Source organism: Pongo abelii, chromosome 18 (genome assembly GCF_028885655.2).
Source record: "Pongo abelii isolate AG06213 chromosome 18, NHGRI_mPonAbe1-v2.0_pri, whole genome shotgun sequence".
NCBI classification, from domain to species: domain Eukaryota; kingdom Metazoa; phylum Chordata; class Mammalia; order Primates; family Hominidae; genus Pongo; species Pongo abelii.
In genome coordinates, this window is record NC_072003.2 from 80,852,852 (window position 1) to 81,427,640 (window position 574,789).

The window sequence follows — 574,789 nt, forward strand, 5'->3', positions numbered from 1 at the left end:
ATCGATTGTAAGAAATATTAGTTCCAGGAAAGCACTGAGTCCTCTGTAGTACTTTCTTAGCAACTCCAGACTTATTTATTTGGTGACAGTGAGTAGGGAAGGGGGAGAGGCTGGCACTTCATGTTCCCTTGTTGCCCTCCCTCGTCTCCTGTAAGCAGAGAGGGTGGGGAGCTATCATTCGGCTCCCCAGCATCACAGGCGGCTGAACGTGAATCACCTTCCCCTCTCCTCCCTTCCCACTGCTGGAGCTAGAGAATGGGCTGGCTTCATATCAGCCCAGAAGAGGGAGGAGGGTGTTCACCAACTTCACAAAACACGACTCCTCTTTTTACACCGGGAGAATGAGCACATTTTATTATTTGATCAGCACATTAAATACCATCAGCACGGAGTGTCTGTTCCCTTACGCTAGTACCTAATTCCTGTTATAAATGAGGTTCAGGAATGCTCTCCTGGCTGATGTAATTTTGAGACAGAGTTTTCAGATGGAACTTCCAAAGAATCCCCCAAAAGCAAAAGCATCATGGGTAGCTACGAAATTGGGACTGCTTAGGAACAATTTTTTGCCTGCTTTTGGTTCCTGACATTTTATTACACACGCGGCCTCACGCCATTAAACGGACTCCAAAACCACGACTTAATACAAGTTGCATCTCATTCCATCCTATGGGGCCCTATGTTCCTTGACGGTCTGATAAAGTTGGCTAGGAGCGAGTTTGCTACTAGACCCCGTAAGTAGCATCCGAGGAGGAACGTGTCAGGGCACAAGTGTGGACAACATGATCTCCCCAAGACTGTGACCCACAGGATGACTGATGAGGAGGTGGCTCCCACCACAGCATCTTCTGCCAGCTGAGAGGGAGAAATAAACATCTTCCTTGAAACCAGGGGCGATTTTGCCTCCTAGGTGACAAAGGCGGGCACGGTGGCTCACGCCTGTAATCCCAGCACTTTGGCAGGCCGAGGTGGGCGGATCATGAGGTCCGGAGATTGAGACCATTCTGGCTAACACGGTGAAACCCCGTCTCTACTAAAAAATACAAAAAAAAAAAAAAAAAAAAAAAAAAGCCAGGCGTGGTGGCGGATGCCTGTAGTCCCAGCTACAAGGTCTGGAGAAATTTTTGGTTGTTATGACTTGCGGATGCTACTAGCATCCAACAGGTAGAGGCCAGGGATGCTGTAGAACATCTCAGACTGCACAGGACAGCTGCCTGCCACAAAGTGTCATCCATCCCAAATGTGAATAGCACCCAAGTTGGAAACCCTGCTTCCAATCCTGCAGAGATGCTGTGTCTAGAGTGTCTACACCCAGTTGCTGGGCGAAGGGAAAGATTCAGAGAGGTGGTCTAGATGGAGGGCCCATTGCCAGGGTCATGCCAATACGGGTTCTAAAATAACGGTGGTGATGTGAAATAGCTAACACTATTGCGAGTGCTTACTCTGGGCTCAGCTTGATCATCTCATTGAATTTCTGCAACCTGGGAGGAAGGTACTATGACGACTCCACCTGACAGTAAATCAATCAAAGACACATACAGCTGGTAAGCAAAAGAGCAGAGAGTTTGTTTATTTTTTGGCATACTTTTTTGGGGGGCGGTTGTGATGATTTTTTGTGAGGGTGTCTGGCTTTCTCACATGACTGTGAGCTCCGATGAGGGCAGCATCATATGTGTGATGGACCTGTAGTATCCGGCAAAGTCCCTGCCACTCAAATAGGTGCTAATAAACAGGTGTTTAATGGAATCAAATAAAAGAAAGAATGAAGCAGGGTCACATAGCTCAAGAGTTAGGACACTGGCATCTCAGCTAGATCCAGCCATTCAACAGATAACCATGGTGCATTTACTTTGTGCCATGCCCTGGAGAAACAAGCAGCGGTGTCCTGAAGCCGACCTGTAATGGCTCATGACAGCTGATTGTTAATTTTTCAGAAATTTTGCAAGCTGGTTGTCAAACAGCCAGTAAAAAAAATTAAGTTATGTAAAGTTACAATTAAATAATATTTTTAAAAGGTAATACAACTCATCACTTCCTAATTATTTTACTACATTTTGCCGGTATCTCTCCTCTTGAAGTTATTTATGTCGATTGTAGCGGTCGCCAAACTTTTTCTGTAAAGGGGCCAGAGAGTGAATATTTTAGGCTTTGCAGTCCATGGGCTGAATCTGGCCCCTTGCTGGTGTATTGTATCTGTGTGGTGGAAACTCTGCCGTGGGGTGCATGTCTTCCTAACTGCACGTCCAAGGACACGTGTTGGTAGCTTGTATGATAATTGGCCATGGTGGTTGTATTTGCACCAGGGAAATTGTCAAACTTTATAGATCAGGCTTTCCTTTTTTCAGCAGGCTGACTATTGAACACGACCCTGGATACAGTGGTGAGCAAAACCAGAATGAATCCTGCCCGCTTGGAGGGTACAGTGCAGTGCATTGGGGTTTGTGCACCGTTTCATGGCGGGGTGGAGCAAGGAGAGAGAGCTATGCAGAGGCTGGAGTGGATCTCCACTGGAGACCGCTGGTTGTTAAACTGCCAGTTAAAAAAATATTAAGTTATGTAAAGTTACAATTAAATGAATAATATTTTTTAAAAGGTAATACAACTCATCATTTCCTAATTATTTTAGTACATTTTGCCGGTATCTCTCTTCTTGAAGTTATTTATGTCTATTGTAGGGGTTGCCAAACTTTTTCTGAAAAGGGGCCAGAGAGTGAATATTTTAGGCTTTGGAGTCCATGGGCTGAATCTGGCCCCTTGACTATAGTTGCTGACCCCCCATGACAATAGTTGCTGAGCTCCCATGAGGGCAGCATTTTGCGTGCAATGGATCTGTAGTACCCAACACCATCCCCGGCCCTCAAATAGGTGCTAATAAACAGATGTTTAATGGAATCAAATAAAAGAAAGAATGAATGAAGCAGTGTCATGTAGCTCAGGGGTGAGGGCTGAATAGCTAGATGCAGCCATTCAACAGATAATCATGATGCATTTACTTTGCCCGCTTCATTCATTCTTTAGCACATAAAATGCTGCCCTCATGGGAGCAGGGGGAACATCCACTTACAGGTGTGGCTGCTGGAAGGCGCCTCAGCTCAACCTCTCCTAGGCTGCCCCTCAGCTCCACTGCTCTCCTCCCCAACAGGGACTTTGCCACCTCATCAAATTCCTTAATGGCAGCCTGGGTAGCGGGTGTGTCTTTCCCTTCTGAGTTAGCTACAGGGGACACTTCAGAGAACTCGAGTTGAGACTGTGCCCATGAAGGCACTTTACTGTTCAGTATGGCATCCCAGCTCCCAGCACTGAGCTTGACCAAGTGAGTCCTCCACCAGTGTGGCCCGGGGTGACCCCACAGTGGGCTGTTGAACAAAAGTGGTAGTTCAGGTGAGGGCACACGTCATCCTTTGGAACCTGGCTCAAACAAGGAGACACCGCCAGCAAAGAATGCAGAAAATGACAGGCTTGTCTGGTGAACTGGCCTTCGGTTAGTGAACGAGCCTGCGAGAGCCCAAGGGGAGTGAACGGTGCATGAACCGCCGTGCCCTTCCTGCTACTCCATAAGCTTCTCAAGTTCAGTGCTGAAAGGGGAGACTCTTAGGGACTCGGACCATTCTTTGGAGGGTCTGGAGTTCCAGGGCATTGAGCACAACTCAGGGACATGGTCCATCCACGGGAGCTCGAGGGGCTTGTGTCTCCTATAATTTGGGGAGCTCCTGGGATGGGGCTCTGATGGAATCTGATAGCTGGATTCAGATTCCTTTCTAGGTTGGGAGCCTGGGATAGTGGAAGGTGGAGGGGCTCTGCAATGAGTTAGCCAAGTCCCAGTCTAGGAGGCTGTGGACTCGACTGTCACACTGTCACAGACTGAGTACTAACGCCCTCCCAGCTCATCCCCCGCAACATACTGACCCGATCCTGTGGCTGGACCTTTGCTAAGCACCAAGGAGTAGGTTTTTGACAATCAATCACTGTTTATTTGCTGCACCCCAGCTTTGTCCAGGCACTGAGCTAGTGCTGTTGCCAGACAGGCGCTTCTGGCTTCTGCCCTCAGGAACTTTCTTTGCAGTGTCTTGGGGGTTCCATTTCACTGATTTGAAACTATATTCAAGAAATACTGCTGTTTAAAGATGACACTGATTGAATTCAATACTTTCTTACTGAATGCCTGCTCAGGACAACATGACAAAGACAGACATTTGTAATGTCTTCCTAAATTCCCAGAGGAGTGGGAAGCACATGGAATTTGAGGTCGAACAGAATCTGAGGTTCAAACCTCGGCTGGATCCTGATAGTTGCCTGACCCTGTCTGAGCCTCAACTTCCTCGCTCTTAAGATGGGGATGGTAATAGTTCCTACCTCCTAGGCTGGTGGGGAGGAATAAATGAGAACAAATACATGAGGCCTCCAGCATAGTATCTGGCGTTTGGGTACCGGTCATTATTATCACGGTATGTCCTACTTAATGTTTACAAATCAGCCACTGTACTGTGCTGCATTGAGGATGTCTGGAATGGTCCTGGAATATATCAGGGATTTGCATCCTGCTAAATCTCCTCCTTCTACTGGAGTTTTGTGCCCTGTATGGGTAGGGGCGTGTCCACAGATGTCCCTGAAGTGGACAGCAGCTGCTTTGCTTGCCACTGGGCCACTCCACCCAGTGACTTTGTGCTAGCCCTTGTTGCTTCCTTCTCTGGGGGAAGGCGGGCATGAAAGTCTCCTCACTGGCCTCCTTGCCTCTAGGGTTTCTCCTCTGCAATGCTCATCTGTGCCACGCTGCAGCCTTTTGAAGAAGCCATGTACAAGTCACTCCTTTGCATGGCCCATGTGGTGTCTCCCCACTGCTCTAGTCCCTGGGTTTGCATTTCAGGGTGCTGCTTGCTCACCGCCTACATCTCTGCTCCACCTCCTCCAGGGACCTTGCACTCCATGGCAAGTGAGTTCAGTTTCCCGAACAAGCTGAGCATCCTCCCATCTCTTTGCCTTGGTAGGAGCCAGTTCCTCTTCCTGGAGCACCTATCCCCTTCTTTACTTGATTCCTAAAGAACTCTTAGAGTACCCTGGTCCCCCACACTGGGTTAGACATCCCCCTTTCTGTTCCTGGAGCACCAAGCACAATGTCTGTTACTGTTCTGGACTCTGACCTCCGTGCTTTGTGGTTGAGGATGAGGACAGCACCTATGTCATAGGGTGTGAGAAGAAAATGATGTGTGCGTACAAAATTCTTAGCACATAGGAAGTCTCTGGCCACTGTGGTTATTATAGTCATTACTATTAATACCCTAGTGCCTGGCCTGTGGCCAGCATACAGCAGGAGCTCAATGAAAAAATTTGAACAAAGGATCTAATCCCACCCCCTTAATGGACTGGGGGGTTTCTTGGCCACAACCACCCCCCAACACCCACATATATAGGGCTTGCCCCTTCATGCTTGGTGGTTTTCTCAAGGCTGTTCAAGCTCAAAACTTGAAGGAAATGGCAGCAAATTGTGGGCAGCTAATGAATTTCTAAATTTCTAATCTAATTGTGCCTCACCCAGGAGGCATCTCCTGGGCAGGCTGGATGTGAGTCTTCTTTGGTGAGGGATGCAGCCTGGGACCTGCCTTTCACCCCCTGCCTGAAACCCTGGCCAGGCTCGGGGAGAGGGTCCTCTGGGGAGCACCTTCATGCAGCCTGTTCTTGGGAGAGGGGGTGTGACTAATTTCCACCAACGGCACAGATGCTGTGGATATTCCGCAGTGTTCGCGACGCAGTTCAACACACGCTGCACACATTCATGTGTTCACTACAGAGGTGCCTTCACTTAAAAAGGCAAAAATCTAGGGTTTTAACGTTATTAGCTGCAGGAGCACGTGGAGGTAAGAAAACCTGGCTGAGGAGCTGAGCATTTGCTAGGTGGCCTTAGGTGCGGGCTGCTTGTAATGGCAGAAAGGGAGCTTTTTGCATCCAGGCTGCAGTTCCTGATACCCCGGGTCACAAGAGAATCGAATATGGTTCTCTCGTGGGCTGGTGCTGGGCCTGTGAACTCAGATAAAATGACCAGGTGGGGTCCCAGGGAAGGTAAAGTAGGGGGAGCTGCTAGGGTGCACACAAGAGGGGTGGCTGTGTAGGTTGGGGGGGCTTTAACTGGGTTCCTAGAAGAGGCTCTGTCTACAGGAGCAGAAGAAAGAAGGAGGGTGGGGGGACCGTCCCCTCTCCCCAGAAGGTTTGAGGACCCCCAAGGCCAAAGCCTGCAGACGTCAAAGGCCAGGAGTTCGAGGCCGGCCGGGTCCCGCAGTGAGAGACAGGGCAGGGTGGGCTCTGTCCGGACCACTGCGGGGACACTTTCAGTCGGGGAGGCGTCCCCGTCCCACGGCCCCATCTGGCCAGCCCGCTGGGCAGCCTGGACCGCGGAGGAGGCGGCAGGGGTCGAGGGTTCCAGTCCCCGTCCTTCCACCCAGCCCCCGGCCCTCGGGTACCCTTCTTTACCCGTCCGAATCCGGCCCGGGGGCGGCGGGGGTGGGCGACGCGCGGGCCCCCTCACTCGGGCAGCCAGGCTGGGCTCCCGCCCGGGCACCCGCGGGGGCGCGGCTGCCGTGACGTCACGCGCCCCGCCCCCGCGCCCCGCCCCCTCCCCACATTCCGGGCGGGGCGAGCCGGGGCCCCGCGGGGCCCGCCCGCCCCAGCCCCCTCCCCAGGGGCTGCCCCTCCCGTCGGGCCGCTCCTCCCCGTCGTGGGCCGGGACCCCGCCCGGACCGCGGACTCCGCCCGCGAGAGGCCGAAGCCGCCGCGGCCGCCGCCGTTGCCGCCATTGACGTCAGAGGGGCGGGCACATGACCCTGCGGGGACCAATCGCGCGGGCGCCCCGGGCTCCGCGAGCCCAGCGCGCGGCACGCCCCGCCCGCGGCCACTCTCGCCCGGACGGCCGCGCGGACACACGCTCCGTACACACGCGCGCGGCGGCGCGGGGCCCCGAGACACGCCCGCCCCCACCCCGCCGCCCCCACCCCGGCGCCCGCCCTCCGCGCCTGGCCCCGGCCCGCCCTCGGCCTCCCCGCCCCTCCCTGCCGCCCGCCGAGCCCGGTCAGCCGCCGCGAGCATGCACCCGACGAGCTAGGAGGAAGCCCGGAGCCCTGCAGGAAGCGCCGAGGCCAGCCCAGCCCGCCGCACGCGCCGCCCCCCGCGGGCAGCGCCCCCTCCCCTGCGGGTGCCCCCAGCCCCACACCCCCCCACCTTCCCGGGGGGTGGGGGGGTGCGGGCCGCCGGATCCGGGGGCCCCGCCGCCCCAGCAGCCCAGGACAGCCCCCTCTCCCCGCCCCCAGCCCCCTCCCCCGGCGCGGCCATGGATGTGACCAGCAGCTCGGGCGGCGGCGGCGACCCCCGGCAGATCGAGGAGACCAAGCCGCTGCTGGGGGGCGACGTGTCGGCCCCCGAGGGCACGAAGATGGGCGCCGTGCCCTGCCGCCGGGCTCTTCTGCTTTGCAACGGGATGAGGTACAAACTGCTGCAGGAGGGCGACATTCAGGTCTGTGTCATCCGGCACCCGCGGACCTTTCTCAGCAAGATCCTCACCTCGAAATTCCTGAGGCGCTGGGAGCCGCACCACCTAACGCTGGCCGACAACAACCTGGCGTCCGCCACGGTGAGTGGCTCTGCGCGGCTGCACCCCCGCCTCCCCTCGGGGCCCGAGATGCGCCCTCCCTGGCTGCCCCCTGGCGCTGCACCTGGAGCCCAGGGCCTGGGGGGCGGTGGGGGGTGCCGGGGGAACGGGGAGAACCAGGGCGCCTCGCTCCTGGCCTGCTCGCGGGGCTCGATTTTGGAGTCTGAAGCCCAAACCAGCCGACCGGGCTCGGGAGAGACCCTTAAAATGCTGGAGACTCGGCCCACCGCCAGGCTGGGTGCCTGGGGACCTTCTGCCCCCAGCTCTTGTGTTTCTGGTGGGTGGGACTCGAGGATGGACCCGACGCTGGGCCCTGATGGTGTTGGGGGTTCTCTCTGGAAGCCCCTGGCCCATCTGGATCTGAGGGATGGGGGAGGGGAAAACAAAATACCACTCCTCAAATTTAAAAAAAAAAACAACAAAACCTCCAAACCCCCAAACCCAAAGAATTTCCAGAAGCCAGTTCCTCTGTTTGGTTTACCCGTCCTTTATTCTTTTTCCTGCCAGGGCTGGCAGGCAGAACGGAGTGCTTCCCTTTCTGAAAATCTCATTCGCACATTGAGAGGTTGGAAGTGGAGGGGGAGGGGGCAGTGGTCCTGGAATATCTCAGGACCCAGCCGTGGTTGAGTTCTAGCCTAGAAGCTGCTTGGTGGAGCCCTGGTCCGGCATTGTCTGTAGAGTGTTTGTATACGTGTGTGTTGTGTTGCTGGAGGTTTAATTTTGTTATTGTTTTTAAATACATGGGTAGGACCGGGTCAGCTGGATGAGTCGGAGAGGAAAAACCATTGATCTGTTTCTGAAATCAGATCTGCAAATGGTGGCCTTCTTCGTACGTGGAGAAAGACAGCTGTGGTGGGGTCGAGGGGAGAGTGGGGGTGGCGGGTAGGAGCCTGAACAGGATGCTTTGTGTTTTGAAACAAGGACAGTTTCAAATACCGGCTGTGGCTTGGGCCTGAGGCTTGCCGTGGGGGTCCCATCCTCATTGGAGGGGTAGCTTGTCTTCCCCAGAATGCACACTCCTCCCTGGGGCCACCGTGATCCTGTTTACTAAGCGCAGTGGGAGGGGTCCGAATCCACTGCCTGCCCACACCTGTGCCAAGAAAACCCAGCCAGGAAATAGGGTGTCGCTTACATGGCATGTCACAAACGTGTAGCGTGTGTAGACATTTCCCCGGCATCCATGTTGCCTTGGCGGTGTGTCACAGGCCATGACACATGCCCCAAAGAATGGGGAGGGGGGAAAAGTTAGCTGAAGAATCCTACTCCTTGAACCAATCCCCCACCCCCCACCCCAGAGCATTGCAGCCCTCGAGGACTTTTATTCTGAATTTGGGGTCCGACATGCTTAGAGCACCTATTTTCTCTTTCCTGTGGGCACGTTGGTGCAGTATCTGCAAAGACTCCTTTCTCAGGGAGGATTGCTAGTCGCGGGGAGGCGGCCCAGTCCCCGGTCAGGCTGGTGCATGTCCTCAAGCCCGTCCCGCGCCACAGGCCGCAGCATTTGGCTTTCCAATGGATGGAGCGGGAGAGAGCCTCCGAAAATTTGCCAGTACAGAGTGTTTCTGATGTGGGGAGGAACTGGTGACCGCAGTGCCTCCTGCCTGGATTCTGGAGACCCCAGATCTGGCTTCAGAATTTTCACCTGGCTCAGGGGGACTTTATTGGGTATTTTTTTTTTTCCTCTTACACTCCACAAAATGAAGGGTTGTTGGTGGTGGGGTAGGAAAATGGTTAGAAGGAACAGTGACCTGCCATGGGAAGGCCAGGAGGAGCCCCTTCTCCCCCGGAAGAAGCCAGGAGTGAGTGTCCTGCTGCTACCATCCTCAGTTTACGGAAAGCCAGCTCTCGAGGCTAATGGCTCCCCATTTACCTCCGATTGCTCAGGAGGTATATCTGAGAGAAAGAGGGAAGGAAGAAAGACCTGAATAGCCAGAGGCCCCTTGCTCACCTTGGCCAGCCCAGGTGGGTGGCACCATCGGTAGCGTGGGCCTCTCTGGAAAGCACCTGTCTAGTACTTGGGACTGAGGCTTATCCATGGAGTAAGATTCCTCTTGGCAGAGTCCTGCTCTGGTGTTAGGAAATGTGGCAAGAGGAACTATAAGGAAGTGTCCGATGGACAGGCATAATCCCCTTTCCGCTGCCAAGCACTCGCACTGTCACCAAGCACTGCAGGCAGGGGATGTCCTTAAGTCTTACCCTTGCCCTCTGGTGGGCTCCAGGGGGCCTTGCCTCAGGGCCTGTGAGCCTGGAGGTGGGGCTGTGAGGGCTGGCCTGGCTGGAGCGCTGGCCTCCGGGGCAGAGGTGAGGTTGGGACTGCCACCAGGGCTCTTGTCCCATCATGAGACACCTGGTTGGTGTCCAGGCTCTCAGGGAAGCAGTGGAGCCCCTGTGGGGTTTCCCTGAGGCCTGGACATTATGTAATCTGTCTGTGTTTTATAGTGTGGCCCAAGCATTCTATTGAGAAATATGAGTCCAAATGAAACAAAGGTGAATTTGAGTGCAGTTCCCTAGAACAAAAACCCTTTGCAGTCCTGTGGCTTCGCAGCAGCCCCTGGCCCAGCCCTGAGCTCCCGATATTCCAAGTATGTTTCGTAGAGAGTCATATCCTTACTTGAAATCTCAGTCATCCATATTTTAAGCCATCTACACAGCCCAACTCGGAATCATCTGGTAATTGGCTGGTTAATTGTATGGGCTTCAGGAACAAGACCCAGAGTGATTGATAGGGATTCAAACCAATAAACAAACCAAATACTCTTTTTTTGCCCAAACCTTCTGCATTCTGTCTCCATTGATCCAATTAACTGAATCTGAGAGATTTAAGACCAGGCTTCCAGGAGCACATCTGCATCAGGCTGGGATGCAGGCATACTGGGGCTCCCAGTCCCACCTACTGGGTGACACCAGCTAGGTACACCTTTTAGTCTGGGGTCCAAGGGACCTGATAGCCCTCCAGGTTGTCTTACCAGTGGAGCCAGCAGCCTCACCCACCTGGCCTGCCTGTAAACTTTGCCTCCTGTGGAATCAGGTCGCAGCTTGCCCTGCCCTGGTCTCCTGGGCCAGTTACTGATTAAATCCTTGCAGAGCCAACAGCGTGCCTAATGTGGCTTGTGACGGCCGCCAGGTCTGATGCACCCTGTGCTTGGAGACTTTGGATCCGAAATGCTCGTAAACAAAGGAGGAAGCAGATAGGCGACTGCTGACTTGGGAGGGGAGATAGGGAGGCCAGGGCCCCCTCCCTGGGGTACCCAGGACTGCACCTTTGTGGGGAAGGGCCTGTCTGCCGAGGCTGTGGCCTGAATGTGGTGCCCCATTTCCTCTTTGTACCCAAACTTCCCAGTCCCTGGGCCTCACTGGCTCTTCATGGCTGGTGATAGTCGTATTGGTTGTAAATGACAGCCAGGGCACCCAGGGGTTCTGCGTAAGCGGCCGGGTTCGGCAGGACCAGAATCCATTTTTCTGTTCTCGTCTGTGAGTTGAATTTGATCACCTGCTAGACATGTTTGTCCGTGGGCAGAGGGCTTTGTCTGTAGGCTTTGTTTCTTCTGCACCACAGAAGTACAAATAAGCTGCCTACCTTTTATTTCATCTTACTTTTAAGACAATGTGGCACACGGTATTTCAGAATCGTGGATCCACTCAGAAAGTCCTTTATTCAGGGGTCGGGGCACAGGTGACAGTAGTGTTCTTTATTCTCAAGCCATAATTCATCAGTGGCTTGTTTTTAAATTTTCACCACTCTGTTGTTTGATTGCAGTGTTTCCGGGCATCTTGTTGTGGATGGGAAAGGAGAAGCCACCTTAATTCTCATCGGTTTCTTTAGTCTGGTGTTTTCTTGGTGGGGAGCAGCTGTTGTCTGAATTCGGACTTTGTTTAGCACAGGCTTGCTGCACGCCTACTGTGTGTCACTTGCTGAGCTAAGAGTTACACATCCACATGGCTTGGTTTCTACTTAAGAATTAAAATCTGTGTCCTCCAGGGTAGTCACAGATCCCACGAGAACTCATCTGTGTCCACATGCACGCATGTTAATTGCTTTTTCACTTTTGTCACATAGCCCCCCTTCCCCCCATGTGCCTAGCCTGCCTTTAATTTATTTGATGTTTTTCATGGCAGTAAACACAGAGATTTTTTCCCCCCTTTCCATGCCATTTGTCATAGGAGGATTTTGGAGTGTATCAAAATTGTTTCCTAGACAACTTGTCTGATTGGAGGTGGTGGAGGGGAGGGGCCGAGACAGAGAGGAGAAAAAGTCAAAATTCTCTGTAGATTGCAAACGTGGTTTGCCTTTCCTAGGCTGTAATAAGTAAGTGCATTTTAAGGAAGGAGTAAGTTTTGATGCTCCCATTTGCCTGGTGCAATCTGAGATGCCTGTTCCGGCCACGGCAACATCATGCCAGTCCAGGTAGAAGGAATTTCACTGTGTGTGGCTGAGCTTTCCTGCAAGTGGGTGACAGAGGTGGCAGTTGCTGCTGGCTTGGGCTGGTTGGCCCACAGATTGAGTGGTGTGGCGGCCCTGCCTGCTCCTTAGTGTCTCATCGGGCAGTGAGAGAGGGCATTTCTGGGGCACTGTCCTGGACAGGGCTCAGGGGGACCTGGTAGAAGGCAAAGCTGTCCCAGGGCACCTCAATTGCCGCCAGCCAGGACTGAGGGTACCCGATTGGTGTTTTGTTGGCATAGACGTTGCAGGGGGTCAGCTTACACCTTTGATTAAAGGAATACATGAGATTAAGTGAGGCAGCCTGATAATGGGACATCTCCGCTGTGGGGCAGAACAGATTTGGGTTTTGCGTTCTCATGGTGCTGGATCTGGATTTGGAGGGTGCAGTTTCCTGGCTGTGTGACTTTTGGTGCTTTGCTTTCCCTTGCTGGGCCTTGTTTTTCCTCCATCCTTAGGGAGAGCACCTCATGTCTAGGGTTGCTGTAAGGATTGGAGAGGGTAGATAAGCACCTAGTAGTATAGTCAGCATACAGTGACCAGGATTCCAATTCCTGTTTTGCTGATTGCCCTGAAAGAGCTTCATGACTTTCCGCACAAATGGAAGGGATTACTGTTACCTAAAAATGGGTGGCCTCCAGAGAGTTCCCTGAGATGAATAGTGCATTGGGGAAAGTTAGGGGTATTTAGCAGGTCTCATAGGTAGGAAGGCAATGAAATTCTTGTGAGCAGTTTAAGAAAAATTCCTTGGGGGGCATAGTCTAGTTTCTTAAAATAAATTACAAAAATTGAAATACTCATGTATGCATCAGGTAGATTTGATTAGTATAACAAGGTATGTAATGAAAAATGAAGCTTCCCTTACTCGACGTCCTCACAGCCCCTAGTGGCCCTCCTTGGAGGCAAACACTGCTGCTCATTTCTTGTGTGTCTGGACATGCATGCACACAGCTATCTACCATGATTCTTCACTGGACAGAATATTTTGGAGACCCTCCATGTGTGTGCAGCTGCCTTGTTCTTTTTCATTGCTGCATAGTGTTCTGTCATAGAAGTGTATCAAAGTAATGTAGGTAGACCCTCCCCTGTTGATGGGCATTGAGGTTAGTCCCAGCCTCTTTGATATGGTTTGGATGTGTTCCCGCTTAAATCTCATCTTGAGTTGTAGCTCCCATAATTCCCTTGTGTTGTGGGAGGGACCCAGTGGGAGATAATTGACTCATGGGGCGCTTTCCCCCATACTGTTCTCTTGGTAGTGAATAAGTCTCATGATATCTGATGGTTTTATAAGGGGAAACCCCTTTTGCCTAGCTCTCTCATTCTCCTCTTGTCTGCCACCATGTAAGACGTGCCTTTCACTTTCCACCATGGTTGTAAGGTCTCCCCAGCCATGTGGGACTGTGAGTCCATTAAACCTCTTTCTTTTGTAAATTGCCCAGTCTCAGGTATGTCTTTATCAGCAGCGTGGAAACGGACTGATACACTCTTGTTCCTTGAAAGAAAACATTTTCTATTTTTACTGAATGGAGTTGTCTCTATTTTGATGTTCTTTTGCTTAATTCTTTGGGATGGGGGAGCTGAGCCTCCTTTTGAAGAGGGAAGGGCAGTGTTTCCTGGAGTTATTGCTACCTGGAGTCATGCTTTGTTCTGGCTAAAGGTCACCAACCAGGGATCCCCCTCAGAGGGTCTGGCCACTTGGTCTTCCCTGCAGCTGAAGGAACACAGGTGACCAGGGGGCTCTGACAAAGATGCACTGACTTCCACCCGCAGGACAAGGGTCTGTGCAGCTCCACCTGAGGGCATTGCTTTTTGTTCCCCAACTTCCTGCTTTCCCCAGGATGGAAGCCAGGCCACCCAGCCCCATGGTGGAGAAAGAGAGGAAGTGAGAATTTCTCTTCGTTGCTCCTGGCTCTGGTGATGAACCACCCAGTGTATTCAACAGGCACCGAGGGAGACTGTGCGCATTTTGAAAGGAAGCTTCGCTTACATCAGCAGAGCCCTAACCGAAGGGTGACGAGACGTGCGTGTGGGGGAGGTGTTTGCTGTGTGTATTGAGGCAAAGGAGATGGCAGAGAAAATATTTCTGGTGCTGAAATTGGTTCCTGACTTCAGTAGCCGTTTCGTTACCCCTCCCATGTGCACTGTGCTCATCCTGGCATTTGGGGTGTGCACTGAGGCCACAGGAAGAGAACACGGCAGACCCAGTGGAGTAGGGGAGTGAGGACCTGGACTTTGAAATCAGACAGGGGAGCTTGAATCCTGCCTCTGCAATGTCCCAGGTGGTGACCTTGGGCAGGCCCCCTAGCCTGTGTCCTTATCTGTAAAGCGAGGATCAGAGAGACTTCCTCTTAGCATTGATGTCAGGGTAAGTGAGGTGAGGCCTGGCGGTGCTTTCATGCCTCCATTCAGCAGATAAGTGTCACCGTTCTAGGCACTCGGAAGAAAACAAGAGCCTGCCCTCGTGGAGCCTGTGTTGATGGGAGTGGACAAACAACTAAGTTAAGAGCAAGTAATTATAAAATCCGATGGCAGGGATCGTGGAGAAAAGCAAGCAGGGTGGGGCGAGTGGTGGGCTGCTTTGTACATAGTGGTCAGGGAAGGGGGTGATAAGACTTCCAGGGGGAAGAGCATTCCAGGTAGAGGGAACAGCAATTGCAAAGGCCCTGAGGCAGGAGATCATCCGTAGAAATCACCCAGTAAAGTGGCTTGCACCTGGTACGTGCTCTATGATTGTCAATTTCCTTCGCCCTGCTCTGTGAAGCTGTTATTATCTGTTTAAAAAATTAATGAGTGTGTAGAATGTGCAAGGTGCCGGACACACAGGCAGCTCCTTGCCCCATAAAGCTTCCATTTTGTTGCTTCTGTTGTGTGTTTTTTCTTTTGTTTTTGTTTTTGTTTTTTTTGCAAACCTGGCTGCCTCCCAGTAAATAGTGAACAATAGCCCTGTAGCAGTGCCTTAAGAGATTCTTAAATGACAAAGCCCAGCAGAACTTTGAAAACGCAACTCCCTTTGTCCGTAACTACACTCTAAGGATCCTAGGATCTAGAACACACTAGTGCTCTGATTCGCCTCTGGTTTCGCCAGCGAGGAAGGGGCGAGGGGAAGTGTGAGGCCCAGAGACCCTTGCAGCTGGCTCAGCAGCCCACCTGGGATTCAGACCCCGCCACCTGTCTTCCCATGGCGTCCTTCGTTCGTGGCGCTGCTGCTTTCAAGCTACTGTCAGAAATGGTAGGGTGGACAGAGCGACTAAACTGATTGTGCTGGGTGAACTCTTTGGAGGGAAGCACATGGTCTGGATCGTCCGGTCCCTGGTGGATATAGGATTTGAGTGTATGGAATCAGACAGGCATCTGGGTGCTTCCCTTGGGCTGGGCTGGCTGCATCCAGCTCAGGTGGGGTCATATGGAGAGGGAAGATCACACTGGGACTTCTGCTAGCTTCTCTGGGTGTCCTGGGCCAGTGCCAGTTTCCTTAGAGGTCCAGGATGTCTGAAAATTGGAGCACACAGTCTGAGCAGACCCAGGCCTGGCTCTCCTCCCTCGCGTGTTGGCTCCCTGTGTGGACTAGGTGACCCTGTTTACCACCACACACACCGGTGCGAGGCTCCGCAGGGAAGGGGAGCCACGGGTATGGAAGGGGCTGTGTGTTCGCCAGGCAGGCTAGCTGCCGTAACATGCAGCCCTGGCATCTGGGTGGCTTCATGCAGCCCAGTTCTTGCAGTCCTGCAGGGGTTTCCCGAGGGTTCTGCCCCCTCTTTTTCTTGTGAAATGGTTCTGCCCTCCCCTAGGTCCTTCATTGTTGGGGGGGATGGGGAAAGAGTGAGCACCACAGTCAAGCCATTTGTACGTCTGGCCGCTTGGTTGGCCAGAACTCAGACACGCGGCCACACGGAGTGCAGGGGAAGCCTGGGGAACGTGGTTTACATGTGCGTCTGGGAGGAAGAGGAGAGCATGGAAGCGATGACTGCTACCACACCAACATCCTTGGGATGCAGCAGCAGACCTTGAGGTCTCCAGGGTGTCGAGAGCAGAGCTGCTTCCCTAGAAAGGAAATTCACGTGACCGTGGTCTCATCTGGTTCCTGGGTTGGAAGTTGGTGGCAGGTCGGCCAAGCTTGCAGTCTTCTCTGGTGGGGAATAACGTAGGGTAAGCAAATCTGTTGTAAGAGATGGACCTATATGTTCCTGGTTGCAATGATATTTATTGTATCCCTACTGTGTGCCGGGCACAGTGCTCATTTAATTTTCACAACAATCCTGTGGGGTAGGTGTTTATTCCCATTTTACAAATGCTCTAATGGAGTCTCAGATAAAGAGAGCTGGGAGGAAGTAGAGTTTAGTGTCAAAGCCAGGTCTGACCCCTGGTCTGTGTGGGTCCGTCAATGTATATGCACCTGGTAGATGCACATGAAACTATTTCAGCCTCCTGCAGAAACATCTTAGGTAGAAATAAGTGAGCTTCTCAGTTTAGTGTTTGCCAAGGTTGGCGGACGTTCCTTTGTGATTTTGTCAAAAAAGTTAAGGGAACCGATGTGGGAAATTGAATGCCAACTATTCATAAAGGGTAAGCATTAGGTATATAACTTGAACACCAGATATTATTTGTGCAAATTGAGTGTTCTGGGACACTGTGCTTGCATAGTGAGTGCTCTCAGGCATGGCACTTGGAAAGTCAGACATACTCTTCCCTCCCAAGGGACTCATAGTTAAATGGGGGTATTACAATTATGATACACCATAGAACAAAGCACATTGCTTAGAGAGGTTTATATCTTGTCCTGTGTTTGGACAGAGGAAGAGATGCCATCATGGGGGTGGGGAGTTTCGGGAAGGACTTCTTTGTAGGAGACAGGCGTCTGGATGGAGAGGTAGGATGGAGACTGATGGAGATGAAGGTGGCAGGTCAGAGGTGGGAATGAGCAGAGGGAACAGTGAGCAAAGGGACAGGCCAGAGCGGCTGGACACATTCCGGGGGTCTGTGCAGTTTTTATGGGGTGGACACTGTAAGGCATCATAGGAGTTAAAGACAGAGGTGGGTTTGCCTCCTAGAGTAGAGTCTACCAGTGTGGGGTGATTAATGCTGGGTAAACCCATGCACCCTGGGGCGGGTGGTGCTTTATGATGCAGAGAGACTGAGGATTGGCCGGCCAGCCGGGAGCCCGGGATGTCACAGATTGAAAGGCTTAGGAGTGCAGGGATCTCCGAGTCGCCAGGACCAGGCAGTTAGTCACAGTAGTGACCATGCAGCGGCCACTCATGTGTGATTAGTGTGTTTCCTCTTGCCAGGGGCTATGCTATGCAGGTTTTATCAGTGATCCCTAGAACCCAGTAAGATACTGTTACTCTCTCCATTTTACCAATGGGGACACTGAGGCACTGCCCCTCAGCAGACATCGTTTGGATGAATGAATGAACAGCTTGCCTAGTCGGGAGGTCTGTCCTGTTGGAAGGGGAGAGGGACCCACGGAGAGGGAGGCGCAAGCTCAGATATCTACCCCTCCACTTCCTTGTAACCCCACGGGCCTCTGGCCCTCTGCATAAGAGTGAGTTGTACCACTCCCCTGCTGCAGGGCTCTGTCCGTACTGGAAGAAGGTGTGCAGGGGATTGCATGCATGGTGTCTCCAACACATGGCCCAGCCGTGGTGCACACAGCCTTTCTCGGTATGGACATAGGCCCTAGGATTCCGAGCCTACCTCTGTGGCCTATGAAGAGTGATGGTAATGGCGTCAGGCTGCTGGGCTCAGCCTGGTGAGCTCCTGGTGGGCTTTCCACCAGAGACCCCTGCTACTCCAAATCCCAGGCCTGAGCTGTGGCTCACAGGGCCCCTTTCTTGAACCTTCGCTTCAGGGAGGCCTGGTGGGAAGGCCCAGCCTAGGCCTGTGCTGTCTCGAAGGTGATCCCATCAGGCTGGAGCTCAGGGCCAGGGACACGGTTGGGCACCTTGTAGGTGACGCAGGAGTGGCGCTCTGCCGCTTGTCTGCAGTGGGGGAAGTGCAGTGGGGTCTCAGCTGGTGGGTTATGGGGGCAGGGCTGCCCGTTGGAAAGGGGAATGATGACTTGTTGACATCTGTTTGTGGCCCTGGTTGGTTCATGTTTCACCACCCTGTGACTGAGGCTTGCTTCAGGGTGGGAAAATGGAAGAGCTCGAACTGTCCCAGCGGGCTGGTGGCGACTGAGCTCGGGGAGTCCCAGCAGGGACAGACAGATCCCAGAGCCAGATGATAGTCATGTCCAAGGTGAGTGGAGGGGACCGCGGGGTAATCATGATCGTTTCCTCCAGTCATTCTCAGACCTTTAGGCATGTGTGCATTTCGTCCTCTCATCAGCCCCATGAGGCATTAGCAGGGGAAATGGAGACCTCAAGAGTTTAAGGTTACACAGCTGGAACCCAGGCAGCCTAACTCCAGAGCCAGTGGCCTCCACGTGTCACGACGAGTCCTTGGTGGGGTGTGAGCACAGGAACCCTGGCAGCAAGGGCCGAATCACCAGCAAGGCAACAATAAAGATAGCGAACACTTACCCGGCACCTATTGTATGCCAGACACTACGGGAGCCCTTTGTGCAGATGAACACTCATCCAATCCTCACGATGTCCCTGTGAGGTGGTGCTGTCATTGTCCCTCTTATACAGATGAGCAAACTGAGGCCCAGAGAGGAGAGGTCCCTACTTACCCAGCTTGTAATTGTGGAGCCGGGATTTGACCCCAGGCTGGCTGGCTCCAGAGTATCAGTGCATGTGGCTGCTGGGCAGAGTATCAGTGCATGTGGCTGCTGGGCAGAGTATCAGTGCATGTGGCTGCTGGGCAGAGTATCAGTGCATGTGGCTGCTGGGCAGAGTTCTGGGGCTGCAAAGCAGAACGTCAGAAAGGCCCAAAGTGGCCAGGCTGGCTGCGAGCTGAGAGGAGGGCCTCGTGGAAGAGGGAGCGTGTGGACAGAGCAGAAGGGTCTACCCTGACTGGACGGGGGCCCCTTCCAGGAGCTTCCTGGGCCAGCTTCCTGCAGACCCATCTCCAGAGGAGCCGTGGCAGAGGATCGCTTCTCACCTGCCCTCGTTGAACCTGGGGTAGTCACCTCAGCCTCCTCGCCTGAGACCACCTGACCCTGCAGAGCGCTCTGTCACAGCCGGTGGTGAGGACTTGATCACAGTGAGCACGAAGTTCAAAGTCTACTGTGGAGCGAGCCTCCCGCCCTGTCTGGCTTCTGGCCTCAGCTTCCCCATGCCTCTGACCTTTGGCACACACCTCTTCTTTCTGCTTGGAACCCCTCCGACCCCCCCACCCCCCGCCAGTCAGTGGTTTTCCAGGGCCACCTTCCCCAGTTGGAGCCAGGGCTTGCTCCCCTGTGGCGCGGCACCACCCCAGCTGGGCAGCCAGGGCGCCTTTGCCTCTTGCCTTCTCCACTCCACATTTACCTCCCCTCTCTTGTAAAAGCAAAACTGAAGCCATCATACAGGGATGACGACAATCTTACAAAATCAAGAAGAAAAAATATCCTCCCAGAATCCCACCACCTGGAAATCACCCATATTAACCATGTGGGGTGGAGCCATCTACCCTTTCTCCTAAATGAGTGCGTGTGACATAGGTACACAGGGAGCAGGAGGAGCTTTTATTCTAGGTTGGCCTCCACCTACCAGATGCTGGCCCACTGCTCCCCACAGTTGTAACAACCCATGACATGTAACAAGCAGGCTCTGCCACATGTCCCCGGGGGGCCACATTGCCCCTGGTTGAGAACTGCTGTGTTCATTCATTTAATCATCACACCCACCTCGTGAGGTCCCATTTTCTGGAGTAGGCAGCAGCTGTCCGGGCTGGCATGTGACAGAGCTGGGAACTCCTGCACCATCCCACAGTCACCTCGTCTCTTCAGAACTGGCCCAGAGGAGGTCTGAAAAACAATGTGGGGGCCTTAGGAGCCCTGTCCCCGTGTCTAGCATGGTGTGGGGCCAAGAGCCGGTGGGCCATGGCACCCCAGGCCCCCAGAAGGAAATCCCGGCTGGCCTGGGCGTTGGCAAGCTCCCTCCTACCTTTGATCCCTCCCAACTGACCTCCCCCTCGCTGTCCCTGCCTTCGCCCCGATGACTCAGGACTTCAGAGATCTGGGTTGTTGAAAAGGGGAATTACATCATGCCAATAAGAGAGAGAGAGGGAGAAATTAGCATTAGAAAGTTTTGGTGTAAGGAAAAATGACTTCAAAACCTGCTGCTTGTGCCCTGTCTGAATTGAAGCAGGTTTCTGGGGGAGATTAGGAAGTGGGGAGGAGAGGGGATAGGGACCCTGGCTTCTCACCTCTTCTAAAAAGGCCTTCATCTGTTTGACCCAGACCCATCCACGGCTGGGGCAGTGGGTCCCTCTCCTTTTTGTAGCTGAACCCCATCACCTGGAAAGCTATTAAAAAGCAGGGTTCTGGAGTTGGCATGCAGGTTCTGCCAGCAGGCTTGGTGAAGGGGAGTAGGGGTCAGGGGGCATTGCAAAGACGAACAGTCTGGGGTTCCTCTGATGCCCCCAGTGGTAAGCAGGGCACACTCTCTGGGCCAGCACAGCCCTGGCTGGGGGCGTGACTAGGCGAGGGGATCCCGGCTGATCTCAGTCCCGCTGGCCTCCACTGGGTGCTCCTGCGTAGGGCCGTCCCTGCTCAGCCATTCTGGGAAGCTTTGCTTGAAGGGGATCAGGGAGGAGGAAACCCCCTGCCTCCACTTTGAAACCCATACACTGTTTCCCCGTTACGTCTTGCAGGGAGGTGGAGGCGTTAAAGCCCCTGCCTGCCCAGGTCAGTCCTTCCCTAAAATAGGACACTGATCGGGCAGGGTGGTTAGGAGGGCTGGCCAGCGTTTTTGATCCAGACATTTCATATGAGGCCATTTAACCAGTGGTGTGATCCAGCTCTCAGTTTCCTCATGTGAAAGCTGGGGATATAAGAGTAGTCACTCCCCACGATAAAGGAGAGAATACATGGAATTCTGAGAATAAAGGAGAGAATACATGGAAAATACTTAGTAGAGTGTGGACACGTGGCATGTGCTCCACAGATGTTTGCTACCATCATCATCATCATCATGACCGCTACCATCACTGTCATCTCCACTGTCACCATCACTGCTATCACTGTCACCGTCACTATCACCATCACTGTCACCATCACCATCACCATCCCTGTCACTGTCACCATCACTGTCATTACTGTGGCTACCGCTTCTCTTGTGTTGGGTTTGCCACCTGTATACCTTCCTGCTTCCTGCAGGACTGTGAGCTTGAATGCAGGGTTTGCGTCCGTTTCTCTAGGAATACCCGATGTCAATAAAGGCCTTTGTGTGTCTGTTGTTGCATGGTGGGGGACCTTGGCACCCCAGGCTGTGAAGGGACAGGAAAGTCTCACAGTTTTCTTGGAAACCTTCTGGTGACCCTTGGAATCAAGGGAAGCTCCTCTCGGGTGTACCCGTGGCCCTGTGCTGTGACCCCGTGCCGTGACCCCGTGCCGTGACCCCGCTCCGTGACCTCAGGCACTATTATTTGGAATGGGCTCTCAGCCCCTGTCCTAACCCCAGCCACCAAGCTCCCAACCCAAGCAAGGTGGAAACCCGCCGTTGGGAGGATTAAGATATTATTGGTGGTTTTCACCTCAGCTTTCAGCAGCAGTGCTTGGGAAATAAGATTTTGATCTCGGAAAATATGATTTAAAAACAGAATTGAAAGTCTCTTTTATTTTCTAAACAATATTGCCCCTGACGCATGCACTGCCTCTGACTGGTGGCCTCCGGTCTGAGCACACCCGTGGGGGAAACTGCGTAGCAATTCCAGGGGTGTGCTCTCTGGATTTTATGGACCTCCACCCCGAGCAGGCCCTGCCTTTGATCCCCCACTTGGGTCTGCAGTGACAGAGCACCTGCTTTAGACCAAGCCCAGGAGGCTGCTGCTTCTTTGGGGAATTGTCTTAGCCTTTCCCACTCTTAGGAGGTGGCCTTGCCAGCTGCCAGCTGAAGGGGTCTTCTTCCTCCGAGCCCTGCTGGGCTCACCTTTGAATGCCACAAACCAAACCCGTGGACCAAGGGGACTTTGGCCACATCCCAGTGTCCCCTCCAGTGGGGAAGGGAAGTTCCTTTCCTTCCTGTTGTGTGAGGGCTGGGGCACTGAGTCCCCACAAGGCCTCACCATGGAGCCTCTGAGAGGTGAGATCTGGCTCCCCTGGCTACCCCAGAGTCAACACAGGGCCTGTGTGTCTTTCTTTGCCTCTGGGCCCATGTTCTATTCTTTCCAGCCTTTGCCTTGGAAACCCCACCCTCCATTCTTTTCTGTCTCCCCTGCCTTCTGGGTGGGTCTGGCCAGTGGAGAGCCTGGGAGAGATGGAGGATGGGAGGAGGGTGAGTGGGCTATTTATTCCCTCCTCCCTTTTCCTTCGGGGTTGCCATGGGTGGGTGGCATCCCTCAGCCACTCCTGCAGTCATGTCACTCCCTCTACCCAGGTTTTTCTGTAACTGCTCCTTCCCCTGCAGTGTCAGGCCCAGGGATAGAAATACATGGGGGAGAAATGAAGTGACTGCTGTCCTGGTTTGCCCGGGACTGTCCCAGGTTTTTGCAGTGAAAGTCCTGTGGCCCAGGGAGCCCCTCAGTCCTGGGCACACTTGGACAGCTGGTCACCCTAGGTAGAAAAACCATCTTTTGTGCTTCCCCTGTACGCCGCCCACACCTTAATATATTGTCCTTTTGTGAAAATTTCCTCAAATTGCACCATTTTGCATCTGCCATCTGTTTCCTTCCAGGACCCTGGCTGATGCACCAGGAGCTTGAGGAGATGGAGTGGTGTTCAGAGCCTCTTCCCTTTAGAGTTCAGAGCAACCAAATGGGCATCATGCTGAACGTGGGAGAAACAAAAGAATCTCTTGCACTTGGACTCTTTTCTGAAAATTTGCCCCCTGCAAAGAAAAATGGTGGTGGTGATGATGATGGTGATGATGGTAGTGGCCATTTCTTTGCCTACTCACTGTGGCCTTGTTGTGAAGAACTTTGATGCCCTGTTGTATGTGATCGTTATGACAATCCTGTGAAGTTTTTCAATGATGAAGGAAACTGAGGCTTAGAGAGTTGGAGTAATCTGTGAAGGCTCAGGATGGGCAAGAGGTCCCGCCCAGGTTTGAACCCAGATGCGAGGTTACCATGCTTCCTGGTGAGGTGTTTTACAACTAAGGCCAAGCCAGGCAAAACCTATTGTTCTGCAACTTCTGGCTTGGATTGGGTGTCTTGTTGAGTATGGGGGCAGTGGATCTGATGTTTTCCACTTCCTCCCATGTGGCAGGGCTGTGTGCATGGAGCATGAGGGGCTGGCTGGGCAGACAGCATTGATTTGACTGAATTCAGCCATGGCCCATGTTGGAAAATGTTAGCCTATTTTTCCCTCTCCATTTGCCCCTTCCCCCTTTTTTTGTTTTTATAATTGGAATCAGAGCCAGCCATAGTTGGAAGAGAACTTGAAGTTCATATAGTTCTGGGATGGCAAATAAGTGACACATGTGCTGCCACTCCTCATTGCCTTGACCGTGGTAGACATTGCTAATCAACCCTAGCATAGTCTTCCCAGTGAGCTCAGAGACAGCCACTAATAATCAATTGTTGTTGGCATGCAACGGGGACCCTATTTGCCATTCTTGATGTAGCCCAGCTTCTTTCACTGCATAGATTAGGAACTTAAGGCCCAGAGTCGTTAAATGACCCTCAAGGGAGCCAGTGGGATTGTGAAGCCTTCTCCACACCAGAGTGTTCGCTCTTAAGAGATGATTTTGGATTAAACAAAGTGTGGCATAGAGGAAAGCACCTGGGTTTGCAAGGCAGTGCCTGGATCTGGGTTCAGATCCCAGCAGTGCCTCTTGTTGCTTGTAACTCTGGGTAGATCACATGACTTCTCTGACCCTCATCTTGGAAACTGAAATTACGATCCCTACATCCCAGGATTGTGAGAATAAATGACATAGTATATTTATCCAACATTCAGCACTATGTGCTGGGCACTGTTCTAGGCGTTGCGTGTTGCGGTGAGCTGCATAGGCAGTTCTCATGGAGCTGGCTGCCCTCATAAAGATGAGGCTAGTTTTCTTCCTCTTTCCATCTCGGAAACCGGTGGAACTGTGTTGTCATCATTATCTTTTACTTCTCTTCTGTCCTATCCACTTTAATTTTGATCCATTTCTGCATCCCATGACTTGCTTTGGGAAGTGATTTATTTTTTCTTTCATTCCTGGTCTCATTTCCATTCTCTTATCTGGGTGGATGGTCAGTGAGTCCTTTGTCACAGTCACAAAAAATCAAAATGACAGAATATTCCCTACTGAATGGATGTTCTGGGGTACTGGGTCTAGATTTGGGAGTGACATACTCCCTTTGAAAATGTGCTGAAATCTATGGATCCTTGGGCTGGCAAAATGGTAAGACAGAGCAGGGCTTATAAAACTTACCAACTATGTGTTTTTTAGCATCCATAATATAGGCATTCTTAGGGATTCATGGACACCTCCTTCTCCAGGATAATAAACCAGGCTAGGGGGTCAGTGACGCTTCCCCAGCAGGAAATGGAGCTTTGCACAGAAATAAACATGTGAGTGATTAAAAAAAAAATGTTTCATTAAGTAGAAAGATCAAGGTTTTTATTCAGAGTTTTGCTCCTTTGGCCAGGGAAGTGTGGGGCTGGTCCCTGCAGCGTTTTCTGCACTTGCTTGAGCTGTGTTTAGTCTTCTTGGTTATGGTGAAATATTTTTTCTTTTATCCCAGTCTGGAGTTTCAAGGTTGGCACTTCTTGCCCCTAAAATGTTTGTTTTAAGATTTAGAGCAGTTCTTCACTCTCTGATAAGGTGTAGTGCATCACTGGAGCTGCGTTGTGATTGAGTCCGAGGGCTGTTCTGCTGGAATCAGGCAGATGGTGGCTCACTGCTCAGCTTTGCCCTGGCTCTCAGTGTGACCTTGGGCTGCCTCACCTCCCTGACCTGTAAAGCAGAGGGACAGAGTGACCACAAACCCTTGATGACCAACGATTAAAGAATACTAAGCATGAGAAAATATGCCCAGGGAGTATCCACAGAGGCAAAGGCAGTCTTGGCATTTGAACGCCTGGAATTTGGGAAGTATGGATCCTTTACTGAGTCTCTATCATGGAGGCTACCTGGCAAATTCAGCTGATGTGAACGGAGCAGTGGACGATGAGTGCAGGTCTAGTGGGCTCCATCCTTCTGGATACCAAGGACTTCACCTTCAGCAATGGTAAGCAAGCACCACTAAGAGAAGCTGAGGGTTTTCCTTGGTTGTTAACATTTTAAGGACCCCAATAAACAAGTTTCCTCATTGTCTTTGATTCTCCCCACATTAGCTGGCCTCGATCTTTAGCCACACCCTACAGCAAAACGTCACTTAAATAACTAGAGAGGGACAGAGTTCCTTGGGGCCATTTCAGATTTAGACATGGAATTTTTCTGGGATAATTCTTTTGCCACTGAATTTTGCATTTGTATGTTCTAAAGCCAACAAAAGGAGTTGAACTTTCCCTTTTGTTTGCTTCATTACTCCTACTACGTTTCGCGGGACGGCGGTTGTGGTTTTTATTCTCAGATTCATTTTTATAAGCGTGTTGTGCGCATGGAGTCCTCTCTCCTCCCTGAGGATTTTGTAGGACGATTCAAGCCGGCTGTCTGCCCATCTGGGTACCAATTGCCAGGGCTGGACCGGGTGAAATAATGGAACCTGCCATTTCTCAGGCACCTATGATGTGCCAGGCACTTATTCAGCCCCCTGGGTGGGCAGCATCCCTGTGTTACAAGAGAGGGGACAGGTTCCCCAGGCCCTTGGCCTCCAGGGTCACATGGCTGTGGGTTGTGGAGCTGCGATGCAAACCCAGGTCAGGCCGACTCGAGCTCATGTGTCTTTTCCTAGGTTCCACTGCTTTTCCTGAGACCTCAGGGGACTTCCCAGGTGTCCTTTATGTACCCACTCTTGTATGGTTCCACCTAAGGAAAAATGAAGTAGGTGTTGGTTGGACAACAAGGCAGGCCTTGGAGAGTTCTCCTTCATTTCTCCTGCCCCTCAGCCTCCTTGCCAAGCTTGAGTGCAGCCAGGATTTTCCTAGTCCCTTGAGTTACCTGGCCGGGGTGGCTTTTTCCAGGCAGCCAGCTCAGGGAAGAAGCTAGGGCTCCATCCACCTCACCTTTGTGATCTTCTAAGGGAGCCGCAGCCAGTGTGTAAGGGAAGCAGGGGTAGAGACAGTAGCTTTGTCATTAGTCTCCGCGTTTCACAGGTGAGAAAAGGAGGCTCCCAAGGGAAGTGGCGTGGGCACAGTGAGAGGTGGCCGGCTAAGCCAGAGCTCTTCCTAGTGGGGGCTCGCTGCCCTTTACCTGGGGGTGGGGGTCACCTACCAGCACCTTCCTAGAATTAGCTGTGAGACTGAAGAGACGAAAGATGAGATCTGGTCACAGGCTCAATATCTGGTCTGATGGGGCCGATGCCTTGATTTCACAGTTGGCGAAACTGAGGCCCAGGTAGAGAGACTGCCCCAGTCGCTGTCCCTACCCCAGTACAGCATGCTGTTTTCTCACTTTGTCTACTTGGTGATGCAACCAGGAAAATCTTGATCAGGGAAGAGAGAAGGTCTCATTCATTCATTCATTCATTCATTCATTCGTTTTGGCAGCTGAAGTTCTGAGGTTTTTTTTAAAATTCTTTTTTATTGTGGTAAAATATGCATAACACAATACTTATCATTTTAACCATTTGTAAGTGTACAGTTCAGTGGCATGAAATACATTCACAATCAGCACTGTCTACACCCAGAACTTTTCCATCATCCCCAGCATAAACTCTGTACCCATTCTCTCCTCGTCCCAGCCCCTGGTCACTGCTGTTCTACTTGCCGTCTCTGTGAGTTTGCCTATTGAAGTACCTGAGCTAAGTGGAATCATACAGTATTTGTCCTTCTGTGTCTGGCTTATGTCACTTAGTGTGAGGTTTTTACGTTCCCCCCATGTTTAGCACATGCCAGAATTTCCTTCCTTTTTAAGGCCAAATAAAGTTCCATTGACTGGATAGACCACATTTGATTTATCCATTCTTCGGTCGACAGACACTTGAGTTGTTCCCTTGTTGGCTGTTGTGGGTAACGCTGCTGTGAACATTGGTGCAAGTATTTATTATCGTCCCTGCTTTTGGTTGTTTTGGATATACATCTAGGAGTGGACATTTATTTTTTAAAGATGTTCACCCCCCTTACCCATTATATAAAGAACTCAGATTTGTTGTAGCACAGTTAGATAATGCAAATAAACAGAAGAAAACAAAATCCACCTAGAATGCCGACACCCAGAGATGATAATTAACATTTTTGTAGGGTGTTCATTTGCATGTGCCATTTTTTTCCATCCATACTTGATGATGCTGTACCTGGACAGTCTTTGGTGTTGTGGGCTGGATCTTCATTTAGAAACATATATAAACCAGGCCTGAGGCCCTGCGGTGGAGGGAGGGGATGCCAGCTAGACTTTCACTACCGCCAGGATGCGTCCTCGATAGGGGCAGGACGCACCCCGTGTCTGACGCTGTGTCCTGCTGTGCTTGCTTCCTTTTCCTGTTCTCTGTCCCCAGACTGGACCCTGTACGTTTGTCACCGGTTCCTAACACTCACTGTCCCAAGAAGGCTGCCTTGCACTGTGCCTGGTTGTGGTTAGTGCTCAATAAGTATTTGTTGAATGAGCTAATAAGAAATGATCAATTGAATGAACGAATGAGAGAAATTCCCAAGCGAGCTGACCTTGGGCCTGGCTCAGCTGAACTGTGAGAGGGCCTTTCTGGCTAGACCATTTCACCTGTGGAGGTGACTAGGCAGAGTGACCCAGCACAGTGAGCTGTCCTTGCTGTCACCTGTGGGAAAGGCAGGGGTTGTGCCTGTGGCCCTGGCTCAGACAGCAGGGCCCTGTGACTTCCCTTGCTCCAGACCTTCCCTCAGGGTCTTCTGGGTGTCAGGTGCCTGGCTGAGGGCTGGGCTGTGGGGTGAACCAAACAGCCCCACTAGAACACCTTTGTTGCAGTCGAGGAGACAACCCTTGCAGAAAAGAAGCTGGTAATTTCAGGTAACAAGAAGTCAATGATGAAAAATACATCCTTGTCCTTTCCTTTTTCTTTTCTTCTCTCTTCTTTTCTTTCTTTTTTTTTTTTTACTTTTTATTTTGTCTTATTTTTTTGAGGTAGGGTCTCGCCCTGTCACCTAGGCTAGAGTTCAGTGGCACAATCACAGCTTGCTGCAGCCTCAGCTTCCTGGGCTCAAGTGATCCTCCCACCTCAGCCTCTTGAGTAGCTGGGCCTATGGGTGTGTGCCACCACATCCAGCTAATTTTTAAATTTTTTGTAGAGACGGGGTTTTGCCATCTTGTCCAGGCTGGTCTTGAACTCCTGCGATCAAGTGATCCTCCTGCCTTGGCCTCCCAAAGTGTTGGGATTACAGGCATGAGCCACTAGGCCTGGCCTCTTTCGCTTTTTAAAAAAATTACTTCATTTGGCTATTTCTTGGTTGATTGGAGGCCAGGGATGTGCAGTTGCTGGGTTTGAATCTTAGCTCTGCCACTTACTAGTGATGATCTTGGCAATGGTTTTAAGCTTGGCAAGCCTCAGTTTCCTTGTCTGTGTAATGAAAGATGGGGGTGTGTCTACATCACAGGGTTATCATGAGGCATAACTGAGACGTTGCTCAGGAATCACTTCTTATTGGTATTACTTATGAACGGGCCATTATTGCATAATGAATCTGATGGCTACATGGTTTTGAAATTACAAAACCAATGCCATCCAATTGATTGGTGATCTGCCTGGGATAGGAGCAAGTTAATGCATTGACCGCGGGGGACTTAGCATAGCACCATTTCCCTGGGAGACTTTGGCTGAACCGAATTTGTTCAGCCAAAGATTCTGCCTCCTCCGTGGGAACTAGGAACAAAAGGGCCTTGCTTGAAAGAGGCTGTTGTTCCTTCACCAAGTTTAGAAAGCCAAAGTTCAGTTTCTGCAACCAGTTCCAGGAGTTATGTGGCAGGGCTAGACTTTTTCCTTTTTTCTTGTGCCTAATTTTGGGCCAGTCCTTCTGGTTAGATGATTGAGATGACCAGAACATACAGGAAAATAAACAGAAACCCCCAAACTGCCCTTTGAAGTGTCCATTCTCGCTGGGCAGGAACAAGGATCTTCTTGGGCTCTAGAAGTTTTTTTTAGTTGAGCGAGTTTCCATCCCACCAGGCAAGGGGCTTAGGCGAGGTTCTGTGATGCGGGCCCACGCCCTCGGGCTGGACGTGGACCCATGTTTGTCACCGGTCCCTAACACTCACTCTGGGACTTGGGCACATTCCGCAACCAGTCTGAGTGCCCCAGCCTTGTGTTCCCATCACAGATGAGGCGCTTGACAACCTTCTGCCCCTTTGGGAAGGTGGGACAAAGCCTGCCTAGTGAGGCAGGGGTTTAACATAGAGCAGCCTCGATAGCAGTGCCCCCAGCAGCGGTGCCTCTCCACCTCTGTGAGGCTCCCCCCAGTTTCTCTTTCCCCTGTAAAAGCCTGCTGTGAGAAGATGAGAGGATTTGAATGTTCCACCCTCAAAAATGCCATTTATACCCCAAGTTTGGTCTGGAAAAAAGAGGAATTTAGTGTTTTTACTTTTCCTGGCCTCTTCTCTTTTGCTCCTTTATTTTTTTCTTTTTCTTCTTCATTTTTTTTTTTTTTTGAGATGGAGTCTCATTCTGTCACCCAGGCTGGAGTGCAGTGGCATGATCTTGGCTCACTGCAACCTCCGCCTTCCAGGTTCAAGCGATTCTCGTGCCTCTGCCTCTCGAGTAGCTGGGATTACAGGCATGTGCCACCATGCCTGGCTAATTTTTAAATTTTTATTAGCAATGGGGTTTCACCATCTTGCCCAGGCTGGTCTTGAACTCCTGGACTCAAGCAATTCACCTGCCTCGGCCTCCCAAAGTGCTGGGATTATAGGTGTGAGCCACCGTGCCTGGCCTTCTTTTTTTTTTTTTTTTTTTTTTTTGGAGGCAGAGTCTTGCTGTATTTCCCATGCTGGAGTACGGTGATGAAATCACGGCTTACTGCAGTCTCAACCTCCCAGACTCAAGCGATCCTCCCATCCCAGCCTCCCCAGTAGCTGGGATCACAGGAGTGCACCACCATGCCTGGCCCTTGCTCCTTTGTTTCTAATGTGGGGCTCCTGTGGTCCTCTAGTCCAGGTGAACAACACTTTGAAATGCACGATCAGGGGCAACCTTCTGGGTAGCTTTCTGGAGCCCAAGATAATGAGCGGGCTTTCCTGGGCAGGGGCCAAAGGGCTGGGGAGGCAGAGGGCCATGGTTCTCTGCGTTCATCTCAGGCTCCCAAGCCTGTCTTCAAGATAAACTGTAAAGTGTGCTCACTTTCCCAGTGCCCACTCAGACCCCCAGATGATGTGTCCGTTTTCTGGAAGTAGAGCACAAACTCAGAGAGAGGCCGGGGCTGGAATTCCAGCTCTGCTGCCCCATCTGCATGAGTGTCCCTCTCCTTGCGGGTAGATTGAGGGCAAGGATGGAACCTTCCGCACCTTGTAGGGTGAGAACGAAGTGAGAAGTGAGAAGATACGCCCCAGGCCTCTCACAGGGGCCTGCGTGTGCCATGCCCTCTGTGCTTTCAGAGTGTTCTCTCATTCAGCAGTTAGGCATTGTGCCTGAAGCATGCCCTTAATGGGGCACCTACTGGGTACCAGGCATTGTGCTAAGGGTTAGGAGTGTGGAGACAACAGCATGGGAGAAGAGAGTTATGGATAATCGGTTCCAGTGCCCATAAACGAGGGTGACTCGGGGTGGGCACTCGTAGGAAGCAGCAGGGTCCCTGGAGAGAAGGCTGCTGATCCAAGAATGGGTCCGCTCGGGCCAGGAGGAGAAAGCAGGGAGGAACATTCTGGGCAGAACACAGCATTGGGAAAGTCCGAGGGGCTTGGTGAGGCCTGGTACACGCTCCATGGGCCTCAGGTGTATTGAGTAGGCTGGGGGCGGGTGGAAGTGTGGAGGGCGGACCCAGTGAGCTGCCTGCATGCTGGCCTTGGGACTTTGGACTTCAACATGGAAGCCGAATTCCAGGAAGGCCCCATGAACGTCTTGTTCTTTCCTACTCCGCTTTGAGAGGACCTAATTCTTTGCTCCGATTTGGATCAATCTTAGGCCCAAGAACCTGGGAATGGCTGAGCTGATCAGGAGGGTGGGGCCCAGTTCGTTGCCAACAGGGAAATGTCCTCTGTCCCTCAACCTTTGACGTTGGTGGGGAAACCCAAAGGGGCTGGCAGCCCTTGTGGTCATTCTGGACTAGAAGCATCTAGACCCAAGATAATGCAAAGAATTGTCACGTATGGGAAAACTGGGATCAGCCCAGGCCAGTAATCAAAACAGCGTGTTGGAAGTTCTGCCTTGGGCTCTGCCACTTGCCTGCTGTGTGACCTTGGTTAAGTCACTTCACCCCTCTGAGCTTTTGTTTTTCATCAGTACAATGGGGCAGATAGCAGTACCAACTCCATGGGCTTCTGCGAAGGATTCAGTGAGATAATGCACATCTGGTGTTAGCCTTGTGTCTGACACAGAGAAAGTATACAGGAAAAAGAGAGGGCTCTTATTACTGCCGTTACCACTGTCATTGCTACTGTTACCAAGATTACAGAGGAGGGGACCTGACTACACCCAAGGTCTGAGGGGCCAGAGAGGGCTTCCCAGGGCAGGTGACGTCAGGCTTTGGAGTCAGACCTTCTTAGGTTCAGGCTTTGCCTGAACTGTGGATTCACAGTTCTTCAGAAAACTCACTATGTGTGACATTGGGCAAGTTAGTTATTTAAATTAAGTTGAGCATGTTATTTACATTCTGATTACGTTAGTTAAACTCTACCTGGAAAATGGGATAATAACACCCAACACCCAGGCTGCTGTGGAGTATCAGAGCCACCAGGCCAGTTCTGTTTGAACATTTCCCTGAATGTCTTGGAGGGTGGGATGGGGAGGGATGAGGAGGGCCTTCTTTGGGCTCCTCCTGTCTGCTGCACCCTTGACCTTGTCTGGTGTCTGACAGCAGCAGCAGGTAAAGAGCAGGCCTCAGTGATCTCCTGCATTTCCTCCGGCCCTCACTGGGAGCCCTTGCCTTGCCTGACAGTTCACCAAGTACTGTGTACTATCTTGTGCAGAAATCATGAGCAGGAGGAAGAACAAACCACTTCCTCTACAACCTTCAGATTTATCAGACACAACTTTTGACAGTTTCAGTTTAAAGAGAATTTGAAAAGAAGATGTTGAAAGCAATAGGGAAATAAAGCGGCCCCTGGCCTCAGCTCTCTGCTGCTTCCACATTTGAGACAAAGGCGCTGCAGGGATGCTGGGAGAGGGCCCCAGCGGTTCAAGAGGTGCCCCATCCAGGCGCCCCGTCCAGGCAGCTTGTGTCCAGAGCCTTCTTTGCACGTGCAGCCTGCTGGCTGTGGTGGCTGGGGTTCTGGGCATCTGCAGGGTGCTTTTCATGTCCTGGGAGTAGTGGCGTTTGCACAGAGGCCGGGTCACAGAGACAGATGTTTCAGAAGTTTGACCTCAAAACAGCTTTCTTTTCCCTTGGGTTGTCTGGAGAAAGTGCTAAAAATAAGGCTGGATCTGAGCAGGCGCTGCTGACAGGCCGCCTGGAGGTTCGACTCCACCATGAAGGTGGAGTCTTGGGGTTGTACTGGCTGGAGCCATAGGAAATTGAGATTTAAAAAAGCTATTAAAAAAGATTTTAAATGAGATCTTGCTGTGTTGCCCAGGCTGGTCTTGAGCTCTTGAGCCCAAGGGATCCTCCCACCTTGGTCTCCCATACTGCTGGGATTACGAGCATGAGCCACTGTGCCCAGCCAAAATTGGGATTTTGTAAGTAGAAAATGATTAAATATTGGTTCCATATAGTTTGTAAGTAAACACAATTCTTGACTTCCTCATGTCATCTCTTTGCTGTAGCCCTGAAACTCCTAAGATCAGTACAAAAAGAAATCCTTTCTTGGGAAAGAAAAGGGAGCGTTATGATTGGTGTACATACACATAGGCACACACATATGCATACACACATGCACACAGGCACACACATGTGCATACACACATGCACACAGGCACAACGCGTGCATACAAATATACCCACATGCACACACACATACACATAAACGCATGTAGACATACTTGTGCATATACACATATACATGCATACATATGTACGTATACACCTATACACAGAGGCACAATACATGCATATAAATATACCCACATGTGCACACACATACATGTACACATACATGCGCACATAGAAATATATATACACATACCATATATACTTGCTTGTACACACATACACACAGGCACAATATATGCATATAAATATACCCACATGCACACATACGTACATGTACATATGTATAGATACACACGTGTACATGTATGTGTATACATGTGCATATGTACATACACGTACAAATACATGCACACATACACATGTACATGCACATACATTTGTACATGCATATGTACATATACACATGTATACAGACATGCACACAGATCATAGGCACACAGATAACATGTGCAGACATGTAATACACATACCAGTGTACACATACACACATGCGCACACACACACACACACACAGTTATACAGTAGTCCCCCCCATCCTTGGGGGATATGTGTCAAGATTCCCAGTAGATGCTTGAAATGGTGGAGAGTACTGAACCTTACATAGACTCTTTTTCATCCTACGCGTACATACTGGTGATAAAGTTTAATTTATACGTAAAATAAGGGTGACTTGAACACAAGCACCACGATACCATGGCAGTGGAATTGATGACAGAGAGGGCTGCTGAGTGACTCACGGGCAGCTAGGACATGCAGTGTGGACAAACTGGACAGAGGGAGGACTCACGTCCTGGACAAGATGCAGCAGGACAGTGTGGGATTGAAGACTAAAGAATTGGCTGGAATTTTCCACCTAATCTTTTTAGACTGCGGTTGACTGTGGGTCACCGAAACCGCGGAAAGTGAAACCGCAGGTCAGGGGGCACTGCTGCAGGTGCACACACAGATTCATGGACATGTACATGCATATGCACTCAATGCATATGCCATGTACACACACACTTACACACATGCACATGTGCTCTCAGTGTACACATGTATGCACGTGCACACAGGTACATCTTCACCCGCCATCTTTGACATCTCACTCATTGCATTTGTGTTTCTGGTATATATGTAACTTTGGGCAAGTTGTATGATGTCTCTGCCTCAGTTTCCTCGTCTATAAGATGAGATTAGCAACAGTGTTTATGACCTGGGATTGTGGTCAGGATTCCATGAGATGGTGTATGAACCAACTTGAGAACAAGGCTCAGAACCCCAGAAGTGCTTCATGAAGATGAGCTGTTCTTATTTCCAGTGTCCTTCGTGGTGGCTCATCCGGCTGCCCGTTCTGGTATCCTGTGTGTGGCATGCCCCATGCCTGGAGGAGTGGCTCATCTCCCCAGGGGTCCCCTGGGTCTGGTAGGCAGTGAACACAGCCACTCACTTGACACCGTTGAGTGTCAGCTACATGCCATGCCCTGTCCTAGGGTGCCCCAACATGGGCCCTGCTCTCAGGAACCTGAGCATTCACTGGGGGTGGCACCCACAAATGTGTCAGCGAATCACCAGAGCCCCTTCAGAGGTGGCAGGTGCTAGGACAGTAGAGGGGCAGGGTGAAGGGGTGGAGAGATGGGAGGCCCCTCAGGAGGTGGTCCTGTGCAGATGTGGAGAGGCCGTTGGGATGGTGAGTGCAGAGGCCCTGGGGTGGCTGAGGTGCACAGTGGGGTGTGGAGGCTGGAGGGACATCCAGGGGCCCATCGTGGCATCTGTGGTGATCTGCACCCTGCACCCAGTACTTTGTCCTGTTCCTTTTGGGGCTTGGCCACACCGCAGCTGCCCAGTGAGTGTCTGAGGGGCTGGTCTGTTTAACTGCTTGCCCTGAAGGTGCAAGGACAGCGTGTTCGCCTTGCATCCAGTGGGCCAAGGTTCCATAGATCCCATCTCCTCTGCATACCCTCAGCATCCTGATCTATAAAATGGGAGTGAATATAGCACCTTCAGCCACAACACCAGCCTGCCTGTGGCCCCTGCCTCCTGCCCGGCCTCCTCTGAGGTCAGTGCCTTCAGCTCCTGCTGCGCTGGTGGCCACTGCCTGCAAGTGCTTATGTCGGCCTCTGTCTCTACAGGACGACGTGAACAGGCTGCAGCTGTCACTGACGTGTCTTCCTTCGTGTTTGCCGTGGGGGGGCATATAATTGCATTCCTCATGAGGGAATGACACAGAAAGGGCAGGGGGTGTCAGCAGGGGCCGCTCTGTAATTTGCATGTCTGAGACGGATTTCAGGACTGAGCTGTTTTCCTCTTTGACCCGGCAGAGGCTGTTGCCCAAGTCAGCAGTGGCGCGTTTTTGAATTTGTCTTTGTTGGTTTTCTTTTTCCCTTTCTTCTTTTTAAAATAGGTCTTTTTTTTTTTTTTTTTCCATCCTATGAAATAAAACTGGAGACTTGGATGTGGTGGGTAAGAATTAGCAGTTCCTGTCCTTTTGGTGTGGGAGTCGGTCGAGGGTTGACTTAAATATTTTTTTCCCATTAAGGGATTCATGGGCTTGGACGCTTGTGTTGGAATGGGGTGATCTCAAATCTCACTCGTGATTTTTGACCCCTATAGGACTTGGGCCTGTCTTTGGGGGACGCAGGGACGCATCGAGCAGAGGCTGCAAGCGGCTGACCCATGCGCCAAGTCCAGTCTGCTGACGTGTTTTACTTGGCCCACACAGTGTTTTTTTTTTTTCTTAAAGCTTCAATAAGTTGTCTGCCTTTAAAGTTGGGAGCATTCCCCTAAAAAATTCCGGATTTCCATTTTCTAATAATAACAACAGAAGCAAACATTTCTATGTGACTTACCACAGGCCTGGCTCAGCTCTAGACGACTCCCATCCCTTTGCTCCTGGGATCTCCAGACAGTTCCGAGGTGCTGCTTCCTGTGATCATCCCCATTCTACAGCTAAAGAAGTGGAGGCAGGCCTTCAACCGGGCACTCCTGGCTGTGCCCGTGTTCCTGTGTGGCCACCCCATCGGGCCGGGCATGGCCTTTCCACTCCCCCAGCCTCCTAGCCCACTGTACTCAGGTTCCCCCCTGCTCAGAGCTTGTGGGCGTGGACTTTGTATCCCCCAAGCTTGGAGAGGGCAAGGTGACTGTGGGAGTCCAGCTGCTGCTCCTTAAGTTGAGTCGTCTGTCACTGACTTACCCTCCCTCCCTCTCTCCCTTCTGTCTCCATCCTTCTCTTTCCCCCTTCTTTCTCCTGCTCCCTCTTTTTCCATTCCTCCCTCCCCCCTTCCTTTCTCCACTCTCTCTTTCCTTCACTCCCTTCCTCCATTCATCTGGTGCTTACCGGGGGCCACCAGGTAGGCAGGTCGCACACTAGTTCTGCTTCATGTGAGGGGTTCATGCCGGCTTCTCCCTACCATCAGACGACACCTCTGGTGGGAGGTGCTGCGTGAGGATCCCAGGGGTGAACTGAGTCAGGTCAGAGGAGCAGGGGAGCCCCAGCCCCTGGTGTTTTCTTACTGTGTGGTCTCTTCTGTGTCACCACACTTCTGTGGAAGGGGAACGATGGGGGAAGTGGAGGAACCATTGCCCGCCTGCGGAGGGGCCTCCTCCTGGGGCTCCCTCTCCTCTGGTCCTGCTTCTCCTGCACACCCTTCCTGCCTCCTTGGTGCCAGGGGAGCCAGCCCAGGACAGTCTCTGTGCCCAGGCCCTGCCAGCCTGGCTGCCCTGCCTCCAGCCATGGGGGGCGGGAGGGGAGGGAGCTGACCAGTGCTTGTCTTTGCAGAACTGCTGGTGGACTGAATGTAGTTCTGGGGGTGGCCAGGCCTGAGGGTAACTCATTTTGGAAGGTTTGGGATGTCACTTCACATAAGGAGCCTTCAGCAACATGGAGTTCAAGTGGCCCTCTTCACCGTGGCCTTGGGGCTTCGTGAATGGAGCTGCTGTGGTCAGCATGGCTGGCCCTCTGGAGAGGAGGGTGGGCCACGAGGAGAGGATGCTGTGTCTGGAAGCCTGAACCGTTTCCTCCCTTCTGTCCCTCCCTCCCTCCTGTCTCTTTCTCTTTCTGTCTCTTTTTCTCTAGGTGCATTAAAAAAATTGCTTTCAGATAAAGTTGACATGCAATAAACTGCATATTCTCCCTTTGCTTTTAAAATGACGATCTGTTTCAGCCATGCAAAGCAGGATATAAAATAATATTTCAATGTAACCACTCAGCGGAAGAAATAAACAATTCCAGTTGCAATACCTGATGTACCTTTCTCTGATTTCAAACCCTTCCTTTTCTCTGCCCTGACTTTGATGTTTATTCTTGTGCATATTTTTGTACTTTTACAACTACATACTCTCATAGAACACTCCATAATGTTTCCTAGATTTTTTTGTTGTTATTATTTAGCTTTTATTTCACAATCATAAACTTAACTCTGCAATCCAGCTAGGCATGGAAGGGAACAAAGAAAACATGGAACCCAAAGGAAACTGCAGCGAGAGCACAAAGGTTCTAAGATACTGCGAGCAAATGGGGCAGAGGGGTGCTCTCTTGAGCTACAGAAGGAGCGGTCTGGTGGTTAAGATAAAACACAAGTTGCTGGGCACGGTGGCTCACTCCTGTAATCCCAGCACTTTGGGAGGTCGAGGCAGGCAGATCACGAGGTCAGGAAATCAGGACCATCCTGGCTAACACGGTGAAACCCTGTCTCTACTAAAAATACAAAAAAAATTAGCCGGTCATGGTGGTGGGCGCCTGTAGTCCCAGCTACTCGGGAGGCTGAGGCAGGAGAATGGCGTGAACCCGGGAGGCAGAGCTTGCAGTGAGCCAAGATCGCGCCACTGCGCTCCAGCCTGGGCGACAGAGTGAGACTCCATCTCAAAAAAAAAAAAAAAAAAAAAAAGATAAAACATAAGTCAAACTTATTCCAGTTGTCCACAGTTAGCAATAGTGATCTTCTTGCTGCTCTTGCCATTCCTGGACCCAAAGTGCTCCATGGCCTCCACAATCTTCATGCCTTCTTTTACCTTGCCGAAGACCACGTGCTTGTGTTCAACCACTCAGTCTTGGCAGTGCACATGGAAAACTGGGAACCGTTTGTGTTGGGTCCAGCATTTGCCATGGACAAGATGCCGGGACCTGTATGCTTTAGGATGAAGTTCTCATCTTCAAATTTCTCCCCATAGATGGACTTGCCACCAGTGCCATTACGGCGTGTGAAGTCACCACCCTGACACATAAACCCTGGAATGTTCCTGTGAAAGCAGGAACCCTTATGACCAAATCCTTTCTCTCCAGTGCTCAGAGCATGAAAGTTTTCTGCTGTCTTTGGAAACTTGTCTGCACACAGCTCGAAGGAGATGCGGCCCAAGGGCTCGCCATTGACAGCGATGTCAAAGAACACAGTGGGGTTGACCATGGCTGATAATACAGGGTTCCTGATGGCGCGGTGTTGAAGAACACAGTGGGGTTGACCATGGCTGATAGAACAGGGTTCCTGACGGCGCCGGTGTCTGCAAAGCGGCCATGTTTCCTAGATTGTAAAGTTTCATATAAATAGTATCATTACTTGGGCCTTCTTGTGCAACTTGCCTTTTTAGTTTGCTTACTTTCTGTATATGAGATTCATTGTATGAAGAAGCCGTGGCATATTTATTTATGCATTCTGTTGATGGTCTTCTAGATTGCTTCTAGATTTTTGCTGCTATAAACAATGCCACAGTGAACATCTTCATAGATAATCTCCGTTTACAGAAATCCAAGAGTTTCTCCCATTTCCCGTTTCTTCTCCCTCCCACCCTTTCTTTTCTTTTGTCCTTACTTTCCGACGTCAGCCAAGTTCAGCTTCTCAGGCTCCCTAAGGGTCTTTAGGAGACGGTGAAGATGAATGAAAAGACCCCAGCCCCAGCCTGGAGGTCAGGACTCCTGGGTTTCAACCTCAACTTGGTGGACCTCTATAGGCTTCATCTATAGTAGGACCATTTTTATCTCATGGGGCTAATTCATGCCACTTTGAGCTGAGCACCTGGGCATATGGTTGATGCTTGAAAAATGGCAGCTGGTTGTGTCTATCCTCTGATTTTGAAGATACACATCAGGCTTGGAAATGTCGGCCCTGAACTCTTTTTTTTTTTGAAATGGAATCTTGCTGTGTTGCCCAGGCTGGAGTGCAGTGGTGTGGTCTCGGCTAACTGCAACCTCTGCCCCCTAGGTTCAAGTAATTTCCTGTCCCAGCTTCCTGAGTAGCGGGGATTACAAGCTCATACCACCACACCCACACCTGGCTAATTTTTATATTTTTAGTAGAGACGGGGTTTCACCATGTTGGCCAGGCTGGTCTCGGACTCCTGGCCTCAGTTGATCTGCCTGCCTTGGCCTCCCAAAGTGCTGGGATTACAGGCGTGAGCCACCGCGCCCAGCCTGAATTCTTAAGGTGTAGATACAAGGCATGGTGTGGACTGTGCATCCAGGTCCCCTCCTTTCCCACTGAAGGCAGTGGGTGCCCTCCCTGTGTGAAGGCAGCTGGGCTGTCGTCATCAGAACTCAGAACTCCTTGCTCCTGCATGTAAGGCTCAGGGATCTTATAATATTTAAAAATGCAGCAGCTTAAACACAGCAGAAGCTTGTTTTTTTCTCTCATATAAAGGAAATCTAGGGTCTAAGTCATGTTAGGATTGCCGTGGCTGGCCTGTGGCTTTGAGGGCCTAGGGTCCCTCCATGTGGCTGCTCTTTCGTTCTTAGCACCTTGCCTCATGGGCCAAGAGAGGCTCAAGTTCCTGCCATTTTGCCTACCTTCCAGATAGTGGGAAATGGGATCTTACCATTTCATTTGCATTCCAGTTAGCAGAAAGTGGGAGTGGCAGGGGAGTGGAAAAAGACTTCTGCCCTGTTAAGGAGACTTCTGCTTTCACCTTACTGGCTAGACCGTCATGTGGCATCCCCGGCTGCAAGAGCATCTGGGAAATGTAAGTGGGAGTCATGAATCCCACCCCGCAGCAGGATTTTATTACTGAGAAGGGAGAGGAGGCCAGAATAGGATGTTGGCATGGGCCACGCTAGCCATCTCTGCCACTGCCCCTCCCCTCCACCCCAGAAAGTATCCCAGGGCCAGTCTCCACTTCACTCTTGGGAAGGCGAAGGCTGGTCAGGGAGACACATTGCGTGGACATTCCCTCAAGCTTCCAGAACAGGCCATCCTTTGGAAGCCCCTCACATGTAGCAGAGTGGAAGGAAGCAAGGCTTTTACAGGGGCAGAGGGAGTGGTAAGGTATCAGCCAGCCGTAGAGTAGAACAGGGAGCCGACAGTTCTGCATGGCGCCAGCAGCTCCTGGGAAGGGGTTGTAGGGCAGAGATTTTGGTTTCCTGTATGGAGAGGAGCAGCCTGCCGGAGAAGATAGTGAGCTCCCTGAGAAAGCAGGTATGCAAGCAAAGGTCAGATGGACATGTGTCGGTCAGGGAGGCCACCGAGTGCGTTCTAGATCCAGAAAGCACATTCGTGGAATTCCATTGAGGAATTACGGAAGGGATCTCATGCAGGGATGGTGAATGCACAGACCATGTGTGGTCCCCTCCACCCTCCAACCCTTGCTGGTCCTCCTGGTGCCCTGCAGAGCCACAGCCACCCCACAGCCTTCCGGTGGGAAGAAGTTGGCACTTGAGATAAACCCATTTGCTTTTCCCACGTGAATTCAGTTCTCTTGTTCCTATAGGTGTGGACGTTGAGGGCCAGCCTGGAAGCGCCATACCCAGAGGCACTCCGGGAGGGGAGCAGGAGACCCAGGGCTCCGGGGTTCAGGTCCCTCTGTCACACGCTGCCCTTCTTCTGGGTCTTTTTCCCCACCTCCCAGCCAGAAATTGCCTCCTGGAGCCAGCCCAGCCTCGTCTTGTTCGTTGGAGCTCAGTTGGAGACCCGTCCTCACCCGAAGCAGGGTGAGAGGACAACACCTGACACCTTTAAGTCTGGGCTTTGCTGGACGCCCAGGAGAAGCCGGGCCCGCAGGCACTCGAGCGGGAAGTGAAAGTGCGCACCAGCTCTTTAGTTCTGCTATTGACCGGACAGGGTTTTTCCTGGGGGGAGGGGGAAGGAGCTGCTGTGTTTTCTTTGCTTAATCTGGCCTTGCCCCACAGAGAAAACACATGCATAGCCTCCATCCTGTTTGTAAAGAGGGCGGTCAGCTACTCGAAGTTGCTGGCCTGGAAAAACTGGGAAGATGTCATCTCCTGTGGCAAGGAGGTGGGGGCTACAGGCAGCTGAGGTGGGCAATGAATGTCTTGAGGGACTGTCAGCATGTGACCTTTTTTTAAATGGTGATAAAATACACATAACATAAAATGGGCCATTTTAACCATTTTTAAGTGTGCAGTTCATTGAGTACATTCACATTGTTGCACAACCATCACCCCCATCCATCTCCAGAACTTTCTCTTCTTCTCAAACTGAAACTGCCCCCATTAAATGTTAACTCCTAGTCCCCCTCTCCCAGCCCCTGGCAGCCACCATTCTCTTTTCATTTTCTATGAATTTGACTCCTTTAGGGACCACATATGAATGGGTTAATATAGGATTTGTCTTTTTCGTGTCTGGGTTATTATTATTATTATTTTGCTTTTTTTATTGAGGTGAGATTTACATAACATAAAATCAACCATTTTAAAGTGAAGAATTCAGTGATATTTAGCCACTACCACCTCTGTCTAGTTCCAAAACATCGTCACCCCAGAAGGAAACCCTGTACCCGTTAGCAGTCACTCTTTCCCCCTACCCCCAGCTCTTGAAAACCAACATATGATTTTAAATTTGATTTGCATTTGCATATATTAGGCACTCTACAAGTGTGTGCTGAATGAATGAAAGAAAATCCTGGCCAGCTGGAAATAATGATGAAAGTTTGGATTTCTTGAGTGCCTACTTTGTGCCATGTCCACATAAGCATGTGTGGTTCTCAGCCCTGGCCACACGATGGGATCACCTGGGGATCTTCGTAACCCCCAAAACCCAGGCTCCACCCCAGAGATGCTGATGGCTTTGGTCTGGGGGAGGTCTGGGCCATAGCCTTTTCTGAGCGATTCTAACATGAGAGTGAGCGGTAGGCAGTATTTCCTTGGGTCATAGCAGTCCTTTGGGGTAGGTAATATTATCTCTATTTTATGGATAGGGAAACAGGTTAGAGAGGTCAGGTAACTTACCCAAGCTCTCTCAGCTTCAAATCTCCATCTGAGGCCAGGCGTGGTGGCTCACGCCTGTAATCCCAGCACTTTGGGAGGCCGAGGTGGGCAGATCACCTGAGGTCAGGAGTTTGAGACCAGTCTGGCTAGCGTGGTGAAACCCCATCTCTACTAAAAATAAAAAAATTAGCCAGGCGTGGTGACACACACCTGTAATCCTAGCTACTCAGGAGGCTGAGGCATGAGAATCGCTTGAACCCGAGAGGCAGAGGCTGCAGTGAGCCAAGATCATGCCACTGCACTTCGGCCTGGGCGACAGAGTGAGACTATCTCAAAAAATAATAATAAAATCTCCATCTGAGTCCAAAGCCCTGACCCCTTCTGCTGCTCCAGCCTCCCTCTGTTGTTTTGCAGGTGATTTTGGAAGGGGCACCCGTTGCTACTTATGTGTTTGCTATGGGGTAAAATAATTAAAAACTATCTAATTGGGATTTATGGGGTGCCAACTGTATGCCAGACACTGATTCACCTTCTCTCATTTTACTTTTACAGCCGCCTTGTGCAAGGGGACTGTTATGATGACATCAGTTTCCCCAACATTGTTGGGAAAGGACGGGGGTGGTTTGCCTCACTCATCGTGGAGGGAGTCTCCCCTTGGCCTTCCTGGTGGGGACTCAGCTGAAGCAGAGTGGGAGAGAAGGCTGTGTGTGATGTCAGGGTGAGGTCCAAAGTTGAGGCTGAATGCAGTGTTTTTGCAGGGTGGCTTTGGCATCGGTGAGACCTGCTCTGCCCAGTTTGAACTAGTGGTGGGCCATTGAATGGAGCTGGGGAAGCCGTGCACACCTCAGGGCTTTGGCCCGGCTGTCTCCCTCAACTGCACACGGTTTGTCCCTCCTGTTTGCGTTTGAGATTTTTGATGGCTGTGGGACTCATCATTTATTCAACAAATATTGTTGAGACCTGATAGCTGGGCACCGTCTGGGGCTCTTAGGAATATGTGGTGATGAGACAGGCACAGTCTCCATTGTCCTGATGGTCTGGCAGATGGTACGGATTGTAGTGTCACCCTTGTCTGAGCGTGCCAGGCCCTGTCTCTGCATGAGCTCCCTCATTCCAGCCTCATGGCAGGTGTACAGGTGAGGACCTTGAGTGACTATGTGTAGCAGATGAGGACAGGGCTGCTCAGGAAGGCTGGGAAGCTTTCCCAACGTTACACAGCTTGGGAGAAGCGGAGACTGAAATTGAATGTGAGCTGATGGCTTCAGAGCTTGACTAAGTAACACTGACAGATAATTATGAAAGAGGAAGTCCAGGGAGCATCTGCGTGGGATGGGGCCATGCCAGTGCCAGAGCAGCTCCCAGAGGGTGCTGTTTCAGCTGAGGGCTTGGGGGGATGGGTACACTAGTTTCCTGTGGCTGCTATGACAAATGACCACAGGCTTTGTGGCTTAAAGCAACACAAAGTTATCATGTTACAGTTCTGGAGGTCAGAAGTCCAAAGTGAGTCTCGTAGGGCCTAAAGTCGAGGTGTTGTGGTCTTTCTGGAAGCATAAGGGAAGGGTCTGTTGCCTTTTCCGTTATCTAGAGGCTGCTCGCATTCCTTCCCTCGTGGCAGCATCACTCCAACCTCTGCTTCAGTCTTCACATCTCCTCTGGCTCTGGCCCTCCTGCCTCCCTCTTTTTTTTTTTTTTTTTTTTAAGAGGGAATCTCGCTCTGTCACCCAGGCTGGAGTGCAGTGCGCAGTCTTGGCTCACTGCAACCTCTGCCCCCCGGGTTCAAGTGATTCTCGTGCCTCAGCCTCCTGAGTAGCTGGGATTATAGGTGTGCGCCACCACACCTAGCTAATTTTTGTATTTTTAGTAGAGACAGGGTTTCACCATGTTGGCCAGGGTGGTTTTGAACTACTGACCGCAAGTGATCCACCCTCCTTGGCCTCCCAAAGTGCTGGGATTACAGGCATGAGCCACCAGTCCTGTCCCTGCCGCCTCTTATAAGGACCCTGTGGTTACACTGGGCCCACCAGATCATCCAGGGAAACCTTCCGTCTCACGAACCTCAGCTTAAGCAACTCTAAGAGTCCCTTTGCCATGCCACATAGTCACAGGTTGGAGGCAGTAGGATGATTAGGGCCATTATTGTGTCTATCATAGCAGGGGAGAGTGAGGCTGGTGGACAGGGAGTCTAAGGCCTGGAGGTGAGTGGGTGCTTGGCTTTGGAGGGGTGCTGGGCGCCTGAGTACCTGGAGGACGAGCTCCTGGAGGGGAGGGTGAGACAGCGGAGGGCCTTTTAAGTCATAGGGCAGACTGGGAGTTGGTCACCTGCTAAGTAGCTCCTGGAGAGAGGACCTCTGATCCCACTTGAGCCTGGTGGACGTGTGTGTCCCAGGAGGACGGTGTGTGTTGGGGAAGCGCCTGCCCCTCCCCCACCTAGGAGCATCCCTTTCACAGTGACAGGAAGAGGGAGAGCTGGGAGCATAATGTGCTTTGGGCAGGAAATGCAGGCTGCATCTTACCATTGCTGGAGAAGATGACAAACCCAGGCTTCGGAGTCACTGGGGCTGGGTTTGAATCCAGGCTCCACCACATCCTAAGCTGAGCCCGTTCCCAACTGTAAAATGGGGGTGAGATAGGGCCTGACTCACAGGGTCAGCCCTGGGGTCAGTGAGGCAAGTCATGGGATGCTGTTGGTGCACACGGGTGTGCCTGCTTGCTCGTCCGTTCAGTAGATGGCGGTGGCGCGCCCACTGTGCACCAGGCACCATTGCAGGCACGGAGCAAAGGAGGCATCATCCTGGCCTACTTGGAGCCCCCATTCTACTGGAGGAGAGGAAAGTAACACGGAAATATAGAATCTTGTCTGCTGCCACTAAGTGCTGTGGAGGAAACCATCAGACGAGGGAGGACAGGTGTATTGGATGAATGGGGAGGGTGTGGCGTGTGTGTGTGGTGGCATTTGGAATAGGGTGACCAAAGAAAATCTGGATGAGAGGTGACACTTGAGCAGGTTTGAAAAAGATAAGGGAGGAAGCTATGCATGTGCAAAGGCCGTGGGGCAGGGGCTAAAGCAGGTAAAGCAGCCATCCACAGCATGTGCAAAGGCCCTGGGGCAGGAATTTACCTGTTTTTTTTCTAGGAATGCAAGGAGGTAAATGTGGTTGGAGCAGAATGTGCCTTGAGGAGGGTGGCAGGAGGTGAGCTCTGTGAGTCACTAGTGGGGTCAGATGGTGTAGGGCCTTGTAAGAACTTTGGCCTTAACTCTGAGGGAGAGGAGAGAGCTGTGTCTGCTCTAATACGTTCAGGAAAGTGGCAGCTCTGAAAACCGAAGTGCCTGCTGGCTTGCCTCTCTCTCTCCCTCCCCCAACCTCTTCCTCTTCCTCTCCCTGACCCTCCCCCAGCTGCCCACTGTTTTGTGGGGATTGATTGGGCCCATTGAGGCCTGCTGCCTGGAGTAGCAGCCTTGCCCAACGTCCAGTCTGGGGACCTTTCTCGGCCATCCCCTCCTCCAGCTATCCTCAGGGTTGGTCACTTATGGCTTTTGCTATTTATGTAGCACAGCGGTTTATAAACTCTGCTTCTAGAATTTCGCAACCCGTCCTGCAGCATGTTATCTGTCCAGGCAGATAGTGGCGATCTTTATCCAAATCAAAGGACTGAAATTAAGGGGATGGAATTGTCTGCATTTTATGTTTTCCACCCAACATATTTTGTCATAAACTGGGAACTTGTGTAAGGTGGCATCCAGTTTAGTTCAATCCTGTATGTAATCATTTCAAGCTTAATAAATTAGTTAATATTTGTTAAACACCTACTGTGTCTTGGGGTTTCTGCAGATGTGATTCATTGGCGAACAAACCAGATAGCGTTTTTGCCAAGTCACCAAGATAGTTTCAGGTATCCTTGGCCATCATCTTTTTTCACCAACTCCAGGTCAGCTCAGGGGCCCACCAGGTGGAAGTCGCCCTTCCCTGGCGGACCTCGCCCGTTCCCATTCCTTCTGGCAAAGTCAGATTTGGTGAAAAGGCTGCAGCAGCTGGGTGGAGTTCCACTTGCCAGCCTGAGGAAGGGTTCTGGGAGGCACGGGAAGCCAAAACCGCCTGTGAAGGAGGCCTGGTGCAGCTCAGCAAGCCCTGGCTCTGGCCGAGGTTTGGGATGTGTGGCTGCCATGGCAACCCGCCTCCCTGACGCACCGAACGAAGAGTGTTGCAGGTTGGGCTCCATTTTGGCTCTAATGGAGAACGATTACCTGGCTGCAAAACCAACCTCCCCGCCCAGTACAAGCATCTCCTCTTCCCCCTTGGGCCATGAGGGTGGGGGACTTGAGGCAGGAGTGGGTTTTTGTAGTGGGGTCATTGGGTAATCATCTCCGGCTCTCTGCTGCAGTTGGTGCACACAGACCCGGCTAGTTTAAGGCCATTGATGGGACTCCTGTAGACGCTAAGCGATGGAAACATTGTGCGCATGCAATACTTGGTGTGCTCTGGATGGGGCTGGAAGATGCCAGGTGGGCTTCTGAAACAAGTGTGGGGTTCACTCTACCTTTGATCCTTGCCTGCCCAGGTGTCCTCATTCATTTAACTCTTGGCTTCCTTATTCCTCTGTCCTTTTCCCCCTCCTAGGAGTGGGCTCTGCTCAGATATACCCTCTTCCCTGCCTCTTTCCCTCCCTCCCCTCATGCCTTCCTCCTGCCCCTGAAAACCTCTTTTTTTTTCTGTCCAAGGCTTTCTTGGGTGAGTTTAGAGCCGCAGTTTCCAACTTGAGCTGCGCATTGGAATTACTTGAGGAGCTTAAAAAAATGTCCTGATGCCTGACTCCACCCCCAGAGGTTGAGATTCATTTGCTGTGTATGGGACTCAGACGTCTTATTTTTTATTCCGACATTATTTACTTGAATAGATGTGGAGTATTCTATTGCATATGTATACCAGAATGTATTAAGCTAGTTTCCTGTTGATGGACATTTAAGTTGTTCCTAAATTTTCCTACTATAATATGTTCTGCATCCGTCTCCTTGTGAGCTCATATCTGTCAAGAAATACTGCAAACGACTTTGAAATGGGTGGAGAAAGATTCCTGGGTGTGTTGTCTAGCTCACTCATCCGAGCTATTTCCACCTTTCGTTTTCTTTGAGCTATTTTACAATTCTAATTGTGGAAAGCTGATAATAATGCAAGTGGTTCTGGTTCATGAAAATGCAAACCAGCTGTGCCTGTGGACTGCTGGACGTCCCAGCTTGTAGACACTCCCCAGGTGATTCTACAGTGTGGCCTGGGTGGAGAATTCCCATTCGGAAGACTGGAGGTAATTTCTTACCACAGCCCTTCTGATGTCCCTCCCGACTCAGTGGGAGCTGATGGCCTATTTATTTAGCTCTATGTTTAGGCAGCCCGTGGAAATAACAATAAGAGCTAACATTGACTGAGCACTTATAATATGCCAGATCCTTTTTTGAGAATTTTAGGTGTTATTTAGTTATGTGAGTACAATTTTTCGTAGACAGGGAACAACCTGATGAAATAGGTAGTCTTATTATTCCCAAATGCAGAAGGGGAAGCTGAGGCAAAAGAGCTTGCTGGAGGTGGTATTGCTAATGAATGATAGAGCTGGGGTGGCACCACGTGGCCTGCTTGGACCACCATACTGTAGAGCTGGGAGTACCCAGCTCTCCCCTGGATTCTGCCACTTCCCCGAATGAGTCACTCAGGCGCTGTGAGTGTGTCATGGGACCGATGATTGTAAGCTCCCAGACCTACTGCGGAGGGTTGAGGGGTTGGGCGTGAGAGCCTGGCACCCGGCCTGACAGGCAGAGAGGGGCTCCCAAAGGCCACACGCAAGGCCATCACTCTGTTCTTGGCATGTTGGTTTGCACGTTCGTTGCCTGCTGGCCAGAGCGAGCTGGTGTGTCAGACTCACGTGAACGGGCTTAGGGGAAGAAAGGGAGGCTTTTCCATCGCAGCCAGGCTTTCTCAGAGATACTCAGGTTCCTAAGAAGTGGCTGTGAGATCTGGAGTTGATGGACTTAATTCAGAGACAAACATGTGTGCTCTGTGTTCAGGGCCTTGCATCTGTTTCGTCCACTAGGCCTCAGAGCAGCCCTGGGAGGTAGATATGATCACGCCCATTTGACCGATGTGGAAACCAAGGATCATCCATTTGTTCTTGGGTTTCTTTTCTAATTCACCTCATACATCCTAGGCCCTGAGATGCAGTGGCAACTAGGAAATTGCACTTCGGGTCCTCGCTGGCGTTCATTCAGGAGGGATGCCCAGGGCCGGGCCACTTTGCACTTGAGTGCACACAGTGACTCTCCAAGCAGACCGCCGAGTCCCTCCAGTCCCACAGAGTTTCCGGGTGTCCTCAGCCACAGGAGGTGAGGCTGGAGTGGGCCGGCCCATTGCCCGGTCCCCAGAGAGAGCCAGACTCCCCAGGAACTAATTTCTTAAGAGAACTTGAAGGCTCTTAACTCCCTAAGCGAATCCAGCTGTGCCTAGTGGCCGGCACTGTTGCAGATGTCCTGGCCAAAGCCAGCTTGGTTTGGAAGCCCGGCCCCAACAGCCGCCAAGCCTGGAAATGAAGTAAATGAGTGAGTTGTTCTTGGCCATTTTCCCCTCATCTCAACCCAGCTCAAATCAAACTGGAGCTCTGACCTCAGGCATCACACATTCCATACTCCCCGGCCTCCTGGGGTTCAAAGGCGCACGGCAGGCGATAACCGCACTGGGCGTTGAGCGCTGTGAGGGAAGCTTCTGGAAGGAGCGTGGGACTGGGGTGGGGGCAGCTGGCGCAGCTTCGTTTCTCTGGACACCAGGCCTCGGAGAAACAGAAGGGGACGCCTGCTGGGCTGTGCTTGGCCTCTGGTCACGGGGGCCCCTGAGAACCAGAACAGGCCCTGCAGGGGTGAGGCTTCTAGTGAACCGGGGGTGGGGGTGGGGGCTACTTTGGGGTGCCCCCTCCCCACCCTCCCGTGCCTCCTGAGCCTCACTGCTCTACCTGGGAGCCCCAGCATGACTTCTTGAGAAATGGTGGCCTCTGCTAAGCAAGGCTGTCCTGGGCAGTCGCGGTGAGCTGGCACCTGGATTCCTGAGGTCCTGGGGAACCCGCTTCAAACCTGGGTGGTCAGGGCCGAGTGGGGCTCTGACTGCTCCACTCCCGAGGCTCCAGACCAAACCACACAGCCCCTGAGGGTGAATCACTTTGAAGTGAGGGGTTCCGGGCCTGTGGCCTGCCAAGCGGGCCGGCTTGGCGGGAATGGGCAGGCTGGGCAGCATGGCCCGCGTGGCTTCCAGGCAGCTCCTCCTCTCCCAAGGCGAAGGAAGACAGAGCCAGAGCGCAAGGCTCTGGGCTTTGTGGTCAGAGAGCGGGTGAGTTCAGATGTCTTTTCCTAGCTCTGTGACACTGGGCAAGTCACCTAACCACTCTGAGCCTCAGCTTGCTTTATCTGCAAACTGTGGCTTCCTTGCACCACTCTCACAGGGTCTGTGTGAGGATTAAAGGAAAAAAGCCATGCAAAGTGTTTGGTTGGTGCCTGGCACAGAGTAAAGGCTCAAGAGCTGTGGTGCCAGAGAGCAGCTTCAGGGGGCTTAGCCCAGCAGCATCTCGGAGCCATCCCCTATCAACAAACAAAAAGGATGTTCCGGCTCTGCAAACACGGTTACTAGACAATCTTCGAATGCCTCTTCTTGCATGGAATGACTGCTCTCGGCTTCTGCTCTTTGCAACCTGGAGATGCCATTGGGATGCCCTGGCAGCCTCACATCTTACTTTAATTGTTATTTTATTTTATTTTTATTTATTGTTGTTTTGTTGTTTATTGTTGTTGGCAAGACGCCATTTGCATAGTAAACTGAGAGTATTATTATTATTTTTTATTGGCTGCATGACCTTAGCATACTAAAGATGAGTACATTGTTATTGTTGCTATGGTTCTGACTAGCTCCGTGACCGTAGCACACTGAAGCTGAGAGAGTGTGACGGTAGGGGGTTAAGGGCTCAAATTCCAGAGTCAGTCTGCATGGGTTTTAAATTCCCCTTCCTCCACTTCCTCCACTTCCTAGTGGGTGACCTTGGGTCACCCGCTGAGAGTCTCTGTGCCTCAGTTTCCCTGTCTCTAAACTGGGCATAATAGTGTCTACCTCACTGGGTTGCAGGGAGGATTAAATGAGTAATACGTATGAAGTGCTTAGAACTGGGCCCGATGCACAGAGGGAGTGTGCTGTTAGCCATCATTGTAGTCATCTACTCATTCCATCTGCAAGTTTTGATTGTTGGCCTCCTCTGTGTCTGGTTCTCCCCGAAACAGTGGAGATATGCGTCTCCTGGGACTGCTATAAGGGTGACATGCCAGTTCCTTCCCCCATCCCCTCTCTGTGTGCCCCTTCTCCTTGGTGGCGCTCCTGGGCAGTCATCAGCTTTCTTGCTTTACCCCAGCACCAGGGAGGCTCCTGTGACTTTCAGGAGATCCTTGGGAGGGCACAGAACCTCTGTATTCCTCTTCGGGAACTCTCCCCCCAGCTCCTGGCTCTTCGCTGTTCTGCAGGCCCAGTGTGATCTGGAAGACGGGGAGAGAATAATTTCTGGCAGAGCGATGTAGTTGCCACTGTAGAATCAGATGTGAGCCACTGTCATTGATGCTGGACTTTGCTTCCTGACTCTGGCGGGCACTGGGAGAGATGGCCTTTCAGTCCTCCCTGTGAGTTTCATTCATGCTTCATTCTTTCATTCGTTTTTTTTTTTTTCATTCAGTCTCTTCCCGTTCTTTCTGCTTTCATTCATTCTATTCGTTCATTCTTTTGTTATTCATTCATTTTTCAGTTTGATCGTCTGCTTTGTCCTGTCCATATTCTCAGGCACAGGAGATGCAGCCATGAAGGCCCAGCTGTTCCAAGGCCTTGGGGGGCTCACGTCCCTAGCTGGTGGCATGAGGAAAGGTGGGCAAGGAGGGGTACGATGTGCCCATACAGATGCTGATGGTGCACTCGGAGGCTGACTTGAGGGGTGAGGGAGGGCTTCCTGGAGGAGGTGACTTCTATGTGCACAGGAGAGGAGGAGCTGGAGTTGGTGGGTGAAGAGGGGAGGTAGTGCTTGTTCCCCACAGAGGGGGACTTTACCTGCAGAGGCTCCAGGTCCTGAGGAAAGGAGTGGGCTTCCAGACCCACAATACACTGGTACTTTTCTCTCCCCGGTAGTCAGAGCGTATTATTCAGGTACATCATTTGGCTGCAGGGGCTTGGGTGAGAGACCAGCAGGAGAGGTCTCCTTTGTGAGTCCCTCTTTCCAAAAGTGCCACTGTACCCGGAGGTCTGGAAGACTTTACAAGTGTGTGACTTTGCAGAGTGCAGGAACCCAACATACCCTGTCACCAAACAGACCCACGAGGCCGCCATTCTCCCAGGACGCAGCCGTGGGACGGCCTTGGCTCCTGCTTCTGGTTTTATGGAGCCCCCCTCCCTTCTCTGTGAAACGGCACTGCCAAGGCTAGTTCAGGCAGGGGGAGAGAGCTGATCTGCGATGTGTGCGAAGTGCCCAGCGAAGGGCCCTTCACTGCAGGGGAGGTTTTGGCAAATGCCCACTCTGGCAGGAGGAGGCACAGGGGAAGGAGAGTCTTGGGAACTTCCCCAGCTCTCCAGTGCTAGGAATTTGACCTCTTCTAGGGGTTCAGAATCCAGTGATGTCCTGAAATCTGCAGTTTCTGCTGCAGAAAGACAGTTTTTCGTGTGTTTCCGGCCACCGGGATTCTTGATATCTTCTCCGTACCAGCCTTTGGACTGGTGCCCTTTGGGTCCCTGGGGAGTGAGAGGGGAAGTGAGAGAGGGCAAGAGACCTGTGGACATGCCTGCATGCCTGTGCCAGAGGCCTGCAGTGTCCCAAGGAGCCTGACATCCCTCAGGGACTGTAAGAGGTTAGGTGTAGCTAAAGTTTCCTGTTCCTCTCTGACAGAGTCATCACTACTAATTAGTAGTTAATTCATTCGTTTTCTGTGCTCTTACTGTGTGCAAGGAATACAGCATCACAGTGAATGATGTTTCTGTTCTCATGGTCAGGAGAGCCCAGTGCCGAGGCCTGGTGCTATTGTAACAAACCAGCATACAAATGCTTAGCATGGATCGGGCGTGGTGGCTCATGCCTGTAATCCCAGCACTTTGAGAGGCCAAGGTGGGGAGATTGCTTGAGCTCAGGAGCTCGAGACCAGCCTGGCCAACATGGTGAAACCCTATCTCTACTAAAAATACAAAAATTAGCTGGGTGTGGCGGTGTGTGCCTGTAATCCCAGCTACTCGGGAGACTGAGGCAGGAGAATTGCTTGAACCTGAGAGGTGGAGGTTGCAGTGAGCTGGGATTATACCATCGCACTCTAGCCTGGGCGACAGAGGGAGACTGTCTCCAAAATGAAAAACCAAATGCCTAGCATGTCGGGGGGAATCAGGGCCCTGAAGAAGACAAGACCCACACAGGGTAAGGGGAGCAGGTGTTTGTGGCGTGGCCAGTCCTCTACCAGGCTAACACTTGATGTGAAACGTGAAGGAGGGAGCCACCCTGGGGTGTCTGGGTAGAACATTCCAGACAAGGAGAGCAAATGCACAGGCCCCAAGGAGGATATGGCGGCATAGGGAGCACTTGAGATGGGGCAGGCATCGAACTGGGTGCAGAATACACACTTTCTCCTTTTATCCAGTGATCCTAAGAGGTTCCCCTGTGTCATTCCAGTTTTTCTCCTGGCTGTGTGGAGGCTCCAAGGGGTCCAGCCTGCACACAGTGGAGGGGTCGAGATTTGAACTGGTGACTGCTTGACTGTGTAGTCTTGGCTCTTGGGCTGCGCGGGCTGAGCTGAGAGACTGGGGTAGAGGTTTTGTGGTAGGTGCCTGTTCCTGATCCATGTGGGGTCTGGCCATTGCCCTTGTAGGCATTATCCTCGTGAGGGCTCAGGAACGGTGTCACCCATCACAGGGCAATGGCTCCAGAGATGTCTAGGGGTCTGGAGTGCCAGTGTCTGGGGTTGGCCTCACAAGAGCTGGGTGAGGACAGGGCTGAGCCAGCCCTTGCCTTTTGAGTCCCGTCTCTATCACCGTATGGCTGTGTGAGACTCTGGGGAAGTCACACCCTTTCTGATTCCTCGTTTTCTTGGTAAAAATGGGGTTAGTAAAACTCCCTGTCCTGCTTCCTTACGGAGATTTTGTGAGGCTCAGGGAAGATTATGTGTGGGAAAGCCCTCTGTTGGCTCCAAAGCCCTGGACACGAGAATTCTGATTTTCCTTTATTTAGTTGCAAAAACAGTATCAGTGGAACATGGAAGATAATTTAAAAGAAGATGAAAAAAACCTCTTCATAGAATTCACCCAAGTATGGAAATCCTACCTTACCCAAGTATACACCAGCTGGATGGGTTTGGATGTATTTTCAGATAAATTCCTCACTTGGCGAACTGTTGCCGCTTGACGTCCCCAACTCCAGAATCACATGGATCTGGATCATTTGGCACCCTTCCCTGTCTGAACTCGGGAGCTGGATGGATTTGGCTACTAAGGATTACTTGTATCGATTTTCCACTTATTCCTCTTGGTCTTGGCCCATCTGTACACGTATTTTTATGTCATTACAGGCAACAGTGAACATGCTGGTTTCTTTCCATTTTCTCCTCTACCGTCATCAGCGGAGATGATGTTTTACCCAGTCTTTGCCGTGATGGAAACTTTTTAGTGGCCACGTGATCATCTTTTGTGTCACACCATTTTTCATGAAACCATCTCCCTTTGGTTTGATACTAAGGCCGTTTCCTGCTTTTCTTCCTCAATTGAGTGTGCTACAGTGAATATCTGCGTGCCTGTAGCATTTTTATCCTTTCTTTTTGATGATGAAAGATCATTTGGAAAAATTCCCAGGAGGGAGATTAGTTGGCCACAGGGGTATGAACATTTTGATGGCTTTGGATATCGATGAGGCTCTCTTGCTTTCCCGCAGAGTGGAGCCCATCTGTAATGCCATCCACAGGGCGCAAGTGTCCTTATTTTCACACTGCCATGTCCTCTCCGGGTGTCATTGTTTTTCATTTTTTTCTTAAATTAACTTCATGTGTTGAAAATGGTGCAGTGTTCAGTGTTATTAGTCAACAGCTGGCTTCGAGACACATGCCTGAGTGCCTTCAGCTCCTGGCTGAGTCCTCTGTCCCTCTGTCTGTGGCCACTCGGCCATGAGCACCTCTGTTAGCGATGAAGATGAAAAAGTGTCCCTTCTGCCCAGGCTCCCCCTTCCTCCTCTGGCTGCAGAGCACGGAGGGGTTTCATTGGCATCGCGGTGGCCGGGAGCGAGTGTGCTGGCCGGCTGGGCCTTGCTAGCAGGGCCGGGCCTTGCTGGCCAGGCCAGGCTATGCAGGCCCTCGAGAGGGCCTGGGGACAAAGGCGCCTTGGGAGGAGGAGGCAAAACGGGAGGGAAGGGAGGGCCCTGGAGAAAAAGGGGGGAAGAGAAACAAAGACAAAGCCTGGCAAAAATAGACCACGGAAATGGCAGGCAGCCGGGATAAGGAGGACAAGAGGCAGGATGTGGAAGAGGAGGGGAAGCGGAAGTTGTCGTGGGGGGTGGGGGAGAAATGGGGAGGAAAGGGAGAGTGGGTTACGGGGAGCTGTGTGAGGTGGGGGTACGTGGGAGAGAGAGACCCAGAAAGACAGACACACAGAGAGAAGGGAGCGGCCTAGGAGGAGGGCCTGTGAACGAGAAGATGAAGATGCCCCTTTAGTAGGAGGGCATTGCTCCCTGCGCCCCTGGAAGGGGCTCTGGGCTGGAAAGGACCAGAATGCAGGGAGGAGCCGCCGGCGGGGGTCACTGGAAGCTTGAGTCGGGGGAAGCTGCAGGTTGGAGCTGGGAGACCCGAGTTCCTGCCCCTCCAGGGTCTTGTACGTCCTCACAGAGGACCTAGGGCCATGATCCTGGTCCCGGCACACAGACACTTCAGGGGTGATGGAGCCACCACACCGAATTCTCCTCCAGGGCCCTCCTCCAGCATCAGAGTGCAGTCTGAGGGCAGCAGTGGGAGCTGGACTGGGGCCATCTGTGCAAGGGGTTATTGTGTCCGGGTGCACAGGCCGGAGCTCTGGGGTCACTCACCCTCTGCGTTACCTGTTACCAGTCGTTACGTGTCATTACCTGTTGTCTGGACTATAAAATGCAGATGGGAATGCCGCCCACTTCCTCGGGTCTTTGTGAGGATTAAACGAAGTACGAAATATAAAGCACTTGGAGTGGGGCACGAAGTGTGTACCGTGTGACCCAAGGGGCTGTCCTCTTTATGGTGACAATGACAAGGGCATCAGGACAGCAGCCAGCGTGGCGCAAGCTGCCCGGTCCCAGCCTTGTTGAATCTTCCGGCAGTGTGGCGAGTTAGGTCTGCTCGTTCCCACTCTCCGCATGGGAAAACTGAGCTTCACAGTAAATATAAACACCAACAGTAATAACAATGGCAGCAACAAACTGCCGAATATGAGGGCCTAACATACACGAAGCAACACGCACGTCGCAGAAGCCACAGCTGAGGAGACCAGCGCTCAAAGGGGCGAGTCACCTGCTGGCTCGCACAGCAGCCGGCGCCAGGATTGCAGGTGACCCACGTGGCTTCAGGGCCCAGGCCTGCCCTGTGACTCACACGGCCTATCACCCGCCGTTTCATGTTTCAGGCCTCGCCTGTACACTGGTGCTTCTCAGGAAGTCTTAGGGAAGATGACTTATTTATTAGCTGTTTTTTAAAAATCTCTTAATTAAAAAAACAACCAGCGTGAGTATGTGGAAATGTGATTCACCATGTGATCGGGGAGGTCAGAGCCAGAGTCCCTGGCTCAAAGGTAACACCCCCGTCCACCTGGATGAAGAATGTTCCGGAAGCTTCCCTCCAGGCACGGTCCTTGCCTGCTGAGCAGTCACCGGGGGAATCGGGGGCAGTTACTGGGGCCTCAGACTGTGGGAGCTGCCTCTTCCTGGGTCTCCAGCCGTGATTTCAGACTCGTCTTTCATCCTTCCCCTCTCAGTTGCCAGCCCAGTGCTGGAGGGACGCAGGGCAGAGCCCAGCCAGCTGCAGGTGTTTCCAGGCGTGTGCTGGGAACAGAGCAGATGCGGAGCTGAAGCTTTCCCCAGAACCGGCCTTTATTGACGCAGAGGGTGGGAAAGAAGCCACGTGGCTGTGCTGGGAGAGGGTGGGTCTCCTTATAGCCTGGACCTGGGAAGGGCTTTCTCTAGAACTCTCCAGGGACGGCCAGACAGCTCCCCTTCCACCTTGGGGTGGAAGCGGAACAGGACACACTCCCCTCAGGAAGCACGGTATCAAAGAGGATCAGGAGGAGCCCCAGCCGGCTCCCATTCTGAGGAGGCACCTGTGGGCATGGGGGACCCTCGGGGCCGCCCCCCGATGGCTCCGCTGATGCTTAAGGTCACACAGCAGGACATGGTAGCTGGGTTCAAACTCAGGTCAGGCCAACTGCAAAGCCTGTGCTCTTTTGACTCCTGGGTGGACACTGCCCAGGTGCCCTTGGGTAACTGATACCCTTGTCCCCAAACAACTCTGAATCTCTTTTCATCATGAATATTATTAATAACAATAAATAATAATAACTGTCATTTATCAAGAGTCCCTAGATGCCAGGTGCTTTCTCATTCAGCCTGCCAAGGAAGCCCATGAGTTGGGCACCAGTATCCCACTTTACAGATGAGGTCATTGAGGTACAGAGCAGCTATGTAACTAGCCATGGATCATAGAGCTAGTGTTGGAGATGGGACCCACACACAATTTTGATGACGAAACCTTGCACTCGGGGACTGTAAGGCTTTGGGCACGTTAGGTGACCTCTCTGAACTTCAGTTTTCTCTTCTGTAAAATGGACCCCATGTGCTGTCTGTGCCATAGGTTTGCATATGTGAATTAATGACTGTGGAGTACCTGGCACTCAGTGTTAGCTCTCACCGTCATCATCATCATTACTGTAGCATAGGGTTTCTCAGTGGAACAGACACTGATGGTCAGAGTGGACCTCTCAGCCTGGGGGAAGCAGAGGATGAACCCTCTGGGGCGGGGCCCTGGGCAGGCTGGTTCAGTGATAAGCAGGAGCCAGGCGACCCACAGGCTCCTTGGATGGGCTGGGCGTGCATGGCACAACCACGTGAGAACAACAAACCAAGCCGGCCGGGCTGCCGCTCTGTTTCCTGCGAGGAGGGAAGTTGCAGATCTCCGCCCTGGCGTCCGGGGAAGGATGGGACAGGCTGCTGAGGGTACAGTCCTGTGTGGGGAATGACTCTGTCCAGCTTGAGGTCTGTGCCTAAAACCTCTCCTGCTGCTGCTGGTCACAGGCCAATGAAATTCACAGACCCACTTCTCAGAGGGTGGACAGGTGTGTCTGCTAATCTGAGAGACCCCAGGCCCCTTCTCTTTTTACGTTTGTGGGAGGAATGGCTGAGACCCCAAAGCTGTGGGCTGCTGCCCTTTGGAGGACTTGAGACATTGTGAGAGCTGTCACCTCCTCCTGGAAGCCCCTGCCTGCTGTGGTCAGCCACGGCCACTCACCCTCCTGGGGCATCTGCTGGCCTCCCTCAGTGACTTGGCTGTTGGCTGTCATTTTCTTTCCACCTCATTCCCCCAACTAGACAGGAAGCTGTCAGTCCTCAGCCTCCTTATCTGTAAAATGCAGTTTGCGAGATAATCCCCAGCTCCCCCAGCTCCGAGACTTGCAGGGGCAGAGAAAGAGGCCATAAAGCTGGCAGGGGCGCAAAGGAAGCAAGGCGTTGTTCCAGGGAAGGGAGAGCAAGTGAGCCAGGGACCGAGGGTGGGGCTTTGAAGATGCTGTGAATCCAGGGTAGCAAGTGTAGTGGTGCCTTTGTTTTTTCATCTGTAGAATGGGGATAATGGGACTGATCTCCAAAGGTGGATATGAGTGCTGGGTGAGTTAACACACGTCACATGTGTAAACAGGGCCTGGACCATAGTAGGTGCTATGGGTACTATTGTAAATTGCTACATTTAGTTAATTAAAATAAATATTAAATCAATATTTGTCGTGCCTGTTGTGTGCTCAAAATACAGCAGTGAACAAAACAGACCCCCTTCATGGGGGCGCTCCTACTTGGGGGCGATGGATGGGAAACAAGGAAAGTGAAACCTATTTAGCATTTGTACGATGGAGGGGAGTTAATTGCTTCTCAACCCTGACAAGTGAAAAGAAAAATGAGAAGGACTGTGAAGGACAAAGACCAATTAAAATTTCAGCCTTTCAGCAAGGATCAAATCAGATTTATGGCTGTTTCATCCAGTGATAAAACCCTTTGAATGGAAAGAATGGATGAAGATGTCTCAAAGTAGCAAAGTGGGGTACGGGAGAGCTCAATTTTAAATTAGGTGAGCTTTTGTGCACGTGCTTCCAGGGATTTGATATCATAGCTCTCTCCTCCAACAGCAAGAAGAGAAGGTTCGTAAAGGCACACCGTCCCAGTAGAGGCGGGGTCAGCCCCCTGCGGACCCTGGACCCCTGGGAACACTTTGAAACTTGGTGCTCCATCTCTTGGGCTTCTTCCCAATTAAAATGAGCAGAGTCTTAGATTCTGTGAAACTGAATGGGAGCCAAGGGGTCAAAGGACAAGTTCAAGAGGGAGAAGCCAGTGCCGCTTGGAGGGCAGTGCCCGGGACACCCGCCCGCAGCCTGGCAGCTGGGCTGTTTGCTTACTGCTGGCTGGCTGGGGAGTTCAACAGTTGGAAGAGGCCTTAAAAGTGGATTGCACAGATGCCCTGATGCTGGGCCTCGTAAGGGGTGTCCGGGCTGTGGGGATGTCTAGGCGGAGAGGGAGGTGTAGACCCTAGGCCTCCCAGGCACAGTGATGGGGCAGCTGGAGCTGGTGGTGCCCGTGCAACGGTCCACCCTCCTCCAACCCCTGCCTGACAGCCTTGCATAGCCTGGGGGTCTCATTAGCTTGGGGCTCCCCTCTGCTCAGGCAGACCTAGAGCTCTGATGGCTGCCATTTATGAGAACAGCCGTCACTTGGAAGGACCTGCTACCTGTCCTCCGAGATGTGTTTTTCATACCTTGTATTGGTCCTTTCCACCAATAACCCCTCATGGGTGAGTGATTGTTACTGTGTAGGAAGAACTTGGGGCTCAGTGAGGTTGAGCCACTTTTCCAAGAGGCCACTTAGAGCTGGAGCTCATTGTAAGTAGGGGTCTCTAGGAACTGTTTCTAAAGAACCCCCGAACCCAGCTGGTGGCTTCCAGAAGGGTCTCTGGAAGCAAGGCGACTGTCTCATTGTTTTATTAGCTTGAGCCCTACGGGGACTTAGGACACAGCCAGCTTGGAGAAGTCACTATAATAACCCATCTTGCCGGTGATGCCCAGGCCTCGGCAGACTGGCTCTCCGAGGGTGTCTGGGCCTTGGCAGCAGAGGTCTTGTTAACTCCAAATCCCACAGGACTCGCATAGAGTGCGGAATCCCAGTTTTCTGAATTGGTGCTAAAGGCTCAGTGACCTGGCCCTGCTGTGAAGCCACGGGGCTTGTGCTCTGGGAGCCTCGGCCGACACAGGTGCCCCGCCGCCTCCTCTGTTGCTGCAGCCTCAAGGGCTACAAAGAAAGCTCCTTCTGCCTGCGCGGCGTGGGCTCCTGGGTCCCCTGCAGACCACCGTGGCTGCTGCTCCAGCTGCGGTCCCCCCCTAAAGGCTTCTCCAGGCAGTGCCTGCCAACTCTCCGGTGCTTCCCTTATTTTATTCCTCTTCCGGGCACTAACTTTCGGTTTCCTTTTCGTTGTTCTTTGTTGGTCTGTCCATTCATTCGTGCATGCATGTGTTGGTTCATTCATTCATTCTCAGAGTAGCATGGTGGCTGTGAGGACAGAGGTCAGACCCAGCTGGGTTGGAACCCGCTGCTCCTTAGCAGTGGGCCTCTGGGCAGATGTTTTAACCATAGAACTCAGCTTCCTTGTCTGAAAACGTGGCTCCTTCTAGGACAGTCAAGAAGGTTCAATGAAATGATGGATGCGGAGCCCCAGGACGTGACCTGAGGATGGTGCTTGTCATGTTGGGGTCTGTGTCCCTCCCTTGGGCACATTCTCTCCTTCCTTCCTTTCCAGCTTCCTGAGGACGGTCCAGTGCCAGGGGCTGGGCATAGGCCCGAGTGAGATGCGGCCTTTGTCCCCCGGCCTTTTTGGTCTGGGTCCTCACCTCTGCACCGAGTCCCCCTGGGGCTGCTCGGCAGCTCTGAGGGGGCCACTCTGCCTCTGCCCAGTGGTCCTGCTTTCTCACGGGGGTTATCAGGCCTCTGCTCCCCGCGCGTCACTCTGAGAGGGTCCTTCCACCTGACTCATGGCTCCCATCCCTCCATGCCCCTGCCCAGGTGCCCACACACATGCGTGCCCCAGAACGTGGCTGCACACACTTGCATACCCCATGAGCACACACGTGTATGCATGCATACACCCCATGGTCCTTGAGCACACATATCCTGGGCCCTGGCATGTACTCCCCCAGGCGTCATGTATACACACAGTCCACACGTTTGCAAATGGGCAGACACACCTCCCTCTTGCACATCCGTGCACACCCAGCCCATATATTCCTGCCCCTGCGTGTGCACACAGTCCCAGTTAGTCTACACCGTGCACACCTCTCCATGCATACAGGTTCCCAGCTGTGCGACCACTCACCCACACGTATGCATTTATTTTTTAACACACACATACATATCATTTAGTAGGACCCCATATACAGGCATCTGAGTGCTTTACAAATTCAAATGTATTTAATCCCCCTATCAACACTAGGAGGTAGTTTCTGTTATTAGCGCCATTTTACAAATGAGGAAACTGAGGTGTAGAGCAGTTAGATCGGTGTAGAGAAGCTAGATCATGTGCTCAAGGCTCCAGTCCAGGCTCTTGGCCCTGACACGATGCTGCTTGCCTGTTGAAGATGTGTGTGCATGCATGCACCATTCACACTGTGAACGTGTCCCAGCATGGCCACACCCCCTCACGGTATACACATATAGCCATGAGCACTCAATCTCAAGGTCACGGATGCACACGCCTCACACCTATGCATGGAAGGACACTCGGTACACATACTTGTCTCTGCACACACACACCACTTGCACACCCATGTACACATGTGCCCCAAGCCTCGCCCCAATCTCCAGCTCCCTTTCAGAGTCCCTTGTAGGATATTCTCTGATTTCTCCCAAGTGCCCAGTTCGGGAGGGAAGTGAGTGCACAGATCTGGACCTGGTGATGACCTCTGAGTGGGAGGCAGCCCTGGCTGAGCTGTCTCCTCACTTTAGCATCCACCTGTCCTAGCACCCATGTAGCTTCCTTGTCATCCATCTTCTGGGCTGGCCCAGGGCACGTGCCCCCCCCCATCCCAGCCTCCAGGAATCTGGGAATGTCCATAGCGGACTGGGGTGGCATGTGGCCTCTGCCCGGGGAGCAGAGGTGGCTCCCCAAAGGCTACCTGAGAAGCGGTGGAGGAAACTCAGCTTCCCCGTCCAGTCCTTTACCCCTACCGCACCCTAGCCGTGCCTTCTGAATCTGAAACAGTTTTGGGGGCGGCAGCTCCGGTCCTGCCCAGCAACTCGCAGTTGTTGCCTGTGGCATTCAGATTCAAGTCTGGGCTTGTCAGCCCAGGCGAGACTCTCCTATTTTGGCCCTATGGGAGGCATCCAAACTCCTCTGCCCTTGCCTTCCGGGGCGCCCCACGCACTCTGGGCTTCACTTGGCTCCTCTGCTTTGCTTGGGCTGCTGAAAGAAGGAGCCCTTTCTTCCTTCTCTCTCCTGATACAGAACATACCCAGTCTCCCTGGGGCAATTGGCCTTCTTCAGCCACTCCTTGGTCTCTGCTCCTTTCCCTCCCTCACTCTGTCCTGCCAGCCCCAGCCTCTGGCGACTTTTAGAGCTGGTGCACAGTCCTGCCTGAGCATCGGTGAACATGAAGCCATGGGCTGTGGCTTAATGATTCTTTTGGTGAATTTTGATTCTTTATCAAAATTTCCTTCCTTCCTTCTTTCCTTCCTTCCTTCCTTCCTCCCTCCCTCCCTCTCTCCTTTCCTCCCTTCCTCTCTCCTTTCCTCCCTTCCTCTCTCCTCTCCTCCCTTCCTCCTTCTCTCTCTCCTTCTCTCCCTCCTCCCTCCCTCCCTCTCTCTCTCCCTCCCTTCCTCCTTCCCTGCCTCCTTCCTTCCACCCCCTTTTCTTTCTTTCTTTCTTTTTTTTTTTTGAGATGGAGTCTCACTCTGTCGCCAGGCTGGAGTGCAGTGGTGCGATCTCGGCTCACTGCAACCTCCGCCTCCTGGGTTCAAGCGAGTCTCCTGCCTCAGCCTCCCGAGTAGCTGGGACTACAGGCGCGTGCCACCACATCCAGCTAATTTTTGTATTTTTAGTAGAGACTGGGTTTCACCATATTAGCCAGGCTGATCTTGAACTCCTGACCTCAAATGATCCGCCCACCTTGGCCTCCCAAAGTGTTGGCATTACAGGCATGAGCCACTGTGCCCTCCCCGGCCCACCGTTTCGTTTCCCTCTCTGTCTGTCCTTCCCTTCCTCCCTCCCTCCCTTCTTTCTTTCCTTCCTTCTTTGCGTGTGCCAAGGCAAGGCTTGTGCATCTGCATCTTTGAAGTCCTCGCGAGTTGAACTAACAAGAGAAGAAAAACCCAGGATATGAGAAATCATTGGATTGCGCAGGTGCCCTCTGCCAATTGGTTAGCAAGTTTTTACGAGCAAATCTGGTGGTTATCCTTTGGAAAATAAGCAAAGACAAACCACTTCCTGCCACTTCCAGGAGCTGCTCAAGTGCCGGAGCTTTCTAAGACCTACTGAGAATCTGAAACTTCAGGCCAGCGTCCTCCGTTTTCCTGGAGAACGCAGTAATTTGTGTTGGTGAAATTCCACTGGGTCCGATGGGGTTGGAGATTGCATTTCAGTCTTGTCTTGCTAAGGAATTTCTGAGATCGAGTAATTTGGCAAGAAGAGAAAAGGAGAACAACTTTGGGTTGTGACGCACGGGCAGCAAATGCCCGTCCTATTTTAGGACTGGTGCCTCCTGCTTTGCTTGTGCCACACAGCCTCAGGGGACCTGAAGCCCCTCCTTGGCCCCAGGGGGAGCTCTGGCAGTGCCCTGTGCCACGCGTTGTATCGGGCTCCTTGTACTCCTCCTTACTTGACTTATAAGGTTACACTATTAAAAAGCGTCATCTGCAGAACAGCCCTAAATTCTTGAATGGGGAGAGAAAATGTGGTAGCTGGGGGTGGAGTGGAGTTGGGGGCAGGATCACAGGATGGGTGTGGCATGGGCGCTGATGCTTAGGTTTGACTCTGGTTCTTTTTTTTTTTTTTTTGAGACGGTGTCTCGCTCTGTCTCCCAGGCTGGAGTGCAGTATCATGATCTCAGCTCACTGCGACCTCTCTTTCCCAGGTTCAAGCAATTCTCCTGCCTCAGCCTCCCGAGTAGCTGGGATTACAGGTACATGCCACCATGCCCAGCTAATTTTTGTATTTTTAGTAGAGACGGGGTTTCACCCTGTTGGCCAAGCTGGTCTCGAACTCCTGACCTCAAGTGATCCAACCGCCTCGGCCTCCCAAAGTGCTGGGGTTACAGGCGTAAGCCATTCTGCTACTAATTGGCAAGTCACTTAAGTCCTTGTGCCTTCCTTGCCTGATTTATGGAATGGCAACAATCCTGGGCATGATGGGAGGACTTTTTTATTCAGTCAACACATGAGTGGCGCCTACTACATGCTAGGCCCTATTCTAAGTGTTGCAGCTATTAAATAGAGTAGTCTGCAGAGCAGCCCTAAGGGGCAGCTACTGCGTAGCTCGGATGAGGAAACTGAGGTCCAGAGAGGTTAAGTAACGTACCCAGCTGCTAGGAGGCAGGGCTGGGCTTCAGACCATGGAGTCTGGACCCGGGACCTGGGCTGGCACTCGCAGCATAACAAGGATTAGGTGAGATGCTACATCAGTGAGGTGACCACTTGTCCTGTTTTGCCTGGGACAGTCCCAGTTTACACTTGCAGTCCTAGTAAAGTGATCAGTGACGCTTCATTTCATTCATAGATTACATGGTCAACTTACGTATTGAGTATTCAGGACAGTCCTGGGGACATGGTGGCATTGCCTCCGTGTGAGCAATGGAGGGGGAGGTGACATGGCCACAGAGCACCCAGCCTGGCTCGCCTGGGGGTGCCTGGGTTACCCGCAGAACGGAGATGTCCTCGTTCATTAACTCATTCGCCCAGCGATCCATGGGCCTGTCATGTGCGCCAGGCATTTGGGCGTCATGCTGATGGCCGGGCGAGGATGGGGAGGACTCAGACAAAAGAAGACAGCCAGCAGGCTCTGGGAAATGAAGTCACATCCAAGACTTGCCCTTGTGGGAAATGCCAAGTGTTACCGTTATCATCATATTCCCATTGCTTTGTTTGGCAAATTAAGACAATATGGCTGTTAACCAAGCAGATTCTGATTACCTATTGTTTGAATGCAAAAAACAAAACAAAAAAAGAAGCAAGAAAAAGCCTTCTGGCTATGTGACCAGTATTTAGAAGTTTCCATTCCTGAACAGGCCTCAGGGCAGAGCCAGTCCCCAGGCTGTGCGGAGCCATTGCTGTCCCTGCAATGCCAATGCCGGGTAATCGCTTTATCTTTGCTGCTGCATCCATCACGCCCCGTCTCTCTGTCCTTAGATATGTTTGCGTGATGTTGTGGGATGTGGCTTTCCCAGGCAGTCTGTTAAGCAGCCAGAGATCTACTCTGGCCTCCTGGTTGGTGTTTTATTAAAGAGCTGCCCTAGTTCAGCACATCCTAAATATTATGGCCAGAGAACACAGGCCCTGGAGTACGGTGACCAGTTTGTTCCGATTCGCCCAATACTGTCCCAGTTATACTGAAAGTCTTGAATTCCAGGAGATCCTTCAGTCCCAGGAAAACCAGGATACATGGTTACCCTGCTCTGGAGTGAACACAGCCCTGGGTCACCATCTGTGGCTCTGCTGTGTGACGGCCAGGTGCTTGATGGTGAAGAGTTTCACCCTGGTATGAGCAGTCGATGTTATCCCTGGTCTCAGTGGATCACTGGGTCACCTGCCTAGTCCCAGATACCTCTGCCCCCTTAATTTTAATTTTTATTTTTTGAGGCAGGTTCTCTGTGCACCCAGGCTGGAGTGCAGTGGCACAATTATGGCTTACTGCAGCCTTGACCCCCCAGGCTCAAGCCATCCTCCCACCTCAGCCTCCCGAGTAGGTGGGACCATAGATACACGCCACTGCGCCTGGCTAATTTTTAAATTGTTTTATAGAGACAGGTCTCTCTATGTTGCTCAGGTTGTTCTTGAACTCCTGAGCTCAAGCGATCCTCCTGCCCTGGCCTCCCAAGGTGCTGGGATTATAGGCATGAGCCACTGCACCTGGCCTTCTGCCCCATTGAGGTGCCGGTCTGGTCACCTTATCTCACAGTGGATGTCTAGAAGTGAATTCTGAATCTCAACCCACTGCCTTGCTCTGAGGTTGCCTGAACCCCATGGCACCCCTCCAGATCCCTGAGCGGATCGCCAGGCCTGTTGGTGACAGACGTCGTCACCTGGGAACAGGGCAGGATGTGGCTGAGTAGCTGACATGTAATGAGGGCCTGTTCACACCTGGCCCTGTGCTCCATGGACTTTATATTTAAATCCTCACATGCAAACTCTCATTTTATAAATGGAGAGGTGAGGCTTGGGAAGGTTCAGTTATTTCACCAGTGTTAGAAAAAGGTCAGTGGGGTTGGGTACCGTGGCTCACACCTGTAATTCCAGCACTTTGTAAGGCCGAGGCAGGCAGATCACTTGAGGTCAGAAGTTTGAGACCAGCCTGGCCCACATGGTGAAACCCCGTCTCTACCAAAAATACAAAAATTAGCATGGCGCGGTGGTGGGCACCAGCAATCCCAAGTACTTGGGAGGCTGAGGGAGGAGAATCGTTTGAACCTGGGAGGCAGAGGTTGCAGTGAGCTGAGATCGTGCCACTGCAGTTCAGCCTGGGTAATAGAGTGAGACTGTCTCAAAAAAAAGGAAAATAGAAAATGGCCAGCAGGGCCGGGCGCCATGGCTCACGCCTGTAATCTTAGCACTTTGGGCGGCTGAGGTGGGTGGATCACTTGAGGTCAAAAGTTTGAGACTACCCTGGCCAACATAGTGAAACTCTGTCTCTACTAAAAATACAAAAATTAGCTGGGTGTAGTAGTGGGTGCCAGTAATCCCAGCTACTCAGGAGGCTGAGGCAAGAGAATCGCTTGAACCCAGGAGACGGAGGTTGCAGTGAGCCAAGATTGTGCCAAAAAAAAGAAAAAAGAAAAAAGAAAAGAAAAAATGGCCAGTGGGGCCTGGAGCCCACCTGTGCTGTACTGTGTGGTCTGTGCCATTCCACGAGTGGTCCCAGTCTGTGCCCATCTGCAGAGCTTGTTACCAGCCTGTAGGGAGAGAAATGAGGAGAGCAAGAGTGAGGGTGTGGAAACCTTTTAGCATTTTGACATTCCAATGAAATTTTCATTATAGTTTTCAAAAATATTGGTCTACAGTGGATTGGAAATAAAATAAAAATGGGTCTTTTCCCACAGACAGTTTGGGAAGTGCTGCCTTAGACCCTGCTCTTTTGACCCCTTGAATCAGCCAGTGAGGCTGGGCTGTGCAACGGTAACAGGCAGCACAGCTGCTCCACACACCTGAGGTTTATTTCTCCTTCATACTAAATGTCTAGGGCACTCAGTAGGGCGCCTTGCTCATCTGATCGTGCAGTGACCCAGCCAATGGAGGGCCCGTCTCAACATGTGCTTCTGCTGCCCTGGAGGCAGGACAGGGGTGTGGCCACTTGTGCAGGACACACATCACTGCTCGTGGTTCATTGGCCAGCACAAGTCACGTAGCCACACCTATAATTTATAGGGGTGGGTGAAGAGGGAAGGGAAGTGGAATCCCTCATGTGTTCTGAAAAAGGAGGGAACTGGGCCTGTGTGGAGGCCATGGTGCTGTTTCGCTTCTGCCTGTTCTTGCTTCCATGTAGGCCTGGTCCTCCAGACCCCACGCCTGGAGAGCTGCTGATCTTGTCCGTTTTGTCCATTTGCACCCTGATTTTCAAAGGCAGCAGAGTCTGTGGGCCCCAGAGCCTCAGCTGGGACCTGCTGGGCCGAGTTTCTGGTCCCTCTTGGAGCTTTAGTGCTTCCTTAGTTTGGGAAATGAAAGCCTTGTCTGTTTCCCTCAGACTGTGAAGAAAGTTATGAGTAGTGTCAGGGAACTCTGCACAGAAACTTTGGCCAAGATCATTTCCCTCTTGTAACCGGGGTCTCTCTTTGAGTCTCTCCTCAGTGAAAGAGTGGCTGATTTAAATCAGGAACAGGCCGGGCACGGTGGCTTATGCCTGTAATCCCAGCACTTTGGGAGGCCAAGGCAGGTGGATCACCTGAGGTCAGGAGTTTGAGACCAGCCTGACCAACATGGCAAAACCCTGTCTCTGCTAAATACAAAACAAAAAATTAGCCCGGCGTGGTGGCACATGCCTGTAATCCCAGCTACTCGGGAGGCTGAGGCAGGAGAATCACTTGAACCCGGGAGGTGGAGGTTGCGGTGAGCCTAGATTGTGCCATTGCACTCCAGCCTGGGCGACAAGAGCAAAACTCCATCTCAAAATAAAATAAAATAAATCAGGAACAATAAGAACTGCCATTCATTGAGTGCTTATTACATGCTGGTCACATTGCTGAGCAGTTTACACACGTTGTCTCTATTCATCCTCCTGCAACCCTAAGAGGTGGGACCCCTCTTAGCCTCATTTTATTGATGAGGAAACCAGGGCTCGGAGAGGTTAAGGAACTTCCTGCAGCTCACACAGTTAGAAACTGGCGAAGCTGATTGGATCTAGGCCTGTGTGATCCTGAGCCTACACTCGGGATCGTTCTGATCCTGACCAGTACTTACTGATTTGGGGTCTGAGAAGATAGTAATGAGCAAGGGCCCCCAGAGAAATTTTCTGACCTTCACAAAGCCCTGCTGAGATCTTGACCTCTGTTCTTTAGAGGTGGATCTTGCCTCAGTTACGCTCAGCCATTTCATTACACAGGAAGACCTTATTCTTCCTTACATTGCAATTTATTGTTTTTTAAAGAAACTGGCCTTGTATTATGGAAATAACATTGGAAAATGGAGATTAAAATGGGAAATGGAAATAACAATCAGTAATGGTTTAAGAATAGAAGCTTGATTGGGGAAAAGTCTTGCGAATATAAAGATGATCAAGTGGGAAGAAAATAAAGTGGAACTTTGAGGTTGAAATGGCTCACTCATGCCTGTAATCCCAGCACTCTGGGAGGCCAAGGCGGGCGGATCACGAGGTCAGGAGTTCGAGACCAGCCTGGCCACACTAGTGAAACCCCATCTCTACTAAAAATTAGCCGTGTGTGGTGGCGCGCGCCTATAGCCCCAGCTATTCGGGAGGCTGAGGCAGGAGAATCACTTGAACCCAGGAGGCGGAGGTTGCAGTGAGCTGAGATCACGCCACTCCACTCCAGGCTGGATGACAGAGCGAGACTCCGTCTCAAAAAAAAAAAAGATAAAAAAATAAAAGGAATGGCTCAAAGCCTCAAAGCCTTGTTCCTGAATGTCCTCTTAAAGAAAGATCATCGGCCAGGCACGGTGGCTCATGCCTGTAATCCTAACACTTTGGGAGGCCGAGGCAGGCGGATCACGAGGTCAGGAGATCAAGACCATCCTGGCTAACATGGTGAAACCTCGTCTGTACTAAAAAAAAATACAAAAAAATTAGCCGGGCGTGGTGGCGGGCGCCTGTAGTCCCAGCTACTCAGGAGGCTGAGGCAGGAGAATGGCGAGAACCCGGGAGGCGGAGCTTGCAGTGAGCCGATTGCGCCACTGCACTCCAGCCTGGGTGACAGAGCAAGACTCTGTCTTAAAAAAAAAAAAGAAAGAAAGGAAGATCATCTGCCCAGCCTTGGCTTTCTGGGGGTCTTGGGTATCCTCCCTCTGCAGATGCTAAAGATAAGCCTACAACTGCGTTTCTCAAACTGGGATATGTGCAGCCTGTGAGGGTGTCAGGAGTTCGAGAAACCATAGGCTAAATTGGGTGTGTCTTCTATGTGTGTCCACTTGACTTGTGGATTCAGAGGGAAAAGGTTAAGTAATTTAACTAATATGTAATTTAAAACATGGCTCATCTTCTTGGAATGAGCATTTTCCCTGAGGGGTGGAAAGGTTAAGTTGTTTAACTGGTGTGTAATGTAAAACATGGCTCCCCTTTGTGGGAACATCCACTTTAGACAATTTGGTGAAGGGAGAAAAGGTTAAACCATTTAATTCGGGAGTCATTGGAGATATTATTTTGCTGTTAAAGTGTGCACAGATGTGGAGTGGAATGCAAATTCATAAGGCTTATTAAGATTAACCAGGAGACCTGAGTGGAATCTCCTGGTTGGGGTGGCTGCAGATCACTTTGCGTTTGCCCTGCTTTATATTTGGGGTTCTTGGGGGAACAAGAGGACTGGGTTCTGGGGAAGGGCTGTGAGGGTAGCCCTCAGTAGTACTGGGGTGTGAGTCCCATTGCTGCCTGGGACACTGGCCCAGCCTGCTGGAGCTGGACTGATCTGGTGATTTTTGCCTTTCTTGGTTTGTTTCCCATTTGGTTTCCCCAGGCTTTTAGTAGAGCCCACTTGGGCAATGCCAACCCGTCCACCTGTGCTTAATGGAGGAATCAGAGATGATTGAACAGAGAGGAACAAAGCAGGAGTATTCCTCCCCCAACCTTGTTCTAGAGACAAAGTGAGTGCTACATCCTCTATATTATTTTGAAATTTTAAATGTGTGCATTTATTTTTGAATAGATAGGACTTTCATATGATGCACAGCTCAGGAAATCTATAAGGAAATGCGGTGAAAAGTCCCTCTTGCTCTGTGGCCCGGCTGCCTTATCTCTTCCTCAGAGGCCACAGCATCCCTGGTTTCTCATCATCTGCTTTGTGGATATAATTAGGTACATAGAAGCAAGTACATACAAATTTGGTTTGTTTAAACAAATGATAGAATCCTGTGCACATTTTCCTGTATTATTTTCTCACTAAACAATAGTGAGGAATGGTTGCATATCAGGACAGCTTCCCCCTTCTCTTTTTGTGGTTACAGAGCATTCCACTCCATAGCTCTATTTGGTCATTTTCTTACTGATGGCTGTTTTTGCAGCCTTTTACTCTTTCAAGCAATGTCATGTATAATCACATATATATATCTTTGAGACAAATGCAAAAATGTCTCTGGGAAAAATTCCTAGAAATGAAATGTCTGAGTCAAAGGTTATGCACCTCTGGAATATTGATAGGTATTTACAGACTGCATTGGGAGTTTCAGCACTCTCCATCAGCCTGAGAGGGTGCTCCATGAGACAGATGTCAGGACAGTTCCTGCGGGCCTGGGACGGTGTGCAGAATGATCTGATCATGCCTGAGGGACCCGAGCAGGCCCCAGGATGGGGATCCTCATGGTGTCTCAGGGCCCCTTCTGATGTATGCTTTTGTCAACTGTGCACTGGGGTTGGGAGATACTTAGGAGAGCAAGTGTCGTGTCTGGAGTGGTTCTCCCTTGGCCTTGCCCGCCGTTCCTTTGCTCAGCGTGGAGTCTCCCCCACTCCCAGGAATGAACTCTCGAATACAATTCAGGTTCCCTTTCCCTTAGCCTTAAGAGCAGCAGCTTTTGTGATGGGAAGGGAATCATTCATTTTATTTTTTTCAAGTAAAGATCTACTCTTCAGAGAGAAAAAGTGCCAGCAGGTCCTCATGAAGAACAGATTCATTCAGGTGTCTGCAGGTGTCACCAATACTGTGTGCTCCCCGTGTGGCAGACCTCCTGTGTCCTCAGCTGTCATTGCCCCACAGGGCTCTCTTTAGCTCCATCCTATAGATGCGCAAGCAGGTGCAGAGAGATGTGGCATGGGCAGAACCACCCAGCTGGAGAGCCCACCGGAATGATGCCGATGTGCCCTCAGCCTGCACAATTCCCTGCCTGTGTGTGTGTCTGGGGGCTTGCTTCCTGTCACCTAGCTCGGCATAATGCATTGGTGGGAGTTTGGCTTTGGAGATAGGCACTTGAGTTTGACATTGGGGCTGCCTCTTTCCTGCGTGTACTGCCCCTGGCACCTCTCTGAGCTTCTGGTTTTTTAGCTCTAGAAATGGGAATGACTTTCATGTTGGTGCCTGATGTGCAGGTGCTCAGGGGGTCATAGTCTGGCTGTCTTTCCCTTCCGCCCACTCTGTACGCCTCCCTCCCGTCATCCTGAGCAGGTCGGGCCAGGGCGGCCCTAAGCAGAGCCCTACCCTAGGGTTGGGGTCGGGGCTCTGACCCTGGTTTCAGGAATGCTGCCTGGATAACCCAAGGGCGTGATCTGAACAGATGTCTCTTAAGGCCTACCTGCCCCAGCTGCCCATCTCTGGGGCTGGGTCTTAACTAGGACCCAGACCCCTCAGCTTGCTGTCTTCCTGTCTCCCTTAACCAGAGAGGAGAGAACAGCTGAGTCTCCTGGTGGGCAGGAGCATGGAAGTGTGATGGATCTGATGCAGTGAGTGGCTGGGGGCCCCTTTGTCAGGAGCTCCGGACATCCTGCTCCCACGGAGAAGTCCTGCCCCAAAGGAAGTGTGCCTGAATCAGACCTGGCTGGCAAATTGAACCTCATTTTCTGATCAATTTCCATCAGGATTTTAGATGAGGATGCTTTTCCTGTATCTTTAATGGGGCATTTGGCAAAGGCTCTGCTCACTTTGGCTGTGACTTTGTCTCTTGGGCCCCCATCGAGGTATTGACGACAGTGCTGTCAGCATCCTGCCGTGGGGCTGCCATCCTCTTTGTGTTATAGTGCTCAAGGTCTGATTGGGGACGAGGGGCTGTTCACTCCTCACAGCTGCCCAGGAGCTCCACGGAGCAGGTGTCAGGGCCCTTGTTTCCCTGGGTGTGAGTATCCCAAGTGGGACCATGATGGCTGCCCTCATCACTTCATCACTGATGTTTTTGCTAATGATAATGATGACAATGTCAAGAATGGTAGTATTATTACCACCTAACATTATTATGTGCTCTCACCTAAGCACTTGGTTTGGATTAGTTTAATCCTTTGACAGTCTTATGAGGAAACACTATTGTTAGTAGCCCCGTTTAGGAGGTGAGTAAACTGAGGTTTAGCAAGCAAAGGGACATGCACAAAGTCACACAACCAGCCAGGCACAAAGCCAGGATTTAAGTCCTGGAGGTGCGATTCCAGGTCTTTTCAAAATTACACTTCACTACCACCTTTCTCAGATACTGTGTTGGACCAGTCTAAGACCAATGTTTTTTTTTCCTTCATTAAAACAAAAAAAAATCACAAACCTTTATTTTGTTTTGTTTTGTTTTTTTTTTTTGGTGAGATAGAGTCTTGTTCTGTTGCCCAGGCTGGAGTGCAGTGGTGAGATCTCAGCTCACTGCAACCTCTGCCTCCCAGGTTCAAGCAATTCTCCTGCCTCAGCCTCCTGAGTAGCTGGGACTACAGGTGCATGCTACCTTGCCCAGCTAACTTATATTTTTAGTAGAGACGGGGTTTCACCATATTGGTCAGGCTGGTCTTGAACTCCTGACCTCAGGTGATCCACTTGCTTTGGCCTCCCATAGTGCTGGGATTACAGGCGTGGGCCACAGCTCCCGGCCTAACTTTGGGAAATTTTAAAACATATACTGAGAGCCTGGAGGAGTAAAATGAACCCCCATGTACTCATCATCAGCTTCAACAGTTCCCAGCTCATGATGAGTCTTGGGGTGTAGCTACCTCTGTATGCTTCCCTCTCTCCCAGCCACTGTTTAGATGCAAATCCCTGACATGCTATTATTTCATCAGAAATGACTTAAATAGGAATCTCTAAAAAATAAAGTATCTTTTAACAAATAAATATAAATGAAATACCATCCTCATGCCTAAGAAACTAACAATAATTCCTTGATATCAAATGTCCAATGTTCATGTTTCCCTAGTTATTTCATTAATGATTTTTACTATTGGTTTGCTCATTTAAGATTCTGGACGTGGTCTACACCCTGTATTTGCTTACTGAGGGTTTTACAATCTCTTTAAGTTAGTCGTCTGCCCTGTAGAATTTTCCATATTCTGAGTTTTGCTGATTGCTTCCTCATGGTGTCATTTAACACATTCCTCCATTCCCTGTATTTCCTGTAGATTTCCTGCATACCTTGTGAATTCCTAGTTTGTTTTGAGACAAGGTCTCACTCTGTTGCTCAGGCTGGAGTACAGTTGCATGATCGTGGCTCACTGCAGCTTCAACTTCCCAGGCTCAGATGATCCTCCCACCTCAGCCTTCCTGGTAGCTGGGACTACAGGTGTGCACCACCACGCCTGCCTAATTTTTTGTATGTTTTATAGAGATGGTGTTTCACCATGTTGCCCAGGCTGGTCTCCAACTCCTGGGCTCAAGTGATCTGCCCACCTCTACCTCTTAAAGTGCTAGGATTACACGTGTGAGCCATTGCACCTGGCCTCTAGTTAGTTTTAGACCTGTGCTGTCCAATACCACGGCCACCAGCCACACATGGTCGCTGAGCACTTGAAATGAGGTCCTCATTGAGATGTGCTGTAAGTGTAAAACGCACACTGGATTTTGAAGACTTAGTATGAAAAAAATATATACAATATCTCACTACTCATTTTTTGTATTGATTACATGTTGAAGTGATAATATATTCGATATATTGGGTTAAATAAAATATATTATTAACATTGATTTCACCTGTTTCACTTTTTAAAACTGTGGCTACTAGAATATTTAATTTTAAACATGTGGCTTGCATTGTATTTCTATTGGAGAGCACTGATCTAGAGATTTGGTTGATTTGGATTAAAATTTCTGGCATGATTCCTCTCTAGGTAGGTGTTTCTGTGCACCTTCCAGTTGCCTCACTCCAGGGTCCCTCATGCCTGGGGGGCGTCTTTCTTGGTGTTGTTGATAGGCGGGTTCTGGTGCTGGCTGCCTGATCTGTCCGTCACCACCCCCATCACCTTTCCGCTCATGTTCCAGTGGGCACCAGCAATCACTGCTCAGGTGCATTATTTCATTAGAGAATGCAAAGGGCAAGTGTTTTAGCTCTACCTTTCCTTCCTCATTTGTCAGATGGGATTATTCAAAGAAGGGCTTCACTTCATCAGCTACGTGGTTGTTGTGATGTTCAGTGTGTACAGGAAAGGCAGCAGAAATGCTTCACTCTTCCCCTTTGTATCAAGTTTAGAGTAATAAACTGATTTTGTAGCATCTTCCAAAGGTTTTTTTTTTTTTTTTAAATATCAACATGAATTCATGGATTTAAATTTATATTTGATGAATTTCTTTTTTATCAATAAAATTATTAATTGGCCACAAAATAATTATAATTAAAATAATTTTTTTTTGAGACAGGGTCTTACTCTGTCGCCCAGGCTGGAGTGCAGTGGCATGATCTCAGCTCACTGCAACCTCTGCTTCCTGGATTCAAGCAATTCTCCTGCCTTAGCCTCCCACGTAGCTGGGATTACAGGCACGCACCACCACATCCAGCTAATTTTTGTATTTTTAGTAGAAACGGGGTTTCTCTATGTTGCCCAGGCTGGTCTCAAACTCTTGGCCTCAAGCAATCTGCCCTCCTCGGCCTCCCAAAGTGCTGGGATTACAGGCGTGAGCCACCATGCCCGGCTTATTTGATGAATTTCAATTCCTTGCAGTTACTATTCTTTTGGATGCTCTGGTTGGCCTGTTTTTGGCTAGTGGGAGCTTTGAGTTTTCATTTTGATTCCTTGCCCTGTGGTGAACCTCTGAGTTCTTTCCTCTTCTTGGTAGGTTGGAAGATTCTCCCCCTAGATCGAGTTTTCTTAGAGCGGGGCCTGCCTGCATCCATTGCTGCTCACCAGACCCAGAATGTGGGGCTTCCTGCCAACAGGCTATTCAGAGGAGCCACCTTTCTCTCTGGCCTGGTTGCCACGGTCCCAGCAAGAGGCTGGAGTTGAGGAGACAGCCAGCGCCGCTGGCCCGGGCCCCACGCATAGTAGGTGTTCCGGAAATGGCTGTTGAGTGAATGACAGGACTGCAAGCTGATCTGCCGTACCACCTGGCTGGAGTGGGCTCCTTTCCACCCTGGGATTCTCCGGGAGGCCAGTTTGCAAATAGAGCTGGCCTTTGATTCTCTGCCGTGTCGGGGACACCTTCCTGGGGCTGAGCCGGTGTGGAGCTGGGATTGAACCTCCAGCTTGTGCTGAGGGTGCTGACTTGGGAGCCCCCAGGTCCGTTCTGGCTTGGCTGCTGTGCAGACCCGTGGGTCTAGGCAATGGGGCAAGGGTTGGATGGGTCAATTCCCAGAGTGGAGCTGCCTCCTGTTTCCAGGCCAAGCCGTTTTGCAAGGGACACAGGCATGGCCCAAGCTGGCTCCGGACTTAGTGCCATTACTTCCTGGTGTGAATATTTAAGATTCCAGCTCTTGGATCCTCTGGGCTGGCTTTCATTCCACTGACTTGCAACCTTTGCCCTGTTGTCTTTGCCCAAACCATATTTGCTGCGCTTCCCTCAGCCTAGGTGGGGCATTCTTGCCCCCACTGCCCAGTGCAGTCCTGGGGCTAGAGGAAGGCTTTGTGTTTTGGCCACAAAACAGACCATGGGGTTTCCGTTGTGGTTGCTGCTGCTAGTTTAAAAGAAAAACAACCAAAACAAAACAAAACAAAACAAAAATGCCACCAGCTTTGTTGATGTCCAGAGAATCTTCATCCCTAAGATAATGCATTTGTTTATGGAGACTGACTTCATGTATTTACTATAGAAGAGACTAGAATCCGGTGACACTTCCAGTCTATTTGAGGAATGGATTTGCGTCTGGTTTTGTGGTGAAGAGGGTAGGTGTCCCAGCCCATGCAGTTGGAGGGGTGGCTCAGGCAGGGAGGAGGAGGGTGGCTGAGAAAGCTTCCCCTTTGCGGGGGCGTGTGGCCACCTCCAGAGGATCAGGGTGAGGGAAGCTTCCAGAAGTGGCATGAGGAGGGAGGAAGAGGCAGCCCAGTTTGACCTTAGGAACTAGGCTAACTTGGGGTGCAGTGGTGAGGAGTGTGATGAGACCAGATTCCAACCCAACTGGCTACTCATTAGTCCATGACCTTAGACAAGTGGTTTGCACTCACTGAGCCTCCATTCTTCATCTGCAAAATGGCGGTACTGTGAGAATTAGATGGGACAGCCTATTAAATAAGACTTTAGCGTGGCTCTCAGCACCTCATGGGCACCCCTGGTAGATCTAGTGTTGCGGTCAATCACGGTGGCTCTGGAGCCTGAGAGCCCAGGAGAAGGTCATGGCTTCACCCCTTATAACCTGGGTCCCCGTGGGTTTGTTTCCAGACTTCTCTGTGCCTCAGTCTCCTTATCTGTAAAGTGGGGGAAACAGTATTTCCTGCTTCCCAGGGTGGTTGTGAAGATTAAGTGACTTAATAGATACACAATCCTTAGGCTGCTGCCTGGCCTGTGTGTGTACTGTGCCAGTGCTCGCCATGGTGGCTCTAGCTATTATTCATACCAACATCTTTCAGAGGAGCTACCACAGACCCAGTGGGGCCCTGGGCTCTAGTAACAGAAAATGTGATGAACACTCCCCTGAGCATCGTTGTTCGAGGGCCTGCTGTATGCCAGGCCCAACAGCCCTGGAGGAAGGTCATATCCTTCCCATTTTCCAGAGCTGGAGGCTGAGGCCAGGAGGTGACCCATGGCCACGTGGCCTGTCCTGGCAGGAGTGCCCTGTCCCAAAGCTCTCAGCCTTTTCCCTGTGCCAGGCTGTCTTCTCCCAGTTAAACTAGAAGCATGACTCCAGCAGAGAGAAACCTACTGGGGGCTGTGCTTTATTCTGGGCTCTAGGGCTAAAGGATTGACTGGGCAGGTGAGGCTGAACCCTCTCACCTGTCAGCGAGGCCTCAAAATGACTCACAGCTGAAAGGAACACCTTGGCCTTCTGATTCTCATCCTTGAAGCATCGTGGTCCCTCACGCTTCTAGATGGAAAAACACAAGGTCTGCGTTGGAGGGCACTGACGTGTGTAGCGATGTAAGGAGAGGCACAGCTGATATTGGCTTTGAAGGCTGGGTGGGCGGGCACCACTGGGCTTCTGTTTCAGAGAACACACTATTGATTTACTATTGAGTGCTTGGGAGTGCAGGGCCAGGGCTGGGGATAATGGGAGGCGTGTTTCGTCAGCCCAAGAGCATCATCAGTGGCCATCAGGAAATCACAGGGCTGGAGGGGCTCTCAACTGAAGCATCACCGGCTTTATTCTTTTAGCAAACGTGTATCCTGCACCGCGCACTATTCTAAGGACCGGAGGTTGGTAGCTGTGCCAGTCTGGGCCTGTTTGCCCTTGGGGTCCATTCCTTGTCCTTCCTCTGGTCTGCTGGGTGTGGTCGGGAGCCAATCTCTGTAGGTTCTTGTGTCCCAGGCTCCCATGTCACTGGATTCAACCCGTGGGAGGAACTGCTAGGAGGTTGGAAGGCAGGAGGAAGGGAGAAGCCAGTGTTTCTACCTCCCTCAGTCTCCAGAGGCCACTCTGATGGCACCTGCAACTCCAACTCCTCCGTGGCTCCAGCTCCCACTGGACGGACCATATGGCCTGTCCTCTGTCGGCGCTTCCAGCCCCTGGGCCTAGTCCTGCTGCCTCCTCTGTGTCTCTCTGGCCTGTGGGTGGGGGCAGCTTCCTGCTGTTGCTAATCTCTGGGTTGCTCCATTGCCCCCGTTTGGATTCTGGGATCTTCTTCCTTGTGTACCCAGTGCCCTGCGTTGGAGTCTCTCAGTTCCAGTGCCCAAGTGGCTTCCATCTCCTGGTTGGACTCTGACTGATCTAGCAATGAAGGTGACATGGCCCCAGCTTTGGGGTGGTTTCTAGTCCAGTCACCTGACTTCAGCAGCCCGTTTTCTCACTCTTGATTCCTCCGGGGATTTTCTAAAATATACATGGAGTTGCGCTTCTCCCCCGTTTTAAACGTTCTTCTAGCTCCCCTGGGTCCCCTCGTCCCCCCGAGTAGGACTGCAATCATATTGAGCTGCTTTCTTTCCCTAAAGGAGCTCTACTTTGGTTCAGCCCTTGGTTTCTGCCGATATGTGCTGTGTTCCAGGCTCGGAAGCCCTCCCCACTCCCCTGCCTGGACACTCTCATGCACTGTCTCTTGCTCTTGGCCAGCCAGCTCTGCCTTCAGGACTCAGCTCATCTCCGTCAGAGGGAGCTTTCCCTGCCCTCTCAGCCTGGATGCATCTCGTCAGTGTGCGGGCACTTGTGCATCACCGCTGGGGATTGGCTTGCTCTGGGCTGGTAGCTTTAGTTGTCTGCAGCCAAACTGTGGGCTCCCTGGGGGCTGGGACCAGGGCTGACTAGTGCACCGCTGTGTCTGGGATGCCTGGCAATAGATATCGAAGCATCTAGGCATCTGTCCTCAGGAAATTCTCTCATATTTGCATAGACACACGCCCAAATATGTGTAAGGTAGCACAGTGAAAAACCAGACGGCCTCCAAGGTCATTGGTGAAACCCAGACGGCCTCCAAGGTCATCAGTGAAAAATCAGCTTTCAAGGTCATCAGTGAAAAACCAGACGGCCTCCAAGGTCATGAGTGAAAAACCAGACAGCCTCCAAGGTCATCAGTGGAAAATCAGATAGCTTCCAAGGTCATCAGTGAAAAACCAGAGGGCCTCCAAGGTCATCAGTGAAAATTCAGACAGCTTCCAAGGTCATCAGTGAAAGAATAGGTCAGTATGTCTTAGTACATTGATTCTGTGGAATATGATGCAGCAATGAAAAAGAATGAGGTGAATCTAAAATGCATGACTGTGGAAAGATATCCAAGACATGTTATTGTCTAAGACTCATCACACAAATGCATAACACAAAGGTATTTTTTAATATGTATATGATTGCGTAGAAAAATGAGACCAAGGAAACATCCTCCTCTGGCAAGAGAGTGGGCTTGAATTCAGGTAAAGGGGATTTTGTTGCTTTTCACACTTCTGATTTCTATATTATTCAAATTTTAATGACAGCCCTGTATTCATATATTGGCTGTGAAATTGCAAAGTATGTAATAGGCCATTATGAGAAAGAAAAAGCCCCACATTTGAGCCAGTGTGTCCTTGGAGTCTCCCCCGAAAATGCCAGGGAGGCAGGAAACATTTTTTCCTGAAGAAGTGTGGAGCAGAGGCGATTCTCTGGGTGTGTTTCGGAAATGATCCCATCCTTTGGGAATGCTGTTTTTGGAGTTCGATGTTCTCTGGAGGCTCGGGAGATGCAGCCAGGGCGCAGAGTTGGCAGTGGCTGCAGACATCTCTTTTCAGTGTGGACCTCCTGCCACAGCCACGAGATTCAAGGATTTTCTAGGAAAATGAACACCAGTGGATGTGTGGAATTTTTTCACAAAGTAAGTGACGGGGGTCCCTTTGCACTCCTCATGCCCCCATGGTTAATTGTGTGTGTGTGCTGGAAGTGGAGGAGGGCGGTGGGTGGTGCAGCTGTTTGAGGACTCACCCTTCTTCGGAAGGCTGGGGTCAGCGGGGTGCTGTTTCCCAAATCAGCTTTGAAACGCCCATGGCTAAAGCTTGTGGATCATCTCACCCCTGCATTTCCTATTTGGCTCTCACTTTGGTCGAAAGATAGCCGAGCGCAGAAAATCTGTCATAATTGTAAAAGTAGGACCTGTCATCCTCTAAGGGTCATTCTTCCTGGCCCACCAGGCTTGTTGACACCTGGAGTTGTGTAGCAGAGAGAGGGATGTCGGGACCATGAATTAACAGTGGCCACCACTTCATGGTGAATGGCATACAGACAACACCTTCACCTGTCTGGGGAAGAACAGGCTAGGCCTGGGAGAGGCTGTCTACTGAAGTTCCTGCAGGGGTCCAGGCTGGACTATACCCCTCCAGCTTGGCGAGAGAGCCCAGGACCAGCAAGGGAAGTGATGTACACTGAGAACCGTCCAGGCGCCCAGCACGGGGCGGGGCCTTTGGCTTACAGGCTGTGTTTATTTCTGAGCAGCCCTATGCAATTGGCATTAGCATCCTACCGTTCACACTAGCCAGCTGGGACTCAAACCGATTAAGTAACTGTCTACCTGCTTCCTGTGTTCTGTTTGTTGGTGTTGATTAAAAAATATAAAAGGCCAGGCTCATTCCTGTAATCCCAGCACATTGGGCGGCCGAGGCAAGAGGATCACTTGAGCCCAGGAGTTCAAGACCAGCCTGGGGCAACATAGCGAGACCTGCATCTCTCTCTCTCTTTTTTTTTTTTTTGAGACAGAGTCTCACTCTGTTGCCCGGGCTGGAATGCAGTGGTGCGATCTCAGCTCACTGCAACCTCCACCTCCCAGGTTCAAGCAATTCTCTGCCTCAGCCTCCCGAGTAGCTGGGATTACAGGCGCCCGCGCCATGCCTGGCTAATTTTTGTATTTTTAGTAGAGACGGGGTTTCACCATGTTGGCCAGGCTGTTCTCGTACTCCTGACCTTGTGATCCACCTGCCTTGGCCTCCCAAACTGCTGGGATTACAGGCGTGAGCCACCGTACCCAGCCTCAAAATATTTTTTAACAAAAGTATCAGGGTGTGGTGATGCCTGTAGTCCCAGCTACTCAGGAGGCTGAGGTGGGAGGATCACTTGAGACTGGGAGGTTGAGGCTACAGTGAGCTGTGATCGTGCTACTGCACTCCAGCCTGGATGACAGAGTGAGACCCTGTCTCAAAGCAAACACACACACACCAAGTAAAATCCCTGTGATTATATTTTTGCTAGTAGTTGCTAAGCTGTAGCTGCTTCAATTTGAGAGCAGAGCCTGGGCTGCCCAAAGAAAGCCCTGACCCCTTAACTCAGAACTCAGTCAGCAGAGGAATTGGGTTCTCTGGGCTGTTCTCTACTCAGGCACACCCTTGCTGGGCCTCCCATGCCCCAGGGCAGTTCAGGAAATAAGAGTGTGCATGGTGGAGGGGAAGGACCTTGACTGAGACCAGACAGGGTTGGAATCTTGGGTCCCCTACTTCCTGTCTCTGTGAACTTGGCCTGCCATTGAACCTCACTTGAGGAAATTGAGCCTCAGTTTCCTCATCTGTAAAGTGGGGTTGTTATGATAATAAGACAGGATAAAACACATGAAATAGCCAGCATTTTACCACTTTTAAGCTACAGAACGGCAGTTTGACGTGGCTCACTCAAGTGTGTCCGTCATGGAGATGCCTCAGTGAGGTGCTGGGACACGGTAGACTCAGTAATGTTCCCTTCCTCTCCTCCAGCCCTCAGTGTTGAAGGCTTTGTCATCCTGAATGGCGATGAATGGGAAGTGAGCTCTGAAACTGAAACCACCATTTGGGGACAAGAGCTAGCATTGTAGTTGTGGCTCCCTGGGAAGGTCTCATCTGCCTTCTCGGGGCCGTTCCCTAAAGCTGTCATGATGCTGGCTTTGCAGCAGGGGTGCAGCAGCAGTGGGTGGTGATGCGGCTGCTCTTGAGTGGCCTGGTGGGGTCATTTCACAGTTTCAAGGCCTTGGAGACTGTGCTTAGCAGGTGGGGCCTAAGATTTGCATTTCAGCTGCCCAGGTAGTCAAGAAGCGGTATAGCAAAGCGGCTGTGAGCCTATTCTCTGGAGTCCTGCTGGCTGGGTTTGAACCCCAGGTCTGCCTCTTGCCTGCTGGTGCACTCAGCCAAGTTACTTCATCTGTCTGCCTCGGTTTCTTCATCTCTAGTGGTTTCTACCCTCAGAGACTCTGGGAGCCACAAACAGGATCCCACTTCTTGAACAATGCCTAGAACAAATAAGCAATTTCTATGGTGTAGAGAGTGTTTGCTTACTTAAAATAATGCTTATTAAAATTGGCGGGTGCAGTGGCTCTTACCTTTAGTCCCAGCACTTTGGGAAGCCAAGGTAGTAGGATCATTTGAGCCCAGGAGTTCAAGACCAGCTTGGGCAACATAGTGAGACCCCATCACTCAGAGAGAGAGAGAGGGAGGGAGAGAGAGAGAGAGAGAAGACAGAAAGAAAGAAAAAGAAAGAAAATCAAGATGAGCTGTGATTAATAAGTAGGGCCTGATTCATGGAACTTGGCATTGGATATAATTAAGTTGATCAGAATTTCTCATGACTGGAGAGTCAGACAGTCTGCCCGTTGTGCTGTGTGACCTTGGGCAAATAACTTAACTTCTCTGAGCCTCATTCCTCTGTAAAATGTGTGTAGGAAGTGAGGAATTAGGTTTACAAGTAGGATTGTGAGGAGGAAGTCAGAGGCTGCTTCTGGGAGGGCCTAACCCTGGTGCCAGGGTCTCCCGTAGGAGCTGCTGTCGTGAGTGTATGGCTAAATTGTGGGGAGCTCCCTAGGTTTCGCATCCTCTTTAACTTAGCTGTGGCATGTGTCAGAAAAAGGACCCCCCGCCCCCTGGGCTCTTCACTGATGCATTTTGCCCTGGAGCTTTTTGCAGCCCGGGAACAGGAATGTGCTTTATACAAGATTTAATTTTGGGATAAATTCTTGAGGAACAGGAGGAGGGCTTTTATACCAAAAAATTGATCGTTCTGGAAGGCTTTTCTTTGTCACTGCCCGGTCGCCGTGACTGTGGACCACGGGACCCTTTCAGCCCCGAGGCCTTTCGGCAAGCCTTCCTGAGTGGCCTCTGCATCATTGCTTGCTGAGCGGATGGTACTGCATGGTTGCCATGGTAGCAGCAGGATGTGGTTCCTATGGTGATGGTCGGCAGTGGCAGGAAGACAGCAGAGGTTTTAGTTATCTGGTGGCTTCGCATTTGCCACCCCCCCGAATAGCAAACACGAGCTGCCCCCGCTGTCGTTCTGCTCTGTAGAACGGTGACCGCCAAGGTCGGCCGCCTCCCTGAAATGCCACTGCAGGTTCTTGGAAGGACTGGGTTGCAACAATAGCATTTCTGCTTCCAGAAGAGGAGGGGGCTGAGTGCCTCTAAGGGTACTTCACCTGAGGGGAGGGTGCTTATATTCAAACCCTGAACCTAGCAGGCTGAGTCTGTGTGGAGCTTCAAAAAGCCGCTCCCTGGAGTGAATTTTCTTTTCCTCCTAAGTCTTGTGTATTTGTAGGCAGATGTGGGATGATGAGCTAACAGGAGAAACCAAGTGGCTTTTGAAGCTCCTATGATACCTTGTAGATTTCAAAATGGCCAGTTTAGGGGGTCAGCTGGGTTTTCAAACATAAGATACTTTTCTACAATTGGGTTTTGGCCGAGATTAGGGAAAGGAAAAAGGTATCCTGAGTATTTCCTTGTCTTTTCGGTATCCCAAATTTTACAGATAGAGTTTCTCCAAGAAAGGCCAGTATCTGATACAATGAAATGCAGGGTACAGAATATCGTTTCCTTTTTATCCAGGAAGGTGAGAAGAAAAGCGTATAAGCAGGATTTCAGAGGTGCCATTACAATTTAAGAGTAAATCTGAAATTTAGGAGCCAAGTGCAGATGGACAAGGTTTCTGCGTGTCCATTCACACTTGATAAGGCTGCCACTGCCTAAGACAAGGGAAATGTCAGACATCTTTGCTTCTAGCTGGAATCCTGTCAACCCAGTGTGGCAACACTGATTCGCCCACGATGATCAAGAGCTCCCATTGGCGATCGATGATGTCACTGGGTTTCCTGGAGTGTGATTGGTGGGTTGGACCCTGTCATCAGAGCCCTAAGCCAGGTGGCCACACCTGGATTGACACAGGAGGGATGCAGAGCTTCAGTGCTGCTCCATCCACTGAAGCACACCCAGAGCTCCCTGAGGGTCTATGCAGTGCCCAGTAGAGTTCTCCTTCTCACATGAAGTAGCTGGAAGCCAGAGGGGTGTCTTTTAGCAGAGCCATGGGGCGCCTGGGCCTGGATTTTTGTTAGAAGGGAGCCATTTAGTGAGCACCGCATACTGTGATAGACTTTTCTTCTTTTTGAATTTTGAAAATTAAAAAGAATAAACACACAATTTAGCGTACCCAATCAGTGGGACATGTGGCTTCACCACCTGCTAATGTCAAGATGCCTTCCAGGTTGGTTAACAAATAAACAAGCAAACAGGAAGCGAAAGCCACAAAGATTAGTATCATAAAATCGCATTTCTACCGCCCCGACTAGAGCATTGTTATTATTTTGTCCTCTTTGCTTTGCCTTTTTTTTAAGTGAAAGAAATAAAACATTACTGGAAAAGGTATAATTACTTGACATTCACCTCTAATTTACTACCCACCTCCAGGTACCCCCTTATTATAAGTTCCTTGTGCATCTTCACATTTAAAATATTTTTACACACACACACACATAATCATAAACAATATAAAACATTTCTTTGTATATGGTTTTTTTGTTTTTCTTTTTTTGAGACAGTGTCTCATTCTATCACCCAGGCCGGAGTGCAGTGGTTTGATCACAGCTCACCGCAGCCTTGACCTCCGAGGCTCAAGTGATCCTCCCACCTCAGCCCCCCGAGTAGCTGGGACTACAGGCACGTATCACCACATCTGGCTAATTTTTTGGTAGAAACAGGGCTTCGCCATGTTGCCCAGACTGGCCTCAAATTCCTGGGCTCAAGTGATCCTCCTGCCTTGGCCTCCCAAAGTGCTGGGATTACATGTGTAAGCTACTGTGCTTTGCTTTGTGTATGTTTTTAAAGTTCTCTTGCAGCTTGCGTTTTTCCACCCTATCCGACGATTCTCATGTGTTGGAGATCTCTCCGTTGATTCCTGAACATCTAGTTCATTTCTTTTGATTACTGTGGAGTCACTCCCTGTTTGCCATCTTGTTCCATCTGAGTGCGAGGCCTGAATGGGGGACAGACTCACCCCCTGTCACACAGAAGGACGTGGGGCCCACAGTCACACGGCCGCAAGGTGGGTCTGGTACCCTCCCAGCCTGTTTTGGTTGGACTCCAGAAGCAGGGCTTCCCTCACAATACCTCAAGCTTACCTGGGCCCCGGCCAAGCAGCTGACTCATCCAGTCTGATAAATCCAAGTTCTCGAGTCACCCAGCCCAACCGTGGTTGCCTCATTTAGATCCCAGCCAAGCCCCCTTCCCGCGAAAAGCCATGGTGGCCTAGAACGAAGTCTGGAAAAGAACCAAGAGGACAGCATCTTTTGTCTGGAGAGCGCCGTGCCTGTTCCCCAACCACCTTGTAGCCCCTGGTGGAGCCTGCCTCCTCCCCCAGGAAGAAGGTGAGCTGAGTCACCACCAGGTAACCCTGAACCTCGCTCAGACGCAGCTTCCTTTAGCCAGGAGCCTGGATGTCACACCCAGCTCATCCCTTGGCTCTCTCCGAACGTCAAGACCTCTTGAACTAAAAGCCAGCTCCTGCACAATGGCAGAAATTTGCAGCTCCTGGCTCCTGAGTTGTAGGTATTTTTGCCAGGTGTGCTTGTATGTGTGTATGTGTGCCCATGGGTGGGCAGTATTTCTGTACTCCTTGGAGTAGGCTTATTTTTCTGTCTCTTAAACTGGCTCCCTTGGCCTCTGCCCCTTCCAGGGGTTCCGTGCGGAACCCTCTGACCTGTGAGGTTCTAGGCTTGTCACAGCATCTATTAGGAGACCTGAAAGACAGGACCCTGTAATGCCACGATCCCTCGCTTATAAAGGAAGCCAGTATTGGGGTCAGACAGAGCTGGATTCTCTCAATTGCTCAGCAAGTGTTTATTGAGCACCTCCTCTGTAGTGGGCTCTGGGGGTAACACGGCACATGAAACAGAGATGGTGTCTGTCCCACTGGAGCTTAGAGGGACAGAGACTGTCTACAAGTGACAGAGAGATGCAGAGAGAATTATAAGTTTGAGTGCTTCAGCCAGCCTGGTTCTGCTATGTCCTAGACAGGTGACTTTGGGTAAGTTAACTAAGTCATCTGTAATGTGTTAGCCACAACCTGCTAAGCTCGTGAGGTTATCTGAAAGTCTTGGTGAGATAGTGTCTGCAAAATGCTTATCGTCAAGCCAAGCACGTCATCATTGCCCAAGGTATGGCAGCTGCAGCCATCACGGCCCTCATTTTGCAGATGCCAAAATTGAGGTCAGAGAGGTGAAGTAACTTGCCCAGGGTGGCACAGCTTGTTAGTGGGTTTGGCACTAACAAGTGCCAAACAAGCGGCACAGGCCCCACTCAGAGCCACCCGGCGACTCAGCTGTCAGTCACAAGTGAGGCTGTTCCTATTCTTGACAGTAACTGCACCTTCCCATGTTCTTCAGGGAGCATTTTTCTTTCTTTTTTCTTTCTTTTCTTTTTTTTTTTTTTTTTTTTGAGATGGAGTCTCATTCCTCTGCCCAGGCTGGAGTGCAGTGTTGCTATCTTGGCTCACTGCAACCTCCACCTCCCAGGTTCAAGTGATCCTCCTGCCTCAACCTCCTCTTAGTAGCTAGGACTACAGGCACATGACATCATGCCTGGCTAATTATTGTATTTTTAGTAGACATGGGGTTTCACCATGTTGGACGGGCTGTTCTCAAACTCCTAACCTCAAGTGATCCACCCACCTCGGCCTCCCAAAGTGCTGGGATTACAGGCATGAGCCACCGCGCCTGGCCCCTATTTTTATTTCTTTAAATTATTCATTTATTTTTTATTTTTATTTTATTTATTTATTTTTTCTTGAGATGGAGTCTTGCTCAGCCACCCAGGCTGGAGTGCCGTGGCACAATCTCGGCTCACCACAACCACCATCTCCCAGGTTGAAGCGATTCTCACGTCTCAGCCTCCCAAGTAGCTGGGATTACAGGCACCCGCCATTATGCCTGGCTAATTTTTGTGTTTCAGTAGAGACAGGGTTTCACCATGTTGGCCAGGCTGGTCTTAAACTCCTGACCTCAGGTGATCCGTGCATCTTGGCCTCCCAAAGTGCTGGGATTACAAGCATGAGCCACTGCGTCTGGCCCCTATTTTTATTTCCTTAAATTTTTTTTATTATGGTCAAATATATATAAAGTAAGGTTTACCATTTTAAATCTTAAGAAAAAATTTTTTTAAGAGACAGAGTATGGCTGTGTTGCCCAGGAACTCCTGGGCTCAAGTGGTTCTCCTACGTCAGCCTCTCAAGTAGCTGGGACTACAGATGTGTGCCACTGGCCTAGCCAATCATTTTTAAATGTTAAAGTTCGTTGAGTACATTCACATTGTCATGCAACCATCCACCATCATCTATCTCCAGAACATTGTCATCTTCTCGAACTGAAACTCTGTCCCCATTAAATGATAACTCCACATTCCGCCTACCCCCCACTCCTGGCAATCACTTTTCTGCTTTCTTTGTGTATGCATTTGACTCCTCTAGGAACCTCGTATGAGTGGAATCATACAAGATTTGTCTTTTGTGACTGGCTTATTTTACTTAGTGTAATGCCCTCAAGGTTCATCCATATTGTAGCATGTATCAGAATCCTTTTTTTTTTTTTTTTTTAAGGTTGACTAATAATACGTGTGTGTGTGTGTGTTCGTCCATTCATTTGTCAGTTGGCATTTCGGTTGCTTCTGCGTTTCGGCTTTGAGAATAGTGCTGCTGTGAACATTGGTATATAAGTATATTTTTGCATCCCTGCTTTCAGTTTGTTTGGGTCTATACCTGGGTGCAGAGAGCATTTTCTCATCAGGAGTAAAACAAAAGGGACAAAAGAAAGCTCCTGACTTCCAGGAATTCTCAACCTTGGGTCCTTGGATAGAATTCAAGTGATCTGTGAACTTGGATGTGGCATTTTAAAAAAGACATCTTTATGGTCACCAACCTGTAACTGAAATTTAGCATTTGTTTCCATGACGGCTGTAGGCAGTACCAACCACAGTGGTGTTAGCAGTGCCTGTGACTTAGTCATCAATAGAAATCGCGGGTGTTTGCATATTTCATTCCTGTTGTTGTGGATATCTTGGAATATCATTACATTCATCTGTACCCCAAAGTTACAGTAGTTATCAGGCCCACAGCTAGGTCTTGTTATACGATGGATTAATAAAGAAGGCATCTGTTACTCCATTGGAAATTTTAAGGGATATTTTGATAGCCGGTTTTCATTATGATCAGCTTCCTTTCCTTTGCAGTTTCCTATTTATTTTATACTTTTAAGAAGATTACTCTAAGAAGAGGCCCAGAGGCTTTACCAGACTACCAAAGGGTCCAAGGCACAAAAAAGCTTAGGAAGCCCACTCTTATCTTGTAGAGGTGCCCGCTGGAGGGGTCACAGTGCAGGCCCCAGCCCGCCAGAGGAGCAGGTTTGCAGTTTGGCTCCTGGGCAGCTCTGTGGAAGGCAACCCAACTTCCTTTGGAAGGGCCCTGAGCCTCTCTCTACCCACTCCAATATAAGAAGAGAAGTTTTGCTTTATAATTAGCAGGAATCTTCTCTCAGTTCCTGGGATGGCTTTGGACATGTTTTGAGTTTGTTTGAATTCCCAGGAGTGAGCACACAGGGCGTGAGCTTTGCAGTTTGGGGCCTGGTTTCTGAAGAAGCTGCAAATAGGGTGATGGTGCAGTTCAGACAACACGCACGGGCCAAGCGGGCCTGGACCTGAAAGGAATGTGTTTTCTTGGTTTTTGTCTGCTACAGAATTTCTCAGCTCTCCAGCTCGTTGGCTCAAAATGTGTCAGGAAAGGGGGTGCTGGGGAACAAGGCGATGGTGGAGAGTGAGGTTTGCGGACATGCCCTGGCTTGGCCGAGAGCCCACGGTGGGGGAGGCTGGCTGAGTGTTGAGAGCCTTTGGCTTCACAGCCTGCATGCCAGAAATATCGTTTATCGTCAATAATAATGATAATGCCTGATGGATGGATAAAGGAATAGATAGATACCAGAAAAAAATACCAACAGGGACATGTTCATTGTAGAATCTAGGTGGTGGGTGTAGGGGTATTCATTCATTCTTTTCTTCTTCTTTCTTTTTATTGAAGTATTACTTACTTTCAAAAGTACACAACCAAATGAACAGCTCCATGAATCATCCCATCTCATGGACCTGCCACCAGGCTATCAGTTGGATTTTGTTTCTACGCTGGAAGCACCCTCAGACTCTTCCCAGAGACCACCCTTCATCCTCCTCCCCCGCGATAACTCTCCTGACCGCAGTATCTGTGTTTATTTAGTTTTTTATAAGTTTCAACTTTACAGAAAGCAAATCGATGCGTGTTCTTTTATGTCTGGCCTCTTTGGCTCCACATGTGTTTGTGAGCTTCATCTACATTCTGTTTAGAGCTGAAGGTTATTTATTTTTGTTGCTGGATCCCATTTTATCCTAAAAATATCCCATTCTACTGACGGTGGGCATTCACGTTGTTCCCTTCTTAGGCTTTTATGAATAATACTGCTAGGAAGTCTCTTGCGTATGCCTTTTTGGGAATATGTGCATGAAATTCTGTTGGCTTATAGTTAGGCATGAGTTGCCATTCGCTGGTTTTGCATAGATTCACCTTTTGTAGAGAAAACCAACCTGTTTTCCAAAGTGGTTGTACCAGTTTACATTTCCTGGAGCAGTATGGGAGATTTCTGGTTGCTTCACATCTATGCCAACTTGTTATTGTCAGTCTTTTAAATTTTAGCCATTTTGGTGGGTATATAACAGTATTCAACTTTTCTTTAAGTCTGAAATTTTTCATAATAAAATGTTGGAGAAGAATATCCTTCACATTCATGACAACTTCATAGAAAAATAGTATTTTTAAGGAGATGGTTGAAATTGGCGCTTGTCTGGTCTTGGAGTGAAGACTTTTTTTTTTTTTTCATTCTAAACAATGCCAAGGCTGGCCCTTCTTCCTGTGACCCTGTGGCTCCCCAGTCCACCATTGGTCTCGTGCTGAATGCTGGATACATTTTTAAAAGCTGGGTGTAGCCAGAGACAGGGGCCTGGAGTGAGGTTGGGAGTACCTTGAAGCTGCGCTCATGCATTGAGTTGACATGACCAGAGATGGAGCGTGGAGCTGGTTCCTGGCCTGGTAGACGTTCTTGCACTTTTTGCTGGTCCCGGAGAGATGTACTTTTGAGTCAGCCTGGGAAATTAAAATAGTTCATTGAGTTTTGGCTAATTCTGGTTGACAGTGTAACTATTCCTGGAATCCTCCTGGTCGTTGGTTTGAGGTCACAGCTACCTGCTTGCTGGGGCTTCCCTCTCTGACTTAGCACAAATGATGCCCAAGTCTTGAGCTTCTTCCTCATGTTGTTAACTGCTCAGCTGAGTTCTTTCAATGTACATGAAAGAGACATAGAATTAAGGTCATAGAGCATGGTCCTAATTCATGCCTGCTCACCCTGCTTTACTGCCATCATCATCTATCTCCTTGCTTTCACTCAACAAATATTTAGTGAGCATGATTTTTTTGTTAGGCACTCACCCATGCTCCCTCCCTTCCTTTCTCCTTTCCTTCAGTTTGTTTGCCTACCAATCCATGCACCCACCCATCCATCCACCCACCCATCCCTCCATCTATCCACCCATTCCTTCATCCCTTCACCCATCACTTACTGATGGCTTTACCCAATGTAAATCAGGCCTTGGCTAGATACAGATGAATGAGCTGTGGTCCTTGCCTTTGAAGTATTCCCCCATACTGTGACAAATGATTAAATAGTTATTCATAATGCAGCATGACACAGATATAAGGAGGGAAGAAGAGAGAGGTCTCTAGGGCAGGTTGGGAGGATGAAGAAAAGCTTTCTGGAGGTCACAATGCTATTGCCGCATCTTGAGAATATCTTGGGATGGGCCCGTGAGGGAGGGTAAAGAGAGAGATTGGGGGCACATGGTTTCTCAGATGGTACATGACACAGAGGGTAGCCACGCTTGGGACACTCAGTGAGCCCCAAGTCACCAAGTGTGGGTGGGCAGAGTGTGAGGGGCTGGGTAACATAGATGGCTCTGGATCTGTCAGCAGTTTGGGTGGGGCTTGTTGGTCTTCGAGGAGATGGGCTGTGAAACTGTGGGGCACTGAGATCTGTGTGGTGGACAGACTCATGGGCCGCCAAAGATGCCCATGTCCTACTCCCCAGAAATGGAATATGCTGCCTGCAGGATGAAGAGGATTCCGCAGAGGAGACTGGGTTAAGGAGTTTGGGATGGGGAGGTTACCCTGGATTATCCAGGGGGGCCAGTGTCATCACAGGGGTCCCTACCAGGGACAGAGGGAGGTGGGAGAGTCTGAGTCTGAGGAGGAGATGCGTGGAGGCAGAGAGCAGCCTTGTGATTCCCGGCTTTAAGATGGAGGAAGGAGCCACCACCCCAGGAATGCAGGCAGCCTTGGAGAACGGGCAAGGAAACCCCTTCTCCTCTGGAGGCTCCAGAAGGAGCCAGCCGTGCCCACACCTTGATTTTAGCCTTGTGAGGCCTGTGTTGGGCTCTGACCTCAAGAACTGTAAGAGAAGAAGCCATTGCATGTGTGGCCATTTGAGCAGCCATAGGAACCTTATACGTGGGCAGGTGCAGGGACATCTGAAAATCTTTGTACGAGGGTCCGCATTAAGGGTGAGAGGATAGGGTTTTTGGGTGGGGACAGTAAGACCATCATCACTGCGTGAAAACCTTCTCAAAGAGTCCATCTTTCAGTCAGGCCACTATAAATTTATCTCTATAGATCAATTGTTGTTAAAATTAAGCCCAGGGGGAAAATCAAACTCATTCAGGATCAAGGAAAGTCACAGAATCTGATCCATTCCTACCGGGGTCCCACCTATTATGAGGCTCCAGCCTTCTTACTAGAGGATTCTGATACTGTATTACCCCAGGCGAATGTGATTTGAGTAGAGTCCTGCTTTTGGGGGAAATAAAATCCCAGTAAAGGTGGATCCGGATCCCTCAGGGACCTGGGTGCAGTTCCTGTTCCTCCCGTCTCGCCTCTGTTGAGCTGGAAGGTGGGGTGTGTAGTGAGTATCACTGTAACCTGTACTTTTCTAAAGTTAAACAGATTTCTCTTGGTGGGAGGACGTGTCTTTTGTGGGATCGGTGTAGCCCGTCTGAGTCAGTGACTCACCTGGCACCCCTGGCAGCTGACTTTGTTGGCAGTTCACTCGTCTCTTGCCTCTGCTCACAAAAGTCTGCGCCTTTATTCAGCTTTCCTCACTGCTTCCCAAGGCAGAGCAGAGCCTCTCCCGCCCCCCTCCCACATCTCTCCCTTAGCCGGGTGCCCGTGTGGCTGCTACCTCCGAGGCTTCTGTGTCACCGGGTAGTGGAAATGTCACTGAGTGTCAGAGCTCTGAGCCTCCTCCAGATCCATCCAAGGTGGCATCACTAAGTGGCATTTGTGTGCTAGGCACGTACCCTCTTTTACATACATTATCTTCGATCAGTTCAGCTCCTTCTGCATAAAAAAGAAATTTCTCTACTGTCCCAGGGTGAATAATTGGAAAAGCCAGCCCTGAGTACTCAGCCCACCCGCCCTTCTCCTGCTGAACTGTCGAGTGTAGCCACCAGCTAGCCTGAGCTTGTTCTGATGTCTTATGGGATCGTCATTGTTATGGGTTGAATGGTAGCCTTCAAAAGGCATGTTCACGCTGTAGCCTCTGTACCTGTGAGCGTGACCTTCTTTGGAAATAGGGACTTTGCAGATGCGACCAAGTTAAGATCATGCTGGAGGTCATGCTGGAGGAGAGTGGGCCCTAATCCAGTGACTGTGTCCGTAAAAGATGAGGGAAACTTAGACACAGAGAGACACACAGGGACGAGCACCATGTGACAGCAGAGACAGATTCAGCTGCTAGCCAAGGAATGCCAAGGGTTTCGGCAGCCCCAGAAGCTGAGAGAGGTGTGGAGCAGATCCTGCCTCAGAGCCTCTGGAAGAAACCAACCCTGTTGACATCTTGACTTAGGACTCCAGCCTCCAGAACTGTAAGAAAACACATTGCTGATGTGCAGGCCACCTGGTTTATGGTCTTTTGTTCAGGAGGCCCTTGGGACACCAATGCACTCAGTCCAGTCTCGATTCTACGACCCTACCCGTGTTTTGTTTTTCACACCAGGCCATCTCTACCCACATGGTTAGTGCTGACCGAGTAGGAAGTTGGGACACTTGAGGCATCTCTGTGACGTGCTCACATGGCTTGAGGAGGCTCGGGCCACACCTCGAGGAGCAAGCCTGGGCCTGCCGTCCGACCTTTGCTTGGAGAACTGGGTTCACTGGGTTTAAGAATCATTCCTTTTCCTTCCAAGTTAACTGCTTTCAAGAGGTCAACCCGTGTGTCATGGCTTTTCCCAGACTGGCTGATTCAAACCATGTCACCACCAGAAGGGGGAAAAAGAAGATGATTGACTAAGAAACATTCATTTCTGTTCCAAATTACTAGTTGGGGCTAGTTGTTGATTATCTCACCTCCGTTGCCATTTGTATTTAGAAATGGCTCATAAATTTGCTTACGTGGGTTTGGTTTGTCTTCTAAATGAAGTGATTGCACTGCACGTGCTTCTAAAACCGTCCTGCGATTTGACAGCTTCCATTTCACGGCGCTTCTTCTGGATGTCAGGCACTAAGTTGGGCGCTTTATTCTGTAGTTCTCATAGCAATCTGGTGAGCTCCACTCTACAGATAAAGAAATCGAGGCCAAGGACAGCTAAAGAAGCGAGGTTCCCAAGGTACCCAGGTCCGAAGTGTTTCCGCTGCTTTCAGACTTCAGTCCTGGGGCTCAGGAGTCCATGCTTTCTGCATATCTTCACGCTGGCCACAGATCACCTCATCATTAGATGTCGAAGTTGAAGAAGTGGTGTTCACATTCGGATGTGTGTTTGGTAGAAGTGTGTGTGCACCTGCATGTGCGTGTATGTTCCACATGCTGGTGCAGGAGGCATATGCACAGATATAATTGTCTTTTAGAAGATTGACTATCACTAGTTTTGAAAAATTTCCTGAATGACCTCTCCTGCCAGGCCAATACATTGAGCCCAACAGATAAATCCCTGAACTTATTCACAGTCTCTAAGTACCTTTAGAATCCCGGGGGTCGCCCTGAGCCTCCCCAGGGACTAGCATTGTTGCCCTTGCTCAGTCTTGCCACCACAGGAGGCCTCGGCTCGCCCAGCAGCTGAGTCAGGAGAACCTTTCCCAGGTCCCGAGGGAGCGGGAGGCGAAGCCAGGGGACCCACCTGGTGCCAGGGAAGAGCTGTCATCTGGGCCTTTCCTCCATGAGCCTCCAAGGAAGGTGGAGGTGTGGCATCAGAGTGTTGGGAGGGGTGTGACTCCCCGGGATGCAGCTCTGTGCCCTGTCTCCAGCGTGCCATGCTTGGCTGATCTCTCAGTGATTAACTGTGTGACCTTGGACACACCATGTTGCCTCCCGCGCCTGTCTGCCCAGACAGCATGGCAAGTGAAAGCCTCCCTCCCTTACTGATGGTGTGATCTGGGCTGCCTCCTTGGACGTGCCAAGCCTGGTGTGCCTCGAGGCCTTTGCCCTGACTGCTTCCTCTGCCTGGGATGCCTGTTGTCTAAACACCCACACGACACGCTCCCTCGCTTCCCTCCTGTCTCGTCTCAGAAGTCACCTTCTTGGGCTGTCCTTGATCATTCCATCCATCCAAAAAGTTGGCACCCACTCCCACAATTTTTTATTTCTCGTTCCCTGACTTACGTTTTTTTTCTCCTTAGCATATGTTATCATCTGACAGACCACGCGTTTCTTACTTATTTTGTTTATTATTCCATCCCACTAGAAAGGCAGGGGTTTGCTTGTTTTTTTCCCCACGACTGTATCCCCAGCGTTTAGAACAGGGCCTGGCACCTGCTAGATGCTCAGTACATGGTTTTGAGTGAGTGAACGAATGAATGAATAATCAGTCAGTCAAACTTTGCAGCACCTCCCTTTGTCCATTGGAATAAAGTTTGCCTGTTAAGTACGTAGTAGCCATTCAGTACATGGTAGCTAAGGTTATGTGCATGATTTTTTATATTACTGTCTTTTATTTTTATTTTTTTGAGACAGAGTCTCATGTTGTCACCCAGGCTGGCGTTCAGTGGTGTGATCTTGGCTCACTGCAACCTCCGTCTCCCAGGTTCAAGCAGTTCTCCTGTCTCAGCCTCCCGAGTAGCTGGGAGTATATGCATGTGCCGCCATGCCCGGCTAATTTTTTGTATTTTAGTAGAGACAAAGTTTCACCGTGTTGCCCAGGCTGGTTGTGAACTCCTGAGCTCAGGCAGTCCACCTTCCTCTGCCTCCCTAAGTGCTGGGATTACAGGCATGAGCCACCGCGCCTGGCCTATGTGCTTTATTTTTACCATCAGAGGGCTGCACTAGCAGATCTGAGAGCATGACCGGGGTGGAGTCCATGCAGGGCCGCAGAGAGCACTAGTCAGGAGGCAGTGAACCTCTCCTGCCCCTTCCTTCCATCTTCATCACCTTGAGCATCTTCTGGGCAGCTGAGGTGGCCGCAGATGGGAAGGAAGGGCCCAGAGATGAGGATTTTCTTCTCTCCACCATCTGGTTCCAGGCAGGGCAGGAGAGGGCCCCGTGGGAGCCACTGCTCACAGCTACCATGGCTGCCTGTAGGTCAGAGCATCTCCTCCAGGCTGGAGCTGGGCCACACTGGTTCCTGCACCCGGGCATGTCCTGGGCAGCCTGTGGCCAGGCTGCGTCTCAAAGCCAGGACTTTCAGGAATGCACCCTTTTGACCACACAGCAAGGCCACACATACCCAATTGCAGTGGACTCTGAGCTCTTTAAAATTGTGAATGTTGCCCAGTGGCCCTCAGTCAGGATTTGTTCCATTAAACCTCATTCACTCCCCTCATTTTATGGGTTTGTTGACTGTTTGCATTTGCTCCGCAAGTCGTTTATATTCTTTGTGTGTTTTATTTTCAATTATGGCATGTGCCTTTAAAAAAAGATTGTAAGGGTTTCTTTTGAAATATAGAAAACTGTTCATCCTTTTTCAAATCATTTATGTAGCAGTTATTACCCTCCAACTTTTTTTGTTTTTCTAGTCTCTTGATTTTGTTTGAGGTATTTATTGATATATAGAAGTTATATATTTTTCTGTGGCCAGAGTTGAGTGTCTTAATTAGTGACTTCTTAATTAGTGTCTTCGTGGCTTAGAGAGTTCTTCCAAATTTTAAGATTGAGCAAACATTCCCGATTAAAAAAAAAAAAAAAAAAAACCATAGAACTGTAAAATTAACCTAGAACTAAGCACCTACACCCAGGATAAATTTTTGGTATAAGGTGTGAGGCAGGGAATAATGCTATTCCTTCCCTCCAAATAGTTAATGGATTGTCTATTATCATTCACTCAATAATGTGCCCTTTTCTCATTGCTTTAAAATATTGCTGTTATCAGATACTAAATTTTTCAAATATGTGCTAAGTTTCCTTTTAGGGTTTCTGTTAGTTACCACTGATATACTGTCCTTACTCTGCCACTGTGCTGTTTCATTCCAGATTCATAGTGTTTTGTTTGTTTGAGACGGAGTCTTGCTCTGTCTCCCAGGCTGGAGTGCAGTGGCGTGATCTCAGCTCACTCTAAGCTCTGCCTCCCAGGTTCACGCCATTCTCCTGCCTAAGCCTCCCGAGTAGCTGGGACTCCAGGCACCCGCCACCATGCCCAGCTCATTTTTTGTGCTTTTAGTAGAGACGGGGTTTCACTGTGTTAGCCAGGATGGTCTCGATCTCCTGACCTTGTGATCCGCCTGCCTCGACCTCCCAAAGTGCTGGGATTACAGGCGTGAGCCACCACGCAGCCCATAATTTTTTTAAAATTGAGCCCTCTCCTTTTAAAGACGAAGGAACTGAGGCACCAGAGAGGTCAAGCAACCTGCCCAAGGTCACACAGCCAAATGCTGTCTGAGAATCTCACATGCATAAAATTCCAGTGTATTTAACCTTCTCATGGGCTGTGTCTCATGATGCTTCCCTGTGCTTCTTTCCTGTCACCTGCTCATGGTATAGCACTGGAATGCTTTTTTTTTTAAAAACAGCTGTTGTAAGTTCTTTCTCTAAGTGGAGCTAGTCAGAGAAAGCTGCATGAAGTTACTAGCAAGAATGAGATCAGACACGTGAATTTTGTAGTACTGTGCCTGGCATGAAAAAGCCCTTAATCTATTAGTAATAATACAATTAGTATTATTTCCATTGATGTTGACTTTTGGTAAGGTACGTCCTCACTTGAAGCATGAGTCAGTTTGGTGATCAGATGCCCTTGAGTGTTAAGATACTCGTTTGCAGATGTTGGACCCTGTTACCCACCTTCCCCTCCCACCATAAATTACCGAGGTCACCCCAGACTCTGAACTGGCTGACAAGCTATTACAGTGATAGAAAGTTATGCAATTGAGCATTCCCACAAGCTCCTAGGACTCCAGGTCAATTTACATGTTCCAGGCTTTTGAGAAAATCGTCCATGCTGACTTCAAGGTGAGAGCATCTTGGATCTCCTCCCAGAGAGAGTCGTGTCACCTGAGAGCCCAGGGAACCTCGGTGACAAGGGACCTCTTGTCTGCTCTGTGCTGTGGGTTGATATGATCCCTGTTTGCAGTGTAAACTCATAAGCAGGGACCCGAAGCATCCCCTGACCCCTGGCTTTGCAGAGCAGCCATAACCAGCCAGTATGAAGATTAATTTCCCTGCAAAACCTTTGAAATCAGTTAAGTGTTAATTATTAAAATTTCACAAGGAGAGGCTTGGTTGGTGTGAAGGCTTCCAGCTTGCTGAGGGTGACCTGGAACTTGTTGTGAGGATGACCAAAGGTACTTGGGAGTGCTCCTTGCCTTGCTGTGGCAATTGGAAGTCTTCATCTTACCTTGTGCCATGCAGGGAGGGTGTGCCCTGGATGGACCCAGTGTGGCCTATGTGCTTGCTATTCGGTACCTCTCTCACCTGTCATTAACTCGGGGGCATTATAAATTGATCGTCAGGATAAGAATATTCTCTTATAGTTTATCTTTTTTAAAAAATGGTGGTAAGATACACAGAACATAATGTCCTGTCTTAACCATTTTTAAGAGTGCAGATCAGTAGTGTTAAGTATATTCACGTTGTAGCACAACCCATCTCCAGAACTTTCTTTCTGTAAATGCAGAATTAGGGTTGGCTACCTCAGGATGGACACCTAGTTCATGACCTTTAGATGAAGTGGGTAGAACTTATTTAGAGCAGGAGGCCAAGGGACAACAGCACCAGCCTTTGTGGTAGGTGTTAATACCTCTCATTTTGCAGGTGAGGAAACTGAGGCACTGCTTGTCTTTTTTTTTTCCAGTAAAATGTTGTTATAGAAACATACGTGTATCACATACATCCAGAAACATGCACACGTACAGCTCAGTGAATTTTTTGCCAACTCAGCATGCACGTGTAACCAGCACCGAAATCAAGAGACAACATACTGAGCAGCACCCCGCCCCCTGCCCTGCACCTCCAGCCAGCCGTTGCTCTCCCCAGGGGTAACTGCTCTCCTGGCTTCTATCAGTGTCTAATGGTTTTGCCGGCTTCTGAACTCCACATCTCTGCAGTTGTTTGGCATGTATGATTTTGTCTGGCATTTTTCTCATGACATATTTGTGTGACTTTAAGTTGCTGGAAACTTCAGGACCTGTCATGGCAGAACTGGGCCACAGACTTAGAGCAGGGACCCCCCTGCTCACCGTCCTGGCTGTCACAATGTTCACATGTGAGCCTGCATTGGCCTGGAGTGTCGGGGCATCCTGAGAAATAAAGTTGGATAGAAACGCCCCATATAGGCTGGGGCTGGTGGCTCACACCTGTAATGCCAGCACTTTGGGAGGCTGAGGTGGGTGGATCACTTGAGGCCAGGAGTTCAAGACCAGGCTGGCCAACATGGTAAAACCCTGTCTCTACTAAAAATACAAAAATTAGCCAGGCATGGTGGCGCGCACCTGTAGTTGCAGCCACTCGGGAGGCCGAGACAGGAGAATTGCTTGAACCTGGGAGGCAGAGGTTGCTCTGAGCAAAGATTGCACCACCGTACTCCAGCTTGGGTGACAGAGAGAGACTCCTTCTCCAAAAAAAAGACAAAAAAAAAAAAAAAAAAAAAAAAAAAAAAAGACCCAAATAGAGGCTGGGCACGGTGGCTCACGCCTGTAACCCCAGCACTTTGAGAAGCTGAGATGGGAGGATCGCTTAAGGCCAGGAGTTCGAGACCAGCCTGATCCATATAGTGAGACGCCCATCTCTGTTGAAAAAAAGAAAAGAAAAGAAAAGAAAAGAAATGCCCTAAATGGGAGTTTGGTGAAAGTTCAGTGGAGGATTAACCGTGAGGATTTCAGGAGCCTCCCCCTTTGAGCAGGGAAATACCCTGTGGTGTAACGTGGCAGCAAGAGATTGGGGTGGTGGGGGCTGCATGCGTGGGGTGCAGGGCAAGGGTCAGCTGAAGGTGTTGGGGAACTCACAGAGGGTGGAGAGAGCCCTGGATGCAGAGTCTTGGCCGTCAGGCCGAGGCAGGTGGGAAGAGACCCGGCGTTCTGGACAGAACAATAACAATCATCATTTCCACTCACCAGGGGCTTGCCCTGCAGAAGACATTGTGCCTGGTCCGTTACACACACACCACAGTCTCATTGCATCCCCCTGTAACCCTGTGAGGTAGCTGCTATCATTGTGCCCATTCTTAGATGGGGGAACTGAGGCTCAGGCAGGTGAAATGACTTGCTCCGGATTAGGGATGTGGTAGGGAGTCAAGAGGGGCTAAGGCCTGGGTCAGTCTCATTCTCAGAGCGACACCCATAAGCACGGGCTGCCTGCCCATGGAAACTCATAAAGTAGAGACACTGAAGACATAGGCAGCCCCAGGCGGTGGCTCCTGCCTGCAGTGGCCCAGTTGCATAAACACCGAGAGAAGGCTGCTGAATTTCACTCGAAGGGGTTGTTGGAACAAAGTTGAAATGTGGCCCAAAACAGCTTCATCATCATTAGTGAATGTGCTGTGGGTTAGCTGTTTTATTTTCTCAGTTGATTTGTTTGGGGCCAGCCTGTGTCTCCATGTTCTTACTTCATAAGCTGAGTAAGTTGATATCTGCAATTTAAGAAGAGCCTGGTTTTGGTAGGAAGTTGATTTGATTACCATTTTATAAGATTTTCTTGGTCTGGTCTTGATCCTGTGGATCTCTTGGTTTCAGTAATTTTGGGGTGGTGATCTATCCCCTGCCATTTAAGCCAAGTCACACTGACGTTGAGTCCACCCCAAAGAATGTGTTAGGATATTCTCATTCCAAGGAAATAGAAAAAGGCATTAAGGTCAAAATAGCACGTGATATTCCAAACCAAGACTTTGTTATGATCTTCTCAGGCAATAATATGATTATCAGATTTTTTTTCACAGGCAAGTTGATTCTAAGGTCATTAATTTTATCTGTATCCAGTGGAAATTGTGTTCATTTTAAATTAAAATAAAATGAACGGTGTCCATCTGTTTGTGGAAACCTGATCTACTAAGGTTGATATAATCAGGCTATTTACAAGTTCACTGTGGGTCAGACAACAGTATTTATATTCATGCACACAGAAAATTCGATTTAGATAGTGCCGAGGAAGAGCACACACCGATGGGCCGATTACCCTGAATTCAGGCAGCCCAGATTCTCCATTCGCTTGAATGTCGTATTAGCTGGGGATATCCCTTTTGTGACGCAGAATCTTGCAGCAAAACAGTTGGGTGTAGCCTCCTGCGAGAAAGAAATGCTTGCAGCAGGGATTTTCCAGACAGGCATCTCAATTGCACAGAAAAACATTTTGGGAATGTTTCCATCAGCCCGGCAGTCTGAAGGTTTGAGCGGAATGGTGAGAAGGTTCTAACCAGGCGTCCTTGGGGGTGGAGGATGATGGGCCAGGGCAGCTGCACAATGGCTGGCTGCTCAGGGGGGCTTGAAACCAATGTCTGCAGGCCCTGTGGGGATGGATGCACACAAGGGCCGTTTGAAGCACAGATCTGCTCAATCATTGTTTTCTGGTGGGAATGAGAGAAGGGCACTCCACCTCTCTGCTCAAGAATCCTTCATGCTTCGCTGTTGCTTTTAGGAAACACTCCTCGTTCTGATCAGGACTACAGAGCTAGGTATGTTTCTGTCTGGCCCTGCCTCTCCCACTCTTATTGCACCTTTGAGCTTCTTAACTGCTCCTACCCGGAGTCCTGTTTCCTTTTCTCAGCTGGGGCCGCCTCCCTACCACCTGAGGCCCGCAGTTCCTGCTAAGAGCAAGACTAAGCTTCCCTCCTGCCTTCAGTCACACGTTCCTAATTCCCTCCGCCTCATCTTCAGTGCCAGCTCCACTGGACCTTCCATGACCATTCCCCCACCACAGGACAGTCATTCTCTTTATGAATCCACAGTTCATAGCGTGTGATTCATAGCACAATTTACACGAAATAATAACCAACTGTCCATTGGTTGCTTTATGTCACTCTATATGCTCCGTGTGTACAACTCTGCCCCCAGCCCTGAGCACTGGGCCTGGATGTAGCAGGGACCTCCATGTTATTGGTGAATGAGTGACAGAAACAAACGATGGCAGTGAACGAAGCCGAAAGTAGTTCTCTAATTTGCACAGTAATCTCCGCCACCTTGAAAGGTCGTTTTTAGTGTCACTTCATTGTGAATTTGTCAGACGTGGAGCACATCCATCCAAACGGAAAGACGAAGCAAGGGCCGAAAGTACTTGCTCACCAGGGCAGCTTAGTGACCAGCATCGCTGGCCTTTGTATCTCGTCAGAGCACACTGATTTGATGAGTCCCCAGCTTTCCTTAGTCTTGCCTGTTGGAGAGCTCCATCCTGTGCCACCTCTGATCCATGAGATGGGCTTGCTCACCCTGGCTGGGTCTCACTCTGTTGCCTAGGCTGGAGTACACGGGCACAATCACGGCTCACTGCAGCCTTGACCTCCCAGGCTCAAGTGATTCTCCTGCCTCAGCCGCCCGAGTAGCTGACACTACAGGCACAAACCACCTCACCCAGCTAATTTTTGTATTTTTTGTAGAGATGGGTTTTTGCCATTGCCCAGGCTGGGCTTGAACTCCTGGGCTCAAGTGATCCTATCCTGCCTCGGCCTCCCAAAGTGTTGGGATTACAGGCGTGAGCCACTGCACCTGGCCTGGCCTCTTCTTTGAAGCCGGTTAAATGTGTCTTGTTTTGAGTGTGTGTGTGTGTGTGTGTGTGTGTGTGTGTGTGTGTGTTTGTTTTTGTTATGAGACAGAGTCTCGGTCTGTTGCCCAAGCTGGAGTGCAGTGGCGCGATCTTGGCTTACTGCAGCCTCCGCCTCCCAGGTTCAAGCGATGCTCCTGCCTCAGCCTCACGAGTAGCCGGGACTTCAGGCTTGTGCCACCACGCCTGGCTAATTTTTTGTACTTTTAGTAGAGACAGGGTTTCACCGTGTTAGCCAGGATGGTCTTGATCTCCTGACCTCGTGATTCACCCACCTCTGCTTCCCAAAGTGCTGGGATTACAGGTGTGAGCCACTGTGCTCAGCCTTTTTTTTTTTTTAAGTTGCATACTTATCAGGCCGTGGGCTTATTTGTTTTGGGTGCTGAACCCCTCTGTTAAGTCTTGATGACTAAATAAACACAATTCAATTATGTACTATATATATAAGTATATTATTCTTGTGAAAAGCAGTGCCTTAACAGAAAAGTCTGAAGTTCCCCTTCCTCCACCCCCGACCCTGTTCTACCCCATATCCCATCCTTCTAGGGTTTTTTCCTTTATATTTACATTCAAACAGATGGTTCTATAGAAAGTATATGGTATAATTTTATATGAGTTTCTTTATTTAAACATAAAAGGAATCCTGTCGTATAGATCTTTCTGCAGTTTACTTCTTCACTCAGTGAGACTTTTTAGAGATGTGTTTTGGAGATGTGCACAGTGGAGCCATGTAACCTGTAACTTTCAGTGGCAGAGGGCTGTGATTTCATAGACCCAGCCAGTGTAACCACTCCAGCCCCGGATCGATGCCCCAGGCTGGTAGGATGCTCTTGGAACCCTTACACGCTTCTTCCATGAGTTGAGCTGTTTGTTTACGAAACCTGGTTATGCTGGTGAGAGGTGTTACTGGATTTACACAGTTTATTTGAAGATTACATAAACTTATGAAATATGAGTGTGAAGAGAGAACGGCTGTCTTTATGAAAGCTCAATGGAATGCTTAAGAAAGTCTCAGTGGAGTGGAGTGTCCCTGCAAAACAACTGATGTTGTGGGTGAGAGAACTGTAAAAGAACAGGAAAAAGCTGTAACGATCAGACAGCCTTGAGGGGGTCTTCAGAGAAAAAGAAGCTGCAGCTTGTCAATCAGGCATCAGGCAGGCGTTTATGTGAGAACGACCCAGAGGCCGTCTGCAAAGGGAAAGCCTCATCTCTACTACAAAAGACGGAGAACAGATACACCTTTACATGCTTTCAGCAAAAACGAAATGTCTATTTCATGTTTTAATGATTTTCTCCTTTAATGGACTTCTTTGGGTTCACCACTCAGTCACTGGTTCTGATAACCAAAGACTGACCTTATTCTGTTCAGCTGCTACATCACATTCCATAAAATGGTGGTGCCCCACCCTGGGTCAATGGATGTGAAGGCCCTTTCTCGCTTTTCACTCTTAAACACAGCCCAGGAACAAGCCATCTTACCTGGGACTCTCAGTAGATGCTGAGAGGCAGACTTGGCTGGGTGTGGCATTCCAAATTTTAAAAGCAGCAGGAGTTGGTTGATTTTGAAGTTGAAGACTCCCAGGCGAGGAGCTCTGTGAAAATGGGAGCCAAGTCTTTTACCTGTGAATGAGAATTAAAATGGGGGCCAGCTATTAAATGCTCAGACACCCCACCAGTGCTTAGATCTGTTTGTCGTGCAGGCATTTCTTGAGTCCCAGTTGTATGCTGTGTGAGGCACCGAGGATGGGAGATTGGTAGCATGGCGTACATGATCTTGAGAGGCAGGTGAAACTGGCCTGCATCTGGGAATGGGGTCTGCAGGAGTGTGTTTTTCTGGACCTTTGTCTGAGGGTCGTATTCTCCATCTCCGTTAGATTGGGCCGCCATAACCAAACACCATAGATTGGGTGGCTTAAACCACAGACATTTATTGTTTCAGAGTTCCAGGTCAAGGTGCTGGCCTGGCTGGGCTCGGGTGAGGGCCCTCTTCCTGGCTTGCAGACAGCCACCTTCTCACTGTGTCCTCACATGGTAGAGAAAGAGAGCACTCTGGCCTCTCTTCTAAAGACATATATCCCGTCATGGGGGCCCAACTTCATGACCTCCTCAAACCCTAATCACCTCCCAAAGGCCCCACCTCCACATACCATCACATTGCAGGGTCGGGGGTTCAACATAGGAATTTCCGGAGGCACAAACATACAATCCATAGCACCGTCCCTAGCACAGAAGAGCAGAGAGAAGGAACGGTTTACATTGCGGCAGTATGTAGCTTGACTTGTGGCTTCACTCTCTGGGGGGTTGTGAATTCTGTCCCAGGCCTAGCGAGAGGCCAGTTGGGAGCCAGTCCGTTCCACAGGGTGTTGGTCTTAGCCCTGCCCCCTGGAGCCCATGAGGTGGCAAGGGCCCAGGCCTGGCTGGTGGCACTGTGTGTCACTCCTTTTCTGCTGATGGCTTGCTGTGTGGCCTTGAAGTTGCTTCGCTCCAGTTGAGCGCATCTGAGAAGTGGGCTGGGTCTGGCTTTGGGAATCTGAAGACTGGTTCTGAGATGGCAAAGTGACACCTGTGGGCCAGCTTCCTGGCTGGAAGCAGAACGACACCCTCTCCTCCCTTCCCTAATCATGTCCAGTGCTACATGGCAGCCGCAGAGCGCTCTTTGTTGGTCCCGTGAGAACATTCAGAAACAATCGTACTCACCCCTGTAGCTGGCTGCTTATTGCCAAGGCGTTGCGTTGGCTAGTGTCCCCGCATTGAAGTTCAGGGCCGCCCAGGGCTCCCTGCTGCGTCCTGGGCCAGCCTGTGACCTCCCTTTTCCAGCAGAGCAGCAGGACTGAGGGCGCTGAAAGGAAGGGGCGTCAGGGTCGTGAGGGTAAGAGTCTGACCCTTGGAGCCAGACAGCCTGTGTTCAATTCCTGGCTTTTATCTATGACCTTGGGCAAGTCACTTCCCTCCGTTCCTCAGTTTCCCCACCTAGAGTTAAGGTGAGGATAAAACACGCTACTGTCTTAGAACAGTGCCTGGCTTCTATATCAGGCCTAACAAAGGATGGGGATTTAATTTTCTGAAACAAAGAGAAATTTTTATTTGGCTCAGGCAGTCTTTCCTTCCAAGGAGATAACTAAGTTTGAGTCATTGTTTAAAAAATCAACTTCCACTAGTCCAGCTATGACCCCTGAAATCCCTTCCATTTCACCTTCTACTTTCTGTCTAAAGAAGAGGGTTTACTGAGCTAATTGCAGGTCTGAATCGTATTATCGGGAAAAGGTTTATCTTACTTAGGAGAACACAGCTATTTTAAGGAGCTTTAGCACATTTTTATTGCATCCACCTGGCATGAGAAATCTCCATTGTGAGCCTCCTTGGGGTACCCATTCCCATTAGAAAACAGTTCATCAGCCCAGAAGAGGGGAAAGGAGAGAGAGAAGGAAGGGCAAACGCTGGACATGCAGGGGTCCCCCCACCCCAATTATCCATCATTTGTGGGATTCCACATGCACCTCGTGCACAGTGGGTGTGAATTCACGGAGACAGACTCTTAAGTCATGTGCACGCGTCCCTTTTCAATGTGGGTGCTGGGCAGAGGGTTGGCTTTAGTTCTCAAATGAGACCAAGGCTGGAGGGTCATGCAAGTGAAAAATACTCAATTTTTTAATTGCAAAGTCTCTGTGGTGCTATGTGTGTGGCGTGAACACGTGAGAGCATTATTTTGAAAGAATTACCGATAGGACTCTCTCTCATCCTCGGGGGTAAGAGTGTGTGTGTGTGCGTGTGCGCGTGTGCGCACACGCGCGCGCAGGAAACCTCTTGTTTTTAAATATTTCCTTCTCCAAACAGCCTGCCACTGACCTTCCCGGCCTCTGTGTGGCTCTCAGGCCACCTCCTTATTGCTATATCTTGGAGCCTAAGGACTCCTATTTCTGCTCTGGGTCCAGTGCAGGGTGCCAGGACCACCACAGGAGTGCACGCGTGCATGTGTGTGTGCCTGTGTGTGTGTGTGTTTGAATATGTGTGGTGTATGGGTATTTGTATGTATGTATGTTTGTGGAATGTTGTGTGTATATGTGCATGTGTGTGTATGTGTGTATTTGTGTATGTGTGGAGTGTTGTGTGTGTGCACATGTGTGTGTGGAGAGGGTATATGTGTGTGATGTGTGTATGCCATGTGTGTGCGTGTGTGGAGCGCTCTGCTTCCGGTCTCTGGGGTTGAGTAACTTTATGAGTGGTACTTAAAACCCTTCTGTCATCCATAGGACGAAGTTCAACCCCTCATTTTTCTGGCAGAGAAGGCTGAATTGGGGCCAGACTTAATCTTTTCATTTTCATCTCCTGCCAGTTCCTTACCAGACACCCTGTGCTGCAGCCACAAACGATCTTTTGCTGTTGCCCAAAAGAGCCCATGATCTTGTAAACTCCTAGACTCCTAGAAGATGCCAGGCCCACAGCCAGGGTTCCCCTTTCCGCTTTCCCTGCTCAGCTCAAACTGGTGCGAAACTCTCCCAGCCCTGCCCTCCTCCCTGCAGGGTGCCTTAGCTTCTTCCATCCTTTGAGACAGGCTGACCACAGGTACTGTGGTGTTTGATTTAACGCATTCATTATCTCAGGATTTGCTGCGCTTCTAGAGAAGTCCTGCAGACAAACCCGTCCTTGTATCACAAGCGCCTAGCATGGTGCCTGGAAGAGGATGGGTGCTCGATGCTCCTCACAGTGAAGGAGCAGAAGCTTAGGTTCTGTACTAAGATGATGCTTATATTGTGTAGCTAAAAGGGACAGCGCAAACAACAGTGACAACATCAGTAATAACGTTTATTGAGCGCCTCCTATGTGCAGAGGCCCTGTGCTCAGTACTCTATGAATGGCATTTAATTCACACAGCTCTGTGTGGCGAGCTCCAGCATACTCCTCCATCTACAGATGGAAGCATGAGGCTGGAGAGAAGTGACTTGGTCCAGACCACACAGCACGGGGCGGACCTACGATGCTCACGGTAAAACTAGGGCAAGTTACTACTTGACTGATCTGCTTCTGTTCTAGAATCCGAACCCTCCTCAGCATTGTTTCCAAATGATGGTGGTTTTCAAGCTCCAAACGCCCAGCTTACCTGGGAATAGAAGCCTTCCTGCCGGCCCTCTCATGGGCCCCAGGGTCTTTGCACGGGATTTTCCACACACAGTACAAGTCTGGGTCTCGGCTGAATGAGCGAGCACAGGATTCCCACATGCCTGTAAGAGAATTGCTAAATTTGCTTCAAGCGGTGTCACCCCCTCACTGCAGGTAGATTTAGTGAACTCAGGGAGAATCCACCGTGACCTACATCAGAAGGAAGTGGGACGGGGCGGTGGGTGGGGGAAACGCAAATGGCGCTCGCTGTGAATAGCAGTGTTGGAGAACATCACAGCCAGCAGTCGAGGATGAAAGGCATTTGATTTATAATAGACTCTCAAATTCACCCTGGTTCTTATGAGTTATCGTGTTTCCTGAAACCTCCTGGGGGCATCCTGCTGCTGGGGCCAGGAGGCAGGGAATGGCAGCCCAGGGAAATGAGGAATCCTGATCCTTTTCTCTGAGTCAAGAGAAGACAGACTTGCCCTACTTCTCCCATGGCGTCCTGGGGGAGCGGGAAGAAGGCACGGAGAAGGATCCCTCGTTCGCCGGCGGCAGAAGCTCCCTCTCGATGCCAGGCGGGACAGAGCCAGCATGTAGGGCAGCGGTCCCTTTAGCAAGAGGATGAACTGGGCTGGAGGTACACTCAGAAATCCACTCAGAGGAAGTTTTCCTTTTCATGACAGTTTTCCTGAGGCTTGGTGGAGAAGGAGAAGAGGGTCTCAGTTGCAGGCCGTTCATTCATTCACCCATTAATTCGTCTAACTAATAGTTACTGAGGGTCTGTGTCCCAGGAACCGAAGAAAGCACAGGTTACAGCAATGAGCGAACACAGTTATGTGTCTCCTGCCCGCAGATGGCTGCAGCCTTGTGGAGAAAATTGAAGTCAGATGATTATCGTGTGGGGCGAGAAAGGAGGGTGAGAACCAAGTGCTGTTCACTTGTCATTCATTCATTCTCTCGCTCAGGGGGTGTGGAGCACTGGATGGGAGCTAGACATCCCTCTAGACCTGTGCTGGCTGGAAGAGTAGCCGCTGCCATGTGTGGCTATTTACATTCAATTACAATTAGACCAAACTAAAAATTCAGCTTATGAGGCACGTAGCCACACTTCCAGTGCTCCGTAGCCACACGTGGCGAGCGGCTCTTGTACTGGAGAGTGCCGATGTAGAACATTCCCAGCATCACCAGAGCCCCCTGGATGGTGCTGGGCTGCAAAGGCCGCTCCCCCGGGAGTGCACAGCCTTGCGGTATTAAAGACCGGCACATATTCTGTGACAGTACAGGGTAGTCTGGGCTGGGATGTGGGCGCACAGAGGTGGGATGGCCGAGCCATGCCTGGGCTCCTGGAGGCAGGGAGGTTTCAATGACGTTTAAGTCAAGTGAGGAGGATCTGGGGCAGAGGAGGAGAGGGATAGCATCTCTGGTAGAGGGAAGCACATGTGTCAAGGTCTGGCCTCCAGAAAGAGAGACGGAAGGGGCTCAGCGTGGCTGGGTCGTAGACCGTGTCATGTTTATGTGGCCGAGGGCATGGGGTGTGTGCAGCGAGGGCGACTCTGGAGGGGGACACAGACCAGGCTCCTGCAGATGCTCTGCCACCTCTGCAGAAAGACCCCCGCTCCAGGCTCCCTGCTGGCCCTTCCAGTCAGATAGAGAGTCTTTGCAGACCATCTCTTGCTGTGGGCACGCTGAGCAGAGAGTCCCAAAGCCAGTGACAACCAGTTCAGAGGAGGGCCTGGTTTGCAGGGCCGGGGCTGGACACCTTGCTCAGAGCGGTAGCTGGGCCTTGGAGACAAACTTACCGTTTCAGGCAAAAGCGAGGGTTTGCAGGTGGAGGGTGGGAAGGGGAGGAGGAGGAGGAGGAGGAGGAAGGAAGGGATCTGCTCAGAAGCCTGCAGGGTCCAGACTGAGTGTCCATCAGTTCAGTGTACCCAAGAAAACACTTCAGGAAATGGCCCCTCTTCTCTTTGGGGAAGTGCAAGATGAAGAAGACTCGGAGAGACTGGCTCGCTGTTGTGGGGCAGTGAGGGGGAATTAGGCAGACACCCAAATTGGACACTGGGACCCTGGGCCCGGGACCAGCTTGTGCCCCAGGGCCGGGTGCTGTGGCAAAAAAGGAATGCCCAGGGAGCCAGGCAGGCCTCTTCAGCTCTGCTCTTCCTGTCACCCGAGCAACTCGCAGTCTCTGATCCCAGCCTCCTCTGCAGCACGATGGCAATCATGTCATGCTGTAAAGCTGTTGGAACAATTTCCAGATCATTACAGCGGCTGACGTTTATCTAGGGCTTACCTTGACCCAGGCATTGTAGTATATACATCATGATTTTTCAGCCTCAGCACTACTGACATCTAAGGATTCTAAGGATGGATCACTTTTTTTTTTTTTTTTTTTTTTTTTGAGACAGGGTCTCCCCCTGTCCCTCCGGCTAGAGTGCAGTGGCACAATCATGGCACACTGCAGCCTCGACTTCCTGGGCTCAAGCGATTCTCCTCCCTCAGCCTCCTAAGTAGCTAGGACTACAGGCACAGGCCACCACTCCTGGCTAATTTTTTAAGTTTTTGTGGAGATGGGGTCTCGTTTTGTTGTTCAGGCTGTTCTCGAACTCCTGGGCTGAAGCGGTCCTCTTGTCTCACCTGCCTCCCAAAGTGCTGGGATTACAGTGTGAGGCACCAGCCAGCTGGATCAGTCTTTATTGCAGGCACTGTCCTGGGCATGGTAGGGCATTTTGACCATCCCTGGCCTCCACTCACTAGATGCCCACAGCACCCTTCCACCCCTGTTGTGACAACCAAAAATGTCTCCAGGCCACGTGTGGTGGCATGCACCTGTAATTCCAGTTCCTTGGGAGGCTGAGGTGGGAGGATCACTTGAAGCTAGGAGTTGGAGACCAGCCTCAGCAACATAGGGAGACCCTGCCTCTACGGAAAAAAAAAAAAAAAGCCAGGCATGGTGGTGTGTGCCTGTAGTCTTAGCTACTTGGGAGGCTGAGGCAGGAGGATTGCTTGAGGCCATGAGTTCAAGGCTGCAGTGAGCTATGATCATGCTGCTGTACTCCAGCCTGGGTGACAGAGCAAGATTCTGTCTCTGAAAAAAACAAAAAGAAAAAAGCAAGCTGTGTCTGGACATTGCCAAATGCCCCCCGTTGAGAACCACTGCTTTACATATTGACTCCTTCATTCTCATAGCAACCCATTTCAAACACGAGGATTGACTTGGCACCACAGCTGGACCATTGGTGCTGAGATTTGAACCCAGGTCTGTTTGCATGGGCCTGTACTCAGTTCCTGGATCTATTTTACTGCAGGCTTAGGTGGAAAGGGCGTGGCCCAAAGCCAGATGTGTAGTAGGTAGTCAGGGAATGGGGCTTTTCTGATTATTTGTCACTGGCTTATTCAGTCAACAGACCAGACCTTAAGTGCAGGTTGCAGGATGAGGAGGGAGCTCCTCAACCTGCAGGAGCACCTGGGTGAACAGCCTGAGGGTTGATGGAGCCATTTGTATTTCTTAGGCAATGATTAACCTGGCTGAGCTGGTAAATCATTCGATAGAACCTTACCCTGGAAAATGCCGGGCTTGCAAATGGGGGGCCGTTAGTTTCACATCTGCTGTTTCTTCATTGGACTTTGTCACCCATGAGGTCAGGAGCCAGCAGCCGAGGGCCGTTGGGAAATTCTCCTTGGGCAGATAGCTGTCACTTTTCCTTGCTAGCCCTGACGTGGTGTACGTGCCCCAGGAAACTGTCCCATGTAGGGGATTTTCATGGCTGGACTCTGTGTGTGTTGGGGCGGGAGGGTGGGGGATATTGAAGAAGCAGCCCTGAGTGAAATGCCAGTGGTCCTGAGAGGCAGGGCTGAGACGTCCTGTTTATTTATTTGTCTTTGGAAATTGCACCATTCATGATGAAATCTCCTCTAAAGGACACAGGCAGCAAGGACTGGCCTTTGCTAGACCTGGCAAGCTGGGCAGACCGAGCCCAGAGCAGGGCCTAGATGCCCCAGCAGGGCACAGGGTGCTGGCTGGTTCCTCTGAAGTCAACTGCGCGTTCTCTTCCCATGTGGAGAAACCATGCAAATATGTGTGTGTGTGTGTGCGCGTGCATGTGCCAGTGTGTATGTTTGTACATGTGTATTTGAATGTGCGTGTGCACAGTGTGCTGTGTGTACATGCATGTGCATTTGTGTGTATGTGTATGTGCACACAAGCTTGTGCCGTCCAAGTGCCCATGTGCATATTTAAATGCACTCACCCATGTGCATGGGCAAATGTGAGCACATCTACATGGGTGTCAGAATTATTGTGCGTGTGCCTATGTGATGTGATTTCACCCCACCCCTATGGCGGTAGGACTAAGGCAGTACGCACTGAGCACCCTGCCCATGCCCTCGGTAGCACTCCTTCTCTCCTTACTGTTCCCCAGTGGATATAGAGAGGCCTGAATTTAATACCCAGCTTTGCCAGTTACTCATTGCATGATCTGAGGCTGGTCATGCAAGCTCTCTGAGCCTCAGTCTTCTCATCCGTGAAATGGGAGAATAAGGAACAGCACTGGTGTGGAGTGGCAGTGAAGGTCATGGGTCATAGGTGTGTGTGTGGCTGGGGCCTGCCTTAGGTGGCAGTCAGTGAATGGCATGCCCTCCCAGCTTCGCGAAGGTCTGGCCCTGTCCATGGAGGTGCAGGAGGGTCGCAGGGCTTTAGTTGCTTCCTTCTGCTCATGCCCCCCTCCCACTCTTGGCTGGGAAACCTTGGCAGCGTTGGGCAGGATGGTGTTGACAGGTCTTATCCCATCAAAGAATGTCTATGTGTCTTCCACCCTCTGTGCTCTAGGTGTGGCCCGGGGTCACGTGGCTGCTATTGCTAGGAGAGACCAGGAGGACCCAGTGGAGCTCTTTGTGCTTCTGGAATCTACCTGATCCATTAGAAATTACTAGAAGGCTGAAGTCAGGGGCTTTAGTGACCTTGGCTTTTGCCCACTGATGACCACAGCACTGTCATTCTGAAGTGATGCCTGGTTACAGCCCATAGATTCTCCTTACACCCAGGAGAGGATGAAGAAAGTCGTCACCCCATTCTGTGCCCTCCCCAGTCCATCACACACCCCAGTTCATCACACACACCCCAGTTCCATCACACACACCCCAGTTCATCACACACACCCCAGTCCATCACACACACCCCAGTCCATCACACACCCCAGTTCATCACACACACCCCAGTTCATCACACACACCCCAGTTCCATCACACACACCCCAGTTCATCACACACCCCAGTTCATCACACACACCCCAATTCATCACACATATCCCAGTTCATCACACACACCCCAGTTCATCACATATATCCCAGTTCATCACACACACCCCAGATCCATCACACACACCCCCGTTCATCACACACACCCCAGATCCATCACACGCAGCCCAGTTCATCACACACACCCCAGATCATCACACACACCCCAGATCCATCACATATATCCCAGTTCATCACACACACCCCAGTTCATCACATATATCCCAGTTCATCACACACACCGCAGTTCATCACACACACCCCAGTCCATCACACACCCCAGTTCATCACGCACACCCCAGTTCATCACACACACCCCAGTCCATCACACACACCCCAGTCCATCACACACCCCAGTTCATCACACACACCCCAGTTCATCACACACACCCCAGTTCATCACACACACCCCAGTTCCATCACACACACCCCAGTTCATCACACACACCCCAGATCCATCACACACACCCCAGTTCATCACACACACCCCAGATCCATCACACACACCCCAGTTCATCACACACACCCCAGATCATCACACACACCCCAGATCCATCACATATATCCCAGTTCATCACACACACCTCAGTTCATCACACACACCCCAGTTCATCACACACACCCCAGTTCATCACACACACCCCAGTTCATCACATATATCCCAGTTCATCACACACAACCCAGATCCATCACACACACCCCAGTTCATCACACACACCCCAGATCCATCACACACACCCCAGTTCATCACATATATCCCAGTTCATCACACACACCCCAGTCCATCACACACACCCCAGTTCATCACACACACCCCAGTTCATCACACACACCCCAGTTCCATCACACACACCCCAGTTCCATCACATATATCCCAGTTCATCACACACACTCCAGTTCATCACACACACCCCAGTTCCATCACATATATTCCAGTTCCATCACACACACCCCAGTTCATCACACACACCCCAGTTCCATCACACACACCCCAGTTCCATCACACACACCCCAGTTCCATCACACACATCCCAGTTCCATCACACACACCCCAGTTCCATCACACACACCCCAGTTCATCACACACACCCCAGATCATCACACACACCCCAGATCCATCACATATATCCCAGTTCATCACACACACCCCAGTTCATCACACACACCCCAGTTCATCACACACACCCCAGTTCATCACACACACCCCAGTTCATCACATACATCCCAGTTCATCACACACACCCCAGTCCATCACACACACCCCAGTCCATCACACACCCCAGTCCATCACGCACACCCCAGTCCATCACGCACACCCCAGTTCATCACGCACACCCCAGTTCCATCACGCACACCCCAGTCCATCACGCACACCCTAGTCCATCATGCACACCCCAGTCCATCACGCACACCCCAGTTCCATCACGCACACCCCAGTTCATCACACACACCCCAGTTCATCACACACACGCCAGTTCATCACACACACCCCAGTTCATCACACACACCCAAGATCATCACACACACCCCAGATCATCACACACACCCCAGATCCATCACACACACCCCAGTCCATCACACACACCCCAGTCCATCACACACACCCCAGTCCATCACACACACCCCAATCCCATCACACACACCCCAGTTCATCACACACACCCCAGTCCATCACACACCCCAGTTCATCACACACACCCCAGTTCATCACACACACCCCAGTTCCATCACACACCCCAGTTCATCACACACACCCCAGTTCATCACACACACCCCAGTGCATCACACACCCCAGTGCATCACACACCCCAGTGCATCACACACACCCCAGTGCATCACACACACCCCAGTCCCATCACACACACCCCAGTTCATCACACACACCCCAGTCCCATCACACACACCCCAGTCCCATCACACACACCCCAGTTCATCACACACACCCCAGTTCCATCACACACACCCCAGTCCATCACACACACACCCCAGTCCATCACACACACACCCCAGTTCCATCACACACACACCCCAGTCCATCACACACCCCCCAGTCCATCACACACACCCCAGTTCCATCACACACCCCAGTTCCATCACACACACCCCAGTTCCATCACACACACCCCAGTTCCGTCACACACCCCAGTTCCATCACACACACCCCAGTCCCATCACACACACCCCAGTCCATCACACACACCCCAGTCCATCACACACACCCCAGTCCATCACACACACCCCAGTTCCATCACACACATCCCAGTTCCATCACACACACCCCAGTTCATCACACACACCCCAGTTCATCACACACACCCCAGATCCATCACACACATCCCAGTTCATCACACACACCCCAGTTCATCACACACACCCCAGTTCATCACACACACCCCAGTCCATCACACACACCCCAGTCCATCACACACACCCCAGTCCATCACACACACCCCAGTCCGTCACGCACACCCCAGTCCGTCACGCACACCCCAGTTCCATCACGCACACCCCAGTTCCATCACGCACACCCCAGTCCATCACGCACACCCCAGTTCCATCACGCACACCCCAGTTCATCACACACACCCCAGTTCATCACACACACGCCAGTTCATCACACACACCCCAGTTCATCACACACACCCAAGATCATCACACACACCCCAGATCATCACACACACCCCAGATCCATCACACACACCCCAGTCCATCACACACACCCCAGTCCATCACACACACCCCAGTCCATCACACACACCCCAATCCCATCACACACACCCCAGTTCATCACACACACCCCAGTCCATCACACACCCCAGTTCATCACACACACCCCAGTTCATCACACACACCCCAGTTCCATCACACACCCCAGTTCATCACACACACCCCAGTTCATCACACACACCCCAGTGCATCACACACCCCAGTGCATCACACACCCCAGTGCATCACACACACCCCAGTGCATCACACACACCCCAGTCCCATCACACACACCCCAGTTCATCACACACACCCCAGTCCCATCACACACACCCCAGTCCCATCACACACACCCCAGTTCATCACACACACCCCAGTTCCATCACACACACCCCAGTCCATCACACACACACCCCAGTCCATCACACACACACCCCAGTTCCATCACACACACACCCCAGTCCATCACACACACCCCAGTCCATCACACACACCCCAGTTCCATCACACACCCCAGTTCCATCACACACACCCCAGTTCCATCACACACACCCCAGTTCCGTCACACACCCCAGTTCCATCACACACACCCCAGTCCCATCACACACACCCCAGTCCATCACACACACCCCAGTCCATCACACACACCCCAGTCCATCACACACACCCCAGTTCCATCACACACATCCCAGTTCCATCACACACACCCCAGTTCATCACACACACCCCAGTTCATCACACACACCCCAGATCCATCACACACATCCCAGTTCATCACACACACCCCAGTTCATCACACACACCCCAGTTCATCACACACACCCCAGTTCATCACACACACCCCAGTCCATCACACACACCCCAGTCCATCACACACACCCCAGTCCATCACACACACCCCAGTCCATCACACACCCCAGTCCGTCACGCACACCCCAGTCCGTCACGCACACCCCAGTTCCATCACGCACACCCCAGTTCCATCACGCACACCCCAGTCCGTCACGCACACCCCAGTTCCATCACGCACACCCCAGTCCCATCACGCACACCCCAGTCCCATCACGCACACCCCAGTCCATCACGCACACCCCAGTCCATCACGCACACCCCAGTCCATCACGCACACCCCAGATCATCACGCACACCCCAGATCATCACGCACACCCCAGATCATCACGCACACCCCAGTCCATCACGCACACCCCAGTCCATCACGCACACCCCAGTCCATCACGCACACCCCAGTCCATCACGCACACCCCAGTTCATCACGCACACCCCAGTTCATCACGCACACCCCAGTTCATCACGCACACCCCAGTTCATCACGCACACCCCAGTTCATCACGCACACCCCAGTTCATCACGCACACCCCAGTTCATTACACACACCCCAGTTCATCACACACACCCCAGTTCCATCACATATATCCCAGTTCATCACACACACCCCAGTTCATCACACACACCCCAGTTCCATCACATATATCCCAGTTCATCACACACACCGCAGTTCATCACACACACCCCAGTTCCATCACATATATCCCAGTTCATCACACACACCCCAGTTCATCACACACACCCCAGTTCCATCATATATACCCCAGTTCATCACACACACCCCAGTCCATCACACACACCCCAGTTCCATCACACACACCCCAGTTCATCACACACACCCCAGTCCATCACACACACCCCAGTTCCATCACATATATCCCAGTTCATCACACACACCCCAGTTCATCACACACACCCCAGTTCATCACACACACCCCAGTTCCATCACACACATCCCAGTTCATCACACACACCCCAGTTCATCACACACACCCCAGTTCATCACACACACCCCAGTTCTATCACATATATCCCAGTTCATCACACACACCCCAGTTCATCACACACACCCGAGTTCCATCACATATATCCCAGTTCATCACACACACCCCAGTTCCATCACATATATCCCAGTTCATCACACACACCGCAGTTCATCACACACACCCCATTTCCATCACATATATCCCAGTTCATCACACACACCCCAGTTCATCACACACACCCCAGTTCCATCACATATATCCCAGTTCATCACACACACCCCAGTTCATCACACACACCCCAGTTCCATCACACACACCCCAGTTCATCACACACACCCCAGTTCATCACACACACCCCAGTCCATCACACACACCCCAGTTCATCACACACCCCAGTCCATCACACACACCCCAGTTCCATCACACACACCCCAGTTCCATCACACACACCCCAGTTCCATCACACATCCCAGTTCCATCACACACATCCCAGTTCCATCACACACACCCCAGTTCATCACACACACCCCAGTTCCATCACACACACCCCAGTTCCATCACACACACCCCAGTACATCACACACACCCCAGTTCATCACACACACCCCAGCTCCATCACACACACCCCAGCTCCATCACACACACCCCAGCTCCATCACACACACCCCAGCTCCATCACACACACCCCAGTTCCATCACACACACCCCAGTTCCATCACACACACCTCAGTTCCATCACACACATCCCAGTCCATCACACACACCCCAGTTCCATCACACACACCCCAGTTCCATCACACACACCCCAGTTCGTCACACACACCCCAGTTCCGTCACACACACCCCAGTTCCATCACACACACCCCAGTTCCGTCACACACACCCCAGTCCATCACACACACCCCAGTTCCATCACATACATCCCAGTTACATCACACACACCCAGAGGGTTCTAAGTAACCACGGGCAACCAAAAGCCAGGAAAATGGGGGGATTTCCTCTGCCTCCCAACTGTTTTCTGATTAGTCACTTCTAGCTAATTAGCAAGTGACAAATGGGACAATAAAGCTGAAAATATCCATCGGCTTCCTGGAATCCCAGCCACAGACATGGCAGATGGGACCTGGCTGAGAAGCAGAGAAATGAAAAAACATTTGGGGTCCTGAGGAAGGAAGCACAGAGGACCACGTTGGGCCAGCCATGTCAGCTTGTGGTTGTAGGTGGCTGCAGTGTGTGCCTCAAAGACACACTGGGGCCGTGTGCAGTATGTGGGAGCTATGGGAACCTGCTCTGTCTTCCGTTTTCCCTCCTCACTGTCTGGAAGAAGTGATTTCATCTCACAGTCATTTGGTGACTAAGGCAAACTTCCCCCATCCAAGGTGGAAATTGTCAGAGGGCCCTGGGGACATCATCGGGGTCTTTGTCCAAGGTGGCCTCTGCTTCCAGAGGTGGCTGAGGCCTCTGTTGTGGACGGTTCCCCCAGATGCATGTGGGTGACAGCTCCTGCTCCCATAGACAGTTCCGCATGCATCCTCAGATGGGTGAGGCTCTGCTGCTGTGACAAAGATTCCCCGGTCCAGGGACTTGAAACAACTTTGTTCTTGCTCAGTCACCATGGACGCTGTTCCCCACCGGTAGTGTACAGGGGGCCCCTGGCTGGTGGGGTCCTTCCACCTGGTGACTCTGCAGCCTCTGTGGCAGGGGCAGGGAGGACTGGGGAGCCCAGCACTGGCAGCTGCATCCTTTGGCTTTGGGAGGGACTTGTGTGACATCCTCTGACATCTGACTGGCCAGGCCCAGTTGTGTAGCGGTGGCCTGGCTGCAAGGGGGCAGGGAGTTGGAATCCTCCCCATACGTGGCAGTGGAAGGAAGCCAGAACTCTGTGCTCACTGGTAGTTGTCTGCCTGTCTCTGACGTCGGCTCACTTGAGCTGATAAGGGCTGGCTGGGCTGGTGGTTCCTGAGGGTATCCTGTGTGTAGTGGGGATGTTCCCTCAAACCCAGTGGCTGAAAACCACACAGATCAGTCATCTTACAGTCCTGGAGGTCAGAAATCCAAAACAGATCCCCGTGGGCTATGTTAGGTGGGCTATGTTAGGATGTTTTCTCCAGAGGTTCTAGGGGACAGAATCTCTTTTCTTGCCTTTTTCAGCTGCTAGAGGCCATCTGCATTCCTTGGCTTCTTGGCCGCTTCCTCCGTCTTCAGAGCCAGCTGTGTACCATCTCCCAGCCTTTCTCCTACCCTTTGCCTTCCTCTTTCACTGGGACCAACTCAACAATCTGGGAGAATCTCCCATCTCAAGGTTCTTAATGGAACCACATCTGCAGAGTCTCTTCTGCCATGTCAGATGGCACATTCCCAGGTTCCAGGGATCAGGGCGAAGACATAGACATCTTTGGAGCTGCTCTTGTGCCTACCACCAGGGGCCATCCTTAGTGGGAGAAGCCAGGCTACCTGCCTTCTTCCCTTCCTCTCTCTCTTTCTCCGGCTTTGTTCCTTCATTGCTGTGGCTGGAGACAGAGTGCACAAGAGGAATGAGGGCCCTGTCCTCACAGAGCTGCCAGTCCTTTCCAAGGGGAAGATTGACCTTCAGCAGAGACTTGCAGTGCAGGGGGTTTGGGAGTCCCCTCCCTGGGGGACAGGAAAGTCTCCTCTAAAGACGTGACTTGTCAGCTGCTGTCTGGGGAATGAGGAGGAGTTAGGGAGGTGAGGTGGGGATAAATGTTGTGAAGACCAGTTGCTTGGCCACGTGGGTCCCAGCACCCAGGGCCTGAGTCTCTACTTGTTTCAGCCCCACTGTTTCTCAGTCCTCCCTCGTTTTCTTCCACCCTGCCTGTGTCCTGCTCCGTTTCGCAGATTGCTCATCCCCATTCCCGCCCACTGCTTTTCTGGAAGATGAAGGGGCTGGCTTCCTGCGTCCTGGCCTGGGCACTGGAGCAGGCCATGCCCCCAGGAGGCAGGCGGGACCTGGCTGCAGGGATGTGGGAAATAGGACCCAGGACCATATTTGCAAAAGCAACAAAGTTGAAAGCAGGACTGGGCAGGCTGGGTTGCTGTTTGCACTGGGGGAAGCGCTGGCCTCAGAGGTGCCTTCCTCCCCTCGGGCCAGAAAGGGTGATTGTTTCAGAGTCGTCTGATGAAGAGCATATATTCCAAACAGACCCCACTGCCTGTCCCGCTGCCAGCTTCGAACAGGGGAGGCAACCGTGACGCCCTGTGGCTCCCTTCACCCGGCAGTGGGGAAGGTGCTCAGGCCAAGCAGGGAGAGAGAGACCTCTAACACAGCCTGGAGAGGAAGGCTGGGCCTGCTCCGCCAGCTTCATACGCACCTCTCTTGGCCCTGCCAGATGCCATTTGTGTTTTCTCTTTCCTGTGCCCTCGCCCGTTGCCAAAAGCTATAGGCAGCATGGCCAAGATTCCTCTGCGGGGCGGGAAAAAAATCAAAGAAGGAGGCATGAGCTTCTAATTAGCAAAGATAGACAAATTGCTGGTGGAGGGACCACCCTCAGCTTTGTGTGCGGACATGTGGCTCCCCTGGCCCTTTTATATCACGTGCCCACATTCTTTGGTGGTCTAGTACCCTCCTAGGCACTGGAGCCACCATGCAAGCGTTTCCAGTGGGCTGTGAACAGAAAAGTAATTTTCCACATCAGAATCAAATCCTCAACAGGAAGGCGAGGCTGCCCTGTGGTGGGCGGGACGTGGCCCTCTGTACTTTCCATTTAAGGTATTTAGAATAACAATAATTATTAAATAATCATTAAGTTAATTGTCTTCCTTACCAAACTCATTGAGGGCGGATACCCGATAATACAATCAGTGCCTGATAAATGTATGTTGAGGGGAGTCTACCTTTCCATGAGAACTGAGTTTTATCTCTGAATTAACAAATGCCAGATGTGCAATTAGCATTCAGAGAAAATACTCTCCTCTTCAAAAGGCACTTTTACCTGTTATTCTCTATCAGAGCTCATTTAATGCAAGGAGAAGCTAAGGAGCAGAAAGATTCAGAGAAATATCCTGCTTCAGAGTTGGGCAGGAGATTCCTGTAGCATCCGTTCTACCACTTCTCAGAACTGTGCCCTGGCAGGCATCAATAATCAATCACCATTCTTTCCTGTTGAGCCCAGAGGCAGCTGCAGAACCATTCACAACACACCTCCAGGAGGCCACTACCAGGTGCTTGAGAACTTTGCAGAATCCCAGACTGGCAAATATGGGTGTATAATTGAATTCATGTTTACCTCCAGATTTCTACTTTCTGGCTCAGAGCTGTCATTTCACTTTCTCATTTTCTTCATTCACCACTGTCAGCAGGTGCCTTTCTTCCTGCAGCTACTTCTCTGGCTGTGTGACCCTGGGCAGGCAACTTTATTCTTCTCTGGGCCTCAGTTCTTTGTCTGTAGAATGGAGATAATCGTTATATCTGGTAAGACTCTGTGGGACCCAACAAAAGCATAGAGTGCTTAGCATCGTGTCTGCTAGGAACTAACAGGCCCTGAAGAGATGATGGCAACTTTAAAATATATTTGTTTTCACTTAAGTCTTCAGCAAATTGAAGCCCTGGCCGCAGGTGTCATTGGGCTGGAAGCTCCCAGGGATGCCCCCCAGAAGCGGGGGTTTTTCCTTGGTCCCTGGTAAGCCTGCCTCGACACACCCCTACAGTGGGAGGGGCACCCGCTGTCACCTTGGTGCCTCATCTGTGCCTTCAGTCTTCCCAGCCACAGGGAACTGTCCCACATATGCAGGGCCTCATCTCAGGTCTGCAGAATCCAACAAAGAGCAGGAGGGCAAAGAAAGCCTGTCATCTCCTCTCTTGCAGAAATCCACTAGCAGCATTTCCGATGTTGTCATTGTTATAATAAGCAGCAGGCCTCATCCAGGGAGGAGAAACGTGATGGTGTGTTGCTGAGATAGATACCTCCAGTTCCTTTTCCCCTGAGTGGGTCACCATAGCTCTGGGGAAATCAAGAACCCCCCCCCCCAGACTGTGGGAGTCCCCAAGTGACATCAGGCACAGCAGAAAGCCAGAGAGGAATCCGGACCCATGGGCAAGACAGACAAAAGAATTCATGCTCTCAGCAGGGGATGGGGACAATGAAAGTACACCTGCCCAGGTAACACACCCTACAGGATGCACACAGACTCAGTGTGCACAACAAAAGGGTCCAAGGACTCATTCCCAGCTGAGCACACACACTGTCCGCTCCTCGTCCAAGAGGGCCTTGTCATTTGGGCATTTGGGGCCGGACAGATCTGAGAGGACCCCATTTCCCTAGGTGGCCTGGCAGTGATGTGACCAAGTCTGTGAAGTCACCATCTTCATGGGTCCCCACCAGGGTATACTCTGCTCCCCAAAGCTAAATCAGGAAGGAAAAACGTCCCCACCTAAGCCTGGGGGGATCTCCAGTATAGATGAAACCCCTCCGGGTTGGTTATTGCCATTGGAATGTCTGGTCTGCCCTGGTTGGGGAGACTGATGCCTGCCAAGTGATTCTTCTCCCTGAACCTCAGTGTCCTCATCTCTAAAATGGATCCGTAATAATACCCACCCCTGGGAGAGCTGTGAGGATGAGAGCTAGGGGTAAACCTTGGTGTACAGGAAGTGTCCAATTAATAGGAACTCCTTTGTGACTGTTACTCACTTTTCTTAGAATTTGAGTCCAGTCCTGGCCAAACAGAATCACCATCTTTTCTGTCTGAAGCCATTTTTTCCCTGGAAAATGCAGACCCAGCGATGAGCTATTTGTTCTCTCAGAGTTCCTGAGTCCTGGGAACTGAGGCCAGAGATCTCAGGAGTAGAACAGTCCACTTACCTGGCTGCAGGTCACCTCATTTTGCTGTTATGGAACCTGTTCTAGCCCGGGTGGGGTGGAAGGCAGATGTTGGACTGGTTATTATGCGGGAATGCCTTCTGCTGCAAAAGGAGGTGGCGGCGGGCACCTAGGTTGCTTCCACCTTTTGGCTACTTAGAGTAATGCTTCTCTGAACACGGGTGCGCTGGTGTCCGTTTTAAAAGTCCCTATTTTTAATTCTTCTGGATATATAGCTAGGAGTAAAATTGATGGATCATATAGTAACTTGGCTGTGCCCTTTTCTATTCGCGCCAACAATGCATGAAGGTTCTGATTTCTCCACATTGTGCCAACAATTACTGTTTTCCATTGTTCTATTAGTGGCCCTCCTAATGGGCGTGAGGCAGTATCTCTAGAGACAGAAGGTAGAATCATGGTAACCACAGGTAGAAGGAAGGGGAGCCAGGAGTTGGTGTTCGATGGGGACAGAGTTTGAGTTTGGGAAGATGAGAAAGCTCTGGAGGTGGACAGTGGCGTTGGTTGCACAGCAGTGTGGATGGACCAAATGCCGCTGAACCGTACACTTACAAATGGTTAAAATGGCTAAATTGGACATCACTTATACACACAATTGTACATCATGTGTACACACACAAAAGCAGGTGTCACATAGGAGACGCCCAGTTTAAGGGACATTCTGTACAGTGCCTGAGCGGCGCTCCTGAAAACTGTGCAGGTTCTCAAGGCTGAGGAAAGCGTAAACTGTCCCAGACCAGGGGGGCCAAGGAGACGCGATGACTCAATGTCATGTGGTGCCCTGGATGGGATCCAGGGATGGGAAAAGGACACTTGGGAAAAACTGGTGAAGTTCACATAAAGTGTCCGGGTTAGTTCAGCATCAGAGACCAGTGTTGGTTTCTTGGTTGTGACGAAAATGTTCCATGGTCTGAAAGGTGTCAACACCAAGGGAAACTGGGTGAGAGGGCTACCAGAATCCTCTCTACTGTCTTTTCAGCTTTTTGGTAAATCCAAAAGTACTTTCAAATGAAAAGTTTAATTTAAAAATGAGAAGCCACCTCCCCCACGAGATCGTGAAGCTCCGTGAAGGCCAAGGCTATGTCAATGCCAAATGCATGTTGGTTGAATTCACTCATGTTGGTTGAATTTACTGATGTTGGTTGAATTTATTGATGTTGGTTGAATTTATTGATGTTGGTTGAATTTACTGATGTTGGTTGAGTTCACTCATGTTGGTTGAATTTACTGATGTTGGTTGAATTTACTGATGTTGGTTGAATTTATTGATGTTGGTTGAATTCACTCATATTGGTTCAATTTACTGATGTTGGTTGAATTCACTCGTGTTGGTTCAATATACTGATGTTGGTTGAATTCACTCATGTTGGTTGAATTTACTGATGTTGGTTGAATTCACTCATGTTGGTTGAATTTACTGATGTTGGTTGAATTCACTCATGTTGGTTCAATTTACTGTTGTTGGTTGAATTCACTCATGTTGGTTGAGTTCACTCATGTTGGTTGAATTTACTGATGTTGGTTGAATTTATTGATGTTGGTTGAATTCACTCATATTGGTTCAATTTACTGATGTTGGTTGAATTCACTCATGTTGGTTGAATTTACTGATGTTGGTTGAATTTATTGATGTTGGTTGAATTCACTCATGTTGGTTCAATTTACTGATGTTGGTTGAATTCACTCATGTTGGTTGAATTCACTTATTACTGTGTACTTAACCATCTTGTTGGCAGCCTCTTCATTCTTTTTTTCTAATTGACAAACAACAGTTGTATGTATTACATATTTATGGAATATAATGTGATATTTTAATATATGTTTATAGTGTGGAATAATTGATTAAATCATGCTAACAAATCCAAAAATAAAATAAAAATAAATAAAAATGGGAGGACTAGGCAACACAGTGAGACCTCGTTTCTACAAAAAAAAATGTTTTTAATTAGCCAGGCATGGTGGTGCACATCTGTGGTCCCAGCTACTCAGGAGGCCAAGGCGAGAGGATCGCCTAGTTCAAGGCTACGGTGAGCTACGATGGTGCTACTGCACTCCAGCCTGGATGACAGATAAAGAACCTGTCTCAAAAAACAAGAAAATTGTGGTGAAATACACATAACATCAAATTCACCAAATCGGAGGTGTTTTTAACATACAGTTCTGTGGCATTAAGTATATTCCCATTGTGCAACCATCACTACCCTCCATCTCTAGAACTCTTTTCATCTTATCATCTTATCAAACAGAGACTCTGTCCCCGTTAAACACTAACTCCCCATTCCCTCTCCCTGAGCCCCTGACACCTACCATTCTATGCTCTGTCTCTATGAATCTGACTGCTCTAAGTACTTCATGTAAATGCAGTACCTTTGTGGTTGGCTTATTTCACTAGGCGTCATGTCCTTAAGATTCTTTCATATTGTAGCATGTGTCAGAATTTCTTTCTCTTTTATGGCCAATATTCCATTGTCTGTGTATGCTGCACCGTGCTTCTCCATCCGTCTGTCCATCAGCGGACACGAGGTTGCTTCCACCTCTCGGCCGTTAGAGAGAGTGCTGCAGTGAACGCAGGCCGTGCTTCTCCATCCTCCATCAGCAGACACGAGGTTGCTTCTGCCTCTCAGCCATTACAGATAGTGCTGCGGTGAACATAGGTTTACAGATATCACACACAGACCATGCTTCCCATTCTTTTGGGTCTGCACCTGGAAATGGAATGTCTGGATGATACAGCTCTTCTCTTGTTAAGTTTTTGAGGACCTGCTAGATTATTTTCCATAGTGGCTACCACATTTTACATTTCCACTAACAGCATGTAGGGACCAGGGTTACTGCTCAATGCTCTGCCACACACGGGACACTGCAGAGATGACCTAGCCCCAAATGTCAACAGTGCCCAGGTGGAGACTGCCTGGCTTGGAGTGAGTGAGGGGCAGAAGGAAAGACAGGAGGGCGTCGGAAGGAGGCAGGCCAGCCAGGCAGGCTGCTGGGAAAATTGTCCTGAGCACATCTTGGAATGAACACAGCCGGGGCAGCTGTGAATATTTGCTGCTTGGCACCCCAGGAAGCTTTTCTTGGATTGTCTCATTTCAGCCCCCAATGCCAGGAGCGTGGCAGAAAGTGTGTTGAGAGTGGCTGCGCACAGTAGGCCCGCTGTTCCTCCCGCCTGCAGGCATCCTGACTTTGTTCCCTTCAGCGTCACCTCCCCCACCCCGCCACTGGGTACTTTGTCCTTTGAAAGCGAGGTGCAAACACTGGCAGGCGAGCCCAGTAGATAAGATGTCTGAGTAAACACACAGCCCTCTCCTTGTGGGATCCGCATTACCCCGTGTTTGTGAATGATCGGGGGTTACCTGGCAACCAGGCCTGGGCGCCCCTCCTGCCGCCCAAAGCCACCAGGACTTCCTTCTTCTGTGTGCGGTTTCCAGCTTCTTGGCCTCCACAGGCAGGGCATGCTGGGCAGAGGAAGAGGGTGGTGCTTTTTGTTTTTATTTAAAAGGGAACACCAACCCTGGCTGAGCAAACCAGACAGTTTGACATCAGACCCCGAACATGGCCTAGGTGGGCTTGGGGTAAGAGTGACGGTGAAAATTTATTATTACAGCAGCAACAGTGGTCACTGATTTCACGCTGGGCCAGCCTCATGATTCTTTTGTTCCTCTTTATTGAAAGCCTGTTGTGTTTCTGGAGCTGTTCTAGGTGCAGGAGATAGAGCAAAGACCACAGTAGTTAAAATTTGTTTTCATATTCCTAAGTTCAGGTAAGGACAGAGAAGATAAACATGTAAACAGATGACAGCCAGGCACTGCATAGTGACGTGGTCAGTGTGTGATGGTGGTCCCATAAGATCATAATGGGGCTGAAAAATTCCTGTCACCTACTGATGCCATAACTGTAGAGATGTCATAGTGCAATGCATTGCTCAGGTGTTGGTGGTGGTGCTGGTGTAAACCTCTCGCACTGCCAGTTGTGCAAAAGCACAGCACCTACAGTATGCACAGTGCATAAGACTTGATGGTAAACAGCTAAGTTACTGGCTTGTGCATTCGCTCTATTGTACATTTTATTGTTATTTTGTGGTATACTCCTACTTATAAAAAAAAAATGAGCCATTAAACAGCCTCAGGCAAGTCTTTCAGGAGGTATACAGAGAAAGGCATTGTGGGGCTGGGCGTGGTGGCTCACACCTGTAATCCCAGCACTTTGGGAGGCTGAGGCAGGTAGATCATCTGAGGTCAGGAGTTCGAGACCAGCCTGGCCAACATGTTGAAACGCCATCTCTACCAAAAATACAAAAATTAGCTGGGCATAGTGGTGTGCACCTGTAATCCCAGCTACTCAGGAGCCTGAGGCAGGAGAATCACTTCAACTGGGGAGGCAGAGGTTGCAGGGGCCCTGACTGCACCACTGCACTCCAGCCTGGGTGACAGAGCAAGACTCTGTCTTAAAAAAAAAAAGAAAAGAAAAGAAAAAAAAGTGTTTTTTTTGTTTTTTTTTTTTTGAGACAGAGTCTCGCTCTGTCGCCCAGGCTGGAGTGCAGTGGCGCAATCTCGGCTCACTGCAAGCTCCGCCTCCTGGGTTCACGCCATTCTCCTGCCTCAGCCTCCCAAGTAGCTGGGACTACAGGCTCCCGCCACTATGCCTGACTAATTTTTTGTATTTTTCGTAGAGATGGGCTTTCACCGTGTTAGCCAGGATGGTCTCGATCTCCTGACCTCGTGATCCGCCCGCCTCGGCCTCCCACAGTGCTAGGATTACAGGCGTGAGCCACCGCGCCTGGCCAGAAAAAAAATTTTTTACAAATGTAGTGTAGCCTAAGTATACAGTGTTTATGAAGTCTGCAGTAGTGTACGGCAATGTCTCAGGCCTTCACATTCACTCACCACTCACTCACTCACCCACCCAGAACAGCTTCCAGTCCTATAAGCTCCATTCATGGTAAATGCTCTGTACAGGTAAATCATTTTTATCATTTATGCCGTATTTTCACTGTACCTTTTCTGTGTTTAAATATGTTTAGACACACAAATATTTGCCACTGTGCTACAGCTACCTACAGTATTCAAGACAGTAACATTCTGTACAGGTTTGTAGCCCAGCCATAGGTGTGCAGTAGGCCATATACCATGTAGGTTTGTGTAAGTACACTCTATGATGTTCACACAATGGCATAATCACTGACAGTGCATTTCTCAGAACCTATCCCCATTGTTAAGTGATGCATGACTTTTTTTTCTTTTTGGAGACAATTTCACTCCGTCACCCAGGCTGGAGTGCAGTGGTGCAATCTTGCTTCACTGCAATCTTCGCCTCCTGGGTTCAAGCAATTCTCATGCCTCAGCCTCCTAAGTAGCTGGGATTACAGGCGCATGCCACCTCGCTTGGCTAATTTTTGTAGTTTTTGTAGAGACAGGGTTTTACCATGTTGACCAGGCTGGTCTTGAACTCCTGACCTCAAATGATTCACTCGCCTTGGCTTCTCAAAGTGCTGGGATTGCAGGCGTGAGTCAGTGTGCCTGGCCATGACTAGAGATCACCTAATATTTTAGGTGATCATAGATGCTTTAGAGAAACAGGGCAGAGGGATCTGAGGTGCAAAGGACTTAGGGTGTCGTTTCCTGGGTTCAGGGACAACATTGAACAGAGCTGTGAATTAAGGGACCCAGCTATGCAGACATTTAGCAGATGTGTGGTGGAGGGAAAGGTGGGGTGGAGGTAGGCACAGTATGTGCAGAGGGCCCTGCAGCAGGAGTGAGGCTGGTCAGGTTTAAGAACTGCAAGGAAGCCAGTGGGGGCTACTACAGAGTGAGGGGGAAGAGGGTGGCAGGAGCTGGGGTATGAAAGGTAGAACCATCAATTACAGAGGGCCTCACAGACAATTGCCCCAGCCTTGAGTTTTCTTTGGAGTGAGGAGAGCTTTGAAAGGTTTTGAGCAGAGGGAGGATAAAATCTGACTCTGGCTTTAAAAAGCATCCCTCAGCTGCTGTATGGACAGTATTCGAAACCTCCAGTCTAGTAGCCACTGGGCATGTGTAGCCATTGGAATTTAAATTAATTGAAGCAATAAAGTTGAAAATTCAGTTTCTCAGTTTCAATGGGTACATTTCAGATGCTCAGTACCCAGCCCAGATACAGAACATTTCCACCATCCCAGACTTCTTCTTGGATGATGTGGTCTAAATCCAGGCAAGTGTGGGAGCTGAGATATCTGCTGGGGGCTGTTGTAGTAATCCAGGTGAGAGAGGAGGCTGATAAATACCTTGGGCAGAGGACGTGACAGTGGTCGGACACAGGATCTATCTGCTGGTAAAGAGGGCAGGACACACTCATGGGTTAGATGTAAAAGTGCGAGGAAGGGAAGTGAGGGTTCCACGGTTGTTGGACAGAGCCATTGGAACGCCAGAAAGGTCATTTATGAGATGAGGATGCAGCCAACAGTTGTAAGTTACATTGAGTGAGCTGTGGTCTGTGCCAAGTACTGAGCCAAACTTGGATCTCCTGGGACCCTCAGCCCCCATTGTACAGCAGAACACACTGAGGCTCCACAGAGGTCCATGCCTGCCCGGGCTTACCCAGCTCATGGTCCAAGGAGCCAGGATTCAAATCCGGGTCTTCTTAGTCCTGACAAGGGGGCTCTGTTTACAAGGAATGCTTCATCAGCATTCTCTCATCCCAGAAACCACTGGCAAGGTGCTGGACCCTTCTGCCCTCAAGCAAATCCATTTGGGGCTAACTTGTAGTGCTGGCAGTGTTGGCAGATGCCCAGCTGCGGGCCTTTTGGACCAGGGTGATGATCCCTGGGCTGGGGCCCATGAGAGTAGGACATGTGGCAAAGCATGGCTGCCAGGGTGTCCTCTCCCTTGCTTCCTAGCCACGCCCACCCCCATGCCTGGCGGATGGCCCCAGATGGGTGCATTACACATTTCTCCTGGGGACCTTCTCCATCCCATGTTGGGTGGTTCACTCATCTGTCCAGTGCCAGATGGCACAGAGCCAGCACCAAAGGGCTCCAAGTTCATATCACATACCCATCCAGTGAGGGATGTGAATATTTTCTTTCATTTTTCAAATGTGGAAACTGAAGCTCAGAAGGGTACACTTACTTGCTCAAAGTCACACAGCAGCCAAGTAGGAGAGGCAGGATTTGAACTCAGGGCTTTTGGAATCCAAAGCCCTCGCCCTTGTCTGCTGGGATCTGCCGCCTCTTCGAGCTGAGTAGGACGTAGAACTGGTGAGCAGAGCTTTCTGCCGAGGGTTACACAGTTTTGATTTTAGACCTCATCGTGGTGTGGGGTCCAGTAGGCAGGAATCTCACATGCCCTGGCAAGGCGCTGACCCGCCCAGAGGAAAAACCATCTTGTTTTGCACAAAGCCTCCCACAACTAGCTGGCCATGGCTCCTATCATCTGCCAAGAGGGGGCTTTGTCTTCCAGTTCCTGAAAAGGTGTCTACAGGCGAGCCACAACCTGGCTGGCACCTGATGGCAGACACAGAGGAACAGCGAGAATACAGCAAAGCCTCAAGCTTGCCTTGGGAGAGTCATCTTGGCTCAGGGATCATGGGCTCATACCTTGGAGCCAGAAGTCCTGAGTTCAAATCTCAGCTCTGCTTCTTTCTGCTTTGTGGACTCCAGGCAAGTCACAAACTCTACGCGCTGCTGCAGTTTCCTTCTTGGTAAAATGGGAATGATGATAATAGCAATACTTCTTTCCATCCAAGGTGCGGTCTATGGACCAGCAGCGTCAGCCTCACCCGGGAGCTTGTTAGAGATGCAGCATCTTGGGCCACACTGACACGTACCGCATTATAGTCTGCATGTTCACGAAACCCCCAGGTGATACATGTGCACATTAAAGCTGAGACACTGGTGTGGACTGAGCAAGGTGGTTCGGGTTCCATATTGAGCATGATGCTGTTGCATGGCAATCGGTACACTTCTTGCTTGGCGTGTTCTTTTATTATCATGAGCTGTGCAATCTTGGGCCGTCTCTCCTAGACTCTTAGCTATTATTATGGGGCTTTGTGGTGCAGAGGTGCCCTGGAAGACAGATCAATGTCTAGAAAAGCTTCTGCCTTTTAGCCCTGATTGTGCTGAGGGAGGGTCAACACTGTCAGGGCCATTAATGGTGCCTTGGAAGAGCCAGCCTTCCATTGCAGACCACAAGCTGGACACCCAACCCCATGCTGCAGCCTAGCTGTCTCCAGCAGCTGGTGTCTGGGTCTGTCCTTCAGGGCCCGTCTTCCTGGGCTAGAAAGAGCTGCAGAGCCTGAGCCCAGGGCCAGTAGGCCAGCCATTCTCCCATTTCGTCCTCTCCTTCTACCTAACAGTTTTAGGACAGATCGATATCTGTGGTCTGAAAAAGCCACTGGGGCGGGTAGAAGAGAAGCAGGTGGTAACATCACAGTGGAGCCCAGATTTTAGTTGGTGAAGTACACCTGCCAGGGGAGAAAAGAATGCAGCCCTCACACAGGCAAGGAAGCTGGGCACCTGGGGGTGGGGTGCTGAGAATAGACATTTTTGCACTGGGGCCTTCCTCCATATCACCCCTACTTCCAACCCCACTTAAGGTGCCTTTCTTGGAGGAGTCTCCGACGTCTAAGATGTGCCCATCATGACCTCCAGAGACTTGATTTAAAAGTGCATATGTGTCTTTACGAGTGTGTGTTATACATTTAGTGGTCTCAGAGCAGAAATAAAACCACAAAGCTATTAGAGAGGAATCTAGTCTTCATGTAATGTGGCTCTGAGCTCCTCCGTGGAATCCCCTAGGGTTGATGTGGGGGGAAGAGGGAGAATATGAGAATGAGAAGAAGCAAAGCTGGCCTCTGCCAGCAGCCGGGAGCCAGGAGTTCTCAAGCTCGAGGCTGCGCTGCAGTGCCAGGGAGCCTGTTCCAAGAGTGTGCTCTTGAGACAATGGGGCAGTGGGTCAGGCTGCTCTGGATTTTAAACAAGCAAGCCTGGGTGATTCTGATGCTGATGACCCTGCAGATTGCACTTCTAGAAATTGGGGACTAGGGGAAGAGTCAGCAAGTCGGGCACAGAATAGGTGCTCGATGAATATTTGATGAGTGGAGGCATATACGTGGGAATGAATAAAACATGCGCAAGCTAATGGATGAGCACACAGAGAATGAATTCGCAAAGGAGAACATGCGGGGAAGAAGGCATCCTCGGAATGAGTGCATGTGTGCCCGGGCGATTGTATGCAGGTGGGAGGCATGAACCTGTGGGGGGTGGGCATTCCAGGGCAGGAGGGGATGGAGCAGGGATCTCCAGAGGGGGTTTCATGAAGAGGTAGTGCTCGGGGGTGCCTGGTGAAGGACTAAGTCCCTTCAAGAGGGGGCTTAAGACATTTTAGCTGATGGCAGGCTCAGTTCAGGGAGTGGGGGAATGGCATGGTAACCATGGCATTACAGAAAGCCCTCCTTCGGCCAAGGGATGCCCCAGCCCCAAAGACAGGGCAGTATGTGAACTTCAGCCCAAGATCTGGGCCCAGATGGATAGGAGGCATGTACCATGGCCCACCTTCCAAAGGAAGATTTGCCCTACTGGGTGGCAGTGGGCTTTCTCCAAGAAGAGAAGCCTCTCTCCCTGTTCCAGGTGCAGATCCCAGCTGCCCAACTCCAGGGGTTGTAGGCAAGCAGGTGGGCAGGGGCCAGAGCCTGCGGCACCTTCATCCCTGCTCCTCTCTGCACTCCATCCTTCTGCTCCCCCCCTGCTAACACTGGGCCGCCAGCTTCCCCTGGCGCAGACTTTGCAGCTCAGCATTGCCAAGGAGACCATCTGCCCTTCTCGCTCCAGTCTTCACATCCCCCAGAAGGAACCCCATATCCGTGGGCTCAGGCAGATGCTGACTTCTGGACTGGTCAACTATGGCTGCCAGGTGGGGTCTTAGTACACACATGGCAGCCTCCTGTGGTGACCGTGGCATCCTCATGGCAGCGTGACAGGGGAGATTCAGAGGGGCAGGGAGTGACACAAAGACAGAGGCTGTCTGCCACCTGCCCCCCACCCAGGAGGGTTTTGACTCATTCATGCTGTCATTCAACACACACTGATTGGCTTTCCTGTCTGCCTCCTTCTGGGGCACGGCGCCGCCTCCTTCGGGACATGCCGACTCTCACCCAGCTTTTCCCAGCCCTGTGTTGGGCTGGCGCTTGGGGAGCAGGCACAGATGTCATGGGGGGACATGCCCCTGCGCCCTCCTTCAGCTTTCAGGACCAGAGCCAGAGAGTCTTCCGAACACTCATAGCCAGCCCGGAGACTCCAGGCAAGAGACTCGGGAGGCCGAGGCAAATAGTTGGTTCTTTGAGGCTGAAATTGGGCAGCGGGGGACCTGGGAGACGTTGACTGTCGTGTGTTTGGACAAGTGAGGCTTCTGCCACTCTGTCTCGGACAGTCCAGGGGAGACAGAGGTGCTTCAGATTGGAGGCTGCCCTCTCCTCAAGAAGGAGGGCGCGCCGGTGTGGCTGGATGAGTTCTGGCTTCCAGATAAAATTATGTGCTTGGGGTTTAGTGGACTTAGGCCTTATTCATGCTTCTGTGTTTGCTCAGCCTACCAGGCCCCGTACCTGGTCTCCCAGCCTCCTGGGGACACATCGGGTTCCTTGCTGTTCTTTCAGACAGTGAAGGAGCATTCCTCCCTCACTGCTGCTCTTCCTTCCTTCCATCTGCTCTTTCTCAGGCAGGTCCTGCTCATGGTGCCCACCCATGCCAGACTGGGTGAGGAGGTCATGGAGCTGGAGCCACGCACAACTGGGTTTTGGTACCACAGCTTTGCTGTGTGACTCTGGGTACATTACTAGATCTCTCTGTTTCTTCATATACAAGGAGGCCTTCCTAGATTGCCTGCTTACCAGGTCTTGGCAGGGGTCTAATGCATTCATTCCTGCTTCTCCTAGGACCCAATGATTCTACTCCCAATTCTGTTCTCAAGAGAATTGAGTGCTTCTGTCTACTAACAGACATAAACAAGAATGTTCAGAGCAGCCTTAGTCATAGTAGCCTCCAACTAGAAACAACCCAAGTACCCATCAACAGTGGAACAGATAAATAAATTGTGGCATAGTTATACAATGGAGTACTACACAGCAATGAAAAATAAACACCATGGATGAATCTCACAGACATTATGTTGAGCAAAATAAAGTAAAATGAGTACATAGTGTATTATTCCAGTTATAGGAAATTCAAGGTCAGGCAAAACTACCCTGTAGTGATAGAGGTTGGAGTGGTGGTTACTTCTTGAGGGAATTGCCAAGAAGGGACATGAGAGAGCCTTCTAGGGTGCTGGCTGGTGGTCACGTGAGTGTGAGCGTTTGTCAGGCTGTATGCTTGCCATCAGTATGTATGAGCGACTTCTCGTACCTCCTGCACCAAGAGACAGGCATCCTTCAGCCATACAGGTTCTATGGATGCTCACAGGATCTTCAGAGCCATGTGCCAGGCTGGGAGGAATCCCCACATCGAAGTCCAAGGCTTTGCCGCCTGGCGGAAACCCCGCACCACGGGAGCTTGTGCTGCACTCAGGGCAGCTGCAGACTTCCCTGAAGGGACTTGCTTGTCCTAGAAGCAGGTCGTGCAGTGAGACACCGCGGCTACAGGGCGGAATCCACTTCTTTCCATTCTTGGATGTGGCATCTGTGGCAGGTGTTAGGGGGGTGGCCTGGCCACATCCTCACCTTCCCCGGGCCCAGGAGCTCCGAGTCAGGCAGTATTTGGGCCTCAGGAAAACAGTGTGGCCTGGAGGGAGGCAGACTCACTTTGGAAATTCCCTCGCTGCACAACTTTGGGTAAGGGATGCCACATCTCTGGGCCTCAGTTTCCACTTCACACCTTCCGGGATGGTGTGAGGATCGCCTGGGAGACCACATGGGAAGTGTCAGCCCCTTGCCTGGCTAGAAGCTAGGCTGAAATTCACTTTCCCTCTCGCAGTGTGCCACGCCGCACTCAGGACCCTCCTGCTCTGCCCCTCCATGCACTGCCCCTCCTCTGCTGTGTCATCTCCTAGAACTGACCACCTTCTAAAGGGCGTTTGCCTTATTTCGTCCCCGCTTCTTGTCACCTCCCCGAAGCGCAGAGATTCTTGTTTATTTTGTTCACTGCTGTATATCTCCAGCCCTGGGCACATAGTAGGTGCTTGATAAATAGTTGTTGACTTGACTTGGCCTTGACTTGTTAGCGGCTTGTAGAAGCTTCCCGTAACGTTTCATTCTCCAGGCTTTATTTTGAGTGAAGTCGAGGCCAGAAAGCCTCAGTATCCTCTCCCAGGGATGCTGGGAACTGTACACTGGATGACCATGAGCTTTTCAGTGTGTGATTTTTTTTTTTTTTGAAGCTGGAAGAAACTGTACAGAAAAGAGGCCCATTTTGCAGATATGGAGACCAAGGTCCAGAGGGACCAGGGCCTTGCCTTCTAGGGCACCTTTGATGGGAGAATCCCTAGGCTTGATGTTGAGGTCCTTTGGTTTGTCTTTCTGCCTTTTCCTTGCAACTCCAGGGGGAGAGGGACCCTCTGGCCTCACCCTTGACTCTGACCTCGGTGTGGTCAGTAGAGTCTGCCTTTCCCTCTAACTTTCACCTCTTTCTCCCCACTGCCTACGTGCCCCCCTCTGCCCACTGAAAGTGGGAGCATCAGAAGGGAGCTGTGCCGCCAACCCCCATGTGAGGGACAGATCAGCAAAAGCCTCAAAGTCCATGGGCCGTGTGTCTCCCATCTCGTTGTGGCTGGGGCCCCAGGCAAGGGCACTGTACCTCGGGAGTGAGTCATTCTCTCTCTCTGCCAGGCAGGAGCTCCAGGGACTAGGGGTGACCCAAGAGTGAAGGCCTGATGGGGAGGAGGACCCGGCATGACAGCCCTTGGCTTGCTGGGGGAGGAGAGCGGAAATTTTTACATTTGTTTCTCGCTTTCAACCCAATAAGTAGGAATCAACCTAACAGATCAGCAAGAGCCTCAAACCTTGGCTCATTCTGTTGAAGAAGAAGACAGAAACCACAAAGGCAAGGAGAGCTGGATTTGGCTCCATAACAAAGTGACCCTTGAGTGCAGAAAAGCAGAAACCAGCCTCGCCATAAACCAGTCTGAAAGGCGAGTGGTGACCTGGGAAAACGCACTTGTGGCCCAGTTGACAAATGAAGGGTTAAATGACCTTAATAAGCTGAAGTAGCTGTGAATCAGTGAGAAACTGTGACTGCCTCAAGGGGAAAAGGTGCAAAGAACAAAAGAGAAATACAGTGAAAAACTGTCAGCCTCTCAAAAATCAAAGAGATGTAAATTAGAACAGGGGGTGCAGTTTTTCATCTGGAGAACTCGCAGAGGTTTAAATAAGATTGTGCATTTTACGAGGAAGGCATCTGTAGCACCCTTATGAATGCTTTCCCTTCTGGGTGCATAATCGCCCTCCTCTAAATTGGATGCTCTTGGGGTGACCTCACCTGGTTCTCTCTCCCCATCACTCTGTATCCCCTGAGAATATCAGTAGTGACAGCTCCTGAGCACCGATTGTGTATCATGCATTCTATACATACTGTCTTATTCTGGGGGTTCCATTGTTCCACTTTGCAGAGGCAAAAACTGAGGCCCAGAATGATGAAATGACTTGGGCGAGGTCCCCCGGTAGGTAATGGAGCTGGCATCTGAACCTAGGGGTAACCAGCCTAAAGCCCCTGCTCTGCTTCTTTTTGCTTCTTTTCCACCACTGTTTGGCCCCTGGCTGTCCGAGAGAAAGATGCCCAGAGGCGGCATCTTTCTGGTGGGTGCTGGGGAAGTCCCGATTTGCGATGCTTGCCCATTTGTGCTGTGTAAATACTTCCACTATGGCCAAAGTGAGATGCTTAAATGCAGAGTTTGGAAAAGATGGGCACAGTTGGCTTCTGGGAGCTGGTAAGAGCTGGCTTAGCCATAGCTTCACCACTGCCCAGGTGGGTGACTTTGACCTGGTGTCAACCTCTCTGAGACTCGGTTTTCTCATCTGTAAAATGGGAGCAGTATTTGCTGCATAGGGTGGTTGATTGTGAGGATTAAATGAGTGAATGTGTGTCTAGCGCCTGTACTGTGGTAGGTGCTATCTAAGCGTTCGTTATTAGTGGACTTAACTTTCATTCATTTATTCATTCATTCATTCAGCTTTCACTAACTTCTTCAGCCCTCCAGCATCTGTCCGTCAAAGCCAACTGTCTACCAGACCTGTGCTAGAATCTTCCTTTTCCCTCTCTCCCTTGGAGTGTCAATGGGGGAAGGGGGATGGCCTCACCCCTTCTGCAGAGGGGCTTGTCTGGATCCTTGTTTGCTGTGATTTGAGCCAAGGGCATCCATAGTTTTTTTGTCTTTTTAAGAAATTTCCACTTGTGTGGCCGCCTCCCTTGGTGTAGCCACGGAGAGGGTGGAGAAGACGCATCCTCTGGGGGTCGTGGACCTTCCAAAAGCCAATCCTAGCACCCCGTGTTGTCAGTTCAGAGGCAGTGGCCTGGGAACTGGCAGTAGACTTCCGGGATGGCTGTCGTGGGGCCAGTGCTGTGCGGGGGAAGTGCACTGGCGTTCAACCTGGCTTGGCTGGTTCTCAGTGGACTGCCTTGGGCAAACCACTGCTCCATTCTGAGCCTCGGTGTTTTTTTTTAAATCTATAAAATGTGCTAACAGTGGCCTCCTGGCAGGTGGTGGGACCGCTAGTTTTGAAGAAGCCAAGGTGGAAACGCCAGGGAGCCCCACCCTACCCCTGTGGGACATTGAGAGTCTCCAGATTGATCCCCTTCTTCCTGGAGGCCCCAGCAGGTCCCTGGGAGGAGAACCAGGGACGGCCCGAGGAAAGGCTCTCCCTGGCAAAAACGCGGTCCTGTTTGAACTGGGTTCTCTGTTAACATGTGCTGAAAGGAGACACCGGTGCTCTGTCTCTAGCGATCCCTGGTTCCAGGTCCCCATTCCGTTCCCAATCCAAGCCTTTGTGTCGTTAGCCCTCCACCAAGGCCACCAGTGATCAGGACCTCTGTTTCCAGAGCCCTCCTGTGTCCCAGGTGCGTGAGTGGGACAAGTCTGAGAAGTGATCACAGCCCAGAGGAGCCTGCGGACACGTGATGACAAAATGTCCCATGGGGTCGTGAAACAGAAAAGGGACATTAGGGAAAAAAACTGAGGAACTCTGAATCAATTGTGGACTTTAGCGATAAAATGTTTTAATATTATTTCATTAGTTGTAACAAATTTACCACACTAGTGTCAGATGTAAATAGTCGGGAAACGAGGTGTGGGTATGTGTATGGGAACTCTAGGTACTAACTCGGCAGTTTTTCTGTAAATCTGAAGCTATTCTCAAAATTAAAATCTGTTAAAGAAAAAAAGGTGAGTGCAGTGGCTCATGCCTGCAATCCCAGCATTTGGGAGGCCCAGGTGGGAGGATTGCTTGAGGCCAGGAGTTTGAGACCAGCTTGGGCAACATAGTGAGACCCTGTCTCTGGCAAAACTAAAAAATTAGCTAGATGCAGTGATGTGTGTCCATAGTTCCAGTTACTCAGGAGGCTGAGGTGAGAGATCTCTTGAGCCCAGGAGTTCAAGGCTGCAGCGAGCAGGGATCACGCCACTGCATTCCAGCCTGGATAACAGGGTGACACCCTATCTCATTTAGGAAGGAGCCCAACGCAGTGGCTTACACCTGTAATCCCAGCAGTGTGAGAGCCCAGGAGTTTGAGACCAGTTTGGGCAACATAGTGAGATCTCATCTCTACCAAAAAAAAAAAAAAAAAAAAAAAAAATTAAGAAAAGAAAAGGAAAAAAAAGGCCATCCAAAGAGTTGCAGGCTCACAGGGGATCTTGGTACAGAGGAGCAAGCGGTCCCTTCCTTGGCATGTGAAGGACATGGCTTAGTGAGCACATCGTGCACCTCGCGTGTGTCCCATTCCGCACCATGGCTGCTCATACCCTGCCTCCCAGGCTGGAAGCCTCTCCCTCGATGCCCAGGAGAAATAGCCTCTTGCACTAACAAGGGTGGATCTGTGCTTAAATTACCTCTTACCTGGTTCATCCCAACTCTCTTCCAGCATGCCTGCCCCCGCCCAGCTGCCCTCAGCCTTCAGCCTCACTGGAGGAAGGGTGTCTCAGAGGAGTTGCATCATGAGACCCTTGGTGGAGTCACTCACCAGGACGGCCTTGGCCCCGACCCTGGCACCAGCCCAGGGTGACTTTGATGTCGTGTTCTGGCGTGTCCTTGGGCCCATTTCCCTCCTCTCTCCCGGGGGCTCTTTTGCATGTTCTTCCCAAGGCTTCAGAGACCTTCAGCTCCGTGTCTGAAGCAGCCATCTCTTTCTTGGATCTCAAGAGTGGTGATTTCTGGCAACTACCTCAGACTCCATTTCTCATCTCTGTCTATAAAACTAGCCTGGAGTTGGGCTGTCGGGTTTGCCCGGACATTCTCTGAGCAGCGATTGGCCCCTGCCCTGTTTCTGTGAACGGGGTCACTCTTGGAAAGAGCCCCCACCACCTTGCAGATGTGCTGGGGTAGGGTGGGGGCATGCGGGGTTGGATTAAGTGAGACTTTGGGTTCTTTCCTGCAATCATTCCTAAGCGGTACTTCTCTGCATCTGGCCTTTAACAGTGAGTGGACGGGGCAGTGTTCTTGGAGCACCTACTGTGTGCTTGCTCTGTTAGTTCTTTGTTTCTTTCCCCGACGGGAGTTAGGCCTTGCCACCCTTATGTTACAGACGGGGAGACTGGGGCTCTGAGAAGCGACTTCCACAGGGTGCCCGGCCCGCACATGGTTGAGCTGGGGTCTCAAATCCCATTCAGTCTTACTTCAAGTCCAGGCTCCTTTATCGCTGGCCCTGCTTGCCTGGTGGCCCACAGTCCCAGAGTCAGTGGCACCAAGGTCCGTCAGGCTGGTTGTGAAATCAGTTTGATTGCAGAATGACGGCGGTTCACATCGAGCTTGGTGACCACCCTGCTAGCCTGCCTGGGACTTCCCCAGCATTAGCACCAGCACCAGTCCTGCCTCCCTGGAACCCTCTCCGTCTCAGACACACCTCCATGATTGGTCCCTGCCTCACATCCCAGTTTCTTCAAATATCAGCAAGTTTCAGACTGAGAGAGAAATATAGATAACCAATAATAAAATGAAACGACCTCTGGTCCCTATTATCAAAGCCATAATAGTGACATTACAAAAATGCATCTTTAGACCAGGTGCAGTAGCTCACGCCTGTAATGCCAGCACTTTGGGAGGCCGAGGCAGGTGGAACACTTGAGATCGGGAGTTCGAGACCAGCCTGGTCAACACGGTGAAACCCCGTCTCTACTAAAAATACAAATGTTAGCCGGGCGTGGTGGCGGGCACCTGTAATACCAGCTGTTCGGGAGGCTGAGGCAAGAGAATTGTTTGAACCTGGGAGGTGGAGGTTGCAGTGAGCCGAGATCGCGTCACTGCACTCCAGCCTGGACAACAGAGCTAGACTCCGTCTCAAAAAAAAAAAAAAAAAGGCATCTTTTCCCTAATGGGAGCTGCCAGAATGTGAAGTGAAGTGGTAGTGTGGGAACCCTTTTAATAAGGAAAGGTATACCCTGCTATTCCTCATTTAAGGTTTTGGAAAGAAGTGGAAAGGAATTCCACCTTTGGCCTGGGATGCAGGAGACTGAGGACATCGAGGCTTATATCTGATGGTTAAAAAGTGGGTGTTTGTCTTGTTTTAAAAATAAGTACAATATATCTGTTACTTGTTGAAAATCACTTTGTGGGTTCGGGGCCCTAGGGTGGGAGGAGGGGGAGGGGGAGGTCTAGCCAGCAGGACATCAGCCATAGCATCAGGGTGTTGCTGAGAGAAGGGTTTTTCAAACCTCAGTCTCCTCATCTGTAAAATGGGCCTTGTTGTCATTCCTACCTCCCTGGGTGGCAGTGTGATGTATAACGTGTATTTGTGCCAGTTAAGTGAGTTAACGTGCTTAACGCATGTGTGGCCCAGAGGCAGCTGTTCAGGAATGTGAGCTGTCAGTGTCCTGACTCCTCTTGAGCAGCGAGTGTGTCTCAGAAATGAGACATGCTTCATTTCACCTACCCTCCATTTTCTGCCAACTTTTGGGGGCGCCGTTTAACGTCAAATCCTAGGCTTGACCCCTGGAGCCTTTACCTGGACTGCAATCTAGTAGTCACTAGCCACATATGCCTGTTCTATGCTAAATTAAACTTAAGAATTCAGATCCTTGGTCACACTAGCCACATTGTGAGTGCTCAGTAGCCACCTGTGGCCAGTGCAGATACAGAACATTTCCATCATCGTGGTACATTCTGTTGGGCAGCGCTAGTCTGGAGGGATGCCTGACTGAGGGCCCAGGGAGCCCACCTGCCCTACTTCCCTCACTTGCAGACTGCGAATTTGATAACCCCACGGCCCCCTCCTCCAACTGCTTGGCCACCCTGCCACCTCTCAGCCCTTCTGGGGCTGCCTGTAGCCTGGCACTGACAACTTCACAGCCCCAGGAGTCCTGCTGGCTGGCAGGAGGACGTGGCAGGGGTGCCAGGCTTGGCAAGTGGCACTGTTTTCTCAGCAGGACCGGGCAAAGCCCGAGTTCTCAGCTGGGTACAGCCCTGCCCCAGGTTCAGGGAAAGGTGGAGATTTGGCAAAAGCTGGAAAGCTGTTGGAGGCTTCACTAATGGACAAATTGGAAAATTCAGTCACTAAAAACAGAGTGATGGAAAGGTTGTGGGTGATTCTGTAAGACAGAGCCTTTGAGTATGGCCTGAAATACAGTTCTTCACCCTTGCTCAGTTTTTTCCTCCACTTGTGAGTAGGTTTGATGTCCCGGATGCTGGGCTGGTGCTGGGGATACAGTGGTGGCCTCTGTGGACAGGTCACCATCCCTGTTCTTGGAGGGCTCACAGGCCAGTAGGGGAAACAGGCACATGAAGATGCAGCTCACACTTCAGCTGAGTGTCAGAGCAGACCACACTGCAAGATCACGTGGGCAAGGACAGGATTGTCCCCTGCATATCCTAGGCCCCGCCACAGTAGCTGCTCACGAAATGGTTGCTGGAAGAGCATTTGCATAGGGCATTCTCTTGTTCTGAGCTCTTGCTCATTCCTACCTCATTTCATCCTGTAGAGGGGATGGATACTCATTGCTCTCATTTAAGGACACAGATGTGCCCTGCTGCTTCCTGAACGTGCTCAAAGAGAGTTGCCTCGTAATATAATAACTGAGTAACTGAGCACTTACTTCATGCCAGCCATATGCTAAATGTGTTACCCAGATTATCTCATTCAACCTTCACAACAAATGTACAAAAGACCTATTATTATCCCCAGTTTATGGAGGAGGAAACTGAGGCACAGAGAAGTTAGGCACTTGGGCCTGAGTCACGCAGTGATGGAATGGGGATGCGTCGGGCCTCCTCTGGGCTTTACCAGGCTCAGAACATTCCTGGAAGCGGACGTGTACTGAATTGGCCCCTTTCTCTTTCTCCCCACACCATCAGTGGAGACGACTCCAAAGCTGTCACTGGCCCTCCTTTTCTAGCAGGCTCAGAGCAGGGGTGACACATGGCTATAGGGAGCAGAAAACATTGTTCTGAGTCGAGTCCGTCGATCATCTAGAGCAGTGATCCAAGCCACAGTAAGGGAGGTCCCATACAGAGGCTGACTTCATCCATTAGCGCAGAGTAAACACAAGGGCCCTCGAGGCTGGAGCCAACACCCCCAGGACAACTCCCTGCTCCCTTTTGTATTTACCTCCTTGGTTCCTTTGGGGGTGCTCCAATTACTGCCAACGGGACAGCGGTGACATCGTAGCCCGGACGCCAGCATGTAAATGTTGCGTGTTTGGGAGGTGTGTGCTGGGCCGTGAAGAGCTCTGAGTTCAGGTCCTGCCTCTGGCCCTTCCTGGCCACGTGAGTCTGACGATGTGTGTGTGAGTAGGGGTCAGTGATGGTCTGTAAGGGCAGAGAACTTTTTCTGACACAGGTTCTGGCTCAGTGTGGCTATTTTAATTCCTTAACAAATACTTGGATACATTTAGTAGACTGGCTAAACTGTAAGACTTTTCAAAATAAGAGTAGTTCTTGTAAATGCTTACTTAGTGCCTGGTTGCGCTAAGCAGTCACTAGGTATTCTCTCATCTAATTCCTGTAACAACCCTCTAGGGTAGATACTACCATTTATCATTAGATCTGAGATATCCTGTAAGATACCCCATTTTCTTGCGTAACTCTAAGAAAGAAAAGAATGCGTTTAGGCGCAGTGGCTCACTCCTGTAATCCCAGCACTTGGGGAGGCTGAGGCGGGTGGATCACCTGAGGTCAGGAGTTTGAGACTACCCTGGCCAACATGGTGAAACCCTGTCTCTACTAAAAATACAAAAATTATCCAGGTGTGATGGTGCACACCTGTAATCCTAGCTACTCGAGAGGCTGATGCAGGAGAATTGCTTGAACCCGGGAGGCAGGGGTTGCAGTGAGCTGACATCACGTCACTGAACTCCATTCTGGGTGACAGAGCAAGACTGTGTCTCAAAAAACGGGGAAAAACAACAACAACAACAAACAGAAAAGAAAAGAATATGCCCAGAGACTTATTATCACATCAGTTTTAAGGGAGGTTCAGTTGTACGTCTCTGAATTAATGAAATGCAGTATTATGTCCATTTTACAATGAGGAAATCAAGGCACAGAGAGGTCCAGTAGGTTACTCAGGGACACGTAGCCAATGAGAGGCAGAGCCAGGACTTGAATGTCAGCACCCTGTTGCTAGAGCGTGGTGTATTACCCACTGCAGTGTACTTGCTCCTAAGCCTAGTGCAGAACAGTGCTGAAGAGCACAGGGTCTAGAGTTAGGCAGATCCAGGTGTGAGTCCCACTCCCATGACTTACTAGCTGTGTAGCTTTGAGATGTCCCAGTACCTCTCTAAGCCTTGGTGTTCTCATCTGTGAAATGGAAGTGTCAGAGCAGGTATTAAATTTGGTGAAGCTTGAGAAGTACTTGGTCGTAGTGGAGGCTGCTCTGATCACATCATCACCACCACCACAATCAACAGCAGCATCATTGTCACTATCATCATCATCACCACTATTATCATCACCACCATCATCCCCATTACCACTACATTATTATCACTATCACCATCACCATCATAACCATCACCTTCATCACCACCATCATCTTCGTCACCACTGTTACAGCATCACCACTATCACCATCGTCATCATGTAACTAAAAGTGAGAGACACTGCATGTAAGGTCTCTTTCCTGCTCTTCCTGCGGTCTTTGTCATAAAGAGTACAGAGTCCCTTAATCTCTCCCTGGTCAATGGCAGTCCCAGCCCTAAGCTATGTGAGTGCTGGGACTTGTTACTGTGAATTGTATACCTGAGCAAGGGGAAGAACACAGAGAGAGTTCTCCAGATGTATTGTCTCTCCCTCTCTCCTTCCTTCTCCAAAAACGATCTCATCTCGGAGCTCACATTGGAGAGAGCTGTCCTTGTGAATTTCCCCACCCTTTCCTCTGGTCCCTTCAGTCCATAAAGTATGTAATCTCCATGCCATGGGCTGGTGTGTAGGATGTTCTTCCCAGCCAGTTGGATAAAGACATTTTGGTTTTTTGCATGTGGGAGACATCACAAAAGACTGTGCATACATCCTCTGTGTCCCTCTCTGGGGACCATGGCCTGGAAGCAGCCAACACCTGCTCCCTTTCTGCGCTGGCGTCAGAAAAGTTCCATGGCAGATAAGCCCGTGCCATTGCAGGGAAGCCTTCTCTTCAAAGCCACTTGCTGCCCCGGAGACCTGGCCTGCGAGGTCCAAGGCGGTGCCATCTGGCCCCAGATGCTCCTTGTCCTTTCTGTGCTGGCCAGTGGGAGAAAGTAGAAGGAACACTGGACTGAGAGTCAGGAGACACAGTTCCAGATCTAGCTCAGCCTCTTCAGCTCCAGAAAGCAATTTGCTTCTCCTGAGTCTGTTTTTCTTCCTTAGAATCTCGGATTCAGATAAGAATTCCAGTTGACCTAGGGCAAGCACCCTCACCTCTCTGTGCCTCAGTTTCCCTTGCAGGGACATGGGGATGGCACCCCCCTGCCTCCTAGGGCTATTGCAGGGATGATAAGGGGTCACTTCTTAACAATGAGGAGGAAGATGAAGGTGAAGGGCGGTGGGGGTCCTTGCAAGACAGAGGCCAGCAGCTGGTCCTCCTGGGGCCTACACAGGGCAGCTCTCAGGTGTGGAAGGCATTCACCTCTGTCCCTCTGACTGGTACTCTTTGGCCCTAGCTCTGCTCTCTTGAGCCACCACAAATCCAGCCCCTTCTTCTGTGCCCCAAAACAGCCCTCCAGACCTCGGAAGCCAGTTTCTAACTGGACAGCAATCCTGCCCCTTAGTGTCATGTTCACCTTGAGCCTCCTTCTTGAAGGAAACCAGCAGAACCCTGCCACGCCCGTTCTTGGTTGTCTCACTGGGAAGAGGGAAAATGTGGACTTGGAGAGATTGTCCCTGAACCACAGCAGGTGTGGAGGAGGTAGAGGGGGCGCGGCCCAGCCCTGCTCCCCCCGAAGGCACCACCTCCCCCTGAGTGTCACCTGCCTTCTGGTTTAAGGGACTCTGGGCAAAGATTTCATGTGAAAAAAGAGTTCTGCCACTTAAAAAAAAAAAAAAATGTATCACGAGGTCAGGAGATCGAGACCGTCCTGGCTAACACGGTGAAACCCCGTCTCTACTAAAAAATACAAAAAAATTAGCTGGGCGTGGTGGCGGGCGCTTGTAGTCCCAGTTACTCGGGAGGCTGAGGCCGGAGAATGGCGTGAACCTGGGAGGCGGAGCTTGCAGTGAGCCGAGATTGCACCACTGCACTCCAGCCAGCCTGGGCGACAGTGCGAGGCTCCGTCTCAAAAAAAAGAAATTAAAAAAAAAAATGATATGACAGGTTTAAAAAGTTTGAAGCTAGGATAACTGTGGCTCAACTTGTCTTTCTGAAGAACCGATATTTCCAGTAGAATAGAACCAGTGTCTTGGGGCTCCCAAGAGTTCATTCTCCCCTTAGGATGGAGGCAGGGGTTTCTTAACCTGCTTAGCTGCCTTGACACCCTCCCTCAGCTCCCATTCCTAATCTCCAGCTTTACAGCAGCCATGATGTAGAGCCTTGAGGGCAGGGCCATGATCAGACCCCTTTAGTGGACAGACAGGAATCAGAGAAGCGAGGTGCCCTGTGTCTCCCGGCTCTGGAGCCTATTTGTGACATGGTGAGCTACACGCTGGGCACTAAGCTAAGGTATTTCTGTCTTTTTAATTGAGATTAATTCACCTCATATGAAATTACCCACTTAATTTATTTTGGGTTTGTTTTCTTTTTCTTTTCTTTCTTTCTTTTTTAAATTTTTTTATTTTTGAGATGGAGTCTCACTCTGTCACCCAGGCTGGAGTGCAGTGGCATGATCTCTGCTCACTGTAACCTCTGCCTCCTGGGTTCAAGCAATTCTTGTGCCTCAGACTCCGAAGTAGCTGGGACTATAGATGCCCGCCACCACACCCAGCTAATTTTTGCATTTTTAGTAGAGACAGGGTTTTGCCATGTTAGCCAGGCTGGTCTCGAACTCCTGACCTCAAGTGATCCGCCCGTCTTGGCCTCCCAAAGTGCTGGGATTACAGGCGTGAGCCACTGCTCCTGGTTGCAGTGAGCCGAAATCATGCCACTGCACTCCAGCCTGGGCAACAGAGCGAGACTCTGTCTCAGAAACAAACAAACAAAAAAGAGCATAGTTCAGCGGCCTTTATCAAATTCGCGATGTTGTGTAACTGCCACTTCTATCTAACTCTGAAACCTCTTCTCCACCCCAGCACGAAATCTCGTGCCCGTTAGCAGTCATTCCCCATTCCCCTCTCTCCCCGTCTTCCAGCCCCCTGACAGCCATCAATTTCTGTCTTTTGGGGCTTTCCTCTTCTGGACTTTTCATAGCAATACAATCACACAGTACATGGTCTTTTTCCACTGGCTTCTTTCCCTCAGCATCATGTCAGGGTTCTTCCGTGTTGCAGCATGTGTCAGCACTGCCTTCCTTTTGATGGCAGAATGATACTCCATTGTCTGTACGTATCATTTTTCTTTCTTATCCATTCATCTGTTGATGGACGTTTGCGTTGTTTTCACCTTTTTGGCTGTCGTGAATAAGCGGCCGTGAGCATTCTTGTAGAAGTGTAGTCATGCATTGCTTCACGATGGGGATACGTTCCGGGAAGCACGTTTGTTAGGTGATTTAGTCACTACGCGAACATCCTGGAGTGTGCTCACAGAAACCTCGATGGTGTAGCCTGCATCACACCTGGGCTGTGAGGTGCGGCTTATTGTTCCTAGGACACAAACCTGTACAACAGGTTACTCTACTGAATACTGGCGGCAGTTGTAACATAGTGGTAAGTATTTGTGTGTCTAAGCATATCTGGACATAGAAAAGGCACAGTAAAAATATGGAATCATAATCTTATGGAACCACAGTCATAAATGTGGTCCATCGTGACCAGAACGTTGTTATGCAGTGCTTGGCTGTATTTGTTTGAGTCCATGTTTTCAGTTCTTTGGGGTATTCACCTAGAAGGGGAATAGCCGAGCTTGGCATTTTAGGAACAGTGCTATCCTTATTCCTCACCATAACACCCTGAGGTCGCTACAGAGGGAAAACCGAGGCACAGGGTGAGGGAACCACTTCCTCACGCAGACAGCTCTGGGGTGGCAGAGCTGGGGTTGGGACCCAGGGAGCCTGATCCCCAGAACCCTTTAGTCCCTGCTCTTTTCGTTCTCTGCAGAGGGGCCTTGTATTAATCAGTTCTTGCCTTGCTCTAGAGAAATACCTGAGACTGGGTAATTTTAAGAAAAGAGGTTTAATGGGCTCACGGTTCTGCAGGCTGTGCGGAAAGCATGGCAGCATCAGCTTCTGGGGAGGCCTCAGGGAGCTTCCAATCATGGTGGAAGGCAAGGCAAAGGAGGAGCCAGCACATCACATGGCCTGAGCAGGAGGAAGAGAGCTGGCGGGGAGAGGTGCCACACACTTTTAACCACCAGATCTCATGAGAACTCACCATCATGTCAATACCAAGAGGGATGGTGTTAAATCCTGAGAAACTGCCCCCATGATCCAATCATCTCCCACAGGCCCCTTCTCCAACATTGGGGATTACAATTGAACATGAGACTGGGGTGGGGACACAGACCCAAACCATATCAAGCCTCCTCCCCAAATGTTGAGCCCAGTGCCTCCGGGAACCCCTCCTTGGAATATTTTTTTTGCCAACTTGCCAGGGTGTCCCCAGTCTCCTTGAGCCTAACAGGGCCAAGGCAGTGCTTCTAAAAGCCACTTATCAGACTGAGCTTGAGAAGGGATGTATGGGGACTGGGAAGGGTCCTCAAAGGCCTGCCCTAAAGGGTAGCAAGTGGCTTTTCATTGCTCCCTGGAGTCCAGTGGGCTGGGTTTTCAGTTGCAAGGACCTCTGAGCTTTGAGTCATCTGTGCACCTTGTTGATGGTAAACAGAGGAACACCCTGCTTATTCAGAGACCACTTTCCAGCAAGCACTCCGAACCCAGCCCAGAATCCAGGTAGAGAAATGTACCAAAGTCACGGTGGCTGCCACACTCTGACTCTTCGGTTGCATTCCCAGCAGGGCCTCACTCCCATGCAGGGCACAGTCCTGACTAGTGTATTGCTTGGGTTTCCAAGACCATGAAACTGAAAGCAGCAAATCAGGATGAAGCAAGAGGGAACGCTTTCATGAACGGCGAGCAGAATGCCCAACAGCACAAAGTCGGCGGGGGTAAAATGAAAATGACAGAAAGAAAATGAAGATAAAGAGTGCACGGCAGTTGGGGGACACTGTTCAGGGGCCAGCAGCTCTCCACTGCTTCAGGAGCTCCTGACAGTGGCAGTGTGCGGTAGCAGATGCTCCAAGGGACAATTGCATCAGCAAGAAAGGGCAAAGGCCACTCCCTGCCATCTGCTTAAAGCAAGGAAAGAAGGAGTGTTTCTATCTAAAATTATTTAAATTTCTCTGAAGGGCCTTGGCACTCAGAGGGTAAGCTCTGGCTGGCATTGCCTCTGACCTTGGCCGTCTGATCAGGCAGTGAAAGAAGGAATTGTTCCTGGGGTTGCAAGGGAGTTGCTGCCAACATCTGGCCTGCCTGGCCCCTTTGTCTCCCCATTGACGGCGACAGCGTTGGGCAAGTCCTGGGCCTCATGTCTGTGTGAATGTCCCCACCCTGTCACCGGCACTTCCCCCCGGGGTCGGGGCTCCGGGCTTCTCGTACAGCTGTGGGCCTGATGGTAGAAAAGGAGGCTCTGTTCTTTAACCCTGAATGGGATCGGCCACTGATCTATTCTTGTTACTTGTTGAGCAACTGTTCTAGGCTAAATCTGAATTCTTTCTCAGTTAGTGCCCGAATTTGCTTTTTAAAAATAAGTCATTGGGAATACTTGACCCCGGGCAGAGAGCGGGACCAGCACTCAATGAAGCTTGCCAATAGAGTTTCTCACGGCCGGGTCACAGACGTGGAGGGAATGACTGAGTCCCAAGAGAAGACCCACTGTCTCACTGTGTTTCCTCTCACTGTCAGCCCCAACCAAGGCTTATTGGGGGTACTTTGTTTCTCCTTTGGACCTAAAGTCCTCTGTCTGTCTCTGCAGAGGCACTTCTAGATACCCCCTTCCCAAGTGGGTTCCGGGAAAGACGAGAGTATCTGAAAGCCTTATGGAGGCTACTGAATACAAGGCCAAGGGGGCTGGATTTTTCTCTGTAGGCAAATCAGGGATATTCAAAGTCACTGAGCAGAGGAACAACACATTTGAGTTGTGTTTTGGGAAGAAAACTCTGGCGACAGTGTTTTGGGTAGAGAGGGAACCATTGGAAGCAGGAAATAAAGATTGGAAGCCTTTGGAATATTCCAGAAGAAAAATAAGAGGAGGCAGAGCTAGGATAGAGGGCAAGGGAAGGTGTGGAGGAATTGAAGGGCAAGAAGCAGCTGGCTCTGACCCTGGTGACTCACTAGATTCAAGGGCTGGGAGCGCCGAATCCAAGGGAGAAGTGGAGTTGGAGTGTGGCCGAGCAGTAGGCGTGGTTGCCACAAGCCAGGCCTGGGAAGATGGCCCCTAGCGCCCACCAGCACCAGGTGGTGGGTTCAGCTTGCATTGCCATCACTGGAGTGTAAGCCCCCTACTAGAAGGAAAACTCCTTGGAGGCAAGGAGCTCTTTCTGTTTTGTTGAACGATGTGTCCATAACACCTAGAACATGCTGGAAGTACTTCGATGTCCTCCAGCAAGCACTCCGTAAATATTTGGTGAATGAATAAACTGTGAGTCTGAAGCGTAGGAAAGAGACTCTTAATCCAGTTTTTAGGTTGTTTGTTTCAAGCTGAGTGTAAGGCCATGTTTGTGTATGTGTTTTATGTGTGTATATATGTATATAAGTGTAAAATAATCCTTCTTTTTGTCAGAATGACCCTGTTTTTACCTCGAGTGGTCGGAGTAGTCTGTGAGAATGGCTGAGGCCATTGGTCTGTTAAGAGGGTGCCAGTGTAGATCAGCTGCAGTCCCACGTAATGACAGGAGCCTTGGTTCATCCAACTAGGAAGACTGAAGCTCTTGGAAATAAACATCAAACTAGCCCGGCGCCATCCATCATCCAAATTATCAACACATTGTGAGATGCCAGGAAATGACTTTCTGTTCTTGAATTGGCCTCTGGAGGAATCCCCTGAGACCCTAGTACTTCATTCTCCCTGTGTGGAGTAAAGGAACACTTCTGCAAGGAAGGGGTTCACATGGCCGTGGATGAAGCCTGCTGGGCCTGGACGCCTCCATGAGTCAGCTCCCCCAACTGTTCAGACCCCTGTGAAAGGAGAGCAGAGGCTTTGAAATGGCCATTTTAATATCACCCGTAAGTTTGGAAAATTCTTAGAATTCATTGCATTCGTGTGGAACTTCTTTTTCATTGAGGCGAAATTCACATAATGTAAAAACCACATTTAAATGTACAGTTTAGTCGGGCATGGTGGCTCACGCCTGTAATCTCAGCACTTCGGGAGGCTGAGGTGGGCAGATCACTTGAGGTCAGGTGTTTGAGACCAGCCTGGCCAATATGGCAAAACCCCGTCTCTACTAAAAATACAAAAATTAGCGAGGCATGATGGTGGGCACCTGTAATCCCAGCTACTCAGGAGGCTGAGGCAGGAGGATTGTTTGAACTCAGGAGTTGAGGTTGCAGTGAGCCGAGATCGTGCCATTGTACTCCAGCCTGGGCGAAAGAGTGAGACTCTGTCTCAAAAAATAATAATAATAAATAAATGTGCAATTTGGTGGCATTTAGTACGTTTATAATGTTGTGCAATCACTGCCACTTCTACCTAGTTCCACAATATTCTCATAACCTCAAAAGGAAACCCGTGCCCATCAGCAGTCAGCCCTGCTCCCCTCCTACCAGGCCTTGACAGCCGTCTGATTTCTGTCCTATGGATTTGCCTATTCTGGACACTTCATATATGTGGATTAATTCCATTCTGAAACCCTTTGTATCAGGCTTCTTTGATTTAGGATCACATTTTCAAGGTTCATCCATGTTGTAGTGTGTGTCAGTACAAATTTGGCGGCAGACACTGCGTGACACAGTACCTTTTGGCCAGTCCACTTCCCTGGACCTTAGAAATTCCTTTGCATCTGCTCGAGGATTGGGCTGGAGAAGAACCCCACCTGTCCTGACCCTGCAGCCCCAAGTGCCCTTCCATGTCCCTGGCCCAGCAAAATCCTCCTCACTTCTCAAGATTCAGCTGTGAGCAGAGTTAGTGGCTGTCTTCCCCTTTACTGCTCTGTAAGAGTTGCTGCCCGTCGTAGCACCTGTCTCACCAGCATTCATCACCTCCCCCATTCTCCATGAGCTCCTGGAGCGTGGTGCCCAGGGCACTGCCGGGGAAGGCCTGTTAAGTGAACGTGTGGTCCAGCGAACAAACGCATGGCATTCTCACACCCGGACTCCATTGCTCCCTCTAGCTTCAGGGATTGGTCATGTTGTCATCTGTTTGTGCTCCTATCTTTTTTTTTTTCCAGAAAGGATTTGGGGTGGGGGTGGGTCTAAACAGCTACTTGTAGAGATGGCCCCGCCCCACACCTACCTTCTGTCTTCAGAACCCCACTTACCAGGCTCTTTCAGAGATGAGATTTTGGACCCTATTGATGGGATACTGAAATGGACAAAGCAACTTTACTCCTATTTTGATAACACAGTTTACTGTAGTAGAGGCGTGATGCGTCTCTTCTTGCATTGGAGGTGGTAATTTGTGGTTACTATTATCGTCGAAACAGCAGTAGTAGAAAGAGATAGTTGTTCACTGCCTACCTGTTTGTAGACACAGTAGCAACAGTGATCCTTGGGGGCCCAAGAGTCCCTCTTCCCAAGGCCTGTTCACATACATTTACCTAGTGTCTCCCATACTAGGAGAATTAAATCCCCAGTAAGCCCTCACATTCCTCAGTGATCCGGTGTAACTCCAGGCACTGTAGCCTGCCACGCAAGGCTCTCTGTAATCGAGATTTAATCAGTTTTTATGACTCACCTCCTTCAACTTCTCTCTCTCTGCCCGATAAACTCCTATTCATCCTTCAAAGCCCAACTCAAACATCGCATACTCTCTGAAGTATTCGTCCCACTTTCCCTAGGGCTCCTCTGCCTCCACACCTGCACACATACACATGGAATTCTACTAATGTGTAGACATCTGACTCCCCACTCAACTATGGAGTCCTTAAGGAAGGGGTTCTGGACTATGTCACACAGATGCTAGACAAGTGAACCGAGGGGGCATTTGCATGGGTGCTTAAAATTAGGTAAAGGAGAGAAGAAAGTAGAGAACTCAAAGAGGAGAGCTCGCTGGATTCAAATCTGGGGTGTTCTGGAATTCTAGATACTCACCTAAGTCTGTTTGGACCCATGAGCTGTTTTCCCAATTTCGAAAAGTAAAGAACAGTCTACATGAGATGAAATCTGTGTGGTTGGTTTTTGGTTTTGATGCAGTGTGTCCAGTATGATTCCCTAATAGCAGTTACCTGATGTTGATTTGAAACAGAAATGCAGAAGGGCAGGGAGTCAAGAGGCGTTTATACAGGAGAAAGAGAACCTGCATGACTCATTACCACGGGACAGGGTCCAGGGGAACACACTGGACACTGGAGCCAGCTTTACAGCTGGGGTCCACTCTGATGGGACCGGCCCGTTCCTGGGCTGTACCAGCGATTAAACATTTTAAATACCACCTCTGCTCATTATATGATGAGTATGTTTGGTAGGCAGAATTTTGAAAGGTGGAGTGCTGTGGGTGGAATCAATGAGGCGGTCAGTCTGTGTCTGTGCCATATGTACTCGGGGGCCTGTGACCCGGTGGGGGGCCGTTTTCACCTCTGTGCAGCCAGAGCCACCACAAAGTCCTTGCTTCCCCAGCTGCTGCACAGATCGCGCAGATCATCATCCCCATCACGGTAAAGCTTTGAGGTGGGTGTCCTTCTCATTCCCATTTTACCAATGAAAAAGCAAAGGTGCTGGAGGTAAAGTGGCCGCCAAAGACCACCCAATGGGTAAGCTACAGCGCTGGAGTGGGGATCTCAGCCGTCTCTGCTCCGTATTCTAGAACTTTCCTCTACCGCTCCTGACTTCCTGAAGTGACCAAACCTGTCTCTCCCTCCTCCCCTGACTTCAGGGAGCAGATCTTTCATGGTGATTTTAGAGAGCACACGTTGATCCCCTCCTGAGGGTGAGTGAGAGCCTCAGATGTTTTGGGCCTGACTGTCCAGCCTCCTGGAGAAAGGTGGCCGGGTCCGTGTGTGGGCAGCTAGCGTGCGGGTGCATGAGTCAAGCTCCCTTGTCACATATCCTGGAAACCCTCATGGAAGCCTGCAGCCCCCAGGCCAGAGCTGAGGCAGGAACGGTCAGGGATTTCCCACTTGAAACACACCATCTAAGGCTGCCAGCTCTTGCTTCCCCAGGAACTACTGCATTTGTCTTGATATTATACCCTGCCTGCCTCCAAGAGGACTGAGGCTTTTCAGAGCTGAGACACTGTGTGGAAGGAGGCAATTAGGATCAAACAGAACGACGCCCTCCGGATCCCCAGGGCTGGGCCGATCACCCCGAGCTTTGTTTGGCCGTCTCGGAGCTTTCTGTTGAGGTAGCAGAAAGGGAAACATGGCTTGCATAGTTTTTGGTTTTTGGCCAGAAAAAGCACCCAAGTCTATCTTTCAAAGTAGCTGCCTTTCTTCTCTCTCTCTTTGTCCCCAGTCCCAGATTAAACCTCTTTTTAAGAGATCTGGGGGAGACTTGTCCCTTCCAGTTGATTCTCTGAAGGCAGAAGTTTTCTCTTTAAATTTGGAGCCACGCTTGTCAGGTGTGGTCCCGGTGTGTCACCGTCCATTGACCTCGTTTACGGGCAGGGTGCTGTACCTTGGGAGGCGCTGAGCAGTAGCCCCAGTGCTTCTCCAGCATTGTCGGTGTGACGATTACATCATTACCTACTTCTTCTGAAATGACATGGCCGTGGCTTCAGTAATTGCCAAAACCCAACATCCTCTTTCTCTGTTATCTGCTTTTCACCTACGCTTATCATCACTTAACATCCTGTGTATTTCACTTATTTGTCTTTTCTGTCTGTCTCCCCCACCATGCAGGAGACCCTGTGAAAGCCGGTGTGCTGTTTAGTCATGGGACACAGTAGGCCCTCTGTGCTGTACACGCTGACGTTCATTGAGCCCTTACCATGAGCCAGACGTGGGCCTCCTGTCGTCTTCCTGTGGCCCTGTCTCCTGGGCTCTATCACTCCCATTTCACAGATGAGGAGACCGAGGTTCCTAAAGCCCAGTTGGCTCTCTAGCTGGGAGTCTCACAGCCTGTAAGAGGCAGAGCTGAGATATAAAGTCAGGGTTTCTGTTCTCAAAGCTGTGTTCTTTACCATTACAACTTGAGAAAAATGTATGAAAGGCCATAAACATATTCTGGTGCTCAGAATATTGTATTGCTTTTTTTTTTCTTTTCTTTCTTTCTTTCTTTCTTTTTGAGGCAGTGTCTCACCCTGTGGTCCAGGCTGCAGTGCAGTGGCGTGATCTCGGCTCACTGCAACTACTGCCTCCTCGATTCAAGTGATTCTCCTGCCTCAGCTTCCCGAGTAGCTGGGACTACAGGCATGCACCACCACACCTGGGTAATTTTTCTGTTTTTAGTGGAGACGGGGTTTCTCCGTGTTACCCAGGCTGGCCTCGAACTCCTGGGGTCAAGTGATCCACCCTTCTTTGCCTCCCAAAATGCTGTGATTACAGGCATGAGCCACCACACCTGGCCTTGTCTTGCTTTTCAACAAATTTATATTCACGACAATAGTATCTACCTATATTAGAAGCACAGTAGACACATATATGCAGACTTGTGTGTGTGTGTGTGTGTTTTTCCCACCCTATGGCGAGTGCTTGTGGGCAGGGCCAGGTCTCGCACCCCATGGCACCCAGCCTGGCCCATGCCGGGCACTCTGGTCTCTCTGTGGGACCATGGAGGCATACATGGCAAGAAAAATCCCAAAGCAATCCCCTGAACCCCTGCCATGGCCTGTGTCCACAGACGCATAACCATCAATTCAGTGCAATGTAGTATTTTCAAAGAAAACTCTTTGTTGAACCAGATAAAATGCATACAGAGAAGCACACATACTCAGGCTTCATAAAAAGTAGCCTTCTCTCTGTCCCTTCCTCCCTCTCTCAACTTGTCATGGACATAGCGGGTAAACTTAAGGCACTGAATGAATCTGTTTAGTGAAAAATATAAGTAAAACGACAAAGTGTGCCGCGATGGTGTGTGTAATGATAGGCCAGCGTCAGATCTTGAGGCCTGGGTCCCTCAAGATCTCAGAGAAGACATTCTGACTCCTGTGGGGGATGGATTGATAGGGCAGGGGGTGACAGCAGGTGTCCGGAGGCTGGAGGCCCAGAGATTGACTGCAGGGGCTGCCCTCAGGGCACAGAGCTTCTGAAGCTCACTAGCGCCTCAGGATAGACCAGCAAGACTCCTGAGAGGAGGAAGAGAGGCGGCCCTGTCTGCCAGCGTGGACACTTAGCTGGGGACCCTGGGAATGACCACGCCCCTCTGAGCCTCCGTTTCCCTCTGCTTGTCGGACAAAAACATCCCTCCCATTCTTTTCCTCCCTCCCATTCCTTTCCTCCCTCCCATTCCTTCGTCTCAACCTCTTTTCCTGGTATTTTCTTGAAGGCTGTGTTGCTGGAAGGCACTGTCCCCAGCTTTCTTGACACTGTCAGAGGGTGTCCAAAGGAGGCTTCTGTCACACTGGCTCATTCCCATGATTTCAGGAACAAGAGAGAGATGTGGGTCACTTTGTCCGGGGTCCTGGCAGCTCACTTCTAGATCATGTCCAGCAGCTTCACTTCCCCAAGTGGATGTGGGTGTGCCTGGGAGAGAAAACCCATGTCTCCCGGCTTCTGGGCCATCTGCTTTCTTTTAGGGATGGGCCCAAGGAATTTTTTGGCAAATTTGTCCTCTGAGAAATTTCTGCAGAACTTGTCTGATGCTTCCATAGAACTTAGGGATTGGGTTAAGGCCAGTTCCTAGGAGACACATTGCAGAGATGAGGGCCTTAGGATGTCTCAATAGGACCCAGTCTTGGCGTACACAACAAATAACAAACTAAACCGCTCACCTACACACCCACTGAAACATCGTTTGGTTCTCTGTGCAAAGAAAGCAAGGAGAGAAAACATATTCTCGCTTTCTCTCATCCATCCATCCATCCATCCATCCATCCATCCATCAATCCATCATATTTCTATTTCCTCTTGAATGGTTTAGATCAGGGTTGGACCCATTACTTGTCTTTGTAAATAAAGTTTTATTGGAACACAACCATGATCATTTGTGTATTGTCTGTGGCTGCTTTCACACCACAACAGCACTGTTGACAGTTGTAAGACAGGGCATATGGCCCACAAAGCCTAAAGAATTTTCTCTCTGGCCCTTTACAGAAAATGTTTGCTAACCTCTGATTTAGAGTTATAGCAGGTTCAAATCCTGGCTTCATTACTAACTAGCAGCATCACTTAAGAAAAGTTATTTCTCTTCTGTGGGCCTCAGTTTTCTCATCTATAAAATGGGATCATAATGGTATCCATGGCATGGGTCATTCGTGGGGAGATGTCTTTGAGCAGTTGACCCAGTATCTGGCACATGTGAGGTCTTTAATCAAGTCACACTGCTCTGGACACCAGCTAAGGTGCCAGATAGAAATGTAAGGTGCCTATTTTAAGGATCTCACAACACAAACAGCTGGAGACATGCACAGAAGGTACTGGGGTTGAGGCGTGTCCCAGGCTTGTGAGAACCCAGAGGCAGAGTGCCCTTCTTTCCATACTGGCATCTGGGGAGGAGCACTACTTAGCGATTCAAAGATGAATGAGCTGCAGTGCACACAGCCACATGGATGAAGCTCTCAGACATCATACTGGCCAAAAGAAGCCAGACATAAATGTGCATCTGCTGTGTGATTGCATTTATAACATGTTGAGGAACAGGCAGAGCTAATCTATAGAGATGGATGTCAACACTCTGGACCTTCTGGGCTGGGAAGGGGAGCAGGGGAGCCCCCAGGGCATGGAGATGCTCCCCATCTTGGCCTGGCTGGCAGGTGCACAGAGGTGTGCATTGTTAAAATGAACCCACTGAAGATTTCTGCCCTTCTGCTTGTTATGCAGTTTACTGGTTTTTCTTTTTTTTTTTTGAGACAGGGTCTCGCGCTGTCACCTAGGCTAGAGTGTAGTGATGCGATCTTGGCTCACTGCAACCTCCACCTTCCAGGCTCAAGTATCCTCCTGCCTCAGCCTCCCAGGTAGCTGGGATTACGGGTGCCTGCCACCACGCATGGCTAGTTTTTGTGTTTTTAGTAGAGACAGGGTTTTGCTGTGTTGCCCAGGCTGGTCTCAAACTCCTGGGCTCAAGTGATCCTCCTGCCTTGGCCTCCCAAAGTGCTGGGATTACAGGCATGAGCCACTGCGCCTGGCTGCAGTTTACTGTTTATATTTTAATTTTTTTATGCACCTTACTGTTTACGTCTTAATTTTTTATAAAAGAAAGGAATGGAAAAAGAGAAAGAATAAGAGAGAGGATTCAGAAATGGGAGAAGCTTGGGCAGTCGAGGGCTATCTCCTGGTCTGTGTCCTGTCTCAGGCCCCTGCCTGAGACATCCTTGTACCCAAGCCTCATCTGACAACTTCTCATTCCCAGACCAGGGTCGCACAAACTCTGGCTCCTTGTGCTTTCTGTTTCCTTGGCAGAGAATGCCTGGCACTCCCCTGCTTACCTTGACGCCCGGCTCAAAGGCCACCTCTGGGCAGCCCTCCCCTGTGTTCCAGGGTGCCCCTCCCTCCTGTCCCTGCCCTTTGTACCGGACCCTCCTCCTTCTTCCTGCAGTGCTTTTGGCACTGTGGTGTTGTTACTTTGCACTCCCCATTACTTTGCACCCTCCGCTCACCCTGCTCATCCTGGGCCTCCCAGGCCAGTGTCTGGTAGAAGCAAGGTAGGACTCAAAACAACAGTCCTGGCTTCCATGTGGCCGTTCCACTGAGTGGCTGTGACCGAGGCCCACTGCTTGATGGACCCGAACCTCCTTTTCTTCCTCCATGGAACTGGGGAGTCTTAGTGGCACCCCTTTCCCAGGATCCTTGGGAAGTATCCATGAGATGAAGATGGTCCCTGGAGGCTGCTTTGGTGAGGACCTGGCATGTGGCATGTGCCCAGTCCAGGCTGGCTTCTGTGGGCCTTCCAAATACATGTGACTTGGCGGTTGGAAATGATGCTGACTTTGGGGCATCTTTGTGTCCATCACCTGTTGCAATGGCAAAGGTGCCCAGTGGCACAGATGCCAAGGGCTGCACCCTGGGGACCCAGATTTTCATCCCTCTTCTCATGCCCACGAAGATGACTGGGGCTGGAGGGGTTTGAATGTGGAAATATCAGTCGTTTGCTCTATTATTAAACATTGAGCCATGTGGCCATAAAAGGGGGTGGCTGCCATAGCTGGTTTCGTGATTAATGAGCCCATGTCCTGCCTCTTGACCGTCTCCATGGAGCCCCAGGCACCAGCTCTGCCCTCCCGGCCCAGCTGCAGGCTGTGCTGCTGAAGTCTGGGCAGCAGAGAAGGGTGCCTGGAGGGTCTTTCTGTCGTCTTGATGAACCCATGACCCCTCCTGGGTCCCCAAGGAGAGTTGGGTGTTGTAGGCTTGGTTGAGATTGGCGAGAGGTGGTATTGTGCCTAGCCTGGGGGGTTGGAGGGTGGGGGGAGTGTCTGCTGTGCAGCCCTGCGATGCGCAGGTGCCATCGGGGCTCTGACCCCAGGCCATCAAGAGCTATTCGACCTGCTTGCCATCCATCATGCGGAGCTGGTTGGTCACCTCATGCACCAGGCCGACTCCAAGCCGGAACTTTCCTCTCCGCTCTTTTTGGAGTAATCCGTGGATGATGGAGGAGCTTGGCAAGCATTTCAGCAAAGCTCCTTTTTCTTGTTGAGGCTTGAAAGTAATCGCCTCCGTGTAATGAGTGCCCGCCGACAACCTGGTGCGTCTGGGCATTGAGCTCATTGGCCGCTGCCACAAATGGATCCTAACCTCACCCGGTGCCTGCCTGTAGCCTCTCCCGGCTGCTTTCTCACAGCTACACTCCCTCCCTAGCACCCTCTTGAGGAGTCGGGGAGAGGAGGCAGCTTAATCATAGTTACCTGTATCAGATGCTCACCTGTGCTGAGCACACCACATGCCCTGGCCCATTCAGGTGCTCTCTGCAAACACCCTTAAGGCAGGTACAGTATTCCTTCCCTTCCCTCTTCCCTCTACCCTTACCTTCCCCCTACCATACCTTTCCTCCTCCTTCTCCTTCTCCTCCTCCCCCTCCTCCCCCTCTTCCCTCCTCTTCCTCCCCCCTTCTCCCCCTCCCCCTCCTTCTCCTCCTCCTCTTCCTCTTCCCCCTCCTTTTCCTCTTCCCCCGCTCCTCCTCCTCGTCTTCCTCCTCCTTGTCCTCTTTCTCCTCCTCCTCCCCATTCTCCCCCTCCTCCCCATTCTCCCCCTCCTCCCCCTCCTCCCTTTTTTGAGACAAGATCTGGCTCTGTTGCATGGGCTGGAGCGCACTGGTGCAATATCGGCTCAGTGCAACCTCCAACTCCTGGGTTCAAGTGATCCTCCCACCTCAGCCTCCCAAGTAGCTGGTACTACAGGCATGCACCACCATGCCTGGCTAATTGTTGTATTTTTTTTGTAGAGACGGAGTTTCGCCATGTTGCCCAGGCTGGTCTTGAACTTAAGAGCTCAGAGCCGCCATCCACCAGCCTCGGCCTCCCAAAGTGCTGGGATTACAGGTGTGAGCCACCGCGCCTGGCCAGCATTACCTTTTTCTTAGTTGTAATCTAATTCAAAGTGTACAGTTGGGTTGATTTCACTGTACAGCAGTCCCCCCTTTCCCATGGGGGATATGTTCCAAGGCCCCCAGTAGATGCCTGAGACCTCGAATAGTACTAAATCCTATATACACTGTGTTTTTTCCTAAACATATATATACCTATGATAAAGTTTTTGTTTTTGTTTTTGAGACGGAGTCTCGCTCTGTCCCCCAGGATGGAGTGCAGTGATGCGATCTCGGCTCACTGCAAGCTCTGCTTCCCGGGTTCATGCCATTCTCCTGCCTCGGCCTCCCAAGTAGTTGGGACTGCAGGCGCCCGCCACCACGCCCGGCTAATTTTTTTTTTGTATTTTTAGTAGAGACGGGGTTTCACCATGTTAGCCAGAATGGTCTCAATCTCCTGACCTCATGATCCACCTGCCTCGGCCTCCCAAAGTGCTGGGGATTACAGGTGTGAGCCACCGCACCTGGCCATACCTATGATAAAGTTTAATTTATGAATTAGATACCGTAAGAGATTAACAGCAGCAATTTAAAAAATAGAACAATATACTACAATAAAGGTAATATCATGTGGTCTGTCTCTCTCTCTCTCTCAAGACAGCTTAATATTTTCAGACCATAGTTGACCACTGGTAACTGAAACCTCTGAAAGTGAAATCTCAGATTAAGGAGGCCTGCTGGATTCACCAGGTTGTACAACAATCACTACTAATTCTAGAACGTTTTCATCCCCCAGAATGAAACCCCATACCCATTAGCATCATGCCCCATTTCCCCGTCCCTGCCCTGGAAACCATGAACCCACTGTCTGTCTCTATGGATTTGCCTATTCTGGACATCTTATATAATTGGAATCATACAATGTGTGGTCTTTTGTATGGCTTCTTTCGCTTTGTGTAATACTTTCTTTCTTTCTTTTTTTTTTTTTTTTTCTGAGACAGAGTCTTGCTCTGTCGCCCAGGCTGTAGTGCAGTGACACATTCTGAGCTCACTGCAGCTTCTGCCTCCCCTGTTCAAGCAGTTCTTCCACCTCAGCCTCTTGAGTAGCTGGGACTACAGGTGGATGCCACCATGCCTGGCTAATTTTTGTGTTTTTAGTAGAGACACGGTTTCACCATGTTGGCCAGGCTGGTCTCAAACTCCTGACCTCAAGTGATCTGCCCACCTCGGCTTCCCAAAGTGCCGGGATTACAGGCTTGAGCCACCATGCCCAGCCCGCATAATACTTTCAAGGTTCATCCATGTGGTAATGTCTTTTTTATCGCTGCATAATACTCCATTGAATGGATAGACTACATTTTGTTTATCCATCATCTGTTGATGGATACTGTTTCCATGTTTTGGTTCTTACGAGTAATGCTGCTTTTTGTGTGCATGTTTTTGTGTGAGCCTATGTTTTCACAACTCTTAGATGTATATCTAGGAGTGGAATTACTGGGTCATACTTAACTTTTCCAAGAACTACCAAACTATTTTACAAAAAGCTGCCTGCATCATTTTACATTCACACTAGTGGTGTAAGCAGATTTCACTTTCTCCACCTCTCCTTCAACACTTTTTTTTTGTCTATGTTCTTTTATTTATTTGGTTTTTCTCTATCCATCCTAGTGGGTATGAGTATAATCTCACTTTTACCAGGGAGAAAGTGGAGGCTCAGAGATACCAAGCGACTTGCCTAAGGCCAAGTTGTGGAGTTTGGATTCAGCTCTAGAACATCTGATTTATTTATTTTTTTAAATCTTTCGGCCAGGCACGGTGGCTCACGCCTGTAATACCAGCACTTTGGGAAGCCAAGGTGGGCAGATCACTTGAGGTCAGGAGTTCAAGACTAGCCTGGCCAACATGATGAAACTCCATCTCTACTAAAAGTACAGAAGTTAGCCGGCTGTGGTGGGGGCACGCCTATAGTCCCAGCTACTCGGGAGGCTGAGGGAAGAGAATGGCTTGAAGCCAAGGAAGCAGAGGTTGCAGTGAGCCAGGATTGTGCCATGGCACTCCAGCCTGGGCAACAGAGCAAGGCCCTGTCTCAAAAAAAAAAAAAAAAAAAAATTTCAATTGGAACATAGCATACACACAAAAGAGTACACACATTGTATACTGCTTGATGAACTTTAACCAAGTGAACACACGTATCACCAACAGCCAGAATCCAGTCCTAGAATGCTGCCAGCCCTCCCCAGAAGCTCCCACTTGCCTTTTTCCAGCGCCGTCCCTCCTTGGGGTAACCAGTAGGATCAACAACATGTCCTGGTTTTCCCAGGATTTTCCCAATAGAGTAGTGACCATTCAACATCCCAAGAAACCCTTTAGTCCTAGGCAACCAGACAATTGGTCACCCCAATAACCAGTACCCTGACTTCTCACAGCACAGACTCAGGTGTACCTCTTTCTGAAGTTTGTATGGGTAGAAGCACATGGTGATGTACGTTAATGACATGCTTCTGTCCAGCTGCTTTTGCTCCACGCCCAGTTTGTGTAGGTCATCTACGTGTTGTGCATAGTTGTAGATCATACATTCTCATTGTGTAGGCTTCTGCTGAGTGGATATACCAGAATTTATTTATTCATTCTTCTCTTGATGGTCATTTGGGTAGTTTCCAGTCTGGACTACCTGATGCTCAGGGAAGACTTGTGCAGACATCTTTGGGAGCACAAATGTGGGCATTTCTGTGGAGGAAAGGGATTGCTGGGTTCTAGGGGACTCATGTTCAGCTTCAGCAGAGCTGTCACAAGGTGGATTCACAATTTAACTCCCTCCAGCAATTTAGGATTCTGTTTGCACTGTATCTATGCCAACACTTATCATTGTTCGTCTTTTCCATTTGAGCCATTCTGCTGGTTTGATGGTATAATACTCTGGTAACCCCTCTGGTCTTTAACTTACTAGTTGCCTGTAGACAAAGGCCAGGGCATGAAGTCCAAAGGTCTTGGTTTTCTTCCCAGCTCTCTCCTGAATAGCTGTGTGCAGTTGGTCAAGTTGTGCACCTGCTCAGAGTGTTCATTTCTGGTCTGTCATGAGAGTGATGCAATACCTACCTCTCGCAGGATTGTGGTATTAAGGGCTTGTGGAGGTGGGAAGAGCCCTGGAGATGTGGGAGGTGAGCAAGGGGAGCGGGGGGGAGTCTTCCAGTCTGGAAGGTCCTGGGACTAGAGCAGGGGGCGGGACACCTGCATCCAGGTCCTCCACCAACTCCATGGGGCTCCAGCAGGGGCTTGGGCCAGTCCCCCCATTCAGCTTCTTTTTGGGGTTCCTCTGAGTCTTATTGGACACTCAACTGTCAAAGATGCCCAGTGGCACATGTGAAAAGTGCCACACTCAAGGACACAGATTTCTATTCCTCTCACCAGCCATCTTCAGGGATCATCTGTCTCCCCTCCAGCTTGCTGCCTCCGTGATGGCAGAGCCGTGTCCCTCTCCGTCACTGGCCTGTCCCCAGGCCTGGGCATAGGGTTGCACCTAGGAGGCCTCTGCTTGTTGAATGACTTCATGAATTCAGTCCTTAGGTGACAGCTCATATCCAGGGAGGGGACTGGAGGATCAGGACATAACTGTTCCCCTGTAGTTCTGAGTCTCGGTTTCCTCATCTGTGTGGTTTTTAAAAGTACTAATCCTGACCACAAGTCTGGTTGGGAGGATGAAATATGCTAGGGAACAAAGGTGCTTTGGAAACTGACACACGCTAGAGAAGTGGAGGGTATCGTCTACAACAGAGCTGACCAACAGGGTGGCGCCTGGCCACATCTGGCTCTTTACAGTCAAATTAACAAAAATTAAACGAAATGTGTAATTTGGTTCCTCCACTACACTGGCCATATTTCAGGTGCTCAGTGGCCCACAGGTGGCTACCGCATTGGCCAGTGTGGATACGGAACGTTTGCATCATCACAGACGATCCTGTTGGGCAGTGCCAGTATCAGCTCATTTAGGCTACAAAGAACTTTAGAGCAATCTCCAAGAAAGTAAGATCAAATAAAACACAAGAGGGATGTATTTTTCTCCCATGAGATTTTCTTGCTCAAAGCCTCATTACTTTTACTTTACACATGGTTCTAACAGACTGCATGCCCTGGTTTCACAGACCACAGCAGAAGAGCAGTAACTGGCTGGGCATGGTGACTCACACCTGTAATCCCAGCACTTTGAGAGGCTGATGCGTGCGGATCACCTGAGGTCAGGAGTTTGAGACCAGCCTGGCCAACATGGTGAAACCCCATGTCTACTAAAAAATAACAAAAATTATCCGGGTGTGGTGTTGTGTGCCTATAATCCCAGCTACTTGGGAGGCTGAGGCAGGAGAATCGCTTGAATCCGGGAGGCGGGGGTTGCAGTGGGCCAAGATTGTGCCACTGTACTCCAGCCTGAGCGACAGAGCAAGACTCCGTCTCAAAAAAAAAAAAAAAAAGAGTAGTAACCTTTTGAGGGCCTGGCATAGGGGAAGGTGCAGTGTCAGCAAAAAGAACTGGTCAGTCGGCGTCTGGAGAATGGTTGGAGAAACCATACAAAATAGACACAGTCACCCCAACTCTGCAGCCATTGAGAAAGGTACAGGCAGCTCTCCTGTGCCTGCAGCACCAAGGGCACAGCTGGGTTGCAGCCCAGCTCACCAGTGGATAACAGTAATAATAACGGCTCCGGGACAAGGAGAGGTTAAATTACCTGAAGGAAACCAGGGAAGGGAGAGTGTGAACGGCATTTGAGATTTCTTCTGGGACCAAGGCCCAAACTGGCCCTTCTAGGATCATGTCGTTACCTGCCACTTTGCTTTTGCTGTATGACTTTCCGTTTGTGAGATTAAAGAGAACATGAAATATTTTGACAGGCCTTCCTCAAATGAGCATCCATGGGTTTCTGCCTTGGAGGCCAAGCTGAACTATAGGTGTCTGGGGACCTGCTGTGTGGGGTGGCAACAGAAGAATGGACCTGAGACCTCTGCCATGCTGGTTCAGGTCGTGGCTTCGGCTCTGGTCCCAGCTCCTTTCTGCATAATATGTACTTGAGGTGTGTGAGCACAAAGGTACACAGAGTGGAGTTTGCCTCTGGCCAGAGGAATTTGGCATAACAGAGGGATGGAAGTTGCTGTCTTGGGGGGTTACGAAATTGAATCCTGGGCCTGTCTTATAAGAGCAGGAGGCCTGTGTGAGACATCCCCTGCTCTGTGCCTCAGTTTCTTCCTCTGTAGCATGTGGATAACGGAGAAAAACAGCCTCCCCGCCTTAGCATTGTTGTCAAGTTAAATGAGGGAATATATATAAAGCTCTCAGCATGGTGCTGGCCACATGGTAACTGCTTGATGAATGTTAACCATGGGTACCTGTGAATGGCCATATGGGTGGGGCGTAGTGAGGCTAGCGTCTGCATAGCAGGTGTCCTTCCTTCTGTCATCATTAAAAAAAGATACATGGCAGCAGTGGTGGCTCACGCCTGTAATCCCAGCACTTTGGGAGGCAGAGGTGGGTGGATCACAAGGTCAGGAGGTCAAGAGCATCCTGACCAACATGGTGAAACCCTGTCTCTACTAAAATTACAAAAATTAGCCAGGAGTGGTGGTGGGTGACTGTAATCCCAGCTACTCAGGAGGCTGAGGCAGGAGAATCACTTGACGGGAGGCGGAGGTTGCGGTGAGCCAAGATCGCACCACTGCACTCCAGCCTAGGCGACAAAGTGAGACTCCATCTGAAAAAAAAAAAAAAAAAAAAAAAAAAAGATATATACAGCTGGCTCTTCACTTTCACTATAGTCAAAAGATAGAGACAATCCATGTGTCCATCAGCAGATGAACGGATAAACATGTGGCCTGCCCATGCAATGGAATGTCAGTCAGTCATAAAAAGGAATGCGGTTCCGATTCATGCCACAGCACAGATAAACCTCAAAAACAGTAAGTGAAAGGAGCCAGGCACAAACAGCCACAAAGTATGTGATGTCATTTATGTGACATGTCCAGAACAGGCAAGTCCCATTGATAGATACCAGGCTAGTGGCTGCCTGGCGCCTGGGGATGGGGTAGCAGGTAGTGACGACTTAATGGTATGGGGCTTCCTTTGGGAGTAAAAACATCTCAGAACTCGATAGAGATGATGGTGACACAGCATCAGGAATGGACTCAATGCCCCTGAATTGTACATCTTAAGTGATTAATGGTTAGTTTTACGTTCTGTGAATTTTACTTTGAATTTTAGAAATGCAGCCAGGGGAGGTGGGGACTGAAGCCCATTCTCCCAGCGCAAGCCACTTTTAGCACCACTGCGTATGACACTGTGATGGCAGCCTCATCATTAGTGTTGTTGTTGCTGTTGACTATCTAAGCAGGGCTGCCATCCAACTTCTCATTTCTCCTTTGGGGCCCCAGGGTGTGTGTGCAGGCCCAGCAAATCCTTCCTTACAGCGGGGTGGTGCCACATGGAACCCGACTGTGCAGCATGGGTGTCCCCTGTGTGATAATTCAAGCGGCTTCCATGTAGGGAGAGAGGGGACTTGTCTCTAGCCCAGCACATCCCCCCAGCTGTCAGGGCCACACATGCCCCATGACAAACAGCCTGCTGTTTCCAACCCCATCCCCGACTGGGCAAGGTTTCTCTGGCCTCAAGAATAAGCTCATGGGAGGATTTTCCAGACTGGCTTATTTTGGGGTCTGGGAGCTCCTCCCTTCCCTGGCACATGTTTTGAGTCAGCCTGGACGTCATGATTCATATTCGCTTTGAGAGGAATCCCCATGGAAACCAGCAGGCATTCGGGCAGGAGGGAGCTGGCTCCCCACAAAGGCAAGGGAAGGCGAAGGCTAGATGCCTTCTGCCAGCATCGGGGGCCCGATGGGGGCTCTTTCTCGGGGGGTCAGCTCACCCCATTCCCCACCCACTCTGGAAGCAGGTCTGAGGCCGTATCTGGTTTGGAATGCCAGTTCTGAAGATCTCTGGGGGTTCACATGGGACCCTCATGAGGTCCCTCTAGGCCCTACTTTTTCCAGCCCAGATCCAGCATTGCATGCCGCTGGACAGGGGGCTCACCTGGAAACAGGCAGAGGCGAAGTATCTCTTCCTGGTCTGGCAAATGCAGAATCCCCCAAAACTAGCTCCATATCTGTCCCCGAGAGCAAAAAGATAAAGGCAGAGTTCACCGACCCATTCTCCAGCTCCCATGGAAGGCAGCGTCCCCAGGGGCCAGAACCCCAGCTTGTGGGCTGCAGCATCTCCAATACCTTCTGAGTGCCGTCACCTTGCGGGCACTCAGTTAGCGAGAGGTCCCACCAAACCTACCTGGGATTGCTCCTTGCTTGTCACATGGCCCTGTCAAGCTGGTGGCCCAGGACAAAAGCCCCTTAGCCTTGGCCAGGGCTCTCCGGTTCCCTTTAATATCCATTTAATGAGAGCAATTTGGCAACAACGTAAAGCATGCTCTTGCCCTTTGTCCCAGTAATTCCATTTCTGGGAATCTGGCCTAAGGAAATAATCCTAAATATAGGGTAGAAAAACATGTTTCACAAGGATGTTCACTGCGGAGTTGTGCATGGCAGCATAAAATGAAACAGTGGCACTGTCCCTGAGGGAGGGGGTGAGAGCAGGGATGAAATCAATGGTGGCGGAATATTTTATAGCTGCTACAGTGAGAGTTCTGGAGCTTGCCATTCAGAGCAGGGAAATCTATGTGCGATAATGTGGGAAAAAAAAGGCGTTACAAAATTCTATGTACTGTATGATTTCGGCTTTATAAAAAATTATATATTAAAATAATCAGGAAAGTCACACACCAGAGTGCTAATGAGTGGTCTTGATTGGATTTTTATGGGAAAGATTTTATTCGTCATCTTCCAAATTACCCTCAGTCTTCACGCATTGCCTTTTTCAGTCAGGTTTGCATTGTAATTTACATACAGTAAGAGTCACGCTTTTAGTGTGCAGATCTGTGAGTTCTGACAAACGTATACAGCCAAGTGACATCGCCCCCACAGTCAATACAGAGAATATTCCCATCACCCCCAAGAGTCCCCCTGCCCCTCACCCGCCCCAGCGGCTGGCAACCATGGGTGTGATTTCAGCCCCTGTAGTTTTGTTTATTTCAGGATGTCATATAAATGGAATCATACAGTATGCCTTACACTGCTCTTAACGTTTAGGAAAAAAATTTTTCATCTGCTTATTGTTCTCTTAGCTGTGTATCTTAGAGCAGGATTCCCTACCATCCCTCAATGGAGGATAATTTTAATGTTTTCTCTTATCCAATTCAGCCTCCTACCCCAGACAGGAATCTCCTCCCCTGGAGCTCTGGTCATCATGTTCAGCTTACCAGGGAATTATCAGTTATCTGTAAAATCATCCCAGCGACAGGAAAGTACCCAGAACGGCAGAGGTGCCTGGGCAGTGTTAGCTCTAATCTGAGCCTAAGGAACAGCAGCGTTCAGAGGCTTTCCATCCCAGTCCAGCCCATGTCCCCTGCAAGCCTCCCGTGTTCCTGCCCAGTGATAGCACTACAGCACAGCAGTGTTTTTTGTTTTGTTTTGTTTTGTTTTTGAGAGGGAGTCTTGCTCTTTCGCCCAGGCTACAGTGCAGTGGCACGATCTTGGCTCACTGCAAGCTCCGCCTCCCGGGTTCACGCCATTCTCCTGCCTCAGCCTCCCGAATAGCTGGGACTACGGGCGCCCGCCACCACGCCCGGCTGATTTTTTTAGTATTTTTAGTAGAGACAGGGTTTCACCGTGTTAGCCAGGATGGTCTCGATCTGCTGACGTCATGATCCGCCCGCCTCGGCCTCCCAAAGCGCTGGGATTACAGGCGTGAGCCACCGCGCCCGGCCTTGTTTTTGTTTTTAAATAAACATTTTCTTTTAGGACAGTTTGAGATGTATAGGAAAGCGACAAGGATACTCCAGAGTTCTCACACATCCGCAGTCTGCTTCCCCAGCTGCTGCATCTTAGGCTGTGTGCTGCGTTTGTCACAACTCGTGAACCAATATTCATACATGATTGCTGAAGTCCACATTTTATTAGGTTTCTTTAGGTTTTCCGTGATGTCCTTTTTCTGTCCTGGGATCCCATCCAGGATCCCCACAGTACTTGTAGTCACGTCTCCCAAAACTTCCCTTGCCTGGGATAGTTGCTCAGGCTTTCCTCATGTTTAGTGAGCACTGGTCAGGAGTTTTGAGGAAAGTCCCTCAGTTAGGGTTTGTCTGATATTTTTCTGATGGTTAGACTTGGGTTATGGGTTTGGGGAGGAAGACCCCAGAGGCAAAGATTAGTCTTTCTCAAAATAGTTCGTTTGATTGCATTCTTTAGTTTGTTCCAGGTACTGTGCTGAGTCCTTGATAAACTGGATCTCCGCTAATGCTCCCAGGAATTCTACCTATTAAATAAATTCTCATCTTAACCAGTAGAGGAAATGAGCTCAGAGACGGGGAGTAACTTGCCTAAGGACACACAGTAAGCGGCCCAAACACGGGTCTCCTTAGTCCTAAAAAGTCTGCTTTTGGCCAAATGCTGCTTCAGACAGCAGGCATGCAGCTTGTCTGCTTTTTAAAAACAGTATGGGTTGGGCGTGGTGGCTTATGCCTGTAATCCCAGCACTTTGGGATGCCAAGGCAGGAGGATCACCTGAGGTCAGGAGTTCAAGACCAGCCTGGCCAACATGGTGAAACCCCATCTGTACTAAAAATACTGAAAAATTAGCTGGGCGTGGTGGCGTGCGCCTGTAATCCCAGCTACTCAGAAGGCTGAGGCAGGAGAATCGCTTGAACCCGAGCGGCGGAGGTTGCAGTGAGCTGAGAACGCACCATTGTACTCCAGCCTGGGTGACAAGAGTGAAACTCCATCTCAAAAAAAAAAAAAAAAAAAAGGACCGGCCGCAGTGGCTTATGCCTGTAATCCCAGCACTTTGGGAGACCAAAGCAGGTGGATCACAAGGTCACAAGGTCAGGAGTTCAAGACCAGCCTGGCCAAGATGGTGAAACCCCATCTCTACTAAAAATACAAAAAAATTAGCCAGGAATGGTGGCGGGGGCCTGTAATCTCAGCTTCTCGGGAGGCTGAGGCAGAGAATTGCTTGAACCCGGGAGGCAGAGGTTGCAGTGAGCCAAGATCGTGCCACTGCAGTCCAGCCTGAGCGACAGAGCAAGACTCCACCTCAAACAAAACAAAACAAAAAAACAGTATGTATTTATTTATACCCAACCTTTCCCTAAAAAGCCTTGGTTGCAACTTCAGATCAAAGCCATGTTAAGACAGCTAAGGCAGGGCATGTGAAAGGTAGACTCAGAAAGCCTCTCTCCAGTGTGTTGTGGGTGGTGCTTACAGTTAAAACACGGATGAACATTGCCTTTATTTTTGTAAGATATTCATTAATTTATCAGGAAATTAGTAATCACCTCCTAAATGTCATACGCCATTTAGGCATATGAAACAGCAGGTGAACCCTCCTGCTCCCACAGTACCTAAACAGTAGCAGGGGACACAGACAATCAGTGACCAACACAATAAATATTTGAATATGGGTGAGGAAAAGAAGTATAGAACCAACCACCAAGCCCTGGCTTCTCCGGCAGTGCTCGGGACAAGACCTGCTGTTAGGGCTGAGTCATTTACTGCAGAATAGGGAGAACAGAACAGCACACGGGATGCTGGAATAGGCCAGAACAGTGAAGGGCAGGCCCACGAGTGTGACTTTGAGGCATGCTGGTATAAAGAGAACCTTCTTGGGTGACACATGGCAGCCGCCGGGATTGGTGGCCAGGGGGTCCTCTGAGGGGTGAGCGATGCAGTGGTGGAAAGGACAGGATGAACCCGGCTGCCTCCTCCTCTAGATTGTGGGGTCCAAGCAGCCTTGTCGCTCACCTGGACCTGTGCAGCAGCCTGCAGGCTGTCCCCCTGCCACCACTGTCTCCTTTCAAGTCTGTTTTCTATGCAGCAATCCCTGTGAACCTTGGCTAAAGCTCCTGCAACCCCTTGGGAGGAATCCCCGAGCCCCTAGGTGGACCTACCAACCTCTCCAGGAGTGACCCGCCCTTCTCTCCAATGCATCGCTTACCCAGCCCTCCCTCCGTTTCACCTTCTTCTCCTCCTTGAACACTCCCAGCTGTTCCCACCTCAGAGCCTTTGCACTGGCCATGGGCTCTGGGATACTCTTTACTCCTGCTCTCGGCCACCTGTCATCACACCCCATTGTGATTCTTTGTGCGGCCCTTGCCACTCTCTAATTGTTTATTTTTTAAGATACTTTGTTTGTTGTCCGTTTGCCCACTAAGCTCCTGTCTTATTCACTGCTGAGTCTCCAGCACCTAGCATGGCACCTGGAACATAATAGAAGCTCAGTAAATGTCTGTCGGATGAATGAAAAATGAATTGATCAATCCCTTCTACTTTTTGAGCCTAGCAATTGATCACATCAGGGAAATTGAGGCAGCTTCAGCCATCAACCCTCTCTACCTGCACCCCCATCACCATAACTCTCGTTTGGCAGACAGATACTGAAATTAACAAACCTAACAGAGGTCCTCCATCTTTATGGTATAATTAACCTGTTGGGCCTCAGACTTTGAATTGCCTTTGCCTCTTTCTTAGAACACAGGATAGAGGTCAGGCCTCTGATTCCAGAGTCAGATGGCCAAGTTCAGTCCTGGCCATGCCACTCCTAGCTGGATGACCTTGGGCAAATCACATGACCTCCTGAGCCTCAGCTTCCTTGTCTATATGATGGGATGACCTTGATACCTGTTCCGCAAGACCTGTGTGAGGATTAAATGATTGCCACGTGCCCAGGGTGCATGGGAGAGCTAGGGAGGTATTCGCTGTTATTCTTCTCATCTGTGCTGCACTCACCTGATTCTCCTGAAGTCTGGCTTCCTGGAGCCAAAGTGACAAGGACACCTGCTTTGGTTCCTGGTGGCCATTGTATCCCTCGGTCACCTGGTGCCTTCTCAGGACAGCAAGACTCACTCAGAGAGTAGTGGGTGGCTGTGGATTTCTCTTGCCCCGCCCCTACTCCCAACAATGACCGATAATAATAGCCTTTCTCATTCTTTTCAACACATGCTACTGAGCCCTTGCCATGAGCCAGGCACTGGGGAAAGAGTGGGAACCAAGACAGACCTAGGTCCTGACTTGATGGAGCTAGCGGCCTGGCCAGGGGGCAGACATCCAACAGATAATGACACAGAATAAGGCCACAAATAAATAGGGTGTGGTGAGCACCAGAAAAGGAGGGCACAGGGAAGGGTGCAACCAGGTTGGGTCATGGGTCTAGAGGGTGGGAGTTCCCCCGAAAAGTGCAGTTGAGATGAGACCTGGAGAGTAGAAGCGCAGATGCTGGGGGTGGGGCTGTGCTCTTTCTGGGACAAGGAGCAGGTTCAGTTTGAGGCACTGTCATCAGGGCAGTGTGAGGAGTGTGGAAAGGGAGAGATGCCGCCGACAGGCGGGACTGGGCACATAGGGAGAGCAGTCCCTGCTGGGTCTGTCGGCTGTGGATGGGAGTGTGGATTTTGTGGCCGGGCCATTGGGGGCCATTGAAGAATGTTGAGCAGGAGGGTGGGGCTGTGGAGTTTGCCGTCTTGGAACATGGCTCTGGAGGCCCAGTGGAGGATGCATATCCGTGGGGAGAGGGAGAAGGGAGATTGGTGCTTTCTGGGCAGGAGAAGGTGGTGGCTTATTGCTGGTGAGGGATGGCGGGCTTCCAGCCACTCCCTGTGCTGGCCCCGCGGATACCAAGAGCAGCAGTCCCTCAGTCCTTGCCCTGCAGCTGCTCCCACTCTGTTCCTAACTCTGCACCTCCAAACGTGTGGGCGGAGTTTTACAGTGAACCCCTTTGCAGCTGGACATGGCCAGCCAGAAGCAGGAAGGCTTGATTTGGTCAGCAGAGATGCGGAGCTCCTGTACCAGCTCTGTTTGCCTGTCGCCAGAGGGACGATGTTTCCAAAACCGTCTGAGATGCGGATGTCGTGCCTGCTACTGTGACCAATGCATATCTCTTCTTTTTCTTTTTTTGCTGCAGCCAACTGGGTACATGGAAAACTCAGTCTCTTACAGCGCGATTGAAGACGTTCAGCTGCTGTCCTGGGAGAATGCCCCGAAGTACTGTTTACAGCTCACGATTCCTGGGGGAACTGTCTTACTGCAGGTAGGAGAAATAAACATGAACAAGCAGTTTCTTCTCCCTCATCTTCGTGCACTTGCACCCCTCGTTTCCCTTGGAGGGAGCCAGCCAGCTATCAGGAGGAAAGGTTGTTTAACTTTGGGTGGTTTTATTCCCCAAGTATAAGAAAGCTGTAAACCGGGTCTGACTGGAGAAAAGGAAAAGGACTGTGCATGGCCTGAGCGCCTCCTGCACACCTGCTGCAGTCTAGGAACTTTTCAGGTTACTCATTTAGTTCCCTTAATAAACGTGATAAATAAGTTTGATGATCCCCATTTTACAGATGAGGAAACTGAGGCACACAGGTGCGTTGTTAGGCCCAAGAAGGCTGTGAAAAGCAGATGAGCGATAGATACTAAGTTTTTGCTTTACTTCGAGTGAGGGAGTTTCTGATATCTTGTTGATCTAAGTCTTTTGAGGCTGATAGAAGCATAAGCTATCTTTTTGGGAAAAAAAGTGCATTCTGTATGTACTGGTCAGGATGTTTGGTTGGAAATGACACAAACACTATTCCAACTAGTAAGACAAAAGGAGAGTTTAATGCTGTTAACTATTAAATTAACTGTTAAAGTAACTGGGAAGCCTTAGAGAGAACTTCAGGCATTGCTGGATCCAGGGGTCAGATGATATCAATAATATTCGGCATCTCTCTCTCCATCTCCTGGCTGTGCTTCTGTGTGCTGGCTTCATTGGCAGAATCTCACCATGTGGTCGGAAAGATGACCTACCTGCAGCCCAAAGCCACATCCTTAGAGGCTGTAATCCTTAAGAGTGAGCACCCTTTTTCCTTCCGGTACCTTTTACAAAATCTCATGGAAGATCCTGATTGGCTCTGCTGTGTTCCCACTCAGCCCCCAGGAATGCAGTCCCCCAGATTACCCGCCCACCCTTGACCTCAGGCAAGGCCCAGGTCTCAGATTGGTGGCCCCATCAGGACCACACAGAGGCGGTGAGGTGGGTCCACCAAGAATGGAGAAGTGACCGACAAAAACCACGACAATGATCACACATACATAAAACATGTTGCATCATGTCAGGGGAGCCAGCCCAATTTTCAGAAGGAATCCTGAGTCCGAAACCCCTCATCTAGAGAAAATTTACCCTCTTATCAGTGAGAAGAAGATCTGCCTTGATTTTTCTTTTGGGATCATTTTATTCGTAACCTGTTTCTCCAGGGAAACCTTCTGTTAGCCCAAAGAGATGCTCTCTAAAAACCTATTTTAGATCTAGCAGCCACTGGATTGTGTAACAGCATTGGGCTAAGAGTCACCCAGTTTGGGCTCCAAGGAATGCTGAGCTCAGTAGCAGAGCGTAACAACTTAGCATTGTTAGAAATGTCCTGTTTCTTACTGTCATCTCTCAGAGGACTCTGGAAACCACGCCTGCCCCAGTCTGCTTTCTTCTTAGTGAATCTCTCACACTCTGCCCTCTACGCTTTTCTTTTAACCCTGTCCCCACACCCCCACACTGTCCCTCCCCGCCGCCCCACCGCAGCCAGCAAAGCCTTCCTCTCCTTTCTTTCTCTCCTCTCATCTTTATGATAAGAGGTCAGTGTCACCCTCCTGCCAGACGCCTCTCCTGCCAGCTCCTCTGCCTCTTCACTCGCTCCTTCTTGCTCACCTGATGGCTGCAGCACAGAGTCCATGAAGGGGGTGGTCAGTGCCAGCCCCCCTCGGCGGGGGAGATGGGGCGGGCAATCACAGGGTTCAGTGGCCAACGGAGAGGTAGGGATGCCAGAGATTGTCCCACCCCAGTGACTTTGCTGCCGTCACAGAGCTTTGAGGCAGCCTCTCCCCTGTGCTGGGGGAGGCCCCATGCATGAAGAGCCCCTCAGCCCCTGGGGAGACAGGGCCATAAACAAATGATTACTGAAATAATGGCTAAGTTAGAGGCAACCCCAGAGGACTGGGAGCCCAGAGGAAGGAGGAACTCATTTGGCCTGGGGGCCAAAGCAGGCTCCCCAGACAAGTGGCATTAGAACTGGGTGTAGAGGGATGAGTAGGAGTGTGCCAGAATGGTGGGGTGGGGGACACACACCCCGGGCAGAGGGGATGTGTGTGTAAAGCATGAATATGGGGGACCTGGGTACTTGCTGCAGCTGGAGGAGATGGAGAGATGGAGTTTGGGGCTATGGATGAGTGTAGATCTGTTGGGCGATGGCCAGATCACCCAGGCCTTGCCAGCCGAATGAAGAAGCCTCAGACTCTGTTCCAAAGGCAATAGGCAGCCACTGAAAGCTCTGAAGGGGTAGAGGGACACTAGAGGAATCAGTGTGGTGGCGGGACAGAGGGGCCTAGATCTGTGCATGACAGAGAGGCAGGAGGGAGGCCCTTGAAACAGTCCAGTTGGAGGAGAGGAGGCCCTGAGCCTCCACTTTCCTGCTCCACCAGCAAAGGGGCCTCCTTCCTTCTGGGGCTGGAGGGGCAGCCCTGGCCTCCAAAGGAGGCCAGAGCATCACTCGCCACAGGGATGGAGGGGCAGTGAGGCTGAAAAGCAGAGAAACAGTGCCTGGAATGTCCCTTTAACCCGGCTGGGGCCGCGGGCCCAGCTGTGATGACTCGCCTGGCTGCCGCGTCCGGCAGGGCTTCAGGACAGAGCTGCCGCTGTGGTGCTGAGGAGCCAAGCGGGCAGGGAGCCTCTAGCTGCCCCAGCATCCCACTTGATCACTGCCCCCTGCTCCTGTGGACAGTGCAGTCAGAGGCAGGAGCAGGAGAGGAGGAAGCAGAGGAAAGGAGGAGGAGGAGGCGGCGGCTTGCAACTCCTCAGATCCAGAGCCAGACTCCGAGCTAGCGCGGGAGCAGCAGACGTGGCCTCCCAACCCTTCCCCCCAGGGGAACCCAGGTGGGTGCAGCCCCTGCCCCTGGCGGCTGTGGTTCTCTCCCTGGCTGCCATTTCCATTAGGGAGGTAGACCTGGATCGGCTTCTCCCTTGCTTCCCTCTCATCCTCACCCCCACACTCTGCCCACCGTGATGCATGGGTGGTGTGTAGCTGGCTCATTCTATAAACAGGGCTAGCGAGTCTGTGTGGTTCTAGGGAGGCTGGGGCGGGGTGCACTTGGCCCCCGGTGTGGTGCTCAGGGCTTTCTTCAGTCCTGGTTGTATTCACCTGCCTTTTGTGATGGGTGGCAGGACCCTCTGCTTTGAGAGGCTTTACTTTGTCTTGATTCACATACAACGTACTGTATTAGATCCCAGAGCCGTGGTGTCACAGAGAACAACTCCTTTGGCCCTGGGGACAGATCTTCCCTGCTCCAGGGTGGGAGAGGGGACCAAGAAACAGCCAGGTGCCCATCTGAACAGCATTACCTGAGTGCTTCTAGTCGGCAGATGAGTGAAAGTGCCTTAAATGGTGCCGCCCGGCACAGCCACCACCAGCCATGCATGGCAGCCCACATATGGATTTAATTTACTCAATCAAATTAATAACACAGTTCCTCAGCCCCCTTAGCTACACCTCCAGTGGCCAGGGGCCACACATGGCTAAATTGCTGCTGTGTTGGACGGCGCAGATAAAGAACATTTCCATTGACACACGAAGTTCTGTGGAGCAGTGCTGACCTCGAGGCCTTTTCATTTTGACCTCATGCTGCAGGCACCTGAGCCCCTCCTGGGGCAAATTGCCTCAGATCACAGGGGGCTCTTCGATCTTGCATTCTGGCTGCGCTGTAACGCAGTCTGCACCCTGCCGCATTACAGCACAGCCATTCTCTCTACAGACAAGGGGAATGGCGGGGCCCAAAGAGGGCTAGTGCCCCTTCCCTACCCCAGCCTGCCTGATCTCTCTCCATCTGTCTCTTTCAGGTTCTTTGCATCCATGTGTGTCTGTTTTCCTCTGTCTCTCTTATGCCTTTTCTCCATCTCTCTCCCCTCCTTCCCCTTCCGTCCTCTCCTGCCTCTCCTCTTTCTCTCTCTTTAGTCCTTGCTGTGGCTCACTCTGGGCTTCTCTTGCAGGTCCTTCCTCCAGGCCTCTCACCACCTCTGAGCCTGTCCCCCAATCCTCTCTGTGTGTCTCTCCCCTCTTCTCTCTTTTCCTCTTCCTCCCCTCTCTCTGTCTTCTAAGGAGCTCCTTGTAAAACTTACTTTGTTAGAATTTGAATCGATGCCTCTTGCAGACCTCGGGGAGCTGACCTGATCCTTCAAGGAAGGCAGAGAGGATATTCAGGCCCATGTCCCTCATCCCCAGCTCAGAGACAGAGCCATCTACCAGCAGGTTGAGTGGCCAGACAGGGGCGCCCAGCCTTCCAGCATGGGTCCAGTGGGTGTGTTTTGGATGCTTTGTGTTTTTCAGTGTGGGCTGCCTTACTGCTATGTTATTAGAATCCCTGGTTGCAGAAAGGACCTGTTTACCCTGTTTCCTCCATTAATGCCCTTTCTGCTAGCATTTCATTGTGGGGCGGCCAACCATGTAAGTACATAGACAGTGTCATGAAAACGTCCTGAAGGTGCTCTCACTGGCCCCGGGATGGGGTAGTGGGCATTAAAGAACAACACGGCACAGATCATCTTCTGGGGGATTCTGCCTAAAAATTGTGTTGCTGCCCATCAGCAAAAATCAGACAGAGCCACTGCTCCACACACAAGGCTTCAGGCAAGATAAGAGCAGGGAGACCCCCCCTCCCAAGAGTGTCTGCTTCTTTCGGGGATGGGTTCTGGGACTCGGCTCTTCTCACCAATGTTCTGGAAAGTCCTGCAGGAGGCGGGGCAACTGTTTACCCCAAACATTGGCAGCAGGGCAGGGACAGGGTGGGTTCCTTTCTTACTGGAAGGTAGCGAGCAGGACTTTTCCGGTCTGGAAAGCACCAGAAAGGTCTCACTCTCTAGCTTCCAGTAAGAAAGGAAGCTCCTTTTCCCTAAGAAACTGGGCCGGGGAAGGGGAGCTTGGAAAAGGTCGCTCACAGCGCACTCTGGGCTGTTTTTCTCACCTCTCGAGACAATGCAACAATGAGAAAGAACTTGGCAAGTTTGGGAGAGGAAATTGGGCAGCATTTGCCTGGAACCAGGCCCTTTCAGCATTCCAAAGATTTAACACCCAGAAGTCGGAACCAGCTGCCCGCCGGCTTCCAGGGGACTTGGGGTCTGGCTGGGGACCTCTCCCATGTCTGAATGGATTCTCCTCTGAGTGACCCTCAGGGTTGGGCTGGGGGACCTTTCCCAGGTCTGAATGGATTCTCCTCAGAGTGACCCTTGGGGTTCCAGCCGTGCCTTGTGTTACCATTGGGCTGGCTTCTCTTGGCTCAGCCACCAGCAGGACAGTACGGGGACTCTGCACAGAAGCGTGCCCCTTCCCCCAGCTGGAACGCAGCCTGGTCAGCTTTCCCTTTGCTTGGAAGCCCCTAGAGATGCCTGTGCTGGGGTTCAAGACATTGCCTAGCAGCCTGTGTCCTTCTTCAAAAGTAGACAAGCCAAAGGAACGAGCAGTTTACAGCCCAGCCTTGTCCCAACCTTTGTGGCTCCATCAGCCTCCACCTGCTCTCCTAGAGGCAAGTTCTGGCCCTTCCCTTACTTTCAAGGTGAGGTCTCCTGTGTGCCACATCCTTCCTCCTTCTGTTTCATCAGTAGGGCAGCTTCCATGGAGAAATAATGCTCACGGATGTCCCAACCCAAGTCCTGGGAATCCAGAGGAGCTCAGATGCATTGCTTCATGTTCCAGGGCTGGATTGTAGGGAGGGAAGACTGTGGGGTCAGACAGACCTGAGTTCCTGCCCAACTCTCCTGGGCACTAGCTCTGGAACCTTAGACTCTAACTAGCCATGGAACCCTAGGCTCTAACCAGCCCTAGAACGCTAGGTTTTACCACATTCTAGCTGTGGAACCCTAAACAGCAGGAAGAACCTCTCTGGGCCTCATTTAATTTATCTGTGAAACGTCCTCTGATACTTGTCTCCTTGGATATTGTGAGGCTCGTAGATATTACATGTAAAATGCTTAGCACTGTGCCTGGTACATAGTAGGTGTTCAAGAAAACACTGCCATGATCATTTTTAGAGTCTTAGTCAAATTCAGTTTGGGGAAGAGGGAATCAGAGCTGAAGAGTTCTTTTGAAGATCTGTTGTGTGTGGACTTTCTTCGCTGAGCATAATGGGTATACGAATGCCCCATTCATCCATCCATCTATCCGCCCACCCATCCATTTATCCATCAGACTGTCCATCTGTCTTATCTGTTTTTCCATCCATCCATGTCTCCATCCATCCAATTCATTCATTCATTCATTCAACACTTCAACCAATCTTTCATTTAACAAACATTTCTCCAGGTTTCATGGACACAGTGTGGTGCATAAGTCAGATGTGGTTCCTGACCTCCCAGAGCCCATAGCCTACAGAAGAAGGACAACTAGACAGGCGATTCCAGGACAGTGTGATGCGTTAGGCGAGGCATTCTGGCCTGGTTTGGTTGGGGATGGGGAGGGGAAGGCACCATCAAGACAGTCATTCTGGAGAAGTGGCATTTCAGGAGGGACCTGAAGGGTAAGTAGGAGTCCAGCGGGCAGCGGAGAGAAGGGGGTGACAGCAGAATGTTCCGGGTGGGAGTACACGCTGCATGGAAGCCAGTCTGAGAGCAGGGCAGGCCAGGTGCTGCCACAGTCACGAGCGGCCACGCACTCTAGGTGGCTGGAAGCGGCAAGGCGTTGTTTCTCACTTGTGCTGTGTGTCCACCGTGGGCCAGCAGGGGAAGGGAGTGTGCCAAGCGCTGCACGGGTTCTCAGGGGCTCCCACGCACGGGCCACGGGTCACTTCAGCATGACATCAGCTCGTTGCATTGGCCTGTGTGCTTGCCAGGAGCCCAGAGGGAAGAGACCTGGAAATGACACAAATGATGACCCCAGCAAGTCTGGGGGTGTGTGTGGTGTATGCGATGGTTTCCCCAGTGGAAAAGTGGCAGCGGAGGAAAGGTTGGGTTAGATCTGGGTCCTTAACCCATGGTCCATGGTAGATTCCAAAACTGCCTGCACAGTCCTGCGTGTGGGACTGTGGTGTGTGTGTATGTATGTCTGTATGGTTTATGTGTGTGTCTGTGTGTATGGTATGTCTGCATGTGTGTGTGTACACATGTGTGTCTCTGTGAGTGTTTATCTGTGTATGTGTCTGTGTCTGTGGTGTGTGTGGTATGTGTGCATGTGTGTGCCTGATATGTGTGTTTATATGTGGTGTCTCTCTGTGTATACGGTGTGTATGCACATGTATCTGTGTGTGTGCATATGTGTGTGTGGTATGTGCATGTGTGTGTGTCCTGTGTCTATATGTGGTGTGCATAGTGTGTATCTCTGTGTGTGGTGTGTGCATGTGTGTGGTGTGTTTGTGTGATATGTGACTGGTGTGTGTGTGGTGTATGTGTCTATATGTGATGCGTGTCTCTGTGTGTATATGGTGTACGTGCGTGTGTATCTGTGTGTTTGTGTGAGGTGTGTCTATGTGGTATGTCTTTGTGTGTATGAGGTGTGTATGGTATGTGTCTGTGTGTGGTGTGTGTATGTATGTGTGTCTGTGTGATGTGTGTGCATGTGTGTATGAGGTGTGTATGGTATGTGTCTGTGTGTGGTGTGTGTATGTATGTGTGTCTGTGTGATGTGTGTGCATGTGTGTGTGTGGTGTATGTGGTACGTGTATGTGTGGTGTGTGTGCATGTGTAACTATGGTGTGTGTGTGTATGTATGTGTGTCTGTGTGATGTGTGTGCATGTGTGTGTGTGGTGTATGTGGTACGTGTATGTGTGATGTGTGTGCATGTGTAACTATGGTGTGTGTGTATATGGTGTATGTGTGTCTGTGTGGTATATGTGTCTTTGTGTGGTGTGTGTGGTGTATGTGTCTACGTGGTATGTGGCTGTGTGGTGTGTGTGCATGTGTAACTGTATGGTGTGTTTGTGTGTATGGTGTGTGTATGTGTATGGTGTGTGTGTGTGTTGTATGTGTCTTTGTGTGTATGGTGTGTGTGTGTGTGGTGTATGTGTCTTTGTGTATGGTGTGTGTGTATGTGGTGTATGTGTCTTTGTGTGTGTGGTGTGTGTGTGTGTACATGTGTAACTGTATGGGGTGTGTGTGTGTGTGGTGTATGTGTATTTGTGTGTGTGGTGTGTCTTTGTGTGTATGGTGTGTGTGTCCGTGTGTGGGTGTATGTGTCTGTGTGTGTGTGGTATGTGTGTATGTGTAACTGTATGATGCGTGTGTGTATAGAGTGTGTGCGTCTGTGTGTGTGTGGTGTATGTGTCTTTGTGTGTGGTGTGTGTGCATGTGTAACTATGGTGTGTGTGTGTGGTGTGTGTATGTGTCTGTGTGTGTGGTGTATGTGTCTTTGTGTGTGTCATGTGTGCATGTGTAACTGGTGTGTGTGTCTATGGTGTGTGTGTGTGTGGTGTGTATGTGTCTTTGTGTGTGTACATAAATGTTGACATTACATGGGTGTGAGTCCATAGCTTGTTTTAGGTTCTCAAGGGGGTCCATAAACCCCCCTGGATCAGGTGATCTTTAAACTCCCTTTGGCTTCTGATGGAAAGATGCTCATTGTTACCGTGGACAAACATGGCTGAAGCCTCTGCCTTCTTCCCAAGTGCAGCCAGCCTAAACGGGGGTGGGGAGGGGACCGCGGCCAGCTTTCCTTCTCGTCGCACTGGGGCAGAAGGAGCCGGGCGTGGTGGGTGGGAGATCTTGGCTGGCTGTCCCTCCCTGGAAGGAGGCGCAGGAGAGTTCCGCATCGAGACTGTCCTCAGCCCGGCATCTCTGTGCCTTGCCTTACATGTCATTAATTCATTCAGCTGTTTTTTTTTTTTTTTTTTAACACCAGGCTCACTGGAGCAGTCACAGTTAATCCTACGTGGATCCTGCCTCCTCTCCCAATCCTGTGGGTGGGACATAAATACCCAGCCAGCCTCAGGGTGTGGGCCGAGGGCTTGAAGAAGTGGCTGCCAGAAGCTTCAGGAGAGCAGAGGAGGGATGGGGTCCTGGCCGAGGTGTGGGGAGGGCAGGGGCAGGCGCCGGAGTGTGCAGAGGCACCCCACTGCCTGCTCTGAGCCTCAGCTTCCTCATCTGTAAGATGGGTGCATTGAGGAGGAGAGGAGGTGTGTGTGAGCATTTCTCGTGGTGCCTGGTACCCAGTAAGCACCCGTGGTCTGTGGTTGTTAGTGACATGCGTCATCGCACTTAGTTCGCCAGCCTGTGTCATACCTGTTTAGCTGGGATTTGCAAACTGCTGATGAACCGAAACCTGCCTTCTTCCTGGAATGCCACACCGACCTCCAAGAGTTGAGAGGATCCCAGAGAGGAACGGAAGTGGCCAGAAAGCCAAGTGTGGCTGGGGAAGGGGGTCACACCCTCCTATGGGAGGAAAGGCTTGGAAACCCAGATGGCTCTGCCTGGACGGATGGGGCTGAGAAGAGACTGATGTGTAGCAGTGTCTGTGGTCAGTGGCTCTGAAGAAATCCCTCCCATGCCTTTAGGCATCAAGTGCTGCTGTGAGAGGCAGGCAACCGAGGACCCAGCCAAGACTGGAGGCTCATGCAGCTCAGCGGGAAGTCACAGGGGGCGTGGCCAGGCCAGGCGGCTGGGGCCCAGGAGGAGAGATCTGTCAGCCATCCCTGCCAACAACTCAGCAGTGGGCTGGACCCAGTCTGACAGGGCCAGAACCACCTGGATGTGAGCTCGGGGCAGAGGAGATGCCAGCAGCACCGACAGTGTGACCAGGAGAAGCCACAGTTGTGGAAATGCTGGTTCCTTCTGTAAAAACGCCTACGGGGCAAACACATCAGAACGTCCACTTTGAAAAGGAAGAAGGGGCCAAGAGCCAGTAGGCCCTGCGGGTCCCTCAGGGCTCTCATGTGCCAGCAGCTGAAATGGGATCTGGCCATCCCAAGCAGGAAAGGAATGTACTAGAAGGATGGTGGAAGCCTGGAGAATGGCCTGCAGCTGGGGTCGGGGGCACGCAGGTGGTAGTCCCATCACCACCAGTGCAGGAAGATGCAGGGCAGGACCCAGCTCCTCCCAGGTGAATTCTCCCTGCCCCATCTCTATAGCACTTGCCCAAGATCCAGAGTCCTGGGCAAGAACCTCTGCCTGGCCAAGCCAGAGGACCGGCTCACACACTGCTGAGGAGGGCTGGAAGGCCCCCTGAGACTCACGAGCCAGGGAGGCCCCAGATGGGAAGGGCTGGGCTAGCCATTGTGGAGGACGGTCTGTGTTGGGTTTTGCCACAGAGGCTGGGGAAGGGAGTCTCCTCTGGTCACTCTCTACCACCTGTGACAGCTGGGTCACTTTCCTGTTTCTTCCTTTGTTTCTGTGTTCATTCATTCCAGTGTAACCAACCCTGGCCCAGCCAGGCACTGCTCACCTAGCTGTGGAATCAGAAATAAGACCTGCCCTCAAGGAACTCCTAGTCCATTCATTCCTTTGTTCATTCATTCAGAAAACACCTGTTGGTCTCCTGGTGCTCCAGGCCACAGGATACAGTGGTAGGTAGAGCATGTGTGGCCCCTTCCCTCTTAGGGTCAGACATAGATGCAGGGCACTTTGGCGGGGCCAGTGGACACAGAAGAGGGAGGGATGTGGGTGTCCTCCACCTCTTTCTTTTTGTCTTTGCTTGACTGTTCCTTCCAGCCGGTGGCAGCTTACAGGCACTGCCCGGGTCCACTGTGGACCCTCAGAGCCAGTGGAACAACTCACATCCGCGTTATACCAACCTGGTTGTACCTCCTGCTTTTATTACCTATTGCTGCTGTGACTGATTACCCCTAACTTTGTGGTTAAAAGAACACAGATTTAGTCTCTTATGGTTCTGGAGGTCTGAAGTCCAACACAGGTCCCATGGGGCTAAAACCAAGGCATCAGGACGATGTTCCTTCTGGAGGCTCTCGGGGAGAATTCGTTTCCAGCTTCTAAAGGCGGCCCGCATTTCTTGGCTCATGGCCACATCACTCTGACCTCTGCTTTAGTCTGACTCTGCCCTCCTGCCTCCCTCCTGTGAGGACCCTTGTGATTTCATTGGGCTACCTAGATCATCCCCATCTCAAGACCTTGAACTTGGTCACATCCAGAGTCCCTTTGCCACGCAGGATAACTTAATCACAAGGGATTTCGGGTGGAACATGTTTAGGGGGCTTTATTTTCCTTACCACCTCCTTCTCTCTCTGGCCCCCTTGGTTTGTTAGGAAGCACAGGAATGGATGTGGACCAGGCATGCCCTGGAGCCAGCTCATCCCGGCTTCTACCTGCCCACCAGAGCCGATCGTGCTCGTCTCTCCCCAGCTCTGGCCCAGGGGCACCCCCTTGAAGGTGTGGAATCAGCCAAAATGGGATTGTTCACAACACGGAAATCCGCACATGCCGGGATCAGGGCTTTTTGTTCCAGAGAGCCTGATGTTAAGCATTTATCAGCACAGACCTGGCCGTGGCTGCTGACGCTGCTGGTCCCTGTTTGTGGAGTGTTTGCACGTGCCAGGCACCGTGCTGAGGAAGCACTTTTCATGGATTAGCTCATTGTTTGGGATCTTCGCACAGCTCTCCCCGAGCAGGGTGTATTTTGTCATCCTAATGAATAGGAATTGTCACAAGACCAGTAGAGCTTGGGCAGTGCCGATGGGAGGGAGCTCAGCAACAGTCTCTCCAGGGGCCTCTTTCTCCTCTTTGGCCTCCGCAGCTCCAGGCAGGGGGCACAGGCTTGGGTCATCAAGCAACTTGCTCCAGTCACATCACTAGACACGGCAGAGCCAAGACTTGAACCTGTACCTGTAAGAGGCTCAGCCCTTGTAGGAGTTCCTGTGTCACATGGAGGGCTTGCCTCCTGCCTGCTTTGCACTTGGGCAGACTCAAGCTCCACCGGCGTCGGGGTGGCTAGTGTGGATTCGTGCAGTCCAGGGTTCAGAACCCTGAGTCCCTGAGCTCACCCACGAGAGCCTGATTCCTCACCACACTTGCTACTGGAATGGATCATTTATCCAAGGCCAGAGATTGCTCCAGACCCTGACCTGGGAGAGCAGCTGATGTTTTGTAGATGACTTGGGGAGCGGGAGGTGGTCACCTGTAGCGTGATCCGGATCTCCTCGAACAAGAGTGAAACGAAGGGGTTACATGCTTGAGTGTGTGTGTGCGCATCTGTGTGCATCGAGGCAGAAGGTGGACGTTCGTGCTTGGAGAGAGACTCCAGCCTTCGTCAGACCCCCTGAACCGTCAGAGGCAGGGTCACTTTGGAGAGAGGGTTGTGGATTCTGGTGGGGAACGCACGCTGCATTTCGGCCCAGCATGGGGTGGAGGGGTAGCCATTGGGGAACTCGGAATGGCCCGGCGTTGTGGTTTACAGCAGGGGTTGGATTACCTGGGTTCAATTCCTGGCCCCGCACCACATGTCTGTGAACACTCAGGAAAGTTTTTAACTTCCAAAGTCTCAGTTTCCTCATTTGTACCATGAGATGTTGACAGTACCGACTTCGCAGGGCTGTCTTGTAAGGACTGAATGAGCCAGTCCACACATAGGACTCAGAGCTGTGTCTGGCGCCCATGAAACACCATAGCATTACTGTTCTGTTAGCAGATCGAGAAAGGAGGTGAGAGCCGCAATGATACTCATGAGGGCTGGGAGGGCTGCCTTGGGCTGCATTTTATTGGAAAGGATTGGATGATGGCAGTGATAATGATAACAATAATAATAACAATGGCTGCATTTTTGACCACCTGCTATGTGCCAAGCCTGGTTCTAGATGCTCTACAAGAGTAATTTCTGGTCCTTAAAACATCCCTGCAAAATGAGGGTTATTGTCCCCATTTTACAGATGGGAAAATTTAGGCTGAGATCTCCAAAGACTCAGAACTAGTGTGGGGTATATCAGAGAAGGTTTTGTTTCGCCTGCTGTGATGTTTAGCCTAGGTCTGCTGGGTGCCATTTATCGTGATCTTCTGCCATTAGCAGGAGAAGGTCGTGGTTAAATGCACAGACTTGGAAGCCAGGCTACCCTGGGTTTGAATGCGCTTCATCGTGAGATCTCAGGGTCTCGATTTTTCCCTCTGTGAAATGGGCATAATGATAGGTGCCACCTCATAGGGCTGCTGTGAGGACCAAGGAGAGAGTATGTGGATAACCAAAGCCAAGTTCCTAGAACAGTCGTCAAACACAGGCCCCCAGCCGGCCCCCACCATCCTCACTCCCAGGCCTCCAACCAGTTCATCCCAGCCCCTCCCATGCCCCTAAGTCCGGCTGTGTGTGCAGTTAAAGCTCTCAAGTCAGCAGTGTCTGAAGTCACTCATATACAGCAAAGGAAGCACATGGTGCTAGTGATGTCTTGTTTTTAGGAAATCCTCCCTGGCCAGCCCTTCTGTTTTGGTTTTGCACACAACAGGCTCAGCTTAGCATATCTTTCAGCAGGCTTGTTAGGGTCACAGGGCAGACGCTGTCCACAGAGTAGGCTTGGGGGCTCACATGCTGGCCTTGAAATGCCCTGAGATGCCGCAAGCCGATGACCGGACCTTGCTGTCTTGTTCTTGTCATTACAGGCTGCCAACAGCTACCTGCGAGACCAGTGGTTCCATTCTCTGCAGTGGAAGGTAAGTACTGACTCGGTTGCTTGTTTAAAGCGACTCAGGCAGCGGCGCGATGGCTTAAAGCCAATCTGTCACCCAGAGGCATGAAAGTGGAGAACTCATGCCTTCCAGATGGCTGAGCTGAAGAACTTTGTTCCCCTATCTAAGAGCCCCTGGCCCTTCGTCCTTTGCTGTTCAATTCCTATCCCCTGCAGTGCTGAAATGGCATTCTCGCCCTGGTGTTCTCAAACCCTATAGCTGTTTTCCTGCTTCAAAAGGATGATAGAACTGCTTGCTCTCAGAGTGAGGGCAACCCTGAGGGGAGTCCAGCCGGGGAGACTGGACTTCAGGGGCTCAAGATGCTTAGTTGAAAGTAACTTCCAAAGGCCGTGCCAAGTGTAAACTTAACAGAGATTCAAAATCCTGAGCCCTATTTCTGTAGTCTTCACTGATTTTCAGTTGTCGGATCCCATGGCCTAATTTTCTGATTTTGGCTCTACATAGGATGGTTCAGAGCTTTCTGGCACATAAAGGGAACTTCATCTTCTTGGAGACCCAGGGGCAGATCTCCTAAGAGGGGTCCCCCAGCCACCCGAGGAGTCTGAGTTGTGCCCCATGGCTCAGGCAATGGAAACCTTGACGTCAGGACCAGGGCGTGAAGCACGTACAGTCAGCTTCTCATTCCTGCCCTGCCTCCCTGTCTCTCCTTTTCTTCTGATCTTCTGGTTTAGAACAAGCTTTGACAGGCCCCTGGCCCCACAGCGGGTATGGCTGGAATGACCAGTGTGTCATAAGCTGTCATCCTTACAGTAAGCTGGGGAGCCACAGGGGATGAACGGCTGGCCCTATGCAGAGCTGGGTGCCATGTCACATGTTGGGAGGACCCAGGGAACACTCAGGATTCCTCTCACGGCTCCAGAGGGGCTCTCCCAATGGCCAGGGTTGGGGGCAGAAAGGCAACCCGAGAGAATTACTTTCCTGGTCCCGGAGAGGGCCACTCCCCTCCTTTCCTCTGTCAGCTACTGGTCCTCTTGCTTTGTGCTGTGGGGCCAAGTCTCAGAAGCTGAGCTGAGTCTCCACGTTGGGGTTACAAAGGGGAAGAGAACTAGTGTTTCCTGAGCTCCTACTGTGTGCCAGGACTAGCGTGTTTTGAGCTCCTGTGTGCCAGGAGTTCCGCTAGGCTCATCATGTCCATTTCATCCTCACCACAGCCGCATAAGGTTGATGATTATCGTTGTTGCCATTTTCCATATGGGAAAGATGAGGCTCAGACTGGAGTCCAAGCTCCCATCATTAGGAAGGGGCTGAGGCAGGGCTCATCTCGACCTTTCCAGTACCTGTATATACTGGAAATTTCTGAATGTAGTAGAGTGGGAAGGCACAGATGTCAGCCAAGCAGGTAAGGTGGTGCACACCTGCTCGTGTGATCAGCAGGTGCTACTGAGAGCTCTGTTTCCACTGGAAGAACATCTCTGATGCCTGGGTCTCTCTTTGTGCCCGGGTACGAGTGTGTCTGAAGACAGGCAGGACATTCGTCAGCACCTACTGGGGACCGTCTGGGGGTCAGATGCCAAAGCAGTTGAGAGGGAGGACTGAGCGGTGGTGGTCACGGGGGTACCACCTCTTCCCTTCCCCATGGTGTTTTACTTGTGGGGCCTCAGAAAGTGACAGCCTTGCATTTTCTCTTAGCTCAGGACAGGGCAGAATGTACATGGAGACACACTGCCTACCTGACAGGTTGGGGGAAAAATGCCTGATTTAAAAGGAGGCCAAGATGAGTATCAATGAAGGCTGTCAGGTGCGCTATTCCACAAGGCTCTGTTTTCTGCCTTTCCCTGGTCCACATTTTCAACAGTGACTTACACGTGCACCTGGAAGGCAGCATTTGTGAAATCTGTGAGTATTGCACGGCTGCAAAGGGCGACCAAGATGGTGTGCATAGAAATGGACTTCAGGAGGCTTTGGCTAGAAAGATGATTTAAAAGCTCGGGCTTGAAACATTCAAATGTCAAGGATTGGCCAGGTGTGGTGGCTCACGCCTGTAATCCCAACACTTTGGGAGGCCAAAGCAGGTGGGTAGCCTAACTCAGGAGTTCAAGACCAGCCTGGGCAACATGGCAAAATGCCATCTGTACCAAAAATACAAAAAGTTAGCCGGGCGTAGTGGTGGGCCCGTGTGGTCCCAGCTACTTGGGAGGCTGAGGTGGGAGGATCACTTGAGCCCAGGAGATGGAGGTTGCAGTGAGCCCAGATCGGTCCACTGCACTCCAGCCTGAATGATAAGAGTGAGACCCCCATGCCCCACCCCAAAAATGTTAAGGTTTGCATGTGGGATTCAGACAGTAGATTGAGCAAGTCCAGAACTGGGATCGCTGTGTTTCTGGCAGCTCTCATGAAGACCTGGATGTTTGCATTCAATTTTGGTGGCATCCGGTTTATTTATGGTTGCTAAATTTAATCAGCCAGTTTAAAAAATTTTCAGAAAACCTAAATCAGGAACCTGTCAAGGAACTGGCAGATGCCTGGGTGTGTGCTGGCCCACTTGCCAGGTGATCAATGGTGGTCTTCGTTCTCAGGGTGTAAGCTTTGGCTGTGTCTACAGCATGCTTAAGACACAGTGTTTCTCCTTGGACAATTGCCCCCCAATAATTTAGGTATGCTGCCACCAGGTGGCAGTGATATTTCAGTGTTGGCAACTTGATCTCAATTCCTGTGGCTCTTTGTACCCAGTTTTGGTGATATTTGAGAAGGCATGCTCTCCTTCCTTCTAAAATGGCAAAGAAACGTAAGGTGTTTCGGAGGTACCGCCAGCTAGGCAAATGAGCTGGGAAACCTGAATCTGGATCCTGGTTCTGTGGGCAGATTCCAGAAAGTGTTCACCTAATACAGGTGCAGTTACTGAGTACCTATGAGATGCCAGGACTGGCTAGGTCATTTCTGGTTCACTGTCGTTAGGCAAGTAAAAGAACCAAGGCTCAGAGAGATCAAGTGACTTGCCTTTAGTTGCCCAGCAGATTTCAATCCAGATCTGTGGGGCTGTCCTACCTCCTCCTTGATCACACTGTGCCTTTCTCTGAGATTGGGACTCCACAGCCTTCCCAGGACATAACCCCTCTGCTTCTGCTGATACAGCCACTCTCTCGCCCCTCTTTATTTACAACCACCTATTTGAGGTTTTTCTTTTTCTTTTCCTTCTTTGTTTCTTTTCTCTTTCCTCTGTCTTTAACTGAAAAAAAAAAAAAAAAAAAAAAAAAATCAGTGGAACATCAAAATTGAGGACCTTTAGAAATTCCACCACCTTAGCTTGAATTTTTTAACTTTCTTTTTTTTAATTATTATACTTTAAGTTTTAGGGTACATGTGCACAACGTGCAGGTTTGTTACATATGTATATATGTGCCATGTTGGTGTGCTGCACCCGTTAACTTGTCATTTAACATTAGGTATATCTCCTAATGCTGTCTTGTTTTTGTCATTTTCTCTCCTACACCAATATACATTTGTCTCCTGTGGCTGCAGTGCACACACAGTCAGAATACATTCTTCTGTGTGTAAAGAATGCCACTTCCAGCCTGGGCGAAAGTGCGAGACTCCGTCTCAAAAAAAAAAAAAAAAATGCCACGTCGTAAATACTGTGTCCCCATTGCTTAGTTTTTATCAAGTTGGGCTTGCATCTCTAGGCCATTCCCAACAGGGGCAGCATCACTCCTAATGGGACCAAAATTGGTTCCTTGAGACTTAAACAAATCTTAATGATTACAATAGTCTGGGCCCTCCAAAGCTCGACCCTATTCAATGAAATCTTATTCTTGAGTATTTCGTTCAAAGGCAGGACAGATGAGGGAGACACTAGGGTTCCTTATGGGGACAGTCATGATAACAGGGTTGACAGCCGCTGCTATAGAATCGACCTCAAATTGTTTTGTGGAAGAAGGCAAATATCCAGGTCATCTTGTTCACGCTTTTCTGTCTGGGTAACAGTGTTGTTTTTGTGGCCTCAGCTCAGAACTTTGAGCTGTTCACATGCGGTTGTAGCTCCCATGTTGGAGGAGTTTGCTCGGCAATGGACACTGCATTTTGTGAATTACTTCCTCTCACTGAATAGGTTCTGTTCTTATCAACATTTGCAGATGGGGAAACCTGAGTGTAGAGAGGATAAAGTCATTCACACAAGGTTCCAAGGCCACCAAGAAGGCAAGCGGGGTTAGACCCTGAATATCCTTGGCTCTTTCTCTGAGCAGCTCTGCTCTTCCTCCCAGCCTTCCCGGCCTGGCCTCTGCCGTGTTGGTCTGGGAGATCTGAGGAGGCCTGGAGCCTGCAGGAGGAGGGCCAGGATCTCCCAGCCCATGGCTGCTTCACCTCCCAGCATTCGCTAGAGCAGAAGCTGCAGTCCTGAGGGCCCCTGGGGAGGCCAGCCCTGTTTGGTTTGGGTGGTTCAGCCCTTGAGGCTAATTCCCAGGGGTGTGGAAGCATTAAACAGTTATTCTGGGTTAATGAGGCTTCATTTCTGACTCAGATGTACCTCCTGGCTCCTGTCCTGGCCCTCAGAGGCCAAGCCTTGTGGCGACAGGCCTGTCTGCACACGAGGCTGTGAGGGGACAGGCCTGTGTGTGCGTGAGGCCATGAAGGCCCAGTCTGTGGGGCAAGGCCAAGAACGTGTTCAGGCTGTGAGAGGACCGTGTGTGTTTACAAAGCATTGAGAAGATTGGCCTGTTTCTGTGTCCAGGGTTTCGAGGTGAGAGACCCAGGTATGCACAGCTGTGAGGGACAAGTCTGTCCATGTGAACAGGCCCAGGTGACAGGTCCAGGCTACCGGGCTGTGAGGAGACACACACCAGGCTCCTAGAGGAGCCCCGAGAAGCCAGGATGCACCTGCTGTGGGAGCTGGAGCTCCTGGTGCCTCTCCACCTTCTCGCTTCCTGAGAGGGGTTCCTCAGGCCGAGGCACACAAATCCTGGAAACCAAGATGACTTTTCCCCAGGGGAAGCGAGGTCACTCAGAACAGCCCCAGGGGCCAAGCCCCAGAGCTGGGGACCAAGGAGCAGACTGTGTGTCACAAGAAGCTGGCCTGTGTTCCTGTCCCAGGGCTGCCAGGGCCAGAGGAGTGCCCTTGGCTCTGGGAAAATCCCAGCCCAGCTTTGGATCCTTTCTGGCTGCCTGCCCTGGCCACGCTGCCTTCTTCTTGCTGGGCAGGTTTCCCAGCCCCCCTAGGATGGCCACAGCCCCTCAATCACCGCATCCAGGCCCAGACTTCTGTCCCTCCTCTGTGGAGAAAGGTGGAAAAGAATGTGGGGTGTGTGAGTGTGAGAGTGGGTGTGTGTGAGAATGTGTGTAAGAGTGAATGTGTGAGAGTGTGTGTGAGAGCGAGAGTGACTGAGTGTGACTGTGTTGTGTGGGGTGACTATGAGTGTGGTGAGGTGACCGTTGTGTGTGTGTGTGTGTGGTGTGTGAGGTGACTATTTATGAGTGTGTGTGGCATGTGTGTTGACTGTTTTATGAGTGTGTGTGGCATGTGTGGTGACTATTTTATGAGTGTGTGTGGCGTGTGGGGTGACTATGCATGTGTGTGTGATGTGTGGGGTGACTATGTTATGAGTGTGTGTGTGTGACGTGTGAGGTGACTGTGAGTGTGTGTGGAGTGTGGGGTGACTATCTTATGAGTGTGTTTGTGTATGTGTGGCATGTGGGGTGACTATTTTATGAATGTGTGGGGTGACTATGAGCGTGTGTGTGTGTGGCGTGTGGGGTGACTATGGGTGTGCGTGTGTGTGTGGTGTGTGGGTGACTTATGAGTGTGTGAGTGGTGTGTGGGGTGACTACGGGTGTGTGTGTGGTGTGTGGGTGACTTATGAGTGTGTGTGTGGCATATGGGGTGACTATTTGTATATGTGGCATGTGGGGTTATTTTTATGAGTGTGTGTGTTGTGGGGAGATTATTTTACGAGAGTGGGTGTGTGTGTGTGGTGTGTGGAGTGACAGAGAGAGTGTGTGTGTGTGTGTGTGTGTGGTGCATATGGGGTGACTATTTTATGAGTGTGTGTGTGTGGCCTGTGGGGTGACTATTTTATGTGTGTGTGTATGGCCTGTAGGGTGACTATTTTATGCGTGCGTGTGTGTGTGTGTGTGTGTGTGTGTCCTGTGGGGTGACTTTTATATGTGTATGTGTCCTGTGGGGTGACTATTTTATGTGTGTGTGTGTGGCCTGTGGGGAGACTATTTTATGTGCGTGTGTAGCCTGTGGGGTGACTATTTTATGTGCGTGTGTAGCCTGTGGGGTGACTATTTTATGTGTGTGTTTGTGTATGTGTGGTGTGGGGGTGACTGTGAGAGTGTGTGTGGTGTGTGTGTGGCATATGGGGCGACTATTTTATGACTGTGTGTGTGTGTGGCCTGTAGGGTGACTGTTTTATGAGTGTGTGTGCATGGCATGTGGGGTGACTGTTTTATGTGTATGTGAGTGTGTGTGTGGCCTGTGGGGAGACTATGAGTATGCTGGTTTGGAGTGTGTTTATTTGGGCCTCAGTTTTCTCCTCTGTGGAATGGGGATGATCATGGCGTCTCGTCACTGGGCCGTGTGAGGATCGAAGGCTCTGTTGTTTGTGCAGCAGGCAGAAGGGATCCTGGTAGGAGCCCATGCGTGGGAGCCTTTCATGCGCCATCATCAGTGTGTCTCCAAGTGGGTCCGACATGGTGGGGGCAGCTGGCTCGGCCTCTCTCCCTGGCAGCCCCTTCCAGCCTCCACAGGTTGTCCCGGCTGACTCGTGGCCTGTGGAGGGCTAGGGTGGGTGGGAAGCCCACCCTCGGGACTGTCTCTGCCCGGCCCTGGCCACGGAGTGTCCCCTGTCTCCAGCACTATGTGCCCCTGTGCTCCTTTGAGCCCACAAACAGTTCTGTGGGGTCCACATCCCTCCCCCATCTCATAGCAGAGGGGACTGAGAGTCCAAGGGGATAAAGGATGAGGATAAAGGATAGTGCCAAAGCCAGATGCCTCCCAGCGAGGGTCACGATCTCGCTTCCACCTCATGAGTGGCTGCGGCGCCTCGGGAATGAGTCTGTTCCATGTTCTGTGTTGGGAGCTGGCGCTGGGGGACCACCACCCTCAAAGTCCCCAGCACCAAGGCAAAGTACCTGGGGCTCCGAGACAGGAAGCCCACCTGGCCAGAAGCCGAGGGCAGGGCCTGGGTCGTCTCCTCCCCACTGGCTGCACCCTCAGGAGGGCAGGATCCATCACCCTCATCCCCATGTAGGGGAAAGGCCCAGGGGACCAGGTCAGAATGACACAGGGCCCTTGAGCTGATGCCTCCCCTGGCCCCTCACTGAGGGCCATGCTAGAAGGGGGGGATCCCTACAAAAGGGGAAAGCCTGAGGCTCCGGACCAGGCCTCCAGTGGAGGCTGTCACCCCGGGCTCTGACCTTCCTCCCGGAGCCCACCTCCCCTGGGTCACCTCCTGGTCATGGGAGCCTCCCTGGGGAAGAGCCACTCCTAGTGTCCTAGAGATGTGGCCCCAGGTGCTCTCTCCACCAGGCTGCAGATCCCTTCCCAAGCTTACATCCCCGAAGTCTTCATCCAGCCGAAGCCGAGCCCCCAGTTGCACCCCAAGGCCTCAGCACAAGGCTGCAGCTGGTCCTCGAGCCATGATGGACACTTACTCCTGTGCTGTGCATGTGCCAGTGCCTCACTTACTCACCTTGGCGAATCCTCACAGTCCTGAGGAGGTGTCTGTTCCTCCTGTTCTCCCATTTTACAGATGTGGAAACTGAGGCTGAGGTTAAATCACTCACTCAAGGTCACACAGCTATTCAATGGCTTAGCTGGGATTTGAACAGAAGTCTGAGTGAGTCCAGAACCTGAGACTTTAGCCACCGGGAGTGTGGCTCCCAACTGTACATGCACGCATGTACACAGACACACGCCACTCAGACACTTCTCACACCTGATGTGCACTTGGGAGCAGCGCCCCGGCTCCCACCTGTTCTCGTGGCGCATCTGGGTAGAGCCTGGGTGTTTCTGTTGCCTGAGGCTTCCGTGAGAGCTTTGCATTTTCCCCTAAGTCTCGCATCACCATTAGGGTTATGTGAATTGGCTGGGCGTGGTGGCTCACACCTGTAATCCCAGCACTTTCGGAGGCTGAGGCGGGCGGATCACTTGATGTCAGGAGTTCGAGACCAGCCTGGCCAACATGGGGAAACCCTGTCTCTACTAAAAATACAAAAACTAGCTGGGCATGGTGGCTCAGGCCTCTGGTCCCAGCTACTCAGGAGGCTGAAGCATGAGAATCGCTTGAACCCGGGAGGCGGAGGTTGCAGTGAGCTGAGATGGTGCCATTATACTCCAGCCTGGGTGACAGGGTGAAACTGTGCTTAAAAAAAAAAAAAAAAAGATAATGTGAATCGACCTCTGACTAGGCAGGCCCCTGTTTCTCACGCAGAAGGGCTGATTGCCTCATCCTGTCTTGCACGTCATCAGCACAACTGCTGTCAGACCACCTCTCCCAGGCCCAGTGTCACACTCAGGCCTGACCCGCTTCCACATCTTCCCCAAACACACTGGCCGCTGTGTCCCCTGCCTTTAAACTTGAGGTTTGGAAGCCCAGATCTGGCCTTGCACCTGACTCCTTCACTCTATACCATGACTCTCCAAGGTGGCTCCTGGCTGGGCCTGTCCCCTCTAGCCCAGCTCATCCCTTGGTCTTGAGGGAAGACGTTGCCCTTGAACCCCACCCCACCTCCGTGTTGCCCGTCTAATGCCGTCTTGGCCACCTTCCTCCCTCTCTGTCTCCTTTTCGACCTTTTTATGATCACATCAAGGTCAGCGCCCCCCGCTCCTGCCAGTTCTGACCTTGCAGTTCTCCTCCGAGGCTGCATCCATCTTCACGCAGCCATTTTGGCAGCTGTGGCCAGGCACATGGATAGTCCTGTGAGCCTCGCCAAGGCATGGCAGCTCAGACATCCCAGTGCCGTGCCACAGCTCCCAAGGGAGGCTTCCTAATGGCTGCATAATCGTCCGCGAAGAGGCTGGTGCCATTTACCAAAGACCTCTGCTGTGGTTGCCATTCGGGTCGTTCCCAGCTTTCCTCAATTATAGATAATGCAGCCATGACCATCGCGTATCTCAGCTTTCACTTTATTTGAATTACTTGTTTAGGGCAGATTTCTAGAAGTGGTTACTGGGCCAGAGAGGAGGGGTATTTTTAGGTGGCTCTCACCACCTATTACCTATTTGTTCCCAAAATAATACTTTCTGCAATGCTTCAGGGCCAGACTGCCCAGGTTCCAACCCTGATCCACTTCCTACTGGCTGTGTGACCCTGGACTAGTTACTTTCATCTCTGGGCCTCTTGAGTCAAATGAAACCAAGCTCACTAGTTTCTTATGGGGATTAAATGGGTTAATAGCTGTTCAGTATTTAGAATAGCACCCACCATGTGGTACCCACTCAGAACATTCATTCTTCTTCTCTGATGAACAAGGACACAGAGGAAAACAGGCTCTTGGTGTCAGAGGGTGCTAGGAGACGGGGCTGCAGAAGACGGAGGCACATGTGTGACACGCAGGCCACTGACTCATGAGCCCAGGGTGGGCATCACCCATCAGCCACCGCATGCTTTGCCCTGAGGCAGAGCTCTTCTCGACACATTCCTTGCCTGGCCACCCAGTTGACAGAGGCGGTGAAAGTGTCCCCCGTCCTGCGTGAGTGACCGCCCAGGCCTGTGGGGCGAGTGCTCCTGGAGGCCAGGTCAGTGCCACTGGCTTTGGCTGTGCCTCCGTGGGGCCTTCTCACAGAAGCTTCTGTGGAGCTTCCAGGCAGGCACCGTGGGTCCATTCTTGGAGGGTCCTACCCTCCGAGAAGGAAGGCAGAACAGTGTGGGGGGGGCAAGGATTGGTGGGAGTCGGCCTTGATCCTCTTCCAGGCCCAGCCACCTGCCTGCCTCATCCAGGTTGAAAAGGCAAGAGTTCTATCCAGATTAATTTCTGGCACTCAGTCAAAGAGGGCTTTGTGACCTCTTAAGAGGGGATCAAAGGGATTCAGTGGAGAACTGTGAAAGGAGGGGCTTTCCCCAGAGGCAGGGGGCCCAGCCCACTCCAAGACTGCAGGAGGGGCCCTCAGTGGGAGGTGCAGCTGGTGACCAAGCAAAGGCCCTCAAGGCCCCTACAGAGATGAGTCCAGCCCAGCAGCCTCTTTGTGCACATGTTCAATCCAAATGGGAAACCTTTTGGAGCCAGGCTGCCAGTCCCCTGCGAGGGCCACAGTCTCCAGTGTCTCCCAGCCACAGCCCAGGCCCCACAGTGGGTCATCAGGGACCCCATAACTAGTAACCAGGGCTGCTTCAGGGATTGAAACTAACAAGTGGCAGAGGACCGGGAGCCTTGGGAAAGAGAGCTCATGTCTCGCAGGCTTTCATTACAGTAGAGGGAGAGAAAAACAATTACTAGGCACCTACTAGGGTCGGGAGCTCTGCTGGGGACTTCTCAAAATTTGGTTAGGCCTGTCTTGAAGGAGGAGCTGAGGAAGCAGAGAGGCATGTCCAGGATCACACAGCTAGAGACAGGCAGGGCTGGGAATTGAACCCAGGGGACCGGAGGAGGATGGGCCTTTCGGCCTCTTCCATTGGAGCCCACAGAGCCGCCACTTTGCCCAGCTGGAGCTATCTTTGGAAGAGACACAGGACGTTTTCGAAATAAACTTCTCATTGAAGGATAAAATACATCTAGAAAAGGGTGCAAATCAAAAAGAGTTAACATTCACCTGGGCCCGTCCTCCCCACCATGGGCAGCCACTGCTATCCTGACTTCTAGCAGCATAGGTGAGCTTTGCATATACTTGAACTTTATCTAAATGGACTCAGACACTCTGAACTCTTTTGGGACTGGCTTCTTATGATTTATCTGTGTTGTGTGTAGCAGCAGTTTGTCCATTCACTTTGCTGGGTGGTGTTCTGTTGTATGGTTAGACTCTATTAACTTGTTCATTCTATGGATAGGTCTTTCCAGTTTGGGGCTGTTACAAATAGACCATTGTAAACACTCTAGTGTACGTCTTTTGGTGAACGTGTGTCCACAGTCCTGTTGAGTATATGCTTGGGAGCTGAATTGTCATTCGTTGATGCTGCCCTGCAGTTTTGCAAAGTGGTTGCACCAGTGTATACTTGCACCAGCAGTGTGCAAGAGCCCTAAGACACAGGGCATTTAAAAACTGGCACTTAAGAAGCTTTTTAAAATACCGAAAAGGACAAAGAGAACTAAGAAAATTCCCACTATCCCTAAATCTCTCTTAACTTCTTTTAAATTTTAAAAAAATCAAACTATTATCTACATGTGACAAAATGTGCATGCCCTAACTGTTGAGTGTGAGGGAGTTCTGACTGCTGTACTCACCTGAGTAACCACCACCTGTATCTCCATCACCCAGAAAATCTCCTCGCGCCCCTTTCCAGCCAGCTTCTTGTCCTGATATCCCCGAGAACATTTAGCAAAAATAAAATGCACGTACATAGGTGGTAGTCCTAAAAAGTATAGAAAGGTATAAAATGAAAAGTTGGCGTCCACTCCTTCAAGTCCATTTTCCCCTAGGCAGTCACTGTTAGCAGCTGCACGGGGCTTCTCAGAAAGTGCTTATGAATATTCCTTTGTAAACACCACACAGATTTTATCATCCACGCTATTCACTTCATGCTCCTTAATATATGTCGCAGCAATGTCTCTGCAGTAGCACACAAATCCACACCATTTTCTTTTCTAGTTTCATAGTCTTCCCTTCAGGCAGAGTTTAAGGTGGATGGAACTTTAGATCCTTTAGGAAAATGCTGTCATCCACATAGGGAGACTGAGTTTCTGATGGCAAGGAGAGATTTATTGAGCATCTACTATCCACAGGCCAGAGGCAGTACAAGGCGTTTTGCTGCCCAGGCCTCGCTGCCCCCCAACCCGAAAGCCTGTAAGCACACTCCAGGGACCAGGGTGGAGTGAGCTGCCCCTGGCTACAGAGCTGGGAGGTGGAGATCCTAGGTTTGCACCATGTGCCTGGGTCACCGAGCCTTCCCTTGCATTCTCCTGTCCCTGGCCAGGGCTTCCTCAGCTCTACATAAGGGCCAGCCTTGGGCTTTAGGATATTCAAGACACCCCCACCCCTACCTTCTGGGTAAAGGTCTTTCCTGAGCCTCAGAAATGACGCATTACAGTGGCTTCCCAAACTGCCAAGGAAGAAGTGGCGTTTGTGGGTTGTCATCGTTTCTTTGGGCAAGGAAGCGGGGACCCGAGCGTTTGTGTGTCATCCAGCGCAGGCTTTGATGAGGCTGATGAGTCATCGAGCCATACAAGGAAGTTTTTCATGTAAACGGTTTGTGGGTGAACTTGTTTTTTGCCCTTTAAGGCAGAATTTTGTTTTTCTTTTTCTCGCCCTTTAAAGACAAGTTTTTAAAACGTAAAGGAGAGGCAGCGTCTTGATGAGCAAGATCTTTTGTTCTGCAGGCGTCTGAAGTGGGTCTCTTTCACAGCCAGTGGTGGGCAGTGGAGGCCCCTGAGCTGGGCTGCTGATCTGCACTTGGGGCACACCGTGGCCAGGTGTCCAGCCTGGAAGAGGGAAGTGGCCTGCCGTTCTTTTGTTGGCCTCTAGGGCTCCCACCTGCTGGCCTGTTGGCTCGGAGATGAGGCCAAACAGAGACTTTAAAAAGAGCAGTGCTTGTCCCCACAGAGGAATTAGGCCCTTGCTTCACCGAGGGATGATCAGAAAATACCCAGCGGGACAGCCGGCTAACTCTGGAAGGGAAGGTGTTTGGGAGAGAGGATAATTGACCGGGAGATGATGCCAGAACGACTAGGGCCCTGGGGGCTGTTGCCCACATTCTGCTCCCTGGAGCACCCTGGTGCACTCTCAGAACCAACAGACTATTTTGCAGAAAGCCTTGAGAGGGACAGAGACCCCCTTTCAGAGAAACTGAGGCCACTCCTAATGGAGCTTGCTGGCACGTGGTGGCAGAAGGCCAGGGTGGTTTGTTTCCAGCGGGGGCTGGCACATCCTTGGACCATTCCCTTTGGAAAACTGGGCTGAACCTGACCTCTGTCCATGAGTACAAGGACCTTAGAAAGCACACCCCAGAGGTCAGGGGGCAGCCTGACACCGGCTGGGGGCAGGAACAGACGCAGGCAGACCATTCGTCATGTCTATTGACTTTTGAGACTTTTGTTAAAGTCTGCAACCAGTCTTCCATCCAAGAGGGTCCTTATCATCCCAGGCCTCCTGGCCACTGCAGACCCAGGGATTTTGAACCAGTAGCTCAGTGGTTTTCAGAGTGAAGTCCCAAGACCAGCAGTATCTGCATCACCTGGGAACTCTCTAGAAATGCCAGTCTTCAGTTTCACAAACTCTGAGGTGGCAGGATGAGAGCGGCAAACTATTTTAACACACCCTCCGGGTGACTGTGATGCACTCCAGCGTTTGCAAATCACTGCAGTAGGGTGAAGAAAGGGGAAGGAAGAATAAACATCTGTTGAGTGCCTACTGTTTTCCATCTACTTTATCTTCATTATTTTCTTTAGGCTGCACAGTGTCCCTGGCTTTTATATCTCCATTGTATGAGATATAAAACATGAGAGTCTGACTCTCAGATTAACCTTCTCATGCATCCAAGCCGGAATTCAAACCTGGAGTCTGCAGCCTCCTTCTGTAACCATTTCACCTTCCTACTGGGTTTCTCACAGCCTGAGATCAAGCATGGATGACTAAACGTGTCCATAGCTTTCGGGTTACTCTGCCAGAATCCCCTCCGTTTGTGCAGGTCACTTAGAATTCACTGTGGTGAACACCACTGAACTCACTCCTAGGATGCTGGGCTTCTCTGGGTGAGTAGAGTCCTCTGCGTGAGTGTCTGAGGAGCCGCCTCCCAAGGGAAGGCAGGAGTGCGCCTTCTCCTATATTCAAGCATGACAGCATTACCTGGCTTGAAACTCACATTAGAGACTTACTGAACATTAATTTATTAAAGAACAGGATCCTTCCCCAGGATCCTCATAAATTAAGGCCCTTTGTAGTAGGCGCCGGTGACTCCCACCCAGAGGATGCAGCCGGGAAGGATGGAGGCTTCCAAACAAAGCCATGAACAGATCAGATGTCCTTTGAAGTGCTGCAAGCACTAGATAAAGTTCTTAGTAAAATAAACAACAGAGGCCCTTGTTGAGATGCTACCGTCTTGAGGCCTGGCAAGGGAAATCCTTATTTGGGATAGAGAGAGTTCCCTTTATCAGGCCCAAAGGAAACAGAGCCTGTGGTGTCCCTCACTGTATTTCAAAAGGGCTAGGAAACTCGCCTGGGGCTGCCCGCCTCCCACACCACAGAGGAAGAGCAGGCTCTGGTACAGTATTTGCATTTTTTATTTATTTGGTGGGTTGCAATTAATCAGGGTTGTTTCCTGAAATGCCCTCAAAACGCCACCTTATATTAATGATTAATAAGAGGCGTTCCCCACCCCCACCCTGTCGTCTTTAATGTTGGGTGCGAATTGCTCTTTCACTCTGGGTGGTCTTGGTCAAGAGGGGAGGGCCAATTACTGAGGTTCAGATGGCCAAGCTGGTGGCCCTGTCAGAAAGACCCTCAGGAGGGCTGGCACACAGGGCAGAGTCAGGGGGAAGGATTTGGCTGGCTTCATTTAAATTTTTTAAAGGTATATCCTACCTCTGCTTAATGACCCTTGAAGTGGCTTAGAAAAGCACACAGACTGGAAAAATCGATACGAAGTGATCTGGACTAACACCCACCAGGTATTAGGAGGGAAAAGCCAGATGCAGACATAAGTATTACCCAATGCCATTTGTGTAAAATGAAATGAGGACCCCACAAAACCTGTCTCTATTGTGTTGGTGCAAAAGTAATTGCAGTTTTTGCCGTTGAAAGTCTGCTGCCAGACAAATATGTATTTGTATTTGATTATACGTGACCACGAAGAGATGAAATGATAGACGTCAAGGGTCTGCAAACGATCTGGCCCAGCACCTGTTTTTATAAATAAGGAGTTTTCAGGGTGGCGGGGACAGCTCTGCCCATTTAGGGGAGGGGGACACAGCTGTGCCCATTCCTGCTATGGCATTAGGCTGGCGGCAACAGAGGTGGCATGACCCGCAGAGCCTAGACTATTATTATTTGGCTCTTAAGAAAATGGTTTGTGGACCCCGATATATAACATGGTCTCAAATTTTCGGGGCTTACATGGTGAGCATGGAGTTAGCACGGATTCAGGGGGTGGCGGGAGGGAGGGCAGAGGTAAGGTTAAAAATAAGAAAGCCAGCATGTATGATGCAGCTGAAACTTATGTGCAGTTTTACATTGGGCTGGGGGTGTGTGTGTGTGTGTGAGAGTGTGTGTGTAACTGGGTTGTGGGTGTGTGTGCGCACACACGCGTGCACCATGATACAGGTGTGCAGGCCATGAGCTCTCCATGCTGGAGTTCTTGTCCTCTGTATGATTCTGAATTTTTCAAAGAACATGCACTTGAAAAATTGGATTATCCATCTACTAGACCACTGAAAAGTCAAAAGTAGTAAGATCTCAGATGCCTTCCAGTTCTCTTTAAGAATATGGGAATCTGGCCCGGCATGGTGGCTCGTGCCTGTAATCCCAGCACTTTGGGAGGCTGAGGCGGGTAGCTCACCTGAGGTCAGGAGTTCAAGACCAGCCTTGTCAACGTGGTGAATCCCCATGTCTACTAATAATACAAATTAGCTGGGCGTGGTGGCAGGCGCCTGTAATCCCAGCTACTAGGGAGGCTAAGGCATGAGAATCGCTTGAACCCAGGGGGCAGAGGTTGCAGTGAGCCAAGATTGCACCACTGCATTCCAGCCTGGGTGACAGAGTGACACTTTGTCTCAAAAAAAAAAAAAAAAAAATAGTATGGGATTCTCACTATTTTAAGAATTCGGGGGAAAGATACAATACCACCATCATGATCCCAATTTCTGAAATCTTTGGAGAGTTTTTTCCTTTATTTCTCTTTAATTAAATGCACAATGCATGAACGGCTTCCTGCAATAATTTGAAACATTGCAGATAAAGCTGAGCCCTACCCGTCGGTCCTCCCCTGAGCCACTTCCGTCTCCAAAGAAGACAGCTGTCACCAGCCGGACTTGGTCCCCACCCCCCGCCCCCTGAAGCCCCGTGAATTAGATCATATGTATGTGCATGTCAGCATAGATTTATGCGTGTATTTGCTTCTGTACTTAACAGCGTGTTGTGCAGATGGAATCCATGGCAGATCTTGTAACCCTCCTTCCTTCTTTTTAACTGCTGTTTGCTGTTGCACTGTGGGGGCCACAGTGTAAGCACTTCTCTGTTGATTGACATTTAGGGGGTTTCTGGTCACCTTTTTTATTTTTTTTGAGACAGAGTTTCGCTCTTGTTGCCCATGCTGGATTTCAGTGGCACAATCTTGGCTCACTGCAACCTCTGCCTCCTGGGTTCAAGCAATTCTCCTGCCTCAGCCTCCCAAGTAGCTGGGATTACAGGTGCATGCCAGCATGCCCAGTGAATTTTTTTGTATTTTTAGTAGAGACAGGGTTTCATCATGTTGGCCAGGCTAGTCTTGAACTGCTGACCTCAGGTGAGCCACAGTGCCCAGCTAGTCACCTTTATTTTTTCTAAGACATTAACTGTCTTTAGTCAGTGTCCTACTGAACTCAGTAAGTGTCATTTATCAAGCCTGAAATGTGACATTTAATTCTCCCAATAGCTCCAGGATGCAAATGCTACTATTATCCCCATTTTAGAGATGAGGAAACTAAGGTTCAGAGAGGTGATGTAGTTTGCCTAAGGCTGCACAGCTCATAAGGAGCAGAAAAGAAATTCAAGTGTAGATCTGCCCGACTCTCCGTTTGTGATGATGCACACATCTGCGAGCAAAAACACGACTTGCTTGAGCCTGTGAGCTCCCAGGAGTGTGCAGGCCGGTGGGGGAGGCAGCTGGCCCATAGGTCGTAGAGTGAGCAAAGAGGGATGAGGGTAGTAAGTGTTGGCATGCTGAGCATGGGACTGGGACCTGCCTGCCTCCCTGGGGCAACAGAAATTCATTTCTCATGGTTCTGGAGGCCCGGAAGTCCACCATCAGGGTAGATTGGTGAGGGCTCGCTCCCTGCGTCACAGAGGGTGCCTTCTCGCTGTGTCTCACATGGGAAGGGGTGAGGGAGCTCCCCCAGGCCTCTTTTCTAAGGGCACGGATCCCATTGGTGAGGGCTGCACCCTCATGACCTAATCACCTCCACGAGGCCCCACCTCCTAACACCCCCACACTGGGGATTAGGTTTCAACAATGAATTTTTTGAAGATTTAAACATTCAGACCTTAGCACTTGGCTTGTGCCCCCCTCACTCTGGTGTCTGCCTCCATGGTCACATGGCCTGCGCCTCCTCTGTCTCTCGTTTGTATCCTTCCTGGGGATACTCGTCACTGGATTCAGGACCCACCAGATAATCCAGCGTGATCTCCCCATCTCAAGATCCCAATCATGGGATGTTGCATTAACAGATGGCAGGGGTTTGATGTGGACATACCTTCTTTGGGGCCACCAGTCACCTCATGACCCAGGCAGGAGTTTCCCCTCTCTTAGTGAACCTGTCTCCGGGCACAGCCCTCCCCCAAGAGCATCTTGACACAGGAACGAGTAGAAGAAAATCCCACAGCTGTTGGCCCACCCCCACCCGCACGGGACTCTCCGAGGGGACGGTGCCTGGGATTTGATTAAGGAACTCTGAGAAACTGGCCGTATCGTTATCAAGGCCAGAGCATAACACGCCCGAGGCGACGCTCCTTATTGTCCCTTCTGTCACCTCTCATCCCTCCCCTTGTCCTTCTCCTCTCCGTCTCCCTTCTCCTTGGAGAAGACCCCTGCGGCTTCTGCCTGCACCCGAGAATGTTTTCCCCTCTTTCCCTCTTTCTATAGCCTGTTCAAAATCTTAACTTAAAAACTGCTGAACTGGGTGTTCCTGCCCCAGTTCAGCCTCCTGTGGGAATGAGGGAGGTGCCTCCTGTCCGCACAGCGTCTGGTCAGCCTCAGAGCAGGGAACCTAGGAGGATAGGAGGAGTGGGCAGGCTGTGTTGAGTTTTAGAATTCTGAAAGAGGGGCGCCTGTTCTAGTCCATGAGGAAATGCACTTCTCCAGGCCCACCCCACACCCGGCCCACCCTTGCAGGCTGTTTTTCCACTGCACTCAGTTTTCCTGGAGAAACAGCCCCCGCCGGGGTTAGGGCCGCGTGAAGACCAGAGAGCCTTTCCAGAATGCCGAGGGCTAGTCCAGGATTGTTCTTGTGTGTGTGGCTCAGTCCCTTCAAGGACCGGGGCTCAGGACCAGGGGGTGACCCTGAGCCAGAGTCCTGGTTCCTATAGGGCCGGCTGTGACCTGGAGTGGGTTACCTTTTCCTCTGTGTGTTGTGGTCTTCAAGTCTGTAGAATGGGGGTCTCACCTGTTAACCCCGGCTGCGCCACATTCAGATCACCTGGAAATCTTAAATATTCTCTTATTTAGTGCGGTGAAATATGCATGAGGCATCATTTGAACCGTGTTTAGGTGGCAGTTCAGTGGTTCATTCACATTGCCGTGCTGCCGTCACCACCATCCGTCTCCAGAACTTTCTCCTCTTCCCAAATGGAAACTCTGTCCCCATTACCCCCTCCCCCAGCCCCTGACATCCACCATTCTGCTTTCTGTCTCTAAGAATTTGTCTACTCTAGGGACCTCATATGCATGGAATCACACAAGATTTGGCCTTTTGTGGCTGCCTTATCTCAGCCTAAGGTCCCCAAGGTTCATTCATAATGTGGCCTGCGTCAGGATTTCCTTCCTTTTTAAGGCAGAATAATGCTGCAGTGAATGGGTAGACCACACCTTATGTTTCTCTTATCCGTTGGTGGACCTGGGTTGCTTCTGCCTTTTGGCTGTTACGAATGACGCTGCTGTGAACATGGGTGTGCAAATGCACTTTTAAATATACCGGCGCTCAAAAAAGTCCTGATGCGTAGGTTCTGCCCGCCCCCAACACCAGTCTGATGGGATTGGCCTGGGGTTGGACTCCGTTATTGGAATTCTAAGCCCCTCGGGTGGTTTTAATGTGCAGCCAGGGTCAAGAACCCTGCCTGATAGAGTCATTTGGGGCACACATCAGCACGGGGCCCAGTACATAGGAAGCCCTGGGCTGTTGGCTGGCATGATGGTGGCTGCTGTTGTCGGCTGATGTGCAGCTTTGTGTGAGAGGACAGCTTGAGGCCGGAATCCTCCCCTATGGCTCCTCTTTGCCAGGGACCCTGTGCAAGCCCCATGCTGACGTCCCTGCCCGAATTCTCCTGGAAGTTCCTCCCATAGCCTCCTGGGTCCCCAGGTGGCTCCCTCTGACCTCACTGATGATGCAGGTGCCCAGGTGTGCCGTTTCTGACGCAGGGCAGGGCCAGGGCTTATGCAATCGGGTAATGGGCTGGAGGCAGGCCTTAGGGTGAAAGTCAGCATTTCTGTCCCCTGATGCAGCAAGAACAGGATAGGACATCAGCCCCCTCCCCCCACCCCGCAATTCCCCAGGGAAAGAAAACCCAACCAATTCCAAACCCAGCTCCCACCTTCTCAACCACAGCTGCAGAGGGCCCTGCTGCCCTCTGTGAAATGACGGGGCTGTACGGCTCAGCTCAAGTCACCACGGTAAGAAGACAGAGTGACTGGGACCAGGCATCCTGGTGTCAGTCCTTGCTTGCTCCTTACAGCTGTCTGGGCTTCCAACAGCTACTATGACAAATTTCCGTAAACTGTGTTGCTTAAAACAACAGAAATTTGTTCTCACACAATTCTGGGGCCAGGTGTCCAAAATCAAGGTGTCAGCAGGGCCACATTGCTTCTGAGACTCTAGGGGAGGGTCTTTTCTTTGCCTCGCCCAGCTTCTCATGGTGTCCGGCAATCCTTGATGCGCCTTGGTATCCAGGCTCTGCCTCCATGCATGGAGGTCTCTCTGGAGCGTGTGTGTGTCTGTGTGTATGTGTGTGTGTGTCTGTCTGTGTGTGTCTGTGTCTCTCCACATGGCCTTTTTATAACGCCAGTCATTGGATTTAGGGCCAACTCTAATCCAGTATGACCTCATCTTAATTTGATTATATCTGCGAAGACCCCATTTCCAAAGAAGGTCGTAGTCATAGATACTGGGCTTAGGACTTGGACATATGTTTTGGGCAGACACAGTCCAACCCACAACACCAGCTGTGTGACCTGGGCAAGGTGTGAGCCCCTCCTCTCCTCTGCAGCACGTCCACCATGAAATGAGGCTTGTAGGTGAGAACCTTGCTTCTTAGAGGGCTCAGGAACATCTGTGTCACCTGGAAGCTGCTTAATGCAGATTCCCAGGCCTTGCCCACCTCTGCTGAACTGGAATCTGCATGGTAACCAGACCCCCAGGCAATTCCTGTGCACACGAATGAGAGTTGCAGGGTAGGTGAAAGGATTTGGTGCAGGGCCTGGCCTAAAGCAGCACCTAACGCATGTTAGCCGTCAGTGCCAATTTTCATTCTCCCCACTGCCTGTTCTACCTGCAACAAATACCAAGAGCACCTTCCCTGGGTGGCTGCAGTCACTATCCAACACATCGGAGGAACAGATGAGATGTCATCCCTGCCCCCAAGCAGCTCCTAGCTCAGCGAGGAAAACAGCTACATACAATTTTTTTTTTTTAATGTGCTCAAACAGCATCTGCGTGATGATTGGATTTTGCCCACCGTGCAGCTGGCCTGAAGAGCCAGGTAGGATGTGGTACTCAGCTGGGAGCCTGACACCAAGGCCAGCTCATCTCCTTGCCAGCCAGGCACGTGGTTACCTAGGCAACCAGCCCATGCCGCAGAGACAGTGGAGCAGGACGCCCGCCTGAGTTCCCGCTGTTTCCCTGGAAGCGGCATTGACCACAGGAGGCCACCACCAGTGGGCACTTAGGCGTTTTCCCCTCTTGCAAACAAATTGCCCATCTCCCCAGGAGCTGGCTTTTCAGGCAGGTGTCCACTGGGCACCCAGCTGCACCAGCCTGCAACTGCCATTGGGAAGCCGAGGAGGCGAGGCTCAACTCTCCAATTTAAAGGCAGCAGAAGCATTGATCAAGGCATAGAGGTGCTCAGGTTTGCCTCTCAGAGTGGCATGATGGTCACGTGCTCAGGATCCAGAGCTAGACCTGGATCCCAATTCTGCCTGGTTCTTAGTAACTGCATGACTTACCTCTCTCAGCTTCCATGTTCTCATCTGTAAAATGGGACTTACATTATACCACTCACCTCATTTCGTGGCTGGGATGATTTAAAATGTATTTATACAAAGTGCTTAGCACAGGACCTGGCCTATGGAGTGCCCTCCAGAAGCGATGGCTTTTCCGCTGTCTTGTCACTCATCATTCATCAAAACCCAGTATGCATGGTTGCTGTTCTTGGAAAATGTCAGCACTTGATATGTAGTAGCCATTATGACTGTAATGAGTAGTTTCGTTAGAATGTTCTGTGCCCTGCCTCACCCTTCAGCCAGACTGGGAGTGTGCAGGGGCTGGTTTGTCTCATCTCTGTATCATTTCCCCCACTCCCTGCCCCTCCATAGAGACAGTGCCCCACTCAGAGTAGGCGTCCCTCCACCCACCTTGAAAACATGAGTCCCGAAGGGTAAGCATTGATTAATTTCATCAGTGAATTAGTTGGACCAGCAGGTAACAGAGTTCAGTAATTGTGTGGGGTAAATTGGGATCCCCTAAAAGACCCTTTACACCCTGTGCTGTCCTGTGGCAAAATTTAAACTGATTCAGTGCAGTTGAGGCACGGGAACAGGGCAAAAAGCAACAATATATGTGCATAGCAGCACTATTTGTGATAGCCTACGGTAGAGACAACCCAAGAGTTCGTCAGCGGATTAACAAATTGCCGTGTATCCGCCGGGCGCGGTGGCTCTCCTGAGGTCAGGAGTTCTAGACCAGCCTGGTCAACGTGGCGAAACCCCGTCTCTACTAAAAATACTAAAATTAGCCAGGCTTGGTGGCGGGCGCCTGTAGTCCCAGCTACTCAGGAGGCAGAGGCAGGAGAATCGCTTGAACCTGGGAGGTGGAGTTTGCGATGAGTTGAGATCGCACCACTGCACCCAGCCTGGGTGACAGAGTGAGACTCCGTCTCGCAAAAAAAAGAAAGAAACAAATTGCAGTGTATCCATGCAGTGGACTGTTAGTCATGGAAAGGGGTGAAGCACAGCTGCCACAGCCGGATGAACCTTGAGGACGGTATGCTAAGTGGACAAAAGGCCACATTGTGTATGATTTATATGCAGTGGAAGACACATTTTAACCCACAACAGTTTTGGCAGACACAGTTCCACCCACAACACCAGCTATGTGACCTGCGCAAGGTATGAACCTCTCCTCTCCTCTGTTAACACGTCCACCTCGTAGAGGAGAGGAAGTGAGGCGTGTGGGTGAGAACCTTGCTGCTTAGAGGGCTCAAGGACATCTGTCTCACCTGGAAGCTGCTTACTGCAGATTCCCAGGCCTCATTGTGGTCACAAAAGAACACATAGTCTATGATTCCATTTATATGCAATGTTCAGAATAGGGGAATCCAGGAACAGAAAGCGGATTGGTGGTTGCCCAGGGGCTGGGGGAGAGTATAATCGGAAGTAACAGCTTAAAAGGGTTTCCTTGGAAGTGATGGAAAAATTTTGGAAATAGTGGTGGTGGTTACACCACACTGTGCTAAATGCCACTGAATTGTTCACTGTAAAAGGGTTAATGGTGGCCGGGCGCAGTGGCTCACACCTGTAATCCCAGCACTTTAGGAGGCCAAGGCAGGCAGATCATCTGAGGTCAGGAGTTCGAGACCAGCCTGGCCAACATGGTGTGAAACCCCATCTCTACTAAAAATACAAAAATTAGCCGGGTGTGGTGGTGGGCGCCTATAATCCCAGCTACTAGGGAGGCTGAGGCAGGAGAATCACTTGAACCCAGGAGGCAGAGGTTGCAGTGAGCCAAGGTCATGCCACTGCCTGGGTGACAGAGCGAGACTCTGTCTCAATAAATAAATAAATAAATAAATAAATAAGGTTAATGGTGAATTTTATGGTGTGTGAATTTTACCTCAATGAAGTAAATCTATATGTATGTGTGTATAGTGATGGCAGCCCCCTGGTGCCTCAGAGAGCCTGGTTTCTCAGGCCAGAGTGATGGGCTGTGACTGGTAAAGCCCCTGTGTGATTCCCAGAGGCACTAGGGTTGTCCCTACCAAGCCTGGGGCAAGAAAGGAATCCCAGTCAGAGAGAAAAAAAATAGTGTTCAGTCTAATCCCAGAAGCACCGTTGACCCTAAAGCCCTGACCTATAACGAAAACGAACAAAACATGCATTTACAATATTTCTTTAAAAATGAGATTTTGGGGATGTCACTTTCTAGTTAAGTTGAGTGTCTTCTCGTTATTTTATACTCCACAATTAGATCACAGATGCCCTCCGGTCATGGTGGTGCTGGTGCCCATGTGTTTCACTGGAAATGTGCACAGATAATTGGGACAGTATTGCCTCCTTCCCTGGGAAATTGTAGCCAAAGCACCGAGGCTGATTTTGTGACATGGATTGTGTGGGCTAGCAGGCATGGGGAATAAGGCCAGGGGGCTGTGTTTGACCCAGGGTGTCTCTGTGGGGAGTGCCACCAGCAGGGAGCTGAGAGGTTATGAGCAGGTTTTAGGTTGATGGTGAAGACTTGGCGGCCAAAAGGGCAGTTTGGGGGTAACACCCATGGGACAGTTATGAGGCCTGCATTATATCTGAAGGTAACGTGACAGTCTCTGATGCTCACAGGATTGAAGGGAAGCTATTCTGGAGGACTCAAGAAGGCCAAAAATGCTGCCTCCCAAGTGTCCAGTCCTCCCGGAAGCCATGGCTTGCTGGAGATAGCAAATTATTTCCTACACACTTAGCATCTGCAGCCGTAGTGAGTCTTGAATCAGGGAAGCCAGAGAAGATAACCAGCCAGTCATTCTCCCTGGGTGTGCAAGGCACAACTGGGGATATTGCACCTTAGTAGACCTTTTAAGAAAATTCCAAGGCGGGGTCCCAGTGAGATGGGGGCTTGGAGAGGGGGGTCTTCCATGGGAGGAGGTAGGCAAGGGCCCTTTCCTCGCAGTGCCACACACATACTAGACCTCAGCATCGATGGGTAGAGGCAAACACGCATGCTCCTGGGCCCGCGGGGGCGTGGTGAAAGGGACACCAAGACTTTCGGATAGCACTGCTCGACAGAGCATTCCGCAATGATGAAAACGTTCTCTATCTGCGCCAATCCGGTCACCACTAGACACAGCTGGCTACCGAGTAACTGTAATTTTACGATGTGATCAAGATGCTGGATTTGTAGTTGTATTTCATTTTAACGAAGTTCAGTGTGAGTAGCCACCTGGGGCTGGTAGCTTCTGGACTAGGCAGCTCCGCTCTAGGACCTGCACTGGAAAAAGTTTTCAAAGCTGGGCTGGGGCTTCTCTGGCTCATGTTTCCCTGTGGGGTCCTCCTCCACTCTGCAGTTCCATGGGCGCGCCCATGCAGCGTCCTGTCTTCACGACAGGTGGTGGGGAGCATGCGTGCTTGTGTGTGTACGCGCGCGAGCCCCAGAGGCTGCGGCAAGCAGCAGAGCAGCAGCCCCTGCCTGGTGCGACGTGCTTCCAGTGCATTCTGAGTCACTCCTCTCCTGGCAAGGGGCACATTCCTGCTGACGACTTGTCTCCCGTGGAGGAGCAACAGGCTCTGCTTTCCCTGGTCTGAGAACCCCGGCGTATGTGCTTGCCTCTGCCGGGAGAACAGTTGCCAGAGCGATGGCAAGTGTTGCCCAGGTAACGTCCCTTCCTTGACAAGCAGAGAGGGTGAGGACAGCGCTGGAGTGGCTGACTCTGCCAGACGGGAAGCAGGAGGCTCTGCCTGCTGTCTCTGCTTGCCGCTGGCTGGTGGGGCTTGGGCTCAGATGTGGGGAGCCCTCCTGAGTTCTGCCTCCCTGGACTACTCCTTTACAGAACTTGGTAGGTGAAAACAATCAGAGCTGCTGTTTAGCCAGGAGCTGAGCTAAGTGTTTTATATATTATCTCATGGAATAGTCACAGCAAGCCTTTGACAGTAGTTATTCTTATCCTGGATTTGCAGACAAGGAAACTGATGCAAGTAATAGACTGTAGGTTTCATGAGCACCGGGGCTTGTCTGCTTTGTTCACCACGGTTATCCTTAGTACTTAACATAGTGCTTGGCATGTCATGGTAGATCTTCATGGGATGATTGGATGGAAGGGTGAATAGATCGATGAGTGCGTGATGGAAGTATGCATGGTAGATGAGTGATGAATGGATGTTGAGGTAGGTGAAGGATGGATGGGTGGGCGGGTGGATAGTTGGGCAGGTGGATAGTTGGGCGGATGGATAGTTGGGTGGGTAGGTGAATGGTTGGATGGATAAGTAGATGGATGAATGAATGAGTGGATGGATTAATGGATGGGTGCGTGGGTGGGTGGATGGATGGATGGATGGATGGGTGGGTGGTTGGGCAGATGGATGGATGTGTGGGTGAATGGTAGGTGGGTGAGTAGATGATGGATGGGTGGATGGATGAAGTAGAGCTTAGATTTGATCTGGAGTCTGCTCGTGAAGCCTGTACGCTTCACCACTGAGCCATACTACCTTTGGTTTTGTCTGATAACTACCTCCCTAGGATAACATTTTTTAAAAACAGCGTTATTGAAATGGAATCCACATACCATAAAATTCACCCACTGTGAGTATACAATTCAGTGATCTTAGCAAATTTATAAAGTTGTACAGCCGTCACCACAATTCAGTTTTAGAACATTTCCACCATCTTGAAAGATGCCCTCATGCTTGTTTGCAGTCTCATTCCCATTCCATGCCCCAGGCAGTGAACGTTCCACTTTCTGTCTCTGTGAAATTGCCTTTCTAGACATTTCACATGAGAGAAATCATACACTATGTCTTTCGTATCTGGCTTCTTTCCCTTAGTGTAGTGGTTATGAGGTGCATCCGTCTTGCAGCATGTGGGTAATTCAATTCTTTTTATTGCCGAATACTGTTTGGTTGAATGGCTATACCACATCTTGTTTATCCATTCATCAGTTGATGAATTTAAGTTGTTTCTGTGAAGAATGCTGCTATGGACATTCTTGGGCATGTCTTTGGAGTTTGTTTCTCTTTCTCTTGGGTAGATTTCTAGGAACAGAATGGCTGGGTCATATGATACATTTATGTATAATGTTTTAAGAAACTTTCAAACAATTTTCCAAGGTGGCTGTACCAGTTTACCTTCCCACCAGCAACACACAAGATTCCCAGTTTCTCCTCACCTTTGTCAACACTTGGCGTTGTCTGTCATTTTCTATTATAGCCATCCTCGTAGGGTGAAGTCGTATTTCTTTATGGTTTTAGCTTGCATTTTCCTGAGGGCTAATGACATTGAGCATCTTTTTTGCATGCTTACTCCTAGGCTGGAATTTGACTTTTAAAGCCAGAGCTTGGCAAACTTTTTTCTATAAAGGGCCAGATAGCAAATATTTGGGGCTTTGTGGGCCAAGTTCGATTTCTGTTGCATATTCTGTGCTTATTTTCCATCACAACTCCTACAGTTTGTGAGACCATTCTTGGTTTCATCGAGCAAAAACAGGCAGGGGGCTGGGTTTCACCGCATGCTATAGTTCACCAACCCTGCTCTAAGTCAGCCCGTTTCTGTGAAAACACCAGGTCATGTGCCCAGCCACAGAACAGTTCCAAGGCCCCTGTGTACTCCCCACTTCAGAGGAATCCAGTGGCCTGTGGGGTCCATGCCAGACAAACCACCAGGCCACCCACCCCACCTGGGAAAGCACGCTCAGCGGGAAGACCATATTGCAAAGCTGAGGGCCAGCCTCCAGGGAGCCTGAAGCAGGGATTCCGGAGGTGTCCCTGTCCCAGCTCCACCATGATTCATCACCTGATGAGCGCATCAGAGTTCCTGGGATGTGGCATGCTAATTTATCACCTAGGGAGGAGGGACAGGGCCCTGTTGATCCTGGACAGGTATCCCTCATCCCTGTGGCCATCCTGACCTGGGGCTCAGAGCCTCTTCTAGGAACAGGGGCCTGCCTGCAGCCCACACCCACAGCGCTGTAGCCCACTCTCCCCCTGCACCCACAGCGCCGTAGCCCACCCTCCCCCTGCACCCACAGCGCCGTAGCCCACCCTCCCCCTGCACCCACAGCGCTGTAGCCCACCCTCCCCCTGCACCCACAGCGCCATAGCCCACCCTCCCCCTGCCGCTTCCACCACCTTCTAGTTACCTGGCCTCCACTCTCAGAGCCTCGTGGGCTTGTTTCTGGATCTTGTCCCTACGTCACCAAGCATTCTTGACACTTCTTCAGGATCTCTTGGCAAATCTGATATCCTCTTCACCCGACCCTGCTGGCCCTCACTGATGTGATGGCAAGCGCTTTGCAGTGGCCAGAGCCAGTTTTCACTCCTGAATTGTCCCTTTCTAGCTGCTTGACTCTGGGCAAGTCTCTTGACCTCTCGGGGCCATGATAGGCTTCTGTGCAGAGAACACCAACAATCCTCTGGCAGAAGCTGCAGCTGGCCACCCCCTCAGCATCACGTGAGGGCTGCCGGCTGTGCACCATGAACACTTGTGACCCTGCACAAGCGCATGCTTTTTTCTGACTGTGGGATCACTTTGGCCTGGGCACACGGGCAGTCAGAAGCCCTGAAGAGTTGGCCGGGAGCAGTGGCTCTCGCCTGTAATCCCAGCACTTTGGGAGGCTGAGGCAGGTGGATCACGTGAGATCAGGAGTTCAAGACCAGCCTGGCCAACATGGTGAACCCCATCTCTACTAAAAATACAAAAATTAGCTGGGCATGGTGGTGCACACCTGTAATCCCAGCTACTTGGGAGGCTGAGGCAGAAGAATGACTTGAACCTGGGAGGTGGAGATTACAGTAAGCTGAGATCTCACCACTACACTCCAGCCTGAGTGACAGAGCAAGACTCTGTCTCAGGAAAAAAAAAAAAAAAAAAAAGCCCTGAAGAGTTTAGGGAGCTAATGGACAAATGGCCGGCTCCCTCACTCTTTAGGAACGTCACCTCTGAGTGTGATCTGCACTGTCCCCTAGAGCCCCCAGCAGGAGTGAGCCCTCATTGCCCATATCATGTGCTTGACAGTGCCCTGTTTATTGACCGTCTTCTCTTCCCCGTCTCACTTCCCCACTCTCCCCACCAGTATTTCCTGCCGTTCCCTCTCAGATCAGTAAGCCATTTGCGCTCAGTCCCTTGTCTCGGGGTCCTCCCTATGACAAGCCCCCAACTCATGGGATACTGTGAGGGTTGAGTGGGATAAAGCTCATAAGAGCTAGCACTGTGCCTGGCACATGGTATGTCCTCATGACATGTTAGCCCTTGGTACAAGCCCTGGGACCTTCTGGCTCTGAATACAGCCTCTGCAGACTCTCCCATGGATGCCTGTGAAGCAAGGGCTTGGGCCCTCCCAGGAAAGCTGTTGTCCTCCCCGCTCGAAGGAGGGGAGCTGTGGATGAGCTGAGGCTGGGTGCACCGACCCCGAGGGCTCGTCTCTGAAACTGCATTGATGCCAGCGTTGCCCACTGGGCCCTGCTGTGCCTCAGACTGGTCACCCCTGCATCTTGAGTGGCATCTGTGTGTGGAGAACAGGAGATTGTACTCACGGCCACCCACCTCAGGGCTGGTTGTATTTTGCAAAGTTTAAATGAGACTTCGCTGGAATGATGTTCACCAAATATTAATGGTGGCTATTTCTGGGTTGTGGGATTTTTGAGGTCTTTTAAAACTTATCCTCTTCTTTGTGCTTTTCAGTACAGTTTAGATTTTTTTGCAATGAGCATGCATCATCTTTACCGAAAGAATGAAGTCATTAATCTTTCAAAAGTAAATAATGTGCAGCTGATCAGAAGAGTCCACTTAGAGCCCAGACTCCATGCAAATCTGCAATCTGCTGTGGGAAGACACGGGTGTGGATCGCTGTGGTTTGCTTTGGGGCCTGATATAGGGTGGATTTTGTGTGATCATTTCATGGTCTTTTAAAAATTAAACAGTTCTCTGGGTACAAACTAAAACCGCAGACTCTAAAGCTCAAAGGAGCATTCATCCTCTGGAGCGGGTAGGGTTCTTGCTTCAGACATGTTGTGTTTTGCACAGATTTCGTTGTGCTGTTCAGGCAGCGCATCCTGCTCACAGCACTAGGACAGGGCGGCTTCGGTTGACAGTAACTAGGAAGGAGGCTGGTTATGGTTCCAGAGACATCTCAGTGGACAGGGTGCGTCTTGTCATTAATGAAGTTCAGCCAGTAGTCACTGTCACCATCATCAACATCAACAGCATGTTTACTCTTCACTGTACACTCACCCCCGACAACTTGCCACGCATTTCTTCCTGTCCTCATAGGGTCTCCAGTGGCTGGCAAGTGAATGTTCCTGGTCTTTGCCCTCCCGCTGCCTGGGGAATGGTAGGCTGCCTTGGCCTCCTCTGCTCTGCTGGGCCTATGAGAAGAGCTGATCTCTTTCTAATTCTTGATGCGCAATGGGTGAATGGGCAAAGAACAGTAAGACCAGGTGCTGGAAGGAGGAGAGAAAGGTGGGCAGGTGGGTAGATGAAAGAACTAGAGAGAAGGAGAAAGAAGGAGCAGAGAGAGGAGAAGGGAGAGATGACGGAAAAGATTTGGGGTGATGGGCGGGGGGAATGAAAACCGTCTTTGGTGCGAGTTCATGGGGGCGACACCAGTGGCAATGAGTGTATCAGAGGCCCCAGAAAATCATGGGGTGCGGGAAAATAATGGAGAGGAGGAAGATGGGTTGCCGTATTGGCCTAGGTTTTACGTTTCATCTCCTTCAGTTTTTCAAGAGACAGATTCAGTCTCAGCGTTCCTTTTTGTTACTCTTGGCTGTTTTATCTGGACTTGGCTTTTGAATGCGGCTCCATAGAGTGGACCACATGGGTCCAGGATGGGTCAGGGTTACAGATTGAAAGAGGTGCCGGTATTTTCAAGCCTGACTTACAGAACAGGACCCTAAGGCTCAGAAGATGAGAGTTTTCTAGGAAGAACCAGATCTTTGCAACTCAGGTCCACCTCCCGTCCCACCAGTGTGCCTCACCGACAGCAGTAACCGTTCCACTTGGCATGGAATGTGTCCCCCAGATACTTCCTTGATAGCGGTGGGTCCCAAGACCACTTGATAATTCCTAGCTCAGAAACTAAGCAGTCAGGGAGGCTCTGGCAGCTTGTAGGTTTCTGTTTGAGCCTTAGCGGTCAGCAAGGGACCCTCCTCACCCCCCTTCTCTTTCTGACTTTGGCTCAGAGATTGTGACATGTCACCCCAGCTGGCTGCTGGCACGGTAACACTAAAATTAGGCTCTCCCTAAGGAGCAGAGCACTTAATGAAGGAGTTCATCCAGTTAGAAAGTCTCTCAAGCAGGCCGGGTGCAGTGGGGCAGGCAGCTGCAAAGGCGGGAGCCGGGGCGGGGGTGGAGGGAGTGCTTGGCCCAGACCTCCGCCTTCCGAGGGCCTCCGTTTCCATGATGTCAGAGAGGCGGAACTAACTCTGCCTCAAATCCAGGGAGGCAGCAGCCCCTGCCCCAGCCGCTCTCTGGCTTCGACACAGCACTCAAGCAAAGGTGAGAGCACTCTTGTCTTCCTGGCCAGGTGGATGCGGAGGGCAGCGCTGGATTTCTGGGGGGAGCATTCCAGGTTTAGTCCCTACCTTGCTGGAGTTTAATTCCTGGCCTTAATCCTGTCTGTCGTGTTCCCTAGCTGACTACCTGTCTTCAAGCAACCTCTTGGGATTGACATAGGCGGAAACAGTGCCTTCAACTCAGAGAAAGCCCCTTTGTGGACTGACCATTCCCACTCTTACTGCACTTGAATCCTTGGGGAATGAGTTTGGCTGAAGATATGATCTGAAAGAGAAGTGACTTCCCCATTTTCTTTTTTGAGTCATTGGAAACTGTGTGGAGACAATGTAGTATGGTGGTGAGGGTGCTGGCTTGAGAGTCAGAACCCATGTTTCTGTCTCAGCTCTGCCAACTCTAGAGCCCTGGGCAGATTTTCTCACCTCTTGTGTACCTCGGTTTCCTCATCCTTTTAGCAAAAACAAAAACAAAAAAACAGGAAAAAAGAAAAAGGTCATCTATCAAGGATTATCATCGGGGCGAAGTGAGCCTGTGTGGGAAATGAGTCTAGTGTCAGGAGGCCTGGCTGCAAACGCACCCTGTGACTTTGGATGAGACCTTTCCTCTCTCGGGGTGTCAGTTTCCTTATAAACGGGGACTGGGCCAAGTTGGCAGTTTCTCAGGGCCCTTTTCACCCTAACCCATCTGATTCTTTGATTGTCTTCCATCTTCTGCCTTCCTTACATGAGTAACATGTTGCTGTCTCTTTATCTGTTTCAACCAGAAAAAGATTTACAAATATAAGAAAGTGCTGAGTAACCCAAGCCGCTGGGAAGTTGTCTTGAAAGAGATCCGGACCCTGGTGGACATGGCCCTGACATCCCCCCTGCAGGATGACTCCATCAACCAGGCCCCGCTGGAAATTGTCTCGAAACTGCTCTCCGAGGTAAAACCCCTCCCCTGGACCCCTTTACATTGTTTGCCTTTCCCTCCACCGATCACCGGCTCCATGCCAAGCAGCACGCACAGGCAGAGCTCCATGTGGGCTGTGTTGTCGCCCTGCTGCCGAAGGAGGTGAGCAGTTGCCCACCCAGCCGTGTGTGGGAGTTGGAGAGGGAGGCTTGCCCCAGCTGCTTCCAGCTGCGCTGTCTGGGGATTGTAGGCACGGAAGAGGAGGTGTTGCCCCGTGCAGTGAGAGCCAGTAGTCCCAGCCCCATCTCTGTCTTCCCCTAGCAGTGGCCCACATGAGCTCCACGGGTCCAGGGGGATTCACCTTTCTGCCCTCGTCACCCCACAAAGCCTGTAGATGTGCTCTGTTTAATTTAAACACCATTTTAAAAATCAGGAGATTTCACAATACAGTGGGAATTTCCAGGTTCTCTTTAAAAACAATCAGAAAATCCAGCCACGGTTTGCAGCTGGTGCTACCTGATGCCACCCGTCGGCTGGGCCTCCTGTGCCATCTGCTTTGCTGGCCTCCTGGCATGTTGAATGTGTGCTTTGTGCCAGGCACCATCTGGGAATTCAAGCAAAGACAAGCCCCCTACCCCCCTGGAGCTTGTGTCCCGGCAGGGGAGACAGGCAGTGAACAATGAAACTCATCAGCGAGTCTGTCCCGCTGTTGGTTAGGCAGAAGGCGCTTCGGAAATGTGCTTCTTTCTGTTTTCCGTTTCAGGTGCTATTCTAGGCGCTTTACAAATATTAATACTGCTCTCGTTTATTTGCTCACCTGGCCCTCTGGGAACACTGGAGTTGATGACTCCTGATTTAAACTGTGCACGGCCACCAGAGTGATGCTTCTGTCCCCCTCCCCTGACAGTGATACCCCCGGTCCTGAGTCACCCCCGTCAAGCTCCCATGCAAGTGCCCGGCTACCTGGAGCCCTCCCCTGTCTCTGCAGGCCCAGGCTGGCCGCTGACCGTGGGACAGGGGCCTGCTACTGGCCCTCCGTGTCTGTGGAGTAGAGAAGGTCCCTCATTCTAGGAGGAGGCGAGGTGGGAGGTAGAAAGTAGGTGGCAGTGACAGTCTCAGGCAGAGGGACAGAGGTCAGAGGTGTTGTCCTCAGTTGGGAGACCAGCATCATTCCAAGAGGAGTAAAAACCCAGGCTGGGAAATGAATCTCAGAGTGGCTGGAATTCTGAGGCCGGGTGCTGGATGTCCAGCCCCAGGTACAGGCTTCTCATCTGGAGAAGGGGTCCCTGCTCACCTGTAGTAAGCCAGGCAGGTGCCAGGTGCCACCCAATCTGGAGTGCAGTGGCGTGACAGCTCACTGCAACCTCCGCCTCCTGGGTTCAAGCAGTTCTCCTGCCACAGCCTCCCAAGTAGCTGAGATACAGGCGTGTGCCACCATGCCCAGCTAATTTTTTGTATTTTTAGTAGAGACAAGGTTTCACCATGTTGGCCAGGCTGGTCTTGAACTCCTGACCTCAAGTGGTCCATCTGCCTTGGCCTCCCAAAGTGAGACAGCCTCTCTTTTAAAACTCACATTCTCTCTGAAAGATGGGCCTTTCTGTCTTCACTTCTCAGATGAGGAAATTGAGGCCCAGTGATAATGAGTGACCTGCCCAACTCACATGGCAAGTTTGTAATGGAGCTAGAAGCTCCACCTTAAAGTTGCCAAGTGCTTTTGAGACCAACTTGTCCACCACTTCAGCGCTACCAGGCTCAACCACCACCACACCCTTATTAAATCAGGGCAGTGCTGAGGGCAGCAGACGTGCCCCATTGCCGGCCTCGGGCAAGATTTTTTTCCCCTCTCACATGTGCTTCAGGTGACCGCATGACTGTTGGCCTTCACATCCCTCCTTGGGCTTTTTATTTTAATTTTTTTTTTTATTACGAATGGGGTCTCACTGTGTTGCCCAGGTTGGTCTCAAACTCCTGGGCTCAAGTGATCCTCCCACCTTGGCCTCCCAAAGTGCTGGGATTATAGGCATGAGCCACCACGCCTAGGTCCAGACACCTGGCTGAGGGCGCTTCTTGGGCTTTAAAGTAAAAATCTCAAAGGCAGCTGACCCCTAAGTGCTAGGATGGAGGAATAAAGATATTTAAAGTAGGAAAATGGAAGAAGTTTCCATGTGCTTTGAAGCTACTGTGTCAGGCAAGGAGTCAGCATTACTCACCCTACTTTACTGAAGAGAGCTGACATTTAGGGACAGAGCTGGGACTCCAGCCCAGGCTGCCTGACCCAGCATCCACTCATGCATACTGTGCAGTGGTCACTTTGATGGCCCTTAGACCTCCCCAGTTTCTCCCAAGGACCCTGCAAGGTAAGTATTAAAATGTACAGAGGAGTAACCAGGGGTGCTGAGAGGTTAAGTAGCTTACACAGGGCCAGTCAGATTAAGTGTTGGGCCAGGACCCTCGCCCGGGTCTGCCCAATGGCGAAGGTTATGCCCCTGCACATAGATGTGACATAAACCTGGGCTGGTAGAGACTTTTTGGCAAGTATGTAACTATGTAGTTTAAGAGTGCATGTTATAGGGTCGGAAGAACCTTGTCCTGCCCTCAGTAGCTGGGTAGCCTTGGACAAGTTGCTAGGCCTCTCTGTGCCCAGTTGTTTTCTGTAAATTGGGTCTGAGACGAGTACCTATTTCATAGAATTGAGGATGCGATGCTCTCGTATGCATAAAGTGCTTGGCACTGTGCCTAACTTGCAAGGGCCTTTGATACATGGCCACATTTTCATTGTCATAAGGGATGTCTGTGGTCTGAACCCCGTAAGCACCCTCAGCCAGGCGTCTGGAGCTAGTAGCTGGAAAAACAAACATCTGCCTTCGACCTCCGTGCCCTGTTTTGGGGCTGGGTCCTTTCTCTGTTCTGTTTACCCAAGTTGTTTGCAAGGCCTCCTCTGGAGAGATTCCAGGCATCACTAGACCAACCAGAAAGTGGAAGGATCTGGAGGGAGCAGGCAGAGGGGCATCGTGGAGGGAGCTGTTAAGGACGCAAAACAGTTCCGAGAAAGAACTGTCCGTCCACCAGCAAAGCAAAGCTGGCTGTCTCCACCCTCCCAGGCCTTTGTTGAGTTGCGTGTAAAGTAGCCGCTTAGCTTGAGAGTCAAGTGTTCCCTCTAATGCAGTGGCTATTAGTGGACATGCTCTACCGGGGGTGGAAAATGGCCCTGGTGGAGAGAAGGCTCCCTGTAGAATGCATGGGCTGCCCCGTGACTGGGACAAAGGAAATGGTGTCCGTGGTCACCAAAGCCTTCCTGGAAAGGTGCGTGGGTGGGGGCGAGGGATGGATGTGTCGAGCTGCCCTTGGCAGCCCAAAATAAGGAACTGCTTCTTGGATGGGTAGTGGAGCACTATAGCTCAGTGGCAGGAAATATAGATTTTAGAGTCAGGACAGATGGGTTCATATCCTCACTCCACCCCCTATTACCCTGCACCTGCTGGTCACTGCATCCCATCAGTCTTAGGCAGCTGATCAGTCAATGGGGTAGTAGAGAACCTGTCATAATCAAAAGAAATTGGTGGCATGAGCAAAACAAAGCTCTTACACAGTGCCTGAGGCATAGAGACCTCATCAGCAGTCATAAGGAGAGACCAAGGCCAGGCTTCTCCCCAAGGCTGAAAAGTGACTGATAGTTAATAATCTACCATAAACAGGCTGCTCAAACTCCACTCATATCCACTAGAGAAAAAAAGCGTGTTCAGATCCAAAAAACATCCTTTCACATGCCTGGATTCTAGGTATCTTGGGTCCGACCTCATCTAGGTCAGGACGTCTCATGGAGACCGGTAGAGACTCATGTTGTTGAGATGCTGACCTGGCTTCACAGCCTCCCGCAGCCCTCGGGAGCCAGCTTATTGGGCAAAAGCAAATTCATAGCTCGCAAGCTTTTCTTTTGCCTTGGCTGCTGTAAACACATTAGATACCCCCATATGCCTTAAGCCTGTCCAGGTGGTGGGAGCCATGGGGCTCTGTCTAGAACCAGAACAATCGATCTTGCCAACACTGTTCAAATGAGGGGTCTCTTTACAAGCAGCCAATGTGGCTCTTTCAGGAAATATGAATTGGCACCACTGTGTGTCCACCAAAACAGACAAGCAAAGGAGAACACACCACGAAACTAGCAAGAAAGAAAGGTGGGCATTTTTGAGTTTTCCTGTGATTCCTTGGTTATGGCACAGCCGTCTCTTTCCTTGTTCAAGTACTCACAGATGGCGGCACAGGTCGAGCATCTCTAGTCCTGAAACCTGAAATGCTCCAAAGTCCAAAACTTTCTTTTTTAGAGACAGTCTTGCTCTGTCGCCCAGGCTGGAGTGTGGTGGCACGATCTCGGCTCACTGCAGCCTCCGCCTTTTGGGTTCAAATGTTTCTCCTGCCTCAGCCTCCCGAGTAGCAAGTACCATGCCCAGATAATTTTTGTTTTTTTTGTAGAGACGGGGTTTCGCCATGTTGGCCAGGCTGATCTTGAACCCCTGGCCTCAAGCAATCCACCCTCCTCAGCCTCCCAAAGTGCTGGGATTACAGTCGTGAGCCACCGTGCCTGGCCAAAAGTCCGAAACTTTCTGAGCATCAACATGACACTCAAAGGAAACGTTCATTGGAGAGTTTCAGGTTTTGGATTCTCAGACTAGGATGCTCAACTGGTTAAGTATAATGCAGATATTCCAAAATTAAAAAAAAAAAAAAAGGAAATCCAAAACACATGTTCCCAAGCATTTCAGTAAGGGATGTTCAACCTGTAACAGTTACCAGTTATTTAAGAAAAGTCCAGATTGGGAAGGAAACAGGACCCCTAAAATTTCAGCAAATGTATTCCATTCAACCTAATTATGTTTTTGCAAGTCAGTTGCTAGAATTTGAATTCAGCTAAAACATCTCGGGCCCACTCACGGAACTTCATGTTCCTTGGGAACTTAGTTTGAGAAGCACTGAAATCATATACGTGTTACTCCTAAAAGGCTGCCTGGCACAGATTAGGACTCTTGAAAGGTCTGTTTCTTTACATACTTGTTATGAACCTGCCTTCTGGCTTCTAAGCAGTTTCACTTTGACAAGGGCCAGATCCTCTCCCAACAGCCCATTGAGGTTACTGGAAGCCCCGTTGACCGAAGCAGGAACTGAGTCTCCCCCAGACTCGACTCACTCAAGGTCACATAACTCAAGCCCCGAAACAGGGACAAGAACTCAGTTCTCCCTGCCCCAGAACCGTACTTTCTCCCCTTTCCGACCTTGCCCCTTGAGGGTGTTCTAATCTGTTTAATTAAGAAAAAATGACAGTGACAGTTGGTCTGTGACGCTGAAGATGTTTCGAAACTGTGGATCTTGAAATGCAAATACTCGTTTTCTTAATTTTCTTTTGTTTTGTTTTCCTCCTGCTGTCTCTGTTCAATCCTTTAGAACACAAACTTGACCACCCAGGAGCATGAAAACATCATTGTGGTAAGTTCCTCTCGAACACGCTCCCTCCACCCACCTCCGCCTCCTGGAGCCTACAACCCTTTTCCTGGTTTGGGGTAATTCTGGCGCCTGCGTAATCCACCAGCATCTGGCCTTGCTCCGTTTTGTCTTTTCTAGCAAGCCGGACGCACCTCCCTCTGCCTTTGCATATTTCAGAGCTCCAGTTGATGGGAGAGGGAGTGTAATTATCTGTCTTTGAGGTGTGTAGCAAATGTATCATAATCGCCTCCTCCTTCCTGCGTCTGCCTAGGGAGTTGAAGGCAGGAGATGGCAGAGACCATATAATTTATTCAGAGGCATCACCCCATTAGCTGAAAGGTAAACGTTCTCTCTCCTGCCCCAGGACATGTCTCCCAATTAATCCACAAATAGAACTTGGATTTAATTCCCTGTGATACATAAAGTGAGATGCTATTTTCTGGGACTCTACCATGATGTAAGCATTTTTGAGGTAAAATATCTTCCTGGATGACTTTTAGCTATGAAACCTAACTCTCACTTGAGAGAAGAAAGAAATGAAATTGCACCTGCTAGATGGTAAGCACCATGCTATGTATTTGAATCCACAGATAACCTAGTCCCCAAGGAGTTCATCATCTATTGTAGGAAGACAAAAGTGATCACCGCAAAAAATAGAGACATTGAGTGCAGAGAGTAAGTAGAGTGATAAACTCCCCTGGGAAAGGAGCCAGAAAGCTTCCTGGAGGCAGTGATATCTGAGCTGGGTTTTGAAGGATCAATAGGAGTTTTCCAGGTGGCAAAACGGGATAAAAGCATCCCAGAGAGAAGAAACAAAATGTGCAAGAGGACGAAGATTTAAAGCAACGTAGTGTGTTCTGGAAGCTTCAGCATTGCTGGAGCATAAAGCATAAGGAAATGAGAAGCAGGCAGATGGGAGATGAAATAGAAGCAAGAGGCAGAGCCTTTTGTGCCCAGGAGAGGGGACCTTGGAACTAACCTGCCTGGATGTCTCCTGGCTGCAAGGTACAGAACAAGAGGAGCATCAGTCACTAGGCCCCTCAGGCTCCTCTAGCCGAATCAGGGCCTTGGGGGACCCACTCAGTCGGCCCTGGCAAGCCTAGGTGGTTACTGTATGCACAAAATGAGGTGAGCCCCAGGCCTTTGATTGTGGAGAGTCAAGGCAGCAGCTTCTGCCTTTGCTGTCAGCTCCAGTGTCTGGTACGTAGTCGGCCCTCAGTGAGTGTTTGCTAACAGTATAGAGGTTTTCTCCGTTCTCTCACCTGGACTATCCATTGCCTTCTCTTGCCAGAACAGGAGGACAAGTCAACCTGGGCACCCCCAATCACTCACCACCACCTTTTTCTGGCATAGTATTAATTCATCAATTCATTTAACGAACTTTGCTGAGCATGTGAGTCTGACTATGTGCCAGACACAGATAGAGAGCTGGACAAGACTTGAGGCCTGCCACTGAGGACTGAATGTGTGCTGAGAGAACCTGGCGGGTCAACAGATAATACAAAAATAACATGGCCGAGGGCTGAGGTTTGTTCTGGGTGTTAGAGGGGGTGCAGAGGATAGGTACTTAACCTCTGTCAGGGAGGGTCCTGGGAGGATGATGGTGGAGGACTTCCAGGAGGAGGTGACCAAGCTGAATCTTAAAGGATAGATAGGAGAATGTAAGGTAAACGGAGCAAGCTGGGGAAGGCAGTCCAGGCAGGGGGACTTAATGTGCAAAGGCAAAGTGGTAAGACAGGCTACTGCAGAACCGGGAGCAAGCATGAGAGCCGGAAGGAGGTACTGCCTTCCTCTCCCTGCCAGCAACACCTGTGAGTCCCACTGAGTGCCTGGAAGCCCTGGATGGAGGACGAGGGCTTGCATTCAGGACGAGCCTGGGAAAGAAATTTTGATCTGAGAAATCCAGGCTGCATTTATCCAGCTAATGTGGCTGAACTGAACACTTAATTGGGTCGGGTTGAGCTTCCCGGCTCAGCAGGAATGCCTGAGAACAGGAAAGAATTTGATCTGAGGGTCTGACCCTCACCCCTGCGTTTTACAGCCTCCCCTTCCAGCATTCTTTTATTACTATTGCTGTTGTCATTATTATGACGCCTTCTGGAGCCTCCTTTCATTCCAACAGTTACATCCTCTTATTTGCCCTATTGGCAATTAGTCTTCTCCCGACATGCTTGGTAGTTTTTTATGGGCTAATTTTTCTACCATAGCTTGAGTTAGTTTTGTTCATTCCATTGGCCAGGCAATAGTAACTGTTGTTGGTCATGGACCAGGAGTCCAAACCCCAGCTATGGTCCAGCTCACTATGGAAGGCGCTCACCATGGTGGTGAAGAACATGAGCTGAATCTAGGTTCAAGTTCAGAATCGAGTTCAGACCCAGACCCCAGCCATACTAGCTGTGACAGAACTTTAATTTTACTTAAAATATCATTTTGCAAGTATTTCTTTTTTCTTTTTTTTTTTTTTTTTTGAGACAGAGTCTCACTCTGTCACCCAGGCTAGAGTGCAGTGGCACGAACTCGGCTCACTAAAACTCCGCCTCCTAAGTTCAAGTGATTCTCCTGCCTCAGCCTCCCGAGTAGCTGGGATTACAGGGGCGCACACCACCACACTCAGTTAATTTTTGTATTTTTGGTAGAGACGAAGTTTCCCCTCGTTGGCCAGGCTGGTCTTGAACTCCTGACCTCAAGTGATCTACCTGCCTTGGCCTCCCAAAGTGCTGGGATTACAGGCATGAGCCACTGTGCCCAGCCAATTTTGCAAGTATTTCATGAGTATGAGTATGTTTTCATCAGGAAAAGAGGATTTCATCCCATCCCAGTGCCCTCTTCAGAAACATCTTGTTTTTAGGTGGTGACAAACCCACACAGACAGATATGGTTGTGGATTTTGGGGGGATTTTTTTCTTTTTTTCTTTTTTTTTTTTGCTTTTAATATGAATGATGTGATGCAGGATGTGTTGCTCTGCATTTATTTTTTTCACTTCACAATATGGCCTGGAGATTGTTTGAAGTCTTTTTGTGGCTATCTACCCCACGGTTCCTGATACTTGTTTGTTGTGTTTCAGGCAATCGCTCCTTTGCTGGAAAACAACCACCCACCACCAGATCTCTGTGAATTCTTTTGCAAGGTACGGGATTGCTGAGCTGGGGCTGTGGCTGCAGGAAGTAACCTCCCTCTGTGTGCGCACACCAGGGATTGGGTTTGCACAGAAAGGCCGAAAACCTGGGCCCCACCGTCTTGGGTCACGGTCCCAGTCACAGGCGGAGGGCATGCGCGGCACCCATTCTTAGGGCTACACCCACCTCTCTGCCAGACAGGTGAGAAAGAGTCACAAGAGGAACATCTTGCTTTTCCTTGGAATCACTTCCCGGCTGTCTTAGGAGACAGGTTGCTGCAGATTTCCTGGGCTCCTGACGTCAGAGCTGGGTTATTATTAGCCAAGGTTCCTCTGCGCAGTGGCTGGCCCACGGTGGGGTGCGGCTGTGGGGCTTTCCCTGAACACGGGAGGCAGCATGGTGCTCCAGGTTAGCTTAGAGGAGCCGTGGAGCAGGGCATCCGCTGCCAGGCACCCGGCGCCAGCCTTGCAGTGGGATTCACATAGGACATGCCCAGGGCACATCGGGGACCAGGCGTCTCTCATTCCCAGAGCACATCTTCGCGGCTCAGGCCGAACCAGCACACAAACCTGTTTTGTTCTTTGCTGTGTGGTTTTTTTAGCGTAATAATTTTATGTCTTTGGAGAGACATGTTCTCAGCACTCCCCTGTCATACCCCTGCTGCCCCGCTCAGCTGGTCCTCATCCTTCCCCGCTCCCATTACCTGCCTCCTGCCTAGGTCACCCGCTGCCCTTTGGAGAGGCGTGGGCTGTGTCCAGCAGTGGGACCAGCCTGTGGGGTGGAACAGCAGGCCCCTGGGAGGAAAGGGGGCTGTGGTGCGCTTGATTTCCCTTGCCGCCCCTTCCCGGCCCCCCGCCCCCCGCCCCAGGGGGTCCTCTGTGTATGTGTCAGGGGACGGGAACTTTGAAAGGGAGACAAGATTCTGTTGTCTTCCTGGAGTCTGGCTCCCTGTCAGGATTCCTTTTCTAGCAATCCACACACCTGCTGGTCTGAGTGCCCAGGGTACCTGTCAGGGCCTGGAACGACCCCCACCCCCATCCTTAATGTGGGCATGTGCAATGTGTGCCCCAGGCCCAGGGAGTGAATGTCCACGAGCGTGTGTGTGTGTGTGTGTACTGGTGTGGATACACACAGGCCCCAGGCTCCTCGGGACACACAAGGGCCTTGTCTGCCCCCAGGACTCATGGGTATCATGTCCCCAGCAGAGTGGAGTTAAATAACCCAGTATCCTGAGAGAACGGTCAGCTGCTCCTCTGCCTGTCACAGCAGGTCACCTCCTCCATCTTCTGTCCAATTTAACCCAAACCTGCCCCATGCTTGCCTCTCAAGCTTAGGATTTCTCCCAGATCTCATGATTCTCAAAGTCTGGTTCTGGAACACTGCATATTTGTTGTAGAACAAGATACACTTGCCTCACTGTGTTTCCTACCTGAGGCTTCACTTGGCTCACTGTGTTTCTTACTTCAGCGTTCCTGGTAGCACAGTTTGGAAAGGGATGAGGTAGAATAAGCTATCCTTTTTGGCATTCTTTGCTATAATCCTGTGTGGGTGTTTCAAAGAGGGCCGTCTGCCTTTTGGAGGGAGGGGGGTCCCGGCCATGTGGGATGCTTCTTTGGCTATTTTCTCTCTGGGAGTTGGAGCCCAGAGAAGAGAGCTTGAGGGGACCAAAGCCTCCCGTGCTGCGTCCGCTCTGCCAAACTCCTGCCAAATTCCAAGATCTGATGAAAGTTTATTCATCTTGCTTTCTCAGGGGAGCCCTGATTTCTCTTATCCCAGGTCCAGCATCCTCATCCGGGGGCCGGGTGGGTGATAAATGTGTGCAGGACACGAGGGAGGGGCTGGGCCTTGTCCGCACAGCCTGTAAAGGGCTTCCTTTCCAATCTAAAAAACAGAACACCACGCTGGTGATGAATTGGGCCTGCAGACTGCCACCCGCGTGCTAAAGCTACCAATTGAAGAGTCACAGAATTTTCAACACCCTGGTGTTCAAATGCCAAAGCCCTCATACTATCATACCCAGTTTCCAAGGTCTTTCAGACCAAACATACAGAATCTTAGCTTAACAAAAGTCTCATTATATATTAAATAAGGACCATGTCAGAACACCTATGTGTACCATCTGAAACAGTCTCAAGCTTTAAGGTCAAAACCAAACAGAAAGCAAACAAAAGCTCTCATCTCGTCTACTTTTTTAACTCCAAAAAAAAAAAAAAAGAAAAAAGAAAAAAAATTTAAGGCTATGGCACTCGTAAGTATTTCCCCAAATGAGTTCAACACACTTGTCCACACAAACATCTACATGTAGATGTTACAGCAGCTGTATTCATGACCGCCAGAACCTGGAAGCACCCAAAATGCCTTCCAGTGGGTGAATGGATAAACTATGGAACAATGGAGTGTTGCTCAGCACTAAAAAGAAAGGAGCTAGCAGGCCACGAAGAGAAAGGGGGAGCTTTAAATCCATATTAGTTAAGTGAGAGGAGCCCATCTGAAAAGGCTGCACGCTGCATGATTCCAACTACAGGACATTCTGGAAAAAGCAAAACTATGGAGACAGTAAAAAGATCGGTGGTTGCCAGGGGTTGGGGAGAGGGAGGGATGAATTGGCTGAGCACAGAGGATTTTTAGGGAGTGAAGCGACTTCCTGTGATATTACAGTGGTGGCTCCAGGACATTAGACATTTGTCTAAACACCCAGAACGCACAGCACCAAGAGCGAACCCTAAAGTCAGCTGTGGACTCTGGGTAACAATGATGTGTCAGTGTGGGGTTCTCCATTGTAACAAATACCCCACAGGGTGTACGCGCTACATTTGTTACACTGCACGCTCCTCTGGGGAGGCGTGGGCTGTGTCCATCAATGAGACCAGCTTGTGGGGTAGAAATGCAGGCACCTGGGAGGAAAGGGGACCGTGGTGCCCTTTATCCCCTGCCCAGGGAGTCCTCTGTGTGTGCATCAGGGGACAGGAAAGGGAAACGGGATTGTGTTGTCCTCTTGGGCCCTGTCTCTCCACCAGGATTCCTTTTCCAGTGCCCCACATGCCCACTGGCCTGAGTGTCCAGGGTATGTTTCAGGGCCTGGAACGCCCCCACCCCATCCTTAATAGGAGCATGTACAGTGATAGTTGGAGAGGCCGTGCATGCCGGGGGCAGGGGGTATCTGAGAAAGCTCTCTACCTTCCTCTCCATTCCGCTCTGAACCTAGAACTAGCCCCCCTCCAAAATAAACTCATTTTTAGAAAGCAGTGCAACAGTGTTCATCAAGGGAACCCAGGCACCCACAGCTGGGCTCACTGTCCCCAGCCCTGCTAGCAGCCACGGGCTGTGGTCAGAAACTTCTTAGGCCCGCAGTAACTGTACCCCACTCTCTCCCCAGCACTGCAGAGAGCGGCCCCGGTCCATGGTGGTCATCGAGGTGTTCACCCCCGTGGTGCAGCGGATCCTCAAGCATAACATGGTGAGTCGCCCCACTCCAGCACCCAGACCCCAGCGCCCAGAACATGAGGCCCCGTGCGTCTCCCCGGCCTTTTGCGTTGGCACAGATTTGGGGAATGTGGTTGGCCCAGGGTGACAGCCAGGAACTGGGGTTGAGATTCTGGTTAAGGACTTTTGGGGGTTTTGTACAGCTTGTCCTCCATTATGGCAACAGGAGGAATCTTTTTGCAGTACCTAAGAATTACAAAAATACCGCAGCTGGAGGAGAAGAGGAAAGCCTCCCGGGAAGAATAGGCCCAAATAATGTCTGTAGATATCCCGTCCTCAAGGACCCAGAGCATGACTTCGCACTCCTTTAGTGTGGGCTGCGCACAGCGAGGTCCTTCCAGAGAGCACTGTATGGAAGGGTGCAGGAGTAGCCTTGCAGTGAAGAAACCAGACACATGCGGCCTCAGCCAGGTGATCAGGGTCAACATCGACAACAACAAGCCAGTTTGACAGAATGTTCCCTTGACAGGACGTATAAAAACGACGCTTGACTTCTATGGTCTTCCTCCCAGTAACCCATCACCCCATTCCAATCATGAGAAAAACATCAGACAAATCCCGACGAGGGGACAGTCTGCAAAGTACCTGGTCAGTCCTCCCCACGGTCAAGGTCATCAAAAACAAGGAGATTCTAAGAAACGGTCACAGGTCGGAGGAGTCTAAGGGGGCGTAACGACTAAATGTCATTTGGGGCTCTCCATGGGATCCCAGAACAGAAAAGGGACATGAAGGGAAAACTGAGGAAATCTGAATAAAGCGTGGCCTTTAAATTTTATTTATTTATTTTTTTTTTGATTCAAAGGCAGGATTTAATTGCACACTTACAGCGGGCGGGGTGCTTGTAATTTGTGTGGCCGCTTGGTGTTCCTTCATCATTCCAGGGACAGCAGCAAATGTCATTATTTGCCCTGTACGACACGAGGAAACTGAGACTTAGCTAGGTCCACTAAGTGGCCACAGGAGCCACAGGTAGGAATAAGAATAACATCTTTTTGCAGATGTTTATTTAACACTTTCTTGGAATCAAGAGTGTGGTGCTCTTTGAGTGTATTGTGTTATTAACCCTTGTGCCATTCCCGTGACACCTGTGCATAGGAGGAATCTGGGACCCAGAAAGGCAGGACAGGATAGGCAGGGTCTGATGAGCAGCTGCGGGTGGTCCTGGTGGGAGCTAAGGAGCAGGCAGCCTGAGGCCAGGGCCCATTCCCAGTCACATGTTGTACTGAGCCAGCCACCACCTTAGACTTTAGAGTCTCCTGGAGCACGTGAAAACAACTGAAAAAGGGTAACCACAAATCAATTCATTTGTGATGTAGCTTGCCTGTCTCCACACCATGTCCCTGAAGAATACTATATCACCTACAGCCCCTTCCCCAGTCAGGAATGGAAGTGTATGACACATGTGCTCCTCTACCCTTTCCATACTCATGGCAGACATCATTAATCAATTATAGCACTCTTTCTGTAGAGCCAGAGACAGCATCAGACTCTTTCTCCTCCTGCATTCCAGGCCACCACTACCAACTGAAATCGTGTTAGTACCGTAATGAACACTATGTATGTACCATTCTCTACCCTAAGCGATTGCAAACCGTAAATGAATTGTTGCTGATTTCTGAGCCCCTCCTAGATTTGGGGTAAATTCATTTCTTGTTTTCAGAACACTGGGGAGAGGGACACCCTGTACGGTTCTTTCTCCAGGACAAGGAGACTCCCCACTGGGGGATGGAGCAGGGTTTCTGCCTTAATTTGGGCACTCATAGTTTCAAGGAGGAGCTCTTTCTGGCTTTGGCCAGCTGGGAGGAAAGGGGCCCTATTTGTTAGCTTTAAAATCACTGCGGTGTAGTGTATGGAGTGGGTCATGCCATGTTGGAGTTCAGAGCAAAGGTTCTTCAGGTTTTCTTGTGAAGGACCTTAACTTGTCAATGGCAGAGCCACACCCCCAGGACATACTTGGCAGAGGAATGCCTCTTCAGGCACATAAACATTTTTGCATATTCCATGTTAGTCAGTAAACCATTTCATAAGTGTTCTTTGGGGACATCTGACTTCAAAGGGAAAAAATTCATAACTCAGACAGGCTCTCGGGGCTTCACCATACAACGCCTCTCTTGTATTTGGTTAGTTTTATGGGCCTGGAGTGTTGACCATGTAATAATTTTCTCTATAAAAATCAGAACAGCTCCGGGAAGACCCAGAATTTATAGTATCTGTGGCAGTCTGGCGGAGAGTAGGGACCCTCAGCCATGAGTCCTTGCCTCACTTGTAACGAGTACCCCCTAAGTGATCCCAGGTGTCTGGGGATGCTTTAACGCAACCAGATCCCACCTTGCTCTTCGCCTCCTAATTACACACCATGAGCGGCAGCGTCAGAGAACTGTTGGGAGGACCGAGGAGGATCCGCCTCTCGTGTAGAAGAACAGACTGTATTAAACAGTGATTATGGCCATGCCAGGCACAGGAAGACCTGACCTCATGGAATCCTAACAACACAGGCGGTGGGCGAGAGAGAGCTTTGACATTTACTCACTGAATGCTCCCTGATGCTTAATGAGTGGCCACGGGTCAGCAGCACTGTTTTGGAGCTGGGGCTCTCAGCTGGTGTAGGGGGTCAAGTCTCTGGCTAAGGAGCGTACCTAGCCTGCCTAAGCCATGAGCCTGTTGGGGTGGCATGAACAGTGACTGCTCTTCACCCCAAATGCAGTGTTTCTCCTTAAGGAGGCACTCAGACATTTAGGAAACAGGCGGGAACGTAGCCACAGTGCTGTTCTGGGATTTGGGGGCTCCCCCATTCTGAGTGCATCTCTTGCAAATATGTTATGTGCCCCCTTTCATGGATGAGCAAACTGAAGCTTTGAGAGTCTCAAAGAATGTTCTTTGCTAGACTGAAATAAAAACTAGAAACAAAAGGAAGTGGTTCTTTAGTATGTTCCTCTGGAGATTCAGTCCAAATAATTCGCCAACCTGCGTTCTGAAGAATGACCATGTATCTCTGTGCCCCCATGCCACTCGGAGTGTTCTTCTGGCAAATGAGGTGAGAAGACATGGCTGTGGTCCCCAGTGGACCACCAAGTAATCTGACCTCCAGTTTTCCAAGGGGAGCATATTTTTCAGAGGCTGCTGGATCCCTCTGTAAATGTTTATTTCCATGGAAATGACCTTGATTATTCAAAAATCTAATAGCTAAGATGACAGTTACCTTAAATCTCTGTTGAAGCAGTTTACAAAATCATAAAACCCTCGTGGTGGAAGGGGGCTAGAGGTCACTTCTGTGGACGCTCATTCCATAGTGGGAACAGTGAGGCCCAGAGACAGACGTGGCAGCCCAAAGCCAGATTAAATACTTGTGAGGCAGAGGTCTCATTTTCTAACCCAGGAGGGAGGGAGGGAGAGAGAGAGAGAGAGTGAGAGAGTGAGTGAGTGTGTGTGTGTGTGTTTGTGTTCATGCCAGTGTGTGCATTTTTCTGAACTTGCTCCAGGGGCTCTGCTTCCCTCTTTATGTAGCAGGACAGTCCTAGCAGGCAGACGAGTGAAAGCTCCCCCTGCACTGTCTCTCACAAAGGACCCCTTTGACTCCACATGAAGAAGCCCCCAGCGGCTCTAGAAACTCTCTCCTGGGAGCCTGCGGGAGGGAGTGGTAGGAACGGGTTCCACTCAGAGCTTTCATGCCAGCTTCGGGGTCAGTTAGACCTGAGGGGGGTCTCTATTTCTGTTCTACAGCTGAGAGTCCTGATTCAGGCTGCAGTCTTTAAAAAACGGGTTCCACTGAGATGGGTACAGAGGGACAGGTCTGGAGACTCCAGGCTCCCCTCCGTGGTCAGTCACATCACTTTTATGGAGGGTCGGGGGCAGGACGGTGCTGCTCCTGACTGGCCAGACACAGCCCGAGGGGCTGGCAGTCCCAGCACCTCCCCAGCCCTGGCCACGACCCTGGGAATGAATGTGGTGGCCAGATTCACAGGCCCCCTGTCTGGCCCATGCCTCTCCCTGCACCTCTGTTCTGCTCCTGGCAAGCCCCAAGCCCCGCACTGGGCTGGGCGCCGACTTCCTGCCTCCTGGCAGAGCTCTCTGTGCCGTGACCCCTGTCTTCCTGACACCTGGAAGAGGCCGAGCACGGCAGCCACCACTTACGGCCCTGGGCCGGCACAGGCAGGGTCCCTGTGTCCTTGACCTGGCCCCTCGACAGAGCCCCGCAGTGGACCCTTTAGTTCCGGGGGGCTGGTGAATGGAGACGTGCAGGCACTGCTTTCCCTAGCGTGGCACAGATGGGGCCTCCACCCAGGGTGGTGTCCCTGTCCCCTCATGATAGTGACACATGCCAGTGCCTCCCCTGCCACTAACACCTGTTGCCCAGGCTCCTCATTGCACATGCATGCCTCTGTCCACAGCAGCCTCTTACACACACACATCCATTCACACCCACCTCACACACTCACCTCCTTCCACACCCACCTCACACACTTCCACACCCACCTCACACTCTCCTCCTTCCACACCCACCTCTCACGCTCACCTCCTTCCACATCTACCTCACACCTCCACACCCACCTCTCACACTCACCTCCTTCCACACCCACTTCATACCTCCTTCCACACCCACCTCTCACCTCCTTCTGCACCAACCTCTCACTCAACTCCTTCCACACCCACCTCACACTCACCTCCTTCCACACCCACCTCACACTCACCTCCTTCCACACCCACCTCACACTCACCTCCTTCCACACCCACCTCTCACTCTTCTCCTTCCACACCCACCTCTCACACACCTCCTTCCACACTCCACATTCCCCTCGGAAGCACCCTCTCTTGTCCCCCCAGCCTTTCCTGGCTCTCTTTTCTCTTTCTCGTCTCATTTGTCTCACAAGTGCCTTTTGAGGGTGGCTTTCTCTACAGCCAGAAGCGCCTGCTCATCAGGTGGTCCTTCAGAGCGGAAGCACGGGTGTCGAGGTGCCGTTCTTTGAAGTAGACGCCACCTGTGCTTTCAAGAGGGTTGGCGTCTCCCCATTGCCTTCCACATAAGCAGCTCCAGGCAGAGCTGGGTCCCGCCCTTCTTTCTGGTGTCCTGACTGCCCTGGGCTCCTGCCCTGCCTGGCACCATCCCCTGACTCCCGTCCTCTGCTGTCTCCGCAGGACTTTGGGAAGTGCCCGCGACTGAGGCTGTTTACTCAGGAGTACATCCTTGCCTTGAACGAGCTCAACGCGGGGATGGAAGTGGTGAAGAAGTTCATTCAGAGGTGGGTCTCCAGCGCGACGTCCCTCTCTGGCCTAGGAGCCACTTTCCTCTCCGATCCTGTTTCCTCACATATCCACGGGGGGCTGTTGTGTAATTAAATGAAGACTCCCTCTATGAGGAAGCCCCTAGCCCACTGCACGGTGCCCGATAGGAACTCAGACACAGTGGACCTCAACAACACTGCTGTTTCCTCAGGTCCCACAACCCCTCGGGCTGTAGGTGCCACATGTTTAGGACTCAGTCCCACCCCTGGTGGTCCCAGAGCATCATCGTCGGGTGCTTGAACAGTCACCCCTTAAACATAACCGAGAGGAAGCCAAATGTTCTTGCTCTTACTCACTTTTGGTGCTTGGGGTTGGTGTTTCGGGGTTTTTTTTTGGGGGGGGGGAGGGGGGTTGCTTTTGCTTTGTTTAATTTTAAATTTTCTCTCTGTGCTCCAGTTTCCTCATCTGTAACACAAGAACCATAGTACCCCTCGCTCAGTTAGTGTGATGCTCCAGTGAGTAGGAGACACAACACATGGAGAATGTTGCGGAAGTCTCGTGTCAGGCCAAGCTGTCATCATTCTTGTTCTTCTCATCTTTTTTGTTTGTTTGTTTGGTTTGAGATGGAGTCTTGCTCTGTCACCCAGGCCAGAGTGCAGTGGCTCAATCTCGGCTCACTGCAACCTCCAGCTCCCGGGTTCGAGCAATTCTCCTGCCTCAGCCTCCCAAGTAGCTGGGATTACAGGCACATGTTACGACTCCTGGCTAATTTTTCTATTTTTAGTAGAGATGGAGTTTCAACATGTTGGCCAGTCTGGTCTTGAACTCCTGACCTCAGGTGATCCGCCTGCTTCGGCCTCCCAAAGTGCTGGGATTACAGGCGTGAACTACTGCCCCCAGACTCTTCTCATGTTTTAAAAACATCACAGTAACCCATTTAAACAAGTTTTGAAGCTACGTATTTCCTAAATATGCTCACTTGGAACTCACGAAGCCGTTTGAGGGTGGCTTTGTGACATGCCCTCATGCCAGAACCCTGGTGACGCCACCCAGTTGTGGTTTGCAAAATCTTGTCAGGTTAGGCCATTCTTAGTGACTGCAGCCTCGATGACAGCTTCGCAGAAATGGTACAGGTGTTATCCTCAGGACCACCAAAATAGCCATAACAAGGAATAATTAGTGGCACTTAGTCAAAGTGACTATGTTGCTGACTCTATGCTAAGCCAAAATTACCCTCATCATTTTTCTTCCAAAGCAGGACATGTTTGAAAGTAAAGTGAGGTGTTAGGAATAATTATTCCCGAACCACCAGGTGTAAGCATGACTGTCCCAGGACGTATGGCCACCATTTGCTAGGTCTCTCTGTGAATTAGAAAATTTGGTCCTCACTGTACCCCACTGAGGAGGGGGCTGCTATCCTCATTTTATAGCTGCAGAAACAGGGTAGAGAGTTTAGGAGGTTTCCAAGGCCACTCAGGGGTTTGAACCTGGGAACCCTTGATCCGGAGTCCACAGCCGGGAGCTTTGCCTTCTGCTGCCTGCACGTGGCACAGCCAGGACCCAAGTCCTGGTGCCACCAATTGCAGTGAAGGCTCTCAGAGCCCCCCCCAAGCGGTGCTGGCAGAGCGGGCAGCCCCGTGCCTGTGCAGCACCCCTCCCTTGTCCCCCTTCCCCTGTCCATGGGCCCCACTCCTGCAGGCTTCTCACCCTGGCCCTCTGCTTTTTTCCAGCATGCATGGCCCCACAGGGCACTGCCCCCACCCCCGGGTCCTGCCCAACCTGGTGGCCGTGTGCCTGGCTGCCATCTACTCCTGCTATGAAGAGTTCATCAACAGGTCAGTTGCTGAATCACCGCCACCCCGAGGGCTTGGGAGGGGCAAACTGCCACCCCCATCATGGGCAAAGTCACTAAGAACTGACCGGGCCAGAGAGGTGGAGTGGCTGTTTACTGGGCAGACCTCATGGTGTGTTTGCCAGTTCCGCTGGGCCCATTGATTCATGGGTCCAGAACCCAGAGATGCTGAAAAAGCAAGCACTGACTCAGCACCACAACTGCAAGGCTGTTAGAGCTGCATGGCTTTAGGGACAGATGTTTTCTGCTGAAGATCTCTCAGCACTGGAGAGGTATGACACACTGGTGTGTGTGTATGAATGTGTGCACATGGATATGCAAATGCATGTGTGAACTGTACACATACATGTGACTGTGTGTACGTGTGTGCACATGGAGGTGTGAATATGTGCTCGTGTGCTGGGGACAAGGGTTGACAGTAAGGTTTATCCTGTCTAGTCTTGGTTTTTAGAACACAGTCTTTTGCCCATGGTTTGCATGGTTTTATTTTATTTTTTTGAGACAGGGTCTCACTCTGTCACTTAGGCTGTGCTGCAATACAATGGTGCAATCATAGCTCACTGCAGCCTCAAACTTGTGGGCTCAAGCAGTCCTCCCACCTCAGCCTCCCAAGTAGCTAGGACCACAGGCATATGCCACCACTCATGGCTAATATTTAAAATTGTTTTTGTAAAGACAGGATCTTGCTATGTTACCCAGGCTTGTCTCAAACTCCTGGGCTTAAGCAGTCTTCCCACTTTGACCTCCCAGAATGCTGAGGTTACAGGCGTGAGCCACTGCACCTGTTTTTCTTGTACACCTGCTGTGTGCTTGACACAATTTCAGTGCTGGAGAGTGAGCAAGATCGCAAATTCCATGCTCTCTTGGGGCTTCCATTGTACCAGGAAGAGATCATGTACAAGTAAATGTGCAAAATCATGTCAGAGGGTAAGAAAAACCGTGCGAGCAATAAAACCGAATGGTGGGGTAGCAAGTGACCGGAAGAGTTGGGGGGGCAGGGCCACCACCTGGCTTTGGAGCCTCCAAAAGGAAACTCCAAGACCAGGATTTGGGTGGAAGTGGCGTCCTAGGAAAGTAGTCCCAGGAAACACTGGGGGACAGGGAAGGGAGGACATCAGTAAAGTATGAATTAATAAGCAGGTGAGGCTGAGCACGGTAGCTCACACCTGTAATCCCAGCACTTTGGGAGGCCAAGGCGGGCAGATCACTTGAGGTCAGTTCGAGACCAGCCTGGCCAACATGGTGAAACCCAGTCTCTACTAAAAAAATATAAAAATTAGCCGGGCATGGTGGCACACGACTGTACTCAGCTACTCAGGAGGCTGAGGCAGGAGAATAGCTTGAACCTGGGAGGCGGAGGTTGTGGTGAGCCGAGATCACACCACTGCACTCCAGCCTGTGCAACAGAGTGCGACTCCTTCTCAAAAATAAATAAATAAATAAGCAAGCAAGCAAGCAGGTGACCAGTCAGCTGGCATGCACTCCCACTGTGCCCCAGGAGGCTGTGCGGAACACACTGAGAGTTGCTCTGCTGAGAGTTGCTCTGCGGAGGCTGGCAGTGCTGGGGTAGTCACTCACCAGCTCCCATCCCTTGCTGGCTGAGAACTGCTCCTGGGATGCAGACTGATGCAGATGCCATTAGTTTATGGGGAACTTTCTGCAGTGACCTCTGGTGTCATTGGAGAGGATGTGACATGCAGAACACAGTGGTCTCTGCTGCAGCCACCCAGTTGTTCAGGTGGTACACTACACAACTCCAAGGAGACCAACATGAGTCCAGACCCCACCAGAGCGGGGGACATGGCAGGAGGGTATTTCAGTCTTTTCTCAAAATGAAGGCGGTAGAGCATTCAGAGTCACTGAATACCTGTACAGGGGGGGACTTCTCAAATATGCCATACTGCTGAGTTCTTGGGAAGGGGCAGGAAAGGGCATTTGATAAATCAGGGGCTGTTTTCTTGCAGCAGGGCATGAGAGAGGGTGACTATTTTAATGCCCTCAGCCTCAGGTCCCGATGTTCAAAGGGGATCATGTCCCACCTTGAATCACTTCCCTGATCAGAAAGAAGTGCAGGGACTCCAGGGGCCAGAATGTGGAGATGGGAGGCTGCTCATTCCCAAGGGCTTGTTCTGGAGCTGACAGCACAGTGAGGCAAAAAGAGGAGAAAACGGAAGCCAGAGGGTAGTGTCAGGCCTGCACTTTTGTATTTTTAGTAGAGATGGGGTTTCACCATGTTAGCCAGGATGGTCTCAATCTCCTGACCTCGTGATCCACCCACCTTGGCCTCCCAAAGTGCTGGGATTACAAGCGTGAGCCACCGTGCCTGGCCTACAGTATTTAAGTTATACCCAGAGTGTGCAGGAACCAGCTCACGCGTTACATTTGGGAACACGTCCCTTCCCAGTTCTGTAATGATATCATATTGGTAGCTTGAAGTAGCTGTGGTGAGTATTTACACCAAAGAAATTGGCAAACACTGCAGATCAGGGCTTCTTCTTTTTCTTTGAGACAGAACTTCGCTGTTGTCGCCCAGGCTGGAGTGCAGCGGCACAGTCTTGGCTCACTACAGCCTCCACCTCCTGGGTTCAAGCTATTCTGCCTCAGCTTCCTGAGTAGCTGGGATTATAGGTGTGGGCCGCCACACCTGGCTGATCTTTGTATTTTTAGTAGAGATGGGGTTTTACTTTGTTGGCCAGGCTGGTCTCGAACTCCTGACCTCAGGTGATTTGCCCACCTCGGCTTCCCAAAGTGCTGGGATTACAGGCGTGAGCCACCGCACCCAGCCAGATCAGGGCTTCTTTCTTTGGAGAGTTGGTTGTTAGACATTTACCAGCGTACCTTGGGTTATATGTCAATTTAAAAAAAGAAAGAAAGAAAGAAACAAAAGAGTGCCCAGGACCCTCCCAGTGCCATTCTGATTTAATTAGGATGACCCTGGCATCCGTTTTTGGAAGGAGCCTTGGGGAGGTGATATTTACGTTAATACCTCCTGGCTGTTCTCCAGGCAAGAAGCAGGAAGAGGGTGACCGAGGGAGAGAACCACATGGGCAAAGGCCTGGCAGTGATGGGTGAAGGTGCCATTCGTCACAGTGTTTTTGTTTTTGTTTTTTGGGTTTTTTTGGAAACAGTCTCACTCTGTCACCCAAGCTGGAGTGCGGTGGCGCAATCTCTCCTCACTGCAACCGCTGCCTCCTGTGTTCAAGCAATTCTCATGCCTCAGCCACCCAAGTAGCTGGGATTACAGGTGTGCACTGCCACACCTGGCTAATTTTTTTTTTATTTTTTTTATTTTTTTGTATTTTTAGTAGAGATGGGGTTTCGCCATGTTCGCCAGGCTGGTCTCAAACTCCTGGCCTCAAGTGAAATGCCCCCCTCAGCCTCCAGAAGTGCTGGGATTACAGGGGTGAGCCACCCTGCCTGTCTACAATGTTTTTGTATCTACGGGTCCTTGAACCACTACTTCAGAATCACCTGGACTGCTTGAAAATAGATTCCTGGCTGCAACATTTCTGGTGTATGGCCCAGGAGTCTGCATTCTAAACAAACTCCACAAGTCATTCTGCTGCACGCTGAATATGGAGGTCCCTGCAGGGGAAGACCTGAAGGAAATCCAGTGTGACTAAAGCAGAGAGAAGGAAAGGGAAGCAAAAGATGGAGTTGGAGAGGAAAGCAGTGCTGGGCCATGAATAGGCAGCTTCTCAAACCTCCTGGTGCCTGGGACTCTCTAGGGGTTGGAGTTAAAATGCAGATTCGGATTCAGCAGGTCTGGGGCGGGGCCTGAGACTCTGCTTGTCTAACAAGCTCCCAGGCGAAGCTGCGGGCTGGGGATCACTCTGTAAGTAGCAGGGCTGTCCTGGGTTTCAGTGGCAGAACTTTTATCCTGGGAACATTGGAGAGTCCACAGTGGGTCGTAAGTGGAGAAGGGACGTGATGGGATTTCAGTTCCATTCCCCTCTGGCTGCTGGTGTGAGGAGGATGGAGTAGGGGGCAGGCGTGACCCTGGGGAACTGTTAGGTGGCTGTGGCAAGGAGATGCCAGTGTGGAGGCATGGCGAGGGTGAGATGGTGCCTGCTGCCTTGTGCCCACCCTGGCTTAGCTGTGTTGAGCCCCCTCGGAGCCCACAGTAGCTTAGGTTCCAGCTGATGCCATAAGTTTCCTGGATATCACCCAGAGAAGCACATTGCTGCCAACATGTTTCGTGGGCTCAGGTCCATGACGCCCCCTCAGCCAGTGCCTTCAAGATAAAGCCCGTCATGTCCTCTAGGCCGTCCACAGTGCTCTCGGTGGGCAAATGTACACAATGTACTCACACTGAAAAGAACAGACAACTTGACCCAGGTTAGCGTGGCTCTCTTGAAAATCACCAATCTGAGCCAAACAGCCTTGAAAATCCACTTTTAAAACCCAGCAACGGCAAACAAAGAGAAATGCAGTGTTGAGCAGTTGGGGAGCAAATCAGATCTGGACCAAAGAATTTAGGTCTCCCACCATCACAGACCACACACAAGTTGTTATCAACGATAGAATTCTCGGACTTTAGCCGATGGATTGTTTATTTCCCCCAGCAAAGCTGAAAGTGTAGTTATTAAACACCCTTGGTGGGCTCAGCTCAGGCCTGCTTCCTGGCATGTGCTGGATACATTCAGACCCTTCCTGTGCATGGGGTTCAAGTTCTGCACACAGCCCTTGGAGGGGCTATTCACGTGCCCCCTCCCACCCCTTCCTCCAGCTGCAACAATTCCCCAAACAGAATGCCAGCAGTGTGGCCCTATCCTCAAGCCTGGGAGCCCCTTTAGAGGCACAGGACCCATGCCTGTGGCACATGTGGGGAAGGATTAGACAAGCAGCTGTTTTCAATCTTGCCGTTGTGCTCGAAGTCTTGGATTAGTGGATCTCAACCTTGACCACACACGAGGAGCCTTAAAAATTACTCATGTCCAGGTCCCATCCTGGAGATTCCTGTCTAACTGGGCTTTGGGATGTTTGGAAGTGTACCCAGGGGATCCTGGTGTCCAGCCAGGGGTGGAAAGCTTTGATTTAGGAGGAGTTCGAGGGTAGGAAGGGCAAGAGTAGCAGGAAGAAATCAAGGAAGACTTCCTGGAGGAGGTGACCTGCACAGATCTTAGGGGACCTTGGAAGCCAGCATAGTTAGGAGGATCCTGGGCTTTGGGATCCAGGAGATCTGGCTTCAAATCCCATCTCCGTCGACTCATGGGCTGTTTAATTAGGGGTAGATCATTTAACTTCTGAAACTGTCTTTCCTCACCTGTGGCACGGAGACAGTCTGAATCACTGTTCAGTGATGTCTGTGAGCATCTGTGTGACTGCACTTAGCACCTTGCCGGCCCATGGGCACCAGCAGAGGAACCCGTTGATGGTACTACTGTCCCTTATAATGCACCTCCCAGGCAACTGGGCACCTTGGGAAGCAGTCAGAGGAGGGGCTTTAACCAGGTCAAGGCTCTGACAAGTCCTGCCATTAAGAGGCCTAATTTCATCTTATTTGCCCAGCGTTTCCCTAACAAATATGAGATTAATAGTGCCATAGAGCCCCTTTCTGAGTTAACACATGTTAACACCTTGTGCAGGCTTCTGTTCCTCTGGGCAGTTAAAGATGCTGTGCCTGGAGGGTTACCCAGGAGGAGTGGGGGTTCCGCAGACAGGAGGGCTAGACTCCAGGGCCCAGACTGGAATTCTGGGGTTTGGGATCCCATTGAAGTAGGTCCCAGGAGGAGGGCAGATACTGAGCTTGCTCACTTGGCTGGGCTTGGGGGCAGGAGAGCAGAGTCCTGGAGGACATTGTGGCATGAGGTCAGGGATTGGAGGGCAGTTAGACTTCAGGAAGCAACTAAAAGCAAAATAGTAGATCCCATTGGCTTATCAAGAAAGTGGCCAGTGGCATTTTGGTGGAGGAGAACGCCAAGAGCCTTATGGCTGTCACGTGGAGATCAGCATCCACTCAGTCGGTCAGCAAATATTTATTGAGCACCTGTTATGTGCTGGGGTGACAGCATGGGCTGTAAAGACAGGCAACCTGGGTTGGGCTGCCATCCCCACCTCTTCTTGTCTAGACCTTGGGCAAGCCGCGCACCCAGGCTGAGCCTCAGTTTCCTCATTTGTAGCACAGGAATGATGATAGTATTACATTTTGGCCTCATCCTGGGGTTCAGGGAGGCCTTTAGTCTGGTGGGTCATGGTGCATCATGAATGGTGCCTGTACTCACGTGCCCTCTCCCGCCTCTTCCCCCAGCCGCGACAATTCCCCAAGCCTGAAGGAAATCCGGAATGGCTGCCAGCAGCCGTGCGACCGGAAGCCCACTTTACCTCTGCGCCTTCTGCACCCCAGCCCGGACCTGGTGTCTCAGGAAGCCACGCTGTCTGAGGCCCGGCTCAAGTCGGTGGTCGTGGCCTCCAGTGAGATCCACGTGGAGGTGGAACGCACCAGCACTGCCAAGCCGGCGCTGACGGCCAGCGCAGGCAACGACAGCGAGCCCAACCTCATCGACTGCCTCATGGTCAGCCCCGCCTGCAGCACCATGAGCATCGAGCTGGGCCCCCAGGCCGACCGCACGCTCGGCTGCTACGTGGAAATCCTCAAGCTGCTGTGAGTGCCCCCCGTGTGCCCGCCCCCGGGGCTGGTGGGAGGAGACTGGGCTTTGCTGCTGGGTGTGGTTGTGTTTGCTGGTTCGAGCTACGCAGGGCCGGGCGTGGTAGAGTGGCTTGTGTGTGAGTGCACACGAGCTGGTGTGTGCAAGAGTGTGCATAAGCACAAGTGTGGCATATAGGGTGCATATGTACAAGTGGGTGAGGCACACGGTGTGTGCACAGGTGGCTGTGGTGGTGTGTCTGTGAACATATGGTGTGTGTATACACACACGGGGTACACGCATGGCTTTGTACCTCTATGCTTGAGTGCCTGGGTACATGTGTAAGGTACATGCCCAAGCATACATGTGTACATATGTCTGCACGAGTTTGTGTGTGTGTGAGGATCTGGATGCATCTGCCAGGGTGTGCAGGAGCACAAGGGTGCCCACGTGTGTCTTTGAGTGTGTGGACATCTCTACTGTGTTGGGTGTGTGGGATCCTCCGAGCTTGTGAGTGTCTTTGTGTGCCTGAACAGCCATGGGTGCGACAGCACATGTGGTCTGCCGAGTGTGTGTGTTTATAGGAGAGATGGGTGTGGGCATGCATGTGGATTTCTCTCTAGGGATGTGTGTGTGTGTGTGTGTGTGTGTGTGTGTGTGTGTGTGTGTGTGTGTGTTAAATGCACAGGAGTGGTGTGTCTAGGCACTTGGGCTAGTTTTGTTCACGAGTGGCTGTGACTGCATGCATGTGGGTATAACCATTTGTGCTCTAGGGTTAGAGAGCATGTGTGTTTCTCTGTGTACGTTTGCAGGTATGTGCATGAGCCCATGTATGTGTGTGTTGTGTGAGCCATGCACGCCACTTGTCTTTGGGATGTGAGTATCTGTGCATATGCGTGTGTCTGAGTGAGTGACAGGTCATGTGCAGGAGTGTGTGAGTCTGTCTTGGGTATGTGGCTGTGCGTATTTGTGCCGTGTGCCTGGGTGTATGTGTGTGCGCATTGGTGTTGTGTGTGCCTGGGTGTGGGTGTAGGAGACCCGTGGACCTGGGGCTGCTCTGAGCTGGCTCCTTCTGTGCCTGTCGCTCCCCGTGCCTGAACCTCAATTGTGTGACTCAAGGGTGGAGGGGAGTACAGTTCTTAATCCTTGACCCCTAAGGGTCTCTCCAGCCTTGCCATCCACACGCTCCACCTGACACATCTCAAACCCTTGAGCACCTAGTTCCCGGAGCCCCGGTTTGAGGGACCTCATTGACTGTTCCCTTCTGCCCTCCACAGAGCCATGTGGTTCCACAGGCAAGCTCAGGTCTGCAGACACTCAGCAGACACCTCCCCCTTTCTCGCTCCACAAACTCCTTCCTTTCGGAACAAGCTCTGCCCCACTCTCAGGAGCTTTGAATCCAGAGACAGGCATTTTCAGATGCAGCTGCTTGTGGTTGCTGGACTTTTCGGAGGGGTTGGGGGTATGACTGTGTTGTCACATTTAACCAATGCATGGTGCCTGTCTAGAGCCAGGGCTCCCGGGGCCCTCAGTCTGCAGGGAGGCCACTCAGAAGCCTGGTGCCTGGGGTGTTGTCTGTGTGGGTGGGTGGGGTTTCCCTGAGCCCCTGTGTCGTCACGCAGCTGGGCAGCGTTTGGTCATTCTGTCATGTGTGTGTTGCTCCTGGAGCCTGCTCAGGGTTTGGAGGGACAGAGGGCAGCTTCTGAGGGCCTGGTGAGCTGGAGAAATGGCTGGGAGGCACCCTGGGGTGCCCCCTGTGCTCTGCTAGCGAGGCCTGTGGTGTCTGCGAAGGTGAACATGCACACACACGTTCACAAGGTGGCTGCTGCTGGTTTGAAGGAGATCATGGAGGCAGCGTCCCCACATAGCCTCCTCTGCCCTGGCTTTGGCCCCGGAGAGGAAAGGGTGGGGTGTGCCCAGGGGTTCAGGACCAGCCCCGCCTCGTGGTCCCAGCAGCAGAGGTCAGGTGAGGGCATAACCACATTCAGTGACCTCCGCCCTCAGCCAAGTGGAATTCCAGATCCCACTAAGAGAGTGACTCCAAGAACACGTCGCAGCCCTGAGTGTCTTCAAGGCAAAGAAGGGTGCCAGCTCTCCCAGCGGCAGCCGGGTTAGGGCACCTCCCCGGATTTTTGGAGGGGGCTCCCTGCTCTGATGGAGGTAGAAGCCTCCAGGCCAGAGACTGGCCCTGCTGTCCACTCCAGCTCACCAGTTCCAGCTGGTTTTTGCAAACACCGTGAGCTCCTGGGCCTTCTGCTATTTTGGGCCTGACTCCTATTTCTCATTAAGCACTAAGGGTTTGAGTTTCATCACGCAGTTGACACACATTTTTTCCTTCTTCATAAACCTGCTCATGAATGAGGGCTCTGTTATCCCCCATCTGCGTCCAGACCCCCTGCCTGCCCGTATCACCCAGCTGCCAGGGTGCAGGTGGGGGTCAGGGCCATCGCCAAGGGCCCAGGACAGTCAGGGCAAACCAGGAGGGGTTCCCGATGGCGCTACGCAGAGGAGCAGCTCACGCCCATCCCCAAGCCCTCCACAAAATGGGATTATGCTTCCGGCAGCCTCTTCCACTTTGGGGAGCTCAACACAATTTGGGCCTGATAACTGTATTTTCCCAACAACTTTCCTCCTCACACCCAGCAGCCTGCTTAAGTTGCTGGCTCATTGGAGGCTTCAAACTGGTTGGACCCAAACAACCCCAGCCGCTCAAAGGGCTCCCAAGTGAGATACGTCAGGAAAGGCACAGACTCAGAATCAGACCATGCTAGGTTCAAGTCTCACCTGTGCCACATACTAGTTGTGACCTTGGACAGTTGGTCATCCTCTCTGAGCCTCCGGTCCCATGCTGGGAGGTGGCGCAAGTATGGCTGCGTCTGGCATTGGCAAAGAGATGGGAGGGGCCAGCCCTGAGTGCCTGGCACAGAGCAGACACCTCTGCGAGGTGAACACCTGGCCAACGGGAGTAGCTGCCATTTATGATGCAGCCATGTTCCCGCCGCTTGACCATACTATTGAGGGCGAGATGCGTCATTGATTCAGTAACAGTGCTTTGAGAGAGAAAAGCCACATGGCATTCATTGCACACCTGGATTGCAGGAAGCTTGCATCCTAGCATTGTGGAAATGCAGCCGTGGGCCTGAGCTGCTGTGGAACTGTGGCCAGTGTTCTTGGCTCCTCTGGGCCTCAGTTTTCTTGTCTGTAAAATGCTTATCTTCTCGGAGGACTGCATGAGAATTCAGGGATGTTGGAGATTTCTGGTGCTGGCCTAGCCTCCAGTTCTTGATAAGAGTAAACTGCTGTTATCAGCCTGGTGCGGTGGCTCACACATGTAATCCCAGCACTTTGGGAGGCCGAGGCAGGTGGATTACTTGAGGCTTCAAGACCAGCCTGGCCAGCATGACGAAATCCTATTTCTACTAAAAATACAAATATTAGCTGGGTGTGGTGGTGGGCGCCTGTAGTCCCAGCTACTCGGGAGGCTGAAGCGCGAGAATCATTTGAACCCCGGGGGGCAGAGGTCGCAGTGATCCACGATTGCACCGCTGCACTCCAAGCTGGGTGACAGAGCGAGACTCCATCTCAATAATAAAAGTGTGAACTGCTATTATCAATATTGAAGTGCTGCCCAAATGAGAGTTACACATAAAGAAAAAAAAGAAGAGGCCAGGCTTGGTGGCTTACACCTGTAATCCCAGCACTTTGGGAGGCCAAGGCGTGCGGATCACCTGAGGTCGGGAGTTCGAGACCAGTCTTACCAACATGGAGAAACCCCATCTCTACTAAAAATACAAAAATCAGCCGGGCATAGTGGCCCATGCCCATAATCCCAGCTACTCGGGAGGCTGAGGCAGGAGAATCGCTTGAACCCGGGAGACGGAGGTTGCAGTGAGCTGAGATAACGCCATTGCGCTCCAGCCTGGGCAACAAGAGCGAAACTCCATCTCCAAAAAAAAAAAAAAAAAAGATGACTTTATGTGGAATTGAAGAGTCTTAAAGAGGGCATTGCCAGGCGGGGCTCAGGAAGGCACGCTTAGAGCCTTGGCCCAGTGGGGCGAACCACATCCATCGGAGAGGGCAGTGCAGGTCCCAGGGTGCACAGGTCAGTGTTTCCCGCTCCACTGCCAGGGGGCAGGGGTAGTGGGGCGCAGGCCCTGATCAGTTGCTTCGCGTTCCCATAGGAAGGCCCCTGCATCATTAGAATTTGACACTTTTGAAAAGTAACCTAAGTTGCAAAAATGTCCTGGAGATCCTTGAAAAGGAAAACTATTCCAAATGCAGGTCGAGGTTGATGCTGAAAAAAATCACCGCATGAGGCGCAGGAGGGGTGGGGTGATGAAAAGAACATGGATTCGGGAGGCGAAGAAGAGCTTTGGGATTTGTAGTCATTGGAGTCCAGCTCTTTTCCTGCTGGGCACCTATGTATGATTCACACCTTCATTTTTCCACCTGTTTATTCATTCTTTTATCCAGCTTTTGTTGTATACCTACGCCAGGCCAGACTCTATGCCAAATGCCAGTCCCTCTGAACCTGAGTATTGCCAAGTGCTAAGAGCAGTGACATCAAGCGCTCAGTGGGGCTGCTGTAAAGCTCAGATGGGCAGAGTGTGGGAGCCGTGGCACACTGGGGCCACAGGGGTAGGACGCGCTTCTGATCGGCTCCCGTCGACGGCTCAGGACTCTTTGCAAACATTAGATTTTAAAAGAGGCCTTGATGGGCTGCAGCTCAGCTGGAAGAGGCCCCTCCCTCGGGGAACTTCAGGGAAATGCAGATGAATTTGGGGTTGTCTTAATGACCGGGAGGCAGGGCCAGGGGACATCCTGTATTACCTGCAGTAGTTCCGCTCACTGCAACCTCTGTCCCCCTGGTTCAAGCCATTCTCCTGCCTCAGCCTCCCCAGTAGCTAGGATTACAGGCGACTGCCACCAAGCCTGGCTAATTTTTGTATTTTTAGTAGAGATGGGGTTTTGCCATGTTGGCCAGGCTGGTCTCGAACTCCTGACCTCAAGTGATCTGCCCACCTCAGCCTCCCAAAGATTACAGGCATGAGCCACTGTGCCCAGCCTGTTTTGTAATTTTTAAAAGATCTTTGATTCTTCTAGGTAGTTCTTTCTTATATGTATTTACTTTTTCTTTTTTTTTTTTTTGCAATGGAGTCTCACTCTCTCGCCCAGGCTGCAGTGCAATGACGCCATCTGAGCTCACTGCAACCTCTGCCTCCCAGGTTCAAGCCATTCTCCTGCCTCAGCCTCCCCAGTAGCTGGGATACAGGCGTCTACCACCTAGCCCGGCTAATTTTTGTATTTTTAGTAGAGATGGGGTTTCGCCATGTTGGCCAGGCTGGTCTCGAACTCTTGACCTCAAGTGATCTGCCCACCTTGGCCTCCCAAAGTGCTAGGATTACAGGCGTGAGCCACCACGCCCAGCCTGTTTGGAAACTTTAAACTGCTCATTCCTGGAGCACATGATAACTCTGTAGAAACTCAAAGGTCCCTGGAGCATTTAAGGCCAGCAGATCTGCTGTGGGGCCTGGGAAGGTCCCTGATGGGATGACCGCACAGGTGTAGAGAAAGGGAGTTTTCCTGAGGTCCTCCGGCCTCGGGGGTAACAGCCACTGTTTCTCAGACTGGGTTCAAATCCCCGGGCCAGCTGGTTTGCCTTTCAAGGGAGCAGATATTTCTGGACGTTGCATAGCAGGAGCAAAGTGGTCTGAATGTGCCCCCACAGGGGCCTTCTCATGCCCCGTGCCTTCCCAAGCATCAGGCCGCCGTGAGGCCGCCATGTTCTGCCCGTGCCTTGCAGGAGATTCTGTGAGTCAGAGAAAGCAGCGAGGCTGGCAGGAAGCATCCTGTCCACAGGGCAGCACAGGGCTCTAGCTGAGGTGGCATCTTCTGAACTGGGTTAAAATCCCAGCTGACCTGCGTGAGGTGGGAGACCCGGGCTTTGCACTCACAAAGCCTTGTTCAGGCCCAACATGTCCCCCATTAGCTCTGTGACCTTTGACAAGTGTCTGAACCTCTCTGGGCCTCCGTTTCTCATCTGTGAAATGGGGGTTCTAAGGCCCTATTCATGGGAGGGTTAAATGTGCAGGTGCCTGATGCCTGAGGCATGTTGGGGTCAGCAGGATGCATCAGGCACCTGCCTGCTTTTGCCCGTCCCCTCCCTCCAAGCTGGGAAGGGCCCAGCCCTCTTTTCTCCTTCCTGGGTGGGCAGTCAGTTCCCTCACACCCTGCCTGCTGCCTGTCCTCCCATCTCAGGCAAGGCTTGGCCAAATGGGAGACTGCCCCAATGGCCAGAGGCATCCCATCCTAGGATAGCAGGCCTGCCCAGAGCCAGGGCAGTCCTGAGGCGGGGACTCTGCTGGCCACTGGGTCCTGTGCCGAGGCCTGCCGGTCTGGGGACACCCAGCCTCATCTCCTCCACAACCTCTGTCCAGCGCCCCCCATTCATCCACCAACCGGTCAGACTGGGGTCACAGACTTCCAAGCTGGTCTGGGCCAAGGCAAGGAAGTCCACTTGCCCTGTCCCTCCTTCCCCTGCACCCCTCTTGGTCTTGTGGGAGCTGCCAGGAAGCGGAGCCCTAGGCTGGGAGACCCAGAGGAGGAGGCTTCTGTCCAGACCCTGCCTCAGACAGGCCAAAGTCTCCCACTGGGCTGAGCACCTGGGAGTGCAGGCCACGCTCACGTTCACGGAACAGGCTCAGGAGTGACAAGTGACCACGGGCCTGCTGCTGGGGCTCATAGCCCCCCCTGGGGACCCTGATTCCTCTGATTGTGGGTGACTTCAAATCTCCTTAGAGTTCTGCATTTCATGACATTTCTACATAGAATATGCTTTATTTTTAAAGTAAAAAAAACCTAAGTGCTCCCCTCCCTTTCATATTTTGAGATACTCTGTCACCGAGGCCGGAGTATAGTGCCGCAGTTACAGGTCACTGCAGCCTCGAACTTGCAGGCTCAAGGAATCCTCCTACCTCAGACTCTCAAGTAGCTGGGACTACAGGTGCACACCACCTGCCTGGCTTACTTTTTTTTTTTTTTTTTTTTTTAACTTTTTTTTTCTTTTTAGAGATGGGATCTCTTTATGTTGCCCAAGCCAGTCTCGAACTCCTGGCCTCAAGCAATCCTCCCGCCTCAGCCTCCCAAAGTGCTGGGATTACAGGCGTGAGCTACCATGTGCCCACCAGTGTCCTTGTGATATAGGGAAATCATCCTCCTCCTCAGGTGTGAGCCGGGCCACCCTCCTTGTGAGACATGGTTATTGAGAGGGTGGAGCACAGACACTGGGGCCAGGCTCCCAGGTTCAGATCCCAGCTCTCACCAGCTGTGTGGCCTGGGGCCAGGGCAGTCCCTCACTGTGTCTCCATTTTCCTGCCTATAAAATGGGGGTGCCAAGAGTACCCGCCCAGCCGAGTTGCTGGGAGAGTTGCATGGGCTGACGCATGGGGAGCCCTTGGAGAGCACATGGCACGCGGCAGGCGCTGCAGACGAGGTTTGCTGTCAACTGCATTTCCATTTTCTGGAAACCATGAGTCCAGGGACGGGTGGGAGGAAAGGAGGAAGGTGATTCTTCTGGAGGGAAGACAAGCTAGCTGCAAAAACAGATGACCCCTCAGAAGGGAGCGTGTGAATACGGGGGCATAAAGGGGTCTCCGTATCCTGACATGCACACGACAGGCCTCAGGCTCCTGCAGCTCTGAGACCTGCCGCAGGCCGCACCTGGGCCTTCTGCCCTCAAGCACTGCAGTCTAGAGGACCTGCCCTCAGTCCTCATCTGCCTCCCAAGCATGGAGTTCCGCTTCCTCACCGGCGCCCTCTGCCCTCATGTACCGCTCTGGGGATTAAGTGAGCAAGTCGGGTAGGCAGTGAGTGAGCGGCCGCTGGCATCACTGTCAGGACTTATCTCAAGCAACAGGCTTTCCTGGTCATTCTTTTCTCCGCATCTGGCATCGGAGCCTTTCCTCAGAAGCTTCCAGGGTATGACTGGGGTTCTGAAGGCTGCCACTCTATCGTGGGCTTATGTGGAGGAAGGTGAGGCAGGAAAGGCCTGCACTCAGGGGTGATCTAAAGCACGCATTGTTGATGGGAGTGAACACTTGTGCTTGGTGAAAAAAGCATCTCCTCCTGTTGCTGTATAAGGCACAGTTAGACACACAGCACACAAACCGATACACAGTGTATCTGTGGTGAGTTGTATGTGGGTAGGGGTCCCGGGACCACCCCTCTGCTCAGCCCGGGTCTGAGCACCCCCTGGCCTCTCCCATGGGTGGTGCCCAGGTGTCAGCGGGGCATCTCTCTGCAGCGCCTCCCCAACATGGGCCACTGGACAAGGGTTCAGATCCCACCTCCTGCCCCAGTCCAAGCCAGGATCTAAGTCAGCATCCCATTCGATCTTGGTACCTGGTGGCACATGCTAGTCCCCCAGATGGAGACTCAACATCCCTTCTGCTCTGAAGCCAATCACAGGCCCCAGGCTCTGTCATTGGCCCGGTCCCAGTGTGCACTGGGTCTTGGGTTCAGCAGTCCCCTCCCAAGCACCAGCCATCTACCCGGCCCGGGGCCCAGCAATGGGGATGCAGAGGTGAGACCTGGGCCCCTCCCTGGGGTGGTCTGACGCAAGATGGTCAGAAGCTGGGGAGCACCAGGGACAGCTCTGCGATTCGGATGGGGACTGCTCCAGCGGCCACCCCTCACTTTATCTGTCAGGATTTTGAGCTCTGGGACCTCAGAGGTGCCCAGGCCTGACTTAGGCAAGAACTGACTACCTCTGGGTTTGTTTTTCCGCAGAGTCCCTACAGCCAGAGAGATCCGGAACCCAGGTGGGGGAACTGGTTATGAACACAGTGCAGGTGCTGGGGCAGAGAGGACGGGTCATGGTCTTTGAAGCACCTGAGGTCAGATCTTAGCCACTTGCTGGTGACTTGTGGGAAATCACAAACAGCTCTGAGCCTCACTTTCCTCGTCTGTAAAATGGAGGTTGTCATGACTGCAGTCTCTGGGGGCCGTGTGTGAGTGCTCTGCTGTGTGATACAAGCCCATCTGTACTCAGACTGAGACGCCGGCGAGTTCTCTGGACGCTCCTAGCTTTTGGGGGCAAGAGTTGGCCAAAAAAACTCCCTCTTTATGAAGCTGTGCTGGTAGGTGGTCGGGAAGCAGCCTGTTGGGCCTCAGGAAACTCCCGAAGCTATTGCTTCCTTGCTGTGGCCTGGCTGTGTCACAGCCCTGTGGTCACTGTCAGTGAACTGCCATACTGCTCCTTGTCCGTAATTTGGACTCACCACACAGGATCCTCTGCGCAGATCCCATGAGCGAACACAGGCAGTGCCCTTGCTTCAAGCCCCGGTGCGCAGGCAGCGCGGAGCAAATTGCATCTGCGTTATCAGCAGTGCTAATACTGTTCGGTTGTGGGACAGTGGTCTTCCCAGGGTCAGACGGGGGTGACACCCTGGTGCCTGGCTTCACCACACACCATGGTGTGATAGAGCCTGAAATACCTGGTTCTGAGTCCAGCTTTACCCCTTCCTAGCTGTGTAGGTGACTCGGAGTGGATAACTGACCCCTCCCACTGGCCCTGCACACAGGAAGGAGGCTCTTTCATGAAAGGGTTAAGTGAAATCAGGTGAACAGCACGGTGCTTCCCACACCTGCTGTAACTGAGGTTTAGCCCTCCTTCCTTACCCAAGCAGGCGTTGGCTTTTCCTAAGATCCCAGCTGTGGCCTTTCAGGGCTGGTGAGAACCAAGGCTCTGCTGTCACAGAAGCCTGGATTTGACTCCTCATATGCCACAGCTGTGTGACCTTGAACTGCTGAGCCTCCAGTTCCTCATCTGTTAAGTGGGGTTAGTCACATTGACTTTATTGTGCTCTTGTAAAGAGTAAATGAACTAAGGTATAGCGCTTAGCGTAATGCAGTGTGTGTAGAAAGTCTCTGTGACATCGGAGCTGCTGTTGTTATTGTCATTGTTATCACCGTCATTAGCATCAACTCTTTTTTTTTATATACTTTAAGTTCTAGGGTACATGTGCACAATGTGCAGGTTTGTTACATATGTATACATGTGCCATGTTGATGTGCTGCACCCATTAACTCATCATCATTTACATTAGATGTATCTCCTAATGCTATCCCTCCCCCCTCCCCCCACCGCACAACAGGCCCCGGTGTGTGATGTTCCCCACCCTGTGGCCAAGTGTTCTCATTTTTCAGTTCCCACATGTGAGTGAGAACATGCGGTGTTCATTGTCTGTCCTTGCGATAGTTTGCTCAGAATGATGGTTTCCAGCTTCATCCATGTCCCTACAGGGGACATGAACTCATCCTTTTTTATGGCTGCATAGTATTCCATGGTGTATATGTGCCACATTTTCTTAATCCAGTCTGTCATTGATGGACATTTGGGTTGGTTCCAAGTCTTTGCTATTGTGAATGGTGCTGCAATCAATATACATGTGCATGTGTCTTTATAGCAGCATGATTTATACTCCTTTGGGTATATACTCAGTAATGGGATAGCTGGGTCAAATGGTATTTCTAGTTCTAGATCCTCGAGGAATCTCCACACTGTCTTCCACAATGGTTGAACTAGTTTACAGTCCCACCAACAGTGTAAAAGTGTTCCTATTTCTCCACACCCTCTCCAGCACCTGTTGTTTCCTGACTTTTTAATGATCGCCATTCTAACTGGTGTGAGATGGTATCTCATTGTGGTTTTGATTTGCATTTCTCTGATGGCCAGTGATGATGAGCATTTTTTCATGTGTCTTTTGGCTGCATAAATGTCTTCTTTTGAGAAGTGTCTGTTCATATCCTTTGGCCACTTTTTGATGGGGTTGTTTGATTTTTTTCTTGTGAATTTGTTTAAGTTCTTCGTAGATTCTGGATATTAGCCCTTTGTCACATGGGTAGATTGTACAATTTTTCTCCCATTCTGTAGGTTTCCTGTTCACTCTGATGGTGGTTTCTTTTGCTGTGCAGAAGCTCTTTAGTTTAATTAGATCCCATTTGTCAATTTTGGCTTTTGTTGCCATTGCTTTTAGTGTTTTAGTCATGAAGTCCTTGCACATGTTTATGTCCTGAAAGGTATTGCCTAGGTTTTCTTCTAGGGCTATTATGGTTTTAGGTCTAACATTTAAGTCTTTAATCCATCTTGAATTAATTTTTGCATAAGGTGTAAGGAAGGGATCCAGTTTCAGCTTTCTACATATGGCTAGCCAGTTTTCCCAGCACCATTTATTAAATAGGGAATCCTTTCCCCATTGCTTGTTTTTGTCAGGTTTGTCGAAGATCAGATGGTTGTAGATGTGTGGTATTATTTCTGAGGGCCCTGTTCTGTTCCATTGTTCTGTATCTCCGTTTTGGTACCAGTACCATGCTGTTTTGGTTACTGTAGCCTTGTAGTATAGTTTGAAGTCAGGTAGCGTGATGCCTCCAGCTTTGTTCTTTTGGCTTAGGATTGTCTTGGCAATGTGGGCTCTTTTTTGGTTCCATATGAACTTTAAAGTAGTTTTTTCCAGTTCTGTGAAGAAAGTCATTGGTAGGTTGATGGGGATGGCATTGAATCTATAAATTACCTTGGGCAGTATGGCCATTTTCACGATACTGATTCTTCCTATCCATGAGCATGGAATGTTCTTCCATTTGTTTGTGTCTTCTTTTATTTCATTGAGCAGTGGTTTATAGTTCTCCTTGAAGAGGTCCTTCACATCCCTTGTAAGTTGGATTCCTAGGTATTTAGCATCAACTCTTAGAAAAGAAGAAAAGCTGTTGTCTGAAAGCAAAAATAAAAGTATCCACCAAGGCCGGGCATGGTGGCTCACACCTGTAATCCCAGCACTTTGAGTTATTTATTTTTTTGAGACTTGAGTCTCGCTCTGTTGCCCAGGCTAGAGTGCAGTGGGGTGATCTCAGCTCACTGCAGCCTCCGCCTCCCAGGGTCTAGCAATTATCCTGCCTCAACCTCCTGAGCAGCTGGGATTACAGGTGTGAGCCACCACACCTGACCTATCCCAGCACTTTGGGAGGCTGAGGCAGGCAGATCACCTGAGGCCAGGAGTTCAAGACCAGCATGGCCAACATGGCAAAACCCCATCCCTACTAGAAATACAACAAATTAGCTGGGCATAGTGGCGCACGCCTATAATCCCAGCTGCTCGGAAGGCTGAGGCACGAGAATCACTTGAACCCAGGAGATGGAGGTTGCAGTGAGCTGAGATCGTGCCATTGCACTCCAGCCTGGGCAACGGAGTAAGACTCTGTCTCAAATAATAAATCTTAAAAAAAGAAAAAAAAGGGATCCAACAAATAGGAGGTTTGACCCAAACTACAAACAAACAGCTTAGAATGTTTGTTGTTTATGAATCCATCTGTAGAATTTCCTCTCAGTTCTGATCACAGAAAAGTGAGAATGGCCCCAGGGTCCCAGCCTTAAGCCCCCTACGTTAGTTTGCTAAGACTGCTATAAAGTACCATCGACCTTGTAGCTTACTCAACAAACACGTATTTCTCTCAGTTTAGGAAGGCACAACCCTGAAGTCAAGGTGTGGGCAGGGCTGGTTTCTCTGGAGGCCTCTCTCCTGGCTTGCACATGGCTGCCGTCTCGCCGAGTCCTGGCTGGTCTTTGCTCCGCGTGTCCGTGTTTCCTCTTCTTCTAAGGACATCCGTCTACAGCCTCATTGTAACCTAATCACCTCTTTAAAGGCTGTATCTCCCAGTACAGTCACATTCTGAAGTACTGGGGTGTAGAGCTTCAGTATATGAATGGGGGGCAAAGTTCAGCCTAAAACACCCCCTAATGGTCCCAAAGAGGGCATGAACAATGATCACGTAGCCTTGGTTCAGAGGGCATTGTGAAGCCTGGGGAATAGACAGCTCACCCCCTCGGGTGCCATGAGGAAGTCTCTGCACAGACCGGGTTGTGAGTCCTCGAGGCCACGCTGAGAACATTGACTTGTTCATCCTGGAGGTGGAAGTGGGTGGAGGAGTCAGTGCCACTGACTCCCTGCCAGGCTCTCACCCCATCTTTTGGCCCATCTGGGACCAAAAACAGTGCCGTAAACCTTTCCTTGTCCCAACCAAAGCTGACTGTCACCCTCTCTCATTCTAGGTCAGACTATGATGACTGGAGACCGTCTCTGGCCAGTTTGCTTCAACCCATTCCATTCCCCAAAGAGTAAGTCCCGTGCGCATCCCCAGAGCCCTCCCACCTGTGAGACAAACCTCAGTTGTCCACCAAGGCCTTAGTGGGGGACCAGTCACGTTATGGGGAAGCCAAGTCACAGCGGGAAGACCCTGGAGACGTCGGTACCAGCTCAGCCACGTCCTCAGCTGTGGGACTTCTGGGGAGGCACATCTTCCCTCAGAAAGTGGGGAACTCAGGAGAACAGGGACATTGCAGGACCTGTTTGACTGCAGTGTCACAAGGATTCATGAGCTAAGAATGCAAACAGAGCCCTCCCCACGGCGCCTGGCAGGCCGTGCAGTTAGCGTTTTTTATTATGCACCAGATGGGAACCGCAATACCTGCCGCTCCTCTTCCGAGGGCGATAGTAAGAATCAAAAGATAATGCGCGTGGCATTGCTCGCTGTGCCGTACTGAGATGCTGGAAGCGCTCTGATCACGCCCGATACAACGCTCAGCTCAGGCTCTGCAGCAAACCTGGCCAGAAACAGACCCTCTGCCTCTCTCTTGCCGGCCCCTAGCACCATATTGAATTGATCACTGGAAACTAGAGAGAACGCTGTCTGGTGGATAATGGCCTGAAGAGAAGGCTTTGTCAAAATAACCAGGCCCTGAAATGCCTCCAGGTCTCTTTCGAGAGGTTGCAAGGAGCCAGCCTCGGGAGGCGGCTGGGGCTCTCGGAGGAGCCGATTACCAAGCGTGTTTATGAAATGCTGCCTCTGTAAGGGCACATTACACGCAGTAATTGCCCCATTTGCTGGCCTGGCCAGTCCCCGAGGGTCCCCAGGACTTGAGACCGGAGAAATCCAACTCCTAAGAGGCGCTCAGTCTCAGCAGAGTCGTGATGTCATTGGCCTCAGTCCCTGTCCCCGTAGGCCTGGGCGCTCTTGGCTGTGGCAACTGGCTTAGAAGAATTGTCCCCAATGGCCGCTGATGTGTGCGGTAATGAGTGCCGCCCGCCTTAATCGTGGAACAATTAATGAGCACACCTGGGTCTCTGGAGCCCACGTGCACCCACACGTGCTCAGGCAGCAGCTTAGCCCCTCTTGTTCACAGGTGTGGGCACAGGGACCTTTCGGGAATGGGGGGCCCAGTGTGTTCATGTTGCTCTGATCTGCCGCCTCCTCAAAGAAGGCCTTTGTTTTGGAGCTTTGAGCGGAGACAAAATGTTGGCATTTCACTCACATTCCTCTTCATTCTTTGAATCAGACAGAAAGTCTGGACGTCCCCAGAGGTTAATCTTGGGAACATTGTGCTGTTTCCGACGCTTCTGTTAACCGCCGTATTTTCCCCTGTTTTTGTTACAGAGCCCTCGCCCATGAGAAGTTCACCAAGTGAGTGTCTGGGCACCGCCCTCCTTCCATTCTGGCACGCACGGCCTCTGTCCTGAGGTCTTCCCTCCGCGGCACGTGCATTCTGGGAGGCGGTGGTGGCTCCTCTTGGCAGTTCTCCTGAGACACGCGTCCCTGATCCACCGGCTTGCCCAGCTCCCTGGCCCGTTCTTCCTTGACACCATCCCCTCCCCTTCCCACACCTCCCACTCAGTTCCAGACCCTGGCAGTAACTCCGGCCGCCTCGTCTCTTCCAGGGAACTGAAGTACGTGATTCAGAGGTTCGCCGAAGACCCCAGGCAAGAGGTGAGGCCTTTCTTTCCGCATCTCAGGCCTGCTGTCTGGGGATGGCAGGATGTACGAGGGCCCCTTAGAGGCCTTCTGAAGCTCTGGTGGGGGCCTCCTTGTCACCAACAGGCATTCAGAACAGCTTTCAGAGACCCACTGCCTGTGTATAAACACAGCCCCGCCTGGTGCAGAGCCCAGCCTGTGATGTCAATGTTTTACTGTGAACGCCGGCTCACCGGGAGTGGTTTTCCACTGGCTGGTGGTTTCTGCCCGCAGCCGAGGCCTTGATTTCGGGCTGGGCTGGCATGGCAGCTCTCAACCAGCTCTGAGGCAGCATTTTGATCCTGTCTGGTTCTGCTATTATGTGAATCACTGGGCAGAACAAGGAATCTGAGCTGGGATTCAGAGCTGGGTTTTTATCTCCTGGTCATGGTGGCCAAGGGTTTCCCTGAAGGGCTGCTGTGTCCCTCACCAAAGCTGGGCTTCCAGGGAGAGGGCAGCCTTCCACCTTCTGCCCCTGAGCCTGTGCACATGGGCAGGGACCTAGGCAGGCAAGGAAGCCAGCCCGTAGCCCTGGGCCGGCATCATCTAATAGTAACAGCACCAGCAGCTGTCCTTTATAAGGTGCTGTGCCCCGGGTCAGACACATTCCTTTTCTCATGCCTCACAGCGTCCCTGTAAGTGTCTTCTATAGTATTCCCAGTGTTGCGTGGCTGGTCCATGACTGAGGCAGGATTCGAGCCTGGTGCTGATAACCATCTCACTGCACTGTGTGCTGTGTTCTGAGATGCTCACAGCCTGCTTCCCTGCGTGCATGAGTTCTGGGTGTGGTAGTGCCCTGACTCCCAGTTGAGGACAGACCTAGACTCGTGCTCCCAGCAGAACAGGGGGAAGGATGAGCAGAGGACAGAGGGAGTTATTCTCCATAGAGCCATCCCCGGGAGGCTTCCTAGAGAAGGTGGTACTGAACTGGCTGGACTTAGCTAAATGGATCAAACTGGGCCTTAGGCTGGAGGGTGGAAAATGGTGTTTGAGAAGGAATCTGAGGACACATGGACACCAAGGTCTTGCCATGTCCAACCATGGCAGGTCTCTCTGACTCAGAACCCACAGTTTATCAGGCTGTAATTCCAGAAGTTCTAGAGTAATTGTTCTCAAACTATATTACCTGAGGAGCTTGTTCAAAAGGCAGACCCCCCTGCCCCCACATCCCTTCCCAGTTCCAGCTCACGGGGCCTGGGTGGAGCCAAGCATATGCATTTTGATGCGTTTTGAACAAGCATCCCAAGTGGTTCTGAGGGGCTGGTCTCCAGGCCACACTGAAAAACCGAGTTCTGGAGGGATCTTGAAGAATCTAGTTCCAAAACACTGCAATTCTAAACACCAGTTTCCCTAAGTGATCCTCAGGCATGGAGGGAAAAAGGAGAAACGGTGGATATGGTGCTTTTAAATGTCAGGGACCAGTGAGTGTCTCCATTTTTCTTAAACTTAAGTCATTCCTTGCCACCTGTGAAGACAGAGTGTCTCAGAATTCTCCTGGGAACTGAGCCTTTATTCAAACCCAGACTGTGAAGTTGGGAGAACAAAAGTGGCATCAGCTGCTTCTCAGAGTAGAGAGGCAGGGCCAGCTGCTGGGAGGGTAATTTTCAAACCAGGGAAATGTGCATGAGGCCCAGAGTGACCTGCCGGTCCGGAAGGAGCCAACTCCCCTGGCCAAGGTCCCACACCCAGGCCCTTGTTCTCCTGTTTGCCTCTTTCTTTTCTCTGCTGATTCTCTCTCCCTTTTCCTCCTCACTCTTCTTTCTCCCTTCCCTTCTACCTTCTCCTTCCTAAATGAAGCCAAAGTTGTTTCCTTTAAAATTATTTGCTGTATTTGTTGAATAGCATCTTAACACTCCTAAGTCCTTATTGCTTTGAAGTCAATAAGTGAACCCTTGATATTCTTCCAGCTCAGAGGGAAAAATAAAAGCCACTGCCTTTGTTTTCTGTGTGCTCGTGTGTGGGTTGTGATCAGTTTAATATCTGTGGGTAACGGATTCTTGGCAGCCAATTGTCCTTTCCTAAAGGAAATGATGAGGAACTTCTCTCAGCTTTCTTCGGAGGACAGGAGGAGGTGGGGAAAAGTCCTTTGTGTTTCGTGCACGCCCTTGCTCTCATGCTCTGTCTCTCTCCCTTACTCTCCCCACTCCCCATCCTCTCCCTCCTTCCCTCTCTCTCTGTGTAATCACAGCAGGGGCCAGAGTGGATGCGGAATTCCTCCCATACATGCACACATGTGTGCTCACATGCACAAACAGGCCCATCCACACAGACACACAGCTCTGGGAAGGAATGTGAGAGCTGTGCTTTTGGCACTGAAATTGCCCCCAGCCACGGACAGATCCTTCAGTGGAGAGGGACAAAGACTCAGGGAAGGAAGTGGGGATGAGACCGAACAAGAGAGGGTGGCAGAGTCCCAAAGAGGGAGAGAGAAGGGGGGAGAGAGAGAGAGAGAGAGAGAGAGAAGAGAGAGAGGGAGATTAGCAGGGCAGATACCTGGAGGGGAGGATGGTGCCCACACAAGTCAAGAAAGGGAGGAAGAAGGCACACACCCAAGAGGGAGAGTCGGTGCTGGGGGCAGCAGAACCCCAGAGAGATAGCAGGGAGAGGTTTCTAGAGAAAGAGCAGAGAGCACGGGAGAGGAGTTAGAAACACAGAGAGAGGAGGACAGAGAACCGAACAGAGAACGGAGACCCAGGAGATGGCCCCACCCAGAGGAAGGCATAGCAGAAGGGGAAAGGGGGTAGGAGAAGGGGAAAGGGGCTGATTGCGTGCGGTTGCTCTGGGCATCTCTGCCTGGTGCAGCCACAGGCCCGCTTCATTCAGATCAGCCAATCAAACCAGAGCTTGCTCTCTCTCCTGTGCAGCTGACAGCCAGTAGCCAGAGTCCCCCGGGGTGTGGGGGCCACAGTATTTCCCAAAAGACCTTTTGTGGCATTTGGTGGAAGGCTGGGGGTTGCTGGAGGAAACAAAGTTAAGCGGGTCTCTTTACTGCAGGACTTGCCCGAGCCTTTCCCATTCGTGTGTGCAGATCATGGTCGCCCTTGTCACCGGGGCTGCATGCAGCTCACACTTGTGTCTTCCCCTATCTGGCAGGTCCACTCGTGCCTGCTGAGCGTGCGGGCCGGCAAAGACGGCTGGTTCCAGCTCTACAGCCCCGGAGGGGTGGCCTGCGACGATGACGGGGAGCTGTTCGCCAGCATGGTATGCAGTGGGACCCCAGTGGGGCGATTTCCAGGGGGCCCTGGGCTTGCCATGCCTGACTAGTAAAACAGCCGTCCCCCATCTCCTGGGGCCAGCCCCGGAGTTTCCAGGCCAACACAATGCTGATCATGAAGGTGGTGGTGGTGGTGGTGGTGGTGGTGGTGGTGACCGTGACTGTCACTTACTCATTTCTTATCTGAGGCTCCAAGCCAAGCACTTGGCATTCCCAGTTGCACTCAGTCTCTCACAGCACAGTGAGAAGAGGACACATGTCATTGCCCCATTTTATACCCAAGGCAGCTAAAGCCTGGGCCGTTACTGCCTGAGGTCACACAGTTCATTGTCATGGTTATGTTCCTACAAGGAATTGAGTGCCCAACGGGACTAGGGATTCTGGAAGGCACTGCAGCTCCACCAGCTTGTTTAATCCTTACAAGGAGGTGTCACAGTCAGGGTGATTGTTCCCACTATCATGAGGGGTCTGAGGTCAGCAAACCAATAGCTGCATCCATGATAACTTTCTTTGTGCCCAGCACTGTATCCAGCACTTCATATGCACTATCTTTTTTAATCTGTACTGCATCCTTGTTGCTGAATTACACCTCTGTTGAAACAGAGGCCCACAGAGGTTCGGTGGCATGCCTGGGGTCCCACAGGCCTTCTGTTTCCAAGCCCTTCCTTGGCCAGGCCCACCTGCCTTCTTCCAGGAGTAAAGGGCCACAGACTCTTCCTCCCCCAGGGCAGATGCTGCACCCTAGTGGCCGGCAGCCTCACCGACTCCACTTGCTGAGAAAACCCGCTCCATTTGCTGGTCACTGGTGCTCCCACACTCAAACTGGGCTTCCAGTCGCAGCTCTGCTGGGAGCTAGCTTGTTGACCTTGGGCTGGTAACTTGCCTCTGCCAGCTTCAGTCCCTCGTCCGGGAGCATCGCATCGGCCTCTCGAGGTTACCGTAGCGATTGCACGCGACAGCAGATGCACGGCGCCCGGCAGGCCAGCACAGTCACTTCTCGGAAATGACGCCGGTGGTGATTCTCCTCTCTGCTGGGTGGCTGGTTTGGCTCTCCGCACTGAACTCAGCAGAGATGTTTGTGCAGCGATGACAAATTGAGGCGCTGCCCCTGGAAGCTTCTTGAAAAGGGCTTATTTTTAGGACCTTTGCCTCATGCACTCCCTCTCCACTCCTCGCCTGCCATCCCAGGGCTCTCAGGGCCCTGCGCATCTAGGAACATGCCTGCCCCTGCCAGCCTGCACCACCTCTCTCGCGCTGTCGGTCACCTCTCGGGTTCTCCTCTGATGTCACAGCTTCACCATAGCAACGCTCAGCAGTGCCCCCCACTGCCACCCTACAATGTGAGGACTCGGTGCAAGAAAGCTCAGGGAGCTGGCGGCTTCCCAGCCCGAGAGATTGCATTTGTATGCCAGAGCTGTTCATGATGGAGCGGAAAAAATATACACAAGGAAGGAAGCAGGCAGCCGCTGGATGGAAGTGTGTTGTTGCCATGGAGATGCATGGCTTGGAAGCCAGCCCCTTGATGAGGCTGCTTTCTTCACCACCAAGGGCATTTGCCATTGTGTGAAGTTGGAGGAAAGCCAATGGGGTGTCGAGGCCTCCCCCCAGCCCTGGTGACCGGGGACCCCTGCCCTTGGGCCCCCATCGCACATGCACCAGAACAAAAGACCGCCCAACACGTAACCCAAGAGGAAGCAGGATTTGCCAATTCTTGGATTCCTGGGGCGCAGGCAGTCTCCCAAAACACCCTTCTGAGCTCACAGCGGGCTTGGCAGGGTTGGCTGGGCTTCGTCACGTCCCCTACCCCATACATGTGCGAAGGCTGCCTGGAAGTTTCTGCCTGGTTCCAGCGGTGCCAGCAATTCAAAGGATCAACTGTCAGCAGACTCCCGAGGGGAGCAGAGGAGGGGGCTTTTTTTATTTTGGCAGTAAAATACACATCATGTAAAAGTTAGCATCTGTAAGCACACTGTTCAGTGACATTGAAGACGTTCATGTTGTTACGCAACCATCACCACTGTTCATCTCCAGAACGTTCTTATCTTCCGAAACTGAAACTCAGCATCCATTACACACTGACTCCCCCTTCCTTCCACCGTCAGTCCCTGGCAGCCACTTTTCCTTTGTGTCTCTGAATTTCCCTATCCAGGTACCTCATGTAAGTGGAGTCAGAGTCATCCTTCTGCTTAAAACTTCGACGTAATAAGTGTTTAAAACATCAGAACTTTTATAATGGCAGGAGATTACATATTTAGAGATTCTATTACAGATTCTTAAAAAAAAAACTAGCAAGGGCCGGGCACAGTGGCTCACGCCTGTAATCCCAGCACTTTGGGAAGCTGAGGCGGGCGGATCACTTGAGTTCAGGAATTCAAGACCAGCCTGGCCAACATGGTGAACCCCATCTCTACTAAAAATACAAATAAATTAGCCAGCCATAGTGGTGCGTGCCTGTAATCCTAGCTTACTAGGGAGGCTGAGGTGGGAGGACTGCTTGAACCCAAGAGGCAGAGGTTGCAGTGAGCCAAGATCGCACCACTGCACACTTCAGCCTGGACAATAGAGCAAGTCTCCGTCTCAAAAAAAATAAAAATAGCAAAGGCTACATTTGTTTAAATCAATAGACTTTAAATTGCATTCTAGTCAGCTTTTATTGCATTTAGTATTATAAATTTATACAAAAGATACCCTTGCTGAGCTGGGGCTTATAGTTAAATCAGGTACTACTAAAAGGCAAAAGACAGAATGAAAAGAGGGATCATGAACGTGACTTTCGCAACTGGCTTATTCCACACAGCATAGCGTCCTCAGGGTTCATCTGGGTTAGACCGTGTGCCAGGGAGGGGTTTCTTGCATCCCCCGGAGCCTGGTGATCCTAGAACACCTGGCTGTCTGGACAGCGTGTAGGCAGGTCTGTTCAATGGCTCTTGGGCTCACTTCCTGCCAGCACGCTGGAGGCTGGCACTGGGTGTCTCTGTCCCTTCACCTGGGCCTTCTTGCCTCACAGGTGCACATCCTCATGGGCTCCTGTTACAAGACCAAAAAATTCCTGCTCTCCCTGGCGGAAAACAAGCTGGGTCCCTGCATGCTCCTGGCACTGAGGGGGAACCAGACCATGGTGGAGGTAAGGAGCTGGTCGGGGTCCCTGGCAGGGTGGCCGGCTCCCTGTCCCTTGTCCGTGCCGATAGAGCATCTGCTGGGAGCCAGGAGCTGCTGCAGGCACAGGGGGCAGTGGGTGAGGCGGGTAGTGCCAGCCGTCCTGAGCTTAGTGGGAGCCTCGAGCCCTCATCACGCAGTGTATTTGTTTCCGTTGTGATCCAGCTGATCCATGGATCATTGGGGTTGGGGACGCTTCTGTTCTGCTCATCTATTGCTGTGTAACAAACCACCCCTAAGTGAGGGCTTTAAAACAAGATCGCTCATTTCTTTTGCTCATGGGCATTGGGGTACCTGGGCGCAGCTACGCACTTCTCACTTGGGGCCTCGTCAGTCAGATGGGGCCAGGTTGGGTTAGCCCCAAGCCTTCTCGCGTTTGCCTAAGAGGCCTCAGACAGTGAGGGCTTTGGCGGCTGGGGCTCCCCAGCCACACTCTCCGCCTCGTGGCCTCCGGGTAGCCTGCCCACCTGCCAAGAACACACACACCCAGCCCTGCAGGTCACCCCTCACCTGCTGCTGCTCCTCTCTCTCCCTGCACGCTCCAAAGTCCCCAGAAGCCTGAGACTCCCAGAGCAACTGTCCCAAGGGAGCCAAGGCAGAAGCCATGTCACTTTTTAACTTAGCGTCCCTTAGAAGGCAGGCGGCATCATTTCTGCCACATCCTACTGCTGGCAGTGAGTCACCACGGCCGGCCCTCAGTCAAAGGCGTGGGAGCTAGACTTCACCCCTCAGTGGGAAGAGCGTCGAAGAGTTGGCAGGCGCAGCAAAGCCATGGGAGCTCCCGTGGAAATGAGAGTTCAGGGAGATGTGAGCCCTGGGGAAGAGGCAGCGGGAAGGTGGGAGCTGAGCAGGCTGTGGGGACAGCCCGGGCGGAGGCTTTCCGGAGGCCAGGGTGGCTGGAACACAGGGAGCCAAGGGGCAAGAGGTCTGGGATGTGGCTGGATGTGCATGAAGAGCCTTCTGGGTACCTAGAGGTGCTGGGAAGGAGTTTGGATTTAGTCTTGGCTGTCCTGTGACAGGGATTCGGAGGCCATGGGGGAGGGTTGAGCAGGGAGACAGGAGACAGGCAAGGGGCGCTGTGAGAAGCGTGGGCTGAGTGACTGCTCCTTGGTGAGTGAGAAGTCCTGGAACTGAGCACCATGGCATGCACCTGTAGTTCCAGCAACTCGGGAGGCTGAGGTAGGAGGATCACTTGAGCCCAGGAGGTCGAAACTAGCCTGGGCAACATAGCAAGACCTCATCTCAAAAAAAAAAAAGAAGTAGTCCTTGGAAAGGGAATGTGAGAGGCAAGGCTGTCAGGCGTGTTGACTCCCAGGCAGAAGAGCCACATGTGCAGTCACGAGGCCCTCTAGGAAGCTGTGTGGTAGATGGGCCCAGGGCTCCGAGCCATTCCGTGAGTTTGAGCACCTACTTCGTGACAGCCACTGGGGAAGAAACTGGGGAGAGAGAGAGGTGTCTTAACTTCTGGACTTTCCACCAGTGCTCAGGGGCCTGCAAACATCCCCCAGGGGCCTGCCCCATGTCGAGACACCGCACGGTAAGCAGATGTCTGGGAGACTCTCATGTCTGTTGACGTTTGAACTTGGAGAACCTCAGTGCGTGGTCACTGGTGCTACCATTGTACAGGCAGGAAGTTGGGCAGGTAATTTGCCCAGCCTTACACAGCCAGGGCTGCAGAAAGGGGATAGTGGGGTTGTTGGTTTTCAAAACAAGGCCATTGGGGTGCACAGAGTGTGCTTAGCTAGGGTAGCAGGCTGGGTCTGTAATGCACCACTGCGGTTCTGGGCAGATCCTGTGCTTGATGCTGGAATACAACATCATCGACAACAATGACACCCAACTGCAGATCATCTCAACCCTGGAGAGCACAGACGTGGGGAAGCGCATGTATGAGCAGCTGTGCGACCGACAGCGGGAGCTGAAGGAGCTGGTGAGTCCCTGGCTGCTCCGGACCACTCCCCTGCCCAGCAGGCTAGGGAGGGCCAGGGTGGGACACGGGGCAGCTAGTACTTGGACCTGAGTGGACCTCAATCTCATTGAATTCTCCTCCAAACCCAAGAAATTGGTATTACCACCTGCCACTTTTCAGGTAATCAAAGAGAGGCAAAGCAATCCCCAGAGTCACACAGCTCACTGGGGCCTGGCCAGGACAGTGCCCACTCTCCCTCCTCCATGTCCCTTACACCCTTCCATTTCAGTACATGGGGGACCCAACTTCCAAATGCCAGAACCCACACCTCTTCGCTGAAGGACTTTGTATGTCCACATGCATATACTCACACATGTGTACACAGAAGGACAAATGGGGCAAGAAATTCATGCCTTCTGCTCTCCTGGAGCAGCCCTCAACCAGTCCCTTCTGGAGAGAGTGTGTATAAATACCCCAGCTCCCTCACCCCTTCAGTGAGATAGGTTTGAGACATGGCTTCTCCACCATTTCTTAGAGTCCCCCGGTGGGATTTGGTGCCAGTACCCACCCATTAATAGCTGGATTGATAACACCCCTTCCATTGTAGGCAGCCACAGCGTCACTTCCCCACTCTCCTACTGGTGTTTCTTGGGATCACCCTCCAGTAAACCACCTGTGCCCAAACCTCATCTCCGGGTTTGCCCCTGAGACCAAGACCACCATGTTGCCTTGTACTACCAAGAAAATAATGATGGCTCCATGAGTGTTGTTAACAGAGGTGGAAGTCTAGAATGGAAACTTGGGGAAAAGAATGGTTGTAACCAGCCTGGTTTCTGTTGCAGCAAAGGAAAGGCGGGCCCACCAGGCTAACACTGCCCTCCAAGTCCACAGTGAGTTGGTTTGGTTCTCTTTGGGGCTGGATGGAGAAGGTGGGTTGGTCCTCTCTGTTGGGGAGTGGCAGGTGGTGTCTGCTGCTGAGATGGGAGGTGATGGAGGGCGGGGCACAAGGACTCCCTAGTACTTAACACGCCAGCTCTTCCAGGGGGTAGCTGGGTTACAGGAAGAGAAATGAAAACCAAAAAGGAAGTTAAAATATGATACAGATTGTTGGTGATAATAGTGTTGATATCCAGTTATTAATAATACTTGGAATAATAGCAGATATACCTTGAGCATTTGTGTGCCAGATGCTATTCTATTAGTTTGTTTTATCCTCACAGCAACCCTTGGAAGCTTGTGTGTCTTACCATTCGCATTTTACAAGGTCTTTAAGGGTCTTATTTCCTTCTATTCTGATGCCCCCATTATATTTGACACACGGCTTCTACTTCCTGGATCAAAAGGGCTGCTCAGGCTCCAGCCATCTTGTCTCCATTCCAGCCAGCAGGAAGGAGAACGTACCCCTTCCTCTTAAGAAACTTCCTGGAAGTTCTACTTGCCATGTCTACTTACATCCCATTTTCCAGATTTAGTGTGTGGGGCCACACACTACATCAGCCTTCATTCTGGGCAGCCACAGGGCCGCTGACACTCAAGGATGGAGGGGAGTGTGGAGGTTGTCTTAGGAACCTCCCAGTCCAGTGCTCAGGCATGCGCTGATGTCTTCAGGCGTTAGAGTTGAATGTGGCCTCAGTGTTGGCATGAGCTGCTGCCCAGGAGTGAAGCAGCCAGTCACACACCCTGATGCACAGACACAGACACACACCAACACACACACACAAATGTACACACACAGACATGCACAGACACACACATGTAGACACATGCATACACAAACGTGCACACAGACACACACACATATACACACATACAGGCACACACACACAGGCACACACACACAGGCACACACACACAGACACACACACAGGCACACACACACAGATGCCTGTGGGAGGATCGTGGCCTTGGAACACCCCGCTGGTGACTCAGGGTGTGAGTCACAGCACTGGAGGCTTTCTCCTCCGCCTGGCAGCTGTCATCCATGGGATGTGTGGCAGCCCCTCCTTCTCTGGCCAGCCCCTTGGCCCATCCCACCAAGCTGTGCCCCCACCTCAGCTCCTGGGATTTGCCGCCCCCCAGGAACAGCTCTCTGTAGGGCGAGGGGAGAGGAGGAGGATAGGGGATAGGAGGGCTCAGGGTCTCAGGAACTCCCAGCAGCACCCTCAGGCCTCTCCCCCGTCTGCTCGCAGGACGCTGACTTGGCTCGCTTGCTGAGCTCCGGCTCCTTCGGAAACCTGGAGAACCTCAGTTTGGCCTTCACCAATGTAACCAGTGCCTGCGCCGAGCACCTCATCAAACTGCCTTCGCTCAAGCAGCTGAACCTGTGGTCCACTCAGGTACGTCCTCCCACCCTGCCGCAGGCCCCCCACACCCTCCTCCTTCACCTCTGCACCCTCCTCCCTATTCCCCTGTACCATCTTCCTTTCCCCTCAGCCTCCTCCCTGCCCCCTCACCCTCCTCCCTGCCCCCCTTACTCTCCTCCCTGCCCCTTTACCCTCCTCCCTGCCCCTTTACCCTCCTCCCTGTCCCCTCACCTTCTTCCCTGTCCCCTCACCCTCCTCCCTGCCCCCCACCCTCCTCCCTGCCCCCTCCCCCTCCTCCCTCCCCTTCTCCCTCCTCCCTCACCCTTCTCCCTGCCCCCTCACCCTCCTCCCTGTCCCCTCACCCTCCTCCCTGCCCCCTCACCTTCCTCCCTGCCCCCTCACCCTCCTCTTTCCCCTCACCCTCCTCCCTGCCCCTCACCCTCCTCCCTGCCCCCTCACCCTCCTCCCTGCCCCCTCACCCTCCTCCCTGCCCCCTCACCTTCTTCCCTGTCCCCTCACCCTCCTCCCTGCTCCCCTCACCCTCCTCCCTGCTCCCCTCACCCTCCTCCCTGCTCCCCTCACCCTCCTCCCTGCCCCCTCACCCTCCTCCCTGCCCCCTCACCCTCCTCCCTGCCCCCTCACCCTCCTCCCTGCCCCCTCACCCTCCTCCCTGCTCCCCTCACCCTCCTCCCTGCCCCCTAACCCTCCTCCCTAACTCGTTCACCCTCCTCCCTACCCCTTCATCCTCCTCCCTGCCCCCCTCACCCTCCTCCCTGCCCCTCACCCTCCTCCCTGCCCCCACCCTCCTCCCTGCCCCCTCACCCTCCTCCCTAACTCTTTCACCCTCCTCCCTACCCCTTCATCCTCCTCCCTGCCCCCCTCACCCTCTTCCCTGCCCCTCACCCGCCTCCCTGCTCCCTCACCCTCCTCCCTGCCCCTCACCCTCCTCCCTGCCCCCACCCTCCTCCCTGCCCCCACCCTCCTCCCTGCCCCCTCACCCTCCTCCGTTCACCCTCCTCCCTACCCCTTCACCCTCCTCCCTGCCCCCTCACCCTCCTCCCTGCCCCTCACCCTCCTCCCTGCTCCCTCACCCTCCTCCCTGCCCCTCACCCGTCTCCCTGCTCCCTCACCCTCCTCCCTGCCCCTCACCCATCTCCCTGCTACCTCACCCTCCTCCCTGCCCCTCACCCTCCTCCCTGCTCCCTCACCCTCCTCCCTGCCCCTCACCCTCCTCCCTGCTCCCTCACCCTCCTCCCTGCCCCTCACCCTCCTCCCTGCTCCCTCACCCTCCTCCCTGCCCCTCACCCTCCTCCCTGCTCCCTCACCCTCCTCCTTGCCCCTCACCCTCCTCCCTGCTCCTTCACCCTCCTCCCTGCCCCTCACTCATCTCCCTGCTCCCTCACCCTCCTCCCTGCCCCTCACCCTCTTCCCTGCCCCTCACCCTCCTCCCTGCCCCTCACCCTCCTCCCTGCCCCTCACCCTCCTCCCTGCCCCTCACCCTCCTCCCTGCCCCTCACCCGTCTCCCTGCTCCCTCACCCTCCTCCCTCCCCCCTCACCTTCCTCACTGCCCCCTCACCCTCCTCCCTGCCCCCTCACCTTCTTCCCTGTCCCCTCACCCTCCTCCCTGCCCCCTCGCCATCCTCCCTGCCCCTCATCCTCCTCCCTACCCCTTCATCCTCCTCCCTGCCCCCACCCTCCTCCCTGCTCCCCTCACCCTCCTCCCTACCCCCTCACCTTCCTCCCTGCCCCCTCACCCTCCTCCCTGCCCCTCACCCTCCTCCCTGCCCCTCACCCTCCTCCCTGCCCCTCACCCTCCTCCCTGCCCCTCACCTTCCTCCCTGCCCCCTCACCCTCCTCCCTGCCCCTCACCCTCCTCCCTGCCCCTCACCCTCCTCCCTGCCTACACCCCAGGCATTGCTTACCACACAACCCTTCCCTCAAGCTCAGCACCCACTCCCTGAGGCTAGAGGAGGTTGAGGACCTCATGAAGCCCTGCGGCCCATTTCCCAGTTGGAAATACTGTGCCCAGTTCCGAGTCCTGAGGTTCTGAGAGGTGGAGCTGAGACGTGAGCCAGGCTTCGCTGGCCTGCGGGGGAGCTGCGCAGGAGGCTTCTGGGTCTTTTTGTTATAGTAACACCAGTGGCTGCTGAGTCCCTGCTCAGTGTCAACTGCACCGCTCAGTACTCTGCACAGGGCAGATGAAGGGGCCTTCACTGCACGCCTGTGAAGTGCAGGTTCTACCTTCACCCTAGTTTTCCAGAAGAGAAACTGGGGACAGTCCCCGCAGCCTGCCCCCGGCCCAGCCCTATCCTTCCACTGTCCACCCAGCAGGAGAAAGCCACCTAGGCAGCATCTCGAAGCTAGGGAGAGACAAGTTCAAAGCCCTCCTTCATGGAGGCAAAACTGACTCCAAGGGGGCCCTGGCCTGGCTCCACTCCCAACAGCAGAAGCTGGATTCGAACCCGGGTCAGAGAGGCATGAGATTGTTTAGGGGAAGCGAACACAGCCCAGACCCCAGGGCTTGGTGGGCCATGGGCCTCAGAGCCAGGCTCTGTCCCCATCCCTTTCCTCCACCTCTGCCCCAGCCTCAGAGTCACTTCCCCAGGAGTGGCCAGGAGAGGGCTGAGAGTTTCTGTGCTCTACAGTTTGGAGATGCTGGCCTTCGGCTCCTGTCGGAACACCTCACCATGCTCCAGGTGCTGAACCTGTGCGAGACCCCGGTCACAGACGCTGGCCTGCTGGCCCTGAGCTGTGAGTGCCTCGGGGGCAGCTGGGGGGTGAGGGGCCGCTTGATTCATTCCTTCCTTGCTTCAGCCACACGGGCCAAGCGCTGACTTTGCACCATGCACAGATAGAGAAATTCGTTCATTCCCAAACATGTGTTCACTGCATACCTGCTGTGGACCAGGCACCATTCCGAGTGCCAGGAACAACACAGGGAAAAATATCCCTGACCTCAGGGAGCTTATATTCTAGAGGCAGGAGTAAAAATGAGTGAGGCCAGCCCATAGCCTCTTGACACTCACAGTCCACTGAGGGGTCAAGTTCAAGGACGGGGCTGTAGTGCATTGCCACTGTGGTCCCTGACCAGTGGTGGCAGCGTCTTCTGGGGACTGGTCAGAAATGTACATTCCTAAGCCCACTGCAGACCTCCTGACTCAGACACCGCACGGAAAGCAGGTGCCTGGGCAGCTCCCGTGCCCGTTGACATTTGAGAAGCCCTGTCATAATAGAAGGAGGCAGAGAATTCTCAAGGAACCTAGAAAGGCCGGTTCCTGTGCCCCAAACCCCAGCTGACTGAGCTAGCCTCAGGGATATTGAGCCCGGGATTCTGTATTTGACCAGCTTTCCCTTTTCCAGGCCCACTGCTTTAGACGAGAAGACCCATGGCTCAGTGGGAAGAGTCAGAAAAGGCTTCCCGGGGAGGTGCTGTTGAGTCTGGGTGTGAAGACAGATTTGTGGGAGTTGGCCAAAGGGGAGGCACCCTGGGCAGGGGCCATGACGCCTACCGGGCCACTGGCAAATTCTGGATGGCTTGGGAGGAGGTGGGGACAGGTGACTGGGTCAATGGAGGCAGAGAGGCAGCGCTGGGCCAGTTTGGCTGCAAATGCAAATGTGCTGCTTCTACTGGAGTCCCCTGGGGGGCACGGTCCTCATCAACAGTACAGATTCCTGGTCCCCGCTGCGGCCCTCCTCAGGGTCTCTGGGAGTGGGTGGAGGGGTCTGCTGCCCATGTGACTCCAACACAAACCAGAGGTTGAGGCTTGCTTTCAAGAAGCAACACCGAGTTGATGACGACGGGGGGACCATCCGGGGTTCCGTTAGTGGGGAGGCCTCGGGCCTGATCTGGGGTGTGGCAGGCAAGCTCTGGGGACATCAGGTCCAGGCAGTGGGGGGACACGACAGAGGGACCAGAAGGAAGGGAGGCTCAGAGGGTAGGAAGAAAATGAAGGCTCTGTTCAGACCAGCACGTACCTGAAATAGACTTTCGGTGTCTAGTGGGCCACCTACCCTGGCTGTGTCTACGAAACCTCCCTCCCCAGCCCCATCTCCTAACAGGGGGCCTGGCACCTGCATTCAGCTCCTCCAGCTTGACCATCCCATACCTGCATACCTTTGGGGCCTCGCTCTCCTAACAACTGTATCTGTCTCTTGTGCAGCCATGAAGAGTCTCTGCAGTTTAAACATGAACAGCACCAAGCTCTCAGCTGACACCTATGAAGATCTGAAGGTAATTCCCTCCTTCCTCCGCACTCTTCTCCCCTCCTTCCTCTAGCCAGCATCTGGATGCTGGTGCATCTCCCGCACAGAGCTCATTCTCCGGTAAAAGACGATGACACCTACAGATCAATACATAAAATAATGGCAGATCAAAAAGAGTGACAGAGAGGAAGCAGCAGGGAAGTAATTGGAAATAGGAGGGCCTGTGTGGCCTGGGGTGATCAAGGATGGTCCCTTTGATGAAGAGGCCATAGGAGCTGAGACCCAAAAGGTAAGAAGCCAGAGGGGGGGAGGAAGAGCAAGTGCCAAGGTCCTGAGACAGAAGAGATTGGCCAGGCCTGGCTTTGCAGCAAATGTAGCCAGGAACAGAGAGACAATGGGCCGGGGCTGGATGGAAAACGCCCTCACAGGTCGCAGCAGAGCAGCGAGTCATGCTTTTCAAAGCATGCTCCGGCTGTTAGGAAATAAATACTTCGAGAGGGAGCAGGAGTAGAAGCAGGGAGGGCTGAGCGGGGCTGGTGCCTCACCACTGAGGGCCACGCTGCACCGGCACTAGGCCAGCCAGTGAAATCAGGGAAAGAAGAAGGATCGGAGGGTGGAAGGCAGGGGCATTTTAAGAAACACACGTGCATGTCTTGGGAAGGTTGGAGGAGCCGGGCCTTCAGTCGCCTCGTGTCACCCCGTCCTCCTGGGCCTGTACCAGCTGCCCCAGAAGGAGCAGGCGGGACCGGCAGAGGGCCAGCATCCTGGGAGAGAAGGGCTGGGCTCAAAGGTGAGAAGGCACAGATGGCACCCATGAGCCATGCTGGCACCTTCGTGCTCTGGAAGCCACTTAGAGGGAATCCCCTGGCAGCTCTTGGCTGGGGCCCACCTCCTACAGCCAGGCCTCCTGCTGCCAGGGCGTGCTCACTGGAGCATCCTCCAGATGCTTCTGGAGCCTCTGCTCTGTACCAGCCCCATGTCAGGGACAGGGACACCGAGGTGTGGCTGCCACAGTCTCCTCCTGGGGGATACTCCCTCCTGGCAGGCACAGGCCAGCTCAGCAAACCAAGGCGGGCAGAGGGCCTGGTGGGGCCAGGAGGGACAGTCGGTAGAGAGCGAGGTCCAAGAGAGGACGTATGGGACGCAGAAGGTGGCAGGGGCACAGCCAGCAGATCACCCATCCCAGCGTTTAGACCTCAGCACTCAGGGTGGCGTCTGCAGACCAGCGCCCTCGGCACCACTCGGGGGCCAACAGAAATGCAGGATCCAGGCCACCCCAGGTAACCCCACCCTGGGGGATTTCTGGGCACACTCATGTTTGAGAAATGCTGCCTGGATTATCTTGAGGTCAAAGTGCTGAAAGTCAGATGCTACTGAGACCAAGCTGGAAAGACAACATGGGGAGTGCAGGAAAGGCCACTTAGGAAGAAAAATCACTTTCAGTCGATTTTTTTATTTTCACACGTTTGAGAGAGACATGGTGCCAACTTAATGCTGCCAGCCTGTGACCGGCCTCCCTGTGGAGGGGACTCGAGCAAACAGCAGCTGCCTGTCCTTGGAGGAGGGGCCTCCGCTCAGTGCCAGGCAGGCCACGCCCCACTGTTCACTGCCCAGTCTGGCCAGCCCTTCCCATTTTTCAAGAGAACCTTGAAATCTAGATTCTTCTGTGAAGTCTCCTAATTTTGAAAGGCTGGCTTAGTATGCTTTATAGCAGTGCAGGTGGCTGCAGGTCCCCATCTGTAACCTCTGCCTGGGCAGTGGGGAGCCATTGAGGGTTGTTGAGCACAGGAGAGCAGCAGTGAGGAATTGCATGTGCGTGTGTGTACGTGTGTGTGTTCATGCGTACATATGTGTACCTGCATCCAAAAAGTGTGCAGGAAAGTTGGGAGGGAGGATATAAAGGCATGAGGCCAGTTAGGAGGCAGCTACCTCTCTGTATAGTGGAGGCTTGTTAAGAAAAAAAGCCAACTGTTTATAAAAGAAGAGTGGAAGTCTGGGTAGCAGAAACAGAAAGCAGAAAACAACGCACAGACATAGCAGGTGAAATCGCAGAGTCGAGCAATGCATCCAGCCTAGGGGGAGCCTCAAGTGGGAAGAATCTCAGCCAAACCCCGGGTACCTGGGATTTATTGGGATCCGCGTCACTCACCCTGTCCATTCTCTGATAACAATGAGAATATCACTAACAGTAAAAATGAGAACAATTTCCTTTCATAGGGCATATAACGGTGCCCTGGGCTTTCTACATTTGGTATTTAACCCCTAGCACCATCCTTTGAGCCAGGGACTAGAATCAGATTGGCCCACACAGGAAGAAACTGAGGCCCCGAGAGGCTGGGTTGTCTGCCCACGGTCATGCAGCAGCAAGTGGCAGGGCCTGGGTTCAAACCCCAGTGCTTCCACCAGCAAAGACAGAGACCGAAGGCTATCTGAGGCGGGGGCATGGGAACCCCGCTGCCTGGTTTCTCTGGGGCCAGGGCATATCCCACCTGCTCTGTTCTCTGCCTAAGGCCACCCACCCCTCCAAGAGCCCAGGTAGCCCACAGCACCAAGGTGGGGAGAGGGTGGCAGGGACCCCCAGCCGGCAATGCGGGTGGAGCCAGGCACTGGCAGCTTCTGCAAGGGAATGGCCTACACGTGACAAGGACCCTTATTGCTTCCCCCAGGCCAAGCTTCCCAATTTGAAGGAAGTGGACGTCCGCTACACTGAAGCCTGGTGAAGCTCCCAGCTCAAGGCAGGAAGACGTTTGCAACCGCGACAAAATAACTCTTGACTAACATCCGCAGAGCAGCCGGTCCTGGGGTCCCACCCTGGTGCCCTGGCTGTGAGATAGATGGGGAGTCTTTCTGGGGGCGGAGGGGGGAGGGGGTGGGGAGGGGGCCCACAAGCACGCCCAGCCCCCGCCGAATTCTTTTAGCTTCGTAATTGGAACCTTTGACCTGATCTAAAGTGGACTTTGTAGCAACAAGAGGAGCATCAGCGGGTCGGGGAGGGGGTTGGGGGTGGGCTGGGGTGTGGGGGACCCTTTGTGGATTTTCTTTGCCTTTGTGTTTGATGCCGTCGTGTGGGAAAAGTCAACTCCGATGCCACCATTGCGGGCCGGACGAAGGATGCTTTCTTCCTAGAGGCTCCCAGCTGAGCTGCGAACTCGCCCCCCGCCCTTGGGACAAGAAGACCCAGTCACATCACTGCACCCGTCCTGTGTCCTCACCATTGCTATGCAAAGTGATTCTTGTTGTACATAAGATTTAAATAATGCACCTATTTAAGACATGTTGACAAATTGCGGGTCTGGGACCCGCCTCTTATTTATGAAGTCTTTGACCGTCCCCCCACCCCCCGCCCTCCCGCCCCCTGGCGTGTGGTACTGTAGAAACCAGTCAGCTGTCGGGTTAGTGCTAGTAGTATTGTTATTTTTTTAAAGGAAACAAACAGACAACAAAAAGAAAAAAAAAAAACCTCCTTGGAAAAATTAATTGCTTTTTCGTAATGGATTCTGTATGCTAATGCTCTCTCGTCTGTCTGTCTGTCTGCCCGCCTCCCCCACCCACCACTGTGCGTTTCTGATTTCCAAATGTCTCCAGCTCCCTCATGAGGTGGGGCTCAGGCTGGAGGAGGAGGGATTGAGATTCCCTTGCTCCACTAAGGCCCAAGCTCTTTCTCTCGGCACTTTTTAGACTTGAATGGGAGGCTGCTAACCCGCCCTCTCCAGTCCACCCCGGTAAAAGAGCTGTTCCCCACCCCCAGGGAGCTCCTGTCCCTGTCGGCCTTTGCTGTCCCCTGTCCCCAACGGAGACTCTGTCACCCATGGGCTCCCCCTGCCATCGTGTGCTTCATGTGGCCCCATGCATGCCCGCCTCTCTGCATGGTCTCTTGGGAAAAGAGAGATATGTCGCCTCCGCCAGTCCGACTGCCCTCCCCACCCCACCCCACCCCACCCCACCCCCCACATGTGGCCACTGCAACGAAGACGCTCCTTCTGTCCCCACCTGCTCCCAAGACAAACCAACCTCCGTTTCTTTTATAAACAGTCGGCTTTTTCTTAACAAGCCCTCACTGTACAGAACAGCCCATTGATGGTTTATTTGGGGTCCCCCTCTCCCCCCGGCCCTTTTTTCTGTTGGTTTAGCACAAATACTTCCCTCCTCCGGCACCTCCAAACCTACCCCACAGTCAGTGTACTTGTTTTATATATATTTAATCTTATTCAATGGAAACCATGCTTTTGTCGTTTTATACTTTGCTAGGTAGACTTTATTACCCCCTACTATGCCCTCATTTTTTTAAAAAAGGAAAAAAAAAAAGAAATTGGGTTCCAGTCTTAATTCATTTTCCGTGCCAGGTTTTATTTCGTGTGTGTGTGAGTGTGTTCTGTTTTGTGTTTTGTTTTTTGTTGTTGTTTTTAGTTGTTGGGTTTTCTTTTTTTTCCCCTCTCCGGTCCCATACTTCACAGCACTCTGGTGCGGGAAGAAGCAGAAGCAAAAAAAAAAAAAAAAATTTAAAAAAATTTAAAAAAACTTAAAAAAGGAAAAAAAAAAAAAGAAGAAACAAGACATGCCACCTTTCCCCTCGCACTGTTGCTTTTCCTGATGGTTAATACTACTGTCACGTAGCTGTGTACAAAGAGATGTGAAATACTTTCAGGCAAAAATAAACTGTAAGTGACTCATCAATGTCTGGCCTTTGTGTGTGGTTTCTCGGCGCCCAGGGGGAGAAGGTCCAAGGAGGGGGCGAGGCCCAGGCAGGAAATCTGAGGCTCAAGACAGTGCCGGGACGCCCTCGCCACCTTCTGCGTGCACTTCCTGAGGACCAGGGCTCAGCACCCTGGCTGCTGTTGGCCACTGGGGCTGGAGCTGTCTTCGTTGCAGGGGGCTGTTGTGTTCGTTGCCAGACATTGAACAGCATCCTTGGCTTCTACCCATCAGTAGCACCCCTTCCCCATTTATGACAACCAGAGTGTCTCCAGATGTTGCCACGTGTCCCGTGGGGGGACAGTTTGCTCCCCAGCTGAGACTCCGTGTCATAGACCGAGGTCAGTGCTGCTGTTCAGCAGGGCCTTACGAAAGCTCTAGCCCAGAGCTACTCCAAGGAATGTGCCTTCCATCCACCTAGGGGATCTTGTGAAAATGCAGATACTGATGCCATAGCACTAGGTAGGGCCTGGGAATCTGCATTCCTGACAAGTTTCCAGGTGATGCTGTACTGCTGGTCAATGCCAGGTTCCTAGCCCCACACTTCAGCTGCCTCCTCACCCTGGATGTCTCCAAGAGGCAATCTTGACAAGTCCAAAAAGAAATGCTTTATCTTGGCCAGGCTCAGTGGCTCACTCCTGTAATCCCAATACTTTGGGAGGCCGAGGCGGGTGGATCACAAGGTCAAGAGACCGAGACCATCCTGGCCAACATGGTGAAACCCTGTCTCTACTAAAAATACAAAAATTAGCTGGGCGTGGTGGCATTTGCCTGTAGTCCCAGCTATTCGGGAGGCTGAGGCAGGAGAATCGCCTGAACCCAGGAGGCGGAGGTTGCAGTGAGCCGAGATCACACCTCTGCACTCTAGCCTGGCAACAGAGCACGACTCCGTCTCAAAAAAAAAAAAAAAAGAAAAAATGCTTTATCTTCACCCCTCTTCCTAAACCAGTCACCCTTCAGGGTCCCCCAGCTCAGCAGGGATATCCTTGTCCTCATTCCAGGCATGTCCTGCCTCCACATGCTGACAGAAATCCAGGATGTCCATAAGCCAGTCCTCTGCCTCTCCACCATGGGCCCAGCCCGAAACCATCTCTCCAGAGACTCTGTGCCTGGAGCTGCCCCCTGCCAGCCCCCACCGTCCCCACACCATCCAGCTCCCTCTGCTACCTGCCCCACCTCTCCACACCTCTCTCTACGCCCTGGTGGCCTTCCAGAGGCCTCTGCCAGGTCTTTCTAAGACAGGTGAGAAGGCTGGGCGTGGTGGCTCATGCCTGTAACCCCAGCACTTTGGGAGCCTGAGGCGGGCGGATCACCTGAGGTCAGGAGTTCGAGACCAGCCTGACCAATACAGTAAAACCACATCTCTACCAAAAATACAAAAATTAGCCGGGTATAGTGGCCCACACCTGTAATCGCAGCTACTCAGGAGGCTAAGGCATGAGAATCACTTGAACCTGGGAGGCGGAGGTTGCAGTGAGCCGAGATCTTGCCATTGCACTCCAGCTTGGGTGACAGAGTGAGACTCCATCTCAAAAAAAAGTGAGAGTGTCAGTCGCTCAGCGGCGCCCTCCTCAGGTCACACAGGGAAAGCAGGCGCTATGGAAAAGGACAGGAGGGCTCTTGACTGCGGGGGTGAGAGGCCTCACCAAGGACATCAAATGAACAGTCCAAAGAGCCCTTGGCTCCCTGAGCTCCCATCATCCTCGGGCCAGATGACCAGCTAATGGTATAGATGTGTGCGTGCGCGAGCCAGACGCTTCAGCCTGCTCCATGTTGCCTTCTCCACCGGCGTAGGGCCTGGCTCACAACAGGTGTTCATCGCTCCAAGGGTGGGGGGAAGGTGTAGCCGGGGGCCACTGTCAGCCCTCCCTGCTCTGCCTGGCAGCAGCTGGGCTCCTCTGCCCACTGGGTGAGGCTGGAGAATGCAGGCTCCCCGCTGGAAGAAGTAGGGGGTGTCTTCCCTGGCATCCCAGCCGCTGTGCCTGTTGCTGGCAAGAGTTGTCTCCCTCCGTGGGCTGCTCACCAGGATTCCAGCTTTCGAGGTAACACAGCTCCCTGTCTCGCCCCTTCAGCCTTAGCCTGGGAACTGCCCCTCACTGGTTCCTGGGTGCCTCAGCGTCCCTAACCCTGCGTGCACCTCTGCAATGCTCACACCTGGCCTGTGCCTCCTCCCAGCTCCACTGAGTTACACCACGTACTCCCCTCGCCCTTCAACCCAGGGGTGGTGATAGCTCCCCTCGGTTACTGGTTCCTGGGTTCCTGGATTCCTGGGTGCCTCTGCATCCCTTGTTAATTACCTAGCCTGGAGTCCCGCCCACCCTTCATAGCTAGCACTTCCTTCCTTCTCTCCAGAATTCTCTTCTCTCTGAGGCGTCCTCTGCGAGGACCTACCTCAATGACCATCCCCCGCCTCCAAGCAAAACCAGCAACGGTTGGTGCCAGCCCCACGTGGGCCCAGTGAGAGTCCAACAGAGATCTAACCCCGTGCTGGGGGCAGGGGTATTAATCCATATTTTTTTTTTTTTTTTTTTTTTTTTTTGAGACGGAGTCTCGCTCTGTAGCCCAGGCTAGAGTGCAGTGGCGTGATCTTGGCTCACTGAAAGCTCCGCCTCCCAGGTTCACGCCATTCTCCTGCCTCAGCCTCCCGATTAGCTGGGACTACAGGCGCCCGCCACCACGCCCGGCTAATTTTTTTGTATTTTTAGTAGAGACGGGGTTTCACTGTGTTAGCCAGGATGATCTCAATCTCCTGACCTCGTGATCCTCCTGCCTCAGCCTCCCAAAGTGCTGGGATTACAGGCATGAGCCACCGCTCCCGGCCTAATTCAGAAAATTTAAGGCAAATCCTGTCATTGAGAGCAGTGTGAAGCTCACCCAAGAGAGCAACAATTGGACTCTTACAAACTCAGCTCTGGGGCTGCCTGGCAATGCACATCTCCACGTTGCCTCACTTACAGCGCCTGCCTTAGAACACGCTGTCTTCCGGTCACTTACACTGCAGTGTGAATGGCGCTCCCCAGAGTTGTGCAACATGAGAACCTGGTGAGCTGAGCTGTCATTTGTGACTGACAGGCTGCTCTAAAACTAGCTGGACTTTGCTAGAAGCTCCCCCCAGTAAGGAAAAAGAGATCAGAGAATCTTGGAAAAGGGCTTGGCCTCATTCATTCATTCATCCATTCATGCATTCAGCAATTCATTATTGAGGACCCGCTTCCAACAGGTCCAGGGGGAGTGCTAGAAAACATGTGAGAAGAAGCAAAAGACCTACAGCTCAATAACAAAAAACCAAATAACCCAATTAAAAAATGGGCAAAGCTCTGTCAGAATTTGATAGAAATAAAAATGGGGAAAGGGGCCGGGCGCAGTGGCTCATGCCTATAATCCCAAAACTTTGGGAGGCCGAGGCAGGCAGATCACAAGGTCAGGAGTTCAAGACCAGCCTGGATAACATAATGAAACACCATCTCTACTAAAAATACAAAAAATTAGCCTGGCATGGTGGCTCACGCCTGTAATCCCAGCTACTCGGGAGGCTGAGCCAGGAGAATAGCTTGAACCGGGGAGGCAGAGGTTGCAGTGAGCTGAGATCGCGCCACTGCACTCCAGCCTGTGTGACAGAGTGAGATTCTGTCTTAAAAAAAAAAAAAAAAAAAAGTCACTAATCATCAAGGAAATGCAAATGAAAACCACGATGAGATACCACCTGACACCTGGGAGGTGTGGCCATCATCAAAAACAAAAGATAACAAAGGTTGGTGAGCGTGTGGAGAAAAGGGGAACCCTGGTACGTTGTTGGTGAGAATGGAAATTGGTGGATAGCCACTATGGAAAACAGTATGGAGCTTCCTCAAAAAATGAAAAACAGAACTACCATATATGATCCAGCAATCGCACTTCTGGGAACATATCCAAAGGAATTGAAATCAGGATCTAGAGAAGAGATCTGCGCTGTCATGTTCATTGCAGGACTGTCCACAGCAGTCAAGATACGGAATCAGCCCAATTGTCCCTCAGCAGATGAATGGATAAAGAAAATGTGATATATACACAATGGAACACCATTCCAAAGTGGTGTCCTTTACGCCTTTACAAAGAGGGAATCCTGCTCTTTGCAGCAACGTGGAGGAACTGGAAGTCATGGTGTGCTAAGTGAAATAAACCAGGCACAGGAGGACAGATACTGCACAATACCACTTCTATGAGGAATCTAAAATAATCAAACTCATAGAAACAGAAAGTGGAATGGTGGTTGCCAAGGGCTGAGGGGAGGAGGAAGTGGGGAGGTATTAGTCAGAGGGAACAAAGTTTCAGGTATGCAAGATGGAAAAGCCCTTGAGATGTACCATACGGCATAATGACCATAGGTAACAATATTATAGTATACACTTAAGATTTGCTAAGCATGGAGATGTTATTATCACACACAATCGTAATAACAAATAACTAGGGCGGGAGGAAACTTTTGAAGGAGATGGGAAGGTTTATGGCATAGACTATGATGTTATCCCCAGGAGCAATTTGGGGAGGTTCAGACTCTTGGAGCCAGAGGCTGAGTGATGCCTAAACCGAAATTTCTAACCTTGTAGCTAATTTGTTAGTCCTGCAAAGGCAGTCTGGTCCCCAGGCAAGAAGGGGTTCTTTTCAGGAAAGGGCTGTTATCAGTTTTGTTTCAGAGTCAAACCATGAACTGAATTCCTTCCCAAAGTAGTTTGACCTACGTCCAGGAAGGAACAAGGACAGCTTAAAAGTTAGAAGCAAGATAGAGTTGGTTAGGTCTGATTTCTTTCACTGCCATCATTTCTCCTGTTAAAATTTTGCAAAGGCAGTTTCAGTATGGTTTCACGGCTGTATACTCACCCCCATACTCACCGAGTTGTATGCGTTAAATATGTACGGCTTCTTGTATGTAACCACCCAACAGGTTTACCATACCCACTGCCTAGACAGGGCCAATTTATCAAGACAGGGGAATTGCAATGGAGAAAGAGTAATTTACACTGAGCCAGCTGTGCGGGAGCCCAGAGTTTTATTATTATTCAAATCAGTCTCCCTGAGTATTTGGGAATCAGAGTTTTTAAAGATAATTTGGCGAGTAGGGGCTTGGGAAGTGGGGAGGGCTGATTGGTGGGGCTGGAGATGGAATCACAGGGGGTTGAAGTGAGGTTTTCTGTCCCTGGGTGGGATGGCAGAACTGGTTGAGCCAGATTACCTGTCTGGGTGGTGTCAGCTGATGCATGAGTGCAGGGTCTGCAAAATATCTCAAGCACTGATCTTAGGTTTTACGATAGTGATGTTATCCCCAGGAGCAATGTGGGGAAGGTTCATACTCTTGGAGCCAGAGGCTGCATGATCCCTAAACTGTAATTTCTTTGTGTGTGTGTGTGTGTGGTGAGATGGAGATTTACTCTTGTTTCCCAGGCTGGAGTGCAATGGCACAATCTCAGCTTACCGCTTCCTCCACCTCCCAGGTTCAAGCGATTCTCCTGCCTCAGCCTCCCGAGTAGCTGGGATTACAGGCATGTGCCACCATGCCCGGCTAATTTTGTATTTTTAGTAAAGGCGGGGTTTCACCGTGTTGCCCAGGCTGATCTCGAACTCCTGACCTTCCTGACCTCAGGTGATCCGCCCGCCTCAGCCTCCCAAAGTGCTGGGATTACAGGTGTAAGCCACTGTGCCCGGCCCTAAATTGTAATTTCTAACCTTGTAGCTAATTTGTTAGTCCTGCGAAGGCAGTCTGGTCCCCAGGCAAGAAGGGGGTCTTTCTGGGAAAGGGCTGTTATCAATTTTGTTTCAGAGTCAACCCGTGAACTGAATTCCTTCCCAAAGTTAGTTCGGCCTACACCCAGGAATGAACAAGAACAGCTTAAAGGTTAGAAGCAAGATGGATTCGGTTAGGTCTGATTTGTTTCACTGCCATCATTTCTCCTGTTATAATTTTGCAAAGGCGGTTTCAGTATGGTTTCACGGCTGTATACTCATCTCCGTACTCATCAAGTTGTATGCGTTAAATATGTATGGCTTCTTCTATATTAGACCACAATAAAGTGGTTTAGAGAAAGAAGAAACAGTAGCAAGAGACATGGCCCTTGTCCTCCAGGGGCTCAGCACCCAAGCATGCTGGCAAGGAGTCATTCACATACTGCATGGCAAATGCCATGACAGGACACTAAGGCAGGCACAGATGGTGGGCAGTGAACCCAGGCCTATGGGCATCATAGGAGACTTCCTGGAGGAGGTGATATTGTTGAGAATGAAGAATGAAAATGTTTGCTGAGTCACCAGAGGGGAAAAGGGAGTGTGCAAAGACTTGGCAACAGACCAGAGCCGGATATAGGCTGGGAACGGCCAGTGGGAAGTGTGATGGGCTTGGGGGGTGCGATTGTCAGGGTTGAATTGTATCCCCCAGAAAAGAGATGTTGAAGTCCTAAACTGCAGTTCCTCGGAATGTGACTTTATTTGGGAATAGCGTCTTTACAGAGGTGATCAAGTTAAAGTGAGATCATTAGAGTGAGCACAAGTTTAATATGACTGGTATCCATTTGAGAAGGAGAAATTTAGTTATTTATTTTTATTTTTTATTTTTTGGAGTCTTGCTCTGTTGCCCAGGCTGGAGTGCAGTGGCATGATCTCAGCTCACTGCAACCTCCGCCTCCCAGGTTCAAGTGATTCTCCTGCTTCAGTTTCCCGAGTAGCTGCGATTATATGCGTGTACCATCATGTCGGGCTAATTTTTTTTTTTTTTTGTATTTTTAGTAGAGACGGGGTTTCACCATGTTAGCCAGGCAGTCTCGAACTCCTGGCCTCAGGTGATTCACCTACCTCGGCCTTCCAGAGTGCTGGGATTACAGGTGTGAGCAATCATGCACAGCTGGAAGGAGAAATTGGGACACAGAGATATGCATAGAGGGAAGTCAGAGTGAAGGGACAGAGACAGGAAGAGGCCATATGAGGATGAAGACAGAGCCTGGAGTGGTACAGCTGCAAGCCAAAGACGGCCAGTGAACACCAGAAGCCAGGAGGCAGGATGTGGCAGCTTCCCCTTCGCAGCCCTCAGAAAGACACCAAGACTGGGATTTCTAGCTACCAGACTGTGAGAGGATGAAGATGAATCTCTTATTTTAAGGCACCTCCTTTTGGATACTTTGTTACTAAGTACTTGGTTACGGAATGTATCAGTTGTAGCAACTTATCACAAACTGGGTGGCCTAAAACAACAGAAACTCGTTCTCTAGCAGTTTGGAGAAGCCTAAAATCAAGTCGTAGACAGAGCTGTGCTTCCTCTGAAGGCACGGGGGAGGACCCATGCCCTGCTCCTGCAGCTTCCGGTGGCTCCTGGTGCTCCTTAGCTTGTGTCTACAGCACTAGCCTCCACCTCCATCTTTGCATGGCCTCGTCACCTATCTGTCCTCTCCCTTCTTATAAGGACACATGCCACTGGACTTAATAGCCAAAAAGTGGAAGCAACCCAGGGCTCACCTGGATGATCCAGGATGACTTCGTCTTGAGATCCTTTATCACAGCACCCATGTCTCCTCTCCTCTCCTCTCCTCTTCTCCTCTCCTCTCCCTTCGTCTCCTCTCCTCTCCCCTCCCCTCCCCTCCCTCCCCTCCCTTCCCTTCCCCTCCCCTCCCCTCCGCTCCCTTCCCCTCCCTTCCCTTCCCCTCCTCTCTTTCTTTCTGGGTCTGGCTGTGTCAGACCAGTACAGTGGCACAGTCTGGCTGTGTCACCCAGTACAGTGGCACAGTCATGACTCACTGCAGCCTTAATCTCCCATGCTCAAGTAATCTTCCTGTCTCAATCTCATGAGTAGCTGGGACTACAGGCGTGCACTACCATGTCCAGCTAATTTTTAAAAATGTTTTGTAGAGATGGGGTCTCACTATGTTGCCCAGTCTGGTCTTGAACTCCTGGGCTCAAGTGATCCTCCCACCTCAGCCTCCCAAAGTGTTGAGATTACAGGCATGAGCCACTACACCAGGCCCCAAAGACTGTTTTTCCAAATAAGGTCACATTCATGGGTTCCGGGTAGATGTATGTCCTGGGGCCATCATGCAGCACACTCTGAGAGGAAGGTGCAGGTGAGACCAGCCAGAACCTAATGAATCATATTTAGGAGTCTGGGATTTGTCCTGAGAGGTATGTGCAATTGCAAAAAATGGTTGCAATTATTTTACTCATTTTTAAAACAAAACACTTATATAGCACCGTCTGTGCACCAGGCACAGTAGGAAGGGTTTTATAGGACTACACTGATGTACTATTCCTAGCATGCCTACAAGGCAGGTGCTTATATGACCCCTTATTGATGGGGAAGTGGAAGCCAGGAAAGTCTGGATCTCTTGGTCAAGGTCCCACAGTAAGCAGGGGACAGAGCCAAGGTTATAACCCAAGGACTATAGGAAGATCCCTCTACTGTTGGTAAATTGATGGGTGTGGGTCTGGGGCTTGGGCCCTGTGGAGAAAATAGACAGATTCAAGGGAAGTGCAGGCTTAAAATAGCAGCACATGGTGGTTGGTATGGAGGGAGGGTGCACATGGAGTCAAGGATGACTTTCAGTTTCCTTGGCTTATTTCCTAAGACATGCTGCAAGGGCCTAGAATTAACACCTCTGCCCAGGCAGCAGCCCTCAACCAATGACAGATGGGAGGTGGTGTATCAATACCCCAGCTCCCTCACTCCTCATGGGAAGTGGAGAGTTCTGAGGCCCATGTTCTCCTCTGGTTCCCAGGGTCCCTCCCTGGGATTAATGTCAAGCTGCCCTCAGTGCTCATGGGCTTGTTAGGATTTCCTTCCCTTCTCCACCTCATTTTCCATTGTCCCATTGGTATTTCCTGGGACCAACTCTCAAATGAAAATCTTTATCTCAGTGTCTGCTTCTAGGGAAGTCCAGACTAAGACAGTGACTAACCATGTTAGAACACAGAGGAATAGGTTGAAGTGGCAGCCCTTCCCAAGGCAGGCCAGGAAGACTCTACCAGGAAAACTGCACAGTCACCAGGTATACCTTCCTGGACCATCAGTGACAGAGGGGCCTCCTGGCCAACCTGGTAGTGGTCTGCCACTGGGAGCCTGAGAACCAGTTTGCATTGTTTTCAGAGATGGGGGTGGTTGCTGAAAGAAACTCTCATGCATCACTAATGGGAGGATAGATGGGTTCAACCACTTTGGAGAGCCTACCTACTAAAGCTAAACATATGCCTACCCTAGGACCCTGCAACTTCACTCCTGGATGTGCAGGAGAAGAGCTCAAGAGCACTGAGCTCATCCATCCACCAGAAGACGCAAATAAGAATGTTTATAGTGGCATTAGTTATAATAGCCAAAAAGTGGAAGCAACCCAAATGTCCACTGACAGGAGAATGAATAAACAAAGTGTGGGAGAGCCAAACAGTGGAGCAATACAAATGTCTCCATTAATGGGAGAATGAAAACATAAACGGTGACATATTCATAAGATGGAATTCTACAAAACAGGAGAAAAAGAACCGATGACTGATATGCACAATGACATGAATTAATTGGGTAAGTATTATGTTGTGTGGCAGGAGCCAGAAACAAAGGATTTGCTGTATGATTCAATTTGTATAAATTCGTGAATACGCACAATCATCTGTGATGACAGAAGTCACAATACTGGTTATCTCTGTAAGGGGGATTATTATTGACTGGGAAGGGTGATACAATCAGGCTTTGTGTCTCCACCCAAATCGCATCTTGAATTGTAATCCCCAGGTGTTGAGGGAGAAACCTTGTGGAGGCGATTGGATCATGGAAACAGTTTTGCCCATGCTGTTCTTATGATAGTGAGCGAGTTCTCACGAGATTGATGGCTTTGTAACTGGAAGTTCCTCTTTCATTTATTCTTCTCTCTCCTGCCGCCTTGTGAAGAAGGACGTGTTTGCTTCCCCTTCCCCCATGATTGTAAGTTTCCTGAGGCCTCCCCAGCCATGCAGAACTGTGAGTCAATTAAACTTCCTTTGTTTATAAATTGGCCAATCTTGGCTAGTACTATCTTTATAGCAGTGTAAAAATGGACAAATACAAAGGGGAGGAGGGAAACTTCTGGGTTCCACATCTTGATCTGTGGCTACACAGACGTTTACACATTCACAAAGCTCTATACTTGAGATTTGTGTAAGTTACCATATATGTTGCACATCAACTTTTAAAAAGTGGCATCAAGTGGACTCAAAATTTTGTCCATTTATGTTGCCTTTAAAAGCAGAAGAAAAAGTAAATAAAATTGTAAAAGAGGGGCCAGGCACGGTAGCTAATGCCTGTAATCCCAGCACTTTGGGAAGCCGGGGCAGGTGGATCACCTGAGATCAGGAGTTGGAGACCAGCCTGACCAACATGGAGAAACCCAGTCTCTACTAAAAATACAAAATTAGCCAGGTATGGTGGTGCATGCCTGTAATCCCAGCTACTTAGGAGGCTGAGACAGGACAATTGCTTGAATCTGTGAGGCGAAGGTTGCAGTGAGCCAAGATCGCCCCATTGCACTCCAGCCTGGGCAACAAGAACAAAACTCTGTCTGAAAAAAAAAAAAAGAGAAATTTTGTCCATCACAAATAAATAAATATATAAATGTGGTACACATAGACAATGGAATACTACTATTTGGTCATAAAAAGGAATGAAATACTGATACATTCTATGATTCAGATGAATTTCAAAAACCTCATGCTGGGTGAAATAAGCCAGACAGAAAAGACCACATATTGTAGGATTCTGCATTTGGAATATCCAAAACGGGCAAATGTATAGGGATAGAAAGCAGATTGGTGTTTGCCACGGGTGGGAGGGAATGAAGAATGGGCAGTGACTGCTTAGTGGTTGTGGGGTTTTCTTTTAGGATGAGGAAGATGTTTTGTAACTAGAGGTGGTGGTTGCACACATTGTGAATATTCTAAACATCACTGAAATAAAAATGTTAAATGGTTTATGTTTCATGTATTTCATCTCAATAAAAAAAGCAACATCAAAAAAGATTGTTTGTTTTTGTTTTGGGATAGGGTCTCGGTCTGTTACTCAGGGTGCAGTGCAGTGGTTCGATCGTACCTCTTAGCTCACTGCAGCCTCCAGCTTCAGAGCTCAAGAGATACTCCTACCTCAGCCTCCTGAGCAGGTGGGACTCCAGGTGCACACCACCATGCCTTGCTAATTTTTTATTTTTTATTTTTAAGAGACAAGGGCCTCGCTTCGTTGTCCAGGCTGGTCTCAAACGCCTGGCTTCAAGCAGTCCTCCTGCCTCAGCCTCCCAAAGTACTGGCATTACAGGCATGAGCCACTGTGCCAGGCAAGATTTTTCCTTTCAATGAAAAGATGGCTGCTCCTCTTCTCTGTTGTGTCTGGACTCACGATGGGGAGTGGTGGCACCCTGACTTCTATCAAAGCAACACTCGTCCATCCTAATGAAGCCTCTTGGTTAACATTGTGTCCCTTTCTTAAAACAGTCTACTGCCATCTGCTGGAAAACTGTCACCATAAATATACAAACCTAAGGTGTGAACGGACTCCCATAGATGTGGCACACTTGTGCAGTGCACAACCTGCACATGTATACATGGTAGGATATTTGACTTTATTTTTTCAGTGTACTCTATCCACATATAGACGAGGCCCTGAAAACCCTAGTGCTGCCTTTCCTTTCTGTCCCCACTCCAATGCTGATACTAACCAGAAATAGAAAATTGACTGAGTCTAGAGCTTTGCTACTCAAAATGTGATCCAGGGATGCACAGCCTTCGTATGGTGGGAGAGTTTGCTAGAAATGCAGTCTCAGGATCCACCTGGACATGATGGATCAGAATCTGCATTTTAATTATTTTATTTTATTTTTAAGATGGAGTCTCATTCTGTCACCCAGGCTGAAGAGCAGTAGTACAATGTTGGCTCACTGCAGCCTCCATCTCCCAGGTTCAAGCGATTCTCCTGCGTCAGCCTCCCAAGTAGCTGGGACTACAGGCACCCACCACCACATTCAGCTATTTTTTGTATTTTTAGTAGAGACAAGGTTTCACCGTTTTGGCCAGGCTGGTCTTGAACTCCTGGTCTCAAGTGATCTGCCTGCCTTGGCTTCCCAAAGTGCTGGGATTATGGGCATGAGCCACTGTGTCCAGCCTAGTTTATTTTAGAGATAGGGTCTCACTCTGTCATCCAGGCTGGAGTGCAAAGCAGTGATCATAGCTCATTGCAACCTTGAACTCCTGGGCTCATGGGCCCCAGCGATCCTCCCACCTCAGACTCCTAAAGTACTGGGGTTACAGGTGTGAGCCACCACACCAGGCCTGAATCTGCATTGGTTTTTTTTTCTTTGAGATGGAGTTTCACACTTGTTGCACAGGCTGGAGTGCAATGGCATGATCTCAGCTCACTGCAGTCTATGCCCCGCCTCTTGGGTTCAAGCAATTCTCCTGTCTCAGCCTCTTGAGTAGCTGGGATTACAGGCGCCTGCCACCACACCCGGCTACTTTTTTGTATTTTTAGTAGAGACAGGGTTTCGCCATGTTGACCAGGCTGGTCTCGAACTCCTGGCCTCAGGTGATCTGCCCACTTTGGCCTCCCAAAGTGTTTGGAATACAGACATGAGCCACCACGCCCTGCCAAATCTGCATTGCTAACAAAGTCTCCTGGTGATTCATGTGCACACGGAATTTGAGAAGCGCTGCCCTAGAAGCCTTGGCTACACATTGGAATCACCTGAAGAACTTTAAAACATACTGACTCCGGGATGGGGCCTGGGTGTGTGACCTGGAAAATCTTCTTAACTGATTCTTATGTGCAGCCAGGGCTGAGACTGCTGGTCTAGAAGCCTTGCTGCTCAATGTGGGGCCTGTGGAGAGCTCATAATAAATGCAGAGCTTCAGGGCTCACCCCAGACCTTCTGAGTCAGAATCTATGTTTCAACAAGATCTTCAAGTATTTCTTGTGCACTTTCAATTTGGAGCAGCCCTGGGCTCAGAGCTGGCGATGTCGATTGCAGAGCCCAGTGTAAAATGACAATGCAAGCTCCCTGTTCAAAAAATGATTAAGAATTTTAAGAAAGCATTAGCAGAGCATTAAACCAAGCACAGGACCGTTCAAAGCTCAGTTCTGTGTGACTGCACAGGTTGCATGTCCAAGAAGCCTGGGCTAGCTTCCCTCCGATTTGTCAGGGAGATGCCTGTCAGCAAACAATTCCACGTGCTGGATCCACTCATCACCGTACTGAAACCTGCCTTTCGGGGCCATGAAACCTTCCCTGGGTCATTTTGGATCATCTCTGCAGAACCAGAAGGATGAGGACAGGATGGAAGAGACTCCTCCTCGCACCTGGCGACAGATCTCTAGTCTGTTTGTTCTGTAACTGTGCCGGTAAGAGCAAGGCACTGTTTCCCCCCAGAACACCAGGCATGTTCCTCCTCTTTCATTTGCCAGGGAGGAGAAGGGCCTTTCAGATCCACTGGGAAGGAGGCTCTGCAGCTACTTGCTGGGATGAGGATTACCCCAGAAGCAGCTCCTCTCTGGGGCTCTCCCTACCTATCCACTGGCTACTGCTGGGCAGGGCAGGTGGGGGACAGGGATTCCCTTGTGGGCTGTTTTGTGAATAGCAGTAATGCATTTCACAGCCCTGGAGACATGTCCATCACAGATAGGGGATGCTCCAGACCACCCCTCTTCAAAAGAAATAGAAGACAAGCCATGTAGATAAATTTAAATGTTATGGTAGCCACATTTTAAAAAGTAAGAAGAAACAGGTGAAATTAATTTTGACAATATATTTTCTTTTATTTTCTTTCTTTCTTCCTTCCTTCCTTCCTTCCTTCCTTCCTTCCTTCCTTCCTCCCTTTCTTTTTTTTTTTTTAATTGAGATACAGTTTCGTTCTTGTCGCAGGCTGGAGTACAATGGTGTGTTCTCGGCTCACTGCAACCTCCGCCTCCTGGGTTCAAGCGATTCTCCTGCCTCAGCCTCCCAAGTAGCTGGGATTATAGGCGCCTGCCACCACACCTGGCTAATTGTTTTGTATTTTTAGTAGAGATGGGGTTTCACCATGTTGGCCAGGCTGGTCTCAAACTCCTGACCACAGGTGATCCGCCTGCCTTGGCCTCCCAAAATGCTGTGACAATATATTTTAGTTAACCTCACATATCCAAAATATTGTCATTTCAATGTGTAGTCAATATAAAAAATGACTAATGAGATAGTTTACGTATTTTTCCCCCATACTAAGTCTCAAAATCTGGTGTGTGTCTTGCATTTAGAGCACATCTCAGTTCACACCAGCTACATTTCAAGTGCCCAGTAGCAGCCATCTATAGCTGGTGGCTGCTGTGTAGACAATGCAGTTCTAGAATTTCTATAACCAGTAGCCAAGGCAGTGGCCACGTAATAAAGAGTGCGGCACTGACCAGGTGCAGCAGCTCATGCCTGTAATCCCGACAGTTTGGGAGGCTGAGGCAGGTGGATCACTTGAGGTCAGGAGTTCGAGATCAGGCTGGCCAACACGGCGAAAACCCATCTCTACTAAAAATAGAAAAATTAGCCGGGTATGGTGGCAGGTGCCTGTAGTCCCAGCTACTTGAGAGGCTGAGGCAGGAGAATTGCTTGAACCCGGAAGGCAGAGGTTGCCGTGAGCCAAGATCATGCCACTGCCCTCCAACCTAGGTAACAGAGCAAGACTTCATCTCAAAAACAAAACAAAAAACAAACAAAAGAAAAGGAATTGGGGCACTGAGGGGGCAGGAATTGAGACAGTATTTACATGTTGGTAAAATCTTTCCTCCTTAGCGTGCATGTTTACGGAGGGGCTTTCCAAGCCACCTGGGAGCACTGTCCCATCAAACCCCAAGCACTAAAGGTCTCAGGCATGACCTCCTGGAATGGGTTCTGGCAGAATGGACTTGCAGAGGTAAGATTCCCAGGTCTAGCCCAAAGTCTCAATTGAGAGCCAGCATCTGTCTCTTGCAATTGGTTTTTTTAAAAAAGAGTATATTCATTTACAAAGGACTTGTAGATCATAACCGTGCACCCGTGGAATAAATGAATGAATGAATGAAAAATGCCAGTGTGAAGAACAGAAAGCAGCTCTTCCCATGGAATGAGGGGCGGTGGGTCGGGCATCTGACTTACATCTCAACTCAGGGGTTGGGCAACGAGATTAGAATTTTGATCTTGGGCTGCAGAACATCAGAGATGTGCCTGGGGCAGGCAGTTGTAGACTCAGTCAGAGCTGCATCCTTATTAGATGTGGATCCCAAAGTGCACCCACAGCCCCCCTTCCCACTGCCCATCATCCCATCAGGAGAGGGCCCTGCCTTTGTTCTCACAGCCTTTCATTCATCCAGTCACCCATTCATGTATTCATTGAGCACAATGTATCAAGTAGAACCTTTAAAAAGCTGTGCTAAGTGGAAGAAGCCAGTCACAAAAGTCCACATACTGTGTGATTCCATTTATATGAACATCCAGAGTGTCTACAGAAGCAGAAAGTAGGTTAGTGCTTGCTTAGGGCTGAGGGGGATGGGGGATAGGAGGGTGACTGCCCACAGGTACAGGGTATCATTTTTGGGTAATGAAAAGGTTCTAAAATCGACCATGATGATGTCTGCACAGTTCTGAATACACTAAATACCATTGTACTGTACACTTTCTAAAGGTGAATTGAATGGTGTGTGAATTATACCTCAATAAGGCTGTCTAAAAATATGTGTTGAGCACTTATTGTATGCCGGGCACACTGGGGACTCAGGAGTGAATAGAACTAATGCCATCCTCACCCTCAGGCCACATACAGTGTGGGGGTGGAGGCAGCTGCTAAACAAATGATCATACAAATCATTTTCCTTTTTGTTTTGCATTTTATTTTGTTTTTAATGGACGCTGTAAACCAAAAATAAAATTGTAAGGCCCTGCAAGCTTCTGAATGGACCCCTCCTCTCGGTCAAGGACATTCTAGAATGAACCTGAAAATCTAGTTCAGGCCGTCATGGAAGAGGGGGTTGGACATTTCTTATTATACCCTCCAGCTTTAACACAGACCTTAAAGATAAGAAACATTTACAGTCTATTCTCTCTGAAGCCTGTTACGTGGAGGCACCATCTGCATGATAACACCTTGGTCTCCACAGCCCATATTGGAACTCAGACATTTTCTTTTCTTTTTTCTTTTCTTTTCTTTTCTTTTTCTTTTCTTTTCTTTTCTTCTTCTCTTCTCTTCTCTTTTCTTTTCTTTCTTTTTCTTTTCTTTCTCCCTCCCTCCCTTTCTTTCTTTCTGTCTTTCTCCTTCCTTCCCTTTTTTTTTTTTGAGGCAGAGTCTCTCTCTGTCGCCCAGGCTGGAGTGCAGTGGTGCCATCTCGGCTCACTGCAAGCTCCACCTCCCGGGTTCATGCCATTCTCCTGCCTCGGCCTCCCGGGTAGCTGGGACTGCAGGTGCCCGCCACCATGCCTGGCTAATTTTTTTGTATTTTTAGTAGAGACGGGGTTTCACTGTGTTAGCCAAGATGGTCTTGATCTCCTGACCTCGTGATCCACCTGCCTCGGCCTCCCAAAGTGCTGGGATTACAAGCCAGCATGCCCGGCTCGCTCTTTCTTCCTTTCTTCCTTCCTTTCTTTCCGTGAGCCAGCAAGCCCTTCCTCCCTCTCTTCCTCCCTTCCTTCCTTCCTTCCTCCCTCTCTCTCTCTCCTTCCTTCCTGCCTTTCTTTCTTTCCTTCCCTTCCTTCCTTCTTTTCTTCCTTTCTTTCCTTCCTTCCTTTCTTCCCTTTCTTTCTTTCCCTTTCTTTCTCTCTCTCTCTCTCTCTTTCTCTCTTTCTCTCTCTCTTTCTTTCTTTCTTTCTTCCTTCCTTCCTTCCTTCACAGGGTCTCACTGTGTTGCCCAGGCTGGACTGCAGTGGCATGATCTTGTCTCACTGTAACCTCCACCTCCCAGGTTCAACCTGCCTCAACCTGCCAAGTAGCTGCAGTTACAGACATGTGCCACCACACCCGGCTAATTTTTGTATTTTTAGTAGAGATGGGGTTTCACCATGTTGGCCAGGCTGGTCTCAAACTCCTGACCCCAAGTGATCCACTCACCTCGGCCTCCCAAAGTGCTGAGATTACAGGCGTGAGCCACCGCACCCGGCCACGACTCAGACGTTTCTTACTACTGATAATAGCTTTTCAACCAATTGGCAATCAGAAAAAATTTACATCTATCTACAGCCTGGAAGGTCCTGCACCCTTTGAGTTGTCCCACCCTTCCAGATGGAACCAATGTCAATCTTACACATATTGATGTATTACGCCTCCCTAAAATGTATAAAAACAAGCTGTACCTTGACCACCTTTGACACATTCAGGATCTCCTGAGGCTGTGTCACGGGCACATCCTTAAACTTGGCAAAATAAACTCTCTAAATTGATTGAGCCCTGTCTCAGATACTTTGGGGTTCACAATACTTGGCAATGGTACATATTTATGGGGTGCAACGTGAGGTTTCCATACACGTACACATTGTGTAATGATCAAATCAGGATAACCAGCAAATCCATCACCCCAAATCTTGATCATTTCTTTATGGTGAGAACATTCAGACGTCTCTTATAGCTGTTTGGAAACACACACCACGTTATTGTTAACTGTCCTCACCCTGGGGACGGCAAGGAGGGCCGAAAAGGAAGTGCAGGCTGCTGTGAGCGCTTTCAAGAGGGGGCAGCACTGAGCTCACCTGCGAGCCTAGGCCTGGAGAGCAGCTGGAGTCTCCAGCCGGAGGGGAGGCGGAGGAGAGAACTACCTTGCAGGCAGAGGGAAGAGCATGTGCGGAGGCCCCGAGGCAGAGCCTGGCAATTCGTCGGGTCGGCGGAACAGATGCTGGAAGGGAGGAGGAGGAGGAGGAACAGGAGGAGGTACGGGGGTCTGGGCCGCTGCAGAGAGCTGAGGCCTCTGAAGTCTCAGCACTAGGGCAGTGGGAAGCTGTTACAGGGTAGACGCCCGGGATGTGGGAGGGGCTATATGATAATCTGGGAGTTGTTCTTTTTTTTTTGAGATGGAGTTTTGCTCTTGTTGCTCAAGCTGGAGTGCAATGGCGTGATCTCGGCTCACCGCAACCTCCGCCTCCCGGGTTCTAGCGATTCTCCTGCCTCAGCCTTCCGTGTAGCTGGGATTACAGGAATGCGCCACCACGCCCAGCTAATTTTTGTACTTTTAGTAGAGACGGGGTTTCACCGTGTTGGTCAGGCTGGTCTCGAACTCCCGACCATAGATGATGCACCCGCCTTGGCCTCCCAAAGTGCTGGGATTGCAGGCGTGAGCCACCGCGCCCGGCCTGGGAGTTGTTCTTTATTGTGGAGTAAAGGGAGGCAGAGGTGAAGACATCGAGAGAGCACCGAGCTCATCACTCTCCATATTCTATTAAAATGCACATTCTCCCAGGAGGGGGCTTCCAGTTAATGAAACAGGAAGCGAGGTCTGTTGAGCTTGCAACCAGCTAAGAGCAATTTGAGGACAAAAGGGAAGGGCGGGAAGAAGCGAGATCTCGGGAAGGTGGCAGGCAGGTGAGAGCCTGGCAGGTCTGTTCACGCCTGTCTGCCCCTGGTGGCCAGGACGGGAAGGTCAGAGGACAGGGTAGGCGGCGCCAACGCTCCTGGGGTCCCAGCTGCTGCAGATCCTGGCTGGGGCTGGGCCTGTCTGCTGCTGGGGGCGGGAGGCAATTCCCAGCCCCGGGCCGGTGACGTCAACGTTGTCATGGAGACCCGGCTTCCCTGCCCAGCGTTGCAGCTGCGGGAGCCCGGGCTGGGAGGCTCTGTGAGGCTGAGGGAAGCAGAAGGCACAGACCTGGGTCCTGCAGGCGGTGGCTCCACCTAGGAGCACAGCCCTGCCAGAGGCAGGATGCCCAGAATGGGCGGGGGTCCCTGCTGCATCCAGCCCGCCCCGGCCCCGACCCGTGTCGCCCAGACTTGGCTTCAGCCTTGCACTGGCTCCTGGGGTAGCGGATGGGGAACCCCCTGAGATGGGGGCCCAGGCTTCCCCACCTTGGGGTCCAGGGACTGCCCTCTCAGGGGCGGACTCAGTCCCCAATCTGGAAATTGTCTTGGCATAAGAGTGTTCTGGCATGCTGCTGTGCCTCCCCTTAGCAGGAGCGTTTCCGGACCAAAGTGAGGGTGGGGCTGCTTATTCTCGCGGCCCAATAACGAGATGCAGATGAACGGGGAAAGGAAGGAGTTGATTTCTGTAACCAGGTGCAGGGAGAAGGCCTGGAAATTATCCCCAGACCAACTCAAAATTACAAAGTTTTCCAGAGCTTATATACCTTCTAAGCTATATGTCTACGTCTAAGTGTGCATTCATCTAAAGACATAAGTGATTAACTTCTTTCTTTCTTTCTTTCTTTTTTTTGGAGACGGAGGCTCATTCTGTCACCCAGGCTGGAGTGCAGTGGTGCGATCTCAGTTCACCGCAACCTCTGCCTCCTGTGTTTAAGCAATTCTCCTGCCTCAGCCTTATGAGTAGCTTGGATTACAGGCATGCATCACCCCACCCAGCTAATTTTTGTATTTTTAGTAGAGACAGGGTTTCACCATGTTGGTCAGGCTGGTCTCGACATTCTGACCTTGTGATCCACCCACCGCGGCCTCCCAAAGTGCTGGGATTACAGGCTTGAACCACCATGCCTAGCGGTGATTAACTTCTTCTATAACTAAGGTCTGAGTCCTGAAGCTCTTCCTCTGGAGCCTCAGTAAATTTACTTAATCTAAATGGGTCCAGGTGCTGGGGTGATTACCCTTATCTTGTCTCCTGCTAAATCATGGAGGTTTGGGGAGTTCCTTCAGACCCCCAATAAACTTGTCTGTGGAGGCCTGGGGAGTTATTTCACACCCCCAGTAAAACTTGTTTACTCCTAAACGGGTCCTGTTAAGAATTCCTTCGTTATCCTGTCATGCTTCAAGGCCCAGGAAAGGCCCAGACAAAACTCTTGGTGGGCTTTTGTGACATTCCAGCCTTTGTAGAAGGGCACTGGCTCTCTCAGCTTTTAATATTTCACTGAACCACTCAGTCAGTGCCAGAACCGTTGTTATGAAGCCTGCGTTAGTGAGACCTGGCCTGCCACAGGAGCACATGAAGAGGGAACCAGCAGCCTCTTACTGACCTCCTTGCACTCCCCGTTTTGTTTCCAATGCCTTTTCACTAAGGAACATTGACCGAGCCCCTCCTTGTGCCAAGCAGTGTCCCGAATGGTTTATGAGGTCACGGAATCCTCCCTGTGGCCCCAGGACCAACAAGGGACATTTTGGAAGCCGCTGATTTATTTATTGTTGAGCACATATGTGTTCACACATGTGTTCCCTGGAGCACATATGTGAAATGGTGTTCTTCTTGGTGCTACGCACTGCTCTGTCAAATCTTTCCAGTTTGTTTTTTTAATAGATGTATTTTTTGTTTTTGGAGACAGGGTCTCACTCTGTCACCCAGGCTGAGGTGCACTGGCACCATCATAGCTCACCACACTCTCCGCCTCCTGGGCTCAAGTGATCCTCCCACCTCAGCCTCCTGAGTAGCTCGGACTACAGGCCAGTGCTACCATGCCTATTTTTAAATTTTTTATAGAGACGGGGTCTCACCACGTTGCCCAGGATGGTTTCAAACTCCTGGCCTTCAGTGATCCTCCTGCCTTGGCTTCTTAAAGCACTGGGATTACAGGTGTGAGCCGCCATGCCTGGGCTTTTCCACTTTCTTAAAATACGTTTAGTAGCAAAAAGTCAGTCTAAGCTAGTTAAGACTTTGGCCTCAAAACTAAGTTCACGTTTCCTTCAGCCCCTCCCTTTTCTGAGCATCTGCCTCATTTTGCTGGGGTTGCCCTTGTCCTCCGTAGGCCATTGCTGCTTCTCTGGCTGACAATGGGGATGTTCAAATGGTGGTCCAGGTGTGAGCTTTGGGAGAGACCCCATGAGGCAGGGGTGGAGGTGATGGTCCCCAGGCCATATTCCCCCCAGCCCCTTCCCACTGTGGGCCACCTCCCACCTCCCGCTGCCCCCTGCTGGGTCTCTTCTTCCTTTCTGGGTGGGATAACAGGAAGCTGTCTCAGGCTTACTGCCTCCTGGTGTCCACTTGACTCCCAGAAAGTCACACTGCCCTGACCTGTAGACTGGAGGACATTGCTGTGGTCACCTGTCCCCACCCAGGCACCTCTTGCTAGCTGCCTTTCTCCAGTCCAGGCCGGCAGCATGAAGATCAAGCATCACCTGCCTTGGGCTGGGGGTGGCTGGAGGACAGGAGTGAACCCGGAACCTGGGAAGGGTATTTCCCTCTTTTTCTGTCCCTGCTCGTGGACCTCCAGTCTTCTGTTGGAGATGGGATGACATATGGAAAGAGTGGAACATTTTGCACCACTTTTTAATAAGCCCTGGGAGTCAGCTCTTAGTTTTCTACCTTTCTCTAGAACATGGGGAACTCATGCCTAGATGGTGATTTCTAGACTGCTAGAGAAGGCTCACTCAGTCTCTTCTTATTTTGACCATCCATCCACCCAATGATCCATCCACCCACCCTCTATCCATCTATTCTCCATCCATCCATCCATCCATATACCTATGCATCCATCTGTCCATCCTCTCTCAATCCACCCTTCCACCTACCCATCCACCCACTCACCCATCCATGCATCCATCCATCCATCCATCCACCCATTCATTTATCTATCTACCCATCCATCTGTCCATCCATTCACCATCATCCACTCACCCATCCATCTATCCATCTATCCATCCATCCACCCACCCATCCATCTATCCATCCACCCACCCATCCATCTATCCATTCACTCATTCATTCATCTATCCATACCTACATTAACCATCCATCCATTCACCCTCCATTCATCAATGTTGACTGTACATCTACTATGTGCCAGTCACTCTGGTAGATGCTGAGGATCTAGCAATGAATAAGCAAGACCAAAACTCCCACCCTTATAAAGCTTATGTTCTGGGAGGAGTCAGGCAATAACAAAATCAACAATGAAAAGATATAGTGGGCCAGGCGCGGTGGCTCGTGCCTGTAATCCCAGCACTTTGGGAGGCCAAGGCGGGTGGATCACTTGAGGTCAGGAGTTGGAGACCTGCCTGGCCAACATGGTGAAACCTCGTCTCTACTAAAAATACAAAAATTAGCCAGGTTTGGTGGGACCCAGCTACTCGGGAGGCTGAGGCACAAGAATCGCTTGAACCCGGGAGGCAGAGTTTGCACGGAGCTGAGATGGTGCCATTGCACTCCAGTCTGGGTGACAGAGCAAGACTCCATCTCAAAAAAAAAAAAAAAAAAAAAGAAAGATGGAAAAGGTGTAGTACCTTAAAAGGATAAATACAGTAGAGAAAAATTAATCCAAACAGGGGACTAGCGAGAGTCGAGCAGGGGTATCCAGGTGGGGCTCACTGAGAAGGTGACATTTGAGCAAAAACCTGAGGGAACGGAGAAGGGAGCTGAGTGGGTATTTGGGGAAAGTGTGTTCCAGGCAGAGGGAACAGCCAGTGCAGAAGCTCAGAGGTGGGAGTGGGCTCAGAAAGTGAGGAGCAGGAGGAGGGGATGCAGCCAGGGCAGAGTGGGCACAGGGGAGGAGAGGGGAGGGCTGGGTCAGCGGCTGCTTGTGGGCTTCTGGGTGTCATTGGTCTCACTGTCCATCTGCTTGGTCCACGGTAGCTCCACATGCACTGCAGCACTTGCTGCTCACCGGGCCCATTGCTGAGGGTTCCCCTGTGCATGTGTCATCTCATCTCGAAAATATTCTCGTCGTTCTCATTTTATAGATGAGAAAACTGAGGCCTGAGCCTGTAAGGTGAACCATGAGGGGTGAGAAGGGAATAGGCTGGAAGTGGGTATTTGAGGTGGGTCGGGCCGAGCCCAGGCCTGCACGACACTCTCTGGGAAGAGGCAGCTGGGCCTTTGCCGAAAACCTCCCTATGGCTGCCCCAGTTGGCCCAGGTTCTTGAACCTCAAAGAACCCAAATCTTCTTGTCACAAACTCTCTTGGGGAGGCAAGAAGCTTCTCTGTTCCCAGCCTTCCAGGATGACCAGCCCCAGCAGGTGTGTGTGGGGTGGGGTGGGGGAGAGGGAGGGACAGAGCCAGGTGTTTCCTACCAGGCAGGCCATGCAGCTTGCGTGTGGGTGGGTGAGAGAAGGGTGGGTGGTTCTTAGCAGAAGGGGATGATGCCAAATGGGCCCAGGAGGTGGCCAATAGCATCCAGAGGCCAGAGCTGCTCTGGCAGAACCAGGCGCTGGCTCCATCTCACAGTGGTCTAGGGACCACATTTGAGCCTCCCTTGGCCTGTCTTGGCAAGAAATGGAGAGCAGACATTTACAAAATGTTTGGTTCATTCATTCGACAAATATTTACATGCGTCTACTGTGTGCTAGGCCCTGGGTTCTGTACTGAGTAGATGATGAGTGAGTGGGTGGATGGGTGGGTAAATGAATGGGTGGATGACTGGGTGGATGGGTAGCTGGATCAATGGATAGATAGATGGATGATGGATGAATAGATTGGTGGGTGAGTGGATGGGTGAATAAATGGGTGGGTGTATAGATGGATGTGTGGATGGTTGAGTGACTCATGGATGGATATATATTAGTTGTTTATTGCTGTGTAACAAATCATTTCAAAATTTGTGGCTTAAAGCAGAAAACATTTATTATCTCACTATGTCTCTGGCTCAGGAATTTGGGAGTGCCTAGCTGGGTTGTTCTGGCTCAGGGCCTCTCACATGGCTGCTGTCAGGATGGTGGCTGAGGCTGCAATTTCATATGACAGCTCACCTGGGGCTGGAGGATCCACTTACATGATGGATCCCTTGCACAGCTATTAACAGGAGGCCTTGGTTTCTCATTACATTGGCCTCTCTGTAGGCTACGTGAGTGCCCTCATGACATGGCAGCTGGCTGTATTCAAGGTCAGTGATTCAAAAGAGAAAGAGAAAGACCAAGATGGAAGCCAAAGTCCCTCCGATGACCTTGTCTCTGGGTCTTACACCATTACTTCTGCTTTTTCCTGTTTTTTAATTAATTAATTTATTTATTTATTTATTTATTTTTTACTGTTAGAAGCAAGTCACAAAGTTCAACCCACACTCAAGGGGAAAGGAAGTAATTTCTGCCTCTTTGTGTGTTTTTTTTTAAGACAGGGTCTCACTCTGTTGCCCAGGCTAAAGTGCAGTGGTGCAGTCATAGCTCACTGCAGCCTTGACCTCCTGGGCTTAAGTCATCCTGCTTCCTCAGCCTCCCAAGAAGCTGGGACTACAGGAACACACCACCATGCCCAGCTAATTTTTTGGTATTTTTAGTAGAGAGAGAGAGAGAGAGAGAGGTCTCGAACTCTTGAGCTCAAGGGATCCTCCTGCCTCGACCTCCCAGTGTTGGGATTACAGCCGCGAGCCAATATGCCCGATTAGTTTCTACCTCTTGAAGGAGGAGTATGAAAGAATGTGTGGGCACAGTTTAATACCATCACAAGAGATAAATGGCTAGAGCAGCAATAATTCTTCCAGGGTGCTGAAATCTTAGAATGATTTTACACCAGGGATTCTCAATGGTAACTGCATGTTAAATTCCTCCGGGACACTAAGAAAATATCAGTTTTGGGGAATCAACCTTGACATTCTTATTAGTCTGGGGAGAGACTTGGACATTGGCATCTGTGCTTTTGTTTTGTGGAATGATTTTAAGCTTTAATTGTGAAACCCAGCATATATGTTCCTGCTTTTTAAAATTATAATAAAAATATAACATAAAAGTTACCATTTTAACTATTTATTTATTTATTTATTTATTTATTTTTTCGAGACAGGGTCTCACTCTGTCACCCAGGTTGGAGTGCAGTGGTGCAATTTCAGCTCACTGCAACCTTCGCCTCCCAGGCTTAAGCAATCCTCCCACTTCACCTCCCGAGTAGCTGGGACCACAGGCACCCGCCACCACACCTGGCTAATTTTTTGTATTTTTGATAGAGATGAGGTTTCACCACGTTGCACAGGCTGGTCTGGAACTCCTGAGCTCAGGTGATCCTTCCACCTCAGTCTCCCAAAGTGCTGGGATCACAGGTGTGAGCCACTGTGCCTGGCCCATTTTAACAATTTTTGAGTGTCCCATTCAGTGGCATTCTGTACATTCACACTGCCATGCAACCATCCCCCTCAGAACACTTTCATCTTCCCAAAGGGAAACTCTGGGCCCATTAAACACAAATTCCCCATTTCCGCCTCCTCCTGCAGCCCTGGCAGCCACCTTCCTGCTTTCTGCCTCTCTGAATCCGACTACTCTACGAGTCTCCTGTTTGCAGAAACTACAGTATTTGTCCTTCTGTGTCTGGTTTACTTCACTTAGCACAATATCTTTGAGGTTCGTCCATATTGTACCGTGTGTCATTTTTTTGTTGCTGTTTTTTGTTTGTTTGTTTCTTTGAGATGGAGTCTTGCTCTGTTGCCCAGAGGAGTGCAGTGGCACGATCTTGGCTCACTACAACCTCCGCCTCCCAGGTTCAAGTGATTCTCCTGCCTCAGCCTCCTGAGTAGCTGGAATTACAGGTGTGCACCATGACGCCCAGCTAATTTTTGTATTTTTACTAGACATGGGGTTTCACCATGTTGGCCAGGCTGGTCTCCAACTCCTGACTTCAGGTGATCCGCCTGCCTTGGCCTCCCAAAGTGCTGGAATTACAGGCGTGAGCCACCGCACCTGGCCATGTGTCAGAGTTTTATTTCTTTTATGGTTGACTAATATTCTGTTGTCTGTCTACACCACATTTGTTTAATCCATGCATCTGTGGATAGACTTTAAAAAACCACAGTGGTGGGTTTTTAAAGTGTCCTGGTGGTGCTGCTGTGCAATCAGGGATGAAAACCAAGGCCTGGATGGCACGGTGGCTCACGCCTGTAATCCCAGCACTTTGGGAGGCCAAGGCGGTGGATCACTTGAGGTCAGGAGTTAGAGACCAGCTTGGCCAACATGGCGAAACCCCGTCTCTACTAAAAATACAAAAAATTAGCCAGGTGTAGTGGTGGGCACCTGTAATCCCAGCTACTCAGGAGGCTGAGGCACAAGAATCGCTTGAACCCAGGAGGCAGAGGTTGCAGTGAGCCGAGATCACATCACTGCACTCCAGTCTGGGCGACAGAGCGAGACTCTGTTACAAAAAAATAAAAAGAAAAGAAAGAAAGAAAACCAAGGCATAAGACCAGCATTTCGCAATCCTCTCTCCACAATAGAATCACCTGAGAGCTGTTTTAAAAAATGCGGATGCCTGTCGCCCGTCTTAGAGCAGCTGCATCAGATTCTGGGCCGGCGGAGGGGTAGGGCTGGCCAGGAATTGATGAGTTCCTTGCAGTGCGGGGGAGGGCAAGGCGTGCAGAATTATTTCCCAGTCTCTGCTGCCTCCTGGTGGCACAATTGACAACAGTCTGGTAGTGACGCCTGTCAGCATCGTTCCTCTTCCTCTCCAGGGCTGGCTTACCCAGCCCCAAAGGACCCCACTCCCGGGGTTCTGGGGACCCTGAAAGGCTCTTTTCTGACCCCTCTCCCCACCTGTATTTCCTGACTGGCCTTGCGTGACTCTGTGTTTAGAAGAACCGACGAGTTTATTAGAGAAGGAAAGACTGCACTGTGTGACCTTGAATAAGACAGTTTGCCTGTGCCTCAGTTTCCCTGACTTTCACACAAGGATCACCACAGTTTCCTCTGACAAGTTCCCGAGATGGCAGGCGAGCATGCGTGTTAGGGCTGGGAAGGCCATCCATCGTGGGGAGGTTTCCTATCCTCAGCATAATTGCCATTAGGGGCTGGATCACTTGGTGGGGACTGTCTGTGCACTGTAGGGTGTTGAACAGCTTCCCTGGCCTTGACCTCCTAGATGCCAGTAGCACCCCTGAGCTGGTATAATCAAAAACCGTCTCCAGATAGGGGCAATGTCCCCTGAGTGCAGGATTGCCAAATAAAATAGTTAAATTTGAATTTAACTTTGAAAATTTGAATTTCAGATAAACACATAATGTTTTCGTATAATTACGTCCAAAGACTGCATTTTTATTTCCTAAATCTGGAAACCCTATCTGAGGGACAAAATCATTCCAGCTGGCACTAGCCAGTGCCCTTGTGAGTTTTTGATATCTGTTTCAAGAACTCACACCAGGCTGGGGGCTAAGGCGGCAGATGGGGAAGTTGTGGCAGGGGCGGAACTTGCCCCAGCCTGGCAGGGGGAGGGGTGCCGTCTTGCAGGAGTGGGAAAGGCAGGCCCAGGAGTGATGAGCGTGAACTAGAGAGTGCTGTGCCGGAGGAAGCTGGGGCCGCCGTTGGGCCTTCTCCCTCTAGGGGCCCAAGAGCCACTGGTACTCGGTGTCTGGGTGGCGGCAGGGGGGATTTTTGTTCTTCCAGCACCTGCGGCTGTTGAGACCAGAGCACTTGGTGGTTGACCACAGGCTGGGGTATTAGTTCACCCCTAGCTTCTCCCCAGCGAGAACTCAGGGCCCTTGGGCACAGGGGATTAAGCTTCAATCTGCTTATGTGCAAGGGGAAGAAATAGGCCCAGAGAGCAACAGTGGCGGGTCTACAGTCACACAGCCAACTTGTGCTTGTGGCAGTGGCAAGGTTGGTGAGTATCTGAGTCTTCAGGCCACGGTGTTTTCCCCTCGAGTGGAGCCTGGGAAGTGGCCTCTATTTCTGGTACATTCTCTGGGAGCCCGCAGTATTTTCCAGACAAAGGGCACTGAAGACAGGCTTTGTGCTGAGGCTGGGTCACCTGAGGTCCAGCTGCTCCCCCGTACTCCTCCAGGGAAGGGCTGGGACCCCTTCTCCTGCGGCTGCCCGTAGAAGGACAGATTGTTGCTTCTGTGGGATGAGGAGAGGCAATGTGGCCTGGTGGCTAAGCACGTGGACTTGGAGCCAGCGGGCCTGGGGCTGAATCCTGGCTCCGCCTCTCACCATCTGTGACCTTGAGCAAGGTACTTAATTAAACACCCTGTGCCTCCAATTCTTAATCCACGAAATGGGCATGATGAAATGACACCTACTCCGTTGGGTTGTTAGAAGAATGAAATGAATTAGTAAGTGCTCAGAACAGTGTGTGGGGCCGGGCGCGGTGGCACATGCCTGTAATCCCAGCGCTTTGGGAGGCCAAGGCAGGTGGATCACTTGAGGTCAGGAATTTGAAACCAGCCTGGCCAAGATGGTGAAACCCTGTCTCTACTAAAAATACAAAAATTAGCTGTGTGTGGTGGCACATGCCTGCAATCACAGTTACTCGGGAGGCTGAGGCAGGAGAATCACTTGAGCCTGGGAGGTGGGGGTTGCGGTGAGCTGAGGTAGCGCCATTGCATACCAGCCTGGGTAACAAAGCAAGACTCCGTCTCCAAAAAAAAAAAAAAGAAAAGAAACGCAAAGAAAAGAAGAAAACCAGGTGTGGCAGGTACGCAGGTAGTAAGGTTTACTTTTCTTCTGGTGACATTTACTGTCTTCCTTAGGAAGCTGGTTCAGTGGGGCTGTCGACCACAGGTACCAACCCTGCCCTCCCCTACAGAGTATGTGACACGTGCACAGCCAGTCACTGCATCCCAGTGCTTGGACCAGTCACAGGGTCAAGGGTGGGCATGTGACGCCAGCAAATGAGCACATCCCTGGGGCTGGCATGCAGAGGCTCTGGGAGTAAAGATTCCTTTTCCCTGGCCAGGTGCAGTGGCTCACACCTGTAATCCCAGCAGTTTGGGAGTCCCAGGCAGGCAGATCCCTGAAGTCAGGAGTTTGAGACCAGCCTGGGTGAAACCCCATCTCTAATAAAAGTACAAAAAATTAGCCGGGCATGGTGATATGCCCCTGTAATCCCAGCTACCCAGAAGGCTGAGGCAGGAGAACCCAGGAGGCACAGTTTGCACTGAGTTGAGATAGTGCCACTGCACTCCAGCTTAGGCAACAGAGCCAGACTCCATCTCAAAAAAAAAAAAAAAAACAAAAACAAAAAACGAAACCAAACCAAAACAAAAGCTTCCTCTTCCCACTGTGGGTGCAGAGGCCTGGGGCTGTGGTCAGCATCCCTAGCACATGGGGCTTAAAAAGAATGAAACCAACCCACTGAAGGTTCTCTTGAGTCCCTGGATCCACCTTGCCTGCCAGCAAGAATCCTCCCTGGAATTCCCACAGATGTGAGACAGTGAATCTCCCAGTTTTCTTAAGCAAGTTTGAATAGAGTTCTAATCCATGCACCCTTTGTGCCCCATAGAGCAAGAGGGGTTCCCCCAAGGCAGCCCCCTTCCTCCATAGACTAGCGCTCTTGGCCTTTGTTTTGATCCACCTGCTGCCTGACATCCAGGCCCAGCCTCACACTGAGACACTGGTCCACTCTCAGGGAGGTGGGTCCTCCAGGTCTGATGTGATTAGAGCTCGCTTACAACAAGAGGAAACAAACAAACTTGTATTAAATACCTGCTGTGTGCCAGGTATTGTGCTGGGGCTTTGAGGTTATTTTACTTCTATTTTACAGGTGAGGAAACTATAGCTCAGAGAGGTAAAGTGACTTGTTCAAGCTCACACAGCTAGGAAGTAGAATCATTTCTATTTGAACCCAGTCTGGTTTCAAAGCATCCACTATATCATATGGCTTATTACTTGCAGGAGGAAGATTTTTTTTTCCATAAAAAATTTTTGCCCTTTGGATTTTCCCCAATTTGTACATATTTATGGGTTACAGAGTGATATTTTGATACACATATAAAATGTGTAATGATCAGGCCGGACGTGGTGGCTCACACCTTTGATCCCAGCCCTTTGGGAGGCCAAGGCAGGCAGATCACCTGAGGCCAGGAGTTCAAGACAAGCCTGGCCAACATGGTGAAACCCTGTCTCTACTGAAAATACAAAAATGAACTTGGTGTGGTGGTGCAAGCCTATAGTCCCAGCTCCTTGGGAGGCTGAGGCAAGAGAATCGCTTGAACCCGGGAGGCAGAGGTTGCAGTGAGCTGAGATTGTGCCACTGTACTCTAGCCTGGGCGAAGAGAGACTCTGTCTCAAAAAAAAAAAAAAAAGTATAATGATCAAATCAGAGTCATTATCATATCCATCATTTCAAACGTTTGTCATTTCTTTGTGTTGTGAACATGCAAAATCTCTTTTAGCTTTTCGAAAATATACAATAAGCCATAGTTAACCATATTCACCCTACAGTGATGCAGGACGCCAGAGCACGTTCCTCCTACCTAGCTGAAATTTGTGTGCATTCACCAACTTCTCCCTATCCTCCCCTCCCTCCTCCCCTTCCCAGCCTCCAGTATTCAAAATTCTACTCGCTTCCTCCGTGTGCTCAACATTTAAACACAGATTTTAATTGTGGTAGAAAGCACACAAAAGTTACCATTGTGGGGGCGGGGGGCGGTTGGCTAAAATTGAAAAGGTAGCAGAGTACCTCTCAGTCAAAAGATGACCTAGAGAATCCATTACTCCAAGTACATAGTACCCCTGGAAAATAGGGGTTAGGTCTCATTCATGCATTCAACCTGCTAGGAGCCAAGCAGTGCTCAAGGAAGGGCCTGACTGGGATGAGACCGATGAGGGCTCCAGGTGCAGAGTTGAGGATGGTGCTGCTTTACAGGTGATGACCCTGCCTGTGTATGACTCTAAGACTGACTGTCATCTTCCATCCTATTCCTGGGGCCCAGCCTGTCTCCCTGGAGCCCCAACCCCCATGCAGGGTGAAGGAGGGTTTAGATGACTTGGCAGAGTCTTAGTCCAGCCAGGGAAGGAACGTCCCATGCACTACCCCTGAGAAATGACTCCATCAACAGTGGTTTGAGGAGCGCTTAGTATGTGCCGGGAACTGGGGTGGACAGGAGTGACCACAGGCATCCCACTGAGTTCAGGGAGCTGGTGGGGAGACCTCAAGACAGAGGACAGATGATAGCACATAGAATCATTTGTTACCCCACGGTGGGTGCTATGAAGGAAGGAGCCAGGTGCTACAAGAGGGGAGTGAACAGGGGCCGGGAGCCTCACTTCCCATCTGGCCAGACCTCAGGTTCTGGGACCCAGCTTCACAGGGCCCCTCGTCCTCCCAGCTTTGAAGTTCTTATCATTGGTCCCACTCCTCTTGTTCTTCCAGACATGTGAGGGGGCCTGCTCTGTGTCATTATCAACTTGCAATACCTTAGTGTCCCATTTCATCTTTTTGGTTCTCAATACCTGCTTCACAGTTCACCCATTATGTTTTATCAGCAAAAGAACCAGTCTAGCTGGGTTCGGTGGCTCATGCCTGTAGTCCCAGCACTTTGGGACGCTAAAGAGGGGGGATCACTTTAGCCCAGGAATTTGAGACCAGCGTGGGCAACATAGTGAGTCTCTGTCTCCACTAAAACAAGAAAAGAAAAGACAGAAAAGGAAAGGAAAGAAGGAAGGAAGGAAAGGAAGAAAAAGATAGCTGGGCATGGTGGTGCACACCTGTAGTCACAGCTACTTGGGAGGCTGAGGTGGGAGGATCACATGAGCACGGGAGGTTGAGGCTGCAGTGAGCCATAGTAGCACCACTGCCCTACAGTCTGGGTGACAGAGAGAGACCCTATCTCAAAAACAAAACAAAACAAAACAAAAGAACCAATGTGCTCTGTCTCTTGACTGGACCCTGACTGGCAGAGACTTGCTGGAACACTGGTCACCCAGGCAAAGAGCCCAGGCAGAGCGACCTGCGTGGTCAAAAGCCAGGAGGCTGGAGGGGAGTGAGGGACATCCCCGGAGCCAGAGGCCAGAGGGGCCAGAGTGGAGTGAATGGGGTGAGGTTGGGCTCAGGAATGGGCACCTCATGCACCCTGAGCTGATGAGAACCGGGCTTAGGGCTTTTATTGGAACTGGTGGGTTAGGAGATCCTCTCTCTTGTGGATGTGAAGCTGGGAGAAAGGAAAGCTGCAGCTATGCAGGGCTCTTGTGGGAGACAGCCTGCCTGGAGGTGAGGCCCACCCCAAGGGAGGGAGAGTGGCGAGATGAAGAGAGACTAAGTCCCAGTGACAGTGTTGGAGCCCCTTCATCCAGCTGTGACTGTGGCCCTGGGTTTTCAGTTACGTGAGGGGATAACCTCTTTTTTTTTCTTTTTCTTTCTTTTTTTTTTAAAGACAGAGTCTTGCACTGTTATCCAGGCTGGAGTGCATTGGTGCGATCTTGGCTCACTGCAACCTCTGCCTCCCGGGTTCAAGTAATTCTCCTGCCTCAGCCTCCCAAGTAGCTGGGATTACAGGCATCCGCCACTGCACCCAGCTAATTTTTTGTATTTTTAGTAGAGACAGGGTTTCACTATGTTGGCCAGGGTGGTCTCAAACTCCTGACCTCGTGATCCACCTGCCTTGGCCTCCCAAAGTGCTGGGATTACAGGCGTGAGCCACCGTGCCCAGCCAACTTCCCTTTTTAAAAATTTTTTTTATTTTTATTTTTTTGAGACGGAGTCTCACTCTGTCACCCAGGCTGTGTGCAGTGGTGTGATCTTGGCTCATTGTCAGCTCTGCCTCCCGGGTTCACGCCATTCTCCTGCCTCAGCCTCCCAAGTAGCTGGGATTACAGGTGCCCGCCACCATGCCTGGCTAGTTTTTGTATTTTTGGTAGAGACAGGCTTTCACCATATTAGCCAGGATGGTCTCGATCTCCTGACCTCATGATCTGCCCGCCTCGGCCTCCCAAAGTACTGGGATTACAGGCGTGAGCCACTGCGCCTGGTCCCCCAACTTCCCTTTTTGATTAAAACAGATTGAGGTGACTTTTCTTCTCACCTGTAGCCAAAAAAATTCCAAATCTTTTGGCACTCCATAAATAGCAGTCATGATGGTGAAGCTGGTGGGGATGATAAGGAGGCAAGTTTGTTTTTTTTTTAAGACAGTCGTGCTCTGTCACCCAGACCATGGCTCTCTGCCGCCTTGACCTCCTGGGCTCAAGTGATCTCCTACCTCAGCCTCTTGAGTAGCTGGGTCTACAGACATGGGTCACCATACCCAGCTAATTTTTTTGTACAGACAAGGTCTCACTATGCTGCCCAGGCTGATCTTGAACTCCTGGGCTCAAACAACTCTTCCGCCTCAGCCTCCCAAAGTGCTGGGATTACAGGCGTGAGCTACTGCTCCCAGCCCAGGAATTGGAATTTTTTAGAGCATCTGGAGAGGTGAAAAAGGGGGCCAACAGGCTGGATGCTGCAGGAAGGAAGGGGAAAGGAAGAAGGGTCGGTTTTTCTGGAGTCAAAGTGTCTCATCTTAACTCCAACCCCGGACTTTAAAAAGAATGTTATGCAGTGGAACCTTTTTCCTGTTGATTCCATAAACATTCAGCAAAGAATATAAGATGATTAAGTGCTGGTTGTAAATGACCTCCAGCAACGGGGCTGGGTTTTGCATCCAGGTCACTGCAGGGCTGAACTAGAAAAGGTTGTGTTGGGTAACCCAGCCCAAGATTCAATCTTGATTGGTCTAAGCCAGCAGTGGCATTCCTAGCCTCCTTCCCACTGATTGGCCGGGAAGGGCATATGACCTACTGCTGACCCATGAGAGGTAAGCAGAGTTGCCGGAAGCCTTCTTGGATGACCTGTGGCCACAGGAACCTCTCTTTTCTGTAAGTTGCAATATCCTTTAGGGTTGTCACTGAAAATCTTCATGTTTGACCATCCTCTGCCTCTCCCAAGTTGAATTTTGCTCAGTTTCATCCAAACATCAGTGACTATAACTCAGGGTTACATTCAACATATTTAACAACCAAGATAACATGGACCCTGACTAACTAATGGCCACTGGCCACAGACCGCAGGCCATTTGGTAATTACCAGCTGGATGTCAACCCCAAGTCTGCTCCCTATTGTGGGCTGCATGTGGTTGGCTCCTGGGGATACAGAGATAAATTATGCGCATTTACTGTTTTCAAGGTGGGCAGTCTGGTAGCTTCTATAAGAAAAAGTAGGTTAAGTCTAGAATGCCAAAGTTTTGCATTTTCCCTGTAAATCTCAGGTTCTGACCTTGGCTGACATTAGGGTCAGTGGGGAGCTTGGCCCAGGCTGATTCAGCAGATCTGGAGGGGCATGGGCATGTATGTTTAAACAAAGTCCCAGTTGGGAGCCTCTGCTTTCAGCTATCCATTCAGAGGCCGAGTTCAGCCGCCAGACGTTATTCCTGAGCCTCCTGGCTGTCATACAACGAACGACCTGACTCTCTGTAGGGGCGAGACTAGCCCATTCAAAGGTGCGTCCTTCCTTTTTCTTTAGAAGTGACCAAGTGTCTAAGGAGGAAGAACAAGGGTGCACTTCTGGGGACAACATGATGTCACGGAACCAGGGGAGACATTTCATGGCCCCTAGAAAACTCAACAGGCAAGAGGATGCCAAAGTCGAATGGAACCTCTATTAACCCCAAAGTCAGACAGGACCAGCCCATGGCTGCTCAGGGCACTGTGGCACAAACAGGGCCGGCCTGCTGGATAAAGGGAGGTAGAAACGCTTTCAGCCCTCCCCAGTGCTTCCTGGTTTATAACTTCATCTACTTGTGACACGTAGGGGGCCGCCGCCGCCACTGGCAGGGTGCCCTGAGTGCTTGAGTTTTCGCCCCCAGCACAGGTGGAGACCCCAACTCCCAGAAAGCATCTGGGGCGGAAACGGAAGCATGGCCGCAGCAGTGAACGCATTGCATTCTGGGAAATGTAGTCGAAACGGCCGCCGGGGCAGGGTGAGCCCCCACAATGGTGCCTTCTGGGGAGGGTCGTTTTCACGTAGTCCAAGAGCCAGGGGTGGGAACCGCGGGGCTCTCACCGCAGAGCCGGGAGGGGATGAACAACTTTTGGATTTTGAATTTAAGTGTAGGATTTGGTTTTGTCACTCTCCAACCCCAACACCCAAGGAGGCAGAGAATAAGAGCAATATACACTTCTGTGATGCCATTCATGTCTGAATTGATTATTTCTCACTCGAACTTGACTTAACAGGCAGTTTAACCTCCCAAGCATCTGTAAAGTGGGCATATTAATAATTCCCACTTTTCAGGCTTGATAACATCAATCAGGTAACTGGTACAGTGCCTGACACACCTTCATTGCTCTCTTCTCTTGGAATCAGCGGAGCCTACAAAGCAAACAGATGTGCTTTGTAACCAGGAGTGTGAATTCTGCTCCAGGAGAGCACAGGGGACTTTGTCATATTTTGGGAGTTATAATTTCATTAAATTCCAGCCAAAATTCATAGGCAAAAAGGTAAGGAAATCTTGTCACATATGGGATTCAGCAAAGGTACAACAACCACCTTGCTAGCCAGGACACAGTGAGATGAAAGTTAAAAGCATATGACAAGCTTCTGGGTCAAGCATTCTCAAACAGTACTAGTGATAGTATTAATGGGTTTGTCCTCTATAAAGGGTAATTTGGCAATAGCTTTCAAAATTACAAAGGCATATATGTGCAGCTTCAGTGATTCTCCCTCTAGGAATTTCTCTTGCAGACATACTCCAACATTTTCAAAATGACAAAAGTTTAAGAATATTAATGGGACTGGGTGCCGTGGCTCACACCTGTAATCCCAGCACTTTGGGAGGCTGAGGCGGGTGGATCACTTTAGGTTAGGTGTTTGAGACCAGCCTGGCCAACATGTTGAAACCCCATCTTTACTAAAAATACAGAAATTAGCCTGGCGTGATGGTGGGTGCCTGTAGTCCCAGCTACACGGGATGCTGAGGCACAAGAATTCCTTGAACTCGGGAGGTGGAGGTTGCAGTGAGGTGAGATTGTGCCACTGCACTCCAGCCTGGGCAACAGAGGAAGACTCTGTCTGAAATAATAATAATAATAATAATAATAATATTAATAATGGTAGTATTGTTTTTTAAATAAATGATTGGAAGTCATCTAGACATCTGTGAATAGAGGATGAGTTACATCAATTGTGATGTATCCATATACTGGAATACCATGCAGCCATTTAAAATAATGAGGTGCAACATCACCTATATAATATTCTTGCAAAAAGAATGTTTAACCTAAATCTATTATGAGGAAACAAACAGAAATTCAAGTTAAGAGAGATCTGCAAAATGCCTGGACACTCAAAACTGTCAATGTCATAAAAGACAATATGGACCGGCGGACTGTTTTAGATTACAGTAGACTAGAGACATGACTGTTAAATGAATGACTTTTTTTCTTTCCTTTTTTTTTTTTTTTCTGAGATGGAATCTCGCTCTGTCGCCCAGGCTGGAGTGCAGTGGTGTGATCTTGGGTCACTGCAACCTCTGCCTCCCAGGTTCAAGTGACTCTCCTGCCTCGGCCTCCCAAGTAGCTGGGATTACAGGCACCTGCAAGCACACCCAGCTAATTTTTGTATTTTTAGTAGAAACAGGGTGTCCCCATATTGGTCAGGCTGGTCTCAAACTCCTGACCTCAGATGATCCGCCCACCTCGACCTCCCAAAGTGCTGGGATTACAAGCCCATGCCACCGCACCCGGCTGAGGCCAGTAGTTTGAGACAGCATGGACAACATGGTGAAACTCCGTCTCCACTAAAAGTACAAAATTTAGCTGGGCGTGGTGGCACATGCGTATAATCCCAGCTACTCAGGAGGCTGAGGCATGAGAATTGCTTGAACCTGGAAGGTGGAAGTTGCAGTAAGTCGAGATGGTGCCACAGTGCCCTAGCCTGGGCGACAGAGTGAGACTTTGTCTCAAACTTAAAAAATAAAAAAAATGAAAAAAGAAAGGTGCAGAGCAGAGTATGCAGAATGCTGCATTTTTGTAGAAATGCTCAAAGACTGAGTCTGAAAGGAGACACAAGAAAGAGGTGACTAAGGATGCCTCGGGGAGGAGAACTGGTTTCGGGGAGGGGACATTAGGGGTAAACAGGGGACTTCTTGCACTTACCCTTTTAGACCCTTTGAATGGCATACCATGTGCCTGTATAAACTATTCAAATTGCAAAAAAATAACTTCAAAGAAGACTGTTTCTGGGAAAGCACTTGTGGTCAGAAAACCCCAGACTTGGATCTCCTATTCCCCATTTGTAGACTTGACAGTAAACCCAAAACAGAAGGAAGGAAAGCCAGTGACTTTCATATCTGTTTCCACATCTTATCCTCATTACAACCCTGTGAACCAGTTAGGTTTTATCTGGCACATTTGACAGATGAGAAAAATTGAGGCTCAGAGAGGCTCGGTGAGATGCTGGCAGAGCTGGGATTGAAACAGTCTTGACTATGACTGTACCTGGCTCCTTCCCTTCTGCAGGGGACCTCTCCAGGCACTGAGGCCTGTGGCGGGGGGTGGCAGGAGAGAGCTCAGAGTGGAAGATGAGGGTGCGGTTTACTTCCAGGCTGTGGTGCTCACTAAAGCTCCTTTCCACTGCGACTTTCACAAGGGGGCCCCTCAGTCAGGAAACAGCAGTCTAGGATGCCAGGCAGCCAAACCAGGGTTTGATTTACATGTTCTCACACTACTGGTTGGGTGGTTTATTTGGGAGGGTAGGAGCTAACTCAGCCAAAGATCCTGTTCTCTGAACCCATCTGGGTTGCTTTTTAACATCTCTATAATCCCTGAAGATGCAGATGTTTAAAAATCGCTTGATTGATTTTTGTCAAATTATATGCCTTAAACAAACTAAACTTTTTCATTAAATAAATTATATTTTCTTTTTTATTTTTTTGCGATGGAGTCTCATTCACTCTGTCATCCAGGCCGGAGTGCAGTGGTGTGATCTTGGCTCCTTGCAACCTCTGCCTCCTGGGTTCAAGCAATTCTCCTGCCTCAGCCTACCGAGTAGCTGGGATTGCAGGCGCCTGCCAGCAAGCCCAGCTAATTCTGTGTATTTTTAGTAGAGATGAGGTTTTACCATGTTGGCCAGGCTCATCTCGAACTCCTGACCTCAAGTGATCCATCCGCCTTGGCCTCCCAAACTGCTGGAATGAAGGCGTGAGCCACTGTGCCTGGCCTTCATTAAATAAATTTAAAGAAATAGATGAGTGTTACCAATTCAAGCAATGAAGTACTTGGAGGGCAATTTGGTGTTTCTGTCAAAATTGTTTTGGTATGTGTCCAGCATTTACACAGCAAATGATTTGTCTTTCCCTGTGGATATACTCACCCCAGTGTTCAAGGATACATGTCCAAAGATGCATTGCTTATGAAGCAAAGACACAAACCTAGAAAGAGCTGAGATGTCCATCAATGGACAGCTGCTTCACTTAACTGTAATCCATCTGCGCCGTGGAATGCAAAGTGCCATGGTTGAGAAAAAGAAAGCTGGCTGGATTTGCTGCTGACCTAGAAAGAGATCTGCAATATACTGTTAAGTAAAAACAGCAGTAGAATAATATGATCCCATTGTGAAAAAAAAAAAGTTAAAAACACATAGAGGTATATATGTTTTAGCAAACATAGAAAACAAAGTATAAGATCCAGCAATTCGGCTGGGCGTGGTGGCTCATGCCTGTAATCCCAGCACTTTGGGAGGATGAGGCGGGCAGATCATCTCAGGCCAGGAGTTCGAGAGCAGCTTGGCCAACATGGTGAAATTCCATCTCTACTAAAAATACAACAACAACAACAAAAAATTAGCTGGACATGGTGGCAGGCATCTGTAATCTTAGCTACTCAGGAAGTTGAGACAGAAGAATCCCTTGAACCTGGGAGGGGAAGATTGCAGTGAGCTGAGATCGTACCACTGCACTCCAGCCTGGGTGGTGATGGAGTGAGACTCTGTCTAAAAAAAAAAAAAAAAAAAAAAAAAATCCAGCACAGCAATCCCACTTCTGGATATTTACCCAAAAAATCTGAAATCAGTTTGTTGAAAGATGTCTGCACTGTCAGGTTCATTGCAGCATCATTCATAATAGCTGAGTTATGGAATCAACCTAAGTGTCCATCAACAGATTAATGCATAAAGAAAATATGCCACATATTTACAATGGACTACTATTCAGCATTTAAAAAGCAGAATGGGGACTGGAGATTTTTATTTATTTTTATTTTATTTTTTTTTTAGATAGAGTCTCACTCTGTCGCCCAGGCTGGAGTGCAGTGGCGCGATCTCGGCTCACTGCGAGCTCCGCCTCCTGGGTTCACGCCATTCTCCTGCCTCAGCCTCCCGAGTAGCTGGGACTACAGGCGCCTGCCACTACGACTGGCTAATTTTTTGTATTTTTAGTAGAGATGGGGTTTCACCGTGTTAGCCAGGATGGTCTTGATCTCCTGACCTCATCATCCACCCGCATCAGCCTCCCAAAGTACTGGGATTACAGGCATGAGCCACCGCTCCCGGCTTTTTTTTTTTTGAGACAGAGTTTCACTCTTGTTGTCCAGACTGGAGTACAGTAGTGCAATCTTGGCTCACTGCAACCTCCACCTCCAGGGTTCAAGTGATTCTCCTGCCTCAGCCTCCTCAGTAGCTGGTATTACAGGTGTGTTCCACCATGCCCAGCTAATTTTAGTATTTTTAGTAGAGATGGGGTTTCACTATGTTGGCCAGGCTGATCTCAAACTCCTGACCTCAGGTGATCCACCTGCCTCAGCCTCCCATAGTGCTGGGATTACAGGCGTGAGCCACTGCCTCCAGCCTGGAACTAGAGATTGATGGCCAAGGAAATTCTGTCAATTGCGACAGCATGGATAAAGGTGGAGAACATTATGCTAAGTGAAATAAGCCAGGCCCAGAAAGACAAGTATCACATGTTCTCACTTACACGTGGAATCTAAAACAGTCAAACTCATAGAAGCAGAGAGTAGAATGGCGATTACAGAGGCTGGAGGATGGGAAATGGGGAGATGGTTGTCAAAGCATACAAAATCTCAGATAGGAGGAATATGGGTTTTTTTGAGACCTATTGTATGGCGTGGTAAATGTCATTAATAATAAAGTATGGTACATTTCAAAATTGCTAAGAGAGTAAATTCAAACAGTCTCATCACAAAAAAGTTAAGTGTTTGAGGTGATGGATATGTTAACTAGCTTTAATTATTCCACATTGTATTCATAGATCGTAATGTCACTTTTTCCCTATAAATATGTAAAAGAGTCTGGGTGCAGTGGCTCACAGCTGTAATCCCAGCACTTTGGGAAGTCACGGTGGGTGGATCACTTGAGGTCAGGAGTTCAAGACCAGCCTGGCCAACGTGGTGAAATCTCGTCTCTATTAAAAATATAAACATTAGGTGGGTGTGGTGGTAGGCGTCTGTAATCCTAGCTACTCGGGAGGCTGAGGTGGGAGATTTGCTTGAGCCTGGGAGGCGGAGGTTGCAGTGAGCCGAGATTGTGCCGCTGCACTCCAGCCTGGCCAACAAAGCAAGAGTCTATCTCAAAAAATAAATATAAAAATTATATAATATATGTATATAATATATATAAAAGGGCTAGGATTTGAACCTGCAACTCTTCATTGTGATGTAGGCCCCCTCTGTCACACATGAACTTTGAGCCTGCTGAGTGCTGGGTACTGAGCTGGGAGTTTCCACTGTTCCCCAACACTGCGTCTCAGAGTTCCCTGATGCTGGAAGCCTGGAGGCACTCAGAATTCTAGGGTGTTTTTAGAATATCATTGTGGGGTGAAAGCAGGTTCCAGCCTCCCCAGGTGGAAGGTTCCAAGAAGCGCCCAGCCAGCTCTGAGAAGTACCCGGCCAGCTCCTCCACTTCGCCTGACAGGGAGGGGACTGTGAGGGTTGGGACATGTCCTCTTTTAAGGCTCTCTCTTGCTGGCTTCTGACCACTTCCTCTTTTTCCTAGGGCGGAGGCGGCTGGCCGTGGCAGCGCTAATAGCAGCTGGGGGCGGAGCAGGCCTCCGAAACCCTCTCAGAGTGGCTCAGCCCCTCCGCTGAGGGCAGGAGAGCAAGAGTCCACTTCAACTTCCATCAGCTCTTCCCCAGAGGTCTCTGTGAGCCCCCAAAGGAGGGGCTGGGAGAGGTGGTCCCCTTAGCTACCCCTCCCCAGGCAGAACAGAATCACTGACCCTGAGGCTTGGCCTGGGCTGCATCTGCTTTCAGCAACTTCCATGAAGGACGTGACTGTAGACCGAGGCCTTCTCCTTGCACAGCCAGGGCCCTCAGGATGCCCAGGGAAGTGAGGCCCAGTGCCGGAAGCTCCAGCCTAGCACTGGGCACCTCCCCAGTGAGTGGCTGCTGGGGGCAGAGCTGCCAGCAGGGAGAGGACAGCTATGAAAGACGTGGCTGCAGGCCTCGCACTGCCACCTGTCAACTCGGGGCTTTGGGCAGGCTGCTTTTCTCCTTTGGGCCTCGGTGTCCTCATCTGTGTAGTGGAGACCAACCATGGTACTTCGAAGGTCTGTAGAAATTCCTGGTACACAGCAAGTGCTTAATAATAGTATAAGCTACTATTAGCCAGTGCCTGTGGCTCGGTCTGAGCTGTCCAGGGTGCCCCATCAGCTTCTGCTGAGGACGGCCAGTGGCAGCTCAGCTCTGCTCCCGGCCTCGCACCCTTCCACACCCTCTCGGCCCTGCCTCTCCCTGCCATCTCAGCCTGGCTTCCCACCTGTGGCAGGTGCGACCAAGCTCAGGTCCACACAGCACGAGCTTTAGTTTTCCCACTCACAGCCCCATTGAACCAATTTGGTAAAACATTCACATTGGTCATTGGTGGGTTATGCTGAGTTCAGCATTGTGTTAAAGTCCTGGCAGGTTTTTTTTGTTTTTTTTTTTTTTTTGTATTCTGGTTAAATATACATAATATGAAATTTACCATTTTAACAATTTAATTTAATTTAATTTAATTCAATTTTTTTTTTTTTTTTTTTTTTTTTTGAGATGGAGTCTCACTCTGTTGCCCAAGCTGGAGTGCAGTAATGGTATCTTGGCTCACTGCAGCCTCCACCTCCCAGGTTCAAGCAATTCTGCAGTCTCAGTCTCCTTAGTAGCTGGGATTACAGGTGCACATTACCACGCCCAGCTAATTTTTGTATTTTCAGTAGAGAAGGGTTTCACCACGTTGGCCAGGCTGGGCTCAAACTCCTGACCTCAAGTGATCTGCCTGCCTTGGCCTCCCAAAGTACTGGGATTACAGGCATGAGCCACTGTACCCAGCAGTGCTGGCTTTTGGGAGGGGATGAGGGAACCAGGAGGTGACCGATGCCACAGCCACTAATGCAGACGCCACAGCCGTGACTGTAGAATGGGGAAAAGATGAAGGGAGCTTGGCCGTTTTATCTCCAGGAGAAGTGGCTGGAGGGCTTGGAGAGGGCCTGGGGAGTGGGAAGTGGCTGCGGAGGTGAGAGTCCCCCATCCCTGGGCCAACAGCCAGGGCTCCATGGTGGGGCTAGACAGTCCCACTTGGGTGGAGGCTGAGCCTGTGTGAGGCGCTGCCCTGTGTCTTCTCTTGCCCGGCCTGGCCGCCATCACAGGCCCACCCCCGGGGAGAAGATTCTTGGAGGAGGGTCCAGGCCAGGCCTGAAAGGACTTTGCTCCTTGGTAACTATCCCTCAGGGTTGACCCAGTGACACAGGTTCTAGGGACCCACTTCTAGGTTTACTGCGTCCATCTCCATCTCTACCTCCACCTGAGTTGAGAGGGGATGGAGAAGCTTCCCGGGGAATCTCTGCACTTCTCTACCCATCCCCACCTCCTTCCCTCCCCTCCCCACCTCCTTCCCTCCCCTCCCCACCTCCTTCCCTCCCCTCCCCACCTCCTTCCCTCCCCTCCCCACCTCCTTCCCTCCCCTCCCCACCTCTTCCCCCATCACTTCCTTCCCTCCCCTCCCCGCCTCCTTCCCTCCCCTCCCCGCCTCCTTCCCTCCCCTCCCCGCCTCCTTCCCTCCCCTCCCCGCCTCCTTCCCACCCCTCCCCGCCTCCTTCCCTCCCCTCCCCGCCTCCTTCCCTCCCCTTCCCGCCTCCTTCCCTCCCCTCCCCCACCTCCTTCCCTCCCCTCCCCACCTCCTTCCCTCCCCTCCCCACCTCCTTCCGTCTCCTCCCCACCTCATTCCCTCCCCTCTTCACCTCATTTCCACCCTTCCACACCTCATTCCCCTCCTTTCCCATCTCCTTTCCATTTCCTTTTGCCTTTACCTTGTACCAAGCTGGGTGGTGATCCACTTGGAAATTCACAAAGCAGTGCACAGCACCTCACAGTTTGTCAAGGACCTGGTAAGGTGTAGGTGTTCAATACCTGCTTTAGTGAATGAATGACTCTGGGGTCCCATGGCAGAGCTCACTAGTAGGAACCTCACGTGTCTCCCCAGCAATGTCAAAGGCCTGTCTGAAGTATGTGTGGGAGGGATCCCCAAAAGGGACACCAATAACTGCTCTGGGATATTTAATAAAATATGCTATAAAGATTAAATGGAATAATGTGTAGGAAATGCCTGCTACATTGTAGGTATTCAAACTTTAGTTATCATTATTATCTTTTATTTTAAAGAATGCTCTGATTCTGGATCAGAAGCAGTGATTCCCACAAAGGTCATCAAAAAGGGAATGGTGCAAAGTGAGGGAACATTGGAAGAGGAAGAAGCAGCTGTGTGTCCTTAGGCAAATTGCTTACCCTTTCTGAGCCCCCATTGCCTGATCTGTCAAATGGGTCTGGAAATCCCCACTTCCTCTGCTATTGTGGTAGGCATCAGATGAGATAAAAGATGGGTTCAGTCTTAGCAAGCAGGGAAGAGCAGCCCAGCTGAGCTGAGAGGTGGCTGACAATGGGAAACCACCCCAAGCCTGTTCCTTTATTTTTTATTTTTATTTATATACATATTTTTTGAGACAAGGCCTCACTCTGTCACCCAGGCTGGAGTACGGTGGCGTCATCGTGGCTCACTGCAGCCTCCACCTCCTGGGCTCAAGTGATCCTCCCACCTCAGTCTCCCAAGTAGCTGGGGCTACAGGCATGCACCACCGTGCCTGGCTAATTTTTGTATTGTTATTGTTTTTTTTTTTGGTAGAGATGAGGTGTCACTATGTTGCCCAGGCTGGTCTCAAACTTCTGAGCTCTAGTGATCTGCCCTCCTCGGCCTCCCAAAGTGCTGGGATTACAAGCGTGAGCCACCAAACCTGGCCTCAGCCTGTTTCTTTAACGTCAGCGTCTTTTCTTTTTTGAGACAGAGTTTCCCTCTGTCGCCCAAGCTGGAGTGGAGTGGTGTGATCTTGGCTCACTGTAACCTCTGCCTCTTGGGTTCAAGTGATTCTCGTGCCTCAGCCTCCCGAGTAGGTGGGATTACAGGCACCCGCCACCACACGCAGTTAATTTTTGTATTTTTAGTAGAGATGGGGTTTTACCATGTTGGCCAGGCTGGTCTCCAATTCCTGACCTCAAGTGATCCACCTGCCTCGGCCTCCCAAAGTGCTGGGACTACAGGCGTGAGCCACTGCACCCAGCCTCAGCCTGTTCCTTTAACATCAGCTTCTGAAACTATCTCTGCAGAAGTTCTGAGGGTACCCCTCACTCAAGCTCCAGGCGTCAGGAAAAGAACATTCCACGAGTCCATCTAGAAGACGGTCCTTTCCCTGGTGCCGCCGGGTAAGCATGTGGCCTCCAATCTGTCCTCAACCAAACCCTGACTCCAGGCCAGTCAGCAGCACCAAGCCTGGCCTGTTTCCATGGAGACCAGGAAAGGCACCAGCGTGTCTGGGAGGAAAGACGGCTTCCTGTTCAAAGCCACAGAGAGGATGGCCATAAAGCAGGGTAGTGCAATTGTCGTTATTCCACAGGATCAAATAGGGCTGCTAAGCCCAGGAACCGTCGGGGAGGCCCAATGGATGGGCCACATTTCCCCTGCAAGGCCAACTGGCAAGTGGCCACTGCCCCCTATCGCCTTTCAGATAGGGCTTCCTGTAGGAGTATGCTGCTATGCTGGGCTATTATTGTCAGTATTCACAGAGTGCATAGTATATGCCAGTCACTGATCTCAGCGATCTGTAAGATTTATCTCCTTTAATCCTCAGAACAAACTTATATCTTATACGGCAGCTATTATTATTAACCCCATTTTACAGATAGGAAACGGAGGCACAGAGAGGTTAAGTATCTTGCCCAAGGTCACACAGTGGAGGAGCCAAGCCTGTACTCAATCCAGGTCATCTGAAACCAGAGCTTATGAAGGTGACCACACCATACAGTGTCTCAGGACAGGGGAGGCCAGGCACAGAGGTGGTGGGGGAAAGAAGGAAGCCAAGTGAGAGGTACCAGGTCCCAAGCGAACCCATCATTAATACTGGTGTTGAAGAGGCGTGGACTTCATGAGGCGGGTGTTATTGGCGCTGTTTTCCAGATAAGGAGCTGAAAGCCCAGAGAGACAGTGAGTTGCCCAAACAGCAAAGCTGCGTTTGAACCTAGATGTGTCTACTGCAAAGCCTGGCTCTTCAGTGAACTTGCCGCCTTATTCTGCTTCTTCAGCAGTTTGTTCCGAGTCTGATCTGTCTTGAAAGCCCCACAGCCTGGGGCACAGGCCTGGAACACACACACCGCGCCTCTATGCCTGTTTTTAGAAATTGTGTATGGGATTCCAGTGGTTCCTACTTGCTGCTACTTTGGGCAAAGGAGAGGAAATGTGGTAGGAAGTGCAGTGACTCTGTATCTTGGTGAGTGGTTGTTTGCCTGAGCTCAGACGCTGCTGGAATGAAGAGTTTTGAAAAGAGAATCATTTTGGAGTAGTTGCATCTCTTTTACTTTTGGGTGAGTCAAACGAAAAAGGAAGCTCTAGGAGGGACCACATTGGAAATTCCATCTACCCACTCATCCACCCATCCGATCGTTCGATCATCTCATTATCCAATCATTCATCCATTCATCCATCCACCCACCCATTTTCTGGGCTCCAATTTTCTGCTAGGCCCTGGAAACAAAACACACAAAACCCCCAAACAAACAAAAAAACAAAAGAGTAAAAGTCTCAGAAAAAAAGCTGTTTAGTGACCAGCCTGGCCAAGATGGTGAAACCCCGTCTCTACGAAAAATATAAACATTAGCCGGGCGCGGTGGCAGGTGGCTGTAATCCCAGCTACTTGGGAGGCTGAGGCAGGAGAATCGCTTGAATCTAGGAGGCAGAGGTTGCAGAAGAGCCGAGATAGCGCCACTGCACTCCAGCCTGGGTGACAGAGCGAGACTCTGTCTCAAAAAAAAGAGAGAAAAAAGAAAAGAAAAAAGAAAAAAAACCTGTTGTTTCACATTTTCCTCCAGCACTTTCCATTTTTTACATTTAGAAAAGAGCTTTATTGAGATATAATTCATATATCATGCAATTCACCCATTTAAAGCATGATTCGATGGCTTTTAGTGTATTCACAGAGCACTGACATCATCACCACAATCAATTTTTGAACCTTTTCATCACCCCAAACAGAAACCCAATACCCATTAGGCCGTCACTCCTATACCCCCTTCCCCCACCCCTTCAATTACTCATCTACTTACTGTCTCTGTGGATTTGCCTATTCCGGACATTTCATATACATAGAATCATATAATATGTGGCCTTTTGTGTCTGGCTTCTTTCACTTAGCATCATGTGCTGTTGTTATTGTTGCTGTTTTGTTTTGTTTTGTTTTTTGAGACACTGTCTCGATCTGTCACCCAGGCTGGAGTGCAGTGGTGTGATCTCAGCTCTCTGCAGCTTCCACCTTGTGGGCTCAAGCGATCCTCCCACTTCAGCCTCCTGAGTAACTGGGACCACAGGCGCACGCCACCAGGCCTGGCTAGACTTTTGTATTATTTTGCAGAGATGGGGTTTCGTCGTGTTACTTGGGCTGATTTCAAATTCCTGGGCTCAAGCGATCTGCCTGCCTGGGCCTCCCAAAGTGCTGGGATTAGAGGTGTGAACCCTCGTGCCCAGGCTCACTTAGCATTGCATTTTCAATGTTTATTCATTTTGTAGCATGGATCAGTAAATCATTTCTTTTTATTGCTGAGTAATATTCCATTTTATGGATAGATCACATTTGGTTCATTCATTCATCAGTTGATAGACATTTGGGTTGCCTCCCTTTTGGCTATTATAAATAATGCTGCTATTAACATTTCTGTGTAAGTGTTTGTGTGGATGAGCTTTCATTTCTTTTTGGTATTTACCTAGGAATGGCCTTGCTGAGTCATACAGTAGCTCTGCATTTGACCTTTTGAGGAACTGCCAAACTATTTTCCACAGCAGCTGCAACATTTACTACTCCTATCAGCAGAGTAGGAAGGTTCCAGTTTCTCCATATCCTCACCAATACTTGTTATTGTCCATCTTTTTTTTTTTTTTTTTTTTTTCCGAGACAGAGACTTGCTCTGTCACCCAGGCTGGAGTGCAGTGGCACAATCTCGGCTCACTGCAACCTTTGCTTCCCAGGTTCAAGCGATTCTCCTGCCTCAGCCTCCCGAGTAGCTGGGATTACAGGTGCACACCACCATGCCCAGCTAATTTTTATATTTTTAGTAGAGACAGCGTTTCACCATGTTGGCCAGGCTGGTCTCGAACTCCTGACCTCAGGTGATCCACCTGCCTCGGCCTCCCAAAGTGCTGGGATTACAGGTGTGAGCCACCGCACTGGGCTATTGTCCATCTTTTTAAATTTAGCCATTCTAGCAGGTGTGAAGTGATACGTCATTATGGTTTTAATTTACATTTCCCAGATAGTATCTTTACATGTTATTATCAGCCATTTGTATATTTTCTTTGAAGAAATGTCCATTTGGATTCTTTACCCATTGTTAATTGGGTTGTCTTTTCATTATTGAGTTGTAAGAGTTCTTTATAGACTCTAGATACTAGTCCTTTATCAGATACTTGATTTGCAAATATTCTTTCCCATTCTGTAGGCTCCAGTTCCTTCTCATTGTTTTGTTTTGTTTTTGGTTTTTAAAGCATACATCCTCAGGCTAAGATATTTGAAAAAGGCAAAAATGTATAAAGAGATGGAAAAAGAACCGCCCAGAGACCACTACGATTAATATTTAATCTTTTTTATTTCCCTTTTAAATAAATTTACTTATTTATTTTTTGATAAGGTAATATCTGCACTGCTGCAGAATTCTAAAGGTCTAAAATCAGAGATTCAATGAGTCTCCCAAGCAGGAAAGCTGCATTTTCAACCTGAATAGGTCCACTGCAAAGCCTGGCTCTTTCAGTGTGTCTGCCACTGTATCCTACTTCCTCCAAAGTTTCTTTCAAGTCTGATCTGTCTTGAAAGCCCCAGTACCTGGAGCCCCTGTCATCCAAACTCCTCCTAGGGATTGCTACTGTTGCTGCTTTCTAGATGATCTTCCAAGGATAGCTTATAGCTTAAACATATGGACATATACTTGTCAAATTTCCCTTAAATTGTATGTTACCCATTCCATTGAGTACTTGTCAGTAGCTCCTTTCCAGTCTTGTAGCTCTGCAGCGTTTTCTTTCTATAGCTAAGAATACAATGTAGGCCGGGCACGGTGGCTCACACCTGTAATCCCAGCACTTTGGGAGGCCGAGGCGGGCAGATCACAAGGTCAGGAGATCGAGACCATCCTGGCTAACACAGTGAAACCCTGTCTCTACTAAAAATATGAAAAATTAGCCGGGTGTGGTGGCATATGCCTGTAGTCCCAGCTGCTGGGGAGGCTGAGGCAGGAGAACGGCCACTGCACTCTAGCCTGGGAAACAGAGCAAGACTCCGTCTCAAAAAAAAAGAAAAAAAAAAGAATACAATGTATCTATCAGTTGTAGGAGGCATAGCAGAAATTCATTCTAGTATTAGGAAGAAGGAGGAATTTATTAAAGGATATTAGGTGGCTCGGAGAGTCTCCAGGAGGTCAGAGATCCAGGTCTGGAGTCTTCACAGCCAGAAACAAAGCACAACCACAGGTGGGATTGCTCGAGTAGAGCAGTGCCCACTGCCAGGACTGGGCACAGAGCATGGCTGGTTCTACTGGGCTCAGGGTACTGCACCCTCTGGTTCTCTCCCTCCAGATACCAGATGTTTCTGCCACTACCTTTGCCAGGTATGTACCCTCTGACACCTGCTTCTCTTGTTGGTGGCTTTTGAACACAAGCCTGATGCTGGTACGTCTGACTATGGGGCAGAGCTGAGCATTCCTACCCAAGCTGCAAGGGAGTGTGGGAAAACAAGATCTGGCTTTTTCTTTGGCTAGGTGTGGCCTCATATGGGGAGGCAGTCAAACATAGGAGGGCAAATTTTGCTGGGCACCCAAAAAGAATGGCAGAGCCCACTACATAATACTTATATGGGCTGGGCACAATGGCACATGCCTATAATCCCAACACTTTGGGAGGCTAAGGTGGGAGGATCACTTGAGGCCAGGAGTTCAAGACGAGCCTGGGCAACATAGTGAGACCCCATCTTTACCAAACAAAAAATAGTAATAATAATTAGCTGAGCATGGTGGCATGTACCTATAATCCCAGCACTTAGGTAGGCTAAGGCAGGAGGCTCACCTCTAGCTAGGAGCTCAAGGCCAGCCTGTGCAATATAGTGGGATCCCTGGCTTAAAATTTTTGTTTTTTTGAGACAGGGTTTCACTCTGTCACCCAGGCTAGAGTGCACTGGCGTGATCTCAGCTCACGGTAACTTCGACTTCCTGGGCTCAGGTGATTCTCCTACTCCTCAGTAGCTGGGACTATAAGTGCGCACTACCACACCTGGCTAATTTTTGTATTTTTTGTAGTAACAAGGTTTCACTATGTTGCCCAGGCTGGTCTCAAACTCCTGGGCTCAAGTGATCCTCCCACCTTAGCCTCCCAAACTGCTGGCCTTACAGGCATGAGCCACTTGCGCCCAGCTACAAAAATGTTTTTAAAGTTAGCTGGGTGTGGTTGTGCGTACCTGTAGTCCTAGCTACTCAGAAGGCTGAGGCAGGAGGATCTCTTAAACCCAGGAGTTTAAGGATGCAGTGAGCTATGATCAAGCCACTACAATCCAGCCTGGGCAACAGGGCCAGACCCTGTCTTTAAAATAATAATAATAATGATAATACTTAAATGTAAGTGTATTGTAATTAAGAAAGTATAATTCTTCTGATTATAACATGCTACACGGGTGAGAGGTGGCGTGTTGTAATGGTTAAGCTTGGGCAGCAGCCTGGGAGCTGACTGCCTGGGTTAGAGTCACATCTGTTTCCCTCGGCTAGCCTTTCAAACTTGACCATGGCTTGAACTTCATTATGCCCCAGTTTCCTCCTTTGTAAAATGGGGATCACAATAGAACACCCCTCATGGGTTGGGCTGAGGATGGGATGAGTTAACAGACGTAAGGCTTAGAACCATATCTAGCTCATTGTATTTGCTATGTAGTTGTTTGCTCTTCTCATTTTTCCAATCTTTTATTAAAAAATTTTAAAACATACAGAAAAGTAAAAAGGGTTGTATAGCAAGCATCCATCTAGCCACTACCTATGGTTTCACCCTGCACATTTACTCTTTTTTTTTTTTTTTTTAAGACATGGAGTCTTGTTCTGTCACCCAGGCTGGAGTGTGGTGGTGTGATCTCGCCTCACTCTAACCTCTGCCTCCTGGGTTCAAGCGATTCTCCTGCCTCAGTTTCCCAAGTAGTTGGGACTACAGGCATGCACCACCACGCCCTGCTACTTTTTGTATTTTTTAGCAGAGATGGGGTTTCACTATATGTTGGCTAGGCTGGTCTCGAACTCCTGACCTCAGGTGATCTGCGCACCTCGTCCTCCCAAAGTGCTGGGATTACAGGCCTGAGCCACCGTGCACGACCCCTGAACGTTTACTCTGTTTGCTTTATCACATCTGTCTAGGCCTCTTTCCAATTATTAATGCATGTTAATTTTAATGCATTTCAAAGTAATGGCAAATGCATACATATGTTGCTATTTTTTTTTAAAAAAGAGACTGTCAACTGTTAAACAAAATGGTCTGGGCATGGTGGCTCATGCCTGTAATCCCAGTACTTTGGGAGGCCAAGGTGGGTGGATCACCTGAGGTCAGGAGTTCAAGACCAGCCTGGCCAACATAGGAAAACCCTGTCTCTACTAAAAACACAAAAATTAGCCTGGTGTGATGGCATGCTCCTGTAGTCCCAGGTACTGGGGAGGCTGAGGCGTGAGAATCGCTTGATCCTGGTAGGTGGAGGTTACAGTGAGCCAAGATTGCATCACTGCACTCCAGCCTGGGCGATAGAGTGAGACTCCATCTCAAAAAACACAAAGTATATAAAATTGTCTGTATTTTCCTTTAACATAAGGAACAGAGTCCTATAGATGAAACAGAATCATTAGGTTGAGGGGAGAGTGAAAAGGCAGGCCAGGGACTTCCTGACAATGGGAACAGCCTGGGCAAAAGAATACTCCACTGCAGTTTCCCCCCCAAGTCCCCAAGAATGGCTGATCAGGCAGAGCCCCTTCAAATAAGCATTAAAAATACTTGCCAATCCCAAGGTTTTGGGTGGGCAAGGCAGAAGGATCACTTGAGGCCAGGAGTTTAAGATCAGCCTAAGCAACATAGTGAAACCTCACCTCTACAAACAAATTTTTAATTAGCGGGAATGGTAGCACATGCCTGTAGTCCCAGCTACTCAGGAGACTGAGGCAGGAGGATCCCTTAAGCCCAGGAGTTTGAGGCTGCAGTGAGCTATGATCATGCCACTGTACTCTAGCCTGGGCAACAGAGTGAGACCCTGTCTCTTAAAAACAATTAAATCAACAAAAAATAAAATAAAATACAAAAGATAAAAATACTTGCTTGCTCAGATTTGATTTAGAGGAGACTGAAGAAGAGGCCTTACAGAAGGCAAAGAAGGAAAGTTCTAGATGGGAGAACCCAGCCTCTCCTCCACTGCCCCAGATGATTCTGCTGTAGCCCAGATTTGCAAGCTCCACTCAGCAAAATAATCTGCCCGTATCAGTCATCCATTGCTGCATAAAAGATGACTCTAAAATGTAGTGGCCTAAAGCAACAATAACTCAGATTTTCTCATGGTTTCTGTGGGTTGGGTGTTTGGGAGTGGCTGGGAAGTTCCAGCTCTCTGCAGGGTCTCTCGTCCAGCTGCAGGTGGATGCCAACTTGGGCTGGGGCCATCTCCAAGGTGTCCTCACTCTCACGGCCTGTGCCTGGGCTGGGAAGACGTGAGCAGAGGTGAGCTTTACAGGTGGGGCTCCCTGGGCACCTCTCCAGCATGGTGAGGTCAGGGTAGCCGGTCTTCTAACGTCATCTTGGGGCTCCTAAGTTATGTGCCTCAAGCCAGGCAGAAGCTGTCACACGTTGTCTCTTTTGCTACATTCTATTGAGGCAGCTATAAAAAGTTACAAAGGGGGCCGGGTGTGGTGGCTCATGCCTGTAAATCCCAGCACTTTGGGAGGCTGAGGTGGGCGGATCACCAGAGGTCTGCAGTTCGAGAGCAGCCTGTCCAACATGGTGAAACCCCATCTCTACTAAATATAGAAAAATTAGCTGGGCGTGGTGGCAGGCACTTGTAATCTCAGCTACTCGGGAGGCTGAGGCATGAGAATCGCTTAAACCCAGGAGGCGGAGGTTTCAGTGAGCCAAGACTGTGCCACTGCACTCCAGCCTGGGCGACAGAGAGAGACTGTCTCAAAAAACAAAAACAAAAACAAACAAAAAATAGTTACGAAGTTCTGAGGCTGGGTGCAGTGGTTCAAGCCTGTAATCCCAGCACTTTGGGAGGCTGAGGCAGGAGGATTGCTTAAGCCCAGGAGTTCGAGACCAGCCTGGGCAACATGGTGAGACCCCGTTTCTACAAAAAATTTAAAAAATTAGCCAGGTGTGATGGTGCGAGCCTGTATCCCTAGCTACTCAGGAGGCTGAGTGGGAGGATTGCTGGAGCCCAGGAGGTCGAGGCTAGAGTGAGCTGTGATTAATTGAGCCACTGTACTCCAGCCTGGAGGACAGAGTGAGATCCTGTCTCAAAATAAATAAATAAATAATAAAAAGTGAAAAGTTACAAAGATCTGGCAGGTTCAAGGGAAGAAAACCCGGACCCCATCTCTCCATGGACGAATGTCAATGTCACAGTGTGGAAGAGCATGTGGGATGGAGGAAGAATCAGGGGATGTGTCTTTGGAAAGTGCAATTGCCCACGGCTGGCGTCTGAATAGATTCACTCTCCTCAAAGACACTTTTGCCACACTGATCACTGGGCAAGCATGCCCTGTGCAGGTCTCATCCTCCAGCCCATGCAGTTGTCTTTCAGCCGCAGGCTGAACACTGGCCATCCCAGCTGTGTCAGAGGCCTTTGGCAAGCCTAATTTTCTCCATCTTTTTTATTACCTTGCAGAACAGGTTGAACAGTGTCCCCCAAATTTATGTCCACCTGGAACCTCAGAACATAGCTGTATTTGGAAAGAGGGTCTTTGCAAATGTAGTCAAGTTAAGATGCGGTCATACTGCATTAGGTTACATCCTAAATTGATGAGGCTGGGCGTGGTGGTTCAATCCTGTAATCCCAGTACTTTGGGAGGCCAAAGTGGGCAGACCACTTGAGCTCAGAAGTTCAAGACCAGCCTGGACAACATGGTGAGACCCTGACTCTACAAAAAATATAAAAAATTAGCCGGGCGTAGTAGTGTGCACCTGTGGTCCCAGCTACTCGGGAAGCTGAGGTGGGAGCATTGGTTGAGCCTAGAGGTGAAGGCTGCAGTGAACCGTGATCACCCCACTGCACTCCAGCCTGGGTGACAGAGTGAGATGAGACACTGTCCACCCCAAAAATAAAAATAAAAAATAAATCAATGACTGGTGTGTCATAAGAAGAGGGACATTTGGACACAGAGACATGCACAGAGGGAAGGTGATATGAAGACAACACAGGGACATACAGGGAGAGCACCATGTGACAACTGAGGCAGACGATGGGGAGAGGCATCTACAAACCAGAGCACACAAAGGATTCCCAGCAACCACCCAAAGCTTGGAGAGAGGCATGGGACCATCTCCCCCAGAGCCTCTGGAAGAAACCAACCATGCTGGCCAGGCGTGGTGGCTCATGCCTGTAATTCCAGCACTTTGGGAGGCCCAGGAGGGCAGATCACTTGAGATCAGGAGTTCGAGACCATCCTGGGCAAGATGATGAAACCCTGTTTCTACATAAAATACAAAAATTAGCTGGGCGTCATGATGGGCACCTGTAATCCCAGCTACCCAGGAGGCTGAGGCAGGAGAATTGCTTGGACCCGAGAAGCAGTGGTTGCTGTGAGCTGAGATGGTGCTAGTGCCCTCCAGCCTGGGTGACAGAGTGAGACTCTGTCTCAATAAATAAATAAATAAATAAATAAATAATAAATGATGAAGAAACCAACCCTGCTGACCCCCGGGGTCTCAGACTTTTAGCTGCCACAACGGAGAGTTATGGTGTTTGTTACAGCAGCTCTGGGAAACTAATGCATGTTTTCAATGACATTTTGGCCCCTTCTCAATGGTGGTCTGGATGGCTGGTTGACAGCTAACTTCAGACCCGATGCAAAAGCCCAGTCTATGAAGGAATGTCCCCTGTGGACAGCTACTGTGTAGCCAAGGTGGGTTACATACTAGGAAAGGGTCCTGGGGGCCCCCACAGGGAGCTAACTCTGTTGACGGGGGACCCGGGTAACAGATGCAGGCATTTGCTGTGAGTCACGAGACACTGATGTGTGTTTGCTTACTTGGGTATTTTTTTACTTTTTGTTTTTTAACATTGTAAATGAGGCTTAGCCTTCCCAGGTGTGTCCTACCTCTTCTGTCTCCTGTCTCCCATCTCTGTGTCCTGTCTTCTGGAGCTGGTGTGATTTTGTCAACATGGGCACTATTTATGATGGCAACAGCTGTGACCTTTAGAGCCAGGAGGAAAGCTACCTACAGGGACTCAGGCCTTTCTCTCCAAGTGGGGCCATAAACTGTTATTCACCAAAACATGGGGGAGGCATAGGAGGGAAACACAGCCGCTCCTAGGGGAAGCCACTCTGTTTCTCCTCTGCAGGGTTGGAGACACAGGGGGGCACCTGGCTGTGCCCCCAATCCTGCCCTCAAGCTCTGCACCATTTTGTAACCCTCAAAAGCAATCCCAGCACTTTGGGAGGCCCACTGCCTGAGAAGTTGTATTTGCTGAGCCCACTGTACTTGCTGAGCCCACTGCCTGAGAAGTTCATTTTCCAGGCCCTTACTTAACCAGTGCCTCCTCCTCCTCCTCCTCCTCAGGTCACCCTCCTTCAAGAAGCCTTTGTGACCACCACATGCAAACCCAGCCCTTCCTCCCCCATTATATTCATCTGCTCTGCTAAAGTGCTCACCCCACTGGAAATTATCTTGTTTGTGTGTTTCCTTGTTTACCGTCTGTCTTCATTAGAATGGAAGAGCCATCGGTATTTTGTCTTTTTTTTCACTCTTGTCCATTCTTGTATCCTCAGCTTCTAGAACATTCCCTGGAACACAGCAAGTGTTCAGTTATTGTTCATGGAGTGACAGATGTCTCAGCCAAGAAGGTACAATCACAGGGAAGAATGACTTCAATTGGTCTTGACTTCAACCTGCTTCCAGCCTGGTTCCCTTCTCCCACCTCCCTACAGCCCACAGAAGAACTTTTCCAAACCAGAAGTCTGTCCAGGTCATTCTTCTGCTCTAAGGCTTTCAGTATCTCCCCATTATCCCCAGGAGGAAGTCCAAATGCCTTAGCAAGTGTCAAGGTCAAGGGACACTTGGTGAGCCCTGCTTTCCTTGCTAGTCACTCGTGCACAGCTGAGTCCTTCCCCAGAGTGGATGTCACTCATGCTGTTCCCATTGCCTAGTTTCCTGCTCCTCTCCACCCCATTCAACTGATAAACTCTTTTTTTTTTTTTTTTTTTTTTTTGAGTCTGAGTCTCGATCTATCACCCACACTGGAATGCAGTGACCCGATCTCGGCTCACTGCAGCTTCTGCTTCCTGGGTTCAAGAGATTCTTGTGCCTTAGCCTCCCAAGTACCTGGAGTTACAGGTGTCTGCCAACATGCCCGGCTAATTTTTGTATTTTTAGTAGAGACGGGGTTTCACCACGTTGGCCAGGCTGTTCTTGAACTCCTGACCTCAAGTGATCCCCCGCCTTGGCCTACCAAAGTGCTGGAATTACAGGCGTGAACCACTGTGCCTGGCCTCAACTGATAAACTCTTGTCCTTTTACTAGGCTCAGCTTAGGGACCGTCACCTCCAGGAAGCCTTCCCAACCTGCACTGATCATTTCTTCTTCTTCTCTTTGGGATTATCACTTGTATTGTAATCAAATCTTGTTTTTTTCTTTAAAAAATATTATTTGCATTCAGTAAAATTCACCCTTTTTGATATACAGTTCTGAGGTTTTTTTTTTTTTTAGTTCTATGAGTTTTGACAAATGTATAAAGTTGTAATCTCCAACACAATCAAAATATAAAACAATTTCCTCATCCCTCCTCAATTCCCTTATGCTCTTTTGTATCCAACACCTCTTCCCACTCCAACCCCTGGCAACCATGGATTTGCTTTCTGTCTGTACAACACTGCCTCTTCCAGAATGTCATATATAAAATCATGCTGTTTATAACCTTTAATGCTGGTGTCTTTTTTTGGGGGAGTTGGTTGGGGGGTGGGACGAAGTTTCGCTCTTTTTGCCTAGGCTGGAGTGCAATGGCACAATCTCGGCTCACTGCAACCTCTGCCTCCAGGGTTCAAGCGATTCTCCTTCCTCAGCCTCCTGAGTAGCTGGGATTACAGGCGCCCGCCACCATGCCCGCCTAATTTTTGTACATTTAGTAGAGATGGGGTTTCACCACGTTGACCAGGCTGGTCTTGAACTTTTGACCCACCTCGGCCTCCAAAAGTGCTGGGATTACAGGCATGAGCCACCATGCCCGGCCTAATGCTAGTGTCTTTCACTCGGCTTACAGTCATGCATTTGAAATCCAGCCTTGGTCTTGTGTGTATCAATAATTACTTTTTATAGCCGAGTGCTACTTCACTGTATGAATTTTTGTTTATCCAGTCACAAATGAAAGACGTTTGTGTTGTTTCCAGTTTGCAGTGATTATGAATGAAACTACTATAAACATTAGTGTTTTTCTGTGGACATATGTTTTCATATCTCTTAGGTAAATACAGGTGAGTTTGCTGGGTCATATGGTAAGTGAATGTTTAACTTTTTAAAGAAACTGCCCAGCTGTTTTCCAGTGAGGCTGCACTGTTTTGCATTTCCACCAGTGGCTCCACATCCTCACCAGCACTCGGTGTTATCGTCAGGTTTGTTTTTTTTTTTTTTTTTTTTTCCGAGACGGAGTTTCGCTCTTGTTGTCCAGGCTGGAGTGCAATGGTGCGATCTCAGCTCACTGCAACCTCCACCTCCCAGGTTCAAGTGACCCCCCTGCCTCAGCCTTCTGAGTAGCTGGGATTACACATTCCCCCCACCATACCTGGGAAATTTTTTGTATTTTTAGTAGAGATGGGGTTTCACCATGTTGGCCAGGCTGGTCTCCAATTCCTGACCTCAGGTGATTCACGCACCTTGGCCTCCCAAAGTGCTGGGATTACAGGCATGAGCCACCGTGCCCAGCCTGTCGTCTGTTGTTTTACATTTTAACCATTTTAATAGGTGCGTATTTTTTGTTCAACCAGTTGGTCTTCCCCAGCAGCTTGTAACTCCTGACAGAGAATAAATCTTTCATCTCCTTATCCTCAGAGCCTGTAGTAGTGACTGACATGTGGTAGGTGCTCAAGAAATGCTGCGGGCTGACTGAATGAGTCCACTCATGGAATGAATGAATTTCTCGACTGCATGAATGAGGGTTCTATTGAAACAGTGCTTAAGGTAAGTTTGTTTCAGATGCCATGTGAGTTTCTCTGCTCCCCCACAAAGGAACTCACCATGAGTGATGAGGTAGTCTTTCTGAAATGGTTGCTGCAGGTAAAACCCCCTTACCATTACGTCTAATATCTTTCTGTATCTGCCCAAAGTGCCCAGACTGCTTCTACCTCTGAATAGGCTTGCATGGGTTTCTTCCCTGTTGTTTCAATGAAAGGCACTGGTGCCCATACTAGAGGGTGCAAGAGAATGATAGCGGCGGGGGGCAGTTAAATGCAGATCCCCAGGCCCTGCCCCCAGGTTCTGATTCAGCAAGGCCTATAACTCCCGGCGCATCTCAGACTTTTCTAAGGCTCCCCAGGAGAGGTGAGAGTCCTCTGTAGAAGTGTAAATAATTCTGGGTCTTGAAAAAGACATGGGCCTTCAGATTCTAGTTCTGCCACCACTGGTGGTTCACTCCTGCCGGTCGCTTAATGCCTCTGAGCCTCAGTTTTCTTATCTGTAAAGCTGTCCTGAAAGTAATGGAGCTTCCCAGTTCCACTGTGAGGATGAAATACATTCACTGCATGAAGGGCCCTGACGCAAGGTAGATATTCAATAAATGTTGTGGATTTTGGTAAGCCAAAAACATTCCAAGTGCTTTCTCTCCACCCCCTTCGCTAACTGCCTTATATTTTAATTTTTATTGATGCATAACAATGCAGAGAAGTGTACAGTTCACTGGATCTTCACACCGAACACACCCATGCCCACATAACCCACACCCCAATCGAGAAACCAGCACCCCTCAGGACTCGCCTGGGTGCGCTGCTCATCACCACCTTCCCAAGGGCAACCGTTCTCCTGACTTCTAGCAGCCTTGTTTTTGAAACAGTTTTAGTTTTCTGTAACAACTAAGACATGCATAGTAAAGAATATTTAGAAAACACTGACAAGAGAAAAAAATCAGAGACATGTTAACATACTGAACAGCCTTTAAAAAATATTAATTTTTTGGCCTGGTGTGGTAGCGCATGTCTGTAATCCCAGCCCTTTGCGAGGCTGAGGTGGGTGAATCGTTTGAGCTCAGGAGTTCAGGACCAGCCTGGGTAACACGATGAAACCTTATCTCTACAAAAAAATACAAACATCTAGCCAGGCATGATGATGTGTGCCTGTAGTCCCAACTACTTGGGAGGCTGAGGTGGGAGGATTGTATGAGCCCGGCTGAGGGGGGGGGCAGAGGTTGCAGTGAGCTGAGATTGCGCCACTGCCCTCCTGCTTGGGCTACAGAGTGAGACCCTGTATCAAAATAATACTACTAACTTTCTGTTGAGGTGTAACATGCATAAAATGGCCCAGATCAGGCCGGGCACAGTGGCTCACACCTGTAATCCCAGCACTTTGGGGGGCCGAGGCGGGCGGATCGTGAGGTCAGGAGATCAAGACCATCTGGCTAACATGGTGAAACCCCGTCTCTACTAAAAATACAAAAAATTAGCTAGGCGTGGTTGCAGGCGCCTGTGGTCCCAGCTACTCGGGAGGCTGAGGCAGGAGAATGGTGTGAATCCAGGAGGTGGAGCTTGCAGTGAGCCAAGATTGTGCCCCTGCACTCCAGCCTGGGTGACAGAGCAAGACTCCATCTCACAAAAAAAAAAAAAAGACCCAGATCATAAGTACAGAGCTCAGTACATTTTCATAAAGTGACTAACCCATGTGACCACAAGATCAAAACCTAGAACATCGCAGCCCTCAAGGTTCTTCCTTCTGCTGCCTCCAAGGCAGTCAGACTCACTATTCTGACTTCTTTTTGTGTGTGAGAAAGAGAGTCTCTCTCTGTTGCTCAGGCTAGAGTACAGTGGTGTTGTCACAGCTCACTGCAGCCTTAAACGCCTGTGCTCAAGCGATCCTCCCATATCAGCCTCCCAAGTAGCCAGGACTCTTCTGACTTCTAAAAGCACTGATGAGTTTCGTGAAACGCAGCCTTGTTTTAGACAAAGATTCCCTCCCTCTAGTGCTGTTGGAGAACTCTTGCTGATCCCTCAGGACCCAGTTCTGAGGTTACCTCCTCTGAGAAGTCTTCCCAGCTCCATGAGGCAGAGGATTAGCCCTTGCCTGATTTGTCCCTCTAATTCAGCTCTTGCCATTCTGTGATAGTAAATGCCTCTTCCTGCTGTCTCACCGTTGAGAGGTAAATATGTCTAATCTATTTTTCTAATATAGGGTATAGTGGGTTGAATTTTGACCCCCCCACCCCCCACCCAAAAAAAACAACAAAAAAACTAAGTCCTAAACCCTGTACCTGTGAATGTAACCTTACTTGGAAATAAGGTTTGTTTTTGTTTTTGTTTGCTTATTTGTTTGTTTGTTTGAGATGGAGTCTCTTTCTCTTGCCCAAGCTGGAGTGCAGGGGCAGGATCTCTGCTCACTGCAACCTCCGCCTCCTGGGCTCAAATTATTCTCCTGCCTCAGCCTCCCAACTAGCTGGGACTCCAGGCTGTGCCTCTATGCCTGGCTACTTTTTGTATTTTTAGTAGAGACGGATTTTCACCATGTTGGTCAGGCTGGTCTTGAACTCCTGACCTTAGGTGATCTGCACGCCTCGGCCTCCCAAAGTGCTGGGATTACAGGTGTGAGCCACTGGTGCAAGGCTGGAAATAGGGTCTTTATAGAGGTAATTAAGTGAAGGATCTCAGGATGAGATCCTCCTGGATTGAGGGTGGACACTAAATCAGAGGACTGGTGTTCTTACCAGAGAAAGGAGAGGGATATTTGAGACAGAGAGCAGAGGGCCATGAGGAGACGGAGGCAGAGTTAGAGTGATGCAGCTCCAAGCCAAGGAGCGCGGGATCACCACCAACCACAGAACCTGGGAGAAAGGCGTGGGGTACATTCTCACCTAGGGCCTAAGGAGGGAACCAGTGCTGCTGCTGGCACCTTGCATTCAGACTTCTGGCCTCCAGAACTGTGAGATGATATATTTCTATTTTTTTTAAAGTCACCAAGTTCATGGTAATTTGTTATGGCAGCCTTTGGAAGGTAAGACACGGGGCCTGGTATTAAATAAGGGCTCAGTGTTGAATGAATGAAAGGGGCCAGGCACGGTGGCTCACGCCTATAATCCCAGCACTTTGGGAGACCGAGGTGAGTGGATCACCTGAGGTCAGGAGTTCAAGACCAGCCTGACCAACATGGTGAAACCCTGTTTCTACTAAAAATACAAAAAAAAAAAAAAAAAAAGCTGGGTGTGGTGGTGCATGCCTGTAATCCCAGCTACTCGGGAGGCTGAGGCAGGATAACCAGGGAGGTGGAGGTTGCAGTGAGCTGAGATCATGCCACCGCACTCCAGCCTGGGCAACAGAGTGAGACTCCGTCTCAAAAAAAAGAATGACTGAAAAGGCTAAGTAAGGAGGCTGACTGAAAGGGCTAAGTAAGGAGGCTTGCTGGTCTGTGATGGGAACAAAAGGGAGACGTTTGGATGCCTTCTTGCTCTGTGCCAGCCGCCTCGTGCAGCCTGTGACCACTGCAGGACCCTGCGGACTGCCTGCCTGATACCATCCCCCCTTACCCCTGCTGACAGCTGCCCTGTTTGGCCACATACCCTTGGGCATCCTCTCATGATGTGGGGAAGCTGATCCATCCTAAATGTCCTGCCAAATGTGGAAAATCCCATTTTCTTGGAGAGTGACTGAGGCAGAGCGGGCTTTGTGACCCATTTCTGGCCAATGAGACAGAGGGAAAGCATGCTGAGTGTTGGGGGGGGCGGGGTGGGCGTTGGGAAAAGGTATACTCTTTTCAGTCTCTTCCCTTTCAGGTCTGGTTGCCAGGAGTGGCAGACGTGGAAAGAATCGGTGTCTCTGTTGACACACTTGAACTTCTCAGTGTACCCTGTCTGCACCCCAACCACTCCTGGGCTTCCAGCAATGTGAGATCATTGATAGCCTTTTTGTGGAAGCTGAATACGTCCTAGCGGAGATTCCAGACGTGAGAACGAGGGGCTTTTGTCTTCAGCAGTGCAGATTGGGAAACTGACGCTCAGAGACTATTACATCGTTGGAGACACGGGGGGAGGGGTAAGTGGCAGAGCTGGGATTCACACTGAGGCCCACCTGTTTCTGTGTCCCATGTTTTCAGCCACTCTTGTACACTGTTGCTCTCGGCTTTCAACGGGCTGTCTTGATTTTACATGAGGTTTGGGGCCTGGCAAACGCCTGGTTGCAGTCTGGTTCTTTGCACAACAGGGTCTGCACGTTGAGTGTCCATTACAATGTGATGACTACTGAGTCAGCCCCAGGGGTCCCATCTAACCGGGATCCATGCCCAGGGCTTGGATATGCATTCACGGACTCACTCCTCTACAGCAGCCCTATTTGTCAAAGCAGAAAGTGAAGTTTACAGAGGCTGCAAATGCTTTGCAGAGCTACAAAGACAGTGAGTGACTGGGACTGGAACCAGCTGTCTCACTCCAAAGCCCCCTTTGTGTGTCCCTCCAACTACACTCTGTGCCCATCAGGCAGGACTTTGATGGTTACGGCTATATCCCTGGAGCCTGGGAGTCCTGGCATCTTGCAGGCACTCAGCAAATGTTTGTTGAATGAATAAATGAGCTCCACCAGGACTCCAGGTTAGAGGTGCTCAAAGCAAACCTATGGGTCGGGCACAGTGGCTCATGCCTGTAATCCTAGCACTTTGGGAGGCTGAGGTGGGTGGATTGCCTGAGCTCAGGAGTTTGAGATCAGCCTGGGCAACATGGTGAAATCCTGTCTCTACTAAAAATACCAAAAAAAAAAAAAAAAAAAAAAAAAAAATCAGGCATGGTGGTGCACGCCTGTAGTCCCAACTACTCAGGAGGCTAAGGCACAAGAATCACTTGAGCCCAGGAGGCAGAGGTTGCAGTGAGCTGAGATCCAACCACTGCACTCCAGCCTGGGTGATAAAAAAAAAAAAAAAGCCAAACCATTAAACCGGGGGCTCCACCAAGCTGGCCACAATTTAAATAGCAGAGGGATCTGCCCTCCCCCTACCTCCAGAAGCAGTGAGGCCTAACCCCATTGAAAGCCCATTCTGGGTGGTACTTCCTCTCACAGAGGCCTGCCAGCCAGCAGCTGGGACTCGGCAGGTCCCCAGGGATGTGTGCTTCTCTGAACAATGTTGGGAAAGGAAACTAGACTCAAGGGCTCCGGGGGGTTTTCTGGTCATTTTGGCTGTGGGGGTAGAGGGGTAGGGTTGGCGAGGTTCCCTGGGGCAGGGCGGTGGACCTCAGCCTGGTCACTGCCTTTGGAGGTGGTGGTGGAGGAGGGGAAAGGAGGTCTAGGTTTGAAATAACCCTCTGAGGGTGTTTTTTGTTGTTGTTGTTTGTTTGTTTGTTTGTTTTTTTGTCAGGGTCTTACTCTGTTGCCCAGGCTGGAGTGCAGTGGCACATGATCTCAGCTCACTGCCTGCAACCTCTGCCTCCTGGGCTCAAGTGATCCTCCTGCCTCAGCTTCCCAAGTAGCTGGGACTCAGGCACATGCCACCGCCTGGCTAATTTTTAAAGTTTTTGTAGAGATGGAGGTCTCATCATGTTGCCCAGGCTAGTCTTGAACTCCTGGGCTTAAGTTGTCCACCCTTCTTAGCCTCCCAAATAGCTGAGATTACAGGTATGAGCCAATGTGCCCAGTCCACAGATATTTTTCAAAACAGCTTTATTGAGATATAATTCACATCCCATGCAACTCATCCATGTAAAGTGTACAGTACAGAGGCTTCAGCACATTCACAGAGCTGAGCAGCCATTGTCACAATCAATTTTAGAACATTCTTATCATCCCAAAGAGCAGCCCTGTACCCCTTATCTGTTACCTTCCGATAGGCCCGCTCTCTGCTTTCCTGGTCCTTGGCAACCACTGATCTATGTTCTGTCTTGATAGATTTGCTGATTCTGGATATGCTAAAGGTGGGTCTTATGATGGGGAAATTAGGTCCAAAGCGGGTGGCTGAGCAGCCCATAGCCACACAACTAAGGAAGGGGCAGACCTGGGACTGGAGCCCAGATTCCTTGCTTCCCAAGTTCATGCTTTCACAGGAGGTCTTCTTCTTCCCAGTAAGAATTCCTAAAATAGCCAGCCTTGGTTTTGCCCCATGGGGTGAGTGCTTTACCTCCCTCATCTCACAGCCCCCTCAGATGTAGGTACATTTCTGATACCCATAGGTATAATGATGAGGAAACTGACACCCAGAGAGGCTAATGGTCCAATGCACCATGGCTGCCAACAAAGAGAAGAGGGTAATAGGGAAAAGCATTTGTAAGCCCAAGGACTGGTGAGCAACACAGAATACAAAGAGTCAAGATGATTCAGCTTAAAATGTAATTTTCTTTCAGATTTTTCTTTCTTACCTACCCACCCACCTTTTTCTTTTATAGGAAAAGGAAAAGAAAGATCCCCCTACCCTTTGAGGTCACTTCCTGACCCATTTGTGAATCTATGTAGAGTGGTTACAAACTCACGTCTCCCTGCCTGAATGCCTCTTATTAATCTGGGGATGGGTGGCAGGTCAGCATGCCCATGGGCTCTGACACCAGACAGGCTGAGGTTCAAATCCTGCCCCCACCACCCACTGACTTAACCCCCTCTAGCCCTCTGACAGCTAACCTGTGACAGGGCCTTTCTACCGCATGTGTCTGAGCCCATAGAGTGGTTTCTTCCTTCTTTCTTTCTTTCTTTTTTTTTTTTTTTTTTGAGACGGAGTCTTGCTCTGTCGCCCAGGCTAGAGTGCAGTGGTGCAATCTTGGCTCACTGCAAGCTCCACCTGCCGGGTTCAGGTCATTCTCCTGCCTCAGCCTCCTGAGTAGCTGGGATTATACGCACCCACGACCACATCAGGCTAATGTTTTTGTATTTTTAGTAGAGACGGGTTTTCACCACATTAACCAGGATGGTCTCGATGTTCCAACGTTGTGATCCGCCCGCCTCAGCCTCCAAGGTGCTGGGATTACAGGCGTGAGCCACCGCACCTGCCTCAGAGTAGTTTCTTTCCCTACCTATTTTATTCCACGGAAAAGAAAGAATACACAGAATGGTTCCTTCCCCACCTATTATCCTTGGGAAAAGAAGTATCATTTTACATTAGAGTCCTCCCAGAACAGCGCCTGCCGCCTTGATGATGACGATGATTGTTATTTTTGAGATGGAGTCTTGATCTATCACCTATGCTGGAGTGCAGTGGCACCATCTTGGCTCACTGCAGCCTCTGCCTCCTGGGTTCAAATGATTCTCCTACCTCAGACTCCTGAGTGGCTGAGACTACAGGTGTGTGCCAGCATGCCTGGCTAATTTTTGTATTTTTATTAGAGAGGGAGTTTTACCATGTTGGCAAGGCTGGTCGTGAACTCCTGATCTCAGGTAAGCCGCCTGCCTTGGCCTTTCAAAGTGCTGGGATTACAGGCATGAGCCACTGCACCCAGCAGATTATTTTTATTTTGAACAACCAAGTTAGAGTTTGAGAAAGAGATGAGGGGCCCCAGTACTCTCTTTCAATCCACTGATTCCTTCAGTTGTTCACCTGGGGGGTGGGGTTGGGCTGGGGGTTGGTTAGCAAAAAATGAGCCAAAGAAGAAAATGAATTAAAAACATGAAAGAAAAAAAAAGCAAACTGCCATTTATGATGACCATTATCTGACACACAATGGACATTTTAACTCAAAAATACTATAGGTTCACAGGCATAGATTAAACAGAAACCTGTTCTTCATGTTCTTATTTTTTTGCTTGCTTCCCACAGATGAGAGAAAAATCCAGCCAGAATTGGCATCTGTCAAGATAGGCTTTTAGGAGCCACGGCTCCCTAGAGTGGTCTCCACACATTCTGATTATATGCAATCTCATTTTGCCAGCAAGAGACTTAACCCACTCCCCTACCCATGTAGACTTTGTAATAATAAATTATACATATATATGACTGTACTAATATATTATGTACATTATATAACACATACTAAAACAGAAATGTGAAAAAGATTGGTTGAAATAAATACAAGCTGAAGTTCTAAAAAAAAAAAAAAAAAAAAAGAGACAAAGAAATTGCCCCTAGATGTACTCATTTTTCCTGGGGAATTGGTCCCATGACTTTAAGTGGTTGATGTCATAATGAGTCCTTCCAAGATCTCTTTAAAAAATTGATGTGTTAAGTGATCTGTGGTGATAAGCACGGGTATACACGTCAGTTGGGAGTGCTGAAAGAAATGAATCCACAGATCTTGCAAAGTCAGCAAACGAGTCCTATGGCTTGGGATACAATATTGACAGTGAGAGTGATATTCCTCAATTAAAAAATGCTATAGCAGGCCGGGCGCAGTGGCTCATGCCTGTAATCCCAGCACTTTGGGAGGCCAAGATGGGTGGATCACTTGAGGTCAGGAGTTTGAGACCAACCTGGCCAACTTGGTGAAACCGCATCTCTACTAAAAATACAAAAAATTAGCCAAGTGTGATGGCATACACCTATAATCCCAGCTACTCAGGAGGCTGAGGCAGGAGAATCACTTGAACCTGGGCGGTAGAGGTCGCAGTGAGCCGAGATCGTGCTACTGCACTCCAGCCTGGGCAAGAGAGCAACACTTTGTCTCAAAAAAAAAAAAAAAAAAAAAAAAAGCTATAACAGACCAGTGGCACATGCCTGTGATCCCAGTGCTTTGGGAGGTAGAGGCAGGAGGATTCCTTGAGGTCAGGAGTTCAAGAACAGCCTGGGCAACATAGTGAGACCTCATTTCGAAAAAAGAAAATTAGCCAAGTGTCGTGTGCGTCTATAGTCCCAACTCTTCAGGAGGTGGAAGCAGGAGGATCGCTTGAGTCCCGGAGTTCGAGGATGTGGTGAGCTATGATGGCACCACTGCACTCCAGCCTGGGTGACAGAGTGAGACCCTGCCTCTTTGAAAAAACAAGCTACAACTCAAGCAACTTGGAAGTGAAATTCAAGTGCCTGACAGCTGTCTAGGTGCCCCTGAAGCTGGCTCTAGTCACAACAAAGATACCTCCATTAAAGAGCATAGGAAGGGTTTGAATCAGATAGCTTCATGCAACACACGAACGGAAAAATAAATTTCTTAAAGAATATATTAGCTTCTTCTCATGAGATCAGGAAAACGGGACATCAATTGTCTGGGGTTCTTTGCTCCTGACTCCCTTTGGGGCACTATGTTGATCAAGTTTTACAGATGGGGAAACCGAGGCTGTCGGTTTTTAAGTGGTCTGCCTAAGGTAACAATAAGGGGTGGTCTGACTCCAGCGCAGCCTCAACGTCGGCTTCAAATTAGGGCCATGAATTGGCAATTCCTGGCGGGTGATTGTGAGGAGTATATTTATTTTTATTATTTATTTATTTATTTATTTATTTTTGAGACGGAGTGTCTGTCGGCCACACCCATCCTAGCTCATTGCTGTCTCGAACTCTCGAGCTCAAGCGATCCTCCTGTCTAGGCTTCCCAAAGAGCTGGGATGACAGGCGTGAGCCCGGGCGCCCGGCCGGGAGTGTGTTAGGTATACGGCAAACACCTGGACTGCGGCCGGCGCTCCAGGAATGCTATGATATTGGGGAATTCCATTTGCACCTGGCCAAGTGGCCTCGGGCAGGTAGCCTCCCCTCGGGCTGCCTCAGTTTGTTCCTTGGCACGCAGAGGCGGGGCTCCAGGCCTGGGCCGCTCCACGGCTGGGAGGGCGCGGGGACGCTGCGCCCCGGGTGCGCTCCGAGAGGCGGACCGGGCTGGGCGCGCCTGGGGCGGGGCGAGGCGGGGCTGTGCGGGGGGCGGCCCCCGAGGATCACGTGGCGCGGCGCCGCGGCCGAAGCAGAAGTAGCGAGCGCCGGCGGCGGAGGGCGTGAGCGGCGCTGAGTGACCCGAGTCGGGACGCGGGCGGCGCGCGCGGGACCCCGGAGCCCAAACCCGGGGCAGGCGGGCAGCTGTGCCCGGGCGGCACGGCCAGGTGAGCTGCCCGGCCGGGAGCGAGGCAGGCAGGGCGCCTAGGGACCTGCGCCCCGCGGGGACCGTCGCCCAGGGCGCCGCGTCCGAGGGGGTCTGCGTCCTGGCTCAGCCGGAGCGGGCAGGGACGGGGCGCACCCTCGGGGACCCCGGCCCGCCGTGCCCGGGGTCCGTTTGGTGACGGCAGGGATCCTGGCCCAGCCACCGGCCACTTCCTCACCCCGGGCCGGCGCCACCTCTCCGGTCCGTGAGGTGGGGCGGCCCCAGCTTTGAATGGGGACCGGGAGGAAGGTCAGGGGTCGTGTGGGGGCTGGCGTTCAAAACTCCTCTTTTTCGAGCGGCTCTGCGTGGGCTGGCGCCGTCTCTCCTGACCGCCCCTGTGCCCAGAGCTCGCGGACGCTCGGAGCCACACTTCCCCGTCTCACTTCGGTGGTTGCGGGTGGCGGGTGGGAGCGATACCGCGGGAGGCGCAGTCCTTCCCCGAGACTTTTGGAGAGCTTGCAGGACACTCGCGATGCCCGCTCCGCAACTGTCTGCGTAATTATGCGTGTGTATGTGCGTGTTCCTGGTTGTGCTTTGGAATCCTAAAGAGGGCGTTACCCGCGCAGCGCAAGAGTTCAGGTTAAAGATGTGCCGCGTTTGGATAGGGAGCTCCTGGATTCCAGCAGGACGGTGCGGCGGGGCTCTCTTGGTACCCTAATCTTGAACTAGGGTGAGAAACTATGGGGGGCGGGGTGGTAAAGGGGTGACATGGCGCGAGGGAAACAGGTGGCCTTGCCCGTCGGAACTTAATTTGAATTTCAGTTCCATCAGTGTGACCCTGGGCAAGTTGAAGAACCTTTTTGAGTCTGTTTACCCCTCTGGATACTGGAGCCACCCAAGCCTATTTTCCAGGGCTGTGTCGAGAATTGGGGCTTATTGCTGTTCCACGAGGTTCGCTGAGAATCGGGGCGCATCCATGGAGAGTCCTTGGGCAGTTCCTGACTCTCTCGTTCAAGGGCATTCTCTGGGGCATGGGCCCTCCTCCTTAGCTACAGTTCTGTGGGGAAGTTTTACAGAATTTTGAAGTCTATGCCAGCCTCAAGCAGTTTCTCTTGCAAAGGTGTGTGTGCGGTCACGTGTATACCAGCTCAGGGACAATCCTCATTGTGAGCCTCACTGATGTTTAAGTCACCTAATGATGCAACTGCCTTCCCCCACCAGCGACTGGAGTATGGGCAGTTCCTCTGGAAGAGGAAAAGCACAGACCCCATGAATAGCCCTTTTGCACTCATTGGGTAGAGTCGGTGAAAAGCTGCTGGTGAGAAAACTTTTGAAAACACTTCTTGGTCAGGCGCGGTGGCTTACACCTGTAATCCCAGCACTTTGGGAGGCCGAGCTGGGCGGATCACTTGAGGTCAAGAGTTCCAGACCAGCCTCACCAACATGGTGAAACCCCATCTCTACTAAAACTACAAAAATTACCTGGGCCTGGTGGTGGGCGCCTGTAATCCCAGCTACTCAGGAGGCTGAGGCAGGAGAATCACTTGAACCCAGGAGGTGGAGGTTGCATTGAACCCAGATCATGCCACTGCACTCCAGCCTGGGTGACAAGAGAGACTCCGTCTCAAAACAAACAAACAAACACAAACAAACACAAACACTTCTTAATTTAGAAAACAGCAAGAACACAAAGAGAAAAGTTTGCCCTTTACATCATCACTTAATATAAATAAAGTCAATTTGTATCCTCTATCCTCTCCCAGCCTCCGATAAATAGTAACCACTCTCCTGGATTTACCAGCAGATCGCCTTTATAAAAATGGAATTGTATCATACTCATACAGTTGCAACTATTGTTTGCAGCTATTTTTTTTAATTGATCTCACAAATCTTTCCGGATCAAATTGCTTATCTATCATCCTCATTCTTTCTGATAGCTAGTGAGCGTTCTTCAATGCATGCGCACCATTATTTATCCAGGAGGCCCCCCATATTGATGAGCAGTTGTTTTCTGTTTTTTTTTTTTATGTATTTCTATTGCAAATATTGCTTCCATGATTTTCTGTCATATATATTGCATCTTTGTGCATGTCTTTCTTTACATGTACAATTGCGGGATCGAAGCATATGCGTGTTTTGCTTTTTAATAGCTGCTCACAGGTTGCCCTAAAAGAGCAGGGGTGGAATTTACGCTCTCACCTACAGTGGCTGACACTGTTCCTTTGAAAGTAGTGTGTTCCCTCTGATGCTGCAGGGTGGGTGTAAGGTGCAGCAGGAATGTCCCTTGAACTGTTGGAGGGGCCCTTACCACTCAAGTATTTGCCTGTGCTCCATTTTAACAGAACTGTCTTGTGGGATTTTGGATGAAATCCTGTACTGGCTTACTATGCAGAGAGCACTGAAGAGACAAAAACTTCCTTGATTTCTGGTTTGGGGTCCTTGTATCTCATTTCATGTCCTTCTTCTTTTTTTCTTTTTTTTTCCCCGAGACGGAGTCTCGCTCTGTCGCCCAGGCTGGAGTGCAGTGGCGCGATCTCGGCTTACTGCAAGCTCCGCCTCCCGGGTTCACGCCGTTCTCCTGCCTCAGCCTCCCGAGTAGCTGGGATTACAGGCATGTGCCACCACATCCAGCTAATTTTTTGTATTTTTTTTTAGTAGAGACGGGGTTTCATCGTGTTAGCCAGGATGGTCTCGATCTCCTGACCTCATGATCCGCCCACCTCGGCCTCCCAAAGCGCTGGGATTACAGGCATGAACCACCGTGCCCGGCCCATTTCATCATGCCTTTCTAAATAAGCTTATGAGATACAAGAACATGAATGAGCTTATGAGATACAAGAAAATGTCCTTTAGAAGGACATGAAATGTAAAAATGGCAAATATCAGTTATTCAAACTCAGCCATATTTGTATTTACAAAATAAGTCATTTTATAGAATTACCCATTAAGAATGGGAAACAGGAACAAAAAAGGGATTTCAAGGCTTATTTTTTTTTTTCTTTTTTTGAAAAAACCAAAAAAAGCAGAAGCAAAATGGAAGTTGCTGTGATGGCTGGTGCTCTCCCCTGGGGTCAAGGCCTTGGAGACCTCCCTGCCGTAGCTGCTAAAGCATGGAACACTGGAGGCTTGAGCTGGGTGCTGGCAGGATTTGAAAGGTGGTCTCCAAGGATCTTTTGGTCATGAAGATCTGTTTCCAGTTGTATCTCATAAGCTCATTCATGTTCTTCTATCTCATAAACTTATTTAGAAGGGCATTTTATGAGATATGAGAGCCCCAAACCAGAAATCAAGGAAGTGTTTGTCTCTTCAGTGCTCTCTGCATAGTAAGCCAGTACAGGATTTCATCCAAAATCCCACAAAACAGTTCTGTTAAAATGTGGCACAGGCAAATACTTGAGTGGTAAGGGCCCCTCCAACAGTTCAAGGGACATTCCTGCTGCACCTTACACCCACCTGCGGCATCAGAGGGGATACAGTGTTTTCAAAGGAACGGTGTCAGCCACTGTAGGTAAGAGTGTAAATTCCACCCCTGCTCTTTTAGGGCAACCTGTGAGCAGCTATTAAAAAGCAATTGGTGAGAGGCGGCATGGAAGGCTGGTGTTTATGGCTGAGCTGATCCACTGGGCTTCGAAGCTGGAAGTAACTGGAACCCTGGGGAAGGTTAAGTCCAAGGCCCTCCCAGAGTGAGGGCTGGAAAGAACTGAGGAGCCTGGTCCCTTGTCCTGGTTTCTGTCTAATTGAAGGTGTTATAATGGGGCTTGTGTTTCCTACTTATGTTCCAGTGGACAATGGTCTAGAGACCTGGGAGTGGGGAACTCCTGGATGCATGGCTGGGGACAGTCAACATAGTGAAGAGCTTTGTGGTTGGCACCTGGGTCAAATCCAGTTTCAGCTACTTTTTATTTTATTTTATTATTATATTATTATTATACTTTAATTTTTATGGTACATGTGCACAACGTGCAGGTTTTGTTACATATATATACATGTGCCATGTTGGTGTGCTGCATCCATTAACTCGTTTCAGCTACTTTCTATCTGTGTGACCTTGGATAAGTCCCTTAACCTCTTTTGAGAGGGGCAAGTACTGGCAAATCAGTTAATATCTGGCCAGATTCTGCTACAGCATTCTGGACTAGGGGCTTGGGACTCAGGTGAGGGTTTTGATCTTTGTGCTCCCACTCGTCTACATGGCGTTGATCAAGTAATGTGTCCTCTTGGGATTTCAGTTTTCCCCTGCAGTATTTCCCATTGAGATAAATGAGATGAACCAGACATGACAGGTGCTTGGCACCCGGGGAAGGGCCCAGTAAACGGCTGCTTAACAAGGAGGAAATGGGCCATGGGGTACCTTGTTCATCCCTTTGTCCTGGCTAATGATCAGGAGGTCATTGTGGGTTTCTCCTGATAAGGTAAGATGCACATTAACTCTCAGCAGAATTTTTTTTTAGCATACTCTGTTCTGCCTCCCGGCCTTTGCTTAAACTTAAAGCCAGTTCCTCCTGCTTCATCTTTTTTGAAAGATTGAATTCAAATGCCTGCTTTTTTCCCGTGAAAGCTTTTTCTGAGCCCTTTAAGTGCCTAGCCCCACTCCAGATTAAATTTAGGGGCCCTTCTTGCTGCTCTCTGCCTGCCACGCCCCCAATGCATGCGTCTGCTGCTGCACTTGTAACTACATTAGAATTCTCAGTTGATTAGTCTGTTTCCACATGGGCAGAGAGCAGGTGTAATTATCTCCTGCTGCTGGCATGGCTGACCGAGGAGGTCCCTTTGGTATGGGTGTGCAGTAGAGGGAGGTGGGGGCAAAGGGCAAATCCTGGGCCCCTCCCCATTCCCCTCATTTGCATCCTAGTCCCCAGCTCAGTGCCTGGCATAGAGTTGACATTTGATTAATGCCTTCCCCAATGGCTGATTAGTGTTAACTGAGACCCTGCTAAATGCTGCAGGCTGTGCATACATTGTAGCTTTTTGTCTTCCCAGCTGCCCCTTGTGGGCATTTAACCTCCATTTTACAGATGAGGGAACTGAGGCACAGATTTAGAGCAGCTTGGCAGAAGGCTGAGCCCGGCTGGAAGCACAGAAAGCCCTGGCTGAACACCAGCCTCTCACTCCTCCTTTGGATCCTGGAAAGGTCTCTCTAGTGCTACTCTGTAACCTTGAGAGCTACAGAGTAACAACTCCAGGCACCTACAGGGACTTGGAGGGAAAGGAGGAGATAAGAAACAGAACAAATAATGGTAATTTTAACAATAGCTTAATCTAAGGAGTGCTGACTTTGTATCATTGTTTTAAGGGCCTGAGATACATTATCTTGTTTAAGCCTTACAAAAACATTTAGATGGTGAATACTGTTACCTTCTTTTATGGGGTTGGAAATGAGCCCAGAGGATCTAAGTGACTTCTTGTAGTGGCTGCAGCCTAGCTGGCAAGGGGGGGTCCCTGGTGGTTCAGCTCCAGGGCTTGGGGAGCCCCTTCACTCTAAGTCCTGTTTTGAGGGCAGGCAATATGTTTCCGAGGATTTGGGAGGCAGAATAAGGGAATGGTACAGAGTGAGGGCTCATGGAGCGACTACGGGATTTTGAGTGGAGGAGTGACATGATTTGATTCATGTTCTAAAAATCTGAGAATTGACCCTAGCAGGTCAGGGAAGAAGTGGGGAGACCGGAATTAGAATAGTTCAAGTATGAGATCCTAGGAGGAGCCGGCGAAAGGGTGAGATGCATTGGAAGTGGTCGTGAGAGAGCCCACACAAAGATTCCTCCAAGATTTTGGGCCCAAGCACCTCTCTGACACTGACCACCCACGAGCATAAACAGCAATCAAGGTCACCTGCTAGGTGCTGGCCGTCACCCCAGGTGCTTCACTGGGGCATTTCTGAACACTCCCATTTTAAAAAGGCTAAAACTGAGGGACAGAGAGGTCAAGCACTCTACCCAGAGCCACACAGTCAGCAGGAACCTTTTCTAGGGTTTGAACTTGAAACTGCCAAGACCTGACATTTCCTGCCTTTCATCCTCATTTCTATGCAGAGGAACCGTTTCCCAAAGTCGGACGATTGTGAAGGTTTGGTTTGTTTTTCGTTTATTTCATTTTTTGTTGTTGTTGTTCTTAATTTTGCTCAGGAATAAAGAGATGGTTAGAAATCTCTAGATGGGATAGAGAAGGATGTTGGAGATCAGGGGTGAGAGGTGGGAGCCAGGCTGGGCTGCTTTGGCTGTTCAAATATTCTTTAGGATAAGAGTGGGTGGAGAGAGAGGGGGCTCACTGCCAGGTCAGGTGATTTGGTTATTCAAAGCCCAGGTAACGGTTGGGTCCTTGAGGTCAGGGGCTCTTCTCACACTTCAGTTTCCATTTAAACCTTTGTGTCCTGCCTTAGCTCTCTGAGTGGCCAGCGATGCTTTGCCACTAGAACCTTCTCCTAAAACTCATCCTGATTGACATGAGACAGGATTTTGGTTCCTGAAGTTCATGCCCTGTTAACTAAACCCCTTTCAGTACTAAAATCAGTTCACTCTTTAATTCTGCCCTTTCAGCCTCCTGATTTCTCCCGATTCCTTCCTTCTCCCTGGAGTGGCCAACAATGTCCACCATGGTCAGTGTGGATTCCCTTGCGGAATATGAGAAGAGCCAGATCAAGAGAGCCCTGGAGCTGGGGACGGTGATGACTGTGTTCAGCTTCCGCAAGTCCACCCCTGAGCGGAGGACCGTCCAGGTGATCATGGAGACGCGGCAGGTGGCCTGGAGCAAGACCGCTGACAAGATCGAGGGCTTCTGTGAGTACTCACTGGGTGGGGCAGTGTGGCCTGTCCTCTGGGGCCCTGGCCTGAGCACCTGTCCACCTTCCTATCTTGTCGTTACTGTGATTGTTGTTGATTTGGTGTGTTCTTTTATTCTTCTTAAAATGAAAGCATTGCCAGTTTGTATGGATCTCTGATGAGGTTTACACCAGGTGGAGGAAGTTCAGCCGGGAAAACTGGTGAAATAACCGAAGCTGAGGTCAGCCAACTTGGAAATGGCATTCAGTCAGCTCTCCTTGCCTGGTGGTTCTGTGTCCTGTCTGACAGCATCAGGGATCGTCTGGTTCCCACAACTGGTCGAGTCGTCTGTCCTCTTACGGGCGAACTAGCCCAAGCCTGCTGAAACTCATAGCTTGGTCGCCAAATGCTACCATGTTTTACTGCACACCATAGCAGTGAGGGGCCTTTGCTTTAGTCTCCAAGCAGGGAGAGTGAGTTGTTGAATGTTTTATAGCTTTCAAATGCAGGTCTGGTCCTGGTAGAGGTGTCCCTCCTCCCCTACCTCCTTTAGATTGGGCGACTGGTTCAGATCCTAAGGTTTCTAAGACTGTTTTTAACAAATAGAGTAAATGCACTTAAGCAATTTTCAGTTGCAAAGATTTGCTCTAATTTGTGTTTTTAAATTAACTAGTTTTTAATTGAAATATATATTCCTGGGGGTTAAGGAGTCAACTCAAATATTTCTCCTCCCCAGCCCCTAACCCATGCTACTGAGGCAAGCTCATTACCAATTACTTTTATCTTCCAAAATAGTCTATGCTTGCATAATGTGTGGGTTAAAAAAAAAAAAAAACAATTGGGAACTCTTGTACACTTCTGCACCTTGACTTCTTTTTGTTAATTAATAATGATGTTGGCGGTGGTTTCTTATCAGCACACATTGATCTCATTCTTTCTTGGACACATGACATATAATGGCACAGGCCTCAATGTAACAGTTTAACTCCAGAGAGGGGCATTTCGTGCTATTTGCAGGCTTTTGTTATTAGTCGAAGTGACTATCACTGTACTCTTTTTTTAAGAAAAAAATTAATTTTTTTGAGACAGTCTCTTTCTGTTACCCAGGCTGGAGTGCAATGGCATGATCATGGCTCACTGCAGCCTCAGCCCCCTGGGCTCAAGTGATCTTCCTGCCTCAGTCTCCCAAGTAGCTGGGACCATGGGAATGCACTGCCATGCCTGGATAATTTAATTTTTTTTTTTTTTTTTAAGAGATGGGATCTCACTATGTCCAGGCTTGTCTCAAATTCCTGTGCTCAAGTGATCCTCCCTCCTTGGCCTCCAAAAGCACTGGGATTACAGGCATGAGCCACCTCACCCAGCCTTGTACTCTTTTTGTTTTTTTTAAATAATAGTTTTATTGAGACATAATTCACATAGTATACATAGAATTCACCCATTGTATGCAGCATGTGTAGTGTGGTGGTTTTAGTATATTTATATATATGTGCAAGCCCACTACAATCAAATGTAGAACATTTATATCACCTCAAGATGAAACTCCATACCTTTCACAACCACCCTATCCCCTCATCCTCCCTACCAGGCGTAAACAACCATTAAATTTAATTCTGTTTCTATAAACCTCTCTGTTCTGGACATTTCATAGAAATGGATCATATATATATGGGCTTTTGTGACTGGCTTCTTTGACTCAGCATTTTTCAAGGTTCATCCACTTTGTTGCATGGATCAGAAATTTCCCTTTTTGTGGCAGAATCATGATACATTGTATGGATGTTCCACAGTTTATTCAATCATCTGTTGATGGACACTTGGGTTGTTGCCACCTTTTGGCCAATATAAATAGTGCTGCTAAGAATGTTTCTCTACAAGTTTTTGTGTGGATGTCTGTTTTTATTTCTTTTGGGTATATACCTAGGAGTGGAATTGCTGGGTCATATGCTAACTCAGTTTCATCATTTTAGGAACTGTCAGACTGTTTTCCAAAGTGGCTGCACCATTTATATTCCCTCCAGTGGTAGAAAAGGGTGATCGTTGCATTATTCTTCATTTGTATGTATGGGTATATCTGAAGGACAGCTTCCTGGAGATTTATTTCTGAGCTGAAGGGTATGGCATATATATATATATTTTTTAGTCTTGCTCTGTTGCCCAGGCTGGAGTGCAGTAGTACAATCTCGGCTCACTGCAAGCTCCACCTCCCGGATTCACGCCATTCTCCTGCCTCAGCCTCCCAAGTAGTTGGGACTGCAGGTGCCCGCCACCACGCCCGGCTAATTTTTTGTATTTTTAGTAGAGATGGGGTTTCACTGTGTTAGCCAGGATGGGGGTATGGCATATTTTAATGTTAAAGGGAAATTTGGCAGCACCCTGCAAAAGAGGTTGCCCCACTGTATGTTTCAGCCACAAGGTGTAAAAGTACCTCTTGTCTGCACCGTCATCTATGCTGCATGGCTGCTAAACTTGGCCATCCACAGGTAGACTTTGGTAGCTTGGTGTCATCCTTAATTTGATGTATACTATCATGAGTGTGATCAAACTGCTTTCTGAAAGGCTTCTCCTGGTTTCGGAGCCAAGTGGGTCTCTTGTGGCACAGACCCAGAGCCCTGCTTTGAAACTGCCCTTGTGGAGGTGGCCATCTTCCTTCTCGACTGTTTGCATTGGCCGGCTCCATCCCCTGGTGGCCCAGAAACCTGTTGCAACTGGGGTGGCCACCCTCCCTTCCCCCACAGGGGTGAGAGGGTTGGTGCTGTTGGTAAATACAAGTGGGCCATGTTGAGAGTGGACTGCAGGTTGTTCCTTTCTCTTCTCAACTTGCCCATCCCAAGCCTAGCTGCCATCAGAAACACCCAGGGGGGATCTTGAAAGCATAGGGTATTACCATGGCATGTGTATACACCTATGTAACAAACCTGAACGTTCTGCACATGTATACTGGAACTTAAAATAAAATAAATATATATAAAAAAGAAAGTAGAGGGTATTGGAACCTTCCTCTGAAGCTCATTCTGATGGGCATGAGACAGGATTTTGGCTTGAAATCTATGCCCTGTCATTCTTCCCTTCTGCTAAGTAATACCATTTCACTCACTTATGCAGGTGCGCTCTCTCGCTCTCTGTTTTAGAGACAGGGTCTTGCTCTGTTGCCCAGGCTAGAGTGCAATGGCCTGATCATGGTTCACTATTGTCATGAACTCCTGGGCTCAAGTGATCCTCCTGCCCATTCTCCCAGGTAGCTGAGACTACAGGTGAACGCCACCATGCCTGGCTGATATTTTAACTTTTGTGTACATAGGGTCTTGCTATGTTGCCCAGGCTGGTCTCCAACTCCTGGCCTCAAGCGATCCTCCCACGTTGGTCTCCCAAAGTGCTGGGATTACAGACAGGAACTACCATGCCTGGCCTCAATTCATTCTTTTTTTTTTTTTTTTAAATCTGTTCAGCCTCTTTGTTTCCTTCTTCTTTCTCCCTGGAGAGACCAAGAATGATGATATTTCACCACTTTGGCTGGGGCGTATTATTATAATAAGTCCCCCAGATGGTCTGGTAACTAGGCAGGTTTCACACATATGCCGCTGGAGAGACACTGCCCTTCTTCCCCCTGCCCCCTCTTCTCCCTCCTCTTCTCCCTCCCACTTTCCCTTTCTTTCTCCTTCCCTTCCCACCTTTGCCCCTCTCCTTTGCCCCCCTCTGCCATTTGAATGCCTACTGTAGGCACTGCCCTAGGCACTAGAGATACATCAGTTATTAAATTGGATTCAAATCTCCATGGAGCCTATGTTGCTTTATTAGGTATGAGCAGTGTGGGGCTTGACTTCCAGTGCCATTGGATGAGCTTTGCTGTGTGATCTTGGGCAAGTTACCTCCACTCTCTGAACTTTAATTCCCTTATCTGTGGAATGGAAATAACATTGGTGTCTACCCCACAGGGTCATGGTTGGGAAGAAGCAAATGAGAAGATGCATCAGAGAGGCTTGGCTGAATTCGTAGCATGTGACAGGCACTCAGTTGTTGGGAACCACCACTGTCAGGATGTTTGGTGTTGCTGCTAACTAGTGGAGTCCAGCCTATGTAGTCTTCCTTAGGGGTTTGGACTGGAGGGGAGTAGGGTCCATTCTCAGGTTTTCAGAAGAGGGACGACGTGATTGGATTTGCATCTTTGAGCATGCAGTGGAGGTCCTGTTTGCGATGATGGTGTTGGTAAAGTGACACGGAGAGCCAATTATGTGTGAAGAGCTTAGAAATGGTGCTTCTCCCTCACACCTTGAGAGGGCAGGCCTTCAGGCCCTGGGTGGGGACTGTCAGTGTCACCGCTCAGTCTCCTGCTGAGAAGGGTGACGTTTTATCTCAAGAAGAACTCCCAGGTCTGGCAATTCCCTCACGGGGTTCTGGTTAGCAGGAACTTGCTGGTTACTTTGGGGTCTGCAGGGGCAGGCGCACACAAGAGGAAACACCGGCACGTGGTTTTGGAATAGTTGGCAAATGGTGTGTGACTTTTGGGCAGGTATTACAATCCCCGTGCAGCCCTGGGTAAAACACCTGGGTCCTACCGTCTAAAGTAGCGTGTGGTTCTCAACCAGGGTGATTTTTGCCTCCCCCTCCCTACTCCAGGGTAGGGGGCATTTGTCAGTGTCTGGAGACGTGTTTGATTTTCTCACCTGGGATACAGGGTGCTACTGGCATCCAGTGTGTAGAGGCCAGAGAGGCTGCTAAACGTTCTGCAGTGCAAAAGACAGTCCCCACCACAGAGTGATCCAGCAAATATGTCAGTGGTGCAGGGGTTGAGAAACTGCTCTAGAGTCATATGTTTGCTTTGCTCACAACAATAAAATGTCACTGGGTAAATAGGGTTTTCCTCTGAACCCTGTTTTGATGGAACGTTCTCATTTGTTCAGCACATGTTTGCCATCATATTGAGTGCTAAACTCTGCGGGGGTGGGGGAAGGATGGAGTCCCAGCTTGCAAGAGGGGGAGACAGACTGAAACTTGCCCTTGCAAGATTGTGTGCTTAGTACCATAGTGGGAGTTTTCACTGGATATGGTGTGAGGAGGGAAGGCTTTTGTCCATTTGGGTGTGGGGGAGGTGGTAAGGAATGGGGAGGGCTCATTGTGGAGGAGCTGCTTGGGTAGAGTTGAGAGAGATTTGCTAGACAGTTAACAGGGATGGCTGCCCTGATCCTGTGGGATTAATGGGTGTCATGTAATATAAACAAGTAGATTTGTGGGTCATAGATGTGGGAAGGGCTCAGCTGGGCGATTCTTCTACTGTTTGTAGCCTGGACTGAGGTCATTTGGTGTCACCTCGCCTGGAAGGTTCCAGAGTCTTCACTTACACATCTGGTAACTTAATGGTGATGGCTGGAAGACTGGGCTTAGCTGGGATTATTTTTTGTTTGTTTGTTTTTGAGATGGAATCTGTCACCCAGGCTGGAGTGCAGTGGTGCAGCCTCGGCTCACTGCAACCTCTACCTCCTAGGTTCAAGCTATTCTCCCACCTCAGCCCACTGAGTAGCTGGGATTACAGGTTTGTACCATCACATGCAGCTAATTTTTGTATTTTTAGTAGAGATGGGCTTTCACCTTGTTGGCCAGGCTGGTCTTGGGCTCCTGACCTCTCGTGATCTGCCCACCCTGGCCTCCCAAAGTGCTGGGATTACAGGCATGAACCACTGCATCCAGCTTTAACTGGGGCTATTGACCAAACATCTACCATGTGGTGGTCTCAGGCAGAAGAGTCCCAGGCAGAAGCTACAGGATTCTTACAACAGCCTCATAAATCCCAGGACATCACTTGCACCAACTCAGATCAGTAAGCCTAGCTCAGCTTCAAGGAAAGGAAATTTCTTTCTTAGAGAAGGAATGGCATGCACATCGACAGTAGGCAGTAACTGATGGTGGCCACCAGCAGCCAAGCTCCCATATGAACATGTCGGCTCTGAATCCCGATTTGTGATGCAAGTCACTGCTCTGCCACTGTATTAGTCCATTCTTACGCTGCTAATAGAGACATATTCCAGCCTGGGTGCAGTAGCTCACACCTGTAATCCCAGGACTTTGGGAGGCCAAGGCGAATGGATCCTCTGGGGTCAGGAGTTTGAGACCAGCCTGGCCAACATGGTGAAACCCCATCTCTACTAAAAATATGAAACTTAGCTGGCTGTAGTGGCACACGCCTGTTGTCTCAGCTTCTTGGAAGGCTGAGTCAGAGAATTGCTTGAATCTGGAAGGTGGAGGCTGCAGTGAGCCGAGATTGCACCACTGCACTCCAGCCTGGGTGACAGAGCAAGGCTCTGTCTCAAAACAAACAAACAAAAACAAACAAACAAAAAAAACCATACCCAAGACTGAGTAACTTATAAAGGAAAGAGGTTTAATTGACTCACAATATGGCTGGGGAGGCCTCAGGAAACTTACAATCATGGTGGAAGGAGAAGTCTTCTTTGCATGGTTGCACCAAGTAGAAGGAGAGCTGAGTGAAGGGGGAAGCCCCTTGTAAAACTATCAGCCCTCATGAGAATTTACTCACTATCATGAGAACAGCATGGAGGTAACCGGCCCCATGATTCAATTACCTCCCACTGGGTCCCTCCCACGACACATGAGGATTATGGGAACGACAATTTAAGATGAGATTTGGGTGGAGACACAGCCAGACCATATCAGCCACTTACTAGAAGTGTGACTGGAAGCTAATTCTTTTGTTGTATTTCTGTGCCTCAGTTTCCATATCTGTCAAGTGAGATAATAGTAGTTTCTATCTTATTGGGTGAGAATTAAATGGATTTTATTGTAAGTACTTTTTAAGATGTGGGAAATATTGCATAATCAAAACTTAATACGATAAGACCAGAAAGAAAAAAAGGCCCCTTGGTGAGGACCCCCAAGGCCTGGCCTCTGCTGGAGAAGACTGAGTCTGAAGCACACCACCTCACTTCCTGGCCTCCAGGTTCCCTATTGCTTTCCAGGGGTGTTGGATAAGATGGTGCTGGGATTCCTTCCATCCCCAGCCTTCTGCATAGAGTTAAGGAGCCGGTTGTCTCTGAATGTAGGGAGGGAGCTTGTGGCACTGTTGGGCATGTTGGTTTTCCTTTGTTTCTGAGGGACCCAATTGAGCAGTCTTCAGGTGGAAAGGGGTCTGCTCTGGGGCCTTTCTGAGTTGAGCCTTAGGTGTCCTCTTGCATCTTGTCCATTTGAAAGGCTTGGATTTTATTTCAGGAGCTGATGTGGTACCATCTGTTTGTGGGTCTGGAATTTTAGGGTCAGCTGTGGTGATGGGCCCCTTCGAGGGCCTGGATGGTCCTTCTCAACTGAATAGGCTTTTTATCCTGACATTTTCACTTTTGCTTAGGCATATTTTCTCTGTCTGCTTATTTTTGGCAAGTGGTGGCTGCCCATGAGTGACAGATTCTCAAACATATGAGCTGTCTGTTTCCTTGGTATTAGGTTCTTGGGGTTCCCACTTAATAATGATAATAGTGATACCATTGATGAGAGCCTCTTCTAATGAATGCTCACTGTGTCCTAGTCTCTGTGAAGGCACATCAAAGATAACTCCTTAATCCCCACAGTGGTCCAGTGAAGGGGGAGCTATCCCTGCTTTATTCATAAAGAGATTGAGTCTTGGGGAGATGAGGTGACATGCCCAAGTTTAGGAAAGGGCAGAGCTACAATTTGAACTTGTTCTTCCCACTCTCAGTCTCAAGTCTTTTTCCTGCTGTGTGTTGTTTTCTTCTCCTAAATGATCTCAAAGATGTATCAGTTCTGTGTGTCATAAACACCCTGCCTGAGACCAAAGAATGGCAGCTTCGTTTAGACTTTCTTTGTGACAGCAGGACGGAAACACGTGAATTCCTTATGTGTGCAGAGGACTTGCTCTGCCAGGTGCTGGGGGTACCAAGAGAAAGGACACTCGCTGCTCATCCTAGAGGCACCGGATTAGTGGGGAGATGCTAGGAAAAAACCACAAACACAGCCTGGAAAAGGGCTGTTGGGGACAAGGGTGCTGAAGTGAGAGTTCACTGTATTTTGGCTCATCCTGAAATCCACTCTTGGGCTTCTTTTCATGGAAAAAATGAATATTTTTGAAAGTTGTTATTTTATCAAAACGTTTTTGAAATAAATGTGAAATTACTACTACTACTACTAATAAATGAATTATTTTCTCACTGGCATCTCCTAAGAAGAAATCCATTGTCTGAGGGTGGTCCCCAAGCCCCTGCAATGAAGCATCTCATCAGAAATAAGACCCAACCAATGCCTGAAGTGTCCTTAAACGTATTTGCCTTTCAGTTAGTGGTATGCGGTGATGGTGTAAAGAAGGGCCATCAAATCCCGGTCCTGCCACTTGGTAGGGGCGTGACCTTGGGTCTCTCATCTCACCTCTTTGGGCCTCCGTTTCCTCATCTATAAAATGAGAATAATTGAAGAACACACCCCATAAGACTCTTGTGATAAGTAAATGAAGTGATATATGTAAAATGCTTCAGTAGTATCTGGCACAGAGGATGTGCTTAAGTATTTTTTGCTCTTGCTGTCGTTGATGTCATCATTATCATCATCATCCAGCATAAAGGCAAGATGACATTGTAGAAAGGATGGGATAAATACTACATCTTCCATTTATATGAGAATTTTCCTTCCTGCACCCAATGGATTGTCCTGCTCCCCCTGGGGTATGTGTCCTCCACATTGGAGCCTGCCAGTGTGAAAAGTAGAGTTGACATTTTTATTTTTGATGGTGCTATAGCCCTTCTCTTATGCTGAATAGTTGAGGAATTGCTTGTCTTGTTTTCAAGAGTTGTCTTCTATCCTGGATGACAACCTTAGAATGTTCTTAGAATTTGTTCCTTTGTTGATTTAGCAAATACTCAAAGAGGACCTGATGTCTGTTGGGCAATGTGCTTGTCACTGGGGATAAAGTAGTGAACAGGACCGTGAAGATCCCTAGAGGATCTTACAATCTTGTAGGAAAAGCAGAAAAAGCCAGACTAACACATTCAATCATGTTGGATCGTGATGGACGCTAGGAAGGAAAGGAACAGGGTACTGTAATAAGGAATCATTAGCCAGGAGCACTGGCTTAGCTGGGGAAGGCCTCAGGGTGGCCTCTCTGTAGAGGTGATGTTTGAGCTGAGACTTGGAGGGTGAGAAGGAGGGAGCCATGGGAAGCTCTGTGGGGAGAGCATTCTGGCATAGGGCATAGCAACAAAGCTTTCCTATTAGTGAAGGTAGCCTAACTGCAGTAACAAGTTATTTCTTCCTGTAAGTTTATCTCTCACTCACTCAAATCATGATCCAGTGGGATTGGGGGTGGGACTCTGCTGTCTGATCACAGTGGGACTCTGTGCTATCATCTCCAAAGGTGTTGGAGGCTACCACAGGATCCTTTGTCTGACCACTGCATGGAGGAAGAGGAAGAGTGGAGGATGGCTCAGGAGGTTGGAGGTTTCTATGGGCCATACCTGAAATGGATGTACCTTTTTCCTCCCACCTGGTTTTTTTTTTATCCCCCCAGGAGGCAGGGTCTCGCTTATTGCCCAGGCTGGAGTACAGTGGTGTGATCACAGCTCACTGCAGCCTTGAACTCCTGGGATCAAGTGATCCTCCTGCTTTGGCCTCCCAAATTGCTGGGATCACAGGCATGGGCCACTGTGCCCGGCCCCCTCCCACCTTCTATTGAACAGAATTTGGCATGTGACCAAGTGCAAAGGATGCTGGGAAACATGCCCTAGCCATATGCTAGAAGAACAGGACCTAAATTGGGGGGCATCCTTCCAGGCTTTTCTGCAACCCCTAATTTTGGAGGGTACAGAGGCAGCTCTAGGTGCCCCAGTGAAGGCTGATAAGTAGGATGATTGCAGGGGTTTGGGGGTCTTGTAGGAATCCAGGAGAATGAACAGTCTCGTCTCTGGGCTGCATGGAAAGGGAAGTGGTGAGCTATTGGCACTGAGGACTTTCCTGTCTGTAACTAGAGCTGCTGATGGTGATGTCTGTTAGACAGCCTCATCTTCCCTCTTGGGTTTCTCTCACAGATATGGCCCTCCCCTCCCCAGCACAGACTATCTCCAAACCTTGGTTTTTTCTGTTGCTGCCACGTCAGTGACAGCTTTGGTTTTGCGACCTCCCAAGGATGGACTCCTGAGAGAGAGGCCTCCTATGGGCCGTGCCTTTTGAAGCCAGCGCACATGAGCAGGCTGCTTTGGAGATCAGTATCCTTTGGCATGGCCAGCCTTGCCTGGGCATGGGGATGGATTGGAGGTGGTCTCCTGTAAGAGGACATCGTCTGGCTCCTTCTGGGCTGTGGGCAGTGGTGGGTGCCTGTTATGGATTGAATTGTCCTTACCAATTTCATATGTCAAGGTCCTAATCCCCATACTCAGAATGTGATCTTATTTGGAAAGAGGGTCTTTGCAGATGTAATTAGTTGAGATGAAATCATAATGGAATAGAGTGGGCCCTAATCCAATATGACTGGTTTCCTTATGAGAAGAGGAGAGAGAGACACAGGGAGAGAAGGCCACGTGAAGACAGATACAGAAATCTGAGACATGCATCTGCAAGCCAAGGAACACTAGGGATTCTCCCTCAGGAGAAACCAGCCTCGCCAACATTTTGATTTTGGACTTCTGGTCTCCAGAACTGTGAGACAAATTTCTGTTGTTTCAGCCACCCAATTTTTGGTATTTCATGAGTGGCAGGCCTAACACACAAATGCACTCTCATGTAACAGGGGCCTGAGGGCAACGGGGTGAGTACAGGGATTGACCTATCCATTTGGCCACTGATACTATGGATGGGTTGTGGTTTGTCATAACGGAATTTAAGAGGCCTTGCTTTCTTCCACGTGTCATGTTATTTTCTAGCTGCGTTGGTTCTGGCCTGGGCCCTGAGGGTTTAAGAGGGAATACAGCGTAGTGGGTAAATGAGGGAGGCAGCATTTGTCCCTCGAAATAGCACCAAGTTCTGGGAATGCAGGTATATTTGGAGTTCCTGACAAGTCAGTGCAGGTCCAACATCTTAGGGATTGTGCTGAGTTGGGGGAGGGATCTAGTTAAAGATGTCCCTCGGTAAATCATTTTTGAAAAAAAAAAATTATCTCCACTACCTGCTCCCTAGTCTTAGATATAAACACGGGTTTTTGCATACCAGGCTCGCAAGATTATTTGTCTTGATTTGTCTTGGGAGAGACTTAGGTGCTGTGCAGTTTGGGGTTGAAATCAGAAATCCTGGGGTTGACTTTTCCTGCTTTCATGCAAGGTCCGATCTTGGGGCCAGGCCTTCGGTAGTCCTGACCCACAGACTAAGAGTGCTGGGAGGCCAGGGACCCTGTCTGCTCTGCTCATCAGGGGGACTTCCCAGCACCTGGCCCATATCTGGCCTGTGGCTGGTGCTCCTCAGATACCTGGTTAACAAATGAATCAGGAAAAGGCCCTGGCTGCCCCTTTCAGCCTTGGACTTCCCATTTCTTCCTAACCATGGCAGTATCTGGGGTTGAGATAGGGCACCTCTGTGACAACTTCCTCTTTAACCATACACCATGGTTCCACTCGTGGTCCTGGCACTTAGTGACTATGTGACCTTAGGCAATCTACTTGGCCTCTTTGAGTCTCAGTTTTCTTTTTTCTTTTCTTTTTTTCTTGAGATGGAGTCTCACTCTGTCCCCAGGCTGGAGTGCAGTGGCACAGATGGAGTCTCACTCTGTCCCCAGGCTGGAGTGCAGTGGCACAATTTCAGTTCACTGCAACCTCTGCCTCCCGGGTTCAAGCAATTATCCTGCCTCAGCCTCCCGAGTAGCTGGGATTACAGGTACCCTCCACCTTGCCTGGCTAATTTTTGTATTTTTAGTAGAGATGGGGTTCCATCATGTTGGCCAGGCTGGTCTTGAACTTCTGACCTCAAGTGATCTGCCTGCATTGGCCTCCCAAAGTGTTGGGATTACAGGTGTGAGTCACTGCGCCTGGCCTGAGTCTCAGTTTTCTTATCTATAGGATGGGGTAATAGTGGAGCTCACCCCATCAGATCACTGGGAGGATTCAGTTTGTAAGTGATTGTCACATGTCCAGTATGTACTTAACACAGGGTGCCTCCCAGCCATGCTGCCATATGTCTCCTCAGGCAGCAGATGCCTGCATTTGTGTTTGCGTGGGGGACGTGGGACAGGCCGAGACATAGCTCGCATGTGTAGGGGGTGTCCTCCTGCTCTTCTGTAGCACACAGCTAGGGGTCCTCTGGGGTTAAGTGCCCTTGGACCTGAGCCTGGATATAAAAGCAGCCCAGCTCTTCTGGGAGGCTGGGAAGGCCTGGGCTTGGAGAAGGAGCGTCGACAGAGTGAAGGTGAAGTTCTGGAAATAGAATCAGTGATGATGCCACTTCACAGCCTGGGAGCCACTCCTCTGTCACAGCACTGTTGGGAAGAAGCTGTAAGGTGCTGCTTTCATCTATACAAGCTGTGCTGGTGGCCACGGGTAGGCGTGAGTTTTGGGAGGTGAAGTATCTGTGTGTGTGAAGGATTCTGTTCTGAGAAAGAAGGAAATGGGAACTTACTAATTTGTAGAATGGAAACTAGCAAAATTAGGCAGAGCATGGTGAGAGCATGTGCAGCAGGAAGAGGAGACCCCACAGCGCTCAGACGAGGTGGAGGAGGGGCCGGCCTCCCCGGCCTCAGGACTTCAGGGATCCCACTGCGTCTTCTCTGCTCCTGCTTGGGCTGGATTTCACTGGCCAGGTGTCTCCCTCCCCAGCACTTCCAGCCACTCAAGGCTGTCCCTGGCCTGCCACCAGCCTCCACCAGTGGGAAAAGCCCCCACAGCAGCCAGTGGCATGACTGAAGGAGGGCCTGTGTCCCTGGGGAGGCAAGAAGGGCCCAAGCCCAGCATGGCGCAGAGTGAACGTTACGCCAGTTTCCTGTTTAGACAGCTCTGAGCTGCTTCCCTCTGGCCTTGCATATTTCTCCTAATTAAAACAACTGCTTCTTCCCCCTCATTATAGAAGTAATATGCGTTCATTAGCAGATGCATTTTAACCTACTTCTGGGTGAGAAAAACAACCCCTTAGCTCCCGCTACCCCCTCACCCAGAGAGATGGTGTTAACACCTGGTGTACCATCTTCCAAATCTTTTTGTCCAACAAAAATTTATTCACAAGACATTTTCACAACATGCGACCCTTTCGTAATGTACTTTAGTAATATGCCTTTTTCATTTTGTACTACATTGTGACCATCTTAGTATTATAATTAACTAATTTGTTTTGGTTAACGAATTAATTAATTTTTTGAGGCAGGGTCTTGCTCAGTCACCTAGGCTGGTGTGCAGTGGTGTGACCATAGGTCACTGTAGCCTTGAACTCCTGGCCTCAAGAGATCCTTCCACTTTGGCCTCCCAAAGTGCTGGGATTACAGGTGCAAGCCACTGAGCCCAGCCCGTTATTAACTTTTTTTTTTTTTTTTTTGAGACAGAGTCTCGCTCTATTGCCCAGGTGCAGTGGCACCATCTTGGCTCAGTGCAAGCTCCGCCTCCGAGGTTCACGCCATTCTCTTGCCTCAACCTCCCGAGTAGCTGGGACTACAGGCGCCAGCCACCACACCTGGCTAATTTTTTTGTATTTTTAGTAGAGACGGGGTTTCACCGTGTTAGCCAGGATGGTCTCGATCTCCTGACCTCGTGATCCACCCACCTTGGCCTCCCAAAGTGCTGGGATTACAGGTGTGAGCCACTGAGCCCAGCCTGTTATTAACTATTTTAAATGTCGATGTTGGTTTAAAAAATAATATGACAAACCCCACATACTCAAGAGAAAGGGATCCAGGGTCTGACTGCCTGGGTTCAAATCTTGGCTATGCCACTTATCACATTTGTGGCCACGGACAAGTTACTTAACTTTTCATTGCACTCATCTGTAAAATAGGATAATAATGGTACCTATTACACTGGACTCTCATGAGGATTAGGGGAGTTAATTATATATCACACTTTGGGTATCATAGTACCTGGCAAATATCCCAAGCACTCAATAAGAGCTAATATTGCTATTATTATTGTTTAAATTTGCTTTTATTGTAAGTTCTGGGATACATGTGCAGAATGTGCCGGATACATACGTCAGCATTTGCCATCGTGGCTTGCTGCACCTATTAGCCCATCACCTAGATATTAAGCCCCACATGTATTAGCTATTTATTCTGATGTTCTCCTCCATCCTTCCCCTGCTCCCCAACAGGCCCGGGTGTGTGTTGTTCCCCTCCCTGTGTCCATGTGTTCTCATTGATCAGCTCCCGCTTATGATTGAGAACATGCAGTGTTTGGTTTTCTGTTCCTGTGTTAGTTTGCTGAGGATGATGGCTTCCAGCTTCATCTATGTCCCTGCAAAGGACATGATCTCGTTCTTTTTATGGCTGCATAGTATTCCATGGTGTATATGTACCGTATTTTCTTTATCCAGTCTATTGTTGATGGGCATTTGGGTTGATTCCCTATCTTTGCTATTGTGATACTATTGCTATTATTATTATTATTATTTTTATTATTTCCAACCCTCTATGATAGGCAGAATAAAGGCTCCCTGCCCCCAAGATGCCCTTGTCTTAATCCCTGGAGCCTGTGAATATATTACTCTATGCGGCAAAAGGCTCCTTGCAGATTGAACAGATCCTGAGATGGGGAGATGATCCTGGATTATCTGGGTGGATTTGATGAAATCACAAAGGTACTTGCAGGAGGGAGGCAGGAGGGTCAGAGTCAGAGTGAGACTGGAAGATGGTACCAGCTGGCTCTGAAGATGGAGGAAGGGGCCATGAATCAAGGAATGCAGGTGGCTTGTGCAAGCTGGAAAAGGCAAAGGAATTCATTCTCCCCTAGAGGGTCCGGAGAGAGCTTGTCCCAGTGATGCCTCGATTTTAGCCCCGTGAGACTCATGACTTTTGCTGATCTCCAGAGCTGCAAGAAAATCAATTTGAGTGAAGCTATTATGCATGTGGGAATTCAGTAGCATAGCGATTGGGAATAAATAACTCCCCAACCCCCGCAACCAACTTAGATGAGTTGTGATATTTGCTTTGGATCTTTTTTGTTTTTAAGAAATAAAATATAGATATAGTTAAGTTCTCATAAGTACCCTTCCCTCCCTAGAGAAATCAGTATCATGATTTAATAATTGTAATTCCTGTTTCAAAAATTTTCATCCATGATTAACATATAATATGTTTTGCAGGTCTTTACGTAAAGGACACTGCGTGGTGTGTATGCCTCAAGTAACTTGTATGTTTTTGCTTGACATTGTGAAGATTTTCCATGTTGATGTAGCTTTATTTTAACATCCATGAGCAATTTCACTCAACAATACACCACGATAGATTGATCTGTCCTGTCAATGCTGGACATTTAGGTTGTTTCCAATTATGATACTCCCCATTCTAACAAACATGTCTTTGCTATTGTTTGAAATTACTATAGGATTCTACCTTATTTAAAAAAAAAATCTCCTATTTTTTCGATATTGTGTAGTTGTTTTTTATTTTCTTTCTTTCTTTTTTTTTTTTTTTTGAGGTGGAGTCTTGCTTTGTCACTCAGGCTGTAGTGCAGTGGCACAATCTCAGCTCACTGCAACCTCTGCCTCCAGGGTTCAAGCGATTCTCTTGCTTCAGCTTCCCAAGTAGCTGGGATTACAGATGCACACCACCACGCCTGGTTAATTTTTGTACTTTTAGTAGAGACAAGGTTTCACCATGTTGGTCAGGCTGGTCTCGAACTCCTGACCACAAGTGATCCACCCACCTCAGCCTCCCAAAGTGCTGGGATTACGGGCTTCAGCCATCACGCCTGGCCGACATTTCATTTTGAAATGGCTTCCAAAAATCTGTGGCTGTGCAGAGTTGCCCACCAACGTTCTGTCTGGAATGAAAAGACTAGAAGTTAGCTCCTTCAGGTGGGTACAGTCTTTTTTTTTTTTTTTGAGACGGAGTCTCACTCTTTTGCCCAGGCCAGAGTGCAGTGGTGCAATCTCAGCTCACTGCAAGTTCCGCCTCCCGGTTTCACGCCGTTCTGTTGCCTCAGCCTCCTGAGTAGCTGGGACTACAGGCGCCCGCCACCGCGCCCAGCTAATTGTTTGTATTTTTAGTAGAGACAGGGTTTCACCGTATTAGCCAGGATGGTCTCGATCTCCTGACCTCGTGATCCGTCTACCTCAGCCTCCCAAAGTGCTGGGATTACAGGCGTGAGCCACCATGCCCGGCCTCAGGTGGGTACAGTCTTATTCATGTCTGTACTTCCAGCTTTTGCTACCAAGTGTTCCCAGTAGATGCTTAGTAGATATGTGATATTGAATGTATAACTACTACCTTGAGCTACCACCTTCTCTTGATGAGGAACCTATAGATTTGTTTTCTTTCTTTTTTTTTTTTTTTTTTGTTTTGAGACTGAGTGGAGTTTCACTCTTGTCGCCCAGGCTGGAGTGCAGTGGCACGATCTCGGCTCACTACAACCTCTGCCTCCCAGGTTCAAGCAATTCTCGTGCCTCAGCCTCCCAAGTAGCTGGGATTACAGGCATGCGCCACCACGCCCAGCTGATTTTGTATTTTTAGTAGGGACGGCGTTTCATCATGTTGATCAGGTTGGTCTTGAACTCCTGACCTCAGGTGATCCACCCACCTCAGCCTCCCAAAGTGCAAAAGAAATTAATACTTTTATTGAGATAAAAACATTGTATATCCTATAATGTACCCCTTAATATATACTGTTAAGTGGTTTTCAGTATATTCAGAGTTGTACCAACATTATCATAATCAGTTTTAGAATGTTTCATAATTTCCCCCAAATCCTATACATTAGCAGTCACCTCTACTTTCTCCCATCCCTGGCAATGACAAATCTACTTTTTGCCTTTACAGATTTGCCTATTCTGGACATTTCTCACAATACATGGCTTTTTGCATTTCACTTCTTTTGTTTTTTTTTGAGACGGGAGTCTCACTCTGTCGCCCAGGCTGGAGTGCAGTGGCGCGATCTCGGCTCACTGTAAGCTCTGCCTCCCGGGTTCATGCCATTCTCCTGCCTCAGCCTCCTGAGTAGCTGGGACTACAGGTGCCTGCCACCACGCCCGGCTAATATTTTTGTATTTTTAGTAGAGATGGGGTTTTGCTGTGTTAGCTAGGATGCATCTCACTTCTTTAGCCTAACATAAGGTTCGTTCACATTGTAGCATATATCAACATTTCATTCCTTTTTAAGACTAATATTCCATTGCATGGATAGACCACATTTTGTTTATCCATTCATTACTTGATGGACATTTAGGTAGTTCTCTCTTTTTGGTTACTGTTTTCATTTTCTTTGTTCTTTCTTTCTTTCCTTTCCTTTCCTTTCTTTTCTTTCCTTTCTCCCTCCCTTTCTCTCTCTCTCTCTCTCTCTCTCTCTCTCTCTCTCCTCTCTCTCTCTCTCTCCTCTCTCTCTCTCTCTCTCTTTCTTTCTTTCCTCTCGACAGTCTCACTGTGTCGCTCAGGCCATAGTGCAGTGGTGCGATTTTGGCTCACTGCATCCTCTACCTCCTGGATTCAAGTGATTCTCGTGCCTCAGCCTCCTGAGTGGCTGGGATTACAGACGTGTACCACCACACCTGGCTAAGTTTTGTATTTTTAATACAGACAGGGTTTCACTATGTTGGCCAAGCTAGTCTCGAACTCCTGGCCTCAAGTGATCCACCTGCCTCACCTCCCAAAGTGCTGGGATTACAGGTATGAGCCACCGTGCCTGGACTCTTTTTGGTTATTGTGAATAATACTGCGGTGGACATTCATGTACAAGTTTTTGTGTGAATACATGTTTCCATTTCTCTTGGCTCTGTGCCTAAGAATGGAACTTTAGGTTATCTGTAACTGTTTAATCACTTAAGGAATTGCCAAGACTGTTTGCCAAAGCAGTTGCACCATTTACTTTCCCACCAGCAGTGTATGAGGGCTCCAACTTCCCCATGTCCTCGCCAACACATGTTAGTATTTGTCTTTTTGGTTATCACCATCCTGGTGGAGGTGTAGTGTTATCTCATTGTGGTTCTGATTTGCATTTTTCTGACTGCTCATTGCTCTATCTTAAAAAGTTGATGGAATAATTTCCTTCTAAACATTTGCTTTCTGTAGACAGTGTCCTATTTTCAACTTTTCTGGGCCCCAGCATTGTCTTCTGGCATGGGGTTGGTGCTGACTAGGGCGTAAATGAATGAGGAAACTCTGGATATGTTAGCTTGAAGCACATGGGCATGGACACTGATTGGCAAGGATGTGCTTCTTGGCTTGAGTCAAGATTCATACATTTTAACCATCACTTCTGCTTTTTTTGTGGCACAAAAGGACCATTTTTTGAAGTTGGTAACCTGTCTTAGTTCCCTCAGTAGATGTTTGTCCAAATGTTGCGGTGAAGCATAGCACAGACTTTTCATCATTTCAAGGTTTAATGCCTCAGCCCAGGGAGTGTGTATTTGGTGACCCTTTTGACAGAGCCCTGGAAATGCCTCTTCCTAACTGCCCACTTTGAGCTCCTCTGCTTCCTGTTTGGCCATCAGTTACCTCCTAAGAGGAACCTGGAGAAATGTCATTGGGAAGTGCTGCTGGCACCCAGATGAGAGAGTGTTCTTGAAAGCTTGGGAGCAGTATTGAGCATCTGCCATGCGTCATTGTTGTGCTGGGCACTACAAGCATACGTGTATCCATGTGATCATGTGTATGGGTATTTATTTATAGTGTCTAGTCATTAAAATCTGTCTGTGAGTTTTGCCTATTTTACTCCTAAGTACAATGAGCTTCAGTAATTTGCCCAAGGTTACCAAAGTTTTTAGAGGAACAACATCAGACGCTTTTCCCCAATCACCATGTGCCAAAAAACCTTTAGGTTAAGAGGTTAACAAGACAAGCCACAGATGGGGGAAAATATTTATGAAACAAGAGCTGGTAAAGGACCTCTATCCAAAATAGACAACTCTTAAAACTCAACAATAAAAGGCCAGGCACGGTGGCTCATGCCTGTAATCCGATCACTTTGGGAGGCCGAGGTGGGCGGATCACAAGGTCAGGAGATCGAGACCATCCTGGCTAACACGGTGAAACCCCGTCTCTACTAAAAATACAAAAAACTAGCCGGGCGTGGTGGCGGGCACCTGTAGTCCCAGCTACTCGGGAGGCTGAGGCAGGAGAATGGGGTAGGAGCTTGCATTGAGCCGAGATCACGCCACTGCACTCCAGCCTGGGCGACAGAGCAAGACTCCGTCTCAAAAACAACAACAACAACAAAAACAAAAACAAAAACTCAACAATAAGAAAACAACCCAATTAAAAAGTGGGCAAAAGATCTGAACAGATGCCTCACACCCTGTTCCCCCACCCCACTCACAATGCTTTGCCATCCATGTCTCCATCCTGCAGTAGCCAAAGCTGGCTGCTTCTGGACCAGTGCTGTGCAGTGGAAATATAGTGTGAGCTACCAATACCAGCCATGTGAGTAGTGTTTTTTTTTTTTTTTTTTGCTGTTATTGTTGTTTTGTTTTTTAAATAGAGATGGGGTTTTGTTCTGTCTCCCAGGCTGGAGTGAAGTGAATCAAACTCCTGGGCCAAGTGATCCTCCCAGCTCAGCCTCCTGAGTAGCTTGGATTACAGGTGTGAGCCACCGTACACTGTCATGTGTGTAGTTTAAAGTTTTCTAGTTGCCACGTTCATAAAGGTAAAAAGAGGTGAAACTAACTTTATTAATACATTTTATTTAACTCAGTATATCCAAAACATTATTATTTCAACATGTATGCAATATAATTATTAACGAGATATTTGATTCTGGTTTTTGGTCTGCGTCTTCAAAATCCAGTGTGTGTTTTATACGTATAACACATCTTGATTCAGACAAATTCAATTCTGAGTGCTTAAAAGCCACATGTGGCTAGTGGCTACCATATTGGATAGCACAGATCTAGATTATACCTCTTTTCTCCTTTTGCATTACTTGCGTCTGTGGTCCCCAAGCAGCAAAGGCATTCTCCATGTGGCAGGTACTATGATCATCATAGTGGTGCTCCTTGTGTGTGAGATCAGATAGCTTTAATTTCCCACAGAGACTGAAAATGTGGAAATGTGTCTGCCAGCTTTGCCATCTGTCCTAGATTTAGGTGTGACATCTGATTGCTGGGCCCGAACATGCAGTGCCAGCTGTACTTCTGCAGATTACTGGGTAATCACAGTAGAACCTTTCTTGGGGGTTGCTTGTGTCCCAGCAGCACTGCTCAGCTTGCGGCCAGGGAGCTTCATGCCCTTTGAGAGTAGGAGTTTGCACCATTACGTGGTCATAGGATAGCCTGCAGACATGTGATTTGTGTCTTGTAAATTGTAACTGAGTAAATTTTTATGTATGGAAAGAAATAGAGTGCTGAAAGCGGGATCGTGAGGGCCCAGGGGTGGGGCTGGGGACATGGAAGGCCTCACTGAGAAGCTGGCATTTGAGCAAAGGCTTGGAAAAGTTGAAGGAGTGGGCTGTGTAGGTCAGTGTGTTGAGGGCTTCAGGAATGGCCAGGACAAAGCCCTTGAGGTGGGGCATGTTCTGGGGATAGCCAGGAGGCCAAGCAGGGTGATGGGGGCAGAGTTATGGGGAGGAAGCAGGGGTCACATGACCCAGGGCTGTGGAGGCCTCCATAGCACTCAAGCTTTTCCTCCAGGGAGCCGGGAGCCATGGGAGTGTTTGCAGTGGATGATGGATGACTGATATGGCCCCTCCGGCTGCTCTGGTTGGCCTTCTCCTGAGTCGTCCATGCTACCTTCTCGCCAAGGCTTCCTAGGTCATGTTTCAAGTCTGTTCAATGCATTTCCTTCTCCAGGTGGTCAGTGGAGACCTCACAGCAGAGGCTTATCTTGTTGAACGTGGTGATTCATGTGGTGATTTCACAGGGACAGCTGCCCATGTCTTTTTCCAGCCCTGTCCTCCTCCTACATCAGGAGAGGGAGGGCAGCTCTGGGGCCCAAGAAAGGGCAGGGTGCCTTGGTAACCCTTCTGCAGGCTTGAGGGACGGGGGCAGTGTGCATCTCTGGGAGGAGGGCACTGAGGAGGATGGGTTTCTCAGAGCCTGGGCTCTGTCATCTGGATCTGAGGTCCAAATTGCAGCTGGTTTCAGGCCGAAGCAGCATTTTTTCAGCTTCATACAAGGCAGGAAGCCCATCAAGCCCCCACATCGTCATCATTACCATCGCTGTCACTAACCCCACCATCAGAGCTGACATTTATGTAGTATATGTTTATGTACCTGGTACAGCTCGAAGAGCTTTCCCTGTATTATTGCTTACTTAATTCCACAACTGTATATGTTCAATACCCATTACTTCCATTTTACAGATGAGAACATTGAGGCACAGCCCAGGGTCACTGTATTAGTCTGTTCTCACTGCTATACAGAGTTACCTGAGACTGGGTGATTTAAAAAGGAAAGAGGTTTAATTGACTCACAGTTCAGCATGGCTGGAGGGGCCCCAGGAAGCTTACAATCACGGTGGAAGGTGAAGACGGGGCTGGCATGTGACGTGGTGAAAGCAGGAGCAAGAGAGAGAGGGAGGGAGGTGCCACATACTTTTCAACAGCCAGATCTCTCAAGAACTCACTGAATATTGCAAGGACAGCACCAAGAGATGATGCAAAACCGTTAATGGGAAATTCACCCCCATGATCCAGTCACCTTCCACCAGACCCCACCTCCAATACTGAGGGTTACAATTCAACATGAGACTGCTGCGGGGACAGATATGCAAACAATATTAGGTTGTTTCTGCCTTTTGGCTATTATGAATAGTGCTGCTGTGAACATTCATGTTCAGGATTTTGTGTAGATGTGTTTTCCTTTCTCTTGGGTGTACACCTAGGAGTGGAATTGCTAGGCCATGCAGTAACCATTCGTTTAAGCATTTGTGACTACATTTAACCTTTTGAGGCACCACCAGCCTGTTTTCCAAAGGGGCTGCACTATTTTGCATTTGCCAAGGCCTGTTGGCTGTTTTGGAGGCAAACCCTTCCCCTTAACTTCCAAAGAAGTGAATCCCCAGTGTCCTGAGGTCAGAAAGCCCAGGGGACCCTTTTAGAGAGAGAGGAAGGAGGGTCCTGGGAGACTGTACTGGAGAGGCTGTGTGGCCCCAAGCCCACAGCACTGAGTTTGAGTCTCAGCTCTGCCACCTACCACTGTGCAATCTTTTTATTTTATTTTATTTTATCTTATTTTATTTTATTTTTGAGATGGAGTCTCCCTCTGTCGCCCAGGCTGGAGTGCGGTGGCATGATCTCGGTTCGCTGCAAACTCCGCCTCCCGGATTCAAGACATTCTCCTGCCTCAGCCTCCTGAGTAGCTGGGACTACAGGCACCCGCCACCACACCTGGCTAGTTTTTTCTATTTTTAGTAGAGACGGGGTTTCACTGTGTTAGCCAGGATGGTCTCGATCTCCTGACCTTGTGATCCACTTGCCTCGGCCTCCCAAAGTGCTGGGATTACAGGCGTGAGCCACCTTACCTGGCCACCACTGTGCAATCTTGAGCAAACTCCATAGCCTCTGTGGGCCTGGCCTCTGTTTCCCCCTATGCAAAATGGGGCTTATCAGAGCATGCTGGAGGGGCTCCCATGAGATCAGGGGAGACATGAGCTCGGTGTAGTTCACGGCCTATTGGACCTGCCTGATGAAGGTTGCTGCCTGTGAGGTTGGTGGTGTCTACCAGGCATTTTCCTCTAAAATATAACACTCCTATTCTAGGGGTGAGGAAGGAATGTGGGGGTGTGTTCTGAGTAGCTCATGGGAGAGTGGGAACATGTGCTAAGCCAGGCCTAGTCTCTCTGAGCATGGTGACTTGGACTGGTTGGTTTTGTGGCAGGGAACTGAAACTGTTGCAGACACTCTTGGTGCCTGACCTTATCCCCTCAGCACACACCTCTGCACACCACAAGCCACTTGCTGGAAACACCTGTGACTATTGCCTGAGGGCTTCTGCTAGCCTGTGGTGCAGGATAGGCTGGGAGTGCTGGGGTGTTAGTGCGTGCTGGGGTGTTAGTGCCTCCAGGGGTGGCATGGCTGGGTGGGGAATTGGCAGATCAATACCCCAGCTCCCTCACCCTCAGTCAGGACACTCCTGGCTTGTTCTGTACTGACTCCCAGGCTTCCCCAATGGACTTCGGCTCTATTTACTCACAGGAATAATAAGCTTGATGACACACCCTTTATTTGCTGTGCTTCCTTCCCTGTCCACCACCCCATTCCGCTTCCAGTGATTCCTGGGATAGCCCCCAAATAAACTCCTTGTATGTACATCCTTTCCTCAGAGTCTGTTTCTGGGGAAACCCAGGTGAAGACAGAGACCCACTTAGACCCTGTGTCAGGAGACACATGGACAAGACTTGGGCCACCCTGGGACTTTCTGTTTTCTCTGTTCCCTGTGGTGTGTGAGCCTGTGTGTGCCTATGCATGTGTCTTTCTCCTCTTGCTCTGATTGGCTAGCCTTGTCACTTCTGTCCTGATTTTAGAGAGAGTGTCTGATGGCCCAGTTATCGCTGCCCTCAGCAGAGTCAGGATTTTTTGGCTGGGTGGGGGCCAGAAACCAGCTCAAGCAAAAAAAGATAATTTACTGGAATGTGTGGCTGAGATGCATACTGTGTAGCTCACAGCATCCAAGAAGCAACGCCTTTCCCATGCTGTGTTCATCTTTCTGCCAGTCTTTGTCTTTCACCATGGTTCTCTCCCTTTTTTTTTTTTTTTTTTTTTTTTGAGAAGGAGCCTAGCTCTGTCACCAGGCTGGAGTGCAGTGGTGCGATCTCAGCTCGCTGCAACCTCCGCCTCCCGGGTTCAAGTGATTCTCCTGCCTCAGCCTCCTGAGTAGCTGGGACTACAGGTGCACACCACCATGCCCAGCTAATTTTGTATTTTTAGTAGAGATGGGGTTTCACCACGTTGGCCAGGATGGTTTCTATCTCTTGATCCTTGTGGCCTGCCTAAGCCTCCCAAAGTGCTGGGATTACAGGTGTGAGCCACCGTGCCCGGCCCATGCTTCTCTCCTATCCCAGATGACTCTAGTCTATAGAACGGGTAACATGGCCATGAGCAGCCTCATAAGAGACCGTTTTTCTCTCAGCATCTATGCTTGGCCTTCGTTATTTGCAGCGTCAGTACTTGTGAATTTGCCTTTCTGCTCCAACTTATTTGCAACCCCCAAACCAGTACTTCTGGCCCTTCTGTGGTCATTCTTGGTGATGCAGACTGGTGAAAAATTTGGGTCACCCATTCACACATGCCCTGCTGAGGTCAAACAAGATGACACTCTGCCTTCCTGTTTTAGCTTTCTTTTTGCAAACAGGTGTCCTTTCTGCAGTCCACTTAGTGCCTTATTTTTTGCAATTTTTTTTTTTTTTTTTGCTGGTGATGTTGCTCTTTAAAATGGCCCTGAGCAAAGTGCATTTATTTCTCATTAATTCATTCTTCCTGTTATTGATTTATTCAGTAATTATTTATGGATCATTTGCTAAGGGCAAAGCACTGTATTGAGTTCTGATAGAAGGAGACAGGGTCTTTAATTTCATCGACTTTATTGTTTAGTGGGAGAGGCAAGCAAAACATTGATCAAATAATTTTGTACATGACTATATTTATAATGAAAATGAAGGTAACTTTTGCTTCCCTCTCTAAGAGGGACCAAGGGAGGTTATGCACCTGACAGGAGCCCAGGGAACAGCAGCGAAACTGATCTAACAGTGTCCTTTCTGGCCCCAGTGGCTGTGCTTTGTGGTCCGAGGCCACATTTAAGCTGTGTCCCTGAGGGACATTAGTGTGCACTTCCTGGAATGACCCTGAGGTGTTCAGTGTGCTGGGGAAGGTCATATGGCACCATGTATGACAGCAGTGTTGGGGTTGAACAAGCCTGGGCTTGCCTCCTGAGTCTCCTATTCTGTCTGTGTGACTCCCTCCTTGGGCCTCAGTGTCTGCATCTGTCAAATGGGCACACTGGTGGTACCTTCCTCGTGTGTGGGTGTAAAGACTAGAGATCAGGTATGTGAAACCTTTGGCTTAGTGCTCAATAATGAGCACTTTGGTTGGCAGTATCATCGATAGGGGATGGTTTTACACATCGGGGTTCAGGACTCAAAAGGGAAGGCCATTCCCAGTGTTAGTCACCTGAGAAGATGATGTGCTCCCTAGGCTGGGAACTGGTTTCAGGATGATATTTCCATTTTCTTTTTTCTTTTTTTAGGTATTTCTCCTAATGCTGTCCCTCCTCTAGTCCCCCAACCCCTAACAGGCCCCAGTGTGTGATGTTCCTCTCCCTGTGTGCATGTGTTCTCATTGTTCAACTCCCACTTGAGAGTAAGAAAATGTGGTGTTTGGTTTCCTGTTCTTGTGTTAGTTTGCTGAGAATGATGGTTTCCAGCTTCATCCATGTCCCTGCAAAGGACATGAACTCATCTTTTTTTATGGTTGCATAGTATTCCATGGTGTATATGTGCCACATTTTCTTTATCCAGTCTATCATCGATGGGCATTTGGATTGGTTCCATGTCTTTGCTCTTGTGAATAGTGCCGCAATAAACATACGTGTGCATGTGTCTTTATAGTAGAATGATTTACAATCCTTTGGGTTTATACCCAGTAATAGGATTGCTGGATCAAATGGTATTTCTGGTGCTAGATCCTTGAGGAATTGCCGCACTGTCTTCCACAATGGTTGAACTAATTTACACTCCCACCAACAGTGTAAAAGCGTTCCTATTTCTCCACTTCCTCTCCAGCATCTGTTGTTTCCTGACTTTTTTTTTTTTGAGACAGAGTCTTGCTCTTTTGCCCAGACTGGACTGCAGTGGCGCTATTTCAGCTCACTGCGAGCTCCGCCTCCTGGGTTCACGCCATTCTCCTGTCTCAGCCTCCCTAGTAGCAGGGACTACAGGCACCTGCCACCGCACCTGGCTAATTTTTTGTATTTTTAGTAGAGACGGAGTTTCACTGTGTTAGCCAGGATGGTCTTGATCTCCTGACCTCATGATCCACTCGCCTTGGCCTCCCAAAGTGCTGAGATTACAGGCGTGAGCCACCACTCCCGGCCTGTTGTTTACTGACTTTTTAATGATCGCCATTCTAACTGGCACGAGATGGTATCTCATTGTAGTTTTGATTTGCATTTCTCTAATGACCAGTGATGATGAGCTTTTTTCCTGTGTTTGTTGGCTGCATAAATGTCTTCTTTTGAAAAGTGTCTGTTCATATCCTTTGTCCACTTTTTGATGGGGTTGTTTTTTCTTGTAAATTTGTTTAAGTTCTTTGTAGATTCTGGATATTAGCCATTTGTCAGATGGATAGATTGCAAAATTTTTCTTCCATTCTGTACGTTGCCTGCTCCCTCTGACGATAGTTTCTTTTGCTGTGCAGAAGCTCTTTAGCTTAATTAGATCCCATTTGTCAATTCTGGCTTTTGTTGCCATTGCTTTTGGTGTTTTAGTCATGAAGTCTTTGCCCATGCCTATGTCCTGAATGGTATTGCCTAGGTTTTTTTCTAGGGTTTTTTATGGTTTTAGGTCTTATGTTTAAGTCTTTTATCGATCTTGAGTTAATTTTTGTGTAAGGTGTAAGGAAGGGGTCCAGTTTCAGTTTTCTGCATACGGCTAGCCAGTTTTCCCAACACCATTTATTAAGTAGGGAATCCTTTCCCCGTTGCTTGTTTTTGTCAAGTTTGTCAAAGATCAGATGGTGGTAGATGTGTGGTGTTATTTCTAAGGTCTGTGTTCTGTTGCATTGGTCTATATATCTGTTTTGGTACCAGTACCATGCTGTTTTGGCTACCATAGCCTTGTAGTATAGTTTGAAGTCAGGTAGCATGATGCCTGCAGCTTGTTCTTTCTGCTTAGGGTTGTCTTGGTTATGTGGGCTCTTTTTTGGTTCCATATGAAATTTAAAGTAGTTTCTAATTCTGTGAAGAAAGTCAATGATAGCTTGATGGGAATAACATTGAATCTATAAATTACTTTGGGCAGTATGGCTATTTTCACGATATTGATGCTTCCTATCCATGAGCATGGAATCTTTTTTCATTTATTTGTGTCCTCTCTTATTTCCTTGAGCAGTTGTTTGTAGTTCTCTTTGAAGAGATCCTTCACATCCCTTGTAAGTTGTATTCCTAGGTATTTTATTCTCTTAGTAGCAATTGTGAGTGGGAGTTCACTCATGATTTAGCTCTCTGTTTGTCTGTCATGGTGTAGAAATGGTTGTGATTTTTGCACATTGATTTTGTATCCTGAGACTTTGCTGAAATTGCTTATCAGCTTAAGGAGATTTTTCCATAACAGTGTAAAAACACAGGAGCTTAAAACAATTCTGTGGGTCAGGAATTTGGGCAGAGCTCAGTCAGTGGATTTGCTGTTCTGTCTCACTTGGTGTTGCCTAGAGTCCCTTACCTGAATATATTCAGTGGATGGCCAGGCTGGAAGTTCCCAGGAGCTTTCTAGGCCACCAGTGTTCCTTCGTGCAGTGTCTCTCCCTGTTCTGTGGCTAGATTGGGCTTCCTTACAGCATGGTGGTCTCATAGTAGCTAGTCTTCTCTGTGATGGCTTCCAAGGGAGAGAAAGCAGAAGCCTGAAACTTTTGCTATGTTAAAAGCAAGTCACAAGGCCGGCCCTGACACAGGGAAGGGAAATAGATTCTACCTGTTGATGGGAAGAAGTTTGTGGCTATCTTAAATCCACCAGAGATGGAGACCATGGTATTCAGGGGCATCTCTCTGGGCCTTGACCTTGGGTGTGTTGAGTGATCTAGAAGGCAGGTCTGGTACTTGGATATTAGGAGGTTGCCGTCCATAAGGAGAGAGGATGAGGGGCGGGGAACCCAGGCTGGGGTCTGTGTGTTAGTGCCAAACTTTGGGGCTACGATATAAATGTCTTAAGATACAGCGGAGGAGAATGGTACTAGGTCCGAAGGATAGGCTATCGTTTTGCTTGTTTTCTGGTTATTTCACTGTTTTCCTCAATAGATAATAAGGTCTTCTGAGGGGACCTGCCTGTTTTAGCAGTGCTTCAGGAGCTGAGACGGGGGCAGAGATATAGTCTGGGGTTAGAGTGTTTAGGAGTGGAGGATCTGCAAGGTGGGGTGTAGCTGGGATTGGATTGAAAGGTACCCATGGGGACTGAGTGTGGTGGCTCATGCCTGTAATCCCAGCACTTTTGGAGATTGAGGCGGGCAGATCACGTGAGGTCAGGAGTTCGAGACCAGCCTGGCCAACATGGTGAAATCCCATCTCTACTAAAACAATACAAAAATGAGCCAGACATGGTGGCGTGTGCCTGTAATCCTAGCTATTTGGGAGGCTGAGGCAGGAGAATCACTTGAACCCGGGAGGTGGAGGTTGCAGTGAACCAAGATCATGCCACTGCACTTCAGCCTGGGTAACAGTAAGAGACTCTATCTCAAAAGAAAAAAAAAAAAGACCCTGGGGGACATGAAGCACAGGGAGAATGGAGAGCAAGGACCCAAGGCTTTTGTCCTGTCTCACTGTTCCGTTGCTGTGTGACCACAGGGAGTTAACTTAACCTCTCTGAACCTCAGTTTCTTTGTCTCTACAGTGGGGATTATGATGATCCTCTCCCCATAGAGTTGGGATAAAGATTATATGAGCCAATACACATTAGGTTTGTAGCACAGGGTTTATCTAGAGTAAGTGCTGACTAAACGTCAGCTGCTGGAGATGGTGGCGATAAGAAGTTACTTTTATTATTATCAGGACTGCTTGTTCCAGTGGCTGTTCCAGCCTGACAAATCTTCCAAGGCAAAACCAGAGTTGCTGAAGTTAATTTTTAAACATTTCCTTTTTTCCCTGAGTTATGGAAGGAATGATAATTGGGGAATTCAGGCTTAAAATGAAGCACCTGTGATATGACGCTCTGGAACGCCTGTTCATGCAGAGGGTGGTTATGCGAAGGGAGGAGGTTTTATTGCATACTGGGCCTTACTGGACTGTGAAGGGAGGGGGTTCTCAGCTCTCCCTGGTGGGCCCAGGCTAGGGCATGGGTCTCCCAGTCCTCACCAAGGGGTCTCAGCCTCAGCAGGTTGGCAGCCACACAACACAGTGAGATCCTTTTGTGTAGCTGAGCCTCTGATTCCCAGAGGTGAAGATACAATCTTAGAGTGTATCCCAGGGACCCTATCTTTCCAGCGGGAAACTGCAGGGTCTGAGAGACCACCCCCTAGAGGCTTCCTAATTTGCATCTTTAACACTGCCATGGTTGGGGGCTGTTTTTTTCTTCAGCCTGCCCTGCCTGGGCTCTGTTGACTACTCAGCCTGTTGTTCTGAAGTTCTCCTGGCCCTTTCAGAGGCCATGGGGGCTCAAAAGCCACTCAGAACACAAGTCCCTCTTCAGCTGCTGGGAGTCTGAGCATGGGAAAATCCAGCCTGATTTTTTCCAGTTCCCATGCAGGTGGCTTCTTTGATTCTCACGGTCTTCTTGGTGGAAACCTTTGTAGGTCTTAAGTGCGCTGTAATTTAGCACTCTTAAATGACCAGACACAGTGGCTGATGCCTGTAATCCTAGCACTTTGCGAGGCCAAGGTGGGCAGATCACTTGAGGTCAGGAGTTTGAGACCAGCCCGGCCAACATGGTGAAACCCCGTTTTTACTAAAAATACAAAAATTAGCCAGGCATGGTGACTTGCACCTGTAATCCTGGCTACTCAGGAGGCTGAGGCAAGAGAATTGCTTGAACCCAGGAGGTGGAGGTTGCAGTGAGCCGAGATTGTGCCACTGCACTTCAGCCTGGGTGACAGAGCAAGACTTCATCTAAAAAAAAAAAAAAAAAAAGGGCCTTCACAGACAGGCGCGATGGCTTATGCCGGTAATCCCAGCACTTTGGGAGGCTGAGGCAGGAGGATCACTTGAGGTCAGGAGTTCGAGACCAGCCTGGTCAATATGGTGAAACTCTGCCTCTACTAAAAATATAAAAATTAGCTGGGTGTGGCAGCACATGCCTGTAATCCCAGCTACTCGGGAGGCAGAGGTGGGAGAATTGCTTGAACCTGGGAGATCGAAGTTGCAGTGAGTCGAAATCGTGCCGCTACACTCCAGCCTGGGCAACATAGTAAGGCCCTGTCTCAAAAAACAAATAAAACTAATTCGGCTTCAGATACTGAACTATCTGGCATAGCCTATTTTGGGACCATGAAAAGGGTGACCTGGCAAGTCTGAGAAGGAGACCTTGTCCCTCATTATAATTTTTTTTTTTTTGAGACATAGTCTCACTCTGTTGCCCAGGTTGGAGTGTCATGGTGCAATCACAGCTCAACTACTGCCTTGACCTCCTGGGCTCAAGTGATCCTCCTCCCTCAGCCTTACAAGTAGCTGGGACTACAGGCATGCACCACCATGCCCAGCTAATTTTAATTTTTTTTTTTTTTTTTTTAGTAGAGGTGGGATCTCACTATGTTGTCTAGGCTGGTCTTAAACTCCTGGGTTACAGCAGTCCTCCCATTTCAGCCTCCCAAAGTGCTGGGATTACAGGCGTTAGACACGGTGCCTAGCCAGAAATTATGACTTACTCCCAAGATCCTGATGTCGAGAAGTAAGAACTGAAAGTGAGGTTGCGCTGTTATCATTAGTGGGAAAACACTCAGGCACCTGGGGCCACATCCCAGTTCTGCCTCTTTCTAGCTGGTCTAGAGTCTTCTCTGAGCTGGGCTTTTTTTCCTATGCCCATTGCACAGTTACCCATTTATTGCCCAGAAGGTGATGGGCACTGGATGCGTTAGATGCTGGGGAAATAGAGGCACAACCATCACAGTGTCCTTCTTGTGAGTTTTGAAGGCTGGTGGGAAGAGACGGATGGTAAACAGGGAGGTGAAGACAAAGCCCTGTCTTTACAAGCGAAGTCAGCACAAGGAACAGGAAGAGCCCACGTGATGGGTGGTCAGGAAAGGCCTCTCTGAGGAGCTGATATTTAGGCCAAGATCCGATGGGAAGAGTCCTCCAGGTGGAGCAGGACTATGCATCCATTTCCCGTGTATAAAATGGGAATAATATTAGTACCTGTGCCGTGAGGCAGTTATGAAGATAATATGAATTAGTGCGTGTGAAACACCTGTCTTCCACTAAAAACAGAAAGCTGTTTTAGATGTTGATATTATTATTATTATTTTTGAGAAGGAGTTTCGCTCTTGTTGCCCACACTGGAGTGCATCGTCTTGAAGGGTGCTGCGCGAGGCACTAGAGTGGTTTTAAACGCCTTTTGTCAGCTGTGTTTAGTGTTGCTACAGCTTCAGTAAACACAAGTGGTAAAACAAGAGCCCTCAGACTGCACCTGCCCTTCCAGAAGATGACAAAGATGTGTGCAGAACATCAGAGGGCACCTTGTGATTATTTTATTTTATCTATTTATTTTTAAAATTTCAACTAGACATAGGGTCTCACTATGTTGCCCAGGCTGGTCTAAAACTCCCAGACTCAAGCGACCCTCATTCCCTTGGCCTCTCAAAGAGCTGGGATTACAGGCATAAGCCCCTGCCCTCGGTTGTGATTCTTTCACTTAACACATTCATTGATAAGTTATTACGTGTCAGGTCCAGGCCAGGGTAGGCAAAAATGAGACAAGCTCCCTGTGCTTATGAACATGTTCTCATGTCCCTTATTGTTTCGGGGAGAAGGGGGTTAAGTGAACCCTTGGGGTTGAGAGCAAAGACCCAAAGGAGAAGACAGATTCTGGGAGGGAAGGGGCAAGATTAGAGAGACCTGGTTGTCATCTACTCTCAGTTCCTTCCTATCATGTGGCCTGGGCTCAGTCACTTCCTCTCTGTGGGCTCGTGTCCCCTGATCTGTGAAGTGAGAACTACAACACCTACTTTACAGGGCTCTCGTGAGTATTCAGCGAGCTTGTGTGTTAAGCTCTTACTCCTGTTAGGATTGCTTTGGCCCTCTGTGCCTCAGTTTCCTCATTGGTGAGGTCCTTTCTGCCTGATCAAGTCTGTGGCTCAGTCAGCTCCTCACTTCCTGCCCCTCTGGAGGACATCCCATTAGTCTCTCATTCCATCGTGCTCTTCTCTTTGGGAGCATTGTCGTATGGTGGTTATTTATATTTATGTGGGCATTTAATGTCTCTCTTTCTCAGACTGTCAGCTCTTTGAAAGGGGGCTGTTTGTTCCATTCATTGTTCCTGTGTCATGCATGATGACTGGCACATACGAGGTAGAACATAGATGCTGTCTGCATAGGTGAATGCCATTCTTCCTCTGCTTGCATCTTGGGGATACTCATCGGCTGCACGGAAATGGAGCTCCGAAGGCCTGAGCTTCAGGAATTATCTGCCTGGTGAGGGTTGTGTTTCTGGAGGCTTCAGTGGCCTGAACAATAGCCAGGACAGAGCCAACTAGCTGGGCACACCTTTTCTCTGCTGCGGCAGGCCTTGTTGGCACTGTGGGCAGCAGGAAATGGCTGAAATAACTTCCATCATGATGCCCCTTGTCATGAGTTTCCATGGAAACTGAGGGCTGCTGAGCCTGTCACTCTGACATAAGGGAGGAGTGTGGAGGGCAGCCTCGTGAGAACTGGTATTTACATAGAATATGAATAGGGGGATTTGATTCCTCTTCCATAAGCTAGTGTGGGCTCATGGGATTTTTTTTTTTTTTTTTTTTTTTTTAGTGGGGTGGGGCTCTTTGAATCACAAAAATAAATACAGCTTTTTAGTGAGAACTTAGGGTATTTCCAACACCGTCATCTTATTTCATCCTTCCAGGCCCCCCATGAGGCAGGTGTAACTCCTTCAATTTGCAGAGGAAGCTGAGGCTCAGAGAGGTCCAGTGACTTGCTCAAGTCTACACAGCGGGGCATGGCAGAGTTCAGATCCACATTCTGGTCGGCCTGACTCTGGGGTTCAGTGGGGGTTGGCGGTGCTTGAGCATGGAAGACAAAGACCTTGTTGGGTGCCGGGCTGCTTCTGGAGATGGATGTGGTGGGTGGAGGATGGTTCGTGTTCTTTCCAGAGTCAGATGTCTGGGCAGATTTGGGACATCCTAGGGGTGTTGGATTCCCAGGTGTGGAGTGACAACACTGCCTCCTATCCATTTTCAGAGCTCATTTCTGAGGCTTCATCTGGTACCAACCCTGTGAGGCGAGGGAGCTCCTGCGAATCCCCTTGTGTAGCCAGGCTTGGAGAAGTCAAGGATTTGGCTTGGGGCACCCAGGAAGCCTGAGGCTTAGCCGGGTGGACCTCCTGACTCCTCGCCCACTGCTTTTCACCCTGCCCTGAGGTGTGAGATCTTCCCAGCCACCTCTGGAAGGCTGGACTCTATCCCAGCTCAGTTATTTATTTATTTATTATTATTATTTTTTGAGACCAAGTTTCGCTCTTTCGCCCAGGCTGTAGTGCGGTGGCGCTATCTCGGCTCACTGCAACCTCCGCCTAACGGTTTCAAGCGATTCTCCTGCCTCAGCCTCCTGAGTAGTTGGGATTACAGGCACCCACCACCATGCCTGGCTAATTTTTGTATTTTTAGTAGAGATGGGGTTTCACCATGTTGGCCAGGCTGGTCTCGAACTCCTGACCTTGTGATCCACCCGCCTCAGCCTCCCAAAGTGCTGGGATTACAGCTGTGAGCCACTGTGCCTAGCCCTAGCTCAGTTTTAAAAATTACATTTAGTAGGTCTTATTTTCCATTATCAGAGAAATGCAGATTCATTCTAGAACCTTTGGAAAAGATAGACAAACACAAAAGAAAAATATCTCCCATTTCCTGCCCCCAGGGAGCACTGGACCTAAACTAGCATCTGGTTGCTTTTCTATGAAGATGTCCTATTTCATCTTTAAGAATTATGATCTTTTAGGTAATGGAAGATGTGCTTCATATTTTAAGAACTTTTTAAAATGAACTTTATTTCATATTTAATTTATATACAATAAAAGGCACTCATTTTAAGTACATAGTTTGATACATTTTGACACGTGTAGACATGTGTAACCACCACCCTGATTGAGACACAGAACACCTTCCATCGCAGGAGAAGAGGGTTCCCTCACTTCCCTCTGCAGTCAGCAGCCCCCCACCCTCCCCAGCATGCACACACCCTGCCCCAGGCCACCCCAACCTACTTTGAGTCATCCAGGCTTTTTCCTTGGTTTTAGAATTTCATAAACATGGAATGATACAGTAGACTGTGTTTTGCATTCGACTTCTTTTGTGTAACGTTCTCAAGGTTCGCCCATGTTGTTGCTAGCATCAGTAGTTTTTTCTTTTCTATTGCTGAGCAGCATTCCAGTGACTGAATATACTACCGCTTACTCCCCCATTCTCCTGATGGGGGATCTTGGGCACATCAGTTTTCCCCTCTATATAATGGGGAAAATTACCCAATTTTTTTTTTTTTTTTGAGACAGAGTCTCACTCTATTACCCAGGCTGGAGTGCAGTGGCGCAATCTTGGCCCACTACAACCTCCGCCTCCCGGGTTCAAGCCTCCCACCTCAGCCTCCTGACTAGCTGGGATTTCAGGTGCACACCATCATGCCTGGCTAATTTTTGTATTTTTAGTAGAGGCAGGGTCTCATCATGTTGGCTAGGCTCGTCTAGAACTGACGTCAAATCATCCGCCCACCTCAGCCTCCTGAGTAGCTGGGATTACAGGTGCACAGCATCATGCCTGGCTAATTTTTGTATTTTGAGTAGAGATAGGGTCTCATCATGTTGGCTAGGCTGGTCTAGAACTCCTGACGTCAAATGATCTGCCTGCTTCGGCCTCCCAAAGTGCTGGGATTACAGGCGTGAGCCGCCGTGCCTGGCCACATTACCCGCTTTATCAGATTGTTGTGAGATTAAGTGAGTTAACATGTGAGTGATTAGAATAATGCCTGGCACATAGCAGATGCTAAATATCATAGTAATAATAATGGATTGTTGTCTCTTGCTGTGTGACAAACCACCCCAAGGCATAGTGGTGAATACTGGAGGTATTTCCAGTTTGGGGCTCTTGAATAATATGAATGAATGAATGAAATAATACAAATGTACACGTGTAGTTGGGCAGCCTCGGTGGCTGTTGCCTTCCTCGAGGGCTCGAATACTGTGTGTCTTGGTGATCGGCTGACAGGCAGCCGTTGCCTCTTCTGAGATGGGTGGTTTTCCTTTTGAGGTGGGTCCTGGGGGCTCCTGGCTGCTCAGTGCTGGCCCTATTTGTTGCCTTGTGTCCTGCTCTGAGCCAGGCTTGGGTCTTGCTGGGCTGACCAACCCATTTAAGCCTCAGGAAGTGGCCTCTGTAGAAAAAAACGTATAAGCAGCGGGTGGTGAACAGATCAGTGGAGAGCAGAGCCCCAAAATAGATCTTTCTCTGCTAACTTGCCAAGCAACTGGGGGCAGTGGCAAATGCTTTGCATAACTTCCTACCCAAAAGAAAAGGTTTTACTGCAAACAACTTTTGGGGACCCCTCCCCTCTCAAATAATCTCAGAAAGATCCAAGATTTTTTTTTTTTTTTTTTTCAGAGCAGCACAAAGAGAGAGCCAGACAGGCCTGGGGTTCCATCCCAGATCCACCATTAGCAGGCTGTGTGATTTTGGGCAAATTCCTTAACTTCGCTGAGCCTTCTGTTTTCCTGTGTTAACTAGAGAAGATGAGACTAGACTCTCCAGTGTGTATGCAAAGCACCCTTACACTGCAGAGATGCTGCAAATAGGGAGTGTCTTTTTTTCTTCCTTTTTCATTTTTACCCTCTGTGCTTGTCCTAGAGCTTGTTTTCAATTTCTCTTAGCTTTGTCAATTGTGGTGGGGTGTGGGGGGTTGAGATTTGGCTTTCCTGGGAAGATGTTCCAAAACTGTCTTTGAAATAATACTCTCCTCCTCTGCAGATCAGTGGACAGGGTGTTGAAGGGTAGGCATCGGTGGTAGGCATGATTGATAGCCCCCAGAGATGTCCATGTCCTGCTCCCTGGAACCTGTGGATATGTCATGTTACTTGGTAAAGAGGACCTTGCAGATGAAATTAAGAAGGTTGAGATGGGAGAGTATTCTGGGTTACCCAGGTGGATCCAGTGTGTTCACAGGGTCCTTTTAAGAAAAAGATGGGGCTGGGGGCAGTGGCTCATGCGTGTAATCCCAGCACTTTGGGAGGCCGAGGCGGGTGGATCACCTGAGGTCAGCAGTTCGAGACCAGCCTGGCCAACATGGCGAAACCCCATCTCCACTAAAAGTACAAAAATTAGCTGGGTGTGGTGGCGTGCACCTGTAATCCCAGCTACTCAGAAGGCTGAGGCGGGAGAATCGCTTGAACCCGGGAGGCAAAGGCTGTAGTGAGTGAACCGACTTCATGCTGCTGCACTCCAGCCTGGGAGACAAGAGCGAGACTCCATCTCAAAAAAAAAAAAAAAAAAAAAAAAAAAAGAATAAAAGAAAAAGGCAGGAGATCAGAGTGAGTAGAAGACAATGGCAAGATGGTGGCAACAGAGGTTGAAGTGATGTGCTTTGAAGGCAGAGGAAGAAGCCACACGCCCACGATTGCAGACGGCCACTACAAGGTGAAAATGGCCAGGAAGCAGGTTTTCCCTTGGAGCCTCCAGAAGGAACCAGTGCTGCTGACACCTTGGTTTTAGCCCAGTGAGACTGGTTTTGACCTAGGAGCTGAAAGATGATAAATGTGTGTTGCTTTAAGCCACTGAGTTTGCAGTAATTGGTACAGCAGCCGTAGGGCACTTATAAAGCAGGGGAGGCCTATGTTGCTGCGGTTTCACAGGAAAGTGGCCTCTTGAATGGTGGCTCCTTATGGTCATTTTTATGTTTCTGCCCTTCTGATATGGATGGATTGTTTCAGTCCAGCCTAGGGGAGATCTGGCTTCCCCGAGGCTTTACCTCGAGACTGGATCTCTGCAGTCAGGCCTCTGGTGAGCCCCTGTGGCGGGTGGAGCTGCAGCAGAGAGGCTTCCTCTCTCGACAGAAACACAGAAGTGAGCTGCTTGCTCGCAGAGGCCAGGCTTCCTGTCTGGCCAGTCCCTGAAATGCTGCTCCCCACCCCTCACCCCATGAGAGTCCAGGTGAAGATGTAGTGGGGACAGGGGCTGCACTGTCTGATCTCTGAAGTGAGCCCCTCCCTGTCTAGCTTGGATTTGTGTTGAAGGCTTTAAGATGACTGTTTTCTTGTTTATTTACTTTTAAAAGACAGGATCTGGCTCTGTTGCCCAGGCTGGAGTGCAGTAGTGTGATGATAGCTCACTGTAGTCTCAAACTCCTGGGCTCAAGCGATCTTCCCGCCTCAGTCTCTCAAGTAGCTGAGACTACAGATGTGCACCACCATGCCCAGCTAATTTTTTTTTTTTTTCCCCTGTAGAGACAGGGTCTCTCTATGTTGCCCAGGCTGCCCTTGAATTCCTGGTCTCAAGCAATCCCATGACCTCGGTGTCCCAAAGTGCTGGGATTCCAGGCATGAACCACTGCACCCAGCCAATTCTTTTCTTTTCTTTCCTTTCTTCTTTTCTTTTATTTTTTCTTCCTTCTTTTCTTTCCTTCCTTCCTTCCTCTCTCCCTTCCTTCTTCCCTTCCTCCTTTCCCTTTCCCTTTCTTTCCTTCCTTCCTTCCTTTTCTTTCTTTTTCTTTTTCTTTTTCCTTTCCTTTCCTTTCTTCTTTCTTTCCTTCCCTCCCTCCCTCCCTCCTTCCCTCCCTCCCTCCCTCCCCCTCCCCCCCTTTTTCTTTCTTTCATGGAGTTTCACTCTTGTCACCCAGGCTGGAGTGCAATGGCGTGATCTCAGCTCACCGCAAACTCTGCCTCCCGGGTTCAGGTGATTCTCGTGCCTCAGCCTCCCAAGTAACTAGGATTATAGGCATGCGTCACCACACCCAGCTAATTTTTGTATTTTTAGTAGATACAGGTTTTCACCACATTGGCCAGGCTGGTCTCGAGCTCCTGATCTTAAGTAATCCACCCACCTCAACCTCCCAAAGTGCTGGGATTACAAGCGTGAGCCACTGCACATGGCCCCAGCCAACTATTTTCTTGTGATTTGTCAGCCAACAGCCTCTGGGATTGTGACTGTTAGAAAGCACCTCCAGCTTTTGTGGAGCCAGGTCTGGCTGGGACTTTTTGTTGGGATCATGTTTGGATCTCTCTCAGGCCTTCTCACCGTGTTCCTCATGTGCCACATTGGTGAGATAATGGGGTATGGGAGAGACTGGGCATTCAGATTCAGCGGTTATAATTAAAGAGCAACACTGAGGCCAGGATGGCTGGGATCCTCTCATAGCTGCCATGTGACCTCTGGCCTTTTTGTCCTTCCCCATGATGTCACCTTTCGTTGGATGGTAACTCCCTGCACAGACCCCCAAAGGTGTTCATGTCCTAATCCTTGGAACCTGTGGATATGTTACATTATGTGGCAAAGGGGATTTTGCATGTGTGATTTAGGGAAAGATCTTGAGATGGGGAGATTCTCCTGCATGACCCAGGTAGGCCCAATGTAATTATAAAGATCTTTAAAAGAGGGAGGTAGGAGATCAGAGTCAGGGAGAGATTGCAGGATTCTGGCTTTGAAGGTGGAGGAAGGGGCCACAAGCCAAGAAATGCAGGTGGCCTCTATAGCTGGGAAAGGCAATGGGTGGATTCTCCCTCGGAGCCTCCAGAAGGAACGCAGCCCTGCTGACTCCTTGGTTTTAGCCCAGCAAGACCCGTTTTGGAAATCAGACCTGCATAACTGCAAGATGATAAATTTGTATTATTGTAAGCCACTAGGTTTGTGGGGCCATCCTGGCCCTAGTGATGCTTATTTGGGAGTGTGTTTGTTTCCTATTACTGCTCTAATCTTTTAGAGTAGATCTGAAGAGATGCTCTAATCTTTTTTTTTTTTTTTTTTTTTTTTTTTTTTTTGAGACAGAGTCTCTCTCTGTCACCCAGGCTGGAGTGCAATGGCACGATCTCAGCTCACTGCAACCTCTGCCTCCTGGATTCAAGCCATTCTCCTGCCTCAGCTTCCCAAGTAGCTGGGACTATAGACATGGCATGTGCCACCACATCTGGCTAGTTTTTTGTATTTTTAGTAGAGACAGGGTTTCACCATGTTGGCCAGGCTGGTCTCCAACTCTTCACCTCGGGTGATCCACCCGCCTTGGTCTCCCAAAGTGCTAGGATTACAGGCTTGAGCCACCGCGCCCAACCCGAGATGCTCTAATCTTTTAGAGCAGTAATATTAGGTTGGTGCAAATATAATTGCAGTTTAATTGTAACTTGTCTTTAATGGCAAAAATTGCGACAACTTTTGCACTCATCTAATAGGAAACACTCCCGCGTAACCATCTCCTGAGATCCCTTTCCTTGACCCATTCGGTAAATATTTACGGAGCCCCTCCACATGCTGGAGACTCTGCTTGTCACCAGATTGACCAAAGCAAGGTCTTGTCCTTCAGGGGTTCAAGTCTTAGGGAGACAGAGACAAGATGACAAGGCTAAGATTGTCACACAGGGTGTTAGGTGGATCGTAGAGAAAGAAGACATAGAAATCAGATGGGGTTGGACCAGAGAAATTTTCTCAGATGTCAATGAAAGGAGCTTTGAACTTGGAGCAGGAGCTCTGGAAATGTTGTCTAGTCGCACTGGGTATCTAGTAAATATTTCAAACTCAACGTGTCCAAAATGGAATTTGTCACCAAAACAACTGAGATCTCTGCCTTTAAAACCTATTGCTCCAGTTTTCCCCATCTTGGTAAGAGATACCACAATCCAGCCAGGTCCCCATGCCAGAAAGCTAGAGTCCTCCTCAGCCCCTTTGCCACCTTCATTTCTGGCATCACATCCACCTCCTGGTTCTTGGGGTTCATCCCTGTTTGGAGATGTGCTTCCCTCTGCCACGGCGGGGCTCCAGGATCCTAGGCTCAGAGATGGGGGAGCCGAGAAAGCATCAAATATGATCTGTGTCCTCACCTAGGTGCAGTAGGAGGTCAGTGTAGGGGTCCACGGGCGGGCTCCCTGGACTCCAATTTCAGCTCTGCCTTACCAGTGTGACCTGGAGGTCAAAGTGCTTGACCTCGTGTGCCTCAGTCTCCTCACTGATAAAATTGCAATAATAGTAGGACCTGTCTCACAGCAGTATTTTAGAATTCAATGTAACAAGCACTTAGAATAACACATGTTCAGTCAGTGATAGTGGTGGTTGTTGCAGGAAGCTTCTCTATAATACTTAGTGCTTCAAATGGTGATAGCAGCAGCCACTCATGAACCATGTCCTCTGAGTGGTCTTATTAACCTCTGTCCTTGGCACTTTAAAAATCCTCCTCATACTTTTTGACGAGTCTACCCATTTTATAGATGGAGAAACTGAGTTTCATAAAGTAGCAAGAACCTTCCCAAAGCCGCTTAGCTGGAATAGCTTTACCATGATTTTCTAGTATGACTCTCAAGGCCACTGGAGACAATTTTGAGGAATTGCTGGGTTTTTAAAAAGTTCTTCTTCTGTATCCATTTGAGGTCTTGGTTTATCCCTGTTGGAGATCTGCAGAACCAGCCTCCTGCCTCCTGTGGATCCGATGAGATGACTGAAGACAGGACACTTGATCCTGGACTTGTTTCTATTTCCAGCCTCCCTGTTCCCCTAGGGAATTTCCTCATGTTCTGCAGATTCCTAAGCCCCATGATTGTGCTGTGGCCTAGGGCTGCATCTCCCTGTTGACCTTGTGCTGAAATAAGACTCAGGGGACCCCCCCTCAATGGGATATGTGGTAAGGTGCGTGGTTAATCTCATACATTATAGAGGATTGCTGGTTTTTGTTTTTGTTTTGGGACAGGGTCTCACTCTGCCACTGAGGCTGCAGTGCAGTGGTGCCGCTATCGCTCACTGCAGCCTCGACTTCCCAGGATCAAGTGATCTTCTCCTCTCAGTCTCCCAAGTACCTGGGACCACAGGTGTATGCTCCCATGCGCGGCTATTTTTTGTATTTTTTTTTTTTTTGGTAGAGCTGGGGTTTTGCCATGTTGCCCAGGCTGATCTCGAACTTCTAGGCTCAAGCAGTTCACCTGTCTTGGCTTCCCAAAGTGCTGGGATTACAGGCATGAGTCACGTGTGGCTGTTGTTTTGAAGCTCTGATTCCTCCTGTGCAGGTGCAATTAAGTTTTCAGATATAAGCATGAGACGTTGCATTTATTTCTTTTTCTTTTCTTTTCTTTTTCTTTTTTTTTTGAGACAGAGTCTCACTCTATTGCCCAGGCTGGAAGTGCAGTGGTGCCATCTTGGCTCATTGCAGCCTCTGCCTCCTGGGTTCAAGTGATTCTCGTGCCTCAGCCTTCTGAGTAGCTGGGACTACAGGGGTGTGCCACCACACCCAGCTAATTTTTGTATTTTTAATAGAGATAGGGTTTCACCATGTTGCCCAGGCTGGTCTTGAGCCCCTGACCTCAGGTGATCTGCCCACCTCAGCCTCCCAAAGTGCTGGGATTACAGGCATGAGTCACTGTACCCGGCCTGCACTTATTTCTTTAAAATCCTACTTCTTCTGTTTCAGATGAGGGATCAGAAACACAAATACCTGCAGGAAGCTGGACAGGTGACCTAAATAAGAGAAGCAGGTTGCATCTAGGGGACAAATGACAATAAACACAGGCTGCACACTGGGAAAGATCTAGGGGTGGTGGGAACCATGGTTAACGGGGAGCCGGTGCATGCGTGCCTGGTATAAAGTGGACAGATCCTACCTCATGCTGCAGGCTCAGGGTCCACAGATCTGCAGCTGGAAATATAGGTTGTTACCGTGAAATCTCCTCATTTAAAAAAAGCGTTGACTCGGCCAGGCGCGGTGGCTCATGCCTGTAATCCCAGCACTTTGGGAGGCCAAGGTGGGTGGATCACCTGAGGTCGGGAGTTCGAGCCCAACCTGACCAACACGGAGAAACCCTGTCTCTACTAAAAATACAAAATTAGCCAGGCGTGGTGGCGGATGCCTGTAATCCCAGCTATTTGAGAGGCTGAGGAAGGAGAATCGCTTGAACCTGGGAGGCGGAGCTTGCAGTGAGCAGAGATCATGCCATTGCACTCTAGCCTGTGCAAAAGAGCAAAACTCAGTTTCAAAAAAAAAAAAAAAAAAAAGTTGACTCATTGAAACACACAAATAAGCAAAATGATCTTGACCTGACAAAACACTGCTGTACCCTGATGCAGTTCCCAGGCCGACAACTTGTGAAGTCTGTTTCAGACTGTTGAGAAATGTAATTTTTTTTTTTGAGTCAGAGTCTTGCTGTGTCTCCCAGGCTGGAATGCAGTGGTGCGATCTTGGCTTACTGCAAGCTCTGCCTCCCAAGTTCACGCCGTTCTCCTGCCTCAGCCTCCCGAATAGCTGGGACTACAGGCGCCCATCACCATGCCCGGCTAATTTTTTTGTATTTTTAGTAGAGACAGGGTTTCACTGTGTTAGCCAGGATGGTCTCGATCTCCTGACCTCGTGATCAGCCCATCTCGGCCTCCCAAAGTGTTGGGATTACAGGCGTGAGCCACCGCGCCTGGCCAAGAAGCGTCATTTTTATTCTGTGCTGTGGTGTGGTGCCTCTTCCTTTGCTTTTATGAGCTGCAGTTTTGATCAGCGAGTCCTTGGGGGTCAGCAGAGGGTCTTGAGAAAACCTGCTTTTACAACCTTAAGCAAGTTATAAAAGTCGTCTGAGACTCAGTTTCCTCATATAGAAGCCAGCCGTCACAGCCTCAGCCTTCCGAAGCTGCTGTGATGATTGAACAATGAGGCATTTTCCTGAGTGCCTGGTGAAGTCAGGTACATAGAAGGTTTCAATAAATGTGAATTTCTTTCCCCTTAACTTGCATTCCTTTTTCTTTTCTGAATGTCGAGGCGGGTGGATCATGAGGTCAGGAGATAAGAGGCTGTATCTTACCAACTGCATTCTGATTTTACAGTTCACAGAATGAATTCCCTGTGTGGGCAATCCTCTCAAACATTGCTAGTCTCAGGAGTATTCAGAAAAGCACAGGACCTGGCTTTTAATGATGACAAGGACTGCCCCCTCTGCCCTGTCTTTTTTGTATCTGTGATTTTCATTCATTAATGGGGTAGTTAGTAGTTTTTTTTTTTTTTTTTTTGAGAAGAAGTCTGGCTCTGTCACCCAGGCTGGAGTGCAGTGGCGCTATCTCGGCTCACTGCAACCTCTGCCTCCCGGGTTCAAGCGATTCTCCTGCCTCAGCCTCCTGAGTAGCTGGGATTACATGCACACGCCAACATGCCCGGCTAATTTTTGTATTTTTGGTAGAAACGGGATTTCACCCTGTTGGTCAGGCTGGCCTCAAACTCCTGACTTCAGGTGATCCACCCACTTTGGCCTCCCAAAGTGCTGGGATTACAGGTATGAGCCACCACACCCAGCCCATTTCTCTGTTTTATATTGCGATGATGCCTTTGTCAAAAGTGAGAAATTAACATTACCACATCACTATCAAAGTTCCAGAATTCATTTGGACTTTAACAGTTTCTCCTCATATGTTCTCCTTCTGTTCCAGGATTCATCACGTTGCACTTAGTTTTTGTTTATTTCTATCGATATGTAGAGGTGTTTCTTTCTTTTGAATTGCTGTAGAGCATTCCATTGGTGAGAAGAGCCAATTTGTCCACTCTCTCCTGCTGGGCATTTGTGCTGAGTCCCTTTCTCCTTTGAAGTTGCAGAGGGTGCTGTAGTAGCTGTGGGTGGGGAAGAAACCTCTGAGTGGGGGGCGTGTGTATTTCCAGCCTCAGTAGTGAGTGCCAAATCGCTCTCTAGGGGGCTTATTCTACGTCTTGGTGGCATCCCCATAGGTGCCAGGCGCTTTCCTGCTGTGGACCCATGAATGAGCAGTGCTGTCTTACCTTCAGGGAGGGGGAGATGAAATATATAATGGTGGCCGGGTGCAGTAGCTTACGCCTATAATCTCAGCACTTTGGGAGGCCGAGGCAGGGGGATCACTTGAGCCCAGGGATTTGAGAATAGCCTGGGTAACATGAGAAACCCTGTCTCTACAGAAAGTATAAAAGTCAGCCAGGCATGGTGGCACGTGCCTGTAGTCCCAGCTACTTAGGAGTCTGAGGTGGGAAGATCACCGAAGCCCAGGAGGCTGAGGCTGTAGTGAGCTATGATCATGCCACTCACTCCAGCAGTGTCTTGTCTTTTTCTTCTTCTTTTTTCTTGAGACAGAGTCTTGCTCTGTCACCCAGGCTGGAGGGCAGTGGTGTTACTTTTGGCTCACTGCAACCTCCACTTCTTGGGTTCAAGCGTTTCTCGTGCCTCAGCCTTCCAAGTAGCTGGGATTATAGGCGCATGCCACCACCACTGGCTCATTTTTGTATTTTTATTAGAGACAGGATTTCACCATGTTGGCCATGCTGGTCTTGGAACTCCTGACCTCAAGTGATCCACCCGCCTCAGCCTCCCAAAGTGCTGGGATTACAGGCATAAGCCCCCATACCTGGTAAGACTCTGTCTTAAAGAACAACAACAAAAAAATGTGTGGGATGTGTGTGTGTATACATATATGTGTTGTGTGTGTGTGTGTATATATATACACACATATATTTTATATATGTATATATGAATGAAATGGCAAAATCACCTGCCAAGGGCTGCAGCTGACTCCAGAGGACCCCGGAGGAGACTGACGGACATAGTGTGTGATAGTGGAGGGGGATGGGAAGGGTTAGGGGGGCATCAGGCTTCTGGATGACTGAGGGTATATGCAAGTGCAGAGACGGTGTGACTAGGATGTCCAGGCAGGAGAGGGGAGATGGACAGGCACTGGGGATCATGAAGGTTTCATAGAGCATATGCAGTGTGTCCCAGCTGGTGACAACTTTGCTCTTCCTAGAACATACCATACACATTTCCATCTTGGGGCCTTTGCATTTACTATTTGCTCTGCCTGAAATATTCTATCTCAGACATCAGCCCAGATGTCACCACCTCTGGGGAGGCCTCCCTGATAACACCTTCTATGAGAGCCCCTCCCTCCTGGTCACCCACCATGCTTTGCTCTTCTTTGGTTTAGTTTTTGTAGCACTTATGATTGCCAAATGTAATAAATATTGACTTGTCTCTCTCTCCCACTATTAGAATGTAGTTCTTCGAGGCCAGGCATTTGGTTTGTTTTATTCATAGCTGTATCCTCAGCTCCCAGAACAGTGCCTGGCACATTGGCTTTCACCTACTCTTATTTGATCAAATGGCTGAATGAACGGACGTGACCATCAGTGTGAGAATCTGTGGATAATAGCAGCAAACATTTAAACACAGGCTGTGTGCCAGGCACTTCACTAAGCACTTGGCCGTCAACTAGGTCTCCTTAAATCCTCATGTCAATGCCACAAAACTGGCCCTGTCTATTTGTCTCAGTTTTACAGTTGGGGACGTGGTGGGGTTAGTATTTGAACCTCATCCAACCCCATACTCCAGTTGGGACCTCTCTGGCCGGTGCTGGGAAAGAGGGAGGCAAGTAGATTTCAGCCCCAAGCTGTGGAGTCCGACAGGCATTTGTACTCCCTGAGTGAGTCTCAGATCCTTGTGTAAGGGGGAACTTAGGCCAGAAGTGCCTGGGCTAGAGGGTAATGGGGACCCCAGGAGGCTCCCCGCTCTTGCCCCAATCCTGCCTTCTCTGAAAGGGAAGGAAGGCTCTTACCTTCTAGCTGTCTGCAACAGGAACTGCCGGGAGGCCATGCTAGCCATCCCCCAACTTTGGTTTGCAAAACTCTGAGCCTGGTGGGGAAATGAAGGGCTGGCTTGCTAACCACAAATGAAGACTCATTTGCACAGGCAAAGCGGGGGCAGGGGTGACTCCTCTTGCCCTAGCGGAAGGGACTGACTTCTGCAGGCTGCTGTCTTGCTGGAACCAGTCATGCCCCACCATTGAGCCTGGGCAATCGGACACAGTTACCAGCAGTAGGATTTGTTGTCCTCCGGCCTCAGTCTTCTTCTTTGATAAATGGGGAGAATAGTGATATTGTGGCGATTCTGTGAAGCTCAAATGAGGAAATGCACATAAAGCCTTTGCTCAGTGCCTGACTCATGGTGAATACTTGGGGGGATATTCACCATCATTGTTACAGTGGTAGTGGTCAGAGGTGGCAGGCACCATCAGAGCCTCTCTCCTGGGCTCCGCTCCACATGGCAGCCACATTTTAGGAATAATCCTCAGACTAAGCAAAAGAGGATAAGTGAATATTCCCTAATGCATGCTCTTCTTTTTGAGCAGAATCTGTCCCCACCCTGCCTTTTTTTGAGACACGGTCTCACTCTATCACCCAGGTGGGAGCGCAGTGGCATGATCACGGCTCACTGCAACCTCTGTCTCCTGGGTTCAAGCTATCTTCCCACCTCAGCCTCCCAGGTAGCTGGGACTACTGATGTGCACTACCATGCCCAGCTAATTTGTGTGTGTGTGTGTGTGTGTGTATTTTTTGTGGAGATGGGATTTTGCCGTGTTGCCCAGGCTGGTCTCAAACTGCTGAGCTCAAGCCATTCTCCTGCCTCACCCTCCCTTAATGCTGGGGTTACAGGCATGAGCCATTGCGCCCAGGCAGAATCTACCATTTTAATTAGACTTCTGTGAGTGGTCTGATAGCCAGTTGACTGAGTGAGGATCAGACCCCATTCTTGCAAAGCTAGAGAATGAGGCAGAGGCCCGCCATCCTTGGAGCTATTGGGAGACCCTGTGGGTGACCCATTAGCCATAAGAGAGCAGGGTAAGTGCCCAGATAGGAAGGTGTCAGCGTGCGAGGCCCGGGCAGCCAGTGGTCAGCCAGTACTTGAAGGCCTCCTGTGTGCCCAGCTTGCTGCTGGGGCCATGACAGTAACTCAGGGAAACGAGTCATGCTTGTGAGATGTGATGAGGACCTGGAAAGGGAAGTCCAGAAGTGGAAGGCAGCCTCTCAGAGAGGGGGTGTCGTGTGGGGACTTACAGCCAAGGTGAGGGTGCTTTCCTGCTGGCACCCACCTCGCAGAACCCATTCCCTCCCTGACTCTGGTCTGTGAGAAGAGCCCACAGCATGAAGATACCACCTTTGGGGTTCAGCAACCCCAGAATGAAAATCACCCTTTAAAGGAGGGCTTTACCTTTCTGTGGGGGCCACAGCCTGGTTGTGCGATAGAGTCACCGGGCTCTGGAGAAGCTTCTGGAGGACTGGGGCCTTCTTTTGCAATCTGTCCACACCCCCAGGGTCGTTTTTCCTGGACTGCGGCTCCGGTCGGTACAAGGGTCCTGAGCCAGCATTCTGGTCTGGGTGGCCATTCCCTGTGGCTGAGGAGGAGGCACCTGGAAGTCCCTGGCTTCTCCTGTTAATCACTGACAAGGTAAAAAGATACTCCTGCCTTTTTTTTTTTTTTTAATTTCAAAATTTAAAAAAATCTTTTTTTTTTTTTGAGTCAGGATTTCACTCTGTCACCCAGGCTGGAGTGCAGTGGTGTAATCACAACTCACTGTACCTTCCACCTCCTAGGATCAAGAAATGCTCCTACCTCATCTTGCTGAGTAGCTGGGACCACAGGCATGCACCACCACTCCTGGCTAATTTATATATATATATATATATATGTATATATTTGTTTTTCTTTTTGTAGAGATGGGGACTTACAGCCAAGGTGAGGGTGTTGCCTAGGCTGGTCTCGGAACTCCTGGGCTTGAGCGATCCTCCTGCCTTGGCCTCCCAAAGTGCTGGGGTTACAAGCATGAGCCACGGCGCCCGGCCTTTTGTGTGTCTTGCCTAACGATTGCCTTTGGCGATGGGAGTGCTGAATGCTTCTGGCATCTCTCTGTCTGCAGAGGCTTACCTGACTTCAAAGGAAGGATTCATCTTTAGCCAGAAGCTAGCTGGTTCACCCCAAGGTTTTCTGAGAGGTCATTCAGGGAGCAGCTGCTGGAACGTGGGAATGGGGACAGGAGGTAACTGGACTTACCTTGTCTCCAGGCCTTCCACTGCGGGCCACCCCCACAGACTACCCTGGTGTCTTTGGCATCAAAACCCAGCCAGGTGGCCTTGAATGGGTGACTTCATCTTCCTGGGCTGTCTCTGGAAAATAGGGCTTTCTTCCCAAGATTGGTGGGAGGATTAAAGAGATGTTGAGGTCAGCTCTGACACCTGTTAAATGTTCAGTAAGGGGGACCTGCTTTGTTCTCTGTCCCAGTAGGTGTTTCTGCCCTGAACCTGACCTCGGCAGGGCTCGGTGTTCTGCTGGCTGCCGGCAGAATTGTGAGGGCGGTCTGTGTGAGAGTCTCAGCCCAGGAGCCAGCACGGGTGGTGTCGGAGAACTCTGGGTCTGCAGCTAGACTGGCAGGACGCAGACCCCAGCTTGCCCAGCCCGCCTGAGCCTCAGTTTCCCCTTCTGCAAAATGGAGGTGATGATAATGGTGGTTGCTTAGGGCTGTGGGAGAGACCGCTGAGATGATGGACAGAGAGCACTTGTCACGTGGTTGATAGACCCTGGATCCGCAGAGCTGCTGCTGCTGCTGCTGCTGCTGCTGCTGTTAGGGGTTTCAGAGCTGGGGCTCCTTGAGGGATGTTCCTGAGAGGAAGATTCTGGTAGGAGCCACCTGGGCCAGGGTGAGATCTGAGCAGGGCGGGGAGGAGAACCCATTGGACCAAGACATGGCTCCCCTTTACAAGGGCTTCCAGGTCGAGGACAATCTCCTTTAACAAAACCTCCTGCCAGTCCCCAGAGCTTCTTGGCCATGAGCTGAGGAGTTTTTATTTGTTCCTTTGGTCTTTTATGGCTAACTCTGGATTCCTCTTGGGCGGATGGGGAGGCAGCCTTGGTCCATTGCAGAACTGGGTACTACTGTGAAAGTGCCAAGTCCTTGCTGTAATCTTCTCTCTGGAGAACAGACCCTGTGGGCAGGGGAAAGGCCCGTTGCCCACCTCCTGGTGTCATGAACACTGTTTTTCTCAGTGGGAGGAGGTGGAGTTACCCAAAGAGGAGGAAGTGGCCTTTCAGGTGCCACTTACTTGGTTTGGTGTCAGCTCTGTTATTGATTCACTGTGTGACCTTGGACAAGCTCCTTGTCTACTTTGAGCCTTAGAATTTTATGTCAGCAAAATGGGTATAATAATGACTCCTCTGTCATAGGGTGGCTGGCATGAAATTGGATAATTTAAGTGAAGCAGTTAATATAGTACCTTACGTACAGTGAACACTTAGTAAGTAGCTGTTATAATAATAATGAAGATGGCCACGTGTGGTGGCTCACGCCTGTAATCCCAGCACTTTGGGAGGCCGAAGCGGGCAGATCACCTGAGGTCAGGAGTTTGAAACCAGCCTGGCCAACATGGCGAAACCCTGTCTCTACTAAAAATACAAAAATTAGCCGGGTGTGGTGATGCTACTTGGGAGGCTAAAGTATGAGAATCGCTTAAACCTGGGAGGCGGAGGTTGCTGTGAGCCGAGATTGTGCCATTGCACTCTAGCCTGGGCGACAGAGCAAGACTTGGTCTCAAATATAATAATAATAATAATTGACGATAATAAGGAAACCGTGTTATTACCTGTATTAGTGTCCTGTGGCTGCCCTAACACAAGTGCCACAAATTGAGGGACTTAAAACAGAAATGTACTGCCTTGCAGTGTGGAGCTTAGAAGTCTGAAATCAAGGTGTTGGTAGGGCCGTGCTCCCACTGGAGGCTCTAGGGGAGGATCCTTCCTGGCCTCTGGTAGCTGCTGGTGACCCTGGGTGTCCCTTGGCTGGTGGATGTGGCACTCCCATCTCTCCCTCTGTGTGTGTCTCTGTCCAAATTTCCCTCTTATAAGGACACTAGTCTTGGGTTAGGACCCACCCTAATCCAGCATGAGCTCATCTTGGCTACATCTGCAAAGACCCTATTTCCAAAGAAGGCCACATTCACACATACCAGGGATTGGACTTCTATATATCTTTTTGGGGGATGCAATTCACCCCCAACATTACCCATTTATACTTTCTTTCCAGGGCCACCAAGGACAAGACCAGAGCCATTTTCATCTTGAATTGGTGTCAACTAGTGTTTGCATACCCTAGGGACTGTCCAAATGACACAGCTGACCCAATCCCTGCATTTCTCAGATGGGGAAACTGAGGCCCAGGGAGGTTAAAATGACTCTCCCAAGGTCACACAGTAAGGTAGTGGCAGTGAGACCGGATCGTGGATCTCCTGGTGCCCTGTATTGGCCCACGTGTCAGCCATGGACTTGTATTCCCACTGAGGGAGCCAAGAGGTTTTTGCTGTCTGCAGGGGAGAGCACTTTGGATCCTGGCTTCTCATTTCATCCTTTCCTTGGTAGTGGTTAAGAGTGCGAGCTTTGGGCCGGGCAAGGTGACTTACGCCTGTAGTCCCAGCACTTTGGGAGGCTGAGGTGGGTGGATCACCTGAGGTGAGGAGTTTGAGACCAGCCTGGCTAACATGGTGAAACCCCATCTCCAACAAAAATACAAAAATTAGCCGGGCGTGATGGCACACGCCTTTGGTCCCAGCTACTTGGGAGACTGAGGCAGGAGAATCGCTTGAACTCAGGAGGCTGAGGTGCAGTGAGCTGAGATTGCGCCACTGCACTCCATCCTCAGCAACAGAGCAACACTGTGTCTCAAAAACGAGTGCAAACTTTGGAGCCTGGCCATTCAGGTTCAAGTTCTGGCTCAACCATTGTGACCTTGGCTGAGTCAGTGACTCTCTCTGCTTCAGCCTCCCCACCTGTGGAAGGAAGACAATCATCTCAGCCTTACATGAGTGCACAGGTGTCAGGACCCCTGCCGTGCACACCGGCATGTACTCGCTGTTTCTATACATGTGGTTTCCCTTCCCTTTTCTCCACTTTGGTTTTCTCTGAAGCTGAAAGGTCCTTAGTAGGAAGTTGAGGACCAGCGTTTTCCATGGGAAGACTCAACATCAGTTAGAACTCTAGAATTTACTCCAGGCCGTCCAAGTTAAGGTAGTTGTCTGTATTCTCAGAACCTTTCTCTTGCTGTAAAAAGCAAACAAAAAAAGACAAACCAGCAAACTCAAAGAACGAGGATACATATACATGCAGTGCTGCTTCAGATGGAAGTCAGAAAAGTGTGTGCTCAAATGAAAGGCTGTTGTTGAAAGGGAAGTCTGCATTTACTCTTCTGCCAGTGCTCAGACTACCTCAACTCCTTGCTGACATTCCTAGGAATTGTGGTCCCAGCTGGCTTCTACAGCTGTGTGACCTTTGCCTTTTCCAAACGAGTGGGCACCCTGCAGGCCACTTCCTCTGGGTTTCAGTGCCCAGCTTATCAGGAGGCTGCATGAACATCTATTTCTAGCTGGGTGGGAAATAGGACGGGTCCTGGCAGAAGGCGGAGCCTGAGATGGCTGGTAGAATCCCCTGGGAGGAGTAAGGGATGCTCTCTGCAGGGACCCCCGTGTTGTGGGTGTCACGGCAAAGCATGAACAACAGGCGGTGCCTAGGGAGCCTGAACCAAGGTTGGGAGCGTGGTTTCCTTCTCAGTTCCCTTTCCATCTTCCTGATTATGACAAGAACATCTGTTTGGTACCAACATGTCTTTTTTTTTTTTTTTTTTTTCTCCTTGATGCTGTGCATTTTTTTCCATTGGAATTTTTGTTGAGATAATTGAAGATTCACATAAAGTTGTAAGAAATAATACAGAGAGATCTCTGTGAGAGATCTCTCATACAGAGAGATCTCTGTGAGAGATCTCTCATACAGAGAGATCTCATGTGGACGTTACCCAGTCATCTCCAATGGTGATGTCTTGCAAAACTGTAGTGCAGTATCACAACCAAGATATTAATATTGACAACATTGATAGAACCCACTACCAGTCTTATTCAGACTTTCCCCCATTTTCCTTGTACTTGTATGTATTTAGTTATGTACAATTTTGTTACATGCATAGCATCCTATATCTACCATCATAGTCAAGAGACTGAAGCAATGTAATGATTTCTTACACCAACTCCATTTCCAAAATTTTAACATGTCTCTCTTTGAAAGACACAATTTTTTTTTTTTTTTTTTTTTGAGGTGGAGTCTGGCTCTGTCACCCAGGCTAGAGTACACTGGCTTGATCTTGGCTCACTGCAACCTCCGCCTCCTGGGTTCAAGTGATTCTTCTGCCTCAACCTCCCAGCTTCTCAAGCAGCTGGAACTGCAGGCACCCGCCACCATGGCTGGCTAATGTTTATATTTTTAGTAGAGATGGGGTTTCACCATGTTTCCCAGGCAGGTCTTGAACTCCCGGCCTCATGTGATCTGCCTGCCTTGGCCTCCCAAAGTGCTGGGATTACAGGCATGAGCCGCTGTTGCCAGCCTGAAAGATATGAAATGTCTTTATTAAAATATAACTTGCAGACATAAAAAAGAATGAGTTCATGTCCCTTGCAGGGACATGGATGAAGCTGGAAACCATCATCCTCAGCAAACTAACACAGGAACAGAAAACCAAACACCACATGTTCTCACTCATAAGTGGGAGTTGAACAATGAGAACACATGGACAGAGGGAGGGGAACATCACACACCAGGGCCTGTCAGGGGGTGGGGGCAAGGGGAGGGAGAGCATTAGGACAAATACCTAATGCATGCAGGGTTTAAAACCTAGATGACGGGTTGATAGGTGCAGCAAATGTATACCTATGTAACAAACCTGCATGTTCCACACATGTATCCCAGAACTTAAAGTAAAATGAAATATATATATAATATATATATGTAAATAACATAGATGTGGTAAAAGGCACACATGGTGCATGTAAGGCTCAAGGCTTTAAGCATGGGTCCACCTCTGTGGCCATTCCTCGTGTCCTGGTGACCCAGTCCTCTCTTTAGGTGACACCACTCTGACTCCTGTCTCCATCAGTGATTCTTGCATGGCTAATTGGCTTTGTGCCTCTCTTAAAGGCTTCTTATTTCCCTTTATGAGTCACAGAACCAAGCCGGGGGTTTTGCTTCCAGCAGACAACTATTTCTAGGTAGAATTTAATAATATTGTCATGTTTCCACTGATTTTATTATTTTGCAGTTCCTACTGTATATGGTGAGTGTTACTGATTTTCTTTTTGCCAAAAACATAAAATCACTCAACATACATCAATTCAGGTGAAAACAGTGAGTTGATTTAAAGAAAACTATCACATAAATAGTATCAGCAGTAGGCAGATACAACAAACCTTAAAAGGTTGATCAACAAATGTTTGCAATTTGAGAAATAATGTCATATGGCTCCAAACCACCCCCCAAAACTGGTCAATCCATGTGTGAGGAAAAAAAAATCTCTATATAGTCTTCGTATAATGAGAGTTTTCTGTGTAATTTTGATATGCAGTACTGGTTTAAAGAAAAGCAGAATTAACCTATTAAAATATTAATAGGCTGTATATAAAGTAATGAGCCCTTTCTTTATTGCCTTAATAATTTTTGTTATATTTGCATACCATGAGTACTATTTTATATCTAATACTTATTTTAATATTGATTCACTATTTTTAAACTTAATTTTATATAGAAAAGAAATGCAGTTTCACAGTTTAGAGGTGCTAGGTATGTATTTTTTCAATATATTTTAAAATATACTACAGTTAAGACATAACAAAGGGTGGGCACCGTTTAAATTTAATTTCCAGCAGGAGGGTGAAAACACCAAGTTTAAATGGCACTAAAATGATGAACATTTAGGTTGGGCATGGTGACTCATGCCTGTAATCCCAACACTTTGGGAAACCAAAATGGGAGGATGACTTGAGGCCAGGGATTTGAGACCAGCCTAGGCAACATAGTGAGACCTTGTCTCTACTAAAAAGAGAAAACTTAGCCAGGTGTGATGGTGCATGCCTGTAGTCCCAGTCACCTGGCTTTGGGAGGCTGAGGCAGGAGGGTCCCTTGAGCCTAGGAGTTCAAGGATGCAGTGAGCTGTGATTGTGCCACTGCACTCCAGCCTGGGTGACAGAGCGAGACCTTGTCCCCAAAAAAACATAAAGAATTATTTGATGGCCCATGTTGGGGGTGTTAGTGGTGAGCACATAAAGCTCCTTATTTTCTCATTGTCTCCTGAGTTTGGAAATGATTGAGAAATGAAACATCGGCAGTCAACGAAGGGCGATGAGATGGCTGCCTGGAGAGCACGCTTAGAATTGAGCCCTGACACCTGGCCCCAGACCTGCCCACCCTGTCATGGCCTGGGTGGATGCCCATAGGTGTCTCAGAGCAGCAGTCCCTGACTTTTTTGGCACCAGGGACCGGTTTTGTGGAAGATAACTTCCATGGGCCAGGTTGGCCTGGGGGGATAGTGTGAGGATGATTCAAGGGCATTACATTTATTGTGTACTTCATTTATGATTACATTGTAATATGTAATGAAATAATTATACAACTCACCATAATTAGAATCAGTGGGAGCGCTGAGCTTGTTTTCCTGCAACTAGACAGTTCTATCTGGGAGTGATGGGAGACAGTGACAGATCATCAGGCATTAGATTCTCATAAGGAGTGTGCAACCTGGGTCCCTCACATGTGTAGTTCACAATAAGGTTTGTGCTCCTATGAGAATCTGATGCCGCTGATTCGATTCTGGGAGGGGGAGAACCAGAGGGGACAGAAGCACCAGTTTCCCCAGCATCACTTAAAACTCTTATCTATTGAATAGTTCTGCATGAATATGAAGCATTAGAATCACAGACCTAATTATTTGAGCATAATGATCTGGGAAGAATCTCTTCACATGGAAGCAGGACACTGGTTCTCCCCTCTGCTATCAGTGCAGCTGCAACAACTCTGTTGTTTATTATCTTTTTAACAAAGAAGATAAGGGCAGGCCCACCCCCTATCTGCAGGCCAAAAAGTAAACTTTATTTATTTATTTATTTATTTATTTATTGAGATAGAGTCTCACTGAGTTGCCTAGGCTGGAGTGCAGTGGCACGATCTTGGCTCACTTCAACCTCCGTCTCCTGGGCTCAAGCCATTCTTCTCAGCCTCCTGAGTAGCTGGGATTACAGGCACCCAGGCACTCACTACCACGCCCAGCTAATTTTTGTATTTTTAGTAGAGACAGCGTTTCACCACGTTGGCCAGGCTGGTTTCAAACTCCTGACCTCAAGTGATCTGCCCACCTCGGCCTCCCAAGGTGCTGGGATTACAGGCATGAACCACTGCGCCCGGCTGTAAACTTTACCTTTTGCAAAGTTTTTTCAGATATATCTCTATGGGGTGTATGTTCTTTTTCCATTTTATAGATGAGAAAATAGACAGTAAGCCAGAATAGAGGCTTCTTCATACAGCCAGGAGAGAAAGAGCTGGATTTAACTCATGCCTGGTAGATCATTCTAGAGCTGGGCTCTTTCTGCTCTACCATGTGTGCCTCGGAAGCCCCTTTTGTCATTACATGTTCTTCTGCTGTGCATCTCACCTATTCCCCCAGCTGCCATGTCAGATGCTGCTACATGTGTGAAGTAACCTAACACCTTTGGTTTTTCTTAAAGCAGGGTCCTTGGCTGAGGTCAATAAGCAACGCTGGGGCTTTTTACTTAAAGTGAAACCACCAGCAGCTGGGAAGCTGGTGTTGCAAGGTGGTACAGAAAACCATTCAGCCTAGTAGCTAAACTCACCTCGGTGGAGCCCGCCTGGGGCCATGTAGTTTTTATTTCATGTTATTTCATTTGGTTTGCATGACAACTCAATGATAGGCATCACTGCTTGTACAGAGGAGGAAACAGCAAAGAGAAGGGATGCAACGTGCCTGGTTCCTGTGCACCCCTGGGGAGCATAAGCCAGGATTTGAACCAAGGTCTTTGTACTCCAGAACTCCCTACAAAGGGAGGCTTTCTCTTCTTCTTCCCAGGTGAGCTCCAGTCTGCAGAACTCAGCCAGGATGCATGTGCTCAGAGAAGCCTTTCTTCCCCTTGCTGGGGAGGAGCCCCAGTGTGGACTCTGTTGCACTCCTGATGTGGGTGGAGATGTGGATATTCACATATCATATGCCGGCCTGGACAGGGCCTGTCCTCCCTCCCAGACTCGGAGCCGTCTGAGTGCAGGACTGTGTCTGTCTCTGCAGTGTGGCATCCCTAGCGCTCAGCGTGGGGTTCTGTGACTGCCTGGTTGACTGAATGACTGAAAGTCGGAAAAGAGGGTGCGGTATGTGTGGGAAGGTGCCCAAGCCTTCTGTCTGTCTGTTTGCTCGCTTGAATATGTCTTGAGCTTCCAGAGAGAAATTTTTGTTAAGCTCATTGTCAGGTGTGGTGCCCCTTGAGGTCATGTATGGGAATTGGGGAAAAAGCCATGTTCCTGGTGTCAGGGATGGGAGGACGTTCCGGGGGTGCAGGGAGCCTGAGAGAGACAGAGAATCAGTAGTGGGAGGAGGAAGGAAATGGGAACTTGAAGAACAGGGTCATGGCTCGGCCAGCAAAGGGGTCGGTGGTGTAAAGCGGGAAGTGAGAGGAAGCTATGAGATGTATGGAGGGGCCAAAAATCCCCAAGGATGTGCCAGAAGGTGATGGGTAGGCAGGGAGGGCTGAGGGAGGGTGGCTGGAATGGGGTGCCAGCCTTTGAGGCTGACTCTAGGAGACTCGGTGTGTGGGGGATGGTTTGCAGGGGGTGGGAGTGGAGGGATGGGCGGTGGGGGTGGGGTGGACCTGGGAAGACTCGAGGTGATGCTGGGAAGGGGGTGGGGTTGTGCAAAGATGAAGCCTCATTTCTGTGGCTGGGTTATCTCACTTTCTTCGAGCAGGAAACTCGGCCACTGAGCCCCACCATGCAAGAGTGCATGGCCTGAGGTCTGCTGACCACAGCCTACTTTGAGAATAAAGTGTTGTTTTAGTCACTATGAGCCCTTGGCAAAAATTTGAACCCATGCAGATAAAGCCCGCCTTGACCATCATTTGCCCATGTCCTTCTCACTAGTAGTGCCTGTTGTCAGCAAGTTGGTGGAAATCTTTTGGTACTCTTTCTCACACCTTTACACACACACGTGCACACCTACAAATAGGCACATTCCTTCTTAGCTGAATCCAGTACATTCCTGAAAACACACTGGAGAGGAACATTTTTGGATTGCAGTATACTACATCATATTACACAGAGACAAGTGCTGATGCATTACCAACTGATTGAAACACCCCAGCCAATTTCCTTAGTATCACTTAACAACCTTAAGTACCTAAAATCAGCCCACCAAAATTTTTGCATGAATACAAAGCATCTGCAGCAACAAATACCCAATTTTTGGGTGCTTCGATGAACTCATTACTAAGCATGATTGCAAAAAGTACGTAGGATACTATACAGTAATGGTTCTGAATTATGATATTCTTCTATCCTCCAACTACCTTGTACTGTAATGGAAAAAACAATGAAATGATCTGTTAAAAATACTAAACATTCATTTAAATTGGACCCTGGTTGGTAGTTTGCTTGTCAGAAGCAAATGCTAGGATGAAAGAAAAACTCAATAGAATGGGCAGGATGCCAGGTTTGATGTGCCATTTGTTGTGCATCTAACTGCTTCTCTTCCTTTGCAGACAGACATGCCTTTCCTTTCCTTTTCTGTTTCCGTTTCTGTTTCCTTTTCCTTTTTCCTTTTCTCTTTTCCTTTTTGTTTTACTTTTCTTTTGTTTTCTTTTCTTTTTTTTTTTTTTTTTTGAGAAGGCGTCTTGCTCTGTGGCCCAGGCTGGAGTGCAGTGGTGTGACCTCGGTTCACTGCAAGCTCTGCCTCCCAGGTTCACGCCATTCTCTTGCCTCAGCCTCCCGAGTAGCTGGGACTACAGGTGCCCGCCACCACACCCAGCTAATTTTTTTTTTTTTTGTATTTTTAGTAGAGACGGGATTTCACATGTTAGCCAGGATGGTCTCGATCTCCTAACCTCGTGATCTGCCCGCCTCAGCCTCCCAAAGTGCTGAGATTACAGGCGTAAGCCACTGTGCCTGGGCACCTTTTCGTTTTTCTTTTCCTTTCTTTTCTTTCTTCTTTTGGATGGAGTTTCACTCTTGTTGTCCAGGCTGGAGTGCAGTGGTGTGATCTTGGCTCACTGCAACCTCTGCACCCCCACAGCGGGTTCAAGTGATCCTGCTGCCTCAGACTCCCTAGTAGCTGGGATTACAGGCACATGCCCCCATGCCCAGCTAATTTTTGTATTTTTAGTAGAGACAGGGTTTTGCTATGGTGGCCAGGCTTGTCTCAAACTCCTGACTTCAAGTGATCTGCTCGCCTAGGCCTCCCAAATTGCTGGGATTACAGGCATGAGCCAGTGTGCCTGGCCCACAGCTTCACTGTTTTCATTGGCACCTAAGTGCTCGTGAACCTCATACAGCAGGTCTATGATCTGGATTGTGCATTTTGCATAAAAAAAAGAGTTAATAAGTTATAGTAGACATTCAGATGGTGAGAATTTGCATAGTGACAGACACCTGTATATAATATGTACATGTACACATGGGCATGTATGTGTGTACACACACGGATGCATACATCTAGTCTCCTATTTACATAGGTCATTGAGGAGTTTTTGTCATGTCGGTACATAAGGATCTGCCTCCTTAATGTTCACAGCAAATAAATTGAGACACCATGTTCTTTTTTCTTTTTTTTTTTCTGAGACAGGGTCTTGCTCTCTTGCCAGGCTGGTGTGCAGAGTTGTGATTACAGCTCATTGCAGCCTCAAACTCCTGAGCTCAAGCAATTCTCCTGCCTCAACTTCTTGAGTAGCTGAGACTACCAGTGTGCACCAGCGCACTTGGCTAACTGCGTTTATTTTTTGTATTATTTTTTTAGAGATGGGGTATTGCTTTGTTGCCCAGGTTGGTCTTGAACTCTCTGCTTTCAAATGATCCTCCTTCTTCAACCTCCCAAAGTGCTGGGATTATAGGCATGAGCCATTGTTCCCTGTCCCGTGTTATTTCTTATACCTTACATGTGTCCAGCTTGATTCAGTTGCTAACAAGTACAGAGAAGTTTCTACATCTTTGTTTTTTTTTCCCTTACATTTTTGTTTTGCCAGGTACTATTTTAATTGACAAACACACATGTACAGTCACACACTCATTTAATCCCCACAAGAGCACTTTGTGGTAAGTATCACTATCACTCCTGTTGTTAACATGAAGAAGCAGAGGCACAGAGAATTGAAGTTACTGTCCAAAGCTATTTGCTATAAGTTGGGGAGCTGGGACTCCAGGTTCCAGAGTCTGTCCACCTCATCAGTAGCGACACTGCTCCTCATGACTTGGATAGCTCCTGGGAACATGAATTTGCAGCCCTTGCACTAGAATCTTGTTCCCAGCCTCGGGTCAGAAAGGTGGCTTGAATGCACTGGGTTGAGTGCAGGGGGCCTGACCACTCTCCGTGCAGCTCTGCACCCCTGTGGGTAGTGGGATCATCATTCACCAGGACACCCCTGCCTGATGTAAGATCAAGGGGTGGAGATGTCAACAAAAATGCCCACCGACCCTCTCAGACTTTGCTGAATACCAGATAGAAAACCATGGAGAGAGCTGCATATTCTTATGTGGCTTCTTAGAATCACTTGCTTCGCTATGAGTCAAAGTTCAAATGCTGCCTCTTCCACTTGTGGCTGGTGACCCTGGCCAAGGTACTTCACTTCTCCACATCTCAGTTTCCTCATTTGTAAAATAGGGGCAGTCATGGTACCTGCCTCATAGTGTTCTTGTGAGGAACGATGAGTTAATATAGAGGATGCTGTTGTGCCCCACTCAGCTCCCATTACCAGGCTTGTGCTCCATTTCCCAGATGCTAGGAGTGGTGGGTGTTGTGGCTCACAGGTGCCCCTTCTTCGGGGCACTGCTCTCACTAGAAGAAAGCTGCATCACCTAGGAGGTTGTAGTGGCTGTAAGCCAAGCCAATGACTGACTGGCAGGGAGGACAAGAAGGACTGGCCTCCCTTCCTTCAGGAGGACCTACTTCTCCGGTGTGATTCATGCTCCAGACATCCCCCCGCCACTGCCTATACAATCAGGGTGAAGCCCATCCCTAAGTGGAACCACAGCCTTGTTTAGCTTTATTCTCCTCCCCATCCCACTCCTGCACTCCCCCAGTAAACACTTGAGCAAGAATCCCTGACTCAGGCTCAACTTCCAGGGAACCAACCTATGATAACATGCGAAACATTAGCACTCTGCCTAACACAGAGTAGGTGCTCTGTAAGAGTTTTGCTATATAGCATTTATTTTTATCCTCAAGGATGAGGCTACTGTATCTGTAAGACCCTTGAGGGCCAGGATCAAGTACATCCAGCAGAACATCTGGCTTATGGCTAATGCTTAAAAAGATCATGAGTAGATAGTCCATGTTCATGGATAGGAAGACTCAATATTTTCAGATGTCAGTTCTTCCTGGCTTCATCTATAGATTCAACACAATCCCAACCAAAATCTAATAGAGATACAAGAAAAGTTTTTTTTTTTTTTTTCCATTCACATTCAATACAGCACAAAACACTTCACTTTAGAGAAAGGAAAAACCAAGGTGTGTTTTTTTTCTCTTTCTCTTCCCTCTTTCCTCTGTACTCAACACTTTTGACACCAGATGTGTATGGTTTTCACCCCACACATCAAGCAAACAGTTCTCCATTGGACACCAGTTTGGTGTCCCCTAGTTCAATTCAATTCTGATACTATCTACCTGGAGCTAGAAACAGATGCCACGGGTTGAGAGCTCAGTCCCTCAAGACTCTCTCCCACTTCAGATGCCCGTCACAAGCCCAAGTCGTGGCCTATGCTTTTGACTGACTGGCTATAAATTGGGGTTCCAATAACCCACTCCTTGGGTTTGATTAATTTGCTAGAGTGGCTGACAGAACTAAGGGAAACATGTATGCCAGTTTATTAAAATGATATTACAAAAGATAAAGATGATCAGCCTGATAGAAGAGATGCATAGGGCAAGGTATATGGGAAGGGGCATAGGGTTCCCATGTTCTCTCTGGGCATGCCACCCGCCAGAAAATTCCATGTGTTTAGCAACCAAGAAGCTCTCTAAGCCCTGTCATCTTGGGTTTTTATGAGAGCCTCATTACAAAGGCATGGTTGATTAAATCATTCGCCATTGGTGACCAACTCAACCTATATCACCTCTCTCCTTCCTGGAGGTTGGGGGTAGGGCTGAAAGTTCCAACCCTCTAATCACATGGTTGGTTCCCCTGGCAGCCAACCTTCATCCTGAGGTATCTAAGAGCCCCCAGCCACACAGAAAGATACTTATCACTGGAGATTCCAAGGGTGTTAGGAGTTGTGTGCCAGAAAATGGGGTTGGAGACCAAATATATACAGTCAGTCCTCTGTATTTGTGGATTCTGCATCTGTGGACTTAAGCTATGGTCGATTGAAAATATTTGAAAACATTGCATCTTACTGAACATGGACAAACTTTTTTGTTGTCATTATTCCCTAAGCAATACAATATAATTATTTACATAACATTTACCTTGTATTAGGTATTAAAAGTAATCTAGGGATTTAAGGTATATGGAGGGTTGTACATAGGCTATATGCAAATACTCTGCCATTTTTTATCAGAGGCTTGAGCATCTATTTGGATTTTGGTATCTGTGGAAGATCCTGAAACCAATCCCCAACAGTCATTGAGGGATGACTGTATATCTTATTAAAAGTCACAACATTACAAAATCCCAGCAAGTTATTCTGTGGGTAGTGACAAAATGATTCCAAAGTTTATATGGAAAGGTGGAAGACATGGAGTAGCAAACACAGTATTGTAGAACGAAATCAGAGGACTGCAAGACTTACTCTAACGTTCCAGTAATCAGTACAGGTGATGTTGGCAGAAGAATAGACAGATTAGTAGAACAGGATCGAGAGCCCAGAAATAGACCCACACAAATATTTGCCCCTTTGACAAAGGGGCAAAGGCCACTCAATGGAGAAAGGATAATCATTTCAGAAGTATGATGAATAACCCAATACTTGTCTTGGGAAGAAGCAAGAGATGGGTGTTCAGGATGATAAAGTCATGGTTGATGAAGGCAGATGCCTGCAGCTCTTTCCTGGGGCAGGGCTGGCTTCAAAGGGTGTTTGTTTGGGCTGAAGTGGAAGGGGGTGTGCGGATGTGCAGGGCTGCTTGTATCGTTAGAATGGCTGTTAGCATTTCATTCTTTCTTTCTTACCATGTTCTGTCTCTGCCTTTGTACATGCATGTTTGCATTTCTCTCCCTCCTTTTCTGGGTAGCCTGTCCTTTTCTGTACCTGGCCTCTCTATCCCTCTCTGTCTCCCTTGGTCTCCCTCGTCTCCTCCTCTGTCCTTCTTCCTCTCTGTCCCCTGCTCCGCCCAATCACCAGTAGTTTGATCCCTCTTGATGTCTCCATCTCTCTCTGTCCCTTTTCTCTTTCCAAGAACTACTTATTGGGCCCTGCTGTGTGCCAGCCATTCTGATGGGGTGGAGCGTAGTGGTGAGGAAGGGTGCACAATCCTTGCATGTATGGAGCTTACAGTCTAGGAAAGGAGGGCTGTGGATCCACAGATTCCATCTAATAAATATTTGCCTCTGTTGAGTGCTGTGGAAGAGAGGTGCTTGGTATAGATCATAGCAGGCATTGGGAGGTTTTCTGACTTTGATCCGATTGAGCTGAGACTGGAAGGGAGAGCTTGGTGCTAACCAGACTAAGAACATTTTCAGTGGTGCCAACAGCACCACCAATATCCTATAGTAGGAATGAGTGTGACCTATGAGAGATGCTCACAGGGGTCTGTGTGGGTGGTGCAAGGGCTGGGAGGCAGATGCTTAGGCCACACAGGGTTGCAGGGGTCATCACAGGGCTGTGGTTCTTAGTCCTAACAGCAATGTGACGCCATGGGAAGGCTTGATCCCAAGGAGTATCATGAGCCTGTTTGTATTTCATAAGATGACTGTGGGCATAAAGTACTGCTATAAGGAGACAAGTCAGGAAGGTGCCTCCATAGACAAGAGATAATGGTGGCTTGGATTGTGCTGTTGGCCATGGAAATGGATAGACGTTGACAGATTCCAGAGCAATTTCAGAAGTAGAATTGTTAAAATGTGGCTATTGCTGGAAGACAATGTTACATTGTCTAAAAAAGTTTTTCTTTAGTTATGTATAATTTTGCTGTAAGGACAGATGCTCACCATAGGCCAGTTCAAAGATCCCCTCTTGGCTGGGCGTGGTGGCTCACGCATGTAATCTCTGTACTTTGGAAGGCCGAGGCAGGTGGATCACCTGAGGTCAGGAGTTCGAGACAAGCCTGACCTATATGGTGAAACCCTGTCTCTACTAGAAATACACACACACACACACACACACACACACACACACACACAAATTATCCAGGTCTGGTGGCGGGTGCCTGTAATCCCAGCTACTCGGGAGGCTGAGGCAGGAGAATCACTTGAACCCAGGAGGCGGAGGTTGCAGTGAGCCGAGATTGTGCCACCGCACTCCAGCCTGGGCAACAAGAGTGAAACTCTGTCTCAAAAAAAAAAAAAAAAAAATCCCTCTTGAAGACATTTTACGGGGAAAGAGAATTGTTAGACTAGACAGAAAGAGAAAAGAATGTTTGCTTAAAGTCACTAGACTTTCACTGGCAGTCAACTGGGTGGGTGAATAACTAACTTTGGAAAACAAACCTTAATACCTTTCAAGTTTTTAGATAATTGCTAAAGCAGTTACATCAGCCAAGTTGATTTCCTCTAAAAATGAATTCCAGTGCCCAGTGTCTTTAAAAAGTCAAAGGCACAAGAGAAAACAAAAGTAAACAAGGAGACTCCTTAGGATTGAAGATGTAATGACATAACCAGATAAGATGTATGCATTTTATTTGTCTTCAAGTCTACTGTAAAAACATTTGGAGAAAACTGGGGAAATTTAAATACAGACGAGATGTTAGGTTATGTTAAGTAATTATCATCAGTTTTGTTAGATGTAAGGTTTTATGGTTCTATAAGAAAATGTGCTCATTTTTTTGAGATAAATTAAGTATTTTGGGGTGCAACATCATGAAGTCTATAAAAGTACTCAAGCTTCCCCCAAATAAATGAAACCAAAAAAAATAAATTTCAGTGCACAGGAAGGATCTTTTTGTTTGTTTGTTTTTGAGGAGTGAAGTTAAAGAGAAGAGATAAGGAAGACTCAGATTTCTGGTTTGGGTGAAGAGTGGCGACATGTCCATCTTTTACTGACTGTGCGTTCTTGGGCTCTCAGTGTGATAGAAATTGACAAGAGGTCAAAAGAGTTTTCCCAGACAAGGCTTTATTGGAGCTTATGCCCAGGCATAAGAGAAGCAGCACAAGAGAAAGAGAATTCTCTTCCTGGCTCCCCAAAGACAGTCAGGAGAGGAATTTTAAAGGGGCTGAAGTAGGCAGGGAGTGATATTTAAGCATGTAGAGGCGGGGAACTTCTGGCACCTGCACAGTATAACAGGATAGACAGCTTCTTCCTGTGTTGCATATCTCATTAGCGTGTTAAATCCCCACCCGTGGGCATGATGTTTAGTATTATAATGCAGCTAAGGTGGAGGACTGGTCATTCTTCAGATCTCCTGCACATGCGGGCAATAGGGTTAACTCCCTTGAGTAAGATTTAAGATGGGAGCCACTTATTTTTGTTTCCTCGAGGTCTGCAATCAGTGGGAATGGCCCTTTGAACAAGATGTATAGCGCAAGGTCTGGATGGGGTCCCCACTGGTTATGGGTCCCCCCAGCCAGCTTGTAGTAGAAGTCCTCAGTGGGTTGTGACGGGGAATGAGTCCTATCTCTACTCTCTCTCACCTTCATCCCTAATACTCTACCCCACAAGGTTTAGAGCTACCACCCCCCTAATAATAGGGCCACCCATAATTGAGAAGTGATTTTAGTTACTTTTTATTTTGAAATAATTTTAGACTCATGTGGACATGGCAAAAATAGTACAGTTTCTGTGAACCATTCATTTAGCTGCTCCAGTGATAACATCTTTCATAACCATAGTTATCAAAACCTGGACATGGTCGCTGGTGCAGTGCTATTAATGAAACTGCAGATCTTAATTGGTTTTCACCATTTTTTACATACACTCAGTTTTCTTGTTATTTTGCATTTGTTTTGATTTGTAGTTCTACGAAATCTTGTCACATGTATAGGTGGGTATGTCTACCACCATACATGCACAGGATGTAGATGACATGCTGTTTTTTTAGTCTTTTCACATGGCTAACAACATTGTTGTTGTTGTTGTTGTTGAGACGAAGTCTCACTCTGTCACCCAGGCTGGAGTGAGTGCAGTGGCGTGGTCTCGGCTCCCTGCAACCTCCGCCTCCCGAGTTCAAGCGATTCTTCTGCCTCATCCTCCCAAGTAGCTGGTACAACTGGCATGTGCCACCAAGCCCAGCTAATTTTTGTATTCTTAGTAGAGATGGGGTTTTACCTTGTTGGCCAGGCTGGTCTCGAATTCCTGACCTCAAGTGATCTGCCCGCCTTGGCCTCCCAAAGTGCTGGGATTACAGGCATGGGCCACAAGTGCCCGGCTTGTTTTCACATGGTTTTTGCCCACTGAGCTGTTTCTAATTGAGCTAGACCCACGGTAAGAACTCAGAAAGCTTTGAGTGCATCCCATCCCCTCTCCTCTAACTTAATTCTCTGCTCTTCTCCTCTAGCTCCCATTGTTGCCTGTGAATGGCCACGAACCTTTCCTGTGTTTCATTATGACTCTAAGATGCCTTTGCTCACCTCTGTGGACTTCGTTCTGTCCTCTTCCTTAATTCCAGGCCAGAGCCACCTCTTCTTGCTGCAAAGCTGAGATCTCCTTTCTCACTCTCATCTCCAGGAGTGCTGGAGTTCAAAGGTACACCAGGGTTAGATAACACTTTCTTCCGTGGTAGACAAGGTTGTCCCTGCCACTCCCAGGCTCATGTTTTACCAGCCTGGGAGCAGCCGTGGAGGGGAGGTTTTACCAGTAGTCCTGGCCAAATAAGTCCCAGGAGGATGCTGATGGTGCAGCTGGGCCATGTGTCTGTCCCCGAACCAGTCACTGAGCCAGGGCACTTGGGTCATTCCCTGGCCCCTGCTGTCCCCTTTAGCTTATGGTTGAAGGTGGTGGGGGTGAATCAGCTCTATCTAAAGCACATGGAATGGGTGCATCCCATGAAAAGATTTTTGTTGTTGTTGTTTTTCAGAAGAAAGGGAAAGAAGGGACTGGTTGAGCTTGTTGAGCTTGTGCCTGTGTGCCAGTTCAGAATTCACTGGTCATCTTGTAGGGGGAAGGGGGAGTCACCTTTGAGTCAGCCAGGTTGCCATCCTGGCCCAGTAGGTTTTGACCAGAGTACGTGGAGTCACATGGCAGCAGAAGTTGCAGAAAGGAAGGATTTCTTATTTGTTTCTGTTATCTATTGCTATACAACAAACTATCCCAGTGTTTAGTGGCTTAAGACAACAATCATTTTATTTATTGCACATATTTCTACAATCTGGGCATGGGTGGGGACTGGGAGAGCTTGTCTGTGTTCCACATGTTGTCAGCTGGGGCAGCTCACTGGGGCCAGAGGATCCACTTCTAAGATGGTCCAGTGCTCTGTGGCTGTTGGCTGGGGGCTCAGCTGGGCTGTTGGCTGAGGGCATTGATTCTTCATCCATGGCCTCTCCATAGGGCTAACTTGGGCTTCTTACAGCATGGTGGTCTCCAGGTAGTCTGACTTCTTACACAGAGGCTGGCTTCCCCCAGAGCACAAAATGGAAGGTACCAGGCCTTCTTAAGGATTAGGCCCCAGGCCGGGCCCGCTGGCTCACGCCTGTAATCCTAGCACTTTGGGAGGCTGAGGCGGGCAGATCACTTGAGGTCGGGAGTTCAAGACCAGCCTGGCCAATATGATGAAACCCCATCTCTACTAAAAATACAAAAATTAGCCGGGCATGGAGGCGCAAGAGTGTAAGCCCAGCTACTCCGGAGGCTGAGGCAGGAGAATTGCTTTAACCCAGGAGGCAGAGGTTGCAGTGAGCTGAGATCATGCCACTGCACTCCAGACTGGGTGACAGAGTGAGATCCTGTCTCAAAAAAAAAAAAAAAAAAAAAAAAAAAAAAGGATTAGACCCTGAACTGGCACAGCATCATTTATGCCAGCATGCCAGTGCTCCCAACCTTTTTGGTATCAGTGACCAGTTTCGTAAAAGACAATTTTTCCACAGATGGTGGGGGCAGTGGGGGGATTGCTTCAGGATAAAACTATTCTACTTCAGATCATCAGGCATTAGATTCCAATAAGGACCACACAACCTGCATCCCTGGCATGTGCAGTTCACCATAGGGTTTGTGCTCCTATGAGAATCTGATGCTGCTGCTGATCTGATAGGTGGTAGAGCTCAGATAGTAGTGCTCACTTGCCAGTACCGGTCCATGGCCCGGGGGTTGGGGATCCCTGATTTATACTACATTTTATTGGTTAAAACAGGTCACAGAGACAACCTGATTGAAGGGCAGCTGGCTATATAAGGCATAAATACTGGAGGCTGTGGCCCGTTAGTAACAGTCCATTACTCTGGACTGTTACCAGAGTAATAGTTTACCACTCTCTTCCCATAGGCCCTGTGATATCCAGAACCCCTGTGACCATCCCCAACGCTGGAGTTGGCCTCTTATTATTATTTTGAATTTGAAGCAGTTATTCAGTGCCTTCATTTTCTTTTCCCCCTTCAACTGAGCCACAGAGCATTTGTAGCTTTTGGGACTCAAGGGAAAAGGTCGTCAAGGTCAAGGTCAACCAGATGGTTGGCACTTTTAGGCTGCCTAGAGTGATCTCTAGTGAGCATCAATTTGGTCTCTTTTTTTTTTTTTTGGTAGAACAGTCTGTGCTTATTTCCTCAAATCTGAGTTGCATTACAAAAATTAATTGTCCTATTGTCCTAGTTTAAAATGTGTCTGTCTGAGAAACAGGGTGAGTGGAAACCCCAAACTCTTCATACTCCAGGGGTTTGTGGGGTGGCAGCAAATGCCCGGGTAGGCTTTTGGCCCTTTGTCCATTTCCAGAAGGAGGGGGCACTGAGTCCACATGCGGAGATAGCTTTGTGGGATCCTGTTGGGGAAGGAAGGAGCCAGGCTGTGCCTGGGCTGCAGTTGTGTGGCTGCATCCTCAGGTGGAGTGAACTCCAGCTTCTAATTGGCTCATGTTAATTTCATTTTAGTGGATATCATGGAAATAAAAGAAATCCGCCCAGGGAAGAACTCCAAAGATTTCGAGCGAGCAAAAGCAGTTCGCCAGAAAGAAGACTGCTGCTTCACCATCCTATATGGCACTCAGTTTGTCCTCAGCACGCTCAGCTTGGCAGGTGGGTGCATGTTTCTGTGCCTTTCTCCTTCTCTGTGCCTAGTCTCTTCCTGAAGAAGTTCACTAATAGCAGAATGCTCACCCCTGCCTGCTCACTGATGTGTATTTGGGATCATGGTTTTGAATCCCAGCCCTGCCCCTTTCTAGCTGTGTGTGTTCAGGTGAGTGACTTAACCTCTCTGAGCTGCAGTTTGCTCAGCTGTGAAATGGGGAGAATCATAATGCCTATCTCATGGCGGTATTGTGAGGAGTATGTTAAGTGTCTCTCTAGCTCATGCTGAGAGCTGAATAAGTGATGATTAGATAGTTTTAACCCTGAAGGCCAGGCTCTGTTGGATGAAAAATGTAGGCTGGGCTCATCCCTGTAATCCCAGCACTTTGGGAGGCTGAGGTGGGCAGATCACTTGAGGTCAGGAGTTTGAGACCAGCATGGCCAACATGGTGAAACCCCATCTCTACTAAAAATACAAAAACTAGCTGGGTGTGGTGGTGCGTACCTGTAGTCCCAGCTATTTGAAAGGGTGAGGCACAAGAATTGCTTGAACCAGTGAGCCAAGATTGCGTCACTGCACTGCAGTCTGGGTGACAGAGCAAGACTCTGTCTCAAAAAAAAAAAAAAAAAAAAAAAAAAAGAAAAATGTAACCTGTTTTCCTCCAGCAGATGTGGCTCAGCAAATCTGATTGATCTGCAGGAACTGTCCTGAGATCTTCTATTGCACACACACATGCACTTTCCTCACTTTACTCAGGGGCAGAAGCTTGTAGCTATTTTCAAGTTCAGTCCTAGAATTCATTGACTTAGAAGTATATATATATTAATTAAGAAAATAAATATGATTATAATAGACCAGAGTGGGTGAGGCAGCTCTCAAAGTTGAGCAATACAGGGACATTTATTTTAGGGTCAAATAACTTATTAATTTCTCTTTCATTCTTTTACTACACGTCTTTTGAGCCTATACTCTGTGTTAGGTTGTGTACATGCCAGTGAGCTAGGAAGATGAATGGGACCTGGTGCTGCCTTTAAGAAGCTCTCAGTCTGCTTGGGGAGACAGATGTGTGCACTGGGATAAGACCTAGTGCAAGCATGATACAGTGTGCTGTGAATGTTTAATTCCAGGGAAGCTTGGCAGAGAAGGTGACTTTTACAGTGGGTTTTGAGGCTTCAGTAGGAGTTTGGAGGAAAGAGAGGGAGGGTCCTCCAGGGAAAGGCTGTGGTGTGTGCCAGGGCTTGGAGGAGGGAAATAGCATGTCGGATGTAGGAAATGAGGAGCGAATGTCTGATTGATGATATGGAGGGGGAGTTGGTAGAGATGGGGTAGGAGGGCAAGGCCCGTGGCAGTGAAGCTTCACACCTCTGTCTCCTTAGCCCCACCTGCAGGCTGAGCCCTGACCCCCGTTCTTAACTTGGTAAGGAGACCAGAAGAACCCGGGTCTTGGAAGCCAGGATGTGAACTTTGATATATATCCCACTCTGGGTCCCTCTTCCGGAACCCTAAATTCAAGGTCAGCACAATGATGGTCAAGATTTTGATTCACATTCCATCTTTTCACTTATTGGCTCTGAGACAAACTCAGCCCTTCAGAGCCTCAGTTTCCTCTGCATCTATGTGGGAAGATGAGAGCAGCAGTCTCTGCCATGGGTTTACAGACTGATAAAGTACCACCTGGTGCTTAAGGAGAGGCTTCATAGTTCCATGAGGTGTTTGCACTGTTAGCTTCATTTTACAGGTGAGATGAGGCACAGAGTAGGATTAAGTAACCTCCTGAATGTCACACAGCCCTGAAGTGGTGCAGTGGGACTTGAGCTATGATCTTCCTTTTGCCAGATGCCAAGCTCTTAACCACTCCTCAATGCTGCTTATTAGCAAGGGTAATACCAACCAGGGGTATTAGCAAGCCATACTCTCTTGGGTATTAGCAAGCTCTGCTTGCTGTCCCTCTGTGCCATCTTGATTAGAAGCAGGGGAGATACTGACAGCTGCTTAGGGTTGTGGTGCAGATTATTCCAGATCCTGCATTTTATTAGTTAGCATAGGGTTAAAAGCTAACACTCTTTAATAAAACAAAAAGCTAAATCCCTAAGCCAGTGGTACTTATTCATGGGAAGCTGAATACTGCCCTCCCACGATGCCCATGTCCTAATCCCGGGAACCTGTGAATATATTATCCTCTATGGAAAAGAAGACTTTGCGGGTGTGGTTAAATTGAGGATCTTGAGGTTAAATTGAGGAAATATCCTGGACTATCTGGGTGTCCAGTGGAATCACAAGAGTTCTTATAAGAGATACACGGGAAGGTCATTCCCAGAGAAAGAGATGTGAGGATGGAAACAAAGGTCAGCAGATGAGAGGCCATGAGTTAAGGAATGTAGGCAGCCTGCAGAAGCTGGGAAAGGCGAGGAAACAGATTCTTCCCCAGCGCTTTCAGAAGGAATCCAGAGATCTCATACAACCAGTCTATTTTAGACTTTTGGCCTCTCTAACGGTCTGAAAATAAATCTGTATTACTTTAAGCCACTAAGTTTGTGGTCATTTGTTATAGCAGCAGAGGAGACTGATCACTCAACCTTTGATATACTTTGGCATCAGGCAGGTGTTTCCACCTGTTGATGTCTCCCTCATCCCTCTCTTCTGGTTTAATTACTTTAGGGTGGGACCTAAGTATTGGGGTTTTGAAAAGCCCTCAAGTGATTCTCCTGAGCAGCTGGAGTTGAGAAACTCTGCTCTGGAGTTGGACGCCTGGGTTTGAATTCCTCAGCTTTTTCATCCCTGGAGTCAGTGTGCTGCCAGGGTAAGATAATGGATTCTTGTTTAAAATCCTGTGTCTTCCACTGTCTCAGTGTCCTGTGGCTACTATAAAGAAATGCTGTAGACTGGGGGTTTAAACAACAGACATTTATTTTTTCGCAGTTCTGGGGGCTGGTAAGTCCAAGATCAAGATGCTGGATGGTTGAGCTCTGGTGAGGGCTCTCTTCCTGACTTGCAGACAGCCACCTTCTTGCTTTGTGCTCACATGGCTTTTCCTCAGGGTGTGCATGGATAGAGAGGGAGCCCTAGTCTCTCTTTCTCTTCTCTAAAAGGGCATTAATCCCCTCATGGAGGCCCCACCCTCATTACTTCATTGAAACCTAAATACCTCACAAAGGCCCTACCTCAGGGGTTAGAGATTCAACATATGAATTCAGAAGGAATGCAAATATTCAGTCTGTAATGGCTGCTAGGAGCTGTGTGGCCTTGGACACATCACTGAACCTATCTTAGGTTCAGTGGTTTCTCCGTGTGTTAAATGGGAATATAATAGTACTTCCCTTGTGGGATCAATATAGGAAAAACACTTAGAACAATGTCTAGTATATATATATAGTTAGTGCTCAAATGATGTTAACAATATCATAGTGATAGTTCTCACCACTCCCTCCATTCTTAGCTGATTCCATTTGGCACAGGAAATAACCCACTTGTCATCCCTGTGGTGCAAAGCTCATCATGAATGTGTGGCCCCATCTCAGACAAAAAGCAGGTCCTAGAGCCATGAAGGTGTGAAGGGGATGCTTTCTTTGCCTCCTGCAAAACTAGAAACCAGCAGAGGCTTCTCCCATCTTTGTGATCTGTATGGGGCCGGGCTTTGTAAGCAGACATCTTCCCAGGAATTAACACAACATTTCTGTTCCCTTTCTCCACTCCAGCTGACTCTAAAGAAGATGCAGTTAATTGGCTCTCTGGCTTGAAAATCTTACACCAAGAAGCGATGAATGCGTCCACACCCACCATTATCGAGAGGTAATTGGCTTTTGCCTGTTTATTTGCATAGTCGCTGATTCCTTTATTCTGCTGCCTTTAGCCAACATGGGCTACAGGGGAAAAAAAAAGGGACATTGGTTTTTTGAGGCTCATTGAGTGTCTTGTATGCAATGGGTGCCTAGTAGCGGTTGGAGCTCTACGGTTTTTCAAATAAGTGCGTTTCCCTGTGCTAGTTTTCAGCCTTGGCCTATTGGAGTGAGTGGTGCATTGGACTCGAGATAGAAACATTCCTGGGGTATGTGTTGGGGAAAACAGGGCTTCATTCTTAAAGTATTTAATAAGAGATTCAGTGGACTGATGAAAGGACAGACATAAGGTCTGGAATTTTCCACCTATCACTCCCTCCTGGGTTGATGAAGACCTCAAGACTGTCTCTTTAGTGTCATGGGAGTCTAGATGGGCATTGGGATGTAAGTTATTTTACTTCCACTAAATCAAAATCCTCTACTTTGTACTATTTTTCTTTCTAGCTTTTTGGGGATTAATGACTATCATCAGAAGGAATTGTCCATGTAAAGAAACCTGGCCTTTTTGAGTTGAAATCTTGCCTTAGATAGGCCTTTTCCGCTACTAGGAGGAAACTGCTTCCCAAACTGCCCTTGTTAGAAAGTTGGAAGACTCCTCCTTTTGGTTCCAGTTCCTTTTGTGCACATCCTGTAGGACTCACTTAGACTTGTGCTATTTTCTAAATTTTCTCTTTCTCTCTCTTTTGTCTCAAATTTCTTTCCAGTTGGCTGAGAAAGCAGATATATTCTGTGGATCAAACCAGAAGAAACAGGTAAAAGTCATTTAGTTTTCTTCTGATCACTTTGGATTTTGATCTTCATTCTTTCTTTAAACCTTCCAAGGGGGTGGGAGCATGACCTGTTGGGGGCAAGGTCCTCACTGTGTCCAATGTGATCTGCAGATGCTATGTTGGGTCCTGGGATTGAGGATGACAAAATCCTCCTCCTGGAGGGAGCCTCTATTCCGCGGAAAATTCAAGTCTAGCCTCAGAGATGATCTCTGCCATGGGGCATTCGGACCTCATCACAAATATTTGAGCACCTTTAATATCCTGGGAATACAGCAGTAACCACAGTCCTGATGGCACCAGCCCATGCTTTGTGACAGGAGAGAGACTGACCAGTTTGAATTGAAGAAGTAAACCAGGTGGTTCTTTTTTTTTTTTTTGAGATGGAGTCTCGCTCTGTTGCCCAGGCTGGAGTGCAGTGGCATGATCTCGGCTCACTGCAAGCTCTGCCTCCTGGGTTCACACCATTCTCCTGCCTCAGCCTCCCAAGTAGCTGGACTACAGGCACCCGCCCCCACACCTGGCTAATTTTTTTGTATTTTTAGTAGAGACAGGGTTTCACCGTGTTCAGCAGGATGGTCTCGAACTCCTGACCTTGTGATCCGCCCACCTCGGCCTCCCAAAGTCCTGGGATTACAGGCATGAGCCACTGCGCCCGGCCACCAGGTGGTTCTAAGGGCTGGTAGAGATGTGTTGGGTGATGTGATAACGTGTATTCAGTTTACTTTTTCACTTAAAAGTACCTCTTGGAGAAGCTCCCTATCAGTCCTGCACAAAGCTCTATGACAGACTATTATTATTATTTTTTAGAGGCAGGGTCTCTCTCTGTTGCCCAGACTGGAGTGCAGTGGCACAATCATAGCTCGCTGCAGCCATAAACTCCTGGGCTCAAATGATCCTCCCACCTCAGCCTCCTGAGTAGCTGGGAACTACAGGTGTGCTTCACCATGCCTGGCTTATTTATTATTATTATTATTTTTTTTGCAAAGGTGAAGTCTTACCCAGACATTTTTTTAAAAAAAGCAAATGTGGTTTTGGTTTTTCCTTAGATTAATGCATTGTCATTTCAGAAATCATTTCCGTGTTGATGCACAGAGAGCTGCTCCCAATCCTTTATTATTACTGTGATTAATGCTGCTATGGAAACCTTTGGGTCTATCTTTCTGTAAACTCATTTGGGGGGCTGTGAGTAGGATAAATTCTCAGAAACGAATACCAGCAGCGCAGTGTTTGCTGGTCTAATAGTTTAATAGCGAGAGGTAGCAATTTGTATAATATTTCTACCAGTGGGGCAAGAGGGCACCCTTTCCTGATGATTTATTGTGCCATTAGACTTTGATCTTTGTTCATCTGCAACTGAGGCAACCAAGTGTTTTTGCTTAAACTTGCTTTCTTTATGGGTGAGGTTGAGCATTTTTAATTCATTATGTTATTGAGGTATGATTCAGCTCTTAATAATGTAATGATAAAAACTACCATTTGGCCAGGCGCGGTGGTGTACACCTGTATTCCCAGCACTTTGGGAGGCAGAGGCAGGCAGATTGCCTGAGCTGAGGAGTTCGAGACCAGCCTGGGCAACACGGTAAAACCCTGTCTCTACTAAAATACAAAAAATTAGCCGGGCATGGTAGCATGCTCCTGTAGTCCCAGCTACTCAGGAGGCTGAGGCAGGAGAATTGCTTGAACCCGGGAGTTGGAGGTTGCAGTGAGCTGAGATCGTGCCACTGTACTCCAGCGTGGGTGACAGAGCAAGACTCCGTCTCAAAAAAACAAAACAAAACCAACCAAACAAAAAACAACAAAAAAAACCCACCACCACAACAAAAAAACAAAAAAACCAAACCAAAAGCAAAACCAAAAAAACCCTACCATTTATTGAACAACCGTGTATTTGGCATGCCAGGGATTGCATTGAGCTCTTCAGTCCTTGTCTCATGTTAGGTTCACATAAGACACCTTATTTTTTTGGTAAAATATTCCTTTCATTCATTCTTGGTTTATTTATGTCATTATCCTATGTGGATATGTCATTATCCCATCTAGATATGTCATTATCCTAGTTAATATCCAATAACTAAACTCTATCAGCTCTCTTATTTTGTTCTTGAAAATCTTTCCATCTTGAAGGTGACTTCGTGTCTGGTCAATGTCCTCTGTTACTTGTTGGCTTCAGGGTTTGGGTGAGCTTCCCTGGTTTCTTCACATGCCCGATGGGAGGATTTGGAACTCTTAACCAGGAAGTGGTTAAAAGTCTAGTAACATTAGGTCAGCCATTAGCTCACTCCATGTTTTTCTGTCCACCTGCCTTTCTCTCCCTCCTCTTCTTCTCATCCAACATGCCCTGCCTGCGCCCCCACGCTGGGCCACCCTCTAGTGTTACTGAGGCGGATTAAATGAGGTCCTTGTGTTGGAAGATTTGGTACACACTGGTCTCTTTCAGCCTCGGAGGTGATGCCACCTCTGAGTTTTCTTTCTCCGTGGCTTATGATGATTCATAGCTGAGATTGGCACAGGGCTGAGAGAGGGAGCCACCCTCAGTGCCTCTCTCCACGCGGTGCTGGTATGGTGTGGCCAATCTGCCTCTGAAGTCGGCTCTTCATCTCTGAGGTCAAGAAATGGATACCACCCTCTTGCTCAGGAGGGATTCTGGCAAGTCTTGCACAGAGATCCATCTTCCCATCGGCTGGTCCAGGACCCTCTGCAGAGAGAACCTTTTCTGTTTCTGGACTGAGTTCATCCCTGCGTGCTCACCGGCTTCCTCTCCTCCATCTCCCTCCCAGTGGGCAGAGCCCTGCTCTCTGTCAACATGTGGAAAATCCCACCTTTCCCGTGGTTCTGGGAAGCCTGGAGGGAGATTTGCAAAAGAAACTTTGACCAAGGTGCCAATGAAAGAGCAACTAACTTCTGTCCTGCCAATTTCCCGCCCTTTCCTGTCACCCACGAGACTAATCGTGTTTCCTGAAGGAAAACAAAGGAGTCACAGAAGCAGAGGAAAGACTGAAGGCAAGAGGGGGCAGGCTCAGGGCTGGCCCAGCCCGGGCAATGGACAAGTCTTAGGTGTTTTGCTTGGCCCAAGCACTCTGTTTCATTTTTTGACTTTTCTAGAGGCAAATGGTGGCAGCGGGCATTTGTTTATAGCCTGCTTTGCAGCCATGGCTGTAATAAGCACTTTACATCCTTAGGATATGCTCTTGGCTGACGGGTGAGCTAGGTGCTTTCAGACCCATTTTCTATGTGAGGACACTGAGGCCCAGAGAGGTTAAGTGACTTGACTGAAGCAGCCCAGGTTGTCAGGGGTGGCACCAGGGTTTGCAGACTTACTTTCCCCACTGGTGTTGCTTTTCCTTTTTTTTTTTTTTTTTAAATGTGCTACTGGCCGAGCATGGTGGCTGACACCTGTAATCCTAACACTTTGGGAGGCCAAGGCAGGTGGATCGCTTGAGCTCAGGAGTTGGAGACCAGCCTGAGCAACATGGCAAAACCCCGTCTGTACAAAAAGTACAATAAAGGTAGCTGGGTGTAGTGGTGCACATTTGTAGTCCTGCTACTTGAGAGGCTGAGGTGGGAGGATCATCTGAGCCCAGGGAGGTAGAGGCTGCAGTGAGCCATGATTGTGCCACTGAGCTCCAGCCTGGGCAACAGAGTGAAATCTCATCTCAAAAACAAAAACAAAAAGAAAAATAAAACAAAACAAAACCAAAAACAACGAAAACAAAAAAAATTGTGCTGTTGAGAGCTGGGGGAAATGCAGAAATCTTCCTTTCCCCACCCTGACCAATCACCTTATGATTTAAAAAAATTAAAAACAAATGTTAAAATTTGTTTTATTGTGGTAACAACAACGAAACATAGAACAACATTGATCATTTTAACTGTTCTTAGATATGTACTTCTGTGGGATGAAGTATATCATGTTGTCATGCTCCTGTCACCACCATCCATCTCCAGAACTTTTTCATCATCTTAAATTGAGACTCTGCAGCCATTAAGCAGTAACTCCCCATTGGTTCTCTCTTTAGCCCCTGGAAACCACCACTCTACTGTCTGTCTCTCTGGATTGGATTGCTCCAGGTACCTCATATAAGTGGACTAATTTAATATTCATCCTTTTGTATCTGGCTTATTTCACTTAGTGTAATGTCTCCAAGTTTCATCTGTGTTGTAGCATGTGTTAGAATCTTCTTCCTTTTTAAGGTGAATAATATTCCATTGTACAGATAGACCACATTTTGTTTATCTACTTCTCCATCAATGGACACTTGAGTTGCTTCCACGTTTTGGCAATTGTGAATAGTGCTGCTGTGAACATGGGTGTACAAATCTGTTTGAGTCTCTGCTTTAAATTCCTTTGTGTATATATCCAGAAGCTGAATTGCTGGATCAAATGGTAATTCTGTTTATTTTGCAGCGTTGCTATACTGTTTTCTGTAGCAGCTACACCTTCCCAAGGCAATGCACAGGTTTCTGTTTTCTTCATATCCTCACCAACACTTACTTCCTTTCCCTCCTCTGCCCTTGCCCCCTTGGTGTATAACATTGGATTTGCATAAGCAGAATGTGCACTTCCCTTTGTCCTTTAGCCCTGGCAGGGACAGAGGAAATACTCTACCGGGAGGTGGCAAAGGGCGAGGGGGTTGCAGGTGGAAGGCAGGTGGGTGGGTCCATTTATCTCATTCAGCGTGAATGCAAATAGGCTTCCTATTTGAGACTTCAGAATGTTAGAGTCGCCTGGGGAGCTTTAGCAGAGCCACACCAGTAGCGATTCGGATTTTACTGTTCTGGGCATGGCCTCTGGCACTGAAAATTTTTTAAATAAGATTCTGCTGTGAAGCTGGGGTTGAAGATTAGGGCTGTCTAGAGAGCAATTTTCAAATTTGAGCATGCATCGGAATCCCCTGGAGGATTTGTGAAAGTGGAGGCTGCTGGGCTCCACCTCACAGTGGCTGATTGAGTAGGTGGTGGGCAGGGCTCAAGAATTTGCATTTCAGCAAATCCCCAGGTGATGTAGATGCTGGCCTGGGAGCTACTTAGAGAAGCAGAACTCTGGGGCTGTGCTGTCCAGCAGGGCACCCCTCACCACAGGTGGCCATTCCAACAAAACAAAACAAAATGAAATAAAATACTTAGCTCCTCAGTGGAACTAGCTGCATTTCAGGGGCTCAGCAGCCCCATGTGGCTAGTAGCTAGTACCTCAGACAGCATAGATGTCTCCATCATTGTCGAAAGTTCTGTCAGATAGTGCTGAGGTTTAAATCTCAGATCTCACACTAACTCGTTGTGCGAATTGGGGTAAATGATTTGATTTCTGTGGGTCTCAGTTTCCTCATGTGTAAAAGATAAAATAATAGTTCCCGCCTCCCAGGGCAGATGTGAGAGTTCAGGAGTTAATATGTGAAGGGTGCATGGACCGTGCCTGGCTCATGGTAAACACTTGACGAATGTTTCTTATTGCCATTGTTGCTACAAAAGAGCTGGGGGCAGTGGAGGTGCCGGCCCAGCCTCAGCGTGGCTGGTAAGTGTCACGGGGCTGCCATCTTTAATCGTTTGGTGATGGCTGCCTGGGTGCGGGAGTCGAAGAACCCCGGGGGGCCTCCCAGGCTGAGCAGGGAGGACACTGTGATTATTCCGTGCTGTCTGCCATGGGAGAGGGACGGGCTGTTGGTAACTCATTCAGGGAATAGTTGCCGTCCTTCCCCAAAGGGATTCCCTTGTTTCCTAACCCACAGCCCTAGGTTGAGCCCCCAGGAAACATGATCTGAGATGTAGGTTTGTGTGCAGGAGTCTTACTGGGGAGTGCAGGGTCGTCACCCTGGGGGAGGGAAGGCAGCTGGAACAGGCGGCCGGGGAGTCACAACCATGCCCTGGGCAGATCTGACGGGGAGCTCTGAGCATGGCCTGTGGAGCTGTCCTGATTGAGACTAGAGGGCCAGGTCTTCATTCCCATGCGTGGACCGGGTCAGAGCTGGTTGCCTTGGAAGGGGCTTTGACCTGGGCAAGGCACTCTCTTTAGGGAATGGCAGGTTGCAGAGAGGGGTGAAGCTGAGCCATTGGCTTCCTCCCCTGCAGCAATGGGGGCTCAGCCTGCCTGTGCTGGTTTTGGTCGGGCTGTGCAGCACGACACACACACACCCAGAGGTGGGAGTGAGGGAGGGGCTCGCCTAGGGGGAAATCGGGTGAGGTTGTCCCAGCGCTAGGAGCCCAAAGCAGCTCTCAGCCTCCAGTGTTTACATTGTAAGGGGAGGCCTTTGGACCAGGTGGGCTCCCATGTCCCAGGTGCTTGGATGCTCATGTCCTTGGTTCCTGGGTTTTCTCCACTGGTTCTTGAGCAGCTGCTCTGGCGCCCCAGGCCCCTCAGTCTCTCTGTTCCTGGACATGGGATGGTTCCTTTGCCCTGCTGCTGCCTGGGCTCCTGGGGGACCCTGACCTCTCCCTTGCTCCCAGGATGAATTCCACTGGGGCACCAGCATGATCTGGCTCCTCTCCCCACGACCCCTCTCACTGCTGCTCTGGCAGCGCCTGTTCCCGCTGCTCCTCCACCTTCATCCTGCCCTGGCGCAGCTGTTCCTTGGACCATCCCCAGGGCTGAGGCAGAAAGGTTCTTGCAAGCCCCTGGGGCAACTTCCCTAGCTTGCTGGCTGCTCTGCCCAGCCAGCCCCAGCTGGCCCAACAGGGACTTTTTCTGCCCTCAAGGTCTGTCTGTGAAAGCCATGGGTGCTGTCCCTGTGGTACCAGTAAGTGGGTGGGGAGCATCTTGTCAGTTGAAGTCTCTGCTGTTACAGAGGCCGTTGGAACCAGAGGAAAAGGCTGGAGGTGGGGACACAGGATGGCCAGAGTCACACTGGACCTTCTCCAGGGCAGCGGCTGGGCAGTGACGTGCTACTTCCTTCCGCATGCCACAGCAGAAGCTGGGAGGATGGTGCAGGGAAACTGGGCGGTTTTCTCCTGCAAGCTGGGGCGAGCTTCCTCTCTTGACCACTCTGTCTCAGCTCTGCTGGACACTTGGCTCCAGCCAGAAGGGTCTGGATCTCATATTCTTGACCCACCCACCCCACTAATTTCACCTGTCCTTCTTGTGTGAGCTACTCGCTTGGAGGCAGTCAGGTGTGGTCGTTATGGTCAGACTGAGTTGGAGTTTGAGGCTAGCACAGATAAGGTACCAAACTGATCGGTGCCTCAGTTTCCTCACTTGGAAGATGGAGATGATCATGGTACCTGCCTTGTAAAATTGTTCAAACATCAAACAGGTTAATATGCATATAAGGCACCATCTAGAACAACACCTGTCACCTGATAAGCACTATTGAAGTTTCAGCTTTTGTTACCATTGTTACTGCTGCTGCTGCTCCTTTTGCCTGGGACGCGTTCTCCCTTGTTTCCCTCCCTTTTCTTTTTTTTTTTGGAGATGGAGTCTCGCTCTGTCACCCAGGCCGGGGTGCAGTGGCATGATCTCGGCTCACTGCAAGCTCCGCCTCCCGAATTCACGCCATTCTTCTGCCTCAGCCTCCTGAGTAGCTGGGACTACAGGCACCTGCTACCATGCCTGGCTAATTTTTTTTTGTATTTTTAGTAGAGACAGGGTTTCACCGTGTTAGCCAGGATGGTCTTGATCCCCTGACCTCGTGATCCGCCTGCCTCAGCCTCCCAAAGTACTGGGATTACAGGCATGAGCCACCGTGCCTGGCCCTTGCTTCCCGCTTAAGCTGAACCTCACTATGTGGCTTCGAAGAAACACTCATGCAGATTCCTGTGACCGAGCACTGGAATTTGATTCAGATCCAGGCTCTGCTGCCTGCCATCCAGCTCCAAGCCCTGAGTTGTGTACCCATGTGACACCCCACCCTTGGCTGTTCTGAGCCCTGGGGGTCAACCATGTGTACTTGGCAGAAGGTAGAATCTGGTGAACAATTAGGCAACCTTAATGCCTGGATGACCCCAGGGCAGCCTGGCACACAGTAGGTGCTCATGTAGGCCTTGTTCCTTCCCACTTCCCCTCTCTGGCTCTTAGAAACCTTGCCTTGCTCTGAACCCCAGTGGCATTAAAAGAAACCTTTATTTTTTTACTTATTTTTGGGGGTGCAGGGGGTCCCCACTTACTCTGCATCTCTCTTGTCTCTTCACAGTGTCAGACTAGAGTCAAGCTCAGCTGGGTCTTTCCTGGCTGATTCTGCCAAGCCCGTTCTGTGGTTTTGGTTCCTCTGGGTGGCAGGTAGAGTCAGTAGGAGTCTTGTTCATCCATTCATGTGTGTCACTAATTAGGTGACAAAGCGTTTGGCTACATGAAGAGTGTCATAGTTACTCCTGCTGTTTACCAAGCTTCATTGAATTTCTTCACTTTGACATTCAGAGGGCTGGGCAGAAATCACATCATGTCAACGCCTATATTGGGCCTTTGGCATTTCTGTGGCCATTTTGAATTGAGATTATCTGGTCATTTGACACCATTTTCTGCCCACACTGAATCTCCTGCAAGACCTTCCTCCATGACCATTCCCGAAGGGTGGAGACCAGCCCTTCTCACTAGGACATCACCCTATACTGGGGATCTCCAGTGTAGGTGCCTCCTCATTGGGGCATCACTGTACACTAGAAATCTCCTATGTGACCTATGTCCCTGGACATACCTGAAGGGTGGAGACCAGCCCTCCTCACTGGGGCATCACCCTACCCTGTGAGCCTCCTGTGTGACCCATATCCATGGACATTCCTTGAGCCTTGCTCATTGAAGTGTCACCCTTACCTTGACTCAGTGTCTTCTTCCCTGTTAGTGGTCCGTAAACAACTGTTGACCAGGCTCTCTCATAGAGGGCTGCCTGAGGTGGGAACTGATGGGAGCAGCTAAATCCTGTGCCGTTGAAAACCCTCAAGGTGACAGAGCTGGGTCTCCCTCTTTTGCAGCATCAGTCTCCGAGAGTTGAAGACCATCTTGCCCCTGATCAACTTTAAAGTGAGCAGTGCCAAGTTCCTTAAAGATAAGTTTGTGGTAAGTTTCATGGCTCATCCTGGGAATTTTATGAATGCGGAGTGACTTAGCCTCTCTCATGAAGCTGTGACTTGCCTTTGAGTTCCGTGGAATAGTGCGCAAGAAAATCCTTTGCCTCCAGAGTACATCTTAGTTCAGACACAGGGATCATAGACATATCTGAGGACCATAGTCTCAATCCTAGCAGAGGATGTAATCAATAAAGACCATGTTTACTGAGCTGTTGGACTTAGAACATCTACCCTCAGACCTGTTTTCCATTAGTCCAGCTTTCCCTATTTCCCTGACCATACTGCAGCCCATTTTTTCCCTGGTGAAATGAATGTATGTATGTCTTTTGGAAAATATTATGAAAGATTCCTTGTGTAGGGTACCAGGACCATGGCATTTTGTATGCAAGTCCTGGTAGTGTAGCTGTCAGAGTTGGCTCTTTTTTCTTCTTCTATTTCTCCAACCATCCATCCTTCCATACATCATTTAATTTATTTTGTTGTGTAATCAAGCTGTTGGTGGGTCTGGGCAGTAAAGCCACTCCATGAGTGATGGGATATAGTAGAGCAGGTGAGGCAAGGATGGAGACGATGAGCACCGATTTTTGCTTACAGGGAAATACTCATTCTTCTTAGGAAATGAGCAACCTTCCATCCAAATAGCCCCAGTTGGAGGACTCCAATGCCCATTGTCAATATCAGCTCCATTACAAGGTTCCTCAGTGGAAAATTAATGCATTAATGAGCTCCTGAAAAATTATCCCATTTTATTGCTTATCAAGCATCCTTTGACCTGCCCCCAATATTCCACATTTAATCCAAGAATAGAAAAAGAGAAAAGGGTAGGTCAGAAGAGGAGAGAGATGGGAGAAGCATTTACCATTGATTGCTACACAGTCGCCATTTAATTCTTTATCAAGTATTTACTGAACCAGGTGTTTTGCAGGTATGTTGTTCACTTTCAGGGAAGCCCTAGGAGCGTAGTAGTGGTTCTCCCATTTTACAGGTAAAGAAAACTGAGGGTTTGAGAGGGTCAAGGAAATTTCCCAAAGCCATAAAGCAATTAATTGGAGCTGAGTTCTGTCTGACTCCCAATGCTTTACAAAATGACCTATATGTACATACTCTACAAATATGTCTGAAGTTGGAAGTCCAAAGAGAGTGTTTTCTGCCCAAAAAAGGAGGAGTTACGCATCATGTCTCTTGGAAACCTGGCTGAGACTCTTCCCTTTTGGGGCTCAAAGGAGGGTCTTACTTGGTAGGTGTCTCTGTGAGTATGTTTTCCCAGACAGGGGGATTAGGGAACGTGTGGAGGGTTTTGATTCAGAGGAATGTGCATTTGATTTTAGCCAGTGTTGTAGAAAAGCCATGTTAAATAGCATGACTTTTTCCTTTCAAAAGCCATGGCACTGAAACAATGTGGTCATAGCTGTCTCTTCAGCATGCCAATAAAATAGCATGCAATTTCTGAAATAAAAATTATTCTATAAATAGCATGGAGCCATTCTTACGGTGGACATCAAAAATCATGTGGTCACTTTTTTCATATTTACAGGATATAGGAGCACACAAAGATGAGCTCAGCTTTGAACAGTTTCATCTCTTCTATAAAAAACTTATGTTTGAACAGCAAAAATCGGTAAGATGATTTTTGAGCAAGTGATCAAGTGATGTTTCTGTTTTCCACGTATTTCCAAGTCTGGCATGTTCCTAAGAAACCCACAAGAAGTGTTGAATCTCCATTTTACTCAATGAAATATAAATGAGAATGACGAAAGCATACCATTTTCATCCATTAGATTGGCAAAAATCTTTAACCATGACAGAGCTGTGGGCAAAATGTAGAGAAATGGTGTTCATATGCCTTCCTGGTGGAAATGTGAATGGCCATAAGTTTGATTGGAATTTGATCTGAGTCTGTTAAAAAGTGCAACTCACTCGACTGCATTATTTCATTCTGAAAGGAAATTTAGCAAATGGCTGTTATTATTAATAGCCATCTCCAGATTGAGGAATTATATATATGTTTCTTCTTTTTACACATTTGTTTGTTTGTTTGTTTTGAGATAGAGTCTCACTCTGTTGCCCAGGCTGGAGTGCAGTGGTGTGCTCTTGGTTCACTGCAACCTTTGCCTCCCGGGTTCAAGCGATTCTTGTGCCTTAGCCTCCCAAGTAGCTGGGATTGCAGACGTGTGCCACCACGCCCAGCTAATTTTGTATTTTTAGTAGAGATGGGGTTTCGCCACATTGGCTGGGCAGGTCTCGAACTTCTAACCTCAACTGATCCGCCCGCCTGCACTTCCTAAAGTGCTGGGATTACAGGTGTTAGCCACTGTGCCCAGCCCTTTATATACTTTTATTCGTATTTTTTATGAGGACGTATTTTTTGATTAAAATAATAGACTATTTAAAAATTAAGACGGTGTACGTTTTGACCTGACAGTGGCATCTTGGGGACTCTGTTTTATGAAAGGGAAAACATCGGGGCCTAAGAATATTATCAGATTGTTTATTGCAGCATTACTTATGCTGGCAAAGTCCCTGGGCACCATCTGAATGTCTCTCAATGGAGGAGTTGCTGGGTAAATTATGGTCTATCCATACTATGTGACATTATGCAGCTGATTAAGAAGCATGTGTCAGTTCTCTTTCCGTTAATCTGAGATGATATTTGTCACATTTTGTGAGGAAAGCCAGCAGCAGATTTACATGAGGAGTTAGGTCTGCTATTTTGTTAAAAATCATAGACTACAGGCCAGGTGCAGTGGTTCACTCCTGTAACCCCAGCACTTTGGGAGCCGAGGCGGGTGGATCATTTGAGGTCAGGAGTTTGAGACCAGCCTGGTCAACATGGCAAAACCCCATCTCTACTAAAAATACAAAAATTAGCCAGGCATGGTGGTGTGCGCCTGTAATCCCAGCTACTCAGGAGGCTAAGGCAGGAGAATCACTTGAACCTGGGAGGCGGAGGTTGCAGTGAGCCGAGATTGCACCACTGCACTCCAGCCTGGGCAACAGAGCGAGACTCCATCTCAAAACAAACACAAAAACAGAGAATGCAATAATCCTCCTTTTGCTCATTTTTATGAGCAGGGAGAGAGTATGGAAGAAAGCACCTCACATTTAATGTTGATTTTGTGTGTGTGCTGGAAGGGGTTGGGATGGCAGGCAGGAAGGATAGTTACCTTTTCTTTGCACAGCTCATTTTCTGTGATATGTTCCAAGTAACATGTTATCTTTGCAATAAAAAGTTCCATAGAGCATAAAGTTTTAAAATTGAGACTATTCTATGCAATGCACCTAGCACAGTACCTGGTAGGTGGCACACATTCAACAAGTAGGGGCTGCTGTTGTTGCTGTCAGGAAGGGGCTTTGCAGACTGCAAAAGAGTTCCCAGGGAAAGCTGTGAGGGCGTGGGGAGTACCTGGAACTTGGAGTCAGGTGGCTGTGGTTTCTCCAATTAGCTGCATGATCTTGGGTGAGCCACTGACTGCTCCTAGCCTCAGTCTTCTCCTCTGTGCAATGGCAGATTGGGAGTTGTGAATACAGGCATTTTTAAGTGATGAGCATGAATGTTCCTAGAAGACAGTCATTAATTGCTTTCTGCATGCAGGGCTGTGGGCTGGCCACACAGTGAGGCCACCTGATGGGTGACCACTGGCCATGGGACTTTGGATGTATCTGAGGTAGAGAAATGGGAGGGCCATTTCCTATCTGCCCAGATTTGGGGAAAACATATTTCATAGAGCGGATCATTGAATTGCAATGTGTTCATTTTTTCACATATATGATAATTAGTTATTGGTTTGCCAAATGAAATAGAAAGATTGCAGGCTTGGGAGTTGGGACAACTGGATTCTAGACCAACTTGACCTCTAACTGACCAAGTGATGTTGGGGGAAGCCATCTGTGTCCTCTCACTTAGCCTTTTCTATAAAATGAAGGTATTAAATGAGATCAATGGTTATAAAACTTTTAAAACTCTTTATTTCCCCTTTCCTTTAAACAGGAAACTGTAACAACCACAACAAAAACCATGATACATAAAAGCTTATCAGAATACTTTTAAGGGTTAAAACCTGTAGCTTTAAAAATAGTCCTTGAGAACAATGACATGTGTCATTGAACACAGAACATGTCATAGAACAATGATGACAGTGTGCGTATGAAATTTGGAATGGTGACGATTGTCATCTTATGCAATTGACCAGGATTGAGAAAAACTCGATTTCCTCAAGATAAGTAGTTGCAAATAACAGTTTTTTAAAAAAATAATAGTTTACCTTGAAATTTCAAGATGCTACGTTATCAGACAGATGTCAGGCAAAGTTTGAAAATAAGATTTGCACATGGCTGGGAGCAGTAGTTCACGCCTGTAATCCCACCACTTTGGGAGGCCAAGGCAGGAGGATCCTTTGAGCTCAGGAGTTTGAGACTAGCCTGGGCAACATAGTGAGACACCGTCTGTATTATTAAATAATATTAAAAATTAAAAAAAGATTTGCACAAAAGCTGTTTCACCTGCCAGCAGATTAACCCATTCATTGGTGGTTTCCACTTTGGTAACATTCCACATAAGAGGTATTTCAACCTGTACTTTAATTATGGCTGTTATTAAGGCTAGTCTGTGTGTTTGTGTCTATGAGGGAGAAACATAAATTGGAATCAGAGTTTTACAGAATATCAGAACCCTCTGGGGTGCCCTAGATTGCCCCGTGTGGAACTTTGTATGGGAAAGATTCTGCCGATACCAAAGGTTGACCCCTGGTGGCCAGAATGCCACATTGAGCCTGCACCTGGTTGTACTTGATCTAATGGTTTAAATATGTTAAAGATTAATTGCCTACCTTTAAAACTTGAGAGATTATATTATATATTAAAATCTAGATTTTTGGCTTCCCTTAGGGAAAAAATCGAGATCTGGCTATAAATAGGGTCACATCTCGCCATGGAACGGTCCACATTCTCTGTATTGACCCAGCCCCACACAGCTCTATCTGCTCATTTATGTTGCTTACCTGACCCCAAAGAAGTTTTGCTTTGGCAACCCTCATCTCCACTGTTCGAGGGTATAACTCTCCAGTTTGGTCACTGAAGTTTTTAAATTTAATTTAATGACAGATTTGAATAACAAAGTCCCAAGCTATGTAGATGGTTTCTGGCCAGCTCTAAGAACCTCACTGCTGTTGTGTAGGTAAATGCCCATCCCCCTAACCTGTTAGCAAATTGTTTACTTTCTGCTCCTGGCTGGAAGCACAGGGCAGAGAAAAGTACCCGTTTTGTGATTTGGGGGGAAGGAGGGCCTAGCTGGATTTCTCAGGCTCCTGCAGGAGACAGAGCTATTTATGGTGACTCATAATCCCCAGAACTAAATCCAGGGAGTGGGTTCATGCTTATCAGTAGCCAAATGGTTTCCATCGTGAGCTTGCTAGTTCCTCTTTGTGTCTAACCACCTGCCTACATTGCAGCTCTCGAGCCTCAAAGTTTCCAAAAGTTCGGCGCAGCAGGAGGGTAAGAAATGTAATCTCATGTTTGTGTCTCCCTGGTGAGGGGATATACCTCTAACTAGGCTGTAATAACAGTATCATTAACGAAGTTGATAGCCAACATTTTCTCAGGTGGACTATATGCTAGGCACTATCCTATGTGTTTTTTTTTGTCTTTTTCTTCTTTTTTTTTTGAGACAGAGTCTTTCTCTGTTGCCCAGGCTGGAGTGCAGTGGCACGATCTTGATTCACTGCAACCTCTGCCTCCCGGGTTCAAGCGATTCTCCTGCCTCAGCCTTCTGAGTAGCTGGGATTACAGGCATGCACCATCATGCCTGGCTAATTTTTGTATTTTTAATTGAAACGGGGTTTCACCATGTTGGCCAGGCTGGTCTCGAACTCCTGACCTCAAGTGACCTCCCGCCTTGGCCTCCCAAAGTGCTGGAATTACAGGTGTGAGCCATCATGCCCAACCTGCTCTATGTGTTTTGTATACATTTAATTCCCCCCTAGAGGCCTGTGGAAGAGCTACTGTTGTTATTGCCATTTTAGGGATTAAGAAACTGAGGTCCAGAGAGGTTACTTTGCTGAAGGCCTGCTTAATGCGGTATAGTAAGCTGCAGAGCTAGGATTTGATTTTCTGCCCAACTTCGACGCATAGCCATGGAATACTTCTTAATTTTTGAATCCTTTTTATTAAAGAAAATGTAAAGCATATACAAGTAGAGAGAACAGCATAACAGACCCCCATGTATCATCAGCTGACTTCAGCCATTATTCCCTTGTCGCTGCCCTCACCGAAGTCCCTTTTCTCACATTTTGCAGCAGACCTCACACAGCACATCAAGTCATCTGCCAGTATTGTAATTTAATACCTGGCTACGTGACTGCTACCTTGCTACCTCCTGATCAAACCTGTGAAGTCCCCCATGGTTACAGCATTCTTACGTAAAAATAGAAAGCACTTTCAAATAATAAGAAAATTGAGAAGCCTGCTAACCTATCTATGGTTGTTCCTGTGATCCAGTAAGACATTGAAGGATTATTCTGCTGGATTTTACATGGGTGTGAGCATGGGGGAAGTGAGTGATGAGCATTCTGTGATGATGTTTGTGGAGGAGCTCAGAGATCTTGCAGTTTATTCTCATTGTCAGTGGCTGGCAAGAGGAGAGTCCACTGTGGAGAAGTTAGATAGAATCTCTGAATCTCTGGTTAGCTTTTCTTTCTCTTTGTTTTTTTTTTTTTTTTTTTTTTGAGACAGGGTCTCACTTTGTCACCGAGGCTGGAGTGCAATGGTACAATCATGGCTCACTGCAGCCTCGAACTCCCTGGCTCACATGATCCTCCCACCTCAGCCTCCGGAGTACCTGGGACCACAGGCGTGTGCCACCATGCAGGCTAATTTTCATATTTTTTGTAGAGACAGTTTCACCATGTTACCCAGGCTAGGCTTGAACTCCTGGACTCAAGTGATCCACCCGCTTTGGCCTCCCAAAGTGCTGGGATTATAGACATGAGCCACTGTGCCTTGCCTAGCTTTTCTATTAATGAGATTTTACCCTTGGCCTTCCAGAACCAAGTGGTTCCTACAGCCTAAGTACCACTGAGTGCGTAAGACCAGCTTCAGTTCTGAAAGGGCGTGTGCCTCCAGCCACGTGGGAAAACTCCATTCCTTTCCCTCCCTTTCTTAGTGCCCTGGCCCCTGCTTCCGTGACCCCCGCCTCTGGCATGGCCCCTTCTCTTGTCTAGCTGGTAACTTCTCCTGGGGCCTGACTCAAAGATGACGTTTCTCTGCAGCCTTTTAGCTACCAGAGGAAGTTTATCTGTTATTTTAGTCACTCATCCAGTAAATGTGTGCGTGACCCAAGAGGGCACAGTGGTTAACAACACAGCTATTTCTCCTGACCTCACTGGCCCTCCCTGGGTGGGAAGGTTCTGGGATGTTGCCCAGAGTGAGATAAGGCCCAGTGCAACCCCTGTCCCTTGGTTAGGTAGAATCTGACCACATAACCCTCCATGGTAATGCCGAACATAAATTAACTGCTGCCTCCACTGTGCACCTGTAGCATCTAGAATATTCTCTGATTGCTGGAATCTCATTTATTGTGTGTATATTTGCATGTGTAGTGTGAGATGCTAGAGATTTACCAAGGTGGGCCTGGGTTGAAATTCTGGTCCCTGGATTTGTTAGGAGAAAAGTCCTTGCCTCCCTGGGCCTGTTTCTTGTTTCTGAAATGGGGCTTATTTTACTACCTGATGGGATCAGCGAGAGGAGTGACTGAGACTGTGACCGTCTTGCCCCAGCTCATGGAGCCCATGTTCATTTCTTGGGGCCGCCGTAGCAAGTACCGCAACTCGTGACTTAAAAATAACAGCAGTGCCAGGCGCGGTGGCTCACGCCTGTAATCCCAGCACTTTGGGAGGCCGAGGCGGGCGGATCACGAGGTCAGGAGATCGAGACCATCCTGGCTAACACAGTGAAACCCCGTCTCTACTAAAAATACAAAAAAATTAGCCAGGCATGGTGGCAGGCGCCTGTAGTCCCAGCTACTCGGGAGGCTGAGGCAGGAGAATGGCGTGAACCTGGAGGCGGAGCTTGTAGTGAGCCGAGATTGCGCCACTGCACTCCAGCCTGGGCGATAGAGCGAGACTCTGTCTCAAAAAAAAAAAAACAAAAACAAAACAAAACAAAATACCCCAGAAGTTTATTCCCTCACTGTACTGGAGGTTAAAAGTCCAAAATCCAGGTGTTGGCAGGGCGACACCCCTCGGAAGGCTCCAGGGAAGGATGTGTTCCAGGCCTCTTTCGTGGCTGCTGGTGGCTGGCAGCAATGCTTCAAGCATTCCTCGGGGTGTGGGTGCCTCCCGGCTGCTGGTGGCTGCCAGCAATCCTGCAAGTGTTCCTTGGTGTGTAGATGGCATTGCTCTTTGGTGTGTAGACACCATCACTCCTCAGCGTGTAGATGCCATCGCTCCTTGGCTTGTAGATGTCATTGTGTCAGTCTCTGCCTCCGTCATCACATGGCCTCCTTTTCTCTGTGTGTTTCTCTGTCTCCAAATCTCCCTTTTTTTTTTTTTAATTTTTATTATTTTCTTTTTTGAGATGGAGTCTCGCTCTGTCGCCCAGCTGGAGTGCAGTGGCACCATCTCAGCTCACTGCAAGCTCTGCCTCCCGGGTTCACGCCATTTTTCTGCCTCAGCCTCCTGAGTAGCTGGGACTACAGGTGCCCGCCACCACGCCTGGCTAATTTTTTATATTTTTTTAGTAAAGATGGGCTTTCACCGTGTTAGCCAGGATGGTCTCGATCTCCTGACCTCATGATCCGCCTGCCTTGGCCTCCCAAACTGCTGGGATTACAGGCGTGAGCCACTGTGCCTGTGACACTGTGCCTGGCCCAAATCTCCCTCTTTTAAGAAGGCAGTCACTGGATTCGGGCCCACCCTAACCCAGCAAGGCCTCATCTTGACTGCGCCTTGCAAAGACCCTAATTCCAAAGGTCATGCCCATGGGTACTGGGTATTAGGACTTGGACATATATTCCCGGGGACACCATCCTATACATAATACTAGCTGTAACTTCTTCTATCTTTAGAATGTCTTCCTTGATCATCTCTGCCCCATACTCTCAACTACAGCCCCATTTATCTGCCCCCTTTAAAGTAACCTACTCCAAGAGCTGTCTATGCTTCCCTTCTTCCTGCTATCTCTTGAGTCTATTCCCGTCTTGTTTCCATCTCTGCCTCCTACAGCACTTCATCTTGGCACATCACCTATCACCTCCGTGTGTTGTGAATCCCCGTGGTCTTTATCTTGCCACTCAGCAGCACGTGTCAAAGCTGGTCACTCTCTCCTTGATGTTGTAACTCGCGTTTGGGTTGCCACACTGTCTTCCTTCTCTTGCCTCTCGCTGTTGGTTCTCTTGCAGCGTTTGTGGCTCTTGGCTTTCAGTTGTTCTTTTTCATTCCCTGTCCTGCTCTGCGTCCCAGAGGCCGATTCCTGCAAACACGTTCCCAAGTGCCTATGCCAACGAGCTTCCGGTTGCTTCAACAAGCAGAGTGTCTGGGCAGGGAGTTGCAAGGCCTGGCAGAGGAGGGGAAGCCAGGACTTTCCTGGTTCAGGGAAGCATCTGTGCTATGGTGGTACCTCTGCCATTGTCCGAGCTCCCCGAGTGGGGGAATGCGGTGCGGGCTTTTTCTGTGCTTTGTTGAAAGGAATGTAAAGGAAGGAGAGGGCTGAAGAACTGCATGTGGTGGTCAGTGAGGGGGGCCACACGCTGTGCTCCCTCCAGATGTAAATAAGCTGGGTGTGGGGCTTTGGGCTTGGAAGAGTTCTAGCCCCTGATGCCTTCAGCACCAGGCTGACCTGGTGACCTAAGCAGATGAGTCCAAATAGCAGCATGCCCTGTCTAAAATCTGTACCACCACCCCTTTTTGAAAAGAAATACCTATGCTGTAAATTACACATCAACGAAAGGAAGTACTTCTCAGTTTGCCTAAAAAGGCTAAGTTTGCGGCTCTTAACCTTTTGGTGGGACCTACTCCTTTGAGATGCTGATTATGTCTCCAGAAGAAACACACACCCACACAAACTGATGTGGACTCTCTGATGCTTCCCAGAGGCCTGCGATTCACTTTCTAGAACCCTGATATTCCCCATGATGTCCTGGGCTGCAAGGAGTTCAGCAAGAGGACCCTGGGTCATCTGGGGTAGGAGATGTTTTCTGTCATTAGCATTGATCATGTGCTAGTGGATACATTTCCGTAAGTGCTTATCCAATCGCAGTGTCATTGAAGACTGTTGAAGCAAGACTACCTGGGCAGAAATAGACAAGATGTGGGTGTGCAGGGTGCCTGTGTACAATGCACAGAAAATGGGCTGGTGCAAGTAGAAGCTGGAGGGAGGGGTGCTCCATGGCGCCCCCCTTGGTGGAGGAGCCCCTTCATCATGCAACAGTCGGCACGGCAGTGGGCTGTGAAGAGAAGAGCTGAAGCAGTCCGATATTTCTTTCATCCTCTTGCCTTCGAAGATTAGAAATGCATCTGTGAAGTACTAAAGATTTGAAATGTTGCCTGTAATCCCAGCTACTCAGGAGGCTCAGGAGGGAAGATCTCTTGAGGCCAGGAGTTCAAGACCATCCTGGGCAACATAATAAGACCCGCATCTCTACAAAAAGAAAAAGTATTAGCCGGGCATGGTGGTGCACGCCTGTAGTCCTAGCTACTCAGGAAGCTGATACAGGAAGATCATGTGAGCCCAGGAGAGTGAGGCTGCGGTGAACTATGGTCGTGCCACTGCACTCCAGCCTGGGTAACAGTGAGACCCCATCTCTAAAGAAACCTGGCAGTGAGGGTGTAGAAAAAGGTATGTGTACCCCAGTGGAGGCGCCCATCTCAACTGTTTTGAGAGCACCTTGGCAGAATTTATCAAAGCCAATGTGCCTACAATGTGCTATGTCTAGGCGCTTTTCCTTCTAGGACTCTACTCCGTTGAAAAACTGGCACAAGTGGGCAAAGATAGAGAAATAGGCACACAGGGACACTTAAAAATAATACTAGATGTAACAAAAATCAAGTGACATGCTTATTGTGGAATACAGTGGTTTTTCAAAGAAAGGAAACAGGGTTATTTGAGGTTGCAGAATAATATGTAAAGCTTGAAACACAGCAAAAAGTTGTGAGATGTACGTAAATGATATAATATGATATGATACCATTAAATGAATATCCCTAAAACAAGTTCTAGAAGGAAACCTATGAAATCCTTAAGGGTGACTGCTTCTTGGGAATAAGACTGTGGAGGGGATGAGGAGGGCTTCTACCTTTTGCTTCTTAAGTTTCTATTATATTTGAATATTTACAACTAACACCAATTAAAATGATATTTTTAATGATCTTGTTGCATCTGACAAAATGATGCTTTTTTAACAACAACAAAAATCTTTCCGTTTTTGTATTAAGTGGCTTGTCTAAGGTTCTTTTTTTTGTGTGTGCTTTCCATTTCAGATTCTCGATGAATTCAAAAAGGATTCGTCCGTGTTCATCCTGGGGTGAGGCAGCTCTTGTGTGTTGTTCGGGGCGGCTGTGCCGGACCTTGGTGCCTGGTGCCCAGCCGGCCTCCAGGGGGGGATGCCTGTGTGTGCAGGCGTTGACCTCTAGAGGGACAGGGGGCCCCTGCTGGGGAATTGGCCATCCCATGCCTGTGGCGTGGATAGAGATGAGCAGTAGCAACAGGGAGGTGTGGAGCGCTGGGAGGATGGTCCAGAAGGTTCTGTAGAAAAGCCTGTGTGCCTCAGGGCCTCTTTTCCCTGAATGTGCCTCATGAGATGTGACAGGTTAATAGTTTTTTTTTTTTAATTACAAAAACTAATGTTAATGATCAAATAAGTGAAAAATTCCTTGTTAAACAGGTTTAACTGAATTAAAATGAGTTCAAGTGTATAAACTGCTTCACATGATGCTTGGCACCCATGAGGGGCTCATAGATAGTAATATTATTATTAAAAAGTCAGAGTTGCAGGACTTATCAGGACGTTCACTGTGCCTCATGATTTCCCAAGTGGGGAATTTCTGAGATGTTTTGTGTTTCCCCAGCCTATCTGACTAGGAGAAATGTTGGCCCTGGAGTTAATTGGGTACATTGGGGTCTGGGGTACATTGATCCAGTCCTCATTGGTGAGCAACTTTTCCGTCTGTCACTTTTGAAATCAGAAACTCCAAGACTCCAAAGTACAAATAAAATGAATCTAATTTTTATATAGTATGTGTATATATATATATGTGTATATATATATTCGAGATAGAGCCTCCCTTTGTTGCCTAGCCTGGAATGCATTGGCGCAATCTCGGCTCACTGCAACCTCCACCTTCCAGGTTGAAGCGATTCTCCTGCCTCATCCTCCAAGTAGCTGGGACTACAGGCATCTACCATGTCCAGCTATTTTTTTTTTTTTTTGTATTTTTATTAGAGACGGGGTTTCACCATGTTGGCCAGTCTGGTCATGACCTCAGGTGATCCACCCGCCTCGGCCTCCCAAAGTGCTGGGATTACAGGCATGTGCCGCTGTGCCCAGCCGTAATTTCTACATAGTATTTTAATGAAAAGCTTAGTGTTAGACCGTGAGGCTGATGGGGAAAGGTTAGAAATGTACTCATAATTAAAGACAACAGACTCCTGGACCCTGAGTGTTTAGTAAAGGGAGAAAGCTCAGGGCATGTTTCATCTCTTACACTGTTTGAAATAGACCTCTTTTCCCCAGGCTCCTGCAAGTGCTCAGGGAAACATACCCATTACCCTGGGAAGCCCCATGTAGCAGAATGTACTCCCCATCCAACCTGGAGGTGGCTCGTGCTGGCCCAGTGAGACCCTGTTTTTCTGGTGGCCTGCTGGCCAAGGCGGGAGTCCTGCCTTTATTTGGAGTGTAATGTTCCCTAGTGTTCCCTAGTGTTCCCTACCTGATACCTAACCTCTGCTCAGTCCAGGGAAGTATCTTTCACACTGCAGTTAATTTTGCCCTGATGGCCTGGAGTCTGGGGGGGCCTCATCTGGCTCCCACTCCAGAGCACTCAATGACCCAGGGAACTCTGGATCATGGCTTCTGCGGAGGCCCTTGGGTCTGGCTCCTTTCCTTTCTTCAACACCAGCTCTCCCTATACGGGCGGGTGGTGTGTTGAGCCCTGTCTGGGTATTGGGTAGGCACACTCAAATCCCTGTGTTCCCCACACCTTTCGCTCTGCAATCCCTCCTTCCGGCCTGCGTTCCCTCGCTCCTCCTCCTCTTTCTCTCCTCCCCTCCCTTCTCTTTTTTCCTTGAGGCCGCTGCATCTCTGGTTTCCTTGCCCGGCACTCTGTGCACCTCCTTCTGGCTCACCCCACCTCATTCTCTGGAGCTCAAGTAGGTGTCTTTTCCTCAGGAAAGCCCCTCTGGCCCTCCAGGTCTGGGTTTGGGGCCCTCTCTCAGCCATTCCCACTCTGCCTCTCCCCTCCCACCTTCATCTCTTGCTACACGGTATCCCATATGCCTGGTTCACCTGTCTTCCCCATGGGCACACTCCTGGATGGGGCTCTGCAGACTCCGGAGTGCACCAGAGCTATTTTGGAGCGGCTAAATACAGACACCAGGGCCTGCCCCTTGAGATTCCGATGTCAGGGCCCCTCTGAATCCTTGTAGGTGAGGGGCATTGTGTCACTCACCTGTGTCTTCCTGTTGGCCAACCTGGTACCTAACACAGCGCCAGACTAAGTGGGGCATTCTGGGTGGCAGGCTGCCCCATTGGCTAGCATCTCCTCTTGACTCCTCTGTTGAATGTGTGTCTCTAACTGCACCCCCTTTCCCCGAGGATAGGAACACTGACAGGCCGGATGCCTCTGCTGTTTACCTGCATGACTTCCAGAGGTTTCTCATACATGAACAGCAGGTGAGAGCACAAGGTGTGTGGGTGGCTGAGGGAGCTGGCGGGATGCTACTGGGGACTCGTCTCACCCTTCTGCCACCTGTGCTCACCTGGCCACCTGTCTTCATGGAATGATTGCAGTCTGCCAGATGCCGGAGACTTCAGATTGCTCTCTGATGCCACTGAAACTCTGGATGAGAAGAGCCTCATGTCGGGCCTCTTTTCAAGGCACACATTGAGGATGAGAAGAGTGAGAAGATTCCAGGGCAGGGCAGGAGGGGTGAGGGCCTGAGGACAGGGCTGCCCTCACCTGGCTGGCTTCAGCTTTTCTGGCATCATCTCAGGTGTCACTGCCTGGGAAGCCTTCCTTGACTGATGGGAGGATGGGACCAGATTCATCAAGCCTGCCAGGTCCCCTGGGAGATAAACTAGCACAGCTGTCCTTAAACAGGTGATGCCTGGGACAGTCTCCCTGGACACGGTTTGCCTGTGGGCTCTGAGCCCAGCTATAGACTCAAGGGGGGGTTGTGTTGCGCATTGGTTTTCCACTGCTGTGACAATGCCCCCAGAGGACACTGGGCAGTGTCCAGAGACATGGGTGGGTGTCACAGCTGGAGGCTGCTGCCGGCATCTAGCAGGTCAAGACCAGGGATGCTGCTAAATATCCTACATTGCACAGGGCAGCCCCCAGCCCCCAAACAAAGAAGTATCCAGGGCCGGGTAGGGAGGCTCACGCCTATAATCCCAGCACTTTGGGAGGCCGAGGCGGGCGGATCACTTGAGGCCAGGAGTTCGAGACCTACCTGGCCAACATGGCGAAACCCCATCTCTACTAAAAATACAAAAATTAGCCAGGCATTGTGGTGGATGCCTGTAATCCCAGCTACTTGGGAGGCTGAGGCAGGAGAATTACTTGAACCTGGGAGGCAGAGGTTGCAGTGAGCTGAGATTGCATCACTGCACTGCAGCCTGGGCAACAGAGCAAGACTCCGTCTCAAAAAACAAAAAACAACCGCCCCCCCCGACCAAAAAACAACAACAACAACAACAAAAAGCCGAAGAAGTATTCAGCACCAAGTAGCTATAGTGCTGAGGACAAGAAACTCTGTGAGAGTGAGATCAACTTGAAATCATCTTACCAGCTGCACAGCCATGGACAGGTGGTTTACCCTTTCTGTGCCCCGGTTTCCTCCTCTTCAAGTGGGATTGAGAGCATCTACCTCTGAGAATTGTGGGGATCAGAGACAATTGTATGGATCTGTGTGTGTGTGTGTGTGTGTGTGTGTACATGTGTGCATACCTATTCACATATAAATCTAAAGTTTTTGTTTATATCATTGGAGTTCCATTTACTTTTTTCTTTTAATTCATTTGTTTTTTTAAAAATAGAGTTTATATTTTAGAGCAGTTTTAGGGTTGCAGCAAAAGTAAGTTCATTTACTTAAAAAACCCCTTGTCTTGCAGAACATTTCAAACATACACAAAAGCAGACAGATGGTTTAATGAACCACCATGTATCATCACTCAGATTAAAAATTACAAGCATTTTGCCATTTTTTTTTTTGTTTGAGATAAGGTCTCACTCACCCTGTCACCCAGGCTGGAGAGCAGTGGCATGATAACAGCTCACTGCAGCCTTGACCTCCTGGGCTCAAGCGATCCTCCTGCCTCAGCCTCCCGAATAGCTGGGACTACAGGTATGTGCCACCATGCCTGACAGTTTTTTTTTTTTTTTGAGATAGAGTCTTGCTCTGTCACCCAGGCTGGAGTACAATGGCTCTATCTTGGCCCATTGCAACCTCCACCTCCCATGCTCAAGTGATTCTCCTGCCTCAGCCTCCCAAGTAGCTGGGATTATAGGTGTCTGCCACAGCACCTGTATTTTTGTATTTTTAATAGAGTTGAGGTTTCACAATGTTGGTCAACCTGGTCTTGAACTTCTGGCCTCAGGTAATCCACCCGCCTTGGCCTCTCAAAGTGCTGGGATTACAGGTGTGAGCCACCATGCCCACCCCCGACTAATTTTTGTATCTTTAGTAGAAACAGGATTTTGCCATGTTGTTCAGGCTGATCTCCAACTCCTGGACTCAAGTGACTCACCTGTCTCAGCCCCCCAAATTGCTGGGATTACAGATGTGAGGCGCTGTGCCTGGCCCACTTTGCCAGTTTTATTTCATCCACTTCTAACTCCACACTTCTGTGTCTCCCTACCCTTCCCCTTTCTTCATTTCTTTCCTGAAGAATTCTAAAGCAAACCCCAGACTTCGCGTCATTTTGTTTGTAAACACTTTCATATGTTTCTCTCTCAGATAGGACTTTTTGTTTTTTTAAAAAATAAAGCCATAACACTCCTCTTACAGCTTGTGCAATTAACAGTAATTTTTGAATGCCATCTGATACCCAGCCTGTGTTTGGATTTCATTGATGGAAGAGAAACTTGTGAGTAGAGAAGACGTGTTTTGCACAAGGCCAGCCACACAGGAAAGGGTCGTAGCTACCCTAGTAGGCTGATAAATGGTGAATGAGAATGTTGAGCGTGTTGTCGTCATCATGCCTTCCCAGGGCCGGGGTTGAATGATGGTGATCAAAAGAAGGCTTATTTGCCCAACCTGAGGCTAAGTTTGAGGGAGGAGGTAAAATGAAGGTAGTAAGTTAATTTTATTGGGCAGAGTCACATGTTAGGTCTCAGCTGGTGCTAGAGTGAGGTAGAGAGAAATTCATGCACTTTTTTCCCATCATTATTTTCCTTCCACTAAATTATTCAGTTTAGTAGGGGACGATTAAAGTTAAATTGGTTAAATTCTTGGGGACAAGTAGCCTTGCATCCTAGAATTCACCACCTGGTAGGGAGACTTGGGCGTATAGATTTAGCCCCACCTGGTAGTGGTTGACTTTATTACATGCTTTCCCCCAACGGGGCCCTTTGCTGGGCTGCCCTTAGAGATCAGCAATTTGGGGCCAGGAGAAAGTATAGGAGCTCTCTCTCTCTGCATCTGGGGAGTTAGGACCCGAGCAGCCATGAGCATCCATGCGATGTTTATTGGTCACACAGATGCTCATATGGAATAATCACTGCAGCACTTTGTGTGCAAATTAGTATGACTTTTCTAGAAAACACTTTGGCTGTATGCAATGAAAAGAAAGCTTTAAAACTAGATTCTATATCTGGAGTAAATAGTTGCCCTCCTGGACACTTATCCTAAGGAAATAATGGCAGCATTTTTAATAGGAATGAAAACTTGGAAGTAATCTAAATTTCTTTAGAGGATTGGTTAAGTACGCCATATTACAGCTCTGGGATGGATGGGTGATGGGATAGGAAGGGGGTTAAAAGTATGTTTCTAGAATCAGTGTTTCTGAGTTTAGTCTGAGGCTCATGACTGGGACCACTTACTTAACGACTAGAAGTCTCTCCTCTGTTTCCCCATTTATATAACATGGAGAATAACCTGTACCTCCTGGAGTGGTGGTAAGTTCAAGATCAGCCACCGTGTGAGGCCTGGTATAGAGTCAGTGCCCAGTGTTGATGGCCATCACCATTTATTTTTATTTTCATCCTTATTCTTTGCCATTTTCACTATTATAGGTGTCTAGTGCAATACCCCACGCCAAGTAGATGCATTTTACAACCCCTAGAATATTGATATTTCAATCTCCTTTAGGTAGAAGATTTCTTTCTTTGCAGCCAGTCCACTGCCAGGTTGTATTAGCTAAGTACCCATGCATTTTGATAAATGCAAAAACTTTGTAGGGGGAAGGAAGGAGGACGCCTCCAGCCTCTTTGGGACATCTTGGCCAGGCAAAGTATTTTAATAAAATATCCCACAATTTGGGTTTCATGTTCTAGTATTCAAAGATTCTGACACCTCTGTATTCAAATGAGCTTGTAGTTCCCCACCTTCCTGGCTGTGTTGGGCTCCTGATCCAGGCAAATTTGCAAGAGTCAACAGCAGTTCATTTTTGTCTTGCACCCATGCATGTCACCAGCCTCCTGGTCACCACCTCATTTGCGTCTGTTCTTCTATTTTTCATTCTTTCAGATATCCCCATCCAGCCCTTCGCATCTAACCAGACACACATCTGGTAGCATATTTTCTCCTATTAGTCATAAAGATAAAGGTTTTAGAATATTTGAAGTGAAGAAAGCATTGATCAAAGTTGAATTTACATGTTGTATTTCATCCCCTTTTCCTATGAATATTTGGGATTTCAGGGCATGGAGAGGAAAGCAATAGTTACTGAATATTAGGCGTTCTTTTTTTAAAGGGTTTCTAGAATGTCTAGGACTGTGCAGCAGCTGCTTTGGAACTGGTCATGTATATTTCAGACGTTATCAGTGTTTCAGCAGCCCTGTTTGCCTATTCTTTTGAAAAGAGGGCATATGATTACATTCCATGTCAGTTTAGTTATTTGGAGCTGAGACTCTACAGTTTACAAGCTGTGTGAGCTTAGGATCATGAGGTGTTGTTCCTGGGCCTCTGTTTCCTTGTCTCTAAAATGACAATGGCAATAAATGACTTGCGGAGTTGTGTGGACTAAGTGAGATGACCATAGGAGGAAGAAAGATGCTTGTTTGCACAAGCTGCCATGGTCAGAGCACTTTCTTTTTTTTGAGACAGAGTTTCACTCTGTTGCCCAGGCTGGAGTGCAATGGTACAACCTCGGTTCATTGCAACCTCCGCCTCTCGGGTTCAAGCAATTCTCTTGCCTCAGCCTCCTGAGTAGCTGGGATTACAGGCACCTGCCACCATGCCCAGCTGATTAAAAAAAAAAATTTTTTTTTGTATTTTAGTAGAGATGGGGTTTCACCATGTTGGCCAGGCTGGTCTCAAACTCCTGAGCTCAGGCAGTCCACCCACCTCGGCCTCCCAAAGTGGGTCTGAGCACTTTCTGTGCACCAGTTGCTGCATTAGGCACATAACCTAATAAGATTTTATACAGTGCTTCATACAGTGTACATTTCATACAGTGCTTCACAGAAACTGTGTGGTAGATACTCTTATTCCCACTTCATGGATGGGGAGGCACGGAGACGGTATGTAACTTGCCCAAGGTCAACTACGTGGAATGAGAGGTCAACCCGGGTAAGTGACCTGGAAGGCTGATGTAACTACTATGCATCCAGGCTGCTTCATACTAACAAACGTAAAGAGCTATCATAGGGCAGGAGCTGGCAAACCACGACCTATGGGCCAAATACAGCTGACCACTTGTTTTTATAAACAAAATGTTGTTGGAATACAGCTATGCCCATTTGCCTACAGATCATCTGTGGCTGCTTTTGCACCACAACAGTGGAGTTGAGTGGTTGCAACAGACACCGTATGGCTCAGGGAGCCCAAAATATTTACCTCTGGCTCTTTGCAGAGAACGTTTGCTGACCCCTGGCAGAGGGCCATGTGCCGAATGAGGCCTCAACATGTGGTGCTCAATTGCAAGTGAATTCAGAATTGGTTGATGTTTCAGTCTTCGATCGCGACTGGATGGACCCTGGGAAATGAAGAATTTTATCAGTTCTCGTTTTGGTGATCTCTTGTTCTCTTTGTCATTTTAAGGAGCATTGGGCTCAGGATCTGAACAAAGTCCGTGAGCGGATGACAAAGTTCATTGATGACACCATGCGTGAAACTGCTGAGCCTTTCTTGTTTGTGGATGAGGTGAGTAGGCTGGGCTTGTTGTCACTTGGGGGTGACTTTTTGATTGATGTCTGTGCTTTCTGAGGTTTATTTTCTGTTTCTCTTTCCTTGGAGAGCTTTGCTGTATGATGTTGCCTCGACTGACTGGTTAGCTGGGAGTGTTTCTTTCTTTTTTTTTTTTTCTCCCAGGTTCTAGGTTACTGTAACTGTAACTGCCCAGTGGGTTCATTTTGCCTGCTGCCTAGACAGAACCAATTGATCAAGGCAGGGGAATTGCAGTAGGGAAAGAGCTTAACTCACGTAGAGCTGGCTGAATGGGCGACTGGAGTTTTATTATTACTCAAATCATCCTCCCTTTCAGAGGCTGGAGTTTTGTTTTTTATGTTTTTGTTTGTTTGCTTGTGTGTTTGTTTTTGAGATGGAGTCTCAGTCTGTCACCTAGCCTGGGGTGCAGTGGTGCGATCTCACCTCATTGCAACCTCCGCTTCCTGGGTTCAAGTGATTCTCGTGCCTCAGCCTCCCGAGTAGCTGGGATTAAAGGCGCCCTCCAGCATGCCCGGCTAATTTTTTGTATTTTTAGTAGAGACAGGGTTTCACTATGTTGTCCAGGCTGGTCTCGAACTGCTGACCTTGTGATCAGCCTGCCTCAGCCTCCCAAAGTGCTGGGATTATAGGTGTGAGCCACCACACCTGGCAGAGGCTACGGTTTTTTTTTTAAAGATAGTTTGGCGGGCCGGGGAATGGGTGCTGCTGATTGGTTGGAGATGCAATCATATGGGTGTGGAAAATAGTGTGCTTCTGGGTGGGGCCACAGGACCAGTGGGCGGTCTAGGTAGAGCCATGCAAACGCCCGAAAAGGCGTCTCAAAAGGCCAATCTTAGGTTAAACCAGAGTGATGTTATGTAGGAGTAACTGAGGAAGTTGCCAATCTTGCAACCTCCAGAAAAATGGCTGGTATCCAATTAGTCTCCACCTTAGCAGAATCCAGGCTCCTCTCATCCTCCTAACCTGGTCTTACCTTAGCTTTACAAAGTTAGTTTATTTTGGGAGAAGGGCTGTTATTTAAACTATAAACTAAATGTTTTCCAAAGTTAGCTTGGCCCAAGCCCAGGAATAATTAAGGGCAGTTTGGAGGTTAAAGGCAAGATAGAGGTTGGTTAGATCAGATCTGTTTCACTGTTGTAATTTTCTCATTGTTGTGATTTTTGCAAAGGCAGTTTCATAGCCTTTTCTTACTCTTCTCTATTTTATCATGTTGTCGGAGTGGGATTATTGATTTTGCCACTAGAGGGCATCTGCCACCGGGGAGAGTTGAACCATTGCAAGAACAGAAACGGAATGCGAAAGTGTCTGGGTGCTTGCGGGTCAGAATGGTTGCCTTTCACCTTGCATAGGGAAGGAGGGGAGGTGGAACAGGGGAGCACCTGCCCCATATGAGGTCGTTCTCAGGCAGCAGAAATTAGGCCCAGATCGCTAAAGCATTTTTTTTTTTAAGGGGCCAGGAATTGTAACTTGAAATTTCCTGCCCTTTCAACGTTCTGATATGGATAACACTCTGTTTCTTAAGTTGGGTAGTGGGTTCACAAATGTTGATGCTGCTATTATGCTTTAAAACGTATATATGAGGCCAGGTGCAGTGGCTCACGCCTGTAATCCCAGCACTTTGGGAGGCTGAGGCGGGTGGATCGCTTGAGGTTAGGAGTTTGAGACCAGCCTGGCCAACATGGTAAAATTCTGTCTCTACTAAAAATACAAAAATTAGCCTGATGTGGTGGCGCACGCCTGTTATCCCAGCTGCTTGGGAGGCTGAGGCAGGAGAATCGCTTCAACCCAGGAGGCGGAGGTTTCAGTGAGCTGAAATTGTGCCACTGCACTCCAGCCTGGGCAACAGAGCAAGACTCTGTCTGAAAAAGCAAACAAAGAAAAACCAACAACAATGTATATATGGTAGACATAAGCCCTTGCAGTAGTAAATATTTTAGGATAAACATTACAAAGGAAAATATTGTCTAGGTCCATGGAACAAATATGTCGCTGCAGCCCACTGCAGCCTGAGCCTTCAGTATTGAAAACATGGGTAACTGAGGTCTGGAGACCGCCTGTTGATTTCACGTATCAGAGCTGTTCTTCCCCTGGGTGGGCGCAGACCAGAAACAAGTAGACGCCATCCCGCCCGTCAACGTGATGATTCGGTCTTCGTGTTTGACTCTTTTAGTTTCTCACGTACCTGTTTTCACGAGAAAACAGCATCTGGGATGAGAAGTATGACGCGGTGGACATGCAGGACATGAACAACCCCCTGTCTCATTACTGGATCTCGTCGTCACATAACACGTGAGTTTCAGATGAGCCTGTGATGGGCTGGGCAGCACAGAGCACGTGAGGGTTGAGGCAGGGGTCTGATGCGCCGCTCCGGTGAGCCCTGTTGTGAAGCGCGTGGAGGGTGTAGCACCGCATTCCTTGGACTAGAATACACAGAAGCTTCTGGAAGGGGTTGGGAACACACCTCCCTTTCTCAGTTGGCATTGTAATAATAATCTGTTTTCTGTGGCCCTAAAGAGCTAGTAAAAACAAAAGTAACTTAGTTTAAAGTAACTTAGTAACTAAAGTAACATAGTAAACTTAGTTTTTCACGATTTGGGCATCTCACAGTAGCCACACCAAAGCAATTCAGTGACTCATTGAATTGATTCGTAGGAAGTGTATATACCCTGTGCCCTCTGTGAGCTGGGGATGTGGCTGTGAACAGGCAGCAGCCATGTCCTCATGTGCTGGGAGGAAGGCCTCCATTGAAAGTTAACCACAAAATAGGACTTGCTGATGTGGGGAGCAGATGGTAAGGCAAGGAGAAGTGTTTCAGACAGAGGAGCAGCATGTGCCAAGGCCCTGGGGCAGGAACAATTGAGAGGAGTCTGCTAAGGCTGGAGTGCAGAATCCAGGAGAGTGGTGTAAGGAGAGGAAGAAGGCAGGTCCTGCTGGAGCAGGATCTTGTAGGTCACCATGAGAGCTGTTGGGGAGACTCTGACGACTTTTAACCAGAAAATGAGATGCTCACAGGGGGCTGTTGGGATGGTTACTCTGATTGCAACAGAGGGAGGATACAGGATGTTGCGCTGATGTTCCAGTATTTAGTCTGTCTTATTGGGTGAGGGGGTGAAGTCCTTGGGTGATGGCTCCCAGAGCTGTGGGTGGGGACTTTCCTAAGTGACATTCCAGGGGGTCATCTGGGAAAAGGCTTTTTATGGTGTTATGCTCCAGGCATTTGGGAAGGTAAAATGTCTTTCAGGGGGAAATTGATTTCACAGTTCTCTCTTCCCCACCATGCCCATCATTTTAAGAGTTTGTGTTTCGGCATGGTGAATTCTAGAAAACCTAGAAGACAGTTAAGAAATACAAACTTAAAAAAAAAAAACTTTTATTTTCAGTTCAGAGGTACGTGTGCAGGTTTGTTACACGGGTCAACTTGTGTCATGGGGGTTTGCTGTGCAGATTATTTTGTCACCCAGGCATTAAGCCTATTTACTACCCATTAGTTACTTTTCCTGATCCTGTTCCTCCTGCTACCCTCTGCCGGAACCTAGTGTGAGGAACAGAAACTATTTTTTTTTTTTTTTTTTTTTTTGAGACAGAGTCTCGCTCTGTTGCCCAGGCTGGAGTGCAGTGGTGCGATCTCAGCTCACCACAACCTCCGCCTCCCTGGTTCAAGAGATTCTCCTGCCTCAGCCTCCCGAGTAGCTGGGACTACAGGCACACGCCACCATGCCCAGTTCTTTTTTGTTTTTTTTTTTTTTTTTTTTGTATTTTCAGTAGAGACAGAATTTCACTATGTTGGCCAGGCTGGTCTTGAACACCTGACCTTGTGATCTGCCCGACTCAGCCTCCCAGAGTGCTGCGATTACAGGCATGAGCCATCGTGCCTGGCCTCAGAACATAAATTTTAAAAAAGTTGGGGTGAATCATGATGAGGAGGAAAGTGCATTAAAGAGTCATTCTTACGGCAGTTTTGGTGGATATGGCTCCTAGCATAGCCAATTCCACCAACAGTTATTGAATGTCTGTTCTGTGCCTGGCCTCGAGCCCTGATATCAAAAGAAGTGCCCATCTTTGTTTAGAGCGAGGACCCAGAGAGCGGCCATGGGGCCTTGTTAATTCATCTTCTGCAGTTTTTTTTTTTGCTTCTGATGTGCTTTGTCCAACTTCTCCTCGAAAGAACACGTCCTCTCCATGCTTGCATTGCCCAAGTGGTCAGCAGTCACCTCCTGCGACTGTGGCCTGAGTTCAAAGCTCATGCCCAGTGTGACCATGGGATTGTGTATTTCTGTCCTAAGCCTTAGCTTTGAGTCTTTCTAGATGGAAGAACTCAGAGCTTTGGGGGCTCAGGCGGAGAAGTTCCCCCACAACACCCTGAGGTGCAGGCTTGCCCCCCAACCCCTGTGGCTGCCACCCCCCGCATGACTACCTGCCTTCTCTCCTGCAGGTACCTCACAGGTGACCAGCTGCGGAGCGAGTCGTCCCCGGAAGCTTACATCCGCTGCCTGCGCATGGGCTGTCGCTGCATTGAACGTGAGTAGCTCCTTTTTGGTGGAGGTCAGGCTCACAGCAGATTGAGGATAACCATGTGGCTGCTCCATGTTTCCATGTTTTCGTTCAAATTTTAAAAAAGTTTTAATGGACACATAATAACTGCATGTTTATGGAGGTAGAGTGTGATGTTTCTTTGTTTTCTTTTTTTTTTTTTTTTTTGAGACGGAGTCCCTGTCATCTATATCTCCTCAGCTTCCTCCTGGGCTGGTATTAGAGGAAGGCAAACAGACACCCGCTGTGTTTTGGCAGCTGGGTCCTAGATGTGCGCAGGGATTCTGTATCACCAGGATTGGGGGGTCTGTGAGCAAATGTGAAAAGAATGGTCAGGGCTGGATATGGTGGCTCATGCCTGTAATCCCAGCACTTTGGGAGGCTGAAGTGGGAGGATTGTATGAGGCCAAGAGTTTGAGACCAGCCTGGGAGACGTGGTGGGATCCTATCATTACAAAAAGTAAAAAAATTAGCTGTGTGTGGTGGCCTGCACTGTGGTCCTAACAACTTGGGAGGCTGAGGTGGGAGGATCACTTGAGCCCAGGAGGTTGAGGCTGTGGTGAGCTGTGATTGTGCCACTGCACTCTAGCCTGGGCAACAGAGCGAGACTCTGTGTCTAAACAGAAAAGAAAAGAAGGGTCAGGTGGCATCTGTGGCTGGGCAGATGGCAGAGGCCTTATTTCCCTCCTTCCTTCTCATAGCCTCTCTGGCTATTTTCCTTCCAGCCTCTCTCTCACCAAAGGCTCATGGGTGCATTTGGCTGAGAAAAGGCAACAACCGGCTTGGCGTTGTGTCTGATGCCTGTAATCCCAGCACTGTGAGAGGTCAAGGCGGGCAGATCACTTGAGATCAGGAGTTTGAGATCAGTCTGGCCAACATGGCGAAACCCTTTCTCTACTAAAAATACAAAAATTAGCCAGGCGTGGTGGTGCACATCTGTAATCCCAGCTACTTGGGAGGCCGAGGCACAAGAATCACTTGAGCCCGGGAGGCAGAGGTTGCAGTAAGCTGAGATTGTGCCACTGCACTCCAGCCTGGGCAACAGAGGGAGACTTTGTCTCAAAATAAATAAATAAATAAATAAAATAAAAATGGCAACAACCACTGACTTAGGCTCCAGTGTTACCAAAACCACTCATCATGGAAGCAACGTTTTGTAGCAGTTATTCTATAGACTTTCTTCTCGTTTATGATTTTTCTCCTCCCTCAGGAAAAAACAAATATTTAAAAGTAAAGCTTGAAGCAGTCAGCTCCTGTGCCCTCCGAGGGTCCAAAAGATTGGGGATGTTCATCTTCCACATGACTCATTTCTGTTTGAAAATATTACTGTGAACCTTTACAAATAAATTTTCATTGCTCTGTATCATTTCCACGGGCAGAAAAGGCAGTCAAGGTTTTCAACAGGTAAAGTCAGAAAATAAAACACGTGGTAAAATCTTCTTTAAAACGAAGCATTGAGGCCGGGCATGGTGGCTCATGCCTGTAATCTCAGCACTTTGGGAAGCTGAGGTGGGCGGATCACGAGGTCAGGAGATCGAGACCACCCTGGCCAACATGGTGCAACCCCGTCTGTACTAAAATACAAAAAATTAGCCGAACGTGGTGGTACGTGCCTGTAGTCCCAGCTACTTGGGAGGCTGAGGCAGGGGAATTGCTTGAACCTGGGAGACGGAGATTGCAATGGGCCGAGATTGTGCCACTGCACTCCAGCCTGGGCAACAGACCGAGACTTTGTCTTAAAAAAAGAGCAACTTTGAAACTAGCTTGTCTTGGACAGCTGCACTTGCATTATGTAAGCGCACAGGGAACCCTGCGGACACAGGGAAAGCCATGTCCTCCTGTTGGCAGCCGAATGGAGGGAGTGTGGGCGTCCTTGTCTAGTAACTGAACTGGTGTGTGGGCCGGAGGCTGACCTCAGGGCTGTCAGTGAACACACGTGGTATTGAGGCTGCCGCGTTTCTCCCTGTAGTGGACTGCTGGGACGGGCCCGATGGGAAGCCGGTCATCTACCATGGCTGGACGCGGACCACCAAGATCAAGTTTGATGACGTCGTGCAGGCCATCAAAGACCACGCCTTTGTTACCTCGAGGTCAGTTGGCTGATTTCTGGGTGGTGTGACTTAAAGGGGAAGGCAGCTAGGGTTGGATAGACAGATGGACAGACAGGCAAACACACATAGACGCCTCGCTCCAAATGCAGGAAGGCCTGGGCCCCATCTTGGCCAAAGCCACTGCTGTCAAGTTCTCACCCGAGTGTTGGCGCCCCCTGCAGGCCGAGAGTGCAAGTTGCTCCCGGGCTCTAGAGCCCAGAGGAGGCTCTGTCTGGGGAACCCTGTGGCTGCTCAGTGCCCACTCCACCTCCTCATTCTGTCTGGCCCCCACTTTCAGAACCCTCGAAAGAGAGGGAAAGGCAGCGTGCAGTGGCTCACGCCTGTAATCCTGGCACTTTGGGAGGCCGAGGTGTGATCACCTGAGGTCAGGAGTTTGAGAAGAGCCTGGGCAACATGGTGAAACCCCATCTCTACCAAAAATACAAAAAAAAAAAAAAAAAAAAAAAAATCAGCTGGGTGCAGTGGGATGCGCCTGTGTGGTCCCAGTTACTTGGGAAGCTGAGGTGGGAGGATTGCTTGAACCTGGGAGGCAGAGGTTACAGTGAGCTGAGATTGCACTACTGCACTCCAGCCTGGGCAACAGAGCGAGACCCTGTCTCAAAGAAAAAACAAAACAGAAAAACAAAAACAAAAAAAAGAGAGACAAGGAAAGTTAAAATTCCCCTTCTGTCCTAATTCTCTCTTTTCTGCCCAGTTCTCACCCCCACCAAACCTGTTTCTACAGGCGGAATCCAAGCAGCCAGTAGTGGTGGTGGTGTGTTTTTTGAATACCCACCTGGGGCCAGGCTCTGTGCTAGGTTCTTTGTACATGTGATCATCTTGATTCTTTGCCACAAAGTTTGAATATGGTCATCCCCATTTAACAGATAAGTAAATTGAGGCAAGGAGGGGTTAAATGGATGAGAACATTTAGGTTCATTTCAAGGGTTTCTGACCTGAGGTGTAATCTTTTTCTGTCCCACCAGAAGATCTTGGTCTGGGCTGGAGGTCAACGAAATTGTTCTGTAAAGAACCAGATAGAAATATTTCAGGCTTTGTGGGCCCTGTGGTCTCTGTTGCAACTATTCAGCCCTGTTGCTGAAGTGCAAAGCAGCCATGGACAAGAGGTAAACACATGGGTCTGGCTGTGTTCCAGTTAAAACTTGAATTACACATTACAAAAATAGATGGCAGGCTAGATTTGGGGCGGAGGCCATCATGTGCCGACTCCTGGTTTGGGTTCCTTATTATTTCTGAGAGCTGGCAAGAGGCCTTCTATAGGCTTAATGGAATGATAGTTGTCTTTTTATCCCTTCTGGGGTAGAATAGCAGTTACGAGTATGGGTTCTGAGTCCTTCTCGCTGAGTTTGAATCCAGCTGTTGAGTACTAGCTTGGGCAAAGCACTTACCATTCTATGCTTCAATTTCCATGTTAAAAAATAGAGGTGATAACTGTGTGCACCTCACAGGGCAGTTGTGATGATTAAATGAGATGCCATTACAGCAAGTACTTAACCCTGCACCTGGCATAGAGTAACTGTTCAGTCAATAAGATCGATTATTTTTTTTTCCTTTTTTCTTTTTTTTTTTGAGATGGAGTCTTGCTGTGTCACCCCGGCTAGAGTGAAATGGCAGGATCTCGGCTCACTGCAACCTTCACCTCCCTAGTTCGAGCAATTCTCCTGTCTCAGCCTCCCGAGTAGCTGGGATTACAGGCACCCGCCATCATGCCCGGCTAATTTGTGTATTTTGGTAGAGATAGGGTTTCACTATGTTGGCCAGGCTGGTCTTGAACTCATGACCTCAGGTGATCCTCCCGCCTCGACCTCCCAAAGTGCGGGGATTATGGGCATGAGCCACTGCGCCCAACCTGGTTGGTTATTTTTATTGCATTTACTCTAGATGTCCCTCAAGCTGGGTGGAGGTGTTGCTCTGAGACAATAAAATTATGGACGTCTTTTCGCACTTGGTGAAAACCTTTCAATGAAGGCATATGATTTCTTCATCGCAGCGTTCTCCCCCATGGGGCCCTAACCCTTCTAAGTGCCAGCCTTCATCAGGCAGATGGAAGGAGCCTGTATTAACAGACACTGTGCAGTGGCTGCTTACACTCTGCTTTGAGAGTTTGCTTTCATTTGCAGGACATAGGTGCTTATGGTTGTGAGCTGACAGTCATTCATCAAACATTATCTCATTTGTGACTAGAGGAAGTTTTTTTCTGGTTAAAATAGGCCTGGAATCATCTAACACCTATAGGGCTAGAACTCTGTAATCAAACATTAATGCACTAATGTTTTTGCAGCAAAGGCATCCTTATTGGTATCAAGAGGGATTTAAGAAAATGATTGCAAGTAGCATTCATTTGAATGGTTCAGATTTTGCTGTCAGTTACGTTTTGATACCAACTTACTAGGTAGATTTTGTTCTAAAAGCTTTTTAGCTGTTATGTTCTAGTAAGGGTGTGTGGATCAGGATCGGGGAGTGAGCTGGGTCCACGCTTCCCAGAAGTGATGAGGCTATGATTTACTTGAGCGGGAGCATGGTTAAGGATTTTATTTTTATCATCGTCACTTTATTTTCACATTTACCTTCATTTCTATTGAGTGACGTGATTTCCTATTTATGGAAGTGACATAACTGCCTTTAGAATAATTTTGTTTCATAGTAAATGCCATGCACAAGCCTCAGATGGATTCTTGGTGGGAACAACCCCATCTATACAGTATATTTCTTGGATAACTGGGGAAATTTGAGTACGTCTAATGATCAGTATGTCTAATGATCATTATTTAAAGATAGTTTCCTGAGGTGATATGGTGTGCTGATGTCAGGGGATGTTCTTAAGAGATACCTGTTGGGGATGTCTACGCCTCATTTCAGATGGTTCAGGAGGAAATGTAAATATGTGTATAAATGAAATATAAATATAGGCTGGGCACAGTGGCTCACGCCTGTAATCCCAGCACTTTCGGAGGCTGAGGTGGGTGGATCAACTGAATTTAGGAGTTTGAGACCAGCCTGGCCAACATGGTGAAACCCTATCTTTACTAAAAATACAAAAAATTAGCTGGGCATGCTGGCAGGCACCTGTAATCTCAGCTACTCAGGAGGCTGAGGCAGGAGAATTGCTTGAACTTGGGAGGCAGAGGTTGCAATGAGCTGAGGTCGCGCCATTGCACTCCAGCCTGGGCAATGAGTGGAACTCCATCTCCAAAAGAAAAATAAATAAATAAAATAAAATAAATAAATACATAAATAAATGACTTTTCTCCTGCCTCAGGAGGAGTACGTGTGTGTATATATATATACACACACACATAAATATATATGTGTGTATATATATGTATATACATGTACTAATGATATGTGAATTTCTACATACACACATGTTCACATGATATAGAAGGATACAGGTGATCCTTATTGGTGGATTCTGTAACTGAATTTACCTACTTGCTAAAATGGACTTGTAACCCCAAATCAAATCTCAAAGCACTCTGAGGTCATTTTGAGACATGCACAAAGTGTGGGAAATGAGACTCACGCGATGCACACGTGTTCAGCTGAGGTTGAGCAAAGCAGCGCTCCCCTTCCTGGTCTACAGCATGAAAGCTTCAACAAGTGTCCTTCTCACCATCTTTTGACTGCCATGTTTTTTCCTGTTTTTGAGCTTTTTCTTGGTGATTTTGCTGTTCAAATGGCCCAAAGCACAGTGCTGAGGGCTGCCTGGTGTTCCTGAGCATGAGAAGGCTGTGATATGCCCAATGGAGAAAATACCTGTGTCAGATACGCTTGGTTCAGGCACGAATTACAGTGATGCTGGCTGTGAGCCCAGTGTCAGTCAACAATATATACCAAATCAGGTGTCTTTAAACAGAAACACACATAAAACAAGGTCAGATATTGATTCATTGAGGAAAATGTTGTGACCACAGGCTCAAAAGTCCCTGAGCCTGTATTTCCCTGTAGGAGCAATGGCTCAGGTATTTGCCAATCAGTGTTGGTGGTGACTTTATGAACCATAACCCCAATAGATAAGAAAAATCAACTATAGATACACACACACAAATGATCTATAAATACACAGACACCTTATAGAAATATACATATATACACATACAAATAATAAATGTATGCATGCATACATATGTAAATTACATATGTGTGCATATGAATGAGAATATATAAAACCAATATGCTTTATAAATAGAGGAAGTAATAAACATACTAAAGTAGGTGGATGCGCACGTGGAACAGTGTCCCTGTTGGTGACCCTGGGTGAAGCACACATGGGTGCTTATTGCACTGTCTGTTCATCTTTTCTGTAGGTTTGAACTTTAAAAAAAGATTAGAGACTTTTTTTCTGTAAGTTTAAAGACATGAATGGATGGAAAAAGATATAGAGAAAAGGTGCATTGTGGGGTATGGGGAAGCTCCCGAATCAGATTGCAGCTGTTCTGAGTCCCCAGGCTTGTGCCCTCACACCCAGGATGAGGTCGTCTCCTGAGAGGGCAGATGTCGGGGCTGTACCCCCTGAGCAGTGCCCGGTTTCTGTCGCCCCAGGGCCGAGCTGCCCCGGCCTCTCTGTGGGGCAGATGCAGAGGTGCGTGCTCCCCCTGCCAAGCTGCCCACCCTCTTCCGACTGCAGCTTCCCAGTGATCCTGTCCATCGAGGAGCACTGCAGCGTGGAGCAGCAGCGTCACATGGCCAAGGTCTTCAAGGAAGTGTTTGGCGACCTGCTGCTGACGAAGCCCACGGAGGCCAGCGCTGACCAGCTGCCCTCGCCCAGCCAGCTGCGGGAGAAGATCATCATCAAGGTAGGCACCCCGGGTGCTGCTGTCAGCTGTCCAGGGAGCCCAGTGGCTCGGTTCCCTGGCTCTGGGTCCCATTCACCAAGTTCTGTGTCCTACTGGGCCTGCTCTAGGTCCCACTGCACAGGCTCAAACCTGCTCTCCTTACTAACACTGTGACCCTAGGCAAAGTCATTAACCTTTGGGAGCCTCTGTTCTCACCAATCTCTGGGGGAGATAATACCGGAACCCACCTGGCTAGCTTGCTGGGAGCATGACGTGAGGGAAGGTGTGCAGAATGCGTGGAACTGCGCTTGTCATGTAGTTGGTGCTACGTTAAGTGCTAACTTATTATAGTTCATTCATTTATTGGTGAACCTTCCCCATCCTCTCTCGGAGTCAGCCCCATGCGAGGTGCTGGAGGTGTCCAGTGACCTGGGTGCTGTTCCTGTGACTGGAGCTTCCAGTTGTGTGGGAGGTGGGCAGTTGCTAGAAAAGGCTGAGTGCAGCAATAGAGCTGATGTTCCCAGTGCTACAGGGGAGATGAGTGATTGTATCTGTGCCTAGGGATGCCACGGTAACATTTGGATTTTTGAATTATTAGGATAAAGAGACCAGATATGCAGGGGCTTAAAGCACAGAAGAGTTTATTTCTTCCCCATGTGAGGGAGAATGTTCTGTGAGTTTTGAACTCTAGCCCACAAAGTGACTCAGGGACCTGGGGCCCCCGCATTCTGCTGTAGCATCTCTCAGGGCAGCAGTTTTCAACCGGGGTTTCACATACCCCTGAAGAATCCATGGTTAGAATCAGAGGGTCATGTAAACTTCAGCAGAAAAAAAATTACATCTTTATTTGTTTAACCTGTAGATAAAACTTAATACTTCCTTCCATTGTGAACATTGGCAGCAAGCCACTTGGGGGCTCTGTCCCCAGCAGAAGTCATGAGTATTTTCATATCACGTTTACAGTTATTGCAAATATTTCAAAATAATGTTGTGCTCATCATCACTTTGGAATTATGGAGGTTATTAGATCTGACGCTAGATCTTATTTAAGATGTTAATGAAGAAACACATCTATTAGTGTATTGCAAATATTTATTTAATATCTTAATCATGTTTCAATATAATCGAGTTTCCTTTGTAATTTTATGCATTATTATTCTGAGAAAAGGATCTGCAGCCTTCCCCAGATTTTGAAGGAGCTCATTACAAAAAACGGTGAAGGGACTTTGCTTTGTCCTTGTTTGTGTGGTGGACGCTGGGTCTCAGGCACATCCGAGTTCCAGCTCAGAGCACGGGAAGTCCAGGGGTGTCCAGGGCAAATGGTTTCTGGTAAGCAAGTCAGCTGTCCCGTCCTTTTCTCTACTGTTCTGTGCATGAGAGCTCAGTCACGTTACCTGCAAGGACAGTGGAATCTGAAGTCCCTAGTGGGGCAGCCTTTCATGGAAGGAGCGAGTGTGAATTTTGTTGACATTCCACAAGCTCATGGGGAAGGACCAACAGCTGTTTCCTAGGTATTTCAGTCTGTTCATGCAGCTATCACAAAATACCATAAGCTGGGTGAGTTATAAACAACAGGAACTGATTTCTCACGGTTCTGGAGGCTGGAAGTTCAAGGTCAGGGTGCTGGTATGAGCGTCCTCTTCCAAGTTGTAGGCTGCCGACTTCTAGTTGTGTCCTCACATGGTGGAAAGGGTGAGGCAGCTCTCTGGGACCTCTTTTATTTTTAAATATTTATTTATTTATAAATAACCATCTGGGACATGGAGATATCTTTGGCCTCTTTTATAAGGGCACCATTCCCATTCATGAGAGCTCTACCCTCATTCCCATTCATGAGAGCTCTACCCTCATTCCCATTCATGAGAGCTCTACTCTCATTCCCACTTATGAGAGCTCTACCCTCATTCCCATTCATAAAAGCTCTACCCTCATTCCCATTCATGAGAGCTCTACCCTCATTCCCACTTATGAGAGCTCTATCCTCATTCCCATTCATGAGGACTCTACCCTCATGACCTAATCACCTTCTGTGTTACTCATTCTCACACTGCTCATAAAGACATACCCAAGACTGGGTAATTTATAAAGGAAAGAGGTTTAATGGACTCACAGTTCCATATGGCTGGGGAGGCCTCACAATCATGTCAGAAGACGAAGGAGGAGCAAAGTCACATCTTACATGGTGGCAGGCAAGAGAGCTTGTGCAGGGAAACTCCCATTTATAAAACCAGATCTCATAAGATGTGTTCACTATCACAAGAACAGCACGTGAAAGACCCGCCCCCATGATTCAGTTACTTCCCACTGGGTTCCTCCTATGACATGTGGGAATTATAGGAGCTACAATTCAGGGTGAGATTTGGGTGGGGACACAGCCAAACCATATCACCTTCCAAAGCCACCATCTCCAAATACCATTACATTGGGGATTAGGTTTCAACATATAAATTTTGGGAGGACACAGACATTCAGACCATAGCAGTAGGCAGAGAAGGGGGGTGTCCTTCCAGGTTGGGAGAATAGGACACAAGGGTGTGGTGGTGTCAACACGTGGTATGTACCCTATATTGTCACTGGGCCACCAAGATACATTGGGCACAATCCTTATGTTCCAGGAAGTCACGGTTTGGTAGGGAGACAAACCCATCAACAGAGAAACACCAAACAGTGCAAGGAGCTTTGCCCAAGCCCAACCAGAGGAGGGGATGTTGGTGCCCCCATGGGTAAGAGCATCAGAGCACGGGGAGTGTTTGGCCAAGACCGTGACCCTTAAGGTACAGATGTTTGCCTAAGTGGGAGATCAACTGTCATTGTCTTAGTCTTGCAGATGAGAAGTATGAGGCCTGGAGAAGTGCAGCCACCTGCCTGGGGTCACAAGTTAACAAAATAGCTGCAGCACTGTTTGCACCCAGGCAGTTGTTTCGGAGATGCCAAGGGATGCTTCCAGCATGGTGAAGGCAGGATAAGGGGTGGAGGGAGCTCGGCCATGGAGGGTCCATGGCTTCTCAGGCACCTGGTTGGTGAGTCTTCAGGGCAGCCTGGTTGCATTTGCTCTTCTCTGCTCCCTGCTCATTCCTTCTGCTTCCATTAGGATGTCTTGCTGCGTGTTCCCAGGGATTTTTCAGCTTTTGTTCTAGGATGCAAAGTACTGAAGGCCCCTTTTAGAGCACCCTCTGCCCCACACCTGATACGCTGTGGCTCACTTCTTTCTATTTCAAGAAATGAGGTGGTAATAGCGTTGGCCACACGGTCACTTTGTACCATGCACTGGGCTAGGCATGGCCATACATATCTTCTTATTCAGTCTTGTCATGACACTGCAGGACGAATAACCTCAGCCCTTGCTCACTTTATAGATGTGGACATTGAGATTCAGAGGTTAAATTACACATTTAGTATTTGCTGAGGAAATTATTCAAGGCCAAGGTGGTCTGCCCTCAAAGCCTGTTGTCCCATGCCTGTATCATGCTGCCATTCACAAGGGACACTGAGGTCCTGCTTCACTGTTGACACTTACCTTTCACGTTCTTTGACTTACGGGATCCCACAGGGGCTGCCACGTCCCGATTTTATGAGACAGATTACTGAGACTCTGATGATGACTCAGCCAAGGTCACATGGCCAGTAAGGTAATAGGCCCTGAATTCAAATCTGGATCTGACTCCCCATCCTGAGCTCCTTCACCAGGTTACATGACCCTCAACTTACAGATGCTTGCCTGCGTGGGAGTCCGGGTGTCATCACTGTCTTAATATTGCAGATGAGAAGCCTGAGGCTCAGAGAAGTGCAGCCACTTGCCCAGGGTCACACAGCTGGTAGAATAACTGCAGTGCTGTTTGCACCCAGGTCACCTTAGTCTAATCCCCAGTGGGTCCCCCGCCACCCTGCCCAGCCTGTTCCCTCTGGACTGTAGCCTCCCTTTCCCTCTGTGTGCTAGAGAAGGCTGGGCACAGGGGATGTTGTTTATTCACCGAGTATCAACAGAGCACTTACTGTCTGCTAAGTGCTCTTCTAGCCCAGGGGACTCAACAGGAAGCAAAACAACATCCCTGCCCTCATGGGGCTTATATTCTAGCAGTGAAGACAGAAGACAAACACATGGTGTGTGTAGGGCTAGACAAGTGACAGGAATAAAGCAGGCTTGGGGCTAGAGAGTGGTAGGATGAGAAGGGGAGTGTGGGCTATTTTTACTTATTTATTTTTTACTGGGACAGAGTCTCACTCTGTTGCCTAGGCTGGAGTGCAGTGGTGCAGTCTCAGCTCACTGCAACCTCCACTTCCCAGGTTCAAGCAATCTTACTGTCTCAGCCTCCTGAGTAGCTGGGATTACAGGCGTGTGCCACCGTGCCCGGCTAATTTTTTTATTTTTGTAGATACAGGGTTTTGCCATGTTGGCCAGGCTGGTCTAGAACTCCTGAGCTGAAGTGATCTGTCTGCTTCAGCCTCCCAAAGTGCTGGGCTTATAGGTGTGAGCCACTGCGCCTGGCCAGTATGGGCTATTTTTAGATGAAGCTGTAAGGAAAGCTCCTCCTCCTCGTTCAAGGTAACCTGGAGGGCAGAGCTGAACAGACTAAGAGGGAAGCCAGGCAGCAAGAACAGGCAGTGCAAAGGCCCTGCCTGGGAAGAGGCAGATGAAGGCTGCTGGCTCAAAGACCTAAACTGGGGTCTCTGTGGAAACAGCCTATGTGTATGTTTTCCCCTCAGCATAAGAAGCTGGGCCCCCGAGGCGACGTGGATGTCAACATGGAGGACAAGAAGGATGAGCACAAGCAACAGGGAGAGCTGTACATGTGGGATTCCATTGACCAGGTGGGCCTTGGTCCCTTCCCGTAGCCACTGTGGCCAGCCCCCTTGCAGCTGCTTCTTGGAGCCCTGCTGGGAGCTCTGAGAATATGCCTGTCTTGTTCCCGTGTTTAGTCAAGTGAGTTTTTGCCATGTGAATTTACCTTCCTTCTTAAACTTTATTTATTTATTTTGTGGGACAGGGTCTCACTCTGTCGCCCAGGCTGGAGTGCAGTGGTGTGATTGCAGCTCACTGCAGCCTTGACCTCCCAGGCTCAAGTGATCCTCCCACCTCAACCTCCCTGAGTCTCTGGGACTGCAGGTGCGCACCACCATGCCCGGCTAATTTTTTGTATTTTTGCAGGGATGGGATTTAGTCGTGTTGCCTAGGGTGATTTCAAACTCCTGGGCTCAAGCAGTCCTCCCACCTTGGCTTGTCAGAGTGCTGAGATTATAGGCGTGAGCCTCTAAGCCTGGCCAACTTTATTTTCCTTTTGCATTTTTAATGTTTTATTTTGAAATAATTTTAGATTAAATATATTTACATACACAAATAGTATGGGATATTCCCATCTACCCTTACCAAGCTTCTCCAAATATTATTAATAACATCCTACATAACCATAGTATAATTAGCACAATCAGGAAATTAACATTGGTACAATACTAATAACTAGTTTATAGATGGTATTTCATTGTTACCACTGTGTTCACTCAGGCTATTTTCCTGTTTCAGGATCCAGTACCCGGTGCTGCCGTGCATTTAGGTTGTCCTGACTCCTTCGTGTCCTCCAGTCGGGGGTCGTTCCACCAGAAACCTTATTTTTCAGGCTCTAATGCTGCCTCTATCCCTTTACCTAGTGTGTCTATCCATTTTGAGTATATTTTTACATGTCTATTCTTATATCCTAGATATAACATACATATCAAAGGCAATATTTATTTATTACTTATTTATTTATTTTAGATAGTCTTGCTCCATTGCCCAGGCTGGAGTGCAGTGGTATGATCTTAGCTCACCACAAACTCCACCTCCCGGTTGAAGTGATTCTTGTGCCTCAGCTTCCTGAGTAGCTGGGACCACAGGTGCGCACCACCATGCCCTGCTAATTTTTGTAGTCTTAGTAGAGATGGTGTTTCGCCATGTTGGCCAGGCTGGTCTTGAACTCCTGATCTCAAGTGATCTGCCCGCCTTGGCCTCCCGAAGTGCTAGGATTACTGGCACTTCGCCAGCAGGGGATTTGGCCACTGCGCCCAGCCAAAAATGGCAATATTTAAGTAAAGAATTAAGTTGGGCCAGGCGCTATGGCTCATGCCTATAATCCAAGCACCTTGGGAGGCCAAGGAGGGCAGATTACGAGGTCAGGAGATCGAGACCATCCTGGCTAACATGGTGAAACCCCGTCTCTACTAAAACTACAAAAATAAGCTGGGCATGGTGGCACGTGCCTGTAGTCCCAGCTACTTGGGAGGCTGAGGCAGGAGAATTACTTGAACCCGGGAGGCGGGGGTTTCAGTGAGCTGAGATTGAGCCACTGCACTCCATCCTGGTGACAGAGACAGACTCTGTCTCAAAAAAAAAAAAAAGAAAAAAAAAAAGTGCAGCACACCAACATGGCACGTGTATACATATGTAACAAACCTGCACGGTGTGCACATGTACCCTAGAACTTAAAGTATAATAAAAAAATACAAATAAAAACATTATAAAAAAAAGAGTTTCCGCATACCCTGCACCCAGCCTCCTCTCACATTAACGTCATGCATGACAATAAAACAGTGACCAAAACTAAGAACGTAATACTGGTACTTTACAATAAAACCAGAGACTAAATTTCATCAGAAAAAAAAAAAAGTCATTAAGCCACAAATAAAGATTGAATGTAAGGTCTCCAGACAAACTGGCCAGGAAATCCTGAAAGTTTTAAAAGATAGATGGAATAGAAAAGAAAACGATGAGGAGTTGTACCTACCTTAGACTCATGGATCTAAAAAGTCCAAAAAGAAGCTCAAATACCAAAAGAAGCTCAAAACGCATTGATGTTTTAAAAAAGAAATGCCTTGTAAGGAATTGAATTCAGAGAAGTCACCATAAATGTCTATGAAACTGGGAAAAGCACATCCACGGTAGATGCTGGGGTGGCGCCCTGCAGGGCTCCTGGGCTCCACAGTTGATGAGATAGAGGACCTGGGGGGCACTAATACCAGTTTCACTTTCTAGAAATGGACTCGACACTACTGCGCCATCGCCGATGCCAAGCTGTCCTTCAGTGATGACATTGAACAGACTATGGAGGAGGAGGTGCCCCAGGTAGGGGGACACCCTAGCCACATAGGGAGGAGGTCCCCAGGAGCCCCAAGGACCAGCCAGTCCCCGGGACCTCCTTCCCATGTGGCTTCTCTGGCCGGCTGGCAAGGGGATGCTCCGTTGAAGAAGCTGCTGCTACTCTGGGTACCATGTCCTGGCTGGCTTGTCTCTGATTGGCTGGCTGCCCCAGGTGCTTTAACCAGTGAGGTTCAAGATGCTTTCCTGCTCTCTAAAGGGCCTGATTGGTTTTAGATGGAGGCCGGTGCTCTGGCTTGGTCCCAGGCTTTCCTTTTGCCCTCTCCTCCAGCTGTGGTCATCTTTCCCACTGCAGGGCCTCATGGCTCTCAGACTTCCCATAGAACAGAATGGAGGGCAGTGCTGGGAACCGCTTACTCCATGTCTCAGGATGCCAGGAGGCCACCATAAATGAGGGCTGTCAGGAGTGGGAGGCAGGCGGAGGAGGGTAGCAGGTGCTGTTTTCCCAGACCCCTTCGGGTGGGGACCAACTGAGGCTGGCCTATGTTATCTGGTGCCCTGGGTCAGGGTGAGACAGAGGGACCCGTCTAGTGATGCTGGGGTTTGGTCCAAGGCTTTCAGACACCTCTCCTCTCTTTGCGGCCCAGGATATACCCCCCACAGAGCTACATTTTGGGGAGAAATGGTTCCACAAGAAGGTGGAGAAGAGGACGAGTGCCGAGAAGTTGCTGCAGGAATACTGCATGGAGACGGGGGGCAAGGATGGCACCTTCCTGGTTCGGGAGAGCGAGACCTTCCCCAATGACTACACCCTGTCCTTCTGGTAATGCCCCGACCCAGGGAATGCCTGCCTTCTCCTCCACGCCAGCCAGATGAGCCAGGGCGGCGAGTGGTTCTAGCTTAGGTAGGAATTGGGCAAGCTGGGACCTGAATCCCAGGCTTCATTTGTCGAGCTCTTCTAGGCCGGGACAAGGGTGAGGTGGGTATGACCCACTTTGGCACAGTAACCCAGATTAATGAGATTTCAGGGCAATCTTTTAAAAAATCAAAAGTAATGCAATAAAGTCTGTGATGAATAAAATATGAACATTTTAAACAAAGGCAAGATCTGACCCTATTCTTAGATGATGTGGCCTCACTCACTTCCCCCCATTCCAGTCCTGGAGGGGGTCATGTGGCTCCGGATGATTCAGCCAACCTTCTAGCATCTCCGTCTCCTCCGTAAAAGGAGGACTCTAGGGCTGTCCTTTCAAAGCCGTCATAGGCTGTGATGAGCTTGTGCGTTCATTCATCCACCCACTTATCCACGTCTCAGTGCATTAAAAGATACTTCTTGAGGGCGTGCCCTATGCTAGACACAGTACTTATGCCTGACAGACAATGTCTTTGTCCTCCTGGACACTAGCGTCTTTTGCAGGAGATGGGCAATGAAAAAGTCACTCAAACGATATGCAAGTATAGTTGTGATGAGTGCAATGAAACAAGGCAAGATAAAGGGACATCCCTCCCGTTATTGGGGGGGTTTAATGTGAGTTGGGGGGATTTGTGAAAGTCTGTGAGAGAAGGCTCTGATGCCCTGACGTGGGGAATGGTCAGGAAAACCTTCCTGAAAGAAGATGAGATCTGAAAGAGGGAAATTATAATTCTGTCACTTAAAAAAAAATTCTGATAGGGTCTCGCTCTGTTGCCTAGGCTGTAGTACAATGGTGCAGTCTCGGCTCACTGCAGCTTCCAACTCCTGGGCTCAAGCAATCCTCCTCTCTCAGCTATTTAAGTAGCTGCGACTACAGGCACATGCCACGACACCTGGATAATTTTTAAATTTTTGGTAGAGCTGGAGTCTTACTACGTTGCCCAGGCTGGTTTCGAACTCAGCTCAAGCAACTCTGGCTTCGGCCTCCTAAAGTGCTGGGATTATAGCAGTAAGCCATTGCACCTGGCTGAAAATTAGAATACTAATAACATGCAAATAATACTGGACACCTAAAGGATGCTTAGCATGTGCCGGGCAGTATTCCAGACACCTTGTGTGTGTGCTCTCGTTTACTCTTCAGGATGCCTTTTTGAGGTGGATATTGTTATTATCCCTGTCAGACCGCTAGGGTAGTAATTCACCATGGCTCAGACAGGATGGGTGACCTGCTCCAGGACACTTAGCTCATATGTGGCAGAGCTGGCATTTGAATCCAGGCATTCTGGCTCTAGAGAAGCAGTTATACAGATAAAAGGGGGATGGGGTGGGGTGGGGTGGGGTGGGGTGGGGGAAGTAGGTAGAGTGTTCTGGAATCCAGGCTGAGGGTCTAGCCTATGCTAAGGCCCTGCGTCTGTTTTTTTTTTTTTTTTTTTTTTTGAGATGGAGTCTCGCTCTGTCACCCAGGCTGGAGTGCAGTGGCGTGATCTCGGCTCACTGCAACCTCCATCTCCCAGGTACAAGTGATTCTCCTGTCTCAGCCTCCCAAGTAGCTGGGGTTACAGGCATGCACCACCATGCCCAGCTAATTTTTGTATTTTTTAGTAGAGATGAGATTTCACTGTATTGGCCAGGCTGGTCTCGAACTCCTAACCTCGGGTGATCCACCTGTCTCAGCCTCCCAAAGTGCTGGGATTACAGGCATGAGTCACTGCGCCCAGCCTCCTGTGTCTGTTCTAGGAGCAGAGGGAAGGTTGTGTGGCCACATGTAACGTCCCCGCCTCTGAGGCCCTGGCTGCTGCAATGGCCTGGCCTGTGTTCTCCCAGCACTGATGGTGTCCTCTCCCTGCAGGCGGTCAGGCCGGGTCCAGCACTGCCGGATCCGCTCCACCATGGAGGGTGGGACCCTGAAATACTACCTGACTGACAACCTCACCTTCAGCAGCATCTACGCCCTCATCCAGCACTACCGCGAGACGCACCTGCGCTGCGCAGAGTTTGAGCTGCGGCTCACGGACCCTGTGCCCAACCCCAACCCCCACGAGTCCAAGCCGTACGTGTCTGAGGGTGGAGCAGGAGGCAGGCGGTTGTCGGGTTAGCTCCACCAGGCAGAGAAGCTGGCCTGGTGGTTCAGCCAGGCCAGACCCCCAGGAAACCCTCACCCCAGCCCACCAGCATCTCAAAATTGCCGAGGTGGCCAGTTTCCAAATTCCTGGCACCACGACCTGTGTCCTTTTCTCTTTTCTTTCTTTCCTCCCCTTTCTTTTCTCTTTTCCCTTTCTTCTACTTTGTCTTCATAGCCCTGAGACTTTGGGCTTTGATTTTCAGAGGGTCATTTTGGCCTGGGGACATTCTCCTACCTTTCAGAGCTCCTTCCTGTTTGTTCTGAAAATGAACAAGGAAACAGTGATTATAGAAGTCTCCCTCTGATTTTTTTATCTAGTGAAATGAGTATCAAGGTAGGCCTTGCGAAGGGTCAACAAATTCCGGGAATAAAGAAAAAACAAATTTTAGGCAGAAAGCTGCAAAAATGTATATTTCCGAGGAGGCTGTATTACTTATAGCAACTTTTTTTTTTCCACTTTTTCTGTCAAATTTTCCTATGGATTGCCTCTTAAAACTTGCTATTTCTTATCTTAAGAAATAACCCAAAAACAACCCAAAACCCTGTGAAACTCCTGCTGTGCTCTCCGTCTTCAATTTTCTGAGACACGTGGCAATAACTGTGCCTCCCTGGGAGTCTGGCTTTTCAGGTTTGGGCTGCTTGGGTGGATGAAGATGAATCTATTTTTTGAGACAAGGTGTTACTCTGTTGCCCAGGCTGCAGTGCAGTGGAACAATCAGGTCTCACAGCAGCCTTGAGCTCCTGGGCTCAAGTGATCCTCCCACCTTAGCCTCCTATCTGGGACTACAGGCGTGTGCCACTGTGCCCAGCTAATTAATTAATCTATTTATTTATTTTGAGACTGGGTCTTGCTTTGTCTCCCAGGCTGGAGTGCAATGGCACGATCTCAGCTCACTGCAACCTCTGCTTCCCAGGTTCAAGAGATTCTTGTGCCTCAGCCTCCTGAGTAGCTGGTATTATAGGTGCATGCCACCACGCCTGGCTAATTTTTGTATTTCCGTTTTTTTTTTTTTGAGACAGAGTCATGTTCTGTTGCCCAGGCTGGAGTGCAGTGGCATGATCTCAGCTCACTGCAACCTCCGCCTCCTGGGTTCAAGTGATTCTCCTGCCTCAGCCTCCCAAGTAGCTGGGACTACAGGCGCCTGCCACCATGCCTGGCTAATTTTTTGTATTTTTAGTAGAGACGGGGTTTCACCGTGTTAGCCAGGATGATCTCGATCTCCTGACCTCATGATCCACCCGCCTCGGCCTCCCAAAGTGCTGGGATTACAGGCATGAGCCACCGCGCCTGGCCCAATTTTTGTATTTTTAGTAGAGATGGAGTTTCGCCATGTTGGTCAGGCTGGTCTTGAACTCCTGGCTTCAAGTGATCCGCCTGCCTTGGCCTCCCAAAGTGCTGGGATTACAGGCGTGAGCCACTGTGCCCAGGCTATTTTATTTTTTATAGAGATGGGGTCTCACTGTGTTGGCCAAGCTGGTCTCAAACTCCTGACCCCAAGTGGTCCTCCTGCCTCAGCCTCCCAAAGTGCTGGGATTTCAAGTGTGAACCACTGTGCCCGGCCCAATGTATTATTTTGGGCTTGAAACAGACCCCTGGGGTCTCCCACTGTTCTTTTCACAAACTGCTCTTTTCTGAGGTGCCTTTGGCTGGGGAAGCCCACTGTGTGATTTCCATGGTTGTTTCCAGGGCCAGGTTCCAGGTGTCACTGGTGCCATTATCTTCTCCTCCGCGGGTGGCCCACTGACAGCCTGGAGACCACTCACCTGGTCGTTTTCCCTGGCCCTGTGCCGCAGGTGGTACTATGACAGCCTGAGCCGCGGAGAGGCAGAGGACATGCTGATGAGGATTCCCCGGGATGGAGCCTTCCTGATCCGGAAGCGAGAGGGGAGCGACTCCTACGCCATCACCTTCAGGTGGGTGTGAGGGTGGGAGGCACACACCCTCCAGAGGGGCTTGGCAAGGACAGATGCAGACAGACAAGGGGGAACTTCAGGTGGAGGCTCACCTGCAGTGTCCCTGCCCTCCGAGCATCAGCGACAACAACCACTGCCACAGCAAAAGCCGCTGCGAGAATGTGCGCTCCAGCGTGCCAGGCATAGTCTGTGTTCTCCGGGGCAGGATGTTCTGTAGTAACTCACTTTGGCTTCCAGTAACTCTGTGGGGTTGACATGACCATGATCCATGTTTCTCAGAGGAGGAAACTGAGGCACAGCAAGATTAAGTAACTTGCCGAAGCATGCAGCCAGTAAGTGGTGGGGCTGGGATTTGAACCCAGACAGCCCAGTCCTGTGATGATATAGATCTGGTTTCCTCCCATCTGTAGCTGCTGCCCAACCACCTCTAGGCCTGTGGTTCTCTAATTTTACCCCAAAACACCAGATTCTCCCACTTCCACTAATGACAAGGAGTGGAGGAGTGACTCAGACTGCATGTAGCCTACTGCCAGCCCCAGGGTTTCCCTGCATGTTCTTACGGTGGTAACAGTCTGCCATATGTTGAGTTCCTAACTGTGTTCTAGACACTGGGCTGCCTTCAAGGCCTCATTTGATTGAATCCTTTGCTACAGCCTGTGAGAGGTAGGTCTAGTTATTACAAGGGAGGAAACAGGCCCAGAGAGGTTAAGTGACCTGCCTGGAGTCACACAGCCTCATAGTCAACTGAGTTTGAGGTTCAGATGCAGGCCTGTCCATCTCCAAAGCCTAAGCTCTTCACTCCGGAGTCTCCAGCCAGAGGCCTGGGGGCCAAATCTCTAGCCACAGGCCTGTGGGCGTCTTTTGTACACTGATGTGAAAAACTGAGAAATTTCACTGAAAAACTCAGATTGCTTCTTGTGAAAAATGGGAGGCAGTGGATGCTCTGGGCCTGTGTTTCCACGTGGGCGCGGTGGTGCTGGCTGCATGGCAGCTGCTGTGGGGTGTGTGGTTTGCCCCTGTCCACTCCTCTCCCCATTCCCTCTGCCCTGGTCCCATCCCCTGGCGACCCTGCCAGGCTGCCCCCTGGGCGTTTGGATTTCCCTTCCTCCTTGCCTGCACCACTATGCCTGAGCCACCTCCCTGGGGACCGTGGTGATGGTCATTATCACTGCAGTTTACTGAGGACCTACTGTGTACTGGCTCCAGCCCGAGAGCAGCTTCCCACCGGCATGGCTCTTCTGTACTCTGTGTTCCCAAGAGGGCGACCTGGGCTTCTCAGCATTGGTACCTCTGCCCCTTGCTCTTTCCCCCAAACCTCTTAGTGGTGCCTCCTCAGCCTGGATGGGGAGGAGGTGTGTTCAGTCCGCTGCACACGGATTGAAAACCTGCTGTGTGCCAGGCCCCAGGTGGAGTGTTGGCACTCCCACTGTGCTGTCATCCTGTGCGAGTGATGGCAGCTAAACTCAGCTGGCTGGAACTGAGGTGCCCAAGAGGTGAGACAGCTCTGACACACCCGGATCGGGGCGTCACCTGACGATGGTCAGGACGCCACCTGTATGTGCATGCTGGCGTTACTCTCCATCAGCTTCTGTCTTAGGTGGCTGTAGCTTGGGCTACCAGGACAGTGTCCGGCAGAAAGATGGCCCCCTCCCTGAGCCAGGTGGTGTGATTCTGACAGGCCATCTGGGGAGGGGTTGGGGTCACTTCAATGGGACCACGTGGATGAAGAGGTTGGGTGGGTCCTCAGGTTGATTGCCTGACTTACATACACGCCCCATTCAGTTTGTGAGCCTGTCTTCCCCATGAGACTGGAGGTGTCCTGAGAATGGAAGTTTTTATTTTTTAGGAGTTAATAGATGTTTGGTGAGCACCTACTGTGTGCCAGGCCCTGTGCTGGGCTCCAGAAATGCAGGAGTGGTAAAAACAGCCCAGTCCTTGCTCTCTCAGGCTAATGGTCTGGCAGGGATGAGAGACGTCGCCTTACTCCAAGTATTTCTTGCTTTTGACCTGTTCCTGCTTATGTAACATTGGCTGGGATGTAGTTGGTGGTCGGTGAATGCTGGCTCAATGAATCAGTCAGCAAGGATGGCCGCTCCCCACCTCCCCTGACGGCCCACTGTCAGGGAAGCTCAGTCCACACAGTGTTTCTCAAAGTGGGGGGGGTGTGAAGACTGATCTTGTTGGGTTGGGATGTTGAACTCCCCTGTTCTCCACCCACTGCATGTCTATCTGGGACCCTAAGTCACTGTAACAAATCAAAAATACCACCCCCATCCCCGCCCTAGGACACACATTTTTTAAACCCTGTCTGGTCAGGCTTTGGGGTAAAGCATCACTGTCCTTCACTGAGAAGCACTGAGGAGGTTTGAGCACATAAGGAAATCAGTGTAATATTTTGTGGTGAGTGCTACAGAGGGATTGGTCAGGCAGGGTGGTGGAGGGTGAGTAGGAGCTCTCCAGGGGAATGGATGGGGAATGGACCAGGCAGTAGGGGAACACAGGTCTGGAGGAACTTCTCCTCCTTGCCCTCTACATATTTGTAAAGTGCCTCTCCTGTGCCAGGCACTGTTCTGGGCTCTGGGGATGTGTAATGAACTTCTGGATAGATTTCCCCAGGAGAGGAGAAACACCTGCTTTCAAATCCACAAAGGAAGTGTTGAGTTGTTGCCCGGTTGTGACTGGTGGAAGGCAGCTCTTGGGCAGTGAAGCTGAGACTTCAGGCCGTGGCCGTGGCATCCACGCTCCAGGAGGTTGGAAGATGCAACTCGTATTCCAGCCCTGTTCCCATTTCCCCTTCTGATTCTCTTTTCTCCCAGGGAAGTTAGTTGTGGGTTGATTTCAGTTATGTTTTCCAAACCATTCACTTACTGAGTCCTGCCTGAGTGCCAGACACTCTGCCGACAGCTTACCCCAAATCACCTAATAGACGATGATCCTAATGCTCCCCATGTGACAGGGGTTGTGGATCCCCGATGCTGTTGATCGGGAAACTGAGGCTTAGGGGTTCCCTGTGGAAGGAGCCGGAACCTGACCTTGACTCTCTACCATGGCATCCCAGAGCCCCCCTGCCTGCCCTGAGGAGCTCTTATAAAAAGTTTTAAAATTAATTTTTAATTACATAAATATTGCAGGAGGATATTCTCTCTATAAAAAATTAAGACATTATAGTGAAGGCTAAAGCCCCCTGTGGTCCTTCTAATCTCAGTAGAGAGGTCCTGGTAGAAAGTACAGTTTTCTAGTTGGTGTGTCCATCCAGACATTTAAAAAATATATACATACTTATACATGTCTGTATCTATGGAAAATATATGGTGCCATTTTGTGCGTGGGCATTTTCATTCTATTTTTAGAAAATACAAATGGGATCATTCTGTAGCTTTTCTACTCAGCAGTGTTTCTTTTCTTTCCTCTGTTTTTTAGAAGGAATAAATATTTAATAAAATATCACTGCAAATAAACCACTGAAGCAGAAGTCTTCTAGCATTTTGTTTTTACAGGACTTTTTGACAAAATCGCTTAAAGGAATATATTTGTTTTTTCAAAAGATTGGAAATCCTTTTTTAAAAAAAGAAAAAAATAAATATTTTAAAACAATAAAAAAGTCTCTCTATAGTGCAAAAAATGCCTTTTCTTGATTTTTTTCCCTGCCATGCAAAATTGTTAAATGAGTAGTATGCCCATAGAAACTATGCCTCTAGATGCTTTTCCTAATTTATTTAATTGACAAATAAAAGTTGTATATATGTATCATGTACAACATGGTGTTTTGAAATATGTATACATGGTGAAATGGCTAAATTGAGATAATAACATATGCACTACCACACATACTTAACCATTTTTTTTTTTTTTGTGGTGAGACTTAGTCTACCCTCAGCAATTTTCAAGAATACAGGACATATATATATATATTTTTTTGAAACAGAGTCTTGCTCTGTCGTCCAGTCTGGAGTGCAGTGGCGTGATCTTGGCTCACTGCAACCTCCACCTCCTGGGTTCAAGCGAGTCTCCTGCCTCAGGCTCCTGAGTAGCTGGGATTACAGGCATGCACCACCATGCCTGGCTAATTCTTGTATTTTTGGTAAGATGGGGTTTCACCATGTTGGCCAGGTTGGTATCGAACTGCTGACCTCTGGTGATCCACCCTCCTTGGCCTCCCAAAGTGCTGGGATTACAGGTGTGAGCCACCACGCCTGGCTAGGACTTTGTTATTGACTATAGTCCCTATGCTGTACCATATATCTCTTGAACTTACTCCTCTTGTCTAACTGAAATTTTGTATCCTTTGACCAACATATCCCCTCTTGTCTAACTGAAATTTTGTATCCTTTGACCAACATATCCCCAACACTCTCTACCTCCCCCTGCCCCGGACCCTGGTAAACACCATTCTACTCTCTACTTCCGTGAGTTTAAACCTTTTTAGGTTTCACATATGAGATCATGTGGTATTTGTTTTTCTGTGCCTGGCTTATTTCACACAGTACAATGTCCTCCAGGTTCATCCATGCTGTTGCAAATGACAGGCTTTCCTTCTTTTTTAAAGCGAATGGTATTCCATTATGTAAATGTACCACATTTTCTTTATCCATTTATCTGTTGATGGGCAGGCTGATTCTACACCTTGGCTATGGTGAATGGTGCTATGAACATGGGAGTGCAGCTTTCTCTTTGAAATATTGATTTCCTTTCCTTCAGATGTATACCCAGAAGTGGGATTGCTGGATCCCATGGTGTTCTATTTTTAATTTTTTGAGGAACCTCTGTACTGTTTTCCATAGTGGCTATGCTAATTTACAGTCCTACCCACCAGGTGCAGGAGTCCCCTTTTCTCCACATCCCCACCAACACTTCTCCTTTAGCTAATAGCCATTCTAACAGGTGTGAGGTGACATCTCATTGTGGTTTTAATTTGCATTTCTCTGATGATTAGTGATGTTGAACATTTTTTATGTAACTGTTGGCCATTTATGTATCTTCTTTTGAGAAATGTCCATTCAGATCCTTTGTCCATTATTATTTTATTTTATTTTTTTTTGAGATGGAGTCTCACTCTGTTGCCCAGGCTGGAGTGCAGTGGCGTGATCTCGGCTCACTGCAAGCTCTGCCTCCCGGATTCACACCATTCTCCTGCCTCAGCCTCCCGAGTAGCTGGGATTACAGGCGCCCGCCACCGTGCCCAGCTAATTTTTTGTATTTTTAGTAGAGATGGGGTTTCACCATGTTGGCCAGGCTGGTATCGAACTCCTGACCTCAAGTGATCTCCCTGCCTTGGCCTCCCAAAGTGCTGGAATTACAGGTGTGAGCCACCACGCCCAGCCTTTGTCCATTTTTAAATTGGGTCATTTATTTTCTTACTATTGAGCTGTTTGACTTCCTTATATATTTTGGATATTGACCCCTTACCAGATGTTCAGTTTGCAGATGTTTTTCCCATTCTGTAGGTTGTTTCTTTACTCTATTGATTATTTCCTTGGCTATGCAGAAGCCTCTTAGTTTGAGAAAATCCCATTTATCCACTTTCACTTTTGTTGCCTGTGCTTTTGGGGTCATATCTGAAAAAGAATTGCCCAGACCAATGCTACGGAGGTTTTCCTCTCTGTTTTCTTCTAGTAGTTTTACAGTTTCAGGTCTTATGTTTAAGTCTTTAATCCATTTTGAGCTGCTTTTTTTGTTTATGGTGTGAGATAACGGTCTAGTTTTCTTCTTTTGAAATTGCTATTATTTCTATATAGGAATTTCTTTTGAAATTCTTTTAATTTTTTAAAATCTAGGTTTCCCAACCCTACTTATTTAACAGACTGTCCTTTCCCCCTGGTGTGCTCTAGACATCTTTATTGAAGATCAGTTGTTCTTGGCTCTCTATTCTGTTCCACTGGTCTGTGTGTCTGTTTTTATGCCACTGTCGTGCTATTTTTATTACTATAGCTTTGTAGTATATTTTGAAGTAAGACAGTGTGCTTTCTCCAGCTTTGTTATTTTTGCTCAAAATTGCTTTGGCTATTTGGGGTAGACATTTTTAAAAAGACCCTCTTGGCTGTAAACTTAGGGTCAAAGATATTTTTTCAGATGTTTCTGTCTTGCTGATAAAAGCTAATAAAACCAAGGAGGCTTTTCTGTTTTGGATTTTTTCTGCTTCATGTTTCAAACAGATGAAGGAATGAAAGACTTGTTTCTTTTTTGAAAAAAAAAAGTCACTGTTTTGCTAGTTGAGTCACCGAAGACAAGATTTAATAATTTTGAGGTGGGGGGGATTGGCAAACATTTTCTGTGAAGGACCACAGAGTGAATATTTTAGGTTTTGCAGGCCATGTGGTCTCTGTTGCAGCTACACAACTCTGCTGTTACAGTGTGAAAACAGCCCCAGACAATGTATAAACAAATGAACTGTAGCTGTGTTTCAATAAAGCTTTATTTATAAAAGCAGGTGGTGGGACAGATTTGGCCTACTCTTGACCTAGTTCCCTAGGAAGCTCCTAAAGTCAAGTCCTGTAGTTGGGGAGGAGAGGAAAGGTAAGAGGAACTGTTGAGTCACTCGGCAACATTTCTTCTGAGACACAGATTCTTCTAGATCTTTTTTGAAAACACCCACATCATTGTTTTCTAATTGTCTTGTATTCCATAGGAGGACTATACCCTGTTTATTTACCCACTTCTCTAAGGCTGGATAACTAGGTTGTATCTAATCAGTAGGGTTTGTAAAAAAATTGTTTGGCCACCAGGATCTTGGCATGTCAACCCTGTGTTCTTCCCGCTCCAGGGCTAGGGGCAAGGTGAAGCATTGTCGCATCAACCGGGACGGCCGGCACTTTGTGCTGGGGACCTCCGCCTATTTTGAGAGTCTGGTGGAGCTTGTCAGTTACTATGAGAAGCATTCACTCTACCGAAAGATGAGACTGCGCTACCCTGTGACCCCTGAGCTCCTGGAGCGCTACAATATGGTAGGTGGTGGACTCCCTTGTGATTTGGTGGGATTTCTTGTCTGAGGTTGTAACTCATCTGTTCATGAATTCAGCAAACCTCTGAGTATTCACCGTGTGTCTGATACTGCTGTAGGTCCTGGGAATACAAATTGAACACAACAAAGCCCCTGCCCTTGTGCTGCTTATAGTGTAGTGTTGGGGAGATGCAACAAATGACATTTAAAATATCCATAGCATGTGCCAGGTGGTGATGAGTGCTAAGGAGAAAAACACTGGGCAGGTGGATAAGAGGATACAGAGTGATGGGGAAGGGGTCGCAGTTTTCAGAGGGTGGTCTAGGAAGATCTCACTGAAAAGGAATGAGCCACGTGGGTATCTTCTGGAGGAAGAGAGGATAACATGCGCAAAGGTCATGAGGTAGAAGCCTGCCTGGAGGCACCAAGAGAAAGTCAGCATGGCTGGAATCAAGCGAGCCTGGGTGGGGGTAGAGCTAAATAAGGATGAGGGTTCACAGGTGACTTATCACGCAGGGGCTCACTGGCCATTGTAAGGCCCTGGCTTTTTCTCTGAGTCATTGGAGAGTTCTGGGTTCAGGAGAGACCTGACATGATTATTGTGTCTCCATTCCTACCACATAGATCATTAATTTATTGAAGAGAGATTTATGGCATCCTGATCATGTGCCAAGGACTGTTCTAGATACTGGGAGTACTGTGGAACAAAATCTGCTTTGGGAAATTTAGGTTCTGGAGAGGAGAGACAGATAATATACACAATTAAGATGTTTTGAGGTAGCGTGAAATATAATAAAGCAAAGAAAACCGGATGGTGTGAAAAGGGGTGGACACTACCTTAGGCTGTGGGAGTGGAGATCAGAGAAGGCCACATTAAAAGGGGAGAAATGTGAGCTGAAACATGGAAGACAGCAGTGAATGAGATCTGGGGAGAAGTGAATGAAGGGGTGGCTCTAGGTAGAGAAGTGGCCATACCACAAGCCCTAAGGTGACATGAGGAACAGAAAGAAGAGTTAGAGAGGAACAGAGAGGTGGTGGGGGTGGATCTTGGCAGTGGTGTGCTAGTAAATGTTCAAACAGCTCTGAGTGGGGTAGGGGAAGGCACTGGTTTGTAGCATTTGCCAATTTCCATGGTGTAAATGCTTCCATGGTGGTCAGTTTCAAGTTGTTGATGTGCTATTGTTGAACCTGGAAGTGGAGTCAGGAAGTGATGTACACAGTGGGCTTTTGTGAGCTGGGAGGTCACTCCAGCACACCATTGGATCTTAGGATTTGTGGTTTTACAAAGGAACACAGTGCCTGGCATGCAGCAGGCCAGGACAGGGCCTCTCTGATTTTGGGTTAGTTTCCAAGTCTGGGGACCTTCTTTATAGCTTCTTCCTGTGTCTAGTCATGGGCCAAAAGAAAATTCTATGAGGTTTCAACTCCTCTATCAAACGATAGGTAACCAAAAGGAAGCCTAGAACCCTTGTTATATGTAAGGGCTATTCCAGGAGCATGGATTATTCCATTTCTTTCTTTCTTTTTTTCCAGGAAAGAGATATAAACTCCCTCTACGACGTCAGCAGAATGTATGTGGATCCCAGTGAAATCAATCCGTCCATGGTACAGTGCCGAACCTCCAATTCACATGATTTTGGAGTCAAGAGGCTGATGTGGATTCCATCATGTTCCCATGGCACTTATAACAGTGCAAGGGAAGACTTTGGAAAACCTGGTCAAAATAATTTTTTTTTTTTTGAGAAGAAAGGATGATTGACAATATGAAGTCTAGTTTCAGGGAAAATGTTAATAGAATTCCATCCAAATGCAACAGTGTTTCGCTAAAATTCTGAGGTTTGACGAACCACCTTTGGGCCAAATGGCTTCTAATTAAAAGTATTTCAAATGTTTTTTGCTCGCTGACAGAGCCCGTGGTGTTTTAAATTCCATTTGGTTCACTGACCTCCTTGCAGTGCAAATGCTATGTCATATTCCTGCCCTGACTCTGTTGTGTAATTTCATGGAGGTAGGGATGGATTTTACTTTCAGCCCTCGGCTCCTCCTTGCCAGGTTTCATCTCAAATTTAGTTTGAGCTGGCAGAGGAAGAACTGCAGCGAATTTTCTGTTTGGGGGCCATGTGGCACACAAGTAGTGTACAACGCTCACTTAGGAAGGGTCCCTGCTTGTGGGCTCTGTTGAAATCCAGAGATGACTTTCTTTTTTAAAAATTTATAATCCATGGCCAATGCAGATCTGTTTCAGAAAGAAATGAAATCTTGAAAAGTTGTGGGCACATTGAGCTGTGTGTGAAATGCATTAAGAGACCTTAGTAGCAAAAACTTTTGTTAGTAGTGAAGGATGTTTTGGTGATGAGAACAGTCACCTCTCTAACTGATGAGTGTTCCTTCTTGTGGCCTTGGAGACTGGCTCTGGTCCTTATATCCACCCTTGAAGCAGGATACACAAGTAGAGGCTGCTGTGTTTGCAGATGGGGGAGAGAAAGGCAAGAGTACTGCTTAGCCTCTGGCCTCCAGCTGCAGATCCCTGTGGCAGAGCTCCTAGAACCCACATTGCTTCTTATGAAACATCATGAACTATGGCACTAACTCACATTGATGGATCCAGTTCTGGGCTGAGCCACTTAAAACAGCTGGTTGATGTGGGGCAAATTACTTTCTCTCTCTGCATCTCAGTTTTCTCATCTGTAAAATGAGCATACTCATATAACTACTTACCTGTTATGGTTGTTATAAGGATTAAAGGAGATACCTTAAGGCTTGGAACAATGCTTTGACTATACTATAGTTAGCACTTAAGAAGTGCAAGCTGTTGTCTGTTTTATCATTATACACATGATCTCATTTAGTAGTCTTAACAACCCTGTGAAATATATAAAAATTTAATTCCCATTTCACAGACGGGGGAACTGAGGATCAGAAAGACTCAAACTTACATCATTATTCAAGGGCAGAGCAATGATTTGAACCTACATATCTGACTCTGTAGCCTGTGTTCTGAGGAAAAGTTTTACTGGGTTCCCTGTGAAATTCCTGTTCCCATTTCCTTTCGGTGGGAGGAGAAGGAAGCTGCTCATTTAAACAGGTTTGACAACGTCAGAGCTTTTCCCACTAATATTTGCTTGCCGTGTGGGTGTTCATTTATGCCCGCCAGGCAGAAGGCATGAAAGCAAATTCACTGAAGAAAATTTCTATACCAAGGAAGTTCTACCTTACTTAGTTCTGTGAACAGAGACCACCTTTTGATGAATTTCACAGGGGAGAAGCTCAGTTACTCTTGCAAAATGTCAGGGTCCTGCAGGAGTGTAGATAGGGGACTGCTGACCTACAAAAAAAGAGCAGTGAGGCCCTCAGGACAGGCAGGAAGAATGGGGTTGCCCTTGAGCTTCTGGGAGGCTTGCTGAGCACCGGCACTGTGATGACGGTCTTGGCTTAATCTAAAAGGCATGTCCTTTCTTTGTTGAGGAAATTGAGCAATATTGTGTCACTACAATATAGGGTCACTCCCACCCTAAGCCTAAGCCTAACCTTAAACCCTAACCTCTAACCCCAACCCTAAGCCTAAACTCTAACCCTAACCCTAACCCTAACTCCAGCCCTAAACCCTAACTCCTAACCCCTAACCCATAACGCTAAACCCTAACCCCTAACCCTTAACCCCAACCCAGGTACCCTTGGCTCTGACTAGGCCAGTTCTCCTTCACTCCCTGGTGACTTTTTGGGGTCTTGGATCCTTTGCAATGCCAGTCCCTCTCCAGCAGATGACTTTGTAACCTTGACCTGAAGCCTCCTGCTCCCCAATGAGAAGAACCAAATGGTGCCTGGGAATGCAGCCGCCTCCCTCCCCTCCTGTCCCTGGCCTGATCTTTTTCCTTCTTGTTTTTCCTGAAAGCCTCAGAGAACCGTGAAAGCTCTGTATGACTACAAAGCCAAGCGAAGCGACGAGCTGAGCTTCTGCCGTGGTGCCCTCATCCACAATGTCTCCAAGGAGCCCGGGGGCTGGTAAGGCTGGGTGGAGGCTGGGCTGCTTGGCAGGGGGGCTTGACTTGTCCCTTCTTGGTGATAAGACTCAGGTGCTGGCCAAGTCTGACCCCCTTTGTCTGTCATCCTGGGCTTACTTTGACCTCTTGTGTTAAGTCCCTTTTTAGGAAAGTGGCTTGCTGCATGCTGTATTTGAGAAAATGGATAAACAACAATATAACAATTATCAACATATCATATCATATATTGTATATTATTATAATTACAACAGCAGCTACCATTTATTGAAGTCTTACTAAGTGGCAAGCAGTCTGCTAATTGCTTTCATGCATTGTCTAACCAAATCTTCAACCAAGTCTTCATTACTCCCTGTGACAAAAGATGTGGCGAATGAGACTTTCCAAGTCACACAAATAAATACTAAATACTAAATAGTGCAGGCGCTTTCCAATACACAAGACTGTGTGTTATTTCCAATTCAAATTCTTATGCTATTCCATAGTCCCGTGCTGAATGCAATGGCCACATCCTGAATTGAAGACAATACGTTTTTAGGGCAAAAGTACCTGGGTGTGCTAGGGTTTAGTTACCACTTCGCTTTTTAACCTTGGAAGAAAAATTCACTGCCCACTGATAGGTTTCTGGGCCAGTGGTTTTGGGGGGTGACTTCTGTCTGAGGGCAATAAGAACTTGCTCATAATAGTGAGCACTGGTTTAAGCACCTCATAGACTGGGATTTCTGCCTCCCACAAGATAACTGGACCTGGCTTAGAAATCTGAATAGGAACATGCATGGAGTGCTTCTATGTGTCAAGCACTGTTTTAAGCACATTTGAAATAAATCACTTCATTTGAAATAACTCAATTAATCTACATGATGACTGTAAAAAGGAAGGCTTCAGGAAACTGAAGCCTTCAGAAGTGCAGTCACTTGTCCAGGGCCACATAGCAGGCTGAGATTTGAACCGCCAGGCCTTCTGACTCCAGAGCTTACACTCTTTAACCCCATTGATCTGTTAAGTCCTTCCCTGTCCTCTTGCAAGATGCCTTAATCCAGGGATTATCAAACTTTTTCTTAAAATCAGGAGAACCTCATTGCAAACCAATTTATACCTAGATTCCACACAATCAAAGATGCAGCCGAGTTATCCATTGAGCTGGAGTGGGGGCATAGACTTGCCCTGTTTGGACTCCTTGCTGACATCGCTGTCCCTACTGCAGCCCCTGATGCTTCCCCTTGGAGGCTCCCAGACCCAGTTTGGCAACCACAGTGTTGTCCGTCTGCTTCTCCCAGTTCAGAGGCTTGGCTTTGCCGAAGTCCCTCCACTCGAAGTTGCACAGAGTTGAGGTCTCTTCCAGGCACACTGGCGTTCCCTCACTGTGCTCCTGTCCCTGCCTGGGTCAACATCCTGGTGCTCACTGGGTGGGTGACTAACATTTTTGGAGTTGTGGCTGGAGCCCAGGTGACTACTCCAAATCACAATTTTCCATTCTGTGTGAGACGGCCTCATGCCTTTCTATGCCTCTGATAGGCAGTTCTCTGAATTTCGAAGGCTCTTGTCTTAAGAGACTGGCAGAAGTTCCTTTGGCAAGGGACTGTGGGCAAACCGTCCAGTGGCTGTGGTCATTTCTCTCTCTGATGGCAGTAGTGCTACCTAGGGGGCTGCCTGTGTGAAACGGCCTTTTTTGCATACTTCCAAACTGGTTCCTGTAGCTAGGGGACCAAACAATTATTGTCGGAACCAAGATGCTCCTGAGAGTGAAGAGAATGTAAAGTGCTCAGTCCTGGACAAACGGTATATATGATTGCCGTAAATACAGCCAGCCCTTGCCAGAAGTGGATCTGGAGAAATGGTGTGGAGGACGTGAAAAGGGCTTACGACCCGCAGTCCTGTGTCTCTGCTAGGTGAATTGGTAGCATCAGTCCTCACTCTGCTTATTCAGACCAAAAAATTGTTAAGTTCTTCCCACCACCACGGAGCACAGACTTGACTAAGATCCAAAAATGTCAGCCGAGTGCAGTGACTCGCGCCTGTAATCCCAGCACTTTGGGAGGCTGAGGCGGGTGGATCACTTGAGGTCAGGAGTTTGAGACCAGCCTGGCCAACATGGTAAAACCCTGTCTCTACTAAAAATACAAACATTAGCCAGGCGTGGTGGCACATGCCATAATCCCAGCTACTGGGGGGACTGAGGCAGGAGAATTGCTTGAACCCAGGAGGCGAAGGTTGCAGTGAGCTGAGATCCTGCCATGCACTCCAGCCTGGGGGACAGAGTGAGACTCTGTCTCAAAAAAAAAAAAAAAAAAAAAAAAAAAAAAAAAAAAACCAGAAAGATCTCATATAGTGGGGAAGACAGACGTATAATTATACGTTAAGTATAAGATGTGGCTGCTCAGATGACTGTGGGGACAGGATGCCAGGGGACCACAGAGAAAGAGTGCTCAGCCTAGGGGGCAGTCAGGGAAGACTCCGTGGGAGAGGAAATGCCCAAGCTGAGTCTTAAATTAGTGGGGGGAAGTTGGGTACCAAGGGCATGGGCCAAGGCATGGAAGCTAGGCAGCGTGGCAGGGGCATGATAGGGATGACAGGCCATCTGGAGACAATGTCATGGAGAGTTAGGAGGTGACGTCTGGGAGTCCTGGGGTCAGACTGTGCTGGGCCATGGCTGCCATGTTGAAGAGTCTGGGCTGGATTCCGGAGGCCCTGGGGAGCCATCGTGTGGCGTGGTCAGAGGTGCATTTTGGAGAGTCCCTGGCTGCAGAAAATGGCTCAAGAGATGGACAGGTTGAAGGAGGGGGTTTGCGTGTCTGGGCACGGACATATCAGAGGAATCTTACAGGTGCTCACCATCTGGTGGGGTCTAGGAACATTCATAGATGGATTATGTCCCATGTTGTTAGTGCTGTTATAAAGATAGGGAACAGTGTTTTAGCTGAATAATAATAAGAGCTAACACTACTGAGTATTTACTGTGTACTAGGTAGGCACTGTCCCAAGCACTCAGCTTATGTGAATTTAGAGTCCTAATAAAACCCTCTGAGGGAAGCACTCACGTTTACCCATTTTTCAGATGGAGAGTCGGAGGCACAGAAAGCCTCCACAGTCAGTGGTAGAGCTGGAATTTAATTCCAGCCTGTCTGCCTCCAGAACCACCTTCTCTCTAAATTCACAACCTCCCTGAAATAGGGGTGAACTTTTGTCTTGTATGGTCTCTGACTTCCACGTAAAGCATGGAAACTTTTGACTTGTGATCTTTGATTACACATTAAGATCATGTGATGAGGAGTAAAATCAGCCCCCAGTAACTCATTAGTAATTAAAAAATAAAAAGACAGCGGTTGCCTTTGAGATGCTCCATTGTCACAGATAGTGACACTGGTCACTTGGCCACTTGCTGCCTGTCCCCATCAGAATTGAGCCAGCAGCCGGGTGCAAATGAGCAGTAGTGGGTAATTCATGCCACCTGGTGACAGCCCCCCCATGTCCTCTCTTCTTATCCAGGTGGAAAGGAGACTATGGAACCAGGATCCAGCAGTACTTCCCATCCAACTACGTCGAGGACATCTCAACTGCAGACTTCGAGGAGCTAGAAAAGCAGGTGAGTCCCCCTCTTCGATCCTCTTACAGGAAGAAGGGATCTGCAGGTCCAGTTTTTCAGGGAGCTGTGCCATCTCGGTGAATTTTTCCATGTGCTGCTTGTGGTCTCTGTGGAGCTCTGGATCCGGGAAGACACAGTGATAGGGAAATTGAGGTTGAGTTGCTGTGACAAGTCGGCCGTGTTTTAATCAGGTTGTGCTGGGCTTGGAAAGATTTGAATATGCAGGAGAATTCCCACTGGAGTGAAAGTGACCAAATGGGGAATTTGTCCTTTGCTTAAGCAGCTTGCAGATGAAACACATTTATGTTGGACAGCCAGACATTGAGAATGTGCTTGGGGTGAGTAAGCAAGTGGGCCTAACCAGAAGGTGAGATGAGGCCTTCCTGGTGACTTTGCAAACCTGGTGGTTGTTCCCTTACCGCCTCTTGTTTAGAGAGCAGCCACTTTCAGCGTGCTGGTGCTCCACCAAGGATGACATCTTTGTAATGAGGACTTTAAGATCCGGTTAGAGCCCCAGGTGTTTATTTTCTAAGGGAGGTAGGGCAATCTGGGAAGGCTTCCTGGAGGAAGGAGTATTTGACCCTTAAAAGTCAAGTTAGAGTTCAACAGCAAGAGACTGGCAGAAGAGAGGTGTAAGTGGGAGGTACAGTCTAAGCAAAGGTGTGGCAGTGGGAATGTGGTTGTGTTCCGTGTGCTTGGGCTGAGGCAGAGACTTGAAGCCCTTGCTGCGTCTGTGCTGAGTTGCCCTTACCTGTACATCAGCATTTACCTGGTGCAGGGGGTGGGGGTTGGGGTGGTGCAGGCAATGAGTGGATGCCTGGTTCTGCCACCTCTCCTAAGCCCAGGATATTCTTCATCTCAGCCAGACCCTGGGATGGTTCAAGTGTGCAATGGGAGGCAGAGCTGGAAAGGGTGATGGGGGCTCTGAAAGTCTTAAAAGCCAGGTCATAGAGCATGGGTGTTGCTTCCACAGGACGTGGGGAGCCACAGAAAGTTCTTGAGCTGGGCTTTAGTAGGCAAAACACTCTCATTTTCTAATAAGGTCAGATAAATAGCCTAGGATGTGTTTTGAAACCAGATCTGAGGAAACATTATGAAACCTGTTATAGAATTCACAAGGCACATTTTTACGGATTGGAAAATGAAACTCCGAACCTCCCGGCACCCTCTCCCCGCCAGGTCCCTATCAGCTCCATGCTTCATTATTTAGCTCTCTCCCCATGGACGTATCTGGTAATGAAAATGCATTTTAAACAGTTCCACAGGCAGTGTCTCTGCTAAACGGTGTGCTTTGGAAACGGGTTGTCTTTTTATTATTCCCGTTACAACTAACGTGAGTTATGTCTTGTTTCTTCACAGATTATTGAAGACAATCCCTTAGGGTCTCTTTGCAGAGGAATATTGGACCTCAATACCTATAACGTTGGTACGTGCACACATCATCTTAGCCTGGATTTCCACCCCTATCCCCCATGGGCTGACCTCAGCCCCACCCTACACAGGGAGGTGGCTGACACAGGGTCTTGTCTTGAATGCCAGCTCCTTCTCCAGCTGAAGCTAAGTATTTAGGTCAGGCTGGTCAGTGAGTATGATGCTATGTCTGCTATTAATCTCTACTAAAACTGTAAGTGCTAAAACAAGGTCTCGTACATAAGTGCTAGATGGTGGTTAGCAGATATTGTTACCAACAACACTCTTATTATTTCAGCATCCACCTGTGTTTCCCATGCGTTGCGAAGGAAAGCTGAGCTGTCAGCTTGGCTGAAATGTAGCACGGAGTTGGGAGTCTCGGGTTCTAAACCCAGCTCTGCCTCTCTGTCGCTATGAGACCACAGGCCTGTCACTTCTCCTCTTTGAACCTCTGCTTCCTGGTTGCTTGGCTGGGGCCCGGGAAACCCAGCCCGCCCATGTTGACCATGCTGCAAAGGGATGTGAAGGCATGGCCCCGAGGCTAGGCTTGTCCAGTGGTGGCCGGGGTCTGATGTGCGCTGGGCTTCCTGGGTCTTGAGCCTGCCTGCTTTGAAGTGGGTGTGGTGCAGCTCCCATGTGAAGGGACTCTGTAGCAGGCCTTCTTGTTCTGGGCAGCCCATGACCCTCCCTGGGCAGGCATGGGCATGGTCCTCTAGGATTCAGGTGACAGCAGCCCCAGGAACTTCCTGCTTCTATTGCCATTGCTCTGCTTTACACATTCATTAATTTATTATCTTTTTGCGATAGAGTGTCGATGTGTCACCCAGGCTGGAGTGCAGTGGTGTGATCTTGGCTCACTGCAACCTCTGCCTCCTGGATTCAAGTGATTCTCCTGCCTCGGCCTCCTGAGTAGCTGGGACTACAGGCATGTGCCACCGCGCCTGGCTAATTTTTGTATTTTTAGTAGAGCTGGGGTTTCGCCATGTTGGCCAGGCTGGTCTCAAACTGCTGACCTCAAGTGATCTGCCTGCCTTAGTCTCCCAAAGTGCTGGGATTACAGGCATGTGCCACTGCATCTGGCTAATTTTTGTATTTTTAGTAGGGATGGGGTTTTGCCATGTTGGCCAGGCTGGTCTCAAACCGCTGATCTCAAGTGATCTGCCTGCCTTAGCCTCCCAAAGTGCTGGGATTACAGGCATGAGCCACCATGCCCAGCCTACTTTCCACATTTATAACCTACTTCTTTACCTTCACAATGATCCAGCAGGATAGGTAGGAGAGGGATTCTTTGCTCCCATTACCAGATGAGAAAATCAAGGTCCTAAGTGACCACCACATGTGCTGAGGTCCTGTGGGCATGGGGGTGCGGGATCCCTGCGTCCATTTCTGGTGCTCTTTGTATTATCTTCCATCCCTGTATTTGCAGAGCAGAGGCACATGGCTCAGTGGTTCTGAGTAGAAATCTTGGAGTCAGGTTTGAACTGAGCCTCAGTTTTACTACTACTAGCTGTATGACCTTCCACATGTTACTTTCTCTTAATGAGCCTCAGTTTTGCCTCCTGTAAAATGGGCCTAGCAAAAGCAGGGTGTCTGTAGTCTCAGCTACTCAGGAGGCTGAGGTGGGTGGACCCCTTGAGCCCCAAGAGTTTGAGACCAGCCTGGATAATGTAGCAAGACCTCAAAATCTTAAAAAATAAAATAAAATAAAGATGCAGTACATGTAATCTGCTTAGAATACTGCATGATATATAAGAGCTCAGAAATCTTAGCTACTAATATTATTTGGCAGATAAGTTTCCCTGTCATAATCTTTTCTTCTCTGTAAGATCCTTTCTCTGTGTCTAGAGAATCCACGCCACATTTCTCTCCTAGTTTCTGGTGACTCCTTGGTGTTTTTGGCTCATGGCTGCATTCTTCAGTCTCCACATTTGCCTACACATGGCTTTCTCGCTTGTGTCTGCATCTGTTTTTAAAGCTATTTAGCTGGGTGTGGTGGCTCATTCCTGTAATCCCAACACTTTGGGAGGCCAAGGTGAGTGGATTGCTTGAGCTCAGGAGTTCGAGACCAGCCCTGGGCAACATGGCAATACCCCTCTCTACAAAAAATACAAAAATTAGCCAGGCTTGGTGGTGTACACCTGTGGTCTCAGCTACTTGGGAGGCTGAGGTGGGAGGACAGCATGAGCTTGGAAGGTGGAGGCTGCAGTAAGCCAAGATCACACCACTGCACTTCAGCCTGGGTGACAGAGTGCCACCCTGTCTCAAAAAAAAAAAAAGCCATTTAAATTATTTATTCTTTATATATAAAAGATTATATGTAGCAACATAGAAAATTATGCACAATATGCTAAGTGAAACAATCAGTTCATAAAATTTTATGTATCGTATGTAAACATTTTGTAAAAATGCCAAGTTGGTTAGCTGTATTTTAAATCTTTTTAAAATGAATGTGTATTGCTTTAGTAATTTGTAAAAAATATTTATGATGAGTGCAAAAAGCATTTTCTAATTGGTCAATCAAGAAGATATTCAATGTTTCTTTTGATCAAGATGAACACATGTCTATAACTAAAGTGGACAAGAGGGTATTTTTTTCAGATTTTCTCATGCATTTTAATGTTTTTTTTTTTTTCCTGCATCTTAAGTGTCCCTCTCCTTTCTCTTATAAGGATACTCATACTTGTTGGATGTTGGAATTGCCCTAAATCCAAGATGATCTCATTTTGAGATCCTTAACCTAAGTACATCTGCAACGACCCTATAAGGTCCCATTCACAGGTACTAGTGACCTGATACATCTTTTTGGAGGACCCTACTGAATCCACTGCATCCCTTGAGCAGTCATGTGTGATGTGTACTTACCCCTATGGAAAGTAGACATCCCCATCAGTGCTAACCGTGGTCATAGCAGTGGCGGTTAGTCCATGAGAGAAACGGCTCAGGCAGGGTGCATTCTGGTCCTTGTGGCCCTCTAATAGGCTGATTGGGACATTTCTTATTCTCTTCCCCCAAGTGAAAGCCCCTCAGGGAAAAAACCAGAAGTCCTTTGTCTTCATCCTGGAGCCCAAGAAGCAGGGCGATCCTCCGGTGGAGTTTGCCACAGACAGAGTGGAGGAACTCTTTGAGTGGTTTCAGAGCATCCGAGAGATCACCTGGAAGATTGACACCAAGGTAGGCACCTGCTCACCCGGGTGCAGGTGGGCCTGGCATTCTGAGGGCTCCGGTGCTCAGCTGAGACTGTGGGTGGGTCCAGGCAGCAGGATGAGCAGGCCCAGGTCCTACTCAGAATTCAGGAAGGAGACCAGGTGGATTCAGACAATTGGAGCACCTCTTGTTAGAGAGAGGCAGGGATAGTGGAGGTGCCCTGGGAAGGTGGGTCTGGTTGTCTGGTTCGAACCTTCAGAAGGCTGAGTGCCTGTAGCAATGCTCAATGATGATGTCTGTGCGGCCATACATATCTTACCAAGGAAGTTACTGCCTTCCTCATTTTGAATATTTTGTTTCTAAGTATCATATAAAGCAGTCTGGATCCTCCCCACAGAAAACGTTCACTGAGCTCACCTGCCTGGAGCTGGAATGGGCCCTGGGAACACAGCAAATCAGCGAGACCTGGTTCTTTCCGGTGGAGGAACTTCCCCTCTAGATGGGAATGACCTTTTCAGGGCTGTCCTACCTGAAGTACTAGTCTCTGGCTGGAAGTGTTTTGGGAAGGTGTGAGCTTCTGGATAAGAACAGGAGGTCTGGAATTGGGCAGACTGGAGTTTGCATCCTGGCAGGGCTGGACCCTGGGCAAGTAACCACACTTCTCTGGGCCTCAGTTTCCTTGTCTGCAAAATGAGGAGCCAAATTCCTAACTCATAAGTACTTAATCACTGCCTTGTCATTATACCAGAGTGACATGGGAAAGTGCCACCCTGTCTTCGATGATGGAGTAAGGGCTGTCTGTTCTTGTGGCTGCAGAACTGGAAAGAAATTGTAGGGTTTCCCATGGACCCATTTGTTTCTAAGGTAGAACTTGACCCAAAGGGCTGATTAAAGCCTTCCTGGGGCCTCTTGTGCCCTCTGACTTCTGGCTAGAGTCAGTGAGTCTCTCCTCCAAGATAGTCACCCACCAGTGGCCAGGTCATTTTTTTCCCCTTGGGAGGGCCTCACATCTTGGCCAGTCCCTGGTCACGAGAGGATCCTTGACTCACTCAACTCTTCTGCAGGGAAGTGTCCTCTTTAGGAGACTTTGCAGAGGGGACTGGTCCATGGGTGCCCTCGCTGGTGGGGCATCGTCTTTCTCTGACCCAGGAACTCCTGGGCGCCTTCCCTAGGGCTCCTAATTCTTCCCACGGCTTTTCACACCACCAGCCATGGGGGAGGAACCATGAGCTTGTAGCCAGCTGCGCTGTCCTTCTGGCTTTCCCAATGGAACCATCTCTTCTGCCCTCTAGTGTCTGATGCCACAGTACAGCTCTGAGGCACAGCGGGGTGCCACGACCCTGAGGTTTATTTGAAAAATCTCCAAATAGTGCATTCCAGCTCTCTCTACTTTGCTTAATGTGGAAAAGTGTTATTTCCCTAGAAGGCTCTGTCTCTCCTCTGCCTCACACCTCCTCTCCTGCCGCATGAAGGTTTCTGAAATGAAGCTGAGCTGTTCAAGGCTGCTCTTGGCGGCCTTTGGTCTGCATTCCTCCCTAACTGGTTTTTATATTTACTGAGATTTCATGAGAATGATTTTTAAAGTCCTATTATTACATCTGAGGGGTAAAAAAACTGGGACAGTAGAGCTGACGGAGTTCCCGCACTGGGCACAGCTACCCGTTTTGGGGAGCTGGTGTTGGGGAGCAAAGGAAGAAGGCCCCATCCCACTCTTGGGAAACCAGCAGTGGATAAACTATTTGCTCACTGCCAGGACCTCTGCCTGTCCCTAAGTGCCCGCGTTGTTACACGGTCTGTAGCCACCTCGTCGATGGCAGAGGGCAGTCACAAAATCCTTCTAGTTAGTGGGTTTCCAGAGCCTCACCAACTGTATTGTGACTTCCCATTCTGAGATGGCCTGAGGGGTGACAGCTGCAGGCCTGGAGAGTAATTGTCATGCAGTTTTTTTTTTTTTGTTTGTTTTTTTGAGACAGAGTCTCACTCTGTTGCCCAGGCTACTCAACTTCTTTATTAAATGGAGATAATTCTCCCTGTCAGTGTGTGGATTGACTTAGGTAATATCCATCAAGTGCTTAGCCTGTGACTCCTAGAGCTAAGCACCCCCCAAACAGTGACCATTATTATCTAAATATTCTTTCATGGTCCCCCCTTGGCCAATAAAAGTCTGATAGAATTTGGGGAGGCCCAACAGGGTTGCCTGCTTTGGGGTGAAGTGAGAAGCTCATCCTTACATGCAAGGAGTTAGATTTGATGGTGGGTCTTCTGAAGGGAGGTCCCTCCTGAGTCCATGGCACATGGCCTGGGCACTGGGTAGTGGTCCCCTTGGACAGAGTCCTGATGGGCAGTCAGAGCTGGGGAGCAGGTGTGCAGGTTTTGAGGGTGCAGGTGACAGAGAGTTATGACAAGGATGCTGGGGTCCGCAGAGCCCACGAGGATTTGAAGAACTAGAATTTGAGACACTCTAACAGTGTGGCTTTAGGGGAGGGGACAGGAGGCAGAGTTAAAGACAGAGGGGTGGTGACAGAGAAGAGCCCTTCCATCCTGACCTCAGCTATATTTGAGGGCTGTGGCCAGGACTGAGCTGCACACCAAAACCTCGTGGAAACAGCTTTGTCAAGAATTTTCACAGTAAGAGGAAGAAACGAGAGGGGCAGGGTTGTCTTCAGGAAAGGAAAACATTCAACCATATTAAAGATCCGAGTGTGCAAGAAAGCAAATGGGGATGGAGGAGGAAAAATGCAGGGTGAGCTGGGAAGATGGGATTTCTCAGGGGCGGGCACTAAAGACGGTGAACTCCAAACAGGAGAACAACATGAAGTACTGGGAGAAGAACCAGTCCATCGCCATCGAGCTCTCTGACCTGGTTGTCTACTGCAAACCAACCAGCAAAACCAAGGACAACTTAGGTAACATGTTTCCCAAGAATCTGCCCTATAACTGCAATGAAAACTTACTTCCTTTTGAGTCTGGTATTTTCAGAGAGGGCAGAGTGAGTGCATTCTCCCGTTCTTAACTGCTCCTGGTAGATGGCCCCACCTTGGGTTTGTCCTCCAAGTGAGGGAGCTGGTGGAAAAAGCTTTTTTGGTGTATTAGTCCATTTTCATGCTGCTAATACAGACATACCCGAGACTGAGTAATTTATAAGGAAAAAGAGGTTTAATGGACTCACAGTTCCACGTGGCTGAGGAGGCCTCACAATTATGGCAGAAGGTGAAAGGCACGTTTTATATGGCAGCAGACGAGACAGAATGAGAACCAAGTGATGGGGGAAACCCTTATAAAACAGATCTCGTGAGACTTACTCAGTACCACAACAACAGTACAGGGGAAACCACCCCCACGATTCAGTTATCTCCTACCGGGTCCCTCCCATAACATGTGGGAATTATGGGAGCTACAATTCAAGGTGAGATTTGGGTGGGGACAGAGCCAAACCATATCACCCACTTAGTGGGTGGATTTAGTTCTTATTGCCATTACCACAAACTTGGTGGCTGAAAACAACATTTATTCTTGCACAGTCCTGGAGGCCAGAGTCTGAAATCAGTATCATGAGGTCAACATCAGGGTGTCAGCAGGGCTGTGCTCCCTCCAGAGGGGAAAGCCATTCCCTTCTTCCAGTTTCTGGGGGGCTGCTGGCATTCCTTGGCCTTCTCGTCTTCTGCTTCCCTGTTATAAGGACCCTTGTGATGCATTAAGTCCAACTGGATATTCCAGGATAAGCCTCCCATTTCAAGCTCCTTAATCACACCTGCAGAGTCTGTTCTGCCATATAAAGTGACATGCACAGGCTCCAGATATTAGGGCCTGGACATCTCTGGGGGCCATTAAAAAAAAAAAGGACCTTCTACCAAATTCTCCAGGTGGCAAGCTTTTTGATGATGATATACATATTTTTTTCTTTGGGTGTTTTGAGCTGCTTCCATCTCTTTCATCTTAGAACAGAAGACCAGCCAGACAATACTAGACCCCTCAGTTAACTTACTGGGAGGCCAGTCCCTAGGAACTTCTACCTTCAGGGACTCAGCAGGCTCAGCATGTTGACTGCCTGGCTATCCCACCACAGCTGGATGGGAGGGAGCAAAGATGAGGCCTGTCCCCTTCCCTCTCCTCCTATTCTCCCTTCCCCGCACAGGCACCCACGTCGCAACTCTGCCTGTGGGCAGTGGCAGGTGATTCTCAGTTTGTTCATCTTGTGTCTGTGGTCTCTCTGGATATTCCCCTCCCAATATCTTCTCTTACCTAAAACCATCCCCAGTCTCCCTCTTCTATAACTGTACCAATTTTGTGTTTTCTTGTTCAAGGATGGTGATAGTTAAAAAAAAAAAAAAAAAAAGTAAATTACAATAATTCTAGACTAAAAGGTGGTGGGAAAACTAGGCCCCTTTTTAATACTTGGAACCCCCAGAGGGCAGGAGTCCACAGTGATACCAACTGGGACAATATCATCAGAACCCCTTGAATGTCAAAGAGGGAGATTCCTGGTTTCCTTTTATAATCTGAGCATCCAGCCATTGCAGCAAACATTAAGAAAATGCACAGATGAGACACAGAAGTACTGATGACCTTTTTCTCTGTGTGCAGAAAATCCTGACTTCCGAGAAATCCGCTCCTTTGTGGAGACGAAGGCTGACAGCATCATCAGACAGAAGCCCGTCGACCTCCTGAAATACAATCAAAAGGGCCTGACCCGCGTCTACCCAAAGGGACAAAGAGTTGACTCTTCAAACTACGACCCCTTCCGCCTCTGGCTGTGCGGTTCTCAGATGGTGGCACTCAATTTCCAGACAGCAGGTAAAGGCCGACTGAAGGTAGTCCCGTCCCTGCAAGGTGGTGGTGGCAATCACTCCAGGCCGAGTCACCTTGGGTCAGCGATACCATGTGGTGTCCAAGAATGAGTGATTTGTCCGAGGAACTGCACAGTTCAGTAGAGTAATGGTTAGTATGAGGTCCAGCAGCTGATGGAGGGATGAGAGGACCGAAGGCTGCTTGGCTTAGGCAGGCTTCGTGACTGTAAGTGACAGAGGCTGAGTTAGTCTGGCTTAGGAGAAAAAGAAAATGCATTAGTTCATGTAATCAAAACATCTTTGGAGCTCTCTTCTCCAGGCCTGTTGCTGTGTGAGGGCTTTCTGCTCAGACTTTCTTCCAGAGACATTTACGTGCTGGCATAACTAACATACACAAACTTCTGGACACAAAGTGGTCGCATAAATCATGGGGCTTTGTGCTTTTGTTGTTGTTATTTAAAACCTCTTTTGAGGTATCTATTCATCAGTAGCCTCCTTTACATTCTTTTTATAGCTGCATCGGATTCCATAGAATGGAACAATCATTTATTTAACAAGTCCCCATGGAGGCACATGTAGGTATTCCCCATTATTTGCTGTCACAGACAGCCTGCCTTCTGCACGCTGACGTGAGCGCCATTCCACAGATGTAGGAATATGTCTATGGGACAGAATTCTCAGAAACGCAGGGTGGGTCAAACAGCACTTGCATTTTGATCAACTTTGCCCTGAAGAAAACCACTGAAGATGTGCCTGCAGGTGTGCCTGAGCTAAGCCACGCTGCCAAACTGCCCTCCATAGAGATCGTGCGCGGGGATGCAAATAGGTGGAGGTTGGAGTACGCTCTTTTGGTATAACTTCGCTGAGTTTTGTTGAACTTTTTGCCATTTGCACAACTGAGAGGTGAAAACTGATACATTGTCGTCCATTAGAGCTTCTTCTTGTAAGGGACATTAACCAGTTTTTCCCTTATTTAGGGAGCAATGGCATTTTCTTTTCTGCAAACTATTTGTGCTTCTTACCTGATGTATCTACTGCAGTAGGTATTTATAGTATAGATGTATCAGAACTAAGAGGTTAAAAATTTATATTCACATATTTGTCATTTGAATTAAAATAGCCTATGCAATTTATTGCTACATAGACACTTTTAGCAAGTTTGAATCTTTTCTTTTATGATTCGGGATTTGGTGACATACTTGGAAAGGTGTTCCCTGGTCTGGGAGTTTGTTGTCTAGAAACCCTATATTTTCTTTGAGTGAGATACCTATTTGAATAGATGCCTCACATTAATTTGGGGAAAAGGTGTAATTCATTCCCCGCCTAGGAACTCCTGGCCTAGGAGGCCAGTGTGCTCATGCCTGACTTACAGCAGGCGTTCACTTTCCTTCCCAGATAAGTACATGCAGATGAATCACGCCTTGTTTTCTCTCAATGGGCGCACGGGCTACGTTCTGCAGCCTGAGAGCATGAGGACAGAGAAATATGACCCGATGCCACCCGAGTCCCAGAGGAAGATCCTGATGACGCTGACAGTCAAGGTAAAGCCAGCCCTCCCTTCCTGCCAGGGGAACCAGCTGCCCTCCCTTGAGGCTGGGCCGATGCTGCCTTGAGAGCAGGGAACCTGTGTCTAGGGTGGCCTGTTGTCTTGTTTAAACGATCCCCATTCAGGCAGTGTTTGAGGATCTTTCTTTCTTACAGTACACTCCAGGGTCGTTCTGGGAGAAGAGGGAAGGGAGGGGAAACCTCCTCAAACCCACTTCCCCTTGTCCTCTGTGGGGGTGAGGTATGACCCTGTCTTTCTGGGGTCCTGGTGAGGTCAGCCTCTAGCCGGAAAGACAAAGAAAACATGGGAAACAGCCATTTGATCTTAATGGAGAAGTTTTTTCCCTTACTTTGTCCAATTCCAGGGCTTTTTAAAATTCATCTGACTTTCAGAGAAAGTGTTGTTACTTTGTAAGAATTTTTGAAAAGTAGAGAAATGAATTGCATTTCTCATAAGATTAAGGGCGGGCGGGTGGTAGGGGAAAGAAGCATACGTAAACACAGGCCTTTAAATAAACAGCAGTTACAAAAAGAATGCCACGCTGCCCCTCAGCCTTTCCTGGGGGTGTGGAAATCCAGTGATTAAGCTCTGCCTTGATCAGAGGCACCTACTTGGGCATGGATGTGTGCATTCATGAGCTCAGGTGAGTTTTACCTGTTGAGTCAGGTGGCATATGGGGCCGAGACCCAGGCTGTTGCTGAGGAATTGTGGGATCTACCACAATCCACCTTCATCCACTGCAGAAGGTTGCTCCGGCTTCTCCAGTGAATCTGGGAAAATTAGGGCTGGCATTGAACTCATCCAGTGTCACTCTAGAACCCAGTTGCAATCCACACTAGGCTGCCTGTTCAGGACCCCAGGGGGGTTCCAATGCTTCCCTTTGGTGTCCCAGGTTCTCGGTGCTCGCCATCTCCCCAAACCTGGACGAAGTATTGCCTGTCCCTTTGTAGAGGTGGAGATCTGTGGAGCTGAGTATGACAACAACAAGTTCAAGACAACGGTTGTGAGTAAGTCAGTCGCCTTGGCCCCTCTGCTTTTAGACGTCCAGCCAGTGAATCCTTTGTGGGAGTGCTCTTCGTGGGGGATTTTGCAATGCTCTTTAGTTGTCCCAGGGTTTTCTTTCCTCCCTCTTGTCCACATGGCTCAGCTTGAGGAGGGGACACATACAAAGGTCCACTTTCTGAAAAATCCTTAGACTTTCCCCAGTGCTGTTTGCCTGCCTGTAACTCAAGTCTGGAATCCTAGGTGAGGCCCTGACACTAGGTTGGTCCTCTCTGTGCAACAGCCCTATCTGATTAATCTACTGAGCCAAAGGCCAAGAGCAGAGACACACAGAGAGGGGGTGAACCTACATGTACATGGCTGACCTGACCCAGAAGATCAGCCTAACCTGGGGGATCTTGGCCCCTAGAGGGAAGGAGGGACAAGAGGAATGCTGGCCCTTCCAGGAAAAGCCAGGAGGGAACCGTGAATGGTGGGCCTTCTAAGGCACAGGATCCTTGCCCCTGGTAAAAAGTAGCCCAATGAACAACTCAGATGCTGACCAAGTAAATTGGCATTTATGGAGAGTGGCAGGATTACTGCTTGCCTGCTCTGTGAGGCAGGGCTGTCCCCTGCCAGCTGTAGAACCCCCTGCTGGTGGATGTGGCTCCCAAGCTCTCTTCTCCCCTTTTATCTTTTCCAAAATCCACCTTCCTGCTCTGCAAACACCTCCCCCCTTCCCTTCTCCCCGATCCTGGGGCGGGGAGATGGGAGGTGGTCTCCTTCCTCTGCTCACCAAGGGACCAGCCTGCAACAGCAGCTTCCAGGATGGCTCAAGGTAGGGTGGGGGAGTGAAGATAATTATTCAGATTTTCGTAGATCTTGGCATAGATGTATATTTATTTACATGGTTGCTAAGGGGATTCAGAGCTGAAGGATGCAGAGATTGTCTAACCAGAAGGAGGCAGCTCCAGTGTGGCCTCTAATGAGCTTTGATCTCCTTCCAGATGATAATGGCCTCAGCCCTATCTGGGCTCCAACACAGGAGAAGGTGACATTTGAAATTTATGACCCAAACCTGGCATTTCTGCGCTTTGTGGTTTACGAAGAAGATATGTTCAGTGATCCCAACTTTCTTGCTCATGCCACTTACCCCATTAAAGCAATCAAATCAGGTAAGAGGCATTTTAATTAAGATGTCCAATTTGGGCTTGCATTGTACTTTGGTTTGGCTGCTGGCTTCAAAAAGAATGAAAAATCATTTTTCCTGGTTTGGATGGAATCACTGTAAAACCGATTGGGTGGCTTGCAGAGCTGGTGCATGTACAGCCTGTCGTGTAGCACACAGGTGGGAGGAAGTGGGTGACAGGGGAGGCTATGCCCCTCAAAGTGGGATGTTTACAAGCAAAACTGGATCGTTAGTGGATCGTCATTTTGAAATATTACACGCGGTTTGCTTCTCCCTAGCCAGGGCTAAGTCTGGTTTGATCTCCCTCCTGCTCTCTGGCTGGCAGTGTGAGAGGGTGGCAAGGGAGAGGCCTTTGGCATCTTGGGGGGGAGTTACAATGTCGAGAGTCCAACTCCCCAAACCCTTCAGAATTCACCTTCTCTTCTATAAAATTGGGTGGGTTAATTTACTTCTTTGAATTGTTACAGTTTTCTTCCCTGCTGAAGAAAACACAAGACCCCTTCATGGTATGAGAAGGGTCATTTTGTATTTTTCTGCAACCAAGCCAAGCTGGGTCATATGACCAGCTCTTAAGAACCTTGTTGAATCCCAGATGACTGAGCCCCTCCTACACAGCTGACACACCTCTAGGTGAGGGGATTTGGGACCCTGCTGCTTCTAGAGCCAGTCATTTACAAAAATAAAAAAACTGGCTCTCCTTAGCTTCTATATAGTTTCTCTAGTTTACTTTCCCACTGGATCTTTCCCACTGGATTTTAGGCATAATGTTTGATGAACAGGCCCTTGCTGGATGTTGAATTTTCCTCTTCCTCTTCCTTTAGTATTTCTGATGCATGGTGCATAAGATCGTAGATTCTTCTGGATTCCTCAAGAGGTCACTGTTCCCTTGTTTTCTGAGGATCATTATTCAAGAGAAAGATGACTGTCATTTTAGTTACTTACATAAAAATACAGTCTTTTGATGTTGTTTGGAAACCTGGGGCTCGATGAAGAGCTGAATTGGATCTTTTTTGTTTTCAGACATTCCCTCAACTTCCACCTTTCTTTGTATAATATCATAAACCTGACCATTTCTGCTACTGGGCAGAAGCCCAATTTCTGAGCAGCAGGCATGCTAGAAAATCCAGGTGCTGGCCGGGCACGGTGGCTCACTCCTGTAATCCCAGCTACTTGGGAGGCTGAGGTTGCACCACTGCACTCCAGCCTGGGTGACAGAGCAAGACTCAAAAGAAAATGCAGGTTCCTGGACCCACCACAGGGTGCTGAGTCAGCCCAGGATAGGGCCAAGGAATCTGCATCTTTAGGCAGCTCCCCAGATGGTCCTTGGATGGCACTTTGACAAAACCAAACTATGTCAAGGCTGCCTATCTTACCATTGAGGAAATGAATTCCTTAGCAAGTTAATAGATGAAACAAGACTTTGGGAAAATGTTTAAACTTTCTGATTTTTTTTTAGCACTCTAGAAATGTTCATTTTTATGAACATTGCTACTCTAGCAATAATAATGAGTATTCATTTGTAAGAGGCCTGATATTTGGCAACCCTTCTGGGTTAACTCACCCACACTGTTAACTACCTTTTTATTTATTTATTTTTTATTTTTATTATTTTGTTTTTTGAGATGGAGTCTTGCTGTGTCGCTCAGGCTGGAGTGTAGTGGGTGACCCTGGCTCACTGTAACCTCTGCCTCAGCCTCCTCAGTAGCTGGGACTACAGGTGCACACTACCACATCTGGCTAATTTTTGTATTTTTAGTAGAGATGGGGTTTTGCCATGTTGGTCAGAAAAAAAGTGATGGGATTACAGGCGTGAGCCACTGTGCCTGGCCTATAAACTAGTTTAAACCCAGCACTGATCAGGGCTGTGATTCCTTAATTTGCTTCTTTTAGATTAGTCTAATAAGGCTTAGGAATGAAACCAATGCTTCAGATGCAGGAAGTGTAGCTTTTGGTACACCTTTACATTCCTAGCCTTGATGCTCTAACAGATTTCTTTTTATGGTAACTGCCTGCCAGTTCCTCTACTGGACTCATCCAGCAGAGAGGGGCAGCTGTGCTGAAACCCCTTGGTTACCCCGACGTCCTCTTGAAGGATGAGGGCCATGAGCCTCATAACCCCTCCCAGTGCCTTGCAGAGATGTCAGAGTTGATGATAAAACCTCCTTACCTTAATGGGCATCAAAGTGTGTCAATTCATCTGCAGAATGCAATGACTTAGCTTGGAGATTTAGAAAAAACAAAGGTCAAAATCTCAAGGGAGATTAAAAATGTGACCTCATCCTCCCCCGACTGTGAGATATTCTCAGCAGGGACCTTTCCTCACTTCTTTCTAGCTCCTAGCAGTGCCTGGCACATCCATATTCATGGGAGGAATGAAATAGAATGAACAGGAGGCATTGAGGGTCTTCCAAACTGAAAAAATAAACCTCGCCCATTGTCATTAGAGATGCACTTAAGCTTTTAAACCAGCTGGAGCACAAGAAGGAAAGAAGCAGCTTTTATTGTGTTAGGTACCTTAAACTCTTTCTCTTTTAATCCTCACAGTAATCCTGTGAAAGGGGTTTTATCTTTGGTTTTAAAATTCTGAGCACTTCGAGGCCTAGAGACTATGACTTAACTTGCTCAAGGTCACACACCTGTAGGACCGGAGCTGAGATTCAAACCCAGGAATGTCTAATTTCAAACCCCATGTTCCCCCTCTGCAGGCTGCCCTCTCGCTGGGCACTCAAAGCCAGAAGCATTGATCTTACTTTAAAAGGTGTCTGTATTTCCCTTTCCCCAGTGAAATGACTAGAAACAAGAAGAAGAAAAACAATTCCGTTTTTTTTTTTTTTTTTTTTTTTAATACAAGGAGGGCTGCCCAGTGCATAAAAATGGGACTTGGGCAGTGAGAGAAGGTACACAGAGCTGGAGACAGCTGGTCATAGGGGCAGAGCTCATGTCTCCGATTTAAGAGGCACATGCCTAGTGTCAAGATAGTACTGTCCGGCCTGGAACCATGCTGTCAGAGTGTAGGGGCTACCTGATAGCCTCCTGGAACACCATGGAGCAGTCATTCCAGTTCATTCTAACAGTCAATCAGCAGCTAGACTGTATTAGTCCCTTCTCACACTGCTATAAAGACATACCTGAGACTAGGTAATTTATAAAGAAAAGAGGTTTGATTGGCTCACAGTTCTGCAGAATGTACAGGCTTTTGTTTCTGGGGAGGCCTGAGGAAATTTACAATCCTGGTAGAAGGGGAAACAAGCATATATTTACATGGCCAGCAGGAGGAAAAGAGAGCGAGTGAAGGGGGAGGTACTACACACTTTTAAACAACCCCATCTCGTAAGAACTCACTATCATGAGAACAGCAAGTGGGAAGTCCACCCCCATTATCCAGTCACCTCCCACCAGGCCCCAGCTCCAACAGTGGGGATCACAATTCAACATGAGATTTGGGTGGGGACACAGAGCCAAACCGTGACATAGACTTCTTTCCCACTGTCCACAGATTAGCTCATTAGAGATGCAGAATCTCAGGCCTCACCTCGGACTTCCCAAGTCAGAATGTGCATTTTAGCAAGATTCACAGGTGATTCCCTATTTGCATTAATGTTGGCATATCACTGGGCTAGACTGCAAGAATTCTGAGAGTCTCTAACAAGGCAAAAAACAAACTAGCAACAAAAATCACATTGTAGTGGTAGAAAAATAGGTCAGAAAACTTCTTTACAACAGTATATTCAATGAGAGCAATGTCCCCAAAACCCCACCAGGAAATGAGTGGGTATAAAACATTCAGGTTTTATACCCCCTCAAACTGTCACTCAAGTATAAAATCAAAGGATGGATGCTCTCAAACATGCACAGCTCAGGAATTCTGTGTTCCATGGGCTCATTTTGAAGAGAACAAAAGACGACAAATTTAGCCAATGAAGGCATCCACAGAATTCAGTAAGATGATGAGCATCCAGCCATTAAAAAATATAAATTTGTACATTTCCTTATGTATAAAATTGTGTATCAGAAGAGGAACACTGTAAATTAATACTGAGCTCTGGGTGGTGAGATGCATGCTGGGGAAAGTATATTGATGTCTTTGTCATACTTTGAATTGCATACATAAATAAGATGGATTGATGGGTGAATAAATATATGACGAAACAAGTACAGTCAGCCCTCTGGATCTGTGGACTCAACCAACCAAGCTGGGGTTGAAAATATTTTTGAAAACATTATGTATCGAACATATACAGACTTTTTTCTTATTCCTTGATACAGTATAACAATTATTTACACAGTATTTATATTGTCTTGGGTATTAAAGTAATCTAGAGATAATGTAAAGGATATGGGAGGATGTGCATAGGTTATATGCAAATACTACACCACTGAATTAATTATTTAGAGACAGGGTCTTCCCTCTGTCACTGAGGCTGAAATTCAATGTTGTGTGATCATAGCTCATCGGCAGCCTCAGACTCCTGGACTCAAGCAATCCTCCTGCCTCAGTCTTCCTAGTAGCTGGGACTACAGGTGTGCATCACCGTGCCCAGCTAAATTTTTTATTTTATTTTTTGTAGAGATGGGGTCTTGCTATTTTGCAGAGATGGGGTCTTGCTATGTTGCCTAGGCTAGTCTTGAACTGCTGGCTTCAAGTGATCCTCCTGCCTCGCCCTCCCCAAGTGCTAGGATTACAGGCATAAGCCACCATACTTGGCCAACTATATCATTTTATATCAGGGACTTGAGCATCCAAGGATTTTGGTATCTGGAGAAATCCTGAACGAGTCCCCCATAGATATCAAGGGACAACTGTACAATAAAAGTTTCATATAATCTAGGTGGTGGGTATACAAGTATTCCTTGTAATTTTTTTTAGTGTTGCTGTATGTTTAAGAATTTTATATTAAAATGTCAGAAAAACATAAGCCTCCCTTTGTGGGAGAATTATGGTTACAAAATAGAATGCAAATATTATATACCATGTCCATACAGAAATGATAATACACCTTAGGGGTGTAAAAGGAGAAATTGGGGAGAGAAAAGGAACAGGTTTGTATAAGAATGTGACCTTCCTCTTCATAAGCAGTGGAAAGTGAGAGATTCAGTGGATATTGTTTGAAGGTGATAAATCAACTGTGAGTATAAAATGTTCCAAGAGAAATAAGCCCAAAATCTGAATGGTGAAAGGCACAGAGAAAACAGTGGGAGTGTCCTATTTTGGGCATTACTTGTCTTGGAGAATCAGTAGATATGATATAAATGCTTTCAAGACAAACTAGGACCACAGAAACCATCTCTGAAATACACTGCTAACTGATAAGGCACTATCATTTGTGATTAAAAGCAACTCAAACATATGCATAGGCAATCTTGGGAAAGATGCTGTTAACAATGGTTCCTTTTAGGACAGAGAGGAGGATTGGGTGGGAGTGACAGTTCTGTTTTAGCCCTGTGTTCTTTTATACTAAATTAAAACAAGCCAGCAAACCAACCTTTGAGATGTGTTGCCTTAAACATTACTGAATGGGGGTGGGGGAGATTCAGCTCCAACTTGCCCCGCTTCAGCCCCAAATAAAAAGAAACATTTAAATGACTGTGAAACACAGGTCCTAACTGTAAACAGGGAATGGCTTTAGGAGGAGGAAGATCAATACTGCTATGAACTACTAAGGGACAGAAAGATTTCCTCCCATTGGAAATCTTTAAAGATAAAACACACTCCCTGGTCCTGCGCTTTGTAAGGCTGTTAAGTGGAGGAAATGGATGAGGATTCACTACTCTTTTGGTCTCAGGAGTATTTAAGGAATTGAACCACAGCTGCAATCACTACACTCAATGTGGAATGTTCTGTGGGTTTTAATTTCTTCTGAGTGAATCATTTTTATTTCTAGATGGTAGATATTTTTAACCTTGCTTCCCTGTATGGACCAGTCAGTCATGGCTGCCGGCCTCTGTCCCTAACCATCAGGATACGACCTCTGGCTTCCACAAAGTCAGCCTCCAGCATGGGGCACTGACTTCTCTACTCTTTGAACTAGGCCTATGATCCCGAGGTAGCCTCCAAAAAAATCTAAGGTCTGACATTAATTACCTGCCTTTGCATTTTCCTCCTTGTTCTGCTTCAGGATTCAGGTCCGTTCCTCTGAAGAATGGGTACAGCGAGGACATAGAGCTGGCTTCCCTCCTGGTTTTCTGTGAGATGCGGCCAGTCCTGGTGAGTGGAGAAACACCAGTAAGGGTTCCCTGAGCTATGCCTGCTGGTGAGGGTAGAAACGGCCTATGAATACAATTAGCAGATGGACTTAAGCCCATTGAGAAGTATCTAGTCCAAGCATGAGACATCATACAAGAATTCCTTTTTGCTAATTCCCCAGAGTGTCCTGGGTTTTCCCTCCCAGCATCCTCCTTTCCTGGAGAATGCTGTGTGATTCTGCGTAGGCAGTGTAGGAGAGGGTGCCGGTACTTGTAAGTTCCTCATAGTTTCACTTCAGCAAGAGCCAGGCCAGATGATGCCTTCCTAGATTCATCCTTTCTGGATGCTTTTTGGTGCCAGTGCGTCTTTAGGAATCCTACCAAAAAGTCTGATAGCCTCCAATCAAGTAAAATGACCATAAATTAATCACACCCCAAGCTGAGCATTTAGATGGAATCCACGCACAAATAAGGCGATCATGCACAGCTTTAGGTGAGTACCCTTTTCCTCCCTTACGCCAGAATTCTTTCCTTAGGATCAATACTCAGATATAGAATTAGTGGGATCAATTAATTTAGCTGAATGGTAAAACCGTAAAACCTGGGCTTTAGCAGAAGCCTTAAACCAGTGAGCATGAAGACCCTTTGCTTAGTTAAGCTTATCCCTCCCCAGCTCACTGAAGATCTGGGATTTGTGCATCTATTGCCCGGGAAAAGGGAACCAGTGCTGCTTCTCTCTATACATAAAACCCCTCCGCAGACATTTCACAGAAAAGGCAAGTGATAAAAATGGCTTTAGATGGTGGTAGGGCAGCATTTGCCTAGGCCTGCTGCTCTGCAAGGCTGTTGTAAACAACCGGAAACATTATAAATAATTTAAGTGATTAGGTATCACCAGCAGCAGAGAAAATTAGTATATTTAAAAGAAAATTGTGTTGATGCAGATTTGACTTCCTTGATGAGGGAAGCTTAATGCCGGGGCTGCCACTGTAGGGAGTCAGGGGCGTTGTGTGGGGTTCTAAATGGAAAGTCGACGCTCACAAATCTGCTTTCTGAAAGTTCTCTTTAGTTCAGCTGCTAGGTCTTGAGATTTCATTTAATTCCACATCTGTCACCTGGTTCTGTGCCACTCACAGGTGCAGCTTGGCATTTCTGTCCACACTGGGATGAGGAGTCGCTCTTGGAAGCCGAGCTGAATTGCATTCGGTAGACCTGGGCTTTTTCCTTAATGCCCACGGTCATACCTTTTATTTATCACCATATCCTCTGGAAGCCAGGGAGAAACTCTGGTAAACAGCCTCAAGACAGACTTTTCTGAGCAAATGATTGATCAAGTAAGGGCTAAGATGGAGTTTACTCATAAAACATTTGCTGAGATAGAGTTTACAGCCCCAGAAAACTGTCAGTAAGCACTTTAAACACCTTCTGAAGAAGCCATTTACATGTCACAATTACTTTATCAAGCTGCAGTCCTTTACTTTGTTAGCAGTATGTTTAGTTTATAAAGAGTATTTTTAGCACCATTTTATTACCTACTGTATTTTATTTAAGATGTAAGGAAAGAAAGGTGGGGGAGTTGAAAAGAGTCCCCCAAATAGCCTGTATCTAACGACCATTACCATCTTGGTAGATTTCCATTGCTTTATGATTTTTTGTATATGATATTTCCATAGTCAGATTCATACAGGTGCCCTTTTCTACTTCACAGACGACTTTAAATGATTTTCAAAGCCATTGATGCCTGTTTCATCAGGTATGGGTCCCTAATTCACTTATTCTCCTACTAATGGAGAGTTAAGTGGTTGGCAGTTTTTTACTTTATAAATAATATAGGTCTTCATGTAACATTTTCTGATTAAAAATTATTTCCCAAGGCTAGATATTTAGCAATGGAATAGTAAATCAAAGAAAAAAGGACCATGTATTTTTACCTGCATGTCAGATTTTTCTCTGCAAGTAAATAGTTTCTCTTAAGTTGATGTATTATATCCAATCTTGCCATTAACTGGAATAGGCCTCCACTGGAATGATTTAACATGGTGAGATCCCGAAGAACGGGACTGGGGAAAATAGGAAAGCTTAAATAGTCATCATCTTCCATGGGCAAACTGGCCATTTCTGGAGGGCACATTTGAGAAAACTGGCTGCCCCAGGACCTGTTTAGTACTGATCCTGGGTGGACTGGGTTCTGTTTTGTGCTGGGTAGGAGCTAACGTGCAAGGGGTAGAGAGGCCCTTCTTTAGAGTGAAAGAAAACCCAGGATGCTGTGCACTAGATTAAGGCTCATCCTAGAGCAGATGCTTGAATCCCTTTGTAGAAGAGTGTACACTTTAGAATCCTGGAGGTCCAGGACTGGGAGCTGCACTCTGGCACTGAGTTGGTCCTGGTTTTTGAGGTTGGGAAAGATTTCCTTACACTTGGGGAGACCTGGAAGGACACAAAGGCCCTTCTTATGCCTCATCAGCTAAAGTTGGTCAGTTTGCCTAATGCTGGCTCCAAAGAGCAAAAACTGCTGTGTTTAACATCCATGACCCAAGAGTTTGACATGACTGCTGAACAGACAAAACTATGAGCATGCAGTGGAAAAAGAGGAAGACAGACTAAGGTACACACCGGGAACAGGTGGCTGGCAGTTGAAACTGAGCCAATGGAAGCCTCAGATGATGAGACACATACTCATAGGATCTTTCAAAGACATCCAAGTAGAGCACTGGAAAAAGCTTTCTGGAATTCCAAGAAAAGACCTGATTTGTTGCATTAGAAAATTCGGTATATAAAGAGATCTGCATTAGTGACACCAAAGATAATGTGAAGGAAATGTCTCACAATCTAGGGCAACCCCACCATGAGATGGAAAGAAAGGAAAAGGTGGGCTGGGAGGACAGATGCCAAGGACCTAATATGAAAGCATGTCCCTAAGTACAAAGTGAAACAGATGGTGGAGAGCTATTAATGAAATAGTAAATAGAGGAAGTGTTTCTCTAATCTACTGCTTGTGAGGGCCCACTTGGTTGCAGGTGGGATGAATAGAAAACATCCATACCCTCAGTAATATTTTGGTAAAAATGTTAAGTTCCAAGGATAAATTTAAAAACCTGGACTTCCAACACACTAGTTGTGTATAAAGGAAACTGAATAAGTCTAATATCAGACTTGTCCTCTTTGGTGCTGAAAACTAAGACTCCCAAAATGGGTAGAATGTGGACTAGGAAGACAGAATAATTCAGTGTCCAGCCCCCCACATGTCAAGGAATTTCACGATATGCAGTATTTTAGATATATCATGTATCCTACTCAAGGGAAATCTTGAGGCAGCCCCTGAATCAATGATATTTTAGTCAGAAAAGAAACTTTTAGATAGGGAGGTGAAGAGAGGGAAACCAGTGAATAATTAATTTTGCAGTACAATTACATCTTACAGGAGGATGACAGTGTGATAAAAATTTTGTCATGGTAAATATCAAATAAGGATTTTTGAATTGGAAGAAATATACCATAATAAAAAATGCCAATCAAAAGCTGAAAAATAATCAAGTATCAACAAAGCACAGGCATGGAAAGGTAAAATAAAGGTATCCTAAAGGTTATTTCAACTTTGATGACTAGGGAATCAGTGAGTAAATAAACTATACTGAAGAGGGAGATTTAATGCTACATTTGATGTTAAAGGAAACTGTGATTTTAGTTAGCACTGTTAAACTGAGGGTAACCACTGTCAGAATTGAAAAGCAGAGAAGAAATAAGGAGGAAAAAAGGAGATCAACATAAACTTGACCAAGAGAGTAAAAATAAGTTAAAGAATCAGAAGAAATTAAAGCAAAGTAAAATGTGTAGTAACTGAAGTGAAATGGATAAGAACTTCTTATATTTAATTTGGTGAATAGGCTGAAACCTCCTATTAGAAAAGAAATCTAACTGCAGTGTTTACAAGAATAGGCCTAAAGGCAAGGTAAGTAAAACAAATAGGAATGGATGGAAGAGTTACTGGGAAAACTGGGAAGGAAAAGTTAACATCAAACTAGAATTTACGATCAGAAGTACTACAGTGTATTAAGATGAACAATATGTGATAAAATGCTTGTTTTCTAAAGGGATATAAAAGTCATTAGCAAATAGCACAGTACTTAAGTATATAAGACAAAAGTTCCTACAAATACAAAGACAACTGTATAAAGAAAAAATCTTTCAGAATTTGGAAAGTCTTATATATAAGAAATCAGCAAAGACATAATATCAAAATAATTTGCCTTAAGAAATATACAACTTTGTGTCCTACAAATGGATAATATACACTATTTTCTTCTATGTTTCAAACTTTATAAATCTGATTGCATTCTTTGTTAGAAAGAAGACCTTAATACATTTTTTAAAAATAATGATTTCCTAAGTCATTGGCTATAACTTGACAAGATTCAAAAGATATAAAAAGATGGCAAAATTGCTCACGATTTGAAGATAATAATTTTCTAAATATACTAAAACAAGTAAATTACCTAGAAAGTAAAACATTTATGCCATAGTTACATTTAGAAGAGGAAAGTGCTTGCCTTAAAACTTCACAAAGACTGAAGACATATGTACTACTAAGTATTCATCTTCAGAACTTTTAAAACACCAATAAAATAGAACAAAGGAATAAAATAGAGATAGAAACCAATTGAATAAAACACACACACAAAAAAAGGACAGAAAGAATAAAACATTCTGGTTTATCAAAAAGGCCAAATTTTGTTTTGAGACAGTGTTTTTTTTCTGTCACCCAGGCTGGAGGACAGTGGTGTGATCATGGCTCACTGCAGCCTTGACCTCCTGGGCTCAAGTGATCTTCCTGAGTAGCTGGGACTACAGGCATATGCCACCATGCCTGGCTAATTTAAAAATTTTTGTGTGTGTGTGGAGACAGGGCCCTGCTTTGCTGCCTAGGCTGCTCTGAGATCCTCCTGCCTTAGCCTCCCCAAGTGCTGGAATTACATGTGTCAGCCACTGTGTCCAGCCCCCAAAAGACCAGTTAAACTCTCTGCCTACTTCATAAAAGAACAAAGAGGAAAGACATGTAAGAGTAAATACTGGAAAGGAGACTGAACCCCAAATAATAAACTAGAGCAAATGGATGATTGCCTTAAAGAATGTAAATAGGCTAAAATTGTTCTGAAAAGTTAAAACACCTATTAGATAAAACAGGTTTAGGATCTAGATGGTTTTATAGCTTAGTTTTGTCTTCATTTAAATAATGTAATTCCAATTTTACTCCACCAAAGTAAAAAGAACAATGGAAATCCTTCGTCTGTCTTGAAGCTATACAACTTTTGTATCAAAACTGGAGAAACATAGTACTCCTAGCTTTCCCCTAACCTCATTCAGCCGTAGATCAATGTCATGTGTGAATATAGATGTGAAGCTTCAAAAAAACATAGCAAATGTCCAGCTGTTTACTAGAAGAGCAATATATTACAACAAAGCATTTATTCTGGAATGCAAGGATGGTTTAACACTGGCACAGTTAGCAACAAATTAAATATGAAAAAAACATAAACTAGTAGATGCCATAAATGTAAACAGCCAAATGAAATAATCAGTATAATTGTAGAAAAAAGGTCAGGTGATCTCTATTCTATACAAATTTAAACTGTACAAATTCTGATTGTATAGTTTACAAAACAGGAAGACTTCAATTTTAAAGAGACTGATGTTTATTTGTCTTGTATTTATTGAATGTAACCACTTCTGTCTGTTCTAGAAGTAACAAACAGAAATGTGGTGTGGGAGGAAGGGACAAATGGGAAATCCCATTTGTGATATTGACAAAAACCATAACACATTTAGGAGTAATTTAGATAAAGGTACAGAACTTATATAATAAAAAACATAAAATCTTATTAAAAAACAAAACACCATGTGAACAAGTAGAAATTTATACCAACCCTTCCAAAATTAATGTTTGATTGGAATCGGAGGTATCAATATAAACTCAAGTTATGTATATATTTATATATATATTCACACATAGATGAATAAATGTGTGTGTTTACATGTTACTACAAATACATACATATCCTAGCTCGCTCTGCTGAGTGCGTAGAACTTATGACACCCCAGTCATTGGTTTCTCAATTCCAGATATTGCTAAATATCATATTCCAATAAAAAGAAATCAGGGCTCCTTAGACAACTGGTTGATTTCCAGACTTGGGATAAATAAAATATAAAAAGGACCTGGAGCATCTTAACATTTCAGTAAATAAAGAAATGCTGAAAAAATGGTGGAAGCACATCAAAGGGGCCTAGGAACCAACCAGGTAGAGCTCCCAATGGCCACAGCTGGAACAATTTGCATAGCAAAATAATGATAATGATAATATCAGATTCTAGCACGCGGAATGAAATAGCCACATGTCTGTGAATGAATGAATACATGAGAGAGAAGAGATAGCTCTTCCTTACAAACAAATTCTGATTAATAAATGTAGAAGGAATGAGGGAACTAGAAAATCACTATTGAAACAGCATAGTACTAACTGCTGCAGTAAGACCTACTGATGAATGCTAAATGAAAGTTGGAGGAGAAATATATTTCCATTGTCCCAAAAGTGTCTTCCTCCAAGAAGTTTATCAATTAGAAAAAAATAGCAGCTTTACAGCAGATAGACCCTGCAGGCACCATCTTGATCAGATGATCAACGTTACCAACCACCTGGAATAACGCACGTTGAAATCACGTACTTCCTGATGTGAGATGCTGAGAAGGGTACATTGCTTCTGTGACATTCTTGCCAAAACTGCATCGCCTCAAACAAATTATAAGAAGACACCAGACCAATAAAAGTTGCTGGACATTCATACAAAATAACTGACTAGTACTCTTCCAAAGTGTCCTGAGGGAGGAATAAGGAAACCATACAGATTGTAGGAGACTAAGGCAGCACAATGACTAAAGGTTCTGTGGGATCCCGGATTGGATGTGGGAACAGGAAAAGGAGGTTGGTAGAAAACCCAGTGAAATATGAATAAGATCTGTAGTTTTAGTATTGCACCAATATTAATTTCTTAGTTTTGATACTTGTACTGTGGTTGTGCGAGATGTTAACACTGTGGAGTCTAGGTGGTTGGGGTGTGTGAGAACACTGTACTATTACTGTACCTTTTTTGTAAGCTTGAACTTCTAACATAAAACAATTTAAAAGGTATTGGTGGGGGAAAAACTTTATTTTTTGTGTATTTTTCCCCCCCAACAAACAGGAAAAAAAAGAAAACTAAAGGCAGAGAATGCCATAAAGATTTTGTCTCAGGCCAGGTAAAACTTTATTACCAAAGGCTTCCTTTATTTTCTAATAAAACAAACTAAATTTTTAAGTGAAAACTCAGACTCAAAAGAAATCCAGGAAATAAGTATCACAAAATGCTTTCTCTTGACTAGAGTGGTGGTTCCTCGAGTCAAGAGGGCTGGTTCATTTGCTGTAGTTATTCACTAAACTGTTTCTATCTTTTATGTTCTTTTCTGAATGTGCATTATATCTCATATATATACAGTGTACCCAGGACTACAGTATGTAATATAGCTGCAAATATTTTGGCACTCAGAAAAGGCGATAAAGGGCTGCAGTTACAGAAGCATTCATAGAAAAGGTGAATTGTGAACTTGTACCCAGATAACAAATACTCATTATATAGAATAAAACAACAGAAGCCATTTTCTTCTAGGTGCAGACAATGGAAAGAGAGACCTTTCATGGTATAGTATTAAGACTTAAATGGGGTTTTCATTTTGCTTTATTTTTTGAGACAGGGTCTCATTGTCTTGCCCATGCTGGAGTACAGTGGCATGATCGTGGCTCACTGCAGCCTTAACCTCCTGGGATCATGTGATCTTACCCTCTCAGCCTCCTGAATAGCTGGGAGTACAGGGTATGCCACCATACCTGGCTAATTTCTTTCATTTTTTATAGTAACAGGGTTCCGCTATGTTGCCCAGGCTGGTCTTGAACTCCTGGTCAAGCAGTCCTCCCACCTCAGCCTCCCAAAGTGCTGGGGATTACAGGCCTGAGGCACTGTGCCCGCCGACTTTATTCTTTATTCTTTTTCTTTTTTTAACTTTTCTCTGAACTTTATTCTGTAAAATTTTACTTTAAGTTCCAGGATACAAGTGCAGAACGTGTAGGTTTGTTACATAGGTATACGTGTGCCATGGTGGTTTGTTGTACTCATCAACCTGTCATCTAGGTTGTAAGTCCCACATGCATTCCCCACCCAACTAGCCCTGGTGTGTGTTGTTCCCCTCCCTGTGTCCTCACTGTTCAACTCCCACTTATGAGTGAGAACATGTGGTATTTGGTTTTCCATTCCTGTGTTAGTTTGCTGAGGATGATGGCTACCAGCTTCATCCATGTCCCTGCAAAGGACATTATCTCATTCATTTTTGTGGCTGCACAGTATTCTATGGTGCATATGTACCACATTTTCTTTATCTAGTCTATCATTGATGGGCATTTGGGTTGGTTCCATGTCTTTGCTGTTGTACATGGTGCTGCAGTAAACTTACATGTGCATGGGTCTTTATAATAGAATGATTTATATTCCTTTGGGTACATACCCAGTAAAGGGATGGCTGGGTCAAATGGTATTGCTGGTTCTAGATCCTTGAGGAACCACCATACTCTCTTCCACAGTGGTTGAACTAATTTTCATTCCCACTAACAGTGTAAAAGTGTTCCTATTTCTCCACAGCCTCGCCAGCATCTATTGTTTCTTGACTTTTTAATATGCTTTATTCTTAATAGGGAGGAAAGTCATTACTAAGTGAAGTCATTACTGACTCTTCCCAATGCCTCACTTGATACATTCACTTAATCACCAAGGACAGCCCATTTTACCTCTGCTTACTCTTCAACCTTTGCAAACAGCTGGAAACCATCTTCTCTCCCCCTTCTCCAAAGTCACAGTTCCAGCTATTACCCTGGGGACTGTTTTGTTAGGTCATTAAAGGAGGAAAAAAACCTTGCAGAGTATGGTCTGAGTCCATGTTTTTCTAAAAGTAAATGACAAAGGATCTTGTTTGTGCACCTCGACAGACGTTTTTGTAGCACAGGAGTCTTTCACTTGAATTCCATTGGGAAATGCCAATTGACTTGCCAAGCCAAGCTTCACAGAGTAGTCAGTGATCCTCTGAAACAGATGAGGTGAAACATCCTCATCCTCCCCCTGCACTGGAACCCAAACTCCCTACCCTGAGTAGCTTTTATCTTTTTTTCTCCCCTAGCATAATGGACTATTTTGGTTCCTGCAACTGAAAAGTTTAGGGGTAGGTCTTGTTTCAGTCATGGCTGAATCTCTGTGCTCACTCAGTGGCTGTTTTCCTCTTTTTCTGGCACATTCCCAACTTCTTGACACAATAGCAACGTGGCCATGACAGGACCACACTCACTCTTTCAGCTGATCCCAAGAAAAGAAACTCTACCAAGAGCACCAAGGAAAGTCCCACGGATGCGTCTAGTTGGCCTTGCTTGGGTCATGTGCCTGGAGGTGGTACTGGTGGGGGAAGTAGAAATCATTACCGGCTACAGGCGAGGCACATGCCCATCTCTGCAAGATGTAATTTATGATACCTTGGCTTTTTTGGGATAACAGCTTTGAGAGATAATTCATATACCCACATATCATATAATCACTCATTTAAAGTGTACAATTCAATGGTTTATAGCCTGTTACGTGTTGTACAGTCATAGCCACAATCAATTTTAGAACATATCCAACACCCAAAAAGAAATCTCACGCTCGTTAGCTGCTGCCACTCACTCCATCCCCCAGACCCCGGTGACCTTTAATCTACTTTGTCTCTATGATTTTGCTAGTTCTGGACACTTCATATAAATGGCATCGTGTGATATGCGATCTTTTAGAGTTGGGCTCTTTCACTTAGCATGATGTTTTCAAGGTTCATCCACGTTGCAGCTTGTTACCTTGCCTTTTAAGGCTCTTAAAAGATTTTAAATTATCTGCCTCCTGCCTGCCTTTTTGCTCTCATGTCATGCTGTTTTTTCTCCTCTGCTGGGTTCCACTTTAAGCGTGCAGCTGCTTGGACACTTTTGTCATCAGATAAAGGCCAGAAGGTGACATGTAGACCAAGGGAAAACTGGGTTAGATTAAGAAATAGGATCTACAGGCAATGCAGTCATTATTTCAATGTTTTGCAATAAAGCAACAGTGTAAAGACCAAGCACTTTTTAAACTGCTTGCTTCCCACACAATACATAATTGTGTTTTATCTTTGGTTGAAATAGGCCCTGGCTCTTCTGGGCTGATCCAAGTTGCAAAACTTCTGCCCCATGCTCCCTTCGAGCATGCTTGTGAGATGCCACGTTCACATTTTGGTTTGGAAGGTGTAGTCACCACATGGTTGTTCTCTCCCCTGCATCCTCCAGGAAAGTGAGGAGGAACTTTACTCCTCCTGTCGCCAGCTGAGGAGGCGGCAAGAAGAATTGAACAACCAGCTCTTTCTGTATGACACACACCAGAACTTGCGCAATGCCAACCGGGATGCCCTGGTTAAAGAGTTCAATGTTAATGAGAACCAGCTCCAGCTGTACCAGGAGAAATGCAACAAGAGGTAGGTCAGCCCCTCCACCTGCAAACTTTTGGGGGTCTCTAGACATAGTGATATTGGCACCAGGGGCTTTCTTCAGAAATCCTTGGCCAGGCATGGTGGCTCACAGGCCAGGCATGATGGCTCACGCCTGTAATCCCAGCACTTTGGGAGGCTGAGGTGGTTGGATCACCTGAGGTCAGGAGTTCAAGACCAGCGTGCCCAACATGGAGAAACCCTGTCTCTAGTAAAAATACAAAAATTAGCCGGGCGTGGTGGTGGGCGCCTGTAATCCCAGCTACTTGGGAGGCTGAGGCAGGAGAATCGTTTGAACCTGGGAGGCAGAGGTTGCAGTGACCCGAGATCACAGCATTGCACTCCAGCCTGGGCAACAGAGGGAGACTCCGTCAAAAAAAAAAAAAAAAAAAAAAAAAAAAAAAAAAAAAAAAAAATCCTTTGGCACCCTTGACTCTAGTTCTCTTTGTTCTAGAAATTAACCTACAGTAATACCTTAGGCGCTTGCCACTTCCCCTAAGTAGAACTGTTTCCTCTAGAAGGACACTGCAATTTAATAGTGAAAATAAATGATGACCACTGACTTTTAAGGGGTCCTTATTGTGTTCCCAAGAGCGGGCTAGTCCAGTGGCTCCAGATTGGGTCAAGATCCCCCAACAGGGATGCTTCTGGTTGTGCTACAGGCATGTAATGGGGTATGGGGCGGCCGGGGTTGCCAAGTGTTTCATAATATGTCTAAACATCCTAAGAAAGAATCATCCAGACAAAAATCCTAATAGTAGCCACCTGCCTTACTCACATTATTCTCATTTAATCTTCATGTCAGCCTGCAGAGTAGCTCTTACTCTTTTTTACCATTGAGGAGATTTAACCTCTCTGAGTCTCAATGTCTTACCAGGAACCTGGAGTCTGCCTCTCTGACACTCAGCCCTATACCATCCAGCTATGAATGACTGGCAAATGTACGGAAAGAGAAATGTTACAGAGTTCAGCACGTAGCCCATTTCTCATGCCCCAGTGCTGATGGTGAAATCTGTTTTATTTCAGGTTAAGAGAGAAGAGAGTCAGCAACAGCAAGTTTTACTCATAGAAGCTGGGGTATGTGTGTAAGGGTATTGTGTGTGTGCGCATGTGTGTTTGCATGTAGGAGAATGTGCCCTATTCACACTCTGGGAAGATGCTAAATCTGTGACATCTTTTCTTCAAGCCTGCCATCAAGGACATTTCTGAAGACCCAACTGGCATGAGTTGGGGTAATTTCCTATTATTTTCATCTTGGACAACTTTCTTAACTTATATTCTTTATAGGGGATTCCCCAAAATGTGCTCCTCATTTTTGGCCTCTCATGTTCCAAACCTCATTGAATAAAAGCAATGAAAACCTTGATCAGTTAAGCCTTCTGTTGCACGACCTGTACAGTGAACAGGATTTCTTTTCTGGCCAAGAAGATTCTACCTCTAATGATCCAGGTAACTGATGTCCATGGAAGATGAGTCGGAAATGTAAGAAACTATTCATGAGATTCTGAAAAGGATTTTAACTCAAAGGCAAATGATTCCATAAGGGCCCAAAGAGAAGCCCTACCCACAGGCAGCCTGCTCAGTTCAATGTACTTTAACTACCACCGGCTGCCTGCTGCAGTCCACAAGAAAATGGCTGAGTGATGGGATCTGTTCATTAAGACAATTTCTAATTAATGGTGACAGCTTGTTTTGTGACTAGAGTTACTGGGATGGAGGTAGGAATCTTGGGGCCTCTTTGTGTTAAAAAGCCTATCAGAGAGACCAGAGCCCTGCTGCAGGGGTAGATTCTCACTTGCCCCTGGCCCTGCCAGCTGCTGGGAGGCTCTGGCCCCACTAGTCCCTCATGGCCCTACTGAACTGGCTGGGAGGCTGCTGGAATGGCCCTTGGTCCACAGCTCTCCACAGGCAAGAGGTCAATTGCTGCTTCAAAGAGGTAGACAAAATTAGGTTGATGGCGAAATGTCTCTGGGTTACACAGTGTTCTGGAGTAGCAAGCTGAGCTTTAATGGGCTAAGCATTAGGGTGTTACAGAAAATCTCAAATGCAGCCATCTCCCTTGGGGCAAATCTACCTGGTTCATGACAACATGTGCGGCTGGCGAGGGCTTTACACCTCTGTATCTTAAGATGTTAATACAGACCAATGATGTAATATGGCTTTTTAAAGAAGAGAGTGCTGGGCTAGGAAGGGAGGTGGTTGGTAGAGTCACAACTTCTCAGTGAGTGAATTTACAACTGATGGGAAAACGGGTGTAACTGTGAAAAGCAATGGCTGTGGTGGGGAAGAACAAACCAGCAGTAAGCCTGATGCTTGATGTGGATGGAACTGGCCCCTAGAAACCCATCTGGCCCTCCTCTTGTTACCTGAAATGCTGGGCTTAGCATGCATATACTGCTGAAAAGCAGGGCAGAACAAATCAGGCTCTGACCAGAAGACCCTTCTGGTCCCTTCTCTCTACAAAAACTTACTGATCACCTCCACATGCCAAATACAGTGCCAAGATTTGGGGGTGTGATGTTAAAAAAATAAAAAGCTATGGTTCTCATCAATCATCTCCATCCACAAGCTCCTAAAAGAAAGGCATTTACCTTGCTTGAAGCCAGGAATACAGGGAACAGCAGTCTGGCCAAGGAAGGGCTGTTATCTGGTGCTATCATTCCAGTTACTCCTCCAACTGAGAGTTGCTATTTTATTTGGCAGTCAGCAACTGAAGAAAGAACATTCCTCTTAGTGGCAGATGTTCACAGCAACTTTCCAGAAAGGCTAGGTGAGAAAGGCACTGGGATGAGCGCTGCAGGCACTCTGTAGCCACGGCCCCATTAGCCTTTGGCCAGGTAGCCACCAGAACCTGTTTATTACACCTGGCGTCTCCCCCAACCCCTCTCAGCTGTCATGACTTCCACACAGCAGAGCTCAGGTGTTGCTGTCATTACCTCCTTTCAGCTCCTCACTTCATTCTACTTTAAAGCCACAGTGCTAAGGCCTGCATCCCCTTTCTGCCCAAATGGGTTTTTTGCTACCATATCAAAGAAATTGACATATGGCGGCATAGGAAGCAGAAGCTAAGCCTCTCTCCAGCTGCTGCTGTGTAAAACCCATGCATGACCAAAGAGCAGTCAGGGGATTATGACATAAATGGTGCTGGGAAGAACCCTCTGCCTAAAACTGTCTCCTTCTCCTGGTGCTACAACTGGAATCCACCACGAGAGAGTACTTGCTTCGCTTCTTTCCTCCTGTCCTTGACAGAGTAACACGTTCATCTGGTTCTTGGTGGTGTTAGGGACTGATTCTCTCAGGAAAGGCACACATGGTATGATGGCTCTTCCCAGAGTCTATTTGATGCTACATAACTTCACTATCTAGCTGAGATATGCTTCCTACAAGACTGTTAAAGCACAGCCAATCCAGGCCAAGAAGACTAGTAACAGGCACGTTCTGAAAGATGGAAGCAGCACTGATAGATCAAAACCACCACTGCATATGTATTACATTGTTTTTGTTCACCATTTTCCTAAGTGTATTATTTAGAATATTGGTTATTACATGGAAAAATAAAGTGGGGAGGCTGGTTAGGCCTTGTGAGTTTGGGAAACTTAGGTTATAAAAGCTAAATAAATAGTTTTTCTGCTGTGAGACTAGATGTGCAGGAGTGAAAGGTGTAGAGGGTCTTGTTTTCCAAATTTGATCTCAGAATCTTTTTGCCAGAAGTGTCTCCTGGGACTTATCTATAGTGCAACACATTTGAAGACCTACTGCTCTATTAAGAAGGCAGCTGGGCAACATGGTCTAATACTTCGTATGATTTGTGACCTAGTTAAAATCTAAACTTAAGTCGCCACGGCCAGTGGCCTTTAGATTAAGCTAGCCTTACCCCTGGGAGTATACCAGAGCTTTCCAAGGAATACACAGACTCCAGTACTCTCAGGGGAGCAGTGTTCAGAGCCTCATCTTCCTGTTGTATTCTTCTCTAAGACTCATCTGCCTGAGAAAATGCCCTTTTCTCAGCTTACAAAAGATATGGCTTTCTCCACTTCTAGTCTTATTGTAGAGCATGTCCCAAGGTATAAAATTCAAAATGTGGATATTTGGAAAGTGAAAGACTTATCAACAGGGCACAAATCCTTTTGCAAATGGATTTTCCAAGTTTTTCTGGTGGTTCCACATTTTTTGCTTTCAACAAACTGGGAGGAACAGCCTGTAGATTTCTGAGTCTCTTAGCATGTAACTACAAAGGGGTTGGAAGAATTCAGTGATTCTGCTATCATAAAGCTTCCGTTCCCATTGATGTATCTATGTGAACAAGGATCAACCCCTCCATAAATGAAATTGAAAATGGAAAATAGAATCGATGATGAACTTTGGCTCAATCTTAAGATGTTATCAATCTACACAGATGAAATAATTGTGGAGAAGAGCCCTCTTTATCTCGTTAAGTGATACATTTCCAATGAAGTTTTACTATGTTTAATAATTTAGTGAAATTTGTGCTATGTGTTTATTGATTCAGCTCAATCCAGAGGAAAATTTTAAAGGCTTACAGCCTTAGGATTATAGGCTACTATATAATACTTTTGGTACAGAGATAGAATTAAATAACATAAAAATCAAAAATTTATTAGGCTAAAATTTTGAGGGAGAAGTGGTATGAAAATACAAATTCAAGGAGTAAAAGGAAAAGTGGGGCATTCCTTGCTACTAAAAATTGCCTTGTTCCAGGTAAGACTGATCATAAAAAAATGGCCCTGTTGATAAAATTTTTAAAAAGATCATAGTATCTATCAAATAACTTATATTAAGAACCTCCTGGGCTAAATTTAAAAAGGAATACAACAGTTTTATTTAAACATGTAGTGTCTATGGTATGCTAGCACTTTGCAGCTATTTATAATGAGAAATTTTAGATGTCAATATAGCAATGTGCAAGAAGATACAGAGATTTTCAAAATTCACTTAAGAGGTATCTGAGCATAAAATGTTAAGATTGCTTGTCTAGGGCCACTAAGTGATGAATTGTATTTGGAAGCAAAAAGGATGGCTAAAAAGGGCCTCAACCCTTTTAACTTTAAAAGGAAAATAACTTAACCTTCAACCTGTGTGACATTTAACTTTTTGAACCCAACCGTAAAAGCTATCTTCTAACCAACAAAAAGTTAATAATTAGATTTGGAATTATACAGAATTACAAAATTGGCATTTAAAAATACTCAATAATTTGTTCCTGGTTTTTAATTTTCAAAATATTTTCTTTTTGAAGAGCCAGATTCCAGTGATCCTGCCTCTCAGAAATTTCCACATTTCTTATTTTTCATTAGGCCTTAAGAAGCTGCATTTGTAAACTTGTGTTTCATTATTAAAGCTTAATTTATTTTTTATATAAATAGTATGTGCTTTGTGTACATAGAGAATTAAGTGAATGACTCACACAGATGTTGGCTATTGTTAATGTGAAAATTAAACAGCTGTATCACATTTTGAAAAATAAAAGTTTTATCTGAATGAATATAGCAATCTGCCCAGAACTTTTTTTTTTTTTTTTTTTAGCCCATAACACTTTTATTATAGAAAAGCAACACTTACAAAAGTCATCATATTTCAGATTATTTTGTTAATATTTTAGAAGCTAAACAAATAGTTTAAACCCTGTTGGAAGTAGTTTATTTGAATTTCTATTTATGCAGCTATTCACCTTTTATATTCCCAAATAAAATACACACACACAAAATAATTTAGTCATGAGATAGGGAGAGTTACAGTTATTTTTTGAAATGTGTTTTACTATCCTATTTATCCCACGTTTCTGTAGGTTACAGGTTTATCTTCAGCAAAAACTCACTCTGTGTTGAAACTCAAGTTTGTAAGATTAATACTTGATTGCTCTTCAATTTATCAGTTTTGAAAGAATGCTTAGTGTTGGAAGGAGCAAGGACCTTATAGTAAGTCCCTATATATTTCTCAGCTGAGTGATAGGCTCCCTAGAACTGTCAATCACTGCGTTTCTTGCCAACAATCCCTGGTCCACAGGAAGCCATGTTGTATCTCATACCTCTGACCCCCAACCCCCAGCCCCCAGTGGTTGGATTAGTTACCCTGGTCCAAAGATTTAATAATAGCCTATGATGAACCTCTGCATTAGAAGATGAGCAAGGAATAGTAAAAAGCAAAGATGAAATTAGAACTGCCAAATGACCACTTTTTAAATGGATACAACCATAACTCTCATAAAGATATAAAATGAACGTATATTGGAAATCTTATTAATTAACAAAGGAACCAGTAAGATGTTCCAGCTTGTTTAAAGGAGAATTCAAAGAACAATATATATATACATACAGTATAGATTATTAGCTGTCCAGATTATCTGATTTTATACGGTTTCTCCACGTTTTATTGTCTGAATAATGCAAATTATTCCTGTCCATAGAAATGCAAACTGTGTACTGTGGAGATTCCATTGATCATTCCCTTGTGGATACTGATCACTGGTTTTACCAGTTTTATATCTATTAAATTTATTTCAGCATCGCTGATGGATGTGAAATCTGACTCCTATCTTACTCCACACACAAAAATCAAGTCAGTTAGATTATAGATCAAAATATGAAAGATAAAACAATATTTCTAGAAGGTCTTCACAACATTGGGGTAGGGAAAGGTTACTTAAACAAAACTGCAAAAGCAGTATCCCTGAAGGAAGACTGCTAAATTTGACTCCCCTAAAATTCAAAACTGGTCTTTATCAAAAGATACAATAAGAAGACAGAGAGAAAAGACCAGCCACAGAGCAGAGGGAGATATTTGCAATAATGTATCTGTCAAAAGACCTCGGCCAAAAAATAACTCCATCCTTCCAAGCCAATAAGAATAAGACAATCCATTTGAGAAAAGGGGGCACATTCCGGCGTGCTGGCGGGCACCTGTAGTCCCAGCTACTCGGGAGGCTGAGGCAGGAGAATGGCGTGAACCCAGAAGGCAGAGCTTGCAGTGAGCCGAGATTGCGCCACTGCACTCCAGCTTGGGTGACAGAGCCAGACTCCATCTCAAAAAAAAGAAAAAAAAAAAAGGGGGCATATTTCATGAATAAGCACCTCACAAGAGTATATCCAAAGGGCTGATAATGTGTAGGAAAAAGTTCAGTCATTATTCCTGTGGGAAAAATGAAAATTAGAACCATGAGATACCACTACACACTTACTAGAGTGGCAAAAATTAAAAGCCTAATGTGTTAGCAAGAATGTAGAGCACCTGGCACACTTGTGTAAATTAGTACAAAACTACATTGTAAAAAATATATGACACTCTCTGCTGAAATTAAACATATACACACCCTGCAACCCATCAATTCCACTCCTAAATATATACCTAATACTGAAGCATATATATGCACACCAAAAGACATATACAGAGTGTTCATAGTACTGTTATTCACAATAGGCAAAAACTGAAAAGAGCCTTAAATATCCATCTACGGAAGAGTTGACACACACATACAAATGCGCATTTCTACAATGGAGCACCATACAGTAATGACAAATGACTGAGCTGCAACTACAGTAACTGCATGGATGGATCACACAAATACAAGTTGAGTGAAAGCAGCCAGACACACACACACAGCAAAGAGAAGAGTGAAATGGTATAAATTAGTAGAGAGACATATAGATAAAATGCGGGATATTTGTAAGACGGAATAGTATAAGGAGGTAAAGTGGAGTGGAACAGAGCCCATATATGTAACACGGATACATTTACACAATATCGTGTGAGAAAAGGGAAAATACAGAACTGGGTGCTACCCAGTGACACCATTTACACACATTTAAAAACTGCACATAAAACTGCTTCCAACATACAGCTAAGTAGATAATACAGGTATAAAAATGGACTGAAAGGAACATCTTAATGTCAAGACAAGGATTGAGTCACATAGCGGGGAAGGCAAAGGCCATGTGACCGAGGCAGGGAGAGGTAGTTTCAGCTTGATTATGGGTTTTCTTTCTTTTTTAAAGAGCAGGAAGTGTTGCTCTGCTTGACACAAATGTAAATGCAGCCTGCTCTACCAAAAAAGGGATACAGGCATACTCATGCTTTCTGGTCCATAGATGAATAGCTAGACAGCAGGGGCCTGTAGTCCCAGCTACTCAGGAGCCTGAGGCTGGAAAATGGCGTGAACCTGGGAGGCGGAGCTTGCAGTGAGCCGAGATCGCGCCACTGCACTCCAGCCTGGGCAACAGAGCGAGACTCCGTCTCAAAATAAATAAAAATAAAAAATAATAATAATGAAAATGAGGCTGGGTGCGGTGGCTCATGCCTGTAATTCCAGCGCTTTGGGAGGCTGAGGTGGGGCAATCACTTGAGGTCAGGAGTTCAAAACCAGCCTGGCCCACATGGTGAAACCCCATCTCTACTAAAAATACAAAAATGAGCCAGGCACGTGGTGGCGTGTGCCTGTAATCCCAGCTACTCCGGACGCTGAGGCAGGAGAATCGCTTGAACCAAGGAGGCGGAGGATGCAGTGAGCCGAGATTGTACCACTGCACAAGAAAAAAAAAAAAAAAAAAAGAAAAAAAAAAGAAAATGAGAGAGAGGGAAGGAGGGAAATGAGAGGGGAAAGGTGGGGCAGAGGGGAATAGGGGTGGCGGAGTGGGGAAGAAGGCGGTGGGGAAGATGGCAGGGGCGAGGGAGTGGGAAGAAAGACTAAAACGGCACAAAATGTTAGCCAATTATTTTGGGTAGTGAAAAGTGGCTGTTATATTATTCTTTCCTTTTTTCATTTTTATTTTCAGAAAAAGGAACAAAAAGTTACATAAAAAACGTATCAGGCAAATTCTAATAAAAATAAAGCTGCTGCAGCATTGCTAATATCAGACAAGTTACAAAATCAAGGTAGATATCGCTAAGAAGGGCAATGTTTTACAATTGTAACAGTAATACTGCACCAGCCAATGGTGAAGGACCCAAGCTTTTGCGTGTCTCACAACATAGCTTTGAGAAGCACAGAGCAGATTCGGAGAACAAAAATCAACAAATTAACAATTATAGATGGAAATCAGAGTGTTTTCTCAGAACAACACAGATTAAGAAGGCACAAAACAAGGATAAGGAGAATCTGAAAAACACAAGTCACCAGCCTGATCAAAGGCACATTAGGCTTCTGTAAACACAGAGTAAATTTTGTATCCAGAAAATACAAATTTTCTTCAAACACAGGACATTTACAAATATTGACTGTACAACAAGCCACAGAGCAGGAAACAATTTTAATTGCTCTAATACAAGATTAAACTTGGTGCCACATGAAAATCACAAACAAAAAGATGCCCCCCAAAAGTCCTATGATCGCAAAGTTTAAAAGCTATTTCTAAAATATTTTTAGGGAATATGTTAGGGAAGGGACAAAAGTATTTCAGGAAAGGGACAGAACTGCCCAGAAAAAAAATACTAGAATTTTAAATGCATTTATTGTAAAATGAGAAAAAGTGAAAATAAATGATCTACGCTTTAACTTAGAAGCTAGGGAAAAAACTCTAAAAAGGGGAAAAACAAGAAAACCCAAAAAACAAAACTAAAATTGATAAAATGGTTCTTTTAAAAGTCAAGCGGAAAAAAAGCAGCACAAATCAACACTACCGGGGTAAAAATAATTTTATAGTAAGATTTTTGGAAGCCTAGACAAAATAGGTAATATTATATTAAAATAAAAATGACCAAATGTCTAAGAATCACTAAAAATATGACTAATCCAATTATCATCCAAGAAACAGAAAAAACAAAGACACGCACCTCCCACCCCATGGCGTCAATTTCAGATGATTTATGGGCAACTTCTACCAAACATTCCAGAGAAAGTATTTTTTTTTTTTGTTACTGTGGCCAAAAGAAAAACCCAAAACAACATGACATGAGATTTACCCTGTTTTTTAAAGAGTACAGTACAGTGTTAACTACAGGCACAAAGTGGTACAGGTCTCTAGAACTTTTTCACCTTGCATGAGGGAAGCATTATACACACTGAACAGCAATTTCCCATTTCCACCAGCTCCTGGTAACCACCATTCTACTTTATGCTTAGATGAGTTTCAATGCTTTAGATGTTTTACATAAGTAGAACCATGTAGTATTTGTCCTTCTATGATTGGCGTATTTCACTTACTATAATGTCCTTCAAGATGCAAGTTATAGCATCTGACAGGATTTCCTTCTGTTTTCTGACTGAATAATATTCCATCGTATGCCTATACCCCATGTTCTTTATCCATTCATCTGTCCATGTACACTTTAGGTTGTTTCTACCTCTTGACTATTGTGAATGATGCTACGACGAACTGGAGAGTGCAAATCTCTCCTTTAGTTCCTGATTTTGATTATTTTAGCTAAATACGCAGAAGTGGGATTGCTAAAACATATAGTACCTCTGTTTTAATTTTTGAGGAACCTCCACACTGCTTTCCATAATGGCTGCATCATTTTACATTTCTATCACCAACAGTGCAGAAGGTTTCCAATTTCTCCACATCTTTGTCAACACTTGTTATATACATATTTTTCTAATAATGTCCATCCTAAAAGGGTGTGAGGTGATATTTCACTGTGGCTTTTACATTTTCTTTTTTTTTAAATTAAATTAAATTTTATTTTATTGAGACAGAGTTTCACTCTGTCGCTCAGGCTGAAGTGCAGTGCTGAGATCTTGGCTTACTGCAACCTCTGCCTCCTAGGTTCAAGAGATTCTCCTGACTCAGCCTCCCAAGCAGCTGGGATTACAGGTGCACACCACCATGCTCGGCTCATTTTTTTGTATTTTTAGTAGACATGGAGTTTCACCATGTCTGCCAGGCTGGTCTCAAACTACTGACCTCAAGTGATCTGCCTGCCTTGGCCTCCCAAAGTGCTGGGATTACAGGCGTAAGCCACCACGCCTGGGCAATTTGCATTTTCTTGAAGATTAGTGATGTTGGACATCTTTTCATATACCTGTTGACCATTTGTATGTCTTCTTTGGAAAAATGTCTATTTAAGTCATTTACCCATTTAAAAAATTGTGGGTTTTTGCTATTGAGTTATAGGAATTCCTTGTTTTGATATTAACTCCTTATCAAATGTACAGTTTTCAAATATTTTCTCTCAATCCAGAGGTTGCCTTTTTACTCTGTTGAATATTTCCTTTGCTGTGTGCAGAAGCTTTTTAGTTTGATATAGTTCTACTTACCTTTGTTTTGTTGCCCAAGCTTTTGAGGTCATATCCAAGAAATCACTGCTAAGACCCATGTCATGAAGCTTTTCTTCTGTTTTCTTCTAGCAGTTTTATGGCTTTAAGTCTTATATATAAGTCTTTAATCCATTCTAAATTGATTTTCACATATAAGTTAAGAGACCAATTTCATTCTTCTGCATGTGGATTTTCAGTTTTCCCAACACCATTTTTTGAAGAGACTACTCTTTCCCCACTGCGTATTCTTGGAAGCTTTGTCAAAGATTGGTTGATCTTAGGTGCATGGGGTTATTTCTGGGCTCTCTATTCTGTTCCATTGATCTATATGTCTGTCTTTTGCCAGTACCAAAATATTTTATTACTGTAGTTTTGAAGTGTGTTTTGAAATTAGGAAGTATGAGACCTCAAGCTTTGTTCTTTTTCAAGATTGTTTTGGCTATTTGGGATCACTTGTGGTTCCATATGAATTTTAGGATTGTGTTTTCTATTTCTGTAAAAAATGCCATTAGGATTTTGGTAGGAATGACATTGAATCTGTAGATCATTTTGGGTAATATGGCCATTTTAACAATATCAAGTTTTCCAATTCATGAACATGGGATGTCTTTCCATTATTTGTGTTTTAAATTTCTTTCGGCAATATTTTATAGTTTTCAGTGTATAAGTCTTTCATTTCCTTGGTTAAGTTTATTGCTAAGTGTTTTCTTTTTGATGCTGTTATAAATGGGATTGCTGTAATTTCCTTTCCAGATTGCTTGTAGTTGGTATACAGAAACATAACTAATTTTAGTATGTTGACTTTGAACCCTGCAACTTTACTGAATTTATTAGTTCTAACAGTTTTTTTCCTCTTTGGTGGAATCTATAGGATTTTCTACACCTAAAATCATGTTATCTGTGAACAGACATAATTTTTTCTTCCTCCTTTCCAGTTTGTATGCATTTCTTTTTCTTGTCTGCTTGCTCTGGCTAGAACCTTCACTAGTATTATGCTGAATAGAAGTGGTGAGAGTGAGCATCCTCACTTCTTTCCTGATCTTAGACGAAAAGTTTTTTACCTCTGAATATGTTAACTGTCGTGTTTTCATACATGGCCTTTATTATGTTGAGGTAATTTCCTTGTATTCCTAGTGCTATGATTTGGATATTCATCCCTTCCAGATCTCATATTGAAATGTGATTCCCAATGTTGGAGGTAGGGCCTAGTGGGAGATGTTTTGGTCATGGGGGCAGATCCCTCATGAATGGCTTGGTGCCCTCCCTACAGTAATGAGTGAGTTGTCACTCTTAGGTCATTTAAGAGCTGGTTGTTGAGAAGAGCCTGGCATTTCTCTTGTTACCTCCCTTGCCATATGACACACACTGGCTGCCCTTCTCTTCCACCATGACTGAAAGCTTCTTGAGGCCTTACCAGAAGCATATGCAGGCACCATGCTTCACAGTCTACAGAACTGAAAGCCAAAATAAATTATCCAATCTCAAGTATTTCTTTATAGCAACACAAAATGGACTAATACACCTAGTTTGCTAAGTTTTTTTAATCATAAAAGGGTGTTGAATTTTGCCAAATGCAATTTGGCAAATTTGTTTCCATTGATGTGATCATGTAATTTTTATCCTCTGTTCTGTTCATGTGGTGTATCACATTTTTGATTTGCATAGTTGTAATCATTCTTATATCCCAGGGATACTCTTTAGTCACTTAGAATACTAAGTGATTAAATCCCACTTAGTCATCATGGTGTATTGCTTTTAATGTGCTATTAATGTGCTATTGAATGTGGTTTGCTTATATTTTGTTAAGAATTTTGCATCTGTATCTGGGATATTGGTCTGCATTATTTTTTTCTTGTAATGTCTGTTTTAAGCTTTGGCACTGGGGTAATGCTGGCCTCATAAAATGACTTTGGAAGTATTCTTTCCTCTTCTACTTTTTAAAAGTTGAGAAACATTGGTCTTAATTGTTCTTTAAATGTTTAATAGAATTCATCAGCAAAATCTTCTGCTCCTGGGCCTTTTTTGAGATGTTTTTGATTACCGATTGAATCTCCTTACTAGCTAAAAGTCTGTTCAGATGTTCTATTTCTTTATGATTCAGTCTTAATTTTCTATTCTCTACTTTGATAACTTCTACCTTAATCTTTATTATTTCATTTCTTCTGCCAACTTTGTGCTTAGTCTGTTTGTTTCTCATTCCTTGAAGTATAGAAGTTAGGTTATTTGAGCTCTTCTTTTTGGAGGTAGGAATTTATCACCACAAATTTCCCTCTTCCTACTGCTTTTTTCTCCATACCATGAGTTATGTTTTTGTTTTGTCCAAAGATATTTTATAATTTACCTTTTTATATCTTCTTTGACCCATTGGTTGTTCCAGAGTAGATGTTGTTTAATTTCCAGAGTAGGTGCTGGAGAGGATGTGGAGAAATAGGAACACTTTTACACTGTTGGTGGGACTGTAAACTAGTTCAACCCTTGTGGAAGTCAGTGTGGCGATTCCTCAGGGATCTAGAACTAGAAATTCCATTCGACCCAGCCATCCCATTACTGGGTATATACCCAAAGGACTATAAATCATGCTGCTATAAAGACACATGCACACGTATGTTTATTGCCGCATTATTCACAATAGCAAAGACTTGGAACCAACCCAAATGTCCAACAATGATAGACTGGATTAAGAAAATGTGGCACATATACACCATGGAATACTATGCAGCCATAAAAAATGATGAGTTCATGTCCTTTGTAGGGACATGGATGAAATTGGAAATCATCATTCTCAGTAAACTATCGCAAGAACAAAAAACCAAACACCGCATATTCTCACTCATAGGTGGGAATTGAACAATGAGAACACATGGACACAGGAAGGGGAACATCACACTTCGGGGACTGTTGTGGGGTGGGGGGAGGGGGGAGGGATAGCATTGGGAGATATATCTAATGCTAGATGACGAGTTGGTGGGTGCAGCGCACCAGCATGGCACATGTATACATATGTAACTTTCCTGCACATTGCGCACATGTACCATAAAACCTAAAGTATAATAATAATAATAATAATAATAATAAAAGAAAAAAATATATTCACAATAGTAGAAATAATAACCTTAAATTACCTAGAATAAACTTAACAAAAGATATCCAAGACCTTAACATAGAAAACTCAGAATCTTGGCCGGGCACGGTTGCTCACACCTATAATCCCAGCACTTTGGGAGGCCGAGGTGGGCGGATCACTGGAGGTCAGGAGTATGAGACCAGCCTGGCCAAAATGGCAAAATGCTGTCTCTACTAAAAATACAAAAATTAGCTGGTCCTGGTGGTATATGCCTGTAGTCCCAGATACTCGGGAGGCTGAGGCAGGAGAATCGCTTGAACCCAGGAGGTGGAGGTTGCAGTGAGCTGACATTGCCCCACCGCACTTCAGCCTGGGCGACAGAGTGATACTCCAATACTCTGTCTCAGAAAAAAAAAAAATTTGCAGAAGATTCATAAATGGAGATTCATAAATGGACACAAAACTAAATGGAGAGGTATACCGTGTTTATGAAGGCAATGCCTCAAAACTGTACATGTCCATTCTCTCCAAATTTAACTGTAATATTAAAGCAAATCCAGTTGAAAAAATACTCTCAAGATTTTCATAGAACTATAAAACCTGATTCTAAATGGGATATGGAAAATGTATATATAAACAGCCTGCAATTATGAAATGAAATTGAGTGGGGATATGTCTTAGCAAATATAAAAGACCTTATAAATCCTTAATAACTGAAGTTGTGTTATCTTCACAGTAAAAGATAAACTTGAGGAGAAGGAGAAGGAATAGGGAGAATTTGAATTTAGTAGAAAGATAATTATTAATAAATTATGTTGAGACAATTGACTGTTCACTTAGAAAATACCAGGTTAGATCTTCACCTCATGCACAAAACTAAATACCGGATAAAGGTAAACAGGTAAAAAATAAAACTTTAAAGCTATTAAAAGAAAACATACAATATCTATTTCTTCAGAATGGGAAAGACCTTCATAAACAAATATAACCCCCCATGATTAATTTAGCAACAAAATTAAAACTACTATGTAATTAAAAAGACAATTGAAACTAAGTTAAAAGGCAACTGTTGGAGAGAGAAACTATCCATGATTTATATGATAAAAGACGTTACATCTTTTACATCCTGCAAATCCATGCAGAGATGATGAGCAACCCAATAGAGAAGTAGAGGAAAATATGACTATGAAATTCACATAAGAGGAAACTCAAGGTCTAACAAATACCTGGCAAGATGCTCTTGAGTAGTAATTACAAAGGGTAGGTTTTAAAAAATGAGATATTAAAAAACTCATGAGATTGGCAAAAATGGAAATGTAAGGTAGTCCTGGAAATGGTATGGAAGAACTAGGAACTCTGGTGGGAGGGTAAATTTGTACAGCCACTTTGAAAGCGGATGAACAGTATGGCTGACCCAAGCCCCACCTATAATCCCATCTTCCTCCCTAATTTCCAGTAGAAGAAATTGGAGTCGGCTTTCAGGAAGGTTTTTTAAAAGAAATAGACCCAGCTGGCATTTCCCTTTGGCCTTGTTTATCTTCCCTTTTCTTCTTGCCTGTAATAACGCCTGAGGGTGCAGCCACTTTCTCAGAATCACGTGGTGAGAATCATTAGAATGAGGATCTAACAGAGCCGAAAGATGGGGCCAGTCCCTTATGTTACCACTGACCTGCGTCATCCCACATATGCCTACTTCTGGACCCCTTGTTACATGAAAACAACAAACTACTGTTCAAGGCACTGTTAGTAATTTTTAAATGTGCAGCTGAATGCATGTCTGATACAGTAGTCCCTATTAAAATTCTAATTCCACTTCTGGATGTCTATCGTAGCAGCTCATCTCCATGTGGATGTAAGGAGATATATATAAGAGCATCCATGCCTGTGCTGTCTGATAAAGTGGCAAGCTAGAAACAAACGGAATAAACACCAATAAGGAAATGCCTTAATCTACCATGGTATATTTACACTATGGAATGCTGTTCAGCTGTTAAGAAGAACTAGGCATATCTACCTTATTTGATGGCCATAAATAAGACATATTCTATGCCATCGTTGTATGAGAAAGTAGCAATCATCTAGTGTTCTTACAAAGGCAAGCTCTAGGCCAGGCGCCACCCAGCTCACATACTGAGCCTCCTTCCTTGGCGCCAGGTTGTGCCCTGAATGTGTGTCCATGGTGGGGAATGGAAAGGCAGTCCAGGCTTTAGATCTACCAACTCAGATTTCACCTTTGCTGGTAGATGAGTCATGCCTATGCCTGGGAGATTGGCAGGGAAGTTGGGGAGGTACATAAAGCATAATCAGAGGTAGGTGGACAGCAGAAGTTAGGAAAGTTCTGATGTGGCACACAGGACTCTATCAATAGCTGGGGAACGACAGGTTTCTTGGGCAGCCTGGGGTAGGGGTGGGAGCTGGCAGTGCCACTTGTTCCTAACCTCTGTTCTTAATAGGGCTGGCCCAGGCAAAGCCATGTTATTTGTTTCCTAGGTTTGAGGCAGTAAAATTACTGAACTAATAACCACAACATTGTGAAGGACAATTGAAGGACATTGTTTGAGGCTGTTATTGGCTCTATCACTAACACAATGATGGCTAAGTATAAGGAGAATTACCTATACTCAGGCATTTTAGATGGCTTTTTAGGTTTGGAGAAAATGAAGAGTAAAACATTTATGATGCATTTTACAAATGCTTTTGGACCGATGTTGCTATATTTACTGGAAAATCAAGTTCCATTTGAATTCACCGAAATGTTTTCCTTTCTGCTTCTTGAATACTGTAGTGTTCTGTGATATAGTTAAATTCGCTGCCTTCACAAGGTTGATACTGGAATTCTTTCTAGTGCATTCTGCTGCATAATTTCTACCAATATTGACTAAATATTCATTCTTTTACATGTTCAATGGCTACTTGCAGAGGAATTTATTCAAATTTATTATAGTTTGCTACTAATAGTAGCTTTATTTTGCATGTGCTGTAGAGGAATTCCTTCAGATATATTTTACTTTGTGTCTTTCCTAGTTACCAGTGTTCGGTGAACCACCGAACCAGTGTTTGCTTTCATATGACCACGTGTCAGATCATCTACTCTTCCACCAGTAAATCCATTGTGCTGAGGGATACACAAAAGCAGCACTGAAAAACTATACATAAGATTTTCTTTAGGTAGTTTTTTATTAATATTTCAATGTTGGTAGAATACTGCTACATACCCAGAATTTAGGATTTTCTACTATATTCTATTCTAGTACAAAATGAGATTTTTTTCCCCTCAAAATCAGTTCACAATAACTTCTAATACATCTGTTATGAAAAATGCTTAATTCTTCATGTAACTACGGATCTTATATATAGCATGATCGTACAATTTATTATACACAATGGGACATATCTGAGAGTGAAAGGAAGCACTATTAAAAATTAAGGTGGGACTACAGGCATGAAACCAGAACTGTCTTAGGCAAACTAGGACATATGGTTATCATCTTTATATACCCAGTGACCTCCTATGTCAGCAAATAAAGAATACATACTAATTATCAATAGATCACCATGCTGTACTATTGAGTGAGAAACCGTAGTAGCAGAAGGAACTGTGAGGTGGGAGACAGTAGTATGGGGAAAGACATGAACACCACAGCCCTGTTTTCTATACAAATATATACATACATGAAATTTGGGGACCTTAGTAAAAGGGGTCTTTGGCCTTATCTGTAATATTTTAACATTATACAAGAAAAATACATCTATGCATTATTTGTATAGTTACTTTTAAATCTAAGTTAAAAAGAAGCACTCTAAATGTGTAGAAATAAAAGCTTGATGACTTTGGGTTGGCTTTCTAGCCCCACGATTTAAAACCAATACACATCACTATGGGTGTTTATAGACATCAAAATTTAGAGCAGAGAGGCATAGATGCCTGCTTGCTCTCTAGCATGGTGTAATCGACTCTGCAATCTCAAAAAATGAAAAACTCATTTTCAGTTTAGAGCTCAAAATGTGACTGAATTGAGTAATTTAAAACCATGGTATCGCGCCTGTAATCCCAGCACTTTGGGAGGCCGAGGTGGGTGGATCACCTGAGGTCAGGAGTTCCAGACCATCCTGGCTGACATGGTGAAACCCCATCTCTACTAAAAATACAAAAATTAGCTGAGCGTGGTGGCGGGCACCTGTAATGCCAGCTACTTGGGAGGCTGAGGCAGGAGAATCGCTCGAACCTGGGAGGCGGAGGTTGCAGTGAGCCAAGATTGTGCCACTGCACTCCGGCCTGGGCCACAAGACCAAAACTCCATCTGAAACAAACAAACAAACAAACAAACAAACAAACAAACACGGTGGGCTGGGCATGGTGGCTCATTCCTGTAATCTCACCACTTTGGGAGACTGAGGAAGGAGGATCGCTTGAGCCCAGGAGTTTGAGACCAGCCTGGGCAAAATGGCGAGACCCTGTCTCTACAAAAAAAAAAAAAAAAAAAAAAAGAAAAATTAGCTAGGTGTGTTGGTGCACCTGTGGTTCTAGCTACTCAGGAGGATCACCTGAGCCCAGGAGGTCAATGCAGCAGTGAGCTGTGTCCACAGTGCTGCACTTCAGCCTGGTCAACAGAGTGAGACCATGTCTCAATAGAAAAAAAGAAAAGCCAAGGTAAATAAACTAGCACCTGTTATATGGCAGGAAATCAATGAAACATTTTCACTGAACCATCTCTATCTGCATATCCAGTTGTTCTTTTCAAACTACAGTCTTATGTTGCTAATTACATACTAAACATTCCATTTGAACATTACAAACTCCACTAGCATGTCTTGCATCTCTTCCTGTAGACACCAGCTTCCCCTCCAAACCCTTCCATCTTTCCCAGCAGAAACACTATTAAGGATCCATGTGCACAGTTCTTGTGCAGTTTACAAAAGGCCTCTGTGCCATTAAATCCATACAAGTTCCCCCAAGAGATAAGTGGGGAATGTTTTATCTCCACTTTACAGATGAGAGGCATTTGCTCAAAGTCACATTGCAAATAAGAGATGGCTCCAGGACAGGCGTAAGTGCGTGCAAGCAAATGCATGAGTCCCTTGAGCACTGAAGGGCTATAATCACCCACTACCAAATATTTCTTTTCCACTTGGGCCCAAACTTAAGGTATTTGCTGTGCTCAGAGAAACTTCCACTGTGAAGTGCTCTGAAAAAGTTCACCCTTCTTTGGGAGAATTTAAACATCTAAGGGCACCTCTACAAGCTGGACTTTGCATTTTCATTACTTCGAAAGATTTTTATTAGGTCTGTGCTCCACTCCCAGAATAGTGTAAGACTGCAGGGGAGGCAAAGAGCCATCGGCAGTGAATAATACTTGGGCTCTGCTCTCAGGATACTGATTTAGAGGAGAGACTAGGACATGTGCAATGTGACCAATATCAGTATTTGATTAGGTACAAAAACAAGTTAAGTCTTCCTGGAGGATGTCCTCTGGGCTATTAAGTATGGCTCTAACATCCATGCTCCTCACAAAATACATGGAATTCCAGTAGAGTAACAGCACCCCTCACCCACACACCCCAGCTCTACATAATACATACTCACATGATAAAATAATGGTTTGTTTCTGTAACTTACTTTGTGTAGCAGAAGTCACTATTTACAGTTACTCATTTTTTGTAACAAATAAAATAGTTAACGTTAATTGCAAATGCAGTTCGAGTAACACTTAGCCTTGAATAATGTCATGCTAACATGATAAAACCACCTCAAACAAGGTAAGAGTTTGGGCCAGCCACAGTGGCTCACACCTGTAATCCCAGAACTTTGGGAGGCCGAGGCAAGAGGATTGCTTGAGGCAAGGAATTCAAGACCAGCCCAGGTAACATAGTGAAACACCATCTCTACAGAAAATAAAAGCTGGATGTGGTGGCATGCACCTGTAGTCCCAGTTACTTGGGAGGCTGAGGTAGGACAATCATTTGAGCCCAGGAGTTCGAGCCAACAGTGAGCCATGACTGTGCCACTGTACTCTAGCCTGGGTGACAGAGGAGATTCTATCCAAAAAAAAAAAAAAAAAAAATTTGATCTTGGATTCAAGTAAACCTGGCTCAAATATAAGTTTCGCCACTTCCTAGCTGGTGACTCTGGGTACCCTTGGGCAAGGTACTGCATCTCCCTAAGCCTCAGTTTCCTCCCATGTAAACTGGAGATAATAAATGGATCTGTTTCTTAAAGACATTAAGAAAGCTAAATAAGCCTAAGAAATAAAGAAAGCCTCAGGTGGATCACCTGAAGTCAGGAGTTTGAGATCAGTCTGGCCAACATGGCCAAACCCCATTGTGTTAAACAAAAATTAGCCAGTCGTGGTGGTGGGCGCCTGTAATCCTAGTGATTCAGGAGGCTGAGGCAGGAGAATCGCTTGAACCCAGGAGGCAGAGGTTGCAGTGAGCTGAGATCATGCCATTGCACTCCAGCCTGGCCAACAAGAGCAAAACTCCATCTCAAAAAAAAAAAAAAAAAAAATTAGAAAGCCTTACACCGAGTAAACTCTCAACAAACAGTAACAATGAACTATTAAGAATGTTCATCTTTGAGTAATTTAGTTAACTAGGGTGACAGGTTAATATTGATCATTAGCTTCATGTTGAACATTCCCAGAAGCTAAATCCCCTGTGAAAGGCACAGGACTATAAATCAGTGGAGTGGGGGTGTTGTAATTGCCCAGCAATGTGCAAATAATTCCCCTTAAAACCTGGGCAACATTTCAGACTTATTATTATCTATTCAGGACACTAACTCCTAGTGACTGTTAGGAGCAAAAGATGGCTCATTCTTATAACATATATATATGTTAAAAATATATATATGGGTAAGACAGTATTTTACTCTTAGATCTGAAATACGGCTCCACTGGGAGGCTAGAGAAAAAGGTATGTAGAATACTTGCCAGGATTAAAATCTTGTGTATTAGTAATGAAGATTTTTTAATTACTTGCATGTTTTAACCAGCTGTTAAAAATAAACATTGCAAATTACTGCTGATAAATCCCCTGTTGGTTGAAAGACACTTGCCTGGATCACTTTGCTACATGCAATTTCTTTGTAGTGAACTAGATTTGGCCTCCGTCATAATTACTCGAGTTCAATGAACTCAAGTAATTATGAACTCAACTTGAGTTCAATGAGTTCCTGGTGTGCCCAGGTTCTAAAATACAGAAGGGTAACATGGCATGAATTTGCACAGCTTAGAGATACCATGGACTGGATGACTCTATTTCTGGTTTGATTTTCAATAGCAAAAGGCTGTTTTATACTAAAAGATCAGGTAACCAGGCACAACAAGATGTGTTGCCAAAGAATCCCTTTGGCTCAAGAAAAAGAGGCTCTAGGTTGGCTGGAAAAGTCAGCACTGGGATGTGGCAGTGCTTGTCAGTGTCAGCAAAGAACTGGGTCCTGCATAAAGGAGCAGGTGGAGGGGGGTCACTTGAATCCAAGGCCCTTTGGCAAGTCCCATCTCCCCCTTCATTCATTCAGCAAAGTTGTACTGAGCACCTGCTTTAGCAAAGCACTGCAAAGGGAAGAGCCAAGCAGAAGTCAGGAGCCTCTCAGCATCTTGCATGGGAGCCAGTGTTTAGTATCTGGCAGCAGTGTTCACCTCCTTGTTGAAAGATAAGAAACACCTGGAGTGCAGATTGCCAACCAACACAAACTTTCTCAATCAGAAGCATCAGGAAAGAGTTTGGAGTCTGTATATCGGGGTAAAATAGACGTAAGGAGTTCCTGAAATCATTGGTTCTGATCATTCCCCTGCCCCTCTGCTTTTCTGGTTGTTACAGTGAAAGGACCAATTCCAGAGCTTCCTACTCTGCCATTTTACATGATGTCACCCTTCTGGAGTCTGCATTTTAAATTATTGGCTCAGGCTGGGAGTCTCAGGTGTAAAAGAAGCAATAACTGGGGAATCAGCTGTAATCTCACATAAGAGACCACCTGGCTGATAAGTGCATTCACCCAGTCAACAAGCATTTATTGCGCATATGAAGGGTATAGAAGTAGAAAAACAGACATGGTTCCTGCTCTCATGGTGCGTTTATATTCTGGGGAGCAAATCATTTCATCAATTTTCATATAAAACAAGAGTTTGAACTACACTGCTTAAAGGTATGTTGGGTCCAAATATACATGATTTGAATAAACATAATTCAAATAAACATGATTCTAGAAAAGGAAATCAATCTCATTTTGTAAGAAAAACTCCAGCAAATGTTAAATTACCCAGGGACCAAAAGACCCCCCCCCGTTTGAAAGAAAGAGGGCACAGAGGTGAGTGGAGAAGCTGCCTTTGGAAACCACGGGGTAGGATTACCTGTACCCAGGAGTGGACTGTGGACATGGCACACCAGGACATGCTGCGATTCCTGGAGAAAAATTGAACTTAAAGGACCTTAAGCAGAAAAGAAAATGAACTGAGACTCACGTGAGATGATGATCTGGAATGATGAGCGTCCAGCAGGCAGCGTTACGGAACCCCAGTGTAGTCACCAGGACCTCCTCCCTCTCCATTTTTTGGCTCTTCTTAACACACAGCTGGACCCAGCAGCCCAAACATCATCAGCACTCGGTCCTCTCCTTCAGGTAGGAGGACCCTGAAGAGGAACAGCACCAAGCGCCTGTCCTCCCCAGAGAAGCAATCCTAGCAGAAAGGATTTCTCTAAACCTGCTCTGGGAGAAAGGGTGAAAGGACGACGCTGACTGGCCCATTGTGGCCCAATGGCTGCGGCCGAAGGATGGAAGTCTTGTGAGTGGTCAGGCCTGCATATGGAGGTCAGCCCCATGAAAGGGCTGGGAGGGACTTTTTGTCATCAAAAGGTGCATGGGGTATCATTCTCTAAAGTGAGAGATGCTGGTGAACAGCACACAACCTGGTGTGCCATCTCTAAGCAAGAGATGCTGGTGAAAATTTTAATAACCTTGCTGGTGCTGGCTTCCAAGGCCAGCCAGCAGGGGCACCAGTGGCACTATAATGATGTCTAACTGGGTCAGAGCTGGGGCGTGGTATTCTGCAGGCAACTTCTTCCCTGTCTTTGTAAGGCTGGGTGAACCGGAGATTTGGAAAACAATACAAGGTAGAAGCAGCCCCAACAATCTATGACAAAGCAACACTTGCCTCTTTTATACACCATGTTAGGTGGTTGAGGAAAATAAAACATTTTCTTGAAAAGAATCCCTAGGCCTATTCCCTAGGCTTGAGAAACACCACAGCATAGGTAATTTGGTGCCAGAATGAGTTATTTGACCCTCCACTAACTGTTACTGCTCGTAATGTGGCACTGTCTGCCCCTGTCACCAGAAACAGCACTGAGGACATCCAACAAGTATTTCCAACAGGCTTTCCAGACCCCGCTTCCTTTTTGCAGGTGGGAAGAGTTTGGGCATTACCTTTAGGTTCCAATACAGGGTGCTTTGTTGCTCACATATCCTTCCTTCATTGCGACCCTCCATCAACCATACGGATAACCTCCCACACACTCCTCAGAAGCCACGGGTGAGGTAGCAGTGCTGGATGGCTTCTGCCCAGACCTCTGAGAGCGTCCCCAAGTGCATAAGTGTGAGCATAATTTTATTGTGTTAGGCAGGGTTGAGTGATTCGATTTAAGGTTGAGGCAAGGTGAGGGCAGCTGGGAATCCTAGAACTAATGGAATTTCTTCACTGCAGCGTCTCCTGACCATAGAAGGGAAGAGGAGCTCCCTTTCAGGAAACAGACTAAGTCTTTTAAAGTGGTGAGTTTTCAGCTGAGATGTGGAGGGAGCACAAATCACTTGGCCCACATTCCTCCCCCATTCTCTGACCACCTTATAGCATTAATACTCCACCAGATCATACAGACAATGACTTCCCTTACTTACTAGACCTCATCTAATCTTGACTTAGTTACCACAATTCTAGCCAAATAGGTTGGCTATTTTCCCCAGTCTCCAAAAGATTAGAAACAGTGAGTTATCTGTGTGCTAGAAAAGAGTGTTCATCCATAGCAGATGGGAAAACAGCATTCATTGGACAAACTCACTGAACGCCTGCACTGTGCCAGGTATTAGGAGTATAGCAGTAAGCAAGACAAAGTTCCCATCCTCATAGAGCTAACAGGCATTAAACAAATAACCGTACAAATGTTTACAGTTATAAGCAATGCTATAAAAGAAAGGCAGGAAGCTATGAGAGGCCTGTAGCATCATTTGTAACAGGAGGACCAATCCTAAATTGCTGGGCTCAGGGAAGGCCTCTAGAAGGAGACTTAACAAGAGACACGAAATAACATTATTCAGGCCAAAAGGAGGAGCAGGGAGCCTGAGAAGCTTGGAGTCTAGGAACCTAAAAAAGGTCAGTGTAATTGGGGCAGAGAAGGCAGAATAACGTGGGATAAAGTTAGAGAGATAGGCAAGGGGCCAGTTCAGACAAGGCCTCTTGGTCACCTTAAAGATTCTCGACCTAAGGAAAGTTTTCAGCAGAGAAGTGACAAAACAGTTGCACCTTTATAGACTCTCATGGCTAGGCATGTGGAGAATGGACTGAAGGAAGGCGGGTATGGATATGGGTGGAAGAGCAAATGGGCTACTATTGGAATTTATGGGAGAGAAGGTACACCTATACCTTGGACAGTTTTAAGGCATGATTACAAGTAAAAATCAACTGACTTAAACATGGGTTAGGTGTGTCAAGTTTAGGAGAGGCAGGGGTCAGGGATTATCCCATATCTCTGGGATGGGAAATTCAGCACGTAGTGGAGATATTTACTAAGGAAGGGAGCCCTGTAAGAATTTGGGGTGGGAGAGGATTATGAATTCCACTTTGGCTACACTGGCTGACAGGTGCATGTGGGACATCCACGTGGAGTTGTGGAAGTACTTAGATATGAGTCTGGAGCCCAGGAGTGGTAGGGAACTATACATCTAATACATATTTGGGCCGGGAGATGGAAATGGAGGCCATGGGCTTAGGTGAGCTCACCTAGGGAGAAAGTATGGTATTAGAACAGGGCCAAGGAATGAGCACTGAGAAAATCTATCTTTTTAGGCTGGAGTGGGAGACAGTAACAGAATTGGGGAGATACGGAAGCAGGAATGTAGTAGTCAGGTTCCACATTGGCCTCCAATGACACCACCTCCTGGTATTCATGTCCTTGTGTAGTCTCCTCCCACACTGAATACGGCTAACCTGTGTAAACACACGAGACTGTGGAAACGACAGTGCATGGCTGTGGCTGTGAGTATAAAGTCTTTTTAAGATCTCAGAAAGGCCTGATGTGGCACCCCAGAGAGCTGTTCAGACAGTAAGGCTTCTAAGAAGCACAGCGTATTGTCCCTTGGCAGTCTGAGCAGAAGCTCACAGTGGAGGAGTTACCTCAGAGATTTGTGGGTGTGGCTTTTGTGAGTGAACTGCAATAAGACTCAGGTGACACATTCAAAATAATGTTCCCAGTACCACTGCCAGCTTGAATGGAAAGGGATATAGTGCAAAATGTTAACACAGCCGTTGGGCCCCCAAAATCCTTCTGGCAGGAAGCAGGCAGAGAAAGCTATGTAGCTGGAAATATGGGCAACCTTTCATGGAAAAGGAAGGATGACTCACATGGGGCCAAGAGCTCAGCCTCCAAGACCGCCTTTGACCATCTCCGTCTTCCAGTATAATACGGAAATACCTTTGTGTATTTCCTTCCCCTACTGAATAGGATTGACCTGCATAACCAATGTACTGTGGAATGACACTGTGACATTTGAGGCCAAGTCATAAAAGACAATGCAGCTTCCACCCTGCTGTCTTGGATGACCTGCTCTGGGGATGAGGATATTCAGGCAGTTCTAGAACAATACATGGCAGGTGCTCATATGCGTTAACCCCAGGCTAATGCAAAAGCTTCTTTATGACAGAAAAGACTCCAAACACGTTTTCCTAAAAACAATCACTACCATCACCTCATACTGATGTTGCAATTTATATTAAAAGTACTTTCACCACATCTTGCTTTATGCTCCCAGTGAACCCTATGAGGTGGGTGGGTTTATAGAAAGGGCAAATGCAGTCAGTCCCAGCTCCCAAGTGAGGAAGCTAAGTTCTAAAGGGCTTCTGTTCCTTGGTTAAGGCCACACACGATATTCATGGTGTCGGTATTCTGACATCAAGTTCAGAGCTTTTCTGAAAATATCCAGGCAGCATTCAACAGGGATTGCTCGTCTATTTGTATGTTACAGGTACTCTCAAGAGTAACTCTAGCAGAACTTTCCACAGTAATGTGTCCCCCTTGTAATGTTCCCATACTATCCTTTCTGTAGCTGGAGCCATGGACAGACATGGACTCTGTCTTCTTTCCACTTGGATTCCTATGCAACAGTGTAACTGGATCATCTGTAACAGTCTGTGGGTGGCCAGACAGTGCTGCCACTGTTCAATACATTCCTCACTGGAAGCTGTCTTCAGAGATCCAAACTTCTTCCCAGTAAGAAAACCCGTCTATGAGTTTAGAGCTCTGCTTCATTTTAAAACTAAAAATGGCATCAGCTTGATTGACTCCCTTAATCATCAGATTTTTAGTTGCTTCCTTTTGGCCTTCTCAGAGGCCTAAACTTTACAAATAGAGTATATCCAAATACACTTGTTGCAGGCTCTGAGGGCACACCCAAAGACATTGCAGAAAGTCCGGTAGCAATAGTCCTCTAAAGAGAACACTGAGGAAGAAAGCCCTCATAAGGAATGTACCATGACAATTTTGATAAAAAGAATGGCTATGTGTGTTGAGGAGCACTTTGTATGCTTGAATTTAATCCTCAAAAGAATCCTATGAGGTAGAATAAAGGCCTAAACATCAAACATTACCATGTGTTCACATAGGCATAATGCCCTGCTATCACAAAGGGCAAAAGTTAACACCTAAAACGTACCCTGTGAATAGCTAATGCCTCTCCAGCAATAGCCACCATCCCCTCGAGGATTGCTCTGTTAGGGATCTGGGCCAATTTGGTGTTTTTCACACGCTTTCAAGCCTGATAGTGTTTTGCCATTCCCACATCAGTCAGAGGTTTTAGGTAGATGCAGAGTGCATAAAATGGAAATAAGTATATCTTGCCTTCTAAGAAATTCAAGACAGGCATCTCCAACTCAACTAAGCCTACTTCTATGGCTCCAAACTGACTTCTGTTGTACCCACCTAAAACAGAAGGACATAACAAATCAAATTTCAAACTCATCTCTGCTTCTTTTTTTTCATTCCCATCTGGATTAGTGCAAGGAAATGAGACATAAAGATTCAATCCAAGAACCTATTCTTAAGTAGCAATTTGAAGAGCCGATGTTTGGCACCAGATCTCACTGTACACCTTTTAAAACCCATGTTTCTTGAGAACCATCTCAGCCAACTGCGATCACCTTATTTCTGGTCCCTCCTTCACAGTGACAGAATCACAGAAGAAGGCAGCCACATGAGAACTGCTATAAACAGGAGGAAGACCAATAGCCCATCCCAAACAAAACACTCTGAGTCGCGACTTCCAGAACTTCTGCCATGACCATGGGCTTTAAACCATTCCACTGCTTCCTGGAGGTCAAATGGCTGAGCCTTATAACCCAGCTCTTTCTTGGCTTTCTCTAAGCTAAAATAATGTGTGACACCAGTTTTGTAAACTTCAGTGCGAGTGAGGAAGGGCTGGAAGTTGTAGAGTCGACCCAAAATGAAGTGAACCATCTCTGTTAGAAAAGCAAAGCAGTAGACCAAGGTCAATGGCAGGCGGGTAGATGGGAATGTGTAGCCCAGGCCCTCAACCAGAGGCCGGAAGAACTCAAAGTTGTTCACGGGTCTGCCATCTGAGATGAAGTAGGGCTGCCCAGAGGCAATATGGCCCTTGTCAGCTCTCAGGGCTTCTGAGGCCCGAATGTGAGCCTGCACCAAGTTATCCACGTGGACAAACTCAACCAGGCTCCTGGGGTCCCCGTAGACAAACTTGAACAGACCCTTCTCGATGTAGCTGACTATTCTGGGAAGGTGTCTTTGTTCTCCAGGCCCATAGATGCCAGCTGGCCTCAGAGCGCAGGTTCTTAAGACACCGTCGCCTCTGTCCAGGGGTGTACCATTCGCCTCCAGCACCTTCTGCTCTGCAATTGACTTTGTCCGAGAGTAGTGATCAGGGTGGAGGTGAAGAGGCAGGTAGGGCAGAGATTCATCCCCATTTCTGATAACTTGACCTCCAAAGATGACATTGAAAGTGCTGGTGTAAACTAACCTGGGCACCCTTCTCCTTTGGCAAGCCTGGAGGATGTTGTCTGTGCCCCTGACGTTGACTTCTTCGATCAGATTTCGATTGAGTTGCTCCCGCCCTGACATACCATAAGAGGCAATATGGAACACACAAGTGACGTCTGCATCCTGGAAGGCTTTCTCTACGTCAGACAGGTGGCGGATGTCTCCTTGTATAAACTTGATTCCTTCTGGAATGGTTTGAGCAGGGCTGCTGATGTCAAACAGAATCACATGGACTCCCTTTTGGTTCAGGGCACAGCCCAGGCTGAAATAAGAAACAGTAAACATTGAATCAAGTCACTCTTAAGCTGTGCCTAGGGGAAGTGTATAAAGTAATTTACCAATCAAGGTGGGGCTGATCCAAGTCTTCTTGGCTCATCCTGAGCCCCTCACTATGCATGTTCCTTGGTGCAAGGCTCACTTCTTCAAATTTTCAAAAGTGAGAATCCTCTCATCTACTTAAATTACAAAGAGAGAGGCTTTATCTTCAAAGAATGGTGGCATTTTTCCCCCTTGGTTCTAGGGCCCACTATCTATTCTTTGGAATATTTGTGAATAATAACACAACTGTGAAAAAACAGCTATGATTTAAAATTGTTTTTGGTAATGTGAATAGTCACCCTCCCAATTTAATGGCTTTATAAATAATTTTTCTTTAAGTGAAATATACCTGTAGTTCTCAGCTGCAATGTCTGAGCAGTGGGCAACACAGATCATTTCTGGTTTGACATTATACAAACAAGTAAAAGTCTGCTCTGTTGTCAGAGTTGAAAGCTTCTGGCAACTACCAGTAAAATAATTTCATGTGTATATTTTATAGATACACTTACCGAAAACCAAAATAGCCACTTCCTCCTGTAATGAGGACAGTTTCCTTTTGAGATCTTTTGGGGTCCATATGTGGCAGTCAAAAGATAACTGGACCTGTAAGAAAGAAGTATGCATCACTGTTACTGATCCAAATGCAAATGTCATTCTCCCTAATTTTGACCTAACAAAAACAAAAAGTCAATATGCTGTAGTAGAATGAAAAGGTAAGGCCTGGGTCTAGTCACAGCTGTGTCACTTAGCTACTTTCCCTTCAGTTCCTGGGCTTCAAATTTCTCCCGACGTAACATGGGGACAGTAATACCTGCTCTGCCCACCTGAAAAGGTTAATGTGGAGGTTAAATAAGAGAATGTACTTGGCAGTGCTTTGAGAGCCACAAAAAACGTTTCAAACCCAAGGCATTATTGTTAATTCTTGAAAATGATTAGAGCCTTTTTGAAAATAATTGATTCAAATTTGGTAGGAAGAGGCATTTCCCTCCCACGCATCAGAAAATTAGAGAGCACTCTAAAGAAAGCTCCCAACATCTTTTCTTTAAAATTTCGCACTGCAGCATGGTTTAATACTGCTTTATTATGGGGACTGAAAAAAATACATATATGGGGAAAAACTCCTTTATGTAGCAAACCATGCCCCACCTCCCCCACCGCAAATCTTGCAAGTACTTAAAGTACAAGTGCTCAGTGCCTTTGGGGATCCCACTTCTCTCTCCCTCTTCTGTGGCCCTCCCCGCATTTCTTTCAAGGCTCCAAGGCCCCCTTCTCCCAAAAACAAAACAAAATAAGCAAAAACTAAGACACCCAACTCCTTCCATGTAAGAGGGAGAGAGGCCAGGCGCGGTGGCTCAAGCCTGTAATCCCAGTACTTTGGGAGGCCGAGGCAGGCAGATCATGAGGTCAGGAGATCGAGGCCACTCTGGTTAACACGGTGAAACCCCCTCTCTACTAAAAATACAAAAAATTAGCCGGGCGTGGTGGCGGGCACCTGTAGTCCCAGCTACTCGGGAGGCTGAGGCAGGAGAATGGCGTGAACCCAGGAGGCAGAGGTTGCAGTGAGCCGAGATTGTGCCACTGCACTCTAGCCTGGGCGACAGAGCAAGACTCCATCTCAAAAAAAAAAAAAAAAAAGAACAGGAAGCACACAGGTCCTCAAAGGCACTGGGTGCGTGAACATACACACACACACACATGTGCTCAAGTCAACAGAGACACTCAGAGGTGTGGTTAGGCATGAAGACTGCAAGCAATCAAGAGCCCTACCATTTCTCTTTCCCAGCCAGGCACCCACTACACCATGTAAGTAGACTACAACATGGAAGAGTGTGGAGACAGGAGGGAAGCGGGAGCAGCAGAGGTTAGGGCTATGCAGGATGAAGAGCTTGTATGGCAGAGAGGCTATGAGTGTGAAGTCAGTGTACATGCACAAAGAAAGAAAAAATATGGGGGACAGGAATACACAGTGAAGACATCTCGCCTCCGCCCTTAAATGGTTATGTGATCTTGGCCAAGACACTTCTCTAGACTTCACTTTTCTCTTCTGTCTGGTTGTGTGTTGTGCTATGTTACACGAATGCTAAAGTTTCTAAAAAGGCAGCATGGTACAGTGGAAATAATAACAACAAACACATACCTAGTGCTTACTACCAGGGCCAGGCAGCATGCTAAGTGCTTTATGTATATGTTAGCCATTTAATCCTTTTAATAATCTTACCAGGAAAGTACTATTAGATCCTGTTTTTCAGCTGAGAATTACCACAGAGACAGTAAATAAACTTGCCCAAGCTTACCTGGATTCACACCTGATGGCAGTTTGGCCCCAGGAGCCTGCACTCTTAACCACTAAAACACAGTCTTAAATGAAAAGAGAATGGACTTTGGGGTCCACTTACCAGTTGTGTGATTTTGGACTGTGTGTTTACCCCATGTGTTAAACACTCTGAACCTGCTGCTTCATCTAAAAGTGGAGCTGATAATGAGCCTGCCTGAAGACTGCATGGGATAATGTGCAAAAAATGTCCAACAAAACACCTGACACCGTATGGGCACTCCACAGATGTCATTCCTTGAGCTCCCCTTTTTTCACACTCCAGAGTTTAGAGATCCAACTATTTTATTACATTTCCACATGACGTGACTACATCTCTCAAAAGCACAGGGTTACAAAGAATTTCGTCAGTTCTTCTGAATACCTGTGTGAGTGTATGAGACTGCCAATGAAGCGAATCAGATCACTCATACAGAATCAGTCAGGGTGACAAGTGAAGACAAGGTTCAGCAAGTGACTGTCTCTGTGGCTTGAGAGTATGGAGAAGAGTAAGAAATACTAGGGAAACTGAGCAAAATGGGGCAGAGGATGGCTGATGAGTTCCCAAGGTTCCATTAAGCAAATGCCACAGTTGTGCTTTCAAGAAAATTCATGAAGAATGAACATGCCAGCACTCCCTCAATGTACCTAACAGTGACCTTGTGATTCTATTGTTTTCTGAGTGCAGAACACTCCCATTTGGATTTAGAGTAGTCATAAAACCAAATGCAGTCAATTCTGTTCTTTAGTGTACTCACAACCCTTCATGACGAACGCTATTTCCCAACACAGTAGACATCAGTTACTGATATTTCAACACAGACTTCCCACGTTCACCTCCATGACCTGGTCACAATTTCCCACTCTTCTGCTACTGGCACTCTGTGCTCCAACTGTACAGACTTTCCTTATCGTGAAGATGCTGAGCTCATTAGGCCTCCTGTTCTCACTTCAGTGTGACACATCGTGCACTAGGTCCTTTTCTGGCAGCTTCTTTCTCAATATTTAGGTCTGCTGACAAGTCCTCAGAGAGGCTTCTCTGATCACCCTAGCTAACACAGCTGCCTGTACCCTAAATGTTGGTTTGTTTTCTTCATGGAACACTTTGCTATCTATCAAAACTATTTACTTTTTATTTTTGATCTCCTTCCCACAGAATGTTAAGTTCTATGAGAACTGAGGTCTTCTGCCTTCTGGGGTGTCCCTACTAGAATCCAGAACATAGTAGATGCTCAATAAATATTTGTTGAATCTATGGATTATTCTGAACACCCTAAAATACATCCAATCAGTAAAACTGTGATGGGCACAAATTACCCAGGGCTCTGCAGTGTCTAAGAGCTGCTGTTCTGCAAGACATTAATACTGCCATTTTAACAATAACATATCTCCTAAAAAGTGCCGGCTTATGAAATGAAAGATACAAACCCAAACGAGACAGAGGTCCTGCTTTCCAGAGCTTACAAATAAGAAAGAGGCTTCTACACACACCAAAAGGAAAAGGCAAAAAAGATGAAAATAAGGTTACTGTTATAATGTTGGTATAAACAAAGTGCAGTGGGAAATCAAGGTGAGGGGTGGGGAGACTGATTCTGACAGGGCACATCAGGAAGAGATCATGGGACAGTGAGCTTTAGTGCTACAGCGCCCATGGGAGGATCTAGGTAGGCTGAAATGAGGGTTATCACAGGTGGGGGTGTACCACGAATAAATGGATCAGATGCAGGCAAGGCTGTGCTGGGCAGCTAACATGGTAAGTCCACCATGGCTGGTGTGCAAACTGAAGCATGGAGCTGATGCTTGAGGGTGAAAAGACAGCCTGGGGTGAGCCTGGAGACAGGCTTCTGTCCCCTTCCATGAAGTTAGAATCCCATTCTCTTTTTTTTTTTTGAGACAAGGTCTCACTCTGTTGCCCAGGCTAGAGTGCAGAGGTGTGATCACAGCTCACTGCAACTTTGATTTCCTGGCCTCAAGCGATCCTCCTACCTCAGCATCCTGAGTAGCTGGGACTACAGGCATGTGCCATGATGCCTGGCTAATTGAATTCCATTCTGCAGACAACACAAGCCTTTGTAGGTTTACAGCAATGAACTGTTGGGGCCACCTTGGTACTTGTGAAAGAGAAGGCTTCCCCTGGAGGAGGAAATGGGCCAGGGTCCAGGTAAGGGAGATGTGGCTCTAGACTGGAAGGTTACCAGTGAGGACAAAAGGCTAGTGTGCTCAGGTGAAATCAGGGTGAGGGCTGGTGAACAACTGCAGGAGGTGGCAGTGTACTGCACCCAGATGATGTTTTGAGGAAGGTGATGTCATTAATTGAAACGGTAGGTTTTGGAAATGTTCTTGTCTGGTTGAAAGTTTTGACAAACAGGATGCCAGATAACAATTTAAGATCTTCTTAATATCTCTGTAAGAATTCCACCATAAGGAATTCTGAAAATGGACAAGGCCTTCAAAAACCCAATTAAAAAATTCCAACGGAAATACCTATCTTTAATTAGTCTTTGGTTTTAAAATTACACATTCCAGTCCAGTCACAAGACCATAGGTCAATCATGGTTCATGTGCATATTAATCAAGTAAGGAACATACAACTTTGGATTATTAATGCTTCAGAAACCTGCCAGGCCTAGTGATGCTACTCCATTACCTTCCAACTAGTTTCAGAAAGATCTGAGGCAAAAACTTGTGTAACTGACCTGATCAGGGGGGTCAGAAGAGAAAGGTGAGGAAAAATTAATAACTTAACAAGATAAACAGCAAGGAAAAAGCTTATCCACCAGGCCAGTAAAGCCTTCACAGGATGGTAGCCATCTGCTGCACTGCTGGGAGCCGCCTCCTCCCTTCCTGATCCCCAACATTGATAAGCACAGAAAAATCTCAGCAAACGCATTTTGCAGACCCGCCCCCACCCAAAATTCTCACGAATGCTAAGCCAGAAGGGAGAAAAGAGAATATACAGTTGTTCTTCAACCAGCTGCCTGATTTTCATCTACTCTGTGGCTTCTGTTTTATTAATTAGTTTCTATCTGATTCCTTCTAGGGCTGGGCACTCAGACCTGCCTTTATAATGGCAAGTGCTTGAAGGTCCTTCCAAAATGTGGCTTTGTTCAGTAATTGCTCTCCCCTGGTGGGGAGGGCCACATCTGACCTGAGCAGTCATTTTACTGGATACAGGTTAAAGTTAAGCACATGATCAAGAAAAAAAAAAACTTAATTACAAACAGGAAAAAAAAATTAAATTTAAAATCCACCTGACCTCTTGAGAAGGTAAAGTGAGGGTAATAATGTTGACATCTCAAGGGAAGTTATGAGAAAAAACTAATAAAAGATGACTGGGAGTACTTTACATTTTAAAAGACCTAATTAAATGCTAAAGATCAGAAATAAGAACCTTTGATTATGCACACAGTTCCTTCATCCCTATGAGTTCAAGATGACTGTGCTACTTGCCCTCTGGTATCATAATGCAATATAGAAATATGGGTGTCATTAGCATTTCACCAATAGAAAGTATGGAACAGCGAGAATTTAAGACTGTTACCATAAAAATAAAAAAACTGTATTTACTTTAAGAGAGATAAAAAATATCTCCAAGTAGTATAACCCCATGATTACGTGTTTTAAATCACTGTACAAGTGCTGACCGGAGGTAAAAGGTAACTGTATTCTTATTATATTGAGATCTGGCAAATATATTGATACTAGAGGGCTTATGAAATGGTGCTGTTCAAATTCCATGCATAATCTGAAAATTATCTACTTGTGTTTAATATAAGGAAGTCAAAACAATAAAAATAAATATGCAGTTAGAGGGATAAGGAGAATAATTCTGATACAGATAAAAGAGATGTGACATATAAAATTCAAAAGGGGCTGGGTGCAGTGGCTCACGCCTATAATTCCAGCACTTTGGAGGGCTGAGGTGGGTGGATCACTTGAGGTCAGGAGTTTGAGACCAGCTGGGCCAACATGGTGAAACTCTGTCTCTACTAAAAACAGAAAAAATTAGCCAGGCATGGTGACGCACACCTGTAATCTCAGCTACTAAGAAGGTTGAGGCAGGAGAATTGCTTGAACCTGGGAGATGGAGGTTGCAGTGAGCGGAGATTGCACCACTACATTCCAGTCTAGGCGACAGAGCGAGATTCCATCTCAAAAAAAAAACCAAAAAACCAAAAAAAACCCAAAGGCCAAACACACCTGGGAAGAAAATTACCTAAGGGCATACAGTTAAGTAAAAACCAGTATACTTGTAATAGATACGGGTATTTATGCAGGGTTTTGAATATAACTAGTTAGCAGGACAGCTGTCTGTAATTCAGGGTCATCACCTGAGGTGTTTCAAATCTTGTTCGGCTACCTAAACTTCTGCCTAGATATTTGTGGCACAAATGCCTTGCAATTCCTCACAATGCTGATGACAAAAGAAATGAAATAATTTGGTAACTGGCATTTCCCATCTGTTCCCCAAGCTACAGTGTAAATGCCATGTGAGCACAGACTGGCAATATCTGTAGGGACAAGGAATATCTAGCAGATTGTAGACCCAGTAAATATAAATGGGGTGAACATTTTGCAAGCTCTTCAAATGCCTCTTTCTGTCCTATCTGCAAGGAGTACTACACTTGTACTTTCTTCTTCACTAGGTCAGCAGTTTGCCACGTCTATAAATTGAAGTAATATCAAGTAATTGAATTAATATCAAGTAACTGAAGTAATATCAACTGCCACTTATTAAGCACTTACTCTGTGCCAGGCATTGTGCAATACTCTGTCTGTGAATTATTTCACAACCCTCTCAGATGAGTACTAATTTGTTAATTCCATTTTACAGATGAGAAAACTGAAGCTCAGAGACAGAAAGTGCCTAACTCCAAGTCCTACAGGTAGCAAATGGTAGAGCAGGGATCTGTACCAATAACCCAGGTGCATCTGACTCTACAGTTCATCTTAACGCAGCAGCACTTGAGGCTGTGCAGAGCCCCTACCTGAAGTGCTGGGTACTGACTTGAGTCCTGTGAGGGCTTTCACTGTTAACAATTCTGCAACCTCATTGCGGTTCCTGCAGTTCCCAGACAAAATGAATGGAGGTGGCCCATCTTCTCCCATGTGGCTCAGGTAGCAGTGATGAAGGGTTAAGACTCTCAGTTTGGAAATCTGGGCATTAGACTTGGCTCTTCCACCAATTCCCTGTGTGACCCTAGGCAATTCACTGAACCTCTGTTTCCTCCTCCCTAAAATAAAAACAGCAACAACCATGGCTACACTTATTATTTATTATGGGTTACGCAGTGATATGGTTTGGCCGTGTCTCCACCCAAGTCTCCTGTTGAATTGTAGCTCCCGTAAGTCCCACATGTCCTGGGAGGGAACTGGTAGGAGGTAATGGAATCATGGGGGTGGGTCTTTCCTGTGCTGTTCTCATGATAGTAAGTCCCACAAGATCTGATGATTTTATGAAGGAAAATTCCCCTACACAAACTCTCTTGCCAGCCACCATGTAAGATGTGACTTTGCTCTTCCTTTGTCTTCTGCCATGATAATGAGGCCTCCCCAGCCATGTGGAACTGTAAGTCCATTAAACCACTTTCCATTATAAATTACCCAGTCTCAGGAATGTCTTTATTAGCAGCATGAGAATGGACTAATACAGTAAATTGGTACCGGGTAGTGGGGTGCTACTGTAAAGATGTCTGAAAATGTGGAAGTGACTTTGGAACTGGTTTACAGGCAAAGGCTGCAACAGTTTGGAGGGCTCAGAAGAAGACAGGAAGATGTGGGAAAGTTTGGAACCTCCTAGAGACTTGTTGAATGGCTTTGACCAAAATGCTGACAGTGATATAGACAATAAAGTCCAGGCTCAGGTGGTCTCAGAGATGAGGAACTTGTTGGGAACTGGAGCAAAAGTGACTCGTTATGTTTTAGCAAAGAGACTGATGGCATTTTGTCCTTGCCCTAGAGATCTGTGTAACTCAGAACTTCAGAGAGATGATTTAGGGTATCTGGGGTAAGAAATTTCTAAGCTGCAAAGCATTCAAGAGGAAGCAGAGTGTAAGTTTGAAAAATTTGCAGCCTAATGATACAATAGAAAAGAAAAACCCATTTTCTGGGGAGAAATTCACGCTGGCTCCAGAAATTTGCCTAAGTACCAAGGAGCCAAATGCTAATCATCAAGACAATGGGGAAAATGTCTCCAGGGAATGTCAGAGACCTTCTTGGCAGCCCCTCCTATCACAGGTCCAGAAGTCTAGGAGGCGAAAGTGGTTTCCTGGGCTGGGTCCAGGGCCCTCTGCTCTATGCAGCCTAGAGACTTGGTGCTCTGCGTCCCAGCTGCTCCAGCTGTGGCTAAAACGGGCCAAGGTACAGCTCAAACTGTGGCTTCAGAGGGTGCAAGCCCAAGCCTTGGCAACTTCCATGCGATGTTAAGCCTGTGGGTACACAGAAGTCAAGAAGTGAGGTTTGGAAACCTCTGCCTAGATTTCAGAGGATGTATGGAAACTCCTGTATGTCCAGGCAGAAGTTGGCTGCAGGGGTGGGGCCCTCATGGAGAACCACTGCTAGAGCAGCATGGAAGGGAAATGTGGGGTTGGAACTGCCCCACAGAGTCCCCACTGGGACACTGCCTAGTGGAGCTGTGAGAAGGAGCTACCATCCCCCAGACCCCCGAATGGTAGATCCACCAACAGCTTGCACTGTGCACCTAGAAAAGCAGCAGACACTAAACGCCAGCCCTGGAAGCAGCCAAAAGTGGGGCTGTACCCTGTGAAACCACAGAGGTGGAGCTGCCCAAGACTATGGGAACCCACCTCTTGCATCAGTGTGACCTGGATATGGGACACGGAGCCAAAGGAGGTCATTTTGGAGCTTTAAGATTTGACTGCCCTGCTGGATTTTAGACTTGCATGGGGCCTGTAGCCCCTTCATTTTGGCCAATTCCTCCCTTTTGGAATGAGTGTATTTACCCAATACCTGTACCCCCATTGTATCTAGGAAGTAACTAACTTGCTTTTGATTTTACAGGCTCATAGGTGGAAGGGGCTTGCCTTGTCTCAGATGAGACTTTGGAGTGTGGACTTTTGAGTTAATGCTGAAATGAGTTAAGACTTTGTGGGACTGTTGGGAAGGCATGATTGGTTTTGAAACGTGAGGGCATGAGATTTGGGAGGGGCCAGGGGCGGAACGATATGGCTTGGCTGTGTCTCCACCCAAATCTCACCTTGAATTGTAGATCTCATAATTACCACATGTCCTGGGAGGGACCCAGTGGGAGGTAATCGAATCACAGGGGTGGGTTTTTCCCATGCCGTTCTCTTGATAGTGAATAAGTCTCACAAGATCTGATGGTTGTATAAAGGGGAGTTCCCCTACACAAGCTCTCTTGCCTGTCACCATATAAGACGTAAGACGTGACTTTGCTCCTCTTTTGCCTTCTGCCATGATTATGAGGCTTCCCCAGCCATGTGGAACTATGGGTCCATTAAACCTCTTTCCTTTATAAACTACCCAGTCTTGGGTATGTCTTTATTAGCAGCATGAAAATGGATTAATAAAGGCAGTTTAAAGGTTTAGCATTTAAGCCTCAGGACAATTGTCTGAGGTTGTTACTAGCATTATCATCAGCTTTCAGAAATGAGGAAAATAGATCAGAGGTTAGGAACCTTGCCCACAAATTATGCAGGTCATAAGGGGCTGGGCAGGGTTCAGGGCTTGAAGCCGGGTCTGTATGACTCTTAACCACCACGTGTAATGCCGCACACTAAGGCTGGGACAATACAGATTCACTTAGGTCATTATCTTATCACTGTGAAAGGAAAATAAATCTTGGGGCCCCAAAATCACTAAGCTAAAGGGAAAAGTCAAGCTGAGAACTGCTTAGGACAAACCTGCCTCCCATTCTATTCATATATCTCTGCTCACTGAAATAAAGGCATATCTGATTGCTTCCTTTGGAAAGGCTAATCAAACTGAAAATAATGCAACCATTTTTCTCTTACCTACCTATGACCTGGAAGCCCCCTCCCTGTTTCGCGTTGTCCCGCCTTTCCAGACTGAAAAAAATGTCCATGTTACACCTGTTCTTGTCTCATGTCTCCCTAAAATGTAGAAAACGAAACTGGGCTCTGACCACCTTAAGTATATGTCGTCAGGACTGCCTGAGGCTGTGTCATGGGTACATGTCTTCAACCTTGGGAAAATAAACTTTCTAAATGAACTGAGACCCGTCTCAGATTTTCAGGGCTCACTCCACCTCCACAATTTCTGTCACATCTGGTTCATCTGGTACTATGACTAGCCTATAAGGTTTTGTTTAAACCTACTTACCTTTTCCCAACAAATACATGCAGTTTAAATGGGAACCTGTCACTGCCACTTTAAGTGGGAAACCAGAACCAAGTCATAAAGAGGAGGTAATCGTTCCCCCAAAGTGTGCAGAAAATCAAAGATAGGAATCAAGTATAGCCAGACACCTGTGGAAAATTCGGAGCTTGGGGCCCCGATGTCCTTAAAAACAAAAAATGCGGAGAGCCAGAGTTTGAGGCCTTGGCGACATTCTAGAAAGCCAAGCTGCGCCCAGTCCCCTGGGATCAGGGAGACACCTGAAAGGGGATGCTCCTTCCCGCCATCCTGCTCAGTCATTCACCACCGTCCCCCACCCCCGGGACCGCCACCTGTCGCGTTCCAGGCCAAGGCTGCCCAGGGTCCCCGTGGAAAGGCGGCGGCCCCCAACCCCAGCCCAGGCCCACTCACAGCTGCAGGAACAGGGGCACGGCAGACGGCTACAGCAGGCAGAGACGCCCAGGCCTCCTAGCTACCCACCGCCACAGCACGCGCGCCGCAGCCGTCGGACCTGCCTCCTGGAGCCACTTCCGGGCCTCTCTAGGAAGCCTGGAGGTCTCGGCGTCTCTATGACGCGCAGGTGTCTCGTTCACCTTCACCGGCGTTAGGGTAGCAGGAGGTTCGCTTCATGAATTCCCCCACGTTCCCTGGCTGTGCGTTCCGCCGTGGCGGGAACGCTTTTAGGGCCACGTCTTCCCCCACGTCCCCCGTCTGTGCGTTCAGCCGTGGTGGGAACCCTGTTAGGGCCACGTCAACTGCTCTTCCCACCTCCAGTGTCTGCTTTTAGACTTTCACCTCCACCTTTGTTTATCCCCAAAGCCAAGCCCAGTGCCTGATAAATAGGCGCTCAGGTCAGCATTGCTTGGGTGGGTGGATGATGGAAAAGGCTCTACAGGGAGACAGAATAATCACTCTCCATGTATCTCTTTAAGTCTCTATTATCTCTGAGTTTCCGAATCTATGTGTACCCATAGGTTTTCCTGTGTCCCTAATTTTCCTTATTTCTCTTTGTTCTGGTCGCCAAGCAGACAGTGATGCCAAGATTAATCTTTGTTGCTGAAGGAACCAAGGAATGCAGAAAGGAAAGTTGGCATCCTCACTCAAAGGTCTCCTTTTGAGGCCCATCTTTTGTCTCCTCATCATGAGTGTGGTTCTGTGGATAGTGGCAGACTGTACACGTGTATGGACATGCGTCCTGGAATGGACCCCTGGCTGGGGAGGATTTCATTTTAGTGTCTTTGAGGATGAAAGTTTTGACTTCATGTGCTGCTCTTGCCGATAGATCTGGTACCAAAGGCAGACTCAGAGAGGTTCATATCAATTGCATGATTTACTGCTCAGTTTTCACTAAGCACACACAGTCACAAGGACAAACGCAAGTCCTAGGATATAAAAATTAATGAAGGCCAGGTGAAGAAAGCAAGAAGTGCCAGTCCCTGGCACTGGCCTCTCTCATAGGATGCTCTGGCTTTCCTGCCTGTCTTGTCCTCACCTGTTATGCAGACATAAGTCATAGGAGACTTCTTGTGCTAAGCAGTCTTAAAGAACAGCTTTGCAGTGGCTGCTTAGGATACATAAAAATTAGAAGAAAAGAGGAAGAGTATTAAGGGGGCTGAGAGACCAGCTATATGCTCTTGAGACCAGCAGCTAAGGAAGAAAAGACCCACCGAGGAAGCAGTAAAGAAGATAGATTTCCTTTGGGGGATTACAGGATCCTCTGAGGGATACCCAGATTTAGGGTGTGTGGATAAACATGAGAAATGGTGAATTTAAATGTTAATATTCTTGTGCCACCATGGACTCTTTTAAAATATAATCAGGCAAGTTTTAAAGGAAAATTACAAACTCTATAATTGCTTCCTTAGCTTCCATCATAATTTAGTGAGTTGATTTTATAAAGGTCTGACCAAGAGATCTAAGATAGAGACGACTGGAGAAAGAAATTAACTTCAACGTGAGTTAGTATATCAGTGTTTGTTTAGTATTGTCTTACCCCAGTAATATATCCAGGCAGTGGATGCATCTCAGAAAGATCAGTTTCCTGTCACAATTCCTCACAGGTGTGCAGTATTTTATTTCTCACTTTGATCACAGTCCAATTCAGTCTGCAGGGAAGGGGAAGAGTGCTGTGCTCCACATAATCACTCAGGGACCCAGGCTTCCCCCGTTTGTTATGCCATCATGTTCAACTCTTGGCTGCCAAGGTCACTACAGAAGAGGAAGTAAGAGCTTGGCTTCCCCCACACTTTCACTTAAAGTCTCCTGCATCCCCTTGAAATTCTTCAATCTCTTCACAGCACTTAGCGCATCTAAAATTATCTTGCATATTACTATAATGAAAGCTCCGTGAGTGCAGAGACCTGCTTGATTGATTGGTGTGTCTCCACTACCTACTATAGTGCCTGCCATAGAGGCAGAATTTTTTTTTATTGGTGAATGAATCAGCAAATGAATATATGTCACATTTCTGGTTGTCCCTGTTCAAAATCCTAGGCTTGCAAACGAGACCTTCTTTTGGCCCAGCTTGGATCAGAAATCACCTCTACCATTGTCAGCTGTGGCAAAAGGGCACAAGAACTGCTATAAACTGGGGTCATTTCTAAAGAATGGAAATTACTGTGAGCTTGGCAGGCACATGAGAACTTTGCTATCCAAAAGTGTGGATCAGTAACATCAACATCACCTGACAGCTTTTTAGAAATGTTGGGTCTTGGATCCCATTCTAGGCTTAATAAATACAAATGTGTATTTAGCAAAATCCCTAGGTAATTCCTATATATAGTAAAGGCTGATAAGCACTGCTCTAAAAGTGCTATGACTTAGTAGTAGTACCACTACAACTCTCTAAGGTGGGTAAGAGAGTCCTTGTAATAGTTCCACGCTGCATCTGGAAATCAGGTGAGTTTAAGTGACTTACCCAAGGTCACAGAACTAGTAAATGACAGAGCTGTGATTAAAAGCCAAGGCTTCTGGCCGGGCGCTGTGGCTCACGCCTGTAATCCCAGCACTTTGGGAGGCTGAGGCGGGTGGATCACGAGGTCAGGAGATCAAGACCATCCTGGCTAACACAGTGAAACCCTGTCTCTACTAAACATACAAAAAATTAGCTGGGTGGGGTGGTGGGCACCTGTAGTCCCAGCTACTTGAGAGGCTGAGGCAGGAGAATGGCGTGAACCCAGGAGGCGGAGCTTGCAGTGAGCCGAGATCATGCCACTGCACTCCAGCCTGGGCGACAGAGTGAGACTCTGTCTTAAAAAAAAAAAAAAAAAAAACAAAAGCCAAGGCTTCTGACTCCCATATCCTCCACATTCCATCTATTTCACCATGCAGCTCTCTCTCCTAGATAAACCTATTTTCTTTCACTAATTAAAAAAAAAAATAGGGGAATGAACAGAAAAAAATTGAGCTATATTTAAACAGTGGTTAATGGTTTCAATAATTGATTTTAGAAAAGAAAACAAGCATTTATCACACGCGGTACATTTCATAAAATGGTTTTACCCATTACGTATTAAAGAACTTTCCAAGTAACATAATGTTTATATTTCATTTATTCAGCAATTAAGCAACTTAATATTCTTTTAGAAGCATTTATAGCACTTATTAAGAATTATCAAGCATACTATTTGGGTCAATGGTTTTTCTTTTTTCCCATTAAAAACTTTTGAAATAACTCATTATTGTTACCCTTGCCTCTCTCAGTACTGATTAAACTAAGTGTTTAAATAGTGCTGACTAAACCTACATGATATTGTGAACGTCCTGGCAAGGGCTCTGTGTTCAGTGCTGAAGCATTTGGGGCTCTCCTAGAAGGACACAAAGGACCCTTTGAGACAGTAAAACTTATATTTGCCACTTTCATGTCTCAGTGTTTTCAGGAATTGAGGAGTCAGGATACCAACTATGTTCATCAGGTCTCTTTGGGTTGCAAATCATAGAAATCAATCCCAATATAGATAAATCAAAAGTAGGGATGCTTGGCTCCTGTAACCGGAAGCTCAAAAGGTGGATCTAGTTGTCGAGCTTCAGACGTCATAGAGTCCTGTCTCCTTATCTCTTGGCTCTGGATAGAGAAAGGTTAGTATAGAACATGTCAGATGTGGTTTTCCCCAAAGAAGGGATTTTTGGCACACACCACATAACATCTCACTATGCCAATTAACAAAATCAGTTTGTGCTTTGTGGAAGATTGCCAGTTGTTACTCAAAATGTCTTTGCCTTCTTCCATAATAATAGTGTTTTACTTGCATATGACCATCCAGAATAAAAGCTCCACTTACCAGCTTCCCTTGCAGCTAGAAGTGCCCATGTGGCGAAGTTTTTGCCAAGATAATGTGAGTGGAAGTGATACATGCCATTTCCGGATCAAATGCTTAAAAGGAAATTCATTTCCCTCTTTTCTCCTCTCCTGTGGACTGACACTGAGATTTGACTCAGCTCCAGCCCTGTAGATGAAGATAGTACCCCTAGGAGATATTGGAGCAACAAGATAGAAGGAACCTGGGTCTTTGAATGACCTTGTGGAATACAACTGTCTCACTAGGTTCACCATTCTAGATTACCTATACTGTTATTTATGATACTATAGATTTTTAATAAAAATTTTTATGGAGATCATTGTAGATTCACACGCCATTGTAAGAAATAATACAGAGAGCTCCTGCATATTCTTTGCTCAGTTTCCCCCAATGATAACATTTTGTGGAACTGTAGTATAATATCACAACCAAGATATTGACATGGATGCAGTTGATAGATCTTATTCAGATTTCCCGTTTTACTTGTACTCACTTGCGTGTGTCTGTGTCTGTGTTTAGTTCTTTACAATGTTATTACATATGTTGGTTTCTGTATTAAGCCACTATGTTTTGAGGGTTTTTTTTTTTTTTTAATAGTAGTCTAGCCTTTATCCTAATACAAAATAGTAGAACAACATGTGCCAGGAAAGAAGGGTGTATTCAAAGATGGAAGACTCTGAAGATGTATTCTTCTCACTGGTCTGTAAAGAATAACTTTATTAAATGATAGTCAGCGTGTATTGGGCACCTGCTTTGTATCAAGCATCATGTTAAGTGCTGGGACAATGCAGTGAGAGTTAAGACAGACCTAGGTACTACAACTGCAGTGGTTATATTTATCATCCACTCTGTTGCCTATACCCTATTGGTCTTCAGCAACCTGAATATAAAAGATACTTATTCCGTAATGCCTGAATCCTCCAAGAGACATCTACTCCTAACCTGCTTCTTTTGAATCCCCTTCAAAAAATGATGCACAAACCCATTAATACTTCCGTCTTGGATGTGGGACCTCCCCTTACGAGGGATTGATGTGTCTCAGAATAGTCTCTGCAAGGAATTGTAGTGTGATTCAACTGCGAGAAATAACCACCGTGTCTTAGTTTCAGTTCTGCCAGAAACAGACCTTTAGACAAGGATTCAAGGACAAGTAGTTTATTTTGGAGTTGATCCCAGAAACTACCAGTAGGGGGGTGGAGATGTGAGACAGGGAAGGGAAGGAAATCAGTTATCACTGAGGACAACCAAGCTTAATCCTGCTGAGAGCTTAATCGTTCCATAAACTGAATCCTGGAGAAACTCTGAAATGCAGTAAACACCTTTCTCAGTGTTATTCTACCTGCTGGCTGAGGTTATTCACTATTTATTCACTAACACTCATTGGTTATTGGTTGAAAGTATGCGTGGGGTGGATTTCTTCCCCATCACTTCCAGGTTCTCCATAACAAAGAAACACAAAACCATGCAGGTTCTAACATTTGGAGGTCCAGTAGGCATGCACAGATAAGTGTAGGGGAAAGAAAGTGAGGCACCACTGGAATAACTAATGTCATAACTACTGTCTTACTTATAGGATAGTAATTCACTTGAAGTAACGAATGACTTCCCTTTTCTAATCTTTAGATTTAGAGGAAACAAAGTAAGGAGACTAGAAACATAGCCTTTAGAGCCACAGTGATGGAGATTTGGATCCTGGCTCTGCACGTTGGAGTACTGAGCTGATGAAATGAGACGGTGCCTGTATTCCCCATAGACACTTATTGGGCAATGTTAGCTGCTCTTGTTATAGCTCACATTCAAGATTACATGTGCAAAACTTGTACAGGAATGTTCACAGCAACATTATTCGTAATAGCCCCGAAGTGGAAACAACTCAAATATCCATCAACTGTTGAATGGATAAATAAAATGTGACATGTTCATGCAATAGAATATGATTCAGCCAGAAAAAAGCAATGAAATCCTGATGCATGCTACAACATAGATGAACCATGAAAACATTCCACTCATGTTTTCCTTAGTCAGTTGCAGAAACAACTCATAAAAGGCCACATATTGTATGATTTTAGTTGCAGGCAATGTCCAGAATAGGCTAACCCACCGAGACAGAAAGCTGATTGGTGGTTGCTGAAAACTAGGGGGTTTGGGGTGAAACGGGGAGTGACTGCTAATGGGTTGCTTTTTAAGGTGAAATGTAATGATGGTTGCACAAGTCTGGAAAAGCCACTGATTTGTTCCTCCCCCCCACTTTTTTTTAAAGATGGAGTCTTGCTCTTGTCGCCCAGGCTGGAGTGCAGTAGCGCTCTCTCAGCTCACTGCAACCTACACTTAATAGGTTCAAGCGATTATCCTGCCTCAGCCTCCCAAGTAGCTGGGATTACAGGCGCCTACCACCACACCTGGCTAATTTTTGTAATTTTAGTAGAGACAAGGTTTCACCATGTTGGCCAGGCTGGTCTTGACCTCCCAACCTCAGGTGATCCACCTGACTCGGCCTTCCAAAGTGCTGGGATTATAGGTGTGAGCCACTGCACCTGGCCTGATTTGTACACTTTAAATTGGTAAATTGTATGATATGTGAATTGTATATTAATAAGGCTATCCCAAAAGAGATTACAGTTATGATATCGTCAATCTCATTCTAATTTCAATGCTGTTTGAATGGGAGAGGATGGCCTATCCCCTTGGACATGTCCATGGATGTGTGTCACAGGGGGCAACATCAACGTGACTAAAAGTTGAGGAGCCACTGCATTAGAAAAATAAGCATAAGTCTCTTGTTTCACTATCTCAATATGACAGCTTTGCCCCTGGGACCCTCCTCTTGCCTTCGTTTCTCTCAGGGCAATGCGAAAAAGTACAAATCAGGAAGGAATATGAGGTTTGAATAATAAGTGGTTTTCAATTAGCTGCATTGAAAATTGAGAGTCGACTTGTATTAATTTTCACTATCAAATTACTTCATTTTGTCTCTCCCCTGACTGCTAGGGTAATTTTATGCCAGAATTATTTTAGTCATTCTAATTATGCATGCATCAATATTTAGTGGGTGTTTACCTAACCCACAGCACACCCAAATGTTTTTGCTCCCCCAGAGACCATGGGAGTGCAATATAATATTAATAGGCAGTGCGTGGTATGGAGATGAGGTTCCCTTTATTTCTCGTCCTTGTTTGTAAGGAACGTTCAGGTGGTGTTTCTTGGAAAGCAACGTGTGTGCTATTCGGATGCATCTACAAAACTAAAAGCAGTACTGTGGATGCTATGGGTTCATTATCTGATAGTGAATGCAATTCTAGCACAGATGTTTCATTGGGGATTCAGTTATGTAAGACAAATTAAAATTTACCATTTCTTTAGAATTTCCTTTTTGCAAAAAAACCCTGTCATGTGTTTGAATTTTTGTGTCACTGACAGTATTTCTTCTCCCCTTTTCTTGTAGACTTTTTCCCCTTTAGTTATTTTATTTTATTTTTGAGATGGAGTTTCACTCTGTCACCCAGGCTGGAATGCAGAGGTGCGATCTCAGCTCACTGCAGCCTCCACCTCCCAGGTTCAAGCAATTCTCCTTCCTCAGCTTCCCGAATAGCTGGGACTACAGGTGCACGCCACCACACCCAGCCAATTTTTTTTTTTTTTTAATTTATGAAGTATTTATTGATCATTCTTGGGTGTTTCTCAGAGAGGGGGATATGACAGGGTCATAGGATAATAGTGGAGACAAGGTCAGGAGATAAACACATGAACAAAAGTCTCTGGTTTTCCTAGGCAGAGGTCCCTGCAGCCTTCTGCAATGTTTGTGCCCCTGGGTACTTGAGATTAGGGAGTGGTGATGACTCTTAAAGAGCATGCTGCCTTCAATCATCTGTTTAACAAAGCACATCTTGCACCGCCCTTAATCCATTTAACCCTGAGTTGACACAGCACATGTTTCAGAGAGCACGGGGGTGGGGGCACGGCCATAGATCAACAGCATCCCAAGGCAGAAGAATTTCTCCTAGTCAGAACAAAATGGAGTCTCCTATGCCCACCTCTTTCTACACAGACACAGTAACAATCTGATCTCTCCTTCCTTTCCCCACACTTCCCCCCCTTCTTTTCAACAAAACCACCATCGTCCTCATGGCCCGCTCCCGATGGTCGCTGTCTCTTAGGAGCTGTTGGGTACACCTCCCAGACAGGGCGGCCGGGCAGAGGCGCTCCTCACCTCCCAGACAGGGCGACCGGGCAGAGGCGCTCCTCACTTCCCAGACGAGGCGGCCGGGCAGAGAGGCTCCTCACCTCCCAGATGGGGCGGCCGGGCAGAGGCGCTCCTCACTTCCTCCCAGACGGAGTGGCAGCCAGGCAGAGGCGCTCCTCACCTCCCAGATGGGGCGGCCGGGCAGAGGCGCTCCTCACTTCCCAGACCGGGCGCATTTTTTGTATTTTTAGTAGAGACGGGGTTTCACCATGTTGGCCAGGCTGGTCTCAAACTCCTGACCTCAAGTGATCTGCCCTCCTTGGCCTCCCCAGGTGCTGGGATTCTTTCTCCTTTAACACTCTCCCACTTACTCTCAGCTGGCCGTCTCCTTCTCTCACTCCTACTTAATTCTCCTCTCCCTCCTTCTCTACTTTCTTTTTATTGACCCCTTTGTATATTATTCCTAGCTTCCAAATGGGTAAAACCCAAGATTCAGCCTTCAGCCTTTCTTTTAACATCTACATCATTTCCCTTCAATTCTCTTGGTTTCAACTCTAAATCTTGGGTTGACAACTCTGCAATATGTATGAACTTGACACTGGAAAGTATTTAATGGGGATGGCTCAATTTATCTTGCCCTAATGTCCAAAAGTGAATTCCTTATCTCTGGGAATACTTGGCACTGGTGGTACTATTTTGACATGCCCTTTCTTTCCCTTCATGCTTAGGTGGGTTTAATTTCCCTTTGCAAAATCTCTTGGACCCACTCCCTCTTTCCATTCCTTCTGCCCCTTCCATTTTCCTGATGGCCTTCTAACTAGAGTGACACCCCAGAGGGTCAGCATGTTAATCTGGACAGTCTGCCAGGTTTGAGAATCTCTCAGGGAATCATCCTGAGGACAGACCTCAGTGCTGCCTTCTCACTTCCTCTATCCTTTCCCAGGGTCCAGAGCCACCTCTTACCTGCACCACTCCCCAAAGGCCCGTGGGATGAGATGATGCTAAGAGCAAGCCTTGGGTAAGAGAGCAGGACAAGAAATGCGGCAATGCAGGGGAGGGTATGGGGACCAAGCACAGCATGGAGCACAGGGTCTTGGGGATGTGGAAGGAGAGAGGGAGAGAGAAAATACCAGCAGAAAGGTTTCCTGCCTATCACTGTGGAATGGTTGATGACAACCAGGTTGCTGCAGCCAGGCGAGATACAGGGGAGGAATGAGCTGAGGAGGGGAGGGAAGTTATTCCAGAATAGCTTCTGTGGATGCTAAGGCTTGGGGCATAGCACCCGACAGAGACTCGTTAAATATTCTTTTTTTTTCTTTTATTATTATTATTATTATTATACTTTAGGTTTTATGGTACATGTGCGCAATGTGCAGGTAAGTTACATATGTATACATGTGCCATGCTGGTGCGCTGCACCCACCAACTCGTCATCTAGCATTAGGTATATCTCCCAATGCTATCCCTCCCCCCTCCCCCCACCCCACAACAGTCCCCGAAGTGTGATGTTCCCCTTCCTGTGTCCGTGTGTTCTCATTGTTCAATTCCCACCTATGAGTGAGAATATGCGGTGTTTGGTTTTTTGTTCTTGCAATAGTTTACTGAGAATGATGATTTCCAATTTCATCCATGTCCCTATAAAGGACATGAACTCATCATTTTTTATGGCTGCATAGTATTCCATGGTGTATATGTGCCACATTTTCTTAATCCAGTCTATCATTGTTGGACATTTGGGTTGGTTCCAAGTCTTTGCTATTGTGAATAATGCGGCAATAAACATACGTGTGCATGTGTCTTTATAGCAGCATGATTTATAGTCCTTTGGGTATATACCCAGTAATGGGATGGCTGGGTCGAATGGAATTTCTAGTTCTAGATCCCTGAGGAATCGCCACACTGACTTCCACAAGGGTTGAACTAGTTTACAGTCCCACCAACAGTGTAAAAGTGTTCCTATTTCTCCACATCCTCTCCAGCACCTGTTGTTGCCTGACTTTTTAATGATGTTAAATATTCTTTTGATTCCGTACACATGTCGGGCAGTTTACTGCATAATTGGGATTATAGACTATGCCTCCCTCTGCCACAATAAGGTAAAAGGGGTTGCATTGCTCTTATTCTTGGACTGAGGGAGGTGGCCACATAAACTATGGTAGATAAGTGGAGTTTATAGGCTGTAGCAGGCTATTTAGGGCAAGAACTCTAAACCCTTTATGGCACACCAAGGACTCTGGACCCTGAAAGTGTGTGCCAACTAAAAATAATTGCTGATGAAGTTAGAATTATTCATATTTTATATCATCAGAGATAAATGTAACTTCTGATTAATATGAGAAAACCCAAGTAACCCCACCGAATGGATATAAAGATCAGCTCCAACCAAGGAACGTGATGGCTTAGCTGACATGGGTTAATGCAAGGCTTGATATGGGAGACAGTGAAAATGGAAGTATTGGCTAATGAATTAATTCACCCGTTCCTGCATTCAACAAGCATTTATGGAGTGCCGTTTACATGCCAGGCAGTGTTCTAGCCGCTATAGGCAGAGATAATGGTGAATAAAACATTCTCTGCCTTCAAAAAGTTCAGAGGCAGCTGGGCACGGTGGCTCACGCCTGTAATCCCAGCACTTTGGGAGGCCGAGGCGGGTGGATCACGAGGTCAGGAGATTGAGATAATCCTGGCTAACATGGTGAAACCCTGTCTCTACTGAGAAATAGAAAAAATTAGCTGGGGATGGCGGCGTGCACCTGTAGTCCCAGCTACTCGGGAGGCTAAGGCAGGAGAATGGCATGAACCTGGCAGGTGGAGCTTGCAGTGAGCCGAGATCACGCCACCGCACTCCAGCCTGGGCAACAGGGCGAGACTCCGTCTCAAAAAAAAAAAAAAAAAAAAAAAAAATGTTCAGAGGCTAGTGTGGCTCAGTCAAGTAAGTGAGCAATTGCATGACAACAGAATTTCTCAAAATGTGTTCTTCACACCACTAGCAACAGATCACCTGGGATGTGTGCTAAATGCTCAGCTTCCTGGACTCCACTCCCCAAATGTTCAAATAGACTTTCCTACAGCGAGGCCAGGAATGAGCATTCCTAGCAGCCACCCTGGGTGAGCTGCTTTCCCATTACATTTTTGGAATTGCAGTCCCATAAGTTTAGTGTGCTATGACAGAGAGAACCCAGGGGACTATGGGAACTAAAATGGGACCCCTACCCCAACCTGGGGACTGCGGAGGGGTCATAGAAGGCTTGCTTTTGGAGGCGGTACCTGAGTTGAGTCTTGGAGGGCAAGGGGCGGTAGCAGAAGACAGGAAAGGTAGAGGGAGCAGTGGGCCACGAAGCATGATGGAGCTGGGGTGTCAGGGACCCATGAGTGTTTCTATGAAGTTGGGGCACAGAAGAGTGTGACTTGGAGCAACAGAGGAGATGGCACAGGTAAATAGGGACTCAGTCACGTACACTGAAGGAAATTGGGAGACCCCAGCTGACATGGCCATTACCACATTTAGTTGGTACATGGGGTAAGTTTGATGTTCCCTGTAATCTCCCTGGAAGAGACCTTGAATGCTGAGACACAGCACTGTTGGCCAGGATAACTCTAACTGATTACTTAAAAAAATATTGTATTGAACTTTTCACTAATAGAGTGGATGTCTTGCCATAAGGTATTTGAAATCAGAGGTCTTCAGACATTTTTGCTTATTACCCCTAAAGGATTTTTTTTTTAAAAAAATGTATGCAATTCCTGGCACATTTTAAAGCTGATGTCTAAAATTTTTGTCTTACGTCTAAATGGTTGTAAATAATGGATACCTAACATATATTATATTGACATTTTAAGTTAAACTATATCATTATTTTAAATATATCCAGAGCAATCAAAATACCTTGGCAGTTCAATACTTCCAACATATTACAACATTTTCAAAACACGTAAACATGTTCTCTTGTTAGCAGTTGGAAATTTTACATATTTTTTTTTCTTCTTGTATCCACAGTTCTATTTTACTTCCTTCATAGAATTTTATTCACTATAATATATTTTACACTTGAATGTTTCTTATTGATTTCTCCTCCCGTTTCTCTATAATGAATGTACATTCATATATATAAATATAAACATATATAGAATATATATGAATATGCATATGAGGAAAAAACTAAACATGTATGTATTTTACATATACATGGTTACATAGTTACCATAGACTTCTGTATCAACTATCTTCTGGATTGAGTTAACATTTTAATTATTAGTCATAGATAACAAATAAAATACTATTATAAAATTTTTAAATTATTAAATATAAAAAATAAAGTATTAGTTCAACGGATGTGGCTTTTTTCCAATTTGTTCAGGTATCTTAATTTGAATGCTACTTATTAATAGAAAAATACAGGTTTCAGCATGAATTATATTTCTATTTTTAAAATTTTTATACATGTATCACTGAGAATTTTCATTCACAGAAGTGAGTAGATGGGGATGGAACTAGATTTGAATAGCAACTTTAGTCAATTAAAAAAATCCATCAATATATTTCTCAATATTAAC

At 48.6% G+C, this 574,789-nt stretch overlaps 3 protein-coding genes, 2 long non-coding RNA genes and 1 pseudogene across 13 annotated transcripts; 3 read left to right on the forward strand and 3 right to left on the reverse strand.

Moving 5' to 3' along the window:
* Window positions 1–6,879: 6,879 nt before the first annotated feature.
* On the forward strand, window positions 6,880–278,813 carry CMIP (c-Maf inducing protein). Of its 5 annotated transcripts, none has more exons than XM_024233595.2 (21): window positions 6,880–7,612; window positions 173,562–173,687; window positions 187,177–187,227; window positions 218,654–218,815; window positions 224,218–224,259; window positions 227,322–227,384; window positions 230,750–230,830; window positions 235,990–236,093; window positions 237,807–237,911; window positions 244,179–244,532; window positions 257,618–257,683; window positions 259,000–259,026; window positions 259,281–259,329; window positions 262,447–262,554; window positions 265,575–265,691; window positions 267,513–267,653; window positions 268,475–268,522; window positions 269,822–269,968; window positions 272,582–272,687; window positions 274,097–274,167; window positions 276,806–278,813. In XM_024233595.2, the coding sequence occupies exons 1-21, from the start codon at window positions 7,313–7,315 to the stop codon at window positions 276,857–276,859; spliced, it is 2,322 nt and encodes a 773-aa protein (XP_024089363.1). In that variant the 5' UTR covers window positions 6,880–7,312; the 3' UTR covers window positions 276,860–278,813. The 5 variants fall into 5 exon arrangements, with proteins under 5 accessions (XP_024089363.1, XP_063573440.1, XP_063573442.1 ...); XM_063717371.1 differs by lacking the exon at window positions 6,880–7,612 and adding an exon at window positions 69,171–79,799; XM_063717370.1 differs by lacking the exon at window positions 268,475–268,522 and having other exon boundaries at window positions 6,973–7,612.
* LOC112129397 (peptidyl-prolyl cis-trans isomerase A-like) lies at window positions 38,113–38,621 on the reverse strand (annotated as a pseudogene).
* LOC129050851 (uncharacterized) lies at window positions 212,201–217,522 on the reverse strand. Its single transcript, XR_008514707.2, has 3 exons — window positions 214,520–217,522; window positions 213,551–213,650; window positions 212,201–213,416 (listed from the first exon to the last, which is right to left on the reverse strand). It is a non-coding gene; the product is annotated as an uncharacterized LOC129050851 (long non-coding RNA).
* A 14,420-nt stretch (window positions 278,814–293,233) lies between the features above and the next one.
* Window positions 293,234–334,974, forward strand: LOC129050852 (uncharacterized). Of its 2 annotated transcripts, XR_008514709.1 has the most exons (4): window positions 293,234–293,479; window positions 293,603–293,723; window positions 319,517–320,069; window positions 334,063–334,974. It is a non-coding gene; the product is annotated as an uncharacterized LOC129050852 (long non-coding RNA). The 2 variants fall into 2 exon arrangements; XR_008514708.1 differs by lacking the exon at window positions 319,517–320,069 and having other exon boundaries at window positions 293,242–293,479.
* Window positions 334,975–346,252: 11,278 nt separating this feature from the next.
* On the forward strand, window positions 346,253–523,613 carry PLCG2 (phospholipase C gamma 2). 2 transcript variants are annotated; one of them, XM_024233949.3, is made up of 33 exons: window positions 346,253–346,392; window positions 352,904–353,143; window positions 421,181–421,324; window positions 425,012–425,105; window positions 425,857–425,904; window positions 434,815–434,899; window positions 436,445–436,528; window positions 446,379–446,422; window positions 448,717–448,789; window positions 454,321–454,422; window positions 456,617–456,735; window positions 458,879–458,964; window positions 460,946–461,066; window positions 465,715–465,883; window positions 470,567–470,671; window positions 472,866–472,955; window positions 473,576–473,751; window positions 475,691–475,891; window positions 477,758–477,877; window positions 484,638–484,818; window positions 486,348–486,419; window positions 488,707–488,816; window positions 492,299–492,395; window positions 493,755–493,821; window positions 496,819–496,976; window positions 499,753–499,855; window positions 501,534–501,743; window positions 503,132–503,277; window positions 504,175–504,289; window positions 505,271–505,438; window positions 511,569–511,657; window positions 522,051–522,235; window positions 523,274–523,613. In XM_024233949.3, the coding sequence occupies exons 2-33, from the start codon at window positions 352,951–352,953 to the stop codon at window positions 523,314–523,316; spliced, it is 3,798 nt and encodes a 1,265-aa protein (XP_024089717.1). In that variant the 5' UTR covers window positions 346,253–346,392; window positions 352,904–352,950; the 3' UTR covers window positions 523,317–523,613. The 2 variants fall into 2 exon arrangements, with proteins under 2 accessions (XP_024089717.1, XP_054390168.1); XM_054534193.2 differs by lacking the exons at window positions 346,253–346,392; window positions 352,904–353,143 and adding an exon at window positions 418,669–418,850.
* Window positions 523,614–548,477: 24,864 nt separating this feature from the next.
* Window positions 548,478–562,280, reverse strand: SDR42E1 (short chain dehydrogenase/reductase family 42E, member 1). 3 transcript variants are annotated; one of them, XM_054534194.2, is made up of 4 exons: window positions 562,169–562,277; window positions 558,409–558,654; window positions 551,619–551,712; window positions 548,478–551,053 (listed from the first exon to the last, which is right to left on the reverse strand). In XM_054534194.2, exons 3-4 carry the CDS (start codon window positions 551,684–551,686, stop codon window positions 549,940–549,942), a joined length of 1,182 nt encoding a protein of 393 aa, XP_054390169.1. In that variant the 5' UTR covers window positions 551,687–551,712; window positions 558,409–558,654; window positions 562,169–562,277; the 3' UTR covers window positions 548,478–549,939. The 3 variants fall into 3 exon arrangements, with proteins under 3 accessions (XP_054390169.1, XP_002826734.2, XP_063573443.1); XM_002826688.5 differs by lacking the exon at window positions 558,409–558,654 and having other exon boundaries at window positions 562,169–562,280; XM_063717373.1 differs by lacking the exon at window positions 562,169–562,277 and having other exon boundaries at window positions 558,409–562,132.
* Between the last annotated feature and the right edge of the window lie 12,509 nt (window positions 562,281–574,789).

Coding starts and splice junctions, on each gene's coding strand:
- CMIP (XM_024233595.2), top strand. CDS start 7,313: ATGGATGTGACCAGCAGCTCGGGCGGCGGCGGCGACCCCCGGCAGATC. Junction 187,228..218,653: donor TCCATTCTCTGCAGTGGAAG/GTAAGTACTGAC, acceptor TGTTTCAACCAG/AAAAAGATTTACAAATATAA. Junction 227,385..230,749: donor TCTGTGAATTCTTTTGCAAG/GTACGGGATTGC, acceptor CTCTCTCCCCAG/CACTGCAGAGAGCGGCCCCG.
- PLCG2 (XM_024233949.3), top strand. CDS start 352,951: ATGTCCACCATGGTCAGTGTGGATTCCCTTGCGGAATATGAGAAGAGC. Junction 434,900..436,444: donor TCCTTAAAGATAAGTTTGTG/GTAAGTTTCATG, acceptor TCATATTTACAG/GATATAGGAGCACACAAAGA. Junction 505,439..511,568: donor CATTAAAGCAATCAAATCAG/GTAAGAGGCATT, acceptor GTTCTGCTTCAG/GATTCAGGTCCGTTCCTCTG.
- SDR42E1 (XM_002826688.5), bottom strand. CDS start 551,686: ATGGACCCCAAAAGATCTCAAAAGGAAACTGTCCTCATTACAGGAGGA. Junction 551,054..551,618: donor AGTGGCTATTTTGGTTTTCG/GTAAGTGTATCT, acceptor TTCTTATTTCAG/CCTGGGCTGTGCCCTGAACC.